This window comes from Talpa europaea, assembly GCF_964194135.1.
Source record: "Talpa europaea genome assembly, chromosome: 1".
Lineage (NCBI taxonomy): Eukaryota > Metazoa > Chordata > Mammalia > Eulipotyphla > Talpidae > Talpa > Talpa europaea.
In genome coordinates, this window is record NC_140073.1 from 95601536 (window position 1) to 96178251 (window position 576716).

Genomic DNA, 576716 nt, shown 5'->3' on the forward strand with positions numbered 1-576716 from the left:
TCCATAAGGGTCAGACCAGTTTGCATTCTCACTATCAGTGGAGGAGTGTTCCCCTTTCTTCACATCCTAGTAGGCACTTGTAGTTTCTGGGTATTTTTTATGTGGATCATTCTCACAGGTTTGAGGTGGTATCTCATTATGGTCTTGATGAGCATTTCTCTAGTAATAAGTGATTGTAAACACCATTTCATACACTGTTGGGCATTTGAATATATTCTTTGACGAAAGGTCTGAAATTCTTTTGCCCATTTTTAATAGGGTTATTTGTTTTGTAGAATTTTATGAGTTCTTTGTATATTTTTGAGAATAGTTCTTTGTCAGATGTATGCTGTACAAAAATTTTCTCCCATTCAATAGGGACACTTTTTTATTTTAGTTATGGTTTCTTTTGCTGTGCAGAAGCTTTATAGTTTGATATAGTCCCAGCATTTATGTTCTTTTTTGTTTTCTTTGCTGTTGGGGATGAATCTTGAAAGGCATCACTGAAGCTTATGTCATGAAATGTTTTGCCATGTTTTCTTCTATGCATTTTATAGTTTCAGGTTTTACATTCAAGGTTTTGATCCATTTTGAGTTTATTTTGGTGTATGGTGTGAGATCATGGTCTAGTTTCATTTTTTGCATGCAGTTGTCCAGTTTTCTGAACACTGTATATTTAAGAGGCTATCTTTGTTTTAGGGTATGTTTATGGCTCCTTTGTCATAGATTAACTATCCATATATGTGTAGTTTTATTTTTGGGCTCTCAATTCTTTTTCATTGATCTGTATGTCTGTTTTTATTCCAGTACCAGCCTGTTTTAATTATTATGGTTTTATAATATAATTTCCATTCTCTTCTTTGTCAGATTGTTTTTAGGGTCCTTTGTGACTGCATTTGAATTTCAGTAATATTTGCTCTAGTTCTTTTTTAAAAAACCCGTTGTTATAGTTATTGGAATTGTGTTGAATGTCTATATTGCTTTGGATAGGCTCCAACAACATTTTGATGGTGGTGTTCCTTCTAATCAATGAACAGGGAATATTTGTTCCATTTCTTTGGGTCTTCTATTTCTTTCAACAATGTCTTATACTTTGTATAGATTTTTTTACCACCTTTGTTAGGATTAGTCCTAAGTATTTATTTTTTAGGGGTGTAATAGTAAATGGGATCATTTTCTTAATTTCTCCCTCTGCTATCCCATTGTTTTTATATAGGAAGGCAAATGATTTATGTGTGTTGATTTTATACCCTGCCACTTTGCTAAACTGATTGTTTCATTTAGTTTTTCTATGGATTCTTTTTTTTTCCCCCTGTGGCTTCTTGAGGGTTCTCTATGTGTATTATCATGTCATCTGCGAATAATGATATATTTACTTCTATCCCAATTAGGATTCCTTTTATATCCTTCTCTTGTCTGATTGCTTTAGCTAGAACTTCCCAAACTATGTAGAATAGCACTAGTAACAGTGGTAATCCTTGTCTTATACCGGATCTTAGAGAAATAGCTTTCTGTTTTTCACTATTTTTTATTAAGAATGATATTAGCTATGGGTTTGTTTAGATGGCTTCTATTATATTAAGGTATGTTCTGTTTAACTCCAGTTCTTTGGGGGTTTTCATCATAAATGGACTTGGAAAATGCTTTCTCAGCCTTTATTGATATGATCATTATAGTTTTTATCTTTTTATTGATGTGATGAATTATGTTGATTGATTTTTCTGGTGATGATCCATCCTTGTGTTCCTGACATGAGACCCACTTCAGACTACATCATTTCCTTGTAATCCTTTAACCACTTTATGCAATGCAGAGAAGTTTGGAATGAAGAGTTAACCTTGGCTTAATCATTCCCCTTCCTATTTTTCATTTCCAGGTTTGTCATTGTTCAGACACTTTTTTACAACACACTGACCATGCTATGCCTTCCCTTTTCATCTCTTTGATGGTCTTCATCTTCTACTACTTTAGCCATGCCTTGATCCCAGGGTCTTAATACTTCATTTCTTGAAACAAGGCATCAGCGATATTTTACCTGAGGGATATTTTCAAATTTACTAGTATTCAGGATACTATTCTCTAAAAATGAATGGGGTCAAGCCTTTTGTAATCTCTCACTACTGTTGAATTGGAGAGTGGAGACTTAGAGAAATGTCTTTCAATTTCTAGATCTGGTCTCTGAAAGACAAAGCAAGTTTTAGTAATTCTATTTTGTGTAATTTGATAGATACCAATCACATACTCCTAAAATATGAGATGCGCTGGGTTAGTTACATTCTAGAATAAGAGACAAAAATGATTCTCAAGTAAACATTGACTTCAACTTTAGGAAATAAGATATGCTCAGGCATAAATAATGCAACGAATGTTATTGCCATGTGGTATCACGAGCGTGATATGAACTAATCAAATCAATACAGAGATAAAGAGGTTATGAACAGGTGAAAAATAGAGTACTAGAAAAGATCTGGGGAAGATATAATTCTGAGATTCATTGGTCCATGGTTTCTTCATAGAGACTGCATTTATGCTAAATTTTAATGCAGCTGTAAAATGTTAACAGAGAAATCAGGGAAGCAGCATAAGAAAGTATGGAGGTAAAGAGGCATACTTCATATTCAGTGAATGACAAATGAATTAATTTGATAACAGAATAAGTTTTTTATGTTGGATGAAAAATAGATAACACTGGAAGTTAAGGCTGGAACTAGGTTGTAGGAAATACTGATAATCAGTTAAGAAACTTGAATTTAATTAGTGTACAATTGAAAATCATATTCTGTCATTTCCATTCGGGGAGTAGAAGGTTTCTTTCTTCTTTGAATACTTGTGTTGACTTCCGAATGGATTTTTGTAGGCAGGTTTTTTTTTTTTTTTCTTAAGGAAACTGTAGAAGTATAAGAATGAAGGGATGGTAGCAAAACGTGAGGTTGTACCAGTGGGAACAGAGGAATGACTGGGGTCAGGAAGTAATAATAATAACAACACTTGTGTGGCATTTACTATGTACTCAGTTCTGTTTTAAATGATTGATGTTTATCATTTAATTTAACCTTAAACAATCCCGAGAGGTAGACGCTAATGTCATCCCATTTTGCACAAGTGAAAACAGTTGAAAGTTTTCTAGTGACTTATCGTGGGTAAAATAACCAGAAAATAGTGGGGCTGATACTTGATTTCATTCTGGCAAACTCAGATCTCTTCATTTAACCACTATACCTTTATCCTGAAAAATAGCTGAAATTTCCTGAAAAATAGCTGAAATACAATGGAAGATGATGTTAACAATAGAGAAACAGATTTTCCTCCCCAAATTTACCCCCTTTTTTTATTTAAGACTGTTGGTAGGGAGAATATTCTGACCTTTAGGGAGATATATTCCTTATGGTTAGTGATGACTCTCTTCAATATATTTCCTTCTTTGCTGGGCAACAGGAACCATATAATTTATGATACTACTCAATTATAAATTAGAATAGTAAATATGTCATTGTAATGTAATTTGTCTTCCTTCCTTAGCAGAGCTTAAAATGAAAAAAAGGATGGAGTGCTGAATTAAAGATTTAGTATTTTAGGTCTATGAAAGACTAATGTTTTAGACTTAGTTTACCCATCATACTAAACAATACTTTTGACACGGAAAACCTAACACCCAACATAGGGAGTATTTCTCTGTTTTAAAACTGGAGAAGCAGCATACTGTACTGTGTAAGAGCTTGGGCTCCAGAAATATACTGCTGCATGGGTTTCTATCCCAAATGAATTCCTTTTAACTGTGTGATTTGGTGTCAATTATGTAAGTTCTTTGTGCCTTTGTCTCTTCACCTTTGAAATGTGAGAGTAACAGTACTATGTTTTCTGAATCTTCTAAAGATTAAATAAGATAAAGCACTTACAGTGGCTTTTAACTCACAGTGAATTCTTAATAGATATGAGTTATAGTCATTGAATTTTATCTCATATCATATATTTATAAAATTTCATTACAGAATTATTCCCTTATAAAATTTTTTATTATGAATTTGTTAAGGGCATAGGACAATAATTTTTATAAGGAAGGATCAATGTAACCATTATACAGATCAACAAACAGAACTTTTTCTGCTTTCCAGAATCCTTGTTTTTTCTGCTGCTCAAACATTGTCCCCTTTTATTCTTGACAGCATTTTTGTGACTTTTTGTAGTAATTGCTTCCTTGCTTTTAATTATAGTTTTAACATTTCACCATATATTCTAGGCACACAATTTTAGTTTTAACTTGGTTTTTGACTTTATATACATAATAGTCATACGGCATGCATTCATTTTTGTCTGGTTTCTTCAACTGAATGTATATTTCTAAGTTTATTAATGTTTCTAAGTAATTGATTACTTTTCATTGCTATGTAGCTTATCATTGTATAAATATAATACAGGGTATTCAACCATTATATTTTTGATGGTCATTTGAAATGTTCCTAGGTTTGGGCAATTATGAATTATGCTGCTATGAATATTCTTTTAAAATTTTTCTTGGTCCACATATACATGCATTTCTGTTGGATATATAGTTCGCAATGAAGTTGCCAAATTATATTTTATGCAAACCTTCAATTTAAGTAAATACTGTTATTCAGATTTCCAAATTAGTTACATTAACTATGCTCCACTCAGTAGTATGTGGAGGTTCCCATTGTTTCATTGTTACTAATATTTGGTATATTCCATTCTTTTAATTTTAGCTATTTTGGGGTAGTTTGATTTGTTTCTTGTTTAATTGTGTGATTATGATATATGATTTAATTGCCATGTGGAAATTATTGTCTTTAAATTGCCTGTTCAAGTGTATTGAACACTTATTCTTCTTTTGTTATTTCTTTATTGTTAATATGCAGTTATATTTGGATTAAGAGACTTCCTTCAGTTAATTATTACAAATATCTTTTCCCTCTCTATGACTTGAATTTTTAATTTATTTTTCCCTATTTCTTTTATTGAGGTAATATTTTATTGAGGTAATATTATAACACTGTAATGCCCATAATCCTGTACCATAGTCCATTGGGCCCCCTCCACACTTTTCTCTCAATCTCCCTCTCCCTAGTATTCTCAATTCTACAATCCGATTTTTAATGTTTGTTACTGATTTGGTTCTCTTTGACCCTTTGTTTTGTTTCTCTCTAATGTACATGTTAGTGAAACCACCCAGTATTTGTCATTTTCCTGCTGACTTAGTTTGTAACATAATCTCATACAGTTCCCCCCATGATGTCACAAATGCCAAGTTTATCTTTCATTTTAAAAATATTTTAAATTAATTTATATTTAATTGGGGTAACATTTAGTCATCCCCATCAGGTATTACCACCATAGTGCATCCACCACCAACTCACTCATACTCCATTGCCACGGACCATTATGCTTCCCTTCATCCCTGTTCTTTCTCTTTTCCTACCTCCTTCCTCTTGGAGTCTCAGTTCTGTAGTCAGTTGTCAAGGGTTAGTTTTTCAGCTTGTCTTTATCTGACTATTAATTTAGTTACTTTGTAATCCACACATTAGTGGCACCATCTGATATTTATCTTTCTCCTTCTGACTTATTTCACTTACCGTTATCCTCTCAAGCTCCATCCATGTTGCTGCAGATGGCATGGCTTTATCTTTTTTTGATTGCTGAGTGGTATTCCATTGTGTATGTATACCATATCATTTTGATCCACTCATCTCTTCTGGGGCACTTAGGTTACTTCCTTAATTTAGCTATAGTAAAATAGTGCTATAGTAAACATGGGAGTGCAAATTTCCTTTTGAATTAATGGTTTTGAATTTTTGGTATAGATGCCTAGGAGTGAAATTACTGGTTCAAATGGAGAGATGTCTATTAGTTTTTTTTTTTTTTTTTTTTTTATAGAGGCATGCTTTATTTATTTGTTTGCTGGTTTGTTTGTTTGTTTTGTTTATACATGCACTGGGTACAGTCAGAAGCGCGGGAGGGTGAGAGAATTCACCAGAGCCAGAGCAGGGAGCAGAGCAGGCAGAAGGACCGAAGTACACTGCTGAGGGAGCAGCCGGCGGCAGGAGAGGTCTGCGCGCCATGTGGGACCCTCCTCTGGTGGCCGGGGAGCAGCCGGGGATCGAACCGGCGCCGCAGAGGCCGCGCTCAGTTTCGCAACCCAGCGCTCAACCGCTGCGCCACCGGGGAGGCCCTCTATTAGTTTTTTTAACCATTTTTTGATTGGATTGTTTTTGTTTGTTTTGTAAAGTTTTATGCTTTCTTTGTATATCTTTGATATCAGTCCTTTGTCAGATTATGGCATGCAAAAATTTTCTCCGGTTCATTAGGGAGTCTTTTTTGTTTTAGTTATAGTTTCTTTTGCTGTGCAGAAACTTTTTTAGTTTGATGTTGTCCCAGCATTTATATTCTCTTTTATTTTCCTTGCTGTTGGGGATGAGTCTTGAAAGGCATCACTAAAGCTTATGTCATGAAATGTTTTGCCCATATTTTCTGTGATGCATTTTATGCTTTCAGATTTTACATCCAAATTTTTGATCCATTTTGAGTTTATTTTGGTATATGGTGTGAGATCATGGTCTAGTTTCATTCCTTTGCATGCAATTGTCCAAGCTTCCCAACACTGTTTATTTAAGAGACTGTCCGTGTTCCAGTGTACGTTTGTGGCTCCAGAGTCATAGATTGAGATCATCTTATTGCTTAGTACTATTCCACTGTGTATATATGCCTCATCTTAATCCATTCATCTGTACTTGGGCACTCATGTTGTTTCCATAGCTTGGCTATTAAAAATAGCGTTGCAATGAACATGGAAGTACATCTATCCCCTCAAATTAGTGTTTTTGTATTATTTGGGTGGATACATAGGAGAAAAATTGCTGTTATAATATATGTCTGTTTTTAACATTTTGAAGAACCTCCTTTTCATAGGGACTGCCCCAGTTTACAATCAAGAGTATATGATGGGTACTGTTGTTCATTTTTGCCTACATTCATTTGTGGTCTTTCTGCTATGGGCCATTATCAAGGTGTGAAATTGTGGTTCTGATTTTCATTTCTTTGATGAGTGATGATTTGCATTTTTTCATGTGCTTGTTGCCATCTGTATCTCTTCTCTGGAGAAGATTTATCTATTAAGCTCTTCTGCCCATTTTTTTTTAATTGTTACTTTTTTTCTTTTTATTGAGTTATTTGAGTTCGTTGTGTATTTTGGATTTCAGGCCCTTGTCAGTTGTATGGTGTACAAATATTTCCTCCCATTCAGTCATTTTTTTTTTTTTTTTCCGTTATACTTTCCTTGACTGTGCGGAAGTTTTTAGTTTGATGTATTCCCATATGTTTATGTTTGCTTTTGTTTCCCTTGCTGTAAGAGTCAAGTATTTCTGAGATGCCTATTGTAACTTATTCTATTTCATTTCTGATTCTATTTATTACTGTTTTCTTGCTTTATTTTTCTTTCTCAGTGTAACTAGAGCTTTGTCTATTTTGTTTTTTTTTTTTTTTTCAGGAGCCTGATTTTGGCTTTGTTGTTCTTTTGTACTCTTTTTGATTTCTTCGTTGTTTATTTTCTTTTTTTTTTTTAATAATTTCCTTTTGTCTATTGCTTTTGGTTTTGTTTGTTGTTCTTAATCTAGTTCATTAAGGTGAGAGGCAGATTACTTATTTGAGCTCTTCTTATTTGATGTGGTCCTATACTGCTTTTATTGTGTCCCATAGTTTCTGGTAGGTTTTGTCTTCTTTTCCATTTGTTTCCAGGTACTTTTTAATTTCTTCTTTGTTTCTTCATTAACTGAATATTCATTCAGTATTGTGTTTTTCCATTTATTAGGTGTTCTTTCCCTCTTTCTTTTTGTAGTTTATTTCTAGTTTGGTATCATTTTTATCAGAGAAGATACTTGATATAATTTAAGTCTTCATGAGCCTAGTGAATCTTGTTTTGTGTCCTAGCATATGGTCTATATTGGGGAATATCCCAAAAACACTTAGGAGGAATGTGTATTCAGCTTTTTTTGGATACTGTGCCCTATAAATATCTGCTAATCCCATGTGGTATAATTCCTCATTTATGACTATTATTTGCTTATATTATAAGAGATCTCATTGATTTGTCCAGAGACTCCACAAACGAGCCTCTGCAGCCGCTCAGTGCCTTCATCCACAAAAGGAGAGCCTCCTTCCTGCTCTCAGCGGGTGAAGATCCAGTTGAGAGGTGCACATCCCACACCTTAGGCACTTACAGTCCAGCTGGGAAATGAGAGGGAAACAGGATGCTGTCCACACCACCTGCCCTGGCACCGAGTCTTGGTGCCTCCCACGGCTGCCATGCAGAGGGGGTCATTTGTCCTTTGAAATCCCCTACCACAATTTTCTTCTTAGCAATCTCTATTTACAGATTTGATAAAAGTTGCCTTATATATTTTGATGCTCTTTCACTTAGTGCATATATGTTGATGTATCTTATGTCTCCTGATGTATTCTCCCCTTCGTCAAAATATATATCCCTGTCAATTGTTAACTATTTTTGCTGCAAGTCTTTTATCTGATAAAAGTATGGCTCTCTGTGGCTTTTTCTGGGTCAATTTACATGTAATATTATTTAGCCATTTACTTTTAGCCTGTGTTTCCCTTTAGAGTTAGACCGGTCTCCTGAAATCTGAAAAACACTAGGTTTTGTTTTCTGATCCAACTGGCCAATCTGTGTCTTTTGCTTTATGTTCTGTGCAGCATGAATGATAGAAGAATGCAATAACAAAGAAACATGCCATCAGTTGAGTTATCTGCCCTCAAAGAGATTTCCTGGAAACTTCACACAATATTTTTAAATTTAACCATCCTTCTTTCTTTTTGTGGTCCAAAAAAGGTACCCCTAAAAGGCTGAGTGCACATTCTTCCCAAGTGTTTGGTTCACAAAACAAGTGTTAGTAAACTCATGAGATTGAAGTCATATCAAGTACCTTCTCTGATCAAAATGGTACCAACTAGAAATCAACTACAAAAAGAAAGTTAATAGTCCTGCTGCAATAGAAGCTGTTAGTTTTATATAATATTTTAGCTACACACACAACTTCTCTGAATGTGTCCAGTAAGAAAGGGGAGGAAACTAGTTAGGTTTTTTCACTTTGTCATTCATATTTTGAAGATGGAGATTGCCTTTACATGATCTGAGTTTTTGAAGTGACATGATTGGGTTAAAATGCATTGGTTCTGTCGTCACAAAGAGTTGGGTTCTGAGTTGAGTTCTGCAGTTACCATCTATATGACATTGAGCAAGAAGGTTCTTAGCCTATCTGTTTCTACTTTCATAGCTGTAAAAGGGTATGATATTCTTGAAATATTTTGATGAGGATTGAATGTAACATTTGCAAAGAATCTACCACAAAGGAAATGATAAACAAGGGATATATATTCAATTTTACCCAATTTAGTAAAATAATTCAGTTATTTAAGGAAAGACAGATTCTACCCATGCCTAATATAGACTGATAGGGTAAGAAAAGTTTCTCTTGAATAAAGCTTTCCTTTCATGAGGACTGCAAATCTCAATATCTGTCTTTTAAGTGTATCACTGATACAGTGATATACTTTGAACTATACTGAAATGTTACTCAAAATAGGTTTTGATAGAAGCCCATTATATAATGTCAAACCAAAAAAGGTTTATGATAGAAGCCCGTTACATAATGTCAAACTAAGAAACAATGACTTCCAGTTTAAATAATATCATTAGAAGTTTTGAAACTTGTGAAAGTCATTATAACACTTAGGATTTCAGTTTCCCCAGCTGACAAATCAACGAGGAGGATGAATCGACCTCCGCCACCTATTTGACAGCTTTAAAGTACTATTTTTCTATGCATTTTTATTTGCCTTGGAAAGATTTTCTTGCCAAAAAAAAGTATTCTAGAGATCAGAAATAAAGTGATGTAGACTCACTTACTCAAACCACATGTGACTTTTTATAGGAATTGGATTTGCTGAGAGGTTTTTCCTGTTTTGTACTGAAACGCTAGATATTAATAGAACAATATATTGTTTTATGCTAAAAAATCACTGATTTTAAATTCTAGCTATGAATATTTCTAGTTTAGACAAAGCATTTCAATTTGGGCAGGTCACTTAAATTCTTTGAGTCTTATATTACTCACTTATATATGGACTGTATACATTGAAGTCATGCTAAAGATCAGATGAAAAAAACCAACATGATAGTACCTGAAAATAACTGTTCATTAAATGCTAAGCTCTTTAGAAGGCTGATTGTATAAAGATTATCTTCCTACTTCTGTTATAGGGATTTATATGATAAAGTTTTATAAATAAAATGCAATAAAATAAAGACAATAGGAAAAACTTTTTAAGTCTGTATTAGATTTTGCCAATGTTTCTGTTTACATTATGCTATAGAAAGTTGTGGCAAGTGGGAGGGGGGTCTAGTGCACTCCATAGAGTGCCAGCCTAGCATAGCATGTATATAGTTTTGTGTATGAAAGTATTTCCTTTAAGTAAATTTGAAGATGTGATCTTTCTTTGCATCTGAGGCATTCTGTTTGTGATCCAGTGAGACTGAAACAACTAGCAAATCATTTACAGTGTGTGGCTATTAGTGCTATCTGTTCTCCTGAATTGCTCATTTGAATTGACAGTTAAGTCTCCTTCTCTATAAATAGTAAGTTATTAGGAAGTACATGGTTCCCATATGGCAAAATTGTCTCTGTTGTTAAAATGATTAAATGCAACAGCAATGCCCAACTTTTAAAGGATGTTATGTTTTATGATAAAAGCCTAAAGATTATTTTTATTCCCAAACTAACATATATCAAGCTTATATAACCTCTCTGTATGTCTGTACATATGCATATTTATTCATCTTGGTATAACACTCTTAAGCTCTTGAGATATGCCATATGTACATTAAAGTGTGTGAAGTGCACTAATATAAGTATATAGAATAATGGATTTTTATATGTTTGTATTGCTGTTGTCCAGATAAAGATGTAGAACTTTATTACCCTCGATATATTTCCCTTATATTTCTTTCCTATTAATAAAATTTTGTTTGTTAATAATTTTATTTTGAATTGTAATGAGCTTCTAAAAATATTTGATGTATTTTGAAAGGCTACCAATCTTTTAGAATTTTCTGGAATATTTATATTTATGAAAAAACTATAATACAGAATAATGCAATGAACTGTATTAATAATATTATAAGTAATAAACTAATTATACAGTCACTGAAATAAAACAGGATTGCAATGTGAAAACCTTATGAAATTCTATCCAAATCTCCCACCTGCAAACCAAAATATCAAGCTGCCACACAAACTGGTGAGTGTTCTATTGGTCATGTTGCCAGGCAACCTCAGTCAGTATCAGAGACACCCAATTGAGCAGCATGTAGTCAAACTAGAAGGTATCTTGGAAACAGAAGGGTCCTACTGAAAGAGAGTGAGGGAGGTGAGAGGGAGAGAGATACAAAGAAGAAAAGTGTTTTTAGAGCAACAATCCATGTTAATCATGACTACAGTTTCTTTCTAGAAAGATGCAACTAGCTTAGAGCAAAATCCTTTTGGTTTCTACTATCTTCACTGTGTTTTCCTCCTTTGCTGTGTCTACAGGTGTGAGTGCACAGGTTTGGCAAGATGCATCATTATTTTTAGGAGCAAAGAATGTTATGTGTCATTTTCAGCATATTCTTCATGCTGAAAATTTTTCTACTCCCCAAGATTTCATTCAGATTTTAACTATAGTTATGTATTTGATTCATCCATGCTGAAAATAGTTTATCTGATTTTTATTTTAGATTTTTTATATTCAGGTAATGTTAGTTTACATCATTTTTTGTATTTTGTGAGTATAAGATACCCCTCTCCTCTCCCACCCCCGGTATTATTGACACAGTGCAACCACCAACCAAGCACCCATGATCCTCCACCACATTAGTCCATTGTGTTCCCTTTCCACCTTGCTCTTTTTCAATCCATATTACTTTGTTTAAAAGAATGGAAAGCACAAAATAAAATAACTACCATCTGGAGTTAACCCCTTTCTTGGAAAGTAAAAATGAATAGAGGGGGCCTCCCTTGTGGCGCAGGGGTTAAATCGCAGCACTATGAAGCTATCCACAGCCACTGCAACAAGGCAGGAGTTTAAGCTCAAATTTGCCAGGGAGCTACCCACATGGTGCAGCAGACCTCTCCTGTCCTACCCGCTGTCCCCCTCAGCAGTGTATTTCAGTCAGTCTACCTGTTCTGTTCCCCACTCTGTCTCTGGTGTATCTTCTCATCCCCCCACACCTCTGGTCTGTACCCCAGTTCTTGTATGCATAAATAAATAAATATTAAAAAAAATGAATAGAGAGGGAGGTATGCGTCTGTTCCTTAAGGTCCACCTGCCTATAAGGAGATGATATACGCCAAGCAAATAGGTTGAGAATCTGGGAGGACAGCCTCCGCTGAGTCCTCTACTCTGAGATGCAGCTTTTATGTATTTTTTTTTTTTACAGAGGTATTTTCATTCTTCACAATTTTGTATAAAATCTTTTCTACTAGCATCTGCACTGACACCACGGTGTTCCTTTCTTCTTTCATAGCAGATGATATACATAGAAATGATAATGTGTGAGATAGAAACCCATGGGATTCTTGCTAATTTATCATTATCCACAAATCCTTGTATTCCCTTCTGATGTTTCTTCCTCTGCAAACCAGAGCCTTCATGCATGCTCTGGATCTTACACCTGTAAATGTTCTAAGAGTCTTAACTCAAATGAATATTTTCTTTTTCTGCTGTGTCTCCACCTTCTTATCTCCTGATTCCTTCCCATTGGAATTAAACTGTCAAGTATCTTTCCCTTTAAAAACACATATGCATCTGCCCATAAATCTCCCTTTTATTCCAAGTTCACTGTCAGCTCCACAGTAACTTTTATCTCTACTTACAAGAATTAATTATATTGTCTTGAATTCACATTCTCCATTCACATCTTAACATACTGAGGTTTTGCTTTTTCTGCTTGCTTATAATAATTCTTCCTAAGGTCACTAAACTTAATCCTGGGATTATATTTAACATATACTTCTTTAATCTCCTGGCATTATTTTGTACTATTGATCACACCTCTTTCTACTTCAAAATATTCTTTCTGTTGGAGTCTGTCACACTTCACTCTCTCTTTTTTTTTTTTCCTTGATAATTCTTGCCTGATCTCATTTGTAGTCTTATCTTTCTTTCAATTTTGTGACTTATTTTTATTCACACTTACACTGTCACTGAACAACTTTACTATTTTCCATGGCTTTATTTAACATTAGTTTGGTCATTCACTCATCTTAACCTGTCTTAAAATTTAATTCAACCTCCTGGAAACTCCACCTCTATGGACAACAGGAGCCTCACAATCAACAAAGTCTAACAGTAAATTTACAATGAACTTAAGTAAACTATTTTAAAATGCATAGGTATATATGAAATATGATGAATGTAAAGAAACAAAACATAAATTGTAGAATCAGTGGCATAGAAACCTTAGTGGCATAGAAATCTTAGTCTTGTGCAGGTCTTCAGTTTTCTCTAAAACTGCTGGACTATCAGCTCCCATCATGTAGGGTGTCCTAAAGATCTCGCATAGGATTGTGAACATTCATGGGTACTGAAAAATTATTTGCCAAATAAATTGATCAAATAATATTTGAATGACATTAGATACTTTTTCTAAGTGATTTTAAATCATTTTGCTCATCATTATATTGATGACAGTAATAATAATGACTTACATGACTGTTAAGTTACTATATACCAGTTCCTCTGATTCTCATTACATGAACATAATCTTTACCATGGCCCTGTAAGTAGGTTAGTTCTTACTGCCATTTTGTGAACATGGAACAATTAAAGTCAACTGGGCAACTTAACCTCTCCTATATAGCTAAATAAAATAGTGGTGGAGTGTTGAATCACTGTCTAATATCTCTACTAGTCTTGCTAGAATTTTAGTAAAAAGATCATTACTTTTTATATTTCTGACTCTTTAAAACAAAGGTTTTTTGTAAACAGTGCTGCTATAAACATAGGGGTGCAGGTGTTCTTTGGAATTGATGTTTCTGTGTCCTTTGGGTAAATTACAATAGCTAAGCTTTGGAAACAACCCAAATGCCCAAAAATAGATGACTGGATCAAGAAGATGTGGTCCATATATACCATGGAATATTACTCAGCATTCAAAAAAGATAAACACATGCAATTTGCAGCAACATGGATGGCGCTGGAAGGGATCATGCTCAGCGAAATAAGCCAAAAAGAAAAAGAAAAATACCGGATGGTCTCACTCATAGCAGGAATCTAGAAAACTTAAATAAGGGACCAGGAAAATGAATAACTATAAGAAAGTGAAAATCAAAATCAACAAAAAACTATGAACCAGAGACACTTTTAGGGGGGCGGGGGCTGGAGGGGAGGGATTGGGGTCAGAATGGGGGGGCTGCAATTGTATGGGGAATATAACAATAAAATTTATTATTAAAAAAAAAAAGAAAAGACTATAGGAAAAACTAAAAGCTGTACAAATCAACATCTTTTATGTTTTTTTTTTTTATTTAACCTCCTCAGGAATAGTTACTTTAAATAATATTTTAAAGAACAGTTTTTCAAATAAATTGTGAATAATTCCCATCCAAAAAAAAAAAAAAATAAAACAAAGGTTTTTTGGTCTCATCTTTTTGCTAGTAGTTAGCCTCTTCAATGTCTCGGTATGGGAACATGATCATAAGCACACTTTTTCTGAGATGTGTCATCAATTATGATTTTGGTTTGGCTTGGAGTGAAGAAAGAACTTAGAATATGCATTCAGGATTTAGGTGAGAGAAAGTAGCTTCTGTGAAATGTTAAGTGGAGATTGTGAAGAAATATCAGGGTGGTCAAGAGATGTAGGTTTTTTTTTTTCCAAAGAAGAGGAAGAATATATTGGAGACTTTGGAAAAACAATTGACACATGGAATAGCTATTAACAAAGATATAGCGAAGAGCCAATTGCAGATTGAAATGAAAATTCCAGGTTTGATGGTATTTGTAATTGAAAAAAATAAAGAATATGAAGAGGAAATGAGATAAATAAAAAAGGAATATAAGAAATATGATGAAGAGAAAAATCATTTAACTATGATCAAAGAGAAATACCATTTAATAGAATGATAGTAGTGGGAATAACTAGGAATTAAAAATGGCATAAAGTCCTATGCATCAGTTAATCCATTTCATTGATTCGTATTGCTTCCTTTGTACATATCTTTGCCATATATATGTATATTTTATTTTTCTCTTTGATATATATATATATATATATAGAGAGAGAGAGTTTTATACAGATTATGTTTTTTTGTGGTAGAGGAATCATTAACATTTTCTTTCTCAGTTTGAACACTGTTTAATTCCACAGAAATTAATAGATAAGAGAATTTGGAAGGGAGCACTCCTACACATTAGTTCTGATGTCAGTCAGTGGCTAAAATATATTTACTATGCTTATCAAACTCAAAAGCAAGTATTTTAACCATTCAGCACATAAATAGCAGAGCCTTACTTGGGACTAAATGAATGTTACTGATCTTGAAACTTTATTTTTTTGCTGTTTGTACTATAAAACAGAAAATCTTTGCAGAAAATTTTTGAGCTTTTTGCTTTTAGAATTTGAACTTTGACTCAAAAATTATAAGAAGAGCTGACTCTTCATAATACTTTGTTTTTAACTACTGTGATGTAAGTTATAAAGCTCTCATTTCTAGAGAGGAAATCTTACAGTTGATATAAATTTGAGTAGGATGATAATTGCTTGTTTCCAACCCCTCACCATATCCTAACCTACCATCATATTCCCAATAAGCTAATTTCTGGTAAAATAATGCTGAGAAAAGTTGTTTCCAGGAATTGATTTAACTGATAATGACTGACACAAAGTGATAAATGAACATACTTCTTTTTTTGACCCAGAAACAAAATATTTAATTATTGCAATAATATTATATTTAAGGTCATCTATTTAGAATAGACTTTTATTCTTTTTAATTTATTTTTTAAAGATTTATTTATGCATACAAGAGCTGAGGGGTACAGGCCAGAGGTGCAGGAGGTTGAGAGGATTTGCCAGAGACAGAGTGGGGAAGAGAACAGGCAGATCGACTGCGGTACACCTGAGGGGAGCAGTGGGCGAGTCAGGAGAGGTCTCCTGTGCCATGTGGGTAGCTCCCTGGCCAGAGATCGAACTCATGCTGCAGTGGCTGCGGATAGCTTCATAGGTTGTGTCTTAACCCCTTGTGCCACCAGGGAGGCCCTTCTTAGATTTTTTAAAGAATGAACTACATATGATAAGGGTGAATTGGTGGTGGGAATTCTGTGTGGACTATACCTGAGAAAGGAAAGAAAACATTGTACAAAAATGAACAATGATGTAAAATATATATAAATAAATTATATATATATATATAAAAAGAATGAACTACATAAGATAAGGATGCCCATTTTGATAAAAAAATTCACATTCAAATGTTAGTCATATTTTAAAATATTTTTTGTTGCGGTACATTGGTTTTTAACATTGTGTATGATTTAGAGGAATAAAAGCATACTCCTTAGGTGTTATTACCACACCATAACCAATACCAAGGTACTGTAAGAGGAGAAGGCAGAGGGGACAGAGAAAATTGTGGAGGTGGCACAGTGGACTATGATGGAGGAACTTAGAAATGTGGAATTTCAATAGAATTTGACATATGGAGCAAACTCTTTCCCAAATCTCATAAATTCTGTAGTATTGGAAACTAGCAAAAGAGAAATTTGGAAACAGAAAATTTCAGTCAGACTTTATTTTAATGGGAGTTTCCGTCCGCTTATACTTTTTCATTTAATCTGTTTTGTGTGTAAATTTATAGACAGTCCATTGGTCTGTTACTCTATATTTCTTGTAGTTCATCATAATTGTGTGTATTCCCATGTGTTTAATAATGGAGCTATAACATTTTATGTGTAAGACTTTTGATCTAATATGAGGATTTTAAAAAGTAGATGCACAGTAGAGAAATTACTGTTTCAATGTGTATGATTATTTTTAAGAAAGTAGGTCAAGAATCACACTTATTTTTAGTAAAACACATTCCTTTCAAAAAAAGTTTTACCAATTTACATTTTCACCTGCAAATTTGAAGGACTGATTTCATTCCGCTTGTGCTAAAATACAATTTTGGCAAAACAATAATTAATTTTAATTTACAATTCTTTCATTAGCACAATCCCTAGTTAAATTAATTACTACTTTTCCAGGAATATAGGAAAAATGTTGACTTGCTTACCAGTTGCCTATTTATGTGCTTGTACATATAATAATAATCTATGCTCAACTTTCGTTTTGAAAAAAAAAAAAAGCACAATGTCTTTCCCTTTTTCATGTGTTTTTGGAAAATTTCCTTACTGTGCAATATTGCTGTGTTTTCTATTATTAGATTATGTAGTCTATTTTATTTTAAAGATTTATTTATGCAAGTAAGAACTGGAGTACAAGCCAGAGGTGTTGGGGGGTGGGGCGCGGTGAGAGGACTCACCAGAGACAGAGTGGGGAGCAGACCAGGCAGATCTACTGAAATATACTGCTGAGGGGAGCAGCAGGCAAGACAGGAGAGGTCCATTGCGCCATGTAGATTAGCTCCTTGGCTACTGGGGATGGAATTCATGCTGCAGTGGCTGTTGATTGCTTGATAGCACTGTGTCTTTAATCCCTGCACCACCAAGGAGGCCCAGCACTCTACTTTATTAGATTGCTTTATATTGATTAACAAGTTTCGGTCTTTAGTAATTTCATGATATGTTTGCTTTACTACTAATAAATTTTAATTCTTTAGCAATATAATAATTTTACTTTACTGTTTGTTAATTGGTGACTAATTATTCAACATTCTGATTCTTAATTCTTTATTTACTTCTTTTCTCTAATTGCCTATCTTTTAAGGCACTTAAATTATGATTAATAACTTCACTAGGGAGGTTGCACAATAACAAATAACTGAATCTACAAATCAAAGTAACAAGTATACGGTGTAATAGTTTTAAGTGTTTTTGAAATGAAGACTCATAAAGAAAGCTTGCAAAAAGTAATACATGACCATCAAAAATATAATGAAATTAAATTGTATTCATCATCTTAACTAACAACTGTTCATCATTCATTTTAGATATTAATGTATGCTTAGCATTCAGCTTACAACATCATTTTGTTTTAATGATAATCTATTGCTTATAAAATCTCATTCACGTTTATTTTAGGCTTTGACTTTCACAGCATCTTCCTAGACTAGATTTCCCTAAGTATGACTGAAAGCCATCTTTTTTTCATTTTATTTATATGAATTATTTTTTTAAGATTTATTTATTTATTTATACAAGAACTGGGGTACAGGCCAGATGTGCTGGGGGTTGAGAGGATTCACCAGAGACAGAGCAGGGAACAGAACAGGCAGACTGACGAAATGCGCTGCTGAATGGAGCAGCGGGTGAGACAGGAGAGGTCTGCAGTGCCATGTGGGACCCTCGCCGGCTGGCTGGGATCTAACCGGCGCTGCAGAGGCTGCGGACAGCTTCACAGTGCTGCACTCAACTGCTTGTACTACCAGGGGGAGGTCCTTATATGAATTATTATACTTGTTGCTGCAATCTCTCAACATATATACTTACATGTAGTATCTATTTATTAAAAATAATTTCATGTCTTGGAATCACCCCAAATATTTTATGTGCCTACTTTCTTAACCCTATTCTATTGTTTTGAAAGCTAGTTAGTAGAACCTAAATCAGAAGAGAGAGGTTGTCTTTTGATCTGTTTTATTATTAGTGCCTAGCACAGGTTGGAATCTGTAAAGACAGTCAGTTGTATCTGTAGGAAACATGAAAGGGATGCTTTAAATAATTATGTTAATAGTTTCAATTTGACAGTTACATATGCTTATATTAAAAATCAAATGTATGAAAGATATAGATTAATTCCACTTTTCAAAGATTATTCAGTTTAGCCAATGTATTATTTTAGAAAATCTCTATGCATATTAAAATTTGTACAAATATACAAACCCACTTGCTGATTTTTCCATGTATGATGATCTCATTTCTGTGAAGATTCTTGAACTTGATTTTACTCTACCTAAAACCTAATAAGTTAGTTTGTTACTGTTTCATGAACATTGACAGAATATACTCCTGTGTCAGAGCACAGGACGTTTTTACTCATGACATCATAAGTAACTGAATATCCACTTATTTGCATCAGTCTTAACTCCCAGGTCCCATGGAGGTGATGTGCACCACTAGAATGGATGCCTGAGTCCATGAGAGGTTACATTACAGAAAAATAACAATAACCTTAGGGACCTACTATTTATAAAGAAACTGCTCCTTGTCCCATAAGATCTCACTTCATTCTTCAAGTTGCTCACTGCAAACACAATTGCTGAGAATTGGTCTGGGTAAAGTGTTTTTTGAACCTTGTATCTAGGCATCACCAGCAAGAAGTGAAGTATGAGCAAACTATGGATGGAATAAGGTTTCCCAATAATACCTACTTTTTGTTTCTCTAACATCATAGATTCTGGTGAATTTTCACATGAGTAAACCATTCCAATGAAAATCTTATTTAATTATGCCATTCCATTGAATGCCTTAATACATTAAAATGACAGCAAACTTTCAGTTAGTGCTAGGCACTAATGATAAAGTAGATTAAAAGATACATCCCTTGCATTCTGATTTAGGATGCAAGAGGGGAACAATTAACACATTAATATGACATATCATTAATGCAATGTAACATATTAATATGACACATTAATATGACAGGTGCAAAATCTATTCAGTTTTTTTCATGGAGTATTTAAGGTTATTATGAACAGAATTTCAAGTAAAGGGATTAAGCCAAACTACAGTAGTGACTTCAACTGTTTTTCCCATGGTCCTTACCCCAGTTACTATAAATGAATCCATAGGATATCAATAGATAATAGTTTATACTGCCATCATATGGTCTATTATGCAGTGTAACTGGCACTTGGAACGGTTGACTTATTTGCTGCTCTTTGGCTGTCATTGTGATAAATAATTAAACACAATCCCCAGTGGGAGATCATCCATGGACCATTTTGCCCCACATACAGTTTCAAAGATTATATCAGCTCATAGTTGTTGTTATGATTATGTTGTTATGATCCATGTTGTTGGATCATTATTACATTGATTAGGTTAAGCCTGTGCCTTGTCACTGAAGATATATATTCCGGATGGCCATACACAGCATAACCCAGAGCTACTTAGACATCGGTAGAAGTAGAGGAGGGGTCTTTCTTTGGGAACTGCCTTTGCGGGCATCAGGCAAGCAAAATAGTTGAAGGCTGACCACAACTGCGCATGTTTTTCTTTTTCATGACTCTTGTATGTCAAGCTCAAATGAAACAGCAGGTCAAGTTGCCAGCCACAGATGCTGCTTCACTCAGGCAAGCCATATCATTATTTTACAGGCTCTAATGATGTATGTAGATGTCAGAGAACATTTAATTGATACTTCCCTTTCCCTCACCTCTTGAGGTATAATCTTTTTTCTTTCAGATGCTACTGTCCCTCCCATGGCCATTAAATTTGTGTATTCTATTTTAATAAATAGCGTCTTACCTCTTTTTCAAAATTATCTTACTCTGACCCAGATAGTTCCTATGGATGGGTTAATTATGAGTGGGTAAGGGCATTTTTACAGAACTTACAGATACTTCCTATGTTGACTGTGATGCAGGTAGCAGGGGAATCTAGTTGTGTAGTGAAATTCTGGAATGTGGGGATTCTGGAGCGTATTAAGTGATGGAGTGAGAAACCGAAGATGAAATCTGAAAGACATTCAAGGTCTATATTTGGTTGGATTTTATAGGTGAGCATAAGGATTGAGAATGTTTTAAATGTAATAGAAAACCATTAGTCAACAATGAACATGATAGAGAGGAAATCAAATTAAATTTAAATTTCAACAGATCAGGTTACCTTGTGTGTGAAGTATAAATCATTAGGGAAGTATATTGAATAAAAGAAGCAATGGTATTTAATTGGGTGATCTCACTAAAAAAGAATGCATACATATGTCCCCACAAAAAACTTGTGAATGTTTACAGCCACATTGATCTTGATAGCCAAAGTGTGGAACCAACCCAAATATGGATCAGCTGGTAAATGGATAAATAAAATGTGGTATGTATGTACAATGGTACTATGGCAAGAAAATAAATGAAACGCTGGTATATCCTATAACATGGATAAATCTTGGCAGCCAGGAGACTCAGGTGACTGGCATGAAAAGCATTAGTAGAAAATGAGATTAGAAATCTTTTAAGTAGATGCTCTCTATTCAGATGAAACTGTGACTATAATTTCTTTACTCAAAGTTAGTTAAATCATGAAATCATATGATAGTTGCATAAACATTTTATTTTTACCTTAAAAAATGAGGTAGAATTTACATAGAGTGAAACACACAGATCTTAAGCGTACAGTTAAATGAGCTTTGCAATTAAAAAGGCCTGTGTAATACATACCTCATAGGAAAATACATCTATTAAATATTTGTGATTAAATACAAAATATATCAGTAATGCTCACGATATTAATATTAGATATATTTTGATTAAATATATTTGATTTAATTTAAATATATTTGTGAATATTAAATATAATTGTGAAACATATCTTGTCCCCCAACCTCCTTACTACACACATAGTCAATAAACATATACTATTTCTGGAAGGAAAATAGAGCAGACCCCTTATTCTTTTTTCAGTGTGGCATAGTTTTTACAGTGGACCCTTTGATTTAGGCTGTTGCTATATTCCCTAATTCACTTTAATTTTTTTTCTTTAGTCATACTGAGATCAGTCTTTTTTTTTTTTTAAGATTTATTTATTTTTATACAAGAACCAGGGTATAGGCCAGATGTGTGGGAGAGTGAAAGGATTCACCAGAGACAGAGCGGAGAACAGAACAGGCAGACCGACCGAAATACGCTGCCTAGGGGAGCAGCGGGCGAGACAGGAGAGGTCTGGTTCGCCATGTGGGAATCTCCCTGGCCAGCCAGGAACTGAACCCGCGCCGCTGCAGAGGCTGTGGACAGCTTCATGGTGCTGCGCTGAATCAGCTGCGCCACCGGGGAGGTCCTGAGATCAGTCTTCTTGCCAGTCAGAACTGTTGCTAGTTCAGGGTATTTTTTTGAGAGCTTACTCATCAGATTTATCAATCCATAACTAAACTGTGAAATTGTCCAGTTATCAGCTTGCAGAAACTTATGCATGGTTATTTAAAACACAGTGTGTTGTGTGCCTGAAACTTCTGGGAGCACTACCAGCAGTCTTACACTAGCTTCCAGGATCCTTTGGCAGCCTCAAATATAAACGCATAAAATAGATTGAATAAATTTACACCTATTATGCAGTTTTTCTGCAAATGAAAATATATTACTACAGATTAAAAATAATGTCTACTAGCAACTAAACCAGACTCTCTGGATTAGTGACAGCCTCTTAATTAAAAACAAAGCCAGGACAAAAGTAGCTCTCTTATTATTTTAAAAACATAGTTACCAAACTCTTAAGCTTTACATAGATTTTATTTTTCATATTTAAAGTTCATTTTTGATAAAGATAGGAAATGTGTATATTCTAAGCAAACATTCTGTAATATTTCATAGAATATCAGATTTAAACAATTTTTTTAGTGGGCAAAAGGAAATGAAAGGCATTCTGACAGGCAAGATGGTACTTGGTAGTTTTCTAACTCTTGAGATTTTCCTTTCTAGAGAAAAGTGTGTAATATCTGTCAAAGGTTTTGTTTTTTTTTTTTAAAGATTTATTTATACATACAAGAGCTGGGGTACAGGCCAGAGATGTGGGGGGTGAGAGAATTCACCAGAGACAGAGTGGAGAACAGAACAGACAGACTGGCAGAAATACACTGCTGAGGGGAGAGGCAAGGCAGGAGAGGTCTGCTTCTCCATGTGGGTTTCTCTGGCTGGCTGGGGATTGCCTGGTGCTGCAGAGGCTGCAGATTGCTTCAGAGTATGGTGCTTAACCCCTTGTGCCACTAGTGAGGTCCTGTCAAAGGATTTTGAAGCCATTAAAAAGGGGTCGTTTTTTTGGAGAGAAGAGCCTGTAGTTATTGCAAAGTTGGTCATGCTCCACATTGGCTTGGCAAGCCAGGGATAGTGCAAAACATGGTTGGCTTGAGGAACTGAGTAGTGTTTGCAAATAAATAGGAGCTTACTGGAATGAAAACATAATACAGATGCTGATTTTCTTAAATAAACCTGGGCCACCAACTGTGCTTATGCTGGTTAGTGTTACTGTGTATATTGTGCCATCCTTTTGCTCAGTCTGTCATAAAATGAAGACTATTGGAACACGATATAGGAGACTACAGCTGAACACACAAGATCTTTGTCAATGTTAACCTTCAGGCTGTTTTCAAGGTAGAGGTGCTTTCAAGAGATAGAGAATCAAAAAGTTGAGTATTTAAGGAAAGATGATTTCATAAATAGACAAAAAATTAAACAGCAACTATGCTGTATCACAGAAAATAGTAAAGTTAGAACTTCTCTCAGTGCTAATGTCTTGGTATATAGATCTAGCAGGCTATGAAATTAGAGTAATTTGAATAATGCTTAAAGTGGCAATAAGAAGTGATTTTCACTTTCTATTATAGCAAAAGTTTAAATTAAATTCTCAATAACCTCAGCATTAGGCTCTTATTAGGAAATGACTTATCTTAGACATTTTAATATTGCATATTAAGTGATTTAGCTTTCCTATTATAATATGTTCTTCATGTTTTTTTTTTTTAAATATGCCAATTCTTTATCTTGCTTAAGCATCACAATGTTTTTAAGATGGATTGGGCAGAATTATGTAATAAGTAAAGAAAATGAAACACCAAAAAGGGCAAAATTCCTACCCAAAGTGATCTTTTCACTGTTTGACAGAGCCAGGGATGGTACTGTTTATGTCTTTTATATATTTTTATTGCAAATACTTTAAGTAACATATATATAATATTTTATATAAATGCACATATATCTTTATTATAGGATCTTTTAGTTTAGGTTTTCCTTCTAAATCAGAGGATGGCCATTTGGTGACCATCAGTGTTCTAAATAATTTTCTTTGGGATTTTTTCTACATCAAGCGAAGCAGCCTACATCTTTTGGGACCAAAGCAAGTTGGAAAATTTGATAAACTTGGTTAATTTGCTAGACTATTAGGGTAATTTTTTCATATACCACGTTCAGTAAAGCATGTACAAAGTAACAGTCTCTCTACATATGAATTCTTCCTTTGTTAGCAGCCTTAGAAACCAAGTTTTAATGTTTATTTCTATTTTTTACAAAAAATGAAGTCAGGATAAAATAATGTAGATGTTTGACATACCATTTTTAAGAAAAATAAGTGACATAAACTTCAAATATCAAGTCCTTAGATTTATGCATTTTGTATCTTTGTTTTTTAAAAAATAGCTGGATAAAGATAAATTTTATGTAGATATTGAAGGTAGCTGCTATATATGTTTAATTATCAAGTTGTAAATTTTATGTTTGTTATTAGTGTGGATAAGTTGTAATGGACAAAAAGCATTTGTGTTGCTTATGTTGCAAAGTAAGCTGCCATTAATTTAAAAAGCTCTGCCTCAGCAAATTGTATTTTGATTTTTTTTATTTTGAGACAGATGTTTATGAAATATCTCAATTGTCTTTGTATTTAATAGTTGTTTCCCAAATATCTGTCAAGATTATGTTGCTTATTCACATCAATAACTTTATACTTCAGTTGATATTATCTTAACTGTAACATATGAGATTAGTTTTTGTTTGATATATTTACTGTATATAGAAATGAATTAGCCAGATAATCATTACTCTACATAGTGTAAATTAAGAAAAAATATAGATGTATTAATTCTATACTTACCCAAATATCTCTCAATAATTGTACATGTTTATTTGTTATGCCTTTACATTGATATATTGTTTTGCCTCTGCTATATTTTTTTGAGTGTATACTATCTAAAATAAGTAATTGTTGTGGATACTTCTTATGTAGGCCACATGGCATTTTTTAAGTTTAAGTATCTGCTAATTTTTTTGTATAATTGCCCTTTTTGAGAGTTTATTTTTTGTTTCATAGCTTAATAGTAGGATTCTGCAATATTCCTTGTAAGCCTCATTATGCTTAATGCTCATAGTAAATCTTTAGGATTAGCATTGTCATTCTCATTTTATAGATGAGAAAACTGAGGTCTATAAAGGTTTGCACAGATAGGAAGTGAATAGACCCAGGCCCATCTATGTATAAAGTCAGCTCTTAGTTGCTTTCATATATTACATCCCATGGTGACTTACATTTCAGCAGTATTGGCTCCTAAAAAGTGCTGAGTCAGGTTAAATTCAGAGTTGCACTATCTGACAACCTGTTTCTCATCGGACTGTAAGGAAAAGACAATACAACTTGAAGGAATCAAATAGTTCTCAAGACCCAGCATAGTTGTGGCAGTTCTGGGGTTAACTGTTGGAATTTCAGCCACCTGACTTGCTTTAACATTCATTCATTTGGATTTTCAATTCTGAGTTTGAAGCCAATATATACATGTTTCATGTTGTATTTCCTTTATGCAAGGTAACCATACAAAATGAAGTTTTCTTTTTTCTTTTCCTTTTTTTTTTTTTTTAAACACAGTGGGATGTATCCTGTTTTTATCCTGGAGTTCACCCTGTGGCTTGGATTAATCACAGTAGCACCTGTCTTTGATCTCTGTGTTAACTAGAAATCAAGGAAAGACATGAGGAGATTTGTTTACTGCAAGGTGGTTCTAGCCACTTCACTGATGTGGGTTCTTGTTGATGTCTTCTTACTACTGTACTTCAGTGAATGCAACAAATGTGATGATAAGAAGGAAAGATCCCTGCTACCTGCACTCAGGGGTAAGTGCTTATGAAACAAATGTTACTCTTCTAGAGAGGAGAATGGTGATGACTTTTGACAAAACATGATACTTTGGAATAGGAGCTTGTTAAGCCTATTTAGTTAGAAGAACATTTTGGCAGAAGCATTAATGTACTTTTAACAATGGGCTTAGACATACATTAACTACATAAATGATTGTGGGCTCGGTCACTTCCCAACTACTTAGTATTTAGTCTACTTTTTTTTTGGCTTCAGATGTCTTATTGGAAGAAATGAAACAAATTAGCTAACTTCTCAGGTACCATCCAATTCTGATAATTCCAGCATTCTGTAACTGGCTGATAAGAACAAGGCAGTGAACATTCAGATTGGACAGAATTTTAAGTTTTGTCTTCCAAAAGCAAAAACCCTTAGAGACCAAGCACAAAACATAAGAGGGAAAAACAAAATGCAACTGTGCAAAGACTTCAAGAAGCAATAAAGAACAAACACAATTTTTTGAACAAAACACGTATTGGTGGCCAGATTTAGCCTATGGGCCACCAGACTGTTGCCCTATGTTAAATGTAAACAATAATTTCAAGTGTATTATAAAGTCACTTTAATTCAATATTTCCATCTCTATGGACTGTCTATTCTATTCAATTAATAGAGAAGAGTGAATTCTAAAGAAATAAAACTAATTGTATTAATGGTGATTTAGTAAGTAAAATCATTAAGATTCAATTTCTACAGTTATGCCAAATAATTTTCTTTAAGCTTGTTATTGATTTCTGGATCCATAAATATATTTTTGACATATTCTTAGTAAATGAGTACTCCTAAAGTACTTAACGGTGCTTGAAATTAGTTTTAGTCTCATGGAATTAAACATTTTTTCTTGACATCTAGTTTACATGAATTCTATGCTTAGCAAAAGTATTCTTTATAAGTATGAAAAAAAAAAAACTTTGAGTCCCAGCTGAAATGTTTATGCCTTTTGGAAGAATGATTCTAAATTACTAGTTAATATTTGTATTTATTAAATAAATGTAATTTGCTTTTAATGTCCCAGAAAATTTTGAAGTTGTTAATTAGAATTTCATTGATACTTTATGGTTGTGTGAAGTTTAGGGAAATACAGAAGAGCATTTTCATAGGTTAACTTTTTGTTAAATGAGTATTTCAGACATCTTGAGTTTGTTTTAAGCTTGTGATACTGCTCTTGCTCCATTGGAGAAATTCTGGTTATCTTCCTCTTTTCAGAATGGGTCAAACTCTTTCACTGTGGTTTTTGACTACTATAAAGTACTTTGGAAAGAGAAAGGACTTTGGAAGTGACTGAGCCTGGAGCCATTTAGATATTTAATATATGGGGGTCTTTTCTATGCTTTTATGCTAGAATTACTTAAAGAGAAAAAGTTTTAGAGTCCATCAGTTTTTGATAAGTGATCATGAGAATTGATATGCTGATCTTTGGTTAAAATCCCAGAATAAGTCTGTGTTCATTGTCTACTTCTTTGTTAGAATCTTTTGAGCTGCTGTTTGGTTGAAAGTGGAAATGTGTTTTGATAGAACACATTATTTTGGAGTCATCACTATATCATTTGTTGAATAGAGACATCTAGGTTGTTTGTAAAAGTTACCTGATTAAGCAAAACTCTGAACACCTTTTATGCATTGCCAAAAAATTATGGTTTTGTTCACTGAGGTCATTAATGCTTGACTTTAATCACAAAATGCAAAATTTAATGCAAGGCAAAACGATAGTGACTTACACTTAAATTGTAAAATTAAACTATATTCTCTTTATTTTTAAGTATTTATAGAACTTTAATTTTTGTCTTTGAATAAGTGGAAATGAGTGTAGGATTTTAATTTTGCTTTCTGTTGGTTCTTATTACTTCAGAATATGACTTTATTTAGAAATTTGTGCCATGTATTTATTTTTTTTAAACAACCTGGTTTATTGTTTCACAGTGTAGGATTTATGCCTTTGGGTGTGATCACCATAGTTTTCCCACCACCAAAGCACCCATAGGTCTCCACCATATTCCATTGTGCCTTCCTCTCCCCCCATTTTTTACTCTCTTATTCTCTCTCCCTGCCCTTGCTTCCTGGATATCTGAGATCTATGGTCTGCTTTCCAGGATTGTTCTTACAGTTTCTTTGTCTGATCCTTTGCTTAGTTTCTCTAGATTCTACATATAAGTGAAACCATCCAGAATTTATTTTTCTCCTTCTGTGTGCCAATTGTTTAAAATAACATTTTAGTTTCAGATAAATGATTCTATGCAAAGTGTACTTGACTCAATTTTCTTTCATGTTCTAAATATATTAAAACCAAACTTTTTGACATAAAATGACTTCTGTACCAATGTCTCCATTATTAAAACAATGAGTTAGGGCTAAGTAGTTTCGAAGATGCTTTCTAGTTCTAAATTTTGAACTATTTTTAAGGTATTGACTCATGACAGAACTTTATCAATATCTGCTAAATGCTGTGAAGATGCATGAAAAATTTGGATGTGGTTCTACCAGGATTTTCTGTCCTGGCTGACTTAGGTTTAGAACAGGGGACAGTTCCTGGCTTTGTCCTTCAAGAAGGAAGTGACTAAAAAGTTATTTGAGTGACTACTATGTGCTAAGACTTGGAGATAAAAGGAGGTGATGTGCCTACTATTATGGGCTCATAGTCAACAATTAAGTAAACATTTTTGCCTTGTATGTAATTTAAAACTTAAAACAAAGCATAATGGGTATAATGTGTGTTAGTATGAGGAAGGTGGATGCTTTGAGTAGAGTAAATTGTATTTAGGGTTTTAGGTAAAGCTTTCCAGAGTCTGGTATTTAAGCTGAACTTTAAAATATAAAAGTAAGAAATGACAGCTAAGGAAGAAAATACTATTTTTTTAAAGGAATGTTAAAGATTATAGAATACCTAGGATACTTCTGAAGGGACAATAATATAGCTGTCCTATAAAATAAGAGTAATCAAGACTGTAGTATTGGCAATAAATAAACACAAAGGATAGGCAAATTGTCCATAGGGACAGAATAGAGACTCTAGAGATACATACACACACATTTGGAACATCAGTGTACGACAGAGGAAGCAGATCAATGCGTGCAGGTCAGTGGGGGAATGAAGGGTTGTTTAATAAATGGAGCTGAAAATGAAATGGTATTCCATGTGGAAAACTTGAAATTGAAGGCCTAACTCATGTCATAAACCACAATAAATTTTGGAATTATTAATGTCAATAACAAAGCTGAAACTTACGGTTGAAAAAAATTTAGCCTCCTCTTCTCCATCTCCCTCCCTTCCTGGATATCTCAGACCTGTGGTCTGCTTTCAAGGGTTGGTCTTACAGTGTTACAGTGTCTTTTTCTGATCCTTTGATGTTTATAAAACCATGAATTAAGGAAAAATTCTAAAACACTATCCAAAAACTTTGATCATAAAATAAAATCCAGATAAATTTGCTATAATGTTAAAATTGTGAAGTTGGTTCATTCAAATATACCTTACAGGGCCTCAAATATACCTTACAGGCCCTGGTGGTGCAAGGGGTTAACTGCCATCATTATGAAGCTATCCACAGCTACTGCAGCACGAGTTCAATCCCCAGCCAGGAAGCTGACCCACATGGCACAGCAGACCTCTCCTGTCTTGCCTGCCACTCCCCCTCAGCAGTGTATTTCAGTTAATCTGCCTATTCTGTTCTCTGCTGTGTCTCTGGTGAATCCTCTCAATACCCCCCCAACCCCTGCACCTCTGGCCTATACCCCAGTTCATGTATGCATAAATAATAGATCTTTAAAAAAATATACCTTCAGAAAGTAAAAAGAAAAGTTACAAACTAGAAGATATTCAAAGAACATGTACCTAACAGATTACTATCAAGTATACATAAGTAGGTCCTAATAAAAGAAGCCCAAATAACCCAATAGGAAAAAGAATGACAGACATAAATAAATACTTTTTAGCAAATGAAACATATAGTAAATAACTTAGGAAAAATATATAATAACAGGGAAGTACAGACCACAGCAAAAGTAACATTTTATCCCATCATATTGCTAAAAATTTAAAAAGCTAATAATACTAATTGTTAGACATGATGCTTCTCTACGTTTTTGTAATAACATATCAGGTAATAGTTTGGCATTATCTCTGAATTTTGAAAATCCACATGACTTTGCACTAATAGTCATATTCTCAAGAAAGTTTCTTTCACACACATAAATATTTTATAGCACTACTATTCATAAAAGTAAAGGTAAAAATGACAGAGGGCAATGAAAGAAAATGGTAATAAATAAATAGTGGTATGTCAATATAAGGTAATATTACATAGTAGTCAAAATTGACTTGTGCCAACATGAATGAATCTTTACAATACACAACATAAAAACAAGTTTAAAAGTTATGTCATTCAGGTCCTTCCTGGTGGCACAGGGAGTTAAGTCTTAGCACTATGTAGCTATAGGCAGCCACTGTAGCACAAGTTCGATCCCCAGCCAGGGAGCTAATCCACATAGCGCAGAAGACCTTTCCTGTCTTGCCCCCTGCTCCCCTTAGCAGTGTATTTCAGTATATTTGCCTGTTCTGCTCCCCACTCTGTCTCTGGTGAATCCTCTCAATCCCCACACCTCTGGCCTATACCCCAGCTCTTGTGTGCCAAAATATAAAAAAATAAATCTATTTAAAAAAAGTTTATGCGCTTCAAAGATGATTTTACAGCATGATACAGTTTGAAAAGCTAAAGCCAAGTAAACTTAAAAATATGTATTTTAGGAAAAAATAGAGATGCAAAAATACTTCATATTAAGCCAGTGAGAAGAATTATGATATCAGATTTAGGATGTTGATTGTCATGTGTACAATGAGGTAGGGGCAAGGGATAATGATGAACATTTTGCCTGCATGTGGTATGTTACAAGGGTTCTAGATTTGTTTTCTTTGTAATTGTGCTATTTTTCTTGAGGTAATGTTGGCTTATATGACTCTGTATTATTTAGGGGTATTGGTTCATAGATGTTTGTTACTATACCACACCTACGACAGAAACACCCATAATCCTCTACCATAGTCCATTGGGCCCCTTACCCACTTTGACGTATACTTGGTTTATTACATGGAAAAACTTATACTTGGTTTATTAGGTAGGAGTCACTGAATGAGTTTAAACATGCGAGGCCACTGAATGGAGTTAAAAGACACAGCAACCATGATAATCTTTGTGTTATGGAAAGGTCACTATGGATCCTATGTGGAGAATGCATTGGAGAACAGTCTATCTCTTGTGGAGGATTGGTGGCAAATGATGAGAGCATTCCATGTGTTCTGTATATGATGATATGCCTGCTTAGAGTGGAGTTATGGCAGTGAGGTATGAGAGAAGTGTGTACAGAGAAGAAGTATTGGAGATTTGGCGGTACGAGAGATGGATGCTCATCTGATTTTGTAGATATAGATCACAGTGTCAAGAACAAGTCTTGGATTTCTTACAGAACATCATTTGACCCAGTTTTCTGAGAAATGGGGGAATATGGGATGAGATTATTTGAGGTTGGACATTGAGTTATTTTGGACATATTGAGAGTGAGACATGTGTTAGGCAAATGAATGGAATTGCTCAATGGGAAGTTGCCTACATAATTAAACTCTGAATATCATACTTTAAAACTATCACTCTAATGAACTTTTTTTCTAATATGAAGCACATTCTTCTCTTTATTAAACAGAGTATATGAAATATAATTGAATCTTATTACTGAGTTAGCATTATCATTTTCCGTATTAATTATTGAATGATGCTGTATGAAAAAATATTTCAGGGCCTTTATGAATGAATCATTTTATTTTCCTTTTTATTTTACAAGATTTACTTTTTGGTAACATAAGTACTTATTAATGGAGTACGTTGATTGCTTTTGCCACTCTGGGGCCACCTACAGCTAAAATGAAGGATATTCCCAACTCCTAACTTGTTTGAAACACTGAGTGGTGTCACTCACAAGTTGGAAGAGTTAGAATAGAAACTTGAGAAAATAGGCATTTCAAAAGCCTGTGCTGATAGCTGTACCTATAAACACTTTGGGGAAATTTGAGCTTGTGTGGCAGGTTTGCACAAGCACTATGCCAGTAAGGTCCTGCCACTTGCTCTCCCACCAAAGGTATGTCTTCAGACAAATAATTAATCTCTCTGGGTCTTAGTTGCAATTTCTAAAATGAAACAATTGTTGGGGCCTCCCTGGTGGCACATGGAATTAAGACATAGCACTATGAAGCTGTCCACAGCTACTGTAGCATGAGTTCAATCCATGGCCAGGGATGTGACCCACGTGGCGCAGCAGATCACTTCTGCCTCACCCACTGCCCATCTCAGCAGTGTATTTCAGAAGCTATTCCTGTTCACCCCATTCTTTCTCTGGTGAATCCTCTCACCCACTGCATTTCTGGTCTGCACCCCAGCTCTTTAGGTGCATAAATAAATAAATCTTTAAAAAAATGAAACAAATGAATTTAAAAAGATTTTAAAGATTTTAAAAATCATGCTAGCCTTCAAATTAACCACTGTATATTCCTTTTTTCCCCAATGAAACTATAGAATGTTAACTGTTTTAGTGTCTAGATTTTGATTATTACATAGATAATGTGTGGTTTGCGATAAGAAGTGATATTGAGGTGACAAGATGGAAAGAGATCTACTTAGAACCACAGAGGGCTTTCTCACCCTCACAGAAGATGGATGGGACAGTTATGATATTTAAGAAGAGAAACAACCTACTTTTCTTTTTCATTAATTTTTTTTTTTATTTTCTTATGTTGTTGTTGATTTTTGTACAGCATTTGATTTCTCCCCTCAGATGTAGTTCCTGCAGTTCTCCCATTACCATAGCACCCGTGAAACATCTGAAACACCACAATAGTCCCTTATGCTCTTCCTTCCCCTGTTCTGACTCTGTCATCCATACATGCCAGTTTGCACTGGAGTTCAAGTACCATGCTTTCATTCAGATTGGATATTTAGTACGTATTTTGAAAACTACATTTGAGTGTTTTATCTTCCTTCTCAGAGCTACTCTGTGCCCTATCAGATCTCCCTGACTTCTAGAATGTATAAACCCCAACAGAAAAATATTTCTTAAGGATTCTTCTGGTTTCAGATTATTAATAAAACAGTATCACCTTATCTGACATTTTAAGATTTTACAAAATTAGTATTATCTACTTGTGTCCATCAAGATCTCCTCACTACTGCTTTGAATTGGAGGCAATTAAGCAAATGAGTGGAATTGTTGACCATTTGATACCTCTCTGTTTCCTTTTTCCTGCCTGGAAAACTAACTGGTTCCTTCTCATAAATCGGGAGACAGAGATAATTATGCTTTATTAGATTTTGGACAATGGGCTACTGTATTAGTCTGTTCTTTTTTTTTTTCTTTTTAAATGCTCTTGGTATAATATTAACACCAAGTATTCATTTACTAGACAGTAAATATTTGTTGATTTTTTTTTGATTAATCATCATTGCTTCAGAGGATAATTCCTGTGTATAGGTATGAGAGGAAACTTAAAACTGGTGAATTAAGTTGTTAGACCTAACCCTGAATTTTTCTTTTTTTTTAAAAATGGGGGCAGGTGGAAGAGTGTGATTGATAAAAATGCATTGTTAGTATTACAAGTGCCCTGAATAAATTTTCTGGGATGATAATATTTATAGTGATAAAAAAATGGAGCATATAGACACAATAAAATTGGATAAGCACATACACTTATTGCCCAGATAATTTTCAACTAAGTTTATAAAGTGTTAAGAAAATTAATAGACCTTGTTAATTTTGACTTTTCATATTTTTATCTACAAATCACCCTGATCCCTCTGCCAAATCACACAGACATTTCAGTATCAGGAATAAAAAATAATTGTAATAATGAACAATTCTTAGGGTTACTGGGCCGGGTGCTTTATATACATGATTTTGGTTAATTCTTAAAGAAGCATGGAAAGTAGATACTATTGTCATACTCTTTTACATATGAGAAACTGAGACCTAAAAAAACTGAGACCTGAAAAGGTCATTTAAATTATGTTTTCTTATTTAGTATTAGCTGAGACAATTCATTGAACAAATATTGGAGTGCTTGCTTTGTGTTAGAGCTGGAATAAATAGAAAGATAAGGAGGATGTTGTGTTCGAGTTTAGAAAGGTGAGAGGAATTCAGAATTATGTGAATGAAATGTCAGCATATCAATGTTGTGTTGTTGGGAGGAGAGAGAATACATGAAATAAAGAGAAAAAATTCAGAAAGACATTATCTGTCTTTTGAGGGCAAGATCTAATTTTCAATTTCATGAAGATTGGAGTTGAGTGAGTAGAGAGTGGGGGAATGCAACTATTCAGCAAAACAGTCTACCAATAAAATGGGATAGTTTCACCCCTTGCGCCACCAGGGAGGCCCCTACCACCAATAAAATGGGAATGTCACTTATGGGCTATGTTGCAGCAGAGACAACTGGAATAGAATTTTTATTAATTTTCTCTACTTTTATTATCAGCACCTAAAACAGTGCTTAACTCATAGTGGGTACTCAACTAACGACTGTTAAATGAATTAAGAATGAATATATAGTTAGCTTGGTACTTTCCAGGTGTTCTCATAATTATAGTGTCTGGTATAGGTTAATAGTTAAGAAACCTGAAAAAATCAATTATTATAGTAGAAGATTTTTTATTGTTACCGTTTGCACACAGAGTCCAAACATGTCTCTTGCTCTTAGTGGTCCATATGTGTGGGTCTGCTAATCCTAAGCAGCCTGTTCAGCCACCATTTTGTTACCCACAGTTCTAAATCCTAACCAAGGTCAGAATGGCCAATCAGGTACAGAAGTCCACCTCTGCAAGGTGCCTTTCAAATCATTCAAGAGCACAAAGCTGGATCATGCTGGGAAGGCCATGCATCACGAGGTATGACTGGGAATGCCTTGGGGGCAGAGGACTGATGTATAAGAGACTTCAGAAGCTGATTAGTGGAATGCCTTGTTATAAGATTGAAACCATGGCTGGGGAACTAGGGCTTGATCTCAGTTACAATACCGAGTCATCAAACAGATGAGAAATGCCTGGAGAGTAGACTCACAATCCCTGATAATATTGATGTCAGCACATTTTTCTAGTTACTCCCCCCCCCCCTTTGTTTCCTCCTCCTTCCTCTCACAATTGATGCTGTGTAATTTTTCTCTCAATGAAAAGGCCGGGATCTTGCTCTTCAGAAGCAACCTACATTATGTATCCTGCTCCATGACTCCCGTTTCTTCATCAGTGTGGTGTTGCCCGACGTAACACATATGATTTGCATTACAGCCTTAATTGGCAAATTTTTAGCCAGAGGATTATCTTTCTCTCTTCAGAATTTGTCTGGTGTTTTTTGACTGTAGTTTGCCTATTCGAAAATGAACATAAAGTTAATGAACACTATAGATTCATATATCTAACTTCATTTGGTCAGCAAAATGGTTTTGAGATGAATCAGTGTTTCAGCTATTCTGATGATTACTGAGTATCATTGGTTTTCTTGCTGAGAAAAAATTCTGTTGTATGCATGTATATTATAATTAGTTTATCCTTTCACCTGTTAGTGGACAATTGGGTTGTTTCCATGACTGTTATGAATAAAATCTGTTATATTCATACACAACTTATTATGTAGATATATGTTTTTATAACCTTTGGGTAAATATCAAAGAGTGGTAGTGCTGAGTCATATACTAACTATATTTTAACTTTGTAAGATGCTGCCAGTCTGTTTTTTCAGGTTGTTAGACTATTTGTTATTCCTATCAGCAATGTGGGAGACATCCATTTATTCCATATCCTGGCCAACATTTCATAATCACTTTTTAATTTTAGTTGTTTTATTGAGTTTATAATGATAGATCATTGTAGTTTTAATTTGCATTTTTTAATAACAAGTGATATTGCACATCTTTTCATGTGTTTTTTGCCAGTTATCTTTTGTGAAATGTCTGTCAAATTCTTTTGCCCATTTTTTAATTGGGTTGTTTGTGGATTGATTTTCAATTTTTAAAATGGCATCTTTTGAAGAGAGTAGAGATTTAAAAAAATGATGGTCTAGTATATCGCTTTTTTTTCCTTTCATTGTTCTCTTGGTGTGCTACCCAAGAAATTGTTGAAGACTTTTTCTAGAATATTCATAGCTGCTGTTTTTTGAACTTTGAGCTTATTTTTGTTTATGGTGCATGGTGAGTCAAATCATTTCTTTATTTCAAAATAAAAATCCAGGTTTTTTTTGAGAAATATCTATTCCTTGAAGATAGGAAAGGCATGGATTTTAGAAATACTTTATGTAATATTTCTTAGTGTGCACCTATAGTTTTCTATACCTTATATGAATGATTTGGCTATAATTATTTGAGTTTGCTTTCTAGAATCTATTGTTTATTATATGTAATTGATGTAAAATTGTTATATAACTTGAAAAGTATCCAAATATTGCTAAACAAATAGTCTTCAGACTTTGATTTAAAGGCAAATGTAAAATCTCATATAATTTATTGTTTAAAAACATTAATTTTCTTTGACTATAAATTAGTATTCATTGAATAAAAGTATAAATATAAAGGCAAATTAAAAAATACCTAGAATTCCATCCCAAATTCACATCATTCTAAATAAAAATTAATATTTTAATTTTGTAAATCAAAATTGTGTGAGCATTTTGCTTCATATGAGATAAACTTTCAAAACATAGTTTTAATTCTCATATTGTGTATACCACAATTTCCGTGATTTACCATTTTTCATATAGATTGCAAATAATGTTATGAGCATTTTTAGGAAGTTATCTTTAAAATGTTGCTGAATAGGGTCTCCCTGGTGGCCTCGGGGTTAACGCTCAGTGCTATCACCTCTACAGCCTGAGTTCCATCCCAGTGCCTGAGTTTGATGCCAGGCCAGGGTGCTAGCCCACGTGGTCTTGCCAGCTACTCCCCTTAGTAGTGTCTTGATGAGTCTGCTTGTTCTGCTCCCCAGTTTGTCTCTGATGAATCCTCTCACTCCTGGGACCTCTGGTCTACACCCCAGTTCTTCTATGCAAAAAATTAAAAAAAAAAGTTGTTGAATATATTTTCAGCTATTTCTTGATTAGGAGATTTTCTCAAAGACCTATTTTTTAGAGGATCTTGATAGAGATTTCAAATTATTTCCTGGAAAGCCTGTTAATTTTCACATCTCATCACTAGAATATGAAAATATTTATCTCACCACAATATTTATAATTTAAATTAAAACGTGTGCTGATTAGAGTACTCCCTAATGATAAATTCCTTGTTTTTCTCTTAATATTTTTCACAGTGTATGATTTGAGCCATATGTATTTTACTTTGATATAAGAATGATGGTGTATTTACTTTTTTTCATTAATTACATCTAACCTATATTGAACTCTTCTCTTTCATTGCTGATTTGTAATGTTAAAATTAACATGTAGAAAATCTTTGTATTTACTGTATTTTTATATTAACTATTTGATTCTATTGATTTATCTTTTAGATTATATTTCAGAGCTAAATTAATTTTGTTACTTTATATTATCTGATGAAACACTTGAAAGGTTTTAGCTGGTCTGGAGAATGAATGCAATATACTTCTAAACTTTTCCTGCTCTATAAATGAGTGGCTTGGTACAGACCTCTCTTCTGTTCCAAACATTATGATCTTATATTCATGATAAGCGAATACAAAGCATTATGTTAGCACTAAATCTCAACATAATTGTGACTAGAATGAGCTTGGTAAAATTTCCCAGGTTATTTATCAAAAAATATACTTGACGTTGTTACATCTAACAGCCGTTATCTGTTTTGTTTTATTCTTTTTTCCACACATAGTCATATGTATTTTATGATAAGTTCTGTCATACTGATTCGGTTGAGTTGGCACAATTAATGGGGATTTGGACATAAATTAGTACAGTGGCAATAATACTGATACTGATAATGGAAGATTTGGATGTTATCATGACTCTGGCCTTAACTAGAGGCCCGATGTACATAAAAATCTTGATTCCTCCATCTATCTTTTGAGGTTAAATAGATATACTAAAAAGAATGCTTTCAGAATTATAAAAGGCTTTACAAAGAAGACATTATTCCACTAAGCCCCATTTAAACCTGAAGTTAATAGTTATGAAAACAAAACCCTATTCCTTTAATAAATAACAGTTTCAAAGTATTGTTATTGTTAAAAAAATCACTTAAGTATAATACATGATTCATTCTTTGGAAGATTAATTTGACAATTCTTCTTTCAGTAATTGTTCTGTATAGTAATACAGAACACTCTATTTAAATAGTGTTTTTCAATGTAGAAAAATATAAGAAAGGATATAAAATATACATATTAGGCAACCACACAGAGATTATTTTAATTAAAGTTTTGGTCTATTTCTTTATCTAATAGAGATCCTATTTTATTTCATTTTTATATCCTATTTTAATTCTTTGAATTTGTAATTTGTATATTTCCTGTATTATCAAATATTCTTAAAACAGATTTTCTGGGCTTACATTCTATTGAATGCACCATAACTTGCTTTAACCTTTTTATCTAGCTTTTAAAAGGGTGAGTAAAAATATTAAGAACCTTTGTGTATTAGTTCTTTGTATAATTTTCCTCATTGTTTGCTGTCATGCAGTACATTTCTATTATAGTTTTGTCTACATTTTTAAGCTATGAGTTGTAATTTATTTAGTTATCAACCTATTTTGGGCACATGTAATTCTACTTATTATTTTATCATATAAGATGTGTGAACTGAATTTCTAAAGAGAGATTCCTGGAGGGGACAAATTATTCTTGAGGGGTTTGGCACCCTTGTTTGCATTAGAAGGTTTATATACGTTATTATTGACATGTTTGCCATCATAAAACTACTCTTTCTTTTCTGCTATATGCCAAGCCCTCTGCTGAAATCTCTATATACTATGTCATTTAGTCTTCAGTCATCTCTATGCAGAATTGAAGAATTCTCTTAAATATTTCAATTATCTATCTTAAATACAAATTATTGCAATCAACTTCTTTTCACTCTGACTTGGCCAAAAAATGATGACTGCTTCTAGCCTCCAATTTAACCAAATCCAGTGACCAGTTCTCAACCTTTACCTTACTGGACTATGATTACCATTTAAAATAGATCTTCCTACCTCCTGTAATACTTTGTTAATTGTCTCACAAGGTATAACACTCCCCTGATTTTCTACCTCACTGACTTCTCAACATCTTTTGCAGGTTCCCTCTTTACCTTGCCTCTTAATATTGATGATCCAGGAAATAGGACTGGATTTATCATTCTAATCTTTTCTTTATATGTCATTCTGCAATTTTATAACTTCTGAAGTTACATAGTCATCTCATACCTTTTTCCTCATATTTAGACATTCATAACTAAGGTTTATTTGATATAATCTTTTGGAATCAAAGAGACATTTTGGTAGCTTCCCTGGTGGCATAGGGGTTAAGTCTCGGCCCTTTCACCACTACTGCCGGAGTTCAATTCCCAGCCAGGGAGCTAACCCACATGGCACAGAAGACCTCTCCTGTCTTGCCAGCTGCTCCTCTTAGTAGTGTATTTGAGTAGATCTGCCTGTTCTGCCCCCCACTGACTCATCCCCACACCACTCTTCTATACCCCAGTTCTTCTAGGCATAAATAAATAAATCATAAAAAAAGAGACATTTTGAATTTATGTGTCCAAAATTCCTAATATTCCACCAAAAATTTCCCTTACCTGATGTTTTAACTATCTTGATGTTTTAACTTGATGTTTATCTTAGTGTTTAGGCACGCCAGCTGCTTTAGGCACAAATTTCAGTCATGTTCCATAGCAGGTCTTGGTTATTCTTCATTTCCTTCAAAATACATTCAGATTCAAATATTTCTCACCAATTGACTGGTCTTCCTATTTCCAGGAAGGTTTTGTTTTCCTATTTCCTATTCCTCGCTCACTTACAATCTATTCTCTCTCTTTTTGTTTTATTTTATTTTTTAAAGATTTATTTTGATTTACTTATGCATACAAAAACTGGGGTGTAGGCCAGAAGTGTGAGGGGTGAGAGGATTCACCAGAGACAGAATGGAGAGCAGAATAGGTGGATCTTGTGAATACACTGTTGAGGGGAGCAGCGGGTGAGACAAGAGAGGTCTGCTGAGCCATGTGGGTTAGCCCCTGGTTGGGGATCAAACTCATGCTGCATTGGCTGTGGATAGCTTGATAGCACTGAGTCTTTAACCCATGTGTCACCAGAGAGGACCTATAATCTATTCTCAACAGAGCAAACAGAATGTATTTGTGACCAAATATGGACTCCACATTTGGGACTAGTGGCACAGAGCCAAAAAATCATGAAACCATCTTTTAAGAAAACAACAAATTTAATGCAAGATCACCTGGCAAGAGACTGGAGGCAAGGCTCTCAACCCAGTCTCCCCAAGGTTGGGGCTTAGCATAGTATTTATGGGGTTGAAGAGCAAATATAGAAAATGCAAGTTAGTAGTGTCTGTGATTATTTTCTGCTAAATCATGTGTAACTTGAATTTGGATCCAGAACTCCAACAGACTGAGCACTCTTGCTTCTGAATGTTGTCCATCTAACCATGACACAGGTGTCTTAGTTTTATCTTCCATGACTTTTTGTTCCAGGCAATGAGATATCAACTTGAGGAAAGTGAACACTTCTCTGGACCTTTTGTGTTCTAAAACTCAACTCATCAACTTATGAAAGATTGTTTTTTACCCTTCTTTAAATTGATAGGGGTATTTTTGTCTCATTGTTGCAAGCCTGCTCTCTGTTCTTACAAGAGAGGGAAAAGCAACTAAAGACCATCGTGACCATCATGTTTCACTTTTAAAACCTAAGTCAGATCATGCAATTCCTCTGTCCAAATTTATTGGCTCTCCAACATGTAAAGTAAAAGGTCAAGTCCATAAATGAGCTAACCAAGTTCTATGCCAATGCTGAAATCAACAACAACTTCAAATCCTATTAATTCCCTTTGTTCATTCCACTCCATTGACACTGGCACATTTGCCACTTTTAGAACATGCTAGTCATCCTTCCACCTCATGATATTCTCTCTTTAATGTGCTTTCTCCAGTTTTCTGAATATTTTATTTCCCCCACCTCCTTGTCTGTTTCAGGCACCTTTCAAATGTAGCTGACAGAGTATGACCTCCAGGTTATACTATTTGTGAATATCAATTGTTCCTCGGTCCTGTACTTGCCATCATTTCTGCTTTATTTCTCCACTGCACTTTTTACCACCTAATATATATATATATATATATTTGACTTACTGGCATTCCCCAGTTTTATTTTTTCTCTCCCTCACTGATAACACTGATATCAGTATATTTAGTTTACTGCATCATTTTCTGTGTCTAGAAGTATCAGGCACATCGCATGTGAGTGAGGGAAGGGATACTGAATGATTATTGCTCAATGCATATAGTTCCAAAAATGATTTAGGACTAGAGAGAATCATTTCAGTATTCTAATTGGAAATCTATATAGAGCATAAACATTATGTAAACGTAATCAATATATAATGAAAGCATGAAGCTTTCCAATATTGGTTTGCCAACAGTTGAAAGCATTAATGATTTTTTAACATAATTTTATGATATTAGTAAACATTCTACATACTTATATAGGCTATTGTTAATATTTCAAATAATTGGTAGACTATTTCATAATCTTGTAATGTGCTTAATAGGTTCTGAAAAATTCATGTCCACCTGAAATCTCAGCATTTATCCTTATTTGGAAATAGGATCTTTACATATGTAACTAGTTAAGATGAGATCATACTGGGCTAGGGTAGAACTAATGCAATTACTGGTGCCTTTGTATGAGAAGTAGACAAAGAGACACAAGAAGACCATGTAAAAATGAAGTCAGAGACTAGAGTTACATCATCACAAGTCAAGGGCTGTCTTTCAGAAGCTTGAAGAGGCAAGGAAGATTTCTTTATTAGAACCTTTGAAGGAAATGTGACTCTGTTGATAACCTGGTTTTAGAAATCTGGACTTCAAAATTATGAAAGTATAAATTTAAGTTTTAAGCCACTAGCTTAGTGGTAATTTTTTTATGGCAGCCCTAGGAAATAAATGCAGCCACAATAAATATATTTAAGAAATTCCATAGTCATAAAAATGCAGAAGAGTGAAAACATGAGTTATCTTGAATCATGAAGTAATTCACAGTATACTGAAGGTGATATTAAGAAGTCTTCATCCTGGTCGAAGGTGTAATGACAAATACATCTTCTATCTTTCTAACTTTGATATCAGGATAAAAATAAAAAAAATTGGAATTATGTGAAAATATGCATTGTATTTCAGAAAGTCACCTATTAATAGAAAACAAGTTAAATATTGAGGATAGATGAACTTTTGCCAAGTTATATAAGCAGGCTTTTGGAATGATGTTATATTTCATAATTTGAAGTCTTAACTCTCATGACAAAAGGATCTACAAATGAACTTGATGGAATCTTGTGCATATCTCTTTATGTAGTATGTGGCATAATATTTACTACTACCTGTCATTTATGGTTTTCTGTGAAGTGGCATTAGTGATTGATTTCATTTTATATAGCATTTTGGAATTTGTTGCTCAATAACAACAAATAAAAATGGTATTGTGAAGATAGTCCTTGAGTTTCAGAATTGGTAACTATCCTAGAAATCATATAGCCTAATTATATATTTCTACATTTCTCAAAATTTTCAATGATGTAGACACTGCATTTTTTTTAAATAAATTCTTAAGTAAATGCAGTTTATCCAAAATATAGAACTCTCTGTTGCCCATAGTCCTACCACAGTTTTTAAAATAAGGACGTGGGATCCAAGGAGAGTGCTTCAATTATGGGAGAGAAATCAAGTAAAACCTACTGAGTTTTTAGGATTCCAGCCTAGTGTCCCATTTAGAAATCACAGTGATCTTGAAAGGGCTGGTACAGTAAGTTTTATAATTTATAATGTCTCTTCCTGTAATATGTCACTATTGTTTTATTCACTATCATTAAAAATTACTGATGTTTCTCACAAATTACCCAAAATCCTTTAGTATACTAGTTTTTTTAAAGGTTTATTTGTTTATGCATGCAAGAACTGGGGTGTAGGCCAGAGATGTGGGGAGTGAGAGGATTCACCAGAGACAGAGTGGGAAGCCGAATAGGCGATCTGCTGAAATACACTGCTAAGAGGAGCAGCGTGTGAGACAGGAGAGGTCTGCTGTGCCATGTGGCTTAGCTCCCTGGCCAGGGATCAAACTCAAGTAGCAATGACTGGCATAGCTTAATAGCACTGTGTCTTTAACCCCTGTACCACCAGGGAGGCCCTAGTATGCTAGTTTTTATATAGTTGATGATACATTTTTAAAGTTTGATTACTAGCAATTCACTGAACATTTCTGAAATCCCAACTTTAAGGAAACCGTATTTTCCTCTCAATTCACATGATACCTTATCTAAACTTCTCACTGTAATTTATTTCCTGGTAATTTATCTGCATTTTTTGTCTTGTTTCTTACTAAGGGTACTTTATGTTCAAAACTTTACTGCTGTCTATAACTCAGGAAATCATCTACCAGAATGTCTTTCATAGAGCTGGTACAAAACAACATTTGGTAAATAAATAAACTTCAATTTAGTTTGAAAGTCATCTCTACTTTTACTTTATAGTGATCTTACTTTATAAGATTTTTAAGTTGGCTATGATATTCATGTGCCCACCATATAATGAAATGACACTACCATATGTAGATCATCATATCTTATCACTTGACTAAAGTGTCTGGTGGATTCTGTTGATGACTGTTATGAACATTTCATGCCCTCCATAAATATTTGCTGAATGAACATTTATAATAGGTCCACTTCACAAAGTTGAAGACTAATATGATGTTATCAACGATTTATAGATGTTGACTTTGACTAGTTCCTGAAATTATCTTGACATTGTGCTTTTTTCTTTGAACTATCTTGCTGCCTTGATGTTCTGCTACTTCCAATCTATTCTCCACACAGATGGCAGATAAATCTTCCTGAAACACTACTTTCATGTTGCTTCTTGCTTGCTCAGTGTCCTTCAATAACTTCCAACTAATGGCAGCTCAAAGTCATAATTCCTTATACTGACATTGGAGGCTGTCTACACTTAGACCACAGTACAAAATTCTGGTCTTAGCTTTAAATGCTTCATTACATACTTAGTATATAGTGGTTAACACATGTACTAATGTATGTGAAAGATCTACATTTTAACCCTGTTTGCCATTTCCTTAAGATGTTACCTTGTACAATTCATTTGCCATTGTGAGACTCAGTTTCTTCATTCTAAATATAGGAATAATGACCACATCTACTTCAGTATGTCTACTGAGTGACTGCTATGTGCTAGATACTTCTTTAGGTACTACGATGAATCAGAAAACAAAATAGACAAAATTATTGTGTACCTTGCATGCCAGCAAGGAGTATAAATAATAAATAGAATAAATGAATGAATAACTTCTTGTGTATGCTGAGTATGTTAGAAGGTTACATTGCTTATGCTATGTAAACAATGTGGATAAGGAATAGTAAGAACTTGTATGGTGGTGAAGAAGAAGGATGGAAATTAGCCTTGGGAAAACTGAGTTATTCTTCCTGCACAGCTTTCCAGAAATCACAGAGCTGTGAGAGGATTACATATTTTAGAGACAAAACTATTCAAGCTTCCTGCTAACTTGCTCTGTCAGAAAGTCCTAGGGAATTAGAGTTATACATAAGGAAAAGAAGTTGGTTTTGATAGTTTAATCTTCCTAAGTTTTATAATATCAAATAGTACAGATGAAGAAAAAGTGATTTTTCCCCTACTAGATGAGTGATACATTTTCAGAATTCTTTATTAGTATATTCTATAGGTATTGACATCAAAAGAAACAAAATATTTCATACCATTCTCTGTTCTTTGTACAACTGCTTTGTTATTTTCTTTATGTTTGCTTATAAATTCACAGATTAGGTAGGAAAAAACTAAGAAGAATATGGGCAACACATTTATTTTAAAATTTAATTTAAGGTATACATCTTCAAGGCATTATTGTGTGCCCCTTGTTATAACCATGTCCTGGCATTCTCTGTCAATAGGTTAGAACTTAAATTCTTACCATACTTTCAAGTCTGTGGGTCATTGGTTTTTAACACTGGGTACACATCAAGTTTACCTGGAGGGCTGGTAAACAAAAACTTCTGTTTAAACTCCATTTGGTCCTCTCTTTGCTGATATAATTGGCCTCTGAGGCCTAGATATTATTAGTATTTTGTAAAACTTCTCAGTTGATTTAATGTGCATTCTGGTCTGACCACTATTGATGTAAGTTATCTAGCCCCCAACTCTCTCTCAAACATAATCTCCTACCAGTCTCCCCATAAATTTCCTTTCTCTTCACATGGGCTTTTTTTCCATAACCCCAAATAGCAAGTCATGCTCATGTCAGGACCTTTGCATTTTCTGTTTTACTTTGCCTCTTCATTTATCCTTTTTATCTTTCATTTAGTCTGTCAAATAATATTTACTGATCTTCTCTTCTCCCTAATGTGGATAAAGGTGAAGAAAAAATTAGTAAAGCCCTCTTAGCCTGGCTCTTTTTCCCTGTCATTTAAGAATTCAAGTTAAAAGTCAGAATCTGGCATAGTTTTCCTGACCATTGCAGCTAAAATTATTACTTCTAAACTATTCTCTTTCTTCTTATCCTGTTTTATTTTTTTAAATAAAATTGTATTTACTTGGGCCTCTCCAGTGGCGCAGCAGTTGAGCGCTGGGTTGCGAAGCTGCCCACAGCTTCTGCAGCGCCGGTTCGATCCCCGGCTGCTCCCCAGCCACCAGAGGAGGGTCCCACATGGTGCGCAGACCTCTCCTGCCACCCGCTGCTCCCCTCAGCAGTGTACTTCAGTCCTTCTGCCTGCTCTGCTCCCCGCTCTGACTCTGGTGAATTCTCTCACCCTCCTGCGCTTCTGACTGTACCCAGTGCTTGTATAAGTAAATAAATAAATCTTTAAAAAAATAATAAATAAAATTGTATTTACTTATTATTCTTTACATTTATAACCATATAATTTGGGGTGTACAACTTCATACCTCAACATGTGCACAAAAGCCACTCACCCTCTACTAAAAGGGTGCTAATGTACTGTCAACTTATTTTCCTATCCTCTTTCCCCACTCTCACTCTAGCAGCCACCATATTTTTCTGAGATTTCTAAGAATTATTTTTGTTGTTGTTGTGTTTTGCCAGTTTGCTTTCCTTGGTTATTTATATCTACAAATGAGTGAAACCATCTGGTAGTTGTCTTTCAATTTTGACTAATTTCACTTAGCATAATACCCTCAAGATCACCCATTTCATTCCAAAAGGTACTATTTCATCTTTTCAGATAGCTGGGTAGTATTCCGTTGAGTACCTATAGCACAATATTTTTTATCCAGTTGTCTAGCAATAGGTATTTAAGTTGATTACATGTCTTGGCTATTGTGAATAATGTTGCTGTGTACATAGAAGTACACAAATAATTTTGTCAAAATCCCAATGACATTTTTGATAAAATATAACAATTATTAAATTTGATGGAACTATGAAAGACCCTGAATAGCTATACCAATCCTGAAAGCAAAGAAGAAAAATGAAAGTATGCCTTCCTGATTGCAAACTATACTACAAAGTAATAATAATTTAAAAAGTATGGGATTAGAACAAAAACAGAAAACAGACCAATGAAGTAGAGAGTCCAGAAATTTATCTATACAAATGTAGACAGCTAATGTATGACAGCGGAGTCAAGATCATGCAATGGAGAAAGGAAAGTATATTTTATAAATGGTTCTGGGAATTTTGGACAACCACATGCAAAAGCAATAAAATGACATCATTATTTAATGCTACACACAAAAAATTAACTTTTAATTTGATAATGTTTCTTTTATGTGTATATATTTATTTTGTCTACAATATTTATTTGTCATTGTATCAACTACCTTTAGAATATATGTTCTACGAAGATGAAAATTTTATGTTTCATTCAGCATTTCTTTCTCAGTACCCAGATGATATTGGTTTTTCCTACATAATTTGAGAACAGGAGTCCAATAGCTAATCAGCTGATTAATCAATGTATAATGTAACTAAATTGGGCTCCATTTTAAAATTGAATCTTAATTATCAAGATGATTATGAACCATTTTCAATTTTGTGTTTTTTATAAAGAGGTCCCCCCAAATTAAGTTTTCTTCTAGTTGAATTGGGAATTGATTTATAAGAGTATTATCAGCATTACTTTAATTAAACAAGTAAAAATATGCTGCTCTAAAGTATAGGGTATATTAGACTCTTGTGAGGTGAGTGAATAAAATATTTGTAACTCTTTATAGATGTTTCAGGGAATAGCTAATTTTGGGAAAAAAGTTCATTTTAATTTTTATTGCAGAAACAAGTTTTGCTGGTCATCTTCTATGTTGGGCTGTTTTCAATAAGTTATATAGCAAATGTTTTTAATGCCATACTATCAAGTTATTAATTGCTATAGAACATTTGATGTTTATACATTTTTAGAAAAAATGAAATTACTTGGTAACATATGAATTGGCAATCTTCAACATTTGATGGAAGCGGTGTGAAATTAGACTTAAAAATGTACAGATCTGAATATATATTTAAAATAAATTAGAGATTCAGTTAAATAAAAACTTGAAATAATTCTATCTTAAAAAAAGTGTTTTATGGGCCTCCCCTGGTGGTGCAGGCAATTGAGTGCCATGCTGTGAAGATGTCCACAGCCTCTGCAGTGCCGGTTCTATCCCGGCCGGCCGGCGAGGGTCCCACGTGGTACAGCAGACCTCTCCTGTCTCTCCCGCTGCTCCCCTCAGCAGTGTATTTCGTCAGTCTGCCTGTTCTGTGCCCCCCTCTGTCTCTGGTGAATCCTCTCACCCTCCTACGCATCTGGCCTGTACCCTGGTTCTTGGTATAAATAAATAAATAAATCTAAAAAAAAAAAGGGTTTTATGGGCATGAATTCTACCTCTTGTAAGAATGAAGTACATGGTAGTCTTAGCAAAATTGATAATCATTTATCTTTAAGTTTTTTTAAACATTGCTTGTGTCACTTTGAGGGAATATTTTTATTTGAAAATCCTTCAAAACAAGGATTGAAGTTGAAATAAAATCATATAGTATTAACCTGTTTTTCATTACCCTCAATTTGATTTAAATATTCTTTTCCAGCTCTTGCTCTCCATGGAAGGAGTATTACTGATTAGCCTTCAATGTGATCCATTACTCTCTTGTAGACTTACTTAAATATCATACTTATTCCCCTACCTGTTGAAGTCTTCTCTAAATTCTCTTAGTGAAATATGATGTCTCAAACCTAAGAAGTTTTGTCTTTTAAAAAATAGTGTTTTTAATTACTGTTAATTTTGTATAGGCTTCTTCCTTGAGTATACTATTCATGTCTAAATTATCTCTTAAGAAAATGGATCTCAGAGTTTTCCCAATTGTTATTTTGTTAGTAATTGCACAATATAAATGGAATACTGAATTTAATGCAGATTAAATTTCTGAGGAAAGAAGACAAATTACTGTGTATAAACTCCTTGATCTATAATGCTTAATTGCCAACATTGCTGGTTATGAGAGTCAGAAACTCTACATCTCTCTCTAGGACTAAAACAATAGTGGAGGAGTAAAATACAGAAGTACCTATTTTTTCATTTTGGCTGAGACCCTATATATTTATGTTTGAATTACTATTTATACTTGCAGTTAGGTAGCTGGATGTGCAGTTCTGTTTTGTTACCATGCTTTGTGTGAACTTTGGCACATATCTTAGCTTTCTAAGTTTTACTCTCCTCATCTTTTAAATAAGAAAAATAACAATACAGACACACACACCCCTACTTGATAGGGTTATTATTAGGACAATGTTATATCTACAGAAAATTTTCCATAGTCCTTATAATCAGCATTCTGAAATGAATATTATTAGTTGTTATTTTTAATTCAGATCAATGTAGTTATTTTTTAATTCAGATTAACATAGTTATCCAGTGAAAACTCATAATATTTCTTAAAATTAAATTATTTAATTTGCATTTATCTTTAATGAGTAACCCCAAATCAATGATTTTGAACCTTAAATATGCATGTTTTCATAGATCCTGTCAGTAATTGTTCTAACCACCCTTATTTAAATAATATGCCAGGTTGCTGAGGGGTAAAGGATCAAAAATTAATGTGGCAATAAAGGCTTCCTTGCATTTGAAAAGATCAATATATGTAAGTGAACCAGAGGCACTTACAACTAATATCAAGGAATGAATATAAAGCAGATTCACTGTTGTTAGCTAGATTTAGGGATTTAAGGTTAGTTTCTGCCAAAATGTAGTGACCTGAATACATATTCTTTTTCTACCATGTTCCCTTTCTGTAATGCTTGTCCATTTTCATAGGTATTGATATACCTGTATGCTTAGAAGGATTGGATTGAATAGCCAAGCTGTTTAATTAGTAATAATTTGATAATAAATGTGCAAATCATAATCATTCTCTGGTAAAATTTTTGTACATAAATAATATGCACCAAAACATTGGTATGTAAGATTCTAGACATTCTTCAATCACATTAAAGCTATAACATATTTGAAAAAAATGAAAGAGCATATCAGTATCTAAATGTAGCTGACCTGCTTTATAAAAAATGATGAAAAGGATTAAATTTTTAAAACTGGTGAAAAGTCCACAAAAATCAAATGAAAGGTCGGTCATATTCCCTAGATCCCAGATTGTCATAATCTAATGCAACTAATAGAGACTTGTGGAGTTTTTATTGTGTGCCAGACATGTTTATTAGGTACTGGGATGTGATAGTGTTCCAGAGAGTCCAACCTATGTGAAAGAAAAACTTTAAGGGCCTCCCCTGGTGGCGCAGAGGTTGAGTGCTGGGCTGCGAAGCTGCCCTGCAGCCTCTGCAGTGCCGGTTCGCTCCCCGGCCCCCGGCGAGGGTCCCACAGACCTCTTCTGCCACCCCCGCCCGCTGCTCCCCTCAGCAGTGTATTTCATCGGTCTGCCTATTCTGCTCCCCGCTCTGGCTCTGGTGAATTCTCTCACCCTCCCACACTTCTGACTGTACCCAGTGCTTGTATAAATAAATAAATAAATCTTAAAAAGAAAAACTTTAAAGAGAATTGTACATCAATTTACAATTGTGATAAGTAACTCGAATCCAAAATGATACGACATCTTGTCAATGAGTGGCTTGATCTTATCTGTGCAAAGGCCATGGAACAAGGAAGAATGAACATATTTGAGGAATGAAGAGACTATAATATTAGCTGGAGAAGAGAGACCAAGAGCTTTTGGTGTGGTCCGATCATTCTTGGTTGTATTGAGAGAAATGGTTTTAATTCTACAAGCCATGAGACATAGCTGAAGGATTTTAAACAGGGAAACCCCGAGGTCACAGCTAACTGCTGTGTGAGAAAACAGATTAGAAAACCTGGAAAGACAGTGGAAAGGAAGATCTGTTAGGAAGCTGTTATAGTTGGTTGAAAGAAGACAAAATGTTCATTTGAACCATTTTAGTGGCAGTGGAGATGGAGAATAGGAATAGATGATTTGAGAACAAAAAATTTAGAAAGAGTAAATAGGCATAACATAGAGATGATAGGAAATTGTTTGGAGTGAGAGGGAGGTGATCAAAATGATTCCAAACTTCCTGTCTAAGTTATTGCATAGGCAAGAGTGACCTTTGCTAAGCAAATGAGTTGTCTCAGGTATGTTGCAAATGAGGTGGCATACAAGAGCAGTAAGTAGGCAGTTGGGCACATGTTTCTGAAACTTAGGAAACTAAGGGACAACTTTAAAATGTGAAAATTATTTTTAGGCAAATGAAAGGAAATACTTCTGTTTTCATCATGTAAATTTAGGAAACTTGTCACCTTTCTTGAAATGTGAGTAGAAAATAAAACTGGGTTTCCAGAGGATTTAGATGCATGCAGTGGTTTGCAAACTCTGTTTCTCAGAGCACTGAGTTATCGTGAAGGTGCCCCATAACATCTTGTGTGTTGAGAAGTATGGGCAGAGGAGCCCCTTACAAAGAAAGGCACTCTGCTTTTATCTACTATGTAAATTACAATTTTAAATGATATCTTACTTTTAAAAAGGTCTTTAGTTAAGAAAATTACATCTTTGAATGGAAATTCTCTGTTGCATTAGTAAAGACTAGTGAGGGATCTCAGTTCACATTCCTCATGATAAAGAGGAAATGATCGAGGGTCTACTCATACTTGTCTCCCAAATTATTTTTATAGACAATAAATTTTGGACTGAAGGACTGTTCAGTCCTTGTGATGCTTTTGAAAGATAACTCTCAGAAAAAATAAGACAAAAGTTGCTTCAGTTTGCAATTTATATTGTGAGTTTTGCCTTGCCATTGGAGAGCAGCAATTTGCTGATCCAGATTATCTCCTTTTAATTGCAGATATTTTTCCATGGTCTGTATCTAGTATTCCTATCCTTGGGATGAAATAGCCCAGGGTATATTTTGTTTGGTTAGTTATGTTTTTTACTGTCTTATTATTCATTTACTACATAATTTATCATGCCTGTTATTTGATGCCATTTGCAGAATTAGTGCATGGCCTTGCTCTTTTTTTTCTTGCTGTGAAGAATACCCCACAGACTGTCCTTATACTACAGGAACTGATACTCTATAATTTCAACTTTTTGAGGTTCTTTAAGCTGAAACTCAACTTGAACAAATATCCTAGGAGAAATGACATTATTTTCCTCCAATGTTTTTACCAGAATTCAAAACAGCACAGTTCTAACACTAATCATTTTAGACCAGTGAAATGTGAGGAATCAAAGTGACAGGCTCAGAGAGAAGTTATACTGTGGAATTAAACTTTATGATCCATTTGCAACGATGAAAACCTATTTGGCTCATTTTAGTAAGTAAATACTGCTACATCTATTTAAATATTGATCTGTTTTCAGTGGGTGGATTAAATGAATTTCAAAATGTGGAGTTTATAAATGTATGCAAAGCATTTTCTACTGTGATACAAATCCTGTGCCATTTCACAAGTCTGTAAATACATTGCTGATAACTGCAAACTGTGTTGCAAGTTTTAACTATCATTTATTACCAAGTTTGTATGGAAGTTTGAAGACTGTGTTCCTAAGAAAAAATCGTGACAGGGACAGATTAGATTCTCCATAGTATCTGTAAGTGTAGATAGCTACCTCATTTTATAGGTGAGAAGTTTAGCTATCTTTAGCAGGTAATAGAAAACCTATTCAAAGATCCACTCTATTTCCTTTAACACGTGGCATGATGAAGCTACAAATTTAGAGATAATATTAACCACGCATGATGTTTAATTTAATTTTCAAATGATTTGTAGATGATCACGTAACTGTAATTTTATACAAAACAATCTCAGATGACAGTTTTTATCCTGACTGGGGAACAATTATATATTCAAAGTTTTGGTATTTTCTTTACTAAGGGGTGGAGAATATTTAAGGTATTGGTATATCTAAGGTGCTGTGAATTTTTATTAGCACTTGAGAAGAAAGAAAAAGACTAAATTTACTTAATTTATTTTAAAGAGAACTATTCCTGGTTGGAAATGCCTTTGGTGAAAGATGTATTTTATAAAGTTAATTTATCAGAAACGTGAAAAGCAGTCTTGACATAAGTCTATTCTATTTATAAACTCTCTAATCTTCTCCTGTATATATAATGAAATTTGGCATCAGCAGCCTGCAGTGGAATTTTATATAGTTTCTTCAATTTTAATAATTTATTTTACAAATACAAAATTTAATCTTTGCCAATTCTGAGCTGTGATAGAAATTCCAAAGAAATCTAATGGAGGTTATTCCAGTAGTTTACAGAAATGTAACTATGTGTTGCAATGTTGTCAATCTCCAAAATTGTATAATTTAAATATGATGGTTTCCTGTTTCTGCCCATTTCAAGAGATTTTTCTATCTAAATATTAAGTATTAATCAGCTAAGACTGATATCTATACTCTCTCTAATACTGGAACCTATGGCTAAGATCATGAACTTTAATAAAATAACTTCATTCCGTTCTCTCTCTTTCCTCCATTAAATTTTTGAATCAGTTGAGGTTATCCGATAAAGTTGGTCTTTGACCATTCTCTGTAGTGTTCAATAAATAGGTGGTTTATGGTCACAGTAATGAAAGATTTAGACTTTAAACATTCTTTCAAGCTGAATTCCAAATATGACAAACTAAAATGAGATTTCATTTCCATTATAAAGTAATAAGAAATAATTTGAGTATATTTCATTGCAACCTTTTATGTCCTTGGCATTCTATTTAATTTTTAACACCCATTTAACATGCGGCAGTGTGTATGGTCTAAATGAAATGAACATATTTTATTCTGTGCCCTTTATAGTATAACATACTGGCAATTTCAAGAATGGTGGTGTCACTTACTTTGTTCCCTTTAGAGAAAATATTGTGCTTCTTGTTAAAGAAAAGGAAAGAAAATGTGAGCATAAAAGGCAAATGTTTAATGGTATCACAACTGAAATAAATTTTACTGTTACCTCAAGGAAAGATCTATCATATTTGATTATACTTGCCATCTTTAATTTTAAACTTTTATATAATTCTATAAAATGCTTCTTAAGGGAAATCCATTGAATACTAATTTTTTATTTATAAGAATTATAGCTTTAAAAGTTTAATGAAATATCTAATTCTTAAACTGTGTTGTGGTCAAGAATGATTTCCAATAATAGTAATAATGCTTTCGTTGCATTCTTGTGTCTTAGAATTTATGCAGAATGAAAAAAAATTAAAGCCAGTTTTGTAGAAACCTTAGCTTTATTTGTAATTGACTGCTTAGATTATCATAAAAGTTCACATGCAAAACAGAATCACTAATGTGTGATCTCCCCCTAGATAGTTTTAAGTTTAAACTTTGGAATCTGGTATAATGAAAGGTGTGATCAATACAAGCTTCAGATGCCTTTGATATACTAAAGGCACTCAGACAAATTAACATTCATATGTATTTGAAAAGTAAAATTTAGAGAAACAGGATTTATAGTAATCTTTAATATCATTCAAATTATATCATTTGAATTACTTAAATTCCAATTTTTTATTAATGATCTATTAAAAACTTTTTCCTAAACCTAATGATTAATTATTCACCATTCAGTTTGTCCTTTAATCAGCTTTATTGAATGTTATTTGTAAATAATAACATTCACCAATTAATATGTATATTATGATTTTTTATTTATTTATTTATTTATACAAGCACTGGGTATGGTCAGAAGCAGGGGAGGGTGAGAGAATTCACCAGAGCCAGAGCGGGGAGCAGAGCAGGCAGAAGGACCCAAGTACACTGCTGAGGGGAGCAGCGGGCGGCAGGAGAGGTCTGCGCGCTGTGTGGGACCCTCCTCCGGTGGCCAGGAAGCAGCTGGGGATCGAACCGGCACCGCAGAGGCTGCGGGCAGCTTTGCAACCCAGCGCTCAACCACTGCGCCACCAGGGAGGCCCTATTATGAATTTTGACAAATGTATTCGATTGTGTAATCACATGTTCCCCAGGTCTTAGAAATCATTGATTTGGTTTTTTGTAAGTAGAGTTTATTTTCCAAAATATCAGTAATGCTTCTGTTTACCTTTTTTTCCTCTCTGTTTCCTTTTGGATAGTTTTTATCACTCTCAAATTCACTGATCTTATCTTGTGTAGTATCAAATCTGTTGTTAATTCTATCCAGTTCATTCTTTATTTCTATTATGTATTTCCAACTCCATAACGAATTACGTAATACAATATGCATATTTTAAAAAATACTATTCAAGTTCAAATCATGTCTTTCATATTTAAATTAGGAGGTTTTCATCTATAAAAATGGAAAATAATTATATGTACCTCATAGAATTAAATGCAGTTAACTTGTAGAGCCCTTAACAGTAAGTAGTAAACTCAATGAGTACTGGCTGTTATGTTTATTATAGCTTAGCATTTATACCTTATTAAATGTAGATTCTTAGCTAGCTAAATATGGTGACTATTTCTAATTCTCAGCCATGATCATCACTTTCCTTAGAAAGGGCATTTTTCTTCCTGGCTAACTTCTTTTCCCTCCAGAGTAAATTCAAATGTTAATTTCTCTTGAAGTTCTTTTGATAGCGTCCTGCCCATATGCTTTTCCTCATCTTCTAATAAGCAGCATACCTTCTCTGCCACTAGTTGAATTGTGTTAAGAATTCCTTTCCTGTTCACTTTATATTTCTTCTTTCATCAAAGTTTAGCATTAAACTTATATTTATTTATAAATTCCTTTCTTTTGGACTGGGACCTCCTGTTGAAAGTGAGTTTTCATTAATTTGTTGTATTTTCCATGTAGCATAAGAATTACTTTATATTGAAGGGCAATATGTAAAATAATATTATAGGAAAATAACTTTTATATGTCATTTTCATTTTAGCAGTTTGATAGAACTGATCATCTTCACACATTAAAAGCTGTGTTTCTTACCTAACTTTGCAAACTGTGCAAAGATTATGAAACACTGACCCCAACAACTGTTTGACAATACATGAAACCATGTCCTGTCTGATTGTCTCCAGACTTCTAAGCCTCTTTGCTTGATACATTTTCCTATTTCATTATTTATTAAAATGTTATTCAGAAAGCTGCATTTGGTGATGGTTTGCAGTACTGCATTTTTATTGGAAATCTTTTGCTGTATTTAGTTTCCTTGGTGTAAGGTGTTATGTGATCTCAGCACAGTTGCCCAAGTTAAAGCACTTTTGTACTTTTGTGGTAGGCTAAGATTGGCCCTCTGCCCGAATATCAAGCATATCTACAAGCATTGTAAAATTTTTAGATAGTATTACCAATGATAAGGCACTAAAATATTGAGTAAGAGCCTGGGGAGCTAGCTTTCTTCTGTTCCTTGATTCTGACCTTAAAAAGACAGCTATTTATGAATGCATTGCCTCTTTTCCAAATCATTACCTTAGAGGTACATTTTATAGTAAGTAGTTGGCTTCCAAATATCAAATATTATATACAGTAGTATGGAGGCTGGCTTATTCTGACAGAGTGTCACTTAGAAATCACAATACTTTCTTTTTGACTTTTGATGTTCAAATCAGAGGTAAAACAGGCCCTCCTCAATAATCTGTAAATGTATTCAAACAAAAAGGAATGATTATTACTGTTCTGAGTGAGAGGTTCCAGTTTTAATGAGATGTAATATGTATTTATCAACAAGTAGTATGATTACAAATTTCTTTTATCATATAACAAACATCAATTCTATGCATGCCAAGATATAGTAACCAGACATTTGAAAATCATGAACCTAGAGACATGCTCTCAGCAGCAATTTTCCAATTTGAATTAATAAATGATCATTTATGATTGTCACTTGCTTTGGACATTTATTTTTCACCCCTACTCCCAAATCCTTTTATCTCAAGTTTGTTCCAGTCAACTATGACCCAGAATTTCATGTTAGAATGAACATTCAGTGTTCTGTATTAGTCTTTTAAAAAGTAAAACACCCTTTTAATTATGAAAAGTGTCTAAAAAGAGCTCACCATGCCCATGGAAGTAAGGCCATATTGGACTTGTGCAAGTTGATGTATGGGAGAATTATAAGAAACCATTATGTAAAGCTAATCAAGACACAGCTTATGAAGATCTTTCAGGTCATAGTAAAACTTTAGATTTTATCTGAAATACAGTTGGAAACTATTGAAGAATACTAATAAAGGAGGAGATGCATGAGAGAGAAATTACATAATTATATTTACTTAAAAAACTCTTTGTAGTTTGTAAAAACTCTTTGTAAAAAACTCTTTGGAAATTAGTTTGGAGGGAAATAAGAGGAGAATCATGAGTATCAGTAACTAGACTTTTTCGATATTCCAAGGTGATAGAGGAAGGCAGTTTGAATTTAGGAGCAGGGAATGAACTTGGAGGGAAATTATTGAGTAGGATACATTTATACATGTACCGAGCATATATTGATAATAAATTGAATATGAAAGATAGAATGTGAAAAATCATTATGAAGTCCAGATCTTTGGCCTTAACTGTATATGAACACTGAGTTCATTTAAATAAAATTACACATTATTTGGGGAGAGTAATTGTTTGGGAGTAAAAAGATTTCTTATGAAATCAATAGCTGGTGTTGGCAATTAGATTTGAGTGGTTAATAATCCATTGAATGGAGTTATTAGGTAAGTGGTTGAAAGATTAGTCTGGGTTTAGGCCTGAGGATCTTTGCTGTCTTTACCTTGGAAACAAGAAAAACATTTAGCAAGGAAAAAGTGCCTGTTTAGGCACAAAAGGGACAAAATATTATTAGATACAACTATTATGTTCAAAGATCTAACATTTTAAGGGAAAGATTAAATAGACAGATATTTAAATGGTCCCAGGGTAGAGCATTTTTTTATGCTTATTGTAAGGAATTTGGGCCTGTTAGCTTATGCCAAAGGAAAAAAAAAGAGGTGTAATTGTGGAATTGTGTCAGTATTGAGTATTTTGGTGGGAATTATACTACAAAATTAAGTACTGACTGATGACCTTAAAAATTTGATCTCAGAGGGCCTCCCTGCTTGCGCAGGTGGTTAAGTCCAGCACTGTGAATCTGTCTGCAGCCTCTGCAGTGCCGGTTCAATCCCCGCCAGCCTCGGAGCAACCCACATGGCGAGCAAACCTTTCCTGCCTCTCCCGCTGCTCCCCTCAGCAGTGTATTTCGTCAGTCTGCCTGTACTGTTCCCTGCTCTGTCTCTGGTGAATCCTCTCACCCTCCTGCGCATCTGGACTGTACCCTGGCTCTTGTACAAATAAAATTAAAAAATCTTTAAAAAAATTTTTTGATCTCAGAGATTATCATAGGAGTAAGATCTGTCCTTTAATTTCCTGGATATGACACAAGTTGAGAGGGAACTCAGGTACAGGCCAGAATCGTGGGAAGGTGAGAGAATTCACCAGAGACAGAGTGGGAAACAGAACAGGCAGACAGACCAAAGACACTGCTACACTGCTGAGTGGAGCAGCGGGTGAGACAGGAGAGGTCTGCTACATCATGTGGGTTTCTCCCTGGCTGGCCAGGAATTGAATCCGCACTGCAGAGGCTGCGGACAGTTTCACAGCACTGAAGCCACTGGGGAGGCCCAAAAATTTTACTTTTTGTGGGAAAGTATGTTATGAAATCATTTGCTTTTCTGACCATGTTTATTACATCTTTTGTTACAGAATTAGATGGAAAAAATTGGTTAAATAAAAGAGATATGTAATATTATGAGCTTGTCAGCATTCTGTAACATCAGGAATGTGGTGCAAGGACTACCATGAAGCGAATGTTAAAAAATATGAAGAAATAAGAATAAAGCACTTATAGTGATGTCTAAATCAGCTGACATCATGTGCTTATAGAAAGCAAGAACATTAATGGTCCATCAGAGTAATATATTCACCACCACCCTTGAGGGAAATTTACACATTTTATAGTATTATGGGAACTAAATTCCTTAACCGCTACATATTTAAAAAAAATCTTTATATTATCTGTGAACTTTTTAATTGAACTTAAGTGATGAGAAGTATGAGTTACGCCAAATCAGGAAATATAGTTAATCAAAAAAGAGCAAATGTCAGAGTTTGTAATAAAAATGGATGATTGCTTGTCCTTGTGAGAATCATCATAGTGAATATAAACCGAACTTTGTTTTTAATAGAGGCATGTTTTTTTTTTTATTTATTTGTTTGTTTTGTTTATACAAGCACTGGGTACAGTCAGAAGCGCGGGAGGGTGAGAGAATTCACCAGAGCCAGAGCGGGGAGCAGAGCAGGCAGAAGGACCGAAGTACACTGCTGAGGGGAGCAGCGGGCGGCAGGAGAGGTCTGCGCGCCATGTGGGACCCTCCTCTCGTGGCCGGGGAGCAGCCGGGGATTGAACCAGCGCCGCGGAGGCCGCGGGCAGCTTCGCAACCCAGCGCTCAACCGCTGCGCCACCAGGGAGGCCCCTAAACCGAACTTTAAAAGGTGGGGTAATTTTATCATATTTGGTGAACCCAAATATGTTATATTATTGTTGCAATAACAGACGTGCAATTATGAAATAATAATTAGATATTATTCTTAAAATATCTTGACTCCTGTGCATCTGGAGTACCTGAATCCTCACCTAATCAAACCTTCTGAGGCATTTTGCAAGGAGTTAGTGTTTAATGCTTCAAAACATGACAAAGTGATACTTTATGAATTTAGATTTGGTCCTTTTGCATACTACATTATCTGATGTTTTTGTCTTTAGTATTCTAGAATCAACATATAGGGATATGTCTGCATGGTATGTTTCAAGTTATAACTATAAACCTAATTCTCAATCCCTTCCTTTCTATGGCCTGAAAAGACCACATCCTTTAGAACAGGAAGGAAAGAAGTAAATAGTACAGAGTGCTTAGTCTTGGCCTGATTATTTTATGCCTTCCTCTAGTCACCAATTATTAATTATATGTAGCCTAGTTTTGATGATAAAAATGTAACCCATGTAATTTCCCTCTTTGGGATAGTGTGCATGGAAGTGTGAAGAGGAAATGAGGACTCCTTTCTCTTTGAAGCAATGGGTAGAATTTGGATATCTCTAAAGATGTGAAAGAATATTCTTGTCCAGGTGGATTGTGGAAGGAATGTGTATGAGTAAGGCGAAACCCAAGGTAATTTCAGTGAGAAAATGAATATCACAGTTAACTATTGTTGAGCATTTCCTATGTCTACTACAGAACACTGTAGCAATTAAACCATGTGTATTCCTTCTCCTGCTTCCATATATCAGAGGAATTTAGTGAAAGTTATTGAAGTTTTTTTTTTTATGCCTACAAGAACTGGGGTAAAGGCTGGAGACATAGGGGTGAGAGGATTCACCAGAGACAAAGGGGGGAGCAGAACAGACAGATGTACTGAAATACACTGGTGAGGGGAGCATCAGGTGATGAGGTGTGCTGTGCCATATGAGGTGTGCTGTGCAATATGGGTTAGCTCCCTGGCTGAGGATTGAACCAGACTGCAGTGGCTGGAGATAGCTTTATAGTGCTGAGACTTTAACCCCTGCACCACCAGGAAGACCCCCTGAAGTGGTATTTTAAGTTGAATTGATGTGACCTCAGAATGCATAAAGTTTTGGAAAAAAAAATCTAGATGTAAATAAGCTTATCAAAAGATAATGGTATTAGTTTCAGTATGAGAATGGTGCTATTCACCTGCAGAGATAAAGCAAAACAAAAAGGGAGTCACAATATATTAAAATATGTTCATAGAAATGGGGTAGCACATCAGATTTTAACCTTTCTTGATCTAAAGATGTACTATTGACCACATAAAAACTAGCATTTATTGAATGTTTCCACTGAACGGTTTGATATAGCAAAAGTCTTACTTTATTTAAACTATAGGTTGGTGTCCCCCCCCCATTTCTGTTTTAGGTATAAAATTATTAAGTTACATAGATGTTAAAAAACTTATTGAAGATCATGCAATTATTAAAATCATGGAGCTGATATTCTAATTGAGGCAGCTATTATTTACGATAAGGAGGAGAAAATGTAGTAAGAAAGGTGATGAGTTGTCAGAGAAGAGCAAGAAAGAAAATATATTTACCAGCAGTGTTTTCTTTGCACTATAATTTTTAGATAGAAAACTTTCTCACACTTAATTATATGGATTGCAAATGTTAAAACCCTAACTGTCTGTGGTATAAGGCATACTTGTAATAAATAACTAATATGTATTTTCAATTTCTTAGATTAAAGCCTTTCCATATTTAATGTAAAAATGAAAATGAGTCATTGGATGGTTACAAATTTTAGAGATCCTAGTTAGAAGGGAATTAGATTCGCTTAATAATATTTTAAAGATAGGTCTCAGATGGTGATGTGACATACATTAGATACTCTCTTGTTACTTGGGACTATAAAACAAAAGAGTAGGTTTGAGAATAAATGATAAATATCCCAAAGTAGTCCTAAAAACAAGTCTAAATGAGTAATATAATGTGTATTTTTCTAGCCATACAGCTTACAAAGCAGAACTAAAAACATTCTTCTGCAGATTTGAGCTAGCTCAGACTAATATTTTAGAAAATTGGTACACAAATGGTGATAGCTATTGTTTCAACATTTGATGAGCAGACCTAAACACAAGATTGGCTATTAGCCTAAAGCTTAAGTACTTTGTAGGGAGGGGAAAACAACTGAAGTTAGCAAATTGACTTCCATTTGGGATGGTTGCCCAGTGTTCTGACTAAATTCTCTTGTAGTAACTTTCAAATCTGTGGGTACATATGTTCAAGGGACCTATGGGAAATAGAGTGGAGAGAAGCAGGGCAAAGTTTGTGTAACACCACCCTGGGAGTTTCACTCAGCAAAACCTTCTCTGTGATACTCATATTGAACAAATCATCACATACATTTCATAGGAATTGAAGCTTAACTAGAAGGACAGAATAATCCCTTCATAAAGTTGGGAATAGTGTAAAGTTTATTCCAATGTACCTTTGCTGGGAGCTAGATTGTGATGAAACAACTAGAGCAGAAACTAACTCCTGGCTGAGTTGGAAGGGTGGGTGGTGAGGTCTGAGAATATTCCTTGATAGGTAGGTTGAGATCAATAGTCCAGAGGGTGAATCCAAATCATATAGGTTATGACATGTAAAATTGCACTAGAGGATTTGGGCAATTCAGAGGAGAATGGTGAAATTTATCCTGAGGTCCAACTCAGAGAAGAGTGAAGGAGGTATTTTTCCCTGAGACACTGGTTCTTGATTCTTCAAAGAATGAGCTATCATTAAAGCACTTGTAATATTTCAAGAAAAAAAAAATGAATGCAGTATTTTCATGCTCTTAGGATAATTATCAACTAGTGGTGGATAGAGATGTGTAAGCAAATAATTATCATATAATGCATTAAGGGGAGACAATATTGAGCAGTGGTTGAGGGTGTGGGCCTGACAACTACATTTGACAACTCATTTCTGCCATTTCTGGCCATGTTAACCTACAGAGATTAATTTTTAAATTCCCATGTCCACTTTCTTAAGAGGGAGTAATAACAAAACTGATGTTATGGACTATTGGTTTGGAGCGATGTGTTGAAGATCATTAAGTATTTCTCCTTTGCTAGGGACAGGATTGGACTAAATGCCAGCACTAGAAATAAAAATATGGATAGCTGATGTCTTAAATAATGTGTTTGCAATAACAAGAGAGTGAAATCACATAAATTAAATATTAATTTTATAATGATTACCCTATTTGGAGAACTAAACCTTTTAGAGAAATAATAGTGTCTAATTACTTTGTCCTAGAATTGATAAATGAGCAAATTGTCATTGCTGTATTTTTATGCCATGTTTTCAGTCCATAGTTCTTCTAAAAAGTTAAAGAAATACCAGCCCCTGTTGTTTATTTAAATGTTTGAATGTCATTAAGTAAAAGAAAATGATAATTAATGGTTCAGGAATTGTAGTATGTGCATTTTTATAATTAGTATTTAAGATAATATGCATTTGTTCATTTGACTAATTTCTAATGGAAAAGTTCAGGCACAAACTGTGCTTCGATAAAAGTGAAAGAACAGTGAATATCAGGAATGCTCATTACTATTTAGAGTTAGTATGATCAAGTCCTACTAACACAGTAAAAAGATACACTATAAAAATACAATTTTTGTAGTAATGATGTTTCTTTTCTTTAAAAAATGTGTTAACCCACATTGCAGAATGAAGGGAGAAAATATATTTCTTAATATAGCTCTAACAAAAAATTTGCATTTTTTGTAGATCATCAAAGATACTCTCATATGATAAAGTAGAAATCTTTAGTGGAATGAGCACATATATTTCAAAATAAAATAAAGAATACTGTCATGGGTACCCCTTAGGTTAGTATAGATTTGAATTTTTTTTGCATATGAAGAAAGTTTTTGCAATTTTTATATCTATTAGCTATAAATACTTGCATATTTATACAGAATCTTGTATTTTAAAAGTTCATGTTTATATTTAAATTTTTTTTGAAAATTAAATGTATGTGTATTTATTTTTTTTGAAATAATAAATTTTATTTTTATATTCCCCCATACAATTGCAAATGCCCCATTCTGACCCCAATCCCTCCCCTCCCGGCCCCTACCCCCCAAAAAGTGTCTCTGGTTCATAGTTTTTTGTTGATTTTGATTTTCACTTTCTTATAGTTATTCATTTTCCTGGTCCCTTATTTAAGTTTTCTAGATTCCTGCTATGAGTGAGACCATCCGGTATTTTTCTTTTTCTTTTTGGCTTATTTCGCTGAGCATGATCCCTTCCAACGCCATCCATGTTGCTGCAAATTGCATGTGTTTATCTTTTTTGAATGCTGAGTAATATTCCATGGTATATATGTACCACATCTTCTTGATCCAGAAATATATTTAAAAATTTTAAAACTCACATTGGTAATTTAGTTTAAATGTGTAAATCAACACATGATTTATGTGCTAAAATTTTTAAGTAATCTTCATTCACTAAAATTGAAACATATTTCATGTTTTCACTTCTAAACTCAGTGCTGTGTCAGATATATAAGTAAACTCCAATTACATATTCATTTTTGGAACCAATAAAGTGTTAATTAAGAATAATTAAGAATATGATAGTTGTTGCTTTCAAGGAGTTTAGAGGCACCTTAGCAATACTTTCAGTTATTTCATAACTGACATTTTAATTTTGCTTTTACTGAATACAAACTCTTGTTATATATCTTTGATTTTTTTTTTTTTGAGGATTATTCCTAATCACTACTGTTGACTATGTGTATCCAAGCAAAGTATTTAATTCCTCCAAAATACAAAACTACTCATTATGGACCTGACTTTGTAAGATAGAGTTAAAGACACTAACATTGAAAGATAGTCATTTCTTGTTTTTTTTTAAAGATTTATTTATTTATGCATACAAGAACGGGGGTACAGGCCAGAGGTGCTGGGGTGAGAGGAGTCACCAGAGACATAGGGGAACAGAACAGGCAGACTGATCAAAACACACTGCAGGCGAGTCAGAAGAGGTCTGCTGCGCCATGTGGGTTTCTCCCTGGCCGGGAATTGAACTCATGCTGCAGTGGCTGCGGTTAGCCTCATAGGTTGTGTCCCAACCCCTTGTGCCACCAGGGAAGCCCAAAAGATATTCATTTCTGACAGAATATGGATCCTAAAATAAATATGGGTCAGCCATTTCTACTATCTGTTGCAGTTTAATCTCTTATTGCTTTTGTTTGCAGTTGCTTTTTCAGTGAGTCCATAGATCAGAACTGACCTTTGATGTTATCATTGTCACAAGAATGGGTCTTCTGTCTTTCAGTTAGTTCTGACATTGATGGAATGTGGAGAACAGGTATTAAATTTTTTCCATTAGTGAGAAGAATACTGTTGGCATAGTTATTTTTCAAATATATATTCTTTATTGCAAAAAGAATAAATATTCACACAATTCTAATAATAAAATGCCAAGTGGATGATAACTCAGTAATATCAGAATTTTACATATTTTATTGCTTGTTGTCTCAGGAGGGTGTTTAATCACTGAAGAAGGTACTTAAAATTGGAAAGAATGGTGGGGAGCAAACATTGTTTAAAAATGAACAGTGATGTAAAAAAATACAAAAAAAATTTAAAAAGCACAAAATACTCGAAAGTGGTTGTCAACTAGGAATGGATCTGTAAGAGAGGTCAGCTATATACAAATATAATCTAGTGTCTGATTATATTTTGTGTATTGCTTTGTTAAAAATTAAAACAATTTTGCAAAAAAAATTGGAAAGAATGGAATGAGAAATTTAGTAATTTTTAATATAGTATTTACATTTGTGATTTTAGGATTCTATCACTGAGTAATGCTGGTCATAACCTCTACCTATTTCATTTTTAAACTTAGGATTTTCTGCTTTTAGCTTCTGTGAATACCATATATTTTAAAATTTTGTCTTTTTTTGTCATATTAATTCTTCTAACGTTAAATATACCTCATGGTTTTATTTAAAACTGCTGGTTGGTGAAATGGCAAAGTCTTACTGATAGAAGTGTGGAGTGATATAGAGGAAATAGAAGCAAGGTGATCCTATATTATAGTTTGGAAGTTTGCATTTTTTTATTTGTTGTGGATTTTATTTTTGAATCATGCTTTTATTCTGTGTAATTCTTGGTGCTTCCCTCTTTGTTATTGCCCTCTGTCCCTTTCTCCCCCTAGATGCTTTATTTGTATAGTCAGCTTTCTAGGGTTAATTTTTATTTTATTTAATAATGAAAAGTAATGAAATTAAAAAAGCATCATGCATAGGGTTAGTTTCAAACTTGTCTTTATCTGACCCTTAGTTTGGATTCTTTATATTCTACACATAAGTGTCACCATCTGGTATTTAACTTTCCTCTTCTGACTTTTCACTTAGTATTATTCATTCCAGCTGCACCCATGTAGTCCCAAATGATGTGACGTCAACTTTTTTGATCACTGAGTAATAGTCCATTGAGTGAACAAAATTTGTCATTGCTTCATAACTGCCTTCTAAAGTTCTGAGATAAGATTCAGTTATGATTTATCTTAAAGTCTGTACATAGAGTTTTTTTTTTTTTTAGTGCAGGTGGATACAAAGTTCTTTGTTGACAATTGTTGCTGTATATTTCTTTTATAACTCCAGAAGTTTGCTTTTTTATATCTGTACAAAGAAGTAATCATGTTGGATTTCATTCTCCCCATTGTATAACTGAGAACCGGATAATCAGAGAAAATAATGGATTGTAAGACTGACACACATATTCTTCTTTGAAAAATTGGAATCATTTTCAGGTTCTTATGTTATGTCTCGTGGTTTTTAATATACACCTTTTTAATACATGCCTGTCTAATTTGTGAAATTTTATTTTTAATGATTCAGAGGCATGTGTTCTCAAAACAAAAGAGCAATTAATGTATACAGACATTTAATTTTTATTTTTAACAAATATTTGTTTCATTATTACTATTTTTCTTTTTTAGATATTCAAGGGTAATAACAACCTGAGAACTGTTTTTTGGAAATCTCAGATGATGTATTCATTCCTAGCTAAAAATTAATGGCCCTAATAAATACCTGAGTAGAATAAGACATTTTCACTTCTTTTGCTATTATTACATTGTTTGGGTTTATTGTTTCCTAAAAACTGCCACGCCAGTCTGGGAAAAGGAAACATTTACAGAATGGATCATTTCTCTCAGAAGTTTGGAATTGGAATTCATAGATATTAATTTCTGTGTTCACCTAAATGAAAGTAATGTATAGTCAGAATGGTTCAACTTTGGTGTAATGAAAAGCAGAAAAAGCCAAACCAGTTTGGAGGACAGTGGGGAAGAAGAAGGAGAGGAAAGAAAGTAGGAAATACAAGTAGGGAGAAGAGAAGGATTAAGAGATAAGGGATCCTTAGAGAATTAGAGATCCAGGTCACAGACAATTGTTTTTCAGTTTCTGATTTCAGTTCCCAGAATCGACTGTACTCCTTTCTCTTGGTTGCTTTGAGTTCCATTTGTGTTTTCTGTTCATTGATTTTGCTTCATTAAAAAAAAAAGATTTATTTATACATACAAGAACTGGGGTACAGGGCAGAGGTGTGGGGCGGGGGTGGTGAGAGGATTCACCAGAGACAGAGTTGGGAATCAGAACTACTCAAATACCCTGCTGAGGAGAGCAGAGTGTGAGACAGGAGAGGTCTCCTGTGCCATTTGGGCTATTCCCTGGCCCACAGGAGATCTAATTCCTGCTGCAGTGGCTGGTGATACCTTGATAGCACTATCTTTAACCCCTGCGCCAGGAGGGAGACCCAATTTTGCTTCATTTTTCTAGCCCTTAGAATCTCAACTAACATCTACATTAAACATAAGCTTTACTAATCTCATTTTAAATACCAAATTGGCTGTTTATTTCTTTAACAATTTAATTACATTTGATATTTTGTTTTGCCACACAAATAATTTTTATAGTCATATTTGAAAAATGCATACATGTATAACAAAAAATAAAATAAAAATTTTCTTTAATCCCACCATCTGGAAGAAGCATCTGCTAATGTTTTGAGATATTTTCCTGTAATCTTCTGTATATGCCAGCACATACGTGTTCATGTGCACAAACACACACACACACACACACACACAAATTCATACTGAATTGTGATAAGCATCACATACAGATTTATTTTCCACTATTTTTATTCAACAAAATTGATTTTTGGAGATGGCTTTTATTTGCTATAATAGCATTTAACTCTTTTCCTATTTATGACCATTCTGTATTTTAACTCACAGAATATTAATTACAGTCTCATTGATGCTTTGATTTTTTTTATTCCAATTTCTTTTCAATAAATCTTTACTCAGTGCCTACATTTTCCAAAAACTTTCACATAACTAACCAATAAGATACATTCATTTACCTCAATGATTAGCACCTTAATGTGTAAACACTAGTATGATCATGTGTTTGTCAAATTTGTATCAGTCAGTTCTTTGAAGGTAAAAGAGTGGAAATGTTCATCTTGGAAAGAAGGTGGGGCTTGAGTTGAGTCTAGACATAAATAAATGGCTGTGGAATGTGTTGCATGTGAAACAAGAGATAAATTAAAAAAGGAAGCAGGCCCAGATCATGTTGGAGGGAGTATTGTTTGGCATTATATAAGCAATGGATAAAACTAAAAGTTTAAAGGTGAGTGACAGGGGATGTGGTAGATTTGCATATTCTGTTGATTATATGACACAGAAGATGGATTATTCAGATGTAAAACTTGAAGTAAGGCAGTGATTTGCAGTAAAATCCAGTGAAATAGACCACATAGGAAATGAGATCTAATATTACCATAATAGTGGAGAGCAATTAAATTATGGCTATATTGGAAAAATTGTTTATGGTATGTGATATGATGTTGACTGTCAGAAGATGAAAAGTGAGGAGAATCTTAGACTTTTTTCAGACTTGTGGATTACTACTTTGAAATGAAAGATAGAACACAAATGGTGCATTTAGTGGAACAAAAATGGTATATTTAGTGGAAGATAATGAGTATCAATTTAGACATACTTTTGCTTGAGTTCCTTAGTATCAGCTGGAATTCAATGGTCAGGGTACTAACATGGTCATCTTTTAGTGAGAGCTCTCTTTCTGCCTTCTATATGTATTCTCACAAGGTAGAGAAAAAGTAAACCATCTCTCTCCTTTTCTCTACATGTAAGGCTTCAGTCCTGTTAAATTAGGGCCCAAGCTCTTATAACAACATTTAACCTTAATTAGTTCCTAAAGATGCTATCTTCAGATAATCAGTCAGGGGTTGTGGCTTTAGCCATGTGAATTTGGGGAGTGGACATAATTTAGTTTTAGGAGCTATATATAAATCTGAAACGTAAGTGACATTAGGACTGGGGGTAAGGTTGGTGCGCCTCATCAAGAGAATAGATGAATATGCCCATATTGGACATCCAGATTGAAAAAAAAGGTCAAGTACTCAAACTTTTATGTTGCTCTCAGAAGAGGAGATAATAAAAGAGACTGGAAAGAAAAGGTCAGGTGGAGAGCAAGCAGAAGGCGGAATATTTCTGAACATAAGGAAATGGAGTTTTATATAGAAGGGAAGATTGAGCACTGTCAAATAATATGTTTAATTAAAAAAAATGAGTCAGAAACTTCCTATCTAAACAAATCTTTAGCTCTTGGTAGCATGTGCTGCTAGTGACATTCACTCATTCCTCACTTCTTCCATGTTCCTAGTTTTTCTTTAGCTTTTTTATTTGTCTTGTCTTACCACTGTTCTCTCTTACACTGCCTTTAACAATGTCAATGACATAGCTTTAGACTTGTTGACTATACAGAACTATTGCTTGATATCCACTCTTCCAACTCAGCAGATTATTATTTTGAACATTTGATCTTTAAAAACAAAATCCCTGACTAGAGGTTGCATGGTATTAGCACAGTTTATTTAGTAGAGATAATATATCTAATTAGAGTATATTTGTCAATGGTGAGTCTCCCTTCAGATACCAACGCATAATTGCTCATTTTGGGGAATCATTCGAATGACACATGACATATAAAATCATAGCTCATGAGCTTAGAACTGTTCAAGTATGACCTTTCATGGGAGAAATTAAAATTATTTTAGAAGATTTTTTATTTCCAGAAGGAAAAATATCAAGATCTTCTGTTAAGAAAACTTAACATTGATAATATTTAGCAGATAATGTTAGGAAGAGATTGACAAAGTAGGGGAATAGATAAACCAGAACTGGGAATGTAGCTACAGATATTGCCATGGAACAGTTTTATGAGAAAGGTACTTCAGTAAACTTAATTATGATATTATATTGAATTAATGTGAAATGAAATAAAATATATGTTGTAAAATTCATCTTACATGTTATTAGTTATTATATCTAAATATGAATGAATTTTATATATACACGTATATATATGTTCTTTTTGCTGATTTTTTCCTAAGAAAAATATAAAATTATGTTTTGTTTTTTTTCTTTTTTTTCCCCTCTGGCCTTCTCTCGGCATCTGCTTCTCTTGCCTCTCTCTCGGCTTCTGCCACTTCTTTTTTTTTTTAATTTTTTAATTTTTTTTAATTTATTTAAATTTTATTTTTATATTCCCCATACCATTACAACCCCCTTATTTTGACCCCAACCCCTCCTTTCCCCGCCCCCCACATCCCCATAGAGTGTCTCTGGTTCATAGTTTGTTGATTTTGATATTTTCTTTCTTATAGTTATTCTTTTTCCTGGTCCCTTATTTAAGTTTTCTAGATTCCTGCTATGAGTGAGACCATCCGGTATTTTTCTTTTTCTTTCTGGCTTATTTCATTGAGCATGATCCCTTCCAGCTCTATCCATGTTGCTGCAAATTGCATGTGTTTATCTTTTTTGAATGCTGAGTAATATTCCATGGTGTATATGCACCACATCTTCTTGATCCAGTCATCTATTTTTGGGCATTTGGGTTGTTTCCAAAGCCTAGCTATTGTAAATAGTGCTGCTATAAACATAGGGGTGCAGATGCTCTTTGGAATTGATGTTTCTGTGTCCTTTGGGTAAATACCTAGGAGTGGAATTGCTGGATCATATGGGAGCTCTATCTTTAGTAGGTTGAGGAATCTCCACACAGATCTCCATAGTGGTTGGACCAGTTTGCACTCCCACCAACAGTGCAGGAGAGTTCCTTTTTCTCCACACCCTCGCCAACATTTGTTGTTGCTAGTTTTTTTTAATATGTGCCATTCTCACTGGTGTAAGATGGTATCTCATTGTAGTTTTGATTTACATTTCCCTGATTACAAGTGATGTTGAACATTTTTTTCATATGCCTGTTGGCCATTTGCATTTCCTCTTTGGAGAAATTTCTTTTTAGCTCTTCTGCCCATTTTTTGACTGGATTATTTTCTTTGTTTTTGTTGAGTCTCATCAGCTCTTTGTAGATTTTTGTGATCAGTCCTCTATCATTAGTGTTGTGTGCAAAAATGTTCTCCCAGTTGGTGGGGTTTCTCTTTGTTTTGGTTATTGTACCTAACACCATGCACAAAAACCAACTCAAAATGGATTAAAGAACTAGACATAAAACCTGAAACCATAAAATACATAGAAGGAAATATAGGCGAAACACTACATGATATGCACATCAAAGACATCTTTACAGACACATCACCCAAAGCAGTGATAGTGAAGGCAAAGATAAACAGCTGGGACTACATCAAATTAAAGAGCTTCTGCACAGCAAAAGAGACAATAAAATTACATTTTTGACAAAAAAGTGAGCCGTATTTATCACATGATAATAGTTGTATCTCTAAAATTGTGTGGCCAAAGAAATATGGCAAAATTTTAGGCAAAGGTGAACCTACTGGCATGAGAAGGCATTTGAAATACTGACAATTATATGAATTGAAAGAAATGTTGACATTTTTCTAGACAGTATTTTCTGGATTAAAAAATTATTTCATTGAAGGTAAAATAAGCTACATAATGTTAGGATTATTATTATGGTTGTGCTATCTTGCTATCTTGCTAGGCAAATAAATTTGATTAGCCAGACAGATTTCTTCTTTGCAAGGATATGATTTTTTCACTCAAAAGCCTATAATTTTATTATATCTTCCAAACTGATTTTTTGTTTTATGAATATACTAGTGCAATTCCCAAGCACTAGTATCTTCCCAAGCATGAAATTTTATAGGTATTCCTATCACTTTTGGGGAATTTTTCCTTCATTTATTTCTTTCTATATAAAGATATGCTTTAAAAAATGGTAACACAATTGCCCATTTTGAATCTTCTAACATCTTAAAAATATTTCATTAGTTCTTAAATAATAGATAGCATTTCTGTGATTGTTTCAGTCAATCCTTTCACAGTAATTGAGATCTCGCAAGAATATGTAATAATTATTAATTATTTAATATGGTTATTTTTATTAGAATTTGCTTATACTTAAGTCATGGTTTTTCATTCTGCTGCATTTTAAGGGACCTGTTCATTCCTTCATAAAGAAGTATTATATAACATATGGATTGATACCTAAACAAGAGACTTCCAATTTCTGCTTGGGACATAAACAACTGGAGGAGTATTATCCTCACATTCAAAACAGCAAAATGCTAGGGGAGTGAATCGACAAATTCACTTGTCAGAGAGCTGAATCATAGGACAACCAACTAATGTGAAATTTAAGACAGGACATGAGCTTTTGTTTGCCATTTGTAGATATAAGCAGTCAGTAATATATGATTTCACTTATACATGGAATCTAAAAAAATCCAGATTTGGAAAAAAAAAAGAGTAAAATGGGGTGATCATGGTTTGATTGGTGGGAGGAATAGGGGAGATTGTTTATGTGTACAAGTTTGTAATGAGTAGTAAATAACTCCTATGGATCTAATGTACAACACAGTGGATATAAGCAATAATATGGTATTAAAATCATCAAATTTGCTAAGTGATAAAGTCTTAATTATTCCAACCTCTAAAAATAAATGTTAATTATATGATGTGATAGGGATGATAATTGTTTAAGTGCAGTGCAATCATATTACAGTATATGTGTATCATATCACTATGTTGTACACTTTAAATTTATAAAAGATGTGTTAAATCCATTTAAATAACAATAAAACTAAAAATAATTTAACTAAACTTTTTATTTATAAATAAAGCCAAGTGGACTAGAATAAGAATATAGTGTCCTCAGAGGCACTCACTTGGTGTTTATCCTTGGAACTCAGTGGATGCTCATTAAAATAAAAAGATTGATAAGAGTTCTTAGAAAACATCTTCTCTAGTGCAGACTTGTAAATACAGGGTATAGCAACCATTCCAGGAAAGTCAGGAAATGCAACTTCAATGTGCTTATAAATGAAAAGTCTTACACAACTAGAAAGAAATAAACAAATCATGACTCTTAATGTCTCAGCTAAAAACTCACTGGGGGAAGACAGCATAAAAATATCCTCTCCTCAGAGAAAGGACAAGAATGTCTTCTAATTCCAGATCTATACTTGGAAGAAGGTACTAAAGTGCTGAGATGGCCACATCTGTAAGCCCAGGGCTATAGTTTAGTTAAGACTGCAAGTTAATCAGAACAACAGCAAAAAAAACCCCACCATCTTCCTCTCACTGACCAGCCTAACAAACTTCAAGTGACAAATAATAATGGGATATTGCTGGTCAGTAAAAGAGCATGCAGGAAGATTTTCTCTCAGGTGCAGTATAAAGGGAATACTGAAAGTTGAAGGTGGAACAGTTACTGAGAAAAATTCTCTATCTAACTAGTCCCTACCATAAATGAAAGAGAATTATGGAGGAATTTGAAGCCTGTGTTGCTCATAATAAATCCCAAACCTAACTCAACCTCTGTGTAGATTGATCAAACCCAAACGTTACCAAAAAGACAGGAACTCCCATTTAAGACATAAAAACTATTTAGTCAGTGTGTAATGTTCTACACAAGATGTTTAAAATTTATGAAGCATGGAAAATGGCACAGTGCAATGGACATATTGCCAAGATAAAAAGAACTCAGCAAAACCAGGCAAAGATATGACCCACCATAGAACTACTAGAATATTTAAAATAACAATTACTAATATTTTAAAGACCATAACTTAAAATGTGGCTCCTATATACATCACATAGGTAGTTTAGTAGAGCTAGAGATCATAAGAAAGAATCAAGCAGAAATTCTAGTAATGAAAAAACACAGTAATGGAAATAAAGAGGCCTTTTGATGGGCTCATCAGTATGCTTGGTACAGCAGAGGAAGGAATTATTGTACTTGAATGTAAGTCCACATAAATTTCTCCAATTGAAAAAAAAATGAACAAACGCTTGAAAATAGAAAAATCAGAAAGGTAAATGTTATTATGCAATGTTAAGAGCTATGTTTGTAAGCCTTGAAAATTACATATACTTAATTGCAGTCTCAGATATTGATGAAAGAACAGGAACAAAGGAATATTTAAAGAAATAATTGCAAATAATTTTCAAAAAATCAATAAAATATACATAATTTAATGAAAATATTAGTGAGATACACACACCAACATACAAATTGAAAAACTTAAAGAATAAATTAATGCATACACAAGGGACATCCTACGCAAACTGTTGAAAACGAAAGGCTAAAAGAAAATCTTGAGACATCCAGAAGATAAGATATATTACATAGAATAAACTTATCATCAAAACTAAGCAAGACAGAAGACAAAGAATTGACATCTTTTTTTTTTTTAAAGATTGATTTATTTATGCATACAAGAACTGGGGTATAGGCCAGAGATGCTGGGGGTGATCAGATTCATCAGAGACAGAGTGGGGAACAGAACAGGCAGACTGATGAAATACACTGCTGAGGGGAGCAGTGGGCGAGACAGCAGAGGTCTGCTATGCCATGTGGGTTTCTCTCTGGCAGGCTGGGGATCTAACTTGTGCTTCAGAGGCTATGGATTGCTTCATAGTGCGGTGCTTAACCCCTTGTACTACCAGGGAGGCCCCAAGCACTGACATCTTTAAAATGCTGTAAGAATCCAATCATCAACTCAGATTTCTATACATAATGAAATGTGTAACAATGAAGAGGAAGGGTAGGTGTTCTTTGATAAATAAAAATGGAATTCATTGTTATTAAAACTGCTCTATAAAAATATTAAAAAGAGTTCTTCAGGGATATGGAATATGATTTAAAAAAAAAACAACAAAAAAATGGATAAAATTATAAAGGATTATCCTAAGTGAAGTAAGCCATAAGGAGAAAGATAAATACTGGATGGCTTCATTTATATGTGGAATCTGGAGAAACCAAACAAAAGATCAGACAAATAAACACTTTAATACTGATCCTTGAAAGCTGACCATCCAAGATATATAGGAGGGGAAGGAGGTAGAGGGGGAAGAAGAAAAGAGAAAACAGGGAGGAGAGTATAATGGACTATAGTGGAGGACTATGGGTGCTTTGGTGGTGGGAAAACTATGGTGACCACGCTGAGGGGGAAAATCCTAAATTGTGAAAAAGAAAACAAAGATGTAAAATAATGTACATCAATAAAACAAATATATAGAAAGGAGCATTTTTCTACTCATTTTTATCAATTTAATGCCAGGATTTACCTTATACAAAAAGTAGACAACACATATCACCAAGAAAAAACTACCAGTATACAGAGAAATTAGTGTATATAAATGAAAAAAATCTTCAACAGAATTGACATTAAATCATGAACAAGTAGTTTATCCAGAGAATTCTAAACTTATTTAACATTTGAAAATCAAGCAATGTAACTTGTCAAATATTAAAACAAAGAAAAAATAATGCTCATCTTAACAAAGGCAGAAAATTATCTGACGATATTTAATATGCATGTATGATAAAACTTATGAAGTACTAGCAATAAAAGGATAGTTCTTTAATCTGAAAAATACATGTGTTAAGGAAAAAAAAACTAGCATATTTATTGGTAATGTTATATTTATTGGTAAAAGATTAAATGCTTTTCCTCTAAGATTAATAACTGTTAACTTGAAAGTACAGTTGATTTTTTTTTTTGCATTCACCTTGTAGCCTGTAATTTTAGTAAATTCACATATTTGTTCTAGGAATTGTTTTACAGATTGCTTGAATTTTGTGCATAGGAACCAATGATATCTGTGAAAATATGTTGGAAAAGAGAGTCCAGAACTAAACATATACAAGCATTGTAAATTATTTTCTAATATATGTGAAGAAAATTCAGTAGAGATAGTCTTTTCAATAAATAGTGCTGGAACCAATTGTTACAGCCATATGTAAGAAAATGGATATTGATGCATATGTCATATTTTATAGAGAAATCAGCTCAGATAATAGAGCAAAATGTAAAACATGAAACTGTTTAGCCTTCTAGAACAATACATGAGAGAAAATCTATATTTTGGATAAAAAAAAAGAACTTTTATATACCATAACTAATTCATGATGCATATAATAAAACAATCTATTTAATTTTATCAAAAGGTTTTGCTGGTATAGAAGACACTGTTAAGAAAACATAAAGGCTTTCCACAGATTGGGAGAGCAATTTTATAAACACTTAGTTGATAAAGGGTTTGTCTCTATAATATATAAAGAATTCTTACAACTCAGTAATAGCAACTATCCAGTTAAAACAAATGAGTACGAAGCTCAAAGATCTAGAAAAAGAACAACAAAAAAACCCCAAAACCAGTAGAAGAAAAGAAATAATAAAAACCAAAGCAGAAATAAATGAAATTGAAACTAAAAAAACAATCCAAAAGATCAATGAAACCAAGAGCTGGTTCTTTGAAAAAATCAATAAAATAGACAAACCCCTAGCCAGGCTCACAAAGGAAAAAAGGGAGAAAGCACAAATAAACAGGATCATCAATGAAAGAGGAGAAATCACAACGGACACAGCAGAAATCAAAAGAATAATCAGTAACTACTATGAACAGTTATATGGAAACAAGTTTAACAATCTAGAGGAGATGGACAAATTCCTACAACTCTACAATCACCCAAAGCTAGATAAAGAAGAAATAGAACACCTAAACAGACCAATTACAATTAGCGAAATTGAAATGGTAATCAAAAACCTCCCCAAAAACAAAAGCCCAGGACCTGATGGATTTACAAATGAATTCTACCAAACATTCAGAGACGAATTAGTGCCTATCCTTCACAAACTCTTCCAAAAAATTGAGAAGGAAGGGACAATACCAAACACGTTCTATGAAGCCAACATTACACTAATACCAAAACCGAACAAGGACAACACAAAAAAGGAAAACTACAGGCCAATCTCCCTAATGAACACTGATGCAAAAATCCTCAATAAAATTTTAGCTATCAGAATCCAACAATGTATCCATAAGATAATTCACCACGACCAAGTTGGATTCATTCCAGGGGCACAAGGATGGTTTAACATCCGAAAATCAATCAACGTTATCCAACACATCAACAAAAAGAAATATAAAAACCATATGATAATATCAATAGATGCTGAGAAAGCTTTCGACAAAGTGCAACACCCATTCATGATAAAAGCCCTTGAAATTCTTGGGATACAAGGAACATACCTCAACATCATAAAGGCCATCTATGACAAGCCAACAGCCAGTATCATTCTCAATGGTGAAAAGCTGAAAGCAATTCCATTAAGATCTGGAACAAGACAAGGATGTCCACTCTCACCATTGCTTTTCAATATAATACTGGAAGTCCTAGCCAGGGCAATAAGACAAGAGAAAGACATCCAAGGAATCCAAATAGGAAAAGAAGAAGTCAAACTATCACTATTTGCAGACGATATGATATTATACATAGAGAACCCCAAAAACTCCACAGAAAAGCTAATTCAACTCATCAATCAGTTCAGTAAAGTGGCAGGATACAAAATCAACACGCAAAAGTCAGTAGCCTTCCTATACACAAACAATAAACCTGAAGAAGAAGAAATCAAAAAGACCATCCCTTTTGTTATTGAAACAAAAAAAATCAAATATTTGGGAATAAATCTAACAAAAGAGGTAAAGGACCTATACAAAGAAAACTATAAAACACTGTTAAAAGAAATAGAAGAAGACACAAAGAAATGGAGAGACATCCCCTGCTCATGGATTGGAAGAATAAACATTATTAAAATGGCCATCCTTCCAAAAGCAATATACAGATTCAATGCTATTCCAATCAAAATTTCAATGTCATTCTTCAAAGAAATAGAACAATTATTGATGAAATTCATATGGAATCACAAAAAACCCCGAATAGCCAAAGCTCTCCTGAAAAAAAAAGAAGGGAATGGAGGCATCAGACTCCCAGACTTCAAACTATACTACAAAGCCATAATCATCAAAACCGCATGGTATTGGAACAAGAACAGACATACAGACCAATGGAATCGAATAGAAAATCCAGAAATAAACCCACAGGTTTATGGTCAACTAATCTTTGACAAAGGAGCAAAGACTATGCATTGGAGCAAAGAAAGTTTGTTCAATAAATGGTGCTGGGAAAACTGGGTCGCTACATGCAAAAGAATGAAGCTTGACCACCACCTCACACCATACACAAAAATCAACTCAAAATGGATTAAAGAACTAGACATAAGACCTGAAACCATAAAATATATAGAAGGAAATATAGGCGAAACACTACGTGATTTGCACATCAAAGACATCTTTACAGACACATCACCCAAAGCTGTGATAGTGAAGGCAAAGATAAACAGCTGGGACTATATCAAATTAAAGAGCTTTTGCACAGCAAAAGAGACAATAACAAAAACAAAGAGAAACCCCACCAACTGGGAGAACATTTTTGCACCCAACACTAATGATAAAGGACTGATCACAAAAATCTGCAAAGAGCTGATGAGTCTCAACAACAACAAAGAAAATAATCCAGTCAAAAAATGGGCAGAAGAGCTTAAAAGAAACTTCTCTGAAGAGGAAATGCAAATGGCCAACAGGCATATGAAAAAATGTTCAACATCACTTGTCATCAGGGAAATGCAAATCAAAACTACCATGAGATACCATCTTACACCAGTGAGAATGGCACATATTAAAAAAACTAGCAACAACAAATGTTGGCGAGGGTGTGGAGAAAAAGGAACTCTTCTGCACTGTTGGTGGGAGTGCAAACTGGTCCAACCACTGTGGAAAGCTGTGTGGAGATTTCTGGACCTACTAAACATAGAGCTTCCATATGACCCAGCAATTCCACTCCTAGGTATTTACCCAAAGGACACAGAAACATCAATTCCAAAGAACACCTGCACCCCTATGTTTATAGCAGCACTGTTTACAATAGCTAAGCTTTGGAAACAACCCAAATGCCCAAAAATAGATGACTGGATCAAGAAGATGTGGTACATATATACCATGGAATATTACTCAGCATTCAAAAAAGATAAACACATGCAATTTGCTGCAACATGGATGGCGCTGGAAGGGATCATGCTCAGCGAAATAAGCCAAAAAGAAAAAGAAAAATACCAGATGGTCTCACTCATAGCAGGAATCTAGAAAACTTAAATAAGGGACCAGGAAAATGAATAACTATAAGAAAGTGAAAATCAAAATCAACAAAAACTATGAACCAGAGACACTTTTAGGGGGGCGGTGGCGGGAGGGGAGGGATTGGGGTCAGAATGGGGGGCTGCAATTGTATGGGGAATATAACAATAAAATTTATAAAAAAAAAAAAAATAAAAAAAATAAAAAATAAACTAACACGGCACTGTAACATTAAAAAAAAAAAAAAAAAAAAACAATGCAAAAAAAAAAAAAAAAAAAGAAAAAAAAGTCATTAAAAAAAAAAAAAAAACAAATGAGTAAATGAGGAGCAGGTACTTCACCAAAGAAAATAGAAAGAAGGCAGATAAGCCCATGAAAGTTTTAGATCATATTAGTTATAGGGAAATGCAAATCAAAACACAATTACCACTTTACAACTACTAATACCTTAATTTAAAAAGAATAAAAAAAAGTAACATGTATTGAAGATGATGTAGAACAACTGGAACTCTCATATATTGCTGAGAGCATGCAAAATGATACTGTCACTTTGGAAAACTGTTTTCAGTTTCTTGTGAATTTCAGTACACATTAACTCTAACTCAGCAACTGCATTACTAGGTATATACCCAAGAGAAATGAAAATTTATATTTACACAGAACTTTGTATATATGTATATGTATTTTTAGCAGCTTTTTTTTTTTAGAAGCAATCAAGATGTCTTTCAATGAGTTGAATGGATAAACAAACCATGGTACAATCATACAGTGGAAACTTAGCCTTAAAAAGGCATGAACACAGATATACCAAAAATAAAATGGATTTATCTCAAACAGTTTGCTAAGTGAAAGAAGACAAGCTCAATGGCTATTATTGTGTGATTCCACTTCTGTGATATTTTGAAAAAGGCCAAAGAAATAAGTTTCTAGTATAAAATTGAAGTCAATAGATGTAGTTTGATTTTTCCTGGTTTTCTCATTGCTTATGACATCTGTGTTCCTATTGTTCAATGTGTGTATTTGTGCATGTGATATTCTGTAGCAGGAAGTATTCATTAAAATATTATTTGCTGTGCTCATTTTGGCAAAACATATACTAAAGTTGAAATGATAAATATGAGAGTGGCGTGGCCTCTGCAATAGTGAAATGAAATTTTGTGAAGCGTTCCATATTAAAATATGTATTGGGCCTCCCCTGGTGGCGCTGCGGTTGAGGGCTGGGCTGCGAGGCTGCCCACAACCTCTGCAGCCCTGGTTCGTTCCCTGGTCACCGGTGAAGGTCCCACACAAAAAAAAAGGTATGCATTAATTGCCATAGAAATGAACAAGTGCAATTTAGCTATGTTTTGCTAAATCATACCTTAGAAAAATGGTTTGTATAGTTATGATGTGTTCTTATTAGTGACTCATTTATTTGACAAGATATTCAATATATATATGTATACAATAATTGCTATAGTTAGCAACTTAAGTTTTATGTTGTGATATAATGGTCTATGGAAAGACAAATGGGTGTTAGAATTTAGTATAAACTAGAATGCTAAATTGGCCTCAAATTTAGGTTATATTTTACCCACACTGCCTAACATATCTGCATCCTTGAACCACAAATAGTAGGAAAAATTTAGCAGATGTCTAGCATGCTATGATTAAATAATCACTTTTTTAAATTAGAAAACTATTTCAAACTAGAGTGATTTAAACTGTGATATTTAAGTTTAAACAGTGTGTTAGAGCCATCAAGACAGAGATGTTTTGATCACAGTGTTATATTAATGTCTAGACCAGTGAAGCATAGTATTCAATTCATATCTATTGAATAATGTGTTGAATAAATGTATTTGTATTTAGAAAACATTGTAACTAAGTATCACAATCTAATTTTAAGGTAAGTCCTTGATTCATAGCATGCACCCAAATAGTCACAAGAAAATATACAGTTTTAAGATATATTTTTAGTGAATCAAGTGTCTGTACACTTGTGTATGTGGTGTGAATGTGTAAATGTGGGTGTATGTTCACACACACAAATTTTCACACACACAAATTTTCACACACTTTAAATTTATTGATTTTTTTATTTATGCCATTGTTTATTGTATATCTCTAGCAAAATCTAGAGACATACATATCTTGAATATGTTGCATTTCCTAGAATTGTATGTTACAATTTAGAATGAACTCTTAGTCACTATTGGGAGCGAGAAGAATGATAAATACATCCTCATTGAAATGAAGATCTCCTTCCAGGACTAATATTGTAGATATATCATATGTCTTCCCTTTGATAGACTAATAAACCTGGCTTTCTGTCGTGTGCTGATTTTCTGATGATTTTTTTTCTAATATTGTTAATGTTTCTCTAATAAGGGCTAGCTGATTATATCTCCTCAAAGTATACCGATATGCACCCTTTCAGAAGAAATATTTATTAAGACAAATTAAATTCTTATCTCATTTATTGATGTAACTTGCCATTGATTTTTGTGCAATTTAAGAAATACTGCCATAGCAACAGTGACTTCCCTAGTGGCCTTCTTTAATCATAGAGTGAGAATATTTCATATTGTAGCTCCTTTGTTTAAATTTATCTATTCTGAAAATAGCAAAATTGATCCCTTGGTATACCTGGTATATATGTTTGCCTAGAATGTGAACCACAAATTCTGCATTGCAGATACCATTATAGTAACTGCTGTTTAACTTATACAAAATTTATAGAATGATGACAAAACAAAAGCTTTTGAGAGAATAATTGTTTCACCACATAGCTCTTTATACACCCCAGATTCCATTCCTAAAATATAAATTGCTTTGTCATTGATTCATTTCATGTACCCAAATAATGGCAAGAACATATACAGTTTTAAGATTTATTTTTAGTTACCTAAGTGTCTATATAGGTGTGAGTGTCTATATAGCACACGCACACACACACACGTACACACATATAATATAGAGACATACACACAGATTTTCTCACACTTTACTTTTAATTTATTGTTTTTTCTTCCATTTATACCATTGTCTATTGTAGCTTTGACTTCTAAGACCTAATAAAACTCTGTCCTTTTATCCAATGAGGGGTTGAACTGAACACCTAAGACTTTAGGCAAACTCAGATAGGTTGTCCACAAGCTTGAGTGGACATTGGAAACCTTTGTGGAGTTTTAAAGAAATATTGATGACTTGGTTCCAGTCCCAGGAATTCTGAGTTAAATTTTATTCTTTGTAGACTGACTATCAGAATTTTTTTTTTAACTTCTAAGATGATTTGTGCAAAAAAGTTTGAGTACTTCTCTTAGGAGGCAAAGTTTATGTAAGTGACTAATATACATAGTTTCTTGTGTATTTTGAAATAAGGAGTATTTTATTAATCTTTCATGATTTAAAAATGTACAGAAGTTATTTTTATAAAGAATTTAAAATGATTGTGGTACCATACCAGTCTTTAGGAAGAGGTATGAATTATGAAATTACTTGTCTTTTTTGGATTATATGCAGTAGAAAATGACCCACCTTAAGAGTTAAAAATACTGGTTTGAATGGTGATTCTGCCTCTTCCAATCTATACTGCTTTGCTGGGTTTCTTATGAAATTTACTTCCTTATGTATAAAGTACAGATAATAATGTAATATGGTATTTTGAAAATTGAATGGTATATGTGGAGGAAATTTTTAAACTTTCAAGTACTGTAGAAATTTCAGGCATCATTATTCACTATTATATATAGCCTGCTTCTGGCCTTTCATTAAGGTATATTTTTGAAGAAAATATTCACTGCTAACTTATTCATGTACTTGTTCACTAAATGATCATTCATATAAATGCCTACTATGTATTTTCTTATACTTGCTAGGATTGTAGTTACAGAGCCATACCCTCCTTCTTTGTCAGTTAAATTTCTTTCTAACAGAGAAGAAAGACAACACACACACACATGCCAGACCAAAAAGGGGATTTTAGAGTCCTTTTAAAGTCTAAATCCAATATACCATTTTGGTGCATTGATTAGAATAAACCATAATTACGGGATGTTTTTCTTGGTAGTCATTATACACAGATGGATATAGGTGTAAGCTCTAAAATCATTCATATTGTCTTAGTTCAAATTTTTGCTTCACCGAAAGTCAGTTGTATAACCTTCGACAAATTTTTAACCTTTACATTTCACTGTCCTCATCTGCAAAGATGATTTTTTGTCATCATCATCATCATCTCTTGGAGTTGTTAGAATTAATTTGATAATATCTTTAAGATTATTTCATGTCTGGCACATAGTGAATGGGAAAATTTGATATAATTGCTCATTTAGAGAGAAATCTTTTTTCTATGCATCAAAAATGGTTGATTATAAAATTTTACTCATAAGGTAGATGTTAATTTTTTCAGCTGGAGAGAAAGTGATTGTATCCTCAAGATAGAGGGAATGGTAAAGAATCTTTTTTTTTTTTAAATCAACATATCAGTTTTCTTTTTTTGCTTTTATCTCAAATATGTTCATTATTATTCATACGACACTTGCATCCTCTATATAATACCATGTGGTAATTTTAAAGACAGCATCTGTTTTGAGGAAAGTGCTGTTATGAAATTTCTTCAGTAGAGGAAAAATAGCAAACTCATACAAAATGTTTAGGATTGAAGCTAAGGCATGGGATTTTATTGGTTTGGTTTGACTGTCCATTATGACACCACTAAAAATTAAATCACACAATTCAGATGGGTTGGTATTGTAAATTCAGAGGTTATCTTTTTCTTTGATGAAAATCTTCACTTAACAAATTCCTGACCCCATGAGTGTGGCTCATGGAATATGGCTGATTATTCCATGCCTCAGTGTATTTTGTTGTTAAAGTACTTAAACTGGCTCAAAAGGGGAACTCTAAAACATGTTTTAAGTATGATAGTTTTATTTTTTTCATATGAAGTATGTTATTACTTTTGGGCATTCAGACCTTTTTTTAATCCTTTTTTTAAAGATGTATTTATTTATACAAGAACTGGGGTACAGTCAGAAGCACGGAAGGGTGAGAGAATTCACCAGAGACAGAGCAGGGAGCAGAACAGGTGGACTGACCAAAGACACTGCTGAGGGGAGCAGTGGGCAGCGAGGCAGGAGAGGTCAGCCACACCATGTGGGTAACTTCCTGGCCACCGGGAATCGAACCTGCACTGCAAAGATTGCAGACAGCTTCACAGCACTGTGCTCAACCTGCTGCGGCCACTGGGGAGGCCCCAAAACTTTCTTTCAGAGTCTCTTTATAGATTTTAAAAAATGCAAGTTTTTTTTAAATTGAAGTAACACTGGTTTACAATAATTTGTGTATGATTCAGAGTCATAGAGTTGCACCTCTCCAGACACATTACTTTCCAATTGTATTTTTAAATCTTAGAAATTGTGCTTAATTTTTCTTTCTGGACAAGTATTTTGACTGAATCTATCAAAAAAAAAAAACAAACCAATGTAAACACAGTGTTAAAGTTACACACAAGAAAATAAATGTGCCCATGAATTTATATATATATATATATAAAAATCCTCAAGATGGCCATAAAACAAAAATAAGAAGCTAGAATGCTGTTCAAAGAATGTAGTTTTAAATAGACATAATAATTTGTATACGTACAATAGACATTTTCTTTCATAATATGTAACATACATTGTATATAGTCACTGCTAACAAAGGAAATGCAAATGTCTACCAAAATCATCATGTTAGAGATGAGGTTTATAATGCTTTTCTCATCCAAATATAAAATTTATTGTTTTTTTCCTTTGTTTCTGTACAACCTCTTAAGGAACTAAAAATAAAGTTGAATTAAAGCCTGATCCTCTCCCTTTGTTACAAGGCTATCTCTAAGTCTTTATTGTAATCACTTTAATTTGTGCCCAGTCAGAAATCAACTTCTGATTTTATTTTTTCTTGAATTCTAAGAAATATAGAAAAGAGAAAAATTCAAAACAGGTGAAGCTTTGTCAATTAAATAGACATTGATGCATTTTTTCCCCCTTCGATTATAACCTATACGGTGTTGAGGGGAAGTCTGTGTTTTCTTTTATTCTATAACTTAATCAGTCTTTTGAACATTTGAATGTTACTTCCTCTTTGTTTCCATCAAACTTCATGCCTTACAGTGTGTTTGACAGTTAGCTTTATCTTTCATATTTGACTTCCTGACTGGTAAGCCTCATGACAATAAGCACTATGTTTAATAATATTTGTTTGTTTCCATGGCACTGTATGGACTAGGTGTTTGGTAAGTTTACTGAATGGAATCAAACTTAATTTTTAAGACTGATATATTTTAGAATTGATTTATAAAAATATTTATGAAAATGACATTCTATACAATAAATTATATCTTTAAGTATATCAGCTCTATGATTTGTCTGTAGATTTATTAGCTCTTCATCACAGTTCTTAAAAAGAGGAGCAAGAGGGCCTCCCCTGGTGGTGCAGCGGTTGAGTGCTGGGTTGCGAGGCTGCCCGCAGCCTCTGCAGCACCAGTTCAATCCCCGGCCACCGGCGATGGTGCCCCCCCCCCAAAAAAAAAAAAAGCGCAAGATCAGATCAGGGTGAAAGGAGCATTCATTGGAGGAGAAATTCAAATTAAAGTTGAGTCCTACTCTGAATATCCATTGTTACTAAACTTCTCTGAGTCTGTTCCTGGCTCACAAATTATAAGTGATGACATTTGCCCCATTGATTATATAATTTTGCTTTTTTGCCAGTCACCTTAGAAATATACACCAAATATCTATTATTTGTATGATTCTAAGTACTAAGGATTTACTCACTACTTTCAAAGAAAGAGCTTATACTCAGTGGGGTAGACAAACTAACAGACTCTTTTACAGCTGGGCAGTATATTATGCCATTATCATTTGAGTCTTATTTCTTGTTCATAGCTTAAATGTCACCTACCCAGAGAGCAGTTCCCTGGCCACCCAATCTAAAGCAGTCTCCTAGGCTAGGTCATAATAATTTTCAAAGTGCATTATACTTTCTAAATCTGTTTGTCTCTCTGCCTGTCTATCTGTCTATCTATCTATCATCTATCTATATCCCTCTTCTCCTCCCTTGTTTCCTCCAAGTGAAATATTATTCCTACAATTGCTCATACCATTTTATTTGATTTTTTAAATTTTAGTTCTTAGAATTATACCTGATATGTATTATACTTTTATTCAACATGTATTGAATAAATTAATGAAAGGACATTTCAAAATGTTTGTGACACAGCAGTACAGATAAGGACACTTTGCTCATTATATAGATATTTATTTTGTGTCTACTGTATTCCAAAGGAATAGTACTTACTTCTTGGAATATTATGTTAATTTTAGTTTGGTGGGGAGACAGACATTGACCAACTATATAATCATATACAATTGCAAGTGCTATGAAGGAATAGTCCAGGGCAGCATATGACCATATAACAAAATACTTAACATAATATGAAATCTTTTGAGGAATTTCCATTTGAGTGAATATCTGGAGGATTTGTGCTACCCGTAAAAAATTGTGAGAATATCATGTGCAAAAAACACTTTGGTGATGGCAACAGGAGCCTTCTGAGAAAATAAAGGCGGCCAGTGTGGGTGAACTCTAGAGAGTGCATGTAGAGATGCTGAACACAGAACTTGTAAAGCATTCTGCTCCATGTAAACAGTTTATATCAAAAAGGAAAATGTATATAGGGGAAATACAGTAAGCAAAAGAAGAGTAAAAGGTGCCAGAGCTGCATGTATAGAGTCCTTGTCCTGAAATATAACTAGGTCACCTTGCAAGATCAACATTTCCACAATCTTCCTCTTTGTTTACCATAAGGGTTTTAGGTGTCTCACATCCACCACACATTGCACACAGAATTAAGATATCTGTGAAACAGTGAAGTCAACAGTTATTTGCTTGTCACTTTTTAAACATATCAATCTTTAAGAAAAAAGCTACCTGTCCAACTGAAGCAAACTGAATAAAAACCATGTTTAGGGTATCACAATGGAGAATACCAATTATAAACACATGTATGATTAAGTAAAAATAGTTATAGGATATTTTCTTTGCCCAGAAAGATTATTTTTAAAAAGCCTAGTTCTGCTTATCAAAAAGTCAGCTGAGAATTAAAACATATATGTGAAAAGTAACCTAAGAAACACATGGCCACTATATGTTTTTTAAAATGAAGACATGAGTAAAATTTGGGCTTGGTTAAATATGGAAGGCACAGTAGGGGCTCAGATTTCATTCTATTTTTAAAAGAGAAAATGTATATTAAATAAGTGAGGAGAATGGCAAACATAATGATAAAGGCATAAAATCCAAATCATAGAAGAACTAGCACCATGTGTGAAATTAACATGTATAGTGATTTTAAGAAAAGACCAAGTTCAAGAGTATAAAAATTTAATTGAAAGCTACTTTGACACAATATTTTAGTGAAGTAGATCTTGAACTATGATTACAAAATATGAAATAATTAAGATCTAGTTAATATTCTAGAGAAAATGACTAAAGTCACTTTTCTATAGCATAATGTTATCATGTATGTACAGGTTTAAACTGTGAATAATCTTCAAGTATAATATAAATTGCTATCTCTTAAAAATCTACTAAAAATATTTTACCTATTTTCGAAGTAAGCAACTTTCTCATTTCATTAATTTGCTTTCTATGTCCTAAATTTTCAAATAATTTGAGCATAATAATTTTTGATAAAACATATACGAAGATTTTATCACAAGGTCTTTAGGACAGCAAAATATTGCCTTTCTTTTAGTTGAACTGCTTACAGACTAGTTTATTAACTGATATAATGGGTGTTATTTTTCTGAGTCCCAATTTTCCATCTCATGTAATGGTAATATATTTTCTTGTCTTCTAGAGTTTGTATGTAATATTTCACAAGACATCATGACTAACTCATTTTTCTTTAAAATATTGTTATAATAATATAATCCTACTCACTTTTAGTATGCCTGAAGATACCAAACACCTCATCTTAATGAGGCTCATGAATTTGAGTATTTAAGCAAAACATTTGAATTTCTCTGATAGTTATTTCTCTGATAGAATTTCTCTGATAGCTGCTAGGTTATTTTTTAAATCTTTTGAACCAATATGGCGTTATATGTATATTAGACAATCCTTATTTGTCAAAATATTTATATGCATCTCTTTAAATCTTTTGTGTGTTAATCATGCTTATATTTTCTGGGAGTATATATGTGAATGAAATGCATGTCTCAACCCTTCAAATTACTCACAGGCTACTCACAGGAATAATATAGTGGTGCTATATAATGCATTATCAGTGTCAAAACAGAGTTTGTACAAAATAGAATATGGAAATGTGATCAATTTTGCCTTGTGACATTAGGGAGAACTTTATCAAATAAGTGCATTCAAACTGCTTTAAAGTATGTACAGGAATTTCTGAACAATAATGAAAAGTAGAGCACTTCAGCCAGAAGCCTTCCCTACGCAAAGGCTTGGAGACATTCCAGGCATGTGGTGGGATGTTATTGCTCACTTAGGGATATGAGCGTGATTGAAGCTGACCACTAGTCCAGTTGCCAGACCAAATGTGCCTTGATTATCCTTCAGTAGAGCCATAGTTTGGTGACTGAAAAGGATGGAATTGACAAGGTAGAGAGTTAGGACACAAATGTACTGGGCTAGGTGGGTAATGATGAATAATAACAGGATAAAATGAAGAGAGTGGAGGACTAGATGTTAGCAGTTTAAAGTTGTCAGTTCTCTTGAATTTAGTGAATGATTAGATGTTGGGGAGGATGAAGAGAAAAGGGAATGAATCTCAGTTCTCTCTTAGCTGAGTGTATAATGGGAACCCTACTGCAGGAGCAGCTTTTTGAGAGGGGATAATTATTTAGTATTTAACTGAGGTATGCAAGAGATGCAACATAAGATATCCAGAGGGAGGATGGTAGTCAAATTTAACCTTGGAATTATCCATCTGGAAGCCATCACTTGGGAATGGATTGGCTATTAGCTGGGCTTCAGAAGATGAGGTGTCCTTCTGTACAGGGGAAAGGGGTGGAGCAATTCTGAGCTGACTATCCTACATATTCTTAGAATAATGAGGAAGCAGGTTTTCAATGTGTGTTGGAGTAATGCATAATGCGAATGGATTCTGGAGCCTGTATTGTGACTCCAAATTAGAGGGAAATAATAGAATGATTAAGAGCTTATGTGCTTTTTAATTGAAGAGATTTTTAGAAAAGATGGATTAAATCACATAATGAAAGGACAACTGATCAGGTAGCAGTTAAAGGGGAAGACTATTACTATCAAGCCCATGTGAGTTTTGCCTGTTGTGGTTAAATGATAGGAGAGTTATAGGACACAAAGAAAAGGAATGAAATGGAAATTTATGTTCAAATGACAAAAGTTTGATGGTTGCATTAGTGATTTGCATGCAGTTAACAGTTCTTTGTTGATACCATGCTGCCTCTGATCTTACTTCCAATTAGCTGTGTTTTCTAAAAAAAAAAAAAAAAAACACTCCTCTGTGACTCTTGCTTCAGTCATCTTACCATTTGGTCATTTCCTTCTGTTCTGCCTGACTGTCATCCTTCCCTCTCTGTTTTTGCTGACATGCTGAGTAGGCAGACAGCTCTGGAAGCAGGTTGCTTTGCTTCAAGAGTAGAGGGGAGAAAAACATGTCCTGCAGTTATGATCTTGCTTTCTTGGCAGGCATAGAGAAGCAGGTTTTAAATTCTGGTGAAAGCAACTGCCTTAGATTCAAAGCAGCAGTTCTGATATTCCTGTGTGCTTACAGGAGGAAAAAAAAAAAAAGACAACAGTGATAAACAAACAAAAAAGAAGCCCAACTCATCACAGAGGAAGTCCAATTTGCACTTACTTCTTCCTCTTACTGATAAGAAAAAGATCCAATACAATTTTACTGTCATGGCATTTTTTCCATTGAAGTATATATATCTTTATTCCATTTGGTAAATTTGGGCAAAACATTGCAGGGTTATCAATAAGGCCTTAATTGCCATTTGTAGAGATAACAAATTTCAGTTTGGATGTGGCAGGCCCTATCTCTTTCATTTTAGCACCTGTGGGGCCATCTTGGTATGAAGTGCTGCTATTTATTCTTATAACTACTTTGTAGATTTTTCCCCCTAATATCTGATAAACTGCTCTTTTGGTATTCCATGTAAGTGTTCTGGACTGTCTTTTAGGAGTTATCCTTTCCATATGTTTGGCAAAATTGTTTATCATCAAATTCTCATATTGAAATCCTAATTCCCAGTACCTCAGAGTGAGTCATATTTGGAACCAAGGCCTTTAAAGTGGTGATGAAGTAAAAATGAGACTCTTCGTTTGGAACCCTGAATATAGGTGACTAGTTGCCTTATAAAAAGACACCAGAGATACACACACACACAGGGGAAAGGACATGTGAGGGCACAGTAAGAGGGTGACTGCCTGCAAGCCAAGGAAAAAAGCTCTCAGTAGATACCAGAACTGCCAGCACCTTGATCTTGGAATTTTAGCTTGCGGAAGTGAAAAAATCCATTTCTGTTATTTAAGCCTCCCAATCTGTGGTATTTTGTTGTGACACTCCTAGCAAACGAATATACCATACTTTCTAGCTAGTAAGTTTGTCATTTCCCTGAGTGAATTCTTAGTAGCATATACTTAACCTCTGCTGCACTGAAAATCTGAAGCCTGTGGTGGTTTCTTGAGCCTTTTTCTTTCTGTAATTTTTACATTTGTAATATTATATAAAGCTAAATGGTTTTTGTTTTCATTTTCTTGTTAGTGTGTTTTTCACTTAGTTGCATTTTTCGTTTTTCTAGGCATTTTGAGTACATTTGCTAAAGTTGAAATATGAATCTTCATAAATGAATAAATAATGATTTAGAGACATCTGTGTGCCTAAACATTTATTGATCTTCAGGAATGAAATTTTCCAGTAGAAAATAACAAGTCAGGGGTTTCTATATATCATATTAAATAATACATTGAAAAAATCTCTCAGAAAGCAGATTCTCTAATCTGAAGTTAGCAGATTGTGATTAAAATCCTGGCTTACTCTCATGGAACCTGGGTAACATGATTAGTGAACAAGATAATTAATTAGATTAATATCTAATTTTCTTCATCCATAAAATATGGATAACAGTAGTTGTACCCAGATCATCGAACTGAAATTAACACTGAGTAAGTTAATAGAGCAACACCTGGCTCATGGTATTGTTGTGATTTTTCTTAATCATATTCCTTGCAGGTCTAAAATATCACATACACATATATACATATATGGGTATATATATATATATATAAATTTCATACTACACCAGGTCAACATAACACCAGTCACTTGACTAGTAGAAATCAAGAAACAGATACAAAATATATTTTGGATTTATTGACTATTATAAAAGATAACTTTTTCTTTATTGAGTTACAGTTATAATAGCTTTAATAATCTCCTGGAGTTTTCACATATTTAGTAGGCACTTTAAAAGTTTTCATATGAGTTGATTTTGTATAACCATTTACGGACAAGGTAGCAAGCTATAAAATAATGGATGCCCCTTTACTGGTTATTGAGTCTGTAAGAAAAATCTTTTGGTACTTCTTTGAAGTTGATATTCCTATAGTTTTTGTTATTTTGCCTTTTTATTTGACCGATTTCAGCAAATATCTCCAAAATGAAAATAGTTAGACATATCTTCCTTCCTTCCTTATGTTAAATGTTTATTATTGATTTAGTTAACTTTTGAAAATGTTACTGTAAATACAGTCTAAATTTAGATGCAAAAATTTTACCAATCTAACATCCATTCTCCTAATTCTTTTTGTATAATGGAGCCAACAATGAAAACAAGAATAGAGAGAAAGAGAAACAGGAGATTTTAAAGGATAATAGTCATTAACATGTGTGTAATTTTAAAATACATAAACTTACATAAAATACATAAGCTCATGATAGTGAGGTGATGGCAGATGAAATTACTAGTGATGGAATAAAGTGAGTGTGGGTAAAGAAAGGCTTGAAGTGTATTTGATATTAATTCTCAGGCTTCAGAACCAGTGTTCTTACGGTCCATCATAGTGTCTGTTGGAGAAACTTTTCTCACTTTTGTTACTGAGAAAATGAACTTGGTGAAGTTGTGATGTGTTTTTCCCTTTGGTAACGGAGCCTTTGAAAGACTGATAGGTAATGACAACTAAAAGTTTATGAAGACTGATGAAGCACTGCTCACTGCCACCTTTTCTGTTTGTATATTTTACAAATCTCTGAGGACCTCTGCTTTCTGATGGTAAAAAAAAAAATAACACAGAAGCCAATTTACGAGGGAAATTGTATTAAAATATAAATTCACATTTTAGCAGTTAAGTATGAGATATGGTGGAGTGCTCAAGAGGAAATGTGTGAATAGATTAGTGCTTTCATTTCCAGGCTTAATAATAATATCATCATAGACATTTTACATGATGTATATGGTATGTGCTATATAAAGATATATAATGATGTATATATAGTAGAGAGAACAATGAGTTTTTTAATGAGAAAAGGTGAAATATCTTATGCTTGATATTTTCATTATTGCATTTTTCCTATTATGCTTTTCAGAATTATTGTTCACTTCAAGAATACCATGTGCTTACATCACTATATCAAAATATCTGAATGCATATTGAAAAGCTTAATAGAAATTGTGTCTTGTTCATTTCAGTATCCAAAGACATTATCACATGCCTGTTTTATTCCACAGATAAAACATTTGACACCCCCTGCTTCCCTCCACTACATAGGACATTGTAAACTCCAGAATAGAATGTCTTCTTGAAAACTTTGGGAGCATTGTGTCAGACTGAGAGGTGGTGCACAGATAAGAGCCAGCACCAGTTCTAACTCTCAGTAACAATATCAACTCATGAATCAGACATTGTCTGAGTGGAAATCAGGAGATAATGCCAAGGAGACATCAAATGTGCAGAATGTTCTGTTCTGTAGACTAGAACTTGTTAAATTTCATTCCTGTGTAAATCTCAATTACTGAAAGAAGTAGGTGGTGAAAATTATTTCATTCTTTCTCGAAGCTGAAGTTTTTAACAATTAATTATTAATTAGGGTTTGAATCAAGTTTATCTATTTATTTTAGCTTTTTACTTCTAAAATGAATGCTGTAACTATCGGTTTACCATTCTTTGTACCTTGGTACAACTATTATTAGGTAGATGTCATTAAGCTAATAGATTTAAAATATTTTTCTTTCTAGTTATCATTTTAATTTTACTGAAGCACATCAACTTGATGCCATTTGCTGGTTAACCAAGTGATTTCTTATTAAGGAAAATATTTCATTTGGTGTACTGTCCTATCTAACTCTAAACTTTCAAATTTCTTTTAGAAATGATTTTCAATTGTAAAGCACTATTTCTCAGTGCTCACACTTTTGAGCAAAATAAAAGTATAGTCTGAATATTTTTTGTCTTGTTCTCATGGTTATTAATACTTCCCTACCTTCCACCTCCACAAACCCAGCCTGACTATGTGAACATCTTTTTAATCAATATTGCCTCTTGAAAAAAGTCCAAATTCCTGTATGCCTCTAGACTTTAACCTTCCTGAGGGTACACACCTTGTGTGCCTTTGTTGGGGAAACAGTATGTCCTGAATGAACTCCTCCCACTGATGTTTTATGGATTCTACCCCTATCTCCATGCACTGAAAACTGTGACTCCCATCATGCCATGAATCTGCTGTGACCCTTGACTTCTTGAAGGGGGGTTGCTGGTAATTAAGGTGGAATTAGGCAGCCATGTTTGGTGTAAAACTGAACACATATGGGCCTGCGCTCGCTTGGTTTTACCTGTGTTCAGTGTGTACCCATGGTCCCAGCTCAGACAGTGTTACTGATAGGATGTGTTGACTGATTAATATCACTCTCTCTCTCTCTTCCCCTTCTCACTTTTCATGTATATAAACATTTTATTAAGCTCTCCTTGTGTGTCTGCCTTTGAGTCTTTTCCTGAGTTTTTAAGCGCATAGGTAAGGACTCACACCCAGGTCATCCTGTCTTTTAGAGGAGTTGCCCTGTAACAGATTTGGTGCCCAGTGTAGAAGGGATATATGCAATCCATGTGGCTAGTCAGCCCTATGGGGAAAGTTGGTTTCTCATTGCACTGGCGAAGGTAAGCACAAATGTGGTTTTTGTTTGTTTTTTCTTTATGTGGCGATTGTCAGAGCCCATGTAGAGCAGGCAGATTGGGGGTCCTGGGATGCCGCTTATTCTGCTTGCTAACACATTGTCTGTGGCTAATTGAAAATGCTTGATGTTGCGTTTGTCTTGCAGTTGGTACTCTTGAAATACTTGTGAAAGCATAAATGTCAAGGCAAAACTGTATTTCTCCTCTTTAAGACTGCTTGCTCTCATGTTTTCACGTTCCAATGTGCCTATCATTCTAAGACCCACTTGTTTAGGTGTGCTCTCTTCCTATGGTGTTTCTAATCTTTCATTTACTTTTTTTGTCTTCTAAAAATCCCCCTCAAGCATTTTGTTTGCATTTCTTTTATAAACTTAATTATTTTTTCTTTTGAGTCACAGTTACTCAAAATATATTTTTTTCATCTCCTTGGGGTGTGTAAGAGTAAGAGATAAAGAGATAAGAGAACGTTTCAGCATTTCTTTCTCCAGCAATCATCAGCTTAGGGACTTCAAGTGTGCTTATAGTCAATCCATGATTGCTGAACAAATGGGCACATGACTTCTTTATTCACATGGATCTATAGATGTGATCATCCTTTAGTTGTCTCTCTTTTTCCTACATTGACTCCCTCAGCTGATATTAGGAATTAATCAGAACTTGACTCATAAAGATACATGAAAAATAACTGTTGATTTGAGATACAGTTGTCCTCAGATATTCACTGGGTATTGGTTCCAGGATTCCCTTGGATAATAAAATCTGGGAATGTTCAAGTCTCTTACATAAAATGGTGTAGTGGACCATATAGTTTACAGACATTCCCATATACTTTAAATCACCACTAGATTACCTATAATACCTCATACATTGTAAATGTAGTGTAAATAGTTGTACTATACTGTTATGACAAGATAAAAAATAAAAGTCTGTGTATGTTCACTACAAAAACAACCATTGTTGAACTAAGTACATAGTCTAGAAGTTTACTGATCTGCAGATGTGGAAACTACAGTTATACAAGTCCTGCTGTATATAACGAAGAAGAACCTTGTGTTGAGAGGAGGAATCATGATTTCTTTGGTTGATATCTTTACAAGCCAATTGAATAAATTTATTGCAAATGAATGATTCAATATAACTGACATCATAAATGAAAACATCTAAAGTAGTATATAGCAACAACAGATAATAAATGCTCTTTTTCCCACTTGCTATTGTTCTCCCCCTTCACTTTCCTCTTTTCCTTCCTGTCTTCCATTTAAAAATAGTAATACTTTTAATACATTTTAATTATTTTTGAATTAAAATTTTTTGACCTGGATTCAAACTTTTAACTTTAGTGCTTTAGATATGCCATATGCAAAAAAATGGAAAAAAATTCTACTTATATTGAAAAGCAGAAGACTAACAAAAAAACAATAGTGCTGTAATCTTCTAGGATGAATATATAGATAATATATTTTAAGAACTTTATTGGGTAGCAATAGCTATTTATGTTGCCAACACAACTGCTCCTGAATTTACTTCACAATGAATTACTTAAGGAGAGGGGTCAGATATGGACTCACATACAAGATCAACTGATTTTCAAAAATGGCACAAAAGCAATAGAAAAATGATAGCCTTTTCCAAAAAGAGATGTTAATAGGCCTCCCTGGTGGCATAAAGGGTTAAGACACAACCTGTGAAGCTCTCTGCAGCCACTGCGGCACGAATTTGATCCCCAGCCAGTGAGCTACCCACATGGCACAGCAGACTTCACCTGTCTCACCTCACCTGCTACTTGCCTCAGCAGTGTATTTCAGTCAATCTGCCTGTTCTGTTTCCCCCTCTGTCTCCGGTAAATCCTCTCAGCACTCCACAACTCTGGCCTGTACCCCAGTTCTTGTATGCATAAATAAATCTTTAAAAAATGATGTTAAAATTATTGAATATTAGAACAATGAATATTGATTTATATTTTGAACCAAGTGAAAAAATTAACTCAAAAATGGATCACACACATATGTAAATCTTAAATTATGAAGCTTCAGGCCTCCCCAGTGGCACAGCAGTTGAGCGCTGTGTTGCGAAGCTGCCCGCAGACTCTGCAGCGCCTGTTCGTTCCCTGGCTGTTCCCCAGCCACCAGAGGAGGGTCCCACATGGCGCGCAGACCTCTCCTACTGCCCGCTGTTCCCCTAGGCAGTGTACTTCAGTTCTTCTGCCTGCTCTGCTCCCCGCTCTGGCTCTGGTGAATTCTCTCACCCTCCTGCGCTTCTCACTATACCCAGTGCTTGTATAAATAATAAATAAATAAATCTTTGAAAAAATAAATTATAAAGCTTCTGGAATAAATGTAGAAGAAAAGCTTGTATGCTATAGAAAGCAAAGATTTCCTAGGTACAGCTCCAAATTACAGATCATAAAATAAAATTACTGACAAATAACTGTTTACCCAGAGTTTTTCAAAAGATACTGTTGAGAAAATGAAAATATAATCCATCAACTTTTAGAAAGAAATTGAGAGAAAGTATTTCCAAATAACATGCCTGGTAAAATTCTTTCATTCAAATTATATTAAGAATTTTTACAGTTCAATAATTTAAAAAATCCAATTACAGAAAGGGTAACATATTTGAATAGGAAGTCAGCAGAGAAGATATACAGCAAATAAGTACATGAAAATATACTCAGTATCTTGAGTCATTAGGGAATACAAATTAAACCACTGTGTGATACCACCATGAACCTATTAAAATAGTCATTAACAAATAACAATAATAAAATCCACAAATATGCTGCTGACTATGTTGCTTCAAGAACAATTTGGGTCTCTTCAACCTAGATATTGATGGTAGGAATGCAAAATGATATAGTCACTCAGGAAAACTCTTTATTTCTCAATAAGTAAACACACAATGACTACTCAATCCAGGAATCCCATTGCTAGGAATTACCCAAGGGAAATGAAAATTTATGTTTACCCAAACACCTGTATACAAATGCTTACTGAAACTGTTCATAATGACTGCAAATAACCCAATTGTCCTTCAGCTAGTGACTGGATAAACAAACACTGTGCAACACAATATGTAATACTTCTCAGCACTTGAACTGAACTAGTTATTGATAAATGTAACAACACAGATACATCTCAGATCTTTTGTGCTAAGTGAGAAAAAAAATAGATTCAAATAGCTATCAGCTGTATCATTCTTTTTATATGATATTCTGGAAGAAGAATAATTACAGAGATAGGAAATAGATCAATGGTTGTCAGGGGAAGGGAATGTGGGTGAAATTTTCTTCTAACTGCCTCAAGGTATTCTTGTGGAATGACATAGTTTTTTAAATCTTGATTGTGGTGACAGTTACACAGCTGTGTATGTTTACATAGCTGTATATGTTTTACAGATCTATTAGAAATCTGCATCAAACAGGGTGAACTGGGAGTGATGGGACTACTTTATATCTTGATTTTGATGACGGCTAAAAGACTGTAATGCCGAACTATACGTAAAAAAGAGAATTTTCATGAGTTTAAATTATAGTTTAATTTGAAAAATAAATTGCTTTATATTCATTGAGAGGAGAATACCACTTTTGGTAACCTTGGGGTCAAAATTACCGAGTTAATCTTAAATAAATTCTGGATTAAATAGAAGACTGGCTGGAAAAGATGAGTGTTGTCATACCAGACACCAATATCTGGGTCCAATTATAACTCTCCCTATCCTTTTTAAGTGAGGTATCTGAGAAGTAGATACATCTGGTTTGTCACAAGGATGAACTGGCAAAGAAAGTCAGGCTGGAGGACTGTGTGGGAGGTACATTGACCTTCGCTAATGAAAATGATAATTCTCAGAGATTTTGTAACTTCTATAGTAAAGAAACAGTTAAGTCTCACGTGGCTTATTGAAAAATTGAGGCATAGAAATTTCTCTCCTACATATCCTCATAGGGAAGTACATTGGCTAATATGAAGGAAGGAAGATAAAGTTCAATTTTTTAAGAGAAAAGATCTTTTCATATTATCACATAGTCTCAAAGGCTGAATCACCCCTGGATGCTACTCAATTCAAATTGTTTTTATTTGACACATAGATAATTTAGTTATTGTGGTAAACATTTAAAGCAAATTTTTCCAATAAGCTAAATACAGACATGTCCAGGAAGATTAAACAATTTGTTCCTGGTTGCCTGGGGAGCTAGATGCCAGATAAGCCCTTTAAGTCAAAATGCTTAATGATTTAGAGTTTAGCCTTATGAGTTTGCCCATGTCAGGTTCATAGTCTTTCTTCCCCAAACCACAGTACTTATATTCTTGGACAAATTGCTTAATTTTTGTGTGCCATAGTTTCTCAAAAAAAAAAAAGCTGTAATAATAGTTCTTATTCTATTAGTATAATTATTAAATTAAACATGTAATGAACAGTGTGTGACACATAATAAGCATTCAATAAATTTAGCTTATTTATATATAAAACAAATTCTTTCTTTGGGCTGATCCTATCTCTCTGGCTGATACAAGTACTATTTCTACTTTGAGTTCTTTTTGCATTAGGACATATAGATCCTGAGTCAAATAGTGGGGTAGGTATTTCTAAATATTAGAATCTTTGTAAAGGAGTTTAGATAATGTGTGCCTTTGTAGCTCAGGTTTTAAAGAAATGGAGGAAGGAGAGTCTTCAACACATGGTACTGGAAAACTGGATCATTAACTCAAACCACACACAGGTATTAATCCAAAATGGAGTAAAGAATTGGATGTAAGACCTGAAATTATAGCATACATAGGAGAAAACAGGCAACATTCCACAACTTTGGCTTTATGGATGATTTTGGAGACTATATTCCAATAGCAAGAGAAACAGAAGCAAAAATGAAGAAATGGAACATCAAAATAAAAACTTCTATACTGTGAAAGAAACTGTTATTAAAACAAAAATACAGCTACTGAATGGTAGAAAATATTTACACATCATATATCTGACAATGAGCTAATATTCAAGATCTACAAAAAAAGAAAACCCACAGTTCAACCAAAAGAAAATAATCTACTTAAAAAATGGACAGAAGATCGAAATAGGCCCTTCTCCAAAGTCATACAGATGTCCAACAGGCACATAATAAAATGCTCACTATCACTTATCATCAGGGAAGTGCAAATCAAAACCACAATAAGATACCATCAAGGCCAGTGAGAATGACCCATATCTAAAAGACTAAAAGCAAGTATTGATGAGAATGTGGAAGAAAAGGAACCCTCATACATACAGTGTTGATGGAAATATGGGCTTGTCTACTCCCTATGGATAACATCATCGATGTTTCTCAGTATATTAAAAAAAAGGTCTAGGTGATCTAGCAATTCCACTCATGGGTATTTCCCTGAAGAAGGCAAAAGAGAAGAGGAGAAGAGAGGAGGGGTACGGAGGGGCGGAGAGGAGAGGAAAAAAACTAATTTAAAGGGATAAATGCACTCCTGTGATCAATGTAATGTTTTTTATGCTAACCAAGTTATGGAAATAACCTAAGTGCCCAACAAAGGATGAATGGGTAAGGAAAATATGGCATACATACCCAATAGAATACTATTATGCTTACCTGTAAGAAAAAACAAAGATTAATTCTTGCCATTTGGTCAACATGGTTGGAACCTAAAGGGATTGTGCTACACAAGATAAATCAGAAAGAGGAAGACAAATAGTGGGTGATTTCACTCATATGTGGAGTATAAAGAAACGAAGGAACAGACTAAACTAAACCCAACACACCCTAGAAATCTGTAGAATTGAGGCTACCAGAGGCAGAGTGTGGGGTTGGCTAGTAAAGGGGGGTGGGCCCAGGGGGCTATTGTGGGAGATTATAGGTATTTTGTTGGTGGATTTAGTGTGGTAATACATTGGCAGAGGTGAGAACCATAATCCTAAATCATATACAGTGTTGTAAACCAAAGTTACTTTGATAAAAGAAAAATACAATTAAGAAAAGAAATCTAAATTTGAATCTGGATTGAAAGCAGATGAAAGGCCATTGCTGAGAGTCATTTTTGAGGTAAACAGATTTTGATCACTAAATGCCCTTTTTCATACTATCCTTTTCTTGTAAAAAATGAGAGTACATCTCTCCTACTGTGTTTTGGGTTATAATAAACACACTTAACAGAATTGATAGATTTTTTTCCTATTATTGTACTTACAGATAAACCCCAGGTCTTGACATTTCTCTTTCTCCTTTTATCACTTTCTGTCTGAGGTACTCTGTTTTATTATTTCACCTATATTTTATACTCAACATTTTTTCTCCTTTGCTTTTGCTCTCTGCGTATGAATACACTGCATTGTTTTTTGCATGGATCTTTTTACATATACATTGACTTTTATTGTTTTATCTTTTGAATTTTATACCAATGGAAAGTTTTCCATGTATACTTGATTCCTTTTTGCAGAACAGGTTCTGTTTTTTTTCTTCATTTTCTTGTTTGTATTTCTCCCCCAGAATGCTTTCTATGCTACTTTTTTTCCTTAATTATTTCCAGATTGCTTTCTGGACAAGTGTGTTTTGAATTTCAAATAATCAATTTTTCCTTCAAGCTCTGAAGTGACATCTCTGCCTCTGCTATTATCTATTTGAGGAACAAAGATGGAAGTGTGATAAAAGGAACATGAACTCCACATCAAAATTACTGCCAACTAATTACTTATTGTAATATTTAAAAAAAAATCATGAAGTATCTTGCATATCACTAAAGAAGCCTGTGTTAAATAGGAAAAAAAATTCAAAATTAAGGTATACATCATGTGTGCAAGATATATGTGCAATCCCTCAGAAATTATTTTTTTTTCTATGCAAGTATTCATAAAATTGATTTTCCCTTCATTTACTGACTCTTGTTGCCAGACAGGAACATTTGGTTCTTTATTTTTCCATTTATAACATCCCTTGAGGAATACATTCTAGTAGCCAACAAAGCAAATTCTAGTTAGGAGGGGTTAAAAATCAAGTTGACAGCAAAATTATTGGTGAATGTTTCTTTATAGAAAGATTTATGAAGTGAAACTATCCATAATAAAATATCTAACAACTGATAATCACACCTTAAAATGATCTTTAAATATTCTGTATGATTCCTGTTGGCTGTATGACATGATCAGTGTCTATATTGGCAAAATATAGTGTGGGGCATAATTTTGTTAAAGGTAAAAGAATCCCTTTTGTAACTCTGAATATGTGTGACAAATTATACTCCTTAAGGCAAAGTTAAGTGGAGGTTTGATTAAGGATATGAGTGCTCGGTTCACTAAAACCCGCATAATTGTTTCTCTCCTTGTGTGACTTTCTTTAGAGGTAGGATTTTTTTCCATCGAATTTTTTATTTTGTTATCCTGCCTTTGTAGATATAGATAGATATGGCTATCACTTTGTAGCAGCACTTCGTCCTGTAAGAAGGGAGAATATTTCTGATAGTTTATCTATAGCAGGGGCATCTCCCCAGGTTTTCTAATATGTAGCTCTAAGTTTTTCTTCCTTTTAATTGAACCATCATTATTCATGAAATTACAATTGTATATGGACTGACATAAACAAATACCCTTTTTATGAGCGTGTGATCAGTCCATTAGTCATCTAGTATTTATTATTTGTCCACTGTGTTCACAGCAGTTTAAACACATCCTTTCCTCTGCAACATTTACATATTTTCAGAGACAACACAAATATGTAATCATTAAAACAGAGATAAGCACATAATTACAAGATTTCATTGAGCTTTAGCTATAAGACTGGGAATGAGTAATTGGAGGAAGTATCCTAGAGCTGCAATTTTAGGAAAGAAATCCTGTGGTTCAGAGAAGGAATGCTATTCCGGGCACTTAGAACAGTCAGGCAGTTTACTTTTAAAAATAAGGCAATAACTACAGAGACAGCACAAAAGCAAGCTAGTGTCCATATTCACAAACATCCTCTTGTTTAATTTCCCTGGTTTCAGATTCATCTCATTAGGAATATTGCATTTTCAAGAAAGGCTTTTAGAGGCTTGTGACCTAACCAGAATAAAGGCAATAGGGTAGATCTAATGGTCATTCTCCAACTTTAATGCATGATATATCTGTCTACTATCTGTCTACTGGGTCAAGAATTGGCTATTTCCTCAGGCAAAAGAGATTAACTGAAATCTAAATTTTATTGTTAAGTAAACCAACAAGAAGTTTTATCTTTGTAGTTATAATTCTGTGGTAGGCTTTCTTTTTTCATGTCAGATTCCTCCATAAAGATAAAAGCTTAGATGAAAAACATGTTAAGCAATTTTGTTCTATTTCCTAACTGTGCATCTTCTTATATTGCCAAGTTGTAAAGAAAAGAAAAAAAAAAAGAAATGAATTATTTTTCTGGATGTAGATAATTGGAAAATATATTGGCCAAAAGTCAATATTGATTATGAAATTTTTCAAATATGTCTTCCAATTTGTTAAAAAGAAATTCCATCAACAAAACATCTGTTATAATACTGTATTATTCACCTGTAGTATGTATTAGGTTTACTGGGCATCTAGGTTTACTCTATTAATATAGAAATATTAGTATTATCCTAATGTTTTTCAATCTGAGGCAAAATATTGATTATTCTATCTGAGGATGGCTAATATATTAGATGATCAATTTAACTGTCTGATGGCTTCACATTCATAGGTTAAGTGCTTTTAATTTGTCAGTCTTTCTTCTTACTATACTTAAAGTTATTAATGTTATAGTCATCATTAAATAAGTAGGAATTTGAAATCAAACCTATAGTTGATACTAAGAACTGCTCAAATTTTAGTTAAGCTCTCAGTGTATTTTCTTAAACGCCTAACCCAGGTTCCCTGATCTTGTTACAAACTCTATTAAATTGTTCATGGTACTCTAAATGTGATAAAGAGTATAAAAAAATAAAGGTGTTAGCATAGTTCTGTGACATTTTAAAATAGTCAATATCTTACATGTGGTGAAGTTTTTGTATTAGAAACATTGAGGAATAAAATGATTTAAGTAATTTTAGTCTTAGGTTGACTTCATGACTCAGGAATTTCTACTAATGTCCTTCTTATAGCTTATAGAATTTCTACTAATGTCCTTCTTAATGTTCTTCTTATAATCTGCAACTGAAGAAAAAATTAAGGAAAAGTCAGGAAGGAAACCTAATTCTTTAATTTCTTTTTTGGAACATTGACCAGTTGTAAAAATGCACATTGAGGTTCTGTGCATATTCTTATCACCTTTTATTCTAATTTTTATTCATTAAATATTTATGTATTATTGGTTTTAAGAGCTAGTGAAACTCAGGTGAATATAGCAGACATTGTCCTGGAAATCTCAGAACTGATTCTGGAATAAAGATGTGTTAGCAGAGAGAACCAATGAAATATAAGTGCATGGCGGAACAAAGAAAGTCTAAACAAAATCCAGTTTAGACAATAATGAAGAGAAGAAATAAGATGATTATAGAAAAAGAAATCTTTATATTTCTGTGTGCTTGAAATATATAAAAGTTAATTGGGTAGGTTTTATTTGGAAGTCAGAAATTATTTTCTTTGTGATAAAATTGAATAATTTTTATTGAATAATTTTGGTTTCAATATCATTAGACTTTGTAGTTAACCTATAGAATAAATGTTTATTAGGGAACAAAATTACTTTTAGAGGTGTTCAACATATAGTTATTGAATATGTTTATACATTGATTCATTCACCAAATATTTATTGAAGACTTGCTTAGTGCCATGCATTCCACTTGAATCACAGTGACTTTAACTAATAATATAACACATAAATGGTAAAGAAAATTAAAAGACAATAATATTTTTGGAACAAAAACTAATTAGAAAAGAGAGGAGGAATATGACATAGTGGGATGAGGAATGTCATACAAATATTAAGTAGGAGGTCTTGATGGGCCTCAGCGAAAGCATAAGCTTGAAAAAATACATAATTTGTTTTGTGTATTATGGAAATTGAGCATTCCCAATAGTGAGAAAAGTCTCTGTACTGGGTCAAAAGTGGTATCAAACCTGCTATATTTTAGGAGCAGCAAAGAAACCAGTTTGATTGGAGGAGAGGGAACATGTTCAAAATTAGAAGTCAATGAATTTAAAGAAATAATGGAAGCAAAATCACATAGGATATTTTAAGCAACTGTAGACTGTAGGTCTGACTTTTAGTGAAAAGAGGAATTTTTATAGAATTTAATCACCTGATGTCTGTTTTTCTTTTAAATGGATTAATCTAGCCAATGTATTGAGACTTTAATGGAGGCCAGATGGAAGCAGTAATATCAATCTAAAAGCTGCCATAGAAACAAAGGTGAGAAGAGAATTTTGTACAGACTAGAGAGGGGCTGTGGAGGTGATGACACAAAGGCAAGATAAAGGATGACACCAAAGTTTTGAGACTAAGCAACTAGGAGATGGAGTTAACATAAACTGAATGAAAGAAAAAAAAAAAAACACTACCTACCCAGCTGATATTGATATTTATTGGTAAAATTCAGGTGGATTTGGTTATAAATAATGTATTTCACAGCATACATGAAAATCAACTTAAAATGGATAAAAGACTTATATGTAAGATCTGAAACTATAAAATATATAGCAGAAAGCATGGAAAAAACACTTTATGACATAAACTTCAGAAACCTCTTTGAGGTTTTATCTCAAGCAGCAAGAAAAACAAAGGAGAATATAATCAAATAGGTTATATTCAACTTAAGTGCTTCTATATAGCAAAAGAGACAGTGACCAAAATAAAAGAGACACCCTGCAGAATGGGCAAAAACATTTGTGCATCATAAATCTGATAATGTACTTATATCAAAGATCTACAAAGAACTTATACAACTCAACAAAAACAAAACAACCCAATCACAAGGGGTTAAGATGCAACCTATGAAGCTATCGGCAGCCACTGCAGCTTCAGTTCGGTCCCCAGCAGTCAGGGAGCAGCCCACATGGCGCAGCAGATCTCTCCTGTCTCTCCCGCTGCTACCCTCAGCAGTGTATTTCAGTCAGTCTTCCTGTTCTGTTCCCCACTCTGTCTCTGGTGAATCCTCTCACCCCCCTCACCTCTGGCCTGTACCCCAATTCTTGTATGCATAAATAAAATAAACCTTTAAAAAATAATGAACGGGCACTTATGCAAGAAGACCTGCAGTTGGCCAACAGACTTACAAAAAAATGTTCATCAACACTTATCATCAGAGAAATGCCTTCAAAACAACAATGTGATATCATCTTAATACCTGTGAGAATAGCTCCCATCAAAAAACCCAGAAACAATAAATGCTCAAGAGGGTGTGGATAAAAAGGAACTCTCTTACCCTGTTGTTGGGAATGTAGACTTGCTTAACCTCTGTGGAGAGTTCTATGAAGGTTCCTTAAAACAGTGAAATGGATTTGCCATACGACCTATCAATTCTATTCTAAGGTATCTACCCAAAGAATACAGAAACAGTAATTCTAAAGGAAACATACATTCCTGTGTTCATTGTATCACTATTTGCTATTTGTATCACTATTTGCTATATGGAAACACCTTAAATGCCCCCCAGAAGATGAATGGATCAATAAAATGTAGTTTATATACACACAAGGGAATACTACTCAGCAATCAAAAATATAAACTCATGCCATTGTCACAGGTGACATGGATGAATATAGGTGAGATTATATTAAGCTAAATAAGTCAGAAGGAGAAAGATAAATGCCAGATGGATTAATTTATATATGGAATATAGAGCCCAAACAAAGCATCAGACAAAGACAAACCTTGAAAGCTGACCATAGATCTGATGCATCCAGAAATGGTAGGGGAGGGAAAGGAAACAGGGTGCGGGAAGAAAGAACACAATAGGCTATGACTAAGGAGGGTTGAGAGCATGGGGAGGGTGTCTAATGGAGGATTACTGGGACTTATGTTGGGTGTGGTGAAATAACATACAGTTGTAGAGGTTTAAACCTATACCTCTACGACATATATTAGGATGTAAATCAACATTACCTTAATATATATAACTCAAACAAAAATACAGCTAGAATAATTTGAGAAAAATAGAGCTACTCTTCTTTTAGCTACTTTTCATCTTCCTTTTCCTTTAATGACCTTTGGGGTCTTGACAATGGCTGAAAGGAGAGGAGGGATAATTTATAACATAAGATTTGATTATAAATAGTATGCATTTCATTTTTTTTATAAGATATTCCTTCTGATCTCCATATATATATAAATTATTCTCACTAAATTGTATATGTGAGGAAGGAGACAGAGGTAGCAGCTCAGGAAGACCAAAGCGGTGGTGGTGTTAGGAAGATGTAGGGACAGGTCATGCAGCAGGAGCAAATTATAGCTGAAGATCTGGTTGTGCCCAAGTATATGATGGGGGGCAACATTGCCAACTGGGCATTTCAGTCTTTGGTAGAAGCAGCCAACTCAGGTTTGATGGCCCCTGTGTATAACCAGTGTCCCTTTGAACCTGGACCTGTATGAGAGAGGTGATTCTATGATTATGGAGGAGACAGGGAAATTTTTCAAGAAAAAAAGAAATGAAAAAAAGTTATTGCTTTTCCCATGAGCATTTCATCAAATAACTTTGTATGCCACATCTCCCCCCACCCTTATTTTTTTAAAGATTCATTTGTTTATGCATACAAGAACTGGGGTACAGGCTAGAGATGTGGGGGGTGAGAGGATTCACCAGAGACAGAGTAGGGAACAGAACAGGCAGACTGACTGAAATACACTGCTGAGGGTAGCAGCGGGCGAGACAGGAGAGGTCTGCTGCGCCAGTGGGTCACCTGCCTGGCCGGGGATCAAACTCCTGCTGCAGTGACTGTGAATAGCTTCATAGTGCTGCGTTTTAACCCCTTGCGCCACAGGGACACCCCAGTTCTCCCCTTTGAAAAGTGTTCAGGCCTATCCTGTATGAAGGTGACTTGGTACAAGTTGACTTTGGGGTCCAAGTGGATGGTTTCATCACTAATGTGGCCCACACTTTTCTGGTTGATGTAGTTCAGGGGACTCAAACAATATGGCGAAAAACATGTCATTAAAGCAGCTTACCTCGGTGTAGAAGTTGCCCTATGCTTGGTCAGTCCTGGAAACCAGAACACGTAAGTGACAGAAGCCTGGAATAAAGTTGCTCACTTTTTTTAAATGCACACCAATAGAAGATATGCTGTCACACCACTTGAAGCAGCATGCCATCAAGATAGAGATCCATTATCCGTTATCCAGATTCCCATAGACCAGCAGTAGATGCACCATGAAAAAGCTGAATTTGAAGCACATGAAGTATAGACTGTGGATGTTAGCTCAGGAGAGGGCAAGGCTGAGAATGCAGGGCAAAGAACCACCATTTACAAACAAGATCTTTTTGAAGAATATGGCCTGAAAATGAAAACATCACATGCCTTTTCCAGGGAGGTTGAAAGGTCTTATGCCATTCCATTTACTTTACGAGCATTTGAACATGGGAAGAAGGCCTTGTGGGTGTAGTGGAATATGCTAAAAGTGAACTTCTGCAGCCATTTAATGTTCTATGAGAAGAGGAGTGAATATGTTGCCCACTTTATAGTTACAGTTCTGCTCATGCCCAGTGGCCCCATGTGGATAACCAGTGTCCCTTTGAGCCTTATTTTTACAAGTCTGAGATGGAGGTCCTGGATGCACAGCTAAAGGTCCTCCTCCAGAATTCTTCAATTTTGAAAACCCAGAAAAAGAAAGACTTACAAGACTGCAGAGAATATCACAAGTAGAGAAACATTTGAAGAGAATGAAGTTGGGGACTGAGAAAGATCGTAAACCAGGGGAGCAGACTGAAGAGATAATTTTTGATATTCTGAAGCTGTCAACTTGGATTGGATGAATTGCTTGGGGTTTGGAGTGAAGCTGACAAATTTCATTTGTTCCAATGAACTAGGGCTCTAGCTAACTTATGAGATTTTTTTTTTTTTATAGAGGCATGCTTTATTTATTTGTTTGTTTGTTTGTTTGTTTTTGTTTATACATGTGCTGGGTACAGTCAGAAGAGAGGGAGGGTAAGAGAATTCACCAGAGCCAGAGCGGGGAGCAGAGCAGGCAGAAGGACCGAAGTACACTGCTGAGGGGAGCAGCGGGGGGCAGGAGAGGTCTGCCCGCCATGTGGGACCCTCCTCCGGTGGCCGGGGAGCAGCCGGGGATTGAACCGGCGCCGCGGAGGCTGCGGGCAGCTTCGCAACCCAGCGCTCAAGCACTGCTCCACCGGGGAGGCCCACTTATGAGATTTTTAAACAATGAAAATGGCATGACACTAAACAAAAATTGGGATTTGCTCATAAAAAAAAAAATCCAAAACAAATTGTGTGTGCACCATTATTTTAAACTATTCTGTAGAGATGAGAAAACTTTCTTCAAGCCAATTTAATTCATTCAATTTTTTAATCTGTGAAGCACCCTGTGTAAATATTTCAAATGGTATATACCACATCATTCTTTGTTTAGTCCTCTGTTACTGGGAATTTAGCTTGTTCCCATTTCCTAGTTATTGTAAACAATGTTGGAATAAACATTCTAGGGCTAATGATTTGTGTGTGTGTGTTGATGGTTTCATGTTCTTCTGACAGATGCCCAAACATGGGATTTTTCACTTTCGGTTTTTTAAGGTAAATGCATATCATTTTCCAGAGTGGCTATACCAGTTTACATTCTCACCTACAGTGTAACATGGTTCCTCTTTTTCGACATCTTTTCCAGCACTTGAGATGTTTTATGTTGTTGTTAAATTGAGTAAGTTTTTGTTTATCTTGGATATTAACCCTTTGTGGGTTGGCTAATGTGGGAATATTTCCCCCCCATTCAGCAGGATGTCTTATTAATCTACTTATATTTTCTTTCACTATGTAAAAACTCTTTAATTTGAAGAAATCACATTCTTTTTATTTTAATCCTCCATCATGGGGTTGAAACTCCAAAGACATATTTATTACCATTATCATGAAATGCATCAATATTTTATATGTTTCATAAGTAAGTTCTTAATTCATTTCCAGTTTATTTTTGTTTGTGGGTTTAGTGATCTGGGTTTATTCTATCGCATGTGGCCAGCACCATTTGATAAAGAGACACTCCTTTCTCCATTATGTATTTGTGGCTCCTTCATCATGAATAAACTATTGATACACACACACACATACACACATATCTTTCTTTTGGGGTTGTAGGTTCTTTTCCATTCGTCCATGTCTGTTTTTATTCTAATACCATATTATTCTGACTACTGTTGCTTAGTACAATAGTATAATTTAAAGTCAGGTAACAGAATTCCTCCATTCCCTCCTTTTCTTTCTTTTTTATTTAATTGAAGTAAGTGAATTCTAGCATTATATAAAACATGAAGTAGATGGTAGCGAAGAGAACAAAGTGTTGGTGTTTTGTTATCCCTTTTTTTCAGGAAGTATAATTATCCCTGTGTATGTTCCTATTTTCCTTCACTGCCTTATTTCAGCCTCTTTTGTATATATCTCATTCTTGCCAGGAAACAATCAATGCTTCCTCAAGGCTTCTACTGCTCATCCTGCATACTATCAATCCTCTTCTCTGCATCAATATTATAACCGGCCAAAATTTTGACCTATATTTGTTATTTTGGAATTGAATGTGGTAGTTTATCTTTTTAGGAATGATTTAATCTGTTTTTCATCAATATTCTCTTCTTTCCTCACTTTTTTCATGAAGTCTCTTATGCTCTCTCCCTCCTATTTTATACAGTCATAGATTTTCTGTATCAGGTAAGTGATGGAAACTTTACTGAAATTTTTTCCCCACTTTTTGAATGGTTGTGTTCTCTATCTAAAAGTGATGTGAAGTTGTGGGCTCTTTCTTGGATTTATTTGATGTTATTATTGATTTGATTTTATGATTTATTTGGAAGGATATGGGGGATACTCAGAATCAGTTGGCCACCATTTTTTTCCTAATACTAGCAAGCTTTATTTTTCACTATTTTTAAAAAAGACCAACAACAGCAGTCAATGTAATGTAATTAACCACTATGCATATAATTATAATTTAGATTATTTTGACATTGTTCAGAGCAAACTTTAATGACTCAAAAACTGAGCATAAGTATGATAATCCCATCCTGAAAATAATTGATATAAGCTGTCAGATTCCCACTGTTGGGTAGAATAAAGTTGATGGGAGCATGCCATTGTTCATTGAAAAAAGCTGGGATAAGAACTAACAATAGATAAATTATAAAAATCCTACTTTTAAAGATCTTCAATAATCTTTTAAAAGCCATGAAATCAAAGAAGTGAATGAATTAAAGTTTCAAATAGAAAGAAGCTCGTCTTGGGGCATTGAAACCACACTTTTGACTTTTCTTCTCTCTTTTTTGTCAAACATTCATGAAGGTGTTTCATTATAACATTCATTTTAAAAAGGTGTTTCATCTTTTTAATGAAAAAAATGGAGAATTAAAAAATTCCCAAGTGGATTATTTAGAAATGAAAAATATGCAATTCAAAAACTACATTAGATGAAAACTAAGTGAATACAGTACAGAGAAGAAGGTGGAATTCATGCTGGTGGTGGAAGGTGGAAGTCAAGCCAATGGAAAACAAACTCAAACACATACGAAAATATAAATCTATATATAGTATATTTAGTATAGTGTGTGTGTATATATATATGCATTCAAAATAGAAAATACAATAATTAAAATCTCAGAATGAGAACAGAGAGACAGAATGGGACAGAAACACTATTAGGGAAATAATTCCCGAGGTATTTCCAAATCTGAACAGACACATCAACCTATAGAGTGTGGAAGTTTATCATTCCTTCAACTGTGAAAACATGAAGAAAACCATGGCAAGGTACAGCAAAGCTAAATATTTGAAGTCAAAGATAAAAAAAAAGATGGCCACAACAAAATTGCCAGAGTAAAAAATACACTTTGCTTTTATAAAACCAACAGATGACTTGTTCCTATTGAAACAGGAAAACATAAAATGGTGTCATTAAGGAACTGAAAGGAAAAAGTTAATATAGAATTTTATGTCAACAAAAATATCCAAAAATTTATAGAAAAATGAATATTTTTTAGGTAACACAGTGTTTCTATAGCAACTTTTACTGCAAGAAATGCTAAAAAATAGTCTTTTGACTTGGAGCAAAAGAAGCATTAAACTGTAGATAGAAGCACTCTTGAAGGGTCAACCATAGATACAGGTTAATATACAAAATTAATTATATTGTTACAGAGTAGCATCAAACTATCTTAAAATGAAAGTTTTTAAATACCATTTACAGTTGCATAAAAACACAAAATACCAAATATCCAGGGGATGATTTAACAGATAAGACAGCTATACTGAAAACCTTAAAACACTATTTAGAGAATTTAATGAATAGCTAAATAATAGAGAATAAAATTGATCTATAGATGTTTTACTATTCTAAGCTGTAGTCAAGTATATTTTCAAATTTTGGTGGACCTTAATTAGGTGATTTAAATATTTTTGTGTCGGGTCTCCCTGGTGGCGCAGCTGTTGAGCGCTGGGTTGCGAAGCTGCCCGCGGCCTCTGTGGCGCCGGTTCGATCCCCGGCTCCGCCAGAGGAGGGTCCCACATGGCACGCAGACCTCTCCTGCCGCCCGCTGCTCCCCTCAGCAGTGTACTTCAGTCCTTCTGCCTGCTCTGCTCCCCATTCTGGCTCTGGTGAAATCTCTCACCCTCCCGTGCTTCTGACTGTACCCAGTGCTTGTATAAATAAATAAATAAATCTTTAAAGAAAAAAAAAATAAAAAAACCTTCAGATATCATTTATAAAAAAAATATTTTTGTGGAAATTCAAATGATATAGCATAGCTTGGAAATCTTTACGCATGCTGTCAGATTTCAGGACTCACTGTAAGTTAACATTGAAGTGATGGGATTATTAATGCATAAGAATCAACACGTAAACCAGCAGGATAGATTATAAAGTACTTAAATGACCAGCCCATATACATGGGGGAAGAATGATCTTTTTTTTATGAAAATGGTGACACCTTCCATACACAAAATTTAACTTGAATCTGATCATGGACAGAAATATGTATTATTCAGTTCTATTAGGAGACTTGCTTATCTCAAGGCACATATCGGATGCTGATTAAATAATTGATAAATCTGTGAACATAAACATAAGCCTCATGACTGACAAATTTTTTTTAAGAGCAGCAACAAAACTGACCCAATATTTATGATCCTACAGATGCTTGACAAGTGACCCTACATTCAAATTTAAGGAATTCACAACTGAGGTCCTGTTCAAGCATTTATAGTTTTGTATTTATTGAATTTATGAAGAGCCAGTATTCCTTACTTGGCTTTGAAGCAGATAGAGTAAAGAAGAAATGAAAGGGTGGTCTTTCATATAGTTGTTGTGTCATCAAATAAGGGAAACCTCATGTAAGATTAATTCTAAAATTTTCTGAAACTTTGCATGTTCTGTTATTTCCACATATTGATAACCCCATATAAAATAGATGACTCAAGAAGGTTTAATCAACATAAGCATCAAAACCAAACATAAGATAAAATAATGTCGATGAAATAATATAAGACTAATGTCTTTTAGTGAAGAAATGAAGGATTTTGAAAGAAAAACAAAAGCAATTAAAAGTCAGCAAAAATATTAATCTGCCTTCTCCTCTTCCATATTGTGATAGAGATTGAAATTTGAAATAAGAAAAGTAGAAATTAACTATTGAAAAGTAGAGGATGAAATACATTTTGGATGATTTAAAATGGGAAATAGCGAGACTTTTCTTTAAATTATCTTTCTGAATTTGTTTACCTTTTTCTAAAACTTTTGGCATCAATCATAATCCAGAAAATGCTTATTATCTGAAAATTAATGTTCAAAATAAAATTAATGCTTTTGAATTTTTTTATTCATATCATTTTTATTTTAAGTTAGCATTTTTTTTATTTATCAAGTATCATGGTTTTTCTGCCAAACTTTCCCTCTGAACTAAAAACTGAAATAACAAATTTATGTTCGTTCTTCAGATTTATATTGATAATTGATGTTATTTGGATGAAGAACTCACATATCTTCTGGGTTTTTAATATTAAGCCATGTGTAAGAAAATGCTTTAATATACTTAATCCTAATTTATGCATTAATACTTCATTATTGGTAGTAAAAATAAACACAGCTTGGTGTTTCTGTTTTTGGTTATATAATTTTTATAATTCTAAATACTTTTGCACTTTAAATTGTATATAAGTACAGTCAATCTTCATTATGCATGGATTCTGTATTTTTGAATTCACCTACTTGCTAGAATATATTTGCAATTTCCAAATCATGGTGCTTTTACAATCATTCCTGCTCATGTACAGAATAGTGTAAAATTTGAGTCGCCTGATATATCACGTTCCCAGTTGAGTGCAAGGTTCTATTTCATATTGAAGTTCAGTCTCATTTCACTCCTCATACTGTAAACACATGTGTTTTTACAATATATATATATAGTACCTCCTCTTTTTCCATTTCATTTATTTATTTATTTATTTATTTATTTATTTATTTATTTATTTATTTATTTATTTTGGTGCTTTCACTGCTTAAAATGTACCCCAAATATAGTACTGAAGTTCTGTCTGGTGTAGCTATGTCAAGAAGAGTGTGATGAGCCTTATGGAGAAAATAACATGTTTTAGTAAAATTTTACTCCAGCATGAATTATACTCCAGTGCTGCTGATTGTTAGTTTAATATTCATGAAAAACAGTGTAACATATCCAGAAAAAGGAAGAGGAAATTCACTGAGGATGAGCTGGGAAGTTCTGAAGTAGACCCATGAGGCAATCACAAAGATGAGAAAGTGGCTAGACTTGTGGATTCATGAAACAGTGCTGCTGATTGTTAGTTTAATATTCATGAAAAACAGTGTAACATATCCAGAAAAAGGAAGAGGAAATTCACTGAGGAGGAGCTGGGAAGTGCAGAAGTGGCCCCATGTGGCAATCACAAAGATGAGAAAGTGGCTAGACTTGTGGATTCATGAAATGATGACCAATAAAAGGCATAATGGAGAGCATGGTGTGAGACTGAGTGCCAAAGAAACATAGTCACTTTACGAAGGATCAGGGAAATGCTGAACTCAAGCATTGACGAACATGCACTCTGCTACAAAAACAATTGGAAAATTGCTCACTGCTTTGTAGGAAAACAAAGAATGAAATGATGACAGGAGAAATGTCTTCTAAAAAGATAAAAGTGTAACAATTCCTTAAGTACCTCAAGAAGTAAGGGTGTATAAACGTTGGCATGACTTTTGTCCATGATTCTCATGTTCTTGCATCTCTGGAAATCGCTGAACCTCTTTCAGAATGTTCACGGGGTCAATTAAAAAATAATAATAAGACAGACTTTGCTTTATTCATTTTGTTGCTATTTGCCCTGATGGGGACAACAAATCATGAGTAAAACTGCTGATACCTTCCTCAGAATGAAGTCATTGAGTGCATATCATTTTTAATGAGAAGTAAACCTAAAGCACTTAATTTCATATTGAAGTGCCATGGCTGTCTAGACTAAAAGCTCGTGTGCAATTTTCTGAGTTGTAAGCTGAGCTAAGATATTTTTTCATAGACCATCATTTGTAACTGGAAGAATGGCTGACAGAGAAGCTCTAGATATTCAACGGTTAGTATTTTACAGATATTTTTCTTGAAATATGAAGTATGTCCTTCACTACAAACAAAACAAATAGCCGTATTTATTGCCAGTAATAAAACTCAGTTTGAAGTGAAAATTTGAATTTTGCATCACTCATCTTACTGTGAGTTTGACAGTTAGCTTCCTAATACCTAGAGACTTCTGAAATCAGTAATAATATTAGCAAATGCATTTTTAAATATGGTTTATGAAATGCATCAACATTTTGAAAATCTTCATAATTCAGTCAACCGATATTTTACATGCATGATGTTGATGAACAACCCATTCAAAGTACAAAATATGCCAATATGCTTAGCCTAGGTGAGTATGAAATATCCATTATTGAGGCACTAAATTCACATTGCAGTAGCAAAAGATACTCTTCAGTGATAATTTAGACTATGTTCATAAATCCATGGCCAGAAAATATTAAAACTAGCATTATTGATATGCATCTCTAAATTGTACTACAGGAATATTGTAACTTAATACTCTAATATTTATTTTATATTTATTTATGGGATATATTTTGTTTTAATGCTAATTTTTTTTGATGACACTAATCACATTGTTTCATATAATCATAGACATAATCTTGAAAACAACCCTTTGAGATAATGTACCAGGTATGTTAGGTCTAGATATGCTGGTTTACCAAACAATTCCAATATCTCAGAAGCATTCCCTAACAACAAATTTTTATTTATTATGACATTGCATAGCTATTTGAACAATAGCAACTCTTTAGAGCTTCTACATTATAGAATCCAAGTTGAATGATTAGTCCCTATTGGCTCTGTCAATCTTATGGCCCAGGGAAAATTATTCTTATAACCTCTACGTAAAATTAGTAGTAACTACTTCAGTTTTAATTTCAACAAAAGAATTCACATAACTGGATCTGTCTTAATGGGATAAATATATATTACCTAGCCATAAGAAGGGACACCACAATCATGGGATCAATCATATTTTCAATGAGGAAGGGAGATTATTAATTTCATAAGGAGGGAGTAGTAAATATTTGAGAACAAAAATATATCACATTAGATACTACTATTTCCCACATCTTATAGATGAGATACAGATAAGTAACTTATCAATGCTTGGAGATTTAATAAATAGTGAACCCACGATGCAAGGCTAAGTGCTCAGATTTCACAGATTTTGCTCTAGGGCAATGACAGGAAATAAGTTATATCCAGTAAAAATCACTAGACCACGTAATATTTTATAAATATGACCACTATGCAATTGATTGTCCAAACCTGGATCCTTTTTCTTTGATAAATGCTAAACCGAATGGGATTAGTTTTAATCTAAGACTGTCCTAAGGAAAACTAAGTGGCAAACCTGAAGGCACATTTAAACACACTGTCCTGTTGGGTAGTAAAGGCATTGGCAAGTCTGGGTAAGGAATGCTAATCCTGTAAACACAGAGGACTCTCTGCAAACCCTCCATGGCATAGTAAATTTCTAAATTAGTTTTGCTTATTTGTTGTATACTTCAAGTGAACCTTATTAATATTTGTAGTTTCCCAAGATGATCTCTAAAATCTTTTGTATTTTATTTCAAGTATCATTTGAATTAATGCATATTATTAAAGGATGCCAAACAATAGTTCAAAAGTTTTAATGACTAATGTAAAATGAATAATAAAACTTAACACTAAGAATCAATTAGTGTGACAATAAAAAGGAGCAAAATTTTCTGACCTAATATTCTGTGCCTTTGTTTTGGGTGCTAAGTGAAAGAATTTATAAAGACAGCTGAGTATACAAACTACAAAACCTCATTAAATTTAGCATTGCATATTTATGTACTAGAAACCTTTAGGGGAATTTTGGTTTGCAAACTTTTATGAGTTTACTAGACTCATTAATTGCCCTGTTTGACACTTCTTTACAAGGTTTCCATTACTTTGTACCTAACATTTGAAAATTGGAAAACTTAAAAGTGAAACATAAATTCTACAAAGAGAACTGATCAGGTTACCTGAAATAAGCAATTGATTCCCAACATAAAGTAATAGTAAACCAACAAAAACTATATTCCACATTATTTGTTATTTATGAGTAAGCACCAAACTAAAATTAAAATTAAATACTATTTTTATCTAATAGGAAAATATTTTTTTAAAAATGGAACATTTAGTATTGATGAGGGTGTGGTCAAATAAACATTGACATATTGTCATTGAGAATATAAACCTACTTTTATGTAAAGTAATCTGAAATAATAGAGTAAGGTTTTATAAATATTGCTAGCATTACCGTCAAGTGACTTGTCCTTTGGAAAGACTCATAAATGTTAATAAAAGATTTATCTACCAGCATTATTTCTAATATTGAAAATCTGGAGATGATACTAAAAAAATAATTAAAATATGTTCTGTGTGTATGGAGAAATACTACATAGTAATTAAAAAATATTTTCAAGTAATGCATCTTAGAAAATACTAATTTGTAATGCTGGTAAAACATAGGAGTCTACAGTGTTTAAACACATGCTGATCATAATTTTTTTTAAAGGAAGAAAATATAAACCTGTACCAAACCTTAAATAGCTGTTTTTTTTTTTTTAAAGGATTTTTTTTTTTTTATAGAGGCATGCATTATTTATTTATTTGTTTGCTGGTTTGTTTGTTTGTTTGGTTTATACATGCACTGGGTACAGTCAGAAGCGCAGGAGGGTGAGAGAATTCACCAGAGCCAGAGCGGGGAGCAGAGCAGGCAGAAGGACCGAAGTACACTGCTGAGGGGAGCAGCGGGCGGCAGGAGAGGTCTGCACGCCATGTGGGACCCTCCTCCGGTGGCCGGGGAGCAGCCGGGGATCGAACCGGTGCCGCAGAGGCCGCGGGCAGCTTCGCAACCCAGCGCTCAACCGCTGTGCCACCGGGGAGGCCCTTAAATAGCTGTTTTAAACTGTGTTGTGGGGAAACAGCTGACCTGTTTCCATTTCTTTTTAAGATTTGTTTATTTATACAAGAACTGGGGTACCATCAGAGGTGCGGGAGGGTGAGAGAATTCGTCAGAGACAGAGTGGGAAGCAGAACAGGCAGAAGGACCAAAGACAGTCCTGAGGGGAGCAGCTGGTGAGGCTAGAGAGGTCTGATTCACTATGTGGGAATCTCCCTGGCCAGCTGGGAATTGAACCTCTCTGCAGAGGATGTGGACAGCTTCACAGCATGGTGCTCAACCCGCTGTGCCACCAGAGAGGTCCTTGTTTCCTTTTTCAGACAGGATATTTTCCCAGTAATTATAATCAGTATTAGGGTTGGAAAAGAGCTATTAACTGAAATTAAATCACTTAAAATTTACCAGTAGAATGTTGCTTCCTGAAGAAATCTATTTTTACTTGTTGACTACCATCCAGTTTGTCAAATATCGGTAAATCCATGACATAAGTATTTGTTTGCATACTTCATTTACATCAGGTAGTTACTAAGTGCTCACCTTGCATCCTAGATGTATCCTGGGAACCACGAAACTATGACTTTAAGTGAAACACAATAATAAAAGCAGGTCCTTCAATGAGGTGGTTTTATTCCGTGTTGGCTAAGATTGTTTTTTTCTTGTCAATATTTTAGTAAAATGATGTTGAATGGAAGATGTTATTTGAAAACCTGACCTAGTATGTTTCTTATGTATTTATGGTAGAAAATGTGTTTAATGAATTGATGAGAGCACAAACAGGCCCCTGGTAAAACCCTCACAATCAGGCAACCAGGATCCAGGGATAAGCTGAATCAGAGAGAAAGCTGACAACAGCAAAAAATTCCAGAAGACCTTCCCCTCCGCATAACAACTCAAGCAGACCCCCTCGGATCGCAGAGACCCCCACACATACACCAAAAATTCCAGCCGTAGCCTAACCCTATAAAGACTCGCACTCCCATTTTGGGGTTCAACTCTTGGTCTGCAGAGAGTCGTAACCTCCCAGCTTGCAATAAAGCCTGCTTCAGTCTAATACTGTTGGGCTCCTCTCCTTTCTAACATTCTGATGCCAAAACCCGGGACTGGCCTCTTTTCTAACAGTAGGCAGAGAGTATGAACATGATTTCCTCATTTAAGAGTCTTTTTTTTTTTTTTTTTGAGATGAGAAAGAGAAATTAAGAAAGTAAGTAATCCATAAAGATATTCAAGTAGAATCAAAGTTCTCCTTTCATCCTTCTTTTTACTTGAATGTCAAAATTGAAGGCAGCCTCCCTGATTACTGATGTTGACAAATTTCATTGAGAAAACAACAAAAAATTGCCTTATAGCCATTTACATATACTCATATTTTCTTCCTGTTTGTTTTATGTTATTGATGATGAATTTTTTGATGCTAGGAGTACTAATTCTCGTCTTTCATTCCAAACTAAAAGATACATGACACTTGTGAGATAAATAATGGAGAATAAATTAATAAATTAGTAAACTCATGATTGCATTTACATGGGAAGTACAGTGGTGGTGATGAGAGTTAAATTGCTTGTGTTTTACTGCCAGCATTGCTACATGACCTAAGGAAAGATAGTTAGCTTTTTGATGCCTCTGTTATCTCAAGTTTAGTGATATGAAAAATCATTACTAACCATCATTAGAGTTGTAAGGATTATGTGAGTTAAAGTTATAGAACACTTAGAGTCATACTTGGCATGTGGCTTGTTTACTTATTATTTAAAAATAATGTGTGGCGCGCAGACCTCTCCTGCCGCCCGCTGCTCCCCTCAGCAGTGTACTGCGGTCTTTCTGCCTGCTCTGCTCCCCGCTCTGGCTCTGGTGAATTCTCTCACCCTCCCGCGCTTCTGACTGTACCCAGTGCATGTATAAATAAACAAACAAACAAACAAACAAATAAATAAAACATGCCTCTATAAAATAAATAAATAAAAATAATGTGGCTGTAAATATTATAATGCTTAGCAAGAACTAGCTTTGAGGAATACAAAACATATTTAACCTGGGAATAATTTGTTAGGATCTCTATTTTACATGTAGGCTATAGAAGATGATCCTTGTGATGACATGTGAATAGTCATCAACAGATTTCTGGATAATAGAGAAATGCATGATAGCCAGAATGTTTATTGATGGATTTATAATTAGAAAATTTATGAATATCATTAATTAGGGATATCATTAATTAGCTTTCAGAAGAGAAAATTCTTACGGGGGGAGGGGATTGGTGGTAACAAAGCTGTGTGGTGATAAATGTGGATCAGAATAAAGGAAGATCTTTCAATCTTGACAGAAAACATTATCTGAAACATTTTCCCTAATTGAAACTTGTTCCTTTTAAATTACATAATTGATTAAAAGAATACTTTTGAAATAACTTCTTAAGTAATTTATAAATGTTAGGTGGTGTGATTATTGCTACTTTCTTATTAATAGTCATCATCATCAAACAAAAAGTAAAAGTAAATTATTGAAAGCTCTCTTTTAATGGTATTAATAAATGTTAAGAAAGCATATTGAGCAAAGTGAACATTACATTTTACCCATTTTTTTTAAAGATTTAAAGAAGTTCTTTTTTAAAGAACTGGGGTATAAGCCAGAGGTGCGGGGGTGGGGGTGAGAAGATTCACCAGAGAAAGCGGGGAGCAGAACAGGCAGATCTATGGAAATACACTGCTGAGGGGAGCAGCGGGCGAGGCAGCAAAGGTCTGCTGCGCCATGTGGGTTGCTCCCTGCTGGCCAGGGATCGAACTCATGCTGCAGTGGCTGGCGATAGCTTGATAGTGCTGTCTTTATCCTCTGTGCCACCAAGGAGGCCCTTATTTTTATATATTTTTAAGGTAACTGGCATTGAAAACTAGAATATGTGGATATACCCAAACACCCTGGACTCTTTCCATTATGTTGCTTCCTTAAAAGGATCTTTTATTAATAAAGTTGATGATCTATGCAAGTGTCATTTCAATGAGGGTGCTGGAAAGGAGGTATACTGTGGAAACTATCTACTCCACTTAGCTGCTTTAACTGACATCATTTATATATTCCACAAAAATTCACTGGATATGAAGCAGAATACAGTTACTCTTTTCCAATACTTCTCTCTGATGATTGAATGAAATTATATGGAAAAAGAGGAAGGATAGGAGGAGAAAACATGGAGATGGAAGAGGAAGATGAGAGGAAGAAGGAACAGGAGGTTTTGGAAGTCAAGGAGGAAGGGAAATGGAGGGGAAGATGATAAAGGCAAGGGCCTCCCTGGTGGCCAAGGGGTTAAGATGCATCACTATGAAGCTTTCAGTAGCCACTGCAGCACGAGTTTGATCCCTAGTCAGGCAGGTGACCCACATGGTGCAGCAGACCTCTCCTGTCTTGCCCACTACTCCCCTCAGCAGTGTTTTTCAATAGATCCACCTGTTCTGCTCTTCACTCTGTCTCTGGTGAATCCTCTTAGCCCATACACATCTCTAGCCTGTACCCCAGTTCTTGTAAGCATAAATAAATCTTTAAAAAAAAAAGAAAGAGAAAAGCAAGGGGGAAGGCCAAGGAGGATAAAAGAAAAAGGCCAAGGAGGATAACCACTTTTGTGGTTAAAGTGGTAAAGTGATTTCTTTAGCATTATATGACGATAATAAAGGAATAAGATTACTAAGCAATAAGGAATAGTTAAAATGCATTTGTGCTAGGATATCAGTCTATAAATACAGCTAACACTAGACCCAGTAATCAATAAAATGAAGTTTTAGAATTTTTTCCCTTAGGGATATTAACAAATATGACTTTCCTCTAAAGAGATGAGGCAAATGGAGGAATATTAACTTGATTCTAAGTTGGTATCCTCTTTAGATCCTCCTGACATTAAAAATGACCAAATTCCAAGATATACAGAGCCCAAAGCACCCTACCATTCTCTGGAGTACCAATACATTCATTTCCTCCTTAATCATTTGTCTATTCAGGTGATGCTATCAAAGCACTATGACTTATGCTATTTTTTCCATGAAACCTTATATCAGTGAAAGAATAGCTCCCATATCAGTGTTTAGAATTTTGCAGTTCCTTGAATAAACTGAGACTAGTATTCAGGATCCCTAAGCTGAATGTCACAATTAGTCTGAGGGAGAGAGGACAGGAAAATGTTGACTTTTAAAGAAAGTTTAGTTTTTCATGATTACTACCCTCTAAATAAGCCATCATATTGTGTGCCACATTGAAATGGTATTTTATTTTGCTATGAATCCAGGGTACCCCTGTACCTCTCAAACGTAGATTGAGTTTTATGTCCTCACTGTCTGGAAGTACATGGGGAAGCTCTGCAGCCCAACTGATTTTAGCACAGAGAAAATGAAAAGCTTCAAGACTCATTCTAAAAAATTTAAATCTTTCCTTCATTTCCAAGTACTGATCTCCATGTTAACACCCTTTCCTTGACTTTTTCACTTATTTTACCCTCTATATCCTTACCATGTTTGAAGCCACAGAATTATTAGCATACTAGCTCGTCTTCTTTAGAATAGTAGGTATCCTTTCTACCTTCTTCTCTGCTTCATTGACTATCTCTGTTCAAGACTCACTTTCTTAGAATTACTCACAGCACTTTTAATTAAACAGCGCCCTTGTATGCTCGCACAAGAAAATCCACATCATTGTTCATCATTTCCATTTATGTGGCCGTACTAGCAGTTCTATGTTAGTCCTTGCTACAAATGATACTAGAAAAGTAGACTGTGATGGACTTTTAGTCCATTATTACAGCATCATTCCAAAGATATTGTTATGTAAAACTCAGTCCATATGCCATGAAGCACCCTGAAATAGTTATCATTGGTTCCCACACCCCAGTTGTATCCCTTTCCCCCATATTACAGTTATTTTTCTCATACACATTTGTAACTTCTTATAGATATGAACATTATCAGAGATCTAAATGTAGTTTGCTCTGAAGGCAGACTGTTGTCAAATGACCATTGATTTATCTTATTCATGCCTCAATAATATGTCTAGTGTTTAAGAGTATAAAGTAGCCTCAACCTATAATGGACACTTGTGGTTGAACCACAATAAAGCTGTGTGCTTGAGCTTTGGGTTTCTTAATCTCTAGACTCTAATTCAAGCAATTTCCTGTCCACACAAGCAAACAAGTCTTTAAACATTTGATGAATATGAAAGATTTCTTCTTATATGGCATAGATTATTAATACCTAGCTTCTGAAATCTAGTGGTCAGTTTATTATTTCCTTTCCATATAAATCCCCTGAGTACAGACCTGCTCTTAACTTTTAAGCTGCTATCCATGGGTGAGAGTAAGAAGGAACAGAACTTTATCATGGTTTAATGATTTACACGAATTTAATGAATTATCTTCTTTTGGTAAAAAAAAAAAAACTATGTAACATGTTAATTTTTTTTCATCTGGTAAATCAGTGTGTCTAAGGTCATAAAATAAAGTTGTAATTGAGCTGACATTGATCTGTTGTTATATGTGTATTCAAAACAAGAATTTACCTCTATCTTATGTTACAGTTCAGTTGAGATAACTATATGACATTAAAAATATCTCCATTTATTCTTCATAAACTTTGAAAATTAATTTGATTGTTGATTCTATTAATTTCCTTGTATCTGTTTCTTCACTTACTAATTAAGGATGTTGAACATAATAGTGTCTAGGGGATGCTTGTATTTTGAGCATACCATATACATATGCATCTTCATTTTAATGACTATTACAAAGTTTGAGTTCCTTCCCTCAAAGGAACAAATGATAAATATCAAATGGTTTGTTCAGCAGATAAATGCTATGTAAGTTGTGTCTTTGAAAGAGAATTTGAAAGATGAGAAAAGATCTTTAGCCATCTTTTTCTCTGCTAAATATAGGTATGTATATTAGAAACTCACCTTTTTATAATGTCTTGTAACATTGATGATTGAGCAGTGCTTTGTGTCCTTTCATCTGATAATCATATATCTGCCTGCTGTTTACCTTTATTCATCAGTAGAACTTACTCTAGTATAATTCCTGCTAAATTGAAGAAGGCAAGAAGTGAAGAAGGTCTGGAATTTCAGGTGACAATGTCAGGCTTTAGCAGTCAGAGGAGACTGCCAATAATGGGGAATCCTGGAAATTGAGTGATAAATGTCTCAACCATGATGCTTCCAGGGACAGTTAGAAGTGAGAAAGGACATATTATTAATGTGGAAATATTGAAATGAAGGAAAGATGGAAGGAGTTACAGAGAGGTGCACTATGTGCAAATAGACTGTCTATGAAATACTAAAATAACACTTTTCAGTTTTTGTAAGAAATGAACTTTATTTAGGAAAAGATAGCTTAAACATTATTTGCTGGTTATTGTTTTAGACTCCCATACAGTAATGATCCAAAACTAATATTTTATCTGTAAATGTTATATTTTATTATAATAGGTGAAAGAACATTAGAAAATCATTTTAATTAAGTTCCTTACATTGCTTTCCTATATATATAGGCTAATTATGAATTTATAGTAGGCTAATTATGAATTTATCATGGGGCGTTTGTTGGCTGAACTGTGTAATAAGATTCTTGGTTTATATAGTTTCTGCTATAGGAATCTTACTGAGTTTTATAAAAATTAGATTGCTATATCTCGAGTATGAAAGATGGCTTAAAAACATGGACTGATACTGCAATACAAAGGATATAAAAAAATTTCAGAAAACTAATTTTAAGTTAAATATATAATCTTTAAATCATTTAAATTTACCTAAAAAGCTTTTATTACATTTGAAAACTGCTTACAATATTACCAGTGCTTTTATTTGCCTCTGTCACAAATGCTGAAAAACCCATAGATTAATACAAATCTATTTTCTTACCAAATATAACACAGGTATTTGTTTTAGCTATAATAATAGGGAAACTGTTGTTCATGTTCAGATAGAGTTCATTCAATCATACTGCCTAAGCAATATTCTTATAAAGAGATCTTTCTTCATTCTGAATGTTACCATTTTTAATCTCTTCAACAAAGACCATATATCATTGGTAATTATTAATAACACTGCATTTGAAATTATGTAGAAGTTTTTTTATATTTTGAATAATTTACTACAGGTATCAATTTTGAGCATGCCCATCAAATTTCTTGCTTAATAAAATTCTTATAGTCTCTGCCACTATATTTTCTAGCTCACTAAAGCAATTTAATTGCTTTCAGATATTTTCAAGGCCATGTTTACTTATTTGTCCTATACCTGTACAGAAGATTTTTTGAAATGAAAGTGCCAGAGAACCCAATTCCACCCAATTGATCTATTTTTATGTTCATGTGGAGCTGTTAGTCCCTCTTCTCCTCCTTCCCCTGCCCAGGAAATAGAAATATTTGGTAGGACTAATTCTCAAATGATAAAGTCACTTTAAATAAAAGTACCGATTTAGATCATACATTGGAAGAAGAAAAAAGTTATTTATTTTCTTGCTTAGGTTTGAAATAGTAGCGACTGAAATTGTGAATTGAAACTAAATGCTGATTTAAACAATGTACAATTATAATTTTAATAGAAGCTGTTAGAGTAGTTTGTGAATGACATTTCTTTGTTCATGCATACCTTTATTGTTTTCAGGTACAGCATAGCCTCACTAAAACTAGTTGTAAAAATAATTACATTCTAATGCACAAGTTAGAGAAAACAGTCTTCTTTCAAAATTTCCTGAAATTTTGAGAAGCAGGAAGGTGTAATTAAAATAATCTGTATTTTAACTGATGAGGCTCCTTACGAAGAAGGCCTAATGCCTAATAGTTTGAGAGTTCTAGTCTTGTGTTTGATTTCTGCAAATTGTCTAAAGTCAGATCCTCGGTTTAGATTGTTTTCTCATTGTTCACACAATAGGGCTACTGTTGAGTATTACATGTGCTAATTTTGTATTTAAAGTTTTAGGCATAAATGGCATTCAGTTCCCACCATCTGAATTTCTTTCAATGAAGAATTCATTCATAAAAATTATATTTTCCTTTGTATTTTATAATTTGGCTCATTTAATTTTACAGTGTCATTGTAGTATGTGGTAGAAAGTTGTACTGTTTGTTCATATACAGTATTTCTGAAAACTCTATTGTGAAACTAACTATACCCTTTCACCCCTATTTTTTAGTGACATATATGTATATGTGTATATACATTCATTTTGTTGTAACAGGTCTATGATTTAGTATCACAATCCATTATTTGCTTATTTGTGTGTGGCTATCAGTGTTTCTACTACCATACTTCCTGACTCTAAGCAGTTGACTTTATTCCTCTAAAGTGTGATGTTAACTTGATCAGTAGTTTTTAAGTAAACTTGCTAATATACCCATGAAATAATTGGGAAAAAAAGGTGTAAGTATGATAATTTTCATACTTGAGAAATTCAGGGTAGAATGCCACTATACATGTGGCCCATACTCCTGTTCTTACCAAATTTTCCCAGAATGAAGACAGTAGGGTATATTTCTATAAGATATTGTGCCAAAATAGGCTGAACTTCAGAGCAAAAGTGTAATTTTCTTGAGATAAAAATATGAAACTGCAACTATATGTTTTTCTCTTTTCTTTGTCTAAGGAAAAGGAGTTAGAACTAAATTTCCATCCCAATTTCATAATTGTATTTAAGCGTACAGCATTTTTGCAGGACTTTTTCTTGGCTTTGTGCTACTGACTCACTTTCCATTAATATTGTTTATCAGATAAGTTTGTATTTGTTTCTGTACCTGCCCAATATCTTTTTTGAATGAAGTAGTCTGTAAATAAATAATTGTAAACAGATAACTATAATACATCGTGAAAAGATTTACCAGATGGTGAAAAAGCACTAAAAAAAATGGCCACAGGCTGTGTCCCATGCAATATAATTCTTTACAATAGCCTGAATCTGTAATTGATTTTGTAAAAGTAACCACAGCCTTCAACTCTTTTACTGTATTCTAATGTTTTGTTTTCTTGTTTTATATTTAGTAGTTATGAAGGAAAAACTATTCTGTACTTTAATTTTAACTAGATTCACACACAATTTCCTTTTGCTCATTGATCTTATTTTAGCCCTTTATAGTTTATATATTTTTAAATTATTAGTACATATTTTCTAGAAAAGTGCTCTATATGCAGCATATTATTCTTATATACAATTAAAAAGTAGAAATAAGAGTGCTTGTTTTAAAATAAAACATTGGAACTTTGGGAAGTATTTTTGCACAAATGTGTCAGAATTTTTTTTTCTTTAACACCAGTTGTCAACTGATTGCTCTATTATTTTAAAATATGCCCAGAGAAGTAAATTGCTCCAGTGTCTGATTTATTTAAGCTCAGTGGTAGTGGTAGTAGCCAGTCTTTAACATTTTCTGAACCCTTGAGGGCTCTTCTTGACCTGCTTCTCTATTAACTTGTTATGCTCTGGGAGCCACTTAATGCTCACTTTCACAATCTCTATCATTAGAGAATACACCTCTAGAGTTGATCATCCCCACATCCTCTTTCAAAGTCATTTCCTTTGAGAAGTACTTTGGAGCTCTTGTTTCTTGACCTTCCTCCCTCCTGGGCAAAATCTCAGTGCCTTGTGTCACAGTAGTTCAGATTGGGACAGTTGTCTCCTTCCTGCTCTACGGGGTACATTGGGCAAGGTTGATAGTTTCTGGTCTATTCAGGGTGATAGTTTCTTGCCTTATAATGGAATTGTTGAGGCAAATGTGATCAGTACTCAAATATTCTTAGTGTTACAGGTGTTTTCTCCTTTTTGCATTCATATTGGATTATACCTATGAGTGGAGTTTTGGCACAGAAATAAAACCTATTCCTTTAAGCCATTGTTACGTAGAATAAAGCTCTACAACACTGTGATCTTAAATTTATTTTACCGATGCAAGTCCAAAATATAAAACCATGTTTACCAAACTTGATATTCTCATTCTGTCCTTTTGAAAACCAAGATGTGCTACCCTATTCTTTCTCCAGTCTGTTTAAAATAAGCACGGTGATTGATCTTCTTCCACATTCTCAAAATGTTACATAATTCATGTATTGTTCAAAATCAAGAATATTCATGGATATGAAATCAAAATCATGGATATTCAAATAAAATTTCCTTTACCTGTATAAAAATTACTTTTCTCAATGAGGACATTTTCTATTTTTCCTACTTACTTACATGTTTGTAATTTTTCCCATTTTGTACAAGCATGTTTATCCTAATAATCCAACAAAAGTATCTATACATCAGTTCCATTTGAAATTTTAGAAAATCAAAAATACCATATTAAAATTTTTAATCTACCATATCACGTAATATTTCTTGGTATAGGAAGAAAACAACCAATATTCTCATTAGCATCTTCTGCATAATGCATTAAGGTTCTAAATTTGATGAGCCAGACTAATTATTAAATTAGTTATCAATATTATTAACAGAATTAATATACACTAATTCAGTAAGAAATATTTGTTACAGCCACAAAAATCATGTAAAATATCTTAAATTACATAAACAGTATAATAATGATCTGCAAAAACTGACCTCTTTTTTATTGTTACTACTATATTTGAAGTCTAGCATTCTAAATATTTGATGGTCTCACATTTTTGCTTAGAACATTTCCATGCTGAGTTGGAGAATGCAGTAAGTGTTGTGTAGTTAATATTTATCTAGTTTTATGTGCTTCTAAAGATGTATAAATAATTTTGATTTATATTCAGCTTTTAATATTTTACTTGTGTCATTGATTACAATGGAGACAAAAGGACACAAGCTAAACATGTGTAATCCTGACAATTTGGAGAGGACAATAATTATAATGACTCAAAAGTGAGTGACTAAAATGATGATACCTCTTTATATTAAACAGTACAAAGTATGCTATATTAAACAGTACAAAATATGCTAAATAAAAATTGCATTATTACCTTCCATCATGTTTGTAGCATACATCATATTTTCTGATTATATTTTATCATTAAATTTATGCTTTCTGAAATTTTTAATAATTGAAGTCCAATAATTAAAATATTCATATAGTTTTCAGTATCTATGTAGTATGAGATTATTGTATTAAATAATTTAAAATGAACTAATTTATCTATAAAATGTCAATAAACCTTTTCCTTACAATTATTATATCTGAGAAATTACAATAATGGTTAAATTGAGAGATTTTGCTTTTTTCAACTCATTGAAATAATTTTAAATATTCATTGAGAGGAGATGTTAATTAATGGCCAGATGACACTTACCAAGTGACCAACTTAATATTCTATTGTCAGTAATTAAATGGATCATATAGATTACTGAATTACTTTGAACTAATAAATATTTATTTTATTTATTATCAAAATTTAGAGAGAACCCTGTCTTCAAATTGTGTTATCACAAGCAAAATGTAGAGAGTCTTGACACCAGGGGAGGTATTTCTTGCTTTATGTCGACAAAAAATTTCTGAATTTAGTTGCATATGGTTGTTCAGTTGGTTTCAGGTCAGTGCTTTGACAGTTTAGGTGCCAGCTGCTCAGGCCTCTGAGCCCTCCTGTGAAAAATTGTTAACTCCCAGCCAAGTTTGGTGCAGTCAATTTGGATAGATCTAATTTATATTGGTAGGAATTTCTCTACATTGATCTCTTTAAAAATAATTTCATTCTACGGTAAGAAATAGTTAAAATTATTAAGTGGAAAATCTGAAGCAAGTGTATTGTATGAATTAGAATGCTTTGTCATTTTTGTGAAGGTATTTTGCTAGACTAACTGAGATCTGTAAAATGTCTGTTATAATATGGACCTTCTGGAGTTTAAAAGCAACTGCTCAATTTGAAATGCATAATTCATGTAGACTCTATCTCCTGAAATACTGAAAATATCTTCCCTAATTAACTTAATTAACTGAAAACTGTCACTCTTGGAACTCTCCTGGCATAGTCTAGCACTTAATATGTTCAGTTATTCTTGCTAGGATCAGAAGTTGCTTTAAGAGTACCTAGAAATTTGCTTATGGGTTGGTTGATACTATCAAAACTATAGAAATGCGCAGATATATTTTTTACTCTTTCTAACTGAACCAGCATCTAAATTTCAATGAGATAAATAGATCATCTGCACTTGATAAGTAAAAGACATGAAATATGAACACAGGGAACATTGTAGGTGTAGGTGGTTGAAGATTTTTTGTGTTCTAAAGCTCTCTATGTTTAGAAACATGACTTTAATTTCTAACCCTTGTACAAGCAAATAACTATATTGTGTCCCAGTGCTTGTTCAAAAAAAAAAATGTACTGTGTTCAACACATCTACATTTAAAATACTAAGTAGAATATTTTTAGATATAAATTCAAGTTCTTAAACTTAAAGACTCAACCAAAAATATGAATGACTATAGAGGTTATTAAGTGAAACCCGAAAATATGAGTAATACTTGTTTGTAGGAAAGACTAATGGCCTTAAGCATTTTTTTTACTTTTAACTTTAACTCAGTGTAGTATTATAATATTTGTTTAGTCTCTTTAATATTATATGTTATTTCACTACAAAATGACTAGTACACAGTTGCTATGTGTGTTGGAGTGGAAGATGAATTGGTTTTGTAAGGATTCCTTAAAACATTTGAATAGGGTGACATGTGAACACAAAGAAATTAAATAGTTCAGCCTGGGGTTAAGGGTAGACTTCTTAGGAGACTTCTTATTTAAAGATAAAATAGTTTAATAATAATAAAAAATGTCAAACCATTTATGAAATACCTTGTAATTGTTAGCATGAGACCTACGAGTGACCAGGGACCCCATGCTGTTAAGAGGTACATGCTTAAAAGGGGACCAACATGCACAAAGACAAAGGGAGCATATTCTTAGTATGAAAGATTTTTTAGTAGAATAGGTATATTAACACAGAGAGAAGAAATATTAACAAGTAATAATTGCCCAATATAGTTCCAAATATTATCCATTATCCACCCTCACCCCCACCCTGTGCAAATGCCTACCCAAACAGGCTTGTCTGAAAGCAAGGCCTCTGAGGCCCAAAATCTTGTCAGAAGTCCAAGTACTTTCCAGTGGGGAACTACAAGAAAGACTTTAGGCACTTTCCAGAGAGCTGGGACAGAAGAAAAGACTCAAAATTCAAAATGTACCACATAACACATACACAATGGAATATTACTCAGCGATCAAAAAAGATAAACTCATGCAATTTACAGCAACATGTATGGAGCTGGAAGGGATCATGCTCAGCAAAGTAAGTCAGAATGAAAAGAAAAAATATTGGATGATGTCACTCATAGCAGGAATTTAGAAAACCTAAATAAGGGACCAGAAAAAAGACTAATTATAATAAGGAAAAAATCAAAATCAACAAGCAACCATAAACCAGAGACACACTACCTGGGGGAGGGGGAAGGAGAGGAGGGATTAGGGCCAATATAAGGGTGGTGGGTATTGCAAAGGGAATATAACCAAAATGAAAATGCATACATTGTGCAAAAATGAAAAATGCTGTAAGAATTATATAAAATTAAAAAAAATAAAGTATAATTAAGATGTGGGAAAAATTGTACCACGTAATCCACCATAATATAATGCCTGCTATTATGTCTGTCAAGGGCCAGGAGTAGCCTCTCCATGTCTCTCACTGAAGTATCTCTTCCAAGAGTCTCTTCCAAATTCATCTATATGTCTCTGCTCCACTTATCTCCTTCATTCTACCAAATATATATCCACCGTGCTCCTTACCAGCTGTCCTCCATTCAGGAAGTCTAGTTCATGGCATGCTAAGAGTTGTAGTCCAAGGTAAGTGAGGGCAGGGATAATGATGCCCATTCAATGTTCTTCCTTCTTATACAGAGATACATTCTATAACATAATTTTTTAAAGCATTTGCTAGACATTATTTCAGTTACATCAAATGGGGCTTCCAGATTTTTCACAGGGTAGTTATTTTCTTCATTTTGCAAATGAGAAAATTTATGATAACAGGATGAATATTCTAACATAAATACATACATTAAAGTATACAGCAAGCATATTACAGAGCAAAGCTCAAGCCCAGGATTCTTACTCTAAGTACTCTCCTGTTCTACTGACATAAATTTGCTTGTTAAACTGAGTAAAGGTAATGTATAATTATAACTGTAAGAAAATAAATGGAAATTCCTGTTGACTTGTTATCAAGTAAGATCTGTTAATGGGGTGGTGGTGTGGTTATTTACTTCCTGTAGACTCTGCCACTGTTTAGAGTCTGACATTTAATTTTCATAAAATGTCACATAAACATTTATTTTGGAGTTCCTAAACGTAAAATACCTGTAGTTAAGGTTACTATTATTATTTTCTCAGGTTTGTTTTTTCTGTGTAAAATTTGCTGTTGGGTCACCCATTAATGTTGGATAGGTCCTATAAAACTATCATTTTCCAGGGTAGACAAATATCATTTTCAAGGGTAGAAATGAGAAGAACAAAATATGCAGGTCTGAAAGGACATAATTGGGTAACATCCTGTTCTCCTCTGAGGTTGTTTCCTGTGCCTAATGCCTTGTTATAAGGTTGATCAGCTTCAACATATATTCTTATTAGCCTTTACTATCCTAAACTCATTGCTAATGAGGCATTCATTTTATAACATGCCAGGATAGCAAATACCTAACAATTAATTTGTCAACAGTTATCCTTGCATTAAAATTGCCAGTTCAGGGCCTACCCTGGTGGTGCAGCGGTTGAGCGCTGGGCTGTGAAGCTGCCCACAGCCTCTGCAGTGCTGGTTCCATCCCTGGCCACCAGCGAGGGTCCCACATGATGCGACAGACCTCTCCTGCCGTGCCTGCTGCTCCCCTCAGCAGTGTATTTCATCAGTCTGCCTGTTCTGTTCCCTGCTCTGGCTCTGGTGAATTCTCTCACCCTCCCAAGCTTCTGACTGTTCCCAGTGCTTGTATAAACAAACAAAGAAACAAACAAATAAATAAATCTGCAAATAAATAAAATTGCCAGTTCCAATAAAGTCAAAATACATATTTGAGTAAAAGATCATTTGTTCAAGAAAAAATAAGATTTTTCATTTTAATCAGAGTATATTATAATCTTTAATCATTTTTTCTTTTTTCTGTGTCTTTTTTGTCCTCCTCTCTCTCTATCTCCTCTCTCTTTCCCCCCTTTATTTCTTTCTTACTGCCTTTCTTCATTCCTCAATTTTTTTTTAATATTTACCTTGACACTAAATCATGATGTATATATTTTTTGAAAACATACTTCACTTTTGAAGAAAAGTATTATTCACTTAATACATTCTCTTAGTTTAGCTGTTTACTGTTCCTCTGCCAGTTAGTTATTTTATTTGCCCTCATCTTCAATATTTTCATTCTCAGACCTCTCCACCTTACCCAACCTATCTATAGATCACTAATTTTTCTCTTGGATTAAAGAGAAAATTTGATTAAAATAAATTTATGTTCAAATATAATGTATATTACTATTTTTGTTACTTGCAATCTTTCCTATCAGTTAATTCCCAAATACCTATGTCTCTTTAATTGAGTTCAGGTCCAGTTTTAAAAGCTGATTTTATTTTTAATATCAGTAGAAAAAGTGCTTATATAGAGAGGATGACTCTTTATTAGCTATACCTGATTTATAGCTAACTTATGTGAGAATAGTAATTGTGAATGTCCCAGACTTAGTTAATCTGACCTATGTTGTTCATATATAGCCAAGTCAATGTTGCATTGACACTCTTAGTGTCTGTGTCTTTTTGGTGATTATGTCAACTGTTAGCTTATTGTCCAGATGTTCCAATAGCATTACATATCATTTAGTCTCATAACTACTTCAAAATTGTTGGAGATATTAGAGCCACTGCTAGATCATGTTAAATGATGTGTTAGCATAGAAGATTTTGTATCACCACATCACCAATTTGTTTTTTAAAAATATTTTGATGACTGTATTTTTATATGATTAGTATTAGTATAATCCTACAGTTTATATTATATATTTAAACCATTAATCAGGAAAGAGCTATAAGAGCTATCCTAGAATGCCAAAGGGATTTATGGAACAAAGAAGAGTCAAACACCCATATTTTAAAAGGTTTAATTGACAATATACTTTTAAATCATTGCCCAAAAGAAGCTAATTTTTGCACTACCCCTCCTATTGTTTCTTTTCTTCAACATTCTTTCATTATGCATAACATATATAGTCTCTCTGCAAGAAAGGAAAGGAAAAGAACAGCTTTTTAATTAATATCCAAATAGAACACAGTTCTCTTTATTCATGGGCTATACCCAAAAATGTTTTATTTATTAAACACAAAAAATAGTACTCATACTCAGTAAAAATAACAAAAATAGATCTCAACACTTACCGATTCTCTTATATATAGAGACTCTGAGACATGTTTACACAGAGATGTATATCATCTCTCACAATACTTTTGCATCTGATTCTTGCTTTTAATTTTTCCATTCCCCTTGCTTGATATCACTGTTTAGTTATACAATGCCATATGTTTACCATGCAATCGAATACTATTAATAACTTTTTTTTGTCTCTATATTCATCAAAAAAAATAATAGTATAGGTATCAAGTCCTTGGTTGTACTGACTATGAGGAATACCAATAAATAGCACTCTTCTTCCCTGCATGCATTCTGAAAAATTGAAATATATGATGAAGTATTAGCAGTTGCAGGTCAAAATATCACTTTTATTTCTTTATTAAGGGTTTTTTTTTTTTTTTTTTTTTTGCATAGAAGAACTGGGTTATAGGCCAGAGAGGTGGGGGGTAAGAGGATTCACTAGAGACAGAGTATGGAGCAGAACAGACAGATTTACTGAAATACACTGCTGAGGGGAGCAACAGGTGAGACAAGACGGGTCTGCTGCATCATATGTGGTTAGCACCTTGGCTAGGGATTGAACTCAGGCTGTAGAGGTGATTGCGCTGAGACTTAATTCCTAGGCCACCAGGAAGCCCCAATATATCACTGTTATTAAAAATACAGATTATATTGCAAGACATAGCATAGAATAAGAATCAAATGATCCTATTAATTGAATTAGAAAAATCAAGCAGATCTACTCAATGTGGCACAGGGAGGTCATATCCTGTATCATCAAAATGAGCAAGAAACTAAACAAGAAAATGCTAAGTACATTAATAAATATATCCTTATGAAGTCCTTAAAACTCACAGTAGATCACATTCTGAGTTTCTCGCAATTATGAGGAGTATATATTTTCACAGGGATTTGCCACACATTTTACACTATTTTACCTCTTAAATAAACGCTAGATTATTGTTCTACTTGAGTTTTATTGAGTCCTTACTCTGTTCATGGCATTATACTAGGTTTTATGGGGAAACAGAGGCCCAGATAATCTCTCTTCTCCTGTAGTTCATAAACTAGTGGGCCTGATGGACACATAAATAAAAACAAATACTAACACAAAGCCTCTGGGATGACACTGATATGAGAAATGCTACTATAAGTGAATGATGTACTGGGACAACAGGAGAGAAGAAAAATTAATTTTCTGTTCAGCAACAGATCCTATGTAAAAGAAATGTGCTATAAAGAAATCAGAATTAGGGGCCTCCCTAGTGGCACAAAGGGTTAAGTCTCAGCACTAAGAAGCTATCTTGCCAATGCAGCAGTTCGATCCCCTGCCAGGGAGCTACCCACATGGTGCAGCAGACCTCTCCTATCTATCCCACTGCTCCTCTCAGCAGTGTATTTTAGTCTATCCATATGTTCTGCTAACCACTCTGTCTCTGGTGGATCCTCTCATCCTCTCACCCACACCTCTGGCCTACACCCCAGCTCTTATATACTTAAATAAATTAATTAAATCTTTAAAAAATCACAATTAAGAAAAGGTATGTTATCTTGACACACTGAATATGAAAGATAATATATACTGTTCTTTACAATAATGAAAATATTTAAATATCTAGGTATATTCCAAAATTTAAAACTTGAGTAATCAAGTAATCAAAACTTGAGTAATATGATCCCCCTCATCAGATAATGTAATGCTCATAATTGTGCCTAATTCAGGCTGTGAAAGCTCCTTTAGAACTTTTTGGAAGAACTATAAGAACTTAACAAATTCTTCATTTTTAATGTTGATAATGAATTTTGACATAATAACAAGTTTGTTTGGAAGAGTACAGAGTAACTAGACAGTTGTGTCCCATAGAATGCTATACAATGATGGAAATGTTTTAAAATTCTCTTTGCCCAAAGAGTAACCACTTGCTCTATGTGAAAATTGAGTAGTTAAAATGTGATTACTGCAACTTAGGAGGCTTAATTTTTATTTTATTTCAATTAAATTAAAAAAAATGTGGCTAGGGGCTACCACATTTTCCAACACTGTTCCAGTGTGTGTTTCTGAAAATTTGCTAGTTAACTAATGAGGCAAGTAGTGAAAAGTGACAAGCCCAGGGTGAAACTGTTGGAGCTTCTGCTAGTCCTTGACTCCCATTCAACCCTTATTCTCCCCTATCTAAGCACAACTACTGTGCAAAACCATTTGATAGTTGTTTTAAAGGATCCAGTAAAGAAACAAGTGATCCAGAGAATTGGAAGCATCAAAGGTAGTTGGCAAAGTGAAGTGATTTCCATCAGGAGAGTTTTATCTAGTGAATTTCATAGTTTATTTATCTGTGTATGACCAACAGGAAATATTCAATTGATTGTTGAATAGATCATCAAACAAAGGAAATTATCTATTCAGTTGGAAAGGAGCAGGTATATATTGTTGTATTTAAATGGTACCTTAATAAAATTGGTTTTAAAAAATACATGTTATCTATGAAAACCTAAAATAAGTAACATACCTGTGTTATCTTTTGCTGTCTTCTACTTTTATATTACTGTTAGTGATGATTGTTCAGGTCATGGAGATAACTTTATGAGACTGACTTGCAAGCTACAGTGAACATTATATTGTATTTCAGGACAGCTAAGATAAAGAGAATACTTTGACTACAAACAGTGTTCATTTCAAAAGACTTTTGGACATTTGGACAAAACCTAAATTGTTTTAAACTGCATCATATAACTACACTTTAAGCAACAATAAAAATAGCTCACTTTGTAATCACTTGAGTATGTTTACCTCTATGTAATATAATGTAAGAAAGGAAATAATTCAAATTAGTTCAGTGATACAGATGAGTTTTTATAAAATAACTGTGAAAATATCATAATTGAATGAAACATGTAAAATTAGCTGTCCTCCCTCATTTGTCTGAATAAAAAAAGCAACTAATCATAAATTACAATGCATCTTCTTTTTTTTCAAGATTTATCTTTTATTTATGCATACAAGAACTGGGGTACAGGCCAGAAGTGTGGGGGGTGAGAGGATTCCCCAGAGAGAGTGGGGAACAGAACAGGCAGATCTACTGAAATACACTGCTGAGGGGAGCAGTGGGTGAGACAGAAGAGGTCTGCTGTGCCATATGGGTTGCTCCCTGGCCAGCTGGGGATCCAACTTGTGCTGTAGTGGCTGCCAATAGATTGATAGCACTGTCTTTAACCCCTGTTCCACCAGGGAAATCCGCAATGCAGCTTCTTATTGGATGACATTCACCCCAAAATAGATTCTAAAGGTGTTTCTTAATGCGAACTGATACTACTTATTCCTGTAATAAATTCAATCTCTTACTAAACATAGGAAGCTAACTATGCTATACTCAACTGTTTTCCTTCTGGGAAAGAGAAAAATTCCTCAAAAGTTTCATAACTGCCTTAAAGTCAAAATACAGGAGCTGCAAAATTAATCATAATATATTTTAAAGTAATGAAATGTAGTTATGAAAATATTATTTTAAAAGGTGTCAATAAAGATATTTTAAACATCATAAAAATCTGGTTGTGTATATGCACTAATATAAGTAAATATGTATGTATTATTCAATATAGTCAGGTAGAACGTTAAGGATTTTAAGAGGAAACTATAAAGAAGGAAGAAGTACTTGCTATCTTCAGACTTAGAGCAGAGTTTTTTTTAATTGCATGTTGGTTTGCTAATGTAATCTGTACTTTCTCTAGGTGAGTAAAGATCCATATGCCCTTGACCTTATGATGTGACCCAAAGTTCATTAAATAAACAAGGTGTAGATAATAAAAATCAGAATATGTTTGACATTATTTCATATAAATCTGATGAGATTTAAGAAATAGTTTAATTTAAACATGCCCCATATTAGTGGTTAGCATTGTGTTAATTTTTATGGAAGCAATGAAATTTTAGCTCACCTTATTTCTTTAGTATACATAATAAATGTTTATGAAATGAGTTTTGACTTTGGCCTTGTGTTTTTTTTTCATTCTTTTTAATTTTTTTTAAGATTATTTATTTATACAAGAACTGGGGTACACGTCAGAGGTGCAGGAGGGTGAGAGAATTCACCAGAGACAGAGTGGGGAGCAGAACAGGCAGATGGACTGAAGACACTGCTGAGGGGAGCAGTGGGCGAGGTAGGAGAGATCTGCAGCGCCATGTGGGTTTCTCCCTGGCTGGCCGGGAATGGAACCCTCACTGTAGAGGCTGTGGACATTTTCACAGTGATGCGCTCAACTCGCTGGGCCACCAGGGAGGCTGGCCTTGTGTTTTGAATGGTTAAGTTTCTGGAATACTTGGATACTCAATAAAGGGCAAGGGTAGTATATGATTGAAATTTTAATGACATAATTGTATTATTAAGTCAGCACGTTCAATTTAATTATTTTTATTGGTAAATAAAATCATCCTTTAGTATGGTTTATTATTAGTATCTTGGTTGTTTTTGTATCATTAACTAACCGAAAATTCCCAGAGGCAATGGAAAATGTAAAGCTAAGTTAACGAAAAGCTATAAGATTTATAATCACTGTGAGGAAATGCAAATATTAGCAGCTGGCATTTACAGATGGCTAGTAAAATATTGGAATATCCAAAACATAAACATAAGGGTTGCTGATAGGAGTTAGCTAGTGATTAGATATGTAATTGCTAAGGTTAACTTTTAGATCAGATAGATAGAACATTGAACATATTTATTCCACCAGAAATAGTCTCCATGAAAAAATAATTATCAGTGACCTTTCTCCTATGATACCTCTTGTAGCTATTTTACATCACTTTATAGTTTATTTTGAAACCTAAAATTATTGTTGGAGATTCTGAAAAAAGATATGATTTAAAAATTAAAAAAACAATTTGGGTAACAAGAAATCTGAGTTCATTACTTGACAGCTAAATTGAAGAACTGATATGTTTATTTTCCTAAATTTACTGATATGTGAGCTTCCTCTTAGGGTTACATCTGATCTTTCTGACATGCAGACTTACAGACCTTCTTGAGCTTCATGATGTATGATGAGCATCATGTCTATTAACAATGCTTCTGTTATACTTCAAGGGATGTATTCATAAATATCCAAAAAAAATAGCAAGTAGTACTTTAATGATTCTGCCTTATGTGCTCCGCCCTCCTAAGCTCATCTTCCCGGTTCTGTATCCCCCCCAACCTCACTTACCATACCACATCAGAATATATACTTATATACAATATCTTTATATACATTGTCCATGAGATGTGGACAGTGTAACTGGTTATAAGAAAAGGCAGCAAGACTTGCTTAACACCTCCACCTAAACCCTATTTTTAGCCTCAGAAATCAGATTTTTTCCTTAATATTGTGCCATTAAGAATAAACAATAATAGTGGGGATGGTAGTAGAACTTTGGTGGTGGGTGCAACTCACTCTGCATGCCTAGAAAAATGTGAAGCTGTCCTTCCACAATTTATATAGCATCAAAATAAATACGATTTTATTTATTAAAAGAATAGTCACTAAGAAGGTCAGCCCCATGCCCAGCACTGAAGTGAATACCAAAATGAAATATCACCTATATAACAACCATGCAATAACAACAAACAATGCTCTGACAGCAACATGTCTGGAGACCTGAAGAAATGCATGTTATCACCACTTTATGTCTACAGTGATTTCCAGAATGTACTGTCTGCACCCCGGAGGTGCATAGGATATATTGTTGGGGATGAAAAAGAAAATACTGCATTTTTTTTTAAAGTTTAATTTTGTACTTTTGGTTTGCTGTAAAACTTATATTAATCTGCAACAATTTATTGTAGATATGTTTTCATGCTTTTTAAAATTAATTGAAGAACATAAGAACAAATGTTGAAGATCTGTAGGAAAGTATGTTAGGATGTTTAAGTAGAATTCAATCCAGAGAAAACAGTGAGTTAAATGCTAAAGTGATTTGACTGAAGTTTGTTTCATAAGCGGGGAATCCACTAATGCTCCCACATACCTTTCTAAACTCTTTTATCAGCAGGAAACAGATGGCATACTTCAAATAAGTAGCTGAAAAGAGTATAATGCAATGGCTATTTACAAAGGCATCAACAGAGTTTAGAAAAAACGAAGAAGGGATGGTTGTACACTGGGGCTAGTAAATAAGCATTTAAGTCATTACCAGTCCCAGACCATAAGTGGAAGGGGAGGAAGCAATTATATGAACTCATTAAAAATATCTCTATGGATGTGACCTATGCTACTAAATCATGTACAATGGTATAAACCATTACCTTCATAAGAAATGATACAATTTTAAAAAATACCTCTATTGAGAGGCCACCTGACAGAGAGTGTGGTCTTTGTTTTTTTGACAAAGCTAGTTCCTGACTAACACATAAGGATGAACAAAGGGAGTAAATATCTTGACTTAATTTTTGTCCTACTTTCAAACTCATTGGTTCCTCCTCTTGGTCATATCTAATCTGAAGCCAAAAAAGAAAATTTTCAGATGTAGCCCACACAGGTCAGTCTCCTGGGGTATAGTTTAGGAAAGATAAAAAGAGGGTTGTGGATGTATAGAATCAAATGGAAATCTTCTTGCATTCTATTCCTTTTCCTTCTCAGCATCTTCTCTTTTCCAGATGAAAAATATATGTTCCTAAACAAGAATTACAAATCAACTACCATATCTTCATAAATGATGCCAATTTACTCATATTGACAAACAAATCTAAAATGTTAGCAAGACTCAGTGATTTTTATATATGTAGTAATTAGAAAAAAAGTAGGGAAAGTAATGCTTAACATAAAATACAGCTTCTGTAGATTAGACTTAAGTAGCTGCTCATGAATTCTAGAAGATAATTTTAATTCTTTTAGTCACTCCATTCCCTATGTATCCTGAGTTCTTCTAGTAATGTGATTGCACAGAATTTTTTACCTAGTCGTATGATGCTATGGCACAAGACTTTGATTTGTTCTGCCTTTCTCTTTTATTAAGTTCAACAACTTGAGAAACTCATAATGACTAGAGGCCACACTCAGTTTCTAATTTAGCAGGGCCATGATTATGTTCTCTGGTGGCACCATTTCTCCAGTGGAAACTTGTACTCTTCTAACCATGAAGCTTTCGGCTATGGAGACAAAAGCAAATATTCCCTCAGTGAGTCGCTTGATGGATGAGCCCACTCTCATTCCCTTCCTTGGTTCCTCAACCTGTGTATTCTGTATAGAGAGATAACATCATACATTGGTTCATCTGTTTGGTTTACAGTGTAAAATATCCTGTGAAACAGCAACCTATATCCACAAGATTTTGTCTCCAAAATGATGTTTTAACACTCCTTAGCGCATTATACAGGTCAGTCAAGCCAACTGATTCTGGATATTTGAGGGCTGACCAATGGATATTTTGGGGTTAAGCCCATTGTCATATTTATTTTGCCATGACTATCCCTGTTTTGAGGTGAGATTATGTCAAAATCCAAGGAAAATATCTAAAAATGGTGGTGTTGACAGAATTGTGGCAAGAGAAGACAAAATCCACATTTCTTTTTTTTTTTAAAGATTTATTTTATTTATACAAGAGATGGGGCACGGGAATGTGAGAGGATTCACCAGAGACAGAGCGGGGAGCAAAACAGGCAGATGGAGCGAAAACACTGCTGAGGGGAGCAGCGGGTGAGACAGGAGAGGTCTGCTGGGCCATGTGGGTATCTCCTTGGCTGGCTGGGAATCAAACCCATGCTGCAGAGGCTACAGACAGCTTCATGGCACTGCATTCAACCTGCTGCACCACCAGGGGTCCCACTGTTTTTTTTTTTTACACTGCTGAGGGGAGCACCGGGTGAGGCAGAAGAGGTCTGTTGCGCCATGTGGGACCCCCACCTGCGGCCAGGGATTAAACCAGCGCTGCAGTGGCCGCGGGCAGCTTCGCAGCCCCGCGCTCAACTGCTGCACCACCAGGGATGGCCCAAGCCCCCACTGTCTTTTTTTAAGAAGACATTTCTCCCCCAAATGATGAGTCTAATGAAATCAATCTCTCGCCAGTTGGTCAAGAATGGTATGGAATGAATAACTTTCTATTGTGTTCTGCTATTGGCAGATTGGGTAGCCATACAGTATCAACTATGATAACAGAGTCTTATTGTCAAAACTACTCATTGTCTTCATCTGTGCCATTCTAAACTATTAATAACTCTCCCATTGAGTAATCACTCAATTCACTGAAATAGAAGAGATGGACTGAGTGATAGCTGTTGGAAGGGTACTTTTGTCCATCTGATTATTAAGAGGTCCTCTAACTGGATGCTCTCTCTGGGAAATTATGCAGGACATGAGTATACCTCTTTTGTGCCCTTTTCAAGGGGACCATTTCACTTTCAAGTCCTTTACCATCTGTCCAACTTCATGACCGCTCATGGATAATGGTAAATCTCTATCTCAAACCCTCTCCCTTTACACAGTATTCTGTTACATTTCTTCTGACTTTCTGCCTGATAAGAGTATCTGATTTTATCTGTTGACTTTCAGGACCACTCCTGATAAGGCCTGTAAAGAAGCAACTTCTAGCAGATGCTAGCATATAGGGTGATTCTTATTTAACGGAGGCTTGCACTTTTTCTTTCTTCATTAACTAGTCAGCAGACACTCACCATGAAAATATAGTTGGGAGTGAGAGAAGCAACCCTTGCCAGCTGCGCAGATTGAGACCACGGAAAATGGTACCTCAGCCTCACTCATCTCCTGTCCCATAACTATCAGTGCCTTCCCAAATGAGTTTGGTAGATGAGGACATGGATATATACAGCTTAGAACCCAGAACGGGCTGGAGATTGTGCAGAGTAATGTCTCACGTGCAAAAAATAAAAAGAAATTGAGCACAACTTCCAGCACCAAAACCTTATAATACAGCAGGTGATGTAAGTTTGTGACAGAAAATACTTTCTGTATTTTAGGGTAGATAATCTATGTTCATGCTCACTACTGACCCAATATCACTTTAAAAATTTTATTTGCAGATTTTTTGAAGGATTTTTTTTAAAATTTATTACATCAACTCATAAAAATCTGCTGTGTATTTGTTGTATTTTCTGTGACTAATATTTGCTAATACATTTTGAATATTAGTAGACATTTTATGCAGTGTCATAATAAAATGTTTCAAGTAGTTTTTAAATAAAATTTTATTGATTTACCACTGATTTCCAATACTGTATAAATTTCCTGAGGACATTTTCAAACCTCCCTATGTGCATGAGCCTCATGTCACCCACGACCGAAGTTCTAGTGCCATTCCTTATTGTCAAATTGACCCCTGCCTTCCGCCCTTCCCTTTCAATCTCTTCTCTCTCCTTCTGGCAACCATGTTTTTCAGAGTTTAGAAGTTATTTTTGTTGTGATTTTTTTGGTTCAGCAATTATTTTTAAAATATATGTCTACTTTCACAATTAGATGTGTAGTTAATGAAGACAGGACTCTTTTTTATTGGGCCAAGGTTGTTATAATATTGCACATTTGACAAATCACATATGTAATAATACATTGAATGCTGCAAGCTTATTTTTATGTATTTTAGGAAGAATTTATAATGAATATTGGACATGTAAGGGGCTTCTTATTTTTTAAGATTTATTTTGATTTACTTATGCATAGAAACCTGGGGTATAGGCTAGAGGTTTGGAGTGGGCGTGAAAGGATTCACCAGAGACGGAGTGTGGACCAGAAAAAGGCAGATCTATTGAAATACTTTGCTGAAGGAAGCAGTGGGCTGGCAAGACAGGTGTGGGCTATTGCAGGATAGGTGGGTTAGTTCCAGATCTATATCCAGTGGCAGTTGTGATAGTGTGATAGCACTGGGAGTTAACCCCTAGGCCACCAGGGTTGCCTAAGGGGCTTCTTTAAAATGACCATTGTTTTACTTTAGATCTTTCCTTACAAAGTACTTTTCATAGCATTTGGCAGCCAAAATTAGTACATTTATTTCCAAAGAATTTATGTTGTTCTACAAAGTAGGTAGGGGGAGGGAAGTGGGGTGTTTTCTTATTCAAAATTAAAACTAAGGTTATTACAGAACCATTACAAAATTAAGGCCTTTTAAATACTTTTAATGAGGAAGCTCATTGTTAATGCAAAAGGGAATAATTTCGTATGGCAACATTATTTTATTTCTTTACTGAATCATTTAAAAATTGGTCCCATTGTTTTCAGGAAACATGATTATAACATGTGCCAAATAACCTCTTACTGTATATATTCGCTTTAATAGGTACATAGAGGCTTTGTAAGCACAATTATGAAAAGAAAGTGAAAATTGTTATACTAATATAGGAATTTTATTATTCTTAAAAAGCAATTAAGTACTTTGCTACTTGTCTTGTTCAGCTGTTATTTTTATTGGAAAATTGTGGTGAGGGTCCTGGGAGATGCTGTCCTGATAGAACAAACCATAATTCTTTATGGGTACTCTTAAACTGGATTGTCAATTTATGTAAACACAGAAGCTTTTCTTCCTTAGGGAACTTCACCCAACACTCATCCTTTCTTTTTCATGTTAATATCTATCTACTTAATGTTATACTTGTTATAATAAAAGTCAGGTTATATTTATTTTGATGCTATGTTTTAATTAATATATAGCTGAAATCACCATATTGGATAATATCCACCTGCTTCTGAAAGTATATATAATTTTTTTTTTTTGGTGGGACCCTCGCCGGTGGTCAGAGCATGAACTGGCGCTGCAGAGGCTGCAGGCAGCCTCGCAGCCCAGCGCTCAACCGCTGCGCCACCAGGGGAGGCACAAAAGTATATATAATGTTAAGAAAAAAAAAAATCTTTCCCAATCTAACACATCACTACTAAGTTCATTATTGACATATGCATATGTATCATATAACTAGAATTTTGTTGAATTTAACTGATTTTGTTCTATTATTTCAGGCTTTTTTTCACATAAGTATACTTTGATCATATTTCACTTCATAAAATAAACTTATGGCATAATTTTAATTGCTACATTGCTAGGGATTTAACAGTTTATATAGTATTTAGCAAAGAGATGAGAGACAAAGAGAATACATTTACTATTTGTGCAAGTACAAACATGTAATCATACATTAATCATCTGTGCAGGCAAAACTTTGGGCATATCTGTATTCCTTAAAGCATTTTTTTAAAATTTCTTGAGTCATAATTTGTAACATCTATTTTTTTGTGTAAAATATTATAGGACAGGGTGATGTGGACATTCACTGTATGCATTTGCATACATTGGCATAGAAACTCCATTTAAACTATTTTTTGATGTTATTTAAATATTTTAAGAAGGAAAAAAATGGACAACAATAAAAATAACTGATCCATGATTGTAAAGCTAATAGTTACAAATATTTAAACAAAATTAATTTGTGTAGTTGTTATTAAGAAACATTTATCATCCTTAAATTAACTATTATTTTTATTGAAAGTTAACTTTGGGAGTTAAAAATAGATTAATCACATACTTGCTTTATTTAAATGGTGCTTTCTTCAACTATCTGCTTAGGATCTGATTTGTGATCTATTTAAAACCCGTTAAGGCCTTGTCTCCATATCTACACATTTTTAATTGTGTGCCACTATCAAGAGAAATTTTTGAGCTTATATTAATGTATATAAATTTATTTATAATGCATATATAAATGTCTCAATCCAAATATCAAATACTAGTGTGGGCTAATTCTGTACTTTAAAAATAAATATGATTTTTTATTTCTATTTAATACCACAATGAATAATTTTATGCATCTCTGATTTGGGAAAAGCATCTGTTTTAATTACTTTGTTGATCAGTCTTTCTGTAGAAGAATTAGATTGTCTCAAAGTTGCCTTCTACTTTTTTTAATTTATTCACTGAGCTGAGTCAAAGTTGAGGTAGAATGCACTGTTGAGGTTTTATAGACTAAGGAGCAAAGAATAAAATACATTAATAAAGATAACACTACTACATATAAAGGATAGGCCTACATCCCAAATGGTTTAGCAAAACAGGGTTGTTTTTCTCTTGTCAATTATGCAGTAGGTATGCCTGATCAGCCAAAGGTTTTCTGTGGAATGGCCATTCAAACATATGTGATACTGCCTTTGTTGTAATGGCTCTGGGCTTCCTATGTGGTCTTCCAAAGTTGACACAGAAGGGAAAGAACACAAAGAATCATACATGAGAAGTTTTCATGGGTCAGTCCTGAAATTGTCACATATCATTTCTATTCTCAGTTACCAAGCCAGAGTTACTGCTGGGGAAACTGCAGATGTAGTATACTTACGTGTATACTTACGTGTAGTATACTTCTATCCAGAAGATAGAAGTAAAAAAAAGCTATAAAATCATTAAGGATAGGACAATTGTCTTACATGAAATTTTTAGTTCATAAACAGGGTTTATTTTAGTCATCAGAGAATGGAAAGAACCATTCTCTTTTTTTATTGTATTATTATTGTTAATATTATTATTATCATCATCAGGTTACTTTGATTTCCCACACTGTCTGTGATTTAGGAGTATAGGTTAACATCTCTTCAGATGTATGTTACTACACCACAACCAATGCCAGAGCACCCTTAACCCTACACTGTATTTCATTAGGCCCCCATCCTTCTTTATTCCTTATAGTGGAAGGAAGGGATGGAGCAGGTTTTCTATGATTGGAGCGGATTGGTGAAGGAGGAGTCCTGGATCCCTCAATGGCTTTTTCAGACTTTTTATTGGGCTTACCAAGTACACAGCAGGCCTCCCAGCCCCCAGCAAGTCTTCACTCTTTGTGGGCTCTCTGGTGTTCTCTTGTGGCCTCTGCTTCTCTGCTCCTTTCGCTCTGCTGGCATTCCCGTGATGTCACCCTTATAAGCCGTCTCAGCCCAGGTGTGCCCACCTACATATGCCCACACCCTACTCCAGGTGACCGCCATCAGGCATGCATTCAGGACCACAGAGTTCCATCATCAATCCTAATGGTAAGGGGGCAGAAAAGCCTGGCAATTATTTCAATAATTTACCCTACACTCCCCATCTTCGTCCTCTCATATTCTCAATTCTACAGGCAGCTTTCTAGGATTTGTTTTAGTTTAGTTAAGCCTGTTCCTTTTTTTTTTTTTTCACATTCCATTATGAGTGGAAACATCTAATATTTACCTTTTTCCTTCTGGCTTACTTTGCTTAACATAATCCTCTCCAATTCTGTTCAGGTTGTCACAAATGAAAAGATCCCACCTTTTTATTTTATTTTGCTGAGTCGTATTCTTTTGTGTATGTGTGTATGTGTATGTATATGTGTATATGTGTATTTATATGCCTATACATACCACATCTCTACTCTTCTGTTGTTGGGCCCATAGGTTATTTATATTACTTGACTATTGTCAATAGTGCTATAATAAGCATATTATAGTGTTCTTATATGCTTTCAAATTAGTGTTTTTGCATTTTTTGGGTACACAGTTAGAAATGGAATTGCTGAGTCTTTTTTTTTTTTCATTTGATAGATATACTTTTAATGCAATGAGAATGCTCCTTACTGTTTCCTATATAGGTTGGATCAGTCTACATTCTCAGCAACAATATATGAGGGTTCCTTTATCTCCACACCATCAATAACTCTTACTGTTTCTGATCTTTTAATATGAATTATTCTCACAGGTGTGAAGTGATATCTGATTGTGATTTTGATTTGCATTTATCTGATAAGTGGTGATGATTTTTTTTTTTATGTGCCTGTTGATCATCTGCATGTCTTATTTGGAGAAGGGTCTTTCTGCCCATTTTTCAGATTGGAGTGTTTCTTTTTTGTTGTGTTGTAGAACTTAGATATTTCCACCTTGTCTGATATACTATTTTTCCCACTTGGTAGTGTATCTTTTTTATCAATGATAGTTTCTTTATTGCTGTGAAGAACTTTTTAGTTTGATGTAATCCTGTTTGTTTATTTTTGCTTTTATTTCCTTTGTCATTAAAGTTGAGTTCCCAAAGACATTTCTCAATTCAATGTATCAGAGATTTCTGCTTTTATATTCTATCTCTCTCTCATGGATTCAGGTTATGCATTCAAATCTTTCATCTATTTTGAGTTATTTGTTGTGTATGGATGAGTTAATGAAATGGCTTAATTATTATGCATGTAGTTATTCAGTATTCTGAACATCATTTGTTAAAAAGACTTTCCTCTCTCCAATGTACTCTTAGTACTTTTATCTTAAAATGACTGCCATAGAAGCATGGGTCTATTTCTGGTCACTCAATTTTATTCCATTGGTCTGTGTGTCTATTTTTTTCTAAAACATATTGTTTCATTCTTATAACTTTGTAGTGACAAACTTGTAGATTTCAAACTTGAAGTTTGTAAGTTTGATACCTTTATTGTTCATTTTTTGGTTAGAATTGCTTTGGCTATTCAGGGTCTTTTGTAGCTCCATTGTACTATAGTAGTTTCATTGATTTTTCACAAAATTTTAGTAATGTTTGTTATATTTCTGAAGAATGTCACTGAAAGTTTGATAGAGATGGCATTGAATCTGTATATTGTTTTGGTATGTTGGCCATTTTGACAATGTTAACATCATTCCATTCCTTTGTGTCTTCTTTTTTATTTTTTTAGACAACATCTTACAATTTTTGTTGTACAGAACTTCCACCTCCTTTAAAAAGTTTGTCTCTAATTTGTTGATGTGATTTTATTTATTATATATATTTACATCACTTTTCATTTTTGCACAATGTATGCATTTTCATCTTGGTTATAGTCCCCATACAATTCCAGTCCCCCTTGTTTTGATCCTACTTCTTTCTCTCCTCACCCCCCCCCATAGTGTGTCTCTGGTTTATAGTTGCTTGTTAATTTTGATTTTTACTTTATCATAACTGTTCTTTTTCCTAGTCCCTGTTGATGTAATTTTAAATGAAGCTTTAACTTGAGTTTGTGCTCATTTAGTTCATTGTTTGAGTATAGAAATGCAATAGATTTTGTATATTCATATTATAACCTGCTACTTCATTTTACTGATTTATTGACTTTAATATTTTTCCAGAGGAATCTTTAAGGTTTTCAATGTACATGATGTCACCTGTCAATAGTGATGGTTTTACTTCTTTTCCAATTCAGATTCCTTTTTTATTTTTCTCTTTAACTTCTCTAACTACGAAAACTTCCAATACTATGTTGAATAGTAATGATGAAAGTGGACATACTTACCTTATATCTGACCTTACAAGTAAAGCTTTCAAATTTTTATCACTGAGTATGATGTTAGCTATGGATTTGTCATACATGACCATTTTATGTACAGATACACTGCTCTTAACCTGTATTTTGAGAACTTTTATCATGAATATATTTTGAACTTTGTCAAATGTTCTCTCTAAATCTGCTCATAAGATCACATGCCTTTTAAATTTTCTTTTGTTGATGTGGGTTATTACATTTATGATTTGCAGATATTTAACCAAGCTTGCATTCAGGAATAAATCTCATTTGGTCATGATGTGTGATACCTTTATTGTATTGTTGAATTTGGTTTCCTAGGATTTTGTTGTGAAGACCATCAAAGCAGTAGTTTCATTGATTTTTTACTATTTTTCATAATGGCTATCCCTCTTTCTCTTTCTTTTATTTTAAATGAACATGTATTGTTTATTTTTTAAAGATTTATTTATTTATGCACACAAGAACTGGGGTACAGGCCAGAGGCATGTCGGGGGAGTGAGAGGATTCACCAGAGACAGAGGGGGCATAGAACAGGCAGACTGACTGAAATATACTGCTGAGGGGAGCAGAGGGCAAGACACAGGAGAGATCTGCTGCCCAATGTGGGTAGCTTCCTGGGTGGCCAGGGATTGAATTCCAGAGGCTGAGGATAGCATCACAGTGCTTAACCCCTTGTGCCACCAGGGAGGCCCTGAACATGTATTATTTTTATTTGACCTAAAAATAATATATATTTGTTTAAAAAATAAGCTAAAGGCAACTTTGGAAATCAGTATTCTCTTGGGTTCTATGGATGATCTCTCACTTGGATATCTAATGGGAAATGCTACCTTGTTAGTATCTAACAGAAGACACCTTTCTGGGAAACTTGTTAAGCTCTGCTGGACTTGATCCAGAAAGGGTTTGCTTTTTGCAAATTTCTTGCTCCATAAAAATCTAGTTACTGAAATGTAATAGACAAAAATCAGAACACCACATATGGCAATGATGAAAAAATGAAAGAAAAAGTTATTGTCAGATGTGTCAGACTTACAAAAGTTATATATAGTTCTTTTTCAAAGGGATCCTAAATGAGTTGCTATTTATTCATGCATTAAATAGAAGTAACCATTTATAACACATTAATTTACATATGATAATATTGACAGTATAGCCTTGATATTTGAAGTGAAGTTCCTTTATTTAACAATAATTACCATTGATAAAGTCATGGTCCAGAGAATACCGAATAGAGGGCAAAATGACTTGGCCGGTCGGAGTGCTGAGGTAATATCCTTAACTTCTGCTTGCACTACAAAATATATTTACAATTGACAGAATAAAAAGCATTGTCTTACAGAAACTGATTTATAAGCCATGGAGTTTAAATATTCAAAGAGGAGTGAGACTAATCATCAAGGTTTTTAATTTCTTACTTTTGTAAATTGGAAGTGATAAAAGTGAGAGGAGAAGTACATTTATAATGGAAACACTTTAAATTGAAGTTTAATGTCAAATAAACAGAAATTAGCAACAGTAGATGTGATGGTGGAAATACAAATTGAAGTAATTTGGTATAACACATGGCACATGGAAAACCTTTTAGATTTTTTTCCAATTTTTTTCCAATGTTATATTTTCCCAATATACTTCATATATTATTATATGCTTTAACAAAATAAAATCAATACTTTAAAATAAACTTAAAATTTTATTCTCAACTTTTTTCTATATGTGGATTGTTCCATTTCACTTTTCTGAAATACAAACTGATCATTGTATATTTGGAAAAATATAAGTTGCTATGTAGAGTTATTGCAGATCAGAGATAATACAGATAGCAATAGCAGAAATGCTTAGTCTTTTTCATTTCCTATTTATATTATTTGATGGGGAGAAACTGTTTTCTTCTATCAAGAAGCATTGTTTTAGTTAAAATATAAAAAAAAAATAAAAGATTGTTTCCACATTATAACTTTGCATTTTTAGCTTGAGCAAGGTGAAGACACCAATAGATATGCTTATGCACAAAAAACATTTTATAAGATGTCACATATGCATTCATTAGAGGTTATTATTAACTTTGGGAGGGAGGTACTCGACCTGTTACACACAGAGTTATCTATTTTCCAGAAGAAACAGAATAATTGAAGAAAATGATTACAATTTTTGCAAACTAGTCTGGGTCTAAGGAAACTGTCTATGACAATTTTAGTATTGTTAATTATAGTATTATAATATGACATGTTTAGTCCTACTACCACTGAAAAACTATAGTCTTCTTAAGGTTAAACAAAGAAACTCATAACTTTTGAATATATTACAAAAGCCCACTACTTTTGAAATTTATTGCTTTTTATTGAGGTAACCTTTGTATACAACATTGTATATGATTCAGAAGTATAGATTCATACTCCTTCATATGTATATTGCAACACTCCACTAACCACAAAGGCATTACAGTCTTTCACTGTATTCCATTGGGTCTTCTCATCTCTTTGTTCTCTACCCTAGCCCACCTTATGTAGTAAGCAAAAATCTTCAGTCAGATTTTTGTGGTTTGTTTTAGTATAGTTTTGTCTTTCCTTTGTTTTGTTTTGCTGTATTCCATATATGAATGAAATCATATGATTTTTGTCTTATTTCTCTTCACATTTTTGCTAAACATGACACCCTCCAGTTCCGTTGTCACAAATGCAATTTTATCTTTTTTTTTAGCTGAGTAGTATTCCATCATACATATACACCACATCTTCTTAATCTACTTATCTGTCACTGGGCACTTAGGTTGTCCATATGAGGCTTTTGTAGATAGTGCTGGTGAACATAGGAATGCATATATTACTTTGAATTAATATTATTGCAATCTTCAACTAGATTCCTCAGGGTGTAATTGCTGGATCATGTGGTAGATGTGCTTTTAATATTAGAGAAATTTCCTTGCTATTTTCCATAGGGGCTGGACTAGTCTACATTTGTACCAACATTATAACAAAGGTTCCTTTTTCTCCACCACTATCTTACCCAAAGCAATATATAGATTCAATGCAATCCCCATAAAAGTTTTAATGACATTCTTCAAAGAAATAGAACAAATATTGTTAAAAGTTATATGAAACACAAGAGACTCCAAATATACAAAGGAATCCTGACCAAAAATAGTGGAAGTTAGAGGTATCACAACCCCAGATTTCAAACTAAACTATGAAGCTAAAATAATCATATACTAATCAAAAAAGTATGTTATTGGAATAAAATAGACGCAGAACAATGCAATAGAATTGAGAGCACAGAAGAAGTAATCTCACGTTAAATGGGGATTTAATCTATGATATGAGTCAAGAGTATACATTGCAGAAAGTAAAGTCTTTTCAACAAATGGTTTTGAGAACATTGGACAATCCAGATGCAAAAGAAACTTTTTTTAGATAGTTTGATGTACTAAAATTTTCCCAGTTTTTCTACATTTTTCTACATTTGAGAGGATTTCCAGGTAAATCACCTACCTGATATCTATATCTAACGGTCCTTAGGATACAATTCTAAGTTTGACTCATGTTATTCCAAAGTCAGCATACATTTTCAGAGAATAATCAACATAGATTATCAATTCTATGTAAATACTATCAATACCAGATGTGATGTGTTATAACTATGAAGTTCAACTCAAAAGAGGTTCTTCATTGTGTTTATCCTAGTTTTGAGCATATTTTATATATTTTAGAATTTGCATTTTTATGAAATGCATAGCGATTTATTTTCACATGAATTAAAATTTTTAAATTTTTGACATTATTTAAAGGTAAGCTGTATTAAAATATTTGTCTTTTAAAGTATGTGGAAATTATACCTAATATTATCAATGTGTTAGGAGCTATAATATAACATTGGAAAAGGCAACACCAGAAATACATTCCTTTCACTTTAACCAAACTTAATATCCTTATGAAGAGTGAGTTAAGGTTAAGTTGCAATTGACTAAAGCTGTGTGTTTTTATTGCATATTAATGTGCCTATGAGTACATACATGCATCTGCACCTGCATATACATTGACACATGTATTTTAGAGCTGAAATGGGCATCCGTGTACTGATAACTTCAGAAAATGGTCAGAACGTTAACTTGTATATCAAATCTTCATTCTTTTAATAAACATTTGAGCTCAAAATATTGCTGTGAAATTTCAGCTATAGAACTGGAACTATATAATATATAGTCTTTCTCTCTCTCTCTTGTTAGCTTCAGTGATAGTTTAAATTCAACTTGAATTTGAAATTATAGGTTATCACCATTTAAGTTCTTTTTCCTTATTGGAAAATGCTTTGACAAATGCATTAAAATGTAATGGCAATAACTGATTATCAACCTTGCTTGCTTTTTAAAAATGCAGTAGCAGTAGATATGTGAATATCAAAGCATTTAATTAGATGTGAAAATAAATTACTCTTGGTATGTTTTCAACAGCTATTATACATGACTTGGTCTGCTCAGTGCTCAATTTCACTCCTCTCTAATTAGCATATTTAAAAGTATGATAGAAGTTTTAAGCTTTGGTGTTTTGTATTGCTTGGCTATGGTTTTAATGATTTGGCAGATAATATGTGTCTAAACTTGAAAGATAAGATACAATATTGAATTAATGAATTAAGACAAGTTATTTTTTAATGTAACAGATGGACTATAAGTAATAAAGTCTTCATTATATTATTAAGTCAGTCTATAAATAATACACTTTAGAATCAAATCTGATACATACATTTATTCAGTTCATTATCTATGTGTTTGCATGCATGTGTGTATTTGTGTGTGTTCTACAGCTGTTATTTCAAGAAACCAAGAAGGACCAGGAGAAATGGGAAAGGCTGTGCTGATTCCTAAAGATGACCAGGAGAAAATGAAAGAACTATTTAAAATCAATCAGTTTAATCTTATGGCCAGTGATTTGATTGCCCTTAACAGAAGTCTGCCGGATGTCAGATTGGAAGGGTGAGTTTACATATTATATAATTTTATGTATCAGTAATCCCCGTGTTTTAGGATATATTAGAACTTCAGTTAACTCAGATTACTTTAGCTGCAGAACTGCATGGGTCTGAATACCCATACCATAGTAGGAATTCACTGTGCGTGCATATGATGAGAAATATGAACTATTTAATTCCTGGCAGCTCAAAATATGTCACTAGTAAAGATATTGCGTATACACAAATCTAACAGGTTTTGCTTCATGAAATTTTTTTTCTTTGCTTTATCTTGCCAACCACAGAGCAAACATGCTCTTTGACAGATTATTTGCTTGCCTGCATAGAAAGCTCTTACACTTTGCCTTGAAAAACTATGTGCCTGTTGTTCCAGCATAATAATAGCCAATTGCCGGTACAATCCTTTGACCCTTTAAAAATATTTATTATGGATCCTAGCAATTTATACTGCTATATATTATTATAATGTTCATTTTTCAGCCACATAGAAAATACTCATTTGAAAATTACAATAATGTATGAAAAATGATGTTGAAGCTTTCAACTTATATGTGATTGCGTGTAAGCTATGCTCTATATAGTTGAACGTACCTAAAATGGAAGTAACAAAAATCAGTATATTTAGTGACAAGATTGCCATACTTCTATATAGTTCTTTAAATCTCTTGGCACTAAGAGAAGATATAGTCTAAGATTTTAGAAAATCTTTAAGTTAACAAAATATGCCCTAGAACATACTTCTATATAAGTAGAAGTTGTCCTTTTAGACATAGTGACTTTCTCTGCATTCAATAAAATCAGTTAATTAAAATAGTGTGCCACTTATAATAGGTTATATTGCATTATTAGTATAGTAACATTAGCTTCATATTTTCATATTTACTAACTCTGATGTTTTCTCCTTGCTGTATTACTTCAATTAAGTCTAAAATAGAGTAACCAAAATAAGATTGTCAGAATGTTCCTTTTATAGCTCAGTAACTAGTTTCTTATGTTCACATATGATTTTAAAATGTCTCACCAAAACCAAAAATAAGTGCATATTACATTCATTATTGGACCCCATAAAATGACTGAAACATCAAATATTACTTTGTGTATTCCAAAGGTCAGAAAAGTTTGGAGATAGTAGTGGCCATACTTGTATATATTTTGTTTGTTTGCATATAGACATTTATAATTTATTGTCTTTCAGTATTTCACATTTATTTTGGAAAATAGTTTCCTTGACTGCTCACATTTATATTTTAAAGACATACAGTAAGCATATTCTTCTAAAGAACTGAGCATCTTGGATACTGAGATAATAATTTTCTACAATTGTTTTTATTATTTTGTTTTATGAACCATATTGTGACAAGTGGGTAAATTGTGACATATGGTGACAAATGGGTAAATATGATACTTATGTATCATATTTTCCTGTAGTCTGGAAAGCCATGTATGCACTAATTCAAATTTAAAAATATTGAGTTTCAATTGTCACAACATAGATAAATTTAATCAGTCTTGCATGATTTAGGTAACAATTGTGAATGAAATATCTTCATTGACTAGCCGTTTAAAATATTTGTGGTATTTCTTCTTTTAAGAATCAGCATATTAAGTACTTGAATAGTTGCCTTTAACTAAAAAAAATAAAGATTCAAATCGTGTGCACATTGAAATATTACTCAACTATAAAAAAGTGAAAATTATACCATGTGTGACAACATGGGTGGGCCTTATGTTAAGGTCATTTGGGATTATGCTAAGGGAAACGTCAGATGGAAGAAAAAAATACAATAAAATTTTACTGATATGTGATAAAGAGACAGAACAAATGAAAAAACAAAACAAGGTCAATCCCTAGATTCAACAATGAAATAGTAGTTACCAGAAGGGAAGGGGTGGGGGTGGTAAAATGGGTAAATGGGCCAATTGTATGGCATTGGATGGAAACTAAATTCTTGCACGTGATTATAATGAAGTATGTGAGATGAAAATATAAAGACTACACTTGAAATTTATGCTATTATAAATCAATATTACCTCAGAAAAGAAAACCTATACAGAGGATGGAATCACAGCACATATTACATCAAAATGAAAGAAAGAATAAAGGTACTCTTCAGGCTGCAAAATATTGCTAAATATAAAAAATACAGAAAATACTATACCATTGTGGATATTATTTTTTTTATTTTTATTTCAAGGTTTTATAAATAGTCTATGAAACTATCTTAGTGAAATAACCAATTTTCTATTTTTTTAAAAGATTTATTTATTTTATGCATACAAGAGCTGGGGTACAGTCCAGAGATGTGGGAGGTAAGAGGATTCACTAGAGACAGGGTGGGGAACAGAACAGTCAGATGTGCTGAAACACACTGCTTAGGGGAGCAGTGGATGAGACAGGAGAGGTCTGTTATGCCATGTGGGTAGCTCCCTGGCCGGGGATCAAACTCATGCTGCAGTGGCTTGGTCTTAAGCCTTTGCGCCACCAGGGAGGCCCTCTATTTTATTTTTATATGGCACCAGAGATTATGCTATTATCATAAAAAATGCAGCTATCATCAAAAATTCCTAGAAAAAATCATAAAGTGTATGTCAGGTTCACTGGCAACATTTGCAGGTAATCTTTAATGACTCAATTGTTGACTTCCTGAGAATATATTTTTAATTACTTTTTAAATTTTTTTGTGTACAACACATCAACAAAAAGAAATATAAAAACCATATGATAATATCAATAGATGCTGAGAAAGCTTTCGACAAAGTGCAACACCCATTCATGATAAAAGCCCTTGAAATTCTTGGGATACAAGGAACATACCTCAACATCATAAAGGCCATGTATGACAAGCCAACAGCCAGTATCATTCTCAATGGTGAAAAGCTGAAAGCAATTCCATTAAGATCTGGAACAAGACAAGGATGTCCACTCTCACCACTGCTTTTCAATATAATACTGGAAGTCCTAGCCAGAGCAATAAGACAAGAGAAAGACATACAAGGAATCCAAATAGGAAAAGAAGAAGTCAAACTATCACTATTTGCAGAATATATGATAATATACATAGAGAACCCCAAAATCTCCACAGAAAAACTAATTCAACTCATCAATCAATTCAGTAAAGTGGCAGGATACAAAATAAACACGCAAAAGTCAGTAGCCTCCTATACACAAACAATAAATCTGAAGAAGAAGAAATCAAAAAAACCACCCCTTTTATTATCGAAACAAAAAAAATCAAATATTTGGGAATAAATCTAACAAAAGGGGTAAAGGACCTATACAAAGAAAACTATAAAACACTGTTAAAAGAAATAGAAGAAGACACAAAGAAATGGAAAGACATCCCCTGCTCATGGATTGGAAGAATAAACATTATTAAAATGGCCATCCTACCAAAAGCAATATACAGATTCAATGCTATTCCAATCAAAATTTCAATGTCATTCTTGAAAGAAATAGAACAATTATTGATGAAATTCATATGGAATCACCAAAAACCCCGAATAGCCAAAGCTCTACTGAAAAAAAAAGAAGGAAATGGAGGCATCACACTCCCAGACTTCAAACTATACTACAAAGCCATAATCATCAAAACTGCATGGTATTGGAACAAGAACAGACATACAGACCAATGGAATCGAATAGAAAATCCAGAAATAAACCCACAGATTTATGGTCAACTAATCTTTGACAAAGGAGCAAAGACTATGCATTGGAGCAAAGAAAGTTTGTTCAATAAATGGTGCTGGGAAAACTGGGTCGCTACATGCAAAAGAAAGAAGCTTGACCACTACCTCACACCATACACAAAAATCAACTCAAAATGGATTAAAGAACTAGACATAAGTCCTGAAACCATAAAATACATAGAAGGAAATATAGGCGAAACACTACGTGATTTGCACATCAAAGACATCTTTACAGACACATCACCCAAAGCAGTGATAGTGAAGGCAAAGATCAACAGCTGGGACTACATCAAATTAAAGAGCTTCTGCACAGCAAAAGAGACAATAACAAAAACAAAGAGAAACCCCACCAACTGGGAGAACATTTTTGCACCCAACACTAATGATAAAGGACTGATCACAAAAATCTGCAAAGAGCTGATGAGACTCAACAACAACAAAGAAAATAATCCAGTCAAAAAATGGGCAGAAGAGCTAAAAAGAAACTTCTCTGAAGAGGAAATGCAAATGGCCAACAGACATATGAAAAAATGTTCAACATCACTTGTAATCAGGGAAATGCAAATCAAAACTACCATGAGATACCATCTCACACCAGTAAGAATGGCACATATTAAAAAAACTAGCAACAACAAATGTTGGTGAGGGTGTGGAGAAAAAGGAACTCTTCTGCACTGTTGGTGGGAGTGCAAACTGGTCCAACCACTATGGAGAGCTGTGTGGAGATTTCTGGACCTACTAAACATAGAGCTTCCATATGATCCAGCAATTCCACTCCTAGGTATTTACCCAAAGGACACAGAAACATCAATTCCAAAGAGCACCTGCACCCTTATGTTTATAGCAGCACTGTTTACAATAGCTAAGCTTTGGAAACAACCCAAATGCCCAAAAATAGATGACTGGATCAAGAAGATGTGGTACATATATACCATGGAATATTACTCAGCATTCAAAAAAGATAAACACATGCAATTTGCAGCAACATGGATGGCGCTGGAAGGGATCATGCTCAGCGAAATAAGCCAAAAAGAAAAAGAAAAATACCGGATGGTCTCACTCATAGCAGGAATCTAGAAAACTTAAATAATGGACCAGGAAAATGAATATAAGAAAGTGAAAATCAAAATCAACAAAAAACTATGAACTGGAGACACTTTTTGGGGGGTGGGGGGCGGGAGGGGAAGGATTGGGGTCAGAATGGGGCATTTGCAATTGTATGGGGGAATATAAAAATAAAATTTAATATTTAAAAAAAAACTTTAAAATCAAAAAAAAAGAAAAAAAAAGAAAAAAAATTTTTGTGTAGTAAAACTGGGTATGGGCCAAAGATGTGGGGGGAGGGGTGTGAGAGGTTTCACCAGAAACAGAGTGGGGAGCAGAACAGGTGGATCTACTGTAATACACTGCTAAGAGGAGCAGCAGGCTGGACAGGGGAAGTCTGTTGTGCCATGTGGGTTAACTCTCCAGCTTGAGATAGACTTCAGGCCACAGCAGTGATAGCATGACCATGCTGAGACTTAACCTCTATGCCACCTGGGAGACCTCCCGTGAATAATTATGTTGAAAAACACGACATAAATCAGACTATCAAATGCTTATTTAAAAGATGTAAAATACTTTTTATCTTAAATTTCCTTATTTATCATTAACAATTCAGTATGGATAGTTATGTTTGAAAGAGATAGGAAAATATTAAGCTAGCCTCAATGATGGTTGACATAAATTATGTAAAGACTTTTTAAAATGGGACTCACAAATAATTCATTTCAAAATAAACTTAATTTATTTTAGTGGAAAACTTGATTTTTCATTCACTTTTAAAGTGTCTGAACCAGACCGAAGAGTAACTTTGTTCAAATAGTTCAGTGCATTTTACTAGACTATACCCTTAAACTGACTTGCTGAATTCAGAAAATTGGCCAAGTAGTTTAATGCTGTGTTTGACCTTAATATCCATCTACAAATGTTTGAGAATGTGTTCAGAAGAATAACTTAAGTAAATAGCCCAGGTCTTCACAGATAAAAGACTAGATAAAATTATATTTTCCTGGAGGCAATTGTGATAAAACCGTAGGACAAATTGGAGTTAACTTCTGGACAGTCCATCCCTGACAATGTTTAAATACTTATATTATTTGCTTATTTACAAGTGCATTTAATTTTTCAATATAAAATATCTGTATAATTATAGACATGATATATGCAGTATATTCTATGTATAAATTGAATATTTGAGGAACAAAAATTATAGCGTCACAAATAATCATCATAGTTGGATATTTTAAGTGCTATTAGACTGTTACTAAATTTCTTTAAGCTCCTCCAATTCTGTTAATTTTTTTATAGCTTATATTTATGTACAGGTGAAATGTCACACAGCTCTAACCAAGCCTATGTCCTTTGCCTATATGCCATCACTTTATTTTTATTGTATTTATTATCACTGTGTTTGAGGAGTAGAAGACCTCCCTTTGTGCATTATAACCAGAGTGCACCCTCCACCAAAGCACCCATAGTCTGCCACAATAGTCCATTATGCTCCCTCCCTACTTTTTTCTTGCACCTCCTCTTCTGGAATCCCTCTGGATTTCTCACTTCTATATCAGCTTTCAAGCTTAATAAGTTTGGTTTTGTCTGATACTTTGTTTGGGTTTTCTGCATTCCACTTACAAGTGACACCATTATAATCTCTTACATTTCTACCCATGTTGCCATTAGTTTGTATTTTTGATCATTGAGTGTGAATATTCCATTGTGTGTAAATACCACATATTATTTATCTACTCATCTTTTGGGGGGCAATTACATTATTTCCATATTTATGCTATTGTAAATAGAGTTGCTGTGAACATGGTAGTGTGTATTTGCCTTTCAATTAGTGCTTTTATGGTGTTTGGGTAGATACCTAGGAGTGGGATTGCTGTCCAGTTGTGGGTATGGCTGTCCAATTTTCACATCACCATTTATTGAAGAGGTTTCCTTTGTTCCAGTTAATACTTAGCTCCTTGTCAAAGATTAACTGTTCGTATTAATGTATGTTTATTTATGGGGTCTCATTTCTATTCTATTGGTATGTGTGTCTGTTTTTGTCCCAGTACCATGCCTTTTCAACTATTAAGACTTTGTAGTATGATTTGAAGTCTGGAAGTGTGATTCCTTCATTCTTCCTTTCTTTTTTTTTTGGTCAGGATTGCTTTAGCTATTTGGTGTCTTTTGTGGTTCTATGTGGATTTCACTAATGTTAGTTCTATTTATTTGAATAATGCTTTTGAAAATTTGATAAGGATTGCATTGAATCTATATTGCTTTGAATAGCAGTTTATATCTTTCCATTTCTTTGTGTGTTCTCTATTTCTTTTTACTATTTCTTATAGTTTCTTTGTATAGTTCTTCACCTTCTTTGTTTGGATTATTTGTAGGTGTTTAATTTTTTTGTGTGTGTGTGTGACTATAAATGGGGTGATTTTCTTAATTTCCTTCTATTCTGGATTATTGTTTACATATATGAAAGCAATGGACTTTTGTTTATTGATGTTATAACCTGCCACTGGGTGAACTGATTTAATTTTTCAGTGGAATCATTCTCTATAATTTAAAAAAATGTTATGTTTTAAAATTGCGATTCAGAATTTTAAGAAAAGTGATTACTAAATTGATATGTTGATGTTACAGCATTAGGTATTTATTATATTTGTCATCAACTATAGGCCTAAAATTTTATGAATTTATATAGTTTCAATAAAGAACAAGCTTAATTAGTTGTTTTCAGAAAGCAAGTAAATATGTGTAATTTTGTTTGATTTTTAAAATTAATATTATCATATTTATATTTGGAGAGAGAATCATGAATGAAGCCCATTAATAACTTTATTTTTATGCCCCTGATCTGCTAATATGTCCTACATATTGTCCTGTGTGCTGGGAATATAGTGATGAACAAAACTAAGTTCCTCGCTTCATAGAATTTAGAACAAATTAAAGAACTAAGAATAGTCAGGCATAGAGATTAGATTAGACTAAGAATTAGACTTAGATTAGACTAAGAATAGTCAGGCATAGAGATTAGAGTAATGGGGGAAAGCCTCTTTGAGAAACTCACATTTGAATAAGTTGAATGAATACTTAGCATGTAAATATTATATATATGTATGTATATATATTTTAAATAACATACAGGGGTGTTAAATATTTACTGGGTTCTGAGAGCAGGCAATGCTAGAAATACAACAGACCTGTGTATATAAAATTACATGAAAATACAAAAGCAATGGTGCAAACACTGAATGCATAGATGCATGGGTGCGGTTATGTCATTTTTTGAAAAAAATGGTGTTTGAATTGTGTTTCCATGGAAGTTAGAAAAAACTACATTTTGGTTTGCTAATACATCTCTTTAATGTTATTCTTTGCTTCTAGGCTTTCCTGGAAGTTTTGAAAACATTATGACTATGATCATAATCAATGAGTTGTGTAGGTGATTCAGTGACATGGAGACTTATACACAAGAGAAATAGGAAAACAAAAAGTCAACTCTGGAGAGATTTTTTCAGATAATTAGGGGGGAAAATGTATAGACATGGAGCCTAAGCACATGGGCATAAGGTGTGACTTTAAGACACACTGTTGAATCGTGGGCAAGTCATTAAATTTCTAAGTCCCAGTTTCCTTTCACTGATCCAGCCAGTCAAGCGACCAATCAATCCCCATCATTTAACTAATACAGCCTGAGCTTTGAGAACAACAGAAAAAGTATATATGAGGCCTTTACTGTGGAGAGTATAAAGAATATATTTACATAAACAACTAATTACCATACTTTATGAACACACCTATAATCGTAAAACGAGAAAGACCAGAATTGAGCTTTCATCTATTGTTTGTTGTGACAGTTTGTATTTATTATTATTAATGTTCTGTGCTATTCTCTTATGCTCTCTAGCTCCTTTTATGGTCTAAGTGAGGAAACTTTGTAAGCAATTGGCTTCTCCCTTGACTCTGCAATTCTTTTTGAATAAGAAATTAACACTAATTATTGGGTGCATATTTATAAAACAGCTACAAGCAATTAAGACAAAATACTAAGGTTCTTTAGCATTTACTTGTATTCAGACATTTAATAGCACTTCAAGTTCTGGTATTGAGTTATTTGAAGGTTATATAATGCAGCTGGCTTTTAAATATAATTCATCAGGGAAAAAATGAGGAAATAGGAAATTTATTTCGGCTATTTATATCCTAGACAAAATAACTGCTTCTTACGTATGCACACTTGCAAGCTGATAGAAAGACTCTAGCACTCTTGCATTATTAGTGGAAGAAAAGCTGTAGCATACAAATTCTGAGTAAGTTGCTCTCAAAGGACAAAGAGTTTATTTACTACATAAAAGAGAAATATAGTGTATATTTTTCTGTGCTCAATTTCATAAGTGTACCTATCCATTTATATGGATTGTCTTTCCAATGAATTAAAATATGATAAATGTAGCATTGATTGCACAAAGAAGAAATAGAAAATGAGAATATTAATTGGATTTCTGATCTCTGTTCCACATCTTCTCTTTTTAATTTCAGAAATAATACAACATTCATATGTTGGCACAAACTTTGCCTGTGAAGATAGTAATAATTTCTATAATACATTGATTTATGTAAAGTGCTCTGTGTGGAGTTAATTTTGCTACCCAAATTAAATGTTATATGTAATTTTTATGTGTGTTTGTGTGTATCTGTTTATCTATCTATCTATCTATCTATCTATCTATCTATCTATCTATATGTCATCTATATATAATCTACCTCTCTAAACAAATGGAGAAGATGAAGCTGATAAGTAATATTATTCTCTTTGGGAAAATAATATTTTTACACCAAATCTTTTCTTTAAGAATGTTGCATAAAATTTTTAGGTATGTTCTCATGGATACATTTGTGTATTACAAAAACAGAAACTCTTTATATTTAACTCTATATTTTACTCATACTTAATTCTATACTTAAACTACCCTACAATAGTCTCTAAGTTTATTTTCTGACACCATCATTTTGAGTTTTCTTAATTTGGTAAAATATATATAATATAAAATTTACCATCTAAAGTATTTTTAAGTATATAGTCCAGGACTATAAAGTATGAAGGGATTAGAATATGTCATACACAAATTTGCCACTTTGGCATAATGATTATTTTGAGCTGAAGACAAATAAATTAAAGCAGACACAGGAAAATTTCACTTTTCTCCCCCATCTGCCTAAAAAAAAAGGCATAAACTTTTATTCTGAAGCTGTCCTTCTCTCTTGAACCAGGGAGGGAATAACAACCATTATCACTGCAAATGGAGGTATTACTGAGATAATTCTGAATAGACTAAACCTTAGTAAATAACCATTATCTTCTATCGATTTCCTTTATATATTTTACATAGTTGCCATCTCTAGAAAACAAGCTACCTTTTATTTTGTCTTGTCATTTCTCCACAATTTATTATCCTTTGTTAAAATGATAGTAAAGCCCCAAATTTTAACCATGTCTTTGTGCCTTATCTTCTTTTCAGTAAAGTTCTCTCTCTCTAAAAGCCAAAATATTAACATTAAATCAAATTGATACATATTTTCTCTTGTTACTCTTTCTTTTGTCAGTTTAATTCCTCAGTAGCAGGTGCTAAACCCAAGAGGGCAGAGAAAATGCTTTTCTTTTCAGGTCCCTACAAGTATATATATTCACATTGTTTTGCAATGTGAATAGTAATCTGCAATTCTCTTTATCTTCCAAAATTGAAATACTATACCCATTAAATGACTCCAGTTCCCTCTTATCTCTAGTTTGTCACAATTGCCATTCTAATTTTTGTCTCTATGAATTTCATTGTTCTTGATGCCTCATAAGAGTGGAATCATACATTAGTCTTTTTCTTCACTGGTTTATTTCACCTAGTATATGTCTTCAGGGTTCTTCCATTTTATAGCATATGTCAGAATTTCCTAAGTTTCCAAGTTTGAATTATATTCCATTATATGCATGCATTATTTCTGTTTGTCCACTCATATATCATACGGACTCTTGGGTTGTTCCCACACTTTGGCTACTGTAGATAACCCTTCTATAAACATGAACTTACAGATATTTCTTTTTTTTTCAGATTCTTTTTGAAACTCTATTTTTAATTATTTTGGATGTGTACCCAGTAGTGGAATTGCTCTATCATATGCTTATACAGTTTCCATTTTTTTGAAGAAGCACTGTGTTGGTTCATAGTAGCTATACTATTTTATATTCCAAGGTATAAGGATTCCATTTTTTCCACACCTTGCCAACACTTTTTAATTTGTTTTTGTTTTTTTCTTATAGCCACATTAATAGATATAAGGTTTTGATTTGCATGAGTAGTGGTGAAGTATCTTTCCATGTGCTTCTTGGTCATTTGTATATCTTCTTTAGAGAAATGTCTGTTCAAATGCCTAGTTCATGTTTTTATCAGTTGTTTGTTCTTGTTGTTGTTGAGCTATAAGAAAGAGGTCTTTATATACTCTGTGTAATAACCACTTATATATATGATTTGCAAATATTTTCTCCCATTCTGTCAATTGCCTTGTCACTCTATATAATTTGTCTTTGATTAACAAGGAATTTTAAAGTTTAGTATAGTCGATGTAATCTATTAATCTCTTTGCCTCTAATTATGGCTTTATACTCAAGAAATTATTACTAAATCCAATATCATAAAGTATCCCTCCCAATGTTTTACAATTTTTAAACGTTTAGCTAATGCACTTAATCTTTAGTCTAGTTTGAGTTAATCTTTATTTATGAAGTAGGGTGAGTGTCCAATAGCATGTTTTCTTATTTTCTCAAAGACTGTGCTGACCCCTTGTGTAGCCATGCATTCCAACTGAAAACCATATATGGTCTTATATATGTAAGGGATCATTTGTGGCCCCTATGTTAAATTGTACTCTACTATTTTTTATAATACTGCCAGATTGTTTGGCTGCTGGAGTTTTGTCATAAACTTTGAAATCAGGAAGTGTAAGCTTCTAACTTTACTCTTACAACACTTTTAAATGTCAGGTACTTTGTTCCCAGAGTTGTAAATATAGTTCTTCAGTTCTTATTCACAACCTTATTCTTATAGAACAAAATTCTCTCATTATTTTATATATCCATCATTTATCAGTAGCTAAGTGTGTACCTATGAAAACCATAGGATACAATTTTCCTTTGTGAATCATTATGTTTGCAAGAAAGAAAATATCCAAAAGTTTATATTAACTGGAATTGTGAATTTAGGTGTATGGTTGTGTGGCCATGAGGTGGGGGGATATTTTATAAGAACTTTTCTTTTTAGGGCGAACATCTATAGAACTAGGCTTAGATAGAAAGGAGATAGCTTTCTGAGCAGGAAGTGAAGCACGTTGAGAAACAAGTTCTAGTTTGAGCAACCACTTTTTTAAGAACATAAATATAATTAAATTCAGTTTTTACTCTAGTTATTATTTCCTTTGTCTTCTTATAACCTTATATATTGAAGTTGTCTAAATAATATTTTACTTTTGTTTTCCCAAAGTCTAAATGAGAAAGCAGATAATTTACTTGTTATTTTTAAAATCTGTGTCATGGTTATTATATATATATTTAATTTATTTATTTATATAAGCACTGGGTATAGTCAGAAGCGCGGGAGGGTAAGATAATTCACCAGAGCCAGAGCAGGGAACAGAACAGATAGACTGTCGAAATACGCTGCTGAGGGGAGCAGTGGGCACAGCAGGAGAGGTCTGCGTGCCATGTGGGACCCTCTCCGGCCGCCTGGGAACGAACCGGCGCTGCAGAGGCTGCAGGCAGCTTCGCAGCCCAGCGCTCAACTGCTGCGCCACCAGGGAAGGCCCGGTTATTATATTTCTACTAACATTTCTTTTACTTTGGTTATTTAGGAGTAACATGGTTTCCATACTTACCCACTATCATGGTTGCCAGTGTTTTCTTATAATTAAAATTTTTTTATTGTTGCCTGTCATGCGATTCTATGTAACTTGGGGCAGAAATGTTTATCATTTTAATCATTGAAAATCAAATTTCATGTCATTAAGATGTAATAGACTATATTCCAAAAATTAAAAATTTTAAAAAGAAAAGGTAAAAGTGATTTTTAAAATGCATAAATTTTGGATAATGAGTAATGGACAAAGGTGTTGCAGTGTAGACAGAAAGTATGAGGCAATTCAACAAAAGTAGGAAGTTGCAACTAGCCATTCTGAGGCCCTGCAGGGAGGCTAAAGGTGTACAAGTAATGCCTCTACTTTTGTTTAGATTTGTAATAGAAAAGTTGGACAGAAATTTAGCATGGGGGAAATGACATTGAGAGCGATATTGCTGCTATTTTATATACAATATATTATAGATGGGAGATGCTTGGGTATAATAGTATTCACTATTGCCATTATTTTCATGCAGATATGACATTCTTATCATATGCCTAGATATTGAACTTATCTGGAATAATTGCTTTGGGCAATAAAGCAATCTTTAGTAATAGATTAAAATGAAGGGAAATTATAAACATCAAATTCAGGATAGTTTCAGGAGGGATGATCATGTGATTGAATTTTCAGTTGTGTATATGTGTGTTTTTTATGCGTGTGTATGTGTATATATTAACCCAGAAGTAAATAAGGAGGAGGGAATCAAACTGTAAAAGCAAATTATCTGAAGTACATTGTGAAATGATATTTCATAAATTGGTGAAGAAGAAAAAAAATAGAGGATTCAAAAGATGAATCTAATATTTAAAATATGGGTGTTTAGTAATTGGTGGCATTGCTGTTTATAACACAAATACACACATGTAAATACCTCTCTCTATATCCAACCATAAGACCATTGGGTAAACCAAAATGTTGCAATAAAAAATGTTATCTTTACAGGAAAACTTTTTGCCAGCATATGAAAGTTGTAGTAATTCTCAAAATAAAAAGAAAAGATGTGTAACAAAGATTATAAATCCAAATAATATTCTCATTTTATATCTTTTCTTGGTGAAATTAATGCTACACTTATTTTTCCAGTGTTAGTATAATTGCAAAAAATGTAATTTAAATTTTTCCTGAATTTCTATCTTTCTAAAATTGGCCCTTGAAAGTTAGTCTTTGTAGTTAAAACATGGAGGGTTATTTTTTATACTCACCACATAAGAAATTTTAATTCAAAAGGTAAAGATTATTTCTTAATAAACGTTTGGAGATAGATACATCTTATAAAAGTATATAGTTGGGCTATTGTTTGAAAATCCAGTTTGGAAGGAATATTTGACTTCTGCATAAATTCTATTTTTTTCCTCAGATGTTTTCTGTATCATTGTGGTAAGGGAAGGCTGAATTGTTCTAATGACAACTTATAATGTTATTTTGCTGATAAAAATTTGAAGTTATAGTTAATATAGCTTAACTTACTATACTAAGAGAAAACATCTAAAATTTCTCATATATCATAATTAATAGTCTTATGATCTTGCAAATTCTCCTTGTACAAGTTAATACAATTTCAGAATTATAATTTCTGTATAAATGAGAAAATTTGAGTTTGGGTCTTAAATTTTAATATGTAACATTTTAATACTGCTTTATGATTTTATTTCATTAAAACAGTATCAAAAGTAAATTTATTGTGTACATTCCAAGTCCAACTTGAAATATGTATGTACAGCATATGTTATGGTCATAACTTTAGGATAAAAATATATATGTAAGGATATATTTTCCATTAGAAATTTATTTACAGTCATGAATAGTTTCATTTTTCTCCTGAAGAAAGGTATTCTTTCTGTCCCTTTTATCCCTTTTTCTTTGTGAATATTGATATAGTGTAGACATAGAAAGACATTCTCAGTAAAATGTCATAGGAAGCTTTTTGGTTATACTTAGAGTTAATTTTCTAAAATGATATTCTAAGAACTCTATATGGAAAATACCAGTATAATATAATATTTATCATTAAACAGTATTAAAAAGTTGAAGTTTACAATGTAATAAAATTCAAGTTCATAAACACTCATCCAAAGCTCCTTTCTGATCATTATTTTGTGAGAAATTTTAAAGCAAATATAGCATATGGTCCCTGTCCTTACTGAACTGATATAACATAGTGATTAGGGAAGATTGTCTCCCTGTGAGTCAATTAAAATGCATGAATTAATTTCTGTAATTTTGCAAAATTAACTAGTAGTCAATATTTGTTGAGCTTTGACTATGTACCAGGAAGTACTATGAGTTATTTACCTATATTATCTCACTGAATTATAAATAAAAGCCATCGAACTATATTTTATTTTATTGTGCTTATTTTCTGGATGAGGAAACTTAAAATGGGCAAGGAACTTCTCCAAGGTCATGCAGCTGATGTTTGAATGTGTAATTCTGAGTGTGTGCTCCCCAATGCTAGAGAACACCATTGAATGTGAAAGAATAAAAGACAAGATATAATTAAGTTACTAAGAACATGAACCATGGGTTATCCCTTGGTCCTTGGATTATCCCTTGGTCCTTGGGTTATCCCTTGGCCCTTTTTTTAGTATAAGGGATAGCAGAGATTCCAGGTGAGAGGGAAGGCATGAGGGGACACACAAAATAAGATGACTATATGGTGTATTCAAGAGACTGATGCAATACAATAATGAATTTATTTGAGGACCACTTGTATAGTCATAATGGCAGTCATGCTGACTCACTATCCTCAAGCATTGCCCTAATGCTGTCCATCAATCATATGACACCTTCCTTGTCTGTTCTCTCTTCCACTTTGTAAATTATTAATTCATAATTTTATCACTCCCCTCAAACCTCCATTACCTCCTGTTCGATCATCACTGTCAGCTTTTGACCTTGCTTTTTATATTATTGAGAAAAATAGGAGCAAATAGAAGAAAATCTCCATTAGTCCCAACATCACTTCTACTCTCATACTTTCATTTGAGATCCTATAATCTGTCTTTTCTCCTGTTACTATAAATGCATTGTTCATGCTTCTAATGACAGCCAGCTCATCTATTGTACAATAGATTCCATCACCTCTTAATTACTCAAGTGCATTGTTCCAACAATTCTGACACTTCTTCAATTATCAATTATTTTCTCTCTTGGGCTATTCCTAACTACATCAAATGTGTTATTTATTTTTACTTAAAAGCAAATATATAAACAAAAAAAAGCCTGCATATAACATTCCTCCCTACAGATGTGTCCTATTTTTTACTCTTGTTCAAAATCTTTTTGGAAGAGATGAATATGCTTACTGCTTTGAACCATCCTTCCCGTTCACTTTGTCTAAAACCATCTTCATTTAATTTTAACTCCCACAATATCAGCAATATTTTTCTTGCCACCACTGATCCTTATGTTGGTACAATCCTATAGATAAAAATCCCTAAGAGGGCCTCCCCGGTGGCGCAGCATTGGAGACTGGGTTGCAAAGCTGCCCACAGCCTCTGCAGTGCCGGTTTGATCCCCAGCTGCTCCCCGGCCACCAGATGAGGGTCCCACATGGCACGCAGACCTCTCCTGCCTCCTGCTGCTCCCCTCAGCAGTGTACTTCAGTCTGCCTGCTCTGCTCTCCGCTTTGGCTCTGGTGAATTCTCTCATCCTCCCGCGCTTCTGACTGTACCTAGTGCTTGTATAAATAAATAAAAGTAAATCTTTAAAAAAAAAAAAACCCTAAGAGAGGCTTGAACCAGGCTACCTCCTCCATGTGCACTTGCTCTTAGAAACCGTGGCTACTTGCCACAGGAAAACTTGGAAATGTGCTTCTCTAACCACAGATTCATTTTCCCCACTAAGACTCCTGTAGGATACCTCCTGCCCTGAATGTCACCAAACACCATGAAAATCAAGTTACATTCCTTACATTTAAAAAAAAAATATATATATATATTCATACAAGACCCAGGGTACAGGCCAGAGGTACAAGAGTGGGGAGCAGAACAGGCAGATCGATGAAGACACTGCTGAGGGGAGCAGCGGGCAAGCCAAGAGAGGTCTGCCGCAACATTTGGGTATCTCCCTGGCCGGCCAAGAATTGAACCTGTGCTGCAGAGGCTGCGGACAGCTTCATAGCACTGCACTCAACCTGCTGCACCACTGGGTAGGCCCCCTGTACATTCTTATTGCATTTCCAAAGCATGATTTCAGGTTATAATTTCACTATCAATAAACATCTATGATCCCTCAAAAGCAGTCACAGCTTCTAAAAATGAATAGCTGTATTCCTTGTCATTTGGCTTGGTAAGTTAGAAGTACCTTTCTCTCATGGGAAAAGTAGGAGTCACCACCACATACCCAGTGTCTTTGAATTTGCTTACTTCATTAAACTCTTCTCTGAATTCCTAATCTCTCATAGGGTTGGAGGTGAGTGATTCACTATGAAAGACTTGAAAGACTCGCCTCAGTTCTGCTATCTTTTCAGCCATTTCTTTTAAACTTGGGTTACCTATCATTAAATGGAAACAGTTTTGAGACTTGCTGAAATTCAAAGAAAAAGTATTTTTCTTATCCTGTTATGGGTATTTTATGTTTCTCTGTTATTAAACAGTATATAAGCTTCAAAGTCAGAATTTATACAAGGCCTTCTGATTCTAATGTTGTATTCTTCCAAATGTTCATTACTTAAGTTCCTGGAGAGGGCAGAGAATACTATCATAATGGGTGATCAAAAATACCTATGAAATGCTGCAGTATGCCTGCACAATGAAAGTATACTCCGGGTGAATGAATAACAACTATACTATTAAGCAGCATTTGACTATAATGGGTATTTCTGCAATTAAGGCATCTAGACATTTATGTGAAATGCATCTAAAGCACAGATGATAGAAGTAGACTCTGGAGTGGAAAGAAAAGTAAATGTTAGTCCTGCAGTAGTATCATTTTAAGGATTCCAGAATTGATAAGCATTGTGGTGGGAATGCAACAAGAGGGAGCAATAGGGATGATTAAGAGGGAGGCTAAAACAGATGGTGGACTTTAAAGGAAGAAACCCAGCGGGACAGGTAGGATAAATAATGAGAGAAGCACTGAATAGTAAAGAAAAGTGGACACTCTATCTCAAAGAATATAGGATGAGATAAGACCTTCAAATATTTACTGCTTTTGACAATCAAAATGATACAACAAGAAGTAACACTTGGAAGAATGTTCTTTTCATGTTTTTGTAATAACTTTGCTGCAACCAAGAGGATTAGATTATAAGAAAGATGAGACTGAGCATCATGATAAAATCAAGTGCATTTTTTCTTTTGAAAAATATGTTATGGTTTTTTCATCCTAATATATGTCCTCTGTATCAGAAACAAATGGAAAAAAAAGAACAACTTGGATAAGAATAATTGTCATATACCTGGAATTTAAGAAATAAAAAAAAATTATTTATGGAAGAACAATATGCATGGAGTAAAATATCAATTTAGCTATTAAATTGTTGTTCTGTGCACAATTTCAAAATAACAATAACTTTTACAGGCATTTTGTGCCTTTCGTGAACAGTTCTGGTCATTTGGCAGTTCAGCTGAGTGAATTTTTTTTTTTAAGATTTATTATTTATTGCATACAAGAGCTGGGTGTAGGCCAGAGGTATGGGGGCCAAGAGGATTCACCAGAGACAGAGTAGGGAGCAGAACAGGCAGATTGACTGAAATACACTGCTGAGGGGAGTGGTGGGTAAGACAGGAGAGGTCTGCTGCACCATGTGTATTAGATCCCTGGTCAGGGATTGAACTCGTGCTGCAGTGGCTGCTAATAGCTTCATAATGCTGATACTTAACCCCTTGCACCACCAGGGAGGCCCAAGAGTGATTTTAATAGAAGTAAAATGCTTCAGCTATGTGTTTAATAGACTGTAGCACAAAGTTGCAGACCAGAAACAGGAAACTGGAAGACATGAGGTATATACATGAGACACTAGCCTATGTACTGAAGCCTATGTACTGACGATGTTTTCTGGGAGAATGTGGCTGGGGCTACATAACTACCATATTTTCATTTGAATTTTGATGACCTATGGCCCTTCCCTCTATCTTCTTCTATGAAGATAAGGCCCTCCTAATAAAGTATATTCATTAATTTTTATACATATATCAAATATTTGTGGTTTATAAAGAACATTATTCAATAAAGAGGTAAGACAAGTTCTCATCCCCACTGTGCTTAGAAATGGCAACCAAAAAATTAAAAATGTCAGATTATTAGTTTTAATTTTATGACACTATAATGATGCATTAATTGGCTTGGTGACACCTTTAAATATGTGAATGGATATTATTACTATCTTCACTGAGTGTACTTATGATATATTTGACCTTTACATGCAAGTTTTATGACAATTATTATCTCTATTCCTGCTTATATATTTTTTTACATTTAATATGCATAACATCAGATGAGTTAGTTTCAGCATTATTGTTTAAATGGCCAGCTAAGTTTCCCAAAATTATTTATTTAAAAAAAAAAACAACACTGTGTCTCTAACCACCTTCTTTGACCATGTGAGTGTCCTGCCAGTCATCTCACTGCTGTTGTCCATTTGACAGTCAGGCTGTGGTGGCTGTATGATCAGTGAGGCACATTCCTTTTGACATAGAGTATCTTGAATGGCTATGTGTTTTTGGTGCTCTTGTCCATTTCAGACTTAGAGTGACTATTTCTTTTAAAGTGAATTCCTTCAAATTCTTTTTTTTTTGCTGTGTTTTTTCTTTTCAAAAAAGTTAATTTTAGAGAAGTTGTTGTTTTTCAGCAAAATGAAAAGTAGAGATTTCCCATATACACCCTGACGCCGTCTATGCATAGCCTCCCCCATTATCAACATTCTCCACCAGGCAAGTGCACTGAAACATCATAATTGCTCGAAGTTGGGAGTTTAAATTTGGGTTTACTCTTGATATAGTAAACTTATGGGATTGCAAATGTGTAATGATACCTGGCAACTTTTTTACTGTCTCCATATTTCACCTCCTGTAGGATGTCATATAGTTGGAATCATATAATATGTAGCCTTTGCAGACTGGCTTATTTTACTTAAAGGTATTCATTAAATTTCTCCCATGTCTTCCCACAGCTTCCCAGCTCCTTTCTTTTTCAGTACTGAGTAATACTCCATTGACTGGATATCCCAAAATTTGTCTAGTCACCTAATGAAGGGCATCTTCCTTGCCTCCAAGTTGTGGTAAATATGAGTAAACTGGCTCTGTAACAACTGTATGAGTATCAGGGGGACAAGAACAATAAATGTAAATAAATATCCTAAGGAAGAATATCATAACAATAATTAAAATAGTAAAGATCAAGAAAGGTTTCACGGTGAAGCTTATTTCATTTCATTTTATTGTTTTAACACTGATACTTTTGTTTTCTAATATTATTTTGAGTTAAAATTGGTTTATTTTTTTTCTTGTATTTTCTTTTATTTTTTTAAAGATTTATTTTGTTTATACAAGAACCAGGGTACAGGCCAGATGTGCGGGAGGGTGAGAGGATTGACCAGAGACAGAGGAGGGAACAGAACAGGAAGACTGACAAAATACACTGCTGAGGGGAGCAGCGGGGAAGCCAGGAGAGGTCTGCCTCGCCATGTGTGTTGCTCCAAGGCTGGTGGGGATCAAACTGGCACTGCAGTTGCTGCAGAAAGCTTCACAGCACTGTGCTCAACTGCCTGCATCACCAGGGAGGCCCTTTTCTTGTATTTTAGAAGCATAGGAGCCCCTCTCTGTGGCATTACTATGGTGCACCCATAACCAAGGCACCCACGATAGTCCATCACGATAGTCCATTGTTCTCCCTTTCCATTTTTTTCTTACTCCTTTCCCCCTTTTGTCATTTCAGTTCTATAGTTAGTTTTCAGGGATTAGTTATTTTATTTTATTTTTTTATTTTTTTAAGATTTATTTATTTATGCATACAAGAACCAGGGCACAGGCCAGAGGTGTCAGGGGGTAAGAGGATCCACCAGAGACAGAGTGGGAAGCAGAACAGGTAGATTGACCAAAGTACACTGCTGAGGGGAGCAGCGGGTGAGTCAGGAGAGGTCTGCTGTGCCATGTTGGTGGACCCCTGGCCGGGAATCGAACTCATGCTTCAGTGACTGCAGATAGCTTCATAGGTTGCGTCTTAACCCCTTGTGCCACCAGGAAGGCTCTCAAGGGTTAATTTTTTAGTTTGGCTTTATCTGACCCTTTCTTTGGTTTCTCTATATTCCACATGTAATTACACAAACAGGTATTTGTGTTTCTTATTCTGACTTATTTTGCTGAGCTTAATCCCTTCCAGCAAATCAAGACCAGTGAGATGCCCCCTCACACCAGTGAGAATGGCCCATATCAAAGAGACCAAAAACAACAAGTGCTGGTTAGGATGTGGAGATAAAGGAGGATCCCTCTTATACTATTGGTGGGAATGTAGACTGGTCCTGCTATGGAAAATAGTATGGAGGCTACTCAAAGAAATAAAAATGGGTCTGCCATAAAACGCAACAATTCCACTGCTAGGCATCTACCCTAAGAATGCAGAAACACTATTTCAAAGGGAAACCTACATTCCCATGTTCATTGCAGCACTATTTACAATAGCCAAGCTATGGAAACAACCTAAGTGCCCCAAAACTGATGAGTGGATCAAGAAGATGTGCTATTTACACAATGAAATACTACGTATCTATCAAAAAAGATAAACTCTTATTATTTGTGGCAACATAAATGGAGTAACACATATTTTAAACTGGGTTTTTTATAAAGTAGTGATGGGGGCCTCCATGGTGGCACAAAGGGTTGGGACACAACCTATAAAGCTGTCTGCGAACACTGCAGCATGAGTTCGATCCCCAGCCAGCCAGGGAGCTACCCACATGGCGCAGCAGACCTCTCCTGGCTTGCCCACTGCTCACATCAGCAGTGTACTTGAGTCAGTCTGCCTGTTCTGTTCCCCACTCTGTCTCTGGTGGGTCCTCTCACCCCCTGCAACTCTGACCTGTGCCCTAGTTCTTGTATGCATAAATAAATAAATCTTTTTAAAAAAGTAAAAAAGTAGTGTTGGGTCTGAATCCAGAGTAACATTTAAAAATGTCTTTCTGTCATACACTATGTCCCTGGAGCATCATTTATATTTCAAAACTGTTGGTTTCTTATTTATAAAAGAAAGCATTTATCTTGATGTTTTCCACGATTTCTTTCTGTTATAAGATTTCTTTTCTGAATGATGTTTATTTTAGAATGTAACTTCTAGCTTATGATCATTAGCACACATATACTACATAATGCAAGACTATTATTTCATCCTTATTACATATGCTGGAGATTTTTGTTAAACCATTTGGGAGTAAGCAATGTCCACAATGTAGGAATTATATAGAATCATTCTAATATCCTAATATGTAATACAGAAAATAGTTTATAATTTATAGGGGCTGTTAGCCCTGAATCTATAAATTTGCAGTATTTTGAAGGCAAAACTAGTGTTACTGGTAAGTGATCATTAAAATGGTGAAAAAAAGGCAATCTGCGGGTAATTAAATATAATTGACATATACATAGAGCCTGTAGAGCATTCTATTTTTGTGTTACATTCATTGTATTTGAGATTTGTAGTTATAGCTAAAATATTTTAAATGTTTTTATGATTTCAAAACTAACACATGTTAACAATATATTCTATTGTAAATGGTGAAGCATGCACTGCCAACTAAAAAAGAGTATGTTAACTTCATTAAAATATTTAAAAAACCTAAAGCTAGGATTCTAGAAATCAATATATAGGGTTCAGTTAAAGAGTAAAAAATTTACTGACTAAACAGAAACTATTATGTTCAGTTGAAAGATTTATTCTACATGTCTAACAAAGATTGAAATAATTTTAATAATACATAAGCTTAAGGAGGACAGGGGTTGGGTCTGATTTTTTTCATTATTATTATTCTAATGTCTAACAAAGTATTTAAAAAGTAGCCTGTGATCATTCATTATTTACCAAATAATAAATACACTGTTTAAAAAATAAAAATCCAAGTGAAAATTCCACACCCAGTGAAAATTGTACTGCTATCTTAAAATACTTCTAAAAGAGAATTCAAAGAAAGAAAACAAATGGAATAGTAGTATGCTATCAGGAAAGAAAAATCTTACTCTTAATAAAAATCTTACTCTTGAAATATTTCCCTTTAAGGAGTTGAATGAAATAATCTTACAGATATCAATTAAAGTTTACATATTTTTCTTTTTTTAGTTTTTTAAAAGATTTATTTATTTATGCATACAAGAATTGGGGTACAGTCCAGAGGTGTGTGTGGGGGGGTGAGAGGATTCACCAAAGACTGAGCCGGGAACAGAACAGGCAGACTGATTGAAACGCACGGCTGAGGGGAGCGGTGGGAGTAGTGGGTGAGACAAGAGATGTCTGCTGAGCCATGTGGGTAACTCCGTATTGAGCTGGGAATCCAACTCCCACTGTTGAGGCTGTGGATAGCTTCACAGTGCTGTGCTTAACCCCTTGCGCCACCAGGGAGGCCCGATATATTTTCTTTGGAGATTTTGATGTCTGTCTGCCAAAACAAGAAGCATTGGTAAATGCAAAGAATGCTTTTATATGAATATTTCTATTGAAGCAAGGTCCTTTTGATTTTAGTTCTTTTTCTTTTTTTTTTAACACATTATGTCATTATCACACTTTTCAGAGATTGGTAATTAACTAGGACATATGTATATGCTTACACTTAGACTCATTATATCAGCAAAATATAAATAAAACTAGCTTTCAAAGGCATGATACACTGATTCAGATATACAATAATTTTAGGATTTGATTGAGAACACTTGAATGAATAGTTATTTACATTTTCTTATTTGAAGATTTTTAAATCCTTCAATTTTCATAAGTATTTAGAATTGTTGAATGAATATAATTTACTAGATGATATGAATCTACTGTTCTAATTTCTTATAGTGAGAGGACTTAAAGTATTTACTGGATCTTTCTGTTATTTGAGAAGAGTATCTTACAAGAACTGTAAAGAGTGGGCATTGATTGTAGATTTTGGCAGCAGAAAGTGAAATTAAAGCAGGATCTCACCTCCAGACTGAGAAGAAAATTGCACAGAGAGAAAGGCTATTAATCGAACTCAGTAGAAAGGTTGTCATTGTGTCAAATTTTGCAGGTGGCAGATTTTCAATTGAGTATGAGCTCAAGAGAGTATTGGTCAGAGTCAAATTTTGCTTGATATCTTTGGGCACAATAGAGTTAAAATTGTGTGGGAAGTTTGGATGTAATCATCTGGGTCTGATACACTGGTCAGTTTCTCCTGAAGTCTCAAAGCCTTAACAAAATAGCTTTCTATTTGTTTCAAAAGACTGATCTCAAGGAACTCAACTAACTCATTCACTAAATAAATATTTCTAGGGCCTACCAGTTGCTAGGAACCATGCCAAATCCTGTGATTGTAAATATGAATTAGACATTCCTTGCCATTGAGGAATTTACATTCTAGTTGAGGAAAAGTGAAAAGTACACGGAAAACACCTTATATATTGTGAAGCAGTATCATCAGTTGATTTGATTCTGCTTATACACACACATAGCACTTAAAAAAGCACAAGTTTCTAGGGCTGATAGAAGAATTTTAGTACTAATTAAATTTTGAAGATTAAGCAACTTTCAGATATTAATTAAATGTCTTTAAGGTTAAAAGGAAATGACAGCCAATGCCTAAATGAGCTTTGGGGAATGATCACAACAGCAAACTTCTCCTTTGCATTCAAAATAAAGAAAAAGTTTTTTCCCTTCCTCTATCCTTTCCCCTTCGTAATACTTCAGTCTAAAACCACTACATGAAAATGAGCTTGCAGGAGGGAGTCAGCCATTCAGAGACCTGGATCCCAGGAAGATGAAAAAGGCATCCATCAGTGACACAGTGTTGGAGCCTGTATAAGGAGGACAACAACCTGAGTACCTGAGTCCAAGCAGGGTGAGGAGAGTCCCCATAGAAAAGTGACCTATCTGTGCAAGTCTAGAATGGTGTCCCTATGGGAGGTGATCTGGCATGGATGTTGGAACCCAAACAGCATGAGGAAGTCATTCTCATAGGGGAGGTTCCCAGAATGGGGTGTTAGAGATTTAGTGATGTGATGAGTGACTTCACATGGGGACCACCCTATGTGAGGTTTCAAAGTTAAGTCAGGTATACAGGGCATCAGTGGCTGGGGAGAATTTTTTGGAAGGAAGAACTGAATTCCAAGTGGTGTAAATATGACATTCACTCAGGAGCTGGCTCAGGGCAGGATGCTGCAGCCAGGGTAGATGAGAAAAGGACTGCTGGGTGACAGAATAGCACAGAACTGCATATCAGAGCATGAGTAGGGTAAGGAAGATGACCACATAGAGTTGGGATGAATTTCAGGGGACATTTGTGTGGGGAACAAGATGACACAGATTATGGGAAATTGGCTACTTTCCAATTGTGGGACAGGTCAAATTAATCAGACTTCTTATTGTGAATAAAAAGTAATAAAAACATGGAAATGAAAATGGAAAAAGATTAGAGTAAACCCTGTGGGATTAAAATAGAATTAGGGGCATCAATGTTAACATCTGGATTTCAATATAGAGACTCAGAGTGAGATAAAATTAGATTTATAAAGGTAAATGTGAATGTTTATGATATGCATTTGGGCCAACATAGATACACACACACACACACACACACATATTACTGTTGTTCACTGATAGGGCTTAAAAACAATAGCGTTCCAATAACTGTTAGCAAATATATCACCCATATCTCTTATTTCATAATACTATTCTTCAATAAAGAGAACCAGAGCTCCTGGTTGATTGCTATCCTAGGGCAGGGAAATTTTAAGATGAGCTCGGGGTGTCTTGTACCAGAAAGCTAGGGAGTGCATGAAAAATGATGGAAGACACAGAAATCAAGGTGACGGAGTTTTAAACATCCAAATTTGGAACAAAATAAGTTAATATCAAAATAATTCATGACATTAATGGGTTATAGCCTATTGCATTAAAAAGCTTCCATGAGCTTATGCTGTTATGAATAAGTGAATATATAAGTAGATATTTTGATGAACAATTGGGTATCTAAATAGTTTAAAAGACCTGCAATACAAAAATAGTTACAAAGGGAAAATGGAGGTTACTATCTCAATCAAATGATGAAAGTGATAATATAGAGCATTATTTCTGTGGTATTCCGGCCATATATGCATAGAATGAATCTTATCATGAGGAACATTAAACAAATTCAAACTGAAGGACCTGCAACAAAATAATCTGACTTGTATTTTCAAAATGTCAAGGTCTTAAAAGTCAAGGATAGTCTGAGTTTGAAGGGCAACAATGAGATAAAGACAGTTACGATTTTGAACTGGAGCCTTATGCTATAAAGACAGTATTAGAACAATCGGTGAATTTTAAGTTTTTTTTTTATTTATGCATACAAAAATTGGGGTGTAGGCCCAAGGTATGGGGAGGGAATGAGCGGATTCACTAGAGACAGAATTGTGAGCAGCAGCGAGACAGCAGAGGTCTACTGCACCATGTGTGTTAGCTCCCTGGCCTGGCATTGAACTCATGCTGCAGTGGCTGGTGATAGCTTGCTAGAGCTGAGACTTTATTTATTTATTTTTTTAAGATTTATTTTTATTAATACAAGAGCTACAGTACAGTCCAGAGTGTGGGAGTGTGAGAGGATTCACCAGAGACACAGCGGGGAGCAGAACAGGCAGACAGACTGAAAGCACTGCAGAGCAGAGCAGCGGGCGAGACAGGAGAGGTCTGCCTCACATGTGGGATTCTCCCTGGCCGGCCGGGAATCGAACCGGTGCTGCAGAGGCTGTGGACAGCTTCACAGTGCTGCGCTCAACCCGCTGCACCACAGGGAAGACCCTAGAGCTGAGACTTTAATCCCTGAGCCACCAGGGAGGCCCATAATTGGTGAATTTTAAATGGTGTCTAAAGATTAAAAGGTAATAGTATGTCAATGTTAATATCTTTATTTTTATTGTTATATCATGGTTATGTAAAAGAATGTCCTTATTTAGGCGAAATTCTAAAGTATTGGAGTCGATGGCTTATTTTAGCAACTTAGTTTCACATCTTTCTAAAACAAAAAAGTTTGGATAAATTATTTTTTTCCTGGATGAGATCTGGACAGCATATCATAAGCACATCATAATACAGAATGCATGTATGTACACATGTAAACATATATGTATGTATGTATAATTTCCTTGAATAATATTATTTCATTGAATGTTGATGAGGGAAAAAAATTCAGGCCAAAGTTGAACTAAACAACATTATTCAAGGACCTGCTTTCGCTCTATGTTGTTACAGAGAACCTATTAACAATGCTACGTGTAAACTGACTCTATATGTGAAAACATACTGCATTTAAGAAACTGATCTCAGTCCCAACTCTGTATCTGCTCACACCCTGTCAGGAGTTACAGTTAGTTGGGCTTCAAACTCATAAATTGTGTCATTAAAGACATTTAAAGCAGATGTTGTATTATGATAATTGCAAATGCTTTTAATTCTGCACAATCTTTATAAATACAATGATAATTTGGGATATAAAGAAACAACAAATCCCCCCCCTCATCTTTTTCCCGTGATTGGTAATCTTTATCCCATGAGGTTTTCCATAAGTGTTAAATTGCTAGCTTTTGTAGGTTGAATGAACTGCTCCTCATGTTTTCCCCATTCCTGCATCCTAATCCCCAGAAGCTGTGAATATTATATATGGCACAAGGCAATTTGGTGAAGCATAATGAGATGGGGAGATTAGCCTGAATTATCTGTGTGGACCCAGTGTAGTCACAAGGCTCCTTTTGTGAGGATGCATAGGAGTCAATATCAGAGACAAGGCAGTGTCACCATGGAAGCAGAGATTGCAATGATGCATGCTGATGATGGAGGAAGAGACCATAAGTCAACAAATGCAGCAGTCTTTCAAATTCTGGAAAAGACAAGAAAGTGGGTCCTTCCCTCAAAACCTATGAAAGAATCAGCACTATTGACACCTTAGCAAAGTACAACTGGTTTCAGATGCCTGACCTTCAGAACCATAAGAATACATATCTTCTTATGTTAGCACTCTTGTGATAACTTGTTACAGCATCCTTAAGGAACTAATACACTAACCCCAAGGACAACCCCAGAGTTCAAAGTGCTCTTCCGTTTCAGTCATACAAAATTTATGTCAGATTTATATGATCTCAAATTTGTCTGAGAGGCTGATTTTAGGTGATAAGCAGTTTTTTATGGTATTTAAGAGGTCCTCTTGATTGATCTTTGTACCAGTTATGTTTCTTTGGTTTCAAGGATGAGAATTCATCTCAAACTTAAACAAAAAAGTTTATGTTTTTATAATTATGAGATAAAACAAAATACAAGGGAGGAGGAAGAATGAATGATGCATAAAACCCAAGCATATATAGAGATCTAGGAAACAGGTGCAGAGCTTCTAGAATGAAAGAAGTCCACCTTACTTTTAGGCAGACCAAGATTCTAATTACAAAATTAGCCTTTACATTGGCTTATTTGGACCATGGAGCTAGTTGTTAACCACAGAAAGAATATGCCATTGCCTGATAGGCACACCAAGCCTATTGCCAATGGTAGAAGAGGGGGGAAGTGTGAGTCTGTTTATAGTGATAGATACTTTGTTTATAGTGGAATATACCTGATTTGCTCAGGTCTAGACCTGTTGCCTGGAATAATTTTAGTTATTAAGTGTCCACTGTGGACAATAAATCACACAGTTATCCTGACTCTATTGCTTCTCCCAGAGAAACAGCATAGCACAGTGGCTAATGTCACAGATGTCCTCTCTAATCTATAACCTGAATACTATTATATTCTCATTGTGATTTTATTTTATGTTTCCCCAATGAATACGTAATAAATGACTCTAGAATAAAATTCCAACATGAATATATACAACATTGACGATAAAACAAGGAAAGGTTTTAATGAACAAATGTATCCTCTGAAGCAATTTGTGTAGGTTGTTGGAAAAGCTCTGTTTTCAGAAGGCTTTAGTCAACTCCACAATCTGAACAAATGCATTTTGGGTAATTTGCTTAAATTTTCTGAGCCTCTACTTTCTTATTTGCTGGGTTGTTGATAATCAAAAGAATACTTTAAGTCCTGTCTAGGACTATTAGACACTCAGCAATTTTAATTTCCTTATCTGATGAAAAATATTGACTAAAATTAGAAATAATTTTGTGATAGAATAAGACATAAAAGGCTATGGAGGTGTCTTCAAAATAAAGTCCCCAAGCAGAGATCCTTTCTTCCCCATCTACTTCTTACCAACTTATAAAAATCTTATTCATGTGGGAGAAAGGGAAGGAATTTATACTAGCTGCTTCACTGGGACCTTGCCCTAAATTCCATTATCTCCCACCTATTCTCATTTTCATATAACTTAAAATATAATTTGTATAATAACTATATTGCTAATTTGTATGTTTTCTACTTATGAAATGGTTTCATATACTATATCTAGCATGATTTGATAAGTCAGATAATAATCCCATTTCATAGATGGGAAATGCAAAATTCTGAGAGGTTAATTGACTTGCCCTAGACAATTAAGAATTGGAAGAGACAGGCAGTCTACAAACCTTATTATCTTTGCTCCAAAGTGTGTGTTTCTTTGGATACTCCAAGGTCCTTGACTTTGAAATAGAAGCTCCTGGGTATCTTATTAAGGCAAGCATCAGTGAAGTATGAACTCATAAGTGCTAAACTGTTTCTCAGCTTCACAGCCTGTTTTATCAGCTATTTCAAGATTATTCCACTTGAGAGTTTTGTATTTCTGGCCTGCTGTGAGTCACTAATGATATAATCCATTTGTGGAAGTGGTGGTAAATTGTGGGTTATAACTCTAATATGAGTTTCTTATTAATTATTTTCCCTCATTTTCCACCTGATACTTTTTGTTTAGTAGACATGATATTTGTCCTCAATACAAGAATGAAATACACACATATATACCTAAAGTGTTAAGCGAAAGAAGTTTGTTTCAATTTTACTTAACCTTGAGCTTGAACATCAAATGTGAATCCAGATTCCTGAAAAACTGAGCTTTTTTAAGAAACTTTACCAAATAGTGAAAGTTTTTGAGCATTCATTTCAGATAACCATTCTTAATCAAAATGTTATTTGAGCTTAAATTAGATAGGCATAACTTAATTGCAATAAGTTTGTACTGTATATTTTTCTTTTTTCTTTTTTTTAAAGATTTGTTTATTTATTTATACAAGCACAGGTACAGTCAGAAGCGCAGGAGGGTGAGAGAATTCACCAGAACCAGAGTGGGGAACAGAACAGGCAGACTGATGAAATACACTGCTGAGGGGAGCAGCGGGTGCGGCAGGAGAGGTCTGTCGCGCCATGTGGGACCCTCGCTGGCGGCCGGGAATGGAACAGCGCTGCAGAGGCTGCCAGCAGCTTCGCAGCCCCAGCGCTCAACCGCTGCGCCACCGGGGGAGGCCCTGTACTGTATATTTTTCTTACCTTTATATCTTTGGATAGGTAATTTAATATGCCTTGAAATTGAGTATTCCTTACACTGACAGGTTGGGTGGTCCTAGAGTACCTTCAATTAGTTACTTAGACAGTAGCTTTAGTTAGTTACTTAGAGTGTTTGTAATATTCATGTTAAGTGAATGTGGAGTGGGGCATCTATATTCACTGTTTGAGCTTGTGTAAGCAACCCTAGCTTAGGGCACAAAATCTGTGTGGTCACACAGTAAGCAGACACCAACCTAATGAGTCACAATCAACTGAAAAGCCAAGGATATATAGCAGAGAGTGGATATTATTAAATCAGAACTTTGGTGACAAAATCTGGGGATTTTCTAAGTTTGTATTTAATTCTATATGCACATTGGAGAGGATTTAATGGAGTAAACATGCACAAAATTTGAAAAATGAACGTTAATTTGTCTAAAATAATCCTTTCTTGTCAAAGGAAATTTTAAGGAAGTCTAGTAGGAGTGTTTGACTTTTATTAGATTTCTTAAAGGAATAACCTATGTATAGTTTTTTCCTTCTATGTAAGGGTATAGGCAACTTGATATTTTGTTCATAAACTTTTCAGATTTGGTGTTGGGAAATAAAGTGTAAGGTTTTTGAAAATTCTAAGAAGTTGTGAAATTGCGATTTGATCTTTGTTTTTACTATCCCTCATTTTTTTATTTTTGACTATAAAATGCCATCACTTTTTCCCCTACATATCTGTTATTATAAGGAAATGTTAGGCTTGGGGAAATAAGGAAGTTCTTCTTATCAACATTATTTTTTCCCGGATGCTTGATTTAAAAATTCTCTGCATATTAAAAAGAGATTTATCATAAGTTCTTATGAAAATATGAGTATTTCATTTCAGTGTGGTTATAATAACCACTATGTTTTTCCTCAGCAAATTGTGTAATATTCCTTATCATTTTGTTAGTATGATTAGAGAGATTTGAAGTTCTGATCTTCCAGTCTTGAAAAAGAATCACTGAGTTACCTTTTTGCATACTCTTACCAAATAAATATATTGTTATTAGTAATCTAACTAATAATTTGAAGAATTTCACTTTTACCTTTCTTTTTTCACTTTTTGGAGCAGCTTAGTTTATGCAGAAAGTATATCAGTGTGTGGTGAGGTATAGCAATTCTGTTCATCTCAGCTCTTTCCCTTATCAACATTGTGGTCAAATCAGTGCATAGAGATTCACATTGATCATATAACATGAGACTTTGAACATACTGAGATTCATTCAAAAAGACTTGGGTTTTCTATTGTTTGAATAGCCACATTTCCAATACAGCACAAAATAAGAAAGGCATTAATCAAAAGTAGAATTCAGATCTGTTCTACACAGAATGATTCAAATCAGTGGAATCTTTTGGGCTAATTTGTACAGGAAAGATATTTTTACCAAGTTTTTCAAGGGCGCTTAATCTTAAAGTGTCCTGTGCTCCTGGGAAACCTGGTTAAACCTGTGTGCGGCTTCTAAGAATAAATATTTGAATGCACATAATATGAAAATAATTGAAAAAAGTAAATTACATTGAAATATCATTAAATATTTAAATATAATTTTATAATATAGTGATATATCCTGCAATATTACCTTTGAGGTACTTCTCTTAACTAGCATAAATTCAAAAGTGATAGCTGTAGATGATAATCCCTGATATCTACAATTGTAATATGCTAATTAAAGTATCTAAGATCATGGTTAGTGTCAAAGTCACAGGTACTGCAATATATAAATGGCTTGTTGCCTGTGTTTATAATTAAAGTATCTGTTATCTCTCATTTAGAAATTAATGATACATATATTTTTTATTTGAGTTCATGAATCCTTTTTAATCTGTGAAACCCTCTGGAGTAGTGGAGACCAGGGTTAGAACCTTCTATCAGTGATTCATCTGAGAGGTAAAAATGATCATTACAGCTTTGGAATATGCTGCTTGAATTACACACACATACACACATACGCAGACAAAAATCACAGAGACACACAAACATAGAGACACACAGAGACACACAGACACAGAAACACACCCACACAGATGCATCCGAGCACATTCACATGCATGCAAATGGAGGGAATAAAGGGACATTTTTCTATTTTATAATAAAACTGCTGTTATGGGAATATGTGTCTACTTGAAGTCAGCATGACCCAAACATATTTGTTTAAGTTCTAGAAGAAGGACATATAGTATAATTAATAAATTCCCAATTAAAATAACCATGGCATCAAAAGAATGAAAATGCTGTTAATTTGGGTTAAGATAAAAGCCTATTACAAATAATGGTATAGTGCTCGCTTCGGCAGCACATATACAAATAATGGTATAAATGATGTTACATAAAACAGAAAAGAGGGGTATAAACTGATGAAGTTTTTCCTTTATCCTTTAGTGTTTCTGATCAGGCTGTTCTATTCGTATCCCCCCGCCATCACCAAAACGCTGATGTTGAAAAATAATATCCATTTGCCTCATTTAACATATCAACTGAAGTAAAGGGAAATTTTTTCATGGAATTACTGTCAATGACTTAATTTTATCCCAAAACTCTTTTTAGCCCCATAGTGTGGATTGTCTAAACCATAGTTACTCAAATTGTGGGCAAGAAACTCCCAGCATCTGCACTGCCTGGGAACTTGTTAGATTTGCAAATGCATGTGTCCCACTCATATGTATATTGAGGGTGTGTGATCAAAGGATCAGGCTTTTAACAGACACAGTCAATGTTAAACAATAGTAACAACAACCTGGGTTATGTTGCCAATGTTTAGACAATGAAAGATTTCATGTTGAAAGAATCTAGAATTCTAGTCATGACAAAAGAAAAAAAGGCAATCTTTTGTGGCACATCCAAACAATAGAGTATTATTTGGTGTGAAAAAGAACAAAATCTCAAGTCGCAAAAAGGCATGAAGAAATCTTAAATGTATATTGTAAAAGAAAGAATACAGTCTACAAAGCCACTTGTTATATGATTCCTGCTACATGACATCCTGAATAAGACAGAAATAGAAGACAGTAAAAATCAGTGGTTCCCAGTGGTTAGGGGGTAAGGAAAGAGGGATGAATATGTGGAGCACAGGGCATTTTGGGGCAATGAAATTATTCTGTCTGATACTGTGATGGTTGCCACTTTCCTTATATATTCCCTCAAGTCCATAGACTCTACAGTACAAAGAGTTAACGCTAATGTAAACTATGGACTTTACTTAATGACTATATCTACAGTGGCTCAACAATTGTAACAAATGTACCACACTAATGCAAGATTTAAAGAATATGAAGGCATGGCAAGACTTATGCAGGTAAATGGAAAGGAAATTCTGTATTTTCCACCCAAGTTTTCTATAAACCCAAAACTGCTATAAAAATGAAGTCTATTAAGTATATTTATAGATTCCATAAAAAAAAAAAAGGATCTCACAGCATTGGGGTGGATTTTCAGTATATTATTGCTTTTGGAGTAGCAGTTACTCTTTGCAAGGGCATACCAGTTTTCCTCAATACCCAACTTGACATTTTAGGATTGTAAATTATATTTTCCAAGTCCCCAATCCTTAATCATGCAAATAATCTAAAATAAAGTTTAAGAGCAAGTTGTCATCTAAAGAATTCAGTAATTAGAATCCTTTGCTCTTAAGAACTTCCAGTGAAGGGATCACTACTACTCCTGTGCTTAGCTATAGATGGGACAGGTGCAGTGCCAAGTGCCTACATGTTCTAACTCATTGACTCTTTGTTTCACCTTTATGAGATAGGTGCTAGGAGATGGAACATAACCTGCCTGAGGTCACGTAAACACTGGATTACTAGCCTACCAACTGCAAGCTTTTACTCAGAATCACCAGTCTATACTAAAATATATCTGACTACTTTTGCATTTGACATGTTTGGCAAGCACTTTTCAAATGATAAGAAGAATATAGAATGAAGAACCAATATCTAAAACTTGGAAATTGCTAAGTGAGAATATAACTCAAAACTTTACATGTTTTCTGTCCCACCCTTTCCAGAGAGTCACAATGTTCTTAATTCTATCAATTACTTTTTCCTGTCTCTCTCCACTCTTCCAGTTGCACTATCCTCATCATTTGCTGCCTGAGGGTTTGCAGTAGCTTCTTAATAATTTATCCCCATGTCACCAGCTTTGTGGTCAACTTCCTTCCCCATTCAGCCAGCTCTAATTTCTTTCACAAGTTGGCTAGAATTATCTTCTAACTGCAAATATGATCATATGGCTCTCCTAACAGCTTTCACTGGCATACTAGTAGAAATGCCTTGGCACTGTTTAAAATTCTTTTGGCCATTCTAAGTTCATCTGCAGCCACTGCCACAATAGTGCCTTCCATCAAGCCATCGAAAACCATTTGGGATGTTTTGGAGAACTTAGTTCTCTCTTACCTACCTAACACTTTGCATTGTTGCTCCCATTAATAGAATCCCTTTCCTTGCCAAATTCACCTGAAACTCCCCACTCATTCTTTATAACCCAACAAAATCATCTCTTTCCTCGGATTCTACTTCCTCCTTTTCTAATTCCTTCCACTCCTGATTTTGTGGAATGAAGTGCCCCTCACCAGAACACTCTGTTTACACTATTTGATAGCATTTATTACATAGTATATTGTGATTATAATTTGCATGTCTGTTTTTGTCCTCTAGAGTACAAATCAGAGACTATTTTTTCATCGCTCTTTTCCTAGTATATAGGAAATACTTAGTAAGTGTTCAGTGAATAACATGTTTGTGATTAAATAGGTGAATATTTCCACATGTGAAGTGTAGTGTGATTTTAGCCTGACTCCAATCCAGTTAAATTACAAGAAGGGAAATTTGTTCGCAAATTACACATATTTCTTTAACTTCTGGTAGATTTTCTCATAAAATTTTAAAATTATAAGCATAAAGTTTTCCAAAGTGAGATGTGGGAAGAAATTATCTCTTAATTATTTTTCCAGAGTTACAGGATTTTATTTTATTAAGGAAATATATACAACACTGTACATAGTTTTAAGGCACAGGATCACACCTCAGATGTATGTCACCATACTAGACACACTGCCAACACACTCATAGTCCTCCACCATAGTCAGCAAAGCAGTGTTCCAGGATTGAGTGTCAAAGGACTTTACTGATATTCATAGTAAAATAAAATACCTTGTTTTTTTTTTTCTGAATAGGCTATGAATACATACGAAATGCCAATTTTTAAGAGATGTTTCTTTCATCTGATATTTATAGCTTAAGGTAGGTATGGGCAACATTTTCATATCTAGTCAAAGAAGCTTTTCAAGAAAGGGCATTTAAGTATCAATATTTTTAGTTTGGGGACCCTTTCTCATGATAAAAATCTGGAGGACTATTTTCAGCTAACTCTGACATATTTCTATTTGTGAATTGACTGCATATCAAATTAGATACTTTGGGACACAGATGTTTTTGGACACACATTACTCTACAGATGACTTGGAATGCATTTTATTATGTGCTTGATGTGAAAACAAGTTTCACAGCAAAATGCACAGATATATGCTGCTTGTGTATTGTGTAGTTCACATACACAGCATGAATACCAATTTATGAAGGTTTCATCAAGTTGTTTAAACCAACCCAAACACACATAATACAGATGGCACTGAAGGCATCAGTGCCTGAAAAATAATCTGTGACATCTGTAGCCTTCTCATAATCATTTCAGTTTTTTTGTGCTTTTTGTTCAGTGACTATTTTAAGCTATTTCAAAATACATGCAGACTCATAGCAACATGGGGATTATTTTCCTTGGCATTAAGACTAAAAGCTGATGGTATATAATTATTGTTCTTTAATCTTCTATTTACTGTAACTAGAATGTTAAATATGTTTTGGTATTTCTTTTATCTGATTTTTTTTTTTGGTTCTTCTCAGTTCAGCAAATTACACTTAAGCATTAGTATAAATACTGCTTTTGAAAATCTACATTTATAATTTTTTAATGAAAGGTCCACATTTCTATAGTAATTTTTTTTTCTTACTGAAAATGCAATAATGCATTTGGAAAATTTTCCAAGTCATAACTATATAATAAAAAATCTAAAATCAGTACCTCAAGTCAGCACAAAATATACTTACTCATAATTTCAGACATATTTTTCTAACCTTATATACATGTAAACATTTCTATATATCTATGTATACTACTCTAAGGAGATAACTCATTTATGTGATACTTAGGTTTTGTGGATTTTTAAAAATAATTTACTGTCTCTTTAATTTCAGTTATCTTTCTTCAATAACTGTATATCTTAATAAACATGTTAATGATTAAAAAGTATTCAGTGGACATACTTTTATATTTAATTATTCCTTTATTGTTTTATATTTAGCTATTTTGTTGCTCTGTACATGATATTGACAATAAAACTACTATTGGTTTCCAGAAAGACATTAACAAAATAAGAATGTAGTCTTCAGGAGAAAAATACTTTATCTTGAAAAACATAGTTGGATGTTATTGCCAATAAGGAATTTAATATTAATTTATGGCATTTCTCCTATTTACATTAACATTTGTATCTCTTGTAATTATTTCAGTGAAATAACAATTTTAGGCTTTATTTCTTGATTTATAACAAATATGTGCATTTTCCCTAAGGGATAATTAAAACTTGCAGATGAAGAAATGCCATGTTGTTTTTTAAAAGGCAGTGTGTTTGAGAGACTTTTATAACATGAGATACAGCCTTTTAAGTTTTAAGCACAAAGCACTTTTTTTTTTTTACTTCACTGTAAATAGTCATTGGATTTCATAAGTGAAAGTATAATTTATTTTCTTATTTGATCTGGGATAATTGCAAGTTACATTTGTATGTTTTTTGGAGATTGCAACAATGATTTTTCTTACTTTAAAGAATGAATTACAAATACTTAGTATTAATAGACTACATTTTTTCTCATTTCATAATATCTAAGCTAATATTATGAATGTCAAGCAAAGACCATTAATTAGTATATACTTTCAGAATATTTTCAGTCTTGCTTTTTCTTTGTATGTTAGTCATAATTATTTTGCTCTCCTTTTGGAATCTCTTTCAATCTGGTGAACTAAGAAGAATAACAGGATGGTCCCATGTTGGGGAGGGTGCCAGGGAAGCCAAAGACTGTGTGGCCACTTCCCAGAGCAGCAAAGGCCTCATGACCTTCTGCAATGCCCTGCTGGCACCTGACCAGGTGAGAACCCCCTATGTACATTGCAGATGGTGCCTGAGTGACCAGAAGCCCCAGAGACACTTTCAGTCCCCACCTAGATCAATAGAGGCCTTGTGACCTCCCACAAGAACCAGCCAGTGGCTGTCTGGAACAGCAGAGGCCACACAATCTTCTGTAGGACCCTACCAGCACTTGCCGGGATCTACAGAAGCCTTGTTACTTCCCACGAGATCCCTGCCAGCAACTGCACAGCTTGGCGAGACACTGTAACCACATCAGAATGAGAGATCAGACTGGCCAGAGGCCACACAACCTGAATAAAATCTTAGCAAATTTAACTCAACAGTGCATTAAAAGGATCATCATCATGATCAAGTGGAATTTATACCAGAAACACAAGGATGGTTCAACATTGAAAATCAATCAACATAATATACCACATCAACAAAAAGATAAAAAACATAGGATATCAATAACAATAGATGCTGAGAAAGTGTTTGATAAGACCCAACATTAATTTATGATAAAAACCTTTGAAAAATGGCATAAACAGAACATAGCTTAGCACAATGAAAGGTATTTACAACAAACCTATAGCTAACATTGTTCTCAATAATGAAGAACTGAAAAGATTTTGCACTAAAATCTGGTGCAAAAAACAGGATGTCCCCTCTCACTACTGTTATTCAACATAGTATTAGAAGTCTTAGCTAGAGCAATCAGACAAGAAAAAATATATATAAAAGGAATCCCAATGGGATAGAAGTAAAGCTATCATTATTTGTAGATGACATGATAATATACATAGAGAACCCTGAACATTCCATGGAAAAACTAATTGAAACAATCACATTAGCAAAGCGGCAGGGTATAAGATCAACACAGATATATCAGTCGCCTTCCAATATACAAAAAATGAGATTAAAGTAAAAGAAATTAAGAAAATGATCCCATTTATTATACCAATAAAAAATTAAATACCCAGCAGTTAAATAAAAAAGGAGGTAAAAGATCTATACAAAAAGAAGCATAAGATTGTTGAAAGAAATAGAAGATGCAAAGAAATGGAAAAATATCCCCTGCTCATAGATTGCAAGAATCAACATTGTCAAAATGTTGTTGCCATCCTACCCAAAGCAATATACAAATCCCAATAAAAATATTATTGTTGGGCCTCCCCGGTGGCGCAGCGGTTGAGCGCTGGGTTGCGAAGCAGCTGCCCGCAGCCTCTGCGGCGCCGGTTCGATCCCCGGCTGCTCCCCGGCCACCAGAGGAGGGTCCCACATGGCGTGCAGACCTCTCCTGCCGCCCGCTGCTCCCCTCAGCAGTGTACTTCGGTCCTTCTGCCTGCTCTGCTCCCCGCTCTGGCTCTGGTGAATTCTCTCACCCTCCTGCGCTTCTGACTGTACCCAGTGCATGTATAAACAAAACAAACAAACAAACAAATAAATAAATAAATAAACATGCCTCTATAAAAAAATATATATTTTTGTTGTTTTTTCAAAGAACTGGAGCAAATGCTACTAAAATTTGTGTAGGATCACAAAAGACTGAAGAGCAAGAGTAATCTTGAAAAAGAACAAGAATGGTGGTATCACAATTCTAAACCTTTAATTATAAAGACATAATAATTAAGATACCATGTTACTAGAACAAAAATAGATACACACACCAATGTAATAAAATTGAGTGCCCAGAAATAAATCCACATATGTATGGACAGTTAATCTATGACAAAGTCATTCAAAACATGTAGTGGAACAAGGATTGGCTTCTACAATGATTAATGTTGGGAAACCTGAGCAGCTGCATGCAAAATAATGAAACTAGACCATGATTTTATACCATTCACCAAAATCAACTCAAAATGGATCAAACACTTGGATATAAAACTTGAAAGTATAAAACACAAGGAAGAAGAAGACATAGGTAAAACATTTCATGACATAAGCTTTAATGATGTCTTTAGAGATTTATCTCTAACAGCAAGGAAAACAAAAGAGAACATAAAAAGCTTGGATTATATCAAATTAAAAACCTTCTATACAGCAAAATAAACCATATCTAAAAAGAAGACACCCAACATAATGGGAGAAAATATTTGTACCCCATACATCTGACTAAAGACTGCTATCAAAAATATGCAAACAGGGCCTCCCCTGGTGGCGCAGGGGTTGAGCGCTGGGCTGCCCGCAGCCTCTGCAGTGCCAGTTCGTTCCCTGACCACCGGCGAGGGTCCCACACACACACAAAAAAAAAAAAAAAAAAAAAAAAAAAAATATATATATATATATATATACACACACACACACACACACATACATACATACATACAAACAACTCTTAAAACTCTACAAAACAAAACAAATAACCCAAATAAGAAATAAACAGACCATGCTCCAAAGAAGATATTCAGATGGCCAGCAAGCACTAGAAAAAAGTGTTCACAATTACTTATTATTAGAGAAAAGCTAATTAGGGCCACAATGAAATACCATAGCACATCTGTGAGAATCGCCCATATCAGAAAACCAGAAACAACAAGTGTTGGTGAGGATGTGGAGGGAAAGAGAAGCTTCCTTTCACTGTTGGGAATACATATTGGCCCAGTCATTATGGAAAGGAGTATGGCGGTGTCTCAAAACATTGAACATGAATATGCCATTTGACATAGTTCTTTCACGCCTAGCATCTACCAAAAAAATTCAAAAACACTAATAATGAAAGGAAATTTTCACTCCGATGTTTACTGTATTTACTATAGCTAAAGTATGGAAACAACTGAAGTGCCACAGAACAGATGATTGGAACAAGAAGATGTGGTATATTAACACAATAGAATATCACTCAGTGATCAAAAAAACATAAACTCATGTCATTGGCAGCAACATGGGTGGAACGTGAAGAGATAATGCTAAGTGAAAAAGTCATAAGGAAAAATATAAATACCAGCTGGTGTCACTAACATGCAGAATGTAAAGTAAATAAACTAATAGTCAGATAAAGAGAGGCTTAAAAACTAATCTTTGATAGCTGACTACAAAACTGAAGCACACAAAAAAGTTGAGAAAGCAGGGGAGGGGTAAGACAGAGAAAAGGAAGCACAATGATCTATGGTGGTAGACTATGGGTGATTGGTTGGTGGGTGCACTATGGTGGTAATACCTGATGGGGGTATCCCAATATTACCTCAATTAAAAAAATAAGGTAAAATAAATATTTTGAAATGAATATAGAGAAAAAAAATTCTGTACTGACTGATATTTAGAGAATTCTTACTGAACATCAGATACTGTTTTATAGGCATTGTCTATTTAATCTTCTAGAATCCGTTGAAGTTAGAACTATTAAAAACTCTATTTATTAAAAAACAAAACAAAACAAAACAAAAAAACCACAGAGGCTTATTATAGAGAAGTCAAGTAAATGGCCCAGATAGAAGAGTAAATAGTTAAAGGGGGCCTCCCTGGTGGCGCGGCAGTTGAGCGCAGCAGCTCTTTGAAGCTGTCTGCAGCCTCTGCAGGGCTGATTCCATCCCCGCTGGCCTGGGAGCAACCCACAACCCACATGGGGAGCAGACTTCTGTCTCGCCCACTGATCCCTCAGGAGTGTATTTCAGTAGATCCACCTGTTCTGCTCCCCGCTGTCTCCAGTGAATCCCCTCACCCTCCCACGCATCTGGCCTGTACCCCAGGTCTTGTATAAATAAAATAAATCTTAAAAGAAAAAGTAAATAGTTTAAGAAACAGTTTCAAACTCAGGCTGTCTGATTCCCAACGTCATGACAATTCTTTACTAAACCTATTCATAATAATGATTTATTTTTTCTATGCATTTCTAATTACAAAACTGCTGAACACATATCACTAATTTTTTTGTGAATATGATGGAAGTATTTCTAGATATTTGAAAATTGTAAAGTTGCTCTATACACCATGATCAGAGCTATTCTGAGCTGCATTTTGTATACATTAATATTGTCTTTAGGTTCATTTAAGGATCTTTACCACTTAGTAACATCATTCATTGGTCATGGGAAAAATATTTGTTCACTGAATCACGCTAGCTTTTCAAATTTAATGCATTTCTCATCATACATTTGACATATTTACATATGATAAAATTATAAAGATTAATATAATAATCAATATCCTAAGAGCACTTTTATATAACTCTCAACTTTATGAAGCTTTCAGGTGAGGGATACAAGTTTTCCAAAGTTGTAATTTTCATTTTAAGTCTTAACTCTTTACCATTGGCAAATATTTACTATTGTCAATTGTTTTCCCTGAAGTGACATAATAATTTTTGTTAACTTTCAAGAAAATGTCAAGTAAATTCCCAGTTGTTAAATGATAAATGAGTTTGTTAAATTGTTAAATGAGTTTGCTTGGCAATTGTTCCTTTAGGTACATTAGGTGATAATGGCATTCTGTGAAGCAAGTAGCTAGTTTAGTTAACAACCCAGACAATGTCATAAGTACTTTCCATTATTTTTTAAATCCCAACTAAAAGAAATCTTCTCTTCATGGTGGGCTATACTCCCCCATACCCTTTATGATGCTGTCTCTTCAACCCATAACCATTTTTCAGGTACTTCCTCACTTCCCATTCATTCTGTCAGCAGAAATCTGATATGTACCTTTATTATACTGCTTTTCTTTAAACAACCATCATATTTAAGTATGTAGAACTCTCCGGTATTAGCCACTTTCCTCCACCTCCCCCAAAAAATCAATATATGATAGATGGATGGGTAGATAGATTTGTTATAGAAAGACTCACTCAGTTATGGAAACTGAGAAATTCCATGGTCTGCGGTGTGCAAGCTGGAGAATTAAGAGTGTTGGTATGATTCAGTTTCTGGAAGCCTGAAATTGGAAGTGGAAGCTATTTTGAAGTTGGTTATGTAAGTTCCTATCTGATTAAAAAGGCCTTAGAACCTGGAGCACTGATGTCTTGGGGCAGAAGAAGATGGATATTTCAGTTTGAGCAAAGAAAAAGAGCAGATTAATCTACTTCTGTCTTTTTGTTTTATTTAGGCCCTCAGCAGATTAGATGGTGCTCACCTACATTGGGGAGGGTCATCTGCTTTACTGAATTCACTATTTTAAATGCTGATCTTTCCTAGCAGCATCCTGATTAACGACCTATAAATAATGTTCTACCAACTCTTTGGGTATGCCCATCAAACTTACACATAAATTAACCATCACCACAGGCATGTTTTGCATTTCATTAGAAGGGATATTTAAGAAGTATTTGATATTATTTGCGTTGCTTTCTAACTAGGGAATGCGTTGTTTCTGTTGCTTTTACTGGCAAGTGGGTTAGTGAGACTTAAAAAAACTATAGTACAATTTTATCTGCCCGCATTTTTTTTAAATCTTCTTGAAATTATCTACCTATATTGGTAAGCTAAAGTTGTGAAATTGTTTTTAACAGTTTAAGGAAATTTTTGGATTAAACCTATGACTTTGACCCTGAGTGTACTAAAGGACTGATTTAGATTAAATGTATGTATTTAGAATAAATAATGACTTGTGATCACTTCTTTGTCTTGAAACTTAATGATTAATGCTAAAGCATCAGTAATTTACCCATGGTTGATTTTACATAATCAACACAAATGTCAACTCTGAAATAAAGGTATATAGTTTTATTTTGAAACTTAGCTTTGTTTTGGAGTTGTTTGAGAAACACTGCAATTATCTGCCCGTATTTTTTTTAAATCTTCTTGAAATTATCTACCTATATTGGTAAGCTAAAGTTGTGAAATTGTTTTTAACAGTTTAAGGAAATTTTTGGATTAAACCTATGACTTTGACCCTGAGTGTACTAAAGGACTGATTTAGATTAAATGTATGTATTTAGAATAAATAATGACTTGTGATCACTTCTTTGTCTTGAAACTTAAATTAGACCAAATAAGAAGCCAGATGTCAAGGAAGTGTTCCACTAACTCTTCAAATTTATATGTGATAACAACATACATCTGAAAAATTCCTTTCTCAATAGCAACCATTATTAACCTGAAAGAGATTTAGCCTACTGTGTGAATAACATCACATCTAGTTTGTCTTACAGTATATCTAGTTTTATGTATATTACAACAGTTTCAACTGGTAAATTTATTGCATTATGAAAACTATCATGTTTTTGTGAGCAATAGAGGATTCTAGATTGTTGGTCCACATTACTTGATCATGACATAATAAAACTCTTGAACCTGATGCTTTGTGTCAAATATATCTGATTTCAAATTATTTTAAAATGTCCAGAGAAATGTGGCTTGATTACTTAAAATATAATTTCAGTAGTTTTTTTTTTCTTATCAATTTTTTTTTTAGGAATAGATGAAAGAATGAATAAGAATGAGATTGGGTGAAAAATTAAGTCATGTTTAGAAATATCTGGTAGAATCAATTCTGAGGGACCTGAGCCGGAGAAATTAAGATAATATTTCAGTATTCCTCTTATGATGGATTTGGGCATCACCGTCATTTGAATTGCAGATTTGAATTAGTAAATCGAGTGGTACATTTAGAAACATACAAAGCTTAGATAATCTATCTTTTATAATTAGTACAGTGGTAGAGTCATCGGTCATACCAAGGGTTCTAGGCACCTTATTAGTACGAGATCTCTCTATACCAAGTTCAAAACTGGGTAGTCACCTGAAAATCACACTTACAAGTTGAAACCTGTGACTGAGGATAAGCACTGTAACTCATATCATATATTAAAGCATTTTATTTATATTAACATTACAAATATTTCTATCCTTATGACATTCTTACTGGGATTCTTTGACTATAAGTAATAGAAACATAACACATACTAGTTCACCAAGTAAAAATAAGTACTGTACATTGTTCTTTTCTATTGATGTTGATAAGGAGACTTTCCTTGATTATGTTACAGAATAATTAAGTCAAGGAATGAGTAGTGATGCAACCGAGAATTAGACATATTTCTCTTTGTCACTCATTTCTGCTTTTCTCTTTCTATTAGCTTTATTGTCTCACACACTTTTGTGTAACTTTCCCCAAATGCTAGAAGCTGTGATCTCCCAAATATTCAACATTTTTCTTGGACAGATGTCCAAAAATCACAAGGAAGGGATGCATTGGCCCACCATGGGTTATATGACTACCCTAGGCCACACCAGATGTTAGCCAACAGCTAAGTGCCTTAATAATTCCACATGGACTATAAGGATTGAATGTGCTATTGTGGTAGTTCCCAAATAGTGATAATTTTCCCTGAAGAAGGGAGTGGCTACCAGATAGACAAAATAAAGATGTGTATTGTAGATATTCATTGCTACAAGAATTTTTAAAATTAGATCTATTAAAATTTATTATGAAATACAGTTATAAAATGCATCCAAGTTAAATAAAATCAAATCCATTACTAGGCTGACTGCCAGCTGGGAAAACAAAACACAAATAGATGTTATGATTATGAATCCAACTTGCATGTAAGTTAATTAGTATTTATTAATGGTAAAACAAAATGATAAGCACACTAATCTTCTAACAGCAAGGAATATTTGATAAACAGCAGATGATTTCTAAATTAGATTGGTGAATATTTCATTTGTATATAACAAATAGAATATGATGTGACTTTTCTTATTTTTGTTTAATTAAATGTTATACTGTAAACAAATATCATCATTGTGAAAAGAAGTATATATTATTTCATTCTTAGAATATATATCATTATCTCATACTAAAAACATGACCTTTAGTTTTTTTGTACCATGCCTTAGGTTGAAAATACTTTTTTTTAAGATTGATTTATTTATACATTTAAGAATTGGGGTACAGGCCAGAGTTGTGGGAGGTAAGAGGATTCACCAGAGACAGAGTGGGGAACAGAACAGGTGGATTGACTGAAATACACTGCTAAAGGGAGTAGCGGGCAAGTCAGGAGAGGTCTGTTGTGCCATGTGGGTAGCTTCCTGGACAGGGGATCTAATTCGTGCTGCAGTGGCTGTGGCTAGCTTCATAGGTTGTGTCTTAACCCCTTGTGCCACCAGGGAGGCCCTGAAAATACTTTTTTGTCTCTGGTTTCTCTACCTATTGACTGTAATAGTATTGAAACAATTACTTAAATTTAATGTCCTTCTTTTTCCTAATGTGAAAAACAGATTTAATAATTCTAATTAATAAGATTAAAAATTTCAAATGAGGTGATGTGAGGAGAATATTTAAACTAGATGATTCAAGTGTTCTCTTATTTAAATAATTATATGTCTGACCTTTTAGGCTGTAGAATTTATAGAGAGCAAAAATTTGTTCTATGTTACTTAAAAGGATATATAAAACTAAAAATTGGGATAGACATTAGAGTTTCGTTTTTTAAAAAGCAAGATTGAGTTGAAATGCTAGGGATAATGGTAACATCTTCCATCTCAAATATTATATCGTTAACCACATGTTATTTTACCACCAACTCCTAGGAAGTTGGGGACAGGGAGAATTTTTCAGAGATAAGCAATATTCAACCAACATTAGGACAAATCACTTCAATGCATAGAAAAAAGAACAACGTAGATAAAAATTCACATTTTAGCCTGTAACTGTATATCCACATTTTATTCTAAAACTGAAGTTTTATATTATTAACTTTAATATATAAAGTGCATGTGGTTATCAATACTGTAAAAAATTATGAAAATAAAAGATAGTTTAACTGAAGTATTCCATTATAGACCACGCATTATTTTGTTTCTGTCTTGTGAGTCTTTTCAGTTATTTGTTCTCAATGAAATTTCCTCATATGCTCCTGAGAGGCAGGTTTGCTTGCAGCAGGTTCCATGATGTGAGAGGACTGTAACTCAATTTTCTGATTTAATAGTGCAGGGCTATTCAAGCATGAAATTACCTCCTTCATGTAGAGCAATCCCCTTTGCTTGGCAAGTCAAGGCTCAAAAACTTGATGTCTACTGTGATTACAGCTGTTGACCCAACCAATTGTTACTGGAATCAGAGTTAAGCTTTACTGTATACCCCACTGAAGAAAATATGTCTCTTCAGACAGTTAAAATGTGAAAATAGGTGTGTGGCTCTTCTTCAAATCTCAGCACTATGTGATTAACATGCTGGGTTAAAAAGAACCAGACATGATTATAGCACAGATGGAAATGCTGTATTTTTTAAATTGACTAGAAAATGCTTTCTTTAGATATATGCAAGTTACTTTTTATAGAAAGTCACTATGTTGAAGATGTATATAGAATGAAAAGTCCAGCTCAGCTTTGTCTCAAAACCATCTGCTATGCAGGAAAATGGTCTATTTGTTATTTTCCTCATCAACTTAAACATAATAAGTACTTTTGTTTTGCATTGTAACCTCTGAAATCTGAAAATAGTAGTAGTATACAGAGCTGTCCAATAGTAATCTAATTCCAATGTATAATTTGATTTTAGGAGTTACTTGTAAAAAGTGAAAATAGGTGAAAATAATTTTAATATGTTTTTAATTATCCAATGCACCAAGTATGATAATTGCAACATGTAATATTATGTTTTTGAGATATTTCATCTATTTGTAAGTTAAGTCTTTAAAATGTGGGGTATATTTACATTTACAGCATATCTATTTGGGGTGACTATGTTTAAATACTCAGTAGATTCAATTCCAATCATTGGAAAGTACATGCCTACTATCCTTGATATAATGAAGTTTTCTGTACTCAAGGGTTTGTGGAAACCTTTAATAAATAACATATTGGAGATATGAAAGGTTTAGATGAATAGACAGGGATACGTGCTTTAGTAAGATTTTTTTTCAATATAATAGGTTAAAAAATGGTTTTTTTAACTTATTCAATGGAAACAATAGCAAATATTCACACACACTCCCCACACCCATATGCCACTTATATCACCATTTTTTTGGACCTGAACAAAATATTAAGGTGTTTGGATTTATTTAGGTTTCAAAGACCTAAAACTACTCTTTCAGAAGAAAAGATACATCTAGCAAGGAAAGTGTCATTGTTGGTTGAGATTTAGAGATGAGTGATAGGATAAATTGAAAATAACCAATATAGAAAGAGAAATGCAGAAATGTTGCATTTTCTCATGTGATATAAATGTAATCACCCTGGGTTATCTATTGCAGTGCTTCTAGTAAAGATTTAAATCACTTTTCAATTTGAAGAGATGTTGGATTGATGGTTTTCAGAATGTAATATGATACCTAGATGGGTTATGAAGCTGGCTAAGTTTATTTGGGTTCATTAATAATCATTGAGTTAAATGACCAATGATATAACTTATTTAATATGTAATCTGCCTGTCTCCAGGTATATACTGTTAACATTTGTTTATTCTTAGCAGCAATGTGAAATAAAACTACTTATTTCACATTTATGTATGTATAAAGGAACACACATTTATTTTTATAAAATTTGCTTTTGCATATACTTAACCAGTAATTTAGTCCACTTTATATATATTTCTAATAAATAATTTCCATTTGTTTATGTAAAATACATAAAACTTGCAAAAAACACGTTTTAACGACTCTGAAGGCTGAACTTTGCAAACCAGAAATTTTCTAAGCAAAAGCTAGAAAATTTATTTTGTGATGTATTTAAATCTAGGTATAGTTTGAATAGAATAGTAAAATATCTTTCTTGCCAAATGCTGGTTTCAGTATTTTAGAAACATATAACTTAAAAATTTGCATTAATGTATCACATTTACAACATTGAAATATGAAACTGATTGAGTTCTTTTAATGGGCTATGCTTTTCAGTTCTTGAGTAAAAGAAGTATTGACAAACACTCAAATCGTTAAGGGGCAAATATTACATGTGCATTATAACATTTGGATAAAATAATATATCATCATTGTATGTGCATGTTTTTCATAGCAAAAGAAAATACATAAGCATCTGTTACTTCGGATCAGGATAAGAATACAGATATCTATCTTTGAACTGTAGCAGCAAATATTTAATCTAAAAAAGTTGCTTAGAAATTTACAATTGTTGTATATAAAATCAGATGAGTATACTGTATGTGTACAGTGATATGATTCATCCTGTCTTCTCTCCTAAAAACTTAGATGGTGCCAATATATCTAGCTGATTTATTTTTTATTATTGCTCAATAGAATTAATGTGCTCAGGTGGAGAAGCATTAAAGTTTATTTTAGTTGCATCTCCAGAACTAGTGGGTGGAGAAGATAGCCTTACTTAGGTCTGCAGTAGGCAGTTATTCATGAAGAGCCTTGATAACTACATATTATTTGTTAAAAATATTAAAAGTTTTTCTACCACTCCAACTTTCTTCCAGGAGCCTGATTTTTCCCAGGTTTTGGTCTGTAACCAACCAGTCACAGTTCTGATTTAGTAGGATCCACCCTGCCCAAGCAGCTGCCTGTCCCAAGCACCTCCTGCTGTAGTGCTGCACAGAATTCCCCTTTTATATAAGGATAATTACAAATGATAATTTTTCCTCATCTAAGTTATCTCCACTTAATCCTTGAGAACAAATATCAAAATTTTGCATTGCTTCTAATATTTGCAGGCAATAAATGATTCTGGAGCCAGACTTTCTGGGTTTCTATCACAACTCCACCTCTTACCATTTTGCTTTGCCTCAATTCCCTTATATATGAGATAGAAATAATATAAATGGCCTGACTTGTAGAATACCTATGAGGATTAGATTATTTAGGGCTGCTAAATCACATTTATTAAATGTACTCAATCAGGTAAAACAGAATGCCTAACAAACCATAACTCTCATAAGTTTTAAAGACTGCTGTTCACTTCAGATTGTTCAGATAAAATATTTGACGTTAAATTCAACTTTAATCATATCATCCTAATTGTCTCTGCTCCTAGTGCTTTTCAGAGTTCTAACCCTTAAGTTAGACAAAGATTTTTATTATCTATCCTTCTAGTTTATTGCACAAGGCCTTGTTCCCATATGAGCGCTATAGTTCTTAGCTTCTTCTGACTAGCACACATGAACCCCTTCAGATTTAGAAAGAGTTGCAGCTATGGGGCTTAAGTGAATTTCTTTGCTTCACATTTTAAATCAGTGAACAGCAATATATGCAAACCAACCATACGCCAATAATCTCTTGCAGTGAACTGATTTTGTCACTAGACAACATCCTTTCTGCTGCCCATAACTCCTTTCATGGTATCATTCTTATACACAAATCAATGATTTGGGTAATGCTGACCCAGTCAGGCTAGAAGCTGAATCTGTGAGTTCTGTTCTCCTGTCCACACCAGTTTCATCAGACCTGACTTAATGAGTCAGTTTGAAGTAATAGAGAATTGCAAATATTTGCTGGCTTTTTCTGAGTAACAAACTTCCTCTTTCCTCTGAGAGCTGTGAGGAAATACAGTCTTTTTTCTTGACATTAGGGTATAAAATGTTTAAGCTTGGTACTGTTTCAGTTACTTCTGATATAAAGAGAAACATCAGTTTTAGAAAAGATAGGACACTAAGAGAAAAATCTCTGATGATGTTGTGAGATTCAGATTGAACTATATGTGAACTCTGAACCAGAGAACTCTGAACCATTCAAATATTACTCATGCTTCAGGCCATGTAGCCTGGGATCTTGATTAAAAAACATAAAAGCCATGAGAGAATGAATTCATTCTTGAATTCTAAACCTTTATTGTAGTTACTTTTTTCCCCATCCATTGATATTAGTCATACTGAAGTGAATTAATAAAGAAATTTAAAAAAATACCATCTACCGTAAAAACCCTATTTCTATAGTTTAAAGGTATTGATTCAATCAGTTATGATCAATGCATTTGAAAATAATGATGACACAAATATGAAGCTACTGCAGTTTGTTGTCTGAAGCTTATTTTAATTCTATAAGTTTTGTGATACTTATCAATAAAACCATGCTTATTAGTAACTGAAATTATAGACTTTCAAATGTAGACTTCCAAAGTAAAAGTTATTGTTCTTCTGATACACTGTATTCCAATTTCAAATAATAAGTTCTCTTAAAAATCATCATTTTATAAACCTTTCATTGAATGCTTTTTGTAAATACATTTGCTACGTGATTATTCAGCCTATGTTTCAGTCCCACGAGTTCTAAGTTTGATTGGTTCTGTTATTTTCTACTTCTTACATCAAAACATGAATCATTCAGTGACAGAATCCATTCCTTTGTTGCCATATAGAAATTCTATTTACACATGAAATCCTTTTAGAAATATGAAGATCATCTTGGTAACTCAAATCTTCAATATCTTCTTCAGGATAAATTCAATAAACATCCTCACATTATTTGATTAATTTTTCAATATGTTATGAATATAACAAGGTGTTTTCCTTTGAAGTATCCTTAACTATCATCTTGGAACAAGAAACTGGGATGGAGAAGAAACTGAAAGAAATTGTAACTTCCTTCACTTTTATAGAATGATACTTGGACTTGGAAGCATATGACCTTTTCAGCTAGGATTACAGAATAGACTATAAATGCATTAGCCTTGCAAAAATAAAAAGTAAAATGACATAGTAACAAACTAGAAATGGGGAGGGAGACAGTTGAAGAGTTGCAGAGTTAAAATGCTAATTGTAAAAAACAGAAAAATCAGAATATACTGTGTTTGATGTAACAAGAGATTTAGATATGGTATTTACATATATGCAAACACAACTGATAGAGTAGTTGACCTATTATGACTACTGTGGGAAGAGGAGTATGATATAAATTGACTAAATATTAACCAATTTCAAATATTAATTTCAATATTACCATTGTAATGTTTAATGTTAAATAAAATGAGTATGTATGTTGACATTAAAGCAGCAGTGATTTATTATTTGCAGCTATGAATAAGTAACAACAGAAAGACTTCCAAGAGAATGTAACTGAAGAGTTGGCATCAAAATGCAAAGTTTAATCAAAAGAAGATTGTGAATTTTATTTATAATTTCTTCTACATTTGCTATAACTATATACCTGCATTGATTTTATTAAGCAATAATAATCCTATTAAGTTTGTAAAACTGATTTTGTCCTCCCATTAATATCTCTCTTAAGTATGTGTTACATAATAAATTTTAGTTTTTTACTGTTAAGGAAATAATATGTCTACCATAGGATTAGTGTAAAAAATGTATATACCATAAGAACTAGAATAAAATGCATTCACAAGTAATTTTTATGCTTAGTAATACTTGAAGTAAAACTCAACCTTGATTTTAGAGATTTTGAACCATATTATGCTTTCCTAATAATCAAACACAATCACGGAGTGGGTACATTAACTTCAGGAACTTGGATGTTTAGTTATTTTTTTCCTCAACAGTTTATTTTGCGGTAAACCCCAATTAATGTTTTCTTTTTTAATTAATTTTATTACTATGCATTTTACTTCTAAGTCAATGTAGCTATTAAAGGACTTCATAGATAATTAGCAAAACAAGGTATAATTGAATGGGATGATTTTTGCTTATGTTAGAATGTTTTGTTAATGCAAAATAATCATTTGTGTAATTTTTCATAAAATTTTATCAAGGCATATAAATTGGAGATTATAATGCTATTAGAGTGCATAGACAGCAAAATTTTCTTAAATCTAATTTTGGAATGTGTCTCTTTTGAATTCCAAAGACAGAAATTTTTGACCCTGGGGTAAGAAATCTCTTATCAGAACTCCATCATGAATTTTCTAAGACTTGTAATAATCAAGGCTTGAACTGAGAGCATAATAAATTATTCAGACATGCATTATGTCCTTGATCTTATAATTACAGTACAAAATCCTAGAAATATGTGCAGTTTTGCCATATTCCATATAGAACTTTCAGAAATCATGTCTTCATCATACATAAATTATTTTCACTTAGCAAGCAATTTTTTTTCTTTTTTCAGGACACAGAAAAGGGCCTAACTCAAAGAAATTTAAATATTATGGCATTAAATTCTATAAATTGTTGTCCCCATGCATTTTTATTTTAGGAATCATAATGTGTTGAGCAGTGAACATAGAATTAGGTGTGTCCACATTTTAAAAGCAATGTTCTAGGTATTGTTACTTATAATGTTATACGTGAAGTATACTTTTTCTTACTTCCTTTACTTGCAATTAAAAGCTCTCATGATTGTAACCATGGGCTTGGGAGTGATAAATATGGAGAAGCTTCTACAAAGGTGTGAATGTGTGGTCTGATAAATGTATGGCTGCAGGGCTGAAGGGAATGCTACTATACCACTATTAAATACTTTTCCCCATGGAAATTCAGCTACAAAATTTGGCTAAAGTGTGATGCTGCTGCTTATCTTTTTTAGCTATGCTATTGTGAGCTAAGGAGGCATTAGGAGCTAGCCTAGAAAATCTATCATTCTATATAATTTTGTTTTTCTAAGAAAATGCAACCCAAAATTGCAATGACTAAATGCAGTTTGAAATAGACATTTGGGAATATTATTAGTTCTTAAATTGAAGGTAATTTTGCGTGTGTGTGTGTGTGTGTGTGTGTTTGTAGTCATGTTGAATGGTATATGTGTGAATAATATGCTTTGTATTAGCTCCTGAGAGTTTTTCTCACATTCAGATGTTTAACTGAAAGAATTACAGTCATTCTTGGAAGAGTTGTCATAGATATTAATAAAGTAATCTGAATAATTGTGCAGTGATGAAATTATAATGTTGGTAGTTAATAAAGACAGTAAAAAGTCTTGCATGTATATTGATGACAGTGTGGGAGAATAATTCTCTGTAGGTACACTTTGAAATCCCGGCATGTCATAGAAGCTTTGTCTGATTTGTTGCTTTTACTATCTTGACAGAAGTTCAATTTAGGATGGAAGCCCTGAGACCACCACATCTGTTACCTGCTTTGTGAAGCATGGCATTAAGAACTGTCCCACACCTATTAGTAATCATGACATGAAGATGTTAGTGGTGATGGCACACATGTGTATCATCACCCTCTAACTTCATTTAATGTGACATGAGATTGGGCCCATCAGAAAACTTTTTCAAATGGGCTTAATTAGTTTTACCACAAACATACAGATGCAATCAAAATCTTAGGCCAAAGAATGTTTTAAAGACTGTTTTTTCTAAAAGCATCCATTGTTATCTGCTCCTTTTACAGGCTTACTTTATTTTCATTTCCCTTCTTTTAGTACTGAGAATCAATTCTAAATGTGTTTTGCCATAAGCATGTGTACTTAAGAATTCTTCACATTTCATGTATAGAGTTGGCATCTAGTTGAACAGTTATGTCCAAAAAGATTGATTTGTCTGGCAGTGCTTTTCATTCACTTAACTTCTTGTTCAGTTGAAGTGACTCTTATTGATGGGTACTGGTGTCCGATGTGATTTGTCTTTGACATCCCAAAGACTCTGAGAGGTTCTCTCCTAACTTTATTATTGCTGTTCACAATTTGTCTCTTGACAATCACATTTTCACAGCTAAGCTACAATGATGAAAGTAACTTTATGGCATTTACATGGCTTATGCTCCTTAACCCTTAGATTTATTCAATCCAAAATACTTATATGGGGCCTCCCCTGGCAGCGCAGGTGGTTGAGCACAGTACTGTGAAGCTGTCCGCAGCCTCTGCAGTGCCGGTTTGATCCCTGCTGGCCAGTGAGGGTCCCACATGGCGCGGCAGACCTCTGCTGTCACTCCTGCTGCTCCCCTCAGCAGTGTATTTCACCAGTCTGCCTGTTCTGTTCCCTGCTCTGTCTCTGGTGAATCCTCTCACCCTCCCGCGCATCTGGCCTGTACCCCGGTTCTTGTATAAATAAATAAATAAATCTTAAAAAAATACTTATATGAAAAACCTACTATATGTTCAGTTGCAGGAGAAGTAGCTTTCTATTAACAGAGAAGACAGATAGCTATGAACAGGAGAATCATTAAGAAATATCTAAAGTGTTAATGGGACAGTGATAATGGGGAAAATGGACAGTGATAGTGGAGAAAATGAAAGTTTTGCCCTTTTTTAGGGGGGTGGATCAAAAACCTCAAAAGGTAATATTTGTTCCAGACTTTGAAGAATATACGTATTGTAATTGCCTATAGTTAGTGTCCTGTATATTCCCTGATTAAAGACCTGTTTGTAGAGAACACTACTTTTCTGAGTGTCCTTGAGAACACACTTCTGCTTTAGATTAAACTGAATGAAGATAAGGTTTTTTTTAAATACAAATCCTTCAAGTGGATTTTTCACAGATTAACACTATGATTCTTAGTATCATTTTTCTGTGTTTTCCAGGGGCCTAGAGAAACGTAAAACCTACAGTAAAGAAATAGAATATAAGTTTGAGAAAACAGGCGTTTTTCTGTCTACCTGATGGCCAATACCAAGGTCTAAGTGTTCATCATTAAGATTTTATAACTGAAATTCTTACTAATCTTCCCATAATTTTATTCACTTTTCATCCTGGGATATACGCGCGCGTGCGCGTGCACACACACACACACACACACAGAAGTTTTGTTCCTATTTAGAGTTTAGTCTCTTGACATTAGAAATAGGATAAGATCATATTCCTTAGCACGTCAAGATACCCCAATTGACCACTGAGTTCACACTATCTGTGGTTTCAATCTAACTGTGCTTCAGATATATACCCAGGGAGGTTAATAAAATTACAGAATTTGGAGCCTAACATCAGATGGTTTGCTTTAAGAGGCCTGAGGAAGAAAAGTAAGTGTTCTTAATATGTAATTTAGATGATTATGATCCAGTCAATGAAATGGGGCTTTGAAGACACTGATCTTGTTTTTTATACCAGCTAGTGAAAATACGTATTTCTTAAATTTTTCAGCATGAGCTTTTGTTCTTAGGGGCTATAACTGGTCCTCACACAAAAGCATTCCAGAATTTAACTTACCCATTTGGGGACAGGGAGCTACATACAACATAATGAAATTCATTATGAGTACTCATAACCAGTCAGCCATTTTGCCTTGAGCAAACCTGGCAGAAGATGATAGGGGAATAAATGTGGATGTTTTATATTCCTACTTGTTCGCTTCCAATTCTGTTTTCATGTTAAACATCTGGATGATTAATAACTTATTAATATTCTGCAATATGAAGCTCTCAATTTGTCAAGGTTGAAAGCCTTACTGTCAAGCTATCAGGATTGGCATCCCCAATTGTAACTAATTGTCTTTTCTATGATATGTCTTATGTCATATTTTCTCTCCATATATTTTTAATGGCAATTTTCCTTTCACTAAAAATACTTTCTGCTAGACTTGTAATTTCTTTCAAAGACATTCACACCAAACGCCTGGAGGCTCACACTAATTCCTAATTCCCAGGGGACCCCCTTCATTAGTTCCTCCTCCAGTCTTCCTTGCATGAGTGAGTGACAACATCTTCCACCCAGTGCTTTGGGGGAAACTGCAGGAGTCTTTACTTCTTTTTCATTCATACATGCCTTCAATTTCAGCGACCTGAAGCACTTATTCATCTAGCTCTATAATGTCTTCTGAATCAAATCACTTCTCTAATTCCTTGGCTGCTGCCCTACATCACTGAAATTGCCTGTTTCCATTTGTTGCTAACTCTAATCCATTATTTATGGAGTATCAAAAATTGACTTCATAAAAACTAAATATGATGTTGTCATTGCCTCACTCATGACTTTCAAATAGATTCTGATTGCATTAAATAAAATTCAAAATCCTACATTACCTACTAGATCACCTCTAATAGAGCATTTACCCACCTCTATTTTTTAAAAAAGATTTATTTATTTATGCATACAAGAACTGGGGTATAGGCCACAGATGCAGCGGGTGAGAGGATTCACCAGAGACAGAGTTGGGAACAGAACAGTCAGACTGACTGAAATACACTGCTGAGGGGAGCAGCAGGAGAGATAGGGGAGGTCTGCAGTGCCATGTGCGTCAGCTTCCTAGCTGGGGATCAAACTTGTGCTGCAGTGTCTGCTGATAGCTTCATAGTGCTGACACTTAACCCCTTGCACCAACAGGGAGGCCCGCTGCCCACCTCTTTGACCACACTTTAAAGTATCACAATCCGACAAGCAGATTTTAATTCAGAGACACAGACCATAATTCTGTTCTTTGAGTGTTCCATCTCATAATCTCTGGACAATCTCCTTTTCTGTCCTTTGAAGCACGTTACTTGTGACTGTCTGAATCATGTTGATTAAGTTCAAACACTAACTACCTCAAATAGTTCTTCTCTAGTGAGTAGAACTATAGTATCACATTCCATTTTCTTCCTTAATAGTTTACTTCACCTCATTGTTTCATAGAACTTCTATTTTTTAAATTGTATGTTGATTTAATCAAAATTTACACCCCAGAAAATATAAAATTTTGTCTCTCTTATTATTACCTTATTTTTCACCCTGGAAAAAGTGCCTTATATTTGGAGGGGCAAAATAAATAAATCATTGAATTAGTAAGTTAAAGCAATTTAATGCATGATAACTTGAATTCTCTACTTTTTATTTTTTCATTTTAAAAGCTCTTGCATTGTGGGGCCTCCCTGGTGGCCTAGAGGTTAATTCTCAGTGCTATCACTACTGAGGCTTGAGTTCCATCCCCAATTAGGGAACTAGCCCTCATATGGCACAACAGACCTCTCATGTCTTCCCCCACATCGTGTCTTACTCTCAGCAGTGCATTTCAATAGATCCATCTGTTCTGCTTCCCATTCTGTCTCTGGTGAGCCCTCTTACCTCTCACACCTCTGGCCCACACCCTAGTTCTTCTATGCATGAATAAATAAATCTTAAAAAAATTAACATTAAAGCCCCTGCATTGTGAAAGGACTTTAGTATGTTTTCTTACAAAAAAAAAAATCCCAGTTATAATAATTGAACACATCTAGTTTCCCAGTTTTTATTTCACTGAAATCCAATTTCCACAGAGTTTCCTAAGTTAAATTTCTAAACTGATATGTTTATGAAATTTTGCAGTTCCCCAAATCCATAAGATATAGTTAAAAGTCCTGAATAAGGTCTAAAGTCATTTCATAGCTTAGTCTCTCTTTATTTCTACCCACATTTAATGCTGCTTCCCCATTGTGAACCGTACTATCCAATCACATGAAATTATTAATAGTCTCAGAGGTATCAGATTATTTGTGATCCATGAGGGATGAATGCATGGATGACTGGATGGGACATAATCCATAAACCTCAGGTAAAAGGATCCTTTCTAAATCATCTGAGGTTTTCCTTGACATGGGGCTTTAAACACTTTAAGGGCTTAACACTACTTATTAAATCAGTGGATAAAATAAATATTTACTAAATATGTTACCAAAATAACAGTATTCTCATATCTTTGCCTAAAGAAGAATTATCTTTTTCTTTAATTATTTTTTTGGAGAGAAATCTATAATTTTATTTTTTCTTTTTGTTTTTAAAAATTTTATATAATTTTTACATCATTTTTCATTTTCGCACAATGTATGCATTTTCATCTTGGTTATAGTCCCCATATAATACCCCCCTTATTTTGACCCTAATCATCCCCCCATAGTGTGTCTCTGATTTATAGTTGCTTGTTGATGTTGATTTTTACTTTTTTATAATTTCTCAACCTGCTAAAGATGGAGTTTCCGTATGATCCAGCAATTCTTCTCCTAGGTATTTACCCAAAGGACACAGAAACATTAATTCAAAAGGGCACCTGCACTCTTCAATAAAAAGACACAGAGTTGCAGCCTGGATTAAGAAACAAAACCCAACCTTTTGCTGTCTCCAGGAAACACATTTAGCTACAAAAGATAAAAATAGGCTCAAAGTTAAAGGATGGAAAACAATCCTACAAGCAAATGGACCAAAAAAGAAAGCAGGAACAGCTATACTTATATCAGATAAAACAGATTTCAAACTCAAAAAGATAAAAAGAGACCCCAATGGTCACTACATTATGATCAAGGGGACAATACTTCAAGAAGAAATAACACTCATTAACATATACTCACCAAATGAAGGAGCACCAAAATATATCAGACAACTGTTGTCCTCTCTGAAAACAGACATCAGAGAAAACACATACATAGTGGGAGACTTCAACACACCACTATCAACAATGGATAGATCAACAAGACAAAAAATAAGTAAAGAAACCAAAGCTCTAAATAAGGACCTAGAGCAATTGGGCTTAACAGACATCTATAGAACACTAAACCCCAAAAAAACAGAGTACACATTTTTCTCAAGCGCACACGGATCATTCTCCAGGATCGATCACATACTGGGGCACAAGACAAACATCAACAGATACACCAAGATTGAAATCATATCAACCATCTTTTCTGACCATGAAGGCATCAAACTAGAAATAAACCATAAAAAGAAGGCAAGGAACTTTCCTACCTCATGGAGATTAAAAACCACACTACTGGAGGACCACTGGACTAATGAGGAGATCAAAGAAGAAATTAAAAAATTCTTTGAAATGAACGACAAGGAGGACACCAATATCCTAAATGTATGGGATGCAGCAAAAGCAGTAATAAGAGGAAAATATATAGCAATAGAAGCTCACAACAAGAAACAAGAAAGAACTCAAAGAAACAACCTAATCTCGAAGCTCAAAGATCTAGAAAAAGAACAACAAAAAAACCCCAAAACCAGTAGAAGAAAAGAAATAATAAAAACCAAAGCAGAAATAAATGAAATTGAAACTAAAAAAAAATCCAAAAGATCAATGAAACCAAGAGCTGGTTCTTTGAAAAAATCAATAAAATAGACAAACCCCTAGCCAGGCTCACAAAGGAAAAAAGGGAGAAAGCACAAATAAACAGGATCATCAATGAAAGAGGAGAAATCACAACGGACACAGCAGAAATCAAAAGAATAATCAGTAACTACTATGAACAGTTATATGGAAACAAGTTTAACAATCTAGAGGAGATGGACAAATTCCTACAACTCTACAATCACCCAAAGCTAGATAAAGAAGAAATAGAACACCTAAACAGACCAATTACAATTAGCGAAATTGAAATGGTAATCAAAAACCTCCCCAAAAACAAAAGCCCAGGACCTGATGGATTTACAAATGAATTCTACCAAACATTCAGAGACGAATTAGTGCCTATCCTTCACAAACTCTTCCAAAAAATTGAGAAGGAAGGGACAATACCAAACACGTTCTATGAAGCCAACATTACACTAATACCAAAACCGAACAAGGACAACACAAAAAAGGAAAACTACAGGCCAATCTCCCTAATGAACACTGATGCAAAAATCCTCAATAAAATTTTAGCCATCAGAATCCAACAATGTATCCATAAGATAATTCACCACTACCAAGTAGGATTCATTCCAGGGACACAAGGATGGTTTAACATCCGAAAATCAATCAACGTTATCCAACACATCAACAAAAAGAAATATAAAAACCATATGATAATATCAATAGATGCTGAGAAAGCTTTCGACAAAGTGCAACACCCATTCATGATAAAAGCCCTTGAAATTCTTGGGATACAAGGAACATACCTTAACATCATAAAGGCCATCTATGACAAGCCAACAGCCAGTATCATTCTCAATGGTGAAAAGCTGAAAGCAATTCCATTAAGATCTGGAACAAGACAAGGATGTCCACTCTCACCACTGCTTTTCAATATAATGCTGGAAGTCCTAGCCAGGGCAATAAGACAAGAGAAAGACATCCAAGGAATCCAAATAGGAAAAGAAGAAGTCAAACTATCACTATTTGCAGACGATATGATATTATACATAGAGAACCCCAAAAACTCCACAGAAAAGCTAATTCAACTTATCAATCAGTTCAGTAAAGTGGCAGGATACAAAATCAACACGCAAAAGTCAGTAGCCTTCCTATACACAAACAATAAATCTGAAGAAGAAGAAATCAAAAAAAACATCCCTTTTCTTATTGAAACAAAAAAAAATCAAATATTTGGGAATAAATGTAACAAAAGAGGTAAAGGACCTATACAAAGAAAACTATAAAACACTGTTAAAAGAAATAGAAGAAGACACAAAGAAATGGAGAGACATCCCCTGCTCATGGATTGGAAGAATAAACATTGTTAAAATGGCCATCCTTCCAAAAGCAATATACAGATTCAATGCTATTCCAATCAAAATTTCAATGTCATTCTTGAAAGAAATAGAACAATTATTGATGAAATTCATATGGAATCACAAAAAACCCCGAATAGCCAAAGCTCTCCTGAAAAAAAAAGAAGGGAATGGAGGCATCACACTCCCAGACTTCAAACTATACTACAAAGCCATAATCATCAAAACTGCATGGTATTGGAACAAGAACAGATTGGGGTCAAAATAGGGGGTTGCAATTGTATGGGGAATATAAAAATAAAATTTATTATTAAAAAAAAAGAAGAAGTGGTACATATACACAATGGAATATTACTCAGCAATCAAAAAGGTAAACTCATGCAGTTAGCGAAATAAGCCAGAAAGAAAAAGAAAAATACCGGATGGTCTCACTCATAGTAGGGATCTAGAAAACTTAAATAAGGGACCAGGAAAATGAATAACCATAAGAAAGTGAAAATCAAAATCAACAAAAAACTATGAACCAGAGACACTCTGTGGGGAGTAGGGGGCAGGAGGGGAGGGATTAGGGTCAAGATAAGGGGGTTGCAATTGTATGGGGAATATAAAAATAAAATTTATTATTAAAAAAAAAGATGTGGTACATATACACAATGGAATATTACTCAGCAATCAAAAAGATAAACACACGCAGTTAGCGAAATAAGCCAGAAAGAAAAAGAAAAATACCGGATGGTCTCACTCATAGCAGGAATTTAGAAAACTTAAATAAGAGACCAGGAAAAAGACTAATCAATACAAAGTAAAAATCAAAATCAACAAGCAACTGTGGGTTAGAGACACACTACAGGGTAGGGGGAGGGGGGAGGAGTGGGGAGAGGAAGGACTAGAGTCAAAATAAAGGGGGGGTGCAATTGTATGGGGAATATAACCATAATGAAAATGCATATATTGTGCAAAGATGAAAAATGATGTAAGAATTATATAAAATAAAATTTTAAAAAGGACAATTTTCTTATGATCTACACTTGTATTCTCTAATATAGTAGCCACTAGTCCTCAAGACTATTGAACTCATTAAATGTGGTTAGTCCAAACTGAGGTGTGCTAAGCATTAATCACATGCATGTACATGGTAGAAAAAAAAAGTGTACAAAGTATTTAAATAAATTTTAGTTGATTGCATGTTGAAATGTTGATTATTTGGATATTATGGGTGATACAAGATGCAATTAAAATTAATTCACCTGTTTCTCTTTACTTCTTTGAGGCCACTAGGCAATTTACAATTGCATATATGCATTTTAAATTTATTTTATTGGAATCATTATTTGTCTAGTTTTCAAAATGTTTATTTGTTAATGGAGTGAATTCTTATTCACACTACACTTATGATAATGATGCTTTGCTGGTCCTAGGAGCTTCTTATGTTTTTTTGTTGTTGCTATTGTCAGATGAAATAGTTAAGCCAGATGAGTGCCATGTAGCTTTTAATTTATGTTTCTAATTTATCAGTCACCCTCGCAAGGAATAATAATCAAGTGACTTAATTTCATTTTCCCCTCTACTGCCTGAAAAATATAGAGGTTATTTTTAAATTTATGGAATATGTTCAATGTTAGTCTCAGAAAAAAAATCCAGTCCTTTAAATTTCTTCATTTATATTTCACTGAGTTTTGTCTTTTGTGTTCTATTTTGTATTTTATTAATAAGTGCTACTTTATATGATTGAGACTTTTAATATTATTATGGTTAATGTTTATATACTATACAGTAAAGTTGGCTTTGTAAGCTTCTATATAATTTCTTCTGTAGCTGGAGTGAAAGTTGTGGTTTTAAATAAGTATTCTTACTCAGGTGCTGACATTTAATTTCTAAGCCCTCTATATTTAGTATCACTTACTTAGGGGTATAAGAGGAAGAGGATATTGAAGTTTAGGTATAAATGTAAGGTTAAGAAAAAGGGGACTATTTCCCCATGCAATATCAGCCATCAGGATTTATTTATCAAATTTATCTTTGCTGATACCATGGCCAGTTATAGAGCTTTATTATCTCTTACTTTGATGACTTCAATAATTTTCTGTTATCCTTTCTTCCAGTATTGTCTCCATCAAATCCATTCTCCACAGGGTGACCAGAGAGAGAATTAAATATTTATAATCTAAAAATTTCACTTTCCTAAGTAAGAACCTCTGTTAATCATTAACTATGAGCCCATTAAGTACAGAGTTGCAGTTTAAACCCCTTGATAGAGCATCTATCATCTGTCTATGGTCCTTGTGTAATTGACCTTTTGGCTGCCTAACCCACCCTGTGTCTTGCTTACTACTCTACCTCCTGTCATATTTTGTAGCAATGCAAGTCATGTCTTTGTCTTTCTCATCCTATACCCTGCTTGGCAGTGTGCATTTACCTAATCTTTTCATTGATAGCCCCTTAGTAACCTGTTTATTTTATCTATCATTTTCATGCCCATTTTATTTACTTATGCCTACAGGAGCTGGGGTACAGGCCAGAGGTTTGGCGGGGGTAATAGGATTCACCAGAGATAGAGCGGGGAACAGAACAGGCAGATTGACAGAAACACACTGCTGAGGGGAGCAGCTGGCGAGTCAGGAGAGGTCTGCTGCACCATGTGGGTAGCTCCCTGGGCGGGGATTGAGCTTGTGCTGCAGTGGCTTTGGACAGCTTCATAGGTTGTTTTAACCCTTTGTGCCACCATGGTGGCCCGGATGAATTGTTTATAAATCTCTCATTAGACCTTAACTCTACATATGGCAGAGTACTTACCTTATTTCATGTAGCTCATTTTCCTCACCAGAAGATCTTGAGAGCAGAATTCTCTAAATTAGTGATAACTCCACCTTGTCCTGAACCTTGGTCACTAAGGAGTCCACATTCCCTTGGAGGCAATAATAAATAGTGGATGATGTTGGACCAGGGAGCATATGTAGTGCTGAAGTAGGACTTTACAATATACCCTGCAACAATATCCTGATTTGCTTCATACAGTTCTATACTACTAATTTGGTTCTTTTCTACTTAAACAATAAATAGTTAGGATCTTTTTTAACAACCAGTAGGTATATTAGCAGTTTTACTAAGTTTCAAATTACATGATTGAGGAGATATGTCATGTAGTTTCTAAAAAAAAATAACAAAAAGGTCATTCCCCAAAAAACTGTAAAAAAATGAGGGATAATGCCATAGCAATGAAAGGTTCTTTCTTTGTGTCCAGCACTTTTGATATTATTCAGTAAATATAATGTGTTGGCATATAGGACAGACCTTGTTCCTGGGTTTTTGACTGTTGTGAAAGTAACACTTAGAATCACAAAATTAATCTGTGAATTACAATGATATACAATTAAATATAAGAATATTGAGTGTATATTGTTACATATATAATACATTATGTAATGAGTGAAATCTGATAATATTAGGCAATATTTATTGAATATTTACTATGTTTTCAAACAAACCTCAGACTACTGTGGAGCTTAGGCTAAGTATTTCCTGGAGTCATGAATCACAGAAACCCAAGATTCCTCCTAGATCTGCATGACCCTGGAGTTCAATACATGAAGTATTGTACTATCCTGTTTAAGCACTAATGTGTATGTGTATAGTTTATTGAATATTTATGCATTTAAAAGTGCTAGTTATACATTAAATGAGCATCATGTTTTATTCTTCATATAAAAATTGAATCATCTTTTCCCAAAGTGATATATCATAACTACACTTTCTAATCTCTGAATCTATATATTTTTATTCTATATGTTTAGCTCATTAGAATCATGAATGTATTACCAAGTTGAAGAACAAAAAAGTTGAAATTCTTTTCATTGCAGCTAACTTTGTCTCTGGGATACTGATTAAAAATAGTCCTTGGAATTTTTGTGAGTAGGCCTTTATTTCCCCTTTATATTTTTATATGATTTTTGAAAAATACTGATGGAATCTTTTTCAGTCTATCCTAATTTTAGATCAAAGATTGAGAATATTCAGTATGTATGGGTTTAACAACAGAGACAGGTAGAGTCATGTCTTCTAAAAGAAAATAAAGAAAAAGGGTTTTTGAAAGTTTAGAAAAAAAGAAAAAAAAAACAATATGTGGGAATAAATGGTTTATCTCATTTATTCTAATGAGCTAAAATGAGAATACCGAAATTATTCATGAAAGCCAATTTAATTATATCTCAGGTTATGTTGGGTTTTGTTGGTATGGTTATTACTGACACACTTTTGTGGAGCATTTAATAAAAGCTGAGATTCTTTTCTCCCAAGAAAAATGCATGTATGCAAAGAAATACAAACTTTTCATATAATTTCAGGGAATAGGACTCAACAGAGGGACCATAGGTAAGATTCACTTTACTGAATTGCATTCAGTTTTCACTAGCTCCACTAAAAGATTATTTTCTTCTAAGTTGTAAATTTTTTCACTGTTCTAACACATGCTGTCTCCCATCATTTAGATAATGTTGATTCTAATCTCTCCATCTCTGCTAAAAAGTTTGTTTCCACTTAAAATTTCTAGAAAAGATCCAGCTTTTTCTCACATTTCCCACATTTTATTTTTGTATTTTCCCACATTATTAGTAAATGCCACCAACATTTGAGGATAAAGTGTAAATACCTGTTAAATTTTGGCAGTTACTGCATTTATCCATTTATTGGACATATATGTCCAGCAATGTGTTTGGTGTTTGGAATGCGGTATGAGTGATCCAGAAAGGAGTTGAGTTTAGAAGAAAGCTAGGGTTCCCTGGTGGCACAAAGGGTTAAGCACCATATTATGAAGCAATCTGCAACCTCTGCAGCATGACTTAGATCCCCACCAGCCAGAGAGAAACCCACATGGCCAAGCACACCTCTCCTGTCTCACTCACTGCTCCCCTCAGCAGTGTGTTTCAATCAGTCTGCCTGTTCAGTTCCCCACTCTGTCTCTGGTGAATCCTCTCACCCCCCGAATCTCTGCCCTATACCCCAGCTCTTGTATGCATAAATAAATATTATTTTAAAAAAATAGAAGAGAACTAGTAAACTATTTAGCTAAATAATGGACCTCTCAAAATAATTTGTTATAAGTGGAAGGAGTAAAAGTCATAGTACTGTAAATAGAATAACCTATGAAGAATTCCTCTTTGGGAATTATATATCTAGAGTGATATATTGATATTTCTGAGGAGTATTTATATTTAAACTGAGGACTGCAGAATGATTAGCATCTAACTAGGTAAACGTGGAGAATAAAATTCCCTTTAAGTATATAAATATGTCTTGATACTGAAAAGATCTTGACACATTTAAGAAATGAAGTAAAGCCAATGTGCTAATGCATGTAAGTGTTAAGGAGAAAGTAAAAAAAAAATGTGGCTTGAAAAATAAGCATAATTCATATTTATGCAATGTCCTGAGGACAATCTTAAGGAATATATATATTTCCTTTTTATTTTAAATTTAAATTTTATTTTTATATTCCCCATACAATTATAACTCCCTAATTTTTACCCCAAGCCCTCCTTTTCCCACTCCCCACTCCCCACTCCCCATAGAGTGTCTCTTGTTCATAGTTATTTGTTGATTTTGATATTTTCTTTCTTATAGTTATTCTTTTTCCTGGTCCCTTATTTAAGTTTTCTAGATTCCTGCTATGAGTGGGACCATCCAGTATTTTTCTTTTTCTTTCTGGCTTATTTTGCTGAGCATGATCCCTTCCAGCGCCATCCATGTTGCTGCAAATTGCATGTGTTTATCTTTTTTGAATGCTGAGTAATATTCCATGGTGTATATCTACCACATCTTCTTGATCCAGTCATCTATTTTTGGGCAATATGATCCTAATTCTGTATTATTTGCATTGTCAATGAAAAATGGACAAATATGGTGTCAAGGAAACCATTTAGGTAGCTATTTGTCTAATATTGATAAGGAAATTATAGTGATATGACCTAAGAATCTATAATAATGATAGCAGATTGTGGAGTCAAGATATTTTTAGGGTGTAGACAGGCTGAAAGTGGGAGCTCTATTCGAAGTGACTCCTAAGTTTCAAGTTTTAAAAACTTAGTGGATGTGGGTATCATTTATATAGAGATGTTAACAACTAGAAGAGTGGCAGGTTTGATAGTTCAATTTTGGATATGTTAATTTTGAGATGCTTGTGAGACAGTCACATGGATATATCAAGTTGATAACCCAGAGGAAAGATTTAGGCTTGATATAGAAATGTATGAGTCATCAATATATAAATGACATTTAAATCATGGTCCTATGTGCAATTTCCTAAGGTTAAGGTATGAGAGGAGAATACAGGTAGATTTAGTGGAAGTCTTGAGGATACTGAGAGGCTCAAAGAAAACAATGCATAAAAATAGAGGAAAAATATTTAGAAAAATAATGAACATAAAGAGAGTAGGTCAAGAAAACTAAGGGAAAGAAATTGTAATCTGTGAGACCTATCAAGTTGAGGACTTAAACCCTCACTGAGATTGGAAAAGAATGTATGTTATCAGTGATACTCACCAAAGCAGTTATGTCAAATTCTAGGTTCAGAAGCTAGAGTGATCTGGTTTAAAAAGGAATGAGAAATAAAGAAGGGGAGATAGCACGTGCAGGCAATTTTTCATGAATCTATGCCTCCAAAGGAGTTTAAGGTATTTGGGAAAGGAATGAAGCAAACATTTTAAACATATGTTCTCTCCTTGCCTCCCCCTTTTTGTCATGTTTTGTGAAGTCAACAGATTCTATTATACTATAACACGTTTAAATTCTTAGAGAAATAAGCCAATATAGTAGATAGGAGACTGCAAATAAAAGTAATATAATGCCTTCAATATAATACAGTTATTCCTTTCCAAATGTTTCTCACTTAGATATATACTTTTAATTCATCACAATAATCAATACAGAATAGGATAAATTTTGTGGATTTTAACAGAAAGTGTAATTAATGCTCATTTTGGATATTGAAATTGAAGGACTGAACCAATAATTGATATTGCTTTTAGGATCTGGTTTAAGTAGGAAGAATGGTCATGTCAGTAAGGTGAATAAGTCTGGATTGGGGTGTAGAGATCATTTTCTTTACATTGAAGTTTAAGTGGTCAAGTGACTATGAGTCATTTGAAAGTAAATGTTGCAGACTGACTGGCAAAAGTCATGTTGTAGACATAAATTTATAAATTCTACTCATGGTGCCAGATTTATATCTACCTAAAAGTATTCATGTTTCAATTAGTTCATAATTATTTAAGAAGAACTAGGGTAATAGTCATTCTCATTTACATTCCTCCCAATCTTTTCTTAATTGTATTACATTTTTATGGATTTAACATTGGTTTATGACACTGTATATGATTTAACAATATAGGTTCACACCTCTTAAGATTTATGTTACCACAGCACCCTCACCCCCAAAGCACCCCTAATCTTTAATCATAGACCATTGGTAGAAGACCATAGCCATTTGCTCACTCCCCTCAACTTTGCTCTCTATTATCTTTAATCCTACAGTTAGATTTCTAGGTTGTGTTTTGTTTTATTTTTGCCTGTACCTTTGTTTCATTTCTTTACATTCCACATCTGAATGAAATTGAGTATTTTTATTTTCCTTCTCAATTATTTCCATTAGCATAATCCCGCCAGTGAAATCCACCTTGTTGCATATGGCAAGAATTCGTCTTTTTTATAGCTTAGTAGTATTCCATTGTGTGTGTATGTATCACACCTTTATGCACTCATCTGTCACTGGATACTTAAGTTGTTTCCATACCTTGGCTATTATAAATAGTGCTACAGTGAACATAGAAAAACATATATCACTTTGAATTAGTCTTCTTTGAGTAGATACCCAGGAAAGGAATTGATGAATTATACGGTAATCTATCTTTAAAATATGAAAATACTCCATCCTGTTTTCCATAGTAGCTGAACCATAAAACCCTATCAAATAAATGAACAGATGTGATCCCTCTTCTGTGAAATCCCTTGTAAGGCAGCTATAACACTTTCTATTTATTACTACTGCTCTCTTTTTTAAAATTAAGTTATTCAGTTACTTTTCTCTTCCTCAAAAATTGTGTATTTTATATTATTGGAGGTTTAAAACAAGAAGACCCTTATTTGGTTTAGTTCTTGAGAGTGCTATCCTTGAAGAACATGCCAAATAAATAAAACATCAGTTTCCAGTGATAAAATTCTTACTGTTTTGTACCTAACTCACATTTAACTTCTTATTTGTAAGCAGAAGATTGAGCAAAGTATTATTTCTGGAGGGCTAACATCTGGTCATACATTTGGAAAAAAAGATTAGTATATTTGAGGGGGAAATATAATTGTATAAATTAGTGGGAAGTAAGGTTAACAACACCGTGTTTAAGTTTATATTTTAATTTTATGTATCATGTGTTCTATTCTAATTCATAAACCTCTTGGTTTCAGTGACATTAAATGATACCAGACACATGTTCTGGCAGTGGTATAGCCTCATGAATTTTATAGATCATGCTGATTCTGATGATTCCCTTAGGTATACAAAGTTTACAAATATGTATCAAAAAAACAATCCCTTGCTGGCGAATTAACATTCCAGTAACACAATAATTATACAATGTTAAAATGAAAATAATTTTCATTTTTCATGATTCTAAGAGAAATGCTTGTGTATGGCTTAAATGGAAAAAATACAGTAGCAATAAATTAAAAGAGCATAGATGTTTTTAATGTAGGAAGTTAAAAAAATGCCCTCTTTGGAAAAATATTTTAAGACTTTCAAGCATCTATGTGAACAGAATTTGTGTGTACTTAAAAAATCTCTGGACTTAAGGGAAAATGTAAAGAATTAGATCCTTATCATAAAATAGAAATCTAGGGGCTCTATATTACAAAAGAAATAAAATGATCTAGTAAAACATGGAGTATCCAAAAAAGGATATGGAGTGGTATGATGAGGATATTTCAGTTTTCATGACATTGTGCTTTCACGTTAGAAATGGATCAAATGAAGATAATGGGATTTTGACAAAGAAAAAGGTTAGTAATAGTCAAATACAAAGATTAGTGAACTCAAACAGAGAATGATCCACCAGTAGAGCCTCGAGAGTTAACCAGGAATATTGGAGTTTAAGAAAGATTTATTTATTCACTTTACTCAAAGGCCATAAATAGGTATATATTCTGGTATCAGCCATACAAGGAGATGACAGTCACTATGTTTCTTCCCTCAGTCTTCAAATCCTTTCTTACCTACTGACTCTTTCCTCAGCCTATAAGTATTCTTATATCACTTTTATCACGTAGCAACCAATTTAACAAATCTAGGTACAAGAAAAACACCCTCCTTTGACCCCTAATCCTCCATTAGATATACTATTTCTCATTTGTTCTTAACATAAAATTCTAGAGAAAGTGTTTTTCACTGACTATCTTTATTTTCAGCCAATTTATTACTCTACCTAGTGTAACCTAGTGTGTGTTCTCCAAGACTACTGAAATTCTTTTCACTAATTTCACAGAAAGCTTCCATGTGGGAAATTCAGCAGAGACTTTTCAATCATTCTCTTACTACTGACTCTCCCTTCTATGAAGTCACTTTATCTTGAATCTTACCTGTATTCTCTGAGTTGTTCTCAAACACCTCCATAATTTCTTCTCTCATTTCTTACATCTTAAACACTATTTTCACTTTTTTTTTCAAAGATTTTATTTATTTATACAAGCACTGGGTACATTCAGAAGTGCGGGTGGGTAAGAGAATTCACCAGAGCCAGAGCGGGGAACAGAACAGGCAGAATGATGAAACACACTGCTGAGGGGAGCAGCGGGCGGCAGGAGAGGTCTGCCACGCCTTGTGGGACCCTCGCCCAGTGGCCAGGGATTGAACCAGCGCTGCAGAGGCTGCGGGCGGCTTTGCAACCCAGCACTCAACCGCTGCCCCACCGGGGAGGCCCTATTTTCACTTCTTGACACATTTTTCATCCATTATTACTAATGTTTTGAATAATTGTTGATGATATCCCATTATCTGTCTTAATATTTAACTAGCCCTAATATTTCAAAGTCAATTATTTTATCTTCTGCTTTCCATATATTTTTACCCCTCCAAATCAACATCGAACCTGAAAGGATGACTCCCCCATACCACTTTCTCAAGACAAGAGCATTGCTCATCTCTATTAATTATTGATACTTGAAAATCTGGAGACATCCCAAAGTCCTTCATATCTTTCCTGTCTCATCAAAATCAATCTTAAGACTAAAATATCTCAAATATATCTTTAAGCTTATTTTAATAATGATTAAAAGTAATAATGGTAGTAATACTAATAATTTTTTACTGAGTGCTATGATGTAGGCACTGTGCCAAAGCTTAAGGTATATTAACTCATTTGCTCTTCCAAATATCCTTATAAGATATATGTTACAACTCATCCCATTTTTAAAAAGAGGACATCAAGGTGGAAGGTGATTTACTTTCCCAATATTCCAACGCAAGTAAATGGTGGGACCAAGGTTTATGTAGGTATTCTGGTGCCAGACCTAGGCTTCAGATCTCCTTACCTGTCTTAATATTTCAGATCTCACCATTTGCCAAATATGAATCTACATCTCTATCTTTACACCCCAAATTTTTTAGGCAATACCATTTGGCTCCACAATTAATAGCAGTTTATACACCATTAGCAGTCTCACATTCAGTTTCATTATTTCAAAAGCATATTACAGATAAGCCATTTTAGCTTCTCCTTACACTGCATTCACACCTTAACAGCTCAGTTCTGATCCCAGTTCTGTTGCCTTTGGATGGCCTTGAACACTCTTTGGGAACAATCAATAGAACTATGAAAGTGCCAACACAGCTTTGTGGTTTCTGGCCCTTAAACAGCTATTGTTGGACTCTGATCTCCAGGGAGTTGGAAGAATGCTGCTCTCTACCTTGGAAGTGACACATGCTTGCACAGCTTGTGCTTTCTGAAATCTTGAGTGCTAAAATCTTCTGTCTGTATGCACATAGGACCTCTAGATGCTTGATCAATGAGGCAAGAAGGTCCTCAGCAAACAAGCAGCTAATTTCTGGTAAGTGAGGAAGTAGCAGTCGTCTAATATACATTATACCAAACTTTCCAGGACTGTGGAACATGAAATTTAAGTTAATTTGAGATGTTCTTTAAGTAAAAAGACAAAGATCTTGATGTCAAATGTGATGCAGTGAATGGACTGATGATTGAGCTTGTTTGGCTCTATGGTACATCTGCCTCTATCCACTTCATTAAGTACGAGAATCATGTTGACGCAACAGTTGAGTGAATGTTCCCATATGTGATGGGAACACAATGAGTGTTTCCATATGTTCCAAGCATAAATTTTATCCATGAGCCATAAATGAGAAGTTTAAATGCATAGTAAAAAGTGAAACTTGAAGTAATTTATAGATCCCAAAATAGAATGACTTTGCCTTCCATAAAAGTGTCCATATACAAATGGTATAAGAAATAGAGGAAACTAAAAATAAATATAGGCATACTAAAAATCTTGAACCTCAAAACAGTGAAGAGAAAATAGTTAATAATGTATGAAAATGTACCACTTTGTCGAAATTAGGTTATCAAAGAAATTCTAAAATCATTTTCTTTCAGCTGTCTAGCTCTGAATTTATTTCCATTTGTTCATTTCTTTAGATCTAAAAAATACATGTACATGCATGCATATGTGTATAGTTGTGTACATATAAATATATTTCTGAAGAATCAGATGTTATTTTAGCTTGAGTCCTTGCATTATGAACTGTGGTGGTTGCTCTGAAACTTTTATCTATAAAACTCTGTAGTTAAATTTCTTATTACTAATTTTACTATTTTGGTGTTAATGATTTGAATAAAGCAAGTTGTTATATCAGTAGTTAAGACTGAATCCTCATCACTGTGTTCAAAGCATGTATCTATTGAAATTAAATCCTTTTCAGAATCACCTTTTGACTTAGTTCTTCACCTAGTTGAACTGTTTCATTTTTTAATTTGTGCAGGTAGGTATTTCTTTGGACTGTTAGATTGAGGTTGATTTTCTTCTCTAAAATTATAATTCATAATGTACCATTTGAGAACTGAGAGAGAAGCAACCTGGACTATGTAATAATTTGACAGTCACATTTCAGGAATTTATCCATGGAGAACTAAACACAATTTGTAACTTCTAGTAGGGGGTTCCGATGAAAACCCATTACTTCCTGCACTATGTGGGAAAAAAAAAAAGAATTAGATTCCAGGCACGAACTCTGTTTACTATTCTTCAAACCTTTTTTTATGGCATTGAAACAGTGTCTTTTAGAACATATGATTGATATTAAAATGATGTTTATTCTTGTCCTGGGTAAAAGAGGGTGAGAGAATTCACCAGAGCCAGAGCAGGGAGCAGAACAGGCAGACTGACAAAGTACACTGCTGAGGGGAGCAGCAGGTGGCAGGAGAGGTCTGCGCGCCATGTGGGACCCTCGCCGGTGGCCGGGGATCGAACCGGTGCTGCAGAGGCTGTGGGCAGCTTCGCAACCCAGCTCTCAACCGCTGTGCCACCAGGGAGGCCCACACTCCTGTAATTTCTAAGAGGTCACATGGACTCGCCCCAACAGTTCTCCACAATGATTTGCAGTTCCTGCATAATTGTCTCAATTCAAGCTTTGTTATATTGGGAAAAATTTCAAATGTGACTTCCTTTCCTAGTGTTAGAGGAACATCCACCATTTTTATTCTTTCTCTTCACCATTTATTCTTTACCTTTATTTCATCCCTGCCTGCTTTCAGTGTACACTTTACAGCTTGATGCACGCTCCTTATAGACTAAAACAGGGATATTTTGTCTATAAACACCATGTAGGAAAGGTTGATGAAATAAAATATTTAATCTCGACAAAATTCACATTACCAAAATAAAGCTATACAAATGCATAAACAAAACTATAATAAACCTTCTGACTCTGACAACAGATATGTGATTAGTAGAGGAGGGGGCAGAAAATGAGTAGGGGAATCCAATGGTTGGTGGTAGATGATGGTGGGACACTTGGTGGTGGGTTGTGGTGAGATACATAGTTGCTGAGGTGAGAAGTTGTACACCTGAAGCCTGTACAGTGTTGTAAACAATTGTTCCCTCATTAAAAAAAGAATGCTATAGTAAATTCTGAAATGAATTATATAAATTTTGGTCAATGTGAGAAACCTTTGAAATATTCAGTGCTTTTCCTCATTAGAACTACACTGTTTTAGTGAAACCTTATCTTTAACAGTCAGTGTTATGAAGGTAAAGATTTAATGATAAGAAAGCCAGATTAGGAAGGATACCAAAAAATTATTTTATCATATGTTAATCCCTAAAGTGATTTTCAATAAATCACTGAGTGTCTTTGACCTGTTATTACTTTGTTTTTAATCTCTTACTATATGCTTTCATAGAGGTGAAATACTATATGCTTTCATAGAGGTGAAATATCTAAAGCATTTGTATTCTGTAAGTAAATTACCCTTGTAACTCTTGGACACACTGAAGAGATATGGCCACTGAGGAAAGACTGAAATTGAGGTCACAAACAGCCACCAGGTATTTGTGAAACTTTTGTCAGGATGCTTTCTCTGTCTGTGATGTGGTTAAAAGATACCAGGTCATCTGTGAGGTACCTCCCTATCTGTCATCTATGGGCACTGTTATGAGCACAATGTAAAATAAAGGAATACGAAACTTGCATTAATACTTATATGCTTCTATGGTAAAAGGCATGTTTTTTAAGTAAGGGTGTTGTTCCTTAATATGTCCCAGATCTGACCAGAGTCATTTTCTCCTCCTCTTTGGCCATATTCTACCTCTCCCGCCCATGTCATGGTGCCGAATGTCTCCATGGACATGATTATCCAAAAGGGAAATTATCCGAAGGTGTAATTCCATTGCTGATATCAGGAGGCTAAGCTATTTGCACACTAATGAAACTGGGGTTGCAATGTAGAAATAGAACTTACATACATCCGATGTGGTTATCACTCAGGAAGAGAATTTAGGAATTAGTTGGCATACATATGTTGTCTGGAGTAGCATACATATGTTGTCTGTTGGATTAGCAAGGAGGACATTAAAATAGTAGGAGGTACGGGTTTTGTGAACAGAAAAATAAGATATTTTTTAAAAATCCCAGTTTATTTCAAAAGAATTTAAGGAGAAAGGAAAAGAATGTGTTGCTTAAATTAATCATAAAGTAGATTAAATTAGGAAATTTTCCTAGGTCTTGTCCATGATTTAAATGCAGCAAAAGACAAATACTTAAAATATGTGATTTCTGTTTTTTAAATCAAAAGTTATAACTCCAGGTTAATTTATTTGAAGAAAATTTCTAGATTTTCTTAGCATTTTAAACAATAAAAGTATTTACCTTTAGGTATTTAATCTGATAGTCTTAAGTCTTAAATACGATTTGAAAACAACACACTATACTGGCATTCAATTGTTTTTCATTCCACTTTTTATAGAATAAAGATCTGAAATTTTTAAATAATGAAATTAACACAGACCATGTTTTTGACTGCCCAATAAAATAGATATCAGCAACACACAAAGGCTTGCTGGACAGAGGCCAAATCTATTTGACAGTAATTATAGTCACTATTTCGCTTCACTATGTAATTGTAGATAAATAGCTGTACTGTTTTGCTAGAATTCATTACTTCGTTTTTAATAAATCGTTTGGAAATTATCTTATTACAGGTAAAAGTATTTATCACCGAGATTTCTCATTCTTCAGTATTAATGGCTGCTCTTAACTAACATTATGTAGAAATTAAGAATAGATATATTTGACATTCTGATATTGCTTGCAGTCATTGAGGCATGTATTTTATGTCACATTTTGCAATAACAATTGAGGCTCGGGGCATGTATGCAATGTTAATGATGGTAAGGGAAGAATTGATATATGATGATAACTTTGCCTTATTCATTGCAATTCAGAAAATCTTCAGCAAAAGAGTGCTTTTCAGATACTTTAGGTAAAAGAGAAATTTACATTGGTTTTGTCTATGTTTGTGTGTATGGAGAGAGAGAGAGAGAGGGAGGCAGAGAGAAAGAAGTCATACAAATGATTATACAGTATATGATATTTTGGCAAAATATAAAAGCAAATAGTGGTTGATTGGAGGCAAATAATTACTTGTGATGAGAATTTCTAAAGTTATGATAATGTCTCATGTCTTGAAAGGAGTATAGTATGCAGATGTATTCATTTAGTAAATTATTTATTAAATAATTCATTTATTGAAGCTTAGAATAGTGTAATAAATGTGTTTTATATTTAAATTTTACATTAAAAACAGATTAAATATCAAACTATTTAATAAGCACACTGCTAAATTTAGGGTGTATTGCACAGATACACTTTATCCTCCTATCAAATGGATGAAAATTTAAAAGTTTGATAGTATGTTGTGTTTGCAAATCTATGGGAAAACACAAATTCAAATGTTGATGATGAACAAACCAATTGGCACAACCTTTATTGTGAGAATTTTGTCAATAACCATATATATTCACCTTTATTTCAGCTGTCTCTTCATGAATGATTTCTTTCTTTTTTTTTTTTTTTTTCTGAGCTACCTTTCAGGGACTCTGGTGTTCTATTTCCAAATTTGCCCCCCAGATTTGGACCCTGTTATCTGCTACTAGGTCACACAAACCACCAGTTTCTCTAATTGTTTATCTTAATTTTGCTTGTTGCAAGACACCTGCTGACTCTCCTCTCAGTCCTTCCTAGCACCAGACTGTTCTTGACACAAGTTTTTACTCTGAAACATTGTCTTTTCACAGCTCACTCTGGATTCAGAGTTTCCCTTGACCAATTGAACCTTCATTATCTATAATTTCCTCTTCCTTTTAAATGTATAGTTTATAACATGTTGCTTTGTATATGTAAAAATTCTCAAGTATTCGATAAGTAAATATTTTATATTCAAAGAATTATACAATGGAAAGTTTCATTAGAAAAATAGTAAGAGCAAAGGGATCCTTTGGAGTACTTTCGTATCTTTTCTTAAAATCTGTAGTTACAGTACAATAAGGAATTTTCAACACACTTCAGAAAGGCTCTGTTCTCTCAGTGTATTTAGTTACCTAAACATCTACTTATATGAGAAGGAAAGGGAAATAAATATATAAATTAAACTGGCATTATGGGAGAGTGACATAGGGTAGAAATTATGGTTTTATAGAGAAAGTATGATGTGAGCCCTACGATTGTAACAGGGTGGTGCCCAGGAAAAACGAGGAGGTTCCATGTTCCCTGCCCTACACAAAGAAGGGTATAGCTGAGCAGGGAGGAGAAGAAATTGGAGAGGAGACTGGAGTAGGAAGGAAGGAGGATGGAGAGCAAGAAGGAGAAATGGAATAGGCACATGTTACAGAGAGACATGCGAAGAAACTGCACTGGCTTCTTGATCCTGGACTGGTTGGAACAGATGTGGGTAAGAGACGCGTGGGGAGGTTAACAAGGCAGCTTTATATTGATTTTGATTTTGCTCTTTTCCTCCCAGGCTTGTCTGACTCTTTCTGATCCTTTTCTATGGGTCCTCCCTAGAAGGTGCTTTAGACTTGTGGCAGGCTTTCAGGCCTTGCTTTGGGCCTAACCTGTTTGGCTGGACTTTTACCCATGAGGGGATGGGTAACTTTGGGTGCTTGATTTGGAAACTATATTCTTTGTCTTTTTAATTTTATTAAAGTTTCTTTCCATTAAAGGCCTGTATGTTTTTTCTTGATGTGGCAGATGGCAGAATCTATTTAGAGCAGGCAGGTTTGGGGATTCTGGGGTCCCTGTCTCTTCCTGCCCTGTGACACTAGAACAGTATCTGTGAGTTTCTCTAGCATACTGGAGATAGAGATGCAGGAATGAGAGAGCTTGGTACTTTGATACTTTGTGATGTTGTATATTGCTCAGGGGTGAAATGCATTGGTGAAAGGAGACATGACATGAATAAGGATGAGCCTGATCTGGTGAAGCCAGGTTTTAGCATCAGGCAATGAAGAGCTACCCAAAATATTTAAACCAAGAAGTTGTTTGAATCTGCACCACAGCCTGCAATGAGGAGGATGTATTCAAAATCGTTCCATAAGTACACCAGTTTGATTCCATGCAATAAAGTAAATAAGAGGTGGTGGTCTGTGGAGAGGATATATAGCAGGGAAGGAAAAGAAAGATTCTGAGATCAAAATCATTAGGAATTGGTGACACATGATATCAACATCAGAGTTTCTAACTTTGAACCTAAGGGTATGGTGGTTTTATTGTCTGAGAGGCTCAGGATAGTTAGTTACCCTAATAAGGCATAGATGAAGACAGAGGGAAAACCTTGTCCAAATTTCAAGGCTATGATATAAAATTCAGTGTTATTTTCACTAACAAATGTAACAATATGAACTTATGAATGGTAGTAGTGAGTAATTTTCTTGCAAAGCTATTTTATAGTTATCACATCAATAAACACATTTACTTTAGAAAAATCATTGTTAAGTATTTTCAATAGCATGAAAGAATTATATTCAGAGGTCACAGAAAAGGAACAGCCTCATAAATTTATGTTCCAAAACAACAAAGGCCCCACCACTTACTTGAATGGTATTCATTTACTTTTAGCAGCAGAGTTGAATTATTATAATTCATTTCCAAAAATCAGGAGAATTGTTCACAACAAAAAGAATATAAAACTTGCTTGTATAATAATCATTTTTGTCTTGAAGAATAAGTCTTTAAAAAATACTACTAACTATTGACATCATGAAAGTAACTCTAATGGGAGTATATTATTCTCCTTTATTTGAAAGAAATTAGGTCTATGATAAGTTTTATTTTATTTTATAATAGAAACCAGATATCAACTGAGTGTACCTAATCTGTTAAAATCAAGATGAGGTCAGTTTTAACCCAATAAACATAATCTGTGGAAGTCCAGAGCCTTTCTCAATATTACTCAATATTGAGTAATATTGGACTGAGTGTTTTGTGATTGCTTTGGTGATTGATTTATCTGTTTTTATAGTTTCAAACCCTGGAAAACTTTGGACTTGAAACCCTTGCTTCATTTAGAAGCACATTGTTTAACTTATCTGAACGTGAGGTTATTTACAATATCAGATTGAAGTAACAATATAACTAGCTTACAAGGTTTTTACTAGGATTTCAAGTGCTGACTCTATAAAAAACCAGCAGAATAAGCACTGTCATATTCCAAGTAGACTTAGAAAGAGGAACCTGGGCCTCAGTGCTTCAACACTAGTCTTTCAATGCAGTAATATTACTGGATTGGCTAGGTATGAAATCTAGTGGTTTAGGATTAGTGAATATAATGAGGAAGGACTCAAGATGAATTGACAAGAAAGCAATTTCTTTTGTTAAGGTATGTCCTGAGAAGACAGCCATTTGCTTACATGGCCAACCTATTAGATTGAGTGATTCATTGTTGAATAAATTTATTATTCACTAGTTCTTGAAGCATGCAACAAAGCTATTTATATGTTTATAGCCATATTCTGATAGTTAACCTTTGTGATTGCAGGAGGTCTCGGTTCTTAGTTTCATAGGAGATAATCCATATAAAACATATAGTACAATGTCTGCCACATAGTTAGGAGTTCAATAAATGTTCACCACTTAGTACTGCCTTTCTCGTTATGATATTTCTTAAATCAGCACTTGACTACTGGAGGTGGTGGTCTAACCCTGACTGAGGAATGCAATATTTAATAATCAAACCAATCCACACGGTTAATTAGTAGGAGAGAGTATAAGTTGGCACAGTGTTTGCTCATAGGCATTCAAGAATAGGGATGAAGCTGAGATATCAGCAGGCAGAAATGACCCTCTGAGTTCTTCCAGCAGAAAATAATAAGTAGAGATTAAGGTAAGAAAACAGTTGGAGTTAGCCAGAGAAATTTCTTACTAAATTAATAAATGATTTAGAAGGACTTAAAGGTAAAGAGGCAAGTCCCTCATTCCACACTGCTGTATTGGACAGACAAGTAAAGCAGTCCTCAAATGAGGAGGCTCAAGGCAACAGATCTATTATTGAAGTCAGATCTATTATTGGAAATGGGGGATGCATTGGACATTTGGCCACAGAAATAAGTATAAATGTATCTTACTAAAACTCAACAATGATCAGAATCCTATCAGTGGCAAAACTGAGCCAAATAATTAGAGACTTCCTCATATACTCTAGAGTACTTCATAATGTAAAGATAGTTTAACAATCAATTACATTCATATAAATCTTTTAAATACATTTATTGTCCTCAAAAGTTCTGCAATAAAGAAATGGCAGCAGTTTTGCTCTAATTAAGGTGTTGACAAAAATAAAACTTAAATATCTTCTCACAGATCCTAAATCTCAGAATGAGAAGGCCAAGATAGGTTTTTCCAGGCACAAAACTTCTTCCAGTGTCTCCAACTAGAAATGGTGTTACTTAAGTTTGAGGGGAACATGTATAGTTTGCTTTGCAGATCTGTTTTCTTATACTCTTCCCTTCCTTATCCCTAGCTTATTTATTTGCCCTGACTCTAGAAATTTGAGAAGCAAAAACAATTGAAGATGTAAAAAAATGCAGGAAAAAATGATATCTCTACACCTCCAGTTCAAATTATAACAATGCAGAGATATCATTAGGAAGTTGATCTGATAATTCATAAAACAGCCTCCCTCATTGTGAAGTTTCCATTCATCAACTCCATAGTAAACATATTTTGTGACATGGAGAAAGCTAAATTCTGGAGAGAAAGAGATAAATAAGATGAACCTTCCTTCTTTTTATTGAATCCTTATTCCATTGGGTTAGATAGAATTATTATGAAAGTATAGTAAGTAAAATGATTGAGTGACACACTAAGCACACAGTGAGGATGGTGAGTAGTCTGCTCTGGGGAGGAATAAGAAATACTATGGCCTCCTATTCTTGTTTCCCTAAGTGTAGCACTCTCTCAGATGAGATTTCCCTGACATATTTCAAACAGAAGCCAACAAGCAAGGGAGTCTTGGAATTATATCTTATCCAGTAATTCTCCCATCCCAAGCATCCCAATACTTACAGAAGAACAGAAGAGGCAAGGAGTGGATCTGATAGCAAATAGGCCAATGATGAATATAGGGTCATCTGCATTTTAAGATAAAGATATTCAGGCAGATATATAAGGAATAAGCTTGTACATAACAAATATTACTATCTAAAATAACTACTATAAAATATTTAATTACTTAAGTAGTTATGACTTTTAAGATCTTACTTTTGTAATTCCTAACAGATTATAAATATAAATCAACACATATATATGTATAACAATCCATGCAAAAGTAAGTGCTTCATTTTACTTGAGACTCCAAGCTGTTGAATTTTTATTGAAAAAAACAATAAAAAACACTTTCCTGTTGCCCAAGTTTTCTTTGCATAGATGCATTGGTAAATGATAATGATCTTTTTCTCTGTAGATATGAATGTTAATAGTTGGGAATCATAAAAGTCACACATAATTCTGCAAGGTTCAGTGCAATTCCCATAGCTTTTAAAATAAGAAGTATGTAGAAGATTTGTAACTCTATTTGTAGTTACTGTTATTAATTTTGTTTGATTGAGGCAGTAAAAAGGTAACCACTGCTCAGTGAGCAGTAATCCAACAAGTGATGCAAACTGCAGTGTTGACAGCCTTTGTTTGGAGTCCTAAATGGATTATGTCTAACTAAACCACTGTGTAATTATGAATCCTTTGTGATTTCACATTCTCATCTTATAGTCAATTTTTTCTTTCTTTGATGTGGCATGTTGTGTTCAGCAGCTTATCTAAAAACATCAATGTGGTTTTTAAAAGGATAAAATCAAATTGTAATAGTCTATTTTCCTATAATGTGTGCATAGCCAAGGGGAAAGATGTAAATCGGTGCACTATCTCATGTATTTCCATGCCCCAGACATTGGAAACATGATTCTACCCCCAGATTGTCTCAAGTTTATTTCTCATATATTTATAAATCAGCAGCTGATATGCTGAAGACTAGATCAACATTAGTATACATTCAGGTGACAGACAGGATAGCAAATGAAGTATAGAAGACTTTCTGACTCCAGTGTTTATTACAGGAAATTGTGTTTTCTTAATGTCATCTGATGTAAACACAAAAAGATATTAATCTCATGCATCTTATTTTAAACTAGTGATGTAAACAAGAATGTCATATATATGTACATACATATGTGTGCGTGTGCATTTCTGTTAAATAGCATTAGGTAACAATGATCAATTTAGGCTACATATTCAAATCCACAAAGGAGGGTTTTTTTTTTTTTTTATAGATTCCTATTACCCATGACTAACATCAAGACCTCTAAATCAGAGTCTTTGTGGCTGAAACTCAGACACCAGTATATTTTCTTACAGGATGATTCCAATGCAGCCAAGATTAAGAGCCACAGATATATTATTACAGAATTAAAACAAAATAAACTTCTACTTCTTTCAAGTATTATAGCTTTAGCCTGTCATATAATGTAAATATGGAATGCTGCCATGATAAAGCTTGTGATTTTACTGGAATATCAAATTTAAGGAAGTTAATTGATTTTGCAGCCTGACACTTTTACTTTCAAATTTAATTACTTATACTTTGTATTCCCATAATCAGGACAACTATTGTTAAATCCATTTAGATGTTTACAAAGTAGACAACAACTAATGCTTTTATAAAACAGGTTTCTAACAGTATTTGGTCTATATACACATGACTCCAATGGAAGTTGACTTTCTATGCTGTTTTCATGAAATTACCCCAGAAAAATTACTATTTCTTTATTTGATTTAAAGATTTGAATGTAAGATTAAGACTATTTTCATATAACTTAAATATTTTTGTCCTAATTTCTCAGATACCAATAATATTTAAAACATTTGATATAAATGTAATATTGGACTGACATCATTACTATTATTCATATTGTTAAATAATATATTGCTTTAATATTCTTAATCACCTTCTATAATTTTTAAACTTTTAAAATTGGACTTTTTGTTAAGATAACAATGATATAAGCACTGTATATTATTTAGAAGTACAGGTTCATACCGCTTCAGATTGTCTGTTACCACAGAACACCTGCCATCAAAGTACTTGTAGTCCTTTAGCATACTCCATTGGACCCCTGCCAACCTTGTAAGGTGTGGTGAACCAAGTAGATAGAATTTTGAACCAACTCTGTGACTTGGGACATTTCTTTCTGTGGAAGGAAAATTTTAATTTGTCAGTTTTGAAAGCCCTGTCCAATTCTACCATTTGGAGATTGTGAGCTTTACTCAAGAGTGTTGACCACTAAATGTGCATCATATTTTTCAAAAAGCCTATTTTAAGCGTATTATATAAAATATATAAAAACTGAGATAGGCAATGATGAAATTATTCTTGCCGTAGTTGTAAAGAATGTCTTGTTTTTTTATGTGTCAGGGGAAAGAGATCATTAGTGAAGTTTATTTATTTTAAGTACTTATTCCTACCTCAGTCATATGAGTTTCTTTGTTTTGGGGTCTGTATTTAAATAATGGAAATTTACTTTGAATTTCTGTCAGTTTAACTGCTAAAGAGATTGTTAAAAAATACTAAATACAGTGAAGTATTTTCTCTAGGTTAAACAAAAGTTATTATATTTGCCAGTTTCAAGATGTGTTTTTAACATTTTCACCCTGTCTGCAATCAGGGTGAGTTTTACAGTCAATGGTTAGTTACAATCCTAGTTGCCACTGGCAATTGTTGTGTTAGGCATTATATTTTAAACTTGTATGTCTGTGGTCATGACTGTTCATAACAGTCATTGCTTGAACTAAATCATGTGTACTTCTTTAATACATGTGCAGAGTTTGTCTTTCAACATTTTTCAAAAATATTAAATATGATTAGTGTGGGAACCAAAAGATTTCATCTAATAAGGCAGAGAAATTGCTGGCAAAATTAAATTTTATATGATGAAGTAAATATTTATTGTTGGAATAATTACTACAATTCTATGTTTTCTTGCTAATCAACTGCTTTGATTTACTTAGCCTTGCTTCTTGCCATGTAAACCAGGCATCAACTGTGTCAACATTACCAAGGATTAAGAATTAGAATCTTGGATGCATCCCAGAGTTACTGAATCATAATCTGCATTTTATCAATACCCCTTTGCACTTTAATGGTTGAAATGCACAACTTCACAGTACCCAGGAAAATACCAATTAGAAGAAACTTTTATATTTTGTTACTGAGAAAATGTGCTAAACTTATGCCTCTCATAAGTAACACAACTTGAAGCTGTAGAATAGATGAAAGAAACTTCAAATCAGTAAGAAACTGATATGACAGATAGATAAGTATGACAATATTGATAGAAACATATGTACATTTTTTGAAAGATTTATTTATTTATTTATTTATTTATTTATTTATTTATTTATTTATTTATATAAGCACTGGGTACAGTCAGAAGCACGGGAGTGTGAGAGAATTCACCAGAGCCAGAGTGGGGAACAGAACAGGCAGACTGATGAAATACACTGCTGAGGGGAGCAGCAGGCATCAGGAAAGGTCTGCGCACCATGTGGGACCCTCGCCAGTGGCTGGGGATCAAACCAGCACTGCAGAGGCTGCAGGCGTTGCTGGCAGCTTCGCAGCCCAGCACTCATTCGCTGTGCCACCAGAGGCCCTGTACAAATAATTTTATAGGAACCTTTTCCATAAGCCTTTTTTTAAATATTAGAGTCTAGAAAACATTATGTTACAGCGTGAAAGTTTTTTTTTGTTGTTGTTGTTGTTCCTGGTAGTACATTAGACTATGATATATCTTACAATAAGTGAAAAATACCTTTGTGAAATACAGTTAAGTGTATCACAATCCCATAAAAAATAATGAGTATCATAACTCTTGTTCATAAATGGATAAATTGACATAGAAAATGATTAATTGTAAAAACTTAAGAATTATGCTACAAATTATTTTGTTATGCAAGATTTTCCTTGCTAAATAACTTTATATAGGGAGAAAAGGGAGAATTAAGAAAAATATCAGCCATATTTTTATCATTCTGATATGTTAAATAATATCATAGTGGAATTTTTTTTCTAAGTAAACCTAGTAGCTGCATTAATAGTAAATTAGATCATTATGACTTTGTCACATATGTTGAACATAAAATTAATGTTCATGAATGCATGATTTTAACCACAAAAATAAAGCATGATATAAAGGGTTTAAAAAGCTGGATCTAAATATCTGATTTTAGTTTGATGATTTTAATGATTTATCTAAGCTAATATTTTGTTGACTATTTGTTGACATATAGTATAACATACAAAAATATTTGATTAAAATTAATCACTTTCTCCAAATAGTATAAAGTACCACTTATAGACTGCTATTTTTTTAATAAATTTTATTTTATATTCACCATACAATTGCAATCCCCTTATTTTGACCCCAATCCCTCCCCTCCCCACCCCCCACCCCCCATAGAGTGTCTCTGGTTCATAGTTTTTTGTTGATTTTGATTTTCACTTTCTTATAGTTATTCATTTTCCTGGTCCCTTATTTAAGTTTTCTAGATTCCTGCTGAGTGAGACCATGCAGTATTTTTCTTTTTCTTTCTGGCTTATTTCGCTGAGCATGATCCCTTTCAGCGCCATCCATGTTGCTGCAAATTGCATGTGTTTATCTTTTTTGAATGCTGAGTAATATTCCATGGTATATATGTACCACATCTTTTTGATTCAGTCATCTATTTTTGGGCATTTGGGCTGTTTCCAAAGCTTAGCTATTGTAAACAGTGCTGCTATAAACATAGGGGTGCAGGTGTTCTCTGGAACCGATGTTTCTGTGTCCCTTGGTAAATACCTAGGAGTGGAATTGCTGGATCATATGGAAGCTCTATGTTCAGTAGGTCCAGAAATCTCCACACAGCTGCCCATAGTGGTTGGACCAGTTTGCACTCCCACCAGCAGTGCAGGAGAGTTCCTTTTTCTCCACATCCTCGCCAACATTTGTTGTTGCTAGTTTTTTTAATATGTGCCATTCTCACTGGTGTAAGATGGTATCTCATGGTAGTTTTGATTTGCATTTCCCTGATTACAAGTGATGTTGAACATTTTTTCATATGCCTGTTGGCCATTTGCATTTCCTCTTCAGAGAAGTTTCTTTTTAGCTCTTCTGCCCGTTTTTTGACTGGATTATTTTCTTTGTTGTTGAGTCTCATCAGCTCTTTGCAGATTTTTGTGATCAGTCCTTTATCATTAGTGTTGTGTGCAAAAATGTTCTCCCATTCGGGTTTCTCTTTGTTTTTGTTATTGTCCCTTTTGCTGTGCAGAAGCTCTTTAATTTTATGTAGTCCCAGCTGTTGATCTTTGCCTTCACTATCACTGCTTTGGGTGATGTGTCTGTAAAGATGTCTTTGATGCGCATATCATGTAGTGTTTCACCTATATTTCCCTCTATGTATTTTATGGTTTCAGGTCTTATGTCTAGTTCTTTAATCCATTTTGAGTTGATTTTTGTGTATGGTGTGAGGTAGTGGTCAAGCTTCATTCTTTTGCATGTAGTGACCCAGTTTTCCCCGCACCATTGATTGAACAAACTTTCTTTGCTCCAATGCATAGTCTTTGCTCCTTTGTCAAAGTTTAGTTGACCATAAATCTGTGGGTTTATTTCTGCATTTTCTATTCAATTCCATTGGTCTGTGTGCCTGTTCTTGTTCCAATACCATGCAGTTTTGATGATTATGGCTTTGTAGTATAGTTTGAAGTCTGGAAGTGTGATGCCTCCATTCCCTTCTTTTTTTTTCAGGAGAGCTTTGGCTATTCAGGGTTTTTGGTGATTCCATATGAATTTCATCAATAATTTTTCTATTTCTTTGAAGAATGACATTGAAAATTTTATTGGAATAGCATTGAATCTGTATATTGCTTTTGGTAGGATGGCCATTTTAATAATGTTTATTCTTCCAATCCATGAGCAAGGGATGTATAGACTGCTATTTTTGGATTAAACTCAAGACTGTTATACTGCTTTAGCCTATTTTTCCATCTTTACTTCTGTATTAATGATGACTATCTTTACTGCATTTTTGCTTAGCATGCTGAATCCCATAGGTGTTTTGATGAGGAAGAAGCATTGAGGGTTGAGGAAAATCATGGAAAGAATCTGACTTAACCAAGTTGGCTTTCTAAATTCATAAAGTGGTGAACTGCCTGAAAATACTAGTCCCATGATCATGAAGCACATTGAAACCATTAGAACTTTGCCAGCAGGATGGAAAGAGATGACTGTGAATCAAAGTAATGGGGTTCAGTGTGTGGTAATCTTGGGTTCCCTCTGGAGAAAGGTTCTGGCACTCTCCCATTCAGTGGCACAGGACAAGTTTCTTAAGGTGCTACAAGGTTATTAAGGAAACAGTCATTTGCATAGACACAAACAGGTAAAAGCTGTATTTTTAAAGGACATGTTTATTAAGGAATGAGTAAGTGGGGAAAGAAAGAGGGGACTTTTGCATAAGCTCAGCTGAAAGTTCTTATAGGATAAGAAGCTGCCTTTTGAAAGAGGCAGCATTATTAAGAAAAAGATACACCTACATAGACATAGGCATACAGTCTTGGGGCAAGATCTGTGTTTTGCCAAAACAAGTGACAGGAATTTTATCTATTGTGCTATTGGTTACTTCTAAAATCTTATTGGGTTAGTCTGTAAGGACTAGTCTTTCTTTGTAATGACTGACATTTCTCTTCCTCCAGTTTCCATCTTTCACTAAACATCTTCCATACCAGATTAACAATTTATTAATCATTTCTACTTATTACATTTATTAATGATTTATTAATCATTTCTACTTATAACAATTTATTAATCATTTGTACTATAGATTCTCACTTTATAAAGCCTCCATGCTAAATTTTCTACTCTAAGCTCTGTCAAAACTACTTTTTGCTTTTCTTATAGACACAATATCAAATATTGAGAATCCTTAATAATGTTATAGTTAAGGTGTATGTGCATTCTTCTCTGGTTATTTTGCAGGAGATTTCACTGAGTAAGTAATATTTTAGATTGTTTAAAGGATAATTAAATTCTCAATAGACACATAGTCAGTCTTTGTTTTATTATATGTCTTCATCTCCCACATTTATTGGATTTTTTTTAGCTCACCTGTGAAGAAATTAATTTCAACTATGCTAATTTTGTGTCATATATTTGGTTGTTCACGAGTGGCAGGAAGTATCTGATTTGTTTTATTTTATGGAAAGATTTTATTTCTCTAGTTCTTTTGGAATGTTATGCATGAAAAAATAATGTAAAAGACTTCTGTTCCTGCTGTAGATACCAAGTGACTATTTGTTAATATTCTGTAATCTCAATGATTTAAAATTACATGACAGAAATATCTGAATGTTAAGTTGAATAGAATAAGAACCATCTGCTTGATAAACTTGGCATGACCACCTAGGGCAATAGGCAGATAATTTATCCAAATGTGCCTATTGAGATTGGTTGCTTGGAAAGTAAAATCTGGGCTTTCTTGGATTTATAAACAAAGTTAAAAGTTCTTTTGAAAACATCATACTTTAAAAGTTATGACAATTAGGATGCAGACCCTTACCCATCAAGGTGCTCTAGCAACCGTCTGCATTTAAATTATCTGGTGCTTTTTTAAAAATTGCAGAATCTCGGAATGTCCCCTGACCTGCTAAATCAGAATCTGCATTGTAACAAATCCCTAGGTGTCTCTTATGCACATTAAAGTTTAACAAATGCTGGTAGCCTATTCCTTTTCCTGGTTTCTGATTTTGATTATATTATATAGTACTAATTGTGAATCTGAAAAATGAATCCTTCCCCCCGAATTTCTTTCAAGGCAGATATGATTTGTAGAATTCTCAAAAAGAATGGAAAGCATACATGAGTAGATTTTAGAACAGAATCTATTTTACATGCTACAAAACCCTGTGGACTTGTCTTTTTATGTTCTTATGACTTTTTAAGTTAAACACTAATTCTTTTATTCTAAGCAAAGAATAAAATTATATCCACTAAATGCATTCTTCTGTCCCTGTTGTACCTGGTCTTCTATTGACAGTCTCAAAATGTTATTTTCGCATTCTTAAGCTGGCAGAAATCATGCTGTTTTGTTCCCTGCAGGAGTTAAAATAAAATATTAGTAATTATGCATGTTTAATTTTCAAAATGCCAAGTGATTACTCACAGCATTTATAGAAGGAAAATGATTTTAGATATTCCTAAAATGTTTTGTTAGTATGGGACTTTCAAGCCAAACATTGTGTTATTATGAATTATTTTTCATAACATTAATCAGAATGAAAAACAAATTAACATGTACCTCTTTCCTCTTTTCCAGATGCAAGACAAAGGTCTACCCCGATGAACTTCCAAACACAAGTGTAGTCATCGTGTTTCATAATGAAGCATGGAGCACCCTCCTTAGAACTGTTTATAGTGTTATAAATCGTTCCCCTCACTATCTACTCTCTGAGGTCATCTTGGTAGATGATGCTAGTGAGAGAGGTATACATATTTTTCTTGTTTATCTTTTAAGTTAGAAAAAGTTATTATGAACAGAAAGCTATCTGAGCTGTGACTTATATTTTCCTTATATTTATACCAACCCTGAAACCATCTATCGAATGTTCATCAATGAACCTAGTCAATGGAACAAGTAACTAATTCTTTCAATTTCTTTCATGATTCCATTTGGTTCTTACTAACCCAAGAAATCAGCCCAAATGCCTTTCAAAAGTGTCTCTTTTTTTTCTCAGCTCAATTTACCATATGATTGAACATTTACATGATTTTGTAGATAGTTTTCTTATTTCTTTTAATCCAAATTAATACAAAATAAAATTTTAGAGTCTGTTTACCAGTGTGACCTGGTTTCTAAATTAGAGTTGGTATGTTAACTGCTTATTTATCTTTACAGTGTCAGCAAAGTGACAGAGTCATAATGAATCATACATTAATTTAACAATAACATTTCTAAATATTTTACTTAATATAAAAAAAATGATAGGAGTTGGCCACCATTTCTTCGTATTGAGTTTTCACCTGGGCAGTGTTATCTTTGCTATATCTTAAAACAGTTTTAAAGCCCTGACAAATTCTTCTTTTTTTAAAATTTAATATATATATTATTTAATATATATATTAAATTTAAATATAATATTATATTTATATAATATAATAATATTTTAAATATAATAGAATAAAATAAATATAATATAAATTATATTAAATATATTAATATATAGTTAATATAAAATATATTAAATGTGTTAAATAAATATAATAAAATAAAATATAATGTTAAATTTAATATATAATATATATATTAATTCACTGTTCATTTTGCACAATGCATGCTTGTATGCTGAAAAATTCTTACTCAACATTACAGATTTTCTCAAGTTGACATTGGAGAATTATGTGAAAAATTTAGAAGTACCAGTTAAAATTATTAGAATGGAAGAGCGCTCTGGGTTAATACGTGCCCGCCTTCGAGGAGCAGCTGCTTCAAAAGGGGAGGTGATAACTTTCCTTGATGCACACTGTGAATGCACTTTAGGATGGCTGGAGCCTTTGCTGGCGAGAATAAAGGAGGACAGGTAAGAATATATGTGCTATGTCTGCTTGGGTTATTACTGGACTATTGGCACAGATCCAGTTTTCTATCAAACTTCTCTTCTACATCCATGACAAAAGTACCAGCAGTCCTCCACCATCATGGTGTAATAACATACACCTAAATATTCAGTTTAGGTATCCCTGAACCGTATACAGTATTGTAAACCATTGTTACCTCTACAAGAAATGATACAACCTTAAAATATGAAAATACAGGGCCTCCCCTGTGGTGCAGCGGGTTGAGCGCAGTGCTATGAAGTGGTCTACAGCCTCTGCAGTGCGGGTTCGATTCCGAGGCAGTTAGGGAGATACCCACATGGCGGCAGACCTCTCTTGTCTCGCCCGCTGCTCCCCTCAGCAGTGTTTCCAGTCTCTCTGCCTTTTCTGCTCCCTGCTTTGTTTCTGGTGAATCCTCTCACCCACCCATGCCTCTGGCCTGTACCCCAGTTCTTGTATAAATACATAAATTAAAATAATGAAAATACAACATTCCATATGAAAAATAAATACAAAACTCTCCAAAATGTCTATTTTCAAACATTTCATTTCTTTTAAAAAAGCAGATTCCCAAGACCACTACTCCCAACCCCCTCTTCTGCCCTGTTATTTAACAAATAGTTTTGCTTATTCATGATGAACTTGAATATTTTTTTGATTAGTAATGGTCAAACAATTTGAACAGTAAAAATGTTGGTTTTTTTTCTTTTCTGGTAAATTAAGTCAGTCTAATCTGAAATGGTACAGTACGCTATTTTTATGAAATATATTTTCAAAGTACCTTCTTGCATCCTCACAATCCCATTGTTAGGTAAGTGATATCCAAGTTCTTATCTATGCCACATAATAGAGAGGAACAAATTAGGTTGCTTCAATTATTGGAAGTGATGGGAACAATTATTTCTTCCCATTCCCAGACTATCATTTTCTCTACTAGGTCATAGTTCTTATTCAAATCATAATTCAAATCTCACCTTGAGGACCTCCCTGGTGGCACAAGGGGTTAAGTCTCAGCACTATGAAGCAATCTGCAGCCACTGCAGCATGAGTTCAATCCCCAGCCAGGGAGCCACCCACATGGCACAGAAGACTTCTCTGTCTTGTCCCCTACTCCCCTCAGCAGTATATTTCCATCAATCCTGCCTGTTCTGCTCCCCACTCTTGACTCTAGTGAATCCTCTCACGCCCCTGCACCTCTGGCCTATACCCCAGTTCTTGTATAAATAAATAAATAAATAAATATTAAATAAATAAATCTTAAAAAAAAGAAATTTCACCTCAAGTAAATTAAAAATAAACACATACAGAGAGAGGGGCGGAGCAACATGGCGGCGAGGAGACGCTGCGAGTAAGATCTCCCATTAAAAAAAGTTAATAGGGAGGAAAAGCGGCAGGTCCCAGTGAGAACTGGGACACGGAAGATAAACGGACGACTCCAGCAAACTGCCCAAAGAAGAAAGTTGCCATAAAAGAGGACGAGAAGGGAGGGAAGCGCAGAACCCTGCTCCCCTCCCCCGCCCACAGAGGCAGCACTCTCCGACCGGCAGAGACCAGGGAAACAACAAACCAAAACGCCCAACAAGAAAAACGGATGCAGCAAGCGGGACTGTGAGTGGAAAGGAACTATTTCAGCCACCACACCCCGTGAACTGGAGCTGAGGCGAACCCTGCAGGATCCACCGCGGAGGTGAGCTCCAGGCGCCATTAAAGAGAGCCCCGCCCACCAGGAGGAGACCAGCACCAGCACACAGCCCCGGCCGCCCGGTAAGCTTGCGCGAAAGCGGCGCTCGGATTGCAGCTGCCCAGGCCCCTGTGCCTGCGACCTAGGCTTGCGGGGAGACGGCGGAGGCCCTCCCTGAGTGAGCAGGAACAAGGTGCCCAGGCAGGGGAGCGGGATTCAAAAGGCGCCATTCCCGCACCACTGATCTGGGCTACAGCCCACGTCCTGGAACTGAGGACTTTGGAACTGAGACCCGGGCGAGGCCCTCCCTGAGTGAGCAGGAACAAGGCGCCCAGGCAGGGGAGCGGGATTCAAAAGGCGCCATTCCCGCGCCACTGATCTGGGCTACAGCCCGCGTCCTGGAACTGAGGGCTTTGGAACTGAGACCCGGGCGAGGCCCTCCCTGAGTGAGCAGGAACAAGGCGCCCAGGCAGGGGAGCAGGATTCAAAAGGCGCCATTCCCGCGCCACTGATCTGGGCTACAGCCCGCGTCCTGGAACTGAGGGCTTTGGAACTGAGACCCGGGCGGAGGCCCTCCCTGAGTGAGCAGGAACAAGGCGCCCAGGCAGGGGAGCGGGATTCAAAAGGCGCCATTCCCGCGCCACTGATCTGGGCTACAGCCCGCGTCCTGGAACTGAGGGCTTTGGAACTGAGACCCGGGGCACGAAATTAGGGGCGTGGGTTCCCCACGACGGTGGGGCACAAGGCAGACACAGCACCCCAAAGCTGTTGAGGTGTACCCTACCATCCCCGCTCTGCTCCCTGTCCCACGGGGTGGAAAATCAGCTCCCCAAGGGCTCTAGGAGAGATCTCTGGTGCCACCTAGCGACTTGACCCCAGCACAGGCTACTGAAGGAGCTAGTGGCCAGCTGGGGAGTTAGCCCACACCGGGCCCCTTCTGAACAAGTAGTCTGAGCCCACAGGGAGAGCGAGCACCCACAGCCGGGGCAGACCAGACGCGCAGAAGAGTGTGCCTGAGACCAGAAGCGCAGGGAGTGTGTCCCACATCACCATTTTAGAACAGGGACATTTCTTCAGTAAAGACTACCTGCAGAAGGCTTCCTCAGGAGCCAGAGGTGAGCGGGGGAAGTTCGCCCACGCCAGACCCCCTCTGGCCTGCAGTCCAAGCCCAGAGGGAAGCAGGAACCCACCGCCGGGGCAGACCAGGCGCACAGGGGAGTGTGTCCCCACATCGGCATTTTAGAACAGGGACCTTTCTCCAGTAAAGGCTGCTTGAAACTGACAGATGACTCCTGGAAGAACCAGAGGGGAACAGAGAAGCCCACCCAAGATGCCGGCAAGTCCCAACAACACAGTGTCCCAACGCATACGGCAAATTAGAAAACAGACAGTAGGGAGGAGAAGAACCACACGCAACCTAGCAACTCTCCAGAGAAAAAGCACACCACAAAAAGAAAGCCAGCCCCCAGATTGCAACGACAATAACTTGGAAGAATTTCTGAGCCTTCCAGAAAGAGAATTTAAAATTGCCGTGATTAAAAAACTGACAGAAGTCATAAAGGAAAACAATGATAAGGGAAAAATAATCAACGATCAGAAGAATGCAATTGAGTCCCTAGAGAGGGAAAACAATGGTCAGAAGAAAGAAATTGAGTCCCTAAAGAGGGAAGTAAAAGAAATGCAGGAGATCAAAGAATTAATGGAAGAACTAAAGAATTCTGGGAAAAGCAATGAAAGCAGAATAGATGAAATGGAAGAACGAATAAGTAATCTTGAAGACACAGAAATAAAAAGAACCAAAACAGAAAAGGAAAGAGAAGTACGAAGGAAAAAGAACGAAGAAAGACTTCGGGAACTATCTGACTCCATGAGGAAAGGAAATATAAGAGTTATAGGAATACCAGAAGGAGAGGAGAGAGATGTAGGAACAGAGAAAATATTCAAAGAGATAATTGAAGAGAACTTCCCAAATGTGAAGAAGGAGCTGAAAATTGATATACAAGAAGCAAGAAGAACACCAAACTTCCACGACGAAAGGAAAAATACAGCAAGACACATAATAGAAAAGCTCCCAAGAATCCAGGACAAGGAAAAAATAATGAAGCTGGCAAGAGGGAAGAAACAGATAACATTCAAAGGAAAACCAATCAGGCTGACATCAGACTTCTCCGAAGAAACACTACGGGCAAGGAGAGAGTGGAGGGACATAGTCAACAGACTCCAAGAAAACAGATGCCAACCAAGAATACTCTATCCCGCAAAGCTCTCCTTCCTCTTTGAAGAAAGAATATGGACCTTCCCAGACAAACAGAAACTCCGGAATTTCATTGCAACTAAACCCCCACTCCAAAAAATACTACAAGGAGTCCTAAAGCCAGAACCTCAGAGCGACGAATATCAATGAAAGAAGGCCAAAAAAAAAAAAAGTTATTAAAAGAATAAATAAATAAAATCAAAGGAAAGACAAACACAATGGCAAATACAGATGTTAACATATCAATATTAACTCTAAATGTAAATGGACTAAACTCTTCAATAAAAAGACACAGAGTTGCAGCCTGGATTAAGAAACAAAACCCAACCTTTTGCTGTCTCCAGGAAACACATTTAGCTACAAAAGATAAAAATAGGCTCAAAGTTAAAGGATGGAAAACAATCCTACAAGCAAATGGACCAAAAAAGAAAGCAGGAACAGCTATACTTATATCAGATAAAACAGATTTCAAACTCAAAAAGATAAAAAGAGACCCCAATGGTCACTACATTATGATCAAGGGGACAATACTTCAAGAAGAAATAACACTCATTAACATATACTCACCAAACGAAGGAGCACCAAAATATATCAGACAACTGTTGTCCTCTCTGAAAACAGACATCAGAGAAAACACATACGTAGTGGGAGACTTCAACACACCACTATCAACAATGGATAGATCAACAAGACAAAAAATAAGTAAAGAAACCAAAGCTCTAAATAAAGACCTAGAGCAATTGGGCTTAACAGACATCTATAGAACACTAAACCCCAAAAAAATGGAGTACACATTTTTCTCAAGCGCACACGGATCATTCTCCAGGATCGATCACATACTGGGGCACAAGACAAACATCAACAGATACACCAAGATTGAAATCATATCAACCATCTTTTCTGACCATGAAGGCATCAAACTAGAAATAAACCATAAAAAGAAGGCAAGGAACTTTCCTACCTCATGGAGATTAAAAACCACACTACTGGAAGACCATTGGACTAATGAGGAGATCAAAGAAGAAATTAAAAAATTTTTTGAATTGAACGACAAGGAGGACACCAATATCCTAAATGTATGGGATGCAGCAAAAGCAGTAATAAGAGGAAAATATATAGCAATAGAAGCTCACATCAAGAAACAAGAAAGAACGCAAAGAAACAACCTAATCTCGAAGCTCAAAGATCTAGAAAAAGAACAACAAAAAAACCCCAAAACCAGTGGAAGAAAAGAAATAATAAAAACCAAAGCAGAAATAAATGAAATTGAAACTAAAAAAACAATCGAAAAGATCAATGAAACCAAGAGCTGGTTCTTTGAAAAAATCAATAAAATAGACAAACCCCTAGCCAGGCTCACAAAGGAAAAAAGGGAGAAAGCACAAATAAACAGGATCATCAATGAAAGAGGAGAAATCACAACGGACACAGCAGAAATCAAAAGAATAATCAGTAACTACTATGAACAGTTATATGGAAACAAGTTTAACAATCTAGAGGAGATGGACAAATTCCTACAACTCTACAATCACCCAAAGCTAGATAAAGAAGAAATAGAACACCTAAACAGACCAATTACAATTAGCGAAATTGAAATGGTAATCAAAAACCTCCCCAAAAACAAAAGCCCAGGACCTGATGGATTTACAAATGAATTCTACCAAACATTCAGAGACGAATTAGTGCCTATCCTTCACAAACTCTTCCAAAAAATTGAGAAGGAAGGGACAATACCAAACACGTTCTATGAAGCCAACATTACACTAATACCAAAACCGAACAAGGACAACACAAAAAAGGAAAACTACAGGCCAATCTCCCTAATGAACACTGATGCAAAAATCCTCAATAAAATTTTAGCTATCAGAATCCAACAATGTATCCATAAGATAATTCACCACGACCAAGTTGGATTCATTCCAGGGGCACAAGGATGGTTTAACATCCGAAAATCAATCAACGTTATCCAACACATCAACAAAAAGAAATATAAAAACCATATGATAATATCAATAGATGCTGAGAAAGCTTTCGACAAAGTGCAACACCCATTCATGATAAAAGCCCTTGAAATTCTTGGGATACAAGGAACATACCTCAACATCATAAAGGCCATCTATGACAAGCCAACAGCCAGTATCATTCTCAATGGTGAAAAGCTGAAAGCAATTCCATTAAGATCTGGAACAAGACAAGGATGTCCACTCTCACCATTGCTTTTCAATATAATACTGGAAGTCCTAGCCAGGGCAATAAGACAAGAGAAAGACATCCAAGGAATCCAAATAGGAAAAGAAGAAGTCAAACTATCACTATTTGCAGACGATATGATATTATACATAGAGAACCCCAAAAACTCCACAGAAAAGCTAATTCAACTCATCAATCAGTTCAGTAAAGTGGCAGGATACAAAATCAACACGCAAAAGTCAGTAGCCTTCCTATACACAAACAATAAATCTGAAGAAGAAGAAATCAAAAAGACCATCCCTTTTGTTATTGAAACAAAAAAAATCAAATATTTGGGAATAAATCTAACAAAAGAGGTAAAGGACCTATACAAAGAAAACTATAAAACACTGTTAAAAGAAATAGAAGAAGACACAAAGAAATGGAGAGACATCCCCTGCTCATGGATTGGAAGAATAAACATTATTAAAATGGCCATCCTTCCAAAAGCAATATACAGATTCAATGCTATTCCAATCAAAATTTCAATGTCATTCTTCAAAGAAATAGAACAATTATTGATGAAATTCATATGGAATCACAAAAAACCCCGAATAGCCAAAGCTCTCCTGAAAAAAAAAGAAGGGAATGGAGGCATCAGACTCCCAGACTTCAAACTATACTACAAAGCCATAATCATCAAAACCACATGGTATTGGAACAAGAACAGACATACAGACCAATGGAATCGAATAGAAAATCCAGAAATAAACCCACAGGTTTATGGTCAACTAATCTTTGACAAAGGAGCAAAGACTATGCATTGGAGCAAAGAAAGTTTGTTCAATAAATGGTGCTGGGAAAACTGGGTCGCTACATGCAAAAGAATGAAGCTTGACCACCACCTCACACCATACACAAAAATCAACTCAAAATGGATTAAAGAACTAGACATAAGACCTGAAACCATAAAATATATAGAAGGAAATATAGGCGAAACACTACGTGATTTGCACATCAAAGACATCTTTACAGACACATCACCCAAAGCTGTGATAGTGAAGGCAAAGATAAACAGCTGGGACTATATCAAATTAAAGAGCTTTTGCACAGCAAAAGAGACAATAACAAAAACAAAGAGAAACCCCACCAACTGGGAGAACATTTTTGCACCCAACACTAATGATAAAGGACTGATCACAAAAATCTGCAAAGAGCTGATGAGTCTCAACAACAACAAAGAAAATAATCCAGTCAAAAAATGGGCAGAAGAGCTTAAAAGAAACTTCTCTGAAGAGGAAATGCAAACGGCCAACAGGCATATGAAAAAATGTTCAACATCACTTGTCATCAGGGAAATGCAAATCAAAACTACCATGAGATACCATCTTACACCAGTGAGAATGGCACATATTAAAAAAACTAGCAACAACAAATGTTGGCGAGGGTGTGGAGAAAAAGGAACTCTTCTGCACTGTTGGTGGGAGTGCAAACTGGTCCAACCACTGTGGAAAGCTGTGTGGAGATTTCTGGACCTACTAAACATAGAGCTTCCATATGACCCAGCAATTCCACTCCTAGGTATTTACCCAAAGGACACAGAAACATCAATTCCAAAGAACACCTGCACCCCTATGTTTATAGCAGCACTGTTTACAATAGCTAAGCTTTGGAAACAACCCAAATGCCCAAAAATAGATGACTGGATCAAGAAGATGTGGTACATATATACCATGGAATATTACTCAGCATTCAAAAAAGATAAACACATGCAATTTGCTGCAACATGGATGGCGCTGGAAGGGATCATGCTCAGCGAAATAAGCCAAAAAGAAAAAGAAAAATACCGGATGGTCTCACTCATAGCAGGAATCTAGAAAACTTAAATAAGAGACCAGGAAAATGAATAACTATAAGAAAGTGAAAATCAAAATCAACAAAAAACTATGAACCAGAGACACTTTTAGGGGGGCGGGGGCGGGAGGGGAGGGATTGGGGTCAGAATGGGGGGCTGCAATTGTATGGGGAATATAACAATAAAATTTATAAAAAAAAAAAAAAATAAAAAAAAAAATAAACACATACACTCATACAACCTACTGAAAAGAAGTCATGATAAAAACACAGATAACATAGTTATGAGCATACTCAACTATTTGAATGACACTGCTACTCTGCACATAAATATCTGAAAAATTAATACATTTATATAAATTAAAAGCCCACATTGATACCTAAATTTCTTTCCAATGATGATCTATAAAGTGCAAACTTTTTTTTTTACAGATACTCATAAGTATTGTTAATAAATGAATATAGTTCCTAAGAACTTAATGAAGCCAACTAAAATAATGCCATCTGATAAGAAAACAAACCTTTGCATAGCACCTTACTGACATACTCATTTTACTTACAGTAGAAAGGTCTCTCTGAAATTGAAGTTTTAATTAAGTATCCAAGACAGGGGTTACTTAATGTCTAACCCGGTCATTCATGTAGATGGCAGGTTTTGGTACTTGCCAGGAAGAAGGATGGAGGCTGTCAGTAAAGTGAACCATAGCTGGTGAATAGAGCAGTAGGAATCTTTTAGTTTACTGAGTGTAGGACACAGTGTATAATGTTTTTCCACTCTATGTATTGTAGGGTACCCACAGAAGGGTAAGACTGGCCAAGTAAAATGAACTTGGAAGATCTTAAAGACATTTCCTGGCAACTTTTCCTACATTCTGCTGCTGTTGTAAACATGTGTGTCACATTCAACTTAGTGAGTTTTTCATATAACATTTCAATATTGTCATGCATAGGTGATTTAGTTTATAATATAACAACACAGTTAGATTGTGTTTGCATATAAGGAACTCAAAGTCTTGTCCTATTTATAAGTGCTAAAGTTGCCATAGGTAGATAATAAAATCCTGTTCAGGGTTACTAGATCTAATTTCATTTCCCTACAAATTAGGTCATTAAGTTTAATTTAAAAAAGAGAAAAATATTGATTTTATTGGAAACACAGTCATGAAGTTTTGCTAAGATTAGATGAATCCTGTTAATTTCATAGAACTCCAGGTTTTGGCCACTTTGCAGATATTGTGTGCCAGTCTCAGTCTATCTGTAACTAATGTAATTGGATGGCTCCTTGTGGTCTTATTACAATTGCAGGTTAAGCATAATCATTAGATAACTTTGGGGGAAAGTGATTTATTATTTACAGGTTCTGGAAATTGCACAGTATGCCTAGGGCCATACAGAGAGAGAGAGAGAGAGAGAGAGAGAGAGAGAGAGAGAACATGACCATAGGCTTGTGGTTATTTTATTAGAACTGAGGGTTGAGGTCTAGAGTTCTTAGGCTCACTCTTTATTGGTAAATAAACTCTTTATTGGGAACACATAAGAGTGTGGATTTATAAAAAAAATGTTGCCTAATGATCTCCCATAGTAAAAATTTTCTTACCCTAAAAAGTCACAATCAACAATGTAAAGAAAATGCAAGTTACCCAAATGGTTTGTTACTGAAATTATCTAAGATCTATAAAACAAAAATTTACAGTAGAGTGAAATACCCTGTCTATCTGGTCCAGTGGAGGGCATTGTTATTTGAGATGACCACCTTCAAAGTGGAAATCTCTTTTTTTTTAAAAGATTTATTTATTTATTTATTTATACAAGAACCCGCGTAAGGGCCGGATTTGTGGGAGGGTGAGAGGATTCACCAGAGACAGAGCAGGGAACAGAACAAGCAGACTGACAAAATACATTGCTGAGGGGAGCAGCGGGTAAGACAGGAGAGGTTTGCTTCGCCATGCGGGACCCTCTCCCGCCGGCCGGGATCAAATCGGCACTGCAGAGGCTATGGACATATTCACAGTGCTGCGCTAAACCGCCTGCACCACCATGGAAGCCCAAAAGTGGACATCTCTTTGAAGTGGATTCCTTGGCAATTAAAGCTTATGTTGGGCACCTGAATCACAAAAAGACGGAAAAGAAGGATGAGTAAGAGAGAAGAAGAAAAATAAGAATAGAAAGAATCAACTGTCAGGATTTAAAGTAAATTATAATACATGATCCATTTGAAAATGAGCATTGGTGATACTGGTGTTACAAACCCAGAATAAATAACAGAAAACATTTCTTTTATTTCCATATCTCTGGATGATCTAAGAGCATATATGTATATTTATCTTCTGCCAAAGTTGAAAAACAAGTTATGCTCTTCAAAACTAGCTATAAGTAATGCAAACTTGAGTAGATAGTAGCATTTTCTGTGAAAATTACAGAAAGTTGATCCCATAATAAAATATATAAGCAGAAATACAGAAGAATGGAGAAGGCACACTTTAGAGTAAAAAGAATACTTATGTATATCATTTTACATATGTGTGCCCTGCATTATGATCACCATCACAGTCTAGATTCCGTTTACCACCATTTATTTGACCCCATTAACCCCAAATCCTTTCCTTCTGGAATCACCAATCTGTTCTCTGAATGTTTTGTTTTGTTGTTGTTAATTTGCTATTTATCTTCCATATACAGATGGAATCATAGCATTTATCTTTCTTTATATGACTTACTTCACTTCACTAAATAAGTTCATTAAATAAAAAAATTACCGGGCCTCCCCGGTGGCGCAGCAGTTGAGCGCTGGGTTGCGAAGCTGCCCGCAGCCTCTGCAGCGCCGGTTCAATCCCCGCTGCTCCCCAGCCACCGGAGGAGGGTCCCACATGGCACGCAGACCTCTCCTGCTGCCCGCTGCTCCCCTCAGCAGTGTACTTCGGTCCTTCTGCCTGCTCTGCTCCCCGCTCTGGCTCTGGTGAATTCTCTCACCCTCCCGCGCTTCTGACTGTACCCAGTGCTTGTATGTATAAATAATAAATAAATAAATCTTAAAAAAAATAAAATAAAATCAATCACTCTTTAAAAAAAAAAAAAAATTACCTAATGATCTCCTATGATGAAAATTTTCTTACCCTGAAAAGTCAGCATTGACAATATAAGTTAAAAATAAATAAATTAATTCTAAAAATAATAAAATCAGTGCTTGGATCACACACATACAAAATAATATGAAAAATAATCTGACTCTTTCTCTAACTTGAAAAAATGGTTATGGGTTATATCCAAACAACAGAATCTGAATTTTTTTCTTTCCCTAACCTAAAATATGTAGATTTTTACTATAAACTCCTAAGTCTAGGACAAATTCACTCAAAAATCATCATAATCCCAATATATTTCATAGGAAACATTTACCTATATTCATGATTATGATTTTGTTATTGCTTCTGTTTGCTGATTTTTGTTTGTTTTTGCTAGTAGGCATTTTCTCATGAAATTTTCTCAGAGTGCCTATTTAAACAGTCCTATCCCGTTTGAGATGCAAACTGCCAGACCTAATTTGCCGTTATCTTTTCTTCATTTCCTGCATCATATTGCTTTCTAGTGGACTATAGTTAAAATGATACATGATCTCAGTGCAGCTCTACTAATCATACTATGGATGGAAGTTTTATGAAAAATTAGACCATGTTCATCCTGCTGAGTTAATACTTAGAATGCATTTGGAAATGAGCTTAGAGATCAGTTAGTATCTTTGATTAGATTGTATGAGGTAGTATAGACTCTAAGGAAGATGTAGTAAAAGGAAATAATTTCACAGAGAAAAAAGATGAATGCAAATAAAGGCGTGTTAAAGACACAAAATAATTAAATTTTAGAATGTCAGCTATACTGAATTTAAAGGAGATAATACAGCATTTATTACTTATACATTAACTGGCCTTCATTTTTCTGCAGGAAGACAGTAGTATGCCCCATCATTGATGTAATTAGCGATGATACTTTTGAATATATGGCTGGGTCAGACATGACTTATGGGGGATTTAACTGGAAACTGAATTTCCGTTGGTATCCTGTGCCTCAAAGAGAAATGGATAGAAGGAAAGGAGACAGAACATTGCCTGTCAGGTATGTAGACTGTAACTTCCAAAGGGTAGCATGTTTATTCCTGTAATAATTAAGAAGTGTTAAACGTTTGTATTCTAATTTATGCCTTTTAAAGTCATGTACCTTTTATACATACTATCACCTTTTACATAACTACCTAAGTCTCAACGGCAATCAATGTAAAGTCTGGTTTAAGTTAGAATAGTCATATTTAAGTATTGCAAAATGTCAAATTTCTTTTGGAACTTTATATACTGTTATATTCAAAATGTATTTATTATAAATTTTCTATGTGACAAAGTACGTGCTAGCCTTGACACAAAAGGTAGATATTTATCTTTCCTAAATATACATGATTCATAATATTGGTTTCCTCAAAATTGAAATAATCAAAAACCTTTTGGTAAATATTTAAACTTTACCAAAATTAACAACTCTCTTCCTTATGAATACAAAGCAATGTTCCATTTGGAAAGTTTGAATCTATTGAAAATTATTAAGGGTTTATTGTTTTTCACAAATCATTTAAAATACCTACCTAATTTGAAATATGCATTCATCAAATATGTTTGCCCTTAATATACATAAGAAATATCATAAGCATTTAAAGTTATCTAGATAAGCATTACCCAGTTGATTAACATAAAGTTCATCACCTTCTGACTTCAACATATTGAGTACCTTTACCTGCAAACAAAATTGATAAACAATATTTTGAGAGGGGAATTCATTAGTATAGCTCTTAAAAGATGAATTTGACAAGTCATTACTCATCTGTAACTATAAAAATCCTAACATTCTAAAAATAATGTATAAAAAGAAAACCCCTTAACTAAACAAAAATGTCTCCTAACCTGCTGAGGAATGACATCCATTTTCAAGTCTAATTTTTTAATGAATTGATTAAACTAATTCCTCAAATTGACTAATGGAAGAGAACAGCTCTCATTGTTTATTACTGATTAAATATCAGGGATGTTAACCCTCTTGAGGAGGTATTGCTATATCAAAGAGAAAAATAAAATGTGCCACAAAACAATTGCATAGAGACTTGTGAAATTATGATATTAATATTTAAAGAGTAATTAAGTAGCCTAAATCTTGGTAGAACTTCCACAAACATTAAGTCTTAGTGGCTTTTGCCTATAACAACTTGAGGAATACAGTGGTTCATATTACCAATGTTTATTAGAAATCTAATTTTCCCAGATCACGGTTCTACCTCATTTTAGCAGATTTTAAGCTTCAGATCCTAAACTAGTAAAATACATGACAAATGCATTCAAATATAGTGCCCTTCATTCGAACATTAAATCTAAAAAAAGTTTGTGTTCATTTTTTAAACTTCACATTGGTGAAGTTTTATTTTATTTAACTTTGTTTTTCACAGAATAAATGAAGAGGTAACTAACCTTCATAATAAGCAAATCCTGATCTCATTCACAAAAGTAAAAGTTTGTGTAGAATTTGACCATTATATCACATCTTTTGTTAACTAAAACAAAAGATGAAATATACAACTTGCTATGTTTTGATCATAACTTATGTGGTTTCATTGTAGTGACATGAAGAGATGATAAAATCTAAGTATGTTTTGTTTGCCTCAGTTACTACACAGTGTTTTACTTTCTAAAATGTTGAGGAAGTTGGAGCAAGAGAAAAAGAGAAATCTTGGTCTTTGCTGAAGTTTCTAGATATTTATGGCAAAAGGTTAATTAATTCACTGGCTGTGTTGTAACAGCCTGCAGGTAATTTTCATCAGCATGGCTGTAATGTGAACTTTCTTTGTACTTGTAATCTATTACTTGAAGATGTGATCATTTTTCTCACATTTGTACAAACAGATAAATCATTCTAGGTGTTGGAGACTTTTTTTTCCTACTTGATTAACAGAATTCTAAATAGCTAAAGTGATTAAAATGAGGTTGAAATTTTAGCTTTCTTAGAAGAAAGCTTGATATAAAATGTCAGTTATGACAGAACTTTATAGTGACTATAATTGGTTAGTCATCATGTAAAAATACAATCATGTATCTGCATACTTAGAGAACCAACTTGAACTTGTGATCTAACCTTGATTATACCACATTTAAAATAAGGTTTATAGGGCTTCCCCGGTGGTGCAGCGGTTGAGTGCTGGGTTGTGAAGCTGCCCGCAGCCTCTGCAGCGCCAGTTCGATCCCCGGCTGCTCCCTGGCCACAGGAGGAGGGTCTCCACATGGCATGCAGGCCTCTCCTGCCACCCGCTGCACCCCTCAGCAGAATACCTCGGTCCTTCTGCCTGCTCTGCTCCCCGCTCTAGCTCTGATGAATTCTCTCAACCTCCCGCTCTTCTGACTGTACCCAGTGCTTGTATAAATAAAGAAAGAAAGAAAGAAAGAAAGAAAGAAAGAAAGAAAGAAATCTTTAAAAAAAAAAATAAGGTTTATAATGGTTATACTTATTATTCCATTGTCTGTCTCTAGGTTTGATATTTTCATTTTGAAAACAGTGGAATTAGCAAAATACTTGATATTTTTAAAGTTATAAGTACAGAATTATAGCACATGTAACCACTGATATTTACCTTATTGAGTCAGAAAAATCTCCTTGACATTTTAGTAGTCAAATTACATGGCTTTTTAGGAATATTTCAAATATATGTGAAAAAGAGTAATCAAATTGTTAAACTAGAGTTTATATACCAGAAACTTGCATGTCACATCTGATCTGTAGATGTGTTTTATTTGGCCTATATAGTGTTTTGAATTTTTAAAATTACCAACATTTAAAAAAATGGAGTGTTTTAAATGGAAATCTGAATTTTCTGGTGGTTTTTCAGAAGTCAGAAGATATTGCTTCCATTGTCCAGTATTCCTATATTGGACCATAAGGAGTTGAGTAGAAGCTTCCCAAAAGAGGCATGAAAGTTTAGTCTGATTTACCATTTCCTGCTTGTGTGTATGTGACCCTGACTCTGAGACAGCATCAGTTTTCATTTATCATCATTCTTGCAATGGTATAAATATTTCTCAGTACTTGTTTCCCAGTCAAAGGTGAGAGGAATATGAACATTGCAGTTGATTCAACTTCATATAGTAACTTTATTTGCCTGATGATAATCTCTAACACTTAAGACCCATAACTTAGAGGCCATTGCCTAGGGAATGGCTCAGTTTGAAGCTCATCAAACACGTTAGCCCCTATGTGAACATGCATATTCATTACCTAATGGAATAGACAATTGTAGCATAAATTATCTGGTATTGCAGATAACCTCCCAAATCATTCAATTTGTGTGGAGAGTATATTGTACATTTTTCTAATACATGTAACTTGAGCTGATGTGGTTCTGGTTATTGAAATTGATTTGATTCTATATGCAAATGCCCATGTGTGCATATTGCTGAGCACTCTGCTAGGTTCTATTCATATAAGGAAGAATAAGACAATCTCTGCCCTAACGTTGCTCACTGCCTGACCTTGACTGTGTGCTAACTTGATGAAGGAAACATGCTGATAAAAGGCCAGTGTGGATGCACAGGAGTTAAACTATGTCAACTCCTGGAGAGAAATGTGTTTCTAGAAAGAATATGGCTTTAAACTTACTGATTAATTTCTTAATTATGCCCTATATATAACCTTCCATTAGTAGTTACAAAGATACAAGTTTCTAGTTTAATTTCTCCCAGATTAAAACAGATTTCTTTATTAAAAGTCTGCTTACGTTAGTCAGCATATCTACTTAATTTTCTTTACCCTTTGTGGGTAACCTAATGGATTCTCAAATTTAGTCATTACTAATATTCTCAAGTATTATTGACTTCATCCTAATTGAAGTACCACGTTAAGTAGCTTCTTAAAGTAAAAGCAAGAGTTTTAGATTTTCTTCTAATTTTTGTTATCATAATAAATCAAACTTAGATGTAATGAGATTTTATTCCTGATACATTTTACATACTTTGATATTCCATTTTAGTAACACTTGTCTGATCTCATACATTTCTTTTTCCTTCGATTAGAAATTAACAATTCAGAAGAAGCTCAAATAAATGACATATTTTTAAAAATATTTATGTATACAGGAACTGGGGTACAGGCCAGAGGCAGATCGACCGAAGTACACTGCTGAAGGGAGCAACGGGCAAGACAGGAGAGGTCTGCTGAGCCATGTGCATTGCTCCCTGGCCAGCCGGGGGATCGAACTTGTGCTGCAGAGTCTGTGGATAGCTTTGTAGGTTGTGTCTTAACGCAACAGGGAGGTCCCTAAATGACATAATTAAGAACATCCTAGATTACAAATATTTTGCCTTTATTGTGAAAAAAAACATATAGAATGTTTACATATATTATTTCCTGTATCATATTGGTATGGTATAGAAGAAACATTGAAGTAGACTTTGGAGGATCTGAGTTTTATTTCCAGCTCCTGTACTTGGGAAATTACTCAATCTTCTCAACTATAAATACAAATTTATGGGCCTCCCCCTGTGGCGCAGGCGGTTAAGCGCTGCCCTGAGAAGCTGTTTGCAGCCTCGGCAGCACAGGCTCAGATCCCAGCTGGCCAGCGAGAATCCCATGTGACTCAGCAGACCTCTCCTGCCACACCTGCTGCTCCCCTCAGCATTGTATTTCTTCAGTCTGCTTGTTCTCTTCCCCACTCTGTCTCTGGTGATTCCTCTCACCGTCCCACGCCTCTGGCCTGTACCCCGGTTCTTGTATAAAAATAAATAAATAAATCTAAAAAAAAATATGAAATTATCCTTTCTTGTTTAACTTGTGCAGTAGCATAAAATAGCACATGAGAAATACATTTGAAAGGGGTTATTTCAATTTTATTTTTGATAATGTAAGAAACTTGTATGCATTAAAAATAAATGTGAAATGTATCTAAAGCCAGAAAACTCAGAAAACCAGTGATCCATCTCTTTCAGTATTTTGTTATATTGCCCTCCAAGTGCATTCCTCTTCAATTTAAAAGTTGATATATCATGAGTACTTTTCCATGACATCAAATTTTCACAAGTAAAGGTTATAGTACCCTCTAATATCTCAATTGCTTGACTGCTCCTCTATTTTTTATTGTCTAAAGTGAATTAACTGTTTATACTTTCTCCTACTTATATCTTCTGATCAGCAGTATTGTATATAATGTAGCATAATTAGATTAAACAATCAAACATTATGAAATTTGAGTTAATATTCTTGACAACTTCTGCCATTTTTTTCTCCCCCAAAATCATGACTGACTCCAATTTATTATCCCTCCAGTATGTATTATCAGTAAAAACACTTATTTTACTCAGTAAAATGTTATACAAAATAATTCAATATGGCATTATTACATAGCAACTAATTAAATATTTCTTAATTTTTATGTCTTAGTTTTTTCTCAATTCAATGGAATTATACTTCTAAATTGGAAGGAAAAAACAGACATAGACTCACAAATTACTTAAGACATTTCTTTGCAATAGGAGGTAGAAAAACAACAGTATAGGGAAGGTCAACTATGTGAGCAGAACAAAGATTTTAAAAGAGAGTACTGAACTTTGGAAGGTTTAACTATTTGACATCCTTGCCATTCCTGTTAAAAATACAACAAACATTTTCTTGAGTTCTTTTTTGTTTAGTTCACTGTTTATAGAGATGCAGCTGATTTTTGTTTATTGATTTTGTAACTTCCACTTAATTTTACTGATTCATTATTTCTAATATTTCTTAATAGTGGAGTCTTTAGGATGTACTATGTTTATTATCATATCATCTTCAAATAGTGATAGTTCTACTTTTCAGTTTGGGTTCCTTTTATATCTTTTTGTTTTGTCTGATTGCTCTAGGGAAGCCTTCTAGTGCTCCATTGACTAACAGTCACAAAAGTAAGTAAATAACTTGGGTTGTACTTCAGATTAAAAGAATAGCTTTCAGTTTTTTACCATTGTGTATGGTATTAGCCATCAGTTTGTCATATGTGGCCTGTATTATATTGACATATGCTCCTACTACTCCCAATTTTTGAGGGATTTTGTCATTACCTGATGTTGAATCATTTCAAATGTTTTCTTAGGATTTATTGATACGATCATGTGATATTTATCTTTCCTTTTGTTGATGTATTGATAGTAAATTACATTGCTTAATTTACAAATATTGAACCATCCTTGTATCCCTGAAAAAAATTTCACTTGTCCATGAGTATGATCATTTTAATGTATTGTTAAATTTGGATTGCAGACATTCTGTTGAGAAGTTTTTCATTTATGTTCACCAAGGTCATTGTTCAACAGTGGTTTTTTTCAAGATTTCCTTGTCTAGTTTTACTATAAAAGTAATGTTGGACTCACAAAATATGTTTAGAACCATTCCCTCTTTAGTTATTTTTGGAAGATTTTGAGAAGTTTTGATATTAGTTTATCTTGAAGATTTAGTGGAGCTTAATAGTTATACCATGTTGTCCTGGGCTTTTGATATTTTGGGAAATTTTTGATTCCTGTTTCAGTGTCCTTGCCTGTAATTTTAGATGTCCAAATTTTCTACTTCTTCCTAATTCACTCTTGGAAGGTTTTATGCTTCTGGAAATATGTCCCTTTCTTCTAGATTATGCAATTTATTATCCTTTATGGTACTTCTCAGATGTCTGTTGTAACTTCCCTTTCATTTCTGATTCAATTTTTGAGAGTTCTCTCCTTTTTTCTCCATGAGCCAAGCTAGAATTTTGCCTGTTTATTTTTTTCATAGAACTACCTTTTGGTTTAGCTGATACTTTATTATGGACTTTTTATTTCTATTTAATTTCTATTTTATTTCTATTTAATTTCTGTTTTACTTTAATTTTTATTATCTCCTTCCTTCTAGTGAGTTTTGGATGCATTTATTTTTCTGTCTCTGATTCTTTATAGTGCAAGATTACATTATTTATTTGCAGTATTTCTCTTATCTTGATTTAGGCTTTTATTGCTATATAAGTTCATCAATTTGCTACTTTTCTGTTTCCATAGATTATGATACTTTTGTCTTCCAATTACAATCATAGCAAAATGAAAAACCTTACCAAAAATGGCTAAAAACCAGTAGAAATAAAATTATGATATTATTGGGCCTCCCCTGGTGGTGCAGCAGTTGAGCGCTGTGCCGCCAAGCTGCCCGCAGCCTTTGCTGCACCGGTTCCATCCCCGGCCGCCTGAGAGAGTCCTACATGGCGTGCAGACCTCTCCTGCTGGTGCCCACTGCTCCCCTCAGCAGTGTATTTTGTCAGTCTGCCTGTTCTGTTCCCCGTTCTAGCTCTGGTGAATTCTCTTACCCTCCCGTGCTTCTGACTGTACCCAGAGCTTGTATAAATAAATAAATATTTTTTTAAAAAGTTATGATTTTATTAAAAGACAGAAGATGAAAATAGATTCCTGGCTCATAGACTAGAAGAGTTAGCAATGATAAAATGACCAAAGCAATATACAGGTTCAGATCAATCCATGTCAAAGATTTCATTGCATCCTTCAAAAAAATAGAATATTACTGATATTTTTTTTTTCATTTATTTTATTTTATTTTATATATTTTTTTTTATTTTTTTTTTATTTTTTATTTATTTATTTATTTATTTATTATTTTTTTATTTTTTTTTTATAAATTTTATTGTTATATTCCCCATACAATTGCAGCCCCCCATTCTGACCCCAATCCCTCCCCTCCCGCCCCCGCCCCCCTAAAAGTGTCTCTGGTTCATAGTTTTTTGTTGATTTTGATTTTCACTTTCTTATAGTTATTCATTTTCCTGGTCCCTTATTTAAGTTTTCTAGATTCCTGCTATGAGTGAGACCATCCGGTATTTTTCTTTTTCTTTTTGGCTTATTTCGCTGAGCATGATCCCTTCCAGCGCCATCCATGTTGCAGCAAATTGCATGTGTTTATCTTTTTTGAATGCTGAGTAATATTCCATGGTATATATGTACCACATCTTCTTGATCCAGTCATCTATTTTTGGGCATTTGGGTTGTTTCCAAAGCTTAGCTATTGTAAACAGTGCTGCTATAAACATAGGGGTGCAGGTGTTCTTTGGAATTGATGTTTCTGTGTCCTTTGGGTAAATACCTAGGAGTGGAATTGCTGGGTCATATGGAAGTTCTATGTTTAGTAGGTCCAGAAATCTCCACACAGCTTTCCACAGTGGTTGGACCAGTTTGCACTCCCACCAACAGTGCAGAAGAGTTCCTTTTTCTCCACACCCTCGCCAACATTTGTTGTTGCTAGTTTTTTTAATATGTGCCATTCTCACTGGTGTAAGATGGTATCTCATGGTAGTTTTGATTTGCATTTCCCTGATGACAAGTGATGTTGAACATTTTTTCATATGCCTGTTGGCCATTTGCATTTCCTCTTCAGAGAAGTTTCTTTTAAGCTCTTCTGCCCATTTTTTGACTGGATTATTTTCTTTGTTGTTGTTGAGTCTCATCAGCTCTTTGCAGATTTTTGTGATCAGTCCTTTATCATTAGTGTTGGGTGCAAAAATGTTCTCCCAGTTGGTGGGGTTTCTCTTTGTTTTTGTTATTGTCTCTTTTGCTGTGCAAAAGCTCTTTAATTTGATATAGTCCCAGCTGTTTATCTTTGCCTTCACTATCACTGCTTTGGGTGATGTGTCTGTAAAGATGTCTTTGATGTGCAAATCACGTAGTGTTTTGCCTATATTTCCTTCTATATATTTTATGGTTTCAGGTCTTATGTCTAGTTCTTTAATCCATTTTGAGTTGATTTTTGTGTATGGTGTGAGGTGGTGGTCAAGCTTCATTCTTTTGCATGTAGCGACCCAGTTTTCCCAGCACCATTTATTGAACAAACTTTCTTTGCTCCAATGCATAGTCTTTGCTCCTTTGTCAAAGATTAGTTGACCATAAATCTGTGGGTTTATTTCTGGATTTTCTATTCGATTCCATTGGTCTGTATGTCTGTTCTTGTTCCAATACCATGCAGTTTTGATGATTATGGCTTTGTAGTATAGTTTGAAGTCTGGGAGTCTGATGCCTCCATTCCCTTCTTTTTTTTTCATGGAACCACAGAAGACCCCAAATAGCTAAAGCAGTCTTGACTCAAATAGAATGGAGGCATCATACTTACTCCCTGACTTCTGACTATACCACAAAGCTTTTGAAATCAAAACAGTTTGGTATTGAAATAAAAACAGATACAAAGACCAATGGAGTAGAACTAAGAGTCCAAAAATAAAGCAGCACTTACATGGATAGTGATTTTATGACCAAGCACCAAGAGTATACAATGGAGAAATGATAGACTCTTCAACAATTGGTGGTGAGAAAACTAGACAGCCATATACAAAAGAATGCAACTAGACCACTGTCTCACACTGTATGCAAAAATTAACTCATTAAAGATTGGATATAAGATCTAAAACCATAAAATACATAGAAAAAAAATAGGCAAAGCTCTCCATGACATTAGCCTTAGTGATATGTCTGGGAACTCTTCTCTTTCAGCAAGGGAAACAAAAACAAAAGTTAAAAAAATGTGATTATAGAAAACTAAAAAGTCTCTGCCTAGCAAAAGAAACTATCATTAACCCATAAGACACCCTACTTAGGGAGTGATGATTTTATTTTTATGTAGAATATAAAGAAATAAAACATAAGAACAGAGAAAGCTACTACAAACATATACTAAAAATCTAAATATAGTGTTAAAGCTTCTAGAGGGGTATGTGGTCTGTGAAACACACAGAAACATAGTAGGGAAGGAGCCCAGTGGATTATTGGTGCTTTGGTGGTGGGTGTAATGTGGTAACACATATCTGAAGAGGTGTGACCTATACCCATGAATCTTATACATGATTATAAACCAATGTGACTTCAATTAAAAGTAATACAATTTTAAAATATAGCATCAAACATTGATTTTGAGAGAACAACTATCCTGCCTTAGTTGAAATCTGTGACCTATATTCTTTGTAGAAAATTTCACATATTATATTACTGACTAGTGGTTGGTTTAGGGAATAACTTACAATGTTTTATTAACAGTTTCTTGATATGAGATTAAAATGGGTAGTTCAGTAAGATTTAAATGTGATGAATTAAATATAAGATTTGTAAACTGAGGGCCTCCCTGGTGGCTCAAGGGGTTAAGCATCAGCACTATGTTGCAATCTGCAGCTACTGCAGCATGAGTTCGATCCCCAGCCAGAGAGATGACCCACATGGCGCAGCAGACCTCTCCTGTCTTGCCCACTGCTCCCCTCAACAGTGTTATTTCAGAGTAGATCTGCCTGTTCTGCTCCCCACTCTGTCTCTGATGAATCCTCTCACTCCCCACACCGCTAGCCGACACCCTAGGTCTTGTATGCATAAATAAATCTTTTTAAAAAAATTGTAAAGAGTAATTTTATGATATTAATCAAAGAATTTTAAAACATCTGTCTCTAATTAGCCCCATTATTTCTTTCCACCCCTCTTAAACAAGAAATGAAAGTGAAAGGAAATATTAAAATTTGTATTAACTAATATACCTTCTCTTAGAAACTTAGGGTTTAATCAGGTTGTGAGTATTATAGAAGGATTAAGGAAAATATAACTATTCCTTTAAAAAAAAAGGTCTTTAAAGGTATTTGATTCTAATACTTATAGGTGAATGAGTTATTTGGCAGAAAAAACTCATCAGTAGCCCATGCTAGGCAGAACTTCAAGTTTTCTTTACCCTATAAAAAAGTAGCCTTGAAACTATATGTGTCTTATAGACTCTGTAAGCTTTGCTGCTTAGAGCATAAGCCAGCATAAATTGTTAAATTAACTGTTTTTATCTACAGAAAACTGCATGTTCTTACTCAAATACATGTTCAAATAAATGTCATAATGCACAATATTCCATTAAACTTCCTATTTTTCTGCAGAAATCTTTATCACATTTGAATATTTAGCATAAAATATTTGAATAAAATTTTGAATATTTGAATAAAAGCATTTATGACTTTGCTTTCTTTCTCTTCTCCTTTCTATTGGGAATAGTGGATTATAAAAAGGAAGAAAGGAGAGAACCTCACAGCATCCAATTCTCCTTAGGTTTCTAAACCTCAAAATGGTAACCAAATACAGCTATTATAGTTTGACTTTAAAAATCAAAATTATGTGAACATATGAGTTATTCATGATTCAGATTATATGAATAATCAAATATGTATGTCTATCACTTACACTTGTAATATAATACATGAGAAATATTATTAATATAGAGCTAAACAATAACACTTAAATATTGTGATATTTGACCATTGCAAATAAGAACCTAAAGCTGAGCTTCACTGTCTCAAATCTTTATATTTTTTTCACTAGCAAACTTAGGTTTTTGCCAAGCAATGCTACATAAAATCCTGATGTATAAAAAAGCAAAATTAGTGAGAAGAAATGTTTTCATAATTTTATATTGTTTTAAGAATAGTGCTAATAGTCACAGGAAAATGTGTTGCAGAAACTTCAAGGCGAAGGGAAGAGAAGAAACAGGAGTGGAGAGTGTGGAGGGAAAGGAAATAAGAGAGTTTCAAAATATGAAAGAAAGTGGTAGCAGTGAGGGAGTTGTTTTCTTTCTTTTTTTTTTTAACTAGGCTGACTAAATACTTTAGATCATTGAATAACTAATTTAATACATTGCCACAATATTTGATTGACCAAATCTGCAAGAATTTTAAATCTTTAAAATATTACAATTCTATTAAAATTAGTTGAACTCTGAGTATAAAAAAAGATTATTATAATCTTGGCAATATATATGTTCCTCTTATTAAATTAATATATAAAATATGTAATATTTGCTTTGTGCTGTTGCTAGTCTGTGCATCAACATGTAGTATATTCCCATTTTATAGATGATAAACTTGAGACATAGAGTTTGAGTGCCTGAAGATTACACTGTGGGATTCAGTTTTGAACCAAATCAATCTAGATACAAAGCCATCCTCCTAAAACTAAACTTGGTTGCTTCTTAGATTTTCTTTACTGTTATGTGCTTTTCACACACATGATGGTTATCATGGTGAGAAATACAGAACATATTATCTTCTTAATGAAAATGATGGCACTGCATTTTAGCATTTTGGAAAGATCAAATGCATGCCAATAAATTTATTTTGATTTACCAGCATCTGGTGAAAGTGCATCAGTATTTCTGCATGTCGATTGTTTACTTTTGGGGAATCTTTTACTATGCTTCATGGTCCCAAAGCATTATACCCTTAATTCTAAAATACTATCAAGTTCAATCTCCCAAACTCCTCCTAGATGATAAGGCCTTTAAAATCCAGGACCCAGAGAAAGTATCTTTGTTAGTCATTAATAGCAGCTGTGAGCAATTTTATTTTGTAATTTAGAAATAAAATTATAGCTGATTTTAGTTAAATTTTTTATTAATATACATTTTTTATTTATATCTTTTACATCATTGTATTCCCCATAAAATTCCCACCACCAATTCACCAGTGAACCATCACCATAGTCCCTTGTGTTCTTCTCTCCCATTTTGATCTCTTTTCCTCCCTCTCCCTCACAGAATGTCTCTGATTTATGGTTGCCTGCTAATTTTGCTGTGTTGTTATTATTATTGTTATTATTGTTGTGTTGTTATTTTTTCCTGATCCCTTATTTGGTTCCCCTATTTTCTTCCTATATTTTTCTTTTTCCTTCTGGCTTATTTCACTCATCATGATCCCTTCTAGCTCCATCCATGTTGCTGTGAATTGGCATGTTTATCTTTTTTGATTGCTGAATAGTATTCCATTGTGTACATTTACCACATTTTCTTGATGCAGTCATCTAATTTTGGATATTTTGGTTGTTTCCATATCTTACTGTAAATAGTACTGTAGTAAACATAGGGGTGCAGGATAGTTGATTTTAACTCAGTTTGTTTTGTGGCCATGGGGGTACATTGTTCATTTGTTGATTTCATTTATTCAATAAACATCTAATCATCCAATAAAATTAAACCTATATTTTGGGCATACTTATAGAAGTGGTAAAATGTAGATAGAAATAAATATAGTACTCAGTAAGAGATCACAAGTGCCTTGAAAGAACAGAAATAGAAGACTATAGAACATGGGAGAAGAGAAGGAGAAAATTGCACAAGGCTGAGGGAGGAAGGTCGCACTGAAGCAGACTGCATAGAATATAAGGTCTGTGTAGTGACCTAAAAATGTAGCAGGTTTGAACTTATTGAACTTAAGTCCAATTTTTATAGAGATCTAAGTGACAAATTGATGTGATTAAATATATTAATGTGGGAAATTGTGAAACCTTTATTAGTAGCAGTTAAACACTTTAAATACAGTGAAATAATTAAAAGGAGTAGAGGAACTCCTTGGATGATTCCAGATGACTGATACTAGAATGAGAAACTGGAATTTGTTCTTTAAAATAGGTTTTGAATAGCCAGTTAACCTTTTTAGAGGAGCAGGTTTTGATTTTAAGAAATAGATCTGGTTGTGGTTTATAGACTATATTTTAGAGGCAGCAGATTCTAGAAGCAAGAGGATTCCAGTAACAAATGGTTAAACATAAGGGTAAAATCACATAGCGATCATAAACAGAAGATTGATAAAAGTCACAAATGCTTCGAAAAACAAGAGTTATTTGGGAAATGGTTGAATGGGTGTAAGAAGAAAGATGGTTTTATCATTTTATTTTACTACTCTGAAATGAGCTACAAAGGCAATGTGGATGTTTAAAGTGAGGAAAATATGAAAGAAGTAGTAAATGCTAGGTTTCTGTGTTATAGTAAGCAGGCAGGTGGATCTCATTTTTAAATAAAAAAATCTCATGAATAATTAGAAAAGCATAAACAATGCAATGAGGAAAGAAATGAGAAAGGAAATCACAGTAGCAGTCAGCCTCATAGAGATGGACAGTTAAAGGCATATGATGAGTGAGTTCAGATAGATTAGAGCCAGAGAAAAGTGCCACTGAGAGAACCTTAAGATGACTACATTTCGGGACAAAAGAAGATAAGTATTAAGTGCACAGTTCTGCAAAACAATGTTATGGTCATATATTGTATTCATATAACAGATGTGAAACTAAGAACTTGATAAAGATCTGACAGCCGCAAGAGAAGGAACAAAATAAGAATCATAAAATGAATAGTGTAATTGGTAGAAGGAAAGATTTCTGTGAAACAACACAATGGGAATAAGAGTAAAAAGAATTTCAAGCTGGGAAGCTCATAAATTGTATTTTTTTTAAGAAGTTAAGGAAAAGCTATTGAAGTTCAGAATCAATGGGACCCTTTCAGAAAGAAGTGATTGCAGAGGTGGGAACAAAATCCAGATTGTTGTTAGAAGGTCAAGAGGAGTTGAGGGAGTACATGAAACAGGAAATATATGTCCCTAGTTTGAGTAGTGAGATGGAGTGAAGCTGCACTATAACTTAGAATAGAACTTAATGAAACAGTTTAGTAAGCTCAAGGGAACAATCTAGAAATCAGAGGCATAAAACATAAATGTAATATAGTCAATGAGCAAGAGGCTAAAAGAGTAGTCAGAATAGAAGTGCGAGGGCAAAAGAGTGACACTAGCCCACAATAAGAGGAAAGGACATATTATTTTCTCTAAGGAATGAAAGGCTATTAGTAGACATCTGCACATATTGAGGTGCCAATTAAGGGAGTTTAGATTTCATGAATGAGGGAATTTAGATTTTATACATTTCCTTCATCTTAGAAGAGTTGAAAACTTTGTAAAAGATTCAGTTTAAAAAGAAACAGGTGAATAAATGTAAGAAAAGGATTATTAGCTACTTTGGACTAAGCAGAATCAGTAGCAGAGACTGCAGTATATACTCAGTTGAGCTCATGTTTTCAATGATTCTGTGGGTCTTAGGAACAGAAATGGATGAAGCAAGGGTAAGTTTACACAAGTAATGACATTTTTCAAAAAGAAAACTGTAATTATGTAAGGCTAAAGAACTTAGGATGTTAAACTAGTTTTTTACTGACTTGGCAGAACCTTGAAGAGGGGATAGGAGGAGGGAAACAAATAGGAAAAAAATGATGATCATGTGAGAATATGAGATAGCTTAGGAACCATAACATCCATGAAGGATAAAAAACAGCTTCAATAGGATTAAAATTGGAGAGGCTGTAAAATGGAAAGTTGTGTTCAGAGCAGCAAAATTTCAGATTTCAACACCTCTGATACGAAATAATTTCAAATTATCCTGAATTCCACAATGAGAGTTTGTGTATGGAGAGCTACAATTAATCTGAAGCACATTCAAGACTTTTATTTGAATGATTAACATCAACAACAAAGCTCTATCTCCCAATCTTATTAACTATTTACTATGTGAAGGACACTGTGCTAAGTACTTAAGCTTCTATTAACTCAATTTGTCTTCACCGATTTGTGTTGTAGGTAATGCTCATGGCCAATGGCTGATTGTTTGTTCCCCAGTAGAACTGATTGAATTGGTTGGTGGTTTGACATTGTATAGACACAACCTCACAAAGCAAATGATCTCAGCTAATTCAACTATAATCAAGGTCTTTAATTTTCTGGGTACCCTAAACACTTTAAGTCCTCACAGACTTATTGAAATAGTTCTTTAGGGAGATTAGAGAGCAGTTAACATAGAACAGGACATGTTGCATAATGCTCGCTATAACTGATATTATTTATGGCACAGGCTCCAGACTGAGAAAACCTCTGAAATTTCAAATACAAAGAAATCTCTCTAGGAGCATCTATTTCAGAAAATAGAGTATTTTTTGAGAAATTATAATTTTATTTTATTTTACTTGCACACTTTGTCAAGCTTAAATGAAACATGTGAAACATTCTTATGATTAAGCATATAATCTATTTTACATTTCTTACATATTTATAGGGATTGTGATCAACTGCAAGATGAATTTCAATATGTGTGTTTAAGTTAAACGCATTAGTATTTTATTAGAAGAGAGGTGGATAGGCATTTTGACATGATCATTAAAAAAACATTACTTAACATTCGTAAGCACTTGTTTGCATTCTGATAGGATAATTGCAGCAATTTCTGTTCATCATTTCATTAAATAGGCTATCCGGCATTGTAATACCTTATATATTTATTGTCAGGGTTCTAAAACTCCAATCAGGTGAGGGTCGTGGATACTCCGTAATTACCATCTGTTTAGCTTTGTTAGTGTTTCTCATTATAACTCAGAAGGTCAATGATACCGTTCATGATAGGAACCCAGCAAGACTGAAGTAATAAAACAGCTCTGAGACTAAGCAAGGCTCTGATACTCCAACTGATGGACAGTTAATTACCTGAGTATAAAACAGTGAGAGCATTGGGAGAAATTGAGAACTTTGCAATATGGTAGCTATCCAAGTAGAATATTATTTGGTGGTTTTTCAAATGAACTGTATTTTTCAATTAGAAGACATGAGCATATTCTGTGGCAGGAGAAATAATTTTGGGAAAAGCAAAACATTTTTCTCAGTCTCAGACTACATGGATTAGCATTCAAAATCTAAGTTACTAAATCAGTGGTTTCACTCCTTTAGCAGCATATTAGAATTATCTGGGAACTTGACATAGTACCAAAGGTTTGGCCCTCCCCAGGCCAATTAAATCTGAATCAGCAGAGAGTGGTATCCAAACATTCAAAAATAATCATTGCCAGCACAGATAGGTCTCTTAGTCTTAATTTGTATAGTTTATTTGGAAAGATTTGTGTAGTTCACAGTAACCACTGGTTTTCATTTTTTAAAAATAACAAATAGTCATTTCAACATTTAACTTCTTTCTTCTCTAGAGACTTTCAAGTGTAAAAACTAAAAGGAACTTATTCCTAGAAGAAAATTTTAGAATCTGTCATAAAGCCTTCTGAATACCTGAAGAACATATGGAGTTATTTACCTATTGGGGTATATGATTCATTGTATCAATTTAATTAGGTAAAGAGAAGAATAAACAATTAGATGAAAAGCTTCTATGTTAAAAATGTATGTTGTCATTAGACATATGTTGCTTATATTTTATAGTATTTAATATTTTTCCTATTTAGGCTATATGTTTTTCCATAGAGAAATCATGTGTACAGATTTCTAGAATTCACATGAAAATGATTAGTAAGTAGGTGAAAAGCAATCAAAACTGGTAATTTCATGACCAGTGCTAGAGGCAGTGCTAGAGGCACTAATGTTACTAAGCCTTCTAGAAACAATATGAATAACCGATCTTACATGGCAAATAGTCTTCCATCATATTTATTTAATCAGATATAGGAAAAACATAGATTAAGTTTAGCTTTTTAAAGAAAATGTGAAATAAAAAATGCTACTTACTAAGTTTAAAACCTCTTTCACCTTGTCTTTCTGTTTTAAGTTAAGATTTTTGAATACTACTTTTTTAAATTTAAAATGTCTCTAAAATATTTGCTACAGTTTCATTAAATTCCACACATTGTGTTCAAAAGATATATTTTTCTTTTTTGTTTTTTTTCAACTAGGACCCCTACTATGGCTGGTGGCCTATTTTCTATTGACAGAAACTACTTTGAAGAGATAGGAACTTACGATGCAGGAATGGATATCTGGGGTGGAGAGAATCTTGAAATGTCTTTTAGGGTAATTGCATCTTACTTTATTTTTTGACGTTGAACATACTATGCTGTATTATGTACATATAGACCTAGTAATTTAATGCCAAAACTTTTCTGTGAAGTGATGCAAAATACTGAGTAGTTGGGCATTTAATACTTAATTGAAATAGAAGCTTTGCTAGATTTCTTTGCATGCAATATTTATTGTTAAACGGGAAATATTGGTATTTTTGAAAAAGTTTTCAAAGTGAGTCTTTTGTTCATACTGCAGACATTAGAGCTTTGAGTTTTTAAAATTAAAAAAGGGGTTTATTTTTAAAATAACGCATTACCTTAAACAATCACTTTGTGCTTTTAACTGAAACCTGGAAGTGTTTATGTTATCTGAATTTGCCAGTGCTGCCTAAGGTTATTTTCAAATAACTTCAAGATTAAACTGTGGTCAGAGGAATTCTGATAATTCTGCAAGCAGTTTGACTTTTTTCACTATCATAGACATTATTGTTTGATGAATCAGTTGTTTGAATAATGCAAGTTCACATATTGATGGCCTTCCTTGTAAATAAAATCGATCCCTCATATATGTTACTAAGAAGCATATAAATAATTTTAATATTTTATTATTCTCAGAAATTTAAAATATGGACACATTAATGTGCTTTCATGCTAAGAAATTATGGTGGTATTTTTTTTTGTTCAAACTATATATTATCATTTTAAATGAATTAATTTCATAATGCTACTGTTTTTCTTTTTCTCTTCCTGAAATTTAACTTGAAATAATCAAAGAACTCTATTATTTTTGAAAAGTATTTGTACAATAGGATTATTAGAGTTTGGATATTTTCATTTGTAAAGTTCAAGCGTTATGACTTTTAATTTCTCATTTGGCAAGTAAGGTTTGCTTTTCACTAACATTGCATAAATATATCAGATATTATATAAGAAAATCACAAAATTTCAGAATAAGAATTACTTTGAGTTTACATAATGTGGAATTTGGTGGTTCTTGGTTAATCTGAATTATTTTAGCAGCATTAGAGTAGAGTTGTAATACAATTAATTGTTTTGCTTAATAGCCTTCCTTAGTGCTTGATATGTGAGAACATCATTAGCTAATGAAATTTTCTTCCTACTAACTTGTTTGTATATTTATAGTTTGATGGAATTTACGCCGAAAACATGGTACCATACTCAGTAAACATCTGGCCATCAGGTAGATCATACATATTTACACAACTTAGGTGGTTGTTGTAGTTCTCAAAGTGAAAAAATAGAGATGACATTTGGGAAAATATTAAAAAAGAAGGAATGAAGGCAAGTAGGGAGGAAGGGAAGAAGTAAGTACAGTATATTCAAAACCTTAAAAAGATTATTTTTACCCTTAGATGTAATGATGAGCATATTTACACATTCACTTACCAATATCCCTTGGATGCTGTGGTTTGATATACCTGAGGGAAAAAAATCAGCATAACAATATTGCTATTATCTGTGACCCTATTATCCACTTTTTCCTTCTTTCCTAAGATTCTTATTCACCTAATTAAATTAGTTATCTGCCAACAGATAACTCACATCATGTAGTTCCCAGATAGGATGTTCTTTACCTGAGTGATTGAAAGTTGTGTTAGGGAAGACTTTAGTAGAATGATATGATAAACTAGAAGAAGGTGAGCAGGAAATGTGGCCATAAAAATGATCACAACTCTGCAAAATGACTTGGAAGGTTTTCCATGATGGGTGGTTTGGTAGTTTTAAGAAATAAAGTACTCCTAAGTGACTGTTTTTCAAATGTTTTAAAGCTATCTTTAATCTCTATATGCTTTCAGTAAAAACAAAACATGTTTTTAATTTTATTAGACTCTTTATATTCATCTGTTGCTTTCCTTTCCATGACATGAATATGTTTGCTTAGTAATCAGTACTCTAATTGAGGAAGATATTTAGTGTGGTAGATAATACACATCTAATAGCAGTGAGACTATGTACATGTAAATTCTGAAACTCTTGAAAACTTAGTCTCAGATATTGTTCTCCATTCTATTATACATAAATATAATATAAATCCTAAGAACACGGTCTAAACTTAAATGATAACTTCTTATTTATTGAGTTCCTACTCAATAGGAGTGTGGGAGATACAGTAGTGAACAAAACAGATAAAACTGTGTCTACATAGAACTTATTTTTAATGAAGGAAACAGATACTAGAAAAAAATACATATATACTAGACAAATAAAATATATTAATATATTAGTGATAAGTGTTAAGAAGAAAAGGGAAGATGTTTATGAACTATTAGATGTTGGGGAGTGGTAGCATTGAAATTTTAGATAGGAAGAAATCAGAGATGACTATTCATATAAAATAATTAATCACATGATGACACCCATATAGATTTACTAATGAAAGCACCATCTACTTTACAATTAAGCCAATCCTGACCCTCTTGAGCATCGCATACTAACTGCCTTTCTACTAATTATCTAGCCTTAGCCATACATAATCAAATAAGAGCATGTATATGAAAAAACCCTTTATAACTAGAATATGCAATACAAATAGAGTAAAACTGCTCTATTAGTCAAAACTCCCTTGCTCAAAATATAGATTACTTTTTAGAAAATAAAGAAATGTTTTCTTCCTATACTGTAACATCCTTCGAAATAACTAACATCCTAGAATATAAAATTTTTACTTATAAAGAAATTTAAAAATAACAACTGATTGTTAAAGAAGTATATTTTGACTTGGCTTAGCAAGTACTGGATTAATGCATGCACACACAAACTTGATTCAGTAAAAAGTAGATGAAATATATGAAATAAGAGTTTCAAGATATTGGCATTTAAGAGGTGAGAAATAAGCAAGATCCTATAATTGCTTCCACATATTGTCTTGAGGAAGTGTCTAAACTTCATCAACAGAAGGAGGAGCCATGGAGGCATAGGGGAGTTCCTGAGTTGAGGAGATAGAGCTCAGTATTTGAAGAGAGCAGGGCAGTTAGAGTTTGATGGGAAGCATTCTGGAGAGGAGAGAGCTGCCACAGAGAACTCAGGGAATATTGAGCATTGAGCAGCGTGTGTGTGTGTGCTGTATGTGTATGTATGTAATCATGTATATGTATATCTATATGTATATGTGTGAGTGTGTATGAAAGATTAAAAATGACCCAGCGTCCAGAAAATAATCATCGGGAAGATTAGAATTCTCATTGCCTTATGAGCAGGAATAGTGCCTGTACTTTCCAGTCAGAGTAATTTGTGGCATTTGGTAGAGTAAATATTGGGAAACGACATAATATACTTCTAAATAGCCCATGGATCAAGGAAGTCAAAAGTGATATTAGGGCTTCCCTGGTGGTGCAAGGGGTTAAGCATCAGCACTATGAAGCATTCCACAGCCTCTGTAGCACGAGTTCGATCCCCAGCCAGGGAGCTGCCCACATGGCACAGCACACCTCTCCTGTCTCGCCCGTTGCTCCCCTCAGCAGTGTATTTCAGTAGATCTGCTTCTTCTGTAGAGCTGTTCCCCACTCTGTCTCTGGTGAAACCTCTCACCCCCCAAACCTTTGGTCTGTACCCCAGTTCTTATATACATAAATAAATAAATCTTTAAAAAAAGTGATGTTAACATTTTCTTAAACTAAATGAAAATGAAAATACAGCATATCAAAGTTTTTGGTGCCACTAAAGCAATACTTAAGGGGAATTTATTGAAATAAGAAAATATATAAAATAAGAAAACAAGAAAGATTTAAAATCAATGAATTCAGCTTCTACCTTCTGGAGCCAAAACAAAGGAGGAGAGTGAATTTAAAATATATAAGAAAAAAGAAGTAATTAAAATGGAAGCATAAATTATGAAATGTAAAAGAGGAAACATTTATATAAAAACAATGAAACCCAAAGCTGTTTCCTTGAGATCAATAAAGCAGATAAATTTCTTACCAAATATAATAGGAAAAATAGACACAAATTACCAATGCTGGAATTGAGAAAGGTATCAATATTATGGGTTCTACAGACATCTGAAGAGATATAAAGTAGTATTATTAACAGCCCTTTGACAATAAATTTGACAACATTGATAAAATAGACAGCTTTCTTAAAAGACACACACTATCAAAACTCATAAGAGGAAATAGATCAACCAAATAGCCCTAGTAAAGAAATTAAAGTTGTAGTTTAAAAAATAGATTTCACTAGGGAAATGCTGGCGGATTTTATTATATGTTTTGCATAGAAATAAGGTCAATTCTATACAAACTTCCAGAAAATTGAGGAGAAATCACCTCCTACGAGGTCAGCATTACTTAAGTAGCAAAATTGAAAGAGGCATTACTAGACTAAAAACCTACAATACAATGCACCTTATAAACATGGATAGAAACATTCTAAGTAAAAGTTTAGCAAATCTGATCTTCTGAATATATAAAGTACTATACATTCCTGAAGTTCATCCCAACAATGGAAGATTGAGTTAACATATAAAATCAATCCATATAATTCACCATCTTAAAAGCCAAAAGAAAGTCAAATAATCATCTAAATATATGCACAAAGTACTTGAAAAAAACCACATTAAGACCAAAAAAAAGGAAGAAAAACAGATAAAATTAATTATAAAAAGCAATTTCCTGAACCTAATAAAGGGCCTTGTGTATCAAAATCTACAGAATGGGCTTCCATGGTGGCACAAGGGATTAAGTCTCAGCACTATGAAGCTATCAGCAACCACTGCAGCACGAGTTAGATCCCCGGCCAGGGAGCTACCCACATGGCCCAGAAGACCTCTCCTGCCTCACCCACTGCTCCCCTCCACAGTGTATTTCAGTAGATCTGCCTGTTCTGCTCCCCACTCTGTCTCCGGTGAATCCTCTCACCCCCCTCACCCCATGCCTCTGACCCACAATGCAGTTCTTGCATGCATAAATAAAAATAAATCTTTTTAAAAATAAGTAAATGCACAAAACACTATTCAAATGTGGAGGAAAGATGATATTTTTCAATAAATAATGCTGGAACAACTGGATATCCATGTAGACAATTTTATCTTAAAACTATACTTCACACTAAATAAAATTCTACTTCAAAATGTAAACTTCTAAAATAAACATGAGAAAAATGTTTATGACCTTTCACTAGATAACACATAAAAGTACAAATTGATAAACTGGACTTCATCAAAATGAAGAACTTTTGTTCCTCAGATCCACAATTAAGAGAATGAAAATCACTGAAAAGAAGAAATTGTTAGCAAATAATATATCTGATAATGTATCTGGAAAAAGAAAAGACTTAAAATTCAGTGAGAAGAAAACAATCAAACCAACAAAAAATGACTCAAACATATGAATGGACACTTCACTAAGAAAGGCCAATGTTAATAATTATTTTAGCAAACCTCTCTGGTTACCTATTTTTTTTTTATTACCTTTTTGAAAACTTGATTCATGCAAATCTGTCCACAGCCTCTGCAGTGCCTGTTCTATCCCCGCTGGCCACGGGGCAACCCACATGGCGCGGCAGACCTCTCCTGTCTCACCCACTGCTCTCCTCAGCACAGTATTTCAGTCAGTCTGCCTGTTTTGTTCCCCACTCTGTTTCTGGTGAATCCTCTCACCCTCCTGCACATCTGGCCTCTACCCCAGTTCTTGTATAAATAGAATCTTTTTTAAAAAAAAGGCCTTAACAAGAGAAAACCCTTGGTGAATTAGTTATTAGAGATATCCAATTAAAACCATAATGAGGTAACACTTCACATAGAATTGCTGAAATTGAAAAGCACCATGTTAGTGAGGATGTAGAACTAATCTACATACTTTGTATATGTATTATATTGTATTTATTTATTCAAGGGAAAGAAAAGCATATATACATACAGACATGTTAATAGCACCTTTATTTACCAAAGACACAGACAAAGCAGATATCCGTGAGAGAGTGAATAATCTGGTTTATTCGTACATAGCATGTTACTTAGATATTGGAATGAACTATCACTATCCCCTTACCACTGTGAATATTGAAACAATTAAAATAGTGAAATAAGCCAGACAATAACATTACATACAGTATGACTCCATTTATATAAGATATTAATAAATGCAAGCTAATTATTAATGACAGAAAACAGATAAGTTGTCTAGGAATAGTGAATTAAGGTGGGAGAGGACAATTGGAGGAAGAGATTACAAAGAGTCATGTAAAAACTTTTGGAGGCAATGCCAAAACTTATTTAATGGAACAATATGAATTGTTCAATTGAATGAACAATACATGAAGTTCAGTGTGTGTTAACTGTACATCCTCAAAAATGTTAAAATATTTTAACAAACACATATACTCGACAGGCATCCTCCAAAGATACAAAATGAAGAGAAAATATAAATGATAATATCTAGTTAGCTATAGATCTCTCTACTTTAGACCAGATTCTCAGTATAGCTTAGCCCAATTACTTTTAATACCCTTGCTTTTTTATTTAAACAATTGACCTCTCAGGACAGCTATCTGGTTTGAGATAATATTTATTGGAGTATTTTATATACTGCATGATACTATGGAAATGTTAACTTTTTTATTACCATTATCCCTAAAAATAAGCTGCTTTATCAAAACTAACATTTTAATCAACAGGAAGATGGAATTTATTTTAAGTGACTCAATTTTTTTCTTTCCAAATTACAATAAAAATAGCAGTATATTTATCTGAGAAACATAACCAAATGAAATGTCTTATGATGTGAAATCCATTTATTTCCAAATTGTGCAAGCAATGAAGTAGAAAAGAAATGAGAACTGACATAATAAATAGAAAAATGGAAGGCAGGGTTTCCTATTGAACAGAATAGTGTGGTAAATGAAGCAAAGAATTTGTAGAATTTTGGAGGATTGTAGTATCCAGGTTTCTGAAAGTCTTAAAAGAAAGTAATGAATTTTCTAGAAATGTGCGCACTATTCATATTTGATCAATGAAAATGTCAGCAATTTAGACAAAAATCTAGTTATTTCTAGTTGAGTTCATTACCTTTTTTTTTTTTTTCATTACCTTTTTGAAAACTTGATTCATGCAAATCTGGGCATGGATTTTTGGATTCTGTCAGTGTATAAAACTTGACTGTTTTTATTTGGCCATTTATAGAAAGTAGGCTATAAGAGAAATATTTCAAGGAAGTGAGCCTTAATCTGAGTTCATGTGTTAGCCACAGTTTTAGTGGAGATAGTTTGTGGAACACTTTTCTTTGAATGGGATAAAGCACTCTCTTAATGATAATATAGTGATTTCCTAGCCTCTTTCCTCCAGTTCTATTGAGATTTGATTGTCAAATAAAAATTGTATATACTTGAAGTTCACAATGTGATGACTTGACATATAGAGATAGTAAAATGACTACCACAGATACAGTGAAATGAGTATGTGAAAGCTAATTAACATCCTTTGACACAGTCATCTTTTTTTTCTAAAAAGAATTATGGGCCTCCCCTGGTGGCACAGTGGTTGAGCACTGGGCTGTGAAGCTGCCTGCAGTCTCTGAAGCTCCTGTTCCATCCTGGGCCTCAGATCTCTCCTGCTGTGCCCACTGCTCCCCTCAGCAGTGTATTTCATCAGTCTGCCTATTCTGCTCCCCACTCTGGCTCTGGTGAATTCTCTCACCCTCCCGCACTTCTGCCTGTACCAGTGCTTGTATAAATAAATAAATAAATCTTAAAAAAAAAAGATTTAATTATGCATACAAGAACTGGGTACAGGCTTAGGTGTGGGGGGTGAGAGGATTCACCAGAGACAGAGCAGGGAACATAACAGGCAGACTACTGAAATACACTACTGAGGGGAGCAGTGGGCAAGACTGGAGAGGTCTGCTGCACCCCATGTGGGTAGCTCACTGGCTGGCTGGGATTGAACTGATGCTGCAGTGTCTGCGAATAGCTTCACAGTGCTGTACTTAACACTTTGCTCCACCAGGGAGGCCCCTTTCTTCTTTTTTTTTTTTCTTTTGTGTAAGAACCCATGACCTTCTCTTGGCAAATTTTAAATACCTTGTGCTATAATCACTATCCTATAATTTATATCTTAGAAGGGAGTCATTGTTTCCTGTTTGACCCATTTGAGAGGTCCTCAGTTTTCACTCCATCTAGGAAAGAATTCAGAGCCAATCTTGACAGAAGCAAAACACATTTATAACAGACAGGACATAAACACACTCAGGAAAAAGAACTGAGAAGGCAGTGTGCTGAGGAATGCCTGCCCCCCTCTCGTGGGGCACTTGATCCCATTCTGGGAAACAGATGTGACTGGGGCCATGCTCAGCACTTCCATCAGGGGTAGTTTTTAGTCACCATATGGCTGTTGGTAGACTTATCATGGCCATAAGGACAAGTGTTGCCATGGTGATCAGGGAGTCATTCATCACCCCCCATCCCCACCGGCACACCCAGGGTGTTGCCTTTTTGGCCACTGCAAGTTGGGGAGAGGGTCTGTTTTCCTCCCTGCCTGCACAGGTCTTCCCAGGGTGTTGCCGACCTGCACTTGACAGTTCTTCCTGGCTCACTGGATAGAGTTGGCCATTAATTCTCTTTAGACACTGCTCCTGCCCTAGCTACTTAGTATCATCTTATCAATGAAAGTTTGTATCCTTAGCCTTTTCTTTAAAAGAGAATAAGATCATGCTTATATATAATCTACAAAAAGAATATAAACCAATGTTAATAATTATTTTAGCAAACCTCTCTGGTTACCTATTTTATTTTGTTTTTTTAAATTTTTTAAATTTTTTAAATTTTTTACATCATTGTTCATTTTTAAACAACATTGGCTTCCCCCACCTCCTCAAGTGTAGTCCCCATAGAGTTTCCTTCACCAATGCACCCGTGCACAATCACCTCAGTCCCCTGTGCTCCTTCCTCCCTCCCTCTGATTTCTCTTCCTCCTCCTCCCCTGCAGGATGTCTCTGATTTATAATTGTCCGTTTTTGCTTTGTTGTGTTTTGTAATGTTATTATTTTTTACACTAGTGTCTTATTTGGTTCCCCTATATTCCTGCTATAAGTGAAAAAATGTTCAACATCCCTTATAATTAGGGAAATGCAAATTAAAACCACACTGAGATACCACCTTACACCAGTAAGAATGGCACATGTCAAAAAAACAAACAACAACAAATGTGGGCAAGGATGTGGTGAAAAAGGAACTCTCCTACATTGCTGGGAGTGCAAACTGGTCCAACCACTATGGAAAGCTGTCTGGAGGTTCCTCAGTCTACTAAAAATGGAACTACCATATGACCTGGCAATCCCACCCCTAGGGATTTACCCAAAGGATGCAAAAACATTGATCCAAAAGAATACCTGCACCCCTATGTTTATTGCAGCAATATTTGCAATAAGTAAAACCTTGAAACAACCCAAATGCCCACAAATAGATGACTGGATCAAGAAGATGTGGTATGTATACACAATGGAATATTATTCAGCAATCAAAAATGATAAACTCATGCCATTTGCAGCAATGTGGATGGAACTAGAAGTTACTATGTTCACTGAAATAAGCCAGTAGGAAAAGGAAAAATACTGGTTACCTATTTTAAGGGTGAACCTTAAACACTTTGCAAATAGCTTAGTTTTTTTAGCTTTTGTGTTTACAATTAGGTTTTTGGACATTGGGACCACTTATCTGCCTTAAATGATTGTTTAAATTTATCTCTTTATTCAAAGTTGGGTTTGTTTAATTGAAATCACAAAATAAATCCTCAGGTAAGGGATAACTTAGACATTGCTTCTAAAGATTGTGTCATTATGTATCTAATTTCCAAATATTATAAACATTGGGTCAGTGAGAGCTGTACAATGGTATTTAATTAAGGTGACTGTAGGAGACACTATTTTTCCAAAATAAATGTGTTAGAATTTTATTTTGAATGCTTCACAATAAATACCTGATTATGAATGAGCCCTTAAAAAGACAAGTGAACAACAGGTAAATTAGACATTAATCAAACCTGGAAAAAATTAATCAATTTGAACAGAACTTATTTTGATTTTATTTATTTATTTTTTTTAGTTTTTTTTTAGGTTTTTTTTTTAAATAGAAACCCCACTACATATATTTTCTTTTAGCTATTTTTTTAAAGATTTATTTATTTATTTATACAAGCACTGGGTACTGTCAGAAGCGCGGGAGGGTGAGAGCATTCACCAGAGCCAGAGCGGGGAGCAGAGCAGGCAGAAGGTCTTAAGTACACTGCTGAGGGGAGCAGCGGGTGGCAGGAGAGGTCTGCACGCCATGTGGGACCCTCCTCTGGTGGCCGGGGAGCAGCCAGGGATCGAACCGGCATGGCAGAGACTGCGGGCAGCTTCGCAACCCAGCGCTCAACTGCTGCGCCACTGGGGAGGCCCTATTTTGATTTTAAAATTATAATAATCTTAGACTTGGCAACTTTGATAACTTTACCTCCGTATTGAAACTTTATGGTTCATAAAGCCAGAATCTGACAATACACTCAATTGGATAGTCATTGACATGATATTTCACCTTGTAAATTTACATCATGGAGACTATAGTTTTAGAAATGTAAGGCTTGTATGAGATTCACCATACTGGATCTGGGTATTAATCATGGGTTTTCTTTTATATTCACTTATTTATCTCTTAAGAGATATTCTTTTAAAAATTATTTTGTCAGTATCACTCACAATTGAGTGCATTCTTGAACAATATCATTCATTACTTCTTTTTCATGACTTCACAACATCTTATAGAGTACATAAAAATGTTTATCAGCCTACCATTATATTAGTCTAATATCTAATCAATTCTTTCTTTTCTCTTTTATTTATCTCTACTTATCTAGCTAAACATCTATTTAAATATCTATGTATATGAGTACCTGTAATGTAAATGATTAAATAGTTACGAAGAAGCAGAATGTAAATCTATAGCTGTAGTTATTATAAAGGACACTATAATGTAACAATTAATATATGGATTAAAAAAGTTTACAGTGTAAATGATCTCAATTGCAAAAGAGTTCTGAGTGGTAATCACCAGGCATCCTGAAGAAGTTGAAGTTCTAACAATTAAGAGAACTAGGACATTATGGAATACTGGAAAATGGGTAGGAATTAAATGCATAAAAATAGGAAGAAACAGAATGAAAAATACAAACTTAGCAATGTATAAAAATACATTTTTGTTTCCATTAAAAGCAAAACAGAGTTAATCATATTTTCACAGAACTGATTCATAAATACACATCAGAAGCAAATTCTGTTGTGTCTTTGTAGAAAATAATGGTACATGAAAGTGAAATAGGCTATTGATTTCTGAACTATGACAAAGAAAATGTTTTGACAATGCCATTCTTTAACAAATACAGGCATATGTCAAACATACCAAGAAGAATTTTCCTATATGTGGTAATAAGAATATATATCTGGCTTTTGAGTAGGTTTTAGTATATTAAGAAACCAACAGTCATTTTTGGAGACAAAGATCTGAAATGTCACATTTGGGAAACACACTCTAGTTCTGTCACTATTTTCTGAGTTTTCTCATAAAAATCTTTATGATCCTTCCTCTGATCTTAAATATGAAGGATTTCAATTTAACTGATTGAATTTATAGCAATAGAAAAAGCTATATGAAGAATGTTAATGTGCTCAAAATTAACTGCACAGCAAAGCCTGACAACTTCTGTCATGGCCAAATTTTGTTGAAGCCTCCCATTAAGTATACTTAATCATACAAAATGGTGCAGAGAATTAAGGCAATTATCCTCCTGATTTACATTTGAAACGAGCCTAAAATATTCTGATAATGAAATGTTTAACTTTCTTTTTGAATCTAAATATGTGCTGCCATGAATTGACTTTGAACTATTTATTTTACAAATTAAGATTTCATTTTTTTCTTTATGGAAAGGAAAAACCAATGTAAATAACTTTCCCAAATGCTTCTAGTTTTGAAATTTTAAAAATCATTTTTATATATGGGGCTTGATTAAATGAGATAAACCTGCCATTAAATTCAAATAGTTTGCAATTAAATTTAGGTCAGAGAATTATTTAATTTTAAAATATACAGAAGTATAGAAGATAGCCTCAGTCTTTGGTCTCACAGAACATTTGCTAGAGGGTGATGAAAGAAAAGAAGTGAGTGAGCAGGAAAGTTGTTCTGTTGACTCAGATAAAGACAAGTGCTATGAAGAAAACAAAATAAGAGGTGGAGTGTTGTATTATCTTGAGTGGTCAGTGAAGACTTCTAAGGAAGCAATTTCAGCTGAGACTAAACTGACAGAAAGAGTCAGCTGTGCAAGGATTTGAAGGGGGAGAATTCAAGATGGAGCAGTATGCAGGACAGAATAAAAGCAGAAAATCCTCTCAATTATAAAATGATGAGCCAAATTCTCTCATTCCAAGACTACAGGACTACAAAAGCCCTAAAACTTTTGATTAAGATAAATTTTCTTATTCAAGAGTAAGGAAAGAATTGGACTTTTAGTGGCACACAAAATGTAGTATATACAGATGCTCATTTATAATGATATGCACCTGAAACTTATATAATGTTATAATGCAGTGTTACCTCATAAAATAGTTGATTGATCAATTTAGCCAATAGTCAATATGTACCTACTATGTATCAAGCTCTGTGCTAGATACTTTAGAGGAGAATAAAACAGGACATGTTCTCTAGGAGTTCATTTTTTATGAAGCTTAGCATTTGAATAACAATTCATAGAGTTATTGTACACATATCATAATGGAGCTCAACATGGATTAAATATGTGAGAAGTGTTTTTATCCCCATATATTTGATTTTTATCTTTAATGCATTTTGTACCATTTGCATTATATACTTCAAATTACCTCTATAGTAGCCAGGTATCGATCTATCTCATTTTACTAATCAATCAATATGAATTGCTACATGCTTACACCTGCACTAGATACTGTGGATAGTATAAGTAGTGTATATGGTGCGTCTCTTGATTTCAATCAGCTTGGAAAGTACACCATCATTTGAAGTTGCGGATATAAAGTACATTAAGTTCAAAGAAGGGAAATATATTTCTGATATAGGATAATCAGGGAATAATTTATAAATTAAAAATTCAAGTCTTATCTTCTAGACAGCAGGGCAGGAGAGGAGCCCGTGCTGGCAATAAGTGAGCTCTCCATTAACAATTGATATTCTCCATAGTCTGCTTTTGTGTTTTCTGCCATACCTAAATTAGGCTGCACTATCTGGTTCCCCCACATTTTGTTTTCATTCTTGAAAATTACATAATTAGTATATCATAAACCATTAAAAATGTATTTTCGCAGAAGTATTCAAGGGGCAGAATTAATGAAGTACCCATGCTCAAGAAATTGAACCCATTATTTTATATATACTTATATTTGATCCCTTAAAAATCTTTTGTTAAAGATTTATTTATTTATGCATACAAGAGCTGGGGTGCAGGCCAGAGATGCAGGGGGTGAGAGAGAAGTCACCAGAAACAGAGTGGGGAGCAGAACAGGCAGATTGACAAAATACACTGCTGAGGGGAGCAGCAGGTGATACAGGAAAGGTCTGCTGTGTCATGTGGGTCAGCTCCCTGGCCGGGATTGAATCGTGCTGCAGTGGCTGTGGTCAGCTTCATAATGCTGCATCTTAACACCTTGCACCACCAGGGAGGCCCCTGATCCCTTATAAATCTTTAGGACAAAATTCCAAACTATGGTTTCTGTATATGTGCATGGAGTTAGGAAACTTCGCGCACCTTGCTAGCCAAAATTAATGTATTCAAAATCAAATTCATGTGCTTTTTTATTAAAGATCCAATTTTAAATCTCTATGGTAACTATTGCAATAAATGTGCAACATCTTAAGCTATGATTATACTGTCACACTTAGTGATGTCTATCTTAAGTACATGACTACCAATCGTTTCACTGCTGTTCTAGTCAACCAGAAATGTAGTTAAAAACGGTAACCAATTATGAGATTTATTTGAATAAGGCTGAATGATTTGAGAAATAACAGATTCTAGATACTGGGAATAAATCTTTTGAGGGTGTAGGATAATGTTGAGGGAAAATTTTGATCCAGCTGCTCAGAATTTGACTATTAACAATAACACTAGTTTTAAGTATCATTGAAAAGGTAGTTGCAGATTTGTAATAGAATTTTTAAATTATTCTTAACAGTTCATCTAACTGCAGCTTTCACTATATTGGCAAAAATTCAATTTTGCACTGCAAATATGCTAAAATTGAAATCAAGTCTTAGCACTTCTCTATTGTCGTCACGATGAGCCTGAATACTAAAATATGTTTGTGCCTGCACTATTCTTTATCAAAGATTTGACTGAACTTTCCATGTAATTGCAATCACAGTCATATTTTGTCTATTTTAGTTGTCAACCAAATTATGCTTTTATTTCTTTATTTTAATTGGTCAACCAATTTTATATACTGTATGTTTAATTGATCATACAAAACTGTTTTGGTTGGAGCTATTGTCATAACTTCTGAAGTTTCTGAATTAAGAATCTGTAAATAAATGTTTAAGGTTCCAGATCTAGCAGTAAACTTGAAATGATATATTTAAATATTAATTAGACCTGATGAAAGACTAGTGTTCCTTGATAATTTATCTGACCCTGCAAATTCCTGCACTTAAAAATCTTTTTTTTTTTTCATATTTGGGGAACATAATGAAAACTCTTGACTCTTTAAGGTCATAGAAAGTTAAAGATGTACTTGAGGAAGTTGGAAATGTGTTGCAGAGGCAAGGCAAAGTATGAGGAAGGTGACAGATTTGAGAGTTAGCTTTCCAGAATTTATAATTAAATGAGCATATGAGAATGGATAAATTTGCCAAGAAAGAAAATAGGAAGAGCTGAATAGCAAGACATGTCCTTAGGTAGCACCTACATTTAGAGGTGGGGGAAAAAAGTCAAAGCTGTCAGGGAAGAACAAATATATATCACAAAAACTCAGAAACTTATGGTGATTGTCAACAGTGTCAAATGCTTCAGAGAGTAAGGAAATAAGAATAGTGAAAGTTCATAAAAGCTTTGTGAGCAGTTTCTGGTGATAGAATAAAGATGGTAGAATAATGACATTAAGAAAGCTGAAGTGTGAAGATGTGGAGAGAAAAGAAAAACTTTTAAAGAAGTTATCCAGAAAGTTGAGAAGAAAAAGCATAGTAATTAATGGGGTAAATATGGTCAAAACAATTATTTTGTATATTTTTTTCTTTATAAGATACATTATAAGCCAATTAAAAGGATTTTAAAACATCAGGGGTAGTTAAAAAGGAAGAAGCATTTTGATGAGGTAAATATCTGCAGATGCTGGTAAAATATTGTGATAATATGGTATGTTTATGTAACACTTCTAGCTTACTAAGCAGTTTTATATTCATTATTTCACTATGTCCTTATTAGAACTCTGTGTCTAAGTTGTTCAATTATCTTATTCTATATGTTTTGAATTTCAAAGAAATTAAGCCCTATCTCTGAAGATTGGCAAGGACAAACATCAAACCCACCTCTGCTCCAGTATGGTGTTTCGCTATTCTGAGTTCAAGAACTCAAGGGCAGGGTTTAACCTTGGATGAGAGAGCTGACTCTCTTTCCTAAAATGGAAAGAAGAAACTAAGACTATATTAGATGTTTCAAAGTGGAAATGAATAGAAAGTCAGGTCAGCTCCTCTTGAACCTAAGAAAAGTGGAAAGTAAAAAAAAAAAAAAAAAAAAAAAAGTTTATTTACCAAGAATGTGGGATTGATACTGAGGCTTGATAAGAAGAGAAAGTTTTGGATTAAACACTGTTTTCCCAGAAATCATTTGAAGGAAAATTCATACGCTCTATGACACAATCTTTAAATGTCACAAAAATGACATCTTGCCAGTCTTATGAAACAAATGAAGACATTATCTTCACTATGCTTTAAGAATCACATCTGGAGATTTAACCTTTGCACTACATTCACCTTGTTTGTAAGTGAGCAAGGTAACATGCTTGATGTTATTATTCCATGGTTATTTCTTTGCTCTTCTTCTAAAATGTAACCGATATTTTAAAAACTCAAAACATGTCAAAGTAGAGTATTACTCCATAGTGGACTTTATGGGTAGTGTGATGAATGCTGGAGATAACATACTATTACTATGTTAATGTGTTTCACATTTAGCTCACTAAATATTTTATAGAAAGTCAGAGAGGCCTGTAAGTTGATTTTGGGAAGAAATCCTAGTTTTCCATAGATGCCATTCAAGTTTTATATGTACTCTCTAGGGAAAGTTTTATCGGTAGCAAAACTTACAGCTTCTTGACAAGAAACACAAATGTCACTAGTTGATTAAAAATCAGGAAAAGAAAATTCTGTTCATGAAGGGATTATGGTTGGGGCAAGTTCTTAAAACAGCCCTTTTCCTGTAGGCTTAAGAGACCTTTTTTTTTTCAACTGTCAAATGTAACTGATGACCACTTTAATATGCACAGCCCTAACACTCACAACTGCATTGACCTGTGAGTTACTTGAAGACAGTCTTTTATTTTTTTCCTCCATGACTCAGAGGCCAACATGTTTCTTCACAAAAAATCACTGGCTAGTACATATTTTCTGAATAAATGCCATCAAGTCCTGAGAGAAAATGAGTAGAAGGAGTGATATTGTCCCTCTGCTTAAATTGATCACAGGACCTTATATTGAAAAGTACCTGACTATTTTACAAGTTGCTCAGGAAATTTCACTTAAACAAAAATGTGGACATTGCAATAAGGTGAGGCAGCCAGTTAGGAGGTAGAGGAATTAACTCTTTCTGAGGTACCAGAATTTCTTCCCCTACCCTGATCTAAGTTCTTTTTCAGTATCTCTGGCATCCACAAAAGAGCAGGGATGTTTTCACACACTGCAGCTGGGAACCCAGGTGCTCTACCAATATTCAAAGGCGACTGTTCTGGCATGAATTCTAGGACAGCACCACACAGCTGTCAGGAGCTGCTCTGTGGCTGGAAGCAGCAGATGTTACTGATATTTTACAGGCTGTCAGATCATCAGACATGGAAGAACACCAATATAAAGTGCAAAATATCTGACCCACATATCATTTAATACAGCACAGACCTTTTCCATCCCTTTCTCCAACATCTCATCTACATTTAATTTTTTTACATTTCAGATTTACTTATAGGATTAGTTGTTGAACAAGAGAAACACTAATCCCAGTAATTCTACTTGGATTTAATATTCCCTTTAAAAACACTGAAAGTGCTTCTAAAACTCCCATACTCGTTGTATCTTGAGTTTATTGATTATGAAAAGATGAAAAGTATGACTGTCACATATTATTTCTTGTGTTCTTTTTTTCATGAATTATCTGATTGTGACACACTACACTAATAAAAAAAGCAATACCTTTTTGTAAGTATGAAAAGCTAGACACTAATTTTCTTAAGCTGAACCACCTTATATTACGTAGGATTTTCAATATCCGCTGGACTGTTTTATGTTCATTTCTGTCTGCTATATTCATGTGTGCCATTTTAGCCTAAGACAGAAGATTTGCTGTAACACAATCAGCACTGTGCTTTAGTGTTGATCTCAAAGGGGTTTGGAAATTTCCACAATATCAGTGAACCCAGTAAGATATGGAATAATGACAGATAATACTTCTGATGTCAGGAAATGCAGTGACTTCACTGTGTGGTAATTTGAAAGGTCAGAAAGTGCCAAAGCAAAGGAAGTTATTGAAGGTCAAAAAGTACTGGTAGAATATACAAAAAATGTTAGCCTGTGTGTATTGGAAGTATCCCCATTATTAATTTTAGCTGCCGAGAAAGGGTGTTTTTGTTTGAGAGATATAGGAAACAAAATTAAAAAGCTCCACTGTGACTATAATGACCTCACCATACCTTTCTAATACACACTAGTTCATAGACATGCTGTCTTATTTCCACTTCAAACTACCTCCTCCACTTCAGGCCACACCTAGTATAAGCTCACTTTTCCAGCCTCTGCTGTATTTTCTTCACTCCATTCCTCATCCCGCAGCCCCCATCCCCAAAGGTCATTTGCTAAGTCTTCAGCAAACGATGAAGAAAGACTAGGATCTGAGGCTTCTCTTAAAGAAACTTATTCCAGGGTTAACTTGTTAAGTTTCTTTAGAAAATGAGTTAGTATAAAAGGGTCTATTTTGAATTTTGGGCTTTTCAGAGGTTCATTTCTAAGCTGGAAAGTACTTTGAAAGGGAAAATACTTGAAAATAGGACATATTAGAAGCAAATTGATGAGATATTATGAAATGGAATCAATTCAATTCAGAATTGTCTATTAAATGCCCATGTGAAAATAAAATCTTCAAATTGCTCTAATATATGACTATTTTTTAAGAACAAATGTGCTTTTATGGCTGCCCTTGATTTTATAGCTTCTGTTCCCTTTCTAAAATATAGGAACTCCCAAATCTGAGGGAAAACATGTTTATTGCCTCATATTAATTTTTACAGTATTATTTCTTTCATGCATTTTCTTGTTCAGATAATGGCATTTTTATCATATACATCTAATATAGTTAAAGTAAACTTTGGTAAGTATGAAAATGTTAATTAAAATCTCAGAGAGTTTTGCCAGAACTATTGATATGTAAAAATATGATTTCTAAAAGTGGTCATTTATTTTACATAAAGAGATTAGTCTGAATTCTAAAAATCTGGAAGAAAACTGAGACATCATCAACTCCCTCACTTCCATTTCTTTTACACATGAATTTTCTAAGGACTCTCAAAATTGACTTGTTCCCAATTCTATAGTCAGTTTGTGTTTATTTCAAGACCAAAATCCAGCTTGCCAATTTTAAAGCTGATACTTCCTTCTCTTTTGCATACCAATAATAATCCTGTTTCAAGAAAAGCATTAAATTATCAAGCAATGCATGATTCCTCAGAGATGTTGAATCTGTGATCTCTGGCAACTAAGGTAAACATTTACAGGCCACAGCAACTTGATGTACAAGAATCTTCATCTTAACATGTTATGATATCAGGTTTCTTATTCCAGCTCTAGAGACATTTTCCAGGTCACATTTACTAAATCTATTAAAATATATTATGAAGTGAAAACTAGAATAAGAGTCAACTCAATCATTTAGAAATCACATCTCCCCATTTAAAACTATGAGGAATATCTGGCAAATTTCATGTAGAGAATGTTATCAGGGACCTCTTCCTTACATCTGTCTGTTTAGAATCATGATTTTATGTCTCTTGCATTTGTACCAACTTATCAAGCATCATGGTGTGTTTAGCAGCTCAGTGAAAGCTGTTTTAGACTTTGTTTCAATTTCAAAGTGAAAGGATTTGTCACCAATCTATTTGTGTGTAAACAAAGGAAAGTAATAGCTTTTGTTCCTAATTCCATTCTATTGTAGGCACATTTTGAGTACAGAGCAGAATTTTCCAGCTTTCATGATATCAGTATTAATAGATCTATCAATTGATCAGTATGCACTGAGCACCAATATGACCTAAACATGTTTTCAATTTTTACAAACACTGATTTAATAAAATAATTAAGTTCTGATTTTTTCACTATATGCAAATTGTACCTCGCTTTCATAAAATGAAAGAGGTAATATGATGGGGGGATTACTTGACAGATTTACTTCTGTGAAAGATATAATATACAAATATTAATCTGTTGAAATCCTAGGACAACAATCAGATATAGATATAAAGTAATTTGAAATTATGTGTTCATGTGAAAGAAAATCATGTTTTATTAAGTTTAAACTGTTTCTACAGACACTGCAATGTAATTTTAGAGAATGAAATGTATTGTAATTGGAAACATGTATAAGACACTATATATACATAAGACACTATATATATATATATATATATATATACACATAAATTGTTAACATACACGTGCACACAAATTTACAACATTTAGCAAGATGACAAACCAGAATTTAGAGCTAAATGGGGGTGAGATGATTTGGAAGTAGAAAGTAAGAGATAACTGAGATTAATGAAAGAATAAACTCTTTACAAGAAAAAAATGTAGAGTTTTCTAAGGAAGACATTATAGATAAAGGAAAGCACACACATTAATTTTTAAGTTTAATTCCTCAATTATGTTAAGTTATTACATTATTATCTAATTTCATTGCCATCACTCTGATCTATTATCTATTATCATCTCTTCCCTAGATTATTCCAATAACCCTTTAATAAGCTCCTCCTACTTTTCCATTTCTATCCATTTTTCAGTTTGCCTTATTCCTCACAACTCCCTGAGGCAGAGTTTTCAATTCTCATTTTACTACTGCGTAAAAGTGTTAAAACATAGAAAGGTGAAGAGACCAAGTTCACCTTGCTGGTAAGGAGCAGAACTAGGATATGACCTCAGGAGCACAAGCCTACACAGGCATAACTGCTGAGCCCCCTGCTCTCCATGCATCTTAGTGTTGTATTTTTTATTAAGGTCATATTAAAAAATAACTCTGGGGAAGACATAGTATATGTGTGGGTTGTGGGTAAAGATTAGTATAAAAACAAGCAACTACATGAATTTGGTAGAGCAGCTGTAAAATTAGTAACAGCATTATCACTGAAACTGAGGTTGCAAAGTTAGAATTTACAGAGTTTGCGAACCTTAATTAAAATGTCACTGATGTAGGTGCCAAACTACATGATAAGGATAATGTTAGTTAATTGTCTTGTAGCAGGGGAAGAAAATCAAGTAGATAATCAAATGAGCAATGGGCATTTTATAATAATTTTATAATAACCTTCTCAATCATCAAAAGACTCATAAACATATCTGAGAACAAAGACATGTAACTAGCTCTTTCATTCCACTGTGGATGAAGGAAGAATTTGTGTTTTATATGTGATCATATTTACTTATAAGAGATGTGATATACATATACTAATCTGTTGGAAGCCTACAAAATAACAATCAGATACATTTAGTGATACGAAGCAATTCGGACATGATGAATTCATGTGGCTGAGACATCATGTTTTATTCAGTTTATACTGTTTGTTCAGGCACTATAAAATAATTTCAGAAAATGAAATATTGTAGTCTAATTGGGATCTAATTGTTTATTCTTTTCAACCCCTCACTGTGTACCAAAACACCTAGACATTGATATTATAACTCTTCCAAAAGGCAAAATTCATCAAGGTTTAAGGAAAAACAAGCATTTTTTAAAAAGCAAGAATAAACTGATGATCTATATTTGTTTGTGTCTCTGATTAACAACAATGAAAGTTAAATAATATACAGGTAACATATTATTTTTTCCATATGAAATGTCAGGCTTGACAGAAAAGTGTCAGAAAAGTGCTTGATGTATACAATCTGATTAGGGATTTAGGAGGTAGTTATAATCCCTGTTTTCCAGTGGGGATATAAAGCCTTGAAGGCTTAAATATAATTTTCACAAACATACATAGATAGTAAGTGATAGAGACATTAGAAAAATTCTATTTGCTTACTTTCAAGCCCAAGTTCTTTTAATGACTGTATCATAAACTTCCTTCTTCCTTTTTTTCTTTCCTTCCTTTATTCCATCTTTCTAAAATATTTACTGAAGGTACACTAAGGGAAATTATTATGATAATCATGGGGGACTCCAGCTTCCACTTTAATATTTACCCAGAGATTTCTTTTTATTTTTCCATCCATTTATATTACACAAGTGTCTACTATATGCAAGGTAACAATACCAACCAAATTGCATTCATGCTTTGCTTTTATATTAGCTTGGTATTATTGTGAGCAAATATCAGCCTAATTAATGCTTAATGTTATGCATTCCTACCATGGTCTTTTCATTTTCATGAAAATTTTGGAAAGAGATTTTACCTAGGAAATACAATGTGAATGTTTATGCACACATTCTGTGAGCACAGATGGCAATGGGAGAAGTACTCACTTTATTCCAGGAGTCAGTAGCCGGTAGCCTGTGGCTCACAAACAATATTCACCGAGTTGTGGAACAGTTGCCACCCCTCTCCTGTGTCTCCTAGATATATTTAAGAACTGCTCCCATGTGTGAGAATCAAAATCAGGGCTAAGTTTTCCTTCTGTCTTGTTTATCAATGATAGTTGCATTACATGTACGCATGAAATCTCATTGAAAGTTAGGAGAAAACCAAAGATCAGCTCTTCTATATTTCTTGCTCTGTTAAGTTTAGAAACCACTGAGGTTTGATCCAGTTGTCCCCAAAGTGCTCTCTCCCAGCATCACTGGGCCTAATAATTCTGCTAAAACGAGCTATCCAATAAACTCCAACCCATCATCGGGATTCTCTGGACCAGAAGGAATCTCTGCTTTACTGGAGTCAAGGTTTTCCCCACACGTGGGGTTAGCCCAAGACTTCTTTCACTGCAACCTGCTTTGTTCTGATGGCAGCACCAGCATAGCTTGCAAATTTTACTGCTCAGCAAGTATCCAGTAGGTACTGAAATGATCTTTCATTCATTTAGCTCCTTGATATGGTTTAGATGAAGAAAGAAAGCTCTACATTCACACTTAATTCATAAAAGGGGTGAAAAGTTTTTTTTACCAATAATACTTCCCAACATATAATGCCATATGCTATATCTTCTGAATTTGGGGTGCTTTGTTGAATGTACTGGTCACAGAACAAAAACCTGAATATTAAATCATGCGTTTAAGCTACAGATAATAGGATATGTACTAAATGATGATTTTTGATAACACATTAAAAATTAAGATTCTATCATTTGGCACCTTTTATCATAAGCCATCAAACCTTTCTAATTTTTATTTGTTGTATGTGACCTCCATAGAACTTCATCCATTCTCCAGGCATGTGAAACAGCAGTTGTATATCATTTCACTAGGCAGCTCTGCTTAGTTTTATATTAAAAATATGTCCTAAAAATGCAATTTAAAGTTCCTCTAAATATGTGTATTTAAAGCAGATTATTCTGACAAGGATACCTTTTATTATGTCAATCTTGCTAATTAATTTTGAGTTGCACATTCTTCCATTCAGTCAACTTATAGTGATGCCTACTGTGCACTAGGTACTGGACTTGACTCTGGGCATGCAATAATGGCCAGACATCTCCGTTTCCTTTTTAGATCTTATATTTTAATTGGAGGAAAATGTACATACAAATAAATAGACAAACAAGTAAATAAGTTGAAAATTGTGATAGCAATGAAGAACACAATCAGGGTGCTATTTCGAGGAAACAACTAGGGTAGGACATATAAAATATGGAAATTAGGAAAGAGCTTGTGGCTGAGGTAATATTTTAGCTGAGATAAGAAGTATGGGAAATAGGTAGTCAAAGAACTGATGGAATTTTATTGTAAGTATAGGAAAAACACGTGTTGAGGCTTTGGTGTGTGGAAAAGTTTGTGATACATTTTCTAGGAAATGGAAGGATTCCAGTAACACTAGTATTTATTGACAAAAGGAGAGAATCATGTAGAGTCTTAGAGGCCCTGCTGAAAGATTTTGTTCATGTGCACAGTTCAGTGAGAAATTATTGAATGATTTAATCAGGCAAATAAAACAAAACAATTAGTTTTTTTAAAGACCACTGTGATTTCTCAGTACAAATTAAATTATGGGAGCACAACCATGAAAGCATCAAGATAAGAGTCTAATGCAATAATCAGATAGGACATATTAGAGATAAATATTCTGGGAATTATTTTACAGGTAACACCACCATTATTTGTTATTGGATTAAATATAAATCATGAAAAAAAAGGAGAAATCAATGATGAATTCTAGGGTTTGGGATTTTGTTGTTGTTATATTTGAATTGAATACCTGGGGTAAATGGTGGCACCATTCATTGATGATAAAAAATAAGACTGAAAAAAAAAAGATCTGCATGACAATCATCCCACCTTGGACATGTTGATTTTGATATCTCTGACATGTGCAAAAGGAGGTGTCATAATAGATGTTTGGGTACCCAGATCTGTATCCAAAAGGACAGGCCTGGATTGAGATAAGACTGTAGGTTGTCAGTATTCAGAATATGTAAAGTAATAAGAAGATATGAGGTCACCTAGAGAATTAATAAAATGGATGAAGGTCAACATGACAATGTAAATACTGTGAAGTCAGAGAAGGAAAAGCAAGGCAATACAAGAAAGTGTGTACTAAGTTCATTAAAGGAGTTTGTGAGTTTCACTATGGCAATTTGGGGGAAACTGCAGAAATAAATAGCACTTCAGAATGGGTAGAAAAATGAATGAAAATTGAAGAGAGGCAACATATATCAATAAAATATAATTTATGTTAATTTGCAGTAAAGGGAAACAAAAAATGAGGATTTTTAGAAAGGAATGTGAACCAGGGTAAATGTTAGCCAGAATATGAACCAAAAGATGAATTGTTTGTTATGTTTTATAATTTTATGTTTTTTAATCTTTAAGACAGATTTTATGTGATGGTAAACATAACCTAGTAGTTAGTAAATGATGGATGTTTTAGAAGAAAATCAAAAGGAGAACCAAACCAGTAAAGTCTTTAAGGAAGAAGGAAGGGATTTGATATAGACTGACATACTGATATGTGTTTGATAGGAGAAGGCTCAACTTCCTCCATAGGAAGGGAGAATGTGAAAATGGGTAATGACAAAAATGTTTACTGATTTCATTCTATAAAAATAAATAAGTTGTTTATCAATGAGTCATCTTTCAAGAGAAATAGCAAGTTCTGTTTTTCTCTTTTATTACTACATTTCAGTGTTTGGCTAAAACCTTTTCTCTGTTAGCATTGTACTATAAGCAATTAGGAAATGAGAATCAACTGTACATGTAAGGCACAAGCCATTGTTGATTAGTATAACATAATTACTATTTAGCATCTTTCATTTTCTGGTAAAGTATCTCTTTCACTCAAGCCCAATAACATACCTCTTCAGTATGAGTATATTTGAGAGATCAGTAAGAGAAAATTTTCTTTCAAAACAAGTAACTCCCCTTAAAACAAGAGCAATGTTAATTACAATATAAATTGTCATTTTAATTATATGTAGCAAGTATGTATTTACACAAAACACATGCTATTAGTATTATCTATTACTAAGTAATGCCGTTTTATGAAGATAAATGTTTTTTAAAAGATTTATTTTTATTTACATACTACACAAAGAATTGGGTATAGGTTAGAGGTCTAGGGGTGAGAAGATTCACCAGAGACAGAGTGGGGAGCAGAACAGGTGGATCTACTGAAATACACTGCTGAGGGATGTTGTGCGCAAGACAGGAAAGGTCTGCTGTGCCATGTGGGTTAGCTCCTGGGCTGGGGATCTAACTCATGCTGCAGTGGTTGCCCATAGCTTGATAGTGCTAAGACCTAGCAATTTGCGCCATCAGGGAGGCCCCAAAATAAATGTTTTATGTGTAATGTACTTAATACCATACCAAAAAAAATACATGATACATATCTCTACATATCTCTCCTTTATAGTTTTAAAGGAGAGATAGTGAAGTAAACAAATGCTTAAATTGCTTAAATACAGTCTAATCAGCTCTTCATAAAATGTTTCAAGTACAAAAAAAAAAAACACAACACAGGATCTCCCTGGTGGTGCAAGTGGTGAAGGCATAAACTATGAGGCTATCCACAGCCACTGCAGCATGCGTTCAGCCCCAGCTGGCCCGGGAGCTACCCACATGGCACAGGAGACCTCCTCCTGACTCGCCCAATGCTCGCCTCAGCAGTGTATTTCAGTCAGTCCACCTGTTCTGTTCCCCACTCTGTCTCTGTTGAATCCTCTCACCACCACCCCCACACCTCTGGCCTGTACCCCAGTTCTTATATGCATAAATAAATAAATTTTCAAAAAAAAAAAAAACACAATACTAAATCTCCCCACAGAGCTTCCTAGAACTAGTGATCTTGAAGATGGGATTTGAAGGATGCACAGACAATGAGCAGATACAAAGGAGACCTAGCACATTTCAAGAATAATAATAACATCCCAAGGCCTATGTTACAGGAAACATAAACATCTGGGAATCAATAGACATTTAAAATTCCACAGGGGTGTACTAAATAATAGATTGGTTTTTCCCCAAAGCAAATTGAGTGACTGACTGTGGTTTCTAATATATACAGATTTCTAATATATTCATTCATTCATAGTAAAATTTGGATTCCAAATATCTATTAAATAGCAATTAAGTTAACCTAATTAGTTATTCTAATAAATACACATGAAAATAATTATCTCTTACTTCCATGTTCCCAATGCTTTAATATTGACATATATCGAGATTTCCAAATTATTATCCTTTGCCAAACGTAAGCACACCTGTTCTGTTTCATTCAGATGTTTGCCTGAACCATGTAAGATCTGAGGATTTGCCCTTAGCCTCAGTTGTTTCTCATACAATATGCTGCATTATCTACAATGATGGTTACACCAGGTCACTCTTTTCCCCAGATTTGGCAATGTGGAGGCTCCTTGGAGATTGTGACTTGCTCCCATGTCGGTCATGTTTTTCGAAAGGCAACACCGTACACTTTCCCTGGTGGCACCGGTCATGTCATCAACAAGAACAATAGGAGACTGGCAGAAGTTTGGATGGATGAATTTAAAGATTTCTTCTATATCATATCCCCAGGTAAAAAATTCTGGTATTTTTCTTCTTCTGCAGAGAAAAAAAAAATTAAAGAAGGTGGTGAATAGGTGTTTCATTATTACTGCCATTTTACTAACAAGTAAAATGTATATTACCTAAACATTCCAGAAAACTATGTTTGAGAAGGTTGTACCTAAAATAGAAAGATTGACCTAAAATGGAAAGATTGCTTATTTTATACGCCTATAAGTATTCTTTCTTTGATTCATTATTGTCACAAATATAGACTAGATAAATGGAGAAATTGTACACAAAGACCTAAATTCAATATTATTTTATCATTTATCAGCTCAATTTAAGAAATTTTTTAAGTGTTTAAAAAGATATTTTCTACCTCCTTATTTTCTTGATTTGGTGACTAGGAAAACGATAGATGTTTTATACAGAAACAAGGTGAGAATTATACAAATACTCAAAATTGTATTTTAAAAATATTTAGTGACAGCAAATTGCTCATCAATAGATATTTTAAAAGCATAATATGGGAGAATAAAAAGATATTTTAGCAATTAGGGGAATATTTATAGAAAGAGAATTAAATGTACGTGGTTACTGGGGTTTGAGATTATGAGTATATCCACTCTTCCTTATATTTTTCTATATTTGCCAATTTTTCTTAGTAAAAAAATTCTTAGTAAAAATATTTTAACTATTTTAAAAGAATTTAAGAAAAAAATAAATTTTATTAAATAATACAAAATTTTAAAGGTCATTTAAAAATTCATTTCAAGAGAAATAATGAAAATCCCATTACTCAGTGGCATGATTATGAGTGATTTAATTCTTTATCATTTTCTAAAATTTATCTACAAATTTTATATTTCCAAATAATATACTGGTGAGACAATTAAAAAAAAGAAAACATGACATTGGAAGATACAAACAAAAGGAAGGCAGCAGTTTGCTTTCAAAATCTCAAAGTCTAGACACACACACACACATACACACACACACAAAATAGGAATTCAATTCAATAATAAAATAACATCCAATGTTGTAATTTTGATAATTTATATGTAGACCTTTTTGCCATCTGGATCATTGTAAGATAGCACACAAAACAGCAACAAAAATTCATGCCTCTTTTATACAACAATCGATTACATTTCTTAGAAAAAGACAGTTTTGATTCTAGCTAACATGTTTTGACTTTTGAAGTGTTTATGAGACTATCAGAAGTTTTTTTTTTTTTACATGAAAAAATGAACAGCATGAACTTTCTATTAAGATCAAGCATTACTCTATAGAGAAGAAAAATAAAGGCAATGCAGGTGTTAATGTATGATTAGGAGAACTTTTTCACACATTTTCATGCCTCTTCAAGTCAAGAAGCTATTGCCAGGAACACTTTCATGCATAGATGTATTTATCTTTACAGCACAAACCCTGTCCAGATGTTCAGAGAGTTGAGTTCAGTAATAGCATGTTAAATTCGCAGCAAGGCAATGACATTTATGTAACCTTTTCATTTTCTTTTGATGATACTTTGGGAATTCAGATCATTACTTGTAGAAATATATAAGCTCAAATAATAGAAGAAAGGAATGTGTGCCACTTAGATCCAGGAATATTCATAATTGAGAATAATTTCAATCATATGTATTTTATTCACTTATGATGAATATTATTTACATAAAGTGATGTGTTAGTCTTTTGTATCATTTTCCATTGAATGAAAAAGGCAGATAATGGAACTGTTTCTCAAACTATTATGAAATGACAAGGTTTAGCATTTAAAGGGTAAAAAAAGAACACCTGCTATGTGGAACTAATGATTTTATGTTACTCAGCAGGGACTGTTTGTATATTTTGAAAGTGTAGCTTTTACATTACAATAAATATCATTTGGAAAGTTATTGTTCTTATAAAGTAGGCTCATTTAAATCCAGAAAGGTACTTTGCCAAGCAGAAAAAAGACATTTAGGGAATATACTGAAAATATCTTGGAACTTCCTAAGGGGTATTTATGCTTATATATGTCTCAAAGACTGTCAGTGTTGCTGAGCATGGAACCTGCCTGCTATGTTGTGGGCCAAGAGTAAAAACCAAAACCACAAAACATTAAATTGCTTCTCAGTGGAAAAGGAAGAAGGAAAGTAAGGCAGAAACTAGAATTGGATATCTATTAACAGTGGTAGCCCTGGGAAGATTTTAAAACTCGCAAAACCAGATAAAATGTGTTGTATTGAGAAGTAAGGAGTTTGTCATTTGTAGTGTGGAGCCTTTTGTGGAGTGAATAACTATTTTAGTTAATACGGATAATTTCTCTTTCTTTTAAAATCAAAACTGTGTGCTTTTTTGTTATCATCTAGAATTGTTGGGTTTCTATTTTTTATTTCCTTGGATAACAAGTAAATTTGAGAAGAGAAATGTTGGTGTGGCAGGAATTTCGAGGAATATAAGAATGTACTTTCACACTTAGAATTATATATTTTACTATAATATACATAAACACAAGTATTAGACTTGAAAGTATCTGTCAACTGGTCCAAGACATTTGATGTTTTATATCAGAGCATCTGTTACCAAATCTTACTCTAAGTGTATGCAGTTTTCAAAATGTGATATTTAAGTACATAGCGCTTATGAATTGAATTCTTACCACTTTGCTTCCTTCGAATATGTGCTGCAAAATAGTACCTACCTGCTTTATTGCTTGATTTCAGGGATGCCTCAATCCTATCTGTCTTGAACTAACAAGGTAGACTGTCAAAAGTACATTTCTTGCAGTTTTGCTACCACACACAAGTCATTTTTACTACATACTGTATTGATTTAATTTTTATTTCTTGTTTCTATACCCAAAGTAGTTTAAACACTTATATTTCTAATGCTTAGAATCTTTGCTATCATTTTGTAGTCCTTGAAAAAATTATTTGTTGAACACTTTGAAGGAATGAATGAATTTTAAAAGAGAGCCATTTGTTTCTTCCTTTCTACTGAATTTCCCATGGATGTCTGATCTACAACAGGGAATTTCTTCACAAAAGTTGCAGGAAATTAGAAGGCTTTGCTCCACTTCTGATCCAACCGCTAGCTGATGAATCACTGATCGAAAAAAAGTGAAGGGTACCTCTACGTATTTGGAATATCATTCCTCTGAGTTTGCCATCGTAAAAGAAGGATCCACTGACTTATTTGTGTGCTTGGGGTTTTATGATTACAGTATGATAATAATATAATCTTATCTTCAAACTAATAGAAAAGTCTAATAAGCACAATCTAGGAATAAAATATTATTTTCCAATAAAACAGCATAAGAGCCCACAAACTAAAAATATTTTATTTTTATAAAGTATTTTATTTTAGTCATGACTTCCATGAATTTAAAGTTAAAATGTGATTATGTAAATAACCACATATGTCAATTGCTTTTATTTGATTTTTTTTTAAATATTTGTTATGTATTTTAATGCTTTGGCATCTGCTAACTAGTCATTGGCAATATTAATAGAGTTGGCAGTATTATATCAAGTCTACTAAATGGGTATGTGAAAGGGAAGTTAAAATACTTTAAAATAGTGTTGAAGAATACATTTTCAACATTTGTTTAGTTTGCTTTTTGGCTCTCTTTTTTAAGGATGCAAATACTATAGCATCATCGATTTTTAAAGCCCTGTAGACTCCTAAAGCCTGAGGCAGTTTTTGCTAGTAATTGGCCCATTCCATCTTAAGCCAATCTGATTGTCCTAAGAAGTCTTTGGAAATGAAAGTATGTAAGCAGTCACCATTCTCCACAGAACACCCCATTATAAGTGGCAACTTATTTTTCTTATTGGTCACAGATATAAAGCTTAACATTTTTAAATATGGTGTAGTTAGGACACTAATCATATATTGAAAATCTGGCTATTCTATAAATACTGTTTTTCTTTTTGGGGGGAGGTAGATTTCTAGCTGTGTATCAGTTGACATGGTGATTAGAACAGCTATCCTTATATAACTCCCTATTGTTCCTTTTCTTACTGGACAGCTTGTGCTCTTGTTTTAAACAAAACCAAGTTGAAAATAAAAATTAAAGACTCCCAAACATACCATTAAAGGTATTCTATGTAAATGGAAAAGCAGTTTATTTTCCTTTGTCAGTCATGTATTATTTTGATCTATATTTGAAGTAAACAGAAACCACACATTTAGGGAAGGATTCTTGAAATTATTTTGAAGCTTAACTCTTTATTTGTTGGGAAAGTTTTAACCTTTCAGAATTTTTTTAGAGCAACCATCTCATCAAGGGTAGCTTTTATTAGCAGCATCTTTGGATTATTATTAAATGTTAAGGCCTATATTCATTTATATCACATCTGTATCTATAAACACAATGCTTTTAACTGTGCTGATATTTTTAAGATATTTAATAACCAGTAGTTTGAATAACTGATTTATTTTATAAGTCATGAAAATGTGATATCATTAGCACCGGTTTTCATGTTTCCAGCAAAATGCAAACAAAACATGTATATCTCTAGTCTAATTATTTTGTATGTTTGCACAGCTAATGCAATATCCTAAAATTTCCAGTTACTAAAGTCTACTCCAATTAAATTGGATATGTTATGATTGATTTTTATTTCCCTACGGCTTCTTGAAGTAGTCAAAATAGGACTATTCAACATTTTTCACATTGGTGCAAATGGTAAAGAAATGGTAAAGATGCATGAAGTTTTACTGTTAGGAGCTGGTTGAGAGTTTTTGTTTGATGTAACAATTAAATATGAATCAAACATGACTCAGGTGCATACAGAAGCTTATCATACCTATTTTCAATTCTTCAGTGTCCCAAATTCATTATTTAATTTTAACATAACTAAAATTATGCAATTGTTTATACAAATTTTAATCCTATTTTTTACTGCATTGAGTGAGTCACTCTTGTAGCACAGCATTCACATGAAATTATTGGTGGTCAGGTGATTATACACTGAACATTTCTTATTCTAATACAGAGACCCTAGCATTTGGTATTCTGGGGCATTGTCTTTGCCTGAATTTTTAATGCTATGCTCATTTTTGCCTGGACTCCTAGTTTATATTAATCTTGAAGATAGGCTAAATAAAATATGAGTTTAATTTCTACACACTTAGGAAAATGAGCAGAATCAAGGAAAAGTTTTAGAAAATTAGGAAAACTCAGACTTTTCTAGATCCTATAATAATACAAGATAGATTAAACTTAACAGGAATTCTAACTTAAGATACTAACTTAAACTAATGAACTTAAAATAACGCTAACTTAAAATAATTCCTTACAAGAAGAAAACAAAATACAAAGCTAACCACATATTTGCCTACCAGATATTAACCTCCTAATGACAGATTACCTTCAATTCCTAATAATTCACAGATCATTTAGCATATATATACAAATTATATAGAGAATGAATATTGCACTTTTAGTGATTATCTTTATCCAGTTGGGCTTTGAGCTGAAAAGAGCTTCGTAGCAAACCTTTCCTTGTTAGAAAGGAATACTGGAAAAGGGATATAGGCCAGGATAATAAAGTCCGCATCAGGCAGGCAGAGCAAAAGCTTGGCAAAAAGGAAGCACATTCTGAAAATGTACTATGCCTATTTAACAAATAAACACCCTGTATAATTTTATCTGAAGCAGTATAATGGAGTAGTTACTGTTAATATGGAATTGCCAAAACCTCAGTGCAGGCTAATGTCATATTGGTTATTAGCCACTTTAGCCACGTGAGGTGAAAATTATATTAGACCAGGTACACACATACACATGGATTCATTAACACGCAGTTAATGAGGTAAGTACTAATTCGATATTATTTACTTATCATCATCTTTTAATTGAAGGAGGTATGTACTAAAATTAACAATTATTGTGGTTTACAAATAGATTTAAATTGACAAAATAAAAGTCTCAGATTAGTCTTTAATGTTGGTTCATTCGGCTCAGCAAGTAAATTTTAAATTTTATATGATATAATAAATGTGAATTAGTGTTTTCTAAACATATGGAAACAGCAAAAGAGACAATAACAAAAACAAAGAGAAACCCCACCAACTGGGAGAACATTTTTGCACCCAACACTAATGATAAAGGACTGATCACAAAAATCTGCAAAGAGCTGATGAGACTCAACAACAACAAAGAAAATAATCCAGTCAAAAAATGGGCAGAAGAGCTAAAAAGAAACTTCTCTGAAGAGGAAATGCAAATGGCCAACAGGCATATGAAAAAATGTTCAACATCACTTGTCATCAGGGAAATGCAAATCAAAACTACCATGAGATACCATCTTACACCAGTGAGAATGGCACACATTAAAAAAACTAGCAACAACAAATGTTGGCGAGGGTGTGGAGAAAAAGGAACTCTCCTGCACTGTTGGTGGGAGTGCAAACTGGTCCAACCACTGTGGAAAGCTGTGTGGAGATTTCTGGACCTACTAAACATAGAGCTTCCATATGATCCAGCAATTCCACTCCTAGGTATTTACCCAAAGGACACAGAAACATCAATTCCAAAGAACACCTGCACCCCTATGTTTATAGCAGCACTGTTTACAATAGCTAAGCTTTGGAAACAGCCCAAATGCCCAAAAATAGATGACTGGATCAAGAAGATGTGGTACATATATAGCATGGAATATTACTCAGCATTCAAAAAAGATAAACACATGCAATTTGCAGCAACATGGATGGCACTGGAAGGGATCATGCTCAGCGAAATAAGCCAAAAAGAAAAAGAAAAATACCGGATGGTCTCACTCATAGCAGGAATCTAGAAAACTTAAATAAGGGACCAGGAAAATGAATATAAGAAAGTGAAAATCAAAATCAACAAAAAACTATGAACCAGAGACACTTTTAGGGGGGCGGGGGCGGGAGGGGAGGGACTGGGGTCAGAATGGGGGGGCTGCAATTGTATGGGGAATATAACAATAAAATTTATAAAAAAAAAAAATTAAAATTCTTACTGTAATTAAAAAACATAGAGCCCAACCCCCTGATTAAGTTATTTAAGTGGTCAAAAATTAGCCAAATTGAAAACCAAATTAAATGTAATTATATTTAATTAACATTTGACCTATTCTATATAAATAACGGTAGAGCAAATTGGGCCTTTGACTGAGCACAGGGTGATGAGCGGGTGTGGCAGTTTTATTAAAAGGGGCTATTATGGGGAAGAGATTGGATATTTGTACAGACTCAGAAGATAAGGAATTATTAGGAGACAATTTTAAGTTCTAGAGCAAGCTTTCCAGAAATATAATGAATTAATTTGCAATGCAATCAATTTCTTGTCTTTGGAAATATTTGAATAGAGGCTAGATGACTCTTTTATTAGGGATTCTCTAATGAAGACTGAATGAGATGGGATTTGATTTCTTGTCAGGTCTTTCTGACTCTTCCAACTATACCATCAGAACAATAAAAACATTGTGTTTATTCTGGTAGTCCCTGAATTAAAATGGAAAGAAAACAGATTTCAACTCAGCATGAGAAATTTCTAATATACTCTCCAACCTTGGGGTTGGAGGTCCTTCTATCTTTGCTTGGGGCAATCATGTTTTATGTCTGTTATGTGGAAGTAATTATTAATAACATCACCTTTCATTCACAATAGTGTCCTGATTTGAACAATAAATCATGTGGCTTTCTACTTTTAAGACTTTTAGTATAGTCTGCCTAGAAGTGACTGTACCTACATGGAGCTAAGTGGACTGGCAGTGATAGCAGTCATTCTGGCATTGAGTGAAAGTTAGATTTCTATTTTGGCGGGATCCTTGGCTTACCAAAATCTAGAGGAAATCCACAAGTTTTTCAGGGTTGTGGACTATCAATTTGCAAATAACGTCTCTATTTTGCTGCTTCTCTGACATCTAATACAAAAGTCCTTTCTTAAGAGTCTACCTACAAAGAGAAAGAATTAAAGTAATTTAATTCTCTTAAATTAGCCACTGAATTTTGATTCATTGATATTATATTTACCATCATATTTTTAGTTTTTTTGATTGATTCCTCTTGACTTTATGATAAGAAAAAGTCAAGTTCTAAATTTCTAAGCCTAAAGGTTGTGATACCTCAAAATATCATCAGATATCTCCACAAGTATATAAAAATATTTTAAAAATCCTTTTCAACTCTATAATTGCAATACAATTTCAACCTTGTTATTCTTTTGGCAAGAAGAAGGAATAAAGGGTAAGTGATTGGACAGATTGAACCACAAAACATGGTCACATTTAGGAGGTTTGAAATCATAAGTTTAAATGGTCAGAGGAGCTAGAGGAAATGCCAAATATTGGGTGAGTGAATGTCACCCAATATTTAAACTTGCTCACATACACCTTTATTTTTATTTATCTATATGTAATATGAAATGGCTAGTAAAGCCTTATTGAATATTCAGTGTCAATGTACTGGTAAATTTAAAAAGGAATGCTAAATATAGCTATTGCCTTTCACTACATTGTTTTCCTAATACCAATGAGATAACAGGGAAAAAATGAAAATCCAAGGAAATCTTGTACCCTCATTTACTTACTTATATTTAAACATACCTATGTAAATTAAGTACATAAAATGGATTTTAAACAGACATGTGAACAGCAAATGCTTTCATTTCACATTTAAAAGCATTGGAAGAATGAATATCAATGCATAATTCATACAAATGACTATACAAATCACTGAACAATCCTATGCTGAATGTTACTAGAAAAAATGCTTTCTATTTTCTTGGGTGATAAATCCTTAATAATAGGTTTTCATCTTTATTGAAAATGGTTTTGATTATATTTAGTCTACAAATATCAGTTAAACTGAGTGTAAGCTCAATATTAAGCATTCTATTGAAATGAAATATGACTCTTCTCCATTTCAGTAATATCTTTTGATATCTTTGGTTGTAGTAATTTTTTTATTAATTTTATATATAGTAAGTTTAAACTTGCACATCTAAATTAAAGTGTGAACTTAGTAATTTCTTGGTTATGCCAGACATATATATACAGCTAAAGATTTTTTTCCAATTTCAGAATTGTTTGGTAGATATTGACTTATTAAATCTGATTTTTGATTGTTTAATATAATGTACCTTCTCTAGCAATAATAAAAGTGCCTTACCTTAAATACACTGGAAGGAAAAGTCATATTAAATTCTCATTTTGGTTGTAACATCATTATAGGCTATAATATTATAGTAGATTTCCCTATGAGTATGATAAGCTATATAGACAGCCCGTAACAATCATAATATTTCCTAGTACCCTTCCACCCCAATTTCAGAAGTACAACCATAAAATTATTTTGTAATCTCAGACATATCAAATACATTATTTCCACTGTGAACTTTTGCTTTCTAGAAATAAATATAACACACATCCATGTACTTCCTCATCCCTGCCATTAAGTTCTTATGGCATCTATTATAGTTTATATTCAGTAAACCCCCACATTCTGGAATCACATTTTCTTCATATTTGCATTTATGTCTGCCAAGTAGCTGCATGGCTGGTGGATGCTCATGTGATCGGCAATAAAACACATAAATTAGATGAAATCTTATCAAATGTTCCCCATAGCAATGGATCCTATTTTTGAGAAATTCAATGTAATGTCAGACTAAACTATTATTTCTGTGAATACTGTGGATCAATGTTTAAAAAGTAGACATTTTCTGGGGGATTTGTTTATCAAAGATATTAGGCTGTTCTCTGTCAAATATGTAAAGAACACAATTAGATCATATTTATCATCTCAAATTACTGTTTTGTCAATATAGAGTCTCCACCGTTAACAATAAGGGAGGCATCCAGGGATATGTGTTTAATATGCTACCAGATGATTCTAATGGTCAGTAAAATTGAGCACACTGCTGTAACCCCTTTCTACTCCATGCGTGCCAGCTAAAGGCAGCATTGACATCACCTGTCTTATCGGTGATGCACAGTCTTAAGACACCAGTCTAGAACTACTATACGGGACTTAATTTTTGCAGACACCCAAAATTCACATGTCAAAATCCTTACCCACTGTATAGTAGTATTAAGAGGTGGAGTCTTTGTGCAACTATTAGGTGAGTAGTGACCATAGTGAAAAGGAACCCAGAAAGCTGCTCTGTTTCTGGCACATGGAGATACTAGAAGTCAGCAGTCTGCAACCTGAAAGAGTTTCTCACTAGAACCAGACCAAGCTGGCACCCTGACCACAGCCTTCGAGCCTCCACAACTGTAAGAAATAAATTTTTATTCAATACCCCCCCTTCGTACCATGTATGTACCTTATTATAACCACCTAGACTGCTTCATTTTAATGAGGTCTGTAATGATTCTTATGCATGCAACAGTATGAGAAGCACTACAGTAAGAATCATTAAAGTCTCATTTTTATCTGCTTTGGTTGGCTATCTTATTGCCTTGTACCCTAGTAATAGATGCACAGGTTCTCCCAACATTAAGCCCCTTAATTCTAAAATCAAATCACTAAAGTTTATGATAAGATTACTCACTATAGAAAAACATTCCTGTTCCTCTAACAACCTCCTCTACCAAATATAAGACTCCTTGTTAAATTTGAATGTCAGATCAGCAACAAATAATATTTTATGTCTCATGTAATATTTACATTTGATATATTTGTACTAAGAAATTATTGTTGATCTGGTATTCAAGTTTAACTGGGTATTCTGTATTTTATTTGCTACATCTGGCATCTGTATACAGATCAAAATCCCTTCCCTCTTGTAAAACTAGTGATTTCTTCTAGCAACAATACAAATGTTTACCAAAACAGCCACATCTTTGTATATAACATTTTTTGTTTCCTCTTAGAAGAGATAGAAGCTGAAATCCTGGTTTCTACCATGTACTAGGTCAGCATTTATATGACTGTTTATCTACAAGAGGAATCATTAAGCATAGCCTTACTTAAAAAAGAACTGGCCTTGAGATAAAAAGATATGCTTTCTAACACTTCTCAGAAGAAAGTACTTAATATTATAAAAATTCAAGAAAATATCCCTTCTTGAAAATATTCCCCAACATGCAAAATTTAGTATCAACAAAACCTCTACTCAGTTTGAATCTTTCAGGTGCCCAGGGCACATTTTGTGGCTCATTCTGGTTTGTCCATCAGGAGTCCCTACTGCTTTAAATTTGATATTCACTCACTCTGCTGGATCACTGCTGAAGTTTCCTCTAGTCTTGGAGAAGAACTGGCAACAACTGGCTTGCCTGCCCCCCCCTTTTTTTTTCTTTTTCTTTCTTTCTTTTTTATTTTTTGCAGATTAAAATTGCCTCTGCTGTAATTTGTGTCGGGGATTTGCAGTGGAATACAGGTTCAGTGCCTGGCGGAGTGGGGGTAGAGGAAAGCGAACTAAGATACTTTCCTGAAGAAATCTCTTATTGGTGGTCCTTGGGCGCAATTCCATGTGGAGATTACGAGCACTTTTATTTGGATGAGAGTGCTGAATAAGAGCACTCTTTAATTTTAATAATATTCAAAAAAGTCTGTCCCTACTCACCAAGTCTCCAGAACTTACATAAATGGCCTTAATCAGCAATATCATTACTGCGATTTAAATTCTTACTACGGGAGTACTATTGATGTATAATTTGTAGTTTCTACTACAAGTCTCAAAGAAGATAATTTCGGGGATATACTGCTAACAGTGCACTCCTCTATATATTTAAAGCCTATTTTTGTATCAAATCAGAAGTCCACAGAGCTGTAAAATTTGATTGTTATGGCAGAATTGCTTTTTCTGATCATCTTTTTTAGGTTTTTGCCTTCAAATTTTATCAGTTGTTACAAAAGATAAAATTCCTTGCATTTTAATTTTTACTCTGTTAACCTCATTGTCCCATTCTATAGTACATCTACATTATATTGATATCAATTCATATTACTTTAGGTACATAGTGTAGATGAGTTTTTTGTTTTATTATGAAAATCAGCTTTCACATTACGAAGTACAGTTTATAGAATATCTCAAAATAAATATCCTTGTATCCAACATACTGTCTAAAAACTAGGTATTATTGTATCTTAAGCTTCCACTGAATCAGAGTCTGAATCTTACTCTATCTATGACTATGACAGTTTGAAAAGCATTAGTCCCTGGGATATACCTACAGGTGAAATTGCTGAACAAGTTTGATATTTCTTTTTCTTTTTTTCAACCACGTAAATACCAGTCTTTTCCCAAAGTTGCTATGCCATTCTTATTACTACTTGTGCTAACTATTTGGTTAACAAATGACTAACAAAATTGTTGCCCTTGTGCTAACTATTTCTCCAGTAATTCTTTTCTTTATGATGGTGTAACATGGAGAGTGTAACATGGAGAATGTAATTCTATTTCTGTAATATTTCTTCTGATGAGCCACACTGTGCATAAATACAATGGGTGTCTATAGCTCCGTCTTTTGTGTGGCCTTCTTGTTGATGAAGATAAGCATCAATTATTTGCTAGTCATCACTTCTTAAAAGCTCCATCATAATTTTATTCATTCTTTTTTATTCCCTTGTTGATTTTAAGATATTCCTTATGTATTCTGTATACAACTCCATTATTTTTAATAGGTATTATCACTCAATTTGAGATTTGAATTTTATTGATCTTGTTTTTTCATTGTCCCAGAGTTTTGTTTTGTGTTTGGTGTGTTTTTCCAGTTTGCTTTCTTTAGACAACTGTCTAGTCCTTTAAAAATTTAGAAATAGAAGTCATAGTGAAGTTTTTGTACTGGAACTACTACCCCATAGTGAAGTTTTTGTACTGGAACTACTACCCCCTTCATAACCCAGTGAGTGATTTCCAAGTGGAAGGATATATAAACAAAAAATATATAGTCCAATGGAAAACAAAGATCACTTTTTTTTTAAAAGATTATTTTATTTATACAAGCGCTGGGTACAGTAGAAGTGTAGGAGGGTGAGAGAATTTACCAGAGCCAGAGCAGGGAGCAGAACAGGCAGACTGATGAAATACATTGCTGAGGGGAGCAGCAGGCACGGGAGAAGTCTGCACACCATGTGGGACCCTCGCAGGCCGGGCGGGGATTGAGCTGGTGCTGCAAAGGCTGCGGGCAGATTCGCAGCCCAGTGCTCAACCGCTGCACCACCGGGAAGGCCCCCAAAGATCACTTCTTAAAAGCAGACAGATGATATTATCATATGGTTTTTATATTTCTTTTTGTTGATGTGTTGGATAACGTTGATTGATTTTCGGATGTTAAACCATCCTTGTGCCCCTGGAATGAATCCAACTTGGTCGTGGTGAATTATCTTATGGATACATTGTTGGATTCTGATAGCTAAAATTTTATTGAGGATTTTTGCATCAGTGTTCATTAGGGAGATTGGCCTGTAGTTTTCCTTTTTTGTGTTGTCCTTGTTCGGTTTTGGTATTAGTGTAATGTTGGCTTCATAGAACGTGTTTGGTATTGTCCCTTCCTTCTCAATTTTTTGGAAGAGTTTGTGAAGGATAGGCACTAATTCGTCTCTGAATGTTTGGTAGAATTCAATAGATGACTGGATCAAGAAGATGTGGTACATATATACCATGGAATATTACTCAGCATTCAAAAAAGATAAACACATGCAATTTGCTGCAACATGGATGGCGCTGGAAGGGATCATGCTCAGCGAAATAAGCCAAAAAGAAAAAGAAAAATACCGGATGGTCTCACTCATAGCAGGAATCTAGAAAACTTAAATAAGGGACCAGGAAAATGAATAACTATAAGAAAGTGAAAATCAAAATCAACAAAAACTATGAACCAGAGACACTTTTAGGGGGGCGGGGGCGGAAGGGGAGGGATTGGGGTCAGAATGGGGGGCTGCAATTGTATGGGGAATATAACAATAAAATTTATAAAAAAAAAAAAAAAAAAAAAAAAGAATTACTCAAATAAATTCACTATTATCACCAAAAAAAAAAAAAAAAAAAAAAGCAGACAGATGATATGCACCAATTCTCAAAACAAGATTCCATATTGGGCACAATCTTACCTAGGAACCTAGTAAAAGGAAACACACTCTCTCTCTCTCTCTCTCTCTCTCTCTCTCTCTCTCTCTCTGTCTCTCTCTCTCTCTCCCTCTTAACTTTAAATGCAGAGAAAATGACCAGCACATGTGCACGAACCACAAGGGAATGGGTAGTGCTGGAGAGACTCTACCCTTTGCCCTTGCTAGTGTGGCTCAGGAAACCTATTCATTAATATAACATGCTCAGTGAAGGTTTAGGGCTGAATCCAATAAAATTTGCAGCACCTTTCTCCACAACTGGGAGAGGAGAGAGTCACAAAAGCAATGGAATGACTATAAAATCATCAGTTTCCCTTACCTGTTGGTCAAAGCTAAATATGATAAAAGGAGAGAGCCATTAAGTATCTTCTTCCCCCAGCATATATAAATCTGTTTTCCTTTTTCCACATAAGCCCGCTGGGCTACTGTCAACTCAAAGTGAAGGTAGTCTTATTCCTAGCTTTATAATACTTTATTTCTGCTTCTCTGTAGGGACCAATGGTTTGGACATTCAACTTTTGCTACTGGAAATATCTGAAATGGATTTTAAAAAATTCTTTTCCTCAGACTATATTACACTATGGATCAAAAATCCACATTATTCTAACCCCCAATAAACATTAGGTTTAGGTGAGTTATCCAATGATGCTTATGTGAAATCATAAATGTTCAAGAAACAAAGACCTAAATTTAAACAATATAACCATTACTAAGTTCCTACTGAGTGTTTAAGCCTCTCTATGTTTGTAATAATTTAGATTTAAAGGGGTTACTGTGCAAATATTTTCTCCCACATTTTAGTGTTTCTTTGTCTCAGCTAAAAGGATGACAAGGACAAATGTTAATATGGCAAAAGTAGAGCTGGGACAATTAATATGTCTGGATTCTTTGTTTCTGATCATCATAAGCATTATGAATACTTAAAGAAAATCTTACAACTCATTATAAACATTCCTTTTATAGCATTATTTCTTGTCCTTATTAAAATATAATGCAGAATAAAACTTTAACCAAGACATTGGCTGTATACAAAATAAAATAATGGAAGGTTTTGAAAATGAGGAAGGAAAGTAGTAGCAATCATTTGAGTTTATTTTTGAAATCTATGATAGAAAAATCTGTTAAATAACCACAAAATTTTTACTTAGAAATTTACCTGTATTTCTATTTAAAATACTATTTTCATTACAAATAGCACTTCTATTTTTAAATGAAAATTAATTTGTAGAAAATTCAGAGGACATATAGATATAATTTAATCTTGACAAAGATGTGTACCTGACTTTGTCAACAACCAAGTCTTAATATGTGAATCTCTGTCTCAATAGTGAGAACTAACTTGAAATACCTTTAATTTTTTTCAAAAGTCACAAACATCTAACTGTAACAATGAATAGATAACTCCTGCTTGCTGCAAAAATAGAGAAGAGTATATGTGTTGCTTGTGAGATAAGAGCTCTAGAGGTAAATGTTCCAATGTCTTTACTAAGGAAAAATTCATCTGTCATTTTTAAACAGTTTGAACAACTTGAACAGCAGCTATGTCCTGTCTCTACATGATGTACTTTGGGTTTGAATGCAGGGAGAATTTATTTTATTTTCTGGATAAAATATTCAAAATTCCAACTTTCTCACATTTGGCTAGAAGTCCAGACAATTTAGAGTGTGTATCTTTATGCAATCTTATTTTAGTCCAGAATAACCTTATCCTTTGTTCACTTGAAAAATAACTTCAAAATCCTGTGCAGTAATTGTCTTTTTGCTGAATCTTCTCCCAGGACATTTGACCTGTGTATCTAAAATTGCATTAATAATTATGTGTTTTTATACACAGCTTTAACTCAGTTGGGAGTTCTTTAAGGAAAAAAATTTGATTTAATCGTATATGTTTGCCTACTGCTTGGTATAAATACTTTCTGTACTTACATAGGGAATAGGCAAGTGAGAAGTGAATGAATAAACTCATAAATGCAGTGTTTATTTAGTCAGTCACATTTGAACACTGAATTTATCATTTTTTGTCTAATTTCCTGATATTTTCCAGTATGTAAATTGCTTCATACACTTTGACCTATAAGTGAAATTAAAGGTATTCACAATATTAAAGAGAAAAAGATAAAGGAAAAAATGATTGAAGTTGTCATTGTTTATGAATATAAATGTTGTGTAAAAGATTTAGAAATACTGTTTACTACCTCTGTTTATTCTAGAGATTAGGAACATAAACTTTGACTTTGTAGCCAGATGGTTCATGACCAGGTTTTATCAGACTGTCTAGTTTTGATAAATTCTTGAATTTTAATGAGTCTCAGCAACTCATCTGTAAAATGGGAATAATAAATTCTGCTCAAACTACCCCCCAGAAAAACTGAGTATATAACCAAGTGAGAAATTAAAGGGAAATATATGTGGCCTGTACAGCCCTATTGCATGGTTGAAATGAGATTTTTTTTTAAAGTAATGTTCTTTACCAGACATAATTTTCTTGATGCTAAGATTTCAGACAAAGAAGTTAAGGGGCATCTTTATAGTACCCCTACCTCTTCTGATTGCTCAACCAGCAACAGAATCATCAACCTAACATGAACTTGTCTTCTGCCAGTAAGGATTTTTTTCCCCTATACTTCCACTTGTCAAGAGCTAATTTCCCTCCCCTACAACCATATTAATAGTAAGATATCTATTGAAATAGGGCAAATTGTGAAATTATACTAATATAAGTCTAATGATGTGCTGAAAATTCATTTATCTTATCTTGCAGTAAAAGGAAATGAATGAAAAGTAAGAAATCATTTTATTCTTTTTTTTTTATTTTTTAACTGTTATATTGCAGGGAAATAAAAAGCACATAGTTGCATGCTGCATCCTCTTGGAAGTTTTCCTGCATCTCTTATATCCCTCCCCTAATTCTTTCCCCTAATTCTGAATTAATCAGTCCATTCTCAGAGTCTGTAGATATGCTCAAATTTTGATTTCTTTTTTTAAAAGATTTATTATTATTTGTTTATGTGCACTAGAACTGAGGTGTTGGCCAGAGGTGTGGGGGTGGTGAGAGGACTCACCAGAGACAGAGTGGGATGCAGAACAGGAAGATCTACTGAAATACACTGCTGAGGGGAACAGTGGGCAAGACAGGAGAGGTCAGCTGTGCTGTGTGGGTTAGCTCCCTGCCCTGGGATTGAACTTATGCTGCAGTGGCTGTCAATAGCTTGAGCCACCAGTGAGGCCCCTCTAACTTTGATTTCTAATGTTAATTGCTTTAGAATATTCTGCTTCAGTCTCCACTTTCCCTGTAGGTACAGAAAACTTTTCCTTCTTCCTTTGTAAGTTCTTTGCCTGGTCTAATCATTAAATTGGCATAACACAATTATAAGAAAAAATAAATTCAATTTCATAAACAGGGTCCCAAAGATATGAGCCTCAAGGAAAGCAGCTTTTATACTTTTTAGACAAAGAAACAATGAATTTGTGAAGAATTGATAAGACAGAGAGGTCTGGGCTCAAGGTCATAGATTACTGAAGAAATAACAATGTTTGTTTCTACAGGCTTCTCAGCCAATCTTTGGTGATAAGGATGTTTTTATTCTTTCTGTTACAGAGAGGGTACCTTTCACATAGCAGATTTATCTCCTGGCTTCAAGGACACAAAGCGATGTCCTTCTTTCAGAACTGTCTATTAAGAAACTTTAATTCAAAAGTAATCAGTTCGCAAAAGTCACCCATTTGGGGGTTGAGCTATTTTGCTTTCCTTCACCGCAACAAGAAAGTTTTATAGAGGATCTGTACTTACCTTTTGTACTACCTGGTACTCCACTTAGGACCTCAGGAGACACTGACTACTGAAAAGTGATGAAATTTTTTAAACCTTTCCTTCAGACCCATTAGTATTAAGTTTGCTCTGAAAGAGGCAAGGAAAGAAGGCTTCTATTCTTTATTCAGAGAATAGAGAGGCTTAGGAAAAGAATAATCACATGGTCTTATTTTTCAGAAACCTTGGTAATAATGGAAAACTGTCTAGCTTCTTCAACTTAGCAGTGAACAAATGAGGATTTTTCATTTGTTGAAGCAATGCTCTCCATTCATATGGATGCATTTATGGAAGGGTTATAGGAAAGAGAGGGCTACTTCAACAAAGGCCATTATGGAGTCGGGTCCTAGGAGTCTTTTTTAATTTTTTTTCATTTTATATATTTTTACATCATTTTTCATTTTTGCACAATGCATGCATTTTCATCATGGTTATAGTCCCCATACAATTCCCACCCCCCTTGTTTTGATTTTATGAACCATAATATCCTTGGTGGTGTTTTGGCATTGTAAGGACTCAGCTATAAAACAAATAGGTAGCATTTGCTTGTCAGAAAAAAATGGATTTTATTTGTTCAAATTGCAGAAAAAACTTCAGTACCTGAGAGGAGAAATTAGAACAGTATAAAAAAAGCATGATGCTTTTTGAATGACATTATATAGGTGCTTAGGGTAGGGGTAAGGAGCTGAAAGCCCTGAACTGAGATAATTAAGTCTATTACTTTAGCAGTACATTTGAGTTGAATGTAATGTGTATGAATAACATTATTTTGCTAGTTGGACCTCGAATCCCTTCATTTTTTTCCTTTAACAAATAGTGAAGAAAAAATCGTGTTTCCCATCCTCGGTGTTACCATATAGAGGCAAATGAAAGCAAGAAAATAAACACTTCCAATGAAGTTTAAAAGGAGGATGACAATAGAAAATTACAAAAGAGTACATATAGGACATTTTCCAATAACAGTTTTTAGGAGGCAAGAGCTGTCTTTCTGATTAAACTGATTTCTAAGCTGAAATATAATGATAAGCAGAATTTAACTAGGTAAAAAGGAAACACTAGTGGAAAAATTAAGTTTTTCTAACAGAAGAATGAAAGTTTGTCACTGCAGAAAATTAAGAAAGAGCATGATGTTTCCCAGGAACTGGAAGTGAGAATTTTAATATGATTGGAAAAGGTAAGCAGCGATATGGAATTTGTCTCAAAGGGCAACTGGGTTTCCTTGAAGGACATAAGTGGAAAGTGAATTGCCTTTATTTTGAGAGATCATTCTAGCTGTTATTTGGTAGAAGAATTGAAGTCAATGAGATGGGAGGCAGCAAGACTTGGTGTTCTAAACCAAGTGAATAATGTTCATGGCCTACTTTTATATCATTTGAGAATGAAGATATATACACAAAGTTGAGAATTATTTTGGAGGTAGAAATAACGAAAGTAGCGATTGCTTCGAAGTCTACAATTAAGAACAGGGAAGAAGTCCAGGATGATGGCAAGTTTTCTGATGGAAACCACTGGGTGGATAATTACTTCCTTTGTCTGAAATGGGGGCCCCATGAAAGTGTTCTGGTAGTGTGGCCACATGGGTTAGATTATAAGGATTAAAAATACATATTGTTACTCAATGCTGTTTTCTGTGTTAAGTTTACAACTTTCTCTAGTGCTGGAAATATTTCTAGCTCCAATTCAGTTTAAAGTTGTTTATCAGTTTCTTGGACATCCATGAATTATCTTGGCAGCTGTTCTGTGAATCTGGAGTGAACGTAGGGTGTGTAGCATGCTATGAGTAGCATATGTGAAGCAGGGTGGGGCCCTGGGGTACCCTTCACCCTGCACAAGAACATACGTTTTTTTCATCAATACATGCAGAAAAGAAGTCCTCAAGATAATATTGAAACTATTTCAAAAAATGTAAGAAGATTAGCTTGGAAAAAAAACATATCTGGAACATTAGTTGAATGAAAAAAAATCTCTTTTCACTGTTATAGCAAAGAAAATCTTATGGGGATCTCCTAGAATGTCATTTGGAAAGAGATAGAATGAAAGGTTTCAAAGTCCTATGAAAGAGAAGATAAAGGAAATATCCATGAGGAAACCTAACGATAGTTCAAAAGCAGTATAAATGGCTGGCTATGTGATTGGCAGCTCCAACATAATGAACTCAGCTGTCTGTGAAGCTTTGTAAGTTACTACAATTATAGATAAAGGCCTCTTTGATATTATCATTCATGATTAGTATCCAAGTAAAGACACTAGTTTCATTTGTTAAAACAAAAGACTAGTTTCAAAGGAAGCATCAGCTGTCACTTGCAGTTTTAGTAGGAGAACAACTTTTTCCTTTAACAAGGAGAAATAGTCATTTTAATTTGTCTAGGAGAAGGGATAAGCTGCTAATTTATCTTTACAATAACAGGAGCTGTTCATTTATAATTATTTTTAGTCATTGTTCAATTATGATATTTTAAAACATTTTTGGCATTTCTTTTATAGTTTAGCAGAGATATAAAGAATTAAATGCTATTGAAATTAATATAATTTGAAATAACAGGGGAAAGAAGTAATAGAACAATTTTATAGAAAATATGTCTGCACAGTTGAGATTTACAATTTCTTCTTTTTACTTCAGTGACTTTGTTCAACAAATGGCAAATGCTAAATATCCCGATACTGAACTCAATAATATTTGTATTTCTTACTTTCAAAGAATAAAACTTTCTAGATAAAGCATTTATCTTCAGTGAAGCACTGGAGCATTCAGTGAAGCACTGGCTAAAGAATCTCTTTAATCATTAAACCAGTTCATTTAATAAAATTCATATTTCCGTGAAGTGAATATACAGGAAAAATAGAAATAAAAAGATTATTTTTAAAAAGGGAAGTAGGGCATCCCTGGTGGCACAAGGGGTTAAGCACTGCACTCTGCAGCCGTCTGCAGCTTCTGCAGCATGAGTTCCATCCCCGGCCAGCCAGGGAGCAACACACATGGAGTGGCAGACCTCTCCTGTCTCTCCCACTGCTCCCCTCAGCAGTGTATTTCAGTCAGTCTGCCTGTTCTGTTCCCTACTCTGTCTCTGGTGAATTCTTTCACCTAACCCCCCTTCTCTGGCCTGTACCCTGGCTCTTGTATCCATAAATAAATAAATCTTCAAAATAAATAAATAAAAAGGGAAATAAGAACCAACTGTAACTTGAAAACAGGTGTTAATTGCTATGAACATTTTGGTATATATGCTCCTTATCTGCAGATTAAAAAAACAAATAACTTATATAGTTTCAACATTTCCCATTCAGAAATTATATTTATATTTTATTAATTATGACTGCACTATATTATATGGATTAATCAAAATTATTTATTCAAACCCTAATTACTAGGACCTTAGAACATTTAAAGTGTTCTAAACAGCATAGCAATGAATGTTCTTGGAATTAAATATTTGCCCATCCTTAAAATAAATCATTTTAATTTGAATTATTGGAATAAATGATAAACAAAAGAAGCAAGATTCCTAATGATTTGACAACTTTATCCCTTACATCTCCTTTAAATCTAAATTTATGTATTTTTAATATCCATTCATTATATACTTAGCACTTTAAATTTTTTTTTAAGATTTATTTATTTATTTATTTATACAAGCTCTGGGTACAGTCAGAAGCGCAGGAGGGTGAGAGAATTCACCAGAGCCAGAGCAGGGAACAGAACAGGCAGACTGACAAAATACACTGCTGAGGAGAGCAGTGGGCTGCAGGAGAGGTCTGCGTGCCATGTGGGACCCTCACCTGGCGGCCGGGGATCGAACTGGCACTGCAGAGGCTGCAGACAGCCTCGCAACCCAGCGCTCAATCGCTGTGCTCAACCACTGCGTCACCAGGGGAGGCCCTATATACTTAGCACTTTAGTTTGTTGGAAACCCTTAGGGATTCTAAAATGAATAATGTATAGACAATGACTAAAAAAGAGCATATATTTGTCAGGAGCAACAACAAACGTATAATAAGACCAAAGTGCTGAATGGAATAGTGGGTCAGAGGAGGAACTGAGTACCATCCATATGTAGAACAAAAAAAAAAAAAAATACCTAGAAGTCTAATTGATGAAATGAACACCTGATGCTCTTGGGACTAAAAGAACAGATAGCATGGCACAACTGGAATGGTTAGTGGTAAAGTATTTTCAATAAGAGGTGCAGTTTGTGAAGTCAATAGCCATACAATTCTAGATCTTCTTATAAAAGTGGCCCTTGCTTGGCAAATAGAAAGACCATAGGAAACCAGAAAACTCTGGCATCCCAGGCAATTAGAGACTATGCTTAATGATAACTGGTGTAATTTAATCAAGAATATTCTTGGCTCCAAACACATTTGTGATACCCCAGGAGTCAAATTAATCTTCAAATTCTCCATTGCTTTTATTTTACTTATAGAACCTCTTCTATTAAATACCAAAGGAATACAAAGTTGCACTATAGGTCAAACATTTTACTTAAAGTGTCATTATATTAGAAAAGTGCCTTTTTATATATAATTTATTTTTATTAATGTAGCATTGGTTTACAACACTGTCTATGATTCAGAAATAGAAGTTCATACCTCTTCAGATGTATGTTGTCTCTACACCATACCTGCCACCAAGTCACCCATAGGCCTCCACCACAGTACAATTAGAATTCAATTTATCATGGATAATTTTTCTTTGTCCAAGCAAAGTTAATAAAACCACAAGTCTTTGTCTGTCCCTTAACAAAAGATCTCAGTTGTCCCAGCTTTCTAATTTTTTTAGGAGATCAAGTTTCCCCACCACCACCTTCTACTTGCAATCCCCTTATTGGTCCTTCAATACCTTTATCACCTCTCTACTTCCTTATGAACACATATATTCTTCAAGTGCAGTGCATGAAAATTATTTAGCTATTAATGCCACTGAACACTGTTTCCCTAAGGACTTCAATTTAAAAAGTTGTTTTTCAACTAATTTATGTTTTATTGTTCCTAGTGTCATCCTATGTACCATATTGATATTGATGGTAAAATTGATATTTTTTCCTATTATCCTTTTTTCCTATATAGCTGCAGAATAATCACTCTGCCATCAACTAGAATTCACATTCAAAGCTAATCCTTCATTAAATTCAGATTAGCATTTATGGGAAAAAATATTGATAAGTATATGAATATAATTGAATACTTATATTAAAATGATTAAAGGAAATATATAATAACTTCTCTTTGTAATGATTTAGTTTATAAAATACTTTGAAAACACTTATTCTCATAAAAGTTAGGCAGTCATATAATTTTATCTTATCTGTGAATATATATGCATATGTGTAAGGATGTGTGTGTATATAAGCATATATGCATGTGTAGATATATCTTTTTATATCATTATTTTCATCATACAGGTCATAGATCTTGAACTTACCCAAGTTCACAAAGATAAAAAGTGACATATCCAAGGCTAGAATATATATGCATATGTGTAATATCTGTGAAAATATATGCATATGTGTAAGGATGTATATGTATATAAGCATATATACATGTGTGTACATCTTTTATATCATTATTTTAGTCATATAGGTCATAGACCTTTATCTTAACCAAGTTCACAAAAATAAAATGTGACATATCCAAGACTAGAACCCAACTTTTGTATCTCTGGATCTAAAGTCTGTTCTAGCTTTTTTTCTTTTTAATAGGGAAGATAGGCACTCTGATTGGGGGAAAAAACATTTCCCATATTCCCAGTACCAAAATATATTCTGGTCTTCAACAAATCAATTTTGAATTCTTACTATGCCAGGTACCATTCCACTCTGCTAGGGAGAACCACAGTTAAAGAACATAAAATTCTGTGCTGTCAGGGAGATTACATTCTACTGGGGTGATTTAATAGTTAACATGCATTATTTGTCAAATGGTGACAAGGCAATGAAAAAGAATAAAGCAGGAGAGTGCTAGGATTTTAGGTGTGGGTTATAGTATGAGATTTATCAGTAATCAAAAAATGGTTCAATGAAAGTAGCACCTGAGCAAAAATTATAGTACAAACATGGGGTGCAATATTCCAAACAAAGGTATATAGCAAGGAGTTCAGAATGGCTGCAGTAAAGTTAGAAACATCAATAATTGAGGAAGACATTGGTGGGAGGAGGGGGTAACTTGAAATTGGGAAGAGAAGAAAATTATACAGGACACAGCACGGACTCTGTTACGTCTCTAAGTGAAATAGGGGGCCATCATAAGGTTTTAAACACAAAAGTGGCATGATCTAGTGTGAATTATAACAGATCACTCAATCTTGATTTGAGAAAAACTAGATATGGGGGAGAAGAAAAATAATGTAACCAGTTGAAGCCCATTGCAGTAATTCAAGTGAGAGATGATAATGGTAACAATAAAAATGATATGAGATGATTGTATCCCAGATATATTTTGAAGATAGAGCCAAAAATGTTTTCAGCTTGAAAGGATATGTGCTTTGAGAGAAAGAAAAGAGTCAAATATGACTCATTTTCTAGTTGAACAAATAGAAAGAGAAGTTGTCATAAATTGGAATAGAAAGAGTTGACAGGAACAGGTTTAAGAGGAAGATCATACATTTCATTTTTGACTTGTTAAGTTTGAGATGAACATTAGATACCCAGTTGGAGCTGTTGAGTAGGGTTTTGAAATATAAGTCTCAGGTTCAGGGAAATATTTCAGCCTGAAGATATAAATTTTAGAGCCATCAACTTATAAATGATTTTCAGGTCAGAACGATGGATGAGCTCACTATTAGTGTAGGTGTAAAGAAAACGACATCTAATAAGGGTTGAGTAGTAAGGTAATTCAAAGATATTAATGATGAAAGAGTTAATCCACCTCTCAAAAGGTAGTTATTTAATCATACTATAAAGAAGAAAAATTGTATAATAAACATTAATTTTGAAATTCCCTAAATCATCCCTAAACTTTAGTATGCATGGCATGGTTTATGCCAGAGGTTGACAAACTGCATCCATGCTATCAGGTTTGGTTTTGCTTTTTAATGACCTGTGAGCTAAGAATGAGTGTTACAGTTCTAAATGGTTGGGAGGAAATCAAAGAAGAATATATTTCATGACATGTGAAAATTCTATGAAATTCAGATTTCAGTGATCATAAATAAAATGTTATTACAACAAAGCCAAATTTATTTGTTTAAGCATTAGTTATGGGCTGTTTTTGCTCTACAGTAGAAGAACTGAATAGTTACAGCAGAGACCATATGTACCCACAAAACCTAAATTATTTATTATCTGGGCTGCTACAGAGAAAATTGTCAACTCCTGATTCATACAGTTTTATACAGTTATATGTGTCTATGGTAAAGCACATTCTTCTGAATATATAAAAACAAATATATATAAGATATAATGCTTCAGGATTTTAACTTTTTAAATAATTAAAACACATTATGGGGCACATAGAGTTTAATATACTTGTGTTAGTTCCAGTATTTACTACCATGTTTGAGCATCTGCTATGTGCCAAGTGCTTTGAAAGTATTATCACATTTGGTATGAATCTGTTATAGTACTAGAAAAACAAGTAAATTGAGGATCATGGATATCAAATGAGTTATTGGACTACAAGGCTCATACTGATGTGGGATTCAAATATGGGATCATTTATATTCTATTACATAGAGCTAATATAAGATCTTCTAAAAGGCTGCATGTAGCTCCAGCAAGTCTTCTCAAAGAAAATACCAGAGATGTGGAGAATATTCAGAGATTTAGAGAAAGGTGAGCAAGATTATTTTTAAAATATGTAATATTAAAGAACTTTTTGGGTTGGGGGTGGATCGAGTGATATCTGTAAATACGTAAGTTAACTCATTCTTAAATCCACTCATAAGTGTACAAGGAGAGATGAGTGGAGTAAGAAGAGTGGGATATATACAAAATGGAATACTACTCAGCTATATAAAAAAGATGAACTGCTGTCATTTACAAAAATATTGTGGGAACTGGAGGGGATAATGCTAAGAGAAATAAGTCAGAAGGAAAAAAGACAAATACTGGATAATTTCAGTTATATGTAGAATATAGCAAAACAAAGCAAAGGGTCAAACAAAACCAAATCAATAAGAAGTCCTAGAAATCTGTCCAATTGAGACTACTGGAAGGGGAAAGGGAGGCTGGAGACAAAAGTATGGAGGGTTCCCTGTGAATGATGGTAGAGGACTATGGATGCCTTCTTTGGTGGGGGGGGGGGAAGTATAAGTAACATACCTCTGAAGGGATGTGATCCTGTATCTCTGAACCATACACCATGTTATTAATTAATATCAACTGCATGAAAAAATAAAAAAACACTGCCTTTAATATGTCTTGTTAGGCAATATTCCTGGGATATGAGATGAAATGGTAAGTGACACATTCCTTGACTCCACAAAATGTTCAACCAGTGGGCAAATAAACAGGCAATTTTATTATAAAAGATATATAAATTAGATGCAATCTCATAGGCCTGATACATTGAAACACTAGAATTTTCATTAAAAAAAGAATGTTATTTAGTCATTCCTAATCATTGAAATTTATGCCAACAAGTCAATCAACAAACAACTGCCATGCCCACAGGATGGTTTTTGTTCCATCTGTCAAATAACTTTCTCACTTGAATCTTCCATATGATGAGGTCAAGGAAGTCTTAGATCAACTTGAATGTGTTATCCCAAATCATGGCTACAACACTGTGTGCTGTGAAACAAGTTCACTAATAATTACTGATTTAATTAGAAAGGGACAAGAGTCATCCTAGATATTTTGGTGGCATGAAATATTATAATATAATTTGAAAATTTTTTGAAAAAGTTTTTTAGATATTTAAGTTTTTGGTAGGAGAGTTAATCTTATTGTCACTGTGCTTACTTGAATCCCTGAGAAGAACATCTTGGATTTTGAAAAGTCGTGTAATTCTGTCACTTACCTGTTTATAGACAGAGCATTTCAGTGTTTTGAGTGGCACCTTGGTGGTATGGAAATATGAATATGACTCAAAATATACACTACTTTCTCCCTCTTTTGTGAGTCTTACAACCTGTTGCTTGATAAAATATGTTGCTAAGGAAGAGTGTGATGCAACCTGTTAATGACCTTTAAAATTCTTTCTCAGATAATGGCATTAACCTTAGATCTAAAATTTTCTTCTTTCAAGAACCAGAAGACTATTTGCAAACTGTGTAATTACATGGTGTAAATTTAAAAATTGAAGGCAAATTAAGTCATACTATGCACCTCACAAAAGGAAATTCTTGCTTGTTGACTGACCTGACAAAGACTTTTAATGCACCCTTTTGTTTCTGTCTCTGTCATCCTTTTATTTTCGGACTAACAAACAGCATTCTGACAGTGTTAAAGGACATCTGAATTTTTCTTCAGAAAACAGCCCTGAGCTGACATCAGTGTTTTCACAAAGGAATAAAATAAAACTTGTGAAGTATTAGCTTGACATCATGGGGAAAAATTGTTAGAATGGATTTATATCCAAATCCTTTATCCCATTTAATCTTCACAAACACCATGTGTCCTAGGTATTATTGTTCCCATTTTTCATATAAAGAATCAAACTCAATATAGTTGAATCCTATGCCTCTAACAACATAATTAAGAAATGGTGGAAGAACTAAACCCAGGTCTCACTCCATTTTTCATTCTTTCAATGAAACCATCTTCCAATATGACCATCCACACCAGAAAATCCAAGTAGTCTCATGGCTAGGGCATTCTCATTATGCCATCATCATTAATTATTAACTACATAAACAAGAATGAGTGCAATTAGCTAAAGAGAACATAATTCTAGACAAGTTTATTTTGTTGACAAATAGAGGGATAAAAGAGGCAACATAAGTTTGAGGTTGGTAATGGATAACTAGTATATGGGCTCTAGAGTAATGGGAGAATATCTTTTTTAAAAAAGATTTATTTATGCATACAAGAGCTGGGGTACAGGCCAGAGGTGTGGGGGGTGAGAGGATTCACCAGAGACAGAGTGGGGAACAGAACAGGCAGACTGACTGAAACTCACTACTGAGAGGTGCAGCAGGCGAGTCAGTAGAGGTCTGGTAGCTCCCTGGCTGGGGATCGAACTCATGCTGCATTGGCTAAGGATAGCTTCATAGGTTGCATCTTAACCCCCAGGGCCACAAGGGAGGTCCATAATGGGAGAATATCTTAAGGGGATCAAGTGTACTGTGGTTATTAATAGGGGGAAATGTAGAAACTCAGAACAATATGGCATTGTTGGCAAAAACATATTCCATGTATTATACAGCTTTGCTCAAAACTGGAAATACATTAGGATCCAGTATTTGGGGAATTCAGTCAGCATGGGTAGGATTTCCCATGAACAACCTTTGAATGTCTGCTGAGATAGGACTTTCCTTTTGTTAAAAGTTAATCTCAGGTGCAAATGCTCATGTCAACGATAAGACTTTCAAGTTACGTTTTCTGACAGTGTTCTCACCTGCACTGTAGTTTCACTCCTTTGCTAATCAATAGAATCTTCTATCCTGATGTTCTCAAAACAGCAGAAGCTTAAGAAAACTTGATTTGTGTGTGTTCACTTTCTTTCTATTCACCCCATACTCTGTCCAAAATATATTATAGTATAGGAACACTTATTTTTTATCACTGAAGGTCATATACTAATACTTCATGTATCCAGGCTGGCACTGTGGAAAGTAGAGAAGCTTTACTTAGGGGACAAGTTCAAGCTCTAGTTGAAGTCTTTACTGACCTTCTGAACTTGGCATACGAATGTATTTAACCTGTGTCAATCTCAATATCCTTACCTGTAAAGGTAGAGTAATATATATTTTACAGAATCATTGAAGGGAATAAATGTGAGCAATACATGACATAACTTTCCAAAATATACATAAATAAAATGCTGAGAAAGTGCTAAATTATCATTATTTTGTCAATGACCTATCCTCACTTTCACAGTCTTATCCCTTTTTCCCATTTCTAAAGCTGCATCCCTAACATCTTTTATTCCCAGTGTGCATTACACTTTTAAATATAAAAATTACATGCATTTATTGCCTAATGTATAGATACTCTTAGAATCTGGCCAAATATCCATGCAACTTAATTTACAGAAATGCTTTTTAAAATATTTAGTGGATAAATGTGCACATGAGCAAATGTGGGTTTTGTATGAAAATATTTGTCAACTAATCTAAATCTATGCATCTAATATCCAATTAATTTATGTAAAAAATTGCAGTTAAGAATAGTAATAACCTTGCTCAGAAAATTTGAAAGTTAGGAAAATTAGGAAATTGTTAGTTTTATTAGGCATCATTATGAGCAGTGATCATTATAAATTTAAAAATTAACATAATAAGGCCTCCCTGATGGTGCAAGGGGTTAAGCACTGCACTGTAAAGCTATCCACAGCCTCTGCAGCATGAGTTCGATCCTCAGCTTGCCAGGAAACTAACCTCATGGCACAGCAGACCTCTCCTGTCTCACCTGCTGCTCCTCTCAGCTGTGTAATCAGTCTGCCTCTTCTGTTCCCCACTCTGTCTCTGGTGAATCCTCTCACCCCCTACACCTCTGGCCTACACCCCAGTTCTTGTATGCATAAATATATAAATCTCAAAAAAATAACATAATAGGTGATTATATCTGTACTAATATTTTAGTTTGTATTAATAAATTCTTGATTTTTGTATGTTTTTTAATAATTTTATAGCCTGTTGCAGAATCTATTGCTTTTGCCATTTTATTTAACAGGACGTTAGTATATTTCTTCATGTGAGTAGATATATTATCAATTCGTGTAAGCATATTCTACAGAAAAGATAATAATCCCTTCATTTCTCATGCTTGGTGTAAATGTAATATTTTATTCCAAATGTGTTTATTTCTTGTTTTGGTAGCAAATATTCCTAGGATCTGATTTCTAAATTTTTATGATTTTTTTTCTGTTTCTTCTCAAGTTTGTGAAATACCCAACCTTTAGTAGTTTAACCAGTCAATTATTGTCAAATTTGGTTGCTCTGTACCCATCAATCAGCTATAGAGTTTTTTTGCTTTTAACTCTTCATCATAATATTGATATCAAGACATTTAAGAGGACATATTGTCAGGCAAGAATCATGAAAGGGAAATGTTTGTTCTTTTAAATCTGTCCAAGTGGCATGATGGGCAGATATTATAGTCACAGATTTTTAATGAAGGCAATAGAGACAAACCAAGCACAAAAGTAGGTATCAGACATGTGTGACCTTCTTTCATGTTCACAACTCTCAGAAGTATATTCAAAGCATTGTTATTACTTCAAGAGATATTTTTATTCACAGAGGAAGCAAGTGAGACTATGTTAAGCTAAATAAAGTGCAAAGATCATGGAAATAGGGCCTCCCTGGTGGCATAGGGGTTAAGTCTCAGTGCTACCAAACTATCACCAGCCACTGTGGCATGAGTTCCATCCCTGGCCAGGGAGCTAACCCACATGGTGCAGCAGACCTCTCCAGTCTCACCTGCTGCTCCCCTCAGCAGTGTATTTCAGTAGATCTGCCTGTTCTGCTCCCCATTCTGTCTCTGGTGAATCCTCTCACCCCCCCACACCTCTGGCCTACACCCTAGTTCTTGTATGCATAAATAAATAAAAATAAATCTTAAAAAAAAAAAAGGATGAAGCAACTGGAGATTAGAGGCACTGGCTACCTAATCCAGATCTAGCTGACTCAATGTCAGTATAGTTCAAGACTTGTCATGCTATATATTATTTGATATTGCACACAATACTAAAGAGTTCTGTTGTATCCCTGTTTTAAGGATAAAGACATAGAGGATGAAGGTCACAGAATTAAGTATTAGAGATTTATAATATGAATTTTTTTCCTAACTCTGGCCTTCAACCTTAATCTATAATTTGGCTCAGATTACTTTATACTGTCTCGTACTCTAAATGACTTCCCAGTATTTTGTGTTGAAAGAACCGACTCTTATGAATTGCTGTCCAAGTTATTTTTTTAACACATTTGTTTCATTAGGCACTGTTAATATATTCACTGCCAAGTTAATAGTGTTAGTAGTGCTTAATAGTTTCACAGTGTTAAAATGTGCTTTTTGTGTTTGTTTTTAAGTGTGCTTTTCTATTAGGCAGACGTTATAGTCGAGAAGAAACACCCACACAAGTGTTAGGTTTCCTAGCATGTCCTAGAGCAACTTTGAAAGATAATACGCACTCCCTTCTGTCAGGAGCATTGACCCTGAAATCTGTCATGTTCATAACAAAGGCAGGGCCTCTATTTCATGTTTGGGCCTGGTCTATCTCTGATGTGCCATGAGTTGCTTCCCAACTGTGTGTCCCAGCAGGGGAATCTATTTGAGGAAGTCCCAATACCATTTTATACTTGACAGTAGGAAATCCTTCACAAAGCAGTCCCTGACACTTTTATTCTGCAAGGTCTGGGAAATGCACTTGAATATCTGGCTCTCTGGAGTCTACATGTTATTCAGAGGTGAGCATTGAGGATGAAACAGCATAGTCAGAATCAAACAGGGCCTTTCCACACTTTATAAAGGGTTGTGGAAATAAAAAGACTAGTGAATTCCTTCTAATAATTCTGCCTTCTACATTATAGTTCTTTTAAATTCTGCCCAAATGAAATTATGAACAAGATTTTTAGAAATGAATATTGTGATTTAATATCACCTCTGTTACTAATTCATTAAAATATTTTAAATATTTTAAAATTAACATAATATTTGAAAATAACATACCTGTCCTAGTAATGAAATGTAGTTCTAGAGAATGCCAAGATAACTCAAAAAAAATGTTCACATGGGCAATCATCAGTAAACAAATTTGTATGCCCAAAAAGAGGGACATAAAGTAGAAATCAAAAGAATGATAATCACTTTAAATATCACCAATAACCAATAAATGAAGGACTATGCAGTGGATGTATACCATTCTAATTTCCAGCCATGAAATGTTAATAAAATATAGCCTTATCTCGCTTATAGGAACACTGCAAGAATTATCTACATTTAAGTATCATGTAAAACAATCTAAAGCACTCTCAACAAAAGCAACTGACATCCAGGTTTTTTTCTTCCTTGGCCAAAATATATCAATATATTAAAAATAATAACAAGCTTTTAATTATAAATATTTTACTTATAAAACAAAATAAATCAAAATGTTCTTTGCATAAAATCAGTTTAGTCACAAAAAACACTGTATTAGATCCAACATAAAAGCTGTCACAGTCATTTCTAGGATGTAGCTGAACAACAATTTGCTGTGATATCATTCAAATTGGGAGAGATCTGGGGAACTAATGCATAATCGAATCCTATCTTGACACAGATGCAGAAGAAGAAATCAAGAGGGAAGGAGATGAGTATATCTACAAGCTAATGTTAGAATGATGTCCAATCTTGTACACAGATAATATCCAAAAATCTATGCTAATTGGTGGTGATTTGACCCACTGGCAGTGTTATGTGACTTTGAGTATTGCACATGATTTTAAAGCATGTGATACTGGATGAAAAGCAGGAGGAAGACCTTGCCTATTAAGTCTATTTAGAGTATAAGGACCCTGCCCCACACTATATGCAGATAAGAAACAGATGTCCGTTTTCTTAGATGTTGCTCAGTGCATGAGAGTCTCAGTAACCTTGAACCTACAGACATTTGAATAAAGTTTAAGCAACTGTATTAAAGATAGAGCATTCATCCAAAGTCAGAATAGTAAGAAGGGTGACTTTGACTTACTTGTTCATTCAAAAAATACCCATGGATTTCCTACTGTGATCATACTGCTTCAGGATTGTAGGAATAAATGGCACACTAGCCCTTATATTTCCAGTTAGGAGACATGTGGGTAACAGAGAGGATGTAGTATTATGTAGCAAGAAACATACAGCAAGGGCGACCAGGCAAAGGCTTCCCAGAGAGCATCATACTTGAACCATGCCTTAAATAACAAGTGGAAAGTAATAGTTCCACTTTAGGAAGATTGTTTAAGACAGAGGACTAGAGAAAGTATGTGTTTGTGTATGCACACAGGTCTGGCTTACTGGAAAATACTAAATAGCTTGATATGGCTAAAGATTAAAATGTGTGTATGAGAAATGAGGCCAAACCTAGAAACAGGGAATGTGGGAATCCGGGATTTTAAGCTCAAGAGCAAGCTTACCGTTTGATGAATATTCATGTATGCCAAATACAGTTCTATACTTTATTGTAAACATTGGGAGACATTAAAGGACTTTTGATTATAGGACTCACTTAGCACAGTTTAGTCCTTATTTGTCAAAGCATGAATGTCAAGGCTCTGGAATATTTTTTGGAAATAGTATCATTAAACATGATTTCATTATTTTGAAATATCTCAGATTCAATAAAGCTGAAAGACTCATTTGGAAACATGAGTTAGCATGTTGTAGAAGTCTGAAGTTGTGAGCTTCTAGAACTCAATTGGAAAAAAAATTCAATAAACCAGAGCTCTATTTTATGAGATCACTCAGTCACTAGTACAGAGATAAATCTCTTATAAGATCATATTGATCCATGAATCTCTATCACAAGGAAAAATACAGGTTTTAAACACTTTGATCAATATAACAAGTTGCTTTGTATAAGCATATAATAGGAAAAATAAAATATGCATAGTAATCTAATCAATTATAAAAACCTCACCTTAGGGTTTATTTTTCTTTGAAACAAACCATTTACTAAATGTACCATTTCTCAGGAAGTTTAATTACTCTCTTGTGAAGTTTCTCTACACTTCAGTTCCATGAAGAAAATTTTGCTTTCACACTTTTTCTATGCTGTTTGATGACAATAATATTAAGTTAGTTTATATTGTTTAATTTAGGGAGTCTAAACAATCTTACCTGGTTATAATCCTCATAACATGCTATGAAAGAAGTGTCACTAGGGCCTCCCTGGTGGTGCAGGGGTTAAAATCTCAGTGCTGTCAAACTAAGCCAGCCACTGCATCATGAGTTTGATCCCAGCCAGGGAGCTACCCACATGGCACAGCAGACCTCTCCTGTCTCACCTGCTGCTCCCTTCAGCAGTGTATTTCAGTCAGTCTGCCTTTTCTGTTCTCTGGTGAACCCTCTCAGCCCCTGTACCTCTGGCATACACCCCAGTTCTTGTATGCATAAATAAATAAAATAAATCTTAAGAAAAAAAAAGAAGTATCAGTTCCCCTGTGAATAGATGAATAAACTGAGGCTCAAGGAAGAGCAGAGACTCACCCAAGATGGCTCAGCCTGCATTGCCCTTGCTCTGTACCCAGCGAAGCCCTTGCAGTTGCTCTTGCACAGGTACACTCAACTTTCTCCTGTTCCGGGCAAGTATTTATCTTAAACTTTGTGCCAAGGTTGGCATCCCTAAAACTTTTCCTTGACTCTCAAGTCAAGATAAAACAGAAGTTTACTTTTACACATCGTCTAAAATGTAAAATGCATAGATAACCTTCTAATTTAAAAAAAAGAAGTGGTATTTGTTAAAATTCTTAATCAGACATAGTTTTAGCTGCTTTCAATGTGTTATTTCAGGTTACATTCCTAACTCATGAGGTGTAGTACTTTCATTTTTCCCAGTTTACCAACGAGGAATTTGAAGCTCAGAGAGATGAAAGAACGCCTAAAATCTCTCACATAGGGAGGGGGGATATGAGGTTTGTTTGAATGCAAGTTTGTCTGACTGCATGCCCCCCATCATTCATGACTGCCAGAATAAGTAACAATTCTCACTACTACCCACTTAAGTTTCTTCAGTGTACCTCCTACGCAAGTGTCTCCAGGTATTCTCCTCTAGCTCTGCCTACTGAAACTAATTTAGTTTCCCCTTCTCACTCAGAACCTGGCAAGCCAAGTATGGAGTCAAAGTGGGAATGTCTGTGGTCTACATGAAGTCAGTGTCTCTGCCAGTATCTTACTTATTCTTGTTGCTGATTCCCTGATAGCTGGAGTCTAACATGAAATTATAAGTCCTCTGGAATGGAGCACTGGCCTTTTTTACTGGTGACTGGATAATTTTCTTATAGAAAGTCATGGAAAGATTGTGAGCTATGCAGTGCAGTGACCTAGTTTTGAACATCAATTTGGCCATTTACTAATTGTGTGACTCTTGTTAAGTGAGTGATTCTTTACATTTCATTTTACCATCTGAATAATGGGTTTTATACATACAGGATTAGGCCTAGTGTTAATTGAAGTAAAATAATAGATATAGATGATATTAGCAGAGTGCTTTCTATATAATTAGCATTCAATAAACCCATCTTGTTATATAGTTCTTAACTCTAACTCCCCAAAACAATTCTCTGTTCTGTATGCTAGCTTCTTCATTTTTGGTTTCCTCAACTTAAATGCTAGTGTTTCTTAGCCTGGGTACTATCCATTTGTTACTGTGATAACAATTTTTCTGCCTAAATCTCTGTCATAATCCTCCTGACACAGAAATTACAGTTTGTTCAAATTTAATAATAATCATAAAATTCCTGTCTTCTGTGGACTGAGTTTGAATTTACAAATTTTAAGCTTTAGTCCCCAAATCACCTGGCAGTAAAGTAATGTACCCCCCCAAGCTTGCATCAAACCCAGCCCCATGTCTTGTCTCTACTCAAGTGTAGGTTACATTGTCAGAGATTTTGAAGTATACAATTATGGAGTAAAATTATGTAAATGTGGAATAGATATTTTCAGTGTAAAATACCATTACATTTGATTCTTGGAATAAGTCAAGAAAAACTGACAGAACAAATGAAAAAAATGGAGACTTGAATTATTAAGGTATTATGTATTAAAAACATAGGTAATTGCTAAAATTTAATATGATGACCTACACAAACAACAATTTCTTATGTTTCAACCTATTATTTACTTAAATACACAGGATAGGAATTCTTTTTCTTGAATTAAATAGTCTTGGTTCTTATAGAACATCAGCACAGGTACATGTAAATCACACTCATGCTAACATCATGATATTTCACCACACTGAAATAAGAGGAGCCATCTTTGAACTTTTCCCTTTGCCACAAAGCACAGGATTCCAAGGGATGGATGTTCCCTTGACATCATCAGCTAGCACAAGATTCAACCTGCCTTAGTTTATTGTTTTCTAATAAACACTAAATTTCTTGTCATGCTTGGACTGTTAACTTGATATTCTTTCTAGTCATATATCCATCAGTGCTTCTTCAGTTATGTATTCAATATGGTAAGGACTGGTAACCTTTTGTGCAAACCTAAAACAGTATTAACCAATATACCTTTCTTAGTGTAGCACCACAGTACTGGACACAGTAGCCGTTAAAGACTTTATTAATGCAATTGATAAGCAAATTAAATAAATTAGCCTATCAGTTGGGTACAACTTTAATGGGTAGTATATTTGTATATAGTTTTTAATAGGTAAAATAGCTTCATATAAATGTGTAAAGACAGGAATGAAAAGTAAAGGGTTTCTGAACTCTTTTCATTATGAGATATCTTCTTACATGAAACCTGCTACATTGTATCACCTAAAACATTAATTTTCTCAAAATAGGTAAAATAACAAGCACATCAATGAGATATTGTGCCTTGGGTACTTTCCTTAAAAGTTTTTAAGCCTTTCACTGATTTTTTACAAGCACTACTTAATACTACTCAAAAATATTCTTGAAGATCTCAAAAGTATTTTCTTTAAATGCAAAGATTAATTCTTGTTTTTATTAAGTTCAAAGAAGCTTTTAATGGAAAGAAAGATAGTTTCTTTATGAGCATTCTTTCACTGAAGGTGTGGTCAAAGATGCACGGAAAAGTACTATAAAAAAATAAGGTTCCTGATTTTGTTTACAGAAAACACTGCATGCTTCTCATCTTTTGAGGACAGCATTACAGAATTCAAGTGATTCTGAAATTCTTTGTTAGTAAGTTTGGTATTTGGTGAGGGAAGTGAAAGTTTATAAGCTGTGTCATTATCAAACCAAATTTTATGAGTAATAGCACTGTTCTTCAGTTGCACACAACTGATGTTTTTGCAGCATTACTTTTGTATGTTCTAGAATGTCATATAACTGAAACCATAGAGTATGGTATATACTATGTATAAACCGTCCTTCATTATGCTTTTTTTATATTTATCTGTGACAATGCATGTATTAGTGATCTCTTTCTATTGCTAAGTAGAATGTTATTGTATAATATACCAGACTCTATCCATTCTAATAATGAATGCCTGGGTAGTTTCCATTTCTGTTTGTTTTTACTTTGTTAAGTGAATCAAAATGCTATGAACATTCATGAACAATTATTTTTGTGAACATCTGCTTTCAGATAATTTGCATAAATATTTAGAAGTAAAATCCCTGAGTCATAAGATAGGTGCATATTTAGTTTTATGAGGAAAAACAGGCTATTTTACAATCCCACCGTCTATATATGAAAATTATGGTTGCCCACATCATCACAGAGGTTAGACGGTTTCAGTCTCCTTAATTTTTGTCATTCTGGATTGTATATAGTACTATCTCATTGTGTTTTAATTTTCACTTATCTGGTTCTGGTGACTAATGATGTTGAACGCTTTTAGCATATGCTCATTGGCCATTCAGCTGACTTTATGTGAAATACCCTATTCAAATATTTTTCAGTTTTTTATAATTGAGTTCTCTTTTTCCATTACTATTTTGTTTTTTTTTTTTTGTTTTTTTGTTTTTTTTTATTATTATTTATTTATTTGTTTGTTTGTTTATACATGCACTGGGTACAGTCAGAAACACGGGAGGGTGAGAGAATTCACCAGAGCCAGAGTGGGGAGCAGAGCAGGCAGAAGGACCGAAGTACACTGCTGAGGGGAGCAGTGGGCGGCAGGAGAGGTCTGCACGCCATGTGGGACCCTCCTCCGGTGGCCGGGGAGCAGCCGGGGATCGAACCGGCGCCACAGAGGCCGCGGGCAGCTTCGCAACCCAGCGCTCAACCGCTGCGCCACCGGGGAGGCCCTCCATTACTATTTTGTAGGAGGGTTTTATGTATCTTGGTGTAGCAGTGCTTTGTCAGATATGTTTTGAAAGTTATTTTCTCTCTTTCTATAGTTGCCCAATTCATTTTTTCAATAGTGTTTTTTAGATGAATAGAATTCTAAAATCTTGAAACTCAGTGTATCAATGGTTCTGATGTCCTAGCCCATGTCACAAGATCATTTTCCTATGTTTACTACTAAAAGTGTCATGGGCTTAGCTTTTATATTTAAGTTTGTGATCACTTATTTTTTATGTATAGTGTGAGTTAAGTTTGAATATTTTGTTTTGCTTTCTTACACAGTTATTGTAGCACCATTTTTTAAAAAGATTTATTTATTTATGTATACAAGAACTGGGGTGTAGGCCAGAGGTGCTGAGATTCACCAGTGACATAGTGGGGAGCAGAACAGGTGGATTGACTGAAATACACTGCTGAGGGGAGCAGCAAGCAAGTCAGGAGAGGTCTGCTGTACCATGTGGGTATCTCCCTGGTGGGCCGGAATCAAACTTGTGCTGCAGAGGCTGTGGCCAGCTTCACAGTGCTGTGCTTAACCCCTTGCGTCACCAGGGAGGCCTGCACACCATTTTTTTAAAGTATTTTCATTTTCCCCTTGCATTGCTTTGGCACTTTTGTTGAAAATCAAATGTCCATTTTAATGCTTGTCTATTTCTGGAATCCTTATTTTATTCCACTGAATTATATGTCTGTCTCTTGTCTGTACTGCACTGCCTTTATTACTGTTGTTTTATAAATCTTGAAGTCAGGTGGTTATAATCTTCTAAATTGGTTCCTTTTCAAGATTGTTTTAGGTAGTGCACATTCTATCCATTCCATGGGTCTTACAGAAATAACTGGCTATTTTACACTGCTATGAGGTATAACAGTATCAGCAGGCAAGGGATATTCACTTGTGTAGATACTTTTTTTTTTTAAGATTTATTTATTTATTCATACAAGCACTGGGTACAGTCAGAAGCACGGGAGGGTGAGAGAATTCACCAGAGCCAGAGTGGGGAACAGAGCAGGCAGAAGGACCCAAGTACACTGCTGAGGGGAGCAGCGGGCGGCAGGAGAGGTCTGCACGCCATGTAGGACCCTCCTCCAGTGGCCGGGGAGCAGCTGGGGATCGAACCTGCGCCGCAGAGGCTGCGGGCAGCCTCGCAACCCAGCGCTCAACCACTGTGCCACCAGGGGAGGCCCTGTGTAGATACTTTTATAAAGTATATCAATTTTTGTTTCTCATCAGTGTTTAACTTAAAATTTTAACTAAAGTTTTATCATTAGTGGATTTGTCATATTAGGAAAATAAAATTAGTATTTCAAATATTTTTGAAAGTTAGAGACTTCTTAAAATTTCCTAGTAAAATACATTTCAGTTAATCATAATTGAAACTAGTAATACATATATATATAACTCCTCAAAGGTTAAATGTAGCATGATTTCAAAATACCGGATGGTCTCACTCATAGCAGGAATCTAGAAAACTTAAATAAGGGATCAGGAAAATGAATAACTATAAGAAAGTGAAAATCAAAATCAACAAAAAACTATGAACCAGAGACACTTTTTGGGGGGTGGGGGCCGGGAGGGGAGGGATTGGGGTCAGAATGGGGCATGTGCAGTTGCATGGGGGAATATAAAAATAAAATTTATTATTTAAAAAAAAAATGAATGAATGGGAAAGATTCCTGTTTACATAAAGGCAATGCCAGTTCTTGAAATGTTCATGTATCAATATATCCGGGCTATTTTTTATTTGTCACCACGTTGACTATAGATTTAATTTATTAGCTTTATTTGTAATTTTCACTGATGAGCCTGGAAGAAGATGACATGTAGTCTTAATGAAACTGATAGGAGCATTTAAGATTTTGAATGAGACATGCTTAATTGTAGGCACCTAATAGATATTTGGAATATGTTCATCCATCCTAAAGCATTAATGAGGACCTTAGTTCTCTTGAAACTTGTAACTTATACAGATATTACTAGTTTGAATATCTACTATTGTTTTAGATGTGACTAGTATCTCTTGAGGCAAATGGAGTTATCTTAAGCCATGTAAGATGAATAGCCACTGAGATTGGCATTCTATTAAGTTTGTCTTTAGGAAATAAATTTTAGATTTTAGTAGATGATGATTCAGAATATATATGGCCTATTATAGTGTGATTTGACTTTTAAACTATATATGCATGAAATAATACATAATAATGAAGCATATTTTGTAATAAAAGTTATAGAAGTATGAAAACTATGGTGTTCATTTTCACTATTATGTATGTGTTTAACTGATAATGCCAAAGTGTATTTATAAATGTTACAATAAAATACCATAGCATCCACCGGACAGTGTTTAGTGTGATAGACTGCATAAAATACTTTCGTCAAGCAATATTATATATTTAATGCTTTAGAACTTCAGACACTGTATTCTGAGGTCAAATTGCTTTTGATAATGGACTGTGGGGTCACGTTTTCCTCTTGTTTCTGGTGTACCAAAGAGAGGACTTAAAATTCTCCTTGATATTTGTGAGTGCCTCTGTCTCAGCATTCTCCCTTTCTTTCTGCCAGTATCTTTAGTTGATTTTTTTTCTCATTGAAAGCAAAATTTCTTTGTCATCAAGTTCCCTTGAAAGTAAAATGGCTTCAAATATCTCAGTTTGACTTCATTTAGTTCTGATATTGTTCACTAAACTTCTACTAAACACAATTTCTAAGGATTTCACTTTGATCACCGTTGTATTACTATTTGTGAGCAAAACCTCTTAAATTGATTTAAAAACTGTTTGCTTTATTTTTTTACAAGTTCTTTTCAGAATTTCCCATTAGCTTGTTGCAACTAACAAAGTAAATTTAAATCCAACTTCTATTAAATACATTTTTCTTAGCACTCTTTAGGAAAACTCTTGAAGAAATGTGTCTCTGGAGTATTCTGATTTTCTAAACTCAGATACCAAAATGTGTTTCCAAAAAGAGCATGAGATTTGCCAGTTTTCAATTTGCTCAGATTAGATTTTACATGAAAAACCTAGACCCATGGGAAAAAAGTTTTTAAACCAGATCTTTTAATCAATATAGTGATAAAGCAATGCACAAGGAGTAACTTATCAGGAAAAACTTCTTGCAGTGGATATCATGAAGTATCCTAGCTCATTTCATATTTAAGTGACTTGTTTTATCACTCATTAAATTATTCTACTTAGGATATCCCATCACTGAAGCAAATTTTGGTAAGTAATTGCTCTTCTCAATTTTTTTTGTCCAGTATTTCTACTTAGATCATTGTATTCCAAATCACCCTCTTGGATTTACTGACCTGTTTCATTTCTCTTATTGCATTCTAATCTATATTTTTCTGTAAATTGATTTAAAATTTAACAATTTAATTGAAAAAACGATGAAGTTATAGGTTGATGTATTCAAATTGATATCCACATACAAGCCAGGTTTCCCACTACTCAGTATCTCTGTTTAGGTTAAACTTTTGGTTGTCTAATATGATCTATTTATGTGGATATTTGACAATAACTATATCTATTAACCAAGAGGGGACTCATATAGTAAGAATATTGTATTCTGAATTGGATTGTTTAGATCTGTCTTCCCATTGTCTTTGTATCTTTTTCTTGCAGTAAAATTTTAGATACATAATTTTCTGAAGCTACCTCATTTGCTTCACATTTCCACGTTAAAGCATAGATTCACTAAAATAATCTCCAAGATCCCGTCTAGCTTTTAAATTTTGAGGAACTCAAAAACGCTGAGATGCTCCTAGACAATTCTTTTTTTTTTTCTTTTGGCAATGTATCCACTAAATTATATTGCTATTTTTTTCTCTCATTACTTACTAATAAAAGTCCTATCCTTTCATTTTAAAGTTTTTATTTATTTTTGCATAGAAGAACTGGGGTGTAGACCAGAGATGTGGAGAGTGAGAGAATTCACCAGAGGCAGAATGAGGAGCAAAACAGGGAGATCTAGTGAAATACACTGCTGAGGGGAGCAGCCAGCAAAGACAGGAGCAGTCTGCTGCACCATGTGGGTAGCTCCCTGGCTGGGGATCGAACTCAGGCCATAGTGGTGGTAGGCATTAAGTGTTGAGACTTAACCCCTAGGCTATTAATATGAGTTTAATACCTACATAGCCTCTCATTTTAATACTGCATGTAGGTATTAAAATCTTGTTAAAGTTCACTGTTTGGTTTAGGCTACTTCATCTATTCCTGGTTTATCATCTGACTAGATGTTCATTACAGGAAGTAGGGGGATGCATATATTTAAGAAATGAAAATTTTGTATTAGCTGGGTTTAGTCACTAGTAGGAAGTAATCACTAGGCATTCTGCTTGGTAGAAAACAGGTAGAAAATGACTTTGGGCACCTCTGTAATTTTGAGCAGGATACTAAAAGCTCTGGTCCTCTGTGTCATCACCTGCAAGAAAGCTACATTTATTAGAACTGCCATGAGGATGTTGTTTAAGTGATAGCTGAAATTTCAATGATGTAGTCAATACAATATTACCCTGGTATCAGAAACATTTGGCACTTGGGGCCTCCCCGGTGGCACAGCGGGCTCAGCACAAAGTTGTGAAGCTGTTCGCAGCCTCTGCAGTGCTGGTTTGATTCCTGGCCGGCCAGGGAGATACCCACATGATGCAGCAGACCTCTCCTGTCTCACCCGCTGCTCCCCTCAGCAGTGTTTTCTGTCTGTCTGCCTGTTATGCTCCCTACTCTGTTTCTGGTGAATCCTCTCACCCTCCCATACCTCTGGCCTGTACCCAGTTCTTATATAAATAAATAAATCTTTTTAAAAAAAGAAAAAAAATGATGAGACTTTCAAAAAAATTTGGTGTTTGGCTAGATCAATGGCAGAAATAGATATATGTCACTGGGCGTTCAATGTGTGCCTTATAGAAAATAAGGAAGGATGGTGCGCAACTCTGTAATGTTCAAATGAGACTTATAAGTTAAGATGCTGGTAAATGGTTAAAATAAAAGAATATTTGTAATTTTCCCCCTATATTTTAATTTAGTAAATGTTTTTCTGATCCTCTTTATGACATCAATCAGGCAATTTCTGGATGATTTCACTCATAGGGAAGATTGAGAAACAAAACAAAAGAACTAACAAAACTGAACCAAAACCGACCTTAGAAATAGGGCTGCATAGTTGAGGATATTGGAGGGGAAGGGAGGGCAGGCGTGAGAACAAAGGGGACACACAGCTCATCTGCCTGTGGCAAAGGACTACGGGTGCCTGCATGGTGGGTGTTTGGTGACATACAGCTGAGGATGTGTGAACCTATTCCCCTAAATCATATGCAGTGTTATAAACTAATCTTTCCTCAACAAAAAATTAATAATTAAAAAGTGACTTTAGAGATGTCAAAACTTATAACGGCAGGCTGTGAGTATATCAGAGTTTTTTTTTTAATTAATAATAAATTTTATTTTTATAGTCCCCATACAATTTCAACCCCCCCCCATTCTGACCCCAGTCCCCCCCTCCTGCCAAAAAAGTCTCTGGTTCATAGTTTTTTGTTGATTCTGATTTTCACTTTCTTACAGTTATTCATTTTCCTGGTGCCTTATTTAAGTTTTCTAGATTCCTGCTATGAGTGAGACCATCCGGTATTTTTCTTTTTCTTTCTGGCTTATTTCGCTGAGCATGATCCCTTCCAGCGCCATCCATGTTGCTACAAATTGCATGTGTTTATCTTTTTTAAATGCTGAGTAATATCCCATGGTATATATGTACCACATCTTCTTGATCCAGTCATCTATTTTTGGGCATCTGGGCTGTTTCCAAAGCTTAGGTATTGTAAACAGTGCTGCTATAAACATAGGGGTGCAGGTGCTCTTTGGAATTGATGTTTCTGTGTCCTTTGGGTAAATACCTAGGAGTGGAATTGCTGGATCATATGGAAGCTCTATGTTATCTGCAAAGAACTGATGAGACTCAACAACAACAAAGAAAATAATCCAGTCAAAAAATGGGCAGAAGAGCTAAAAAGAAACTTCTCTGAAGAGGAAATGCAAATGGCCAACAGGCATATGAAAAAATGTTCAACATCACTTGTAATCAGGGAAATGCAAATCAAAACTACCATGAGATACCATCTTACACCAGTGAGAATGGCACATATTAAAAAAACTAGCAACAGCAAATGTTGGTGAGGTTGTAGAGAAAAAGGAACTCTCCTGCACTGTTGGTGGGAGTGCAAACTGGTCCAACCACTATGGAGAGCTGTGTGGAGATTTCTGGACCTACTAAATATATCAGAGTTTTGAATGAACGTAATGCCTTTCCTAACTGTAAATATTTCTGCATAGTATAATTATTGCTTGTTGTATACTTCTTAAAATCCTCTTTTTATTTTCTTTGCCCTGATGCAAATTACATGTTGCTTTACACACACTATATATATTTTATTTTACTTATAATTATTAACTTTTTGTTGAGGTAAGATTAGTTTATAACACTGTATATGATTTAGGGAAATAGGTTCACACATCCTCAGATGTATATCACCAAACACCCACTGGCACCCCTAGCCCTTTACCACGGACAGGTGGGCTGTGTGTCATCTTTGCTCTCACCTCACCCTCCCTTCCCCTGCAGTATCCTCAACTATGCAGCCCTATTTCTAAGGTTGGTTTTGGTTCAGTTTTGTTAGTTCTTTTGTTTCTCAGTCTTCCCTGTTAGTGTAATCATCCAGTAGTTGTCTGATTTATTTCACTTAGCATAATCCCTTCCAGGTCTATCCATATTGTCACAAATGAGAATAATTCATCTTTTTAATAGCTGAATAATATTCCAGTATGTATATACACCACATATTCTTAATCCATTCCTTTGTTGTTTTTCACTTCGGTTGTTTTCCTAGCTAGGCTATTGTAAAAGTGCTGCAAAGAACATAGGACTATACACACACACACACACACACACACATATATATGCGTGTGTGTGTGTGTGTGTGTATCCCTTTGGATTACTGTTTTTGTGTTCTTTGGGTATATACCTAGGAGTGGAATTTCTGTGTCATATGGTACATCTATTTTTCATATTTTGAGAATGCTCCATACTGCTTTTCATAGGGACTGAACCAATCAACATTGCCACCAACAGTCTATATGAGAGCACCCTTTTTCCTATGTACTTACCAACACTTGTTGCTTCTGGTTTTTGATATGGGCCAATCTCACCTGTGATTTAGATTTCCATTTCCACGATGATAATTAATAATGATCATTTCTCTCCTGTGCCTGTTGCATCTGTATTTCTTCTTTGGGGACGTGTCTATTTAGCTCCTCTACCCAGTTTTTTGTTTTCTGGGTTGTGTGAGTTCTTTGCAGATCCTAGATATTAGCCCCTTTTGGATATTTGTTGTGAAAATATTTTCTCCACTAGAGTGCTTTTTTTAAAAAAAATTTAGTTATTTATGCAAGCCTCCCCGGTGGCGCAGCGGTTGAGCGCTGGGTTGCGAAGCTGCCCGCAGCCTCTGCAGCGCCGGTTCGATCCCCGGCTGCTCCCCGGCCACTGGAGGAGGGTCCTACATGGCGCACAGACCTCTCCTGCCGCCCGCTGCTCCCTCAGCAGTGTACTTCGGTCCTTCTGCCTGTTCTGCTCCCCGCTCTGGCTCTGGTGAATTCTCTCACCCTCCCGCGCTTCTGACTGTACCCAGTGCTTGTATAAATAAATAAATAAATCTTAAAAATAATAATAATAATTAAAAAAAGTTATTTATGCAAGAACTGGGGTACAGGCCAGATGCACGGGAGGGTGAGAGGATTCACCAGAGACAGAGAGGGGAACAGAACAGGAAGACTGACGAAATACACTGCTGAGGGGAGCATCAGGCAAGACAGGAGAGGTCTGCCTCAGCAAGTTGGACCCTTGCCGGCTGGCCAGGATCGAACTGGCATTGCAGAAGCTGCAGACAGCTTCACAGTGCTGCACTCAACCGCCTGCGCCACCAGGGGAGTGCCTCAGTAGGGTGATTTATTGGGGATTTTGTTGTTGTTGTTGTTTGTTTTTTGGTTTTTTTTTTAGTGATAATTTATTTCCCTGTACAGAAACTTTCTATTTTGATATAGTCCCATTTGTTTTTTGTCAATGTATCTCCCACCCCCAAACTCCCTCCCTTTCCCTTCTGGGATACCTGTTATTCTTATGCTGTTTTTCTAATGCGTGTATGCCTCCACACAACCTCTGCCACTCACCTCCCCAGGGCCCCTGACTGTGCTCACACTTAAGCTGACACTGTGCTTGAGGTCTCCTTATTTTATTGTTGTTTTTTCATTTCCTTAGCAATAACTTAGGAGTTTATAATAGTTTACTTTTCCTAAAGGTGATCCTGTGGTTTTGTTTGAATTTATTTATTTTGCCACTGCTGGTTTCTGTATGTACTTAGATATGTTTTGCAGTTGCTTCCCAGGGTAGGGAGGGAATTTGAGCGATCCAGATTTTGATTTGGATGAGTTGGGTTGGAATGGGCTTCTGCTTATAGCACCCCTGTTATTCCTGCTCTCTAGTGTTTGGAGTGAAAAACTTGGCAGTCCCTGTGATCTCAGTATGCTTCAAAAGTCAGCAATAGTCCCATGGCAAGGTACATAAGGGTACAAATCAGAATGTCTGCTCTGTTTCTGTGTTTACCAGGGACCCAGCCTGTGTGAAGCACCCCAGCTCCTCCAAAGTGTTTAAGCCTGTTTCAAGGCTGTATGCCTCCACATAACCTCCATTCTCCCCTCTACAAGGCTCCTGACTGAGCTTATAGCCCTGGTACTGCTATCCCTACTCCAGAACTCAACCCCCGTATTTCTGTCTCCCCCACCTTCTATTCAATGTAGCATGAGTCTCCTTGGTGTCAGCCCTGTTGATCTTCGCTGATCTTTACTGTCCAAGGGGTAATTCATCCCACTTCTATTTATGGGACTATTCCTCTGATCGGTGTCCCTCTGTAGGAACTGCAGTCAGTGGTAACCAGGCCTTCCATTGCCTTGACCTTGACCCATTGCATCTGCACTTTTTGACAGGGCCTGCTTCACTACTTGCCGTAACCCACTGGTTCTAAGTACCTTCCAGGTCATGTCCTAGACTGAGGCCTGCTGGTGTCCTACTGTGTCGGGGCTCCTTGCCAGTTCCACTCTGCTGTTTGCAGGATGTGCCAGGCTGCCGGGGCTCACCTTATTCATCTGGGCCACAAGCTTTGCCCATTCCAACGCTCACTGGGGCCTCCCTCCTCTGAATATTTCTTCTAATATGAACTGCAATTGTCTGTTTTTCCTTCAAGAGTTATTGGCTTTGTTTTCCTGCAATCTAGCTTTGAGTATAGGTCTCTATCCTGCCACCATCTTGCCACTCTCCCATCATTCCGATTTTTGTGCATCTAATTTTGTTATTTAGGTACTTGCCAAACTCAGTCTCCAGCTCTTTTAGTCTACAAGAAACTACAATGAAAGAAATGTGTGACCTGCATTCATGGTATTATGGATTTATTTTAACTCGCTGAAATTCACTAAAAAAAAACAAAAAAAAAACATTTTTGGCCATTTCTTATTTGTCTTCATTCTTCGCTGGTATCACTGTAATAAAATAGGACAACAAATTTTGATGGGCAATTTTCAGTGCATCCCATCTGTTCATTTATGCTGTGCAGCAGGAACCTCGTCTTATCTTTCCTGTTGCTTGTAGGACTTCCTACCCAAAGTATGGAGAATAAAAACACAGGTATTTTATTGAGTTCTATTTCTAAAGCTGTTGTTATCTGCTCCCTATCCCAACCCCATTCACAGTGGGACTAATTCAATAACAGTATCCAGGTAGTTAGTAGATTCCAGAGTTCAGATGGAGTTGGATATAGATCTAGTTTCCCTAGTATCCTGTTCAAGGTGGTCCTGAATGACAGAGCATCACTGGGACAAGTCCAAGAGATAATTCACTAGGGAGATCTGAGATCAAGCATAAGGCAGAACTATTTACTCTAAGTCCAAACAAAAATAGGGATAATGAAAGCAAGGGTTCAGAGCCAAGAGTGAGCAGGTGGGCAGAGACAGATCAGTACCCAAGCTGATCATAATCCAGCAAAGAGGATTGCCTTCTGGAGCCAGGCTGTCTGGAACTACTGTTTATCAACTGGAGGGTTCCTGGGATTAAATAATCCTGGAAATGTTAACAACTATCTCAGTATTTGAGAACTAAAATTAGGCAGAGGTAACACTTATGACCCTCTCCTTACTTTCCTGCTACAATTCTTCAGATCTTCATTTGAAAGACTATAAAGGAAAATTACCTGCTTGTGATTCATGAGTCACTTGTTCTTCCTCCAAAATGACCTTTTACATTTTATTATATTTTATCTGAATGTAAGCACAATTACTGTGCAGTACATAATGATTTTCTTTATCCATTGATTACTTCATGCATGTTGATGCTAGAGATTCATTGATTTGTACAAGCCCAGCTTAAAAGGGAGCAGATGGGTATGTAAAGGTTTACTCAAAATCAATGTGAATTAGATTGTTGCTCTCTCTTAAAATGGATTATAACTTAGAATGGCTATTTTCTTAAACCTCATGTGATAGAATGCTGTCTAAGGCAATCTGTTAAGGTGGACTGACTGAAAATGTTGCATTTGATCTAAAACATATAAGCATTGCAAAGGAGACATGATTTAGTGAGCCTAGATATAAATATCATATGAGGGGAACATATTGTGTCTCTGAAAATGCAGCTAATGAATTTAAGCAAATGTCTAAAAAAATGCTTGGCAGTAAATCTTGTAAAAAAAAAAAAAAGAGAGAGATGATCATGTTCTTTTGAGTTATACAGCATTGCACTGACTGCTTTTCTTCCTGGATTGAGTGTTTGCAAATATTCACTTATACATATGTTACAGTAGTTTAATCATTGCACTACTCTGAATGCAAGAGTGCTGACTGATGTCTGCAGTTAAAGGGAGATCATTAACATTTATGTCCTTGTTTACTACTGTTGCTTACAATGTAAAGAAAATGATGATCTGTATACAGCTCATTGGCTCTTTATTCAAGCTTTTTTCCTTTCTCAAAAAAAAAAAAATAGCCTAACCATTCATGCTCCTGAATATTACAGGAAAAGATTTTGTTCACTTCCTTTCTAGATACTGAAGGTTTGCAAAAATCAGTCAAGAGAGTGAGGTACCGAAAGGAAGTACTAGACTGGGTTTTATTCCATTACAAGGTGCTGCTTCTAATGCTTCTAAAGCAAAACACATTCTAAAATGACTGGGAATTTTGATTTTCTATTGGAAATTCTCATCAAATGGGTGTGTTCATCATCACATATCCACTTGTACAGTGACACAGATCTGCAACACTGCCATCTATGTGTGGAAAGACGTCCCACCAAAAGTCTTTCCAGAAATGAGACTACTGAGTATATATTTTGACCAAGTAGTATACTTTTTTAAAGATTTATTTATTTATTTATTTATTTAAGAACTGGGGTGTAGGCCAGTAACTGAAAAATAGTCTCAAGAATATTTAGAGAGTTTATTAGATAATCAAAGTGAGGATTTGAACCAGGGAAACATCCAACAGATTTTACACCCAAAGAACTCTTCCAATAAACCCAAGATTGATTTAGCTCATATAGCCAGAAATAGTGACTCATGGACACCCCACCCAATAGGTAACTATTCTTGATAGCAGGGGGCTTTGGCCTTCATTGTCTCTCCTAAAGATAACACTAATGCTAGGGGAAGATGATCTTCCAATCTCCTCTCCTCTGAATGCCCTGTAGATACAAAGGCTGAACACCCACTGTTAAATCCTTTTTTTTTTTTTTTATCTGAAAAGATTGAGTATACCTTTAGGTAATAAATTTTTGAATATAAGATGGAGCTTGTAAAGATGACTTGTTAGTTCTCCTCCCAGACCAGGGCCAGGCCAGGATCCCCACACAATTATATATATATATTTACAGAGGCTATCTAAAGAACTGGGTGACCATCAAGAAATGGCACTCTGTTTGTTTGTTTGTTTTTTCACAAAAGCATAGGCAAGAAAGAATTGAAATAGTACTTAAAGATTTCTACTTTAAGGCACATTGCATCAAAAAATTCTTAACTCGTCATCAAGAAGTCAGTTTAGTTTTCTATCTCTTGAATCTAGATGGATCTTAAAACTTACTTGTGTGGTATAAATCATGTAGAGTAAGTTCTGAACCTTGGACTAAAAAGACTCGTGTTTCATCTCTCCCTCTTGAAAGAGAAAGGGCTTGTTGTCCTGACCCGCGGGATTCATAGGCACAAAAAGAAAAGGGCTGAGAATTGAAATGAGGGGCTTGAGACAACTTGACGCTAGCGGTTGCTTCTTTATTTTTCCTTTACCTTCTCTTACTTTTCCCTGTCTTTCTACCTTCCCTGACCTTCTCTCTGCTCCTCTCGAGGTAACCTCTCGCAATGACCTCCTGACCTTCTCGTGGTTCTCTTCTTATATCCTGGTAGCTCCTCCCATCGTACCTCCCAGTCTCATTTGATTAACAGGAAACACCTGTGTTTTCTCAGCAGGCGAAACTGTAAAGCGAAACTTAATTAATGGCACGTGTTGCGCAATACTCCGCATGCTCCAGGCGGCTCCGGACATCTCCCCCTTTTTTCTTTTAAATGAGACACCTGGCCTGTCTTAGGTTGGCATATTCCGTGACCAGCCTTACCCGTCATCGCTAATGTGGCGCACTTGGTCCAGACCGCTGTCTTAGGTTGGTCTGGGCAGGCTACACTCTTACCCGTCTTTGGCTCTCAGGTTCTCTAGGGCTAAGTTGACCCATCCGGATGCCACTGGGGAGTCCTGGTCAAGTACCATGGCGCCAAGTACTTGCCTGACCACAATAGCACGTTTTTTGTTTCGCTTCCGTAGCCGATGGAGAAACCATATGCCGAATGCACCAACAGCAACCCTGGGAGGAGTCCTCTAAACCAGGCAATGAGACCCTCACTAGTAACAGGGTAACCCGAGTGTTGTTAACAGTTATGAGCTGTCTCGCCAATTGAGCAGTCAGGTTCAGGAGCTGGTGGTTCCAAGGTCCTCGATTATACTATTTAACCTATTTACTTCCATAAACATATTTTTCAGCATAACAGGAATTACACAAATAAAACTGTACAAAAAGTTACAATGCATGTGAGCAGTAAACAAAAGTGTGTCTATCTCTTTTTACATCAGAGCTATCTGCTAATTAAGCATCAAAAGTCCATTTCATAAATGTTCATTCATATCTTGCTATGTTGATAACGCAAGAGCAACATTGGCAACTAAATTGTTTATAGTGTCAGCATTTGCAGCAGCTTGAATGACAGCGATGGCGGCAGCAGCCGCAGCCGCGGCCACCACTATTGAAACCGCAACAACAGCTGCAGTGATGCCAAAATCACGTCTCCTCCTAGGTAGAACAGGAAAAGGAAAGATGTGCAGAAACATCCACGGGCATAATTAAAGTAGAAAGCTGACGAATGATCACCACCCTTTCCGCACTCTGGGTCCAGCAGGCAGAGAGGGCTCAGGGCTCTGCTGAACAGTTCAACACAGTTGCATTCCCTGCATTATTGGAGAGGACAAAAAAGAAGGAAAGGACAGGCAAACAACAGTAGACAAACTCTCTGATCTATTATTCTGGATACTAACAGATTGTTCAATGGTAGAACTAATGTTTGCAGATTAAATGCCATTAAATAATTTCACCTCACCCTGGCCCAACAGGGCACTATACAATGGCTTGGAAGCCAGACCAGCAGTAAGATTAGTGGCAAGCACTTGCGGAAAAGTGGAATCATGACAATCAATGAGGAGCAAAAAAGGCAGCCAATGCACAATCACCCATTGTACTGACATCTGGGACGCTCGTGTCATCAAGGTTAGCAGGGTCAGGTATATTGACAAACCGAACCAATCGAGCAGGAACCCATCAGGGTGCTTCTGCATCCTGTGGGAAAAGACAAACGCTGCCAAGCAGCTGTATTAATACTGGTGCGGGTGGTTGCCACTCATTATTAACTGGGTCCTTCTATCTTGCCATATAAGCTGTGGGAGTAAGGTTACTACAAAATACCAAAACATCAAAAGGGCGAGAGACAGACAACCTATTTAAGGTCACCTGGGCTAGAGCCTTTTCGACTCTAGTGATCGCTTCACGAGCCTCCTGCGTAATGGCTCGTTACCTAGAATTTGGCCAGCTGCAGTCATCAGTTTTGCTAGGAACTCCGCATATGGTTCTGTTGACCCTTGAATGACCTTTATTAATTGAATGTCGGCTCCTCCTCTATCGCCTATTGCCTTCCAGGCTGACCGTCCAGCTGCTGCAACTTGGGCAAATACAGCCGGATCATAATCCTTTTGTCGGTCGTTACTATCGTATTGCCCTTCTCCTGCTAACATATCCTTGTTTCTAACAGGAAATCCAGCATCAGCATTGAGTTTAGCTGTATGGGTGCAGTTCTCTAAAAATATACCTTTCCATACCAAATAATCCCCTGGGGAAGTCACCGCTCTGACCAGCGCCTTCCAATCATTAGGAGTCGGATTCATGCCGATCCAGCTATCCAATAAGGTATGCGTAAAAGCGCTTTGGAGGCCATACTGAGTAACCGCCTCCTTTAATGCCTTCAAATCTTTAAAAGCTGTGGAGACATGTACTCTAGTAAGCACCCCTTGAGGATCTGTCCCTTCCACGACTGGGTAAGCATAATTAGGAGCCTGGGAAACCAGGACTCTTTCCATCATAGAGCACAGTCTTTCCATTAGCGGAAGATCAACCCTCTCGAGTGTTCTAGGAGGTGGCACAGGAGGTGGCTCCCCAGGTGTTTTCCATCTCCTTTTACGCTTCCTTGGCTTATAACAACCGAGGCCTTCCTCATCCTGTTCCTCTTCTCCTCCCAACTCATCAGTAGAATAATCTAGGGGAGGGGCTGTTGGTATTTTTTGAGTAGCGGAAGGGGGACTTACCAATGTAGAACTCATAATGGAACTTCTCTCTTCTTCCTCCGTTTGTCTCGCTGTCCTGACGGCCTCAGTGGCTGAGTGGCAGCAGTGCCACCCGCATTAAGAGCATCTCCCACCACTCCCCAGACCGTCAAAGTAGTGCCAGGAAGAGACTCAAGACCATATAATTGCTGATGTAAGACGATATCTCCTTTTACCTTATTCCATTTGGCACTATTGACCCGATCCTGCTCCAGAAACCACTTACTAGTGATACTAAGGGTCTCTACAAATCCTTTAAGAATTTTTCTACTGAGAGGAACCCCAAACTCTTTTAGGAGAGCTTCCAGGGAAATAACTAACTGCCCCTTGGACATTGAATTGCCCATGATCCCAGCTACCTTACCTTACTTTACTTGCCGGCTCACCACAGCTGGTCCTTCAGCGGTTCTTTCGTTCTTTTTCGTGCCCCACGTTGGGCGCCACCTGGCCCGACCCGCGGGATTAGTAAACACATGCAATTTGCTGCAACATGGATGGCGCTGGAAGGGATCATGCTCAGCAAAATAAGCCAAAAAGAAAAAGAAAAATACCGGATGGTCTCACTCATAGCAGGAATCTAGAAAACTTAAATAAGGGACCAGGAAAATGAATAACTATAAGAAAGTGAAAATCAAAATCAACAAAAAACTATGAACCAGAGACACTTTTAGGGGGGCGGGGGCGGGAGGGGAGGGATTGGGGTCAGAATGGGGGGCTGCAATTGTATGGGGAATATAACAATAAAATTTATAAAAAAAAAAAAAAAAAAAGAGAAGGGCTGAGGATTGAAATGAGGGGCTTGAGACAACTTGACGCTAGCGGTTGCTTCTTTATTTTCCCTTTACCTTTCTTTTACTTTTCCCTGTCTTTCTACCTTCCCTGACCTTCTCTCTGCTCCTCTCGTGGTAACCTCTCGCAGTGACCTCCTGACCTTCTCGTGGTTCTCTTCTTATATCCTGGTAGCTCCTCCCATGGTACCTCCCAGTCTCATTTGATTAACAGGAAACACCTGTGGTTTCTCAGCAGGTGAAACAGTAAAGCGAAACTTAATTAATGGCATGTGTTGCGCAACACTCCCATGCATGCTCCAGGCGGCTCCGGACAGCTTGTGATATGCAAACCAATTCCAGCCTGTTGGAGGCTGGGAGACCATGTGGAAAAGGCTCCTTTTCATCCCAGCCTTCCAGCCCATGGTCATCATAAACTATCCAGCCCCCAGCAACGTAGCAGCTATTCATAAACGCAAAAGAAAACTTGCACCAGCAAAGGTAAAAAAAAAAAAAATTCCCAGTTAAGCCCATCCAAATTGCTGACCTGCAGATTTGTGAACTAAATAACTGGTTATTGGGCCTCAGTGGTGGCACTGCGGGTTGAGCGCCGAGCTATGAAGCTATCTGCAGCCTCTGCAGTGCGGGTTCGATTCCCGGTGGGCCAGAGAGAAACCCACATGGCACAGCAGACCTCTCCTGCCTCATCCGCTGCTCTGCTCAGCAGTGTCTTTGGTCCATCTGCCTGTTCTGCTCCCTGCTCTGACTCTGGTGAATTCTCTTACCCCCCTGCGCCTCTGACCTGTACCCCAGTTCTTGTATAAACAAATAAATCTTTAAAAAAATAACTGGTTATTGTTTTAAGGATTAAATTTGGGGCAGTTTGCTCTGTAGCAGAAACTATCTGCTACACTTGCAATGCCTGTGTGAATCACCTCTAAATATCCTCCACAAGTGGTCAGCTAGTTGTTACATTAAAGAGTCATCTTTCTTCCCTTATTCATTCATGACTGGAAGACTATAGACTCAATGATTAGTTTAGATTAGCTTTAAAAATCCTTTATATATTAAATGCTCAGTACAATGCTTTTAAATTGCTTATGAAATTTGTAGTTTGTTTTTGAGGTACAAAATATCATTTCCCAACTTTTCAATTGTCTTTATCCACTACTTATTTTGATTTCTGACTTATTTTAGTTCATTAATAATGTCTAGGCTTAAATGTTTTCAATGTTGTTTTTTGTTTTTGTTTTTCAAAAGGTATTACTGAGTCCTGGGACTTGCTTAAGTTTCTAAATCCCATTTTTTATTTTCCCAACTCTATATAGCACTATGATGCTTTAGTTGTGTCAAAAACCCAATAGTCTTGGTAAGCCATATGTGTGCCTGTGCCACCAGCACACCCCAGTTGGAATCGTTACTTGTTTATCATCCGTAAGCCTGTTATGACTTAGATTTTCTCAAACTTTGGCTTGCCTCCAGACTTCTAGAAAGGCACTCTAAATTATGTCTATGGCTTTTGTTTTATTTTTTTTTTTTAAGGTAACTGTCTTGATCATTATTCTATGGATTTCTGGGATGAACTAGTGAGGATTCTGCCAATCACAGTTGTCTGCATCAATCCATCAGCTAATTGCACAACCTTTTCTTAAAAATGCAATTTTATGGCAATCACTATTCTGCACACTCTGACCCATTACAGTAATGAAAGAAAATTAAACCATACTCCAAAATATAAAAACAAAAGGCAAAGAGCAGCATGATAAAATGAAATGGTTATGTCTATAGTTTGAAATTTAAATGTGGGCAAATATTTAGTCTGTAGGGAGTTTTTATGTGAAGCTCTTTTAGAATAAATATAAAAGATAAAGACTGGAGTTAAATAGAAGTGTTGAATTGACTCCCCAGACCTGTGCCTTCCACATCATGTTTATGCAATTGTGTTTTTAAGTCAATGTCTTTATTCATCTGAAAATATCACCCAAGTGCTTTATTCCATCTACAAAAGAATCACACTCCAGCACTGCTCAGTGGGTTGGCATAAAAGTTTTAATCCCTTTATAGCCACCAGATGAAACTAACTAGAAGGGTCTAAAGAGTGAAACAGTCTCAATAATTTACTTTCAATAATTATTTCTGATATAAAGAGCATTTAAACTGCACCATCCTTGAGTTGCAAATTGCATAAGCTGAAAAAATCACCATGTTAAAAATTGAATGAAACACAATGAAAAGTATCTTATATTCAACAGAGATGAGATACTGTTGTCTACCCTTACAGAATTCAAATTATATCAGTATACTTATTTGTAGGCAAGCAATATTGCATTGAGAGACAAAGAAATAATTCAAAACTCCTAATTATAAGAAGATAATTTCAAATTTTTTCTCATGGAGTTAAAATAGAAACTTAATTTTCAATTAACCTCAGTTCTGGGAGCATAATAATGCAGCCTCCTTGTTAGCAAGAATACATGTACCCTAACTTTATAAAACATTATCATATTGTTCAATATCATTTTTCCTCTGGGAAATCAGCAATATTTGATGATTATGGAGGAGTGGCCTTAGGGATTCAAGGGAGAACATATCGTTTCTAGGGAATTCTATCATGACTGTGAGAATAGTGTCATAGCAATTACAAGGTACAGCAAATTAATATCCTTTGAAGGACTATGTTGGGTCCAAATGAAATAAGATCTTACCTCAAATGCTATGTTTTTTAAAGATGTGTTATAGAAATTAATTTTAATCCATTTTTTCCTATGGTTAATTGTTGTTATCAAACTCTTATGTGCATTTTTATTCTTACGTATTCTGCAAAAACAGAACTGCCACCTTCTTTTTATGTAGTTCAATATCACTTACTTTAGATATGAGAAATAGAATTCTGTTTAGTTGGGATGATTTTCTAATTCTGTTGTACAGCTTCCTTCTTTTTGAATAAGTAAAAGTCTTAGCTTCATTAAGGTTCTATTTATCCATCTATTACATTCATCAACACCCTCACCATGCCTGTTACTACATTAGGCTTTTGGGATACAAGAATAGACATGCTCTTCACCTAACCCAATCAATTGTTGGATATAAATAATCTTTATGTAAATCATTCCCAACTGTAAACTTCAATTTAAAGAAACCAGAGAAACACAGTTATATCATCATCAAAAAATAGGAAAAAAAATTAAGTTGTTCTGTTTATAAACTTCCAGTGTTAAGAGAGAATAGAAAGCTTTGAACATACATTAGTGTTTTATATATATTACACAAAGTTCTTTCAGTCTCATTCCTGCACTAACATGATGATTTATATCAAAATTGCTTGAAAGGGTACGTTTTCCCAATAAAGTTAAAATTCAATTTAGAGGGGGAGGCGGAGGGAGAGGGATCGGAGGGAGGGAGGAGAGCAGGAGACTGTGGTGATGGTGCACCGGTGCCTTGGGGAAGGAAATTCTATGGGGACTTAACCTGTGGGGGTGGGGGGAAACAAATATTGTTTTAAAAAAAATAAAATAAAAAAAATTCAATTTAGAAAAAGAATACCTATTTCACAAAATAATGTCAGCTGCTGAATAGATTGAGAATTGCCATTTTGACTAAAGCAAGGAAATGCTCCTCCACCAGTGTTATTTAAAGCAAGTAGAAATAGCCATAGGTTTAAGATACCATTTCCTTCCCCATTCTCTCCTGATATTCAATAAATGTAATTAGATTGATTGACTAAACAGTCTTATTTATCGCATAAAAGGAATTATCTATGGAAAGGAAATTCCCCTTTGTAGTCAAATCTTCTGAAGGATGTCTTCAATGCAAAGAGTAATGAGTATTGCCCTCCGGAGAAAGCTGACCTAACATCATCTTGATGAGGCGATCTAGACCTATGTCCGTTAGTATAAAGTCCATGCTACTGACAATCATCAAATGCTTTTATCCTTTCCACTAGAGTACTTAAAAAATAAATATCACTGATAAGAACTAAAGACTGTTGATGTAGTCCTGTAATTAATCTTAATTAATAATACATTAAGTATTTTCCTGATTATGTGCACATGCATCATTCAACATCGATCCATGCCAAAACCTTTAGAAGCGTTTAGTGACATATCACAGTGGAGTTACTCTTTATTTCTCTTTTCATTATCCTTCAAAAAATGTCCTGGTTACCAAGAATGAACTGATATTTGATATTCTTACTTGAAACAAGAGTAATCCTCCTGCCTTCTTTTTATTTTTTTCAAAGATTTATTTATTTATGCATATAAGAACTGGGGTACAGGCCAGAGGTATGGGGGCTGAAAGGTCTCACCAGAGACAGAGTAGAGAACAGAACAGGCAGATTGACTGATATACACTGCTGAGGGAAGCAGCAGGTAAGACAGGAGAGGCCTGCTGCATCATGTGGGTAGCTCTGGGGCTGGGGACCGAAGTTGTGTTGCAGTGGCTGCGGATAGTTTCATAGGTTGCGTCTCAACCCCTTGTGCCACCAGGGAGGCCCCCTGCCTTCTTTAAAAAGACTCTTGTCTTGTGTCTTTCTCTAACACATATACTTTATAAAATATCATGTGTTAATGCATTTATGTGCAATAATACATATATGAGTATGTGTATGTCTCTTTATATGTACATTAGCCAACTGAGATATATGCAAATTTCTATACACATGTATGAAATAATTTTATAATGAGCACCATGCCTATCATACATGCATAGTTTCAGGCAAATGTCATACGAGGTCCACTTACTACAGAGAAAAATATAATGTTGACAACTAGATCTTGGCTATAAGACTGAGTGAACCAATTATCTCTTTTGGTCTAGTGAGATCAAATCTTTTCCAAGCCAGCATTAATTTCCAGATGGAATTATATATTCTGAACATATTAAGCAGGTGAAGACCAAAGTTATCTGTAAATGGATTGGGTAGTAATTGTGAGTAGTCGGAGGAATCCACTCTGAAATGTATAAAAATTAGATAGAATGGATAAACAGCTAATATGTGAAGAGAGATCACCATGGAGGTGAGAAGGAAAAAAAAATACAAAAAGCAAGTCTTAAATTGATTTCAGGTGGTCATACATGAGTAAATTCCAAGATGTTGCTCTGTGTGCAGGAACCCCAACACACTGAGCCAAACATTGAAGGTGAGCATATGGGACTGATTACTCTAGATCATGAGTATGGTAAATTAAGAAACAAGGTAAGTCCTCTTTCTCTTATGCCTGGTTGGACATCATGAGATGAAGGAATTTCATTGCTACCACCTTTCAGCTTCAGTTATTTAGATATCATAAGCACTTGTGATATCTTTTAATTTAAGCTACCCCTAGCCAAATTATATATTGTAATGGAGTCCAGAATTAATTTGCTGTATAAAAAATAGAATAAATTGAACATATCTTCGGAGGAATCAAAATAGAATTAAAAGCACCGGTCAAAAATGCCTGCCTTTTTAGATCAGACTCCATTATTATTAGTTATGTGACTTTGAGAAGGTAACACTGCCTCCTTCATATTTACCTATATGTAAAATGGAGAAAATAACTTTTATCTCAAAGATTTTAAAGAAGATTAGAGGAATGAATATATATGGAAATTTTAGCACAGGGTTGAAATATAGTAAAATCTTTGTAAATGGTTTTTGTATTATTAGTGGTATAACCATATGAATGTTGCCAAGGTTTTACAGATTAGCATTAAAAATACAAGTTAAGCAGATTAAAGAAAGGAAGATTAAATCCTAAAATAATGAGAAAAAACATTGCAAATCAAAGAGGAACATAGAAAGTTAGAGTTTGAAAGCAGTGAAATGAAGAAATTATTTTTAATTTAAATTTCTATAATGAGATAGGAATAGAATTTATTTTGTAGAGTATGGAAAGTTTCTTGTTATAAGACAATTGAAGCCTAAACCATAATTAAAGAAAGAAAACACGAGTGATATAAACCTAAGCAAAATTATTCTAACTGGCAAGGAAACAAGAGATCAAAATACCAACCCTTGGGCCTCCTCTGGTGGCGCAGGTGGTTAAGCACAGCGCTGTGAAGCTCTCCGCAGCCTCTGCAGCGCTGGTTTGATCTCAGCTGGCTGGCGAGGGTTCCACATGGCGTGCCAGACCTCTCCTGTCTCGCCTGCTGCTCCTCTCAGCAGTGTATTTCGTCAGTGTGTCTGTTCTGTTCCCCACTCTGTCTCTGGTGAATCCTCTCACCCTCCCGCGCATCTGGCCTGTACCCCGTTCCTGTATAAATAAATTAATTAATTAATTAAAAAAAACAACCCTCACATATGCTGGGGAATGGAAGCCAGCCATATCAAACCTTCCCTTCAGGATTTATTCCCTGGAAATAGAAAAATAATCCCAATAAATGAAAGAAAAAATAAAAGAAGGGAAGGGTAATGTAGATAAATTGCCCATAGATTGGTCACACAATAGAAAACATAATTTGTTAGCCACTTGTTACAATAGAGCTGGCTACATATGTCCCCAACTGAGCAGTCAAAATTCATTTATGAAAACCTTAGCTGGCATGACCAGCAAATTGTGAAAAAAAGACAGTTTAATCTCTGAAATCAAAGGTTAGCATTGCCTTTTTTTATGATAATCACTTCATTGTTTATAATTTCAAGTCTATAAAATGAGAATAGAATTGGCTTGCTTTCTCAATCCGATATTTTGGAAAGTCACACATCTTCCCGGTTCCTATTGCAAACTTGAATAGAAGCTTTTGGCAGATCCTACCTATAAAACAAAAAATCCAGAAGCTAATTTCTACCTGACTAAAAAATAAGACTAAATTTTTATGACATTAACTCTCTATTGATGACGCAAGAGTAGGAATGTTAGAGATAATCTATAGACATTTTATTTTTACATTTTAAAAGAATGGGTTTATTAGGAAAAGGAATAAGAAAAATAAGGGGCACCTGCAAAGACACAGGTGGACAGAGAGCTTCTGCTCCTGCTTTTCAAAGGGAAAGGTTTGTGAAAAGAAACGCCTGCATAGGCCGAGGCAGGCAGTCTTGGGAGGAGAACTGCGTAGACTTTTTTTTTTTAAATGATGTGCATGGATAAAAATTGTCTAAAGTAGAATAATATAGAATAAAGTAGCTAAGGACAAAAATGTTTGTTATGGAATATTGGCATGGAGGTGGGGGTAGTTCAAGACTAAGGTATGATAGAGTATGCTAATACAGATTTTTCACAATATTTCCTGAAATGCAGTTGAATAAATATGAGTGTTGTTTGATTGAAAAGGAAAAGTCAATAGGCCAGACAGGCAGATAGCACATGGGAACATTTTTTTCTTGGAATAAATTGTTTGTACATGTCTCCAGTGAATTCACTTTGATTAAAGAAAATCAAATGGATAATAAATTGGATAAAATATGTGGAAAAATACCTCTGCCTCTGATTAAAAAAAAATGCAATCTCACAGATTTGCTACCACAACTAATTATTGCTTCTTCATAATGAGATGCCTACATAATTTATCTTTTTTTCTTCTGATATCCCATGAAATTATTCTCATAGGATATTAGATAATGCTAAGACCAGCATTGCTTAGATGAAACTGGCCACAACCTAGAAATTCCTGCCAACATTGAGATAATAACAAACTCCCTCAGAGAGTGGCTGACCAGATGCACGCCATTCTTTTTCTTGGAAAGTTATGGGTACTCATTATTTAAAATAAAGGTAATTGTTCTGTGGAAGTTGTTTCCCTAATATTAGATTCTTTATATTTTATTTTTAGAATAAAAACTTACTAGATTTTTAACTTTGGAAACAAAACATTGGATTTAATGGACCTAACGTGGAGCCTAAAAGTCAGAACTCGGAGCAAGATTTGTCATCTTTGAAATCTTTCTGCCATTACCTTGTTGGGTGGTTAATGGTTTTCTCTCACCTCAATTTCCTCATTACTAAAAGGAAGATAACACTTGGACAGAGGAAACCCTCAAATGTTGACTACTGTAGTGATTACTTCATATAACATCCCAGGAAATTATCCACAACTTTCTGATAGCTAGTGAGAGAGAGTGGCAGCCAGATGTTACAACGATACCATTCTCTTTAACTTCATCCAAAAGTCAGATCTTGCTAGTTTTATACTACAGGCCATTAAGTGGCACTTTCATTGTGTTCCAGATTCATAGTGTATCTGGTAAAGATTTTAAGCGGCCACCAACTTTATTTTCTTGAGATTTGTCCTTAAATTTTCCAAGATAAAGATTCCTTACAGAGTCCTAAAAGTCCAAGATAGATTGTCTTTCACATGATATTGTGTTTGGTTGTATCTAAAAGGGCCTTTGAGAGAGGCAGTCAGAAAAGCAGTCTCTTAAAAAGATCAATTAGTCATCCTGCTCATTTACATGTAATCTGGGTTAGGGCTCACTTTTATGATCTTCAGTTTTCTTAAAGGAAATTGAATCATAATCCATCTGTGCCTGGGTTTTTTGACCTTGTTTAAAAAACATACACAATATGCAGAATTTTTCTCTTGTCAGTATCAGCTCTCAGGAAAGAAAGGTGGTCAGAGAACTTTGATTGTTACATGATTGCAGACCCTCTATCGATATCTTGTGTAGCTCATTCAAATCCCTTGAACACAGGAATTACTTTCCTTTTGCAGAAGTCACTGGACTTTTTTAAATTTTGAGTTTCAGTTCTCTATTCATTCTACAAACATCTTTTAAGCTACTACTATGTGTTAACCACTGTTGTAACTGCTTAAAAGATTGTTGTTGTAAAATGCTGTAAAATCACAGTGAACAGGACAGATGCAGTTCTAAGTTATCTTAGATTTAGATTTAGTGAATAATTTACAAGTTAGAAAATAAGTAGGACAATTTCAAAGACAAACAAGTGGTACAAAGAAGATAAGAGAAACTGCGGAAGGATGACTGTTTCAGGTTGAATGGTACTGACAGGTCTCTCTGTGAAGATAGTATTTGAATAGGTGCCAATGAGTAGGTGCAGCCCTTTAAAGATCTAAGACCCAGAGCAAAAATCCTAAGATGAGCTTTGTATTCCTGAGGAATAGAACCATCTGCATTAGTCCTCTCAGACAGCCAAAACAGAACACTGTATACTTGATAGCTTAAATGCCAGAAATGTATTGTCTCACAGTGCAAGATAAAGTTGGAAGCAAAATAGTTTCACTCTGAGGAATTCTTTGCCTCCTCCTCATTGGACACACATGACCTCTTCTTTGCAGTTAGGCGATCCCTCTCTCTGTCTTGTCTTCGTATAAACTTACCAATCATATGGGATTTAGGACCCCCATCCTCATTTAACCTTAATTATAGCCTAAGGACCCTATCTTCAGATAAATAGTTATAGTGGGTGTTAGCGTTGGAGCATATGAATTGGGGTGGGGGGGATGGTGGAAAGTTTCACCAGCTTATAGCCACTAGTAACGCATAATTAGTGAGGGAGAGATTGATTTAAGATATGGGTAGAGAAGTAAGGAGGAACAACATTCTGCAGAGTCTTTTAGACTATTCTAAGACTGATTTTATCTTAAGTGATGGGAACTCATTGAAGAGTTGTAAAGCGTATAAACAAAATCTAATATACAGTTAGGAAAAAATACTATGTTGACTCTATGAAATAGTTAATGCAAAAAGGAAAGATTATAAACAAGAAAACCAGTTTGCTACTTTCCTAGTCAAAAGAAAAACTGATGGTGACTTTGAGTAGGCCAGTGGTAGTAAGAAGGATGACATAAGTGATCTGAAGTTAGACATATCATAGAGGTAGGACCAACAGTTTACTAATAAATTGGTTGAGGAGAATTGTAGGCATAAGAAAAGTTAAAATCTTCTGGACTTTAGTTATGAGCTGCTGGGTATTAGACATGCCATTTGCTAAGACAGAGGAGACAGAAAGAAAAACAGTTTGGGGTTGGGATGAGTAGGACTGAATCCAGAGTTTTGTAATTCTTGAAGTACCTTCCCAAATATTCAAGTGTAGGTATCAAGTAGGCAGTTGTATTTAAAAATCTTGAGTTGTTAGTAGTGTTAACAACTTTAGTGTCATCTGCATATACATAGTGTTAAACCCATTGTACTAAATGAGATTACCTAGGGAGAAAGTTTAGATGAAAACAAAGAGAGTCTCAGAATTAAACCTTGGAGCACATCATTTAGAAGGCCAATATAAGAGGAGACATCAAAGAGAATCTAACATGGCTATTGAGATGGAAAGGAAACCAAAAGAATGTGGCGCTACACTATGGAAGCTTAAAGAAGGTTAGCTGCCAGGAAGGGAACAGTCACTTGTGTGAAATGCTACTGAGAAGGTAAAGTGGCAACAAAAATGGACAGTCATATCTGGTAACATGGAAGTGATTGGTGGCCTTGATTAATTGATTTCCGTGGAGTGGTATTGATGGAAATCACCTTAGAGTAGCTGAAGACAAATTGGGAAGTATGGAATTGGGAACAAAGACCATAGACAGGGTTTTAAAAGACAGAATTCATCTTAGAACCACCTATGGAACTTTGGAAATTGTGTCTGATCCCAGTCTATTCTCATATCAGTTAAATCAGAGCCTCTGAGTGGGAGTAGGGGCAAATACTTCTAGAACTGTTTTTGTGTATGTGAAGGCGAGCATAGAGGTGACTACCCTATCCAGTAAGAAAAGTATTTGTTGTTATTGTTGTAATTATTGTATTTTTATTATATATATTTATCAGAAATATTAAATTTATTTATATTATTAGAAGGAGGATATAATAGAGAGAGAGAAATTGGTGGTTGGGGGATAAAGATAAACAATACCAGAAAGAGAGTCCTTGAAGAGGCCAGAGGAGAAGATTTTAATGTCAGGTGTAAGATCATATGTTAGCAGGGATAGGCATTTTTATTTTCTACCTCTGGAGAAATTCTCTTTGCCTGTTTGCATCCGTATTGATAGTTTGCTCCTGAATGGAACAATTATGAAACAGTCTTTGGGCTCACATAAATGCATTTAAAAATTATTTTTAATTAATTTATTTATTTTTAATTGTGGTAATATCAGGATACTCCCATCAGATATTACCACTGTTGTGCATGCGCCACCAAATCGCCCATAGTCCAGTACCATAGTCCATTGTACTTCCTACCCTCTTTTTCTTATCCCTCCCTAACACTTTCCCCTTCTAAATGCTTTAGTTCTATAGTCTGTTTTCAAGGGATAGTTCAAAAACGAATTTTTAAAACTGCCCTTATTTTTTTATATTTAAATTTTTTTAATAATTAAAAAAGACAGTCCTCATGCATGTTAGTGCTTTGTTAAGTCTGATTTCCCATTGAAATATTAGTCTCTTGAGGCCATTATGATCAAGAGGCTGGGCAAGACAATTACAGAAAATACTCACTAGTCCTATATTGAGTTAAATAGGATAAGCTATTAAATACAAAGTTTTCTAAAGTTTAAGAACATATGCTTAAGTACTTATTCCTGACATAAATACCTAAGCAAAATGAAAATTTATTGCATAATAACATAATTGTTCATTTATTGTAACATATTAGAAAGGAAATGATGCTTTCATCAAGGTTGAAGAATATAGAAGGTTACATTTGGTGAATATTTCAGACATCTGTGTGAAGATTATGAAGTTTAATGGCTTTATAAATAACAAATAAGTCTTCTTTTAGATTATAAGAAAGTGACTTGATTTATACAAAGTACATATATGGTTTAACTCAAAACCTCAAGAATCATAAAGTTAAGTGAGATTGTATTGTCATAATAACTTGAAGTTTGTCTAGTTATAGCGGAGAAAAAAAATTGCTCATGTTAATAATCCTAAAGTTATCAAAACCTGATGGTGTGGAAGAATTCACTGTTCTCTCTGCTTGGTTGAATTATTTGCATGGTTGCAAATTTTCCCTAGTAACTAAAGGCAATAGAAAACAGATTTGCGATCCATAGAGCCCTATTAAGAAAGAGGTTTACAGGTTATTACAAAATTCATGCAAATATTTATTCACAAATGCATTTATCACAGTGCCAATTGTAATATTGTACAGGGATAAGATCTGACAACAGGAGACTGAGTAACAAAATAATGGAACATATAATAGGTATCAAGCAGCCATAAAAATATTTGCAAAAAATTACATGAAATTGCTTAGAAAAAACAGGTTTTATATAAAAACCTATAATTGAAAAAAACTATAATTGCTATTGTATGTTTTCAGCTAGATGAAAAATCTATAGAAAAAAATCATGCATCTTATAGGTGAACTCAATTCATGAAAACAATAAAAATGTCATTTAACTCTTTTTTCCTTTTCAGTATGTTCAAAAAGAAGCTAAAAGACAAAATTGGTCTTTCATTTAATCATTAATATCCAACTAAAACTATTTTTAAGCATTTTTTTTTAAAAAAGGACACTATTTCCAGGAATTAAAATAAGCTAAAATTGAATTTTGGCTTTAAAAGCTGAAAACATTTTACTAAGTATTTTAATGCAAAGTCAATTAGAGTCATGGAAACATTATGAAAAATGAATAATGTTCACAAAGAATTCCTCGGTTTATAATAAAGCTTTAGCACTTGTAATTTATCACCAGATGCTGATGCTGAGACTAAGACATCTGGCATAATATATTAAGAAACACACTAATTAAAAAGGGGGGGAAGCATTGAATTTAGCCATTTTTATAATCAAACTAAATACAGGAATGACACAACAAAGTTGAAATTATTTAGATGTGTGTACTGGCAAATTTGAATTGAGAAGAATCTGAATGACACCATTGTTTTTCTATTCCTTTCTACTTTGAATCTATCTGTCCATGTCTCTGCCATTCAAAGCCTTGAAGGTAATTTAAAGATCATCTAATCTAATTTAATAAGAAGGAAAACAATTTTTGAAATATGTATTCCTTGTTGAAGATCACAAAGATATTAAAGGAAAAAACAGAGAACTCTGACACACTGCACTACCCCCCAATCCCTGGACATTTTATCTTCTAGAATCTTCTATAAAAATCTTACCTATTTTTAAAATAAATTAGCATCCCATGTTTAAATTTAAAACTTTAATTTTTAGCAAATTACTTTTGCTTACAAAATAGATAAAGGCACAAAGCAAGGAATGATAAGAAATGCTTTTCCATCTTAGATATAAATCTCACCGGGCCTTGTAAAAGTAGTTTATAAACACCACAAGACTACGTTAAGGACCTTCAAGGATTTTTAAATCCCTGTGAGTAATAACAAAAATACTCAGGGTTCTATAGATTTTATGTGCATTTTATCTTGTTTTGTTTGTTTAAGGCAGATTTCATACATCTAAGTGCCATATTTTTTCTCTTGACTTATAAGACTGCAGCTGTGTTCAGACATACTCTAACTCCTCCAATCCTGTTTGAGTTCCTTCTTCAGGCTTATAAACCCAGTGAGTTTACCAGTTATAACAGCGTATTCATTCCTGGGCTGCGCAAATTGGGGCTGTGACCAAGAAGCAGAATCCTCATTTTTGCAAATTGAAATATTATTTAACTATATTGCTAGAAGCTATTTAGTTATGTGCTGAATTTCCAGTGTTCAGAAAACCTTATACAAATATTTTATCCAGGTCTCTACCTGATGAAGAGAGGATACTTATATGCTTTTAACCTACTGAAGTTGTAGCAGTTTTGTTTTTTTTTTTAAATCTTAATTAAGTATATTGCCATTTTGTCCTTAAGAGCATATGGGAGATGGTTAAATGAATTTACAATGAAACGAGAGCTGAGGACTCTAGCTTAGTACAAAGAAAAGTGATGAGCATTTAGAGATTTTAGGATCCATTACCAGAGAGAAGTCTTTAAATTAAAGTTTAACTATAAACTTTAAAAATCCATATGAGAAAAGGGACAGGAAAACCTTAATCTAATTGTGATTTAATTCAGGGCAAAGTAGGTAGTGTTGATTTCCAGTACCCTAGAACACTAGGGGAGGGTGCTTTGTACATAATTGCTTCATTAGTTTGATTTGAACATGCAGAAAAACACCATTCAACTGGCCCTTTTGGATTTAAAGAAAATAGTTTTCCTGCCAAAGTGTTGATTCCTCACTGAGATTTGAACTGACAAAATGCTCAGCTTATACCACACATTGAAATGTTCCAACCTAGACATTTTTTTCACTGCCCTGGTTTTGAATCTTTCAAAGAGACAGAGAGCTAAATAACCAATTTAATAGACTAATAGTGATTTAATTCATTTTAATGATTCAATCTTATCAGTTATTAAGAATGCAGTCATTCACTCCCTGGACAGTCAAGTATAAAGACTGTGTTCTCAGAGATAAAACTTAGAACTCTGGTAAGAAGGCAGGGGTTGATAACGACCTCTACAAAATTAGATTCATGTCCTGGACTCCTGGTTAAGATCAAAATTACTAAAACATCAGTGTTTAAAGCAGAGAATGGTTAATTGCCAGTCAGCAAGGAGACTGGAAAAAAACATTCAAATCTGCCTCCCCGATAAAGGAAACCAGGGTATATAGGTTTGGGAAACAGGACTGAGAACAAAGGGCTTAGAAATGTGGATGTGGCTGAAATTCATTTGATAGTGATAGGGCGCTTCATACATGACCTATGAGATGCTATTCTTCAGATAACTGGAGTGTTGAATTTCTGTTGATGCAACTCTGTAGCTTCTTCCTCTTCTGTGAGCTGTGTCCAGCCAGCCTTGGAGCTCAGCTCACACTTGATAAGCCTTGATTGTATCTGTAAAAACCAGTCTTGATTGTATATGTAAAAACCAAGTCCCAGGAAATAAAGTTCATTTTTTTTAATAAAGATTTATTTATTTATACAAGAACCAGGGAACAGGTCAGATGTGCAGGATGGTGAGAGGATTCACCAGAGACAGAGTGGGGAACAGAACAGGCAGACTGACGAAATACACTGCTGAGGGGAGCAACGGGTGAGACAGGAGAGGTCTGCTGCGCCATGTGGGACCCTTGCTGGCTGGCAGGGATCCAACCAGCGCTGCAGAGTCTGCGGACAGCTTAACAGAGCAGCGCTCAACCGCCTGCACCACCAGCGGAGGCCCAGGAAATAAAGTTTAGATAGGATTTTTTTTTTTCCTTCTTGTACGTTAGGATCTGAGAGCAGTTTAACCATTCTACATAAGCTATAAGGTGACCTGCCTGTGACAAGACAGAGAAGGCTACAGAGGGCAAAGGAGAAGCAGAGCCAGGCCATGCGCTTGAGCCTCACCCCTCGAGGAAACCTGACCATTTTTCTTCGCTCCTTCCAGGAGAGCCTATTTAGAATGTGCCTCTCTGTTTAGCACAGTCTTGCTCCAAAAGAACTGTGATGTAAGGAATTAGATGTAACCACTAGCCCGAGGAATTTATCACTGAGAAAGGACGAGAACGTGGACACTACTGCCGGAAGACAGACAAAGCAGTGCAGCCATCAAGATCCTGGCTTCAGGAATCAATCAATTTATTTATTTTTCCCTTTCTCATTCACCTGATGGAGGTCAAAATAATTTGACATTTATAATGCAGTTTTCAAACCACATACAAAGCAGGTAAATTGTGGTCTTTCTGATATGCTCTTAGGAGAGGAAGTGTTTTCTTTTCCAGCTATTTCCAGCTACTCTTTCATCAGGAATAACAAATCGAACCACATATTTTTGAAGCAGTTTGAGTTTTAAAAGGGAAAGACTTCCATCTACTGGATTCTTTTAGTAATAAAAAGTATGATAGTATTAGATTTTTTTTTAAAGTATCAGCAATACATAACCTGGCATATCCATTTAGATTTCATAATTCTTCTAAATTACATTTTATTTAAAGAATCTAGTCATAAATAGATTCAGAGTTTACAAAAAATAAACCCCACATTATGTCACTCAAGACAGTCAAAAAGAATATATAATTTGTCTCTCTACTTGGAAAAAAGTGATATGGAGCAGTTATATAACAAAAAAATGTAATTCAGAAAATCCATAATAAAAATAACTTTACTGGAAATATAAAAATGGTTTATTTATACTGATAATCACCTCACTTTTTTTTCCTGACCATTATCTTACTTTTCATGTGTAAATACTGTTTTCATTAGAATTTTTCCATTAGGAGCTCAGCTAATGCTGCTTAGTGACATAGCTCCTTGCTTAGATGTTACATTACACAGTTAAATAATATTAGGGTTCCTTTGGGGGACAAAACTACTATTTTGAACTACATTAGAGGATATGTATATATATGTTTATGTACATAGGTGTACATAGAATTACTGAGACAAATTAGGAAATACATTTTTCAGCAATTTTCACTGAGTCAGTACAAAGAAGTAAACAGCAGAATTGGAATTTTTTTTAAGTGAAAAATTTAAGACTTGTATTTAGAAGAAATTCAGTTAATAGAAGCCATATGTAAATGCAGCATAACTTTAATGTTTCTGTGTTTTATAGAATTCCTACTTTTGTAATCCCAATTATCCCACCATACTAAGTGTTCTTTACACCAAGTGAAAATGAGCAAGAAGGGGCCTGGTGGTGCAGGGGTTAAAGTCTCAGCACTATCAAGCTATCCCCAGCCACTGTGGCATGAGTTCAGTCCTGGTCAGGTAACCCACATGGTGCTGCAGACCTCTCCTATCAGCAGTGTACTTCAGTAGATCTGCCTGTTCTGCTCTCCACTCTGTCTCTGGTGAATCCTCTCACCCCCTATACCTCTGGCCTATACCCTAGTTCTTGTATGCATGAATAAATAAATCTTAAAAAAAGGAAAATGATCGATAAGTAGCAAGTTAATGTTATTCACTTATAACTATGTGAATTCCCATAGTTACAAGACAAAACTTAGAAAGCATGACAAGGGCTTTTATTTCAAACTCATATGACAGAGGGCAGTGTGACTTGTAAGGGGTTCAGAGTCCTATAAGGTTAGGGTGGAAAAAAACAAAACAAAAATAAAAAAACTAAGGTATATCTCCTAAGCTACAACAAATATGTGATAATCCCCAGGTGAATTCTCTGTGACTTTAATAATGCCTTCCTTTATAAATAAATGAAATATAATTTCACACCTGAAAATTGATGAATCTTGCTAATGCAGAATTCTTGTTTAGGGTTATTATAAACTTATTTCAGATTAGTCCCAGAAGCTAGAATACACTGGGATATTAGAATCTATCCAGTTGACATGTAACGTTATAATAGCATCCAAAGAATTTCCTAAAAATGGGACCTTGATGACAGCAAACGGATTTGTTAAGAATAATAGGTAATGTACAGTTCATATCTAAATAAATATTAACTTGGTATTGTATGCAACAAATTTTAAGTTGTAAGCAATGACATAGCTCCTTACCAACAACCTGTTTTAGTCCTGTGGTTTCCTCTTTTTGAGTTGTCTGGTTTTTGTCATATTTTTGGTTACCAACTTTTTTCAGGTAAATATGAAATATGCTACTTGACATTAAAAATTTTTAATTTTATCTTTGCATCAGAAAATTTCTAAATTTCTTGAGAAACAGAGAAAAGGAAGAGAAATTGGCTTTTTCTTTGCACTTGCTCTAGTAATATTACCAAATTTATACCACCTAAGTTTAGCAACAAGGAAGAACCACTCTAATGAAGAATCACTTTAGTTTATGCATGAATCTTAAATTATTTAAAAGAGATTTTATAAAAGAAATAAAAATGAACACTTATATAGGAGTAATCTGACTTAAAAGTAATAGTTATTCATTCACTATTCACCTAAACATTTATTGATCATTTCATATTTTCCAGACATTCTTTTAAGACCTGGACATATAAAAATACACAAAACGGGGGAAAATCCATCTCTTCATGGAGCTTACTTTGTAAAGACAGACAATGAATAAGATAGATAATTAAATATGATTATAACTAAAAACATTAGTAGGTTGGGTTGTGTCCCTTTTAAAACTCAGAGCTTCAAAATATATGCTTGAATTTGTTATTCCTGGTGGGTTTCCTGGCATAGCCTTTTATGAGTATGTTCACATGCTCTCCATTCTTTAGGAGTACTTTATACTAAACTACATCAATGTTAGACCAATAGACATTTTACCTCTGGTTTCCTGCCTGGGGAACTAGCACAGGAAATGCAAATCTCTAAGAAAATCCCATCCTACACGCCACACTTGACTAGAATCCTCATTTAAGAAGTTCATAGGGATCTAAGGAGTTGTTCTGCTACATTTGCTCAATCTTTTGTTTACTAAGAATTGCTTATTTATCACAAATGTTACTAAACCACCTTTTTTTGACATTCAGAAATGAACTAAGATGTGCAGTTTTGTCTCTTCTCTTGACACATTGAAGAAGTGTGTAACTAATATTTTACGCTAGAATGACTTCTTCCTGACTTACCTTCTAATAGGGAAAGCATGAACTGTGGTAAATTTACTTAAAACCATCATCAACCTCTCTGATATAGATACCTAATCTAAGTTTACACATACATATAAATTGTCTTTTATTTTGTCTTAGCTAAGCAGTGCAAAAGGCAGATTGCTTATAATACTTTTTTATGTTGCAAAGCTGAATATTAGAAATCAGAAATTACAAAGTCAAGGGGTTTTCCTTAGATTAGCTGTTTACCAGCATTATTTTGTTATGATTGGATTTCATAATTAAGAATATTCTCTCAGCACTTAAAATTTGATAAACTGTGATTTAAAAATTTTTTTAAGAATCAGCCTCAGGATAATTTCCTGTCAAACTATGTAAAACAAAAGCATAATAATACTAATTTTAGAGAACATATAGTGAATATATAGTGTCATTATTAAATGACACCTAGCTCTTTCAAAGCAGAAAAACAACCACAACAGCAACAATGTTTTTTTAAGATTTATTTATTTATGATTACAAGAACTGGGGTACAGGCCAGAGGTGTGGGAGGTGAGAGGATTCACCAGAGACAGAGCAGGAAACAGAACAGGCAAATAGATCAAAGTGCACTGCTGACGGGAGCAGCGGGCTAGTCAGGAGAGGTCTGCTGTGCAATGTGGGTAGCTCCCTGACTGGGGATGGAACTCGCACTGCAGAGGCTATGGACAGGTTCAACATGCTGCGCTCAACCCCTTGTGCTACCAGGGAGACCCCAACAACAGCAACAATATTTTTAAGTCACCTAAATTTTGTGTCATTAACCCACTTTGGTAGGACAGTGAAAAAATTAATATTTGCTTATGATAATACAACATCCATAGTGCCTAAGGTCTAACAATATGTTCTAATGAAATAAACCCATCTGACAAAATTCATGCAGCTTTCTCTTCTTTTAGGAAAACTTTAAATTGAATTTTTATTAACAAGGTTTAATTAAATGTTCTTAGAATTTTTATAATCTTACTATTGTCCATCTTTGCAAGTAGAAACCTTGGTTACAAAGCTACAAGTGAAAATTAAAATATTGTTTCAGTGTAAATTATTTTAAAGTAATTCATCTTTAGCTTATTAGTGTCTAAATTTCTCCTACTTAACTCAATCCCTTAGAAGACTTTGATTCCCATACTGAATCTTTAAAAATAAATATTTTAAAATGTTTTATATATATATATTTTTTTTAATTCAGGTAATCTTGGCTTACGTCATTGTTTATATTTTGACAGTATAAGATTCCCATTCCCCCTACAGGTGATGTTACCATAGTGTTCCCACCACCAAAACACCACCATAGTCCATTGTGCTCACCCCTTTTCTTTCTTTCCCTCTCTGAATGTCTCAGATTTACCATCTACTTTCAAGGGAGAGTGTTTTGTTTGGCTTCATCTGACCTTTTGCCTGTTTTCTCTATATTCCAAATATAAATGATACCATCTAGTATTTTTTTTCTCCTTTTGACTTATTTATCTTGGTATTATCCCTTTCAGCTCTATCCATGTTGCTGCAAATGTCATGAGCTTATCTTTTCTAAAATAAACTTCTTAAAGTTAATCATCCAGAAACTATTTAAAGTGTAAAAGCATACTGATGTGTTAATAATTACTGAATATGAAGTAAGCTTTAATGTCTATGTTCCATAAATATTGAAATAGTCTTGGTTTATTGTGAAGCAGAAATCTATAATTATACCATATGGTAATCACACAACTTGAATATTCTTAAAAATTCGTGATGAATTTTGTAACATTGCCTTGCAGACTACCTCAACACAGTAAACACTCAACATTATGCAGGTAGAAAGAAAATGCAAGATTAAGGTCTATAGTATTATAATTGCTAAGTTCAAGAAAAGATTGATAAAATACAAAAAATTGATCACATATAAACAATATTTTGTTAATTACTATAACATGAAGTAACAAATATCTCAAGCCATGACCAAAATCACTTTGAATTTTCCCAGTCTATCATAAGAAATACAATTAGACTTTGAAATTATTCCCATTTGTATCTAAAAAAAATTAAGAAATGAAATAATTGACTGCAACCTGTCATTTGATATAGAATACTTTGTGTCAAAGTTTCTATAACTGAACAGGTGTCTATACATACTAATAGCTAAAATTTTTGAGCTCTAGCTCTGTGACACAGCACTTCATGTGCATTAGATCATATATTTCTTCATGCTCATCCACTAAAGTAGATATAATTATTTCTATTCCATTCTCCATGAAAAAAAAAGCTTATCTGAGATCATATGGGTAAGATATCATGGACCTGGAATTCATGCTCAGAGTATTTATAGATGAAATACTTAAATTAGTCATCTAAGTCTCCATTTTTCTATTTTTCAGCTAGCTTTTTAGATTCTAGCATGACATTTTGGGAAAAAATGGTAAATATCTTTATGCATGTTTTTAATTGAAGTAACATTACATTATAACATTATGTAAGTTTCAGGTGTGCATAATTATACATCAACATCTATATATACAAATTAAGTTCATTGCTAAAGTACCAATTTTTTTTTTTTTTCCCTTGCCGGCGGCCGGGAAACGAACTGGTGCTGCAGAGGCTGCGGACAGCCTCGCAGCCCAGCGCTCAACCACCGTGCCACCAGGGGAGGCCCAGTACCAATTTTTACATATTCATAAATGATTATGTATTATTTCCAAATGTTCAATTAAAAAAATCTTTTAAATAAAATTATAAATAACTTACTACAATTAGTCCCCAAAAGAAGACATCTCATATATAGAATCTAAAATGACACAAACTAAATTTATATTATCTATTGATGTATAACAGATGATCACAAATTCAGTGGCTTAAAATCACATACATTTATTATCTCACAATTCCTGTGGGTCAGGTGACCAGGCACAGCCTAACTAACAGAGTCTCCTGCTTCAGGGTCTCTGACATGGCTGCAGGGAACAGGCAGACAAAACAGCACTCTCATCTCAAGGCCAGACTGGAGAAGGACTTGCTTTTAAGTTCTATGATTTGTTAACACATTTAGTTCCTTGCAAATTGTCAAACTTAGATCTTCATTCCTTGCTGACTATTGACCAGTGGTTTCCTACACGTTCCTCTTCACAGGGCAGCTAACAAAACCACCACTTAATTCACCAAAGGTGGTAAGAGAGTCAATAGAAAATCGCTAACAAGGTAAAAATTACAATCTTGTGTAACAGAATGGTAGTGACATCCCTTCACCTTGTTGTACTTTCTTGGTTAGAAGCAAATCACAGGTTACACTCACTTTCAAGGAAAAGGAACCACACAAGGGCATGACTGTCAAGAAATAGGGATAATTAGAGCTATCTTGACCTGTCTGCCATTGAAACTCATACAGAAATAAAGAAGTGAGTAATCCTTGGTAATAGACAAAGAGCAGTAACCTCTTTATCAATATGTTCCCTAAAAATAAAAACAGAAGTCATTTCGGGCCTCCCCTGTGGCACAGTGGTTGAGTGCTGGGCTGCAAAGCTGCCTGCAGCCTCTTCAAGCACCAGTTCCATCCCCCGCCACTGGTGAGGGTCCTACATGGTGCACAGACCTCTCCTGCCATGCCTGCTGCTCCCCTCAGCAGTGTACTTCATCAGTCTGCCTGTTCTGTTCCCCGCTCTGACTCTGGTGAATCCTCTCACCCTCCTGCACTTCTAACTGTACCCAGTGCTTGCATAAATAAATAAATAAATCTTTAAAAAAAAAAAGGCATTTCTTATAATATGCTCACTCAGTCCACTCTCCATCTCATCTCACCCACCTTTGATAACCATTTTAGCTCAATGATCACTTCCACTGAGAAGTCTTTCCTGACCTGCCCCTCCCTAACCATCTAGGGATTTAGTTCTTGCCCTATGCTACCCTAGCCCAAACACCTCTCAAATATATTATTAATTTCACATTTGATAAATTTCGTTTCAATGTAGAAACTATGGATTTTGTTCCAACATTTTATCCCTATCGCCTAAAACAAAAATGGAAACTTACTGAGTGAAGGAACAGTTAAGAGCACTGACCTAGAAGTCCAGAGGCATAGGTTTTAGTGCAACAAGCTGTCTCACTTATCAGCTGTGCTGCTTCACACAGTTCCAGTCAATTTTCCTGAGACTTAAAGGGTTTTCTGCTGTGAAAGGTCAATTTGAATTCAGTTATATTTTTTATGCAATTTTGTGACTTTATATAATTGTTGAAAAGTAAACTTTTACTTCATTCGAATTCTTCAGTTTTCAGTAATTACCTCCTTCATGTTTCAACAGAAGATGGTTAATTTTTAACCTATTTGCAACTGGAAAAGTCAGGATAGGAGACATAATAAGTAGCTTAAACCAACATTTGCAAAATCACTAATTTTTAAGAAATACTTGATATTTTTTAGTTTGTGTATTTGAATACCATAACGATGGTATGATTAAAATGCTTTCCTTACCCTTAAAGGAATCAAACACTTACCAGAAAACAAAACGACATATGGGGCTTCTCTGGTGGCACAGTGGGTTGACTGCAGTGCTTTGGAGCTGTCCGCAGCCTCTAGAGTGCACGTTTGATTCCCAGCCGGCCAGGGAAGTACCCACATGGCTTGGCAAACCTCTCCTACCTCGCCTTCGCCCACGCTTCTGGCCTGTACTCCAGTTCTTGTATAAAATAAATAAATCTTAAAAAAAAAATTTAAAAACATCACCCACATGCTATTTCCTTTCAGGATGTTGGCAGGCTGCCTTCCCCTTCAATTGTCCAATTGCCTCTTTAGATCCACATGGTTTGTTGGATTAAATGGAAGCATAGTCCAATGTCATCCTGAGAAAAATACCAAAAGTAGAAAAGAAGAGGCACATTAGAATTCTCGATGCAACAGAGTACTAGACTATTGGGTAGGAGAATATTTTAGCATCATAATAGTAGGGCTGACACACTTTTTTTTTTAAGATTTATTTATTTATACAAGAACCAGGGTACAGGCCAGATGCACGGGAGGGTGAGAAGATTTAACAAAGACAGAGCAGGGAACAGAACAGGCAGAAGGACCAAAGTACACTGCTGAGGGGAGCAGTAGATGAGACAAGGGAGGTCTGCTCTGCCATGTGGGATTCTTGCCGGCCGGCCGGGATCAAACCCACGCTGCAGAACCTGTGGACAGCTTCACAGTACGGTGCTCAACCGCCTGCACCACCAGGGAGGCCCCACTTGGTTTGTTTTTATCATGACTGAATAATGCCTTTATTTAATAACTGCTGGGAAGTTCCAATATCAAGTGGTATTAAGTGGTATTAAGTCTGGTTTGTGAATTTTATCTTATGTACACCATAAATAAACTTTGCTTTGTTTTCACTATCAAGTCTTTGACATGATTAGTACTAGAAGGTAATGAAATACTACTGGGGAAACCCCTAAATCATATGTCAAACTCATGCTTACTGAAATTTTTGTCCTTGGTTGTTCCATTGTAACAGTGCACAGCAGTGTCCACGGGGTGACTAATGGTGCTCTGATAGCCTTTTCTAGCTCCCTCATCCATAGTAGTTCAAGGCAGAATGGGGAAGTTGTTTAACAACGAAGGTTGAGAATTCTTTTTAAGTTTGTATTCAAACCAGAAATCAGCATCTTCTGTTAGAGGTTTTCATTTTAATATGAATTTCTGCTGTTGTTAGTAGTGTATCTTCTTAATCGAAAGACCATTATTACATAATTTGTGCTTTTCTTCAGTGGCATATGTGTTAAAACCACTGCAGCACACAAATGTGGACAGGGGGAAGTGGCAAGTGCAGAAATGTGTGGATCTTCAACTTCATTTTATTATTATTTTGGATTTTGAGAAATGTTTTTGTTGAGATCTTAAATGATACCTGTAGGAGTGCAGTTCTGAGGAGTCCTGAAAGTGATGTATAGTATGCTTCTCACTGAAAGGGCATCTGGGCTAAAGTTAAGCTGCTGATTTCTCACTCCATTCATCTTATATGTAACAGAACTGGGCACAGGCTTAGAAAATGACTAGCCTACTCTTCTATCAGGAGATGATGTGTCCTTGAGGTCCACATCCACATTAATGCAACAAACATTATATGTAATATTTAGTGAGCACTCATATGTATCATACACTGTTTATTTTACATTAACTCGTTTAATAATCTTATAACACTCTGAGGAATCTACAATATCATGTCCATTTAATAGAGGAGAAGCTGATGAGTTTATACAAGTTAATCAAAATCACAATCCAGTACATTGCAAAGGATTCAAACCAGACAGTAAGAACTAGTGTCAAAGTGAACTGGTATGTTCTTAATCTCTTTTACTCACATCTACATGTATTCAGAATGTTTTTTTGTCTCAATATTTTGCAGAAGGACAAATAACTTTGGGTAATATTAAACCCACTTTGGTATAAATAAAAACCTTAAAGTAATATAGAAGTCATTCCTTATTTTTGCCTGGAATAGAAAATACCATAAAGCTGTTTTTCCTCAACATTTTCAGCAGACCATTGTTGTTTCAGTATTTTGCAAGAGGACAAATGAACTGGGGAAATATTACCTGCTCTGTATATTCAAACTATACTTTATCACAATAAAATTCTATGGAGTCCTTTGGTGAAATCACCCCTTTGAAATTTTTTCTATTAAAATGTGACCAAATAATAAAATTTTAGGAAATTTATTTCATCTACTTTAAGCTGCCAACATTTTAAAGATCAGCATTTAATTATATACCACTAAGAAATAAGTTTCCAATTAAACTACACTGTAACACTTACAGTATAGTTTAGAATTATCTAAAGACAAGAATTATCTTGTCTTTATTAAAGAAATTCATTTAGGAATAAACTAATTCATGCACAGCTTTTTTTTTAATCATGTCATTCTTGTATATGCATGGAATTTTTTTAAAATAAGCAAGAATATTGTTCATGTACCTTCTTTGCATCTGGAGGCTAACTCTTTTGAATCACTTTCAATGCACATTTATTAGCATGTACACATTTTCCATCCACTGTCATTCTCAGTGCCATCACCATGATTGATAATGTAGACTTTCTTAAAATATTATCACTGAAATTTTCTTCCAAGTTCTTGAAACCATTCAGTAAATTTTCACCTGACAATTTCCTTTCTTTCTTCTTTATCAGAATTAACAAAGGAAAATTTCTCAGGCAATAATTAGAATGTATTTAAATGTCCTTTCATTTAAATGTCTATTATTAATTACTGATACTGCAGTCGGCTAGCTAACCAGAAAAGAAAAAAAACAAGTTTTCAGATGTTCAAATAGTAAAAACTACAATAAAACTGTCTTATCCCCAACAGCAATTGTTAGATGCCTTTTATTGTGGAATACATCACTATTTCAGACATAGTATATATGTCGAGCATTGAAGAAATAGTAATATCTAGCATCCTGTAACACTAGTGTTGGATAGGACATAATTTGTGAAGCATTTTATTTTGGTCAATTGCACACTGAAATCAGTAGAGTAACTGTCAGTTACATCATTTACTGATTTTTTTTTTCAGTAAATTCAAGTTTGTGCAGCATCTTGGATTATGATCTCTCTGGAGAGGGAAAATGGATCCAATTCTTCAAGGAATCATAAATACCATGTTTTGCATTACTACCCAGGGAAATATATCTCCATATAGGTTTTTCAGAGTGTCTCCAGTTTTATGATTCCATTCTATTTAGTATCAGACAGATGTGAGTGATATTTAATCCTTCTTTTATTTTCTAAGTAAGCTTGAGTATGATATTTGAGCATTCAAAATCTCAATTCTTTCATCCTTAAGCAAACCAAAACCAACAATAGATAGGGATGTTATAGCACTGTAATAGAAAAGCATATACAAAAATGTGTATTATAGAGTTTAAGTTCCTTAAGTAATGTTGTATCTGTAGTTCTGAAACTAACCATGTCTTATCAAGCCATGGTTGGATGGACAAATGCTTGTACTGTTCCAAAAAATGTTTTAGATGTATTTATAAATTTTAAGTTCATATGATACACTGTGTAGAATTTATAGGCATGTCTTATAAGCTATAATGTTAGGAATATTTGTAAGGTAACAGTAAACTAGTTGCTAGAAAAAAAAAACCAAAAACATGGCTTTCCCGTTTTTGAGTCCACAAAAGAAATTTCTCCTGAGATTTTTTAATTCAAAACAAAACAAAACTATATGAGGACATACTCAAGGACTCCAGCATATCCATAATGCTGACACAGTAACAATTCAAAGTTTTTTTTTTTTTATTTACTCTCTATGAAAACAAATATTGGCCCTCCCCTGGTGGCTCAAGCGGTTGAGCGACGCGCTGTGGAGCTTTCCTCAGCCTCTGCAGCGCCGATTCGATCCCGGCTGGCCGGCGAGGGTCTCACATGGTGCAGCAGACCTCTCCTGTCTCACCCGTTGCTCCCCTCAGCAGTGTATTTTGTCAGTCTGCCTGTTCTGTTCCCCACTCTGTCTCTGGGGAATCCTCTCACCCTCCCGTGCATCTGGCCTGTACCCCGGTTCTTGTATAAATAAAATAAATCTTTTTTTTAAAAAAGAAACAAATATTTTATATTTCACAGGTGTCAAGATACCGTCATCTAAATATATACTTATAATGTTATACTAAGTTGATCCTAGATAAAATTTAGATATAAAAGTGAATATGACCTATAGATTGGCCAGTCAATGAGCTATACTAGAAAACTGGTTAGTGTCTTTTAATAAAGTAAACTGGAACTTGTGAATCATTTTAAAATGTGTTCATTATGTGTACACAGGACAAAAAGTAACATGGTTGGATATACATTAAAGTCAGATATCTCTGCCTAACCTCAGGGTCCTAGGAAATGTGGAGGAGTGTACAAAATGTCAGGTCAACATTACTATCTCTGATATAACATCTCACTACTAAGTAGGAAAATGTGGTAGAGAAGGAAAAAGTCATCCTCACCAAAATATTATAAGAAATCCATGGTATTTTGGAGCACTTCTAAAGTTGATATAAAGTGGTGATCCTGGACTTGGACAAAAGCCGAGTTGCAGTTGTAATGCCAGGGTGGGCTTTGAAGTGCTAGGGCAAAAATTATTTCACTTTCTTGGTTAATATCTGTCATTCTGTACCAGACACCCTTTACCAAATGGGATGCCAACAATTAGCATGGTCTCTTACATATGTAAATTATATGTAAATGAAACTTCAAATTTACTTCCAATCAGAAAACTATTCATAAAACCCTTCAAGGATAAAATTGTGGAGCCAGGACTACTAAATCTTAAGATGATGAAAAAGGAAGGATACTAACGTATAAATAAGCCACCTCAATTAAATTTTCCCACTAAAATGAAACCAGAATAGTAATACTGTTGCACTGTGTTTTCAGAGGATGTAATCTCTTTTTTTCTGGATGTAATGACATCTCCTTATATGATTTTGAAGACTATTAGATTATATTATTTCAATTACTGCATCACTTAACAAAATGAAAAATTCCTTTTGTGATCTGCTTTGTAAATATTTCCAAGCCTTTCTTCTGAAGGTTGAACTCCAGATAGGAAATTCTGGCTTGAATTATTTTGAAAGAAAATATTTATCTGTTTAAAAAGCCCAAAGACCTTGTTATTTTCTGTCCAAACACCAGCTAGAAAAATCAATTTTTTTCTTTTGGAATGAAATGATTCAGCTGCTTAGGCATTGTCTGAATGTTTTCTAAAAGCAGTAAGGCAATAAATTTTGGAAAAACAAAAATTTGGAAAAGAAAGTGCAAAGAGAAGGACAATAGTAGGTGATAGGTTTCAAGAGTGTTAACAGTTTTGAATATAGTGATCCAAATAATGAAATAGATGAAGACATTTGGGTTATCTAAACATTTGTTACTTATTTTATAGCATGATTGATTGTTTTTGCAGCCTGTTTTTGTAGGATATCTTAAATTTGGGGATTTTTTTTAATGCACAAATTCTGGTTACTTATTGGTCTTAACCAAGTTATACATTGAAGACTTCTCAAAATACTATATAACAATTATTTGTAACCTTATGTTGATTTCAGCCACATTTGATATATTGATTTTATCTATTTATGTAATGATAATAATGAGCAAGTCATGTGAACATATTATCTTTTTGTATAAAAATTAAAGGCATTAATGTTTTTAACTTTCTGACTACAAAGCATCATTTTATGATCTTTAATAGAAGCATTCACTTTGATTTCATATATTCTGTTACTGTTTTACTTAATGTAAAATTAAGTAATTTTAGTATACACATGTGAATATATAAATATTGTTTATGTTTGTTTCTTTATGCATATTTACTAGCTTGCTATCCAAGGATTTGAAGTAGCTTACATTAACTTATAAAACAAGAAAAAAATAGTAAAGAATAGACTAGGTCATTGATGAACCTAGTTACAATAGAAGTTCAATAAAGGAAAAGGGAAAATCAGAACATATAAGTACCATCCATTATAGAGACTCTATACAAATTTCTCTTGAAGTCTGCAGGTGGTGAATAAATGACAGTGTAGGGAGGATATTATCATTAGCAAAAGCTTTTGAAATTTTTATTAAAGAGAACCAACCACATTATCAAACAGCTCAGTTAAGTTTTGATTATGAGATTCTAAATTAATTCCAATTTTTACTTTGTTGATTAATTATTCAATCTAAGAACACAAGTACTTTGTGATAAATATTTGCATTTGAAAAGTCACAACCAGTGGAAGAACTGTTTTTTTTTTTTAATCTGGTTAATGTACTAATTAGATGATGGCAAGAAAATCAGTGCAGTAGCTGCTGCATATGCAATTGAATTTGATGGAACTGTAATTATAGAGAAAAAACTGATAGCAAAGTAAACAGAGTGAAATAGTGCTAAAACAGAAATAGCATAAACTGATATGTGTGTTTCTCTGAAAAATTCCAGGTGTTGTCAAAGTGGATTATGGAGATGTATCAGTCAGAAAAACACTAAGAGAAAATCTGAAGTGTAAGCCCTTTTCTTGGTACCTAGAAAACATCTACCCGGACTCCCAGATACCAAGGCGTTATTATTCACTTGGTGAGGTATGAATTATTTATTTTGGTTAAGTTATAAATATATTTTGCAAAATGGAGCATTTTCTAAGGAACCCATTATTTTTCATGTTATGAATAAAATGCTTTAAGGTTCTCAAAATAAATCTATTTTAAAGGACTTTTCATATTTTACAAGGACCATAATTTTCATCATAGGGATTTGTAAAAGTAAGGGGACAGTTTTAGACTGAATAAATAGCATTTTCTTGTTTTTTTCTAATGGTTCTGAAACTATTGTCATATTAATATTATACTCTTAAAATTTTTTGTGAACCACAAAGAACTTTTGTTTCATGTGAGTTATAACTATTAATATTTACTGTATTGAAATTAAAACTGAGAACTTGAAAACCTATTTATTAATTCATTAAGAGGATGTAATAATCCATGACATACTAAGAGAAGTAACATTTTTTAAAATTTTCCAAATTAAAATCAATTTGTAAAAGGTTAGTGTTTGTATTTTTATAAAATTCATTAATGTCTGGATTAAAAGAACATATCTATATTTTTATATCTGCTTTGATATTCAATATATTATGTTATCACCTACTATTTAGCCTCTGGAAGATTCCTGGTATATTCATTGGAAGAGTGAAAACTGCAAGCAATATCTTGGCAGTACTACTAAAATTGCATTGACCTTGTGGATCTACTGAGAAACATTTATCTACTGAGAAACATTTATCTATAAACATTCTTTTATAGAACATATAGAATCAATAGAAATACACATTTGATTTAAAAAAGGCACAGTTGACTTCATCATAACATAGAAACATGTGCACATAATATATGTTCTGTTGCTCCAAACAAGATGTATTGCATTATGTATTAAATGCTCCATATTTGTAATTTCCCACTTAGTAGAGATTAGATTTGGGAATCAAAAATAAGTTAATATGGGTTATCATTAAAGTATTTCAGCAATAATATAATACATTTGGAAAGTAATTATTACATTTGTTTTTAGATTGAAACTGGAATTGTGTAGGTCATAATGGTGGAATAACTAAAAATTCAGTGATATTTGATATATTTTGTGATTCACTTGCAAAAATAAAATCTGTAAATCTATCCACAACTTTATCTGCTCTATAACTTTAATTCATAAACATACCTTGTTTATGGTTAACTATAAAGTCATTTTTCAAACATTCAAGCAGAACATAGCCCTAGCTGAATTGTTTTCGAAGGTGTTTTCTCTGTGCTACATCCATGCCCTATTTGCCAAATCTCTGCATTAGCCATGTAAATATCTCTATAGAATCTCTGTTCACATATATTTGACCTTAATGGAATGAAGAAGTTCATGTGTAATAACAATGAATTCACCCATTTGTAGGTGGTACTTTCAGTCACTTAGCAGTCCTGTGCCTCAGGGTTTGTTTTATTTTTTTACTTATTACTTTGTATTGGGGAGGGTTGTTCCCTTGTTTTCAAATATGTAATATTCCCCTGCTAGCACTAATGTCACAGAGATTTATTTTCAATACTTATAATACACAAAGCTACTTTTAAAACTAGAACACTTTACATTATAGTTATTATAATCTAGTTCTACAAAAGATCCCCAAGAAAATATCTAATACACTCATTTCTCCACTGAAAAGTTTGTTGAACCTAGGCATTTACAAATGTGATAAAAATCCAACTTTATGCTTTCCTGGAGTACATCAATATATCCTAATAAATTGACTTTCTGAGGAAGTGAAAATAGACTTTAGTGTGGCAAATTCCTTTTGTGTAACCTACAGATTTTGTATTAAGTATCTTCTGAAATAGATCAGGTGGCCATATTTAAATTTACAGAAATATTTTGAGAAGATTTGAAAGAGTGAGATTGTGCCTCTCTGGGTTTTTGAAATATAAGAGACGGCATGTTGTATTGGAAAATCCCAAGCCCTGGAGTTAAACAAGCAAAGATTAAATCCTGGCCTCACAGTTTATGACTTTAGTGACACTAGATACCTTCTTGTACCTGTCAGCATCTTAAAGTTAATGATGCAGGGTGATAGTGATCTTGAAGATATAGAGCACCTAGCACAATGCCTCTTAAGAAGTAGTATCAGCACCAGTAGTTATAGTTATTGTGGTTATTAAGCTACCATTTATTGATTTCTTTATTATATTAGTGATTCGTAACATTTGTATTATTTAAAAATAACTCTGTGACTTGTGTTTCATTACCACCAATTAAATGTGGAAACTTACAGTAAACAGTTTATATGATTGACCTTTGGGTCATAGAGCTAGCTAACTATTGGATTCAGGATCCAAATATGTGTTAGTATGACATTAAAGCTCACTTTTTCTTATAACTAGAAGGAGAAAGATACTCACTGTATTGTAGTCATTCAAAATATCTTTGTTAAATAAGAGCTTTAGCTGGAACATGTATTATGTGCTAAAGATTCAAAGTCAAATGTGGAAAGACCTTTACTCTTAAGTCATTATACTAAAATGGGGGATGAGATGAGGATGCAAGAAAGAATAAAAAAAAAAGTAGAAATAAAGTGCTATATGAGTTATATAGGCATGCTATAAACTACTGTTTGGAAACCCATTAAATTGAAAAATCCGTGAGATATAGTAAATTTTGAAGTTGCTGGGATATTAATGTACTGTAGTTTTCCACTTTAAAACTAGCCTTAACAAGATGCAATCCAGCATCTGTTTCCATGGAAACAGAAGGACAAGTTCACCAAGCATATTTCCTAATTCATTTTGCATAGTCATGTATACATAATTTAAAATGAGCATTTTGATAATGAATTTGGAATGGCCATTAGTTATTTACTATATATTTCTCTTTCTTACTGTATGTCATTGTTATTGGAAAAAATATAAAAAATACTTATTTTTTCTTCCAGTATATAAAGACATTTTGTCTCAAAATAGTGAGAAGCTTAAAGTGGTATTATGTATTATCCAAACTACTGATCAAGACAATCAGAGTATCTCTTTGTAATATATTATATGTACTCCTCACTTGATTTCAAGTGAAATTGTTAGGACTTAGCAATTTACAACTTCCCTACATTTCAATGTTTTTCAAATTCTTTATTTTTAATATTGCAGTATATTGGTGAATATAAACACTTACCTGTCCATTTCTCTTTATAACTTTCCCAGATGTATTGAAACTTAGAGGTAAATATAGTATTCAGCTTTTCTATTATTGTATATTATCACAACAAAATAATCACCTGTAGTTATACCAGACTGCTGTATCTTAATTTCTTATGTTTGCATTTTGCTCAGGTAATTGAAATATTACTTTATCCAGCCCATGAATTACATGCAGTTTCCAATGGGAAATTAAAAGCTGTTCAATTGCTTCGAACTAAAGCCTTTAAGTAGCTTAATGAAGCATGTGCCTTTTAGACTCAGTAAGCAGATCATAATGAAATAAGGAAATCAAGCTCTTTGCAGCATTAAATTCTTTCTTAACTAGCCCTTTAGCTTATTTGGATTTAGCATGTGGGGCTCTGGTCTTATAAATATAAATGCTAATTTAAGTATAAGATTGAAAAATAACATTCTAAAGTAGTAATGTGCCATGCCCAATTTTTGGCCTTTCGGGGAAAAAAAAAAATGTAATGTGAACTATATAGAAGACAGGAAAATCAGGGTAAAAGAATAGAGAGGAGGTTTTTGGAATCAACTGGCTAACTCTTTGGGACTGGATATTTGCGTTAGAAGATATTTGAATATTAATCTGTGTGATTTGCATTGCCTGCTTACCCTCCGCTCTTCTTTTTCCTCTTCTATTCTTTTTTTTTTAATTTTTAATAATGAATTTTATCCTCTTCTATTCTTTAACCTTAGTACCTAGTTGAGATCCTTACACTTACGGATTTGTATTCCTTAAATATTATTGAAAAGAAAATTTAAATAACTGAAAATAGACATCTGTGAAGCCACTAGATTACAAGGAGTAAATGTAAAATCAGTTACTGCCAAATGCAGAGGCTAAGCCACTTAGAGCTTTACCCTCTCTGTTGGTAATCAGGAGATCTATTTATAGGTACAGACTTCTTGACCCTTTAGTAGGATAACTAGCAAGAAAGTTTCATTTGTAGATGACTTACACAAATGGGGGCATTCTTTCTATCTAAATTTTCTTTCCATAAGTCCTGGAGACACTGAAGATAATTTTATTCAGAGGTTACTGAATATTCATATGTATAAGCAGACTGTCACTCTAAATCAGATGTTAACCTTAAAAAATGTAGGTCTGGGTAACCCACTTGTGAACAAAATGAACAATTTTATTATTTGAAGAGTTTTTTTTTACTTTACAATGCTGATAATTAGACTAGAACTAATTCTAATTCTGTTTTTCAAGTATGTATTGATATTAATAAATGCAAAAAACTAAAATACCAGTTCGGCATTCACCAAATTCTCACAGGATTTTTGTTATTTGTTCTTGTTACCCACTAGACTGAATGAAATGCTTTAATTTAATGTCTCTTACTTTTTTGTGAAAGGAACTTAAGTTATCACATATTAAGAATTTATAGTCATAATCAGGACATTCTAAACCCATGTCTATACAAGCTAAGTTGGACTGGGCTTGTGAAATAGAGATTTCACACTCATCCTTTGTGATTTGTTCATAATTTAGTAAAGAGAAAATACGCTTAAATGCATATTCACCAACAATTATAATATGGAATCATTAACATTAACCTGTAAAATTTGCTGCAAATGTGCTTATTTCCTTCTTCACAAAGTAAAGAAAAACCAAATGAGGTTGGCATATGTAAAATAATGAGTAACATAAGGTAAAATGGAAGGATAAGCATGTGTTGGAGCAATTAAAATGTTTTATTTGTTTAGTCTCTTATCTGTAGCATGGATGTTACATATTAGTTTTGAAACAAAGATTTGACTGTAAGGGGAGCGTTTGCCTGTTTTTTAGAATTAACGTTCCTATTGCTTGATGTTGCAATCCAGCAGAGGGAGCAAAAACTAATGAACAAATGATGTGTAGTGGTAAGAACACCACCAATGATGCTGTTGAAGAGTACAAACATTTAGGAAAAGTCTTGCTGATGAAAGAAATCAAATGACAAGTGGAAAAAAAATGTTTTCCAAAATTTCTAAAATTGTTTTTCTAGCCATAAAGTATACATAAACAAAGAAGTCTCAAAGTAGACAGCAGTTAAATTGGCCCTGTGTCATATATTCAAAGCTGTACCATCACTTAAAGAATGTGTCAAAAGAAATTTTTAGATCTCAGAACTACTGGCATGCTTTGTTTAGTTACTACAATAACTCTTCAAGGAATTTCTAATGGATAAACTTCTTCAGTGATTGGTCACCAAGATTTTTCTCAGAATTAATGGCATGAGCAAGCAGTCAGTATTGTTAGATAATATGGTATCAGTGACAATATCAGGGCCTTTCCTGAAATTTACTCATTTGATTAAACAACATACTTTGGGATTGAGGCCCCAGGAAGTTCATAGAAATATTCTATTTTAAAAATTACAAAAGATCACCCTTTTGATCTGAATCTCAAAAGATGGGATGCATAGTTTGAATTTTCCTGTATGCCAACAGTACACACAAGTGACCATTTCTTATTTTGAAGAAAATATAGCAGATTCCCATAGTGTTGAACTCACTGACTTGAGAACCACCCAATCACACCAAGCTGCCTTCTATATGTGCTTGGATTTTTAAAAGTCTGGATTTCATAGTCCTAGTGACTTAAACCTTTCAAATCAAATATTATCCCTATTTTTTCCAGATGTCCAGATTGGCCCATTTTCCAGATGATAGGTTCTTTCTATTTTCCTATTTTTTTTTAATGAAACTAATGATATTCCATTCCCTGTTGCTCCATGGCCCTTCTAGTTTTTATCCAATGTCATCTTGGTCATGGCCAGAAATTTTTACCATAACCTCACTCCAGCAGTCTGGCACTCAGCATAAAGAACACTTTGCTCCTTACCTTCCTGACCTGGGTCCCCAGTCTGACTGTAGGCAGCTCAGCTTTAAGGTATCTTGGTGCATGTGTCATCATCATTGTCTGGATGGCCTGTCATTACCTGCAGCTCTGTCTAAGCAGGACCAAACCTCCCATGTTCCTTCCAGGATTCCTTTTAGACAAATAATGCCTGCCTGTCTTTAGATGTCAGGATTGGGCAATTTCCAAATCAATTTTAACAATTTTCAGTGCCTGTTTTGGACCAATTATTTAACTTATATTTGTGTATTCATTGTGTTCATTAATAAGAATTGAGTAATCATTTGGCTGTAAAATTTAAGTTAGCTGTTATACTGGGAACAATGCATGGCACATCCAAAATCAAAATACTTGCTAATTATTATTATTTCAGTGGTGGTGTTGGTGGCCATGTCCCCTGACAGCTTTCCTAGACCACTGACTGCTGTCTCTAGTATTACAGATTTGACCTAAATTCCTATATTGCAGCCTCTTAGTACCTGCTACATTCTAAAGGACAGGTAATATTGCACATTCACAAGTTATCAAACCATGTTGTGGAAAAGTTAGAATATATGAAAAATAGATCAGACTTCTTTACCTGAGCTCCCAAAATAAGTCAATTCTACCATCCAAACAAAATGAGAATCTAGGTTGTCAAAACCAAAAGTTGATGAATAATGTTGACAACAAAATTAGGTGGCAATTATTCTCATGCATCCTAAAATATGAGCTGTCAATTTCATGACCATGTGATTCTACAGTCTTCTCAGGAGAAGGGGAAGCAATAGATTGTTTGATAGAAATGAGAACAGGATAATACCCAACTTGCCAATAGATGCTCATAAAAAATTGTTGCATGGCAATTTGATAATAGTAGCTAAAACTGGGGGAGATATTAACATACTACCTAGTTTGCAAATCAGTGAAAAGTCTCTTTTTCTAATGTCTGAGTGTCTGAATACTCTGTGACCTGTGAATCCTTGAAAATCTCTAGGTGAATCTCTATCTCAGGAGACACTTCAGGAAGTGAGCCCAAGTTGAGGGAGTATGGACAATAGGGGAATGAAATGAAAGTTCCAGGTAAAAATGGGAGAAATTAGGAAATTTTAAAAAATAGAACATTTTTTCAACTCTTTAATAAAGCATTTGGGTAGCAGGTTTAGACATATGAAGTTATGGATGGTCTTCTGTGTAAGCATTTCCTGTCAGAGATAGTTGGAAACATTAACCCTTAAACCTCTCCCCTGGGTAGTGGAGGAAGAAGTTTTGCTTTGAAAATTTACTAAAGAGTAAGATAACCTACATCTACCAGATGTCCCATTGAAATGCTACTGCCAGAGAGTCAACTAAGCTGAATATGGCTTTGATTCTTCTCTTGTCCAGCAAAGACAAATGGCTCAGCCTGTAACCCCTGTAATTATTAACCAGTATCTATTCAGACACCTAGCAGAGATTCTTTAAATCGTATTTCATAGCTCCATCGAAAGATGAATTATTCATTTTATGAGATATTTCTTCTACTAAATATTGAAGCATTACATGATTCTATACATTTTAAGACTGCTGAATCAATAATAATAGCAAATGGCACTGTTAAATATATGTCTTTGTAAAATGTAATCAAAAATGTCTATTCTAGAGATTTAAAAGCAATTCAACTTACATATTGTGAATCACAGGCAGGCTAATTTACTACATCATCTGTTACATTGCCTTCCTCAATCCTAGCCAACTACAGGTCCTGAAAAATCCATAGTCTTAGTCTATAAACTCATCCTCCTCCTGTGCTCAAACCAACCTAAGTCAGATGAAGGATGCAGTTTAGACTTAACCGAGTCGATCCTCTGTAGACGTTTTTGATCTTATTCATTTGCCAATAAAATGAAACTTGTACCTAGAGCATAGAAATTAAGTAGATCTATCCAAGTAATGTATGAACAAGCAGTAAAATATGCAAGTCAGAATCAGAGAAAAAACTCTTCAGAAGTAAAAAGCAAGTACAAATACACACTTGGGGTTCAGGTTAAAGAAAAATCTAAAACATACCAGTATTAGAAAGATTGTTCTTTTTTTGTATTCATTTGTGCTTGATTTAGTAATTTCAGCATCTTCAAATACAATGGATGGCTTTTGTAATTACGCTTGGCTCAAATATGTATTAACTTTATGTTAATTATGGGACTAATGCAGCGTTTGAGTGTAAGTCAAGAATGTTACGTTTGCAGTTGGCAATTTAATCTTGCTTTTGAGGAATTTTAATGAGAAATCACCATTTACGTTGTAATAGTTTTTGTTGGAGTCAAATATTTTCCATTTAGTTTGGCATTGGGAATGAAAAAGATGCATGAAAATGTTTTAGTTACATAAATAAACAATGTAATCAATCTTTATTAGTATATAGAATGGAACATCTTGTAATGAAGCAATCTAAAGAGACATAAATTTGAATGTTAATTTATTTAAATTTCTTTGTACATGGTGCTATACGAGTTCAAGAATAAACTATGGCTATTTGAGTAGAATTTGGAAGCTGTCCAAATTTTAAAAGGATTTTGGGACGAATTCCTAATTTAGTAGAAGGTATTTCCTTCTACTCTGATTCTGTGCTATAAACAGAGTGCCTTTTGATTAGAAGCTGGTGACAATGTCAGTGCTGTTCAAGTTTTCATCAATAAGAGTTTAGAAACTTGTATGTATTTAAGAACTTACATAGAAAAGGAAAAGGAACTATTTAAAGTAATAAATTCTTCGAGAAATTATCTTGCAAAATATTGTCATTAAATATGTTCTTTAAAAAAATCAAAAATTTTTTCTTATATCATCTGATTTATATTTTTGCATGTGTCTTTTTTAGATAAGAAATGTTGAAACCAATCAATGTTTAGACAACATGGGCCGCAAGGAAAATGAAAAAGTGGGTATATTCAACTGTCATGGCATGGGAGGAAATCAGGTAAACTCTCTGTTTTTATCAACTTTATATATTTTGTGTGGAAATATTGTGAAAAATATCAAGGTAGGCCATGGCTCACATAGCAATGACAATAAGGTCTTAGATTAGCAAATTAATGGACATTTGAATCAGGAAATTATTTGGCTATCTTATCCCAAGTATCTTAAGAAAGCACTACAGATTTTAATTTAAAAAAAATTAAATTAACCCACATTTGAGGATAATCAACTATTTTAGACTTATTATCCCATGCATGAGCAAGTGAGGACTACATTTTATTTTGTTAACTAAATAAGATGAATAATTTCTCAACAACTGCAGTATTTTCCCAATGGTGATTATTCTTTTGCAGATGTTTACATATATCACATTTTCTATGGGTAGTTGAGGTTCAATACAATTTTCAAGTTATTTTTTTTTTATTTTTTTTTTTATAGAGGCATGCTTTATTTATTTAGTTTGTTTGTTTGTTTGTTTATACATGCACTGGGTACAGTCAGAAGCACGGGAGGGTGAGAGAATTCAACAGAGCCAGAGCGGGGAGCAGAGCAGGCAGAAGGACTGAAGTACACTGCTGAGGGGAGCAGTGGGCGGCAGGAGAGATCTGCGCGCCATGTGGGACTCTCCTCTGGTGACCGGGGAGCAGCCGGGGATCGAACCGGCGCCGCAGAGGCCGCGGGCAGCTTCGCAACCCAGCGCTCAACCACTGCACCACCGGGGAGGCCCTCAAGTTATTTTTTTTAAGGTTTATTTTATTTATGCATATAAGAACTTGGGTATAGGCCAGAGATGTGGGGGAGGGGAGTTGAGAGGATTCACCAGAGACAGAGTGGCAACAGAACAGGTGAGTTGACTGAAATACACTGTTGAGGGGACCAGCGGGCAAGACAGAAGAGGTCTGCTGAGCCATGCGGATTAGCTCCCTGGCCGGGATCAAACTTATGCCACAGTGGCTGGTGATAACTGATAGTGCTGACTTTAACCACTGTGCCACCAGGGAGGCCCATGGTTCAATAAAATTTTAAAGTACACAGAAAAGCAAATTTCTTGCATTTTGCTTTGGCTTTCTGAAGATGTGTTTTGGGCCAGGTAAAAATAGAGTATTTAGATAAGATTGGTGGCTGACTAAAAATCTATACAGCTTTTATGTGTGTGAGTCCAATTATCTGAGATGTATCAGAATATCACAAGGATCTTTGTGTTCTCTTTCTGCATTGGAAACTGGCTGTATCAATTTGGCCACTTGGAAGCTGTTTGGCTTTGAGTTTCTGGGTAAAGTGTCCCTGCTTCCATGCCCAACAGGTCGAAATTTGTGAGATTTATAGCAAAGCCGAATTTGAGATAGCCGATCTTCTGTAGATAAGTTGTTTACAAAAGTCAAGGAGAAACATACTAATGAGTAATTTATCTAGTGTGTTAGAGTGAACTAAAGAAGCAAATGCTATTCTCCCCATCACAATATTATTGTTATGTTTGTGATACAGCTCATGTTTCAAGTGTCTATACAGAAAGCAAGAAGATAAAAGCTCTTTTGGATTTTGTGCCGTACTTCATGTAGTACTTCTATGAGTCAATGAAAATCGTTAAGGAAGTTTCTTGTTAAAAAAAAAACCTAACAACAACAACAAAAAAAAAAAAAAATACTAATTAAAATCCTAATTAGTGGGCCTCCCCGTGGCGCAGCGGTTGAGCGCTGGGTTGTGAAGCTGCCCGCAGCCTCTGCCGCACCGGTTCGATCCCCGGCTGCTCCCCGGCCACTGGTGGAGGGTCCCACATGGCGCGCAAACCTCTCCTGCCGCCCGCTGCTCCCCTCAGCAGTGTACTTTGGTCCTTCTGCCTGCTTTGCTCCCCACTCTGGCTCTGGTGAATTCTCTCACCCTCCCGCGCTTCTGACTGGACCCCGTACTTGTATAAATAAATAAAAATAAAAATAAATCTTTAAAAAAAAATCCTAATTAGCGTTCCAAAATTTCAATGCAAGCAAGAATATCTTTAAAACAAACTTTCTAGATTACACCATGGAAAAATAACCCTAGGGAAGAAGATGGTAGAGACATATAGATAGAACAGTTAAAGAATGTTCAAAATAATTGAATTTATTTTATTAGGTCATAATAAATATGAGAAACTTGTACTGCCAAAAATGAATGGAGTCCTGATAAATTCAGCCAGAAATGAAAAATACAGCTAAACTGTCAAGAGTACTAAATGTGTAGGGGTTTCATTGTTTCATGTAGTAAGAATCTGAAGCTTGTTAACTGTTGATGTTAGGCTATGTCCTCAATGATTCCATCTAGAAACCAGAAACTTATTTTCTTTCCATTCTTCAATCCTTAAAGTTATTTTAAACATCAGCTAGTCACAAGAGGGCTGCTGGAACTCCAGATAGCTTGTTCACATTCAAAGCAGGAAGGAGTGGGATTAGGGAAAAGCTGCAGTAAGCCATATCTGCCCTTTTATTAGGAAAAGCAAAAGCCTTTCAAGAGGCTGAACACACCTCCTTCTATATCCTCTTGGCCAGAAATGTGTAACTTGGTTACCACTAGCATAAAAGCTCTATTTCACATCACACTCGGATGGCTGCTCCTCACAGCTCATTTCCCATCGATATTGAGTGGATATTTAGAAGTATCTTCCTTAATGTGTTTCAACAATTTATGAAAAAAGTCAGCTGGTCATCTGTACCAGAATAACCTACAGCATTCCAAGAGGGAAATACTATTTGTGATAGCACCTGATTCCAATGCACATGAAAATGAAGAAGGATGATAACTCAAATGAATTCTCCTCCTACATTCATTAGTTTGTCATGTAGTGTTAGAACAGATAGCCAGTCACATAACTAATACCTACAATTTCATAAATGACATAAAGCACCTGAACAATTAAAATTACCACTATTTATTTATGAATTTTCAAATACCCAGAAATAATCTGCCCTACTGTACTATAAACTTCATGTTAGCAGAAGCTGTATCTTACTCCTCTCTTCATCCCCAGCAGCTGGCACAGTGCTTGGGGAATGGTTTGGAACTAATTATTATGAGTCAATAAATAGATGAAAGAATGCTTGGTCAGAACAATGGATTTACTATAGTACTATGTAGACATCAGCAAAGAATGCTGTTTCTGTTATAGTAATCACAGGAATATAAAGAAACCAATCTCAGGATTCATAAAGAGAGTGAACAAAAAAATAATAAGTAAAAAGAAAAACATACCTGCATATATTTTGTGTTTCTACATTATGAATTTAATAGTGAGATAGAAATTAAAACCAATGTTTTTATCTACATCAATACTTATTCATGTCTACAAATATATGTACAAGAATATTTTAAGTCCTTTTATTTATAACACGGGAAGCAACTAAATTTTTGCCAATTGGCAAATGTTTAAATAAATCATTTTGTAACGGTAGTATGGAATACTATGTAGTCATCAGAATGACTGAGAGAAGTCTATATATACTGTCAAAAATTGAAAAGAGAGGAATAATTAATCCAGAGCTCAACATGAATAATTTGGCTTATGACCATGTTTTTCTATGTAGTAAATGTAATGTCTATATTTATATAAATGCTATATAATCTATTAGGATTGTATAGAAATGTATCTGGAATATATATTAACTTTGAAGACAAGATTGATTTACAGTAGGAAATTTCACCTTTACCCCTTCCCATTTTTCTGATATATGTATCACTTTAACAATTTAATTTTTAAAATGGAGAAAATTAAACTGTTAAGAATAAAAGAAACCATTTTTAAGGATTAATCTGACCTAATTGATTGGGTAACTTATGATCAGTTACTTACTATTTTTTGAAATTTAATATTTTATTATCTATAAAAGGGATAAAAGATTTTCCCTAAATTCTTCCTCTAAAGATTAATGAAATGTGTAAAACACTAACACTAGTTGGTATTTACTAGAAGTTTGATACATATTGGTCTGTTGCCATTAATTAATTTCTCTATTATTTCCATTTGTGTTCCCATTACTTTTTTTTGTACTTATGAAAATGAAAGATAATATGTTCATTCAGAGGCTAATGTCAGAGGCAATATAAGGGGCAGTGATTTCTACAGTACTGTTAAGCTCTTTAAAATGAACAACCTCTTTTTTTGTTCCAATAACTGTTTATGATGCATAAAAATGTCAGACCATCACATAGAACACTTATGATGTATGCGTCATTAAAAATCAAAATTTTAAAGATAATATTAGGGACATGTTAAATTTTTTACTTACCTTTGAAAAATAACAGTTTTTAGGATTTTATTCTCAGAGCTACTTTCCCTGCTTTTTATTGCTATCCTTTTATGTTACCATGGAAGCAGAATCTATTTTTATGGTTATTTAGCTTTGAATTTTTTTAAGTAGCCCAACCTATAAAAATATTCAAATTTCTCTCTTGTTTTTACACAAAAGTCCTAAGAAATGTTCTCACTGTATTTTAGCCTTTCTGCTTAGTAACTCAGTTATCTCAAAGAGCATACTTTATGTTGCTTGACAATTATACCTTAACTAATTCTTCCTGTATAGCAATTTTTGTGGGTGGTTTTTGTTTTTTGCTCTTAGAAATATGTAGAAGAGGGGCCTCCCCAGTGAAGCAGAGGGTTGAGCTCAGCACAGTGAAGCTGTCCGCAGCCTCAGCAGCCCGGGTTTGATTCCCAGCTGGCCAGGGAGATTCCCACATGGCGCAGCAGACCTCTCCTGTCTCGCCTGCTGCTCCCCTCAGCAGTGCTTTCGGTCCATCTGCCTGTTCTGCTCCCCACTCTGTCTCTGGTGAATCCTCTCACCCTCCAGCGCTTCTGGCCTGTACCCCAGTTCTTGTATAAATAAATAAATCATTTAAAAAAAAACAGAAATATGTAGAAGAAACTTACTTTTCAATTGTTGGAAATGTTTTCTTAAACACTGAAATATCATCCCAGCACCTGGCACAGTGCATGGGCTGTGATCATCCCCTAATAAATACTAGTCAAGTAAGTATTGATAGATGAAAGATGTGGGAAGTTTTTGTAGCAGGTAGACTGCATAAAGAAGAGAGCAAGTGCAAAATTATATAATTCAATAATTGATCATCTTGAAATATTCTTTTCAAGAATTCAGTAATAAAAACTTTCTTCCTCAAAGCATAATGACAAAATTAGGGCCTCCCCTGGTGGTGCAGCGGTTGAGTGCTGGGTTGCGAGGCTGCCTGCAGCCTCTGCAGCGCCGGTTTGATCCCTGGCCACTGGCAAGGGTCCCACAAAAAAAAAAAAAAAAAGAAGAAGAAGAAGAAGAAGAGTGACAAAATTACACAGTTCATTTGTTTGTACTGATTTTTGAAATGCTTCCTTTTCACTAGCAAGTAATAACATGATAATCATAAAATACTTCCTAAAGAATGAAAATTAAAAGGAATTTGATTGAAACTCAAATATAAATTTTTACAATTGAAATTGTGTAACAATTTACTGCTATAAAACAGGTTACTCGAAGTTATGGTCTTCTCTATACTTATAAATTATAGATTCTATTGATTCCTGGAAGCAGTTCATGTCCCATGCTATGCTAGGACTCAGATTTATATCTCCATCTTCACCCTTTCTCCTGACCGCTGGAAGCTCTTGTGAATTATTGTGACTCTCTATAGGCATCTTAAACTCATTAGTTTCCAAAGTGGGCTTGTTTTCATTTCTGTCACTCAGTCATCCAAAATTGGAAACCTACATAGAAATTTCACTTCTGAAGTTTGATGGTCACAAACTGATATTTCTAAGAAAATAATGTCCCTTGAGACATACCTCTAGGCCCCTTTACAATAAAGGATTCCATTTTTGCCCTATTCTATATATTCTTTTACCCGTGTAGTCAGAATGCCTCATTGTTTCTATGGCTACATAATTCATGATACATTAGAATTAAAATCTGATAAAAACTTCCAACTGTTCTTCACTGCCTGAAGAATAAAGAACAAATTCATTAGTTATGATATGCAAATCTCATAACTTTATCCCCATCTGGCTTTCCAGACTAGCTTCCCTTGGTGTTCTAATAGTTCCGTATGCTCTGGACATATCTGATAATTTCCCATTCTCTGAATGTCTGTGCATTTTCATAGCTCGTCAGTTCACTGACACTATTCTCTTTAACTGCACTATTGGCCAAATTCTGATCCACTCACAAACTTAATACTTGCTCATTGTTTAAGACCCAAATAATTTTGTTTATTTTCTGTTAACTATTGGCTAACAACTTCTCAACCTAAATGTGGCATATTTTTAATGGATGAGCTATAATTTATTTAATCATTCCTTTATTGCTTAACAACTATTATTTGTGAATTTTCATTGTTATAGATAAGGCTCATCAACAGCCTTCTAGCTAAAAGCTGGTGAGCATCCACATTTACTTTTGTAGAAATAATGTCTAAAAGTTGATTTGCTAAACCAAAAGTTATGTAACATTATTAGGCTTTCAATATAGTGATGAACTGTCCTCTGTGATTTCATTGAAGAAGCACTATGTTAAATACCTAATATGCATTTGATTTGATTCTCACAGCAATTAAGTTCATTTTTACTAGGTGCCATTGTTTGTGGGTTGAATGGAAAACCTGAGAGATTAGTAACATGACTGACATGGTAAAGTCAGTTTGAGCTACATTCTGCTTGTTTTCACACCAAGTTTATATTCACCACATTACTACTGAGTCCCAAACACACTCTCCTGGGACTGTGATTCCAAGGTCAACCCTAAGCAGGTACTTTGTTTTTCATTTTTCTACTTCAGCAGGGGGAACTCATCTTAGCTTGTTTCAAATCACATTTCTAGCATTTTCAGTGCGTTTAATCACGTTTAATAGTGACATCACTGCAAATGCGTATGAATTTCCTAACATACTTTTTTTGTGTTTCCTTTGGGAGTTGAAGAGTTTCCTTTTTCTCATTCATCTTATGAACACTTTATTAGGTAAGATTATTACCTTCTGTCACACATGTTGCTGATAATTTTCTGACTTGAAATATTATTTACTGCTTGTTTTTAACAGACTTTTCAGCAGTTTATGTTTTTCAATCAATATTTCTCTTTATGGGTTCTCTTTCTGATGTAGAGGATTACTACTCTTTTTTCATGAGATGCTTTTAAATGATGCATTTGCATCATCTTAAAGGAGCCAATATCATGATTACTAGACTTTAGTCTTGTTGGTCATTTTATTAGATCTACCTGAATACTGACACTGATTTTTAAGTTTATATAAATTATTCTTATATTTGTGTACAAATTAGGTTAATGAAATATTTATAAATCAACTATTTTATATCACAGATGAATATAACAAATTGTAATATAATGGTGAGTGTTTCTCTTTAAATTACAGTACATCTGTAATCAAAAATTGGATGGGGGAGAAGTAGCCCCTGTATGTATTATATTCATTCCTTCTAAAGACAGAAACTATAAAGTGGTAGAAAACGTTCACATTTTAACAAATGCATTTATAATGCTTCACTTTCTCCCTGGAGTCACTCATTTGGAGAGAGCAAGGAAGCACATGAAAGTATGTCATTATTCCATGTAATTTATTGCAGTCAATGATTCAGAGCCATTTTTCAAGTTAGCAAGTCTTTAGGGAAACTTAAGCTAGCCATTTATTAAAAACCTGTATTCTGTTAAGATATAGAGGAGATCACTAGGTCTTATCTATACTTTCATGTAAACGATTCCCTCTAAAATGTGATTATTTATACTTAAGAAACATCTAGCCTTATGACAAATGTATTACAGATTTTGAGAGTAAACAACTCCTTTTTCTTCTCATTAGAAATCCTCTCTAGAGAAAGCTTAATTATTTTAGTGATGCATTTTAATGTACTCACAGATTGTAATGAATACATTCATTCAAAAGATATGTATTCATTTTAAAGTTTGCATTTTTATAAGTACTAGAGTTATTTAGAATCCATTTCTACACTAAATTGTTCCCCTTTTAGTAGCTGGTACAATGGAAATAAAATCCACCAGAGGTTTCACAAAGTAAATTTGCAAGTGAAATGAAATGGCCTATGAGGAAAATAGGAGCATGTACCATTCATTAAATGTTTAAATGAGCTGGATACATGCAAGTTAGAAGATAGCAGAGTTATTATAACTTCTGTAGAAATGGGAAGTATTCCAAGATCCTTTATATCTCATTAGTGCTTGACTGGGAGAACTTCTCTGGACTCTGATTGACTTGTACTCCTAACAGGAATACTAAAAGAAACTGAGGTTGGAATGATTAGTTCAATCATTGTCCTATAAAACCTGGCTAACCTAGCCTCCATTTAACCTAGCCTCCAGTAGTCATTTTAAGTTGATATTAGTGGGAGAAAATATCTAAAGAAGATAAACATTTCACCATGGATCATGAAGGGTCTGTTCATACAGAAATCCATCAAACCAAGGTTTACTTTGTTTCTAACTAAATCTAAGGATGCCCTCCTATCACAGGATCAATATGGTGTCAACAATGCCTTTGGGATACATGTAGAAATCAGTGAATCTATTATTTACATGATACCCTATTTATTCTTCATTCTTCACATTTTATTTTCCTAGGAAGTTAACCCACTCAAATTTACCTGGGAGGAAACTTAGAAGTCATACCAATTTTAGGACTTATACCCATTGTTTCAAACTGACTGACATTTCTACTTGAATAGCCAAGTGTAACCTCAAAATCATTCTACCTAATTGATTGGAGGGAAGGAGGAAGTATAGGGGACTGAGGTGATGGTGCACAGGTGCATTGGTGAAGGAAACTCTATGGGGACTATACCTGAGGGGGTGGGGGGAAGCAAATATTGTTTAAAAATGAACAATGATGTAAAAAATTAATATTAAAAAATAAAATAATAAAATAAATAAAATATAAATGCATCAAAAAAATCAGTCTACCTACAAATACCTCTTTCATCCAAAGCTTCTGTTTCCCTCTAAACTCTTTATTCATTCATCTTCTGCATTCTTTTCTCTTATCTTTTAAGATAACACTCTACCCAAACTAAACATTAAACCCTGTTGATTCTTTCTACTTCTTTTTATACATTCCCTCTTTTCTTTTGCTGGTAATTCCACTTTGCAAATCTGGTCTTATTTTTCTCATATTTGAATTACTATAATCGTTTGCAATATAGTTTCAGCCTGTCCCTCTCATCACTCTAACATCATTCCTTCTAAAATTTTATTCTCAACTGGAAAAACAAGCAAACACAAATTTAAAGAATTCTCCATTATTAAAGATGAAATCAATATTATTTACTACTCAAAGCTCCACACATTCTGATCCCTTCCTATCTTTGTGATATTAATTCCTATTGCTCATCTACAGAAACTTTAAACTATCAACTCTATTGAGTATCACCAGATGTTTAAAAATTATTTTGATCCATCATTTAGGTGACATCCTTGCCTTTTCTTGTACCCATCAGTCATGACTTGTCTCTACCTTTTAGCTATACAAATTCTAGTTTACGCAATTCCATATGTAATTCCACTCCAGAACTCACCCTCCTCCATATGTATGTTTTTATTACCACTTTTCAGTCTACACTGATAATTCTTTCTTCTGAATAAACAGTTCTCAAATTTATTCTCATTTATTGTTTACTTACTCATATATACTTCTTGGTAATTCCACTTTGCAAATCTAATCTTATTTGCCTCATATTTGAACTACTATATGTATATTACAAATCCCTGGAACCTGTGAATGTTACCTTGTATAGCAAAAAAGACCTTGCAGATGTGATGAAGGTGAGGATGGTGAGATAGGGAGATTACCAATGAGTAACTGCTTGGCCATAGGCCAATCATCTATATCTTTACAAGAGGGAAACAGAGAGACTTGACACAGAAGAGAAGGCAAAGTGATCATGGAGGCAGAGATAGAAGTGATGTGGCCACAGGGAAGGAATATGGGCAGTTGCCAGGCATTAGAAATCAAGGAAGCAATTTTCCCCTGAGTCTTCCAAGGGAACGCTCCCCTGCTGGTGCCTTGATTTTTTTTTTATAAATTTTATTGTTATATTCCCCATACAATTGCAGCCCCCCCATTCTGACCCCAATCCCTCCCCTCCCGCCCCCCTAAAAGTGTCTCTGGTTCATAGTTTTTTGTTGATTTTGATTTTCACTTTCTTATAGTTATTCATTTTCCTGGTCCCTTATTTAAGTTTTCTAGATTCCTGCTATGAGTGAGACCATCCGGTATTTTTCTTTTTCTTTTTGGCTTATTTCGCTGAGCATGATCCCTTCCAGTGCCATCCATGTTGCTGCAAATTGCATGTGTTTATCTTTTTTGAATGCTGAGTAATATTCCATGCTATATATGTACCACATCTTCTTGATCCAGTCATCTATTTTTGAGCATTTGGGTTGTTTCCAAAGCTTAGCTATTGTAAACAGTGCTGCTATAAACATAGGGGTGCAGGTGTTCTTTGGAATTGATGTTTCTGTGTCCTTTGGGTAAATACCTAGGAGTGGAATTGCTGGATCATATGGAAGCTCTATGTTTAGTAGGTCCAGAAATCTCCACACAGCTTTCCACAGTGGTTGGACCAGTTTGCACTCCCACCAACAGTGCAGAAGAGTTCCTTTTTCTCCACACCCTCGCCAACATTTGTTGTTGTTAGTTTTTTTAATATGTGCCATTCTCACTGGTGTAAGATGGTATCTCATGGTAGTTTTGATTTGTATTTCCCTGATGACAAGTGATGCTGAACATTTTTTCATATGCCTGTTGGCCATTTGCATTTCCTCTTCAGAGAAGTTTCTTTTTAGCTCTTCTGCCCATTTTTTGACTGGATTATTTTCTTTGTTGTTGTTGAGTCTCATCAGCTCTTTGCAGATTTTTGTGATCAGTCCTTTATCATTAGTGTTGGGTGCAAAAATGTTCTCCCAGTTGGTGGGGTTTCTCTTTGTTTTTGTTATTGTCTCTTTTGCTGTGCAAAAGCTCTTTAATTTGATGTAGTCCCAGCTGTTTATCTTTGCCTTCACTATCACTGCTTTGGGTGATGTGTCTGTAAAGATGTCTTTGATGTGCAAATCACGTAGTGTTTTGCCTATATTTCCTTCTATATATTTTATGGTTTCAGGTCTTATGTCTAGTTCTTTAATCCATTTTGAGTTGATTTTTGTGTATGGTGTGAGGTAGTGGTCAAGCTTCATTCTTTTGCATGTAGCGACCCAGTTTTCCCAGCACCATTTATTGAACAAACTTTCTTTGCTCCAATGCATAGTCTTTGCTCCTTTGTCAAAGATTAGTTGACCATAAATCTGTGGGTTTATTTCTGGATTTTCTATTCGATTCCATTGGTCTGTATGTCTGTTCTTGTTCCAATACCATGCAGTTTTGATGATTATGGCTTTGTAGTATAGTTTGAAGTCTGGGAGTCTGATGCCTCCATTCCCTTCTTTTTTTTTCAGGAGAGCTTTGGCTATTCGGGGTTTTTGGTGATTCCATATGAATTTCATCAATAATTGTTCTATTTCTTTGAAGAATGACGTTGAAATTTTGATTGGAATAGCATTGAATCTGTATATTGCTTTTGGAAGGATGGCCATTTTAATAATGTTTATTCTTCCAATCCATGAGCAGGGGATGTCTCTCCATTTCTTTGTGTCTTCTTCTATTTCTTTTAACAGTGTTTTATAGTTTTCTTTGTATAGGTCCTTTACCTCTTTTGTTAGATTTATTCCCAAATATTTGATTTTTTTTGTTTCAATAACAAAAGGGATGGTTTTTTTGATTTCTTCTTCTTCAGATTTATTGTTTGTGTATAGGAAGGCTACTGACTTTTGTGTGTTGATTTTGTATCCTGCCACTTTACTGAACTGATTGATGAGTTGAATTAGCTTTTCTGTGGAGTTTTTGGGGTTCTCTATGTATAATATCATATCGTCTGCAAATAGTGATAGTTTGACTTCTTCTTTTCCTATTTGGATTCCTTGGATGTCTTTCTCTTGTCTTATTGCCCTGGCTAGGACTTCCAGTATTATATTGAAAAGCAGTGGTGAGAGTGGACATCCTTGTCTTGTTCCAGATCTTAATGGAATTGCTTTCAGCTTTTCACCATTGAGAATGATACTGGCTGTTGGCTTGTCATAGATGGCCTTTATGATGTTGAGGTATGTTCCTTGTATCCCAAGAATTTCAAGGGCTTTTATCATGAATGGGTGTTGCACTTTGTCGAAAGCTTTCTCAGCATCTATTGATATTATCATATGGTTTTTATATTTCTTTTTGTTGATGTGTTGGATAACGTTGATTGATTTTCGGATGTTAAACCATCCTTGTGTCCCTGGAATGAATCCTACTTGGTCGTGGTGAATTATCTTATGGATACATTGTTGGATTCTCATAGCTAAAATTTTATTGAGGATTTTTGCATCAGTGTTCATTAAGGAGATTGGCCTGTAGTTTTCCTTTTTTGTGTTGTCCTTGTTCGGTTTTGGTATTAGTGTAATGTTGGCTTCATAAAACGTGTTTGGTATTGTCCCTTCCTTCTCAATTTTTTGGAAGAGTTTGTGAAGGATAGGCACTAATTCGTCTCTGAATGTTTGGTAGAATTCATTTGTAAATCCATCAGGTCCTGGGCTTTTGTTTTTGGGGAGGTTTTTGATTACCATTTCAATTTCGCTAATTGTAATTGGTCTGTTTAGGTGTTCTATTTATTCTTTATCTAGCTTTGGGTGATTGTAGAGTTGTAGGAATTTGTCCATCTCCTCTAGATTGTTAAACTTGTTTCCATATAACTGTTCATAGTAGTTACTGATTATTCTTTTGATTTCTGCTGTGTCCGTTGTGATTTCTCCTCTTTCATTGATGATCCTGTTTATTTGTGCTTTCTCCCTTTTTACCTTTGTTAGCCTGGCTAGGGGTTTGTCTATTTTATTGATTTTTTCAAAGAACCAGCTCTTGGTTTCATTGATCTTTTGGATTGTTTTTTTAGTTTCAATTTCATTTATTTCTGCTTTGGTTTTTATTATTTCTTTTCTTCTACTGGTTTTGGGGTTTTTTTGTTGTTCTTTTTCTAGATCTTTGAGCTTCAAGATTAGGTTGTTTCTTTGCGTTCTTTCTTGTTTCTTGATGTGAGCTTCTATTGCTATATATTTTCCTCTTATTACTGCTTTTGCTGCATCCCATACATTTAGGATATTGGTGTCCTCCTTGTCGTTCAATTCAAAAATTTTTTTAATTTCTTCTTTGATCTCCTCATTAGTCCAATGGTCTTCCAGTAGTGTGGTTTTTAATCTCCATGAGGTAGGAAAGTTCCTTGCCTTCTTTTTATGGTTTATTTCTAGTTTGATGCCTTCATGGTCAGAAAAAATGGTTGGTATGATTTCAATCTTGGTGTATCTGTTGATGTTTGTCTTGTGCCCCAGTATGTGATCGATCCTAGAGAATGATCCGTGTGCACTTGAGAAAAATGTGTACTCCGTTTTTTTGGGGTTTAGTGTTCTATAGATGTCTGTTAAGCCCAATTGCTCCAGGTCCTTATTTAGAGCTTTGGTTTCTTTACTTATTTTTTGTCTTGTTGATCTATCCATTGTTGATAGTGGTGTGTTGAAGTCTCCCACTACGTATGTGTTTTCTCTGATGTCTGTTTTCAGAGAGGACAACAGTTGTCTGATATATTTTGGTGCTCCTTCATTTGGTGAGTATATGTTAATGAGTGTTATTTCTTCTTGAAGTATTGTCCCCTTGATCATAATGTAGTGACCATTGGGGTCTCTTTTTATCTTTTTGAGTTTGAAATCTGTTTTATCTGATATAAGTATAGCTGTTCCTGCTTTCTTTTTTGGTCCATTTGCTTGTAGGATTGTTTTCCATCCTTTAACTTTGAGCCTATTTTTATCTTTTGTAGCTAAATGTGTTTCCTGGAGACAGCAAAAGGTTGGGTTTTGTTTCTTAATCCAGGCTGCAACTCTGTGTCTTTTTATTGAAGAGTTTAGTCCATTTACATTTAGAGTTAATATTGATATGTTAACATCTGTATTTGCCATTGTGTTTGTCTTTCCTTTGAATTTATTTATTTATTCTTTTAATAACTTTTTTTTTTGGCCTTCTTTCATTGTTATTCATCCCTCTGAGGTTCTGGCTTTAGGACTCCTTGTAGTATTTTTTGGAGTGGGGGTTTAGTTGCAATGAAATTCCGGAGTTTCTGTTTGTCTGGGAAGGTCCATATTCTTTCTTCAAAGAGGAAGGAGAGCTTTGCAGGATAGAGTATTCTTGGTTGGCATCTGTTTTCTTGGAGTCTGTTGACTATGTCCCTCCACTCTCTCCTTGCCCGTAGTGTTTCTTCGGAGAAGTCTGATGTCAGCCTGATTGGTTTTCCTTTGAATGTTATCTGTTTCTTCCCTCTTGCCAGCTTCATTATTTTTTCCTTGTCCTGGATTCTTGGGAGCTTTACTATTATGTGTCTTGCTGTATTTTTCCTTTCGTCGTGGAAGTTTGGTATTCTTCTTGCTTCTTGTATATCAATTTTCAGCTCCTTCTTCACATTTGGGAAGTTCTCTTCAATTATCTCTTTGAATATTTTCTCTGTTCCTACATCTCTCTCCTCTCCTTCTGGTATTCCTATAACTCTTATATTTCCTTTCCTCATGGAGTCAGATAGTTCCCGAAGTCTTTCCTCGTTCTTTTTCCTTCGTACTTCTCTTTCCTTTTCTGTTTTGGTTCTTTTTATTTCTGTGTCTTCAAGATTACTTATTCGTTCTTCCATTTCATCTATTCTGCTTTCATTGCTTTTCCCAGAATTCTTTAGTTCTTCCATTAATTCTTTGATCTCCTGCATTTCTTTTACTTCCCTCTTTAGGGATTCAATTTCTTTCTTCTGACCATTGTTTTCCCTCTCTAGGGACTCAATTGCATTCTTCTGATCGTTGATTATTTTTCCCTTATCATTGTTTTCCTTTATGACTTCTGTCAGTTTTTTAATCATGGCAATTTTAAATTCTCTTTCTGGAAGGCTCAGAAATTCTTCCAAGTTATTGTCGTTGCAATCTGGGGGCTGGTTTTCTTTTTGTGGTGTGCTTTTTCTCTGGAGAGTTGCTAGGTTGCGTGTGGTTCTTCTCCTCCCTACTGTCTGTTTTCTAATTTGCCGTATGCGTTGGGACACTGTGTTGTTGGGACTGGCCGGCATCTTGGGTGGGCTTCTCTGCTCCCCTCTGGTTCCTCCAGGAGTCATCTGTCAGTTTCAAGCAGTCTTTACTGGAGAAAGGTCCCTGTTCTAAAATGCCGATGTGGGGACACACTCCCCTGTGCGCCTGGTCTGCCCCGGCGGTGGGTTCCTGCTCCCCCTCTGGGCTTGGACTGCAGGCCAGAGGGGGTCTGGTGTGGGCGAACTTCCCCCGCTCACCTCTGGCTCCTGAGGAAGCCTTCTGCAGGTAGTCTTTACTGAAGAAATGTCCCTGTTCTAAAATGGTGATGTGGGACACACTCCCTGCGCGTCTGGTCTCAGGCACACTCTTCTGCGCGCCTGGTCTGCCCCGGCTCTGGGTGCTCGCTCTCCCTGTGGGCTCAGACTACTTGTTCGGAAGGGGCCCGGTGTGGGCTAACTCCCCAGCTGGCCACTAGCTTCTTCAGGAGCCTCTGCTGGCTTCAAGTCGCTAGGTGGCGCCAGAGATCTCTCCTAGAGCCCTTGGGGAGCTGATTTTCCACCCCGTGGACAGGGAGCTGAGCGGGGATTGTAGGGTACACCTCAATGGCTTTGGGGTGCTGTGTCTGCCTTGTGCCCCACCGTCGTGGGGAACCCACGCCCCTAATTTCGTGCCCCGGGTCTCAGTTCCAAAGCCCTCAGTTCCAGGACTCGGGCTGTAGCCCAGATCAGTGGCGCGGGAATGGCGCCTTTTGAATCCCGCTTCCCTGCCTGGGCGCCTTGTCCCTGCTCACTCAGGGAGGGCCTCCGCGGTCTCCCCGCAAGCCTAGGTCGCAGGTGCGGGGACCTGGGCAGCTGCGATCCAATCGGATCAGCGCGCCGCTTTCTGCGCAAGCTTACCAGGCGGCCGGGGCTGTGTGCTGGTGCTGGTCTGTTGCCTTGATTTTGATCCAGTGAAATTGATTTTGGATTTCCGGCCTCCTGGACTATGAAACAATAGATTTCCATTGCTTTAAGCCACCAAGTTTGTAATAATTTCTTTCAGCAAAAATAAGAAATTAATATAGGCCTCCCTGGTGGTGCAAGGGTTTAAGACACAGACTGTGTAGCTGTCTGTAGCCTCTGCAGTGCGAATTCGATCCCCGGACAGCCAGGGAGCTACCCACATGGTGCAGCAGACCTCTCCTGACCCACCTGCTGCTCCCCTCAGCAGTGTATTTCAGTCAGCCTACATATTCTGTTCCCTACTCTGTCTCTGGTGAGTCCTCTCACCGCCCCCCACACCTCTGGCCTGTACCCCAGCTCTTGTTTGCATAAATAAATATTTCTTAAAAAAATAAGTTAATATGGGGCTCATAAAACTTCAAAGGTAGTCTAGGTCAACCTTCATAAGCAATCTACCCCTTTGGAAAAGAGGTCTGAGAATTTTTTTCATGGTTTTTCTTTCTTTATTCTTTCCTTTCTTTCTTCCTTTCTTCTTTCTTTCCTTCCTGCCTTCCTTCCTTCTCTCTGTCTCTCTGTCTCTCTGTCTCTCTCTTTCCTCTATTTTATATCATTTGTTCATTTTTAAACAGTGTTTGCTTTTTTTCCCCTCAGGTGTAGTCCCCATAGAATTTCCTCCACCAGTTCACCCTCGCACCATCACCTCAGTTTCCTTTGCTCCTCCCTCCCTCCTTCCAATCTGAGGTATTTAGCGTTCCTCAAAAGTTTCATCTTACTGTTTTAGAAATTCATACTGGTTTAAATTATACTGGTTCTATAGAATGCTTTAATTAGAGAAAATTTGTTTTGGGTGATTCCATTTTGATTGCATATTCTCTTTGCTATTTCAGTGCAATTGTAAATAAAATTGTAACTAAACCCTCATTTTATTTTTATTAATAAAAAATTCAAAATATAAAATAGCTTAAAGGAAATCCTGAAAATATTAAATGACAATGGTTTCTTTAGTTAATAGTTATCTGCACAGGAGTTTCAAAAAAATTGTTTTAAGTTGTTTTCTCAAATGCTAATTTAAGAATCAAGTAATCAAAAAATAACATTTTCATAATTCAAATAAAGTATTATTTATATTAGAGGACCATCTATTATCTTGATTATCTTAGAGTTGATTAAAACTTGCAGCAACTTAAACTTATGATCTGACTCTACCCATTTTTGATGGATAAAGATGTTTCCTGGCTTATAAACAAATGACAAATCTATTATGTCCAACCCTTATCTTTCCCTGGTAGCAGTTACTCAGATTGTGAAATTTTTCATAAGGCTTCCTAAAAATTGAACACTAACATTGTCTATTTTTTAGAGTTATTTCCTCAAAGTGAACATTTTAATTTTATCTATTTCTACGAGATACTAAACATTTATCACCTGTAATAACTTTTTTCTCAAAACTATAAAAAATTTTCTCTGCAAGTCAACCTAGAAATCACATTTACTGTTTTACTCTAAAGTATTTAAAATTAATTCCCTAAAATTCCATCTTCATTTTAACAAAACTTTGGTACTGAGCTTTCCAGCAAAGTATAAAATTGATTATATGATTCATTAGTGTCAACATTGTAAGAAAAAATCAACCTCAAAAAGATTCAGTTATTCCTGTGTAGAGATGATAAAGATTTCTCCTGCAACGCTTTATAAGGAAAACGGTATACAGAACAGGGATTATGGAAACAGCAAAGAGAGACACCAGACTGGACTTGGAGGGGCTGGCAGTCCCTAAGAACCCATCTTAGGAACTGATGATAATACTATGCACATGACAGGACAAAAGAAATAGAAGTTCTGTTGATTAATCAACTACTACAGTGTGTGGTCCTATCAACCTATGCTTTTAATTTTCTATAAGGATTTATTTTAAAATTATACTTTAAGCTTTTTGGTAAAATTCACATAAATGTCTATTCATCTTATTTATGGGATTACATACTATTTTGAAAAACCTCCATTAAAAAGTGAAACATCACATATTTTAGTAAAGCAGAAAGTTTAATATGACTCTAGTTTTATACCCTCCTCACCCCAAGAGGCACAAAACTTCTGTTATCTCACACCATCAGTAGAATTTTTTTTATTGAGAAAGGTAGACTGTTAATCCAAAAAGTCTACTAAGAGAAAAATGTTTTGCCTCTGGCAGCACCAACCTGACCCTCAGCTCACCATTTATCTGCTCTGTAACTCCTGTTTCTTATATATAGACTCCAAGCTTTCTGCTTTACCAAGATGCACTTGTCTCCATTAAACTATTTACTGCCAGCAGAACTTTCTCCTTTTTTTCAGTCTTCTAACCCTCATTTCTTTCTCTACTTTATCTTCAAGTTCTTCCTTCCTAAGTTATGTATAATTTTTTCCATCCAGCACCTCAAATTTAACCATTACACTGAGCTCTTTCCTTATTCAAGTAATTTTTCTGCCAGCATGATAGTATATTTTAAATGATTTGAATGTTGTGAATACATGACTATTATACTTGAAGATAATTAAGGTTCTTTGATTTAATCTCCTATTTTTCTCTCTTAGACCATGTGTGTGTCTAAATTTCACTATGGCCATAAATAATTACTAAAATTACCATCTGAGTCACTTTGTCATAGATAAAATAATTTTATATTGGCTTTATCTAGTTGTAAAAGACACTTTATTAGTTTCTAAGTAAGATAAGTAATAGCTATAATTTCTAAATTACTGGCTAGTCTAGTTTTATATTCACCAGAAGTCATGCAGAATCCATATTTTTTTATTTTCTTTGCTGTAACTAAGATTATTGTTTATTTTACTATATTCTCAATTCCATCCTAGCCACTAAGTTCTTAGAGTATTGAAAGAAGAAGTAGGTAAGGATATTTCTAAATAGTTTTTCTTTTAAATATGAAAGCTTAGTTTTTCAGAAAAGAAAGTATAACACAATGAAGCCTAGAAACTTAAAACTAGACAACAAATATGTGTTCATATATTTGACTGTCCAATACAGGAAGAAAATCAAAGTTTGGAAAATGGAAAAATCTGAAAAATCTGCAAGCCATATAAAATGTCAGGTATAATATTTTTATAACACCAATATTTTAATGCATTATTTGCATAAACTCACAAATTTTAATAGGAGTCATTGATAATGAAATATTATTGAAGATAATCCAACCTGAGGAAACTGACCAAATGCAAGTTTACATATTACATGGCTGAAAACATAACGTTTTAAATATTTCAGTTGTTCACAATTAACTATATATCCCACATATATTTTGCCTTGTTGTTAGAAATGTAAACATAATTTCAAAAAATGTTGGCAAAACATCTCCCATATTGGCGCTGGACTGTGCCAAATAAACAGGAAGTAAAATATCATTTTTCTATATAAACTATGAAGACCAACTCTTTGATTTTTTAAGATAATTTTCCTAGTTAATAATCTATCCTCACCATTAAAAGCTGTCATTTTTATTTAAATTAAAGTATGCCAATATCTCTCCTTTGCATAAAACACAATTGCATCTGACACTAAAATGAAGCACACAGATCATCTATATGAGTTGATTTAGTTATTAGTATTTTTAAGTTTTTAAAAAATCAATTATGAATTCTTGGTCCCAACAACCTATGACAGTGAAGGGGTAGAAGCTAATATGTATTGACCACTACCCCTACAATAGTCATATACTAGCAGCTTTCAATGTATGTATAATTTGATTTTCACAATAATAGGAAGGTGTGATAATTGGGCTGAATACTTCATATACAATACACTGCGCTGTACTTGAGCTGAGTCGGTTTTGGTAAAAAGTCAAGGTGACATTAGAGGGACCTGGATGCTAATACCATTCTGTCTATTCCTAGTCTGTTCAGCTGCTATAGGAGAGTACCTTAGATTGGTTGGCTTAAACAGCGGATAATAGGGCCTCCGAAGTGCTGCAAGAGGTTAAGTTTAAGCACTATGAAGCTCTCAGCAGCCACTGCAGCACGAGTTCGATCCCCGGTCAGGGAGCTACCCACATGGCACAGCAGACCTCTCTTGTCTCGCCTGCTGCTCCCCTCCCCAGTGTATTTCAGTAGCTCTGCCTGTTCTGCTCCTCACTCTGTCTCTGGTGAATCCTCTCATCCCCCTCCCCCCCCCATACACATACCTCTGGTCTATACCCCAGCTCTTGTATGCATAAATAAATGTTTTTAAATAATAAATCTTTAAACAATCGATAGTTATTTGTTCATAGTGCTGGAGACTAGAAGCCCAAGTTCAGGAGGCAGTATGGCTAAATTCTGGCATGGGCCCTCTTCCTAGATTATAAAAGCTGCCTTCTTGCTATGTCTTCACAGGGCAGACAGCAAGACTGAGCTCTTGTCTCTTCCTCTTCTATAAGAGCACCAATCCCATCAGGCAGGCCCCACCCTAATGAACTCATCTAAACCTCCTGCTTCCCAAAGCCTCCATCTCTAAGTACTATCACACTGACAGTCAAGGTTTAACATAAATTTAAAGGGTGGGGAGGAACAAACATCCAGTCCATAACAGTGGCTTTATGGAAGTCCTTTGTTCTTTCTAGCCATCGATTTCTAATAATGTAAATGTATATAATTGAACTAGATGCCCATCAGCTTTAATGATCTTTATCTCTACTTTTAAATAAACAAGAGCAGCAAGCCCAAGTGACTTTGGAATCTGTGGTCCAGTGACAAGGGACATATATTTAGAAAGTTTGAATTTAGGAAAAATATTTAAAAACAAATGTTTTTAGAAAAGGTCTCAATGTAAGAATTTTGAGCAACCTTCCACTTACCAAAACTAATGATTTACAGAAAAAAAGTATGAATAAGAAATTTAATGAATACTATATATGTACCCAGATATATATAGGCAAGAAGAATACAAAAAATGTAACTAAAACTCAAATTCATTTCTCTGCATAAAGAAGTTGGTGAAGATGCTGTACATTATTTATAACAAAATTCTTCCCATGAGCTCCCAAGAGAATTTCATAGTGCACTGAGTATTAGAAAGAATTCATTTTCTCCTGAGAAACAAACTCTTCTTTTCTTTTTTACTAATATATAGTCTACCCAGAGATAATTAATAATATTCTCTGGACAAAAATTTATATTGCCTTCATACTTGGATTCTTTTTATTATATCATCATTGTTTACAGAGATGGATATTTCTGTTGTAGCAGATATTTAGAGAAATACATCATATATATGTATATAATTCTACTTAAGTTCACCCCCACTGTTTAACAAGATGAAATATAAATAATAAGCACTCTTTCCCTGTGCTTAATCTCAAAGGGAGCACAAAATAATTGTGTTTAATATTTTTAAAAAGTGTATACTTTTTACAGAAGTCATTTTTAAAAAAGGCCTAAAAAGAATCAGAGTGAGTCTAAAACACAAAGTTGTCAGTGAACACAGAGAATGGAATGTGTGCAAGGAAATAAGAGCAGTAGCCCAAAGGAAGCTGGAGGCCTGGATAAGGAGAAGGGAAAATTAAGTTTTGTAAGTAGAAGAGCTAAGATTGTAGTAAAATGTAAATGCCAAGCAAGGGAATTTTGATTTGAGGGAACAAAAGAAGCAAAGACCTTTCAGACTACAAAGGTTGTCAAAGGATAGCTCATAACCATTTTTAATACAATCTCAGGAAAATAGTTGGACATGCACTTTTTCTATTGAAAGTGTCATGTGGAATACAGTCAAAATGAGAAGGACTTTATATTCTTGTTATTTATTACCCAAGTATAATTTCACCACAAGCAGGGACAGACTATAGAACTTTTTTTCAGTTCATTTCTTTTATTCTGTTATCAAAGGACTAAATCTAATACAGAGTGAGAAGCCACATGTGGTATGTGCAGAAATGATACCTTTCCATTAAAGGAAAAAAGGCTTCAGTCGGTTACCATGGAAACAACCTAGCGTCCATTCCAATTTCTAATAAAGAATCTTAGCCTTCTTATGAGAATCTATCATATATATTTCATGTATCATATATATATCATATTTATTTCTACTCCATCTGTCTAGTTGCCAAATTTCAAATAGAATTTGGAGTTTTTATTTCAAAGAAGCAAAATGTGTGTATCTGGCTGGGATAGGCTGAAAAAAATTTTAAGAATAAACTTATTTTTAGCAACCAAACAATAGCTAACAATTCAGAGGTACATTTTATGGTCATTGCAGCACTAAGGTATAATCACATTGGTCCCTATAGCTGACCAGTGTTCAGTCCATCACCTACACTCTACTGAGAGCAAATGCCACTTATAGGTGGCAGAAACGATCACATTAAAAAATCACCTACTGGGCCTCCCCAGTGGTGCAGCGCTGTGAAGCTGTCCATAGCCTTTGCAGCATAGGTTTGATTCCTGGCCAGCCAGGGAGATTCCTACATGGCGTGGCAGACCTCTCCTGTCTTGCCCGCTGCTCCTCTCAGCAGTGTATTTCAGTCATCTTCCCATCCTGCTCCCCGCTCTGTCTCTGGTGAATCCTCTCACCCTCCCGTGCCTCTGGCCTGTACCCCAGCTCTTGTATAAAAATAAATAAATCTTAAAAAAAAAAAACACCTACTAAGGAGATCTGATTTTTTGTTCATCCAGTGAGTGAAATGTGGCTCATGAGCAGGACTTTTTTTTGGGTTGTGGTAATATAAATGTGCTGCATATAAAGCTAACATGAAGATGTGGCCCCCAATTTTAGATTGAAGTTTTTGAAGACATATTAAAATTGATCTCAAATATCTCCCATACAGAAGAATTCCACATAATTTATGTAGATGATCTTCTTCTAGAAGGTGTAAATTAACTCTCCTCCCAAATTCCCCTTGTTTGTGGGCTGTGCTTGTTGACGTGTTTCCAAAAGGACAACATGATGGTGGCGGGGGGTGGGGGGGGAGTAACTTTACAGAGAGAAGCATGGCAGATTCCGACTTGGGTAAGTGATCAATATTCCACATGGTGAATCATGTTGATACCATCCATCCTTGATTTTATTGATGAAAATAGCACTTTACTTTTATTTTCTTCCTCCCTGAAACCTATAACCCTAATCTAATGATCAGATAAATGTTAGACACTCAAACTGAGGAATATTCTATAAAATACTTAACAGGTACTTCTCAAAACCATCAAAGTTATCAAAAAGAGGAAAATTTGAGCATCTGTCAGAATGGGCTCAGGGGATATGATGATTAAGTGTAGCATGCTGCCTGTCCTAGATGGGACACTGGAAAAAATGAACATGGGATCATATGGAACTTTTGGGAAAAACTGGTGAAATCTCAATAAAATCTGGAGTTTTTTTTTATATATTATTATCACTGTGAGGTGATTCCTTGAAGAATTTATTTAACCTTTGCAAACCTCATATTCTCATTTTTAAAAATGGAATAATAATGCTTACCTTGAAAGATGGTTGAAGAAGTATGTAACACGATGCTGTAACATGTGCTGTAAGATTCAATACACAGTATATTTTACATGACTGTTCTTTTGCCTGATATGCAGCAGGTGTTCTTCAAATGTTTACTTTCCCTCCTCCCACTTGCTTCCAGCCCAACATCCAGAGAATCTTTGCCCCTTCACCTGAGGGTTTTAACTACCAGGGCTTATATTGCCCACCTCATCACTCCTGGGGAATTAATCAATTCTACTCCTCAAAGCACACTTCAAGTCAAAACTGTGGGCAAATAATGTATATTATCTCGTTCCTTCATCCTTTGAGCGGACTGAATCTGAAGGGGTAGTTCTATACTTGGTTTCAGAAACCCCAGCAGGAGTAAACCCCCATCACCCACATGTAACTGATTTATAATACACCCTTTACTGACTGCATTTTTTTCCTGCTCCCCAACTGGTCTTTCCAGGTATCATCTACCCAATGAACTACTTGTACTTGAATCCCTGTCTCAGTGTCACTTTTTGGAGGAAATCAAACTAAATAGCATTTACAGCACAGATACATGCTTTAAGTAAATAGGGTTTCTTTAAGCTTGAAACCATCTACAGAAATTTAGTGTTTGCATTTGGTGCAAATGTTGTGGTAGTAATCTAGAGATAATTTTTTTAAATTATGTTTAATTTAAAGAGTAGTTTATCTTTACTAATAAAAGGCAACTATAGAGGCCTCCGTGGTTGCCTATGGGCTAAGTCTCAGCACTGTCATCGCTATGTCCTGAGTTTGATCCCTGGCCGGGGAGCTACCCACATGGCACAGCAGACCTCTCCTGCCTCGCCCACTGCTCCCCTCAGCAGTGTATTTCAGTAAATCTGCCTGTTCTGCTCTCTGCTCTATCTCTGGTAAATCTCTTACCCCACTGCACCTCTGACTTATACCCCAGAGCTTCTACTAAATAAATAAATCTTTAAAAAAAGGCAGCTATACGTGATAGACAATATCCTTGTGTTATTAGGATATTATAATTTACCTTTTGAGACTTTGTATATGTATATATTTATTTATATGTTGATTTATATAGTTGTCTATTTAATATATATTTATATACTTTCATAAACTTTCATATAATTATACGTCACATGTCATGTGAGTTGCCCATGATGGAAGTATAACCCATCCAAAGCACTTTACTTTGTTGCAATTTATATTTGTGAGGACCAGTTCTTAAGCGAATAAAATATTTAATGAATGATACAATGAGGGAAACAGAGGAGGGAGTCCTATCAAGAGAAAGGTTAATTTGTTAGAGAAAAGCAATACAATGAGAACAAAATTCAAGCAAGTTTTAATACTGATAGAAACTTTACAGAAATGTTACCTAGTCAAAGTTTCATGAAGGGCCTATGTGATTTAGATAAAACCCAAGATTTTCAATGTGCTCAGTAAAATCAGTTCAAGAAATAGATGAATGAAAGATTGAATGACTATATAAATGACAGAGATAGAGTGTGGAAGAAGGCATTCCTCATGCTAAGAATATGAGTGTGTGCAACTATCCTCATTCTGTAGGTCAGAAATGTGGGCGCAAGGTGTCTGGGTTCTCTGCTCAGGGTTTTGTAGTACTGAAAATTGAGGCGTTGGCCAGAGCTAGGCTTTCACTGGAAGGTCAGGGTCCTCTTGAAAACTTCCTGGTTAATGGCAGAATTTAGTACCTGTAGCTCGAGGACTGTGGTGCCATCTTTTTTTGTTTTTTTGGTGTTTTTTCTCTGGCTCTCAATGGCATGGGGCTACCCTCAGTTTCCTGTACTGTGTCCCTCTCCAAAACTTGGTGATTAGCATCTTCAAGGCCAGGATAAGAATCTCTCTTCAGTCTCCAAATATATGGTAGCATCTAACATAATGTGAGTGTGGAGTGACATCATCCTAGTCTCGCCCCCACTGAGGGAAAGGCATTACATGTGGACTGAACACCAGGGAACCAGAAATTTGGGGCCAAAGGAAAATTCTTCCATAGTCACATAAAAAGCTGACAGTTATCTTTTGGAAGACATTCAGTTTGAAGTTAAATTCATAATTTATATTCTCCAACACTACAATAGTAAAATATGAGTATCTGGAACATAATGTTTATATATTAGATTTTTTGAAGCGTAGACTTCTTTTTCAACCCTTGAAGGCAGAGTAAAGTATTAAACATTCATAAATTTTAACATCAAGTAATATTTAAAATGGGAGGATTTAACATGATGTATGCGGAAAATAGAAATATCAGTCACATTCTATTTTTATTTTAGTGTATCATACTACATTATCATACTCTCTTGCTCTGTTTTTTTTTTTTTTTTTTTACTAAGTGACCTGGAGAATTCCAAAGACAAATATTTTTCATTTCAGTTCAGTAAGAAATTATTAGATACATATTCTTTTTCTAAAATTATTTCCATAGGTGTTCAAAATACACCACTACCATTTAAACTGGGACATTAAGTTTTAAAAAATAAAAGACAAAGATAGAATATAATCAAATGTAGATGATATGCCTGGATTTTGAACAGATAACTGACTTGTTACTTGAGGCAAGTACTGTGTTTAGGCTTTACATGAATTATCTCTTTCAAACTTTGAAATAGATCAGGAACATCTTTATCCCTTTGAAAGAGATCAGTGACATCTTTATCCCTTTTCTCTGATGAGGAAGCCAAGATTTTGACAAAGGCTCACAGTAACTCTGGTTTTGATGAGTAGTGGAAATGGTCAGTGTCCTTTTCCAAACTATTGTTTAGTGCTTTCCTACTCTAAAGATCTACACAGATGATGCCATGTCTTTTATGCAGTGCAAACAGGCTTTTAGGCTGAGAATCCTTACAAAAGTTCTACATGAAGAAAATCAGGCCTCCCCAGTGACACAGTGGTAGAGCGCTGGGTTGCGAAGCTGCCCGCAGCCTCTGCAGCGCCGGTTCGATCCCTGGCACGCAGACATACATACATACATACATACATAAATAGACTCATTAAAAAAAAAGAAAAGAAAATGACTAATGTACAAGACTTTAAGGAGTGTAGTTTGGTTTTGTTTTGTTTTCTGAGCAGAGTAGAATGGGAAGGATTGCCGTGGTGATGTGATCAGCATACACCAGGTCAGGTATGCTGAGCACAAATTAAGAAATATCAAATAGTTCCTTATAATTATATCAAAATGAAAGGGAAGAGTAAGGCTTCACGGATAATGTTAAGCACAGAATGGTAATATTGAACATGAGCTAACAGTAAGTCCTCACTTAACATTACTGATAGGTTCTTGGAAATTATGACTTTAAGCAAAACAAGGTATAACAAAACCAATTTTATCATATAAACAGGCGTTAAGTCCCTAGTCATAAAAACATCACCAAATGTCTAAATAAAGACCAAAACACTTCTAATATTAAACCATAATTTTTATCCGTTCATTCATTTATTTTTTAACCTGCTTATTCTAGTTCAGAGTCTCAGGTGGCCAGAGTCTATTCTTGTAGCTCAGGGTGCAAGGGGGGAACTTTGGACACCTTTTATCACAGGGTATACCTGTGTGTGTATGCATGAATACACACACACACACAAAAAAAAAAAAAAAACACTCTGAGACTATGACAACATAGATATAGCAATGTACATCTTTGGGATGTGGGAGAAAACTGGAATACCTGGAGAAAACCCACACAGACATGAGAAGAACATGGAAATCTCACACAACAGTGGCCCCAGATGGGAATTGATTTTTGTCCTTATCAATGTTATAATGAAATGATATGTACCTGCTTTCCACACCATATTCTATTTCTAATAATAAAATTCCAGAGCATTAAATTGTTAAAGAGCACAGATACCATCTAAGCATGTAAGAAAGAGTTCAGAATACACAGCTAGAATCCATGTACTTCTTACCCTCCTCTACACAAACCACTGACCTAACAGGCAATAGATGAAGTTTGAAATTAAAAACAAACAAACAAACAAGCAAACTCCTGTCCATAAGCAAAAGCCTTTTTGCTTGGCAGCTCCACTGATGAGTTCAGTTCCATCTCTGCATTCTCCATGTTAATTTCAAGGTGATATGTCATATAGTAAGAGAACATTTTAAAAAATCTTATTGCAAAGGATCTAATTTTTGTTTCTAAACAATTTCCCTTATTTTCACGCAGTATTTCTTCCACTATTTTTAATAGGATGACAAGAAAAACTGTTATAATGTGTTTATTTTCTTTTAATTTATCCTCCTGGATAGTGTTAAGATATCTAGATAGATTCTAAGATATCTAAAGAATCCCCTGGAGAATTCAAAGGTTCAAAATAACTAACTGATGATTGTGTGTGCTGGCCAGTATGTGAAAGAATAGCAACAATGAGTTTGGAGTTCAGAGAGACCGCTGTCACTAAGTGATTTTGTCAAACTGGAAAAATCCTCTAACTGTTTTGCCCTTAGTTTCTTCTCTGGAAAGCAGAGCAGTTATCATAAAATGACATACAAAGTACCTTAAACCTGTGAACTTTCATAGTAAATTATTTCCCTGGGGAACTCAAAAGTTAAAGTATTTTATAATTTCAAAACTAAGTCTAGAGAAATCACAACTATGTAACAATGCCGAATGGAATATACTTGTAAATATTTTAGAAACACTGTCAAAACAGAGCCAGCAGAGGGCGTTTCATTCCTGAGTGCGGTGCTGAAGGAGGCGGGTCTCCAGTCTCCAGGCAGAATTCAGTGTCCTTGCTTTGCTACTGCCACTGCTTGAGCAAGGTTTTGCAAGCTGTAGTTTTACTACAAATCTGAGCAAAGCTTTGCAATTTTTCAGAAATAAATATAAAAGAAATTACTCTCCATCTTTAGGATTTTAAATATGATGCAGTTTTTGAAAGGAAATATAGACATTTAATCTATCATTGTGTGAAGCAGTCTTAATTTAATGTGGAATATTTTATTTAGTTTCTTCCATTTTATTAAATTCCTGCATTCTTCATTCTTAATTTATTGTGCATAGGTTGACAAGCTCATTATGAAATAACAATTGGCCACACATTCAATTTGGTTATAACTTTATTACTCTTAGAGGCAGATAAATTATAAACCAATTCACCTAACATCTCATGAATTCAAATCGACAAATGTAGAATATTTTAGATCATTCTCACAAAAGTCCTTAAAAAGTGTTTAAATATCCTAATCATACTTAAAGGATCATACTGTAAAATATCTTTAAATGTATTTCCTCAATAAGAAAAATCCAGAATACATCATATACATACATGAAATAATGAAAATGTTTTCCTTTTCTGAAAAAAAGACTAAGATTGAAATGAATTGAGATTCAAATTGGCTCTTATCCTTTGTATGTTATGAATTATTCTTAAACTGATTTGAGTACATCAATTCAGAGACAAAATTCAATCTGACCTCAGTAAAGAATACATAAAAGCACCAGGGTAAATCACCGAGTCACAGTAAAGAACCATTTTGAGATATATTTGAATAGAAAATGATTATGAAAAAGATTGATCTGATGCTTTTGGAAATTTTAACTCGATATTATAGTGTTCTGCCCAGATACCAATGTACAATTGATGTGAAATCTAAAATCAGTTTTCCTTACATCATTTGCAATGACAATTTGGGAAACTTAATTCCATGGCCTTAGACCCTTCAGCCATGTTAAGAAATAAAAGGAGATCTATTGGTTTTCAAAAACTGCCTTATCAAACGATCACATACTAGGGCTTACAACAACAGAAATTTATGGTCTTGTAGTTCCTGAGATCATAGAAGTTTGAAAGTAAGCTATGAGAGAGACAATATTCCTTCTGGAACTTGTAGAGGAAAGTCAGTCCTTGTTTAGTCTAGCTTCTGGTGTTGGCCAGTCATCCTTGATGTCACAAGGCTTATAGATGCACACTTCATCTCTGCCTCCATGTCTCTGTCTTCTTCTTATAAGGACACCAGTCCTTTTGGTTTTGAACTAAGGACATGGTATACTCCAATGTGACTTCATCATAATGAAACTAAAGACATCTACAATATGTTCACATTCCGAAATACTGAGAGGACAGAAACACGTTTTCCTAGGGGACACAATTCAACATGTAATAGGAGTTACCAACAGGTGGAGAAATTGCAATATCTTCATGGAGAAAGTAGTTGTTCTCCTTTTAGAGGAAGGGGCTAGTATTCTAGTTTCCAGTGACAAACCCACTGAGAGGAGGACTCATGACAGGGGTAGGTGCTGGGTGTGAAACCTTGCCACTGACCAGGGCCCTTTACTCTTTGAAGTCTTCACTATTTTTGAACTATAGGTCCTGCAGTTTCTTTCTGCATTGGGCCTGCAAACTATGTAGGACACCACATTGAGAGTTTATTATCTTCTTCTTGAACTTCGGGAGTCTTGGAGGTTGTGACTGCACTCATACATGATGAAGCTGGCCCGTGACAACAGGATTACAGTGAAGTGCCTAGTACAGCTTGCCTTCATAAAAGGTGGCCCACTAAAACATAAGCAGTGAGAGATGCTTAGCATGGGCATCTCGAAAGACCTACAAAGACTTTCATGAGAGGGAATTTTCCATCTGTGCCTGGCCAGAGAACAGGAAGTAGTTCTAAAGAGACAGGTCAAGTAAGAGATCTTCTATACCTTCACTACTGTGGAAGAATAAAAACTGAATAGTAACCTGGGTGAATTTGGGGATTTGGGGGATTGGGGTATGGGCGAGGAAGGTGAAATTAAGAGGTTGCAGTAGAGAAATCAGTGATGCCCTATCTCACTGCAGGTTTCCAACCTAAAGCAGGCCCAATTTAGAGAAGAGGAGAAAATTTGACATTATATTGTATTTGGATTTTTGATTAATATTAAGACCATTCTAATTTCTGAATTGAACTCCAAGTGGACCTAGACAAGTAAGCAGAACTACCATACATCCTATAGATTTTACTTAGAAGTAGGGAGAGATATATTATCTCTTTCAATACTTTTTTTTTCAATACAAAGAGTTAATAAGTTCACATCTGAATTGTGCGTCCCCCCCTCCAGCCCCAATTCATATGTTGAAGTCTTAATCCCAGTACCTGAAAATGTGACTATATTTGGAGATAGTGTTTTTTTTAAATATCATTCAGGTAAAAAAAAAAAATCCTAGGGTAGGACTTAATCTAATGTGAATGTTGTGCTTATAAGAAGTGGTTAGGGCAGACAGGAACAAAGTGAAGACCACAGGAAGATATAGGGAGAAGAAGACCATCAACATGTCAAGGAGAGAGGCCCATCTGCTGACACGATCTCAGACTTCTAGCACCTAGTACTAGAAGGAAATAAATTTGAATTCACTAACAATGAGTTCACAATCCACCTTGACATTCTTGGATATTTCGAGAAGAATTAATGTCAAGCCCAGCCAAACCACATGAGAAAAATAGGTTTAAAGCCTATTTTTAATAAGATGCCTCAGAGAAGATAATTCTACAACTTTCAGAAATCCACTGACGTTACTTAATACAGTTTATGTAATGTATTTATGGGAAGTATGATTTAGACTTCTTCATGAAAAACATCATTGTCTGTTGATTTGGGCAATTGGTCATAAGTGGCAGGAACACAGACTGCCCTTTACTGAGCCCCATGCAATTGTAGCTTTATTGTATTGAACCTGTTGTGAGCTTTATAAGCTTTGTAAGTCAAGTCTAGTGCAGGAAATGAAGTGCCAATAAATAATAAGCATTTCATAATTTTATTTGTTAAGTTGAGCCAAATGTTATTAAACACATGACACTATCCCTCTCTTGCAGTTGAGGAAAAACATTCAGAGATGAACTAGCTTTTGCAAAGCATACAGCAGAGATCATTTGAAAACACAAATCTATCTGATATGAAAACTTCCACAGTTAAGTCTCCTATACTGTGGCTTTTTATTTTTAAGTGGATATTATTTTACTAACTGAATTTTATATTTTCAGGTATTTTCTTACACTGCTGACAAAGAAATCCGGACCGATGATTTGTGCTTGGATGTTTCTAGACTCAATGGACCTGTAATCATGTTAAAGTGCCACCATATGAGAGGAAATCAGTTATGGGACTATGACGCTGAGGTATATCTTTTTCTTAATTTACTACTTACTAAATCTTAAGTTCAAATACTTTTAAATTCTAAGCTATTTGTTTCTGCATTGGAAGAAAGAACTGCACTGTCAACCATGCCTGCTCATATCTGATAATATTAGGAAAATATATCATATAAATAGGCTTTTACCACTCATCCATTAGTATGAAATATGAATGAAGAAAATAAAATCATTTTTATGTGCTTAAAATTTGTGATCACTGTGTACATGCTTAACAAATTATTTTAGAGACAAACTAGCTTATCCGAGAGGTATGTATGAAGATGTGTATACAGGACAATATCAACAATATTTATCAAATTTTACATTTTATCCCATTGTAATCAGTGATATTTATGCTTATGAACTTAAGGGGAAAAGAAAAATAGCTAATAATATCTGCATGAATGCTCTTTATAGTAGTAAACACTTTACAGAATTCAATAAACTAATTAGGTATATTATCAGCTCTGCAGCATCTTCTCTATTGCACATTTTTCTGATAGACGAGCACAAGAAACAGCAATAAAAATTACTATTGGGAATTTATAGCCTGGCAGTGTGTAAAAACCAGATCAACCATCAGATGGAGCTAATAAAAAAGAAATATTCCTCACTACATAAGGAAGCTGCCTTGAAACAGCTTCATTTCTTTCAGTTCCCTTTGCTTAGTGAAATGAATTGGATATTTGCGTTATATTTTCTAAGTTTCTAAATGGTTGGTGACTTATTTAAGATAAGAAATAAACTTCACTTATACAAGATACATAACACAATAGAAGTAAATGAATTTCACAAGTGCAGTGTTCTCTGCAAGCCTAAAATACTCTGTAACAGTATTTTAAAAAGTAATCTACAGTTGTTGGTATTATTGATAATTTAATAAGGTCTTCTTTTTAAAAACTTTTTATATGTCATTTTAATTTGTTGTGTAAAGTGGAATATCATGAAAACTTACTGAATTTTTCTATTATTTGAAACCAGTTGCATCATGTTAAAATTGACCCTGAAATTTATGCATTACCAATGTCAATGTACATAAAGTATTCTGCTGTGAAGGGACAACATCCTGAATCTTCCTGTGTTGTAATAATGTTCTATATTCAGACTCTTGCTTTCTCAATGCTTGTTCACTTTCTTTATCTGGCCATGTTTTTCCCTCGTCAACTATTATTTATTATCACCACCCTTTATATAAAGCCTACAGAGACATCTTCTCTAATAATACATATAGGTAAATCTGGACCCTTAGTCAGTTCCCTACCTCTTCTATGAAGACAAGTACAGATAAATGAACAGATTTTTTTTTTAATTCTGCAAGTAATATTTTTTAATAAAATTTGTTCTTTAGTTTTTACCGGGAACCCAGGACTTTATTAGGCGCATGCTGAAAATGAATAATCTAGCATTTATTAATCAAGTAAGGAAAGGGAATAAGTATACATATTTTATAAGATGAAGCAATGTTAAATTTCAGATACCACTTTTAAGATTTAAACTATCTATACTTTTATTGGACAGTGCCTTATATAATCATAATTTAAATCCATACACTTCTCAAATAACTGCTAATGATAATTAGTTGTATGTTTTTATTTATGTTATTAGTAATATTATAGAATATGAAGGGACTTTGAAAGACAAGTGAAAAAAAGACATAGGTTTCACATAAGATTAAAAAATATGATTTTTATAAATGTACTATTTTGGATGACTGGTAGTAGTTATCTACTGCAGTATTTTAAACATTGTGCTGTTTTGTGTTTTATAAACTTTATTTCTAGGAGGTACACAAAAATGTTTATATTTTATAAATATAAAAATGGATATATAAACATTTTATAAATGCTTATGTATCCATAAATACTGATAAATGTTTATTCTAAATAATCTTGCCATCTTTATAATTGAATAACAGTTTAATTTACTGCCCTATATGTGTATAGTCTCACAACTAAATTATGTTCTATTTGAATAAATGTAAAATTTTAAATCACAGTGTAGATTTTTTGCCAAATTAAACAATGAATGAGCCATAATATAAGCCACATGAGTCTAGAATAATTGTAAGAATGACACATTTCCTTTCTGAAATTTTTAGTTTTGAAATAAAAGACTGGCTTTGCAAAGAAATCAGAAAAAAAACTTAATAAAATTAAAACATAACATTTATATTTTATGATTATTTTTTCTTTTAGGTTTTAGGTTTAGGATCACTTCTTCTACAGAACCATCTCAACCAATGCCATCAAAGTGTGATGCTCTTGTAAGACCAGTAATGTTACCTGAGAACATGTCAGGAATAAGGCATCTGAGGCCTCACCCTAGACACACTAAATCCGAGTCTGTATTTCTACAAAGTCCCCTGGTCATTCACATACACATTAATGAAAGTATGAGAAAGACAGATATGGAAAATGGTCAAACATCCATTTATCTTCCTTAATCTTTTTGTACGTGGTTGAAAACAATTCCAGAATTAGGAAAGGTATACGTACATTTGGGGAAGTGGCAGTGTCTGCAGGATATGAGAAAAAGAAAGGCAGCCCAGAGTGAGAATTGAGGCGTGGGCAGGAGGAGTGATTGCCAGGTGGCTTTATTCTCATATCCCAGGCAGGTGCTGTTTACTACCTCTTTATTCCAATTCTTTACTTTTACTATCAAGGGCAAAATGATTCTTCTCTGAGAAACTTCTGAGGTGGTACAGGTTCAAAGTAGAATAAAACTTGGTGAAGTTCCCAAAACTATAGAACTGAAAAAGACCATAAAATTCTCTCCTTTCAGCCTTTATATGAAGGAAGTTGAACAGAAAGATGACTGCCAGTAGCTAAGGCTGGATTTAGGTCCTAATAAAGTAATCAAAGAAAGCTAGTTATCAGTGCTATTGTGAATCTCCAGTGTGAACAGCTGAAATATTCTATCACTTATCTCCCACGGCCCTTTCAGACTTAGAAGAGTAAATCCTAAATAGAAGCGGGAATGTTGGCATAGCCGGGGAAAATTAAAACACTATTACAAAGCCTCACAGTATGGATTCCAGCTGCTCTGGTTTGTTTACTTCTTAAGTGATTGGGGGGAAAGAGAAGAGAATGAAGTAACTATTGAGAATCTATACTGTTATCTGGTTTTTCTTGCAATTCTGACCAGAGTCCTATAAGATAGTCTTCTTATTTGAATCTTCACATTAGTAAACTGAAGCTTAGTGTCTAAATCCCTTGTCTAGGTTTGCACATCCCAGGTTTCCGGAACCAAATTCAGCCATCTTTCCACTACTACATTGTCTCTTGAGGTCATTGAAAAAATAGAAACAATTAGATGCTTGCAATGATGGTGATCTCATAAGCTAAATGATGTAAAGTATTGCAAATGAAAAATATGACTAAATACTATCAATTATTTGAGGTACCAAATTTTAATTGCGTAGAACTTCTCCCTTAATAACTGAAAGCATGTACTGCAATAAATATTGTCTATTTAGGTAAGCAGTTACAGTACTACTTTTGTCAGTATTGTCTAATCCCTTACAAATTTTAACATACTTATTCACAGTGTAATTAATATCTATGTATTCTTTTACTTGAATAAGACTAAGTTGGTAATAAATAACACAACCATGACCTTAACTTGGTATCACTTTATTCCTGGCGAAATATGTCCAATTTTGTACTAACCTCAGAGTATCATTAGTAAAACTGCAAGATCCATACCTGGCCTAGAATCAATCTCTTGAATAAATAACCTGAACACTCTGATGCTGTGAAAGTCCATTGGGACATCTCACTGAAGCATTTTAAAAATTATTTTTATAAATGTCTGTCATCCATCATTCCTATTTTCTTATATTCTATTTGGACTATACAATTGTATTCCAATCCATTTGATATTTACATTTTCCTGTAATAAGTGCACATAATTGCATTTCTTTTTGAACATTCAGGCAGCTATGTACAGTGTGAGAATCTAATTTTAGAACAGAACACTTATGCTTAACAAACACTATGCAACAAAGAAAAAACAGGGAGCAAAATATGATGCTAAAAATAAGTCGTGCTTTTCATGTGACTGAGCAAGTTGACTGAGAAAATACTTGTTCTGAATTTGATATTCATCTGTATCAAATATTCCTCAGACTAACTAGATAAGTAATTTTTTTCAGTAGGTAAAATATGTTAGATTAATAATTATAGAAATCATAGATTTATATTTAGACATAATCCCTCTTTCATTTACCTTTATCAGAAAGCAGGTAAATGGGAATATAATTTCAAGGTAAGTGATCTATAATTAGAAAGCTGGAATTTCTTTCCCTGTGCAGCATTCCTAATAAAAATAGTGGCTTGATTTACATTTTGAAGGCTGTGTGTTAGCTTTCCATATTTCTGTTGTCCCATAGCTGTGATTCCTTAAATAGAACCATTAGTGAATAGCATTTCAATAGTTTAGTGTCACATTTTTTAGTTCTTGCTTAAATACAGTTGATTTTTAGAACACTGATATTCTATTCTACTGAAAGCACAGTTCTTCTTGGGAGGAGATCATACTTTTGAATAATAACTGTATTACACTAATGTTTAAATAATTGTGATTCTACACTTGATCAATGAATTCCTACTGCCTTTACTAGTAAATTAAATATAATAATCTATGATTATTCTTACTAGGTTTATCATTATATATAATACCAATCAATTGGGTTTCAACCATGCAGTCACTTTTGTTTGTTCATGAAAGTATCAATTTTTTACTTAGTTCTTTTTAATGTAAAGGAAAAAGATATGATCTAATGTTAACCATTCTTATTTTGTCACCAAAATTGTTCCCCTAGCCTTATTCCAATTGGTATTCAGAGGTAATTGTGTCTGCAGAAGGGCAGAGGTATGGATACTTCTTGACACATACAAATATGTTTAAAGGCAAGAAGTATTAAGATGTATAAGAAGTTTTTCCAATGCATCAAAAAAAGTATGATTAAATTTTCACAAATTCCAGGAAATATTAATGTAGTACCTGTCGGGGGAGTGAAACTAAGTGATGCTACTATACACAAAATAACAATTCTAGCTTATAGGTTCATAGTACCCTATTTTCTAGTATAATTTTCCAATATATTCTTTAAGCAAGGATAGGAAAAGATACATTAGCAGTATGCTCATTGTCACCCTTATATGTCACATTCCCTTCACCACTAACATGAAAATCTCCTAAATTTGTGAGAGGCATTTGCAACAAATGTGACAAAGGACCGATATGCTTAATAAAAAGCACTGAAAAAGAAAATCATGTACAACCAATATAATAATGTGCCAGTCCTTGAAGAAATAGTAAAGGAGAGTATTACTAATATGTATTAAAAGTTTATAACTTTTGACCTTGTGATTTCACTTCTAAGAATTGTTTATAAAAATGATTATGGGGGGCCACCCCAGTGGCACAGCAAGTTGAGCACAGCTCTGTGAAGCTGTCCACAGCCTCTACAGCACAGGTTCAATTCCCGCCGGCCAGTGCGATACCCACATGGTGTGACAGACCTCTCCTGTCTCACCCCCTGCTCCCCTCAGCAGTGCTTTCAGTCCTTCTGCCTGTTCTGCTCCCTGCTTTGTCTCTGGTGAATCCTCTCACCCTCTGACTCCTCTGGCCTGTATAAATAAAATAAATCTTTAAAAAAATGATTATAGATGTGGAGAGAAATGATGAGATATTTATTTACAATAATTACAGATTGGAATGATTCTCCTCCCAAATGGAAAAGGTTAAATGAATTTTGGTACATCTATATTGTATGAATTATTTATCTTTTTACTTGTGTTTTTATAATACTTTAATGATAAGAAAGATGGCTAAGGGCCTCCCCTGGTGGCGCAGGCGATTGAGCACAGTGCTGTGAAGCTGTCCGCAGCCTCTGCAGTGCTGGTTTGATCCCGGCCGGCAGGTGAGGGTCCCACATGGCGCTGCAGACCTTTCCTGGCATGCCCATTGCTCCCCTCAACAGTGTATTTCATCAGTCTGCTTGTTCTGTTCCCCGCTCTGTCTCTGGTGAATCCTCTCACCCTCCCGTGCATCTGGCCTGTACCCTGGTTCTTGTATAAATAAACAAACAAATATATAAATAAATAAATAAAACTTTAAGAAAAAGAAAAAGAAAGATGGCCAATTATAAGTTGAAGGATATTTAATTAGATGCTCTAAACACACACATTTCATAGTATAAATGATAATAATTACTAGGAAGCACATAAAATAATAATTGGCATCTCTTCTAGACATAATACTTAGAAATATCAACTCTGTAACTTTTTGCACATAATGAAAATGTTTTTGAGAATTAAAAAAAAATCTCAATGGGATTATTTGAAATTTCTAATAGTTTTCTACTTTATGGATTTTTAGAAAGTTATTTCTTTTTTCATGATCATTCATGTAATAAGCATTTTGTGGGAAATATGATAAATATTTTTTTTGAAAACTTTATATTGTATTTGTGTTCTGGATTGCGTTTCTTGATTATCAAATTTTGTTTACACCAAGGAAAACCTTACAATTCATTTTTCTTTGTAATGTCATGTGAAATTGACAATCATAAATACAGGGGTCTTTTATCTTAACATGACATTTATCAAGGAAGTTCATTACAAAATCACCAAGAGTAGAGGATGATACAGTGTAGACATTTTAAATAGTATAAATAGGACAAGGCAGTGTGGTTGAAAACAAAAAGCAAACTTAAAAACAATTACCTTAATAAAGCAAACTATATCATAAGCAGCATATTAAAAATACAATTTATGATGTAATCTTTCCTATCTTTATAAAGATTTATCTGCCATTTTACTGTAAAAAGTAAGTAGTTCAAAGGGCATGTTCAATGATTTGTGTCCATTAAGATGCTCAAGAGATAGAATTTAATTTACCAGCATTTATTTCCTGCATTGGCCTTTCACTAGGCGTTTCCATCAACAAACTTACAGGTGCCTCCTGTGGGTGGGCACCAGGCTTGATGCTATAGATGGTCATTGTGACCTTCCTTAAGCTTAAAGTCCTGGGAAGAAAAGATTTGGAGAGCAAGAAACGGACAAATTAACTGATTACAAATCATGCTTCGAGATTTAGGTAAAAGAGCCCAAATGAGTTGCTCTTTTTCTTTTTCCTCCCTTCCTTTAAATTCTAATTGACATTCAGACAGTTATGTCAGTATATCAGATATGTGGAGTCATTTTAACACCACCAGGTTAGACTATTGAAACATAATGGAAACAATTTAAGTGTCGTACTTTACAAAGTAAAGCAAACTCTTATGAGATAATTCCTCTCAAATATAGCTTCCACTCAAATTTAGTACAAATAAATGAATGAGGAAATCAAAGACCATAATTGAAAACTCTTTGGACTAATCAACAATTTTGAATATCCACTCATAAAATAACTCATTTAGTACTAAAACATTTTGTTAATTGTATAAAAGCTGAGAATATAACCTATTTTATGCTCAAACATTTGCCCAAAATGTTTCATCATTTAATATCAGGCCCTTCTCCACATTCTCAGTCTTATCTTCATTTGCTCCCACTAAATACAGTTGATATTAAAACCATCTAAAAGGATGTGTCTCACAGTTCCATGGATGTAATTATTGTGACTTGTGCCTTCCATTCTTAACCAGTAAAAATTATATGTTGCTGGGAATGATTGATTGATTACTGCCTTTGTACTTCATTTTGTCATTATTCATTATTGTCTTTGTCAAACAGACCCACACTCTTCTTCACATAATCACCCAGTCCTGTCTCTCAGTAAGCAAAGTAGCTGATGGCTCCCAACACCCCACTGTGGAAACATGTAATGATAGTCCCAGGCAAAAATGGCTACTGAGAAACTATACAAGAGTGGAAGTTTCTAGAAATATCTTTGGGAATCCTACTGATTACATTCTCTAATAACCTTTAGCGATTTGTGCATCAGACTTTATGAAATATATTTTAGAATTTTTGTTGTTTTGTTATTGAAATCGGTTACTTCTTGAAAATGTAGTTTAGAAAATTCTTTATGTGTTATTTCTCCATGGATTTAATTTTCTTTTACTTAGTTGCTCATTAATTTGGAGGCTGCATATATTAAGTATTAGTCTATCATTAATAGGTATTTTTCATTTTTTTTCTTTTGCATAATTGTTAGAATATATTATGACATATTAGTCTGTTTTTAGACTATAACATAGAGCTGTTTTTAGCTGTAACCATATATGTATGACAATAATTTTTTTTTGCATTAGAGCTTGTAAAAAGCAAAATAAAATAAAATAACATAGCCCAGATATGGATTGTTTTTAGAAATGTCAATTTATTTAATTTTGATAAATTTTATTCGGATAACTTGGTTTTGTGTAGATACAGCAAATGTTTCTAGATTTTATTATTTTAATCTGAAACCTTAGGTAAATGCATTATTGAAGATCAACTGAGATGTAACTTTTTGACATAAATTACTTCTAAGCATTTCTTTGTGGTTAAGTGATATAATAATAAAGGCTTTTAAAAACTTGTATCTTTTATCTCTCACTTGTATAATTTGTGGGTAACTTCTCAGTAAGCAATCTGACATGGTATCTGACTCCTCCAGAATTTTTTGGTAGCTTGTCCAAGATTTCCCAGCTAGTAAATGGGAAAGTAGGAATTCACACTATCTGACCTTAAAATAGCTCATGTTTCTAATGTATAATATTAAAAGAGAGAGTTTTTGGTTGATTCATTTGGCTGGTTGATTATTCTTTATAGTAGTGTCTTTTGACTATTAGTGAATTCCTTCAAAAAACTATTTAGACTTTTTTTTTTTAGAAAGAGCAATGCTAATATAATCTTAAAATCTATCATTTATGTAGTTAATAAATCATTTAATCTGATGCTTAAAGTCATATACACTTAGGAAAAAATCTAATAGAAACACCCAAGAGTAGTTTTTTTAAAGAGGATATATATGTAAAGGACCTCAGGTATGTAATAAAAATGAAAAATATTTTGTTGATTTTAGCTGAACTTTAAGAATAAAATGATTTTATTTTGTATCTTCTTTTCAAGTAGTTATTGGTTCTTAAGCCAACAGCATAGTTTTTGGCATCCCTAGCCTAAATAAACCCATCTTTTTGCCTATCTTTGTTTCTTTTTTCATTTTTCAGTACAAATATCTTGATTCCATGTATTGAAAGATCAACAATAAAGACCTCAATCTTGATATCTGTTTCCCATCTAATGCCTTGCTCTTTTAATTTCCTGCCTGTTGTCTATTAAGTGTCTTCCAGCATAAACCTACTTTCCATTCCATCTTTTCTCAGGCCAGTCTTGCCCAGGTGTCTGCAGACCTAATCCAAACAAATTACAATTATCTAGGTGGTGTTTCTCTATCATTTTTATGACATGCTCCTATATATTTTTTCATCTGATTTTCAATATAACATCAAGTCATACAAAAGATTTGTCTACCTTTTGTGTTTTGCAACAAAAGATATGTTGTGTTCTTCCAAGATATACCAGCAAGTCACTTCCCATACAATTAAACACTTCTCTTCTGATTAAGAAGTTTTTCGTGTTTTTCCATATGAGTATAATTTCATATAAGTTTTTTATATAACCTTTTTTTAAGATTTATTTATTTATTTATTTATTTATGCAAGCACTGGGCACAGTCAGAAGCACAGGAGGGCAAGAGAACTCACCAGAGCCAGAGTGGGGAGCAGAGCAGGCAGAAGGACCGAAGTACACTGCTAAGGGGAGCAGCAGGCGGCAGGAGAGGTCTGCGCGCCATGTGGGACCCTCCTCCTGTGGCCGGGGAGCAGCCGGGGATCGAACTGGCGCTGCAAAGGCTGCGGGCAGCTTCGCAACCCAGTGCTCAACCGCTGCGCCACCGGGGAGGCCCTTTATATAACATTTATATGTTTTCATATAAGTGTATAAATTAGTAATTATAAAACATACGGGCTTTAAATGTGTATCTGAAAAGTCAAAAAAAAAATATGATTCCAAAGGTAAATGTGAGCTCAAAAGAGAAGGCAGGTAATGACTGGTTAATATTATGCAATCACTAGAATTAAATTTCAGCATTTCCACACTGAGAGGACACTTATTAATGAACACTATTATGAAGAAAATATAATATTTTGAATATTTATATTTTTATTTGTTATATTTATCTATTTTGATTTTTAAGACTCTTAATTAAAAATGCAGCTCAAATGTAATAATCATACTATCAAGTAAGACAGGTTTTTGTTGCTATGAGAACCAGTCTTCTATAATGAATGTGTTGTAGTCACAGATACTATGGCTTGTTTAGTATTTTTAAATGGGAACAGCTTTGTTCATTTGGGTCCCAGCTGTGACATCTCTTTATATGTTTACCAAATGGTTACTGAATAACACATGCCTAAGAAAACTAAACTTTTGTGAAAGCTTGGTAATATTTGCAGCCCTCCACTGATCTTAGAGCTCACAAATGGGCTTTTTGCAAAGCAACCTAAATTCTTGGCAATGCTTAATAAATGTCAGCCAAATTGTTTTAGTCATCTGCAAATAAAGGTATATTAGACAATGATGAAAACACAACAGTGAATGCTGTATAATTCAGTCACCTGTGCATATAGTTCTTTTTATAAATATGTCACAATATTTACACTAAAACTAAATCTTATAAGATTTTTTTTAAAGAGTGCATTTAATATGATGTGCTAGTATAGATAAAGATAAAATGGGTTACACTGATTATTGGTTATCTTTTACAGAGACTCACCTTGAGACATGTTAACAGTAACCAATGTCTCGATGAACCTTCTGAAGAAGACAAAATGGTGCCTACCATGCAGGACTGTAGTGGAAGCAGATCCCAACAATGGCTGCTAAGGAACATGACCTTGGGGGCATGAAGACTATTTCCCCCAAATCATGAAAGTGTCTACATTTTTGTTTTTCCATTATTTCAATTAGGGGGAAAATATTAACTTTGCTGAATTGAAGTTTTAAAATCCTTTTAGTATTCTAAAACACAGTTGTTTATAATTCATTTTTAGGAATGTTTACTTATTTCCCTACTAAAATTTGTATCTGATCAAAGAAGCACATAAACAATATAAATAACAGCAAACTATTATTAAACATTAGAACAATTTGAAAAACTAATTGGGTGTTTGCTTTAAAATATGTATTTCCTTCATCTCACAGGATTAGTTGAAGGGTTATTCTAAAGTTTTCTTGTCATAGAGAAAAGAAGAGGGACAATGTAAATGCCTTAGAAAATATCATCATTATGAAATTGTATCAACTGTTTTATAAACTTACTCTGTTTCTACTGGACCTTTGTGGAAACATGTTGAATTTCTGTGTCAACAACTAGGCCACACATTAAATGATTTCTGAGCAGTGAATTCATCTTACAAAAGAAGTTCCAAGTTTTGTACCAGGAAAGAAATTAAATTTGATATTGACTTCTCATATAGTCCTTATAAAAGTATCACATTTAAGCAAAAAAGAGGAGAATTTGAAAATTCAGCTTAAATCACATGAAATAAAAAGAAATGAGATAGACATTGAAGAGAAAAAGATGAAGCTAAACTGCAAAAATTAAATTATTTTAAAAGATAGTCTGTTTGGGATTCAATTACTCCTAAAAAAAATTTGAGCATAACAATCTTGGTCTTAGAGCTGATGTATGAAACTCATCCTTAACCACTGTCTTTGTCTCACATAAACCGTCCCTTTATCTTCATTCTAGAAACTGACTTGTCATTTATGCTCTGGAGAACTATGGGTGAGAGGTCAATTATATTTTGTATTTAATAATTTTAGTCACTATATCATTTTTTAAGTTTATCTTTTGAAAGTACTACATTAACTATCAGAATTTCATTGCTATGCTACAGCATTTTAAGTTTTAATTTCATTTAAAAAAATGCATTTAATACACATTTCTCCCCCCTCCACTCACCCCCATCTTTAAAATGAAAAGGATAGCAGTTTCTGAAGAGCAGTAAAATCTTGTATGATATTCCCAGTTATCATTCCTTTCTCTTTGGACTTTATGTTGACAAAACTGTAAGGAATATTTCAATAACCTGGAGCATTTTAAGTTTATTCCTTAAGGTATAACCACCCCTTACCTGGAAGAATCCTGAATCACTTAAAATTATAAGCAAAAGTTTGATGTTAGGGCATTTTTTTCTGTGGAATAAATCCATAGCTTACAGCAAACTTCAGAGGAAACTGTGCCTCCCAGGAGCCAGGGAACCACTGCCTAATTTAATAGAGGCCTCTAGAGTCAACAGAAGCCTGACCTAACAATCACTTTTTCCATTTTCATTCCCTTTTCTCTCTTCCTTTCCTTTTGTCCTGACTAAAACATAGTAAAATATCCCTGCACAGCATTCCTCCTCCTTAAACTTAAAAGGTATAAATACCCAAGCACTCTTTTATATAATCTATCTGCTTATTATGGCTTTGTCAATCAAAGTGCATGTTATCTAGAAAATGGTAAATGACAACTTTTTCAAAATATAGCTATTCCATCAAGTTGAACTTCACCTGTTTTGAAAGCAGCATTCTAAATATTTGAAAGTTCATATGGATTCTAACAAAATTATAGGAAAATGAACACTGTAAGAGTTTTGTGCAACAGAATAATTTTCAAAGAATTCTCAGATGGTTTGAACACATGCTGTTAGAATGTCTAACAAATGAAACATGACATAAAACATTATAAAACACCAAAACTCAGAAAACAATCACTGACATTCCTTTTTGTAAATCAAAAATACTGTACTCAGAACAAAAATAAAATCATGATTTCATCCACAGTGCATTCAATTTTACATTCCTTATCTATGGAACTAGATTAACATATATTTCAAATGATTTCAAGCTTCCCTTTCTGAAGTTTTCCCCATTGTAGTTGATGCCAACTCCAATTTTCCAGAAGCTGAGAGCAGAAGCTTAAACTTACTTCGATCCTTTCTTCATCTCTCATTTGTCCTCTAATCCAGCAGCAATTTCCCTTCCATATTTGAAATGTAACCAGAAACCAACAATTTACCTCTACATTCACTGTGTGTCCACTACCTTTTTAATTACAAAATGCTTATAATTTTGTTTCCTAATTTCCTAATCCTTCCCCAAAAGTTTTTCCACAATACAACAGCCATAGTGATTCCTTAAACATAAATTTGTATCACATGCCTGACCATAGCCCTCCAATGATGTGCATTTCTTTACAATCAAACTTCTTAAACTGGTCTTCAAAATACTAACTCTACTTGTGTGTGCATATGTGCATGTGCACACATTTCTGACTACAACTCTCCATCCTGCCCCACACTTCCTCTCTGGCTGTCAAGCAATTTTTTGCCTCATTGATTTGTTTCTTCTACCACCACAGAGCTCTCTCACTCTTTCCATTAGCCTCTATCCAAAAATTCATCGCCAGAAAAGCAAACCTTTGTTTTCATGCTCTCTGCATCACCTATACAGTCTGACAGACTATAAATTCATGTCTTTATATGCTGTCTAAGCTTCCACCTTCCCAACTACCAACACCCTCATCACACACTCTAGAATGTGAGCCCCATAAAGCCCAGGATTTGATCAGTTCTGTTAAATGTGTTATCCACATCTGGTACAGTTCTTGACATATAAGTATCTTTAAATATTTCTTGAAGTAATAAACTGAAATATGTGTGTTAAAGTTGCTAAGTGCTACTGTATATATCTTTTTTTGGATAGTATTTTAAATTAAAAAATAAAGTCTAATAATATATTTAGACAGGAATTGCATAACTTTGTCTCCAAATGGCATTTCCTCCTAATAGTCTTCACATTAAATTATTGACTATATTTTAGTCTCTATGAAAAAATATCCTGCCGTATGGAAATGAAATATGACATTTTATAAACATGCTGCTATATTATATAATTTGCTTCAATAAGATAAAAATAATTTTTATTTTTACTTTTTGGTTGTGTTCAATGGCCACTTGAAAAAATAGGATTTTTACTTTTAGAGAAGAGACGTGTATCATTCTCTCTGGAATCATGTATTTTTGTGGTTTCATAGGAGTGATTACTAAATTTATTTTTGATGTGCAAGTCAATGAACAAAACACAATTGTAGAGGCTTTGAAGGACTTTACAGATGAACTATTCTTACTGTTTATTTTTTAATAGATAATAAAATTGAGACCCAGGTATGCAATGTGGCTTATCCAAGGATCACATAGCTATAAATGCTGTTGCCAGACTCATCATTGTTAGTATAACCTAATATACTCTTCAATTAAAAAGCATTCAAAAATATCATAATAAGGGCATGATAATGAGGAAAAAAATGTCTTCAGTAAACATTTTGTAATAAGTACACTGAATTATTACAGGTATATGACTCCTCACAACTTTTCATGTGGCTAGTTCTATATAATCACACCAAAGGCGATAAATAAAGGTCTGCAGAAAAAATAATTAACAGGAAATAGCATGCTTCCGGATGACCTTAGCATAATCAGGCAAAGTTGGTTTCAGAGAACAACCAAAGCTTCTTCAACAGTGATGAACAAATCATGCTCTCCCCTCACTTCCATTGTTCACATTAAAAGTACTATTGGTCTACAGTTTGAGAGGTCAATTTATTAATGTGAACATTGAGTAGGTTCTATGTTTTTCAGCTTCAAATACTTCAGGATAATCAGATTTCTAGTTTTTCTCAGTGGAGCTCTGTATATTGTAATAAATCCATAAATTAAATTTTGCCATGGGGCTTATAAACATATTGATAAATAGAAAGATAAAAAGAGCAGAGAGAAAAGTAAATACAGTCATAAAACAAGAAGAGAGATTCTACCTTTTGTTGGCAGGGAGGAGTTAAGAGCATAGTACCAATTAGTTAATATTGTTCCTTACAATATTAACTTCCCCCTACATGATTTTTACCACTTGAGAAATGATCTTATCTGATCACAACTATATCACTTATATCTCATTTATAAATGGTAAATCTGGCCTCAGAGGAGGTAAAACGTATATAAATTCTTTAATTATAAAGTTTTCTAATGTAACAATATGAAGTATCTAAGAAATTCAAGATCTTAATAGATATGGCATCATCCACAGGCTGTCTTTCTTAGTAACTGATAGCTGTAAATCCTGAATAAATTTCCAATTCAGTTGGACAGCAAAAACTCAATTATTTCTTAAGGAAGATTTTGTTTCAGGATTCATTCATTACCCACCCCCTCATATTTCTCCAATATGTCAATTAAGGATTTGATCAAATCAGCCACTTTTCTGCACAACACAGGAGCACATCTGGTGTGACTACACCATGTTCAAACTGCTATTAAATACAAGCTATTGTACAAATATAAGGTGTTGAATGAACACCAGCAATGTGATTTAATAGTTTGTGTAAATTTGTGTCCAGCTTTTGTTTCATTGGTCAATAAATTCTAAAGGCAGTTTTTACTGTATTTGTTTAAAAAAATCTCTGAAATACTAGTGATGCAAGGCAGCTTTTGTTTACTACCTTTTAAGATAAAGACCACTTCTATAATACTTATATCATCGTTGAAATATAAAGTTATTTTATTTTTTTATCTTGGGAGAAAAAAATCACTGACTATTCTGTTTTAATGAGTTAGAATGAAAATGGGAAATAGATGATTAAAGCTATATCTGTAAAGGTTTAAGAAATGAGATTTTCATCATGCATTTCTTTTGGTGTAAAAATAGCATAAACTGCAGCTTGGTTTCAGTTTTTCTGCTAAAAATAGCACAAATGAAAAAAAAGATGATTTTTTGGGGCTTTTGCTTTTTTGGTCAGCATAGTCACAGCTAAAGAGAAAAAATTTAAGAAATGTTTTAGATATATGCTTGGCACACATTTATTTAACATTTATAAAAATGGATTGTGCATAAAGAATTACACATTTTAAATGTTGTAAGCATTACTAAATGTTATAATTGTTCTTTTACTATAAATTTAAATATTTATATCTTTTTATAGAATTAAAATATACCAATTTAGTTATCCTTTGGTATATGTTGTATTTTTTAAAAATTTGTTGGCATTTCCAATAGATATACAATTTCAATATTTTATGCTTATGTTCCATTTTGTAGATTATTTAAATAAATGATGAAGTGCCTATGGATATCTCTTGGCAGCAAGATACTATTGTGACCCCAGTGCAATTTTGATACCAAAAATATATAGAAACATTAAAATGTGCATGATTTTAAAGAATTTATCATTTTATTACCTTTATTCTGACAATTTGAGATTGATATTATTTTGTTTTATAGAAATGAAATTGAAAAGGTAATATGTTTCCTATTATATAATGAAAATTATGTTTCAAACATTATGAATCATATCCAAGTATTTGATCCTGGTGCTGGAATCCTGAAAGATAGCTCATGAGGGAAGGAAGTGAAGATGAAGAAGGCGACCCACCCCATGATGCTCTGATGCCCCAAGGTTAGATCTGCAGTTCTAGCCACAAACAGAAGCCAAGGTGAGCGTTAGAAAAGATTGTTACATTTTCTGATTAAAATGAACGAAAAAGGAGGAAAGAGGGAGATTTCTAGAAAGGGAGAGGAAAAATTCTAGTACCTCATTCTGAAGACGGTGCACTAAAAAAAAATTCTATTATATTTACATGATTTGGAAAATCATTGATTTGCAAACATCAAAAATTGTTTTTTCTAAATTGCTTTCTGTAAAGGACATTGTCTAGATTTTTTGTCTAGAACACAAAATCCCCTTCCTGGCTTTCTGTAACCCGGTGGGACTCCTTGTCACTCCTACTTCCTTTCTGCTACATTCTTTTCTGTTTCTTTTGTTCAGGAGGACAGATTTGCATTTCAAATGCTAATAACCTACTCAATTTAACCTAAAAAATAGTTCTACCACAACAGGTTTCTATAGACCTATCACAGATTTTCTTTTCAGCACCTGGAGGAAACAAAGTGTGAATGCTCTTGCCCAACACTACACTTTCCTGCATCTTCAGCTTAGAAGCTATTCAGTGGCATCTCTTTTCTGACATAAGGATTATATTTTCCATGTGACACATTATATTAATTACCCATTGTACTAGCAGAAAAGTTGGAGTTGACTGAATTTCTGCTGACAAATCCCTTCACCCACTAGTTTTATGGAGTGAAAACAAACAAACAAACAAAAAAAAACCCACACAACTATTGATCAAAACTGAAAGAAAACTGCTTCAGCTTCCTTTATTAATGAGGCACCTAAACTTGGTCCAGCAAGCACCTTCCATCTGCCATGTGATAACTTTCAGAAGGCAAAGGTTAGGAGATCAACACTGAACAATTCAGTTGGAATTGAAAATAACCTTCACAAAGAATGATGGTACCTGTGTTTTCTCCCTCTTCACACACAGCTTGAGCTCTGTGCACAACCTCTTGGTTTTTACTTAATGACATGGAGTTCAGTTGCATTTGTAAAAGCATTTCAAAGTTCTTTTTCTAATGATCTGGGTTAATGTGAGTGATAAAGCTATTTTTCTCACATACTCAGCTTTTGAAAGCTCTGGTTTCCAATAGCAAAATCAGACACTTTGACTTGATTACCCTCTTACTGTGGAATTACATTTTTCCTTTCTTGGTTTTCTTTCCTACTATGCTGGTGGTTAGTTCTGTTTTCCTTGTAAGACTTTCCTCTTTTCTGCCATTGGTCTCATCACAATCTTTGGTCATCTCTATTCATGTTCACTCCCTTTGTGATTTCATTCAGAATTATGGACTTTTTTTAAAAGATTTATTTATTTATGCATACAAGAGCTGGGGTACAGGCCAGAGGTGGTGGGTGGGGGCAGTGAGAGGAATCACCAAAGACAGAGTGGGGAACAGAGCAGGCAGAACAACCGAAGTTCACTACCGAGGGGAGAAGCAGGCGAGACAGGACCATGGATTTTGATACCTCCTATTCACCACTTACTACCACATGTGTCTCCTCAGATCAGAACTCTTTAAGACCCAGCTGCTCATTTGACATGTCTATTTACATGACTGATAGAGACATTTCAAATCTAGTACTTCCATGAACTCCTTATCTTATTTTAAAAGTCTGTTTAATCCAAAGAGATTTTTCCATGTCAATTAATGGCAAGTTCATTCTGTCAATTGCTAGGTCCAAAAATTTTGGTGTCTTTTCCATTACAAAATGATATCGGGGGCCTCCCAGGTGGCGCAGCGGTTGAGCACTGGGTTGCGAAGCTGCCCGCAGCCTCTGTAGCGCAGGTTCCATCCCCGGCCCCTGGCGAGGGTCCCACATGGCGCTCAGACCTCTCCTGCCACCCGCTGCTCCCCTCAGCAGTGTACTTCATCAGTCTGCCTGCTCTGCTCTCCGCTCTGACTCTGGTGAATTCTCTCACCCTCCCGCGCTTCTGTCTGTACCCAGTGCTTGTATAAATAAATAAATAAATCTAAAAAAAAAAATCATATTGACTCCTTTTAACATTTCCTGAATTAGACCACTTAACACCTCTCCTGCTACCACCCTGGTGTGAGCCACGATCTGAATTACTGCAATAGTCTTCTAACTGGTTGCACACTTACCTCCTGCATAAACTATTCTCATCAGAGAACCAGACTGATGCTATAAAATGTAATCCAAGTATAATTTTTCACTCAAACTCTTCAGCAATTTAGTGTTTTGCATAGAGTGGAGGGTTATGTCCTTCAAGGACTAAAATGCCATGCATGATCTTAACACTCTTAAGATCCCTTAACACTCCAAACTCCTTCCCTCCACTGCTGCTGTTTATTTGCTTTATCCTCATCACTCTCCTTGTTTCTTTGAACAAGCCAGCTGTGCTCTAAGTTTAGGGTCTTTGTCTGGAATACTTAATCCCAGATATTCATATGCTAACTCCCTTACATTGATAATATCTTACATTGCCAGAGGATCTCTCATTCACCCATTTTAGTACGGTATCCTACCTTCCCTCTCTCTTCCAGATCTACCAACTCATACTCTTTTATTATTACATAGCACTTGACCAGCTGTTTCATCTAATTAATTTTCTGCTTTTAATGCTTACTTAATGACTGCCTCTTTTTCTCCACCCTCCTCATCTACCAAGCACCTACCACTTGAAAATAGCATACCAAAGAGCAGGGATTATCATGTCTTTGTGATAGTGCATGTATGTAGAATAATTCCTGATACATTCTAGGCAACCAATAAATATTTATTGAATGAATGAATTTTCATCTTTTCTTCCTTTACTGATCTACTATATTCCATGTCTGGGATGAGGAAGTAAGAGAGAGAAGGACTTTAAATTTTGGTTGTCCATTTTGTATTGATATATTTTACCCTCCTCTTTACTTTTCGAGTGCCCTCCTACTAAAAGGATTACCCTGCCTTTCTTCATTGCAAAACTATTAATTTTTAAGAAATGAATGCTTTTGGAACTTGAGAACCATAATTATATAAATATTAGAGTAATTATATTTGATATGATTCAAATGGATCGTTTTCTTCTAATAGAAGCATGGTATTTTGTGATAGAATAATGGAATGTTAGGATGATTAAGGCAGTTGGAGATGTGACCAGCACTTGAATCATGAAATAACATTTGTTATCATAGACTAAATTTGTATAAGTTCATTGTAATTTAACAGTTATTTCTGAAAACTACATTAATTCAACTTATAGGTTCCTAAGGATATATACACATTAAAAGCAAATACATATTATAAATTTACACTTTTCTAAGTAGACTTTGGGTTCATACCAAAAATTAAATTCTACTACCTGCACCATTTTTAGGGTCACCATATATATGCACAGCCTCTGGAGATGAGTAGGGAGATAGGCTTGTCCCTTTTGTTTTTTCTCAGATCTCTATTCCTTTCTCTTTCATCTACTGTGGACAAACACCAAAGACTCTGACCACCACTGTATCTCTCTTGGCAAAATGTGCAAGAGCAGATTCATGTTAGCTGTATGAAATATGCCAAGAGCTGAGGCAATGGGAATTAGGGTTAAAGGAAAAGAAGTTGAGGGGGAAAGTGAGAGATTTTTTTAAAAATTTAAATTATTTAAGGGCCTCCCTGGTGCTGCAGGCAGTTGAGCCGTGAATCTGTCTGCAGCCTCTGCAGCGCCGGTTCAATCCTGCTTGCCCACTGCTCCCCTCAGCAGTGTGTTTTGGTCAGTCTGCCTGTTCTGTTCCTGTTCTGTCTCTGGTGAATCCTCTCACCCCTCACACCCTCTGGCCTGCACCCCAGTTCTTGTATGCATAAATAAATAAGTCTTTAAAAATTTAAATTATTTAAACGTCAGTGAAAAATACATATCCCTGATCAAAATAACATACATGGGTTACCAAAGATTGTCATCAGCTAACCTGAGTGCATTGAAAACAAGTAGGATATTTTAACGTTAATCCTTATGCTTATATGCTAATATTTCATGGGTAGAGCATATGGTTAAAAATCACTTTCAAATTAAAGCTCTTGGGCCAACATGCAATTAAATAAATCTAGCTTTGAACAGTGCTCTGTGACTAGATTGTTTCTGGATATTAAGATGGAGATGAGCTGGGTAGACAGATTGAAAGGCTCACATATTGTGATTTTGACTCATCTATGTCTTCCTGTCTATTATAACTACAATTCTTTTTGCTCCAAAATAGGTTTCTCAGGTCAAACCTGCAAAGTCAAAAAAGAATGCCCCTGGTGTTCCTTCACAGTAGACTTTGGGTTCATTTTAACCTAAAATCTCTATAATATAACAAATATGTTTTATAGTGGCATTATATATTAAAAGGACAGCATTTAAGTTGGTAGATCATGAGTCAATTAACAGTTCCAGCATTAGAAATGTACCACAAAGCTATTGGTTTCATGGGTTAATCACAAGCATCATCCCGAACTCCGAATAATAAGATATCCCAAATCCAGACCACAGGAATATGTATATGATCCAGAATAAACCAAGCATGGAGTCCTTTGCCCCTGAATTTGCTAACTATTCTAGGTGGACTGTGATAGCTCAGTTAAAGTACTTTTTTTTAATAAGTGCTCCGTTTGGAAATTCTGGGACATCCCATTTCCCCTAAGGATCAATTAAAGAGTCTGTCTTCTAGCCTCATGCAAAAGTGATGTGAAGAAGTCACAATGAGAAAGTTGAAAAAGAGAGTCTAAAGGTTTATGTTCTATACCCAACTATCATTGATTCCAATTCCACAGTCATTAACTTTTGTTTTTAATGCATCAATAAGTTTCTCTCCTGCTTAAACTGTTTCATGCTGGGCTTCGGGCACATACAGTTAAGATTGTACTGGCAAATCCATTACATAACCTAGCTGAGCCTTTTTATGTTATTTGTAAAATGTAAATAATAAAATGCATACCATAAAATTACTGTAGAATTCTAATCTATTAGACATGTGTTGAGTGTGCACAACAGACACCAGTTCCTTCTTCACATTCATGTGTCCAATATAACGTAGAACATCTAAACAGGCTTTTTTATGTATCCAAATGAAATGCCCAAACACCATTATGTGACTAGAATTTTAGCTAAATGATTGATTTTATTATTTAATATTTAGTATATTAGTAAAATAACTAGTAAAACAAATACTTCCAATTGATGTTATTTTTTAATTTTTCAATAAAAAATAAAATGTCTTAGAAACTGTATTAGCTACTGTTAACATGTAATAGATTGAGGGGTTAAAAAAAGTGCTTATTAAACAGCATCTAAGGTACAGTGATTATTCACTATAATTACACCTATTTTTACCAGGACCATATCGTCCCCTGTTAAAAATGACTTTGGCTAATGAATCCATTATATTCCTGCCAACTATAACATCATGTGAAAAAAATTTAAATCAGGACTTAGATAGAAATAAGGTGTGATAAGATTGACAAGAAATAAATATCATTGGATAGAAGTGATGACAGATTTACATTTTAAAAGAAAAAGTTAATTACATATTTTGCATTTAATTAAAATTTAGTGAATATTTTCATCAGAATCAACATTATTACTATTGAGTTTTAATTGACATGCAAATGTATATTAGTTTCCATATATACAACATAATTCAATATTTGTTTATATTGCAAGATGATCATCACAATAAGCCTAGTTAACATCTACTATCACACACAAATGTATTTCCTTGTGATCAGAACATTTAAGAATAACTCTTAGCAACTTTCAAATATTCAGCACAAGATTATTAACTTTAGTCATGCTGTATATTACATGCTGTGACTTATTTATTTTTAACTGTAAATTTGTACTTTTGGACCTGCTTCACCCATTTCACCCTCACAATGTCAAGCCCCCAGCTCTGCACCCATCAGTAACTGTTAATCTGTGCTCTGTATCTATGAACTTGTGATTTTTCTTTGAAGTTTACTTTTTTAGATTTCACATGTAAGTGAAATATGACATTATTTTTCTTTTTCTGTCTGAATTTATTTAACTTAGCATAATGCCCTCAAGGTCCATCCATGTTGTCACAGTAACAATTTTTTTATATTTTTAATGGTGGAATAGTATTACAGAGTGTGTGTGTGTGTAAGAGAGAGAGAAAGAGAGAGAGAGAGAGAGAGAGAGAGAGAGAGAGAGATCTTTATCCTTTCATCCATTTAGGTTGTTTTCATTTCTTGGCCATTTTATATAATGCTACAGCATCCAAGGGGTACACGTTTGTTTGTTTGGTTTTAGTTTATTTGTGTTTTCACTTTCTTAAGATAAATACCCAGAATTGAAATCATTTGTTCTCATGGTTCTTTTATTTTTAATTTTTCAGGACCCACCATGCTGAACTCCATAGTGAATATGTCAGTTTACATTCCTACCAGAATCAAAAGTAGCACCTTTCTTTCAAGAACTAAAACTAAATATTTGTAAATGATTTTAATAAATCCAGCCCCAACTATTTAGAAGGCTGTGGTTTAAGATGGTTAAATAGTGATATTATGAAAAGACATCAACATTATTGCCACCTCTGCCTATCTTCATATGCCATCTAAAATATACGAAGCTCGTAATTTTATTTAATATTATAGAATATATACACCTATATAGTAAAGTAATATCAGCTGGTATATTGTCTTTGCGAAAGGTATAGTACTGAGTTGATATGCAAATATGAGACAAAAGGAATTCTGTGATAGCAAGAATCATATCTCAAAGGTAATCCTTTGGATGCAAATGTGTTTCCAAGACTCATTTTCCTGATAAAAATGTAAAATCAATATTCCTAATAGTTATAACATGTAGAGCTAAAATTGACTTTTAAAATCATAAATTATATAAAAATTCTTAATTTTTATCGAAGGAAACCTTTCAAAAATCAATCATCAATTAGCCTGTGTGTATGTATGTTACAGAAATATATTATTTTACTAAAATGACAAATAAGCCTCTAAGAGGCTTTGAACCAGCTTAAAGCATCTTGCTGTGCTCTCCTCCAATTCTTGGGAACGTCTTGGAGACTGGAATTAGGTAATCTGAATTCAGTCCTCTGCTAACCTCTCAACTTTAGAAAATAAGCCTTCAGGGACCATTTCTAGGAGCAGAGCAGAAGGAATGGGAACAGTGATGCTTGAATATTTCCTATTGGTAGCTGATCCAAAGGTTATTTTCCAAGGCTGCCCTTCTCTCTCCAACTGTTTCCAGGATGCTTTTCTCTGTGTATCAGCTACCAGCTAGAACTGTTCCCAAAAAGTGTGAGAACCTGGATGGCTAAAAAAACCAAGAAATTTATTTTTGTACAGTTCAGGAAGCTAAAAATCCAAAATCAAGATGCTCCCAATGACGTCTCCATGGGAGAATCTCTTTTTACCTCTTCTAACCTCTGTTGTTTGCAGGCAATCCTTGGTGTTCCCTCACTTGCACAGATGCACATGTAATACCATGGAGGTGCGTCTCTCTGAGGACGCAGTAGGATGAAGAGAGCAGTCTCAGCCCTCATTCATTTTGTGAATGAAAAAAAAAAAAAAATACACTTGGGGCCTCCCTGGTGGCACAGGCGGTTGAGCGCCGCACTGTGAAGCTGTCCGCAGCCTCTGCAGTGCCGGTTCAATCCCCGCCGGCCTCAGAGCAAACCACATGGCGAGCAGACCTCTCCTGTCTCGCCCGCTGCTCCCCTCAGCAGTGTATTTCAGTCTGTCTGCCTGTTCTGTTCCCCTCTCTGTCTCTGGTGAATCCTCTCACCCTCCCGCACATCTGGCCTGTACCTTGGTTCTTGTTTAAATAAAAAAATAAATCTTAAAAAAAATACACTAATCAATGAACAATGGATTGGTAAGTAGAAAAGGATAGAATTCCTTTCCTTAAGGGTCAAACATTTGCAATGAAAATTATCTGTCCCTCATCAGAAAATGGATTCGGATTAAATCTTTCATATGCTTGGTGTAACTTTATATGCTAGGTTGCTGCCAACAGTACTCTTTTCCCATCTCGTCATCATGTACCGTAAATCTGCTAGATTCTTCAAGCTAGATGTCAAGTCAGATGCATGAAGATGTTGATATCCCTTGATCTTTAAAAGACAGGAGATACCTGGAGAATTTAAAAGCACTCATTCTAAGGGGTCGATAGTGCTTTTAAAGCACAGTCTAAAAGCACAGATTCATTGCATCACTATTTACAATAGCCAAATTATGGGGACTACCTAAGTGCCCATTTAAGAAGACTTGGTATACACACACAATAGAATATTACTCCCTCATAAAAAAGCTAAAATCTTTCCATTTGCAATGACATGAATAGACATGGAGGGAATTTTGCTAAGCAAAATAAATCAGAAAGGCAGAGACAAATAAAGGATGTTTATATTAACCTAGGCATAGAAAGAAACAAAACAAAAGAACAGATAAAACAAACCCTAGAAGAATCTGACTACAGAATTGAGGCTACCAGAGGGGACCTTGAGGAGTGGGAAGCAGAAGTTGAAAGAGGCACAATGGGCTGTGGTGAAGGATTATGGGTATTTCAGCGGCGCATGTGGTGTGGTAACACACCTGTGGAAAGGTGTGAAACTATATCTCTAAATCATATACTGTTTGTAAATCAACATTACCGCAATAAAAATTACAAAAGATAAAAATAGACATGAGATGCCTTCTACTGCCAAAGTGTCCAAGCAGCTTCCTACTTAGCCCAGTGTGTCTTACAAACATTATTTTAATTTTCTGTGTCTGTGCCATGACGCATTGCTCTACACTAACAAAACATGGTTCCTGAGAACTATCATCGAAGAAAATCAGGTTTATTAACATATTGCAGCAAGACTGAATATATACCATTGTGAACATAGGGTACCCTAATGACAGGAAGGGAGAGCTTTTGAGCAGAGGAAGCAAGACAAACAATGCATGAGGACATGAATCATGATGGTGCATTAAGGATTTGTATGAGGTTTGCTTTGACAGGAGCACAGGGCTCATGTCAGGGTAAATGGGAATTAAAATCTACATGAAGATCAGGTCATGGGCAACTTTGCATGCCCAATAAGATTGGGCACTTATAGGACCCCACTTCTTCAGGTGTGTATTAGCACATCTCACTCACCCCCAAGGTAACCACAGTCCACCACTATAGCCAACTGAGTTACTTTTCCCCTTTCTTCTCTGCCTTCCATTAGGCATAGTATTCTGGTATCCTCCATTTCATGGTCAGATTCCCAGGGTTTATTTTGGTTTGGTTTTGATTGACCTTTTGCTTTGCTTCTTCTATTTCTATAGGAAACAGGGAGTCATTGGAGCATGCTAGTGATGATATAAACAGAACCTAGATAGAAATTTTTGTAGCTGATGAAAATTCCAAAATTACAGTGGGAAAAAAATGGAGTATTGAGAAAAATGGAGGCTTGGGAGATAAGAATATAGATGAGTCAAGGTTTTAAAGGATCAGTGAGCATGAAGGGAGGACATAATTCTCCAGGAGCAGCATAAAAAATATCTGCAATAAACACTAACCAAATGTCAGCCTATCCAGATTTGATACTTTTTTTATTTCTTCTTAAGAACCCTGTACTTCAGGTATTATAAACTTCTTAGACCACAAAAAAACAGTGTGACTAAGACTGTCAAAAACTACAAAGAAAATCATTAGTTTTAGTTTCCATAGCTCAATTATCTTATATGATTATGGTATTTTTCAACGAAATTGGTGCACAAAAGACTTAGATTTGACATGCTGAATCAGTACTTTACTTGCCTCATTGAGGAAAATCTCATTTTCACTGAGCAAGATAAAGTATGTTTTTATAGGAGATCCCCCACATAGCTGGATTAAAATTGAATTCTGCTTTTAAATAAATCTAAAAAAGTATAGATCATTGTCTGCCAATAGTTGGAAACTGGAAGAAATTTAGTTCATGGTTTTGACTTTGGACTCATGTCAATATTTTTCATGAATTAGAAAAAATTACATAGAAACAAATAACTAAAGCAATAACTAAAAATGCAAACAAACTAAAAATAAACTTATTAGTATATAAAGTTGGTAGAATAACCAGATATAGAAGAGTTGTTTCAAATAACTTTTTAAAACAATACTTTAACTCAAAAATGTAGAAGTACAAATTCTAATGTCTGCTTTCAGGTGACAGGTTTATTTTTAATGACAATGTGGATAATTATATTGTTCAATAAGACCAAAGTCTAGAGCAGGATTTTTCCAGTTTGTGTCAGTTTAGCATGTGAAGCTAAGGTCAATCGAGTCTCTTGGGCTTTAAGAGAAACCATTAGCATTGCCTTAAAGAATGAAAATACCGAGTTAGGGTCATATCCAGAAAATATCCTTTTATCAGATGAACCTATCTTGTGAAAGGGAAAATATCTAGGGTATCTGAGTTTATTGCATGAGTCCCACTTTCCTTGGTATGTGAATGTGTTGCCCTTTATCCCCCACCCCCACCCCAGACTCCAAACCCACTGATTAGCTCAGAAATTGGAAAAAAAAAATCTCAGTCAAATCTCAGTCTGTCTCATTTACTCTAGAATTTTCAATGATTAAATTCTCCTTGTATATGTAATTAAATTTGTTATTTTTTTGCCTATTAGTACATTTGATTTTAATTCTTTGCTCAGCCAGCCCTTGAAGAACCCAGAGGGATGGGAACTTTCCACCACACTCTCAGAGATACTATATATAAATAAGCAAGCTATTTAATTATATACATATTATAAAATAAAGCAAATAAGTCATTTTAATGTCATTTAGAGTCCAAAAATTTTTTAAAGATTTTTTTAAAATTCAAGTAAACGTTTACACATTAAGTCCAAACCTTGTAATATCAGTTCCAAATGTCAGCAAGAATTCATGATTTATTATTTTACTAAAAGTTGAATACTCTCTCTGTGCCCTGAAAAGTCCTAGAAGCAAAAAGTATCCTTAATATTGTTACTGTCATCTTTAAATGCAACTTTCCAGTAAAAGGAAATAGGACTCCTTTGGACAAATGACTGATTCTAAGTCTGGGCCAGGAAATGTTCAAGATGAGCTTTAAATATCCTGGTACACCTAAAAGCAAGAAATCCATCAAAGAAAGAGAAGCCAGGAGCCACTAGCATTGTTGACTGGATAGCTTGATCATCATAAAGAATAATGGAATGGATTGAAACCGTAAAATATGTTAAAATTCATAGATTCTTAAAACAAAAAAAAACAAAAAAGCATAAGGTATTGATCTTTTTAATAGTTTATGAGAGTGCCAATTCATTATTTTAGAATTGATTTTCTAAAATAGATTTTCAGATTTCTAGTCTTCAAATTGTTGATATACTGTTTATGTAAGAATCAAGACTAGTAAATGCAAGAGAAATGATAAAACTAGCAAGTCATTATTTTTCAAAATCTATTGAAATACTGTATCTAAACAATGATATTAGTAGATTCTAAAATTCTTAGGTGAAATTTTAATGGGGATATGAGACAAGTGACATTGTAGAAATTATTGATGAATCTTCACAATACCAAGTTTTGGCAACCAAATACCATGCGTTTCTTAATGGAATATAGTAGGATGTTAATATGTGTATCTACTTACCTGCCTATAAAAATAAATAATTGACAATCTAAAAAAGATCAGAGAGTTGATCACTGTCAAATTTTGGTTATAGGAGCATGAGAATTTATTATTGTTTCTGTTTCCAGGTATACTTGCAATTTCCATTGCAAAAAATTAAAAATACATAGTTTATAAAAAATTAAAAGTTAAATTATTAGTGAACAATTTTTTATAAGCAGTCTAATTTGAGTTTCTTTGAAAACCTTTCAAATCCCATATTTTTCTTCCTTCTTTGTATATCATAAAATACTTTAACTCCCTCTATATATCACATGTATTTTCCTTCTATAATATATTTAGAATATATACTCTCCATGTAAATATATATATTATATATTCTCTCTATATATATTCTATTATATATGATATGTAATATCTATATGCAGTTCCATAACTCTATATAACATTATAACTCTATAGTGAAAGCAAAGTATTGTGTAAGGTGGATTCAACACTTGAGGTAAGAATCAGACTCAGCAATTTTTATACATTTATTAATGTGCTGGTATGGACCTAATGATGTCCTGTCACTTGCTGCTCAAAAAGCCAGACTTTGGGTAACCATGAGATTGTTTCCACAAGCCCCATATTAACATGTGGCACCATCTCAGAGAAATAGTGGTTAGCGCTCAAAAAAATATAAGAGAACCAAACCATTTCCTCTACTAGGGAGTAAAGAAATGGGGACAGTCTCTTTATTCCCAGGCTGGGCAGGCACTGGACAATAACAGTCTAGGGGCAGTCAGTCACTGGATGATCAATGACCTTCCTGAAATAGTTGTTCTCATCTGCACTAGCAGTTTAAAATGCCTTCAAGTGTTCCTCAGGCATCAGCATCTTCTCAAGGAACAAAGTATACCCTAAGAAATTAATCAACACTTCATCATGGCTCTGAGCAAAGTGGTTCAATGTGTTAAATTTAAACTAAACTGTTAGGTTCAAGACTAAGGAAGAAGTCATGCCATGTTCCTGGCTCAGTCCCGACCACAGTGTGACTTACTAAAAAGTAGAAAACTCTTCTGTTTTAAATGATTGCTTTAAATTCATGTTTTATAACAAAGCTATAAAATAGAAGACTTGTTTTTTTAAAAATCTTAAAAAAGTTTTGATTGGTAAAAACTGCTCAATAGCGTGTCACTATTCTTAATTTTGTTTAGATCCTAAATACAGATTTTGATTATTTTCTCCTTTTGATAATCTCTTCTAGCAATTAATTTGTGAGGCTGTGTGAATGTTGTTTTAATCAATGAATTATTTTAAGGTAAAAAACCTTTAGAGCTCAGAATGGAGGGATATACTATAACCCACACAATTTTAAGGTTAAATGAGTTTGGAAAACTCTTCCCTAATAATTCATGTCCCCAGTTTCCTTTGGAAAAGTAATGGATGGCCCAAAAGTAAGGGATGGAAAAGTAATGGATGGCTGAGCTACCCAAAAGAGATGTCAGCACAGTCATTTGTAAACACATTTTCCTCAAAAGAAACTATCCTGATGATTTTCTTTTCAGTTGAACATTTGTATTTGTGGCACACCCTTTTTATTCCCCAGCTCACCTGAAGAAATTGTGCTTAATGGGTGGGCAATCAATGAACAAATGGGCCAATCTAGGAGAGATTAGAGATCAGAATGCCTGAGATTTAAGAGGTTAAGCTATTAACAGAAGGATAAGAAAGAACTCCTGGAAAACAAGAACTGTTCACTGGAGCCCCATCAGGGGATGTTTTCCAAAGCAGCTGCACAAATATACCCACCAGAATGGGGCCACTTTTACCCTGAAGATGTTTGGAAAAATGTGTCTTCTAGGCTTTTGCCTCCTGTGTAGATTCATAGGGTGTATTAATGACTGGCAAAGAGTAGCAAGCAGTATCTGCTGGGGGCATTATATTTTCCTCTGAAGTTTGCACCAGGGAATATGTTTCAAAATGTTTCTTAAAGTCATTTGGAATCTTCTTGAAACTAATGAGATGCTTGGAAATGCTCAGACACTTCCTTGCAAACTGAACTGAAAACACAATAAGCTGTATGCGTATGTCATTATCAAGACAGCCTTCATTTTCTGCAGAGACGCTCTCTTCCAAAGGAAATATACCTGAAATTGATAGAGTTTAGTATAATCAGTGCTGGAATTCTTCAGATATATATTACTAAGCCTATTCTGAAGCATTTTGCATACTTCCAAGAATATAACTTCATTCCTGCCACAGATAATTTCAATAATGAGAAAGCAAAATCCTCACAAAAGTACAGTAATGACTTGCCAAATGTTAGACTCTTAAACACAGGTCTACCTTTTTTTTTTCCTAATCAACAGCAATATCATTTTATATGAAATGTTTTACAAGCAATATTTTTTAAATCTAGTGAAATCAGCAGTGATGTGATAGTTAAAATAATCATAACTGAGATGAAAATGCACATTGCACAAAAATGAAAATGATGTAAAAATATATAAAATAAAATAATAAAAAAGAAAGTAGGAAAAAAATCATAATGTTGCAAGGCAGGGAGAGGGGCACCCCAAGCCCCGCAAACCTGCAAACCTGCCTACTCTAAATGGCTATCCGCTGCATCAACACAAAACATATGAGACTTTAATGAAAAGGACCTTCAATGCAATTAGTGAACAGTACGGAAAAGGCAAAGAATATAGTTTCTAAATCAAGTACCCACAGTTACCCGACCCCTCGTGGGTAAAAGTCCACCCAAGCAGGATTGGCCCAGAGAGAGGCCCCAAAGCCTGCCACAGGTCTAAAGCATCTTCCAGTGGGGACCCACAGAAAAGCATCAGAAACAACCAGACAAGTCTGGAAGGAAAAGAGCAAATCAATATCAACACAAAACCTGCCACTGTCACCTTCCCACAGGTCTCTCACCCACATCTGTGTAACCCAGTCCACGACCAAAAGGCAAGCACAGTTTCTTCATGTGTCTCTCTGCTCCATGTGCCTCCTCCAGGTCTCCTTCTGGCTCTCCATCCTGCTTCCTTCCTCAGTCTCCTCTGCAGCTTCTTCTCTCGCTGCTCAGCTCTACCCTCCTTTGGGTGGGGCAGGAAACCTGGACCCTCCCCCTTTCCTTGGGACCACCCTGTTACAATAACAGTCAAAATGTGTTTTCATCCGTTTGAGTAGCTATTTGTTCAAGAATACAGAAGTTAGTGACATTTACTTCCTATATATTAAGACAAAATATTCACATGAGGTACAATTATTAGTACAAATTAGAAGTTTACTTAAAATTTTGATATTAAAAATCATATTGATACTGAAATTTTAGGTTTTCAGGCTGAGTCTCCAGCCAGGAAGGATCCCAGGCTGTGGTGGCAGCGCTGAGCCCCAGCCACTAGACCACCACGGGCTGCTGTCTCACGAAGCTGCAGCAGGAACTTTGCTGAAGCTCAGGCAAGCAAGCAGAAGAGGCAGATTTGCCTAGAGAAAGAAAAAGTTTATTAAGAAGAAAGGCAACAAAAATAAAATGTAAAGAACCAGGGCAGGGACAGCCCAAGTGGAGCTGTGCCTCAAGGAATATGCACCTTCTTTCCCTAATTACTCTAAAGTTCCACAGGCCTCTTTGTGATTGGTTAGTTCTCAGTGGTGGTCTCACTCATTGCCTAAAGGTCTCTGTGCCCAGAACTAAGTTTCTGTGTCCCAGCCCTTATCTTAGCAGACTTTTCTTTATAATCCTTGTTCGGAATGTCCTGTTGCCCCTAGGCCTGGGGTGTTTGATTAATTCCCTTTGGAATTTGTTGCCCTTATCTCTGGAGCCTTCCTTATTCCTCCAAGGCTTTTCCTGTTCTTTTCTGATCCTAATGACTCAATATCAAAATACATTCTAAGGAGAGTATAAGAGGGAAAATTTATAAAATCATATAACTTTAGAATCGAAATGAACCACTGAGATCATTTCCTCTACCCTCTGTATTTTTTCTCAAACAAGAAAACAAGAGGTCCAGAGAGCTTGTTGTAGAGTCTCCCCCTAGACACAGACCCGAGTCTGACTCAGATTTAGAAAACAGCCTTTATTAGCCAGAGGGTGACTGTCCCTCCTATAGGAAGCAGCCCAAGTTGGGGGTGATAAGGGCTTTTAAAGCCAAAAACCGCACCCGAGAGTTTGCAGTTGCCACAGCAAGCGGGAGTACAGAAGCCAAATTCTACTGTTACAAGCAGTGGAGCGTTTCACCACATCCCATGTTTCAGGTACCAAAGGTATGTAACAGGGTGGTCCCCAGGAAAGGGGGTGTTTCCAACTCCACCCAAGGGAGGGTGGAGCTGAGCAGCGAGAGAAGAAGCTGCAGAGGAGACTAAGGAAGGAAGCAGGATGGCGAGCAAGGAGACCTGGAGGAGGCACATGGAGCCGAGAGACACGTGAAGAAACTACACTTGCCTTTTGGTCGTGGACTGGGTGACACAGATGTGGGTGAGAGACCTGTGGGAAAGTGACAATGGCGGTTTTTGTCTTGATTTTGATTTTGCTCTTTTCCTTCCAGACTTGTGTGGTTGTTTCTGATGCTTTTCTGTGGATCCCCACTGGAAAGAAGGTGCTTTAGACCTGTGACAGGCTTTGCGGCCTCGCTCTGGGCCAATCCTGCTTGGGTGGACTTTTACCCACGAGGGGACAGGTAACTTTGGGTGCTTGATTTAGAAACTATATTCTTTGCCTTTCCTGTATTGTTTCCTAATTGTATTAAAGTTCCTTCCCATTAAAGTCTCATGTTTTGTGTTGATGCGGCAGATGGCAGAACCCATTTAGAGCAGGCAGGTTTGGGAGGTCTGGAGTGCCCCTCTCTCTACCCAGGTACATACATCTTATTTTTGACGGGAACCTGGCCTCAATTGTTTTGGTCTGGAATTTTCCAACAGTCCTAAATTATCCTCCTGAGATGGCTCAAGCTTAGGCCTTGTGTGGTCTGCTATATTTCACATTGCCCCCATTTCACAAGCTGAAGTTTTTTGCTCAAAACAATTAGTTCCAGGTTTAGAACTAAAACAATTATAATTGGACTGGGGATACAGAAAAACAGCAAGTCGGCAGGCATTGCCACTTTCTTTGAGAACATATAAAATCTGGGGCCTCCCCGGTGGCGCAGGTGTTAAAGACAGCACTATCAAGCTAGCACCAGACACTGCAGCATGAGTTTGATTCCCTGGCCTGCCTGGGAAGTGACCCACATTGTGCAGCAGACCTCTCCCATCTTGCCCACTGCTCCCCTTGTTAGGGGAAAAGAATGTCCTAAAATAATCCCATACAGGCTTTGTGGACCCCACCCCCACTCCAGACTAAAGCCATCAAGACATTGGGAAAAACAAATCCCATCACCACCAAAGGGAAGGTGGCTGGGACCTGAGGGTGGAGTTGGGCAGTCAGGTTGGATATAAAAACCAAACACGTGGGCCCTGGGATCTCTGGCTCGCAATCGCTCGCCTCCTGGCTTCACTGCTCCTGGCTGGCGGCCAACTCTGAGAGCGCCATTTTGGGATTCCTAATCGGCGAATTGGGTAGGACTCATTTAAAACTTTGTCTCCCACTTTTCTCCCAGAGCTGTACATTTCCTCATTTCCCCTTCCCTTGTAAATAAACCTTTTATTAACCTTTCACATGTGCCTGCAGTAAAGCATTAATAAATCCTTTTAAGCGCGCGGGTGAGGACCCACAGTCAGGCACCCCGTTTTGTATCGGGGTTGCTCTACAACAGTTTGGCGTCGGGGTTGCTCTACAATACCCTCAGCAGTGTATTTCAGTAGATCCGTCTGTTCTACTCCCGGCTCTGTCTCTGGTGAATCTCACCCCTCAGCACCTCTGGCCTACACCCCAGCTCTTGTATGCATAAATAAACAAATCTTTAAAACAAATCTTTAAAAAAAAAGAACATATAAAACCTACCCCTTCAACTTGGTTCAGACTGTCAGTATTCATTCCTCTCCCCTTTGATTTGTACTTTTTTCCTTCTCTGTATATCTATTCTTCATGCCTTTTCCAACTACATGGGAAATGCAGAGGAGAAAATAAGCCGGGACAGGAGCATTTAGGTCACGGGAGGAGGTGGCTCTACTCACTTATTACTCATTGCAAATTCCAATTTCCCCATACACAACTTGAAAGATATCTGGGAAATAAGGACCTCACCATAGTGAAATAAGGTGTAACAGAAATAACAGCTAATTATGGGCCAATCTTCTGAAAGTCCTTTATATGAATATTCTTATGTAAGCTACCTACAACTCTATAAGACGATTATCATAAATAATTAAAGCAAAACACATAAGGTTTAAGTGATTTACACAAACCACCTAGGTAATCAGTGGGGAATTCAGAATTTCAATTCATCCTCATGACTTTAAAGTTTATGTATTATTCTATGCTAGATATGAGAATTATGTAATTCCATCATCAAAATTTATATTCATGGCTATTTTTCAAAGTTTTAGTTTAATTAATAATTTCAAACTTATACAGTGTGTATTTTATCACAACTTATAGGAAATAATTTTTTTTAAAGATTTATTTATTTACGTATACAAGAACTGGGCTACGAGGTGTGGGGTGTGAGAGGATTCTCCAGAGACAGTGGGAACAGAACAGGCAGATTGACTGAAATACACTGCTGGGGGGAGCAGCAGGGAGACAGGAGAGGTCTGCTGCACCATGTGGGTATCTCCCCAGCCAGGGATTGAACTCGTGCTGCAGTGACTGTGTATAGCTTCATAGGTTGTGTCTTAATCCCTTGCTCCACCAGGGAGGACCCCGAGATATTCCTTCTTTTTTATATTTATTTTTTTTATTTTTTAAACAATATTTGCTTCCCTCCACCCCCTCAGATTGAGTCCCCATAGACTTTCCTTTCCCAAGGCACCCGTGCGCCATCACCACAGTCCCCTGTGCTCCTCCCTCCCTCCCTCTCATCCATTTCCCTTCGCCTCCCCTGCAGTATGTCTCTGATTTATAATTGTCTGTTTTTGCTTTGTTGTGTTTTGTACTGTTATTTTTTCTTTTTATACACTGATGTCTTATTTGTTTCCCCTAGATTTGTTATAAGTGAAACCACCCGATATTTCTCTTTTTCCTTGTGGCTTATTTCACTGAGCATAAATTCTTGTAGCTCCATCCATGTTCCTGCAAATGGCATGATTTTATATTTTTTGATTGCTGAATAATATTCCATTGTGTATATATACCACATCTTCTTGATCCAGTCATCTATTTTTGGGCATTTGGGTTGTTTCCAAGTTTTACCTATTATAAATATTGCTGCAATAAACATAGGGGTACAGGTGGTCTTTTGAATCAATGTTTTTGTGTCTTTTGGGTAGATCCCTAGTAGTGGAATTGTGGGGTCCTATGGTAGCTCCATTTTTAGTAGACTGAGGAACCTCCAGACAGCTTTCCACAGTGGCTGGACCAGTTTGCACTCCCACCAGCAATGTAGAAGAGTTACTGTTTCACCACATCCTCACCAACATTTGTTGTTGCTTTTTTTTATATGTGCCATTCTTACTGGTGTAAGGTGGAATCTCAGTGTGGTTTTGATTTGCGTTTTCCTGATTATGAGGGATGTTAAACATTTTTTCATATGCCTGCTGGCCATTTGCATTTACTCTTTGGAGAAATGTCTTTTAAGTTCTTCTGCCCATTTCTTGACTGGATTGTTTATTTTGTTTTTGTTGAGCCATGTGAGTTCTTTGTATATCTTTGTGATCAGTCCCTTATCAGTTGAATGGAGTGCAAAGATTTTTTTCCCAATAAATGGGGTGTCTCTCTGTTTTGGTTAATGTCTCTTTTGCTGTACAGAAGCTTTTCAGTTTGATATAATCCCAGGTGTTTATCTTTGCCTTCACTATCACTGCTTTGAGTGATGAGTCTTTAAAGATGTTTCTGAGATATATGTCTTGTAATGTTTTACCTGTTTTCTTCTATATATTTTATGGTTTCAGGACTTCATAAGTAAATTTTATTGGTAAAATTTTTACTTCCTTTGTCTTGCGGATGGTGGATGATCCCAATAAAATGAAATTCATCAATCTATTCAACAAATCATATCTTTTCTTCATATCAAACATCAGGCATAAAAGGAAGGAAGCAAGAAAGATTACAAAAGATAATGTCTATAATAAACAAAGAAAAATAAAAATCCAATATTGTATCATTTATGTTACATTTAGAAAATTTTCATGAACTCTCATAAACAAGTAGAGAGACAGAAATCTGATAATTAGAGAAAAATTTTCTAGTTGCTGAAATAGGAAAAATCATTTCTAGGAAACATTGACTGCCATAACCTGAATGTCAGAGATCTCTTTCCCCCAATATTGATTAGAGTAGAGGGAACACCAAAGTCTCTTTTGAAGGTATTAACTTTCTTGAGAGAGATTTCACTGGGCCAGTGAGTAAAGATAGAAAGAACATCTCTCTTTCTTTAGCTTTCAAAAGAACATCTTAACCATTTTTATTTCTTATTCTCCTCTGAACTGATGATGAAAAGGTCAAGAGAATTTTTTAAAACCTCTGCAATACAACTACTAAAAGAAGCCTCTACTGTGTCTGTTAAGGAATGACAATGAGGTTACTAGACAGTAGACCCCTATAATATAAAGCATGAAATGTGATTTAAAGGTTCTTTTCCCCCAAGATAAAGCAGAATATTAGAAAAGACAACTGAAATTTCTTAATTAGCTAAAATGAGAAACAGCAGTGAACTTGGCATTAATTTTTATTTATCTCATTCTTCTAATGCAGTGTACTTCCCCTTGATCAAAATTTGAAGTAAACGTTTTCATCTCCATGTAATCTCCATATAAATTTGATTGAGGACTTCTGGCCTATTTTCTTACAAAATATGTGCATGTCCATATTAGCACATTAGTCGCAGATGGATAAATCTGCTGGGTTAATTCTCTTTGTTCTATTCTAGGATAACACATGTAATTAGTCCTTTAACTGAAGCTTGCTGAAGAGGGTGACTCATATTCAAATATGTCTTTGCTTCCTGTGTGCAGCAGTAAGAAAAGTGGTTATCACCTCCAGTCTCTGCATACTTCTTTAAATCTAAATAATTGAGGAAATTTAAGTTCTCTCTTACTATCCTTTGGAGTTGATCTATTGTTTACTTACTCTGTAAAAATAAGTCTCTTAAGGGTATCAGAATGAATCGACTGTGGATGACTTGAATGATATACTGGGTAGAGCCTGAAGGATTTTCACACTCAAGATGTTCAGAGCAGGTCTCCCCTAAAACATGCCTCTTTGGCATGCAGATTATTTTGAGTTGATGTCAGTTGAGGCCCTGCAAGTTCCTGAAAAAACTTTTACCTTCTCTCAACCAGCTAAAAGAATGCAAACTGGGTAGGGGGGAGGGACTTATCTAGAATTGGAGTTATTATCAGAAATCACCTATTAGAGAAGCATGCCTAAATTAGAAAAATGTAATTACAGAGTATCTAGTCATCACATGAACAATTCTCTGTGTCTTCTCCTTGAAGCCCGAGGCCGGTATCCTATTCTTTAGTTCAGATTACAAATACCTCCATTTTGTCTCATAATCCTTTGAATCCACATATCTATGCAGATTCCCTATATATATGTAATTAAATTTGCCTTTGTTCCCTACTAATTTGATTGCCTGAAAATAACCTTTGACTAGCCTGAGAAGAACCTATTCCTGATAGCCCTAATTTAAAAAAAAAAAAAAATTAACACTCTATGTCACCCATGATTTTACATTTGACGACAATTCCTGTAGCATCTTGCAAATATTTGTTGAATGAATGGATGAAAACCTTTCAGCCCATCAATTAAGAAGTAGCCCATTCAAAATGAGATCAGAGCTGGTTGAAATCAGGTCCTTAGTGATAAGAGCCTTTGGAGCAGCAGAAAGTGTTTCACAATCCAATAAATTCATAGAAGAAAGTCTCAAAGATAAACTGTCCAATTAACCACTTTGTGTTGCACTTGTATTGAAGGCCATTTAAAAAAAAAATTATGTGTTGTAGCTTATAAATTGAAACTATTAGTAATGATGCTGGTATTTTTAATTATGTAAATGGAGCCATGCTAAATATGAATTATTGTCCAGGGGACAACGCTAATGATGAATTATTGGAAATAATATTTGATAATCTTCAGGAAAATGGTGAATAAATCTCAGTATATTAGACATTGCAGAGGGTACAAATAATAAAGGAATAGAGTTCCCATTCTGTGTGATGCACATTATTTAATACTTATAACTATAAGCGGGTATTATTTGTCCTTATACTACACATGGGCAAATGAAGCTCAGACAAGTTAACTAATATGTTTAATGTCACATCTAAAGTAGGAAATTAAACTGGAAATTAAACCATAAGCCTGTTTACATTTTTTTTTCATTCTACTCTGAATACCCACAGTACAAGACAGAGTATAATCACCAATATCCTTGTAGCAGTTAACATGCAGAGGAATTATATTAGCCATATGCTTAGCTCATAATATGCTCATGTAAGAAGCGTGTTAGTGAATGAGTCACATGTTCAACATATTGATCTTTAGAATATTTTTAATATTACCAAGCTAGTACCATCAGGATATTCCCCTCATTCTGCCCTTGTTTTGCCTAAATAGCTGAATGGTCACTTCCATTCTCTATTTCTGTATCAATGGAGGATATTTTGTAAAGAGTCTGATTTTGTCATCAAATTCAGAAACTATAGTCACTGAGGAGTGAATTGCTTAAGGTCAAGTTTGAAACATTTTTCAAATTTTTGGTTTGAATCTTCAGACTCAGAAACAAAATTTGACAATGTCCAAAGGTACTCAAGAGGAAGAAATGCAATCATTATGAAAACAAAATGAGAAGAGAATGCATCTAAATCTTCAGAACATTCACAAGGGATTGTTAATGTCTCCTTTCGCAAGACAAAAGTCTGGTTTCAAATGCCCTTGAGGATGACCATTTAATAACTGGAAGATGGGTGTGGACCTTGGTCTATTTTTATACATTCCTGGAAATTCTTTATGATTTTTCTCATAAAGAAGTGCTGGAAAAGGGCCTCCGTGGTGGTGCAAGGGGTTAAGATGCAACCTATGAAGCTATTCAGTCACTGCAGCACAAATTCTATCCCTGGCCAGGGAGATACACAGCTACACACATGGCACAGCAGACCTCTCCTGACTCACCCGCTGCTCCCCTCAGTAGTGTATTTCAGTTAATCTGCCTGTTCTGTTCCCCACTCTGTCTCTGGTGAATCCTCTCACAGCCCCCACATCTCTGGCCTGCCCCCCAGTTCTTGTACGAATAAATAAATCTTTTTTAAAAAAATAAGCGCTGGAAATGATAGCACTACAAATTGAATTCTTCATGGTTTGTTTATTTATTTGTGCATGGAGCCTGCTGGATAAAATTTTGGGGAGAAATTGAAATCTATCAGGGTCTAAAACTGTGTGAATACCTACTTGGAGGAAAATCCTATAGTACAGGAAAGAATATTGACTTGTCACCTGAGTTACTTTCTAAAACCTGGAAAGGTGAGGGCCCTGAAGGATGCTTCTTGGGAAGTTTCATTATGTAAACATTTGAGTTTATAAATAGAAAAGAAGAGCACACTAAGAATTTAACTTCCAATTCAACATACTAAGTCTGTTTTTTTTTTAATCAGATATAGTTACATAGTTTGTGCTAAGTAAGAAAGCAATGCAGAACATAGACTCAAGGTAAAATTGCAAGTGTAACATTTAACTAAATGTACCATTTGAGAAGTGAGTCTCTTCACCTTTTTTTTTATATTTCTAATGGGGTCATTGATATTACCTACATCACTGTCTTGAAATTTAAATGAGATAGTCCATATTTACTACTTAATACCAGTAGGCCTGGCCAGGGAATGCTTGAAAATTATGATGATGATGGTTTTGATGATGATTATATTCTTGCAGAACTCAAGATGTTTTCATAGTTATGATCCACTTTTCTTTAAATTACTAAAAATAAGTAGTAAACTCAATGTCTGATAAACTTGGAGAGAAATATATCATGAAACCAAAGAAGGAAACATTTAATTTTTATAAGAACTATAAAAATTAAGAACAGAGAAGGTGGGGGGGAATGTATGTTTTTGTCTTGGTGTAGGGGCATTGGTCATTCCTATGACACAGAGCAGGTTTTCTGATCCCATGCAGACCAGGTAAAGGAGAAGTCAGAGTCCTCAGTGGTTTTTTTGCAGGTCTTTTATTGGGATTACCAGGTACACGGCAGGCAATGGTACTGGGGGGCCGGTAGGCTGGCAGGCCTCCCAGCCCCCAGCAGGTCTTCACTCTGGGCTCTCCAGCCTTCTCCCTGCTTCTGCTTCTCTCTCGGCTTCTGCTGCTTCTTTCTCAGCTTTTCTTTCGGCTTCTACTGGCGTCCCCATGATGCCGCCCTTAAAAGCCCAGTCTCAGCCCAGGTGAATCCCATCTACCTATGCCCACACCCTACTCCAGGTGCCCACCACCAGGCATGCATTCAGGACCGCAAGGATCCATCATCTATCCTAATGGCGGGAGAGCAAAAAAGCCTGACATTTTTTTTTACCCTACACTTGGTGTATTCCATGTTGTGCTATTCTCCCCTTAAAATTAAGAGAAAGAATAAAGTAACAAAACCCTCCTTGTATGCTACTATAAGTGGGAGTATTTAGTAGATGGAGAATAAATGATTTCCTCAGAGTCACAGACGATTTAGACTCAGATGGTAACAAAAATGTTTCATTAAACCCCAAGGTCAATTGTGCATCTTTTCCATTTTTATTTTGTTCTATTAAACAATGGCACATTACAGATACTAATGCAATTTAAAGGGTAAGAAAGAGGGGAAGGGCACTGAATTAGATCGATGATCTCCGGACTACCTAAAAAAAATGAACTCCTAAATGTTTTTAACTTTGCTAGTTTTTTTTTTTTTTTTCCCCTCACAGTTTTAACCAAGAAATTTGCAGAATTGATAATCCCTCACTTGGGACTTCAGGGACATAGCTAAGGACTCCCCAGTTGTTTCTAGGGATTACTAGAGGAGAGCCTCACCTACGCCTTCAAATCTTTCTGTCAGTTACAGTCTATTAATAGTTTTTCTCCTCCTATTTTGACTTTCTTTTAGATCTTATCTGCTCCTCTGGGGTAATTTGCCATTACCACAACCTCCTAGCAATGCCAATAACCATGCCAAAGAAAAATTGTCTTCCTCTCCTTTTGTATCATTAGTGCATAAGCAAGGGCACCTGGAGACCCCAAAGTGAAGGGACTGCAATCTCTAAAATCAAGGTCCAGTCATCTGCTGTGTAGAGACAAAGGAAGCAGATTCAGAGTATGCAAGATCTTCACTTGATCTTAGCCAAAAGGCAAAGAAGCGAGAGTGTGCAAGATCTTAATAGAATTATTTTTCATAAAGAGGGATGAGAAGGAAAGATATCCTAATAATAGTTTCCCAATAAAAACCCCCATATTACCCACCCCCTGGTGGGCAAATGCCAAACCAGTCGGCCTGAAGCAGGGCCCCACTGAGTTCCCAAAGCTTGCCACAAGTCTAAAAGTAACTTCTGCTGGGGAACATCAAGAAAGCAATAGGCAAGGTACAAAAGTGATGGGCAGGGGACCAAAGGAGAAAAAAAAGGTACAGACCAAGATAATGGCTGTGTAGGTGTAGGGTAGAGAAAATATCAGGCTTTTCTGCCCTTCCGCCATCAGGATAGATGATGGATTCTTGTCCTGAATGCATGCCTGATGGTGGGCACCTGGAATAGGGTGTGGGCATAGGTAGATGGGATTCAGCTGAGCTAAGACTGTGCTTTTAAGGGCGGCGTCACGGGGACGCCAGCAGCAGCAGCAGCAGCAGCAGCAGCAGCAGCAGCAGCAGCAGCAGCAGCAGCAGCAGCAGCAGCAGCAGCCGCCGCCGAAGCAGAAGCCGAAAGAGAAGCCGAGAAGCAGCAGAACGAACGCCGGAGAGCCCAGATAGAGTAAAGACTTGCTGGGGGCTGGGAGGCCTGCCAGCCTCCCAGCCCCCCAGCCAGGACCCCTGCCTGCCATATGCCTGGTGAACCACAATAAAAACCTGCAAAAACCCACTAAGGACTCTGACTCCTCCTTTACCCGGTCTGCATGGGATCAGAGAACCTGCACTGTGCCCGTTCCTGCCCTTTACAGTAGGGTAAGGAAATAAAGGTCAGGCTTTTCTGCCCTCCCGCCATCAGGATAGATGATGCACCCTAGCTGTCCTGAACGCAGGACTGATGGCGGGCACCTGGACTAGGGTGTGGGCATAGGTAGATGGGATTCACCTGGGCTGAGACTGGGCTTTTAAGGGCGGCGTCACGGGGACGCCAGCGGAAGCCAAGAAGAAGCAGAATGAACAGAAGAGCAGAGAGAAGGCCGGAGAGCCCAGATAGAGTGAAGACTTGCTGTGGGCTGGGAGGACTGCCAGCCTTCCGGCTCCCCAGCACCCCTGCCTGCCATATGCCTGGTAATCTAAATAAAAAGCCTGCAAAACCCACCAAGGACTCTCTAGGACTCCCTCTTTACCCCGTCTGCTGGATCAGAAAACCTGCGGTGTCCATTCCTGCTCTTACAGGCTGTCATTGTCTGCACCAAGGAGAGCCTTCCAATGTGTCTCTCATCCATGTTCTCTTTCCAAGTTCCCTCAAGTCCCTGGGTGCAAGTCAAAGCCAGAGAAACAAGAGTGCCAAACCCAGTTGCCTTCAGTGTTATGTACCTCATCTGGCCCCTCAGCTCAGCCCCTTGTTCCCAACAGCTAGTCCAAAGTGACTGCATGTAAGTAAGGGAGAGAAACACGGCTCCTCTCCTACTAGTGTTAGGGTTAACGTGCTGGAAGAGTGTAGAGTAAATGAAGATGTTCAGGCTTTTACACCTCTGACTTCTGTGGCTATCTCCTGTGGCCTTGATTGTGCTAAATGCTAAATGGAGTCTCTTGGGAGCGTGGGTGCAGGGCATGTGAGCCTGACTGGACACCTGGAACTGCTGTGTGCCTGCGTGAGTGTGCACACCTGAGCCTGGAGGCTGAGGTTAGAAGGGAGGCATCACTCAAAGAATGGAGGCAGAGAAGGGCTTTGAGAGGACAAGCGATGGCTGTGAGAAGAAACCCAGAGGTAAGAGCATAAAGAGATTCTCAGGGGTCCCAAGTTGCTGTCTCCCTGCTGACTTGTTTCTCCTGCATACTGTTAAAAAAAGCCTGTGGGAATAATGTCAAGGGCTCCAAGTTCTCTTTTAAGCTGTCTGAACCAAAGGTGAACCTACCCGGCCTGGGATGGTTACAGAACAAAGAGGAAGAATGTTCTTTCTAACTGTAGACATACATTCTCCTATTATACCTTTCACAAAGTCTCCAAAGAATCATTTCTGCTGATGGGGCTCATATTCCTCACCTACAGACAACCATTTCTAGGGAAGACTTATGCCAAGCACACAGCCCTAACTGACAGCAAAGAATGTATGCTTGTTGCTATCTCATCAGCTGCATCTCTTTCCTCCACCCCTCCCTGTTGCTGAGAAGGCATGGTTTGAATTAGAAAGTGGGCACTTAGCTTAGGGTGGCTTAGGCAATCGATCTTTTTTAAACTATTCTTAATGCCTTCTTACTTTAGGCAGCAGTACTTAAGCAGGAATTTTCAGTTGCTCCTTAAAACTACACTAATTTTATCTTTGTCACCCTCTTTTCTCCATTTCTTATCCTTCCCTCTGGGGAAATCAGGAACATCTTAGTGTTCAGTGTCTGAACATGGTCCTCTTACGTCTTTCTGGCTGTCCAAACAGCTTGATATCATTTCTTATTCTTCCAAAGCAAAAGAGCCCTCACTTCAGTCCTTGACAAGCTCCATGTTATTCTGATGTTCCTAATTCATGGTAAGAGATAATGGATAATGAAGGGTTGATATTGCCATGAGCTATTTTCATTTAAAATATTTGCCAGCCCAAATGAATTTCTGCTTGAAGAACATGAGGAAAAAGTCATCTTGCCCATTTTTAAGAAGAAAAACATTAAGGAATTAAAACGTTACACGATTCCTTTCAAGTTAGGTTCTAATTTCATCTGATGGTATAACACTCAGGTCATAATAAAAGGGAAAAGACAGATAATGGTTATTAGATGTAAAATTCAATAAAATGTTGAATTTAGAAAACTTGAAGTAATATATTTTTAATATGATTATTTTTTTAAAGATTTATTTATTTATACAAGCACTGGGTACAGTCAGAAGCACGGGAGGTAAGAGAATTCACCAGAGCCAGAGAGGGGAACAGAACAGGCAGACTGACGAAGCACACTGCTGAGGGAAGCAGCGGGCGGCAGGAGAGGTCTGCCGCGCCATGTGGGACCCTCACTGGTGGCCGGGAATCGAACCGGTGCTGCAGAGGCTGCGGGCAGCTTCACAGCCCAGTACTCAACCGCTGTGCCACCAGAGGAGGCCCAATATATTTTTAAAAGGCTATCATAAAGCAAATATAATTTTAAACAACATTAAAAGAAACAAATGTCTGGTTACCTTTCTCAATCCTTAATTATTAATAATTTTTAAATTTAAACCTAATTTTCTCGTTTGGATTTTTTCTAACACATGCCAACTGGAAAAATATTGTTAAGCATTAAAATCCCTTCATGCAGGGGTAGAATAACCATTTGTGTTCTTTAATTATTAGAGACAAGAAATTGAGACCTAGATTTCCATCAGTGGGCAAACTTTCCCTCTTAATATTGACTTGGCCACAAAAAAGATAGTTAAGACAGTACTTTGGGGAGTCCATCACTTAATATCCATAAAGAATTTTATAGTCAGAAAAACATTTATCTGACAACTGAATTTATCCAACTCTGATACACATCCAAAATGGATAACAATGTATCTAGGCTTGGCATCAAGAATCAACACCAGGAGGCAGACAGAGAGGAAGAAAGCCCCCAAACTAGTCATGTGGGAGACATGCAGCCACAGTGCAGGCAGTGGAGATCTTTCAGGCAAGCAGCTAGAACAGGATCAGCTAAGAGTACAGCATAATTTTTTTTCCAATTCAGAAGTTTTCATGAGGGATAGCCAAATAGTGTAAATATGCTATTCAGAATACAGGTAACAAGCAATCAGACTATTTAGAAATTCAGTTAGGTATTTGGCTTAAGGAGGAGGCGTGAAGTAGCCCTAAGGGTCTAGATACTGATTTTTATTTGAAATTTGCCCAATGTTTTATGAAAAGTGAAATTATAAAAGTATATTTAATATACATTTTAAAATATGTCCTCATGGCAATATAGAATATATCCTTAACTTAGTGCTAGCTGATGGGAATGTTGTCCACTTTCCACAATAGCTATCTTCTTGGATTGTGAAAATTACCTCATCTTTCAACATATTCATTTTTAAAAGGTGTTTACATGGCCTACTGTCATCATGGAGATGTGTGGCTTTAATGAGGAGGTGCAAAAAAAACTCATTAAAAATTAAGTGCTAAAAAAAGTAAAGAAAAATAAGAGAATCTGGCATTAGTAATATGATGGGAAAAATGTCCACAGAAATAATTTAATTCCACATTTAGATATTAAAGGTAGCTTAGAGCAGAGGCACACAATGATAGAGATAATCAGCATATATGGATTTTTTTTGTTGGCTTGAGAGATTAATCCCAGATTATAGACACTTTTCATTGCCCTTAAAATGCAAATTAACTCTTGATCCCAGGTCTTCAGTTGCTCTGTGTTCTTATATTCTTATTAATGGCTAAAATGGTTATTCCTATACAGCAGTGCATAGGAAGTGAGATTATTTTCCGGATAGTTACACTGACCAATGGAGCAATGTAACACAGTAGACCTATAATAAATACACTGAAGTCTCTGGGAGTCAGTTTACCCAGCCCTTATCTAGCACATGTTGTTCCTAAAGGGAAGACAGAAACCAGGGCCTCCATGGTGGTGCAGGTGGTTGAGCGCAGCGCTGTGAAGCTGTCTGTAGCCTCTGCAGTGTGGGTTTGATCCCGGCAGGCGAGAATCCCACATGGCACAGCAGACCTCTCCTGTCTCGCCCACTGCTTCCCTCAGCAGTCTTCCTGTTCTGTTCCCCGCTTTGTCGCTGGTGAATCCTCTCACCATCCCGCACATCTAGCCTATACCACAGTTCTTGTATGTATGAGTAAATCTTTAAAAAAGAAAGAAAGAAACAGCAGTTTGAGTAATCTTGAATAATTGCCTCAGGCCAGGGAGTGTGCTCACCTCAATTAATCCTGGGAGCCATCTAAAGAGGACACTGCTCTTTACATATTGGGGGAGTAAAACTCTACTTAGGTTCAGCAGACCACCAGTAAGTCTTATGAAGCCACTTAGAAAAATCTTAACTGTGATTATATTGCAGGAAAAAAAGTACTGGCCAAAATAAACAGTGTTTATTTTGTTCTTATACTAGTGCCATGAGTAGGGGAGATGGTGCAAGTCAAATCTGGACACAAATCTGCAGAGACAGAAGTGAGGAGGGTTTTTATGTGCTGAGGTGAACTAGTAAACAAGCACTGAAGGACGGTAGGTGGGATACTGATCAACGATATGTAAGAAGCACATTGAGTTATTTCTTAGTTTTCAAATGATTTTCTCTGTAATCACACCACCTCTATATGCTACTTGGGGCCTGTCCATTCAAGTTTGGCTCCTATTCTCCCACAAAGAGTAGGAGAAGGGGTGATATCTCTTTGAATGTTTAAATTTCACTGGTGGATAGTAGGCCCCAAGAAAGACAATTCTTGGTCTAGAAAACTGACAAGAGGTTAGGAAAAGATTTCCATATATTTCAAAGGAGCTGAGGAAAAAAAGCAGTTTCTCTAAAGTAAATGCTCAAAGAAATGGAGGGTAGAGACCTATAGTCAACAAGAAACTTTATAAAGTTTAGTCCATCTTGGGGAATACTGAGACTGTCTTGTGTATGTCATACTTTAGAATTGTCATGGGAAATGTAAAACAAGTCAAACAAAACTAAAATCCAAACCAAAATATCCCCTGGTCCTTGCACAGGCCAAATAAATCTGAAGATCAATTTGTCTAGTGATATTAGCTCATCTATATTATTGTGGTAAAAAATACATAGCATGAAACCTGCCTTCTTAACAAATTTTTAATTATAAAGTACAGTTTTATTAACTTTGTGCGCATAGTAGTACAGCAGATTTTGAGAACATTTTCATCTTGCATGATTGATATTGTAGTCCATTAGAAATTATGATAGATTCTTAAAATGGAATATTACACAATCTTCAAAAACTAAGGAAATCCTGTCATATACTACAATCTGGATGAACCTGAAGAACAGTATGCTAGGTGAAGTAAGTCAGTCATAGGACCAATACCGCTTAATTCCACATATATAAGGTCTCTAAATGGAACACCAATATTTAAAAAAATCTGCTTCAGGTAATTGGAATGTGGCTTGAGAATTATATGCAGATGCCCCATAAAGCCACATTCCAAAATTCCCTTGACTGAGTGATGAAGATATTCCTTGTTCACCACTATGTAACCTTTTTGCCTCCATGGTATTTTAATCGGCAAGGATAACTTTAGATTAGGTAATGGTATACAGTTATTTCAATTTTGGTGAAGATATAATCTATGAGTACTTAGTTTCATAAATATGCTCTAGAGATGGTTTTGGTTGCCTCTCCTTTTTGGCCTATATATGCTCAGTTTTGGTAGGGAAATGACATACTCAGGAAAAGCAGTTCCTCCACAGATTCAGGAAATGAGTAATGATTGATCACAAACAAGTAAGGTGTTTTCCCCTTTGCTAAGTCATTCCTTTAGAAGTAAACATGTTCCAGAACTGGTAAATAAAATGTGAGGGAAATGTCTTGGGATGCTACTGGGGGGTTTTCCTCCCTAGTGCAGAAAAAAAAATAGTGAGAAATCTTGCTTCTTTCCCCTCACTTTGGATGGATTATATAGCAAGTAGTGCTTACAGCTGAGACAGCCATCTTGCAGCCAAGAGTAGTATGCTGAATGACAGAAAATGTTCTACAGAAGATGGCAGAGTGGGTAGTCTGGGACTCAATTATATCCTCATGTTACCGTATCACACTTAGAATCACCAACTTTCATATTACTTTGTGTGTAAAATTTTTTTCTCACTAAACCAGTGTTAGCTTATTATTTTACTTAATATTGAAAGCATGCGCTTGATAATATGTTATAAATGCTGAGCAGAAACTGAGACTTATGAAGGGGTTGCAGAAGTCATCAATAAGAGAGGAGAAAATGCTCTTTCTACATCCTTGTCATAGCCAGAAGTCATCTCTCTTACATAACTTAACAGTAGATACACTTGTTAGAGATTCCCTTGTTTTAAAATTATTAATGTGTGTGTCTCTCCTCCCTATTGCATTGTGATCCCCTGGAGGGTGAAAGCTATGTTCTATTTGTCTTGGAATTCCCTCCAGTCCTAATTTAATGCTTGGCATGTGCTAGTTTCTCAGTAAGCATTGAATTGAGTGAATTGAAGTTTGAAGTCAGTAGCTGAGTGATTAATGAAGAGTGGGAAAATTTGTGAGTTGAATGTAGTTCCCCATGGATATAAAAATGTGGGTAGGATTAAACATGTCTTTAAAAAAAAACTCTATAAGGGCCTCCCCTGATGGCGCAGGTGATTGAGTGCTGCACTTTGAAGCTGTCCGCAGCCTCTGCAGCACCAGTTTGATCCAGGCTGGCCGGGGAGGGTCCCACATGGCATGTCAGACCTCTCCTGTCTCACCCGCAGCTCCCCTCAGCAGTGTATTTTGTCAGTCTGTCTGTTCTGTTTCCTGCTCTGTCTTTGGTGAATCCTCTCACCCTCCTACACATCTGATCTGTACCCCGGTTCTTGTATAAATAAATAAATCTTTAAAAAAAAAAAAAACTATAAGATGAATGTTAAGAAATCTCCTTAAAATGCTCTTTGTATCCTCAACATTATCCCATCAATACTTGAGTTATTAAGCTTAAGTAGAATAATCAATCTAGAAAGTCCTATAACTTTTTGTTTCAGGGGTACCAATATGGTATTTATGAATATCAGGATTTTATATTTGGTTTTATTTTGATTCCCATTGTTGGTTTAAGTCTGTCTCCCACATAAAAGGAAAATGCAAAACTACTGATTGTACCTCAATCTTTCTCACCTCAGCAATGGAAACATCACATCAGTTTGATTCACTCGTCCTACAAGGACTTCATGTGCACTGATAATGCAGTTAAAAATAACTCTGTGTTTAAAATTCAGGATAGGTAGGAGACTCATCAGCCTCCCAGACCTTAGCCTTTCAGAACTGTCAACTGCCACTCAAGGGACTTAATATAACTGCAGGGCATTTCAATACCAAATACTTTCCCCACAGCATCAAATGATTCAAGACTGTGCAAGAGGGAAGGGAATCTGTTTAGGCCATGAACTGAAATGGTCTTCTATATTAAAGTCGTGAATTATCATTTAACAGTATTATTTAATTGAACATAGAGCTCTAAGGTGTCATAGGAGGCTCTATAATCATGTGGCCTTTTATAATCATGTAGCCTTTGAATTTAAAGAGATCATTGCCTGCACCATCCATCACAGATTATTAATTATTCAATTTTCAAAGGTTACCAGACATAGGGATTTAACTAACATAGAACTGAACCTGACCCAGTGTTACTTAGCATTAGAGTAAAGCAGTTATTTCATATGATCAGTTAAACCCTGTGATATTAAAATAAATGGCCTATCCAACTTTGTCAAGTAAATACCAATAATAATTTTAGACAAACCTAAAAATAAAATTTTAAAGTTCACCAATACAAAATTAACAATTCTATGCACAAGAGATTCCTAAACTTTTCTTGACTTATCCTTAGTTTCATCCTGTCTTTCTCAAGAAATGTCCTCCCAATTGTAAGTTTACATCACCCATCATCCCTACTTACCAAACTTATTAACATGAACCACACTCATGTTTTTCAAGGAAATCTATTGGCTTATTTTATATACAATAATTTGTGTTATATGCATCTTCACTGTAGGTGAAGCCTACATTTCTCATCTCAGAAAGCTTATTTTCACTTCTATGGGGTCTCTTAGATAAGTGTAAATCTGACAAAATATGGAAAGTCTGTGAAACCACTGAAATCTACAAAACATTTTGGGATTAATTTGAAAATGGTCTTTTTTTTTTTTTTTTTTTTTTTATTAGTCAAGGGCCTCCCCTGTGGCACAGCGGGTTGAGTGCCATGCTGTGAAGCTGTGCACAGCCTCTGCAGTGCAGGTTTGATTCCCGGCCGGCCAGGGAGATTCCCACATGGCATGGCAGATCTCTCCTGTCATGCCCGCTGCTCCCCTCAACAGTGTCTTCGGTCTGTCTAACAGAACAGAACAGTGTTCTGTTCCTGACTCTGTCACTGGCTAATCCTCTCACCTTCCCGTGTCTTTGGCCTGTACCCCAGCTCTTGTATAAAAATAAATCCTTTTTTATGTGGTTTTTATATTTTGAAAAATAAATAAATCTTTAAAATAAAATTAGTCAAAAGCCTCAATAGTGTTAAGATGTTGATTCTCCACAAGGGAATCTACAGTTAAAGAAACCCTAAGCAAACTCTAAGAAGGAATTTTTATAGATGTTAGCAAGTAGATTGTAATATTCATATTGAAATTCAAAGGGCTTGGAATAGTTGAATACCTTTGGAACAAAATCTGAGGACTGATATTATCTAAGTTGAAGACTTACTCTAAAATGACAGAAATTTTGACAGTGTGGTACGATTGTCAGGACCAATAAATAAATCAATGAAGCAGATAATCCAGAAATAAATTCATATATATATATATATATTTAAAATGGTGTTTCAAAATGCATATATATACATGTATGTAATTTTTGACAAGAATGAAAAAAATTTCAGAGGGAAAAGGATACTCTTTAGCAAATGATACAACAACAATTATACGCTCTTTGCAAAAAAAACAAGAGGAGGAGGGGAGTGTAGGAGAGGAAAGAAGAAAATGGAGAAAAGGAGGGAGGAGGAGGGGAAAATCTGTAAATAACACTTTTGATAAAAATCTAACAGAATTTTAAAAAATGTGAAATTTAAACTTCTAGAAGAAAACAAAGGAGAAAAAGCTTTGTGACCTAGGTTGAAGATTTCTTAGAAGACATTTAAATGATACTGAAATTATAATCAATAAAAATTATTAATTTTACCTCATCCAAATTAAAACCTTCTGCTCTTTGAACATATTAAGAGAATCAAGAGACAAGAAATGATTGGACGAGATCTTTACAACCAAAAACCTGATGAGGGAACTATGTCCACAATTAAAAATTGAACTTTCAAATTCATTAATAGGAAAACAAAAAACTGATCGACAAAAAAAATTTGTATAGACACAAAAGAAGACACAAAAGCTCAATATTGTTAATTATAAGAGAAATTCATTTTTAAAATACTCTCTAATATACCTAAATGCTGTTAGAATGACTGAAACAAACTTGATTGGCCATAAAGAGCCAATATGAAGAAACTGGATATGAAGAGCAGGATATGAAGAAACTGGGACATGCATATACTGCAGGTGGTGATGTAAGATTGTACAACCACTCTGGGAAATATTTTTTTATTAATTTATTGTCTTATGTTGTTAAGGGACACTAACAATGACTAGAGAAAAATATCCCTTGCATAAGCCTGAAAGTGGTGTCTGAAATCCTAAACTTAACATAGATTTCTTTAGATTAACTCATTACCCCTTAGAGACCTCTATTAGGTCTTTCCATGGACTCTCATGGACTAATTAGCATTTCAGTTCATCAGATTAGCTATTTTTCACCAAAACATGGAATTAAGAGAATGAACTGTGGAAAAGCAATCCTCTTGATAGCTCTTGATAGCTCTCCTAGATAGCTCTCTTCTTGTGCATATAATTTGTTAATTTTGTATTGGAGAACTTTAAATTTTTATTTGGAATTTGGAAAAGAAATTAACATCTAGAACACAGAGAACTGTCTGGATGAAAAAGCCAGCCAGGGCCTGTGTATCAAAATGCCAAGTGTCCTCATGGTCTGTACATGGGATATAACAAAGAGACATTTTAAGGAATGAGGTGCATCCCTCAAGGGGAGGTGGTGGAGATGAAATTTTTTCCTTGACAATGCTGCCCAGATAGAGCCCTTAAAATCCTAAGTATAAATAAATAATTTAAAAGATAATCACATTCTGGTGATGTTGGGTTTTAAAGACAGTAGCAACTATTATATGATTTTTGGTTTAAAAAAAAGTTTGGTTAAACACACTGTACATAATAAAATTATTGACTGCTTTATTTTCATGCTAGAAAAATCTAATTGCCTGCAATCATGAAAAGGAAGAAATGCAAGTAATTAATTGAAAGCACTGTTAGCATTGTTTAATACATTTTTATTTCTTAAAAGCCTTGTGCCTGTGGGCAGCCTTAATCTAGTTTCTCAAAACCAAGTCAGATCCACATGTTTTGTTACCTTCAGCAAACCTAGTTTAGCACATACAGATTCTCTGAAATGTTCAGTGTCAGCACCCCACAAGGGCAGTTCTATTCAGGAGCTGCTCATGGTATTTCAAGGCAGGGAAGAGGAGCAGAGCAATGTCTATTCCTGGCTTTGTCTGTCTTATATGCCTCAGAACAACCTTGAAGTTTTCTAACATTCCTATCAAGAAAGAAGTGTAGCTGCAATTAGGGTAGGGCTCAGTGGTTGAGGTAAAGCCTGCTTTAACAACGTGACATAGAATGATTTAGTGTGCTTGTGGTATTAGTGTCTTCTAACAATGCAATCTGAAGAGGGTGTTGCACAGTAACTACAGAGATGTTAAACAGTCCCATTATCTCTCAGAATAGGCCTGTCAATATTCCTTTGAAACAGAGCTATGGATTAAAAGCTAACTGAGGGATAAAGAAAAAGTTAGAGGGTAATGATCATTCTCAATGAATAAAAGAGAGCTATCAAAAGAATTGCTAAAAAATCTATGTGAGACCTCATAGTTAACATCTCTCACATTAATCACCCCAAAAGAAGGTAAACATACATTAATTAAATCTAAATAAAGATCATTGATAATTCTGATGGAGAACAGGGTTTTCATAAAAGGAACTCTGATTTAGAAAATAAGCCATAACATGACTGAGATGTGATTCTAAACAATCCATATTTATCAAGATACTAGGGCCTCAGAATAGAAAAATCAACTACATATTATTTTCCTTCCTTCTTTTAATTATTTATTATATGATGCTCATTAAGGAAAAAAAGGAATATATACATAATTTAAAAAAACAATTCATAGTGACAATTAGCATGTGATTTGTATTTCTAGACAGCTTTTCCTTTATATGTATATAATACATTCACTGCCTTATTTTCAAGTAGATTGGTTTGTCTAATTTTTACTATTTAAATAGTAATCTATTTCTCTGTTTTCAGAATGTGGGACTACTTTCTTCTTTCTAGTTAATCTGGCACAGACCCCTGAATAGAATCTAGCAATCATGGAAGTTGGATTTCTCATTTTGGTTATGTTCATACAGTCTATGGTAGCTAGCTAAACTCCTAAGAAAGTCAGGTGGGTAGAGCAGAGAAAGTACAAAAGAATGGTAAACCTATGGAAGGTAACCAGTTTCAATGATGTTACTTTAACTGTAAATACAAAATAATATAGGCAGAAAATGAACAATTACATAGAGATCTTGCAGGCATTTAAAAGATAGAGAAATATTTTAATTTTTATTTTATCTACATTTTAGCCATTTGGAAGTGTATAGTTCAGTAGTAGTAAGTACATTCACATGTGCTCACTCACATGCAATTATCATGGTAATCCATTCCTAGAACTCTTTTCATCTTAATAACCTGGAATGCCATAGCTATTAAACCAAGCTCCCAATCCCTCCCTGCCTCTAGCTCCTGGCTACCACCATTCTACTGTCTTGGCAATAAATTGACTATTTTATGTAGTTCGAGTGAGTGGATCATATATTATTTGTCCTTTTATGAGTAGTTTATTTCACTTAGTGAAATGTCATCAATGTTCATCTATGTTGTATATAGTTTGTCAAAATTTCCTTCCTTTTTAAATGTGGACTAATATCCCATTGTATATATACACCACATTTTATTTATCCATTCATCCATCAGTAGACAGTTGTTTTGTTTCTACTATTGGCTATTGTGAAGATATGGAGAAGGTGAAGAAGCTTTAAGATCTTTGGGCTCACACCATTGATACCTCTGACAAATCCCAATTTGGGTTCTGGACTACATAAAAGTCCCAGCTTTTCTTGCCATCCTAGCCATTCAATACTAAGCTCTGTGTATCTGTCTCTATTTCTTGTGACAATGCTTAGCTCTTTGTTAGATAACCTCCCTTTTTGTCAAAGCATCTTTGGGCAAACTTATTCCTCAGGTGCTTGATATTCAGCTCTGTGAAAATCCTCCTCTTTTTCTTAAGGATTTCTGGCATAGCAGGCACCTTCTTTTTCTTTTCTTGTGTTTCTGGCATAGCAGCAACTTTTTTTTTTTTTCTTCTCCTCTGCACACTCCATTATGCCAGCCAGAAAAAGAAGAATTTGGTAAGCACCATTTTGTTGTCAGAGTCCAAGAGTTGTTTTTCTTAAATTTTATTAGTAGGTTGACTTTGTTTACTTGTTTACATTCAGCATATGAGTGAAACCATCTGGCATTTACCCCTGAAACCATAAAATACCTGGAAGAAAACAGGCAATATCCTCCATGACATCAGTGTCAAAGATGTCTTTGGTGATTTTACTCCAACAGCAAAGAAAACAAAACCAAAAATAAACAAATGGCACTACATCAAATCAAAAGTTTCTGTATATAAAAAGAAACCACCACAAAAACAAGACAGCCTACTGTTTGGAAGAAGATATTTGCAGATCATAAGTCTGACAAGTGGTTAATATCGAACTCATACAATTCAATAACAAAAAAATCAAACAACCCAATCAAAAAATGGGCAGATCTCCAAAAGAGACATTCAAATGCCAATAAGCACATGCAGAAAGTGCTCAACAATCCTATTTTTATTTTGTGAGGAATTGCCTTACTGTTTTACAAAGTGAATGTACCATTTGTAGCACATTATACTGTGTAAGAGTTCAGAGTTCTCTGTATCCTTATCAGCACTTGCTATTCTATATGTTTTGATAATAGTCATCTTAATTGGTATAAAGTTTGTTTCACCTACATTTGACAATATTTAAAGTTTAGAGAATATTTAAAGTTTAGAATATACAAATATAGAATATATAAAGTTTAGGCAATATTTAAAGTTTAGAGAAGATGTTACTTTTTGCTCCTATATTTGAAAGGAAAATTATCTTTAACATAATTATTTGGTAAATTATTTCTATAAAATGAACACTAGTTTTCATTGGAAGACAAAATTCCATTTTTATTACAAATATATTGTGGAAAGCTTTCTTCCAAGTGCTTTATAATACCTTTTAAAACATTATATTTGATTTTGAAAAACACTTTACCTTTCTGCATTTACCAAATTTGTAAGTGATAATGTAGAGTAAACATGTCATGCTACCTCACTGTTGATTCCATGCAAACCTGTCTTCTCTAGTTTTCAGTCTATCAAATACAGATGTTTCTGTCAGGCATTTGGAACATGAAAATTCACGATTAAATATCTTCATGATTTTAAAGAAATAGAATTCAAGGGAAATTTTTGGTGTAGGAAATACCCTTTTTCATATATCTTTTACTCTTATTGTCAAACAGAAGCAAACAGAATGTACACAAAAGAAGTAAATGATACACAAGAAAATAAAACAACAATAGCTTGATGAAATCTGCTATTTTAATTCTATTATTGTATAACAGCACATAAATACAGTCCTCTCCCAATTACTAAACGCCCTTTTCTTTTCAAATTTCTTCAAATGATCATATACACCAGTGCCGGTATTGATTGCATGCTATTGAGCAAAGCACTAAAAAAGAACATTTCTGATATTTTTACCTCGTACACATATAATTTTAAATTATTTCAATTCTTAGGGTAAGTTTGTAGGATGTGACATTATTAGATTTTCAAACACAAAATCTCTCATTCATTTCAGCAGTTGTGAGCCATTTCAACAGACATCTGTAATTGCTAAAAGCAGAATACAAAGGAAACATAAAACTCAAATGCGAAGCTTTGGACAGAACTGTGGTCAATGAACACATCAGTCAAATGAAAGTATCTAATTTCCAATTGTTGTTCACAATTAAGAGGACTTCAAAAGGTTTTGACTTTTGTTCCCTATCTAAAATTGATTTTGGCTTGCTACATCTAATTTGAAAGTCTTTTATGTTACACTCTCAACTCAGGGTAAAACTATAGATTTCTTGTTTTGTCTGCAGTCAGGTCAAAATATGTGGAGCATGTGGGATTTGTGAATAATGTGTTTTGCTGGGCCAACAGCATCAAACCCAGACTAATTGTTCCAAGTAGCAGTCTGTTCCTTAATGAAGAATCCACAATGCAATTATTGTAAAATAATAATGATTACTTTAGGACAGATGGGAAAGATGAGGAAATTGTCCATATAATTCTGACTCTCAATCCTGATTTTGATAAAGGATAAGAGCTTGACTAAATACTCTGGGAGGAGTGTTTATACAGCTCCGAATCACCCACTTATTGCTTGGTTCTACATTCTCTTTTCCTTAAATAATGCAATCTTTGCCCATGGAGCTAAAATAGTGAATGAAAATGTTTATCCTTTAACTAATAATACTTTGAGTAATGCCAAAACATTGTGGTATTTTTGCCTCTGTGTGTGTGTTCTCGTTCTGAAATGTAAAGGGAAACATATTTGATTAACAGCTATCCCTTCCACTGGACATGGAGATCCACAAGGGAAGGACAACAGTTTGTGTCTTGCCCACCACATTGTCCCGAAAAATAGCCATGTGACAAGAATGAGCAAATATATTAGAGTAATATATACTCTAATATATCAGTAGAGTATATATTTCTAATTACAAATAAATTCCAATATTATAATTTGCCCATTATGCTAAGGGCTCTCACTAACTAAAATTAATGACCTCTGCAACAAATACTATGAAGTGAAGGGATATTTTCTATAATGTATAAAACAAAATGACAACAATAATTTTTGCAAAATAATCAGATCCAATGCTCAGAATTTTATTTTCTCTATCTAAAGTCTCTGGTTGTATTTTACAAACCTGCATTAAGCGAAAAAAAATAAAAAGACATACTAGTATGTATTTACATTTACAGGTAAATAGGGAGCTAATCCCAATTAGTTGTGAATTATTTAACTACTAGGAAAGATTTATTTAATGAACTAGAGCTTGCATTAAATAGCAGTTGATTTTTTGTTTGTTTTCTATAATGAACCAGGAAAAGTCTACAGATGAAAGTAGGCAACTCTTACAAACCTAGCTGTAACCTGGGCCATTATTAAAACAGCGAGTTGTTCTTTTGTTAAAGCTTTTATATCTCTGCAGTTGAAAACATATTTCTGAGTAGGATAAAATGTTTTTGTTCTAGCTTACTGAAAAATGCTCAAATAAACTGAGTATATATTTCTAATTACAAATAAATTCCAATGTTATAATTTGCCCATTATGCTAAGGTCTCTCACTAACTAAAATTAATGAGCTAGAAATACTGCTGCAGCTTGGCCTGTGAAACAAAATCTAAGAAATTATGGATGTGGGCACCAATCTGGCCCACTTCTATAGTGGGAAGTATTTGTGAACAACATTAGTTAACTCATCATCATAAATGTTTCCTGAAAGCCTGATCCTCATGCTGCAATACTTTCTTAGTGTGGAATGCCTACATTTAATCACTTGGAAAACTTGTGAAAATGAAGTCTCAGCCCCATGTTCAGATATTCTGAACACTGCCTTAACAAGGATCTTGGCTAATTCTGATATAGGTGTCTCTGGACCACTGTGTCTGGGACACTGGCTTAGGAGCTTATGTTCCAAATCTCAGTGTACATAAAAGATGATGTGTCATGGAATTTTACTGTATTCTCTATCTGTCACTCATCCTTCTTCCTGTCCAAACTACTTTGTAGTTACAGAGAATGTTAAACTAAACACTGAGACTGTTTTATAACTTTTGCCTTTCTTTATACTTTTACCTCTGCTTTCATGGCCTTCACCACATTTTCTATATTAAGATCCAACTTTAAAAGATCTTCACAAATGTCAACTCCTCTTTCTGACTCAAATTATTTCCCTTCTCTGGTTACACCACATCTAGACTATCTAGGAGAGAGTAAATAGACCACATGCACACTCACCCTGTCCATTCCATAATCATGTCTCTGACTCAGTTTCCAACCCTTCTAAATAAAACTCCAGATGCTCCCACTGATCTGAGTTTGACAGATAAAATCAGCCCAGTTAGTCCTGCCAGCAGTTTTTCAAATATTATTATCATTATCCCATTCTATGACATTCATTTGTATATATTGCATTCGTGTGTGTATATATACACACACATATGTGTGCATATACATAGATACAATATATAGATGGGGCTCATGCTTCATTCATTCATCAGCACCTATTCCATTACTGGCACAAAGTAGATAGATGTTAAATGTTTGATTAATGAATTCATAACTGGCTGATACTGCCTTCCCAAAGAAAATATATATTTTCTGCGTTCATTTATATTTTAGAAATTGCTTCTGTTCCTTTATCACTTTATCATTTAGATTACAGCTTCACTCAGTAAATCTTGTCATACTCATTCAATTAGGGGTAAAAGCTAAGTGTAAATTAGTCTGTCTAAGAAATCTTTTTATATTATTTGTGTGTCATGAAGCTCTCTAAACCAAGATATATAACAATGATCCTTTCGTACTGATGTTTTGAATAAAGAATGGGAGAATATTCAACCTGTGATCATCAGGAGTTAACAGAAGATGAGAAATATAAGACTAAAGTATTCTCTGTCTTAATTCCTACTTATCTTGGGCAAATGTCACTTTATAATCATCACAGCAATAGCATTTATTGAATATCCTCTAAGCCTCTGACTTTAATATATAAGGGTTTCACTCTACTGACCTGCCTTTAAAAGGCTTTAATAAAACTTATTCTTCTTAATGGGGTGAGATAAGATTGCACTGGAATGGAATTGGTATAATCAGAAAGAGGAGCTGGGGAACAAATGTGCACAGCAAATATGATTAATAAATATCTTCCAAATAGAAGCATTACATTTTCCAAAAGCCTAGTTATTAACCGGAATACTATCATTCATAACATTACTGTGGTTTTATCTAAGTATCTTCCAAAGAACTCAAAAATAAATAGATTTGCTGATGATAATTATTCAGTCTTATGAGTTGACTTTCCAGATGAATAATTAATATGGGTAAGAAAAAAATATAACCACTAGACCTAATTATTCTAGCTTCCAGAGCATTTTAAAGTATATATAGGTGTCAGACAAATATTTGATGAGAAAATTAGCTGGTAGCACATATGCAGTATATTAAATATTACATACAGAGCTTCTAAAGGATAACTACATTTTCCTAAGAAAACCAGGAGATTTATTAAAAAAAAGATCTCTTGATGGCTGCTTATGATTATCACTTCTAATTTTCCTCAAACCCTTTTTATACTTTTTTCTAATACTATCCCTCTCTCTAAACAATGCTCTGAGCTGTACATTCTAATTTGAACTTCCATGTCTAATGACAAATACTAAAGTAAGAGATTGGCATGTCTTAAAGTGTTCTTACTTAAAAAAAAAAAAAAAAATGGGGCCTCTCTGGTTGGATTGAGTGTCAGCACTATCACTGCTAGTCCTGAGTTCGATCCCCAGCCATGGAGCTAACCCACATATAGCACAGCAAACCTCTCCTATCTTGCCTACTGCTTCCCTCAGCAGTGAATTTCAGTCAATCTGCCTGTTCTGCTCCCCAGTCTGTCTCTGGTGAATACTCTCACATCCTCCCCAAACTTCTGGCCTATACCCCAGCTCTTCTATGAAAAATAAATAAAATATTTTTAAATTTCAGAATTTTAATTGCTAAGACAGATACTTGGGTTCCTTTGAGAGTCAGCATCCTCTCAAACACTCCTGAGTGTTTCAGGAGATATACCAGAAGAGATAAAAACAAGGTTATTGATTATGGTATTGTTAGTAACAGCAAATAATTGGAAATTATCTAAGTGCCTATCAATAATCTAAATGTTCATCAACAGTGCACTGATTGACAAACTATGATATATTCATGTGAAAGAAAATTAGGTGTTCATAAAAATAAGATTTCTCTAAACTGATAATGTAAATTAGGAATGCTACAAAAAAGCAACTTGTAAAGTGATGTATATTGTATGATAGTCTGTGTCTAAAAAGAAATAATTAGATGTGTGCATGTATATTTATTCATTTGTGCTTATTTGTGCTTATATTTTTCTTTTTGAACATTTGAAAATCTCCTAACATTGGTGGCTAACATTTAGAATTTGAACCATGTGATTATAGAAGTTTTTTAAAAGATAAGCAAATAAAATTGTTAAATACTAATTAAGTTGCAAATAAAAAAATATGGATGCCAGAATTTTGTGTGGGTTTGAAATTTGGTTCCACTTCTTGCAGGCTATGAGAATTTGAAAATTCTGGATCATAGTCCTCATTGACAAAATGTAGTTCAAATAATGCATATTCCTCATCCGCTGGGAAGAAGCAAAGAAAGAGTATACAGAAAAACATTTCCTGATACATAATAACACTCAGTAAATGATGTCATGATTATTATTAACTTATAACATCTCACTGGGTCCATTAGCCTGGTTTAAATAATTGTTTTTCTTCCCAAAGTGGCACAGAGTTAGTTCTTTTGGGGATTTTACAAAATTTTTCACTTCCCACCAGACAGGACATAAAAAGAAAATGGAAAATAAAGGAAAACCACTTATGAGTTTCAAAGTTTATTTTTTAATAATTTTATTGTGAGTTCTTAGTTTCATATTTGTTGAAATAGGATTTCTCACTCCATGAAATTGCAAAGTTTCAAACAACCTCTTACTTGCTAAATGTAATTACTTTCTGTTTTCTTTCTTTCTGTCCTCTTTGATTTTAAATTTTCTTTGTTATTCTCCAAGCCTAGGAAGTTACCATGTTTGAACAAATTAGACAGAAGTGGTATAGAATCCTTGGTCTGCTGTACAAAGATATTTGATACTCCAGATTCTTAAGCTTATTTATCATTCAAGTTCTTAATATTATGATAGAATTCTCCAGTTTGTTGAGTTTATTTATTTAGGATCAACATTAACTTTCCAGTGTGAGAAGTCCTGTATTCCCCCAAGAGGAATTGTTGGATTATATGGTACTTCTATTTTTAAATTTTTGAGGCTCCTCCATACTATTTTCTATAGTGGCTGCACCCATTTGAAATACCACAAATAATGCATAAGAGTTCCCCTTTCTCCACATCCGCACCACAGTCTGCCATTTCTTGTCTTTTTGATGATGACCACTCTAATAAGCATGAGAGGATATCTGATTGTGCCTATTTCTCTAATATCTAGTGATGTCAGGCAGATTTTCATGACATCACTGAAAATCTGAATATTTAGTACTAGTGTCAAATAATTGACAGCTGAAATTCCATAAATAAGTGGATGTATGCAGAAAATGATTAAGAGTGAAATAGTGAAAAGGAGTAGGGAAGGCTTAAAAATCTGCTCAGGAGATGATGGTAGCTACAATGAATATAGAATCACAAATTAATGATAGAAAGAGAAAGAAAATAAGGAGAATACTACTACTACTATGGAAGGTATGCATGAAAGGGAGATTAACAGTCATAAAAGAGTTTAAAATGAGGCTGTAATCTGTAACAAAAGTTTTATCTTATAAATGAGAGAACTGAGATCAAGAATGGCTGCGATTTCAGTAAGATTTTACAAATAGTTTCTTGCAAAGCTATACGATTTAAAGCAGGTCTTCCTAATTCTTGGTTGGCATTCATAATGTGCTGTTTGGTGATCTGCCTTTCATGCAAATGAGACATTAGAATGTATAAGCACTTAGTAAAGAGTGTTGACTTTACCCTGAAGACTTTACTTTAACCAATGCCCATCAAACTAACACTTGCCCTGAAGATATGACAAAAATAGATCCTGAAGAGCACTCACAAGGAGTGGAATTGGTGAGGAGAGGGTGAGACAACAGATGAAGATTATCTATTTGCATAGTTTAGGGGGTCTGGGTGGTAATTAAGATGTATTTATATTTAGGACATCTGAACTGAATTTAGGCTTAAACTATGTTTTAAATTACAATTGTAATCATATCTTTAGAATTTTGCAGTCCTGTTTCTTCTGGATTTTCTTATGACAGTCTGTCACAGAATTCAACCTTAAAAAGGCCAAACCTATTAAAAAGCAAAAGTGTTTGAAATATTTCCTTGTTCTTCCTTTATAAATTCTGCCTAATTTTATGATTAATTGGAAACCAGCTTCAACTTCAAATGCCCAGATGTACTGAAGACAACTATGCTTGTTACTGTGACTAGCTGATTGTCAGACTTCTTTGTTAGACTGTGTCCTTACTCATTTGGGAAAATTTGAGAGCTGATTTAATCAATAATATCCAGTCTACCTGTGCAAGGAAGAACACTAGCACTTTTAGCTTTGCTGTCAGCAGAGGAATTAAGAAGTCGTTTTTTAACAGTCCTTTTTTCTAGAATTTCCTTTGAGCTCATGTGCCTGCTACTTATTGTAATTAGAAAAAACTCACCTCCTCACCTCTTGACATCATCCAAATACACAAAAATCCATTTTGCTAGCAGGTAAAAATCCATTTTGCTAGGTAGGTATGCACCCAACAGTTTTTCTGTGCAAATTTACTCTTCTCTTTGGGTAAACACATATTTATGTTTCTCAAAAAGAAAAATCCTTACCCCTCTATTTACTAACTTCTGTCCATAAGTAAGCTTTTCAGGGAAGTGTTATTGCAACCAAGCCAATAGAAGTTGCAGAAGATATATTGAATATTAAATGAGATAATACTTTTGAAGTTCTTAATATACTGTTTTAGGAATATTATATAACTTGATTAAAACTTCAAACCTGATAAATGGCTGAGTTTGAATTTAAATTTAATTCTCTATCTAGGGCTACTAGATAGAGAATTAAAAGACTTCCAAAAAGACCAGAAACAAGTATTGATGAGGATGTACAGTAAAAGGAACTCTCATGTAATGTTGGTGGGAATATAGATTAATCCAGCCTCTATGGAAAACTGTATGGAGGTTTCTCAAAATATTGAAAGTAGCAATTCCACTGTTAGGTATCTACCTGAAGAATATAGAACACTAATTTAAAGGGATATACCTACTCCTATGTTCATTGTAGTCTTATTTACAGTAGCTAAGTTATAGAAACAATATAAGTGCCCAAAGACAGAAGAGGAGGTTGGAAAAATGTAGTGTATACACAATGGAATACTACTCAGATATTAAAAAAAAAAATGAACTATTGTCATCTGCAACAAAATAGAAATGGAGGTGATTATATCAATTGAAATTAGTCAGAAGGAGAAAGATAAATGCTGAATGTGGAATATAGAGAAACAAAATAAAGGGTTGGACAAAACTAAACCATTAACAAAACCTTGACATCACTACAGATCTGTGGTGACCAGAGCAGGTAGGAGGCAGAGTGGGTAGGAGGCAGAGTGGGAGTGGGAGGTGGGCCATTGTGGAGGGTTATTGGGACTTTGCTGTTGGGCATAGTGTGAAAACATATGTTTGTAGAAGTTTGAACCTATAATCCCTGAAACTAATAGAGTGTTGTAAACCAACATACTGCAATAAACATAACTGGAAAAAAAACTGTCATCTAAATTTGCAATGTTTTAATCTAATATGGGTACGAATCTTATTAGACCAAATCTCAATTTTTATCAGTTTAGTATTTTTTTAAAAAGTGAAAGCAGAGTTCAAAACACAGATTCAAATCTCCCTTAGAAAATATTAAAATGATAGCAGAAAACTTAATGAAAGAATTCCTGATACAAAATTTTTCAGTACTACTAAAACAAGTATGTATTAACAGTCTCCGAAAATTATTTTTTATCTATTATCTTTAATATTATGTTGAAGATAAGACTACAATAAACCTATAACCTAGAAACAGGTTATTGTTTTCATAGCCACAGAGGAAGCTATTTTATTGATATAAAAATTGGCATGCTGTATGCTATGGGATGGAGCTCAGACTGTTTATCTTTACTCTCCCAGGTTTCTATAGATTCTGCTTTAGTCAATGTGGTAGGTGATTCATAAAGCTAATCATGGATATTAGTTGATCAAACAAAATCAAACATTACTAGTAAACCTACACACACTGTCTCTATCATGTTTTCTAATTATTCTTTTCTAATTCTCTATTTTAACAAGTCAGATAGTCATCTATAACTTTTAAAAAGTGCAAGTGTGTATAGGAACATAATCTAAATGTTAAAACTTATGAACATTTTTCTTTATAAATATTTATTTTTAGATGTTTATCAGTTAGGTATAAAAATACTGCTGCAGGTCTTGGTGTATACAAACTCAGCGGAGACACATTGTTCGTGCAACTTTTGTTTCTCTTTAAAAACTTAACCAAACAAGCTATTTTAAACAAGTTATTTTGACTGCTTTTTTGTTTCAGACACACAGGCTAAAATGAGAGAATGTCATTTTTATACGTACTCTCTCACAGTTATAAAAATGTCTCCATTTAATTGAGTAAAACTGTTTTAGGTCATTACACACGTATGTGGAGGAAAATATATTTAGCAGCATAACAAGAGCTTGACATTTTAAATGCAGTTAAATTCTGAAAAGTAATCAGACTGCTGATTGACTACATATATTATATATGATATATGATATATATCATATATCATATATATAATATAGGGAGAGTTAAAACAAGGTTTTATTTTTGAGCTTAAGAGAATTTTTTTTTTTTACAATCTCCTACCCCTAGACTTCTTTTAAAATTTTGTCAGCAGAGGAATTAAGGCCATTCACACTTGAACTCACCCTTTATTCATTTTTATTTGTTATAAATTTATTGAAAACTTTCCAAAATATATTGTTTGCATTTCAGATATAAAACTCTTTTGTTTTTAAAGAAGTGATAGTACTTAAAACATTTTGACAAAAAGCATCTTATTGATAAACTGGAGCTATTTGGTCATTTCAGTTTTATTACAAGTAATACTTATATTTATAAAGCTTTTAAGTCACTTTGTAACATGATTACGTAACTTCACACAGTAATAAGGAAGATGGGATAAATGTTATTATCTCCATTTTACAACAAGTAAAATAAAAACTTGAAAATGTATACCTCCTTTGATTCAACAGCTTTCTCCTCTTACAGTACACTTCATTATGAAGTCAGGGCTTATCTTGGGAAAGAGATGTTCATTACTTTGTCTGGCATCAATAGTTAACATTTCCTATTTCACCCACAGTGCCCAAATTAGTTGGAGAGGGAGGTTGAGATCTTGCTTCTCTGAATAACTGTGGACTGTCATCGCGCCACCCAGCCAAGAGAACAGCGTGGCCTGAAGCAGGAGGCAGGCACTTCTCTAGCTGTTCAGTTTCCTCTGTCTTCTATTTTGTTTAAACTGGATTTCTGGCTTAATATCTAATTTTAGTCCCCTTCATTTTCTCCTTTCTTACCATATTTTTGTCCACTTCTAAATTACCTGGTAATACTGTAAACACAGAAACATTCATTAGTTTGAAATCATGGGTTTGTGCGAATGTGGTTATAATACTGCTGCAGTGGTTGTTATAGTAACCAGTCTCTTTAGCAGAGGAAGGAGTATGAGCATTTGACAATTCTTAAGCTTAAATAGGAGAAAAAGTTCCTAGATTTCATATTTTATTAGGAGATGATTCCAGGGCAATTGCAATCCTTTAAAGTCTCTATTTTGAAGTAAAAGTTAAAATAGATGCAGGTGTCTTCCTGCTTCCCTGAACTAGCCCAGTTGCCTCCACAGGACACTTCAACATGTTTACGTAGTTATTCAACTAATGCATAGCCAGATATGTCAGGCAAAAGTTCCCAAGTTAAGCAGAAAAATATCAAATGACATAGAGCTGCAGAATCAGTTTTGTATGACATGGCCATTCACAGCAGGCAATTAACAAAGGACAACTAAGTTCTCAAGAATACTCCCTTCTTTGCTATATTTTCAAAGATTTATTTATTTATGCATATAAGAACTGGGTTACAGGCCAGAGGTGCAGGGGGTGAGAGGATTCACCAGAGACAGAGTGGGGTAGAGAACAGTCAGACTGGCTGAAATACACTGCTGAGGGGAGCAGCAGGTGAGACAGAAGAGGTCTGCTGCACCATGTGGGTGGCTCCCTGACAGGGGATTGAACTCATGCTGGGGTGGCTGCAGATAGCTTCATAGGTTGTCTTAACCCTTTGCGCCATCAGGGAGGCCATTCCTTCTTTGCTTTTTTTTGTTTCATTTCTTCATTTAATCTTTACTCATGTGTAATATGGAGAAACAAAATAAAGGGTCAGACACAACCAAACCAAACCAAATCCTAGAAATCTGACTATAAAATTGAGGATCCCGGTGGGGAGGCGACGGTGGAGAGCAAAAGGGCTGCAGGGCCAGTGGGCTGGTGGAAGACTGTGGGTGTGTAGGAGGGTGTGCTGTGGTAACATACACCTATGCCTCCAAGTCATATAGTGTTGTGAACTGATGTTGCCTCAACTAAAAAATGTATCTGTCCGTTTTAAATAGAAACTTCTTTACTTTTCTCCATTTCCAAATGTTTCCCAAAAGCTGCACCACTAACAGATTTATTTTTGTGCAATTACAAAAATGTAAACTTATATTCTCATGTCTTGCTTAAATCACTGCCTATACATATAAATCGAATTTAAAAATACATTTATCAGGGGATTATGGGAGTTACTTTTACCAATTTAGCATAATAGGAAATACTTTCCATGTTAATACATAAATCTATACCCTATTAAAATGATTTTTTAAAGACTAAACTAGCTGGCAAATTATAGATCTGAGACATACTGCAGGGTAGGGGGAGGGGAGAGCACAAAGGACTATGGTAACTATTCACTGGTGATGTAGTGATAGGGGATTTATGGGGATGCACCTGTTGTAGGAAAATAAAATTTTTTTCAAAAATGAGATTTTTTTTTAATTAAAATGACTGTTTGCCATTATTTCATGTAAGTGAGTAGTGACTAATGAACAATTAGGTGCTTTCCAAGTTATTACCCTACTTAAAAAGTGCTGTAATGGGTGCTCTCACCCCAGAGCAAGTAATGATAGAAGGATTCTGCATTACAGACTAGGAACACTTATTTTTTTTTAAGTATTCCTAAGGTACAATCCAAAAGCATTTCAATTTATAAGTGATATGTAAATTTCCAATGTATTTGCATTCTCATCAGTGACAGATATTTCTTTTTCAAAAAGAAATTGCCATCTGATAGACAAAATATGGTATTATTTAGGTGTCTTTACTTGAGGAGAAATAGGGAGTGAAAACTTTTATAAACATAATGCTAATCCTTGAACAGATTTTTCATGTATATAATTTTATCATTTCATCATATACAAGTCCACATATTTATATATTTTGTTTGTATACCTACATATTAATATATTTTAAGTATATTTCATATAAACTTACATATATAAAATTCCACAATATTTTCCCCTAAATTGTCACTTTGTTACTTTTATGCTGAATCCTTCATTACACAAAATTTTACATTTTTGTGTAGTTAAATCAGTCAGATTTTTATTTGGCAAAATCTCTGTTTTCATATGTTTTATTCCCAGTGTTTTATCACATCATTTAAAAATTTACATCTTCAATACATCTTGAGTAAATTTTCATGTATGGCATGACATGTGCATATTTTTTCTTCCTAGATATAAAGCAAACTTTCCTAATAACATTCATTGAAAATTTCATTGAATAGTTCATGCTTTTAAATGATCAGAAACACTTCACAACTTACAAATGTCTACATGGTAGGGATTTATTTGTAGGTTTTATTCTCTTTCATTCATTGATTTAATGTCTGGAACATTACTTTCACACACACACACACACAAATTAATTTTGATTAACTTGAAATATCTTTTCAATATTATATCTTCACATGAGATTTTTTCTATTTTTCTCTAGTTTCCAGAACTTCTTTAATGTCCTTAAATGAAATATATATTCTCTAGCACATTTTGGGTTACATTAACTTTTCAGTATATTGTACATTTTGTTGATACTAAGATACAGACAGTCTTAAAAATAATTTACCCTAAATAATACTAGTTTTAAGAAAATTTTAAATGTTTTTGGTTCTTCCTGTATAAAATATCTTTCTAAATTAGCTGTATTTATACTTTACAAACTCCTCTTTTTAGGAAAAAGAAAAGATTTGTTTGGAGAACCGGGGTATAGGCCAGATGTATGGGAGGGTGAGAGGATTCACCAGAGACAGAGAGGGGAACAGAACAGGCACACTGACTGAAATGCACTGCTGAGGGGAGCAGTGGGCAAGAATGGAAAGGTCTGCCATGCCATGTGGTATTTCGCCGGCCCGCCGGGATCAAACCCACACTTCAGAGGCTGCGGACAGCTTCACAGCACTGCACTCAACTGCCTGTGCTACCAGGGAGGCCCTACAAACTCCTCTTTAATGGGGATTTTTTTTTTTTTTAATTTTACCTCTTAAACAGACATTACTATAGTTTCAATAGGACATATTTTCTGAAGTTAAGCAAGTGATTTTTATTTTGTTAAAATACTTAAAAGTGCTTACTTATGGTTAAGTTGTATTATAGGAAATTCTTTTCAAGAGAAAGCTGATTACATCTTGAAAAATGTTATTTATCAAATCCTGTCATAGTAATGGAGAGAAGTGTGCGCTGAATTTATCCTCCCACATGTAGAAATCATTCAGTCTGGATAAGCATTTAAAATAACACTTTTGAAGATTATGAAGAACAGCAGAAAGCAGGAGGGAACTGGTAAGTTTCAATCCTTGAAAGACAGGTAAAGCAATTAGTGAGATGGTCTACATTGAAAGGCTTGCTCCCCATCGTACCTTCTAGTCTGAACTAAGAACGATTCATAAGATAAAAGTCTAAAGAAATAACCTCTGCCTGATACCTACAGATGAACCTGTAGGCATGGCTCCAAGGAACTTAGCAAAAAGCAGTAGTCTGGAGCTAAAAGAGTTGGGTGTATATTTCACTTTCTGTCAATTGAAAGAGACTTAGAGTCTGGAATATGATTTTAGTCAAGTTAGATGTTATATGCAAACAATTTGGGTTTTCTTTGGAAACTTCAGAACTGTCACAACTTAATAGTAACCACTATGTTAGAGACAAAAGGAGCATTTCTCAGACTATAGACAACACTGAAACTGTGAAGGACTACTTGTCTCCATAATTTTAAGGTTATTTGTCAATAATTTAGCTGACTAATAAAACAAAATCAACACTTGTTGGGTGAAGATTAATACATAGGCTACACATAGCATAATCTACCATATTTAGAATTGAACAGAAAATTATTGCATAAGCAAGGAACACGAATACTCAAGGTAAAAAAAAAGGTGAGTAGAAAAATATACAAATAACTCAGAATTGTAATTAGCAAATAAAATTGTAAAGAAAAGTGTTTTCTTAGTAAGTTTATTGAGTGAATGGGTTGATGAATAAAACATCATGGGACACTAAGAAATAAGTCATGAATTTAATTGCAAGGAAAATAATTCCTTAGTATAAAATATTTTCTTTGAAAGTAATGTCATACTCTAGAAATAGACACAAAAAAATTCTAAAAAAGTAACCTGAGGTAAAAATGTTACATTGAAAGTACAGATTTTAGAAATGAATGAAAGCAAGAATTACATAGACAAACGGATGCACTGAAGCTTGAGCATATATTTTTAAAACTATGAAAGTTTGGGAAAAAATAGGAAATTTAACATCAGCTACGTTATAAAAACATAGGAAAGAATAAAAACAGAAATGAACTTAGAGATAAAATTAAAAACTGGATTTCATCAACAAACTAAAGGTGACACGAGGGAAAGGAATAATAAAGGAAGAAATTTTTGGTGTATCTGGTCAATACTAGATGTATTAGCTGCATTGGGCTGTCATAACAGCATACCACAGACTAGGGGAATGAAACAACAGAAATATAGTCCCACAGTTTTGGAGGCTAAGAGTCTAAAATCAAGATGTCAGCAGATTTGTTTTCTAGAACTGAGGCCTCTCTTCTTGTTTTGCATCATGTCCTCACATGACCTTTCTGTGTCTATATCCAGGATGTCTATCTTCATCTCCTTTTCTCAATGACACTAGTGAAATTGAATTAGGGCCCACCCTGCTAATTCCATTTTTATTTAATAACCTCTTGAATGCTTTACTCCAGATATAGTCACATTTTAAAGTATTGGGGAGTACAGATTCAATATATGAATTGAGACACTGCATTAGGCATGAAATAAGGCTTACAGGTGGAAAATACCTAAATATTTTTTATAAAGGTTATATTAAAATTTTTACCAACAAACTTGAAATTCTATAGATTCAGTAAATCTCAAAAAATGAAATTATCCAAAATTGATTGAAAATAGTATTCATAAAATATTATAAAGCTTGAATCTTCCACTAATTTGAAAAAATGTGTAAGCAGTGGTCAAATCTAACTCTCCATTCCAGTTTTTACCCTTAAAGTCACTGAGACCCAGGGAACTTGATATAACATCATTTCTATGTATACAGATTTTTTTCCAGAACACAGAAAACTATTACTTCCTAACACATTCTGTCACAGTATTCTTGGTTCCATAATAAAATAAGAATATTTGAAATAAAAAGCAAGATAACGACATCCCAACTTAATTAAAAATAATTGCCAGTATCTAAAATATACGTTTATTTATACAGTCTAATAGATTATGAGTAGACTAAAGCAACATATTCATGCAATTATCCTAGAAATGCAAGGATGACTTAGCATTAGACGATATATTAACTTAATTACTTTAATAAATTAAAATACAAAAATACCAAAGATAAAAAGAGCATATCACTTCATATTCATTAAAATACAAAAAGATAAAAATGCATTGGATATGATTTGTTAGATATTTTTACTTAAAAATAGCAAGCCAGGAAAGATGTACAGACTTCACAGGTAGAAACATATGAGAAATATTCCATTTACAATTACACTGTTTGAGTTTTCCCTAAAGTTCATTAATAATTTTAAATAATGTCTGCATGTCCTATTTCAGCAAATCAAGGAAAAATATATATAATAAAGATCTCTCTTTGACCAGCTTTCTCTTTGGAGGTGTTGTTTTTTTACACTGTAATCTTGACTTTAATATCCCTGTATTTTCAGGTTATTACACACACACACACACACACACACACCCCAAATTGTGTGTATAATTTAAATATTTTAAGTATTCAGTAAATTATTACTGAATAAAGCATACATTGGATTCCAAAACATTATTTTCAATATAGATTATGTTCCAACAGAAGACTTTAATGAAATTAAGCATCAGTAGTATCACTTTTTCTCTTTGTGTTTATAGGAGCTTCAGATCTAACAGTGGTGAGATATAAAATATCATTTAAATGCATGTTATGGCAATATGTAAAATAAGACAATGAAAGGGACTGGGAATGGAGAGGTCCATCAAATAGCAAGTCAACCCTAGCAATACTTTCATCAGAACACTGCTTCTGATGACCACACCAGAACAGCATACCCTTTTTAGACTATGTAACTGCTTATCTGTATAAATATAACCATCTAAATGAACCCTACAATATAATTGATCAATATTTCTCTAGGAATATCGCATAAATAGATGTGCCAAATATTTGTCTGAGTTCAATCTCATATCACTCTGCCCTGGGTTATGGGCTGTAAACATAAAATCATATATCGTAGACTACTTCCCAGCTTTCTGATAGTCAGATTCTGCCAAAGGGAGGCATGTGTGCTAGACTGGAATTTAAAGAAAGAGGCAACCATAGTATGTCTGCTCTGTCTTCTGCATAACAGAATACTGGTGGTGACTGTTGACTGTAACAGTGTCTGGGCAAGATCTGAACTTAAAAAAGAGAACTTCCAGTTCCTGCAGTAACAGAATAAGGACTCCTGGCTGCCTGGTTATGTACTCTAGTAGCATTTCTACAGCTGATATGGCAGAAGTCTTAGAAATGAGATCTGGATAACATTACTCTCCCTTTCATTCCTTGACCTCTAACACAATTATAACCAGTTCCTCTATAAACTACAGTCTGCTTACAATGCCTGGAGTTACTTGTGTTTCTCAGCTTGGATAGATATAAAATGAGGAAGAAAGGAATTTGAAAACTTAAGAGGGATATAGCAGAAAGATATGAAATCTAAATTAACTAAAAGTATAATGTAGATAAGAGTCTGGGCATATAAACGTTATTATTTATTTTCACTATTTGCTAGACAATAGTAACACTTCAGACTTTCTCTCAATCAAACTTTTTTTTTAAATGTTTGCATTTTTTTTTAAGATTTATTTTTATTTATTTATACAAGCACTGGGCACAATCAGAAGCGCGGGAAGGTGAGAGAATCCACCAGAGCCAGAGTGGGGAGCAGAGCAGGCAGAAGGACCGAAGTACACTGCTGAGGGGAGCAGCGGGCGGCAGGAGAGGTCTGCGCACCATGTGGGACCCTCCTCAGGTGGCGGGGGAGCAGCCGCAGCTTCGCAACCGAGCGCTCAACCGCTGTGCCACCGTGGAGGCCCCCAAACTTTTTTTTTTAAAGATTTATTTATGCATACAAGTACTGGGGTACAGGCCAGAGGTGCAGGAGGTAAGAGGATCCAGCAGAGACAGAGTGGGGAACAGAACAGCAGATTGACTGAAACACACTGCTGAGGGGAGCAGCAGGCCAGTCAGGAGAGGTCTACTGTGCCATGTGGGTAGCTCCCTGGCCGGGGATGGAACTTGAGCTGCAGTCACTGCGGACCACTTCATAGGTTGGTTGTGTCTTAACCCCTGTGCCATCAGGGAGGCCCCTCTCTCAACCAGTCTTAACCACAGGGGTTATTTAGTTTTAGGAGGACTAACAGCTGGAATGTCCATTTTCCTGAATATGGGCTCTGCTATTTTATTAATAAACTAATTAGTTTAAGACTGGTAATTTACCACATTTTTATTATCTACAAACTTTGTGATTTTATTAGGAAATGAGGTTTTCTTTTTGCCATAACAATTTTCAAATGAGAATTTTAATAACGCCATTCTAAAATTAGATACTGATAGAAAAAACATTCTTATAAACCAACTGACCAAGAACCCACGCCTCAGTCATCTTGGTGGTGATATTTTTGTAAAGTTTATCAACATGAATCAAACTATTTGCCTTGGGGAACTTCTAACTTTATTCACTCCCAGGGAGCGCATAATTCTGAAGAGTTTCAAATTTTCCCAAAATTAACATTTCTCAGTTTTGTCTTTACCATTTGTAGATTAGACCACAAACCAAATATCCATCATTTCTGGGGAGGAAGACTGAGAGGGAGTGTGGCATGAGGAGGGAGAGATTTTTACACTGTAAATAAAAGAATTCAATGTGGAGTTTCATGTGAAGTGGGTGACATAAGGTGATGAAATTCATAGGATTTTGTAAGTGGAAACCTTACTTATTATTTAAAATTGTGTATCATTTTTTTCTAAAATATGTGCTCCATATATACCGATCTGTTTCAGAGTCATAGTGTTTGTAAGTTAAGTATAGAGATATAATACTGTACACATTACCCAAAGAATCATACACTTCAACCTAAAGTGTTAGAATTGTCTACTGAGCAAATGATTCCTGGCAGATGAAATGTTATATGAGCTATTTTTAAAATGGTTGGATACATCACAAAGCTTTTGAAGAAATGTATTCTTAAAATCTAAAGTTACATTTATAGGTATATATAGATACACACACACACACACACACACATATATAGAACATGTGATATTCCTCAAAATGTAATGTCTAATATGAAATAGAAACAAGTTAATTTTAGTTCTTAAAATTTCATATAACAAGTGTGCTGGAAATTTTTGTAGAATTTTGTGATGAGATAATGAAGTTTGCACTAGGATTAGGAATTTATATTCTAAAGATGTCTTACATTGCTTCATATGGACAAAACCAATTGTGGTGGCTCCTTGTACTTATTAAGGCAATGAGAGCCAAAAAATCAGCCTTCTATTTTCCAGATATGAATTAAAAATATAAGATAAACTCTTTCGATAATGTTTTACAAGTTACTATAAATTGGTAAATTATAGTGATATAGTTAAGTATGAAATCGAAGTGTATAGCCCCCTAACATCTCATAATTGGGAGTGCTATCTTAATCCATTCAGAGTTGTTATGCTGGATCATATGAAGCATAGGGAAAAACATCTATTAATAGGTTCTCTTTGCTAGTCATGATTAAGTAAAACCTGAAGAACTTTTTTATTTCCTTCTGACTTGAAATGCCTTGTTCAATAGCAGAAAGAGCTCTGGAGAATGTCTTATTTCACCAGGAGAAAGGCTTCTTTGACATTCAACCTTTGCTGAAACCCAAACAATACCCAGAAGTCTAGCTATAATGGATTTTGGGAAAATAATATCTAGTTTCCCCCGCTCCCTTGTCAAGTGCAAATATATAAAAGGACTGGAAATGAAGTCATTGAATGGTAATTTATAGTGTATGTGTGGAATTAGAGCAATGTCAAATAGATTTTTAGTCATAAAAAATTCTCTCCATTTTTCATAGCTGACTTTTGTTTGTTTGCACGTTTGCTTTTTAGCAGCAAGAGATTTGCTATAGAGTACTCTTGAGAGATACTCCTGAGGAAGGTAAGGAATGGAGCAAGATTGGGCTGAGATTGCAGTCTTAAGTATCACCCAGCTTTACTGACAGTCTCAAGATGATGGCATAAACCTCAGAACTTCCCCAGGTTAGGGCAATGAGCTAGATCTTTACTCCCTGTCAATGAAACACTGCTTAGTTTGCCTTAGATGGAGGAATGGCCTTGGGCGAGACACGTCTCATTAGTTAAGGTAAACCCCAGAGTATTGATAGCTGAGGGGTGGTTGCTAGCAGCATTTCCAGCCATTGGGTAATCAGGCTTTTAATCTTAAATTAGGTCAAGGTGATATAGCCAGTATCTTTTATAGATCAATTTTTGTGTGGCTTAGATCTATTTTATATATAAGATATGAGAACAACTCTTACAGGATACCAACAGATCTGTTTACCTGGTGTCTTGAAAGTTGTGGGTCTCTGGTGAGCATGACTTTCTCAGTTCATTTACTGTGAAAATTGGACTAGGGAGTAAAGAGTGGCTCCCAAACTGATCACTTTGACCCAACCTTATTCTTTCATGCTTTCATTGTGTAATAGAAGCTTAACTTTCTCCTCATAATCAAGGTCAATAATTCATTTCAAAATGGTACTCCTCCTTTTCCCTACTAGTCTCTTGACAGAAGGAGCTTATGTGTTGGGGTGGCAATTATAGTTCGTAGGTCAATGGATAGCCAAATCCCTAAAAGAAACATTTCTTAAAGGATACGTTCATTACTTTGTTATACATTTAAAAAAAAATTTTTTGGAAGGATTTTCCAACTTAGAATATTTTAAATGTGAAAAGGGAATGGTAAGGCAAAATATGGTATATGGTTACAATAATCATTTATAACTGTTATAGGGCAGGGAGAGGGGCACCCCAAACCCCCCAAACCTGCCTGCTCTAACTAGGTTTTGCCATCCGCCACATTAACACAAAACATGAGACTTTAATAGGAAGGAGCTTTAATACAATTAGGAAACAATACAGGAAAGGCAAAGAATATAGTTTCTAAATCAAGCACCCAAAGTTACCCGTCCCCTCGTGGGTAAAAGGCCACCCAAGCAGGATTGGCCCAGAGCAAGGACCCAAAGCCTGTCACAAGTCTAAAGCATCAGAAACCACCAGACAAGTCTGGAAGGAAAAGAGCAAAATCAAAATCAAGACAAAAACCGCCATTGTCACCTCCCCACAGGTCTCTCATCCACATCTGTGTCATCCAGTCCACGACCAAAAGGCAAATGTAGTTTCTTCACTTGTCTCTGGGCAACATGTGCCTCCTCCAGGTTTCCTTCTGGCTCCCCATCCAGCTTCTTTCCTTCCTCTGTCTCCTCCGCAGCTTCTCTCCCTGCTCAGCTCCACCCTCCCTTGGGTGGGGCAGGAAACCTGGAACCTCCCCCTTTCCTGGGTACAACCCTGTACATAACTAGTAAAAATAATCATGCAACTATTGCTGGAAAAGAAAACCTGTTTTGATATAACAAAACATGGAATTTTGTTTTAACGGAATGACTGATTTTTTGCAGTTTTATCATGTTATGGGTGATTATACGTGGTACATTAATGTAAGGTAAAGAGCTCTTTTGTTTGTGTTTGTATCTATTTATCTATGGGAACATTATGCAAAAAAACCCCTTTTGGTAGTTGGTTGAACATTCAGGTCACCTCAATTTTCACCATAACTAAAAATAAAAAAAAAAAATCTTAGAGAAAGACTAATGTGATTATCTCTAAATTGTATAGAGCAAAATGAAGGAATATATGAACTGAGAAATTCCTATTTTGAGAATACACTTTACTTATAGAAACAGGATGTATTTCCATTGAGTTGAATCCTTCTTTATACTTATAACCTAATATCTATAGTGTTTTTGTTTGTTATTTGTTTTTGGGAATATTTTGTTCCAAATAAATTTCATTTTTGTCCTATTTCTGTGAACAATGTAGTTGGGACTTTATAGGGACTACATTGACTTTATACATTTTTTAGTAATTATAGTCATATTAACAATGTTAATTCTTCCAGTGAATGGGCACACAATACCTTCCCTTTTCTTTGTGGCTTATTCCATTTGTTTCAGTAATGTCCTATTGTTTTCAGTATACACTTTCAGTGTACAATTCACTTTGGTTAAATTTATTCCAAGGTATTTAATTCTTTTTTGACGCACTTGTAAATGGGATGTATTTTCTGACTTCTCTTTCTGCCAGTTCACTACTTGCATATAGAAATGCAACAGATTTTTGTATATTAATTTCGTAGCCTGCCATTGTACTATATTTGTTTATTTCTAATTGCTTTTACTGGAGTTTTTGGGATTTTCTATGTATATTATTTCATATGCAAACAGTGATAGTTTTATTTCTTCATTTCCAATTTGGTTACTTTTTATATCCTTTTCATTTCTATTTGTGCTTGCTAGGACTTCCAACACTGTATTAAAGAGTGTGAATGCTTTGGAATATACCAGAATGCTATGAATGAGTCAAAATTCCTTTTAGGGAAAAATGAAGAAATAAAGGAAGAAAATTGAAAGACTATAATTTTTGAAACGCATGTATGATTTCTGGCATTTATATTTATGAAAGCTACATAATTATGCATGTTTACACATACATACTATATATTATATATATAAAGAAACTGCCTTTTTCTAAAAGTGGGCGGTGCACTTTAAGGTATTCACACCGTAGACTGACTATCTAGGAGAAACTGTTGGGGATGTGACCACTTCAGTCCTGGCATGTTCCTTTTTCAGGAGCAGCATGTCCATCCCATGACATGTCCACTTGGGGATGCATGGTGAGTTCAGGGTGCTCCATGCCACCATGCATGCAACCATCAGCTGCATGTACTGGCTGGGGGTGGATAACGGGCGACAACCTCAGGCTCCACCCTTAGATCAGAGATTTGAGCACTGCCTCCAGCCCAGGAGTGGGATGCCTTGGGGCCTAGCATGCTGTACTCCCAGGCCGAGGGCTCCCTGGTGTAGCACCAGCCAGCCTGCACCAGGTCGGCGCAGTAGATGGAACCATCACCATCCTAGACATCTTGGCCCCTGCCTGGATCCTGGACAAAGGCTGGGAACAACAACAACAATAACAACCTCTGAAGCAGTGGATGGCATCCCAAGGTGGAAGGTGGAACTTGCCCGACTTCAACCTCTCTGGCTTCCTGAACCCGATCTAGTGGGGGTAAGGGGAGGAGCTGAGCCGACATGAAAACCTTTAAAGGGCCAGGCCACAATGGGCTGGTCTCTTGACCGTCAGTCCCTGCGCGCTGGTCTCTTCTGCCCATTAATCCTTCATGTGTTTGACTACCGTCCTGGAACCTGTTTCACATCTACAGCCCTGCCCCTTCTTCCAGGCAGGCAGTTTTCTCGCTTGCCTTCCCCAGCCAACCAGCTACCATCTCGTTGGTGCAGCTCCTGCTTGAACTGACCCGGATGTAAGAAAGGCTGCATCTGGCAAAGGGTAGGCCTACAAACTGTCTCTGTCTATTTCTGTCTCTGTCTCTGTCTCACTCTCTCTCTCTCTGCCTTTTCTCATTTCCTGTAAATAAATTGTTATTTGTTGTTTCTCTTCATGTTTCTGGTTTTGAGTTATGTCCTGCAGTGGTAAATGCATGGGTGAGGTGTGTATATGTGTATAACATACAGACACATATATATAATCAAGGGATAATTGTACCAAACTAAAATCCCTTGCACTTTTTTAAGAGTAAATGTCTACAATTATTGACAACTGAGTTCTCATAAAAAAAAAAAAAATGTTTACCTCCAAATTCATCTCCAGTGAATTTTTATTTTTCCATTTCTATTCTGCTGCAGCATCAAGTTAACTGCCCCCCAGTTTTTCTGACTTCTTGCACAAATAAGGAAGCTTCCCCACAAGTCAATTTATTTGACGTTATGCTTGCAGAATATTGACAAGTTGCCAGCATCTGGGTGGTAAGTGTCAATGATGCATTCTCCTGACATTTCTTATAAGTACTTTCTTTATGACTACAGAAAACTGAAGTATTTTGTCATTGGATAGTCTGTGTTTGCATTCTTCAATGAACATTCTTATTGAGTCAGGATAATACAACTGGATAATACAATTGGATTTTTCTCAGCATGTAGAACTTTAAAGATTTGTGTAATTGTCCTTTTTTGATAGAGAAATTAAGTGATTATAATTAGAAAGTAGTAACTAGCCACAAATTATCACTTGTTTTAGTTCCAAATTTTTTTCGTAGAAAAGTGATATTACCTCTCTTCTCTAGTTGAATCACTCCTTTTTTTTTTTCCCTTATTCTTTGCTATGATTTTCTAAAAACTTTTTCAAATAGATTGGATCTCCAGCTCTGATATTTTTAAAATAGAGTTTTCATTGACACATCTTACTAGAAATTTGTACACTTTCCAATAATTTTTCCAATAATTTTTAGTTTTCAGTCATTGATTTTTAATAACAAAGTGCTTGTTTGGCACTAGGAGCATTTACAAGACATCAAAAAAATCTGTCATTACTGTTTGGGGAAAATGCATGAGAGTTTCACATGAAAAGTCAAGACATACTAGTTGTTGTAAACAAGTTAGCATTGCTTCAAAAAATACCTTATACTACTTACAGATTGACAGATACAGCTATTGGAGCAGTTGACCTGGGATTTTTTGGTAAATTTTGATTCTTTCCCCTTACCTAACATTTTGCGATAGAAAGAAAATCTATCCTGGGGGCCTCCCCAGCTGTTGAGCGCTGGACTGAGAAGCTGCCCACAGCTTCTGCAGCGCCAGTTCAATCCCCGGCCACCGGCAAGGGTCCTACATGGCGCGCAGACCTCTCCTGCCGCCCGCTGCTCCCCTCAGCAGTGTACTTGGGTTTTGGTCCTTCTGCCTGTTCTTCTCCCCGCTCTGGCTCTGGCGAATTCTCACGCTCTCCTGCACTTCTGACTGTACCCAGTGCTTGTATAAATAAACAAATAAATAAACAAATAAATAAAAATTAATAAATCTTTAAAAAAATATATTTGTATAAAAAAAGAAAATCTATCCTGGGATGTCTGAATTCTGCTAATGTTATTAAATCAAACTGAAGAGATTATTTCCATTATTGATGATCCAACCACAGGAAATACATTAGATATTTAATATAGGACAGTTCTAGGATGATTTGTATTTGTAGGTTTTCTTTTTCACAGAGCACAATCTTTCAAAGACAAGAATAAATAAAAGGAAACTTTTTAGCACCTCTACACACTATACAATTTTTAGGTTTCAACTCAGTCATCCATAACTCAGAAAGGATTTATCTAATATTAGCAATCTGTTCAACTGTCTAAATTTTGTATTATAGCTTCACTGATACCCACTTGTTAATACTTATCACAGTTGTATGTTTACATTTTGCAAAATTATTTGATGACTGGCTCTCCTAGATTATGAGCTACATGACAGGCATTTTGTTCTTTGTTTTTGTTTTCTTTCTTTTGGGAGAAAGTAAGATTATAGTTTCACCAATCTACAGTGTCTAGTTAGGGTGCCTAGAAATTAAAGGCAAATAATGTGCATCTATTACCTCACTAAATGGACAGGGAATAAGAGTTAAAAAGCACTACTGATTGTAGGAAGTTGTCGGATCAAATAATGAGGAGGATCAGGTTAACATGGCCTTGTGCAGTAATTTTGCCATCTCCATTCAAAACATGAGAAAAAATAGCAGTGAAACATAAAGCCTATAAATAATATTTTTAAAGGATTAACTGTCCAAAAAAAAAAATCCTGTAGCCCAACAACATGTTAAACACTGTACATATACACAATGTCACTTTTTCTTCATTTACTAGCTAGTGTTTTTACCTAATGATGAGAATTTGATGACGGACTGGGGTGAATGCCAGTGCTTCATAACATTGCAAGGTAAATTGTCAATTTTTTACTTTCGATTTCAGAATAAGAAGCTCCTGTAATAGTCAATCTCATTAGTGACATAGGGATTTTTTTCCCTTTTGTTCTTTTGATTCTTATTATGGGTATTTATCAGTGTGTAACCATCAAGGGACAACATTATTTTGATGTCTATATAGAACCTTATTTGATCAGTGGTAACTCTTTCAAATTGTCTCCTAGGTTCATTCCATATTATCATTAGTAGTCTTTGAACACTTCCTTGCTTTCTGACATAACAGAGTGTCTGTCCTGCTGTTAGTCTGTATTTACCCTTTCTCTTGTTTGGGTTAGCAATCTCTCCTTAACTGATTACTTTTAGTTGGAAATGGTATTGGAAATCAAGATTTGGGCACTTAGGGTGTGAGCGATCTAATTGATATTGAGGTGATGTTGCTTCTACTTACTTTTCAGTGAACAGAGTTAGGAAATATTCCTATTAAATAATTGTGTTCATATAAATATTTTTTACTTATTCTGCTTGATTTAATATTTTAACTTCCTTTTTCTTGCATTTAAAATCTTAGTTCATAATGACATTAATATTGACTATTTGCTTTATCTTTTGGTATATTTAGAATGGCTTCCAAATTATAATGGTAGAAGTACTATTAGTACTGAGTTAAATATAAAATTCCTTGCTGACTATTTTTGTCCTTATAATATATACCACCAAGAATATAAACAATAAACAGTGTTGTTTGTTTGTTTTTTATTTGTTTTGTTTTTCTTCATTTACAAGCTGTTTTTTTTAAGATTTTATTTATTTTTGTGTAGAAGAACTGGGGTGTAGGCCAGAGGTGCAGGGGGTAAGAGGATCACCAGAGACAGATTGGGGAGCAGAACAAGCAGATTTACATGAAATACACTACTAAGGGGAACAGTAGGTGGGACAGGAGAGGTCTGCTGCACCATATGTGGGTTAGTTCACTGACGGGGCATCTAACCCAGGCTGCTGTGGTTGGCCATCATGGTGATAGCTCTGAGACTCAATTCCTATGCCACTATGGAGGCCATCAATTTACTAGCAATTTTTATATGGAAAAAGTAGCTTGGGTTCCCTAAAATTCCTGTGGATCCAGCTCACAGAGAATGAGATCCCCACAGATGGAGCCATGTGCTGATATAAATATCTTCCTGGTGACCTATCATGAAATTAAAAGTGCTTTAGCAAACCATTTGTTTTCTTCCACCAAACCACTGTGCCTATAACCCATCTGCCACTCTTCCTCATGTTCTCCATTCTTTCACCTCTGGTAACCATTATGTTCTTTTTGCAGGGTTCAGATTTTTATTTCTACTATTGTTTGCCTATAAATGTGTATTTTTGTTTTGGTAATTATATTCCACAGATGAGTAAAACTATCCAAAATATGTCTTTCATTTTTTGACTGATTCACTCAACAGAATCACCTGAAGATTCATCCGTTTTGCCCCAAATACCACCTTTTCAGCTTTCTTCATACCTGTGTAATATTCCATTGAGTATATGTTCAGTTTTTCAATCCATTCATCTGTTGAAGGGCATTTTGGGTTGGTTCCATGACTTGGCAATTGTGGAAAGTGCTGATATGTACATGGGTGTAGATAATGTTTCATATTAGATTTTTTTGTGTTATTTGGATACCTACTGGCAGTATTGGTGGGTGAAACATAATTTACATTTTTATTTTCTTGAGAAATTCCCATACCAATTTCCACAGGGGATGTGCCAACTTGCATTCCCACCAACAGTTCACCACAACCTCACCAACATTTCTTAATTCTGTTCTTTTTTCATACGGGCCATTCTCCCAGGAGTGAGGTGATATCTCAGTGTGATTTTTATGTGCATTTCTCTTATAATAAGTGATTTTGAGCATCTTTTCATGTTTTTATTGGCCTTCTGAATGTCTTCTTTAGAGAAGTGTCTGTTTAGGTCCTTTGCCCATTTTTTAATTGGATCACTTGTTCTTTTGTTATTGGATTATGTGAATACCTTGTAAAATTTTGAAAATTAATCCCTTGTCAGAGGTATAGTATGCAAATATTTTTTCCCATTCTACATGTTGCCTTTTTGTTTTTGTGGTGATTTCTTTTGCTATACAAAAGCTTTTAAGTTTGATATAGTAACTGTTTAAAAGTCTTTTGAAATAATATTCTCTCTCTGGGTTAATGTTGCCAAATTGATAAGTAGTTAGAATCACTTTGTAGCTATTGATTTTAAGGTTTAGTGTTTGCTTTTTATATATATTTCACATTTTTGAATAGATAAAATGAGTGCATAGCTCAAAGTAAAAATTATATAAAATCTTTTATTTAGAGAAGTCTCTTTTCCATTCTTATCTTTACCACACTTCTCTTGCTGCCTTCTGTAGTTGTCTATTTTAGCTTCTGCTTTATATTTCCAGTGTTTCTTTATGCAAAAATAGGGAAATGTGCATGTGTTCTGTATACCCAATTTATGTAATTTCTCCTTTCTTATAGAAAATGCAACTACTATATGAATTATTCAGTTTTTTGCCTTATTTAACTTAAGAATGTACTTTAGAATTCACACCCTATTGGTTTATAAATCCTCTATTGTTTTATTTAGTTGTATGTAATTCCATTGTGTAGATAGTAAATAACTGTTTTCATTTTTTATTATTTATTTATTTATTTTAAAGATTTATTTATTTATACAAGCACCGGGTACAGTCAGAAGCACAGGAGGGTGAGAGAATTCAATAGAGCCAGAGCGGGTAACAGAACAGGCAGACGGATGAAGTATACTGCTGAGTAGAGCAGCAGGCAGCAGGAGAGATCTGCGCGCCATGTGGGACCCTTGCCCAGTGTCCGGGGATCGAACCAGCGCTGCAGAGGCTGCGGGCAGCTTCACAACCCAGCGCTCAACCGCTGCGCCACCAGGGAGGCCCTATTTTTTACTATTTTTAAAAGATTTATGTATTTATTTATACAAGAACCAGGGTACAGGCCAGATTCGTGGAAGGGAGAGAGGATTCACCAAAGACAGAGCGGGGAACAGAACAGGCAGACTGATGAAACACACTGCTGAGGGGAGCAATGGGCATGGCAGGAGAGGTCTGTGCGCCATGTGGGACCCTCGCCGGCGGCAGAGGATCAAACTGGCACTGCAGAGGCTGCGGGCAGCTTCGCAGCTCAGGGGAGGCCAACCACTCAACCGCTGCACCACCAGGGGAGGCCCATAAATAACTTTTCAGATCTTTATTAATAACTATTTAGTTCAGTAGTTTTTTTGGCTTGAACAAATAATGCTATAATTAATATAAATGTGTATCAAGTGTCTTATGCTTGTGCAAAAGTCAATGGGTATATTCATCTATTTTGTTAGAATCAGGATATGTTAACTTTTTATTATTAATTTAAAAATAATAAATTGTGGGATCAATCTTTCCCAAAGGTTCAGCTAATATTTCTTTTCTATTATTTATTTATTTATTTTTATTTTTATTTTTTTTTAAAGATTTATTTATTTATTTATACAAGCACTGGGTACAGTCAGAAGTGTGGGAGGGTGAGAGAATTCACCAGAGCCAGAGTGGGGAGCAGAACAGGCAGAAGGACCAAAGTACACTGCTGAGGGGAGCAGCGGGCGACGGGAGAGGTCTATGCCCTGCAGGACCCTCGCTGGTGGCCGGGGATCGAACCAGCGCTGCAGAGGCTGAGGGCAGCTTTGCAGCCCAGCGCTTACTGCTGTGCCACTGGGAAGGCCCTATTTATTTAGTTTTAATGGGTGGGCGCACAGTAGACTTCTTGCCAAGGCCCTGTGAGCCTCAGGATGTCTATTAGCATTACTTAGAGCGTGCAGATTTTGATGCCCAAGAGAAGTAAGAGCCCTGAAAGCAAAGAGAAACTTCTGTTTTTCCCCCACTACCTTTGCTTCTCTGATTGAAAAAGACAGCCTCAAGTCCCAAGCTTCTGCCCTTTTATTAATCAAAGAAACAATCCCTGCTTTCCCTTTTATAACTCAGAAGAATGTAGTTTTGGGTCTATCAGTAAACATGTTTTCTCTAAGAATCTCATCTTTATTTTCAGAGTATGAAGTTACTCTTGTTTATCATATTCAGTCTCTTTGAGGGAGGACAAGAATAGAAAAACTGGAAAGGAGGCCTCACTAGACTAAAACCTGACGTACAAGGAGGTGGGGGTCGAGGGGAATAACATGACCATTAACCCAGCTATAGAGGTTGTGACCCTCAGGCACCAGTGCCTCATCACAAGGCAGGAGACCCAAGCAGGATCAGATGCTACAGGGAGTGGAGCACACGCCTGAGGGTAAAGATATGGAGGTTGGGTCCACCCTGGAATCTCTGGCCCCTTTCTAGTTTTGCCTGTTACCCAACATCAGCAACAAGCAGGCCACTCCAGGAAGGAGTGACCCCTCCCAAAGAGAAAAGGACTATATCAGTACAGTCTCTGTACAGGCTTGGGGCAGCACTCCCTCTGCCCACTTGTGACTATGCAGGTGCTTCTTTTTACCAACTCTCTTCCTCTGCAGGGCAGCAGCCTCCTGCCTGCCCGTGACCTGTACCAGGCCGGGACTTCCCTTCACTAACCTCCCTCAGTGGAGGCCGCTCTCCTCAAGGCTGCCCACCTGCAACCATGCAGGCCGCTCTGAGCAAAACCTGTCCCTTTCCCTTTCCCTAATAAACCTGTTCTTTAAATATGACTAACCTCTCTGTCTGATGGAGAAACGCACCTGGGGAACTTGCCAGGTGCCGCTGAAATGGGAGCTCTGTTGGCACCTTTCCCGGAATGAACCCCAAGGACCCTTCACTCACTCTACAAAACCTCATCATCTCCCTCTCTGGTTCTTGATGCCCCAGGCTACAAAATGCAGAATAAATATTCTTGGTCTACTCCATTATTTATATTTACAACCATATAAATTCTCCATATGTGTGTTATTGAATTGATAGTATTTTCCTTTGTTAACCTCTCTGATGCTATTTCCATTATTTACCAGCTAAAGGGGGACAGAATGGTTCCTTTTCTGCTCTAACATTATGCATTTATTTATTTATTTTAAAATTCAGACACAACACATTTAAATAGGATAAAATAGTGTAATTTTTAAACAAACTGAACTAGAGATGAATTAGTGAAAACCATGGGTAGACTACTCTTTTTAGAAACTTCATGGTTTATGGACTAATAAGGTGAGAGAAGACTATCATTTTTTATGATATAACTTTTAAAGGTGTACAGGAAGATTTCTGTTGTGCCCCAATACCTTTCAAAAGAGTACCTTTGTATTCTATGAATGTATACTACATACACCAAGTATTTGACTTACGTGGTGAAAACCTGATGTCTAGAAGTTGTTTGATGGGAAACAAAGAAAGATATATGAATTCATTTACTATTACACTTACTTTTAGTGCTTTTACTAAAGTGGTTATTAAAAGTGCTTTACTTTCAGTGCTTTTACTGAGTAGGAACATTTCTAATATCTATTTTTCTGCATTTTTATCGTTGTCACCTTCAAAATGTTTTTCACAGGTTTAAACAATTTTCCACCTTACTCTCCAATGGTAGTTTTCCATTATTTAGTGAAATGCCCTGTTTAAAATAATTAGTCATTCTATTTATCTTTCAGCAATTGACTTCTTATTACTGTTCTGGGGGACTAACTGGCTTCATTAAAATTTAAGCAAGAGTCTTTAAGAAATTCTTTAAAAGTAGCATTGATTAGTCAAAACAAGAAAGAGAAAATTAGCTTTACTCTGTTAAACATTAGCATCTGAGAAAATTGCTTAATAACTCCACATCAAAATTTTAATTTACATAATCAAAATATGGCAGCATTCCATGCACTATTCATTTACATTTTGTCTCTCAAGCATATTCTGGGAATTAAATAAAATTGATATGATTATACTCTATTTGCAGTATTTGCAGTCAAATTTTAAAAAATGAAGGAACATTTTTTGTCAATTTTTTAAAATTAAGGCTTTAAGGAAATCAGTTCCAATCAGTTAAGGAAACACAAAGACCCAGCTATAATGGAATTGTTTTTGAACACTTTCCTTTTTTTTTTCTATTTCATTAATGTGAATAAGCAGGCTATTTCTTTATTGAATTTACCTAATACACGTTTTCCTTGTATTTTAAAATTATCCTCATAATTTGCAATTTTAATATGCAAGAAATAAAACAAAATGAACATAAATTTAAAATTAGTAATTGTGTTTTCTAGAAATCGTATCAATTTATCAAAAATGGTTCCAAATAATAATTGCAATATGAGTGTCTCATTAATTTGCTTCTATTTGCAATTTTGTTTATACTATCCACCTTTTGATTCATACAATGATCCAGATAAGGTGTGAACCACATAAGGCAAATTATAAATTGCTGAATGTTTTACTCTTTTTCAGAGAGTGATTGTCATCTGAAGCTTTCTCACAAAGAAAGAAATGTGATTGAGACTTAAATTACCACTTCACTTCAAATTGAAAGCTTTGAACTGAAAGATATAAATATATTTAATGTTTAAGACAAAAAAGATGAAAAGGCTGGATATACATAATGTGTGCATTTTATAATACTTATGGCACATAACTTATATTAGTGTTAGATATTGATATTGGGTATTCCACAATACCATAATAGAGTGGAAAGAGCTCACATCTGGATGCCAGAGATCCCCCTGGGCATATCATAGTTTTAAAATTTTATTATTTTCTGCTGAGGAAAACTTGATTTATAACACTGTATGTGATAAGCGGGTGTAGGTGCACACCTCTTCAGAGGTATGTTACCACACCATACCCATCAGCAAAGCACCTATAATCTTCTACCATAGTCCATTGAATCCCCTCTTCTCTCTGATCTCTACCATCTACTATCCCTTTCTGGTAAACTCAATTCGGTAGTCAGATTTCTAGAGTTTGGTTTGGTTTTGTTTGGACTGTTGTTTTGTTTTGTTTCTCTATATTCTACATATAAATGAAACCATCCTGTATTTGTCTTTCTCTTTCTGACATAACTGACTTAGCATAACCCCCTCTAGTTCCACCCATGTTGTTGCAAATGTAAGATTTCATCTTTTTCTTTTCTATAGATGAATAGTATTACAAATGTATATATTATATATGTCATAGTGTGTATATACATATATATATGTGTGTGTACACACACACACACACACACACCACCTTTTCTTCATCCATCTGTTGTTGAGCACTTAGGTTGTTTCCATAACTTGGCTATTGCAAATAGCGCTGCAGTGAACAAAGGAGTGTATAAACTCTTCAAATTAGTGTTTTTGCACTGTTCAGGTAGATGTCTAGGAGTGAAATTGCTGGATCATATGGCAGATCTATTTTTAATGTTTTGAGAAACCTCTCCATAACCTCCTCATAACCAGTGATTCAAATTCAAATTAGCTTGACTTGCCATTTCCTTCCTTTAAATATGCATCAGCTCTCCAAACTAGATATACAGCAGTTGCTCAAGAAATGCTGGATCTCCCCTTGCTCTCTCTTTTCCTCTTTTCCCCCCTGCCTTCCCCTCCTTCCCTCCCCTAACTTTAAATACCCTGGGGAGATGAATTCATTGGGACTCTAGTAAGACATGTTTGTATTTGCTATGTAACTGAGATTACAGTTGGTAATTTAAAATTTCATCACTTTCAATGTTGAAAAAATAGAAACACAATTGTGGAAAAAAGACATTTTATGGGGAATTTTTGCTCTCACCTCTATGTTTTATGATACACCTGGGGAAAATGTTTATTGGGCAATAAAGTTCTCTGCTCAATGTTATTACCCAAGGCACAGTCCATGATCATTTTCTGTCTGTAGTTTGTCATTTGGGTTGAATTTACTGTTATAGAAAAAGACATATTGTCAATTCAGGAGCATAAGTCCTCTATTGGTTTGGCCAATAGACAGTAATATGTGCTGGGATCCCCAGTAGACTTCATCAGTCACCAATAATATACTTTGTGAAGGTGACTATTTAAATTCCCTAAGTGGTTAACTTTTCTGAGAAAACATGCACGTAGTTGCTTATTTATTTTTTATCCTTCATTTGCTTATGCCTTCTCACATATTCTCAACTCAGAGTCTTCTAGGCTCTGTCACTGAGCTGAGGGTAAGGTTTTCAAGAATATAAAATTTATGTTGCTCTTCCATTAGTGTTATGTGGGCTACTCAGTGTATTCATTATTAGTTTGTGAATAGTTTTAGTCTGTGATTTCTTTCATCCAGAATTAGAAACTCTTCGTACCCTGTAAAACTTACACACTTGGAAAGAAGAGATTGCATAGGAGTTATTAAAAAGTATATCGCTTGCCTATATTTCTGTAGTGCTTTGCAAAGTAAATTTAAAATTTTTACATACCTTCTCATGCTCCTAACTACATTATAAATTAGGAAGGCAGATTATATGATCAAAATGCACATACAGAGAAATTTGGGAGTAAACTATTTGTGCAGATATCCAACTCGCAATTAATATGCTTTTGGAGTTCTAGTTTAGTGTTTTTGTCTTTACATGTCAACAACAACAAAAAATTAACATTCTTCTGTGTCATGTATTTCTTAGCTGTTTATTAAATAATGATTGCATGACTAATTTGTTAAAGAAAATAATTTTTTAAAAAAATCATGGGACAATATTTTTGTATCTTTTTGTATTATATTTAAAGCAAAATGGAAGCACATGGTACTGTATGAATGAATTGCGTGCCATCCCACTCCAAAGCTGAGCAAACATGTCCAAAAAAAGAAACTTCTTGGGGTAATTCCATTGAATCTGGAAGCTACTGCAAATGTTTCAAGCTTGGCATGAAACTGAATCAGCAGAACAATTAAAAATAGATTGGAGACTTCTGGTTTCAGTTCTGACATGTAATAAGCTTAGAAGTCATCACTTCTCTCCTTACAATGAGAAAAAGCTGAACAAATCGACCCATCAGAGAATTATAGTCCACAGGAAAACTGCCATTCTGAAATCTGGAGAGACAGGCAAATCTAGAGTCACTGCTGAGATTTGCTTACATGAAGAAAGTCTCTGGAGCCATTTATGTCTTTTATTTTCTGTATTCTGATGTTTTGACATTTAGTTCCCCTCTAAACTTGGAGAGCTAGCCCCTCACTAGACAAACTAATTCCTTGGTTTATCGTAGTAGGCAACTTATCAGATATTTATTAATACAGCTGAGACTGGGAGTGCCTCAGTAAAAGTTTTGTATGATACTGGAGTTTCAGAAAAATATCAATGATTATTTGTCTTAGCTTCTTGAAAGTATTATCCAAACTTACAGTACTTATAAGTACTGTCTGTTTATCCAGATTCTATAGAAAATGCTTGGATTGTTTACATGACATTCATTTAGCAGAGTACTCTGGATATAATGAGGAAATTAACCAAGATAGAAGATACTATAGAGATGAGTCCTTCCCAGTTAGTGGACACAGCCTGTAGAGTTTAAAATACAAGAGAAGTTGGGCCTCCCCGGTGGCGCAGCGGTTGAGCGCTGGGTTGCGAAGCTGCCCGCGACCTCTGTGGCGCCGGTTCGATCCCCGGCTGCTCCCCGGCCACCAGAGGAGGGTCCCACATGGCGCGCAGACCTCTCCTGCCGCCCGCTGCTCCCCTCAGCAGTGTACTTCGGTCCTTCTGCCTGCTCTGCTCCCCGCTCTGTCTCAGGTGAATTCTCTCACCCTCCCGCGCTTCTGACTGTACCCAGTGCATGTATAAACAAAACAAACAAACAAATAAATAAATAAATAAAACATGCCTCTATTAAAAAAAATAAAAAAATAAAAAATAAAAAAAAAAATAAAATAAAATACAAGAGAAGGGTCTCCCTGGTGGCGCAAGGGGTTAAATCTCAACAGTATGAAGCTATCAGCAGCCACTGCAGTGCAAGTTCGAGCTAACCCACATGGCAGACCTCTCCTGTCACACCCGCTACTCCCCTCAGCAGTGTTTTTCAGTCAGTCCACCTGTTCTGCTCCCCACTTTCTTTGTGGTGAAGCCTCTCACTCCCCTCTCACCTCTGGCCTATACCCCAGCTCTTATATACATAAATAAATCATAAAAAAAATAAAATGCAAGAGAAAAAAGGATGCCTAGGCCTACAACCACTTTCCATAGAGAAAGAAGACAGGACAGGAACAGAGAAGGGTCATGGTTATCATGAGAACATAGAAGTGAACTGTTAGGAAGAATTAATCTGCTTGTAGCAAGGAAGCAATGCTTTGAATGCACAGGTGTTCCACCCCATAAGCAAGAAAAGCGAGAAGGATTGAGGAAGTAAGTGAAAAGGAAAGTCGGGTTCATGGCTTGCTGGGAGTTGTAATCCTTGGAGCTTTGATCTCTTTGGTGTCTGAAAAGATACCAGGAGTGGAGTCTATTCAGGGAGTCACTCACTGGCGTGGAGTGTGCCTCTCACTGTTCCTGAAGTAAGATTAAAGGGAAATTTGCTGTATTAGTTGTGTGACTTGCCCAAGGTTCATAGATTATTTTTTTTTAATCCGAAAGTCAGGTTAAAGTATGGAAAATTTTGAATAATAGAAACCAAGTATATAGTTCGTATTCTGGTAACATCAAACCATTTCTGATTCCCTGCTCATCTTTTTACACTGCTGTATATCTCCATTAAGTGGTGTGCTGTTTGCAAGAACCAATAACACATTTCCCCATAATCCATTGTTCTACACTTAGCAGTCTTCTGCTGACCACTTTTCTTCAGTGACTTTTCCAGTCATTTTTACCTGACTTGGTTTTCAAAGCTGCTCATCTATCCCTAAAGTGCAGCTAATGTGTCACTTATAAAGGAATCTTCTTAAACACCTTTTGGATGCTTTTATAACATCTTGTGCATATATCTCTTCCATTGTCCTTTACTGCCTGAAAATTATTCAGTTATGTTTCAGTTTTTCTTGGCTAGCTCATGTGTCTTTTTCATCTTTGCATTCTCAGGATATAGCAGTCTCCTATCATATAGTTAATGCCCAAATGTACCAGAGGCGGGGGATCTACTGAATGTTTTTGAACATAGGGAGAATGTGATCAAAATATTGGTTGGAGAGGATGACTTTCACAATGATAAGACCTGTGAATTGGAGTGAGAAAAATTGAAGATCAGAACCATAGTTGGTAGATTAAGTGCCTAAACCAGAAAGGCTATCAAAGAAATGACATCCTACAGTTCTTAAAGAAAGATTCAACAGTATTTGTTAAATGCAGATATGCTAGAGATTCTTGTTTCCTAAAGGGTGGAAGCTAGGTCAGTAGTATTGGTGTCTCTTGGAAACTTTTTAGAAATGTATAATCTCAGTCCCTACTGAAAATCTAATGAATCAATATCTTCATTTGAACAAGATCCCCCGGTGGTTTGTATGTGCATTCAAGTTGGAGAAGCATTGGCTAAAGAAGAGAAAAGAATAGAAGATGACAGACTTCATTTCTTTGGTTCCCAGACAAAGAATGCTTCAATATTTTCTTCTGTTATAGGTCCCTTTACAGAATCCTCTGAAGTGACAGTAGGCCAGGAGCAGGTTAGGCGTATTGATTCTCTAAAAAACTATGGAAACTATTGTGACATTTTGTAGAAAATAAAGCCCTGTTATCAATAGAAGACATGTACATCTTTAGAATGCTTATTATGAAATGTGAAGTGATGAAGCTTGTTTTCTATTGCATTTCTGTATCAAATGTCTCTTAACTGTATGTAGAGAGCCCAAGGTCTATAAGCAGCAATAATTCTCAGGTGGCTCAGTGGGGACCTCATTTCAGACTTCTTTCCCATAACAACATTCAGAAATCCTTTTGTCCATTATTTATTTTTTTTAAGATGTATTTATTTATGCATACAAGAACTGGGGTATAGGCCAGATATGCGGGAGGGCGAGAGGATTCACCAGAGACAGAGTGGGGAGCAGAACAGGCTGACTGACTGAAATACACTGCTAAGGGGAGCAGTGGCAGGGGGAGCGGTGGGAGAAGCCAGGAGAGGTCTGCTTCGCCATGTGGGTTCCTCTCTGGCCAGCCAGGGATTGAACTCATGCTGTGCTGTGGATGGAACTCGCGCTGCAGAGGCTGCAGATTGCTTCCTAGTGTGGTACTTAACCCCTTGCACCACCAGGGAGTCCCGTATCCAATCTTTCTAATAGCTTTGTTCTTCAAGGCTATTCTTGAAATGAAATTCAAATTAGTTAATGTAATGGACTGATTGTAGTGTGACAATGTTAATATTAAGAATGAATACTATACATAATGCTTTTAATATGCTATGTACTGTTCTAGAACTTTACATATATCATTTCATTAAATCTTCATAACAACATTGTGAAATAAGTAGTATTAATGTAACCTTCTTCATTTTACAGAATTTTTAAGAACAGAAATAGTAAGTGCCGTGGCTAAGGTCATGCAACTAAGTGGCAGGCTGGGATTCAAACCCAGTGACTGACTTCAGAGTAGGGGTCCTGGTTACTGCCAGTGGTTCTCTAACTTCAGCATGTATCAAAATCACCTGGAGTGGAGTGCTTATTAAAACAGATTTTTGCCTCCCCAAGAATATCACATTCAGTAGGCCAGGTGGATGGCCTGAGAGTTTATGTTTCTAAGAATTTCTAAAATGATTCTGACGCTGCTGGTTCAGAATTGCACTTGGAGAATTATGTATGTGACATACTCCTTTTCTGTATTTGCTAATTGTTAGCTTACTTTGTTCTTTTTTAAAATTGACTCTCTATAGGAAAAAAAATAATAATAATAGGCCCAAATAAATGATGGTAAATCAGATACATCGAAAATAGCTTTTTGAATTAAGGGAAAAATCTTTTGGAATGCTTTATAACAGACACATATTTACTGCCTTTCCTTTATAGCCAACCCTTTCCCAATAATTCCATTCAGGCAATTCTGTTCATAATTTTTTCTACTATCCAAGAAAAAAGATTTTTATATTTGATTTACGTAAAAATATTAAATCCTGGCCTAGAAGAATTAGGCGATATAACAATTTCGGTGTGATTAGAAGTAACAGGGAACCTACATACTCTACTTTTTTTGCTTAATCATTATTTACCTGCATGCCCTCTGACAGGTTACAAAACCCCTGTTTCTTTATTTGTAAAATGAGAGCCTTGGACTAAGTCTAATTAATACCGTTGTCCTAATCCTATGGATGGAAAATTCAAGATCGGGTGCCAACAATCTCCTATCAGAGATCAGATTAGAGGCCTCGCTATGAAGACTTATGATGTTGCAATGATGCTTTTGGCTTTCTTGTTACTAAAAAGGAGAAAAAAAGAGAACTCTTTCAGCCGTCTACTGATTGCGAATCTATACAACAGTGACAGTTAATCTCCTTTTCCTATTAATAGATGCAGATGCCTAGGGGCTTAACATTTTCCTACTAGCTTAATAAGGAGAAAAACGATTGAAGGCAAGGTAGACAGAGATGCCTAATTGCATAGCCAACAGCTATTTCAGTGTTGCTCAGAGGGACAAACTCAAAAAAGAAGAGAAAGAGGCAAGCTGACAATTCCGCATTGCCCATGCCGGTTAGTTGTCCCCAAAGGAAATTAAAAGCAAGTCATTTTGATCTGTTTTGATGCATCTCTAGGAGCACATTCAATTAAAAGTCCAGATGAACTTTCAGTCAGCATTGGGCCTGCCTAGCTTTGTAAAACAAAACTGAGCCTATATGGCTCTACTCATATATGAATATGCCATGGAATGCTTACTACAAGAACACAGCATGTTATACACACATACGTAATACAATTTCGTCTCCCTTCTTCCTGACTTAATGAAACCGTTGTGATTTCCATTTCACAAAGTTACCAGATCTTATTATGGTTAGATGTAACATGGACATTTGAACATAGGAAGCTCGTGAGAGGGAACAGGCCATTTACGTTTGTAAAATGGAAAAAGGATTTCACCTATGACTATTTGCATTTTTCTAGTTCCATTTCTAAATTAAATGGATTTCTATCACATCTGAAGTACAATACCCTGATGATTACTTTGGGTTTCTCAAATAATTTGTTCTCAGTAGAGAAAAATAGTGTCTTGAAAATAGCATATAAATTAAGAAGAAATAGAAAGCTATGTAAAATGTGTCAAATCTTGCACATTGAAAGATTTTATCTTTGAACTTCCTCACTAAAGCATACCCATCATAAATTCTATTAGAATTATGCTTATTTAAGTTTCTATTTGGTATTACAAGCAACATCTTAATGAACTACACTACAGAGAATCAAATTTGTACACAGGGATGACTCAATAATTTAAAATTAACCAGTCATGTTTGAGTGCTTGCTATGAGCCAGGTTTTCTGCTAGAGATTGAGCACAGGGGTCTGAAAAGATAATTGCCTTAAGCCTTAAGAAAGTTAGAAAGCAACTCTGCTGTTTACAAATAACAAAACCTTCTCTGGTTAACTTCTTGTATTTCCCCAAAGAGAAAAAGTGATTTTGGAAAGCCTGATATAACTAATGTCTACTGTAACCCTAATAAAAGTTTGTGTAATTTACTGGTATGCTAGTTTTATTTTTAGTTACATGGCTTTTATTCTGATTTAATTTTTTAAAATCTATTTCTAACTCAGTGGCATTGAACTTTATATGAAACTTAATAAAATGTTTTTGAGAATTTATGGCTTAAAATTTGACCTTTTTAATGTAAGTGTGAGAAGTATTAACTTTTTCATTTTTGAGATAAAGAAATCAAGTTGATGAGTTATGTTGTTAAAATAGCCTACAATTTTGTGTCAGTTTGAGCTATCAATTAGTAAGAAAGACAAAGTCTCCATTTGATGGAGAATATTGCTTTATGAGACCAGTAATAATACGTACTTTCAAGTTTAGGTTCGACAAACACTTCTGATAAAATGAAACTTTAATCTTTAACTGGTGATTTAGTCTGACAATGCTTTGTGTCTTGAAGACTATTTCAACCTCATATTAATATAGCAATAGCAGCCTCATTTGGTTGATAGTTATTTTGTCTTAAAACTGTGTGCCTTTTAAAAGTAAACCTTATAAAACAATCTGCAAGTTTATTTTCTGTGTCCAAGCAGTCTTTGATCTCTAAACATTCTTACTCTACTCAGATTTATTGTGATTACTGATATTTTTTAATTTGTTTACCTTTGTGCATTCCATCTGACCTGTTTTTCCTAGTTCTTAAACCACCTTTCCTGTCTTCTTTTGTATTACTTACATTTCTCTAATTGTTTTGGGGTGCTAAATACTACATGTGTATTATTCTTGTGGTTATTAAAATTTTTTCATGCATATGAAGTCTAAAGTAAATTTATCTCTTTCTTTCTGAGCAATACAAAGTTTTTAAAATGTCTTTTATCTTTCCTACTTTACATGTTATTGTTGAACAGTTTTCAGTTCATTCTAGCTTTTATATTCCCAACTAGGTCTTATTATTACTATTATTGTTGCTTATTCAGTTTCTCTGATTACATTTTACTGCAAATTTTCTGACTTATTTAGTAGCATTACAATGTTGGATAGACTTTTCTGTAGGATAAATATTACATTTGCCATATAATTGAAGCACATCCTTTAGCAATTCCATTAGTAAGCTCAGTTTTGTCTGTCTAAAAGTGTATTTTATGCTTACTTTACCTATGTTCCTCAATAATTGTATAACTGGTTATATTTTGAGTTTATCTCTGAATTTTTTTTATAAATTCTTAAAACTATTTTCCCTGGTTTTGGTTTTCTGTTGCTGTTGAGAAGGCTGCGTCAATATGTATCCCTAATCAGATTAATGGAACACAAATTAGGCATCTACAAGACTTTTCCATTCTTTTACATTGTATGAGCTCTATTTTCCATTTCTTACATTTTGGATTATACCTTCAGGTTCATTTTTCCACATCATTGATTTCATCTTAAGTAGTGTCAAGTGTACTGTTTAACCTGTTCTTGAAGTTATATTTTAGTTTAGTGAGTGCGTTCATTTCCTGAAACATTCTTTTCTTTCAAATTTGCCTAGACTTTTAAAATTGTTAGCATGTTTATTGGTCATGTTTTTGTTTCATTAGTAATTTAAGCATTTATGTCATTCATCACTGAGTTAATTAATTTACTTTTTAAAAATCCCATATTTTTCTTTAAATATTTTGTATTCTTTATCTTATAATTCAGATGTGCAGAATCGTCCCCATGATTAATGTGTTTAAATATTAAATTTAAATATATTTATTTGTTATTTACTACCTCTCATTAAATATATTTATTTGTTATTTACTTTCTAAATATTTTTATGCGCTTATACTCACCTGATTTTAATCCGTGGAAATATGAGTGTTATGTTGAGGGCAAATTCCCTCAGAAATAATTTTTGTTTAACTCAGCTAAGTGCCTTGCCCTGCTAAAGTCTTAACTACTTGAACCATTCTTTAGAATTTTGAACCACAAAGTGTATAATTCCATGCAAGAAGTCACTGAATGTCAACTGAGTGATATAAATTTTCATAATTGTTTTTTAGCTAATTTTTTTCTTTGTTGGGGTAACATTGGCTTATAACGCTATGTACAATTCAGAGGTATAGCTTTTTTTCCTACTCAGAGTTCAGGCAAGGAGAGATGTATTCCTCTGCAGTCCTGTTACGTATTTCTTTCATTCATATTTAAGGATCTGATTTTTGTGAGGCATGTCAACTTTGTTTCACTCTAAAGTCTTATCTCCTGTTTACTGTGTACCTTTTAAGTCACAAACTCTCAACCATGGAGATTGGCATGTCCTTAGCAATTTATAATACTTTTATTTTTGTACTCCTGTCATTTTATGACCCTTGGCATATTGCTTAGTTTGTGGGCATGTATGTTGTATTTATTCTGATATTTTGGATATTTATTACCAGGAAGCATTTTTAGGCAACCTTGAGCCTAGGTTACCAATATAAATACCAGTTTTATGTGTTCTTTATTAAACAAAGTAATTACATTAAGATCTGCTTCCTGCTGCATCTTAATATGGAAATGCCCAGAAGCCACTGACAATATAATCTCTAGTACTAAACTGTTTAGATTATCATTCTTATTCCATCCATTACTTTGTTTTATCAACTTGGATAAGTTGTTTAACTTTTTTTCTGCCTTGATTTCCTCCTCTGTAAAATGAGGATGATGTCTTATATATTTTGAGAAATAAATGAATCAGTAAACACAGCAGTACCTGTAAACATGGGTGTGCTGGGCATAGAAGCACTTGCCTAGGGCTTGAAATTGGAGTCAGCATCAGCTGCACTGCTGGTATGCAGCAGGCACTGTGTGGTTCTGTATAATGTTGATAAATATAATCCTCATAGCAAATCTGTTTTTTGTGCATGTTTTTTACTCCCATTCTCTTTATGAAGAAAATTGCTCAAGTGAAATGCACACAGCTTTTGCATCGTGGAGTAAGAATAGGAATCTTTTGGAGGGTTTCTGCTCCAAAGTCCAAACTTGGCATCAGAAGACTTAAGTTCAAGTTTAGTGTCTATCAGTGACCTGCCTTTCAATAATTATATCTGAGGGTTGAGGGGAAATAAATAAATAAATAATTAAATCCAACACCTCTATTCTCCTTCCTATGTGCCAAGAACTGTTCACAGAACATTTAGACTCATTTATTATAACAAACCTTTGAGAAAGGTACTGTCATTTCCATCACCCCATTTTATGGATGAGGAAACTGACAATTAGAGGGTTTTAGTAAGCTGCGGAAGGTCACCCAATAAATAAGTAGCAAAGGACTTGAATCCAGACTGTCTATTCCCCAAGTTCATACTTTATTACTCTGTGCTGTAGATATTGTGTAAACTCCCTATTCTGTTTGAATCGTTTCATCTTTAACATGAGTATTATATAATGTATTTTAAGGGATTTTTATGAGGATTAAATAACATTGTATAGATGATAGTTTGTTTTTCTTTTAAGTAAAACTCCTAAAGCACTTTTTTCAAGTGAAGGCTTTTACATGGGAACATTTTTGTACTCCAGGCAGCAATTTAAGCCCACAAGATGAATAAATTACAATTTTCATAGTTTAATATTTACTTTTAATTGTGTTATATCCAAAAGAGATTGTCAACATTGAGATGATTATTTCATCACCTTTTGTGGAAAGTGAATTTCATCCGAAGGATCACATCTTGACTATTATTTATAAATATTTACTTACATCATCCTCCTTTCATTATAACAATGGCTAATCATGCATCATCTAATCTTGATTACATGAGTGATTTAAGGAACACTGAATTATTTTTACATGATTGAGGGTTTGGGTATTCAAGAGAGTTGAAAATTGTTAAAAGAGGCACCTGTAAGTATAAGAGATTAGAAATAATATTGTTCATTTTTATAATTATGGGGTCTGGGATATATATGTATAAAATATATTTAAATTATATATTTACTATATATATTACATATCTAATTCATTATATATAATGTATTTGCCTAAATTTCTCATTCCTGTCCCTCTGACTTTCCATTAAAGGAGATAGTTGTACATATTATTCTTTTGTAGTAAGGAAGAAACTTGGGGAGATGTAATTTTTCATGTCATAACCACCTAATGGGGAGATATGACTTTGGACATTACTTGAATAAAAATGTCCCTAAGGTCATAAATGGAATGATTTTCAAATTGAGATGAATGTCTTTTTATTCAGATGATTCAGATTGAGCAAGTTATCTGTATTATGTGCTGTATTTTTCTCTTTAAAAATATAACAAATTTATTTTAATAACTCACTTGCATGATGTAGATTTCATCTCAATTCCTCAGTTTGTATTAACAAGTCAATTATAATAGTGTTTAACTACAGAGAACTGCTCAGAAGATTGATACACACCTTAACTATAATGAGTGCAGTTGTGAATGCAAGTTGGAGAAATTCGTAAAATGCAAGTAGATTAGTCTGTAATATAATTTGTAGGTAATGGTAAATCAAGAAGTTCATTAAGGAGCAGAACTTGTCCTTAATGCTTATTAGAGGAAAAAAATATTATTGAAAATAAGAAATGCTTTATTAAAACCAGTTTCTTCAATGGTAGAAAAAACTTTTCTTTTAAAGATTTATCTATTTATGCATACAAGAACTGGGCTGTAGGCCAGAGGTCAGGGGGTGGGGTGGGATGAGAGTATTCACCAGATGTCTCTGGGAAGCAGAACAGGCAGATCTACTGAAATACACTGCTGAGGAGCAGCAGGTGAGACAGGAGAGGTCTGCTCCACCATGTGGGTTAGCTCCCTGGCCAGGGATCTAACTCATTTTGCAAGGCTGGCAATAGCTTGATAGCACTGAAACTTAACCCCTTAAGGGTTAAGTGATATTTTCATTCTTGTACAAAGATTCAACTTTTTACAAATTGAATGGCTACAATAACATGAGTCAGAGCCATTTTCTTATTAATAAGCTTTTAGGTTATTTCTGTAGTTTTCTATCAGAAACAAAGTGACAACAAACACTTTTATTATTCTGTACCTGTCTATTTGTATAGCTTTTTTTTTTTTTTTTTTTATGGGACCCTCGCTGTTGGCCAGGAACGAACCGGTGCTGCAGAGGCTGCAGGCAGCCTGGCAGCCCAGCGCTCAACCACTGCACCACAAGGGGAGGCCTGCTTCTTAGATAAAGAAGTTTCTGGAGGGCGGATCAACATGGCGGTGAGGAAACGCTGCGAGTAAGATCTCCCATTTAAAAAAAGTTAATAGAGAGGAAAAGCGGCAGGTCCCAGTGTGAACTGGGACACGGAAGATAAACGGGCAACTCCAGCAAACTGCCTGAAGAAGGAAGTGGCCATAAAAGAGGACTAGAAGGGAGGAAAGCTCAGAACCTGCTACCGTCCTCCACCCACAAAGTCGGCACTCTCCGACCAACAAGAAGGAGGAAAAACAAAAAAACTAAAACAACCAACAAGAACAAACTACGCATCAAGCGGGACTGTGAGTGCAAAGGAACTATTTTAGCCACCACACCCCGTGAACTGGAGCTGTGGAGAACCCTGCAGGATTCACCGTGGAGGTGAGAGAACTGCTCCAGGCGCCATTAAAGAAAAACAAAGACTCCTGGAGACCTGCACACAGTCCCAGGCCAGCCGGGAAGCTTGTGCGGAAAAGCGGCGCGCTTGAAAAGCAAACACGGATCGTGGCTGCCCAGGTTCCCGCGCCTGCGACCTAGGCTTGTGGGGGATGCGCGGGGCCCTCGCTGAGGTGAATGTCCCTCACTAAGTAATCAGAAACCAGGCGCCCAGGCACGGGAGTGGGGTGCAAAAGACGCCATTTCTGCGGACACTGAACTGGGCTACAGCCTGCGTCCTGGACCTGAGGGCTTTGGAACTAAGACCCGGGGCATGAAATTTGGGGCGTGGGATCCCCACGACGGTGAGGCAGAAGGCAGACACAGCACTGCAAAGCTGTTGAGGCTTTCCCCACCACTCCCACTCTGTTCCCCTGTCCCATGGGGTAAAAAAACAGCTCCCCAAGGACACTAGGAGAGATCTCTGGCGCCACCTAGTGACCAGAAAAAAAATCACCAACACCCCATAGAACAGGGACCTTTCTTCAGTAAAGACTGCTTGAAATCGGCAGAAGGCTCCCAGAGGAGTCAAAGGTGAGCTGGGAAGTTCACCCAAGCCAGGCCCCTTCTGACCAGCAGTCCAAGGCCAGACGGGGAGCGGGAACCCTCCACCGGGGCAGATCCAGTGTGCTGGAGAGTGTGCCTGTCTCCGAATTGCCATTTTAGAATAGGGACCTTTCTTCAATATAGACTGCTTGAAACCGGCAGAAGGCTCCCAGAGGAGCCAGAGGTGAGCTGGGAAGTTTGCCCAAGCCAGGCCCCTTCAGGCCAGCAGTCCGAACCCAGAGGGGGAGCGGGCACCCACGGCCGGGGCAGACCGGGCTTGCGGAAGAGTGTGCCTGTCTCCAAAGTGCCATTTTAGAACAGGGACCTTTCTTCAGTAAAGACAGCTTGAATCTGGCAGAAGGCTCCCCGTGGAGCCAGAGGGAGAAGGTTCCCTGAGCAGTCAGAGGTGAGCTGAAGGCCCCCACAAGCCCGGTCCTACCTGGCAGGAAGTCAGAGCCCAGAAGAGGATCCAGAGATTTGGAACCCAGACTGCAATCCAGCTGCCCCACCTCCAGGGAAGCCTGTGGAACTTCAAGACACACCTTTGTAACTAAACACAGAAGGAGGAGAGATTCTGTGACAGTGACCAATAACACACTCAAAGTACCACTGCCTCACTAGACTTCTGGCATAACAGTTTTTGACTCATTTGGATTGCCAGTTTCTGAAACTCCAGAAAGAACACACCAAAAAGATGCCAGCCAGTACCAGCAGCACAGTGTCCCAACGCATAAGGCAAATTAGAAGACAGGCAGCAGGGAAAAGAAAAGCTACAAGCAAAATAGCAATGCCTCAGAAAAAAGACACACCACAAAAAAAAAAAAAAACAACTACCCACCAGCTTGCAACTACGGTGACTTGGAAGATCTTCTGAGCCTTCCAGAAAAAGAATTTAAAATTTGCCGTGATGAAAAACTGATGGAAGTCGTTAAGGAAAACAACACTCAGAAGAATGAAATTGAGTCCCTAAAGAGGGAAGTAAAAGAAATGCAGGAGATCAAAGAATTAATGGAGGTGCTAAAGAACTCTGGGAAAAGCAATGAAAGCAGAATAGATGAAATGGAAGAACGGATAAGTACTCTTGAAGACACAGAAATAAAAAGAATCAAAACAGAAAAGGAAAGAGAAGTATGAAGGAAAAAGACTGAGGAAGACTTCGGGAACTATCTAACTCCATGAGGAAAGGAAATATAAGAGTTATAGGAATCCCAGAAGGAGAGGAGAGAGATGTAGGAACAGAAAAAATATTCAAGGAAATAATTGAAGAGAACTTCCCAAATGAAATAAACAAACCCCTAGCCAGGCTCACAAAGGAAAAAGGGAGAAATCACAAATAAACAGGATCATAAATGAAAGAGGAGAAATCACAATGGACACAGCAGAAATCAAAAGAATAATCAGAAACTACTATGAACAGTTATGGAAACAAGTTCAACAATCTAGAGGAGATGGACAAATTCCTACAACTCTACAATCACCCAAAGTTAGATAAAGAAGAAATAGAACACCTAAACAGACCACAATTACAAGCAGTGAAATTGAAATGGTAATCAAAAACCTCCCCAAAAACAAAAGCCCAGGACCTGATGGATTCACAAATGAATTCTACCAAACGTTCAGAAACGAATTAGTGCCTATCCTTCACAAACTCTTCCAAAAAAATTGAGAAGGAAGGGATCATACCAAACACGTTCTATGAAGCCAACATTACAATAATACCAAAACCAAACAAGGACAACACAAAAAGAGAAAACTACAGGCCAATCTCTCTAATGAACACTGATGCAAAATTCCTCAATAAAATTTTAGCTATCAGAATCCAACAATGTATCCATAAGATAATTCACCACGACCAAGTAGGATTCATTCCAGGGACACAAGGATGGTTCAACATCCGAAAATCAATCAACTTTATCCAACACATCAACAAAAATAAATATACAAACCATATGATACTATCAACAGATGCTGAGAAAGCTTTTGACAAAGTGCAACACCCATTCATGATAAAAGCCCTTGAAATTCTTGGGATACAAGGAACGTACCTCAACATCATAAAGGTCATATATGACAAGCCAACAGTCAGTATCTTTCTCAATGGCAAAAAGCTGAAAGCATTTCCATTAAGATCTGGAACAAGACAAGGATGTCCACTCTCACCACTGCTTCTCAATATAATACTGGAAGCCCTAGCCAGAGCAATAAGACAAGAGAAAGACAAGGAATCCAAATAGGAAAAGAAGAAGTCAAATTATCACTATTTGCAGATGATATGATAATATACATAGAGAACCCCAAAAACTCCACAGAAAAACTAATTCAGCTAATCAACCAGTTCACTAAAGTGGCAGGATACAAAATCAACACGCAAAAGTCAGTAGCCTTCCTATACACAAACAATAAATCTGAAGAAGAAGAAATAAAAAAACCCGTCCCTTTTATTATTGAAACAAAAAAAAAATTAAATTCTTGGGAATAAATCTAACAAAAGAAGTAAAGAAATATACCTATACAAAGAAAACTATAAAACACTGTTAAATAGAAAAAGACACAAAGAAATGGAAAGACATCCCCTGCTCATGGATTGGAAGATTAAACATTAAAATGGCCATCCTACCAAAAGCAATATACAGATTCAATGCTATTCCAATCAAAATTTCAATGTCATTCTTCAAAGAAATAGAATAATTATTGATGAAATTCATATGGAATCACCAAAAACCCTGAATAGGCAAAGCTCTCCTGAAAAAAAAAAGGAAGGGAATGGAGGCATCACACTCCCAGACTTCAAACTATACTACAAAGCCATAATCATCAAAACTGCATGGTATTGGAACAAGAACAGACATACAGACCAATGGAATCGAATAGAAAATCCAGAAATAAACCCACAGATTTATGGTCAACTAATCTTTGACAAAGGAGCAAAGAATATGCATTGGAGCAAAGAAAGTTTGTTCAATAAATGGTGCTGGGAAAACTGGGTCGCTACATGCAAAAGAATGAAGCTTGATTACTACCTCACACCATGCACAAAAACCATCTCAAAATGGATTAAAGAACTAGACATAAGACTTGAAACCATAAAATACATAGAAGGAAATATAAGCGAAACACTACATGATATGCACATCAAAGACATCTTTACAGACACATCACCCAAAGCAGTGATAGTGAAAGCAAAGATCAACAGCTGGGATTACATCAAATTAAAGAGCTTCTGCACAGCAAAAGAGACAATAACCAAAACAAAGAGAACCCCGACTGGGAGAACATTTTTGCACACAACACTAATGATAAAGGACTGATCACAAAAATCTACAAAGAGCTGATGAGACTCAGCAAAAACAAAGAAAATAACCCAGTCAAAAAATGGGCCGAAGAACTAAAAAGAAACTTCTCTGAAGAGGAAATGCAAATAGCCAATAGGCATATGAAAAAACGTTCAACATCACTTGTCATCAGGGAAATGCAAATCAAAACTACCATGAGATACCATCTTACACCAGTGAGAATGGCACATATTAAAAAAACTAGCAACAACAAATGTTGGCGAGGTTGTGGAGAAAAAGGAACTCTCCTGCACTGTTGGTGGGAGTGCAAACTGGTCCAACCACTATGGAGAGCTGTGTGGAGATTTCTGGACCTACTAAATATAGAGCTTCCATATGATCCAGCAATTCCACTCCTAGGTATTTACCCAAAGGACACAGAAACATCAATTCCAAAGAGCACCTGCACCCCTATGTTTATAGCAGCACTGTTTACAATAGCTAAGCTTTGGAAACAACCCAAATGCCCAAAAATAGATGACTGGATCAAGAAGATGGGGTACATATACACCATGGAATGTTACTCAGCATTCAAAAAAGATAAACACATGCAATTTGCAGCAACTTGGATGGAGCTGGAAGGGATCATGCTCAGCGAAATGAGCCAGAAAGAAAAGGAAAAATACCGGATGGTCTTACTCATAGCAGGAATCTAGAAAACTTAAAAAAGGGACCAGGAAAAAGAATAACTATAAGAAAGAAAATATCAAAATCAACAAATAACTATGAACCAGAGACTCTCTATGGGGAGTGGGGGGCTGGGAAAGGAGGGCTTGGTGTCAAAATAAGGGGATTGTAATTGTATGGGGAATATAAAAATAAAATTTAAATAATAAAAAAATAAACTAGAGACAAATGACAAAAAAAAGTTTCTGGGACAAAGATGACACACATTTTAAATTTCACAGACATTGCTAACTTTTACTTTAACAGGCTTATGCCAGTTTATAAAAAATAAGAACAAATGAACAAGGGTGATTTTCTCTCTAAAAAGGTATTCTCAGACCAGTTTCTATGTATGTAGGGATGTGGGGGATTTTCTCACATCATCCAACAAGCAACTCACTCATACCAGCTCAGCATCCTACCATTTAACTCAATTCTGGTACTCTGCCGAGAAAGATCACTAAATTCGATTTTTTAAGGGCTCAGTCCTACAGGATAACCCTCCTTCAGACACCACTCACGAGCTCAGGTTTACCTGTGCTTCTGATCCACTGGCTATATACATTAGAGGTTCTTGTGATCCTCATCTTGGATTTGATTAATTTGCTGGAGCATCTCACAGAACACAGAGAAATATTTTACTTTTTAGGTCAATGGTTCATTCTAAAATAATATACCTCAATAATGGGCAATGGGAGAGATGCACGGGTCATGGGAGAGATGCACAGGGCATGGCATAGAGAAAAGGCATGGGAGCTCCACTTTCCTCAAGTAGACATGTTCAGAAACCCAGGCTCTCTACGAACCTGGTCCTTTTGTTTTTGTATATAGGTTTCATTACATACAATTCATTAAGCAATTTTCCCCTAGAGATAGATTAACCCTCCAAGCCTGCCCTTCTCCCTGGAAATCAAAGGAATGATACTAAAAGTTTCCACACACAATTGCATGGTGCTTCTCCTGACAAACAACCCCCATCCTTAAATAAATTAAAAAAATCACTTTATTGGCATGACAAAGCACACCTGTATGACTCTCATAACCTAGGAAATTCTTAGAGTGTTAGAAGCTCTGTAGCAGAACCTGGACAAAAACCAGGTAGGTATTTCTTATTATATAATATGCCTACATGCTCAATCATTCTTGAAGATTTGGGGGAAAATGAGATTGTATTTCTTTTTAAAGTTTAGAGTCCCTACTTCTTCCACAAGAAACTGTTAAGAATCAATTTATGTTGAACAAGCCTTATAGTGCCCACATTTGTTTCTCAGATACAGAAAGTAAAATTCGTGCTATTCATTAAGATGGAAATTTGACAGTTGGCCAATTTTTATTATGGATTTATTTATTTATGTATACAAGAACCAGGGTACAGGCCAGATGCCCGGGAGGGCGAGAGAATTCACCAGAGACAGAGCAGGGACCAGAACAGGCAGACTGATGAAATACACTGCTGAAGGGAGCAGCGGGTGGCAGGAGAGGTCTGCCGCACCATGTGGGACCTTCGCCTCTGGCCAGGATCGACCTGGTGCTGCAGAGGCTGCTGACAGCCTCACAGTGCAGCGCTCAACAGCCTGCGCCACCAGGGGAGGCCCCAGATGGCCAAATTTTTATACATTATTGTACATATATTATTTTGTAAAGTCTTTATTTCTGACATCCTGGGTTTAAACAATGAAACAATGTTTAGTTGTTTATTAAGAAGAAGGAGGAGAAACACTTTTTCTCATAGTGATAAAATGCTTTCTTAAACCCAAAATAGCCCCTGGTTTTAAAAATTGGTGCATAGCAAACCACTGATTTGCTTGAAAAGCAGTTTACAGTTTAGAGAAACCAGTTATGAATATATAGCTCTATAATATACTTTTACTTTCAGATTTTGGGAATTATTCATAACTTTCACAGAAAGTTGTCACAGTTGCAAGTTGCTAAACATTTTATGAGTTGTTTAATAATTTTTATGCACTAATAGTTATAGATCAAATGATTGAGCTGAAACTGGACTGTATCAAGTATGTTGCATTTTATAAAAATTCACATTAAATTTTATTTTATAGATTAAAACACCAGATAAAAACCCTAAAAAAAATAGCAAAAATAGCACCTCCTACAAAACAACAACACAGAACTATTTTTGCTGACATTTTAATCCAACATTTTAATGTTATATTTTTCTAAGCTTTTATCAATTCCATCTGTATATGAATTCAAGTGTCTTGATGTAATGTACATGATAGTATTTTGCAATATTTGTGGTATTGACAAATCCGTATTAAAGTACCCTTTTTTATTCTTGAAATAATCCTTTTCTTTCTTTTTAAATCAGTATCACTATGATGTAAAAAATTTATTTAATTTGTCAAAGAATTACTATAGTTTTGTGCATTCATCATTATATTTTTGTTTCTACTTCATTATTTTCTACATTTTTTTTCTACTTCAATCTTTTTTATTTTCTTTTTCTTTCTTTGGGTTTATTTACTTTTTTTTCCTCACTAGTTTTGGGATGAATGCTTCTTTGATTTTAAAGTTTTTGCTCTTTTTTTTTTTTAAGATTTATTTATTTATGCATACAAGAACTGGGATATAGGCCAGAGGTACAGGGAGTCGGAGGCGGGGGGGGGGCGTGGGGGGGCATTAGAGGATTCACCAGAGACACGGTAGGGAGCAGAACAGGAGGATCTACTGAAATAAACTGCTGAGGGGAGCAGCGGGCAAGTCAGGAGAGTTCTACTGGGCCATGTGGATAGCTCCCTGGCTGGGAATTAGCTCATGCTGCAGTGGCTACGGTTCGCTTGATAGCACTGAGTCTTAACCCCTTGGGTCACCAGGAGGCCCCTAAAAGTTTTTATTCTCTGAAAACATACATTTGCCTTCATAAGTTCTCAAAGTAATCCTTTAGCTGTGTTTCTTGCATTTTATATGAAGCTGTTTTGAACATTTCTAAATTTTTATTGCAATTTATTTATTGATCCAATTGTTATTTATATTTATCATTTAAACCTACTGAAATGGAATTTGCAAGAATATATTCTTATTGTTTTCTAGCATAATTTCATATTGCTCAAAGAACTTAAATGAATAGTATGCTAACTGCATACATAAAAATCTGTTTATTCTTCTATAGAAAAATAATGTGTACTTGGGTACTCACAGATTTGTGTGTGCACATGTAGACATGGATTTGTCTTTAGCTTTAAATACTATACCCTATAGAACTTGTATAATTTATGTAATTTTAAATATAGTATATAACTTTATATGTAAAATATAATACTAATCTAGGCTTATATTACAGTAGACATTTGCTTCATTTACTTTGCCACTGGCTTATTAGGTATAAAGTTGATGGTTACATTTTTCTGATTAATTGAAACTTGGGATCTGGTCTATTAGATTATTCATGGAAGCTGTTTTTGTCTTTTCTTTATTTAAAATTAAATATTAAAAAATGTTAATACAACTAAATTGTACACTTTCTTATATGAACCATTTTCTTGATTCTCTTGATTACTAATCCTTCTACTATGTATTATAAGGAACTCTTTCCATTATTTATCTCTTTGATGGTCTGTGCCTTAATCATATTTTCAAAGTACCTTTTGTCTTTTAACAGTCCCAGGAATTTGAATGTGGACATATTTGGGGAAATAAGTCATTATTCCTTTTGCTTCATCCATCTTTTCTCTATCATACTGTGTCCAATTTGCTATAGCTATGCAATTGATCTTGATATCCAGTAGCATAAAAGTAAGAAATCTTCTTCAGTGTGGTCTGTTATTCTTGGTACTTTATATTTACATGTAATTGTGATTATCAGCTTGTCAACTTCCAAACACATAGCTACTGAGTTTTTTCTTTTGATTTTAAAGCATCTATATATTAAGTTTGCAAATGGTAATGCCTTCATTTTTCTGTGTTCAGTAATTGCTAGGATTTAAAAGATGCATCTAATTATCTGAATAAGTATATGTAATTAAAAAAAATTCTGTTGAAGTAGACTAGCCCTGTGTGGGTTAGAATCATTCAGTTCATGCACAATTTGTTTTAGAATATTAAATATATCTGACTCCAGCTACATATGTGCTTACTGATTCATTATTAATTTGAAATAGTTCCTACCAATAATCTATTTGCTTTCTTAATCATCTTTTCTACATACTAACTTGCTGAAGTTGACTTTCCTTTTTGGGATCTTGGTTCTCTAATTTATTCTTTTCATTTGAATTTATTCCTGGCTTTTTCATGTGTGTTCATGAGGGGTAAAAAAGAAACCAAAGTCTCTTAGCGTAGTTGCAAAATGAGAAAAGTCTGATTTATAAAGATGATGCAAACATTTCTCAAAATGCAGTCTTTGCAGCTTCATTTCCCTCACTAAATATGTTTAGAAAAGCCAGGTACTAAAGAATACTTGGTAAATAACTTCTAGGTTGAGTCTGTTTCCGTAGAAAAAAAGAGTCAAATAATGATGTGTGTGCATGGAAGAGATTTATGTAGGGAGCATTATTAAACAAAACCTGTAAATAAATGAAAGGAGGTAGACTGGCTGATGAAGCAGAAAAACAAGTTTATGGTGTCAGGTGAAGTCCAGTCTCCATCTATCTCACGGACTTTGGAGGCTGCTTTGCAATGCAGATTCTATCTCAGGTTTAGACAGCGTGTATAGACTTTAATAACCTCCCTCAGTCTTTCATTGAATATACACCTGACTGTGTAGCTCCAGGGTAACTCCCAGAAAAGTGATTCTAATTAACCAAGGGCAATACTGGAGAAGTTATTGGAGAAGTCACACATGTGAACCTGGTGCAGTTGTTGTGGCCTCTGAAGGATAGACACAATGAACAGTAGAAAGAATTCTAATGGATGTGGCTAGACAGCATCATTTGCTACATCTTCTGTACCATCAAGAGCTGTCTTTTACACAAGCCAGTGCCTATAAGAAATACCTATTGGATTATTACTTGTGACTTCTTATCATATATAATATAGTTTTATTCTATTGGAATAAGATATTCACTAATCTGCAAGTATACATATTTCTAAATATGGCTTCTTATGTGAGGTTAAATATTATATTTGGGGTCTGTAATTTTCACCTTAAAACTATATCTAGATATCAAACATTTTAAAAAGAATACAAGTTCAAATTCTGTGAATAATGTGTGAGTTAAGGGAATATTAATAAAATTAATGTACTACAAAAGACTGTATAGCCAGTTACCACAAAACTATTCTCCTCTTCCTTGTTTTCTTCTTAGGTTATTTCTAGCCTATCCTATTGAGAGAGTTTTATGTCAAAATAGTATTATGACCAAGAGAGTGTGCATAGGAGTGATATGTGTGACTATAAAAATTGCCCATTTTATTCTTCATGCTCTTTCTCTGCGCAGTGGTTAGATGACAGTGCTCAGGGCAACATTAGGGGGCATTTATTCAAAATGGCAGAACCTCCAAAAATCTGAGTTTCTGAGTCACTAAAATAAAATATCTACCTCTCCTTGCCTCTAATTGAACTTTAAGTAAGTAAGAAATGATTTTCAATCATATTAAGCTTTGGAAATTTGAGGGTTTATTTAATGTAGTATCCAGTGTTACCTTTTAAACATATATATCAAAATCCATATACACTTTTAACAACATAAGGATTACAAATGTTAAACAGGTTTAAGTGTAATACAATAAGCTAAATTAAACCTTCTCCCATTCTTTCCTTTTAGAAATTCATTGTAGATATTTGCTTACAATAAATATTTCTTTACATCTTGAAGTAAAAATCTCCCTTAGTTTTATATATTCTGCCTAGTCCTTAATATAATTTTTGAAAATGAAGAAAACCAGGAATTTTAGAGAATGTAGAAAGGAAAAATTTAAGGGTGCTGATTACAGCCATAAAGCTTCCCAAGAATTTAAAAAAATTTCCTTGATTTTCTTTAGCTAGAAAGGGGGTGGGAATTGTATGGGGAATATAACCAAAATGAAAATGCATATGTTATGCAAAAATGAAAAATGATGTAAGAATTATATAAAATAAAAAAAGAATGGTTATAATAATAAATGATCCTAATTTACAATTTGTATTAGATCCTTTACTTTTCTACTTTAAGTTTGTATGGCCAGGCCGCAAATCAGGGAAAATAAGAAAAAAATATTCATTTGTGCAGTGTCAAATTTGATTATAGTGAACTTAACAGGTACTGAGGTGAACATTTACCTGGAATGACTAAAGGGAAGCATATCTGCTTAGACACAAATTTTTTTCTTTCCGACACCCTTCCAACACAAACAATTTTCGAGAAGGTAGTGTTGCCAGACATACTATATCAAAGCAGAAAGGTTAACTAGTTATTCAGAAACATACATTTTCCTGATAGCTTGGTTTACTAGAGAGATTCAACAACAACAACAAAAACCAGGCCATAACACATATATAACTCACAGAGTTTTTGAGAAAGAAAAAAGTGAAGGTGTCTGTTGGTTTTCTTTTTGTTGATGTCCTAAGAAGATGCATGTTGTCTGTGAGAAAACATGCTGCTTCTATCTGAGCAGTGAGTTTAGCAACTACTGCAGGCAGGACAACACACAAACTTTCAGGATCAATCTTTTCTCAGGAGAAATGCAAACTTAGATTTGTATTATGTGATTTCTAAGATATTATCTTCCTTATAGCCATTCTTCAAATTTGACTTTTTTCAGGAAAAATAGTCTTAATATGATAAAGTGTGTGGTGCTACTACCTGGGTTATTGTGTCTTCAACAAGAACATTATCCTAGTAGTAATTTATTAGCCATTCATTTCTCAGGCTACTGTCCTCCAGAAGCATAATTGTAGTCATAAGTAGGCATTATGAATAAAACTTGGGCAATTAAATGTATGTTCTATTTTCAAAAGTCAAAGCACATGTATCCAACAGTAAATATTTATTAAGCATCTCTTTAGTTCAAAACATGTTAGAGGAACATCTTGCTATTCTTTTTTTTAAAGATTTATTTTATGTATTTATGCATACAAGAACTGGGCTATAGGCCAGAGGTGCAGAGGTAGAGGGGGGTGAGAGGATTTACCAGAGAAAGAGTGGGGAGCAGAACAGGTAGATCCACTAAATACACTGTTGAGGGGAGCAGTGAGCGAGACAGGAGAGATCTGCTGCGCCATGTGGGTATCTCCCTGGCCAGGGATTGAACTCATGCTGTAGTGGCTGATGATAGCTTCATAGCACTGAGACTTTAACCCCTGTGCCAAAAGGGAGCCCCCCCGTCTGCTTTTCTTAATGCGTCTAATTTTCTTTTTCATCTATATTAAAATATGCTTGTGATTAAAATGTTTTTAAATTGATTTTTTATGAGCTAATATTGGCTTACAGCACTGGATATGATCTAGAGGTATAGGATCAGGTTTATGTACCCACACTACACCCACCACCAATGTGCCCAAGGTCCTCCTCTATAGTTCATTGTGACTCCTCTCCACTTTGGGCTAACCCCCTTTCTTTCTCCTTACGGTAGCCTCATGAGTTATTTCTTTCAAAGAGTGTTAAGCAAGTCTTCCTTCAATTTAAGCTTTCTAAAGGCCTATATTGTGAAGTCTTTTGTTTTGTTTTGTTTTTTCCTTTGGAAAATAGTAATTGCTTTCATTGCACTTGCCAGTGTAAATTAAGTAGGAGGAGTAATCTGCACAGGTTTTCCAGAGAAACAATCAGACACCAGTTTTCATGTTCCTTTAGAACATCATTAATATATATTGAATAAAACAAAATAAAAGCCTACCTATAATATTTTTTTTCCATTGATGATGAGAATTTCAGAGTGTACTTTTGTTAATTTATTAAAATTCTCAAAGTCATTAAATTCTTTAGCAAATTGTTATCCGAGAAAGAAAAATCCTAGTTGTAATTCAGGTTCAAATTATTATCTGCTGTCTCTAGTAAAAGAACCCCTTTTCCTATCATATACAGAGACATTCCTCAAACACCTATTGAATGTTGAGGCATTCTATCAAAGGTGACTCTGAAATATCGTATGTTTTCTATACTCACCTGACGATTTGGTCCTAAGTGAATAATTTGGGAGAAGGCATGGAGATTAATTTTTTCTCTCTAAACCCATTTATTTAGATAAAATTTGGATTTCAGGATTTAATTCAAGATTTTGAGGAAACCAGATATTCAGAGGTAGAGGAAATATTTGCACATAGTGAGCACATAGCATTTGTCAAACTTTGTACTAGTTATTTCAATTACAGTGTTTTTATAACAATCCTGTGAATTAAACATAGGTTTCCTATTTGGCTGGGCATTTGTCCAGGAAGGGATGGATAATTTGGGGGAGGTTTATTGGGAAACTGTTATTAGGAATATATCCTTTCCTCTTCCTGATCTGTGCACACTAGTTTCATTAAAGATCTTTCACATCCAGAATATGCTTCCTTTGCCTTTGTGCATAAGGATGACTGGATCTGTTTATATTTCATTCCCTTATGAAGTCTTCTGTGTCAGGTGAAATTTCTATTAATTTGTATACTTTTCTCTTGTTAATATGTATTTTGTTACAAGGGTCCCAGTTTAGAATTTACAGGACTAGGGGAGAAACATGTTCATCCCCTATAAAAGTATTCTCCCCATGCTAGGTGATGGAAAACATAAGCATGGCTTGGGGCAGCAGCAGTATTAACAGAAGTCGAAAGGCAAATTCAATATTGATTACTGCCTTTGTCAGAGAGAATGAAAGCTTTCACTTATACAAGTTGCTTTTATCATTTCTTAGCTTAACATTCACATTTTATTTTTATTTTTAGATTTATTTATTTATTTATACAAGCACTGGGTACAGTCAGAAGTGCGGGAGGGTGAGAGAATTCACCAGAGCCAGAGTGGGGAACAGAGCAGGCAGACTGATGAAACACATTGCTTAGGGGAGCAGCGGGCGCGGCAGGAGAGGTCTGCATGCCATGTGGGACCCTCACTTGTGGCCCGGGATCGAACCCGTGCTGCAGAGGCTGCGGGCAACTTCACAGCCCAGTGCTCAACCACTGCGCCACCAGGGGAGGCCCAACATATCACATTTTAAATGGAAAAATTTCAAAACAAATGAAAATAGTCATTGTGTTCTATGTAATAAGAAGGAAAATTCAGCAGAGATGGGATTTATATTTCTGAAGAACTCATTCTGAGTGACATCTGCATTCAAAGTGGTGGGAGAAGAGAAAGAGATGATGTGATATTACTGGAGTAAAGTTCACAGTGTTTTGAATGAAGAGAAATGACTCAAAAGGGAAGGGAAATCTTTTGGATTCTGTAGTATCTAAATTATGGATAAAAATAGAAAATAGTCTGAGAATGTTCTATTAGATTATTTTTCTGCACTCTCTATATATTTATATTACAATTGTCAAAGTAGGTGCAGGTTTTCAAACAAATAAACCCAGTTAATATGCTCACTGTCTCACTATTTATTTCTCTTTCAAGTGCAGGATTATAACTTGCCCACAAACTTGCATGCTGCATTTTCATAACTAATCATGGTATTTCTATCAAAACTGACATTAGTCTATTTGAAGGTTTTTTTCCATTTCTTTAGCAGACTTACTGTCTCCTTCAATTCAACATCCATTTGATTACAGATTGTAAATTAAGCTCCAGAATTGCACAAGTTACATAGTTATTAAACAGACATGGTGCCAGAATATATCAAGAAATTAGCAAAGTGCAAAAGCTCTACCAGGATATAGTATAATCAAGTAAATATTTGCAAGTGGTAAAACTCTAAAAGAAATCTATATGTTTATTTCATTAAGTAGATGTCAATACAACACTTGTTAGTATGTATGAAATGGTGATTTGGGATCTTTCCTAAACCAGCAAATGATCACTATCCATAGTTGTCTGTGCTATTTCCCTATTGACTGGAAATCTGATATTTAACTAAACTAGCTTAAACCGAAATGAATTTCAATTGCGCAATTTCCTCTGCACACTTGAGCAGATTGCAATTTTAAAATTCAGTAGCTGTGGTACATCAGATATTAACATACCAAGGGAGGAGACATTTTCTAAATCAATTGTCATTTAAGGAGAGAGAAAAAGTAAGGGGAAAAACTTGAGCTTGCAAACTGCAGACATAAATGTTTTTCCAAAAATAACAATAGCAACAAAGAACTGAGCCCTGCCTTATGGAAGTATATTGCAATCTATCTAAACAAATTATTAGGCATTTTTAAACAGAGAATACTTTTAAACTAAACTAATATTGTTTCTATGAAAGATGAAGGTTTTGGTATTTACTGACTTATTCACTATACATTTCCCCCTGTACTTACTTATTAATAACACACATAAAACACATTCCTGGGACTAGATATAAAAGGTAAAAGCAGGTTACTGGTAATAAATTGAATCAGATACTTGTACCTAGATTTATGGGAATCATGTAACAATCATACAACAGAAGATAACTTTTTTAAATTTCTAAAAAATGGTATCAATAGATTTTCATTGAACATATAGATACATGCATTGATAACAATATGGGGATGTGACAGAACTTGCTTTTGTCAAGTTTTTAATTCTTGCATCCTATTTATAATGAAAATACTTCTACTATATGCACAGAACAGTTTAGGCATCAGTTGACCTCATCCATTCTCAGGCCTTCAGAAATATTGCTTGAAACACTGAGTGGTAAACTTTGTTGGGCATTTCTTTTACGTTCCCTGGTGTCATGAGTGTCCTGAGACTCTGAAATGAACGGTTTATTTTCAGAAGACTTTATGTGTACCTCTTCAATTCTCTTCTTCTATTATGTTATCTTTATCATAATATTTTTTTAAAGCACTTGATAGTTTTCAATTACTGTGTTTCTCTTTTTTCTACTTGACAGTCTTCCTGAAGATTTGTCAGATTTCCCCAGTATAACCAATTCACACCACATTCAAATGAGTAGGTGGAGATCAATGCTGTCCAGCTTTCCTCTGTGTGTGTGTGTGTTTTGTTTTTGTTTTTTTTTTTTTTTTGTGGGACCCTCACCGGTGGCCCGTGATCCAACTGGCACTGCAGAGGCTGCAGGCAGCCTCGTAACCCAGCTCTCAACCGCTGCGCCACCAGGGGAGGCCCCAGCTTTCCTGTGTAGGTAGCCTACATAAATGCATAGTGCTCATTAAAGGCTTCACTGCTAGAAAACCTGATAATATGAGTCATTGAGAAAAGGAGTAATTCTGTTCCTCAAAATGATTCCAGTGGCAACTCTAGGGAAATTAGAAAGCATAAGTCAATATAAATCTAGGAAGGAAAAAGACTATAATGTGTATTCCTAAGCCACAAATCTACGTGAAGGGTTTACTTGATATTTGATATTTACCACATTAAATATTTTGATAGTTATTTTCACCAAGTTTTTTTTTTTTAATACTTTCCAACATTCTGGTTGGAAAGTATAAATTAATCAAATTCTATCTTTGTATTGTTTTTCAGACTTAGTAAAAAAAAACTTTGGCAACTATTTTAGTTCTTTTTTTCTTCTTTTTGGGAAGATAAAGTTATTTTTGTCTGATTTTATTAAGAACTAATGGCTACATCACTGTGTAAGTTTAAAGACCGCAGCAAGATAACTAGACTTATAGATATTGTAAAATGATTATTTTTTTTACCACCTTTATCTACCTCAGGAGTAAATCTTAAAATCCTCACATTTTTCTTTTTTTTTTAAGTACTTTTTTTTTTATAGAGGCATGTTTTTTATTTATTTGTTTGTTTGTTTTGTTTATACATGCACTGGGTACAGTCAGAAGTGCGGGAGGGTGAGAGAATTCACCAGAGCTAGAGCGGGGAGCAGAGCAGGCAGAAGGACCAAAGTACACTGCTGAGGGGAGCAGCGGGCGGCAGGAGAGGTCTGCGTGCCATGTGGGACCCTCCACCGGTAGCCGGGGAGCAGCTGGGGATGGAACCAGCGCCGCAGAGGCTGCGGGCAGCTTCGCAACCCAGCGCTCAACTGCTGCGCCACGGGGGAGGCCCCTCACATTTTTCTTTTAATTTCAAATTGTAAAAGTTAAAATGAAACATAATAAAAAATTTAAGTTAAATAAAAAATAAAATTGTTCAATTTTATTTGAGCAAAATTCAGTCTAAATTGGCAGCACCAAACTGGAAGTGGTTAGTAACTCTACATGAAGAGGTGGTAAGGTAAAGACTTTTTTTATACAAAAAAAGCAGACTCAAGGCAAGAAAATTATTTAATTAACAAGATCTTAAGTGTTTGCATTACTTGGATAAAGACTCTCCTTGCTCTTAGTGATTGGTTTCCTTAGATTTCTTTCTCTTAACGTTAAGTCATTTACAGACATAGATTGTGGTTTGCTTACATAGGTCACCAAAGCATTTAGATCCACCTCAGCCTAATGACCTCCTTATTTTGTTAATTTGCACAAGTCATTTACTTCCCTATCTTTTCTAGTTGAATTGGATTTAGAGTGCCTTTATAAGTTATGATAGTCATGAGCCATTGATGGGGTGGTCAATCCCTGCTTTATGTGGACATTTTCATATCTCCACTTCTCACCCAGAAAAACTTATGTGACCATAGGCTTTCATTCTTGTATCCTTAATTAAACAGCAAGATATCAAAAATAAGTGCTTGGTCCATCTGAATGGTTCTTGAAAAATAATTCAGCAAATTCAATACGTAATCCTTTTGCATCTCACTTTTGTCCCCTTGAGGTTATATTTTTGCCCAGGTTGAAACTGTGACTTCCTCTTTATGAGGAAAAAAAAATCAACTTTTAAATGCTTAGCTATACAAAGACACAGCAATAATAGCTTTAACTAATATTCCAGCAACTTAATTATCTTTTTAAGTCATTTAAATCAACACGTTTAAAGAGGGAAAACATAGCAGTTTTGAACCTATCAGTGTGGAAACAGCGTCTTCATTGACTCTTTTAGCTCTTTAGCTTTGATATGAGCCCATTAGTTTCTTCAGTAAAATCTGAGATCACTTTACTTGTTACAATTCAGTATGTCTTAATGAGGCATATGAAACTGTTGTAAGAATTGGAGGGCTTGGGGAGCCAAACCTTTAACTCCTGACTTGCATAACCTATTGCCAGAATCTCTTCCAGTAAAAACATGATGTGAAAAACTGTTTACTATTTGAATCAGATTTGTCTGGGAACTCATTAGATGATGGATATTTCTCGCAACAACTGAAAGAATAAAACATATGAAAAAAAGATCCCTCAGGAGTTTAGGAAATTAGCCAAACTAATGATTTAAAAATATCTTTTATTTTTAAGAATAAAGAAGTATTATTTGTGATTTGTTAAATCACAAATTTGTTAAATGAAATAAAATTTAACAAATTTATATTTTTATGTTCTACTTGTTATTTTCTAAGTTAAAAAACTAGAGAAAGTCTTTTGAGAAAACTTGCTTATAAAGGTAATTACTGCATAAAGGTAATTACTGCAGCTAAGAGCAAAATCTGGTAGTTTGGAAAATAATGGTCTTGTCTCAGCTTGCAATATAGTATGCAGGAATTAAATAAACAATGATTTTAAAGAGCCTAAAACAGTGCATTTGATTCTACTAAAACCTATGAAGAAAAATCTATTAATTTTACCCTTTATATTTGAACTGCTCTCTTTTCAGTATGCTCTTGTTTCAAGAAGTTGTTTAGAATGACCAGTGCATCACAGTTTCTGGGTACATCCTCTGTCCTGTACTTGTACTGGATTGCTGAGTCAATTCCACTAACCATTTTCCATTTTTGAGGATATCATTTGTTCATTTAGTGTTGATTTCCAACTATTTTCTATGTTGAAGAAACAGCAGTAAACAACAAAAGCAAATCCCATTTTCCCCTCAAGGAGTTTAATTCTAACCAGGGAAACTTTCAGCATGCATATAAACATAATAATTAAAATAATTTTAGACTATCATCTAAAACAAATCAGTTTTCATATCAGCCATAGTGACTTGGCAAAGCCTTGTCATTTGAGCTGAAACCTGAATAAGAAAATTAGCTAGTCCTGCAAATGTCTGTTAGAGAACACTATAGGCAGAACAAACCATAGGTAATAAACCTCTGAGACTGGAATGGGCTTGATCACAGACCAAAAAGGGGCTCACTTTTTGAAGTCTTAGGATCAAAGTGTGATAAGAGACAGGTAGGCAGCAACTAGCAGATAGAAAAAGAATCTATGTCAAATAAGGAAGGAGGTGTTTTTATTTTGTATTTTTTTCTAATATTATAGTAAGGATTTTTATTATAGGAATTATAAGATCTTATTTATACTTTCAGAATATCATTAATAGAGAATAGACTAATTAAACTATATGAACAGTGATAGTTCATACACAGGTGAATTTTACCTAGCATGGCTTGTAGTTTTAAAAAGTATGCTGAGAAGAATGACTCCTTATAGAATCTTTCATATTAGAGGTTAAAAAAATCCCACACATTTTAGTCAGAGGCTGTAAGTTATTTTCATACACCTACACTTCAGTAAGGTGCCTTTTCATTTCACCCCGTCCTTTCAGGCCTGTAGAGAGAGAAGTTTCCATTCAATGACATATAGACCAGTTGGTCCATGTTTTTTGTAAACTCTTCTTGTCCTCCACATCCAGTCCACTCAACAAGTAATCTAAAGGAATATTATTTATTTATTTATTTATTATTTTTTAAAAATAAATTTTATTTTTATATCCCCATACAATTGCAACCCCCTTTTTTGACCCTAATTCCTCCCCTCCCCGCGCCCCCCCCATAGAGTGTCTCTGGTTCATAGTTATTTGTTGATTTTGATTTTCACTTTCTTATAGTTATTCATGTTCCTGGTCCCTTATTTAAGTTTTCTAGATTCCTGCTATGAGTGAGACCATCCGGTATTTTTCTTTTTCTTTCTGGCTTATTTCGCTGAGCATGATCCCTTCCAGTGCCATCCATGTTGCTGCAAATTGCATGTGTTTATCTTTTTTGAATGCTGAGTAATATTCCATGGTGTATATGTACCCCATCTTCTTGATCCAGTCATCTATTTTTGGGCATTTGGGTTGTTTCCAAAGCTTAGCTATTGTAAACAAATGGACAATGCAAATGCAAATGGCCAACAGGCATATGAAAAAAATTTTCAACATCACTTGTAATCAGGGAACTGCAAATCAAAACTACCATGAGATACCATCTTACACCAGTGAGAATGGCACATATTAAAAAAACTAGCAACAACAAATGTTGGCGAGGATGTGGAGAAAAAGGAACTCTCCTTCACTGTTGGTGGGAGTGCAAACTGGTCCAACTACTATGGAGAGCTGTGTGGAGATTTCTGGACCTACTAAACATAGAGCTTCCATATGATCCAGCAATTCCACTCCTAGGTATTTACCCAAAGGACACAGAAACATCAATTCCAAAGAGAACCTGCACCCCTATGTTTATAGGAATATGATTTATAACCTCAAAGAACTCATGGTCATAATCATAACCAAAAAATACATCAGGGGACTCTATACCAATGCATGAACAAATTTCTATAAGGACAGAAATAAGGGAGAGAATATTGCTGACTTAGGGAAGGTAAGAAGGTTCCACAGATAATGAGGTTGTGGGCTTTGTTCTCCAAAGGGGTCAGATAGGCTTTTCTTAATATGCCCACATTAAGTCACTTTGTGTCAGTGTTGGTATGGGGAATCCTATGAGTCTTGATTGACCTTGTGAGCTTGTCAGCATTACTTAAAAAATGCAAATAATTTTAATTAAGAGCAATGAAGGCCCTAGGAGCTAAGAAGAACTATTGTCTTTGGTTCAATCCTTTGCCCCTTTTCCTAATCAAAGAAGCCATCACTGCTCCCCTTTCTTATGACTTGTATCAGGCAAGTGTAGGTTATCAGTGAACATGAACTCCCTGACTGAGAATCTTATCTTTTTACTTTCACAGTAAAAGATGAAATCACCTACTCTTCGTCATGTGGTTTTCCCCTTCCCTCTCTTTGATGTCCCAAGTCCTTTAACCTACTTTATATCCTTAGTTTCTCCTATTTTACTTCAGAATTTAAAGTTATGTAAATTCTCCATATATGTTACTAAATTTTGACTTAAAGTGCTTCTAAAAAGACAAAATTTAGCCATAAAATTATCTCTATATTATAAGCAGCCACAGCATTTAGTAAAGGATGTAATTATGAACGTGTGTGCTTTTAAAATAAAACATAAATCGGGACTTCATCTGAAACTGTGAGCATTTTTTTACGTCACCAGGCAGTGGTAGGAAAGGAAATTAAAAATACTAATATTTGAAGCTGTTGGGGAAGAAGTTAATGTTCCTTTCCCCTTCTAGGTCTGTAAGTTGGAAAACAATTAAATCAACACAAGAGAGATTAGCAAAATAAAAGCCAAATTTTAATTGCATGCACACAGAGGCTCATACATAGAAAAATGGAACCTGCCCTTGGTTACCCCGGTGTCCTTATGTAGTCTGTAGAAGGTGGGCAATGCATTCTAACAGAGCAAAGAACTTTGCAATTGAAAGTTATGCCTCTGGAAACAGATCTTACAAGTCCTAGTCCTGGCTAATGAGGCTATAAGGTTTTCTCCTATCTTCTAATCCACCAGAGACATTTACTAATTTTAGGGAGATATAATTAGACAAGTCATCATTGTTAGATCTTCTGTCTCAATCAGCAAGACACTTAGGCTCATCTGGTGGTAGCCACACTTTGACTCCAACAAAGCCATGATAAAGAATTTGAGCATTAATTTTTAGACCCTTAATGGAGTGTCAATGAATAATGTTTGAGTGTGAGGTATCAAATTTGTATTTTTAACAAATAATCTAAGGAAAAGTGTAAAGATTGGCAGTAGGAAGATCCATTAAAAGTCTAAAAATAGTCTAGGCCAGATATGTTAAGGGCCTAGACTATGGGAGACATAGGGCATAAGGATGGATTCACGACTTATGTTGGTGTAGAAATGACAATGTTAAATAATGATTAATTCAGGCTTATCTTCTGGAATATTTTGACATTTTTTAGCTACATAGAATTATCTCTGGGTCGATAACCCTCCCTCAATATCCGCCTGAAACCTGGAGCTCCCAGTATCGATTGGTCACTCATTTGGAGAAGGTGGAAAGGATCAGATATCATGGATGTTACTTATTGGAACATACTCTCAGGAATTTGGGGAACTTCATTGTTGGTCCTGGCTCAGCAGCTTTGTCAGTGCCAACCATTTTGTTGTTGCAATCTCATATGCTCATGCTGTTTTGTGACTACTTGAGACTCTCTAATAGAGTTTCATCTATATATTTTCTCCAATTAGAAACTTTATTTTTCAAGCTTCTCTCTTTCATCAAATTGTACCTATCTTCTGTCTTTCCTACCATTTGAAAGAATACTGCATCTGCTCATCAATCATTGGTTTAGTTAGTATATCAACTGGTTTAGTTAGTATATTATATATAATTTCATTGGTTTAGTTAGTATATCAACCATTAATCATGTATAGAATAGTTACTTCATGGCTTCCCAGAGAAAAAAGGAGGGTAATAGCTTCATAATAACTCCCTACCATTCTGATTAATCTAAGAAATTAAACTGTCTTGGTATTCACTGGAGTGAATGAATTTAAGGAAAATAGTATCTCTCAAGTAATAGAAACATATATTACAAAGTTCTGAAGGTTACAAAGATAACCCAACAGAGGATACTCTTTGGAGCAGAATTTTCTAGTTTGCTACCTAATTGATATTTCACCATGCGTTGGTTATAGCACATTTCAGAATTCAACCCTGTGAACTTTCTTTCTAAATACCCAGTGAAATGATGTTTGAGTGGGTACTGTCATTGTGAAGTGTTGCCAAGTCTGCCATTTGAAATTATTCTTGGGACCTGGAGCAGAGGGTGGATTATATCCAAAGATCAATCACAGTGAATGGCATTTCAAGTACTATCAAGTCTCAGTTTTCAGTTGAACCAAAATGTGAAATCTGGTTGGCCATGGTATCAAAAATTTTCGAATAACAGAGCTGCCGCTACCCTTCTTTTGTCTCTGGGAAGTCATGGAGCAACTATTTTATACATTATTAATAGTTGATATCCAAACTAAAAATAAAACAGTGAAATTATGTTTGATGAGCAGCTGTAGTAATCTGTCAGAAAATGAATAGTAAAAATAATTATGTGGAATGTCATCTCTTCATAAAGAAATGTAACATTAAGACAATTAGAGGTCATTATGTAGATAAGTATACATACAGAGATATGTGGAAAGAACTGAAGAAATCTCACACTAGTTTATACACACATAGATGTATATACACATTTATATTTGTATTATATATACATATACATATATATGCCTTTTTAATCTATATATTTTCTGAAATTCAACAGAAAGTGGTTGATCACTGTTTTGAATATTTAAAACAATAAGAAACTTATACTTGAAAAGTTTTGATGAAAAAAAGAATGAAATAGTTTGCATTTCTTTAACCTTTTTTCCTTCGGTTTTTCCATATTTCACATCTGACAATCTTTCTTTTATGAATGTCAGAAATAATTTATGTTAACCTTATAGGGTCTGGAAAAGGTTTAAATTATTAAAATATAGCTTTTGCAGGCATAAAAAGTTCATCCATGCTGTTTTATTCTTTATTATTTCAGAATGACTGCCTGCCCTCCTCCCCACAGTGTGGACTTCTCCACTTGTCTGAACACAAGTGACATCTTTTATGTATAAAGACTAAAGTGAAGTGCCATGAATCATTTCCTTTTTAATGTTTCCCATTGAGCATTTCCTCTCCCTGTCAAATAAGAACCCACATTATTCTCTTCTAGACTTAAGCCTGATGTATTTTTTTTTTTTTTTTTTTTGCTTAGAGTATTTCTCTATTTTACTCACCTTCTACATTGCTTCTTACATCAGGCTTTTTTGCTCCATAACTCTTTATATCCACACTATCTTTTTGTAGCCTGGCCTTGCTATTCAGTGAAATAGAACATTCCAAATCCATCAATGTTCAGAAACGCAATGATTTACGACTCATGCTACAGAAAGCCTAATAATATACAATTGTGAGTGACAACATTTTATAAAATTTTTAAAATCTGGTGTGAGAAGAATACATGATACTGTCCAAGAGAAAATCAATGTTGCATTGCTTTGTCAATCATATCTATACTGTGAAAGGACAATCACTAGCCCTGGATTCAGAAAAGGCCACTAATAAGCTCTGTGATCTTATACAAGCGCTTTATTAGTCTGGCACTAAGTTTCCTCACATGTTAATATATGAACTTTCAATGATATGGAGATACCTTTAAAAATCTAAAAATGGAATTACTGTATGAACCAGCAATACATCCCATAAGTATTATCTAAAAAATAGTGAAAACACTAGCTCAAAATATTTATGTATTCCTATGTTCACAGCAGCATTGTTCATAATAGCTAAGATATGGAAACAACCTAAATGCCTATTGATAGATGACTGGATAAAGAAGTTATGGTGTCTATACACAATGAAATATTTTCAGCTATTAAAAAAAGATGAGGGCCTCCCTGGTGGCGCGAGGGGTTAAGTCACAACCTATGAAGCTATCTGCAACCACTGCAGCATGAGTTCGATCCCCAGCCAGCCAGGGAGCTACCCACATGGCACAGCAGACCTCTCCTGACTCACCAGCTGCTCCCCTCAGCAGTGTATTTCAGTTGATCTGCCTGCTCTGTTCCCCACTCTGTCTCTGGTGAACCCTTCCACCCCTCCACACCTCCGACCTGTACCCCAGTTTTTGTATACATGAATAAATAAATCTTAAAAAAAAAAAGATGAGATTTTGCATCTGGACCAAATTAAAAGACATTCAGGTGGTGATACTAGGTGAAATAAGTCAGAGAGTGAAAGAAAATTACCATATGGCCTCTCTTATATGTGGAATATAAATACCCAAAGCAAACCAACTAAAAATTACAATGAAAAGAACTCTTAATAACTCTTAGATACTATAAAAAATATATTGGTTACCAGAATGAATATGAGGGGAGGGTAGCAGACATCAAACTGAGAGAGGGAATGGCACTAGAGCCTTGGTGGTGTGTGAGAGGAGGCTTTTTTACACATAAAGAAGTGAAGATATATCCCTGGGATTTACATGGTATTTTAAATCAATGGTTAGCTAATAACTTTATTCTATAAAAATGTATGAATTTCAGGAAGATGATATCAATAATCCTTTCCATTTCAAACATTGTCTGATTCCTATATAATAGATATCTCCTTCAAGTTATTTTCCTTAGTCTGTAGGAAATAAAACATTTAATGCTTTGTAACATGAAAACAACTTCTAAAGCACCGGTTTGTACTATGGCTCAGAGAGTTTTACCATAGGGTATAGATATTTAGGCAATATTCTTTAATGAGTCATAAATTTTCCCTGGGGAGTTTAGGATAAGTGTAGTTACATATTTATGGAAGAACATTGTATGCATTTTAAAGAAATGAAAGCCATTTGAAAAAAATATTGCCCTGACCTCCTACTTCATTTTTAGGATACTTTAATTCTACAATTACAGTCTGAGTAGTACTATAAAATTTTGCTTCTCATGAAGATTTTTTGTTTGTTTGTTTGGTAACAATCCATTACTACCCTGTCTGGCTAAGGTTGTAGAACAGGATTATTCTCTGTAATATAACCTTTTCTATTCAAGTTCATTCATCTCTTTATTTTGCTTAATGAACATTTAGATAAACAACATGGCTGGAAAAGGTATAACTGAACTCTATCTAGTTTTGTTATTTTGATTATCAAGGGTTCAGGCAGCAAGAGCTTGATGTAAAGAATGGGTTATTTATACTTGGGGTAGCAGACTTCCTTATTAAAAAGGTATGAGAATTCAATTTAGGAGTTAGCTGCACTTTAAATTCTTTTTTCTGCCATCAACTATCTCAGTAAACTTCTACAAGGATTAACACTATATATATGAGTTGGTAAGATGGATGGATGGATGGATGGAGGGATGGATAGATAGATGTAGGATTGAGAGTTATAAGTAACAGATACCAAGTCTAAAAAATTAAATGATATTTGATTTATGTGTGTTTGGGAAACTGAAGAGAATAGACTGAAACCAGATGACTCTTTTAAAGGACTAGGAAGCAAGAAAAACTGAAACTGTTTCAAAACTAGGACAGCTGCAGGTATTAGAGACAAACCATAATCAGCTACTGCCACCATGTTCCACTGGGATAAATCAGCACTAAATGTTCTCTACTCTTTCCTCAGCTGCTCAAGAATCAATGCTCTTGAATGGAGAATTGATTAGAAGTTTTACATATTTGGGGCCCATATCTATTTGATCAAGAAGAGAGAAGATGTGGTCCTTTTGAAATCTACAATGCCATTTATTCATTTTCCAAGATGACCAAAATGGGGGAGAGGAATTCCTCAATTGGAAATTGAGTTGCTATGAGGGGGTCAGGCAAGGATCATAGGCAGATAGAAATTGAACAATGTCAATTGCATAAAAAAGAAAAACAAATTATTTAATTTATCTGTTTAAGTCACTTTATCTTCAAATTAACTATCTATAATAATTTTCATAGTACCATATTTTTAGCCTTGAAGTTTTATAAACCCTGTGAATTCTATAATTATAGTTATTATTTACATTCACCAGTGGTGATATGTTATAGAAAAAAGATGAAATAGAAATTATTGAATAAAAATATCGTAATTTATTTTCTAGAAGCTTTAAAAGAGTAGAGAACTTTTTAATGGTTTGTGCAAGTATAATAAGATTACATAGTTAGTAGGAAGGTTTCCCAAGAAGTCTACAGTTTTCACAGATTACATTCTTGATACAACCCAAAAAGTATTAACAAAAGCATGATTTAGATGCTCTGTTACATTCTGACCTCCTGACAGTGGCCTCTAGTTGGAGTCAACATAACATACCTGTTATAAATATGGACTTTAGGCTGGGTTTGACTCATTTACATCATGACATGCTGTGTGACCCTGCACAATTGCTTTAACATATTTTGGCCATAATTTTGCTTATATAAAAAAATGGAGATAGCCATATTATATGTGTACCTCAGAGGGTTGTTATGAGGATAACTTAAATTAGTATTTGTAAGGACTATTCAAATATAAAATTAAAGTATACTTAAATATCATTCTTCCAAATGCAGAATCTCATAAATTCATATGTGTATATTGTATACATAGATGATATATACATATATATCAAATATGTTTTTATCTTTGGTGTGCCTATATAAAACCACATTTATTAGATGCTTAATAAAGGTAAATGAAAATTCAGTGTATATGTAAATAAACAAAAGAGCTTTTCTAAATTTGATTTATAGTGCTATATTCCCATTGTATTTGCTCCAGATAGAAGTTATCATATGTTGTAAATATGTAATTTTTGAGGCTGATGTTAAGGTAATACTATTTGACATCTAATACTAGTACTTGCTAAATAACTGATGCAAATACAAGGTTACAAAGTACTTACATTGGTCAATATAGTGAAAGAGTAGAAATCCTACCAGTGTCATTTTACTTAAAATTATCAAGTTATTTCAAAAAGTGATCCTCAATTTAAAGTTCTCGGATAAAGAGTGATATTGAAATATTCTTGTAAGACTATAGAATCAAATGTCACTCAAGTGATATGCTAAAACAATTTCATATTGAAGTAAATTTACCCCAAGATAATTATAAGAAACAAGATTTCACCAACATTTTGTTTGTTGCTTTATTTTGCGTTTCCTCCCTTAGTTATTTATCAATCGCTATCACTTATTCAATCTACAGTCACGTTAATTTGACCGTAAGTATTTACTCGGAAATCATAAGAAAATGAGATTGTATACTACATGGTCAATTTCCTTTTATGTAACTTGACAAATAGCAAGTGACAGAATTAGCCATCCAGGAACCCACAATTAAAAAGTATGGTTTATTCATAACATGTTGATCAGGTTGGCAAAATTTTCTGGCTAGTCCTCTGATAAACCAGTCACAAAAATTACCAAAATATTCTTTGGTATAAAAGAAGTCAAGGATAACTTATTAAAATGATGCATCTAACTAGTCAGTATGTTTTCTGAAATGTTTGTTATGATTTTTAAAAATTATTAAGCAACTAATTACAACATTGGTATGAACTATTTGGATTCTTATGTTTTAAATACACAAATAAAAGACAAATTTTCTTATGATCTGAGACCTGGGCCTCAGAATTTTTTGACTTTTTAACTGCTGGCAATAAAAAAAGAAGCATTCATTTATTTACAGCCCTTATTATTGTGCCTATTTTACTTGATGATAAAATGTAAGGGAAATGTCATTTTTCCCTGTCAGCTGAGAGCATATAGATAATATTTCTAGAGTTAGTTGTGGTCTTTTCCAATCTTAATATGATTAATCTCCTTGCTAAAAATGCAGATTTCTGATTTTCACTTTCAAAGATTCTTATAGGGGATTGTGATGCTCAAGGACCACATTGGAGAACAGTGCCATAGTGAATGGGTACCCATATCAGACATTTTACTTGACTTTTCAATCCCACTGGTAATTATAATTGGGTGAGTGACCCACATCTGAGATGTAGCTTTCACTTTGGTTTCTCTCATGGGAAAAATCCATCTCGTTAACAGGTTTTGACTGTAATAGCAGGGAGCATTCTCCTCGGGCATCTTTGCCCAAACATGACAGCAAGCACTTTAAGTGATGCTTCTTTGCACTACCCATGACCTGTGAATCTGCTATTACTGTCAGGGAAAGAAGGGAAGAAATCAAGTGAACCTGGAAAGGAGAAACTCCTTAACTTTAGCCACCAGCATCACACTCTTATGATGAGACAGTCTGTCAGAGGCTGCACTTGTTACCTCAGCATGAATAACAATGTACTTGATTTACTCACAAAGGATGTGCAAAATAGGGAAGATCAATAGCTAGAATTCTTTTACACCCAGGCTGTAGAGGAGAGATGCATTGACTCTATTTCTGATACGGCTACTTTGCTGAGAACATTTAATGTTGTCCACTCACAGTCCCTATCTTTCTGCTTTTGTTTGTTCCAACATAGTTCAGCTACATTACTTAGGTGCCTGAACATTGTCATTGGACTGATCCACCTTGCTGACTTAATGTCTGTTTCCATAGAAAATAGATATGCACAAGTTTAATAATTCACTCTGATGAATTATTAAAAACTTGGTGGAAACATAGCAACAATTCTGGAGCTTCCATGGTGGCACAAGGGGGTAAGCACTGCACTATGAAGCAATCCGCACCCTCTACAGCAAGTTTGCTGGCCCACATGGCGCAGCAGACCTCTCCTGTCTCATCTGCTGCTCCCCTCAGCAGTGAATTTCAGTAGATCTGCCTGTTCTGCTCCCCACTCTGTCTTAGGTGAATCCTCTCACCCCCCGCATCTCTGGCCTGTACCCCAGCTCTTGTATGTATAAATAAATAAATCTTTAAATAAAAAAATAGCAATAATTCTTTAAAAACACATGCAAACATAGTTAATGATCACAATTAATGGTCTCTGCTAGAACTGCCACAGTGAGGCTTTTCATATTTTTATAGTCATCAGGCCTTGAAATTATATTAATACACCACATCTCTTTCCATCTTTTCATACTCTTTTCTGTACAATCAGAAGGTAAAAATAATACTAAAGTGTTTTGGTAGAAAGACCATTCTGAATTCAGACAGACCTATGTTTAAATCATGACCCCTTCTGTTGCTAGTAAGGCTACTTAGCCTGTCTGAAACGGGGTTCTACTTCATGGATTATTGTGATGTCAAACACAGATATGTTTAAAGTGATAAACTGAATCCCATTGAGTCCGGGTTTTCCCTTCCTAGTTGTTAGAGGTGGAAAATGAGCTGCTTCCTGATACTCTAATGCAGATACATTTATGTTGTAGACTCCTTGGAGGTAGTAAATCACTGCTCCATAAAAAGACATGTGAAGAAAGAAAGTGATTTTGATGTTGTGGACATTGGCATAAATAGGGCAAGTGGCATTCTGTGTACAGTCATATGTCCTTTGGATACTCATATTTTGTAATTCTTTCAAGCATCTAACTTGAAAAATTATTTTCAGTTTAGAATTCATACTTTTTCTAATAAGACTATGAGCCATACACAACAATATTTACAATGATAATAGTAATAAAATTAGATTATAACTGAGTAATACAACAAATGGTCAATATAGTGAATACCAATAATAATAATAATGATGATGATAATAATAATCAGGCCTCTGTTTATTTCTAAGTCCTCTTAAGGTGGTAATATTTACAAAACAAGTTACAGCATTTTGTTATCAGAAGTAAGGATCCAAATAATTTCTTTCATTGAAGTAAGAAAAGTTTTCATAGAAGCCTGCAAAACAGACACTGGATAATACAATAGGCAATATCATCAATAAATATAAAAGCATATTTAATGACTACTTCAGATCTTTAATAATATCTAATAATACTTACCTACAATAAGTGTTCATAATTCAGCAAAAGTTAGCCTAAGAGCCATTAAGAAAATGTAATCCAAGTGTACATCTTTTGGATACAAGTAATTGTGTCCAAATAAGAAAATTCTTATAGGAGTGAATGATAGATAGAAAGCATTTTGCTTAAACTTTGCTGTGAATATTAACTAGAAGCTAAGGTTTTAAGAGTGGGTGATTTGACGTGGGATAGTGATGTCAGTGTTCTCAGCACTGATTGACAGTAAAATCAGACTTTTTAGCGACCAGCTGAACATGTGACAAGGTAGGTATATAAGAAAAGTGAAAAAGGCTATTATTCTTAATTTTTACATTTCTACTGACAAACTGATTTGTTTCTCAGTTACTCAACTATACATGTCCTTGCCTCTACTCACAATATTGTATAGGGTATTTCTCTTTTTTCAGGTCAATCTAGGTCAACTGAGATCTACCCTAGTGTCTCTGACCTCCATCTCTCATTAAATTATGAACTCATTAAATTATGAATTATTTATTGTCTGGTAACCACTTTTGTGTTCTCTACCAGAAATGTACTTGGCCCACCTGTGTCTCCTGGGCTTTACCATTTTAGTACATTCATCCTTCCATCTTACTGCCTGGGCTTTCTCTCGTGGCATTGCATACTCCACATAAGGTGGTCCTAGATAATTAATCACCTTTTCCATTGACCTGATTCAGCCCTCAACTGATGACATTAAAAAGCTATATTAAATCTATATTAGAAAGCTATATTAAAAAGGTATATATAGTGTAGTCCTCCTGCCCCTCAAGTGAAATAACTATGGGTCACTTGCTCTGTAGTTCTTTTCAGAGTTCACTAGCACGAATATGTTCCAGAGACCCACAGTAGTAACTGGTTTAATAATGTACTTTTACTGGCTGCCATCCATTACCTGTCTCACTTCCCCACACCCCTGCCCAGCTGTTTCCTGAGCTTACTTCCCAGAGTAGCAACATACAACCAAATCCTTGTCCTCAGGGTTTGCTTTCAGAGAAATGTAAAAATATAAAATCCCTGCACTCAACTCAGATTCTGTCACATAGTCACAAATTTGTAAGTGTCTGTTAAGAGTGGATGAGTAACTGAATGCAATTAATAAACCATGAATCTTTCCTTTTTTTTTTGAATCTATACAAGCTTTGCTAGTCTTTTAAGTTTGAAATGACTCACCTTCTACTGTCATTATGTTTCTGTATTACACATAATGTAGAATCATGTCTACATGGTAGTAAAATTATTTTTGTTCTAAATTGCTTCATCTTGTTGCTGCATATTCTTTCACATTGATATGTTTCTAGATTGGAAAATTTTCACAGAAGGATAAAACATGTAGAGTCTACATACCAGAAATGGTTCACAAATAGCAGAAATTTAAAATAAGGATACCAAAGTGGCTCATAATGCAATTGTATATTTCTCTCCTTGGTGTATAAACATATCTGTGCTGTGCCTTCTAAATAAAAAGTAAAGCCTAGTTACAGAAGGTTCATCTGTGCTAAGGACTTGTTGGAATCACCTGTGATTTCTCAGCTATGTTGAACCCTCATGCCTTTGAATTCCTTGTGATCATTGTCTCCTTTAACTTATCAATAATTATAAAGAAAGATTGGTAGCGTGTCAAACTTTTGAATGTGCAGATGCTTTTCTCTCTGTCCCCCACAGTCCAGCAGAGGGAGCAGTGTATCACCCAGAAAGTCTAAGCCACCTGCATTCATACCTGAGTGTTGGACTCTGTGAGGTATACAGGTGATATCATTTCAAAGTGATTTTATCCATGCTGGAAAAAGAGCAGGGACTCAAACAAAAATTCTTGTGAAAATGGAAAGGACTGTCTTTTGTTTGGTAAAATTTGAGAAATTGGGCTCTACATAATTCAATCTGAAATCTCGTTCCTAATAGTTATTTCTACTGGTGCAGTAAAAATTTCTTTGAAAGAAATGAAATAGCTTTCAAAAGAAGAGAAAGACACTTAAAGCATCACAGATAATTTATCTGTCTTCCTTTGGAATTCTCAGTAAAATGTAGTGATTATGATGCCAACAAGCATGAATCTTGAGCTCATACAACCATTGAGTGAGTCTCAGTTCCAGGCTCTATTACATATTTGTTGTATGACATTATTAAAATGATGCTACACATCTAACATTCATATTTATCACATTAAAAATGCAAATAATAACATATACTTCATAGAGTTGTATTAAATGAGATAATACCTGTAATGGGCTTAGCAAAAACAGACCAGTATTATCTCAATAGATGTGAACCCTTCTTATTAGATTGAAATTATTAAAGAAAAAAGGAGAGGTTAATAATAATTTCAGGGTAAGTATAGGTAAAATAAAGAAAACTGCACAAGAATGAACTTCTAGTGGGGAGAGATGAAATGGTGGATTTTGAATTTTGAGGCTACCCAGCATGTTCATTGATACTTGGCACCTGTGAGCTGGGGTAGGAAGTTCGATGTCGCCAAATCAAGCAGGAAAGTGATATTTAAGTCAAGCACTGTCTTTTCTATATATTTAGCTGACTTGATTTTGCCAGGAAATTCTTCTTCACTAGGACCATATATTTCAAAAAAGGGGAATAACTAAAGTCAATGCAGAACTTTGTTCACTAGTTGAATTTTGTTCAACTTTCCTTTAGAGTGTAAAAAGCAAGAATATTAAGGACATAGAAGCACTCAGCATCAAAAGCTGTTGGGTGTAAAGGTAGACTGCACTTCCCTGTTTTATGCAGCAATTTCACATCAGCTCTGTTTAGTTATGGGCCAGCCTTGGGACCTCATTTTTTCCCCTGCTTCTACCTTAAGAATTGTGTCTGCCTCCTTTCTCCTTGTCTATTTTAAGGAGCAACAGCTCTCTGTTCTATGTTTTCTGGAGGCACGGTTGAGAGCTATATGAGAACAGAGACGGCCATTGGCAAATAATAATCTGCATACTTTGTGGTCTGATCCTGTTCCTTTTCTCTGTTTCCCTTGGATTTCATTCCTCCCTTGAAAATCAACTATATTACATTCCATAGTCCACTGCATTTCACCTGTATATCTGCCACCATCCCCCAATCCCATGCTTGTGTATCGGAGGGATGTTGCTGTGGCAACCTTCTGTGAGGAAGCTGCCGAGCTGTTCTATTACTATATATTAAAGAAGATTATAGCAGAGGGAATCATTTTTAAAATAGAAGAAATTTAACCAAATTTATATCTAAAAATTAAAAAGTACCAGAACTCAGAGTGTAAAAATATTCTGTAATTGAGTTCCTCATTTGCAAATATTATTAGTGTTATTATTCTTTGTATTCATTTTTACCTTGGGTTTGGAAAGTATTTCTATTTTTTTCCACTTTTTACCCTGGAGCACACCGCAAATTGGCATCTGGTACAATTGTTCTCAAGTGTATTACTCAATATGTTCTATAATAAGTTTCTCTCTTTATTCTCTTTGGTTTTCAATAACTATTAGCTCATAATTTTCCTTTTCCTCCTCTGAATTGCTCTTTGAAACAAAACTTCCATCTACTGAAGGTGAATTGGTTCCTCTCTGAGATGAATCTGTCATGTCCAAGAGCATTTATGGAAATACTGTGATTTCTAAATATGACTCACAGGAGAGAATCAATAAATAAGGAATGTGGGAAGTAAAGTCTGGGCTTCGGTCTCCTCCTTTTGCTTTGTTTCTCTAGTTTCTGATCATCAACAGATATTCCCTTCAAATTTCCTTTTCCTTTTTTGTTCTATTCAGACCCTCAAAGTATTGGACGACTGGATCACTCCCATTATACAGTAGTGGAGTGTAAACCTGGAAAGTGATTTTTATTTTTGTTATTCATTGCTGAATTATGCTTTGATTATGGAGGCTTCCACGTCAAAGAGGAATCTGCTTCAAAGATGAGTATTTCCAGTAAACGCTTTGTTGCCATACAATGAGATAAAGAGCCATGTCACCCACCCCACTCACTCCCCACAGGTTCTTTTGTTTCAGAGATTTTGGTTGACCATTTGGGCTGCTTATTTCTTCTCGTCCTGTGCTTTAAATTCCAGCTCTTATGTTTTAGATTCACCTCTGAAGAGTGGCCATGAAACCCTGGGCCCTTACCCTCAACCCAAGCTCTTTTTTCTTTTTTCTTCTTTTTCACCTGTGACCTCATGTGTAATCCCAGGTGTGCCCTTCTTTCTGGGACCTGTGAGTAATAAACTTCAGTGTTTCTCCTCCCCCTCCCCAGTTTATTTATGATATCGTTGAAGGCATTTTTCTAATAACCACAAGAATGTATCTAATCACAGCATTTGTTAAAAATAGTTTAATACTAGAACAAAACTATTGGGAGAACCATCACCTGGCTCATAGGCATACCAAGAAATATTTGACCAGCTATCTGGGCATCCTGTGACCCAGTTAATTTGAACATCACAAGTCTATCCCTTCTCAAGTTGGTACCCATATGTCTCCTTAAGACATACTTAATCTCAAAATGAAGAGATCAACAAGGTTATAACTGCCATCATGATTCAATTGATATATGCCTCAATCAAAAACATACAAATGCTTCCTGAGAATAGGAATTGCAGTTCCTGAGTGATATTCACTCTTCTTCTTGATATCCTATTATTTAAATACTGTAATATAAAATTAATAACAATTCTTTGATATAAGCAATACATTCTTTGTTATAGGATAAGCAAGTGAGAGAGGAAACAAAAAAACTACATACATATAAAAGTATTCATAACAAGATAAGGAATTCATAATCATGGCAACGATAGCCCTAGGTTTTTTAATGGGTCATGAGATGGTAGCCCATGAGCATGGGCCCACTGACACACTTTTGCTGTGAAGTAACTTCCTTCATCAGAAGTAATACTTTGTGGAATATCATGATGATAGATAAGGCATCCAGTAAGATCAACAGTTGTTGTTTTGGCATAAGCTTGCATATAGTGAAGGCAATTCTATACAAAAAAATGTCTGTTCTAGTAAGGGTAAAATGCTGCCCCTTATATGATAGAAGCAGTCCAATGTAATCAACCTGCCTGCAGGTACCTAGTTGATCATCCTGGGGAATAGTACCATATCAAAGACTCAGCATAGGTCTTTGATGGTGACATTTGGGCACTCAGCAGAGGCCATAGCCAAGCCAGCCCTGGAAAGTAAAAGTCCACGTTACTGAGCTCAAGCATAACCTGCATCCTGCCAAGTTGGCCACCATTGGAGGATGACAGGGGTGGTTGGGGAAAGGCACTGACTGATATTCACAAAGTATTTCCAAACTAGCATCCTAGCTATGTGAAACATTCCTTCGCTGAGATTATCCTTTTGTCAGCCGCTATGTGAGATGCACATAATTCTTTGCCTTGGTCCATTCACAGAGATCTATCCATATATCTCTATCTCCCAGATTTCCTGGCCAACAATTTTCTAATCATGCTTCATGCAAACCCCTTACCATGCAGCCAGACCATTGGGCACAGTCCATGAATAGATACACAATCACACATTTGACCATCTGTTTTTCTTAGCAGAGTGAAAAACCAGGTCCACTACTCAAATTTCTGCCCATGGGGAGGATTTCTTTTAGCTACTATCCTTCAGTGATGTCCCAGAAAGGGGCTGTAGTGCTGTAGCTGTTTACTTTTATGTGGTACCTACATGTGGTGCAGATATATCTAAAAAAAGTCTTCCTCTATCAACTGATCATAAGAAGTGCCCCACGTGGACATAGGACAGGCTGTGATATTATGTACTGCATTTTTTCCTATCTTTCTATTAGAGTTTTACGTTTTGCATCAAATTTCTGTTTTATCCATGACTCTACATTCTTCATTGAAATGTATTTAAAAATGAACATTGAAGTTGATATTAAATTTATTATCTCCTATTTATTATTCTTTACATTTAATAAGTAATCCAGAGAAATGTTGTCAAATATAATTAATGCAACATTCACATAGAGTTTAACTGTTATTAGAATATATGTTTTTTGGACAGGGAAAATAAAAAAATATAGCAAACTATGAATGACGAGGACAGTTAAAAGTATAAATTAGTAAACTCATAGAATTCAGGAAGAAATCACAATCCAGCCAAATTGTCAAAGGTGCCAATAATAACCTCGCATTGACTGCATTTTACAGCTTTCACTAATATGAAAGTTCCACATTCACTGTATTGTACTAAGAGGAACAACTACTTTCTTGTTATTTGAAAAAGAGAATTCTCCAACATAAAATTGGAATATCAGTAACTTGGATACACATGGGTAAAATTATTTAAGAAAATTTGTTTCTTCCTGAAAATGGGAGCAAAGAAAACAGGCCACGTTTATCAGATAGCTTCCAATAATTCTTGGGATTCTATCTCAGTATCTTATAGGTACACAGAAAAATGAAGTTGAGAAGAAATCCTTAGGCTAAATTTTTAGAAGTGGCTGTCACCATCGGGACATATATTTGATTTATTTCATCAAATTACCTGCTGGAATATAGTACGCTTATTTATTTATTCATTTATATTTTACATCATTGTTCATTTTTAAACAATGTTTGTCCCCCCCCTCGGATGTAGTCCCTATAGAATTTTTCCCACCAATTCATCCATGCACCATCACCACAGTCCCCTGTGCTCCTCCCTCCCTCCCTCCAATCCCTCTCCCTTCCCCTCCCCATACACAATGGAATACTATCCAGCAATCAAAAAAGATAAACTCATGCCATTTGCAGCAACATGGATGGAGCTAGAAGGTATTAAGCTCAGTGAAATAAGTCAGTAGAACATAGTACAATTTTACACTTTCATGGGTGATAAATATGAGCACCTATTTTCCTGCCTATATCAATATCAATGTATCCTTCTATGTAGAAAAATATTTTTTTGGAGGAGGGATTTTTTAGGTTTTTTTTAATTATTTTTTTAATTTTTACATCATTGTTGATTTTTCAACAATATTTGCTTCCCCCACCCCCTCAGGTGTAGTCCCCATAGAGTTTCCTTCACCAATGCACCCGTGCACCATCACCTCAGTCCCCTGTGCTCCTCCCTCCCTCCTTCTGATCCCTCTCCCTTGGAGGAGGGATTTTTATGTGAAAAGAAATCCTGTATGATAAAGGGCAGGCATGTTGGTAGAAATACAAAAGATATTGCTATAAGACAATATGCATCTCTACATGAGAACCATGGAAATAGTGAGGATCTTTGTCTTGGATATGATAACTAGGTAGGCAAGACATACATGGGTAAACTCTTAGTTCTTTTCAACAACTGCCTCCATGATCAAACCATCAAAAACTATCTTAATCAGAAGCAAAGTTTTGTTGGCATTACATAAATGTATTCTGAAAAAAAGAGGGAGTAATTCCTTTTACACAAGACATAGACGATACATTCATAAGCTCGGTGAACCCCACAAGGGTGGAGACCACATTTGTGGGGGCAGGATGGGCACTGAGCAGGTTTCTAGGATCCAAGCAGATAGGCTGGTAAAAAAGAAGTCCTGGAACCCTCAGTGGCTTTCTCAGGCTTTTATTGAGCTTTACATGTACTGTAGCAACCTGGTACACGGCAGGCAGGGGTGCTGGGGGCCAGGAGGCCAATAGGCCTCCAAGCTCCTGGCATGTCTTCACTCTGGTCTTCTCCCTGGTCTTCTCTGGCTTCTTTTCTCCCCTTCTCTCCTGCCTCTCTCACTGCTTCTGCTTCGCTTTGTGACTACCTCAATACTCCTCCCATGGCCCACAGAAGTAAACAAGTCAGCTTACAACAATGTAACAACTGCAGGTACCCCATCAGGAAGGGCAATCCTAATGGTGGGAGGACAGAAAAGCCTGAAAAACATTTACCCTACAACATTAGACTGGTAACTCCTTGTGGTCTGTAACATTGTTCAAAACAATAAAAAAGGAAATATTCTATCCGTTGGAAATCCATAGTTTGAATCCCAGGCATGTGAAATTTAAAAGTTAAAAAGTTAGACAAACTGAAAAGATGTAGAAAAAAATGAAAACATACCTTTATTTTTGTAAATGATTAGTTTTGATGCACTAAAGTCAATTCATCTTTCCCCCTGGAGATATTGGTGATATCCTCTATTACTATTAAGCTCAGAAAATCTTTGTCTCTAAAGGTTAACTAAATATTCTCACATATTTTCCAACATTTTATTGGCTTAATTTTTAAGCTGTTGTAGGGTAAGGTGAAAGTATCAGGCTTTTCTGCCTCCCAACCCCCACCATTAGGAGAGATGAGGGAACCCTGTGGTCCTGAATGCATGCCTGACGGCAGGCACCTGAAGTGGGTACACCTGGGCTGAGAGACTGGGTTTCTAAGGGCGACGTCACGGGGATGCCAGCAGAAGCCAAGAATGAACAGAAGCCGAGAAGCGGAAAAGCAGGAGAGCAAAGAAACAGAGAGAACGCCAGAGAGCCCAGAAAGAGTGATGACTTGCTGGGGGCTGGGAGGCCTGCCAGCCTCCTGGCCCCCCCAGCACCCCTGCCTGCCGGGTACCCGGTAAATCCCAATAATAAAAGCCTGCAAAAACCACTGAGGGCTCCAGGACTCCTCCTTTACCAGGTCTGCTGGATCAGAAAACCTGCACTGTGGCCTGTCCTATCCCTTCAGCTGTCAAGTAGATTTTTAAAAATTTTGAAGTGCTGCAAATATGTTTTTATTGTAGTTAGTTTACTACACATCTCAAAAGTTTACAAGTTGTTATGACCAAATGGATTTTATCACCTGCAAGCTGTTATACTTCCAAGTAGGAAAATTAAACTATTCATCTGCGTGAATGGTAAGGCTATATATGACAATAGAGCTTTGACCTACAGTCATTGCAACAAACGACAGACCTGGGAGCCAAAACACAACTTTTGTATATCTTAGCTTAGTGTGGTCAGGACCTGCCCGGTGACTTCTTGCTTCTCACTGTTGCTTTTATTTTCAGCTCAAGAGCACCTGGAGGCAGCTGGATGTGTTTCCCCAAATCAAATACATAAGGTAACCTGCTTCCAATTAGCCCACATCCTCATGTCAGCAACTTCCAATTAAAGCATTCCTGAATCTTTTTTTTTTAAGATTTATTTATTTATTTATACAAGCACTGGGTACAGTCAGAAGCGCAGGAGGGTGAGAGAATTCACCAGAGCCAGAGCAGGGAGCAGAGCAGGCAAAAGGAACAAAGTACACTGCTGAGGGGAGCAGCGGGCGGCAGGAGAGGTCTGCGCGCCATGTGGGACCCTCCTCTGGTGGCCGGGGAGCAGCCGGGAATCGAACTGGCGCAGCAGAGGCTGCGGGCAGCTTCACAACCCAGTGCTCAACCGCTGAACCACCGGGGAGGCCCCTGAATCATTCTTTTTTGTTATCTCTTTACTATAAAGCTTTCCCACTTCCTTGTCTGTCTCTAGTCTCTGGCAAATACAATTCATAATAACTTGACACCCTTTCCCTAAAGAGCCTTCTGATTTTGATGCTCTTCATTTATTTCGCGTGGATACTTTGATCTTGGATACTCTTGATTTTTTTATAACTTTGAGATTAGAATAATATAAAATTATCATATGTCCAGTTGTAGATTGGTCTTTTATCATTATGGTTTGGAATTCTGTTATTAATAATTATCCATACCAACACATATACTCTGTCTTTTTTTTTATTGCCAAAGCATTTTTCCATGTTATATTTTTTTGTGTCTCTTCTCACTTGGAAGCAAATATCTTTATTATGTAGGTCTCAATACTTAGAATTTAATCTTTTACCTCGTCTGTCATAATTTTTATTATATTTCTTTTACTTATTTAATCTATTGTTTATCTCCCCAGTTTGTTTGCTCTTATTCTACTATGAAATTGACTCTACCACTCTCTTCTGGGATTTCTCATGCTCCTATTTCTTTACCCATGTTTTTTGTCTTTCTAGTCCCATTTAATTGTGTTTATGCCTTAACAAACATCTGGACCATGTCTTTTACAACGTTTTCGAGAACAGTAAGCAGAAAACTTACAAATTTTTCTCTTTCACTTATGTAAGTAGTGTTGACACTGGGGAAACTTATCAATGGCTAAGGAACATATTGTCATGGTCAAGTAATAAAAACATAAGTTTGACTCTTCCTACTTGTGCTTGGGTTAAATCCCTGAATTCCTGTTTCTTAATTTCTCACCTGAAAGCACATAAAGATAATTAACCTGTTTTGGGCCATTGTGACTTCCTCTTTTGGAGTTAGTTCAGAGGGTGAACATCAATCTCCTCATTCTTTTTTGTTTGTGCTAGGGGTTCTCAAGCTTCTGTGGGTATAGAAAGTCACCTGGAGAGCTTGGGAGATCACAGATTGCTGGAGCTTGTTAATGCAGTTGGAGGATAGGGACTGTGAACTCACTGAATTTGCATTATTAATAAGTTCCCAGATAATGCTGATGCTGCTAGTTCCAGGACAACGCTCTGAGAACATCTAGAGTATGCTTTTTGTTTGTTTTTGCTTTTTTTTTGTTTCCCAAATGTGAAGCACATGGCATATCACTCAAGTTCTTTTTGCTTCTCAAAAAATTATTCCCAACAGTAAAGCTCATGAACTTCCCTTTGCATGTTGATATATGATTTTAATTTTATTTTTTGTCCCAATGCTGTGACTTTTTTTGGTGTTTGGATGTATTCCTATACATTTTAATAAGAAGTGTAAAAGGCAAGTATCAAAGCTGGAAATTTTTGTTACCAGTTCAGTGTTGCAAAATTCTTGTCTTAGATCCAGCTAATGATATATTATAACTTAATGCTGATAAATGATAACCAAAAATATTATTGCCTAATATTTTATATTTATGATGTACTAGCAAGTATTTATAAATTGTTTTTACACATGCAATCTCACTCAGTCCTCATCATAAATATGTTATTAAGTTTTATTTTCCCTATTTTAGAAATGAAATTACTGGTTGCAAAATGATAGCATGTGGAAAGCCAAGTTTATGCTCCATCTTCTGATTCTATTTTCAATGCTCAGTGGACAACAGAACAGGTAATAGGTTAGAAAGAGTAGAGGTAAATTATGCCATTAAAAATTTGTTAACAAAATATGCAAGCTTCTGAAATATTGAGTGCAGAATTTTTATTTGCCAATTACTCTTGAATCCTAACCTCTACAAGCTATCACAGAAAACAAGTGCCCTATTCCCTTTTCTTGTATAAAACAGTTTAACTGTGAGTTTTGCATTTATGTTGATGGGCACTAAAATTTGAAAACAATCACTGAACCCTTGACATTCTTACTATGACATCCAAAATGCCAGTTAAGATTGTGTGTTTTTATATATATATATTATATATCAATATGATATATCTATGTATTATGTATTTATACATAATACATATATACATGTATATATAATAAAAGTAAAAATATGTACACATTTTACACAAGTGTGTATATATATTTTTTCTTTTATTTCCTTATCACTTCTCTCTTATTTTGAACAAGCCCAGATAGTCACCTGTGTTGCTTTAGCTAAATGAAAGGGGAAGGATTATAATGAATTAAATAGGTCTGAAATTTGTCTCTATTTCCCTTAATCTTCTTTGGAACCAGTTCAGCCTTTGAGGCACAGTGCTTTCTCCCCTTAGTTGTAGTGTTGAAGTGAAAATTCCATTTCTATTAATAGTTTGTCTTCCATTTTTGTATTGAGCTTTCTACTGTATAAACATTTCATTCTCTTTCTCAATATGACTCTTAGAAAGAGATTTTACCTACCCAGTATGTTAGCTGAAGGTGGAAGTTGTACTTGATAAATTATGAAAGCTTAGCATTAAGGGCTGTATTTCTGAGCTTGTTTTTACTGCTAAATGGGACGTTAATGATTTCACGGTGTTTTCGACCTTAAGGTCTTAAGAGTTTTACTATTTAACTTCAGACATTGGATGAAGATTTTTTTTTTAATTTGCTAACCAAAGAATAATTTGGTTGCAATCAGATTGATTTCATTCTGCTTTCTGAACATATTTTACATCTCATTTCATGTTTTACAAGCTCAGCTTGTAAGAAGTTGAAAACTGGGTAGTGTTTCCTCTCCTGGTGAGTTGGCAAGGGTCTTTTCCACGACATGGAGATATCCTGACATTTTTTAACCCATATATCCTATGCTGAAACTTCCCACATTTTAACAGTTTTCTTTTCATGCCTCTTAATGATAGAGCTAAGCTGGTCATTGAAATTCATTAATTATAATTTTAATTACATGATTTAATTGCAAATTAGCTATTGCAGACTCCTTCCTCTCTGGGAACTGTTCTTTGCAGTCTCATTTGTACCATGAGATGCTGTCCATCTGATCACAACTAAGTTGATTTGCTCTTGGATGTCACCAAAATGTCTTGAATAACTTTTTTAGAAGTATCCAAATTAACTATTTGAAACATCCAGGTCTTTGTTTGCTCTTGTGTATTTTCGGGATTACTTTCAAATATATACTCCAATGCTTAAATTCAAAATTAATAAAACTAAAATTAATAGAAGTTAGGTAAATATAATTTACATATAAATGACTCCTGAATATTCAAGACATGGTTATGCACAGTGAAAATGATATGATTAAAGACTAAAATAAATTTTCTAAATTGTTCTGTATGGTAAGCTATTTCACAAAGTCAATAGTTCTCATTGGACAATACTAAAATAGATTAGCAATTTGCATAGTGATAGAATTTGTAAGCTGTCAAGTCAGACTGAATTGTTATCACTAGATCTGTCACTTCCTAGCTCTGTGTTTTGGAAAAGTTACTTTTACAACCCATTATTCAATTTCTCTAAAGTGGGTGTAATGCCACTGTTTTACTTTGTAAGATTCTTATGAGATTTAAATCATTAATAATTCAAAGTGCTTAAAATAAAATAGCACTTGACACATAGAAAGCATTCAGTAAATTATTAATGATGATGGTGGTAACAAAAACAAAATGAAGAAGAATCCAGAACTACCTATGCTAGATTCCCCCAATTAATTTTCTTACAAAACAATTTTAGAATGTGACTACAATATCTAAATAAAGCATACATGAACTATGGGGATTTTTGGCTACATTCCATATAGATTATTAGGGACTATCTCTTTTGTTCAGACTTGTCTCAAGATGACAGTTTTGTTCCATTTCAGTTTAGTTAATTTCATCATTTTCATGAATGTGCCAAGTCTACATGAAACTCAAAAATTATATTCTCATAACGAATACAAAGCCTCTTGTTCCATGTGCCAAGACCTTCATGCAAGAAAGGGCAAGACAACACTTTAAAAGAATTTAGCACCATTGCAAAGCTACTTAGAAAAATATAGCACATAATATTTGGCTGCCAACCATCATCTCTGTTAGGAACCTTGGAGCAGAATATCACTGTGTCCCACAAGGTGTTATAGCACATATGGTGAGCAGCTCTTTATGAGTGCTCCTGAGAGGTGATCTGTGTTTGGGTCAACATAAGTTTGGCTCCACATACTCTGCCCTGTTGGACAAAACACCCTTCTTTACCTTGAAAGACTTCTACTCCGGGCAAAAAAATCCCAAAATAACTGTAACAGAAGTATATATAAGGTATTATATCAATTTATGTCTCTGTTGATTTTATTCAAACCTCATTACATTTTGTAGATGTGCAAAACATGTATTTTCCACCTGTAACAGCTTTAGGACATAATGAGTTGTTTATTAGAAATGAGTTCATGTTTATCTTTAGTCTTTCATTTGCATCTACAATATAGCTGTGTTACTTTTTTAGTTTTTCATTGGGAATTAAATTAACACGTTTTTTACCCTTGAGGAAAATCTGGAAGGTGAAGTGTAATTGCCAGGTAATAGAGTGAAGAAAAAGTATCCGTGTAGTTAGCCCAAACTATAATTGATATAAAATTGAATCATTTCCTAAGAAAGCATACCTTTTTCCATTGTGTGGAATCCTGAGAGATAGTGAAGCTATTTTCATCCATAGATTTTATTGAAACCCTAGCATATTTCAGAAATTGTGTTATCCAGTCTGAGAGATTTTCAGATGACTCGTGCATTCTGTTTTTTTTTTTTAAAGTATTAATGATTTAAGAGGAGATCTAAACTTTCAAACTTGACATGTTAGCATGATAGGGGTATGCTATATGAGACTTTCCATATAATGTAATTTGAATACAAGGATAGATTAATTCTTCTTATGGTTATTGCTAAGGATGGGTTTTTAGAGAATGTACTGACCTGGGTGTTGGAAAATAGTTAATAGTTTTCAAGGCAGAGAAATGGGTTCAGGATATTTGAAACAAAGAAAGAAACATATATCACTGCATGGATTTAAGGGGAAATTGACATGCATGGAAAGTATGACAATCAAATTGAACATTTCTAGGTTGGTGCCTAGAAATGTGTGAAGGAATGGTAATAGAAGAAAGTAAACCTAGAGAGATAGATTAGGTCTGGTTGTGAAGAGATGTGGAAAACATGCTGAGCATTTGACTTTCCCATTGGGAAAAAGGTGAATTACTTTTTTGATTTAGAAAGATAACTCTGGCAAGTGTTTTTGGGATAGATAGAAGGGTGATAAATGACTGGAACTTGAAACAAGAGGAGATCGCAACACTGCATGTGAGAGATGATGAGGAATTTGGCCTATAGAGTTACATAATAAGGGCAAAGAGGAAGTGCACTTGGGGATATTTTGGAAGACAGAAAAGACAAAATATGTATTACTTGTTAGATAATAACTAGAAGGAGAAGTTGATAATAAAACCTTGATATTTCACGTTAAGTGGATTACAATACAGCAAACAATGTGAATACAGGTGGAGGAAGAGGATGTTCTAACATAAATAAGAATTTCAACAGTGCATTGCTAATTTGAGAAGTTGGTGACTCAGGAGGAGATGACTAATGACATTTGAAAATATGAATTTGGTAATCAATAATTAAGTCTGACTTGAATATGTCAACAGATACTCATTAAAGTCTTAGAAATCAATGAAATCAAGCAGGGAGGCATGTAAATTGAGAAGAAAAAAATTAGTGTGATCAGAATGATTTGATCAGTTCTTATTTAATGATAGAGAAAAAAGAAAAATGCAGAGATTGATTTTTGTCAGTTGAGATGCTTCTGGATGCAATGAACAAAATACCTGATTTGAACTGACTCATTAAGAATTACCACAAATAGGAAGAAGTGCACAGTTCTGGTCACAACAATTTTCGACTTTAAACTCTTCCTCAGTCTGGCTTCTCTTGTCAATACTAAATTACAGCTAGGAATTATGGAGGCTACATGATTGGGAGGAGAGAAATACTCTTTGTTTTGAACAAAAAAGCTGTTACTTTCAGACTGATCAGACTAAGTGACTATCCCTGTTCATATAACAATCACCAGGGAAAAGCCATTCCAACTTACTGACATGTGATACAGGATTGCCATCCTTTGCTGGGAATAATTAGGACCTATGGAATTATAGCAGTTCATTCCTACTAATTCCTGTGAATTATTTGGACTACTCTGAAACTGAAAATGCTGTCAGTTTCCCTTGAATAGCATGGTATGAATTGGGAGGGGTCAATACCTAAACAAATTGGTTGCCAAGCATCTTTAGTGCTGGCTAATTGCAAGCCACAAACTTCTGTAGAATAATCTAGAGGGAGTTCCTGATAACCTCTCCACAGTTTACAGTGATACCCTTGCCACTTCCCAAATCAAACTTTCTAAAGCACTGTTTAGGCTTTCTTATCCTCTTAAGTCCCTTGCTTCTAGTAAGAATATAGTATTTCATCCACCAGCCCTATTTAGACACCATAGTGAAGACAATTTTCATGCGTCAGTTCTAGCTTGGAACTTAATATCCTAATGTTATCTGCTGAGTTTTGTTTCCTGAGTTGCAACTCAGTTGGCTTCAGAGAGAGTCTTTGCTGATACTTTGACCCTGGCCTCATGTTTCCAAGACTGAATTTTTCTATGTCTTCTAGTTCATGGTTCAGACTGTATTCTAAGATTTTTGTCACAAAAACTTGTAATGTTTCTCAATCTGTCTTTCAGAACTAGATTCTTCCTGGTCTCAACCCTGACTCCTGCTATTTCAACTTGCCTCGAGTTTGAGTAGTAAATGGATGTTACCAAATGGATGTTACCTGCCTTGTTGTATATTCTAGATACCCATCCCAGCCAGGGGACAATTCAAGGCTGCACCTAGTCTCTTTTCTAGAATCCAAGATATCTGACAATAAATAAACTGTCCTCCTTCACAGATAAACACTGACAGAGAACATATACCCCTCTCAGCAACACTGCCTCAGTAGCTTTAAACAAATTTTCAAATATTTCTATACTCCAAAAAGCTTACACATCACTGATTTTAAAGAAATCATGTTATTTGATATTAATGACTTATTTATTTACATAGAAGTGAAGTGACTTTTAAATCAAAGCCAGAAAATATACTGAGATAGCTTTGGAAAGGAAATCAGACCTTACTTGGACTCCGCCTGTATTATGGAACTGAAAATTCAGCACTTTTGAAATTTGCAGAGCCAATGCAAATTCAAACTAGCTAGTGCTGTTGACTAATTGTGAATATATCTCAATTATAATCTTAAAACCAAGACACATTGCAAACTTTAGATCCCATTTATAGGACATAGAGAAAGATACATTTCCCCAAACCACTTTAGTATTTCCAACCTGTCAATCTGAAGTAATGTCACTAATTTGTTTACAGATAAATTGCATTACTTCTGGCTTGACAGTAGCTCAGGCTTTAAAAATCGACTCTTCTGGGATTTGGATGCTGTCAGGAGAACAATTTTTTGTTAAACATTTTAGGGAAATAATACCTAAAATGGAGACATTGTTCATGCAATTGATTGCACTTATGTTCCTGCCTTATAAACTTACTGAATGCCTAAAACATAATTGTTTTAATTATTTTCCTCCCTTAAATACATGGTAATTCAAAAAGAATCACATGCTTTCCAAAATATTTTACTTACTAAGTTGTTATATATGAATATGTAGTCAAAACTAATTTGAAAAGAACTAGCATAAATATCATTACATATGTTCATATGCATCCTTTATTTCATAGGCATGTATCAATATTGTGTCAATTCTGTGATCTAATGTTTCCCAGATACCTTTTTTGCATATCACTTTTCATGATTGAAAGGATTCCACCATATGTTTCTTCTTTTCCTTAAAGCTGTGAGAAAAAATTGTTACATCAAGGTTATTTATTTATCCTTCTCAGAGTTATGGTTTGCTCTCTGGGAATCTGGACATCTACTCTTCAAGTAATTAATATATATATGAAGTATATACGTATATACATATATTCTTACCTTTTGGATACATAATTAGTGGGAAATATGGTAAATAAAATATAGGTAAAAATGTTACATTTCTTTACTGCTATTAGAAGGTATTGAATAAATGTTTATCTTTCTAGTTTGGCAGACAACATAACAATGCCAGTAATACTTTATAATTTTAAATATGTTACATTTGGTAAGAATAAAGGAAACTATATAAATTAAAAAAAATTCTGATGTTCTGAGGAATTAGCACTTTTTCACTGTTGTTGATGGATTTAGGAGATCTGCAATATGACCTTTCTCAATAAACACTCCTGACCCACAGTGTATTTAAAAATAGAAAGTGGAGAAAGTTGCATAATTTTCTATCACAGAGATATAATTAGTTTATAACCTGAGGATAAAAGGTGGAGGAAAAATAATAGTTAGAAATTAGCAATGAAAAGACAACAGAGAGAAAAATCAAATTTGTTACTAAAATGCTGCAGAGAATTATATACAGTGCACCTTGGTTTGTAAGGAAGCCTTGATTAATGGACACTGTCAAAATGGCTAATTTTCATATAAATCAGTGTTTTGGTATAGTAGATTAAACAGATTATTTATCAAAGACAAGATGTCTTTGAATAAATTTAAACTTCACAATAGAACTCTGTCATATATGATTTATTCTTTATTTCATGATTTCCTTAAAACAATCTAACTTCAGATTTACTCTGAATGACACCAATCTTACAATTATTTTACCTAATATTTGAATTCATTTAATAACACGCTTGTGGTTATATGATTGATTTCATTTTCCTATTATCATACACTAGTTCTGATGAGTTTTTTTTTAATTATGTTTATGGAGGTAATGTTGGTTTACAGCACTATATGTTTAGTGGGAATAGGTTCACACATCTACAAATATCAGTTATTCCACCATGCCCATCACTGAAGCCCCAAGAATCCTCCACCACAGTCCATTGGTTCCCTCTTCCCTTTGCCCCCAGACCACCACCCTCAGTTTCTGGTGTCCTCAATACTGCATTCAGCTCCATGGGTTTTTGTTTGTTCCTTTGCTTTTTTCCCTTTATATTCCACATCTGATTGAAACCATCCAGTAGTTGTCTTTTTCCTTCTGACTTATTTTGCTGAGCGTAATCCTTTCCCATTATATCCAAGTTTTCACAAATGACAAAATTTCATCTGCTACGTATAGCTGAGTAGAATTCCACTGTGTAAATATGCCATAAACTCCATGCAGTTTTCCATAAAAGCTGGACTACTCTATATTCCTATCAACAGTGCATGCACTTTCTTTTTCAGCATTTTCTTGATAATAAATGAGGCTGAGCATTTTTTTCACGTTCTTGTATATCTTCTTTAGAGAAGTGTCCATCCCATTTTTTAATTGGGTTGTTTGTTTTCTTTTGTTGGCTTGTATGAGTTCTTTGTAGATTTGTACATGAACCACTTTGAATGTGTGATATGCAGCTTTTTAATTTTATATAGTCCCATTAGTTTGGTTTCTTTTGCCATTGTAGTAGAGTACTCAAAGGCATAATGAAGCCAGCATTTTGCCTATGTTTTCTTCTATGTATTTTATGGTTTCAGATTGTACATCCAAGTCTTTGATACATTTTGAATTAAATTTTTCTGTATGGTTTGAGATAGGGTCTACTTTCATACTTTTACATTTGGCTGTCCTATTTACCAGTACCATTGATTGAATAGACTTTTTCTTTTCTCCACTGTATATTCTTGGCTACTGTATCATAAATTAACTGTCCATGTAAATGTGGGATTATTTTTGGGTTTCTCATTTCTATTCGATTGATCCTATTTTTATTCCAGTAACTTTTATTGTAATACTGTTTTAATTGGCATTGCTTGGTGTTATAATTAGAAGTGTTGGAGCATTGTATCACTGTTCTTAATTTAATTAGAAATTCTTTGCCTTTTTGGTGTCTTTTGTGGAGTTTTCTTTTTTTTTTTTGGAGTTTTCTTGAAGAATGTCTTTAGAATTGTGATAGGAATTGCGTTAATTTACTTACTGCTTTGGATAATTGGCCATTTTAACAATGTTAATTCTTCTAATTCACAAACATGGGCTATCTTTCCTTTTCCTTGTGTATTCTTTAATTTTGTTCAGCATTATCTTATAGTTGTTTTTTTAAATAGGTCTTTCACTTCATTTGTTAATTCCTAGGTACATGATTCTTTTTGATGTGATTGTAAATGGTATTGTTTTATTGATTTTTTTTTCTCTTCTAGTTTATTGTTTGCATATAGGAACACAAAAAATTTTGTATATTGATTTTGTAACCTACCACATTACTATACTGATTTACTGTTAGTAGTTTTTTTTTTTTTTGTTTTGTTTTGTTTTTTAGCAGAATCCTCAGGGTTTTTATGTATATTATCATGTCAGTTCAAATAGTGATCACTTTACTTCTTCTCAGTTTGGATTTCTGTTATTTTTCTTACCCAGCTGCTTTAGCTAGGACTTCTAATATTGTGTTGAATGGTCACAATATTAGAATATTAGTCTTGTAATTTATCCTAGAGGAGCGTTTTTAGTTTTTTACTATTGAGTATGATGTTAGTTGTAGTTTTTCCTATGTGGTCTTTATTATGTTGAGGTATGTTCCTTCTATCCCCATTTAACTAGGAGTTTTTATTATAAAGGGATACTGGATCTTGTCAAATACTTTTTCTGCAGCTATTGATATGATCACATAATTTTTGTTTTTTCTTTTTGTTGATAGGGTCAATTGCAGATATTGAACCATCTTGCATCCCTGGAGTAAATCCCACTTGGTCACACTGTATAATCTTCTTAATGTAGTGGATTCAGTGTAATGAATTTAATGAATTCAGCTTGTTACGATTTTATTGAGAATTTTTGCATCTGTATTCATCAGGAATATTTGTTTGTAGTCTTATTTTTGTATGACCTCCTTGCTTTTGGTACAGGGAAATTTTGGCCTCATAAAGTGTGTTTGGCAATTTTTTTTATCAGTTTTTTGCAAGAGTATGAGAATGCTAAGTATTAGATTATCTTTGGCCATTTGGTAAAACTCATTAGTGAAATTATTCTTGATCAGGGCTTTTGTGTTTTGGACATTTTGACCATTGTTTCATTTTCCTTGCTTGTGATTTGTCTGCTCAAAATTTCCATTTCTTGATACACTCTTGGGAAGTTGTATGATTCTATAAATTTGTTCTTCTAGATTTTCTGATTTGTTGGCCTGAAGATTTTCATGATAGTTTCTTATGATTATTTCTACCATGTCTGTTGTAACTTCTCTTTAATTTCTGATTCTGTTTATTAGAGTTTTCTTTCTTCTTAATAAGGCTAGGTAGATATTTGACAATTCTGTTTATCTCTTCAAAGAACCAACTCTTAGTTTCATTGATCTTTTGGATTGTCTTTTAGATTTTTATATTTTTTTATTTCCATTGTAAATTTTATTATTTCCTTCCTTCCTGTGATTTCAGTTTATTCTTTTCATTTATTCTTCCACTGCTTCCTTAAGGTGTGGGGGTAGTTGGAGATTTTTGTTTGTTTGTTTCTTGATATAGGCCTATGTTGCTATAAGCTTTCTTTTTACTACCATTTTTGCTGTGTCTCAGAGGTTCTGATAGCAATAGTATATGTGTCTTAATTTTTATTTGATTCTAGTTTTTTTTTTAATTTCTCCTATGATTTCCTCATTAACCCAGTAGCTATTCATTAGCATGTTGCATATTCTCCACATATTTGAGATTTTTCTTGCTTTCTTTTTGTGGTTAGTTTCTAGTTTGATTCCATTGTAATTAAAGAAGATGCCTGATATGATTTTAATCTTCATAAATTTATTGACATTTGTTTTAAAACCCTACGTGAGGTCTATCCACCTGAATGTTCCATATGCATTTGAGAAGAATGTATAATCAGCTCTTTTGGTGCGGTTTACCCTATAAATGTGTGTTAAGATAACTTCAATAATTATAATGTATATATTAAAAGAGTCTAATTTTCACCATTATATAGATGTCAGACTTTTATCTAAAAAACAGATGAATTTATTCAGGTTTTTCCATCATGTTCCATGTAAGAGTCATCTTTTTAAAGTTTTTTTTTTTTTTACTAGGATATGGAA

The 576716-nt window shown here is 34.8% G+C and overlaps 1 protein-coding gene across 3 annotated transcripts; it reads left to right on the top strand.

Moving 5' to 3' along the window:
- Nucleotides 1–25600: 25600 nt before the first annotated feature.
- GALNT13 (polypeptide N-acetylgalactosaminyltransferase 13) lies at nucleotides 25601–435061 on the top strand (the record flags this gene model as incomplete). Of its 3 annotated transcripts, none has more annotated exons than XM_084243604.1 (11): nucleotides 25601–25997; nucleotides 153929–154097; nucleotides 243025–243191; nucleotides 244078–244285; nucleotides 256199–256369; nucleotides 273812–273929; nucleotides 300368–300548; nucleotides 383452–383591; nucleotides 392423–392521; nucleotides 424009–424143; nucleotides 434921–435061. In XM_084243604.1, the coding sequence occupies exons 1-11, from the start codon at nucleotides 25856–25858 to the stop codon at nucleotides 435059–435061; spliced, it is 1671 nt and encodes a 556-aa protein (XP_084099730.1). In that variant the 5' UTR covers nucleotides 25601–25855. The 3 variants fall into 3 exon arrangements, with proteins under 3 accessions (XP_084099730.1, XP_084099728.1, XP_084099729.1); XM_084243602.1 differs by lacking the exon at nucleotides 434921–435061 and adding an exon at nucleotides 431901–432086; XM_084243603.1 differs by lacking the exon at nucleotides 434921–435061 and adding an exon at nucleotides 431931–432086.
- Nucleotides 435062–576716: the final 141655 nt, after the last annotated feature.